Genomic DNA, 576,716 nt, shown 5'->3' with positions numbered 1-576,716 from the left:
TAATCTTCTTGACGCGCTCCATTGCTTGTCTGCTTGTGTACTGCAGCTGTCTAGTTCAGAAGTGTCAACTTTGATTGACGTGATAGGGTGGTTAGTTTTGAGCCACCTGTTATAAATACATTTGTACTAACCCCTGGTATAAATATGATACATATGTACTACATATCGGCAATTTGCTGTAAGAGTGTCATATCCATAAAATTGTTTTTTAGATAAGTAAACAGAATTGATGAACACATGCCTTTACTTTAACATATTGACAAAAAATTGCTGCCATTTTTCTCCACACATTGGTGTTTTTTATTTATTTATTTATTTATTGTCTTTGAATGGATACATTCTTACAGACTATATTAAGCTAATGTACAATAGTTTATTAATTACTAAGAAAAGAACGATTTAAGATGATTGACTAAGATGCCATACGGCCATGTAAAATCAGCACCAGAAGAATTGAAAAACATATTTAAATCTGAACATGCCCTAGGAATCGGAGCATTCATCCCATAGTTGGTTCTCGAGAAGCCAATTTTAAAGGTTTCGTACTGTCGGAGCCTCATATTGGGTATATTAAATTGAATTTTACTTAAAAGGGAAGGACAATCAATAGATCCAGAAATAATACGAATAATAAGTGAGCACGATAGAATAGAGCGTCTGCTATCAAGTGGTTTTAAGTCAATTAATAAACATCGAGAGCGGTACGATGGTATAGGTTCAGAAAAGTTTAAAGATCGGAGCGCAAAACGAAGAAAGACTTTCTGAACTCTCTCAATCCGATTAGACAGTCCTATTTGGTACGGTCTCCAAATAATAGCGGCATACTCTAATCTTGATCTAACAAAAGCACAATACAATGTTTTGAGAGTATGTGGGTTGGTAAATGCAGAAGAATTTCGGCGAACGAATGCTAGCATTGCATATGATCGTCTTATGACGTTTTGGATTATGTATCAAAGGATCGATGTACATTCTGTCAAAAAAATATCGGGAATTTTTTCTTAAAAAGCGAGTTAGACATACATATACAGGACAGGGCTAATTTGATATTGGTTCATTCTTAATTTTTGTACAAATAAACGGTATAAACGGTCACTGCAAAAATAAAAACTTCACTTTTATTATTAATTTCGTTTAATTTAGTATAATTATTAAATTCTTTTGCCTTTTGCCACAATTATTACTGCCTGTAGATAGTCTCCCTTTATAAAAACTCCGCTTTATTTTGGAACGTGTCTTATAACAAAAAATACTTATAAATTTACAAGCACCTGTGCTGCCTTAACACGTTCACGCCGGCGCGTACCACCGGTGGCCCGCACAAGATTGCTTCATGAGGCGCCGTGTACCAGCGGTGGCCCGCACAAGATTGCCTCTTTAGGCAGCGCGTACCACCAATGGTACTTTACTAAACGGTACCTATGAGATGAGATGCCATAAACGACTACCCTTATGAAAAAATTTCGTTTTATGACCTGCAATCGCTTCCGATAGAGCGAAAAGACTTAAACATTGCCGTCTGTGGGCCGTCTGTGGACCATGAATAACAGCCGGCGGGAACGTGTTAATGAACTCACTTTATCTTTTTACAATATTCACAATGTTTTTCGTTATTTTTTATGAAAATATAAATAATTTCTAACAATAACGTATGGATCAAAGTTCCAAACTTTGGTTAAAATTCGCAAACATTTTAAAATTACAAAAAACTCTCTTCAAAATATCCAACTTCTTAATCAGAATCTTTTAAAAACTTCTACGTACGCAATTATATAGTTTATTAATTTTTTTTGTTTTATTCAACTCAAGTGCACGTCTGAAGTCGCTCGAAAATCTCTTTGAGTTTTTGAATTTTTTTCTGTATGATGTTGATAGTTTTTTTTCCATATAAAGCGCATGCTTGGAAGTTTATACAAACAAATATCATATACCTATAAATGTATGAGAATAAAGAAAACCGATATACTCACGTTAGTGTTTTTACAACTCGAATGAGCCTCGCTACAAAATCGGATTCTAAGTAAAACCTACATTTAAAATTTTTCCCTGAAAAAGCTGCTTATATGCTTACCTCAAAATAAAGGAATAAGTAAAGCGTACAGTGCTGCATTAAATTGTTGCTACGGGTATTCTTAGTCCATAGATGCATACAATAAACATATGTGTATGCGCATCCAAAGTGGCGACAGATTCTTAAACCTGTACACGCTTAGTTATTTCATCCTCTTCTTACTTCCTTATACTAATATGTGCATACGCCTACATAACTTTGAGGATGCTCATCCGAAGAGTACTTAGCTACATACGAGAGTCGGCTGATAAGTTTGCGGTCTAATGTACTTGTCGAATGAAAATTATGATTTTAATGTATATTTTTTGTTTTTAAATATAATCACTCAAGAGCTAAAAGATGAGATAATTCGGCACATTAACGGCATAGAACTTCAATTATGCCTCAGCGTCATCGAAAATTTGGACCATCGCATGGAGGTGTGCCGCCGAGGCCGCGGCGGGCCATTTGGCTAATATTTGGTTTCATACATAATTGAACTATACCAATATTATCATAATAAAGAGAAATGACAATAATTTATTAAAAACATTGTATTTGATTCAAAATCAACACTGGCCCTTGAAACTTAACCACTCTTTATAAATTGCTAGGTTTGTGAATACGACGGGCAATACCAAAAGTCTCCCTGTATGAACGCGGTCTAATGTAACTCTCTCGAAACTTGAAAGAAAGTTGGCAGCATTGAAAACAGCGAGTCACAGCAGTTGTATGAGGCATAAACATACTCGCTAGCTAGAAAATTTGCTCGTTAACTTTGCTGTTACTTTCACTTGCAAATTTTTCGTCAAGTGAGCAAAGTCCAAACATACAGAGCAGAAGGTGGCGAATCGAAGGCGCCTAATATTCTTTATATTGCTTCCTGCAGACGCCTTATTTGCACCGTCATTCGGAAACCTTCGTCTCCATAAATCTTATTTAAATTGGGAAACTTTTTTATGAACCCTGCAGATGTGAAGACATCCTTGGCGTTTCCTCTCACATACCAGAGTAGATCAGCGAAGTACGGGAAGTGCAGCCCTTTCAGCCAATTAACAGTCCTATGCATTGAAATTGTAGCAATAATCATTTACAATTTGAATTTTCTTAGGCTCTTCCTTGGATTACGTTTAACGGCCACAATGCGATTGCCGATTTCCTGATGATATAAAACTTTTTTGGGGTTTTGAACATTTGCTGCGGCCACTACCGTCATTGCATGACTCAAAAGAGGTCGTTTTCATGAGCCTCTCTTATTGCAGCGTATATACAAATTGGCAACCTAATCATATGAAACAAAAAGCAAAAATAAAATTTATTTGTAAAAGAAGCTATTTCGCAACGTGCTCTTGGAGGAATATTTCTTTGGATTTTTAAATTTTTCGTAGCACTTGGAAACCATAAATCGATATTTGCTAATAAAATATGCTAATTTTTTATTGTAAGATTAATAATAATAAAAACACACACACACACAAAAGCTGATAGAGATGATGAATTATGTGAGGAAGTACTTTGCAGAATTTCTAAACGATTTGATTCGAAAATTTTGAGCTATGACGAACTTGAAAAATAAATAATAAAAGCAAGCATACATTTCAACCCAGCCAAGACCAGCGGTCGGCCAAATACTCATTACTTCGTCAAAGTTGCTTCCATCAACATGCAATCTCGACATGCATTAATTAAAAAAAAAAATAAAATAAAAATAATGCAAAAAAACTTTATACATTTTGCATTTCGTAAATTAAATAAATAGAAATAAATATAATATATAAAATAAGTCATTCTGAAATTTGATTACGAAGAAGAAAATCATATTTATTAGTTAAAATTATTAATGAACTCATTTATATGTATAAGGTTGCATGAAATCCATCGAAAGAAATTAATCGGACGATTTAACATATAATAGTCAAAATGGTAAAAATCAAAACAAAACTTTCCATCGCTTAAAATTATTATTTTTTAATTTAGTAAAAAAGTTATTAATAATATATATATGTATATATGATTTTCTTTAACTCTGGTTGGAGCGTAGGGCCAGTTCTAATTTCCGTAACCAGTTTATTACGAAAAGATGGGAGATAGTCCAGGTTTCCTAGTCCAATGTTAGGGCTGCTACCTTTTATGATATAATATACAGTTACTACTTGGCCCTGGCGGCCGCCGTAGCCAAATGGGTTGGTGCGTGACTACCATTCGGAATTCACAGGGAGAACGTAGGTTCGAATCTCGGTGAAACACCAAAATTAGAAATCGTTTTTTCTAATAGCGGTCGCCCCTCGGCAGGCAATGCCAAACCTTCGAGTGTATTTCTGCCATGAAAAAGCTCCTCATAAAAATATCTGCCGTTCGGAGTCGGCTTGAAACTGTAGGTCCCTCCATTTGTGGAACAACATCTAGACGCACACCACAAATAGAAGGAGGAGCTCGGCCAAAACTCGGGTATCATTGCACTTACTGAGCCTCCTTATCAAGAGAAGATGATAACCCTCAAGGACGGCGATTGGTTGATTAATTTTGTGCCACCTTGAATTTTAGTACCACTTTGTTAATAGAATTAGCAGCATTTTTAAGTTTTACAAACGAAAACTTTTAAGAGGATTTTTAAGTTCTATAGCTCAAGCTGAAGGTAATTAAAAATAATATTTCAAAAACTTTTGCATAAAGATTTGTTTTTGCCATACTTTTGCAGAATGTCATAAAATGAGAACTGCGAGCTTTGAAGTGGCATAAAATTGACAAATATTACTGAAAAAAATATTTGGTAAGATACGTGTTTTCTTATTTTCCATAACCTATAAGAACAGCACTATGAGACCGCAGGGTAAAATGGCTTTTTTTACGTTTTTTTGTACTGTCTTATTAGCTACCCCTCGTGTGTATGTAAGTATGTAAGACGAAAAGCTTGTTTTGTTGCGGAAATGATCAGAAGCACGTACATTCAAACATACTTATTACTTGCAAATACAAACACATTTCAGATCAAATACACACGCACACACACACACATTTATACGTGTATGCTTACTAACTGCAATTGGTACGCGCCTTTGCGCATTTTGTTATTTTAATATTATCTTTGTTGTTGTTGCCTCGTTGGTTTGTAATTTGGTGTATATACGTGTTTCCAATTGTTTGCACGTACTTAAGCATTTCCATTTGGCTTTTCATTGGCATACCATGTGAAGGAGATACTTGGGCAAACATGAATATGCACAAATACATATGCACTTACACAAGTATGTACATATGTGTGCATGTGCAATGTTGCCAGCAGGAAAATTTATTGTTTGATTTTCGTGAAATATAGCAAAATGCTATTGGTGAGCTAGAAGAACCACGAAAGTAGATTCGAGATTGGTAGTAACAAACCAAAATGTATAATATATTAACAGTTTATGCTGACGGAAAAAAGCACACGAATATTTCTAATTCAGCACTAGAAAATGTTCATGGGATCAAAGATATTGTTGTTGAACGATATTGAAAGTTGCTCAGCAGCAACAGAACGTCCAGGTTTTGGTTTGCCAGTCCTTTTTCTATTCTCATGACAAGCCCGGTTTCTTGAAATTGTCTCAGCAACTTTCGAATTGTTGACTCACTCGGACAATTATTTCCACAAAAAAAGTGACAAATTTTTGTGATATGCTGTTCTTAAAGTTCGACTATTTTCATAATGAGTGTCAATAATTTCAAGCCATTGTTCTATCTAGTAAAATTGTACATCTGTTTACTTGACAAATGTCAAAGATGACATAAAAAAAGATACTGTCTAGTAATTATTCTCTACTAATTACTTGAAAATGAAATAATTGGCGGCCGCCGTAGCCGAATGGGTTGGTGCGTGATCACCATTCGGAATTCACTGAGAGGTCGTTGGTTCGAATCTCGGTGAAAGCAAAATTAATAAAAACATTTTTCTAATAGCGGTCGCCCCTCGGCAGGCAATGTCAAACCTTCGAGTGTATTTCTGCCATGAAAAAGCTCCTCATAAAAATATCTGCCGTTCGGAGTCGGCTTGAAACTGTAGGTCCCTCCATTTGTGGAACAACACCAAGACGCACACCACAAATAGGAGGAGGAGCTCGGCCAAACACCTAACAGAAGTGTACGCGCCAATTATTTATTTATTTTTAATTACTTGAAAATATGCATTATTTGCTGAAACTCGGTGAAACAGTACGCTTAGCTGCCAATATTTCTAGAGTTCTAGATATGATCAATGGTTTATATTCTTTTTTAAAATAAAGGTTGACATCATAGTTGTGAATTGTGTAAGAAACTATCCAAAAAAGAAACAGTTATGTGCATGGAAAAAAGAAAAAAAAATTGTCTAGTTTAATGTACAAATATAAGTACCAGCCCTTGCCACATTTAATTGGTATCCCAAAAAATCCATAAAAAATTATCCTACAAAATTATAAAACACTTCACTATCAGTTTTTTATAAAAATAAAACTCATACTACGACAAAACCCATATAACGACAAGTTTCGTACTTCGTTCAAAATTTTAAAATTTTTTAGATATATTTGGAATTGTATATGCAATTTTATAGCCCATTGAATTTTATGGTAACAAAGCGCAAGTTTCGAGTGACTACTAAATACCATTCATTTGTAACAATGTTTTTTTTTTTGTTGACGCTGCCAGACTTTTTCTTCCATTTAAAAAAGTTTATCATATAATTTATGTGGAGCAAAAAAAAAAAAAAATGTTGAAGAATTGAGTTTCTGTTGAACTAAAATTCAATGTGCTATAAAACTTAATAACCAGAAAATTTTTTAAAATTCTGTTAAGAAGTCGAAAGTTTTGATGAAATTTTCAAAAATGTGGTAAAATTGAAATTTGGATTATAATATTTGGTTATAGCTATAAAAATAGTGATATGTATCGTAGGGTCACGAATTAATAGTGATTAGGGACCGATTAGAATACACTGTGAAATTTTCATGCGGAAATTCCCAATATTATAGGCTCTACAGCCCATTAACTAGGTAGAGAGAGGTCCGCGCGCTCCTAAATTCATTTATCTTGAAACGACGTTTTTCGGCTTGGTGTTGTCAAAAAAAAAATAAATAAAAAAATTATTCAACCGAATCGTGTGAAATTTTTTATATGTTGTTCACAACATCAATGATTATCGCCCGTACTTGGTTATTATTCCTATTATTTCGTATTTTCAAAAAAAAAAAAACGATTTTTAGAGTGTCAATTTCAAAACCGCGCCATTTTGTCTACTTTTTTTTGTGCTTCAGATAAATAGAAGAGCCATAATGGACAACACCGTCCAGGTCCAATTTTTCAGGAGGTCAACTTCAGCGCCATTTTTAAAATTATTAAAATTAATTAAAAAAAAAACAAATTTTTCATTTCTCTATGTAAAAACAGTTAAATAAAAAGCCAAAAGAATTTTTCTCATTTTAATTTTGTACAAAAAACAAAAATCCTGAGAATACCTTACATTTTCGAGCTCTAGACCACCGGTACCCCTTAATTCCAGCAATTATTTCTTCCTGTCTCATCTGCATTTAGCGTCGAACACATTTTGAAAGGATTTTTCTGCAATGTGCAAAATTTTAGCAATTGCATAAGCTAAGCATGGCTAACAGACGAAGCACTACAAAAAAGCTAACGGCACAAAACAGCGCATAGTGAGTTGGATCAGGGCAGATGTAAGTCAGTGAACCGGGCTTAGTTTTGAACGCAATTAGTCAAGAATGTTCATTGAAAAGGCTACTACACTGTCGTACTTGTCCGATCGCTGTACACTGCCATTATACAGCTGAAAAGGTGGATCTCCTTTTTCTTGTCGCAAAAAATGTTACAACTTATTAACTTCTTTGAAGATCCATACATCTCTCCTTGAAATCTGTCAAAACTGTCAATTTTGGTTAGCATGCGAAAAATGGAATATTAGTTAATTCGATAAACAAGTAGTTAACAAATTACCAAAATTTACCAATTAACAAAACATCAGTTATAATTAAAAATTCTTATTAGAAATATTAGTATCTGGCGCGATATTTACATGTAAAGAGAAATCTAGTTTCTTTGGTAAACTCGTATGATTTTACTGGCACATTTAAGAGGCCGATCTTTTCTTTGTATTATTGAAAATTGGCGTGTTTCGAGGATATTATTTGGAGTTCTTGTGCTGTGCATGGAAGAGTTTATGTACATACTTATACACATGGAAGCGAATACAACAAACGAAAACAAAAATGATGTGTTTACAGCCTTAGTCTGTCCTTGTAAATAGCGCTTCGAGGAGATATTTCGTGGACTCACTCACTTGTAAATTTTCTCGCAAGATTTCACTTTTTCATCTGTGGCTGCTATGCTGTATTTGACTTCGGTTGCGGTTCGAATGCCGACACATCTCTGTTAGAATTTACTTTGTCTATTTGACTATGCATTTGTACTCTCAATACCTGGTTGCCTACCTGGATCTGCTACGTTCTTATTCTTCTTTCTTATAACCGTCGACATGTCTGCTTATCTCAGCTGCTACCGCATTCCGCAGCTTCATAATTCGTAAGGCGTTTTTTGTTTTTTTTTTGTATTTTATTTTATATGCTGTTAGAGTTGGTTGGAGGAAGACATCTTCTCATACAAGTATTTGTAGGTATACTCCACTTCGCATTTGTGCTTTTGTTTACTAACCAAAAAATGTTATGAGTATTTGTGTACATTTCATATTTCAATTTCCGAAATGCGAGTAAATATGCCAACACATACATTTATAGCTCTATATGTAATATTTTAGCATTTTTTTTTTCATAAAAGCTTCTATGAGTTTGGGTGTGAGTGAATCAGTCTTACTTTTGCATCTCGTACACAGAGCACATAAATATTTTATTTGTATTTATTCAATAAGTATGTGATACTGCCGATTGACGTTTGGCCGCTGGTTAGACACGTTCCAAGCTTTTGCGTATCCTCTATATTCTCGTGAATATCTATGAGAAAATAAATAAAAACAGATGAAGTCGAAAAAGAAGTATAAGTACATGTTTAGCATTTGAACTTTTTTGCTGGCTAATGGAACTTTAATTAAAAGTTATTTGTGGAACGTGTGAGAGTAATTTGGATCTCTGACAAGTAATTCTATGATTATTTATATGTATTGGAAGAGCTCACAAATATTAAAATACTCAATTAATTTTTAGCTTCCAAATTTTGACAACATTAATTAAAACGCCAAGTTTGTTTTACTCCATTTTTATAAGTAAATAATTACCTTAAAATTATGACAGCTTCATTTCCTAGTTTCCATCACTCATATCAGTTAATTGGAAAATAGACTAATTAGCTTCCTTTAGAAACACCAAAAAAATACAAACGGAATTAATCGCAATTTTTATATTTTCCACTAATACAATAGGATGCATGTACGCTTCTAAAGAATGCTGAAGTCCCAACCGGATATAAAGTGGTGGGTTTAGTTAAGTGCATGGTAATTTTTCTTTTTTGAATATTTACAATGCTTTTTGAGTTTCTGTTTTGTTATATTTTTAAATGGTGTTAATTTCTTAATGAAGATCATATAAATCAATCTTTGTGAAAGTTTAAAAACGACAAAAAAAAAATGTTATCTGAACTTTTTAATCGAAATCTTTAAGAAAATTTTGGATACACAGTCACATAGCTCATAAAATTTAAATAAAATAAGTCCAAGTTTTAAATGGCTAAAAAATTGCTTGAATTTTTAATTTTTTTTACTGTTTTTGGACTCTAATACTTATATATAAATATGTAAATATGATTTTTTTGTAGTAGAAAATGTGGTAAACCATTTGTAAAAACAAAAAAGTGTTAAAAATAATTAACTCCAGCTTTTGTAAAACGCTATATAAAAACAAAAAAACTGCTACAGCCGTCACCGAACAAATTTTTCTAACAAAGCTATTAAGCCGTTGTTAGCCAAGTTACTTGATTATACCAAAATTTATTAGGTTATAAACAGCGTACTAAATACTTTTTTGAGTCTCAAGTAAAATTTTCAAGGCTTGAACGATAATTTGTTGGAACTTTCTAAATTTTGAATAAGGTTTGAAACCTTGAATTGTGTGGTTTCGTTTAAAGAACAAAAGTATGCGTGCATCGCTTTTAAGGCATACTGAAGTCTGTAATCGAATACAAATCCTGGTCGTTCGAGTGGCATAGGCTCGAGTTTTTATTGTGTACATTTTTCCTTTAAGAACAGAGGAACATTTTTCTGCTTTTAATTTTATACAACAATTTAACCCTCTAGCGACCTTCCTAATGTCATGTTACTTAAACGACCCCTACATGAGAGAACTAATGGGATAAATGTATATGCTGAAGAAATATATTTTGCTCCCATTTAAATTTTAACTCTTTCCTCCACTTATTCTAAAAAAAAGTAGGGAGAAAAATTACAAACTTAATACAGTCAAACAAAAACACAAAATTTTTATATGGGAATGAAACAAGATTTTAGATTTTTTTACTATATGGGGGGTAAACGTCTTCCATACTGAGTTGGAATAATTCCGCAAACAAAAATGCTGATATACTTCAAATGAATATAATTGCTCCAGTACTGAAAGTATTAAAAGCGGTACCTTCTATTGGTAGCAGAGAAAAGCCCCTCAGTGTTAGAGAGACAAAGTAGATAATGATCTGGTTTCACTGAGTGTTGGTAATTGGCACCACTAAGCACGAAGTTGGAGCGACTGGCACATTTTGTTGAGCTCGGTGAAAATCGCTTAGGCGCTTGCTGCGTCTATCAACAATAATAAAAGATATTCCTCTCCAATGGACTACACCACAGAGAGACTGATCGATTGACTATATGCATTTTCATTAGAAAATAGTCACATAGTTCAGGAATATTATATTTACTACAGAAAATTAATAATAATAAGTTATTTTGTAGCTGATACAACTGATCTGCTTATATCCTTCTCTCTACCTTCTCGGGCGAAAAATTTGATTTTTGTAATTCAAATTAGAGTTAAAAGCGTGGGATGCTTGATATAGTAAATATTACAATCATTCTATTGGCAACTACCTATGTGCAGAGGGTTATGAAAGTGAAGCAAAATGCATCCCACGCTTTTAACTCTAATTTGAATTACTCTATTTGTATCTTAATTTTTGTTATAATTATGTTCTGAGGTAGTTGATTATGACTGATCGTTCGATTTGCTATTACTTCATTATAGGTCTCTTTGTCATTAAAATTTATTTTCTACTTTTTAGTTCGATTAGCAATAAAAGCGTGTTTTTTAGTTTTTTTAAACTATTTTTTATTATATTTCGCTATGCAACAACCTCTAAAATATTAAAAATTAGTTACAAATTTTTTTTTGTGAAAACTACTATTTTTCCAAACCTTTCCACTGTCTACTATTTGTGAAAACACTATCTTTAATCTCAATGGAACTCAAAAACTTGAAAGGAATATCTTAATTGTGGACCCCATAAAATGTTCATAGTATTTAACCCGCTCTAAAACATATTGACAACCCTCATTAGCATATATTCTCCGCAACACGACGTGCCATTTGTCTTTACACATTTATCCCACACCTACGCCACACTCCAAGTGAAATATCAAAACACCATTTTGACAATTTAAAGTCGAATTTTTCATTAAAACTTTGTGTGCAGGCAAACAAGAACAAGTTCGCACAAGTGTGAAAAGCATGTGTACTTACCATAGGATATTAACATATCCTTGCCCATTATTTGGGATCCCATCCAAACTTGCATACCACACATACTAATCCCCTTATGAGTAAGCATTGTTGCTGTCAAATAATTTTTCATTAGCAAATGTTAAATCTGAACTTGGCTGCACGAGGACTATTGAGATCTCATAGCAAAAAGATAAATGAGAGCGGAAACAGCAGAATATAAAGACAAGCAAACCATAAATGTCAACAACACAAAAAGTTTGAATAGTTCGAATTACATCCGCATCTCCCGCATCACCCATAACGCCCGCATAACCCGCCATTGCTACCCGCATACAACAGTTGACATATTGCTTGGGGATTATTAATTAGAACAAGTTAATTTGCACAATAAACCCGCAAGATACAGGCTAACAAGCCAAAAAACTTATTACCAGAATAAAGGATAAACTTTTCATATGTATCACAATTTCTTGCTACTACTGTTTGGCAAGAGGGGCGAGGGTCCGGAACAGAGGAAGAGTCAAGCAATATAAAGTAATGGTCCTTGCCAGTGCTTGGAAAAGAACTGCGACTGCGGCGTGCGGCAATAGAACTTATTTGCGTGCTGATGACTTTTGCTTTTTGCCACTGTTTTTAGAAGGAAATGAATGCGAGAGTACTCGACCAACTAAATAAACCGAAATAAGCATACAAGTTCGAACTCGGAACTTCTTGACATTGTAGAGTTTTAAAGGACAAAAAAAAAACAAAAAAAAAAAAACACAATAAAAAACCAATTCAGCAGCAACACTACTGATACAACATTGCTGGCCAATGTTGTGGGCAATAGATGAAAAAGAGAGTAAAATAAGCTGCTCAGAGTTCATCTAAGTTTGAGGAGGTATGAAGAGTTGCCGGGAAAGTGAATGGAAAATATTGCTTCAAATGTATTTCCTATTTTCTTTGCTGCATGTTTTTGAATCAACTAAAGTTGACACTTTTCTTGCCACGAGCTCATATTTTACTTTCGCTTTTGCTTGTTATTGTTGTTGGGTGCTTTTGTTTTTTGTGGTTTTTTTTGTGTTTTTTTTATTATTATTTTCATAGTGAGCATTACATATTGGCCAGTTGCTTCTTGTTTGGGTGTGCACTAACTACCCACTATGCTAATGCTTTTTGCTGACCAACCAAAAGTGTCCTTTTGTCTGTCCTCTTGTAGTTTTCCGATTATGCATATTTTCCTCCAACTATTATACTTATACTTGGCCAAAGTCACTCACCGAGTGAGCGAACATGTTGTTTGTGTTCCTGTTGGTTTTATTATTATTTGTTGTTTGCGAAGATGTGAATATTCTTTTTATTTTGTGCTGACAATTGTGAAAGCAAAGGCAAAATTTCATTTCTTGCACAGAGTTTGAAGTTTTGGTTTCTGCTATATTTTCCTAATTTTATTTTTATTTTTATTTTATGTTTTGTCCTGCAGCGTATTATGCAAATATTTATTAGATCGCAAAAGCAAGTGTCAACAAAGAAGTTAAGGCCAATTTTCCAGCGGGCGTGAGCTGTTTGATAGAAAGGGTTGTATTGGCCTTATTATTGTATCAGGGGACTATTAAAAATGTAATAAAGCGGTGATGAGACGCTGAAGCGAGAACAATTGTCTTTTTGTTTTTTTTCTCTTTTGGTTTTTCTTCGTTTGTGTTTCTGTGCAAATAAGTTGAGTTCAAAGGGCAAAAAGAAATTTATTATAAAAGCGAATAAGTTTGCAGGGACACAAAGTAATAAAAAAAGTTTGCACCACAAGGGAAGGGCAAATTGCTGCTGCTTAAACATTTTTTATGCAATTGATATTAAAAGCGAATTTTTGATCAAACTTTTATGTTTTACTTTCTTCGCCTTTTTTTTTTATTTAATTGTTTTGCCCTAACATGCTTGAATCTCTTATTTTTCTTGTTTTATACAATTCGACTTAATCCATATTATCTTACACCTTTCGTTACATTTTACCACTGTCAAGCAGTCACGGCCACATCAGCTCATCGTTTATAACTACTTAATTTCCTTTTTATTTCCGTGTTACAATCATTTATTTATTAAACAGCTCAAGAGCCTAAGTATAGTTGCTTGCAAAAACAATGCAAGCCAAGAAAAGCAAAATAGAAAAACAAAAACAAACTAACAAAACTGCCTTTTGTCCGCCTTCATTATTATACTGTCGCTTCTTGTAACCTCATCCGTTTAATAGCCATGTTTTTCCGCTGTCTGTGAACGGAAGTTATCAAGTACAGCATCAGCTTGTTAACACCCTGCCAGTGCGCCATTACGTTTCTTTTGCCCTCTTTCGTCACAGTAGTCTTCTCATATTGACACCATCAAAGCTGAACTTACATAGTTACATATACATATAAATATGTTTATATAGCGTTGGCAACTATTATTACTATTTGCCGGCAAGACAATATAAGTGCAAAAAAGGAAGAAATAAATGAAAGCTTGCAGAAAACTCAACTTAGAAGTCACTAAAGAAACATAGAAAGTTACAGGAAGTTTGTGCAATAATTTGTCGCATTGCGGCTGTCTTCTTTTGTATCTTTTTTTATCACGTTAAAATGCTTGAACTGCACATTTATTGGATGAATTTATTTTTACGTGATTTACTTCCCATGAAAAAGTTTGCACTTGCGTGGAAATGTTGTCGTTGAAGCATTTGGGTGATATGCTTACTTCTTGAGAATGAGAATGGTTTTAACCTTTAACGGCGTCCTGTTTCGAGTACTCAACTAATAGCCCAGTTGTTTAACAGTTTACCATAAAAAACTGGAATATCTAAAGACAATGAAACTAAAATTTTGAAGTTCACACTTAAAAAAAAAGAGTTTGCTGGTGAACTAACCGACGTAAATGACTTGGGTTGCGTATAAAATAAAATACTTAAGAAAGATTCTCAAAAAACACACGTAAAATTCAGAAAAATGCATGAAATTTTTATTTAAATCGATAGTACAGTCCATATAATTTAATGCTTGAAGATTATTTCATGTAAATGTTGACCGCGACTGCGCATCAAATGGTCCATCTGCTTAGTCCAATTTTGGCATACTCTTTCCAATGTTTCGGCCGGTATCTCACATATAAATGCTTTAATGTTGTCTTCCAATGCGTTAATTGAAGCAGGTTTGTCTGAATAGACATGAGCTTTAATATAGCCCCACAAAAAATAATGTAAAGGCGTTATATCGCACGATCTGGGTGGCCAATTGACAGGTCCCGAACGTGAAATAAAATGTTCAACGAACTCGCCTCTCAACAAGTCCATTGTTACGCGTGCTGTGTGGTATGTGACACCGTCCTGCTGAAACCACATGTCATGCAAGTCAAGCTCTTGCATTTTGGGCAAAAAAAAGTTGGATATCATTTCACGGTAGCGCTCACCATTCACAGTTACGTTACGATTCGAAGCATCTTTGAAGAAGTACGGTCCAATGATAGCTCCAGCCCATAAACCGCACCAAACTGTGACCTTTTCTGGATACATTGGTAGCTTTTGCAATTCTTCTGGCTGATCTTCACTCCAAAATCGACAATTCTGCTTATTTACGTAACCATTGATCCAAAAATGAGCTTCGTCGCTGAACACAATTTTTCGATAAAAAAGTGGATCTTCGGCCAACTTTCCAAGAGCCCATTCACCTAAAATTCTGCGTTGCGGTAGGTCGTTCGGCTTCAATTCTTGCATCAGCTGTATTTTGGACGGATTTACACCTAAATCCTTTCGCAAAATTTTCCACGTTGTTGAGTAACAGAGGCCCAATTGCTGCGAACGGCGACGAATCGATAATTGATGGTCATCATTAACACTGGCCGATACAGCTGCGATATTTTCTTCAGGTCGCACTGTAGGTAAGCGTGTTGGTGGTTTGATGTCCAATAATGTAAATTTGGTTCTAAATTTAGTCATACTAGCTCGAATAGCCGCTTCAGTAGGTCGATTAAACTGACCATAAAATGGAAGAAGCGCGATAAACTTTCTTAACAGAACACGCATTTTTATAATAAAATTCAATGATGTGCAAGCGTTGTTCGTTTGTAAGACGATTCATGGTTAAATCATAGACCAAACTGAAGATGTTTGACAGTGAAACAAAACGTGCGTCACCCGTTACATTTAATACTTATAAAACACCTACCAGCATACCATTTTTTAAAGAAAAAGGCAAGGAATTTCTATTTTCGGTTTATATTTCTTAAAGTAAAGGGTAATCAATTCAGAGGTATCGGATTTTAGATTGAACAGAAACGAAAGTTCAAATTGAATGGGCAAATTTTATTATTTTTGTGTAGAACCATTCATGACATTTATTTATTAAAGATAATCTTTTTCAGATGTTGGTTGCAACTTGGTTGCAACTTCGGTTTATTGTGAATAACTTTAGTAATGTTGGCTTCAAATACCTTAATCGAAGCTGATTTATCCACAAAGCGTTTAGACTTTAGAAATTTCGGCCGTTGATTCCTCCAGCCCATCAGCCGCACCAAACAGTTGTTTTCAATAGATATAATGGCTGTTCTTAAATGGCTTGAGGTTGCTTTTCAGTCCAAATATGGCAATTTTGCTTATGAACGCAGCCATTAAGCCAAAAATGGGCCTCATCGCTGTACAATCATAAGTTGGCCTGAGCGCGCAATGAACACTTTTCATAGAGCGTCGATTTTCGTAATAAAATTGTACGATTTGTAAACTTTGTTGAAGCGTAAGCTTTTCCATGTTGAAATGTGAATGAATACTGAAAAAAAGTATGTATTTAGTTTGACTAGATAACACGTGCTTACTATCTGTCAAGAAAACGCTGTAAGAAAAAGTATCTCCAATCTGATCACGTTTTACATACGGTGAGTGGCTTTTCCTTTGTTTCAAAAGTTTTATTTTATACTTATTATTTATTATTTACTTTGTATTTTATTATTCTAATTTAATTTAAATTTTTTATTTTATATTTATTATTTATTTACATATTTACATATATAATATTCGATGAAGTTCTTTGCTGTACACAATATTTAAAGTTTTTTTGTCGGTAGCTCAAATGTACATACATATATTAAGTCCGGTGGTTGAATTAGGAATTCAAAGCTTAATTTTAAAAGAATAACTAATGATAAAAGTGTATTTCAATAACTATTTCAAAGAAGACAAGTGTGGCTATTGTTATTGTTTTTTTAAATTATAATAAATATTGACCGTTACGACTGATACACTCTTGGAAATTGACTTCGGTACTCCGTGCGACCTGTTGAATATATTTCGCGAATGATATTTTCTTTTAGTGCTAGGATTATCGCTGCGTTTGTTCCATGGACTTTACTATTGTGGTACCTCCATAGAAAAAATTTCAGAGGTGTAAAATCGGGCTATCTGAGTGGCCAGGATGTGTCACCGAAACGGCTTATCAGTTTGTTAGGGATGAAATTACGCAGTATCTGGTCTCTCTGGTCGTGTGCGATCTCATTATTCGAAAAAAAAAATCGTTCAGCATGCGCCGATAAGAGTCACCGTCCACAGAAATTGCTTGCCCTCGACGATTTTCAAAAAAAATATTGTCCATTGCTTGCTAACGCACACCACCCCGTCATTTTGACAGTGCGAAGTGGCTATTTATGTTTTAATAGTGGGTCTGTCCTTTAGAAGAACAAGGCAATTTCGCTTATTTACACTTCAATTTAACGAAGCTCATGCGGTCCCTTCCGCGCTCATGTGCTCAGTGGTTAGGAAAAAACTTTAAATTTAAAATCAAGTTCTGCCGCCGGACACCCTGTATATTTGGGCTACCGATAATATAATTTAAAATATATTTAAAAATTCGTAATACTTTTCATTTTCAATTTCTTTTTGTAATTTTTATTAAAATATGGTTGATTATATATTATCTATTAGAAAAACCTTATAAAACAATATTTCAACCTTTGTTCAAAAATTGTAATCATTTTGAAAAACCTGCCATTGAAATCTTGAACTTTCAAACTCTTATTTTCAATGCTTCTATCGTCAAATGACAGTTTTGAACCTAAAAAAGCGGTTGATGTGAACAATAAGCGTTGAATAAAGATCAGTCCGCGCGAGCAGTGTATAAAGGTTTATGTACATTTTTTCGCTGACGGTATATTAATACAATCAGTTTGCTGGAATTCCTTTGTACTGATCAACTTCGAATAACTTTCACTTTGACATGCCAGTTTTTTTGCTGATATTACCTTTTATTTGCCCAACATTTTCTTTCGGAGGCAAAAACAACAATTAATGTGGTATGCATTTTTTTTTATTTTAACCAGCTGATTTTGACAGTTTTAAAGTTTTTGCTCTGTAGTGCTGCCACATGTGAGCTTCTATTAAAAAGTACAAAATGAAGTGAAATTTATTGTGTCGACAAATTGATTCACGCGTTTCGTGCTCCCATCAGTTGGCAGCTATGAGAATGAGCAAAGATTTTTTTTGATGACAGAAATGTAAAAGAAGTAATTAAAGTGAAATGAGTAACCAATAGATAATATTTTCATTCGCAAAAGTTTGGAGAAAGATAATAAGTTTTACTATTTATAAAACTAAAGATTAAACTTTAAAAGTCCTCTCCTGGAAAAACATTATATTAGGCCGTAACACTTTCTCTTCCTCAGCATAGAATTATTTCAATAACGACAAAGAATACACAATAAATATTAACAATATAAAAGTTATGCCTTTTCAATAAATAAAAATGTCTTGCATTCATATTTTACTAAATACATTTTCTTATTTCTTTGCAGGTATGTAATATGGAATTGTTGAAAATTTTGTTCAAGGCATTTTGGGTAAGGTAGTAAAATAATAGTTCATTGTAAAAGTGGCGCAAATTTTCCCACCGTATCGGAAAATTTACATATAGTTTTTGCAAATAGCAAATACGTCAATCACATTTGACACTTTGCTGAACTAGACAGCTGCAGTATACTAATGGACAACAAATGGAGCGCGTACAGATCAAAATAAAAATTTCCATGACTCGAAATAATTTTTTTTTCTTTAGTACGAACAGTGTTCAAAAACAAAATTAGATGAATAATTTTGCGCTACCTTGTACAACAAATATTACAGATGTACCTGAATCAAAGCTTCAAAATTTGTACTATATTTATTAAAATTCAACATATTTTCATCCAAGCGGAGGTAGCCGCAATTAGGGAAGCAGTGGATTTGTTGCTAAGGCTAACAAAGCCCCAGCTCTCGAGTTTGGTAGGTATCCTTTGCGGACATTGTGCGTTAAGTGTCCATGCGGGGAGACTTGGAATTGCCTCAAGCCCGTTCTGCAGAAGCTGTTTTCAGGGCAAGCTTGAATCATCTCAACGACTTCTTCTCAGCCGCCCTGCTCTCATCTGAAAAAATTTAGACATCTGGGCTCTCACTTTTTCGCTACGCCTGTAGATATAGCGGGTTTAGATATCAAATATCTGGTGAAGTTCATCATGAACGTTCATAATGACCGTATGCGTGGTCATAAGTTTATGGTTATCATCCCCTAATCCCAAGGCTCCTTCTTCCTCCCATTCCCTTTCCCCTGTTTGGCATCACAACGGACAAATTTTTAATATTTGTCTAAGTGGGCCCCAAGCAAGGGCAGCCATTTAACTTAACCTAACCTAACCTATAAAAATTCAACAAATTTTCATCAAATTTTAAACTCTTTAATCAGATAAAACAATGTGTACTCGATTTATGGAGAAAAAACCGCGTAAATACGATAACAAATCAATATTTTGACAAATGTTGTCTCTTTCTATTTTTTTTTTTCATTTCACGAAATTTTCATCTCCATTCCAGAATTTTTAATTCGCATTTCTAGAAAAATTTTTGGTACGCAAATTCATAGCTCTTTTAAGTTTATTAAATTTCATAAAGTGCAAGTCTCAAATGACTGAAAAATTCGGTTAATTTATTTTTACTTACTTCCTTGACGTTGTAGCGCATTTTCTTCGTATAAAAAAATTTCATGCATTTTCTTCATCGAAATTTTAAGTTTTTGTATACAATTTAAGAGTAGATTTTTGATAGCGTTAAAGCCAGAATAATAAACATTCAAAAAATAAAAAAAGCGGAAAAATATTCAAATTTGGTCAAATTATTAATGTGTTATCGTTTTGTCTCACAGGTGTAAAAGCTATGCTGAAATATTTATAAAGGCATATTTTTAAGGCCGTTTACAAACTAATTTGAAAATAGAACGTTGACTTTCACTTTTTATTGAGCCTGACCGAAACTTGCTTCAATTCTCCTTGAAGTGGATTTATTTATTTTTCCTATCTAAAGCTCATGGGTTATAAGTCAAGGCACGGCGATCATTATAATAGATAGAGATGCATTTGCCTTTGCATTTAAAGAGTGAATTGCATGTATTACTTGTAAACTCCAATAGCTTGATTGGTGAATGGAGTTGAGGTTGCAAAGAATTTTTTTTTCAGTTTCATTCGAACAAAAATTTGGTACGCTGAAAACTGTAGTTGTTAGCGCCTATTCTATGATTAATGGATAATTTTATATTTAAAAAAATACTAATAATAATGAATTCAAATTGTGACACTTAGGCACTACATATTTACTTACTAAAACGTCTTCAATGAAAAAAAATTTACAGCGAAACCTCTGTGCAACGCAGTTGAAGGGCTTGGTCAAATGCTTCGTTATATTTTTAGAATATCAAAGACTCAATACAACGAAAAATGCAAAATTTTTGAATAAATTCAGTATAAGCATAGTTTCCCTTTTTTGTTTTTGTTTTCAGATCAAACTGTTTTCATTATTTATTAAATAAAATTATTAAAATTGTCAGTTTGTACAAAAATATCTATTTTGAATAAAGCATTTAGTCGATTAGCAAAATCAGATTAGCAAATAGATATCAAATCTTCAAATATATGAAGCGCTGTAAAAAGCTTAGCCCAGAAAAATGGAGGAGCTTTTTGATTGCTGCTTTGTTGTGGTGAAAAGTTGATTGGCGCTTCATTGAATAACTTACTTCAACAAAAACTAAAAAAAACTGATAATCTGCATTCAACGGACTATAACTCAATATATTCAGAATGCACTATGTACCGGCTTTCGAATCTTCACTTTCTTATTTAGACGCTTTGCTCAAAATTTCTTCCTTATAGAGCATTTTTGTATAGAGAATTTCACAAGAACGAGTTTATTTGGGAGACTCAGAAAATATTTTATTATTTTAAGTTTATATTTTATTAAATTTCATTACGTCGACGTTTCACTGTATATATTTCAAAATTTTTTATGCTAAAAAGATGTAAATAAAAATACGAAAACAGCAGATTTTCTTTTTACTTCCCAGTATTTTTTAAATTATAAGAGTGACGTACTCTGTTATTTCTACTGCAATGAGTCTAGAAATACCTCTGCCTTTCCTAGTAATGAGTAAAAAATCATTATGAAATTTAACCAATCACCCTACATTTCTAAAAATACACAATTTGTAAACAAAATTTTACAGCTTTACAGCCACGTAATTTGAATATTCTGTTGCAACACGCAAGGCATGTTGATAGCTGTACTCTTTGTACTTTTTTTCTGTGTTTTTGTATGCGAATACAAAATTCATACAAAAAATGTCTAATTCGTGGTAGGCAATTTACAAATGCGGCTAAATTTTATTTATTCCGTGCATGCATGCCGCAAAATAGAGACATGAGTTTAGGAGGCATTTTTAAACGCCTAAATCTATGCTATAATTTTTAAACCTAATTTGCTATAATCATAGTGAAGGAACAAAATTGGAGAAAGGAAGCACATACATTTAGTCATGCTGGCAAAGGTTTTTGTTTCATGCATGCAACTGTATGTGTGAATGTGTAGTGTGCATGTTTGGTGGATACTCAGGCACGATCATATGTAGGTATGTGTGAATATCTATTCAAATTTCACCGAAGGAAAGAATTTACATATGGTTTTGTTTTTGTAAATAATTTTCTTTTTGTACTCGTAGACATACGACTATGCAGTTGTGTTGGTAATAATAGAAACACGTTCCAAAAATTTTAAACAAATTTATTTTGTGCTAATAGTAAGTTTCCACCGCAGCCGCTAGCGTGTTCTCTGCCGCTATCGTGTTCTTAGCGCAAACACGAAACAAAACTCCTGTCAAATCCCATACAAAATTAAAACACAACTCCATACCTAAACTCACTTTCAAAGCGTGTTTTGTGGGTTTGCGTCTAATTTAAAGCGTGTTTTGTTGGGTTTGCGTCTAATTTAATTATTAAGTGGTGGCAATGTTGCTCATTTTCCTCATTTTTTATTGCATTCGTAGCCGAGTGGGTTGGTGCGTGATCACCATTCGGAATTCACAGAGAGGTCGTTGGTTCGAATCTCGGTGAAAGCAAAATTAATGAAAACATTTTTCTAATAGCGGTCGCCCCTCGGCAGGCAATGGCAAACCTCCGAGTGTATTTCTGCCATGAAAAAAATCTGCTCATAAACATATCATAAAACAAAATGAAATAAATGCATAAAAAAAAAAAAAAAAAAAAATTTTCTTGTGATTCGAACCAAGGATTTCGGATCGGAAGCCCACATTGCTAGCCGCTGGGCTATCGCGCTGTGCTGTCGCCGCAAAATAATGTATCATAAATCTGTTTACCATACCAAAGACCATACACTTTGCAAACACATTTCGGTGGAAACAGTTGACAGTTCTCATAAACACAACTCCTGCAAACACGGTGTTTGCTTTTGGTGGAAACGGGGGCTAAGATATTTAATTGCAATTGAAGAGGATGAGATTCACGACATTTGGTTTCAACTGGACGGTGCAACTTGTCACACTGCCAAAGTTACACTCGAACTTTTGGCTACCGTTTTTGAATTCCGATATCAATTGACCGCCTCGGAACTGTGATTTAAGCCCGTTGGACTATTTTTTGTGAGGAGCCGTTCAGCACAAATGCTATGCGAACCATCCAGAGATGAATGATGCTTTAAAACGCGAAATTGCAGTTGCCATTTATGAAATTGGAGCCCAAACAATCGAAAAGGTGCTTAAAAATTCGGTAGATCGAATGGCCTACTGTAAAGCCAGTCGTGGCAGTCATTTGAACGATATTATTTTTCATTCATAAATGACAATGTTCAAACTTCAAAATAAAAAAAAAGTTTGAAAAAATATTGATTAGTTTTTTTTGCAGCCGATTCAAAAGGCAAATTTTACATGGCCCACCCTATACGTGGAGATGTATCCAACGGCTACTTTTCCTCCTTTGGAGACTTTAAAGTACTTCAAAAATTAAAATAATCAGAAATTAAAAATCTTAGTACGTAGTATTCCTGCATCAAGGCAGAATTTAACGTGCGTATTATATTAGATTTTTCCAAACAAAACAAGTTAATTTTTGTCTCACGCTGTTATAGTTTCCAGCAATTTTTCTACTGATTTATTTATCGGCAGCCGTAGCGACGTGTGTTTGTGTGCGACTAATATTCGACGGGCTGGAAACATAAAACTTATTATTAAAATATTTTCTAATAGGCAGTCATTGATACGCCTCCTAGTGCATTTCTTACATGAAGAAGCTGCCCATAAAAAAACATCTGCAGTTCGGATGGGGCCTAAAATTGATAGAATCGCACACCCTAAACTGCAATAGAAGCTAAGCAAAAGGTTTAACAAAGGACATGCGAGCCATTATACGTAGAGTTACCAGCAAAGCGGACTCGATATTTAAGAGAATTATTACTTAAACCATTTCTGATTAATTCGGTTATTTATTACGGATTATATATTGATTATGAAGCTTAACCATATTCGAGTATTCGATTTATTTATTCATTAAGTCTATGGTTCAACAACTTTACAGACAGTATGGAGTACAAAATAACTTAAAGCGACTATAACATTAAACATATTCAAAATAAGAAGTCACTAAAGTAAGCATTCAAGAGATTTAAAAAGACTTCTTCTGGTACACAGAAAGCGATGCAGCATTTGTTGTTTGTAATATTGTTTTGTTATTCTTCCACTTTTCTTTCATTTTTTGTTTTCATTTTTAGTTAAAAGGTATGTTAATTAATAAATATCATTAATAAAAATTGATCCAAGCCCTGACAGTTAAAAGTGCCTGATTCATAAAATTTTGAGCTTACGTTTTGTCATTACCATAAGTGTTTCCTACGTCCCATCATTCCAAAAAAAAAAAAAACTCAAACACAGGAAACTATTCTGCAATTTATTTCAAAAACTAGTATACGCATTTAGCTATCCCAAAAGGCACAATACTTAATTGAAGGAAGTAACCCATAAGCAGATTTTGTGCTCAATTAGTGGAGGGGATATAATAAGGAAAAAATTTTATAATAAGAATACGTGGCTAAAACGAAATACTTAACACTTTGCTATTTTTAAATCATTGTATTTCGGTCTTCTACTTCTGATTCAAATTCTCATTATTTTCCTTACATTTTTTTCGTGTGGAGGTCGTGAATATGTTAGCCATAGATTCTAGATTCTAGTTTGGAAAATTACTTTAATTCATTTCAAATTAAAAAATGCGTGAAAATAATACAAAATTAAGAATCAATTTACTTCTGCTCGATATGACCACCTTTTGCCTTGACTATGGTCTTGAGATGGTCCAGATACGTAAGCTGCCCGAATGTAACTTGCAGGTATTTTGTCCCATTCGCGGACAATGACTTTTTTCAGCGCTTTGAGACTGGTGAACCTTTTAGTTCGGACTTTGTTCTCCAAAATGGATCAAGGAGGATACTCCATCGGATTCGCGTCTGGTGAATTTGTGGACGTTATGAATGGAAGTTTGGAAAGTTGGGTTTTAGACAGAAAAATGTTCTCGTCAGAAAACACAATGATCGGTAATTGACCGGTTTCGGCCAGCGAAGTAACTCCTTCGCTTTCTCAAGTTGACTTTTTGCTGCTTTGGTGGGAGATCATGCGCCTTTTGGATCTAGAAAAGTTTGACTTTGAGATCTTTTTTTGTATGAGGCGGATGTTATGGTCAGATATGTTCAGTTCTTTCGCGATTTTATTGGGGATTTCGCTCAAGTCGCTTCTTCTCGTTTTGAACCATTTCACGTGATGTTTTTTGATGACCACCTCGATGACGTTTGGCGATGCTACCAGTATCATTGTAACGAATAGTGGTGCGATAAACAAAAACTTTTTTTACTTTAAGTTGCTCGAGCTCACGAACAATCGGTTGTTGCGTTTTTCCAGCTAAATATAATTTTTCACACTATTACGTTTAAAATCCACACGGACGCTTGTAAACAATACTCTGGACTGTCATTAACCCAACTGCGCGAGCGGCCTGAAGTTGCTTACACGAGTGCCGGACCCTGTAGCAGTAAAGGATCCCAAATTTAAAGAGCAGGTTATTGTCAGCTACGAATATTTAAGAAGTGTTTGCGTACTTCGATGGAAATTTCATAAATTTTCTGCTCAAGCTTCTCCATTTTATGTTGTGTTATTTGTTACAAGGTACTATTAATAGGAACATAACTGTATGTGTATAAATTTGCATCTAACTGAATATTTTGTTTGTTTTTACATAACATCGTCTGTCATTGACACGTTACAAAGACAAACAGTAAGTCACGTTTTTGCCGCTAATGAGGTCATGTCAGCCTGCGATCTCATACATATGTACATAGTTACACGAAACATGAAACAAATAAATGTACTATTGTATCGTTACTCATGCACGTGTATATGAACTTTAACAGCATAATTATGCTTCTGACGCCGTTACCGCTAATAAATAATAATGCCAATTAAGATAATGATGATAATGATGACAATAGTGACAACAATAGCAATAATGATGCTAACTAGTAGCATTGATTTCTCTGCTTAGCCGTGTTTAGTAGATGTGGAGGGTTGTATATGTATGAATACATGTATATGTAAAGGGACGTTCGCTATTTAAAAAGTGCTGATTAGCCCAAAAAGATAATCATTACGATTGTGCTTTTGTTGTTGCTCGGGTCATTGCCATCTTGCGTCACTAATGCATATTACAAACTGTTAAAATACTCCAATACAGCTTTTATATGAACGTTTCCACAAATTAAAGAAAAAAAAATGGCATACATTCAGGCATTTTCATTTAATAATGCATTGATAAATTGTCTGCATAGTATTGTTACAGTAAAATTACTACTCCAAACAATCACGCGCATGTATATATACCTCAATGTTTAAATTTGTGTATGCATTTCAATATACACATATACATACATACATGCGCATATATAATTACAATTACTGTCATGAATATTACAGTTGGTTGACTCGTTGGAAATTACACATTTTCAATGGTCATTGTCGTAATACTGAATGCCTTTGTCGCTGTGGATTTCATCGTTATTGCTAAAATCGTGCCATCGCGCTTGAGTGCAAATATTATGACAGTGGAATTTTGGCAGTTCGCTATACGCTGTTCGCTCGCCACTCGTGTGACACATGACAGCATAAGTAGCTGTTCTGCCCCTTGGTTATTTCGCATACCCTACAGCTGCCTTTGTTGTTGGCTCATATGCAGAAGAAAAGCTGATTTGTCTGTTGCATGTACGTATTTATCATGTGTACATATATATGTGTATACTTATCGGCGCATTTATATATATCATATATACAGGGTATAAATACATATGTAAAATTTTTCCTCTTGCAATCTGAAGCAAATGAAATTAGGCAAACAAATGCCAATATAAATGAACAGCTCTACAGAGTGTGACATTCGTGTCTGGTTGTTTGTGCAATTTTTTATTTATTATGTCATCAAAAAATACATTTACACTCACGAAATGTTTATTGCCTCGTTTTAGATTGCGTTTGAAAATTACTGGCAGTTAAAAATAATTTTTGAATAAACAAATAATTGGTTTTGGTTCGAAGTAAAAAAGTAGAAATAATATCGGTTTATTAGCAAGCGTTGCCATAAAATACTCAAATGTTGTTTGGAGAAATTTTGCAAATTATTTCTGGGTTGCATTTAGGCCAGTTTTTCAGTGCTAGTTTAGCTGTAGTAAATTTTGAGGTGAATATGGCTTACCAGCAAATTTTTTATGGGCCTTGAGTTTCAAAAATTCTTGTAATACACCAAAAGTCAAAAGAATTTACACAAAAGTATTCACAATGTTTACTAGAAAGCCATTGCTTGTTGTTGTTAAACAACTGTTTTGAAAAACGTTGTTGTTGTTCAAATATTTAGAGTATACAAAGATAACTGGTACAAACTCAAAGACAACAACTTTATATAAAGTAATATTTCACGGCGACCGCCGTAGCCGAATGGGTTGGTGCGTGACTACCATTCGGAATTCACAGAGTTGGTTCGAATCTCGGTGAAATACCAAAATTAAGAATCATTTTTTTAATAGCGGTCGCCCCTCTGCAGGCAATGTCAAACCTCCGAGTGTATTTCTGCCATGAAAAAGCTCCTCATAAAAATATCTGCCGTTCGGAGTCGGCTTGAAACTGTAGGTCCCGGTGACCGGTAAATATTGACATTCAGCATGCACTAATGGTGAATGTTGAACATGTTGGAGATTTATATTTTCTTCTCCGTATTTCCGTCGCTGTAAAACGCCACAAGGATAACGTAACTTTTTCGCCTCTCTTTCTGAAAGGAATGACCAAGAATTTAAAATGCACGGTACATTCCACATGAGAAAAGAAAATAATAGTAATTAAAAATACTTACTTAGGTTATTGAAATCTTATTTATTGCAATAATTCAAACTATTATGACACTTTGAATTGCACAAGGGTCCCTTGCATTTACAACTACGTTTATTTGTAGAACACTTTCTTTTGCAATGGCCACGTCTATAGCATTGTTCTCCGCTTCTCGAATTAGCTGCTGCTTCTCTCGGCGACATATCTTGAAAAGAAATCTCATCTATGGAAAGTAACTTTTCTTTACAAATTACGAACTGATTATGTGTGTAAAGCTGCTTGCGCGTACCATTTTTATTTGCCAGTTTATAGAAGTCTTCTATTCCAACAACAAACATTTCGGTTATCTGTACGACCACGGTCAACATCAAGGACTTGTATCCGTACATTATCACCAATTTGAGCCGGAGGAAATTGTTTTTGTGAGGCTCGTAACATTTTTGTTGCTTGCAGCAGAATATTTTCTTTCCCGACCGATCCTTTTGTAGAAATCAATTCATGGTTTTCAGTCAGAATTTGATGTGAAGGCGTTGTACGTTGTAGGTCTTCTTCAATATTTTTCTTTGGAGTTTATTTTACGGTATGACCACCGCTCAATTTTAGTTTAAAGGCATTAACAGTTTCTTCAAGCTGTTCTTCGGTTTCAGAAGTATTGGCAAATTCTTGAAGTTGTTCTTCAGTTTGAATATTTGCGATTTGTTCGCCAGGCAAAAAAGACGATGCTATGCCTCTTTTTGCTTTAAAGCCAAACATGGCTTCATAAGGACTTTGGCGTATTCCTTCGTGGTATGCAGTGTTCTTGGCAAATTGAACAAAGGGTAAACCATCTGACCATTTACTTGTATCGTTATCGTTAATCCATGCAATTCGCATACAATTCGCTGTGTATCCTAATTGGCCCTTTGAACTGAGTCTTGTGTTTGACTGTGACAAGGCTTTCCATGAACTATTTTAACGTCTTTCCACATAGCGTATATTTCTGATATCACTTGATTACTAAATTCTATCCCATTATCTGATTGCAATATTGGTGGTGCACCAAATGTTAAAAATATTGATAGAACGTGATGCGCTACTTCCTCAGCTCTTTTAGTTGTCAAAGGTCGTAGCTGGACAAACTTAGTTAAATGATCTTGATACGCCATTTTGAACTTATATTCGCCATTTCTGTTTGACTGCAGATCTATCAGATCAACTTGACATCTTGAGTGTAATTCACAACTAACCATTGGCTTCACAACAATACCTTTCTTATGTGCACTGTGTTTCATTTGACACTGTTTGCATGAATTTAAATACATTACAACTTCATAAGTAATATTTTTGTATTTAACTTGCAACTCTTTGAGCATACGTGTTGTTCCTCGGTGACCTATTCTGGTGTGAGTTTCATATAGTGCACTGCGAAATTCTTCATTGGTAACATAATACTGTATGTTCGTTTCCCCTGGTTTTAATGGTACAATAAACTTCTCTTCAATATTAATTTTTAAAATATCAAAACGTTTCAATCGTCTGTAATCCAAAGGTGTCTTGCATTTAAGTTTAGCAGAAACCACTTCAGAAACTATTTTAGAATACTTTTCTGGAGAAAAATAAAAAGAATTGTCTTCTCGTTTATCCGCAATTAATGCATTTAAATTAGGGTATTGAGAAAACGTTGATTGTGTTATCAAATCTTGCATACGACTGACACAGCTGATTGACTCCGCCCAGAACAAATGATTTGGCGGGAGAGAGCTGGTCACATGTTTTTTACTCTTTTGTTTCGGACTTTCACCACAACATATCTGCGTTTGTTGACACACACCGAAGAGTGTCCGAATGTACAACAATGTAATGAAATATTCGATCTTTCACCGACGTATTGGGGATCTGTTGACATTCACCGGTGAAAGTCGACATTCTCCTATTTCGGACATTCACGGTAACATATATATATTGAGAAACAGATATATTGTATGAGTATCTGTGACTAAGTAGTTTTTACCCGCAGCTCTTCTCGCCTTCGAATTTTCCAGGAAAAAACATTCCTTTCGTCATTTAAGTTTGATACTTGAACTATCAATATTTAAGCTTTCTTGCGTGCCCAACCCATTTGTTTATTGCATACACTGACGCAGAGCATAACTGCTCAGATAACTAGAAACAGTTTTTTTTTCAAGCAAAAACAAATTGACCCATAAAAGCGAAGAAAGAATTTTGAAGCGAAAACAACTCATTGAAAAATGGAAAGATTTTGAACGCTAAGTCGAAATAATCGAAACTGAATGGTAACTTTGCTGGTTAACGCCTTTGCGGTAAAATAACAACATCAGCCGTCATCCCAAATATCGCATATTTAACACTTGTGTAAAATTTGTCCTCCTATATGGTTGTACCGCGGTTAATCACGAGACGTCTGCAAACGTTTGTCAATCGCTGCTAGCGGCGTATTTTACTAATATTTTGGCCTCGTACAATATCGAACTCGGACCCGCCACAAAGCAACTTGGCGTGGCGAATGAAATTCGAAAAAAGAAGTGGCATTGGAAAAGAAGGCCGTGAGACCCCTTCCAACGAGCTCACCGAGGCGAGTGAGTAGGTAACGTACCTCGTGGAGACGCTGAAATGAACTCTCTTGGTCCTACGTAGAACGAATTGAGATTCGTAGCTCAAAATCCTGTCTTTTGCTGCCCCATAGACGATGGAACCTTGAACTCTCTAAGCTTTAAGTAGACACCGACAGTCATAGTTCAGGCACTTTAGGTCCCAAAAAAGTGAAAAAATATGCTTGTTAGCGTACTCCCTCAGAAAGTTGGACGTTTTTATTTATTTATCTATTTCATCTTAGTCTATGAATTTTCATTTCTTACAGATAAGTTAGAGTTACAAATTAAAAAAGATAAGTTAAATAGCAAGACCACTCCATACCAATTATTTCAAATGAGACTTAAAACTTAATAGTACTATTCGAGAAATCAAAGTCCAATGAAACGAAGAACTTAGTCGACTCGGAGAGTGTTCTATTAAACGGAGAACTAAAGCTAAAGCTAAGCTAAAGTTTTACTAATAGAAACAGATCAGAAACTACCGCAAAACTTTACGAGGCATATTAAAATTAGTTTCATTCAATATAATCCTATAATTTCTAAGATCGCTCTTATTACCAATTTTGAATATTGAGGGGGTTGGCCTTAGTTTCCAATCATTAATAGCAACGCTAGACTACATTTGTTTAAAATTACTATCAATGGATTGATTAACTACGAACAGTTTTTTACCGGAGGAACAGAAAATTCACTAAAATCTGCCTCTGAAAAGTCGTATAATCCGCTACGAGTACTCTAGTAACATTAGTCTATTGGTTTAGGATTTTAGAGCAGTCGTTCAGTTGCGAGCAAGCCCTTTGAACTCAGAAGGGATTTGATATCGCATATATCTCGAAAAACTCGCGGCTTCTGCTGTAATCTATTTTTCACCGAAGCAGAATATAATTTTGTCTAACGAAAATTCTCCTTACATTGCTAAACAACATGAATGCAATCTTTACTTTGTTTTCTCTAGTTTCTTCATAAACCTAGTGGTATTTCTCCAGAGTAAAACCTTTTAAATTTTAACTTGAATTGAGGGCATAAATAAGAAGCGTAATAATTATAATGTCATTTTCCTATAAATAAGTTAACATTTTTTACGCTATTACAAATCTTACGAGCAGAACAGGCTTTGACTTAAATTACCTCCCTCTGACTACAAATTTAAATTCTTCTCGATTAACCGGTATGTAAGATATCCAACTTTTATAATATTTTTATGGTGCACTTATATAGGCTGCTGCGCAATGGCTTTTTCAGCTTTTCTGCTTGTTTTCGCTCGTTCCTGCGATCAAATAAATAGGCTGCTCACTCGCGTATCGGCACCCACATCCATCTTTAAATCCAACGGAGGTTCTCTCTTACCAGCAAGTGCTACTTTGGTCAACTACGCAATTGAGTAGTAAAGTCCTCTCTCGGCGAGCAAAACTAACACTTTATAAGGCTCTTCTCATGCCCGCTCTAACGTATGGCGGCAAAGCTGGGACGTTGACAATATACGATTAAGGGTCCCTTGGAATGTTTGAGAGAAAGATTCAGCGCAAGATTTTTGAGAATTTGTAATTTGATGAGAGCCAGTATCGTAGGTAATGAGATAATGAACTGTATGAGCTTTACGGCGACATATACAAAGGACAGCGAATAATATTCGATGCGATGGAGGAGAGAGAAGGCTACATCTGGGTTGGAAAGATCAGGTAGAGAAGGACTTGACTTTACTTGGTGTGACCAGTTGGACACGGTGAGCACCAGAAAGAAAAAAGTCTGCGGCGCTTTGTTAAACTCGGCTAAATTCGCGTAAGCGGGTATCGCGTAGCAGAAGCAGAAGAAGAGAATTTTTTATGCCACCTCAAAGTTTGCAGTTTTCATTTTATATGAGATTCTGAAATATTATAGCAAAAGTATTTTAGATATTTTTTTAAGTCCTCTTTGGAAATCATGTCTATATCTTTACCTTTAATTTGCTCTATACATATTTTTAAATATTTTCCCTGTATTAAGATCGTTTCCCCGAACCCTATATCCATACTTGTTAAAAACTTAATCAATGCTTAATCAGCTTTTTTTTTGCTATACAAAGAAATTTTTCTGCCTCCATTTTATATGCTTCGTAAAAAATTACAAGTCCCGAAACTACCGGGATTCTAGGAAAATAGTTCAACGATTTTCGGGACTTAATCCGAGATTGTCATCCCTATTATATATGACATGTAAACCTATGCACATTGGTAAAATAAAGTTTTATGTTGAGTTTTGCCTTTAATTCTCATCAAATATTTCGGTTCTATTTGTGTATTTCTAAATGGAGAAAACGATGGAATAAACAGCCAGTCGTTCCTTAGGTATTCACATATAACCTTCGCATTAATGCTGCAACATCTTTTTAACTTCTTTGTTTCTTTTATTTCTATAAACTTACGTATTTCGACTTAAATACTTCCACATCATCGCTATTCAAGTATTTCATTAAAGCTAAACTACTCTCCACTCTTACACATTTCTGGTATTCCCATACTAAACGCAGTGGATTTTCGTCGAAAGCAAACTGAATTAATGGGGTAATTAGTTCAGACAGTTACTGACAAAAAAGGATTTCATTAGCGACAGTAGCATACTCAGCAACAGCAAACTGATGAATTAAAATCCAACCAAAGCAAATCAATTTGAATCGTGCAACGCACTGCGATAAGTTGAAATATACTGAATGAAGTGTGGAAACACAAACCAAGCCGAATTGAACTGTGCAGGAGCACACACACGTAGGGCATTTGGCACTAAATTAAAGCAAATTCTATTCAAGAGCTTTTAGAAAATAAGCCGGCGTCTGGTAAAATGGCAGACATTTGTGTAGTGTATGTGAGTGTGGGTATCTGAATGCGTGCGTGGGTCGAGTATTGAAGTGATTAGAATTTTTTTCTAAACAGTCTATAAGTATAGAATAGCAGTGTATGTATATACGAGCATTAATCTAGACACACTTCAATGTACATATGTATGTATGTAAGAAGAGGAAAAGTCTGTTTCTGATTTTCACATTAGTATCAACTTTGGATTTTTGATACAGAATAACAACTGTATATTCACTCAACTAAAAGTTTGATCATGATAATCTACTAAATCGGGGAACTGTAAATACTAATCCAAGAAGTCCCCTCGGTCATTTTTCGCTCTTGTATTTTAAAGTTTCGTTTTAGTCCCATCTGCATATTAGATGTACATATATACAGGGGTATTTCATGTCTGAGATGTAGTGGCGATTTGGAAGCAGGCAAAAATAGGGTGTAAGACAGGTCTTGAAGAATCGAGTTCAATCATACCAGCCACTTTCGATTTCCAGCTTTTACAAGCTATTGAGAGAGTTAGGACAGCTACTAACTGCATGTAGAGTAATTTGAACAGCTGCAGAGCAACGTGTTACATTCCCTGAGCAAAAAACTGACCGTTGGTGCATTAAATATTTATCTGCACACGTGTTTATCTCTTGGTTTAGTGATCAGATATTATCAAAATTAGGGTGAACTATTAAAATGATGATGCCAAACCGCAATTCCAAGGTCCTACAATAAATCAATTGAAATATTTAAATTCAAAATTGATTAGAACTAATACCAAATCAGTTATTAATTTTTTTATTTTCCTTGTAATGAAAACTTCCCAATACTGCTTTCCAGCTTCTCCTTTATTACTAGGAGTCTTCAATCCGCAGACCATCCTCCTTAATTCACGTTTATTAATATCTTCTATCTATAGTATTAAGAGTTAAGTAAGCAAAAGCCAAGGAGGAACTTATCGGTATTACAACGCACTGCGGCCATTTGTTGCACCGGAGCTTTTCCGACTACTTCAGGTCCGGCATTAGATGCTCTAGTTGGTCTATGCATGGATGCTTTTATACAAGGAGAGGCCTTGAAGACCATCTGTCCGGCATTGGACAACAGAGAAGGCATGGACTTCGACCTAATGATTCTCACCATGCTCCTTAACTCCATGCCATCAACAGTCGTACTTGAAAAGAGATACAGTATGGTACTGCCAGAGGTTAAATTGAAGTCAAACTCTGAAAATGAGCCCGGCAAACACTGTTTTCGCATTTTCACGGAGGGCTCCAGGACCAAGCACGATTCCCACAAGCGAGCTTGGCAGGCTGAGAGAGGCTGCAGGTGGACAAAACTATTATGTTCACCCGACTGTCGCAGTTTCTTCTGTCACTAAGCAGAGGGGACTATGGCAGCTTGTTGAACTGATGACGGATCACATTCTATGGGCAAAGCACATGGGGAAGGTGGGCATCTCAGGTAGTGCATTCTGCCCAGCATGTGGAGAGGATGATGAGACGGCGGACCAGTTTCCGTGCGTCTGCCCCGCCTTCGCTCTAATTAGGCTTGAGGTCTTTGGCACTGATGTGTTAAGAAGCGATCGCCTTGGCTCCTGGAACCCGAAAGCAGTACATGGACTTAATTGTGTCTGACTTCTGTACTTGTTAGTCTGCCCCGACCAAAAAAAAAACATTTCTTCTCACTCAGACTTGCGCATTTGCTGAGTACTCAAATGACTAAACTGAGCTAAATTAAAATAAATAGTAAACCCTATATTTTTATTGCCCTTCTATTAATCGTAGCGAAACCTCGAGCTATGCCAATTTCATATATGTTTATCGCACTCTTATGTTCATATACTCGTAGGTACATGTGTATGGATCCTTCTTGGTTGCATGGCCAAACTTTTATTCGTGTTGATCTCTCTTTGTGCCTTTATTATACTTATACATTTTCTGTTGCTGCTTAGATTTATTTACTTATTACGAGTTTCTCTTGTTTGTACTTTTACGTTTCGATGATTTGATTAATGTGTATAAATTAATTTGTTTTAATGAATTCAACCAGATTAAAGGCATTAATGGGTAAATGTTGCGTCTTCAGCTGATGGAATTGTAAAAACTTATACTAGTATGCAAAGTATTGACTTTTCTAGTCTCTTTAATACTTCTTTGAAGTTTTTATATATACATAAGTATATAAACATTTTGTAGAAAAATATCAGCATCCGGAGCTACGAAATTTTAGAAAAGAAAAGAAAAGATAAAAAAATATTCATTTCAGTAACAGAGTTCAGTAGATGAAGGGTCTCAGCGCTCACAGCGCAACGTAGGCTTGCTGTGTCAGAAACGAGGTTATTTTAGCAAGAAATAACTCATTATTTTGAACTAGTTTCCCGAGTTGGTCCTGTAGTTGGTTTTGCAAAGTTCCCGAGTTGGTTTTGCAAAATAAAAAATGTTCAACTACTTTTTTGCAATTGTTTCTACATGAAGTGTAAGTAATGACGAACATTTTGAAACCAGAATCATTAAAATCAGTTCATTTTTGTTATGAGCATTTAAAAAAAAAAAAATTCTTATATAATGAAAAAAAATCTATTTTGAACCGAAGAACAAAATTTCCGATAAATCTTGAAAAAAAAAAGTTTTTCGGGCGAACAAAAAAATACGGGTCTCATTATTTTGACCAGAGAGCAACATATTTGAGTTACATCGAAATCGAAGAACATGACCCGAATAGCCCGGTTGAATAGAAATGGAAAGCATCTGCTGCAAAATAATATCATCTACAACCTTGCGCTAGAAACCAACAACTTACTCAAGCAAATGTTCGGTGACATGATTATTTGAAACCAGCCGAAGATCGTGTTGATTAAAGTATCTGAAATATTTTATTTTCTGCGACTCATTGAAGTCATTGTTGTATGCATATAAAAGGTAAAATATATTATTGAGGTCAAGGAGCAATGTTGAGGTTAAACAGGTAAAAGCAATGTTGAGGTCATGAGGTCATATACCGATATATGGTAATATGCTAGTAAATAAATCGGATGGATTAGACGATCCTGTAAGCAGTTCGGGACCAGTTTCGTCATTAATATCGTTCGAGGCAACTATTTGGTGGTTAGAATTAATTTTGATATCCCTAACCCTACGGCGGCCGCCGTAGCCGAATGGGTTGGTGCCTGATTACCATTCGGAATTCACAGAGAGGTCGTTGGTTCGAATCTCGGTGAAAGCAAAATTAATAAAAAAAAACATTTTTCTAATAGCGGTCGCCCCTCGGCAGGCAATGGCAAACCTCCGAGTGTATTTCTGCCATGAAAAAGCTCCTCATAAAAAATATCTGCAAAATATCTGTTTGGCAAATGTAAATGATTTTTTTGGAGACACTTTTAGGCGTCAGAGCCGTAACTTTACAAACAAGAGAGAAATTATGTATAAAGCTTTGTCTGGTAGAATTTTCATGCAGAAAACTAACTTATCCTTTATTTAGCAAAAAAATATATAAATTTTGGGAAAAATGTTAAAAAAGAAAACTAAAGACATAAATTTGCAGAAAAGCGTTTTACAAAAAATGTATACTTGTCTAGGTGAACAATTTTCAGGGTACTGACCTAAAACATACACAAAAATCAGCTATTAAGTTTTAAGTTTTATTTGGCTACTACAAATTATTATTATAAATAATTTTTTTAATTTTTCTCCAACAACCCCACTTCATATAAATATCCTTTTCATTACCATATAAATTTAAAATTGCTAGATATTCAAGATATTCATAATAATATTTCAAAAAGTCTAAATTTGTATTTGAGATCAAATTCTTAATTTGAAGCGATGTGAATTCTATTTTTGGGAAACCTGATTGATAATTAATTTTTTTTTTGTTTAATTAGATTTGACAACAAGACACTTAATTCAAAAATATTGAATTAATATAGTTTTACGTTTTTATTACAGACTCCTTACTTTTTCCCTTACCTTTTTTGTAGAAGTATATTCGATACTTATTTTTCCCTTTTTAGTATCAAATTTGTTCACATAGCAGGTTTTTAAATGCATCAACTAATTTGCTTCGGTATGTACCGTATGTATGTGGCTCTACTTAGTAAAGTGAAGTTAGCAGACAGGTAACGCACACATACACGCAGACATATAGGTACGCCTATTCACGCATATGCATATTTGGATATTTATTCACAATTATCGGTGTATGTTTATGCATTTTTGCAAAGTTGTTGGTAAGTAGTTTCATAACTCAATTTTAATTTAATAACTCAAAAAACTTTTACTACTGCATAAAGTTTAGTTTCCAACTGAAGTACATATGTAGTAAAGGAATAAGCAAACAACTCCACTTCAACTTGAAGTAATTATAGAAAACTTCGAAGAATGTTGAGAAAAAAATGGCAAGAGGTAAATAAATGCGAATGAGTAACTTGAGGGAAGTTGTGGGGAAGGTAGGGTTTGCTGAAGTTGAGCCATAGTTGGATACAAAATATTTAAGCACATGCCTACTTGTATACATACACATACCTATAAGTGACTGGATACATGCAAATACAAACGCGTGTAGTACCTTTCGCACCGACCGGGTGGTAAGTACAAATTTAATGAATTTCTTCTGTGGCAAAGCGGTTGTGCGGTGCCGTGCAGTATTACCACAAACATATGCAAAAATGCAATTATTGCTCATTAAAATGTGAAAATCCAACTGTTGACTGTTGTGCTGCAAAAGTGGCTTTGTGGCTGAGAGCGTGACTACGTGAACGCACCGACATAAGTATGCATGTATGCATATTTATTTCGTTTTCTATACTGAGCGCTTTTGCTGAATCGCTGTTATTTAATCGTCAGGTCGTTGCTGCGTGATCTCATCAGTTAATATTACTTAATTGGTATATGGACATGAAAATTGCTTAATACTTATGCAACTATTTCATAAATATATCCCTTCAACTTCGGAATGAAATCGATTTCTGACTTTTTCGTTATGATGCCATAGGTTCATATTTGAAGAGTGTCAGGTGATGTTCCCATTGTTGGCATATGGAATATTCTAGTATTTTCTTTTTAATATATATTATTCAGTGTTCTATTAGTGTTCCAGAGGGAGTGAAAATTATAATTTTAGTTTTGAGAGCCTCAGCAAATCTCATATGATTTGTTGACCAAGTGTTGGCCAAAGTGTACAAATTTTGAAATCAGCAGAAACCTGATCGAGTATCGGCACTTACGTCACCGTTGATAGCTATGATTTCAAGGTTGTAAAAGACTTCGTATACTTAGGAACCAGCATTAGCACCGATAACAATGACAGTCTTGAAATCCAACGTAGAATCTCTCTTGCCAGCAAGTGCTACTTTAGACTAAGTAGGCAATTAAGTAGTAAAATCCTCTCTCGACGAACAAAACTAACAATCTACAAGACTCTCATCATGCTCGTCCTAGCGTATGGCGCAGAAGCGTGGACGATGACAACATCCGATGAGGCGACGCTTGGAGTGTTTGAGAGAAAGATTCTGTTAAAGATTTTTGGCCCTTTGTACGTTGGCAACGGCGAATATTGCAGGCGATGGAACGATGTGTTGGGTCATGTCGTCCGAATGGATAGAAACGCTCCGGCTCTGAAAGTATTCGATGCGGTACCAGCTGGTGGTAGCAGAGGAAAGTCTCCTCTGCGTTGGAAAGATCAGGTGGCGAAGGACTTGGCTTCACTTGGTGTGTCCAATTAGAGCCGGTTCGCACGAGAAAGAAACGACTGGCGCGCTTTGTTAAACTAGCCCAAATTACGTAAGCGGTTATCGCGCCAATTAAGAAGAAGAAGAAGAAACCTGATCGCATCATATGATCAGGACATATCATTACAGACTAAAGCAATTGCTTAGTCAAATTACAACGATTATGAAAGTAAAGTTTTCCCCAGGTTAGTATTCTGGGTTTCTTACTTCTTATAATTTTTGTTAAATTTTCATTTGTATGGTGATGATATAAAGATATATTCGGAGATTACAAGTACAGCAAACTCTATTAGTATTGAATTTATTGTTGTTTATGCTGCTACAATAACTAAAACATGCTTACTATAATAAATCTCGTTCTCTTATACCTACTGACGATTGAATCTCCATCAAACGAGAATATGAATTTCATCATGCGTCAGTGGCTCTTACGAAATCGTGATATTTTCTGTTAAAAGATGGTCAGAAATAATTATGTCTTGAATGCGCCGATTTCTAGTACTGTGAGATAGTTTAATTCAGCTTCAAATCTTATTGGCTTTAATTTTTCTTTCAAATTCTTTTTCTTCAAAACATACCAACCAGACAAAATTATGTAATCCCATTATCAGCAATCATCAGAAAACTCGGTGGTTGGATCAGATTGTTGGCCATGTGAGAGAAACAAATCTTGGACGTAATTTTCTAAACTACTTCTGCTAAACATCAATAACCAAATTCCTGGAAATTGTGCAGTAAATTATGTAGAAAATGTTCACTTTCTCACATTTCGTTTTAAAATATTTTAGTTTGTTCCTCAATTAAACAAAAAATTTTAGATATCCAGTGGCAGATATGAAAATTTTGACTTGGGCGTAAATTACTTTACTGACTTTTTTTAATGCTAATAGAGATATTTTCATTACATAGGAGTGTAAAGTAGTTATGAATGAAATATTGAAATTTTTTTAATTAAGAAAATTCAAAATGTTTTTTTCCAGAATGCAGAGTGACCAAAAACTTATAAATTATATTTAATTTTTTTTTAATAGAATTATGGTAAAAATTAAATTAATTAAAATTATGGTATGGCGGCCGCCGTAGCCGAATGGGTTGGTGAATGATTACCATGCGGAATTCACATAGAGAACGTTGGTTCGAATCTCGGTGAAACACCAAAATAAAGAAAAACATTTTTCTAATAGCGGTCGCCCCTTGGCAGGCTCTGGCAAACCTCCGAGTGTATTTCTGCCATGAAAAGGCTCCATAAATATATCCGTTCGGAGTCGGCTTGAAACTGTAGGCCCATCCATTTGTGGAACAACATCAAGACGCACACGACAAATTGGAGGAGGAGCTCGGCCAAATACCCAAAAAGGGTTTATATATATGTATATATATAGTAAAAAATAGTGATTCCGGGGCTCACGAGGGAGGATTCAAATTCTAAAGCACGAATTTAAATGCTAGTAGTTAGTTTTCTGTAGTTCGAATTCAAAATATACTTCTAGCTTATAATTTGAAGAACGATTTATCTCTTGGTACTCACCCAGCCAGATTGCGACTAGACCACAAAATCTGTTACCACAATTGTCACTCCCCTGGGATGGAAGAAATTGTGGAGTATATCCTCTCTATTAATGATCTGATAATTGGCTTAGGTTTCTCAGCTTCACAGGGTCGTTTCAATGATAATTTTCTAAAATCAGACAAAATAGCTGTTTACATTAAGTATGATTTTAATTTTAATTCGAAAATTAAAAATTTGGATTTGAATTTACTACTATAACTTTTTGTCGTTAGATTTCAGAACCTGATTTTTAATTTTTTATATTAAAGCAAGTAAACATTTCTGACCAATTTGAGCTGGATGTGTGTTTTGTCTGAGAGTTTTATATCCAGATGTGCGTATTGTTGTTGTTGTTAAAGCAGTGTAAATGTTCCCCATACATATACGAGAATACCGCTGGAGTGACAGTTCTTGGCAGATTTAAGTCCGGAGAACTATTGCATTATGTGGTGATTTAAATTTAAAAAAATTCTGTAAAATTTTTGTGTTTGGTGTAGCCATTTGTATGTTACTACTTTCCAAAATAAAGGTAAAAAGAGATAATTCGTTGAATTCTTTAGAACATTTACGATTAGCAGATATCCAAATTATTTGTGCTTTTTATGAACCCAATGCAATATCAAATGCAACACTAAAGTGCTGGTTCCAGTGTTTGCGGTCGGGCATTGAAGAAGAGATACGCTCTGATAGACCAAACGTAGAGAATTTTGATAAATTCATGAAAGTTGTAGAGTCAAACCGACATATAAACACGTATTCTATCATCTAGGAACTGAAATTTTCCCAGAAAAATGAAATGAGTTGCTCCAATCGAGTCATACACTCAATTTTCTATTTTATTGTCAACAACTAATTACGTAGATGGAAGTGTGCAATAGACCAGAAGCGGTCATAATTGGCGAATAAGGATTATCATGAGAACTCCTTCGACTTCTGAGTTATAAAATTGCTCTAAATGTATTCGTTTTATTGCAGAAATAAAATTAGAAAAAATATTTAAACGTAAGCGAATACAGGGTGTTCCATCTATACTTGATATATGAGAACTTTGCACAACTTTTACAGTTGTTGCTCGACTTGGTTCGTCTATAGGGGAATTAAGAAAGTCTGTACGGTACAATTTTTCATGGTTAAAATTTATGCAGCGACAGAATAATCTATCGCATATCTCAACGCAATCGCCCATCGCTTTGAGTGAATCTGAAATCTCTCTCGTGAGAAAATTCATGGCTAGCGGGATTATTTCAAGTGTTTACCAAACTTATTTTCTAAGGTTATTAACTCAATAAATTTTGAATTAAATTAAATTTTGATGGAAAATTTATGCTTTTTTCACAAAATTATTTATAGTTCTCATATGTAAAGTATAAATGGAACACCATGCATGTTTTCTACATTCACCAATCTTCAATTGAATAGCAATAAAAGCGAGTTATTTAAAAATATCAATATTGCTTGTAATTATCAAACAGTTTTTCAGTTGAATTACGTGCACCAACATATGTATTTGCATTTTGCAAATCAAAACTTAAACATTAGTTATATTAAGGGTGGTTAAATTTCAAAGGGCCGATGTTGAATGTGAACCACACCTAAACGTCAACGACACCCGTGGACTATTTGGCCAATATTTTCTTTTACACGTAATTGAGCCATATTAATATTATGAGAATAAAGAGAAATGACAATAATTTCCTAAAAAAAAGTATTTTATTCAAAATCAACACCGGCTCTTGAAACTTAACCACCCTTTATGTATATTTGTATATACGCATATTTGTATATATGTATGTTTTTATATACATATGTATATATCTATATATGTATATATGTAGATGCGTATATATGCATTTATGATATACATATGTATGTGGTAACTCGGACATGCACTCGGGCACCAGCGTGTTAATTATTTGTGACAAGGAACAGTGTGGGAAGATTAAGACTTACTTTGGGTTACTTTACACCTTTCAAGAGTTTTTTAAAAATTTATTTTGCTTTGCTTTTCTTCAGAGTTTTGTCCACAAATTTTACGTGCTCTTTCAGATCAACATACATACATACATATATGCACGTGTATCTACGCTATACATCCATATGAGCGCATCTGTTGTGAACGGCCTTAACCAAAATACACAAATTATCACATAACATTTTCGCTCTGGCATGCAACCAGAAAATACTCATTAATACAGCCATTAAGGAGACTCGGCTGCACCAAGAACAGCAATGCACTGGTAAACACAGCTGCAGTAATACTGACTTCCATGCAAAGCAGCAACAACATTTCTATACTAATCCAATATCAATGTAGCACAAACATTGTATGTAGATATACATTATAGATATACACATATGCGCATATGTCTATACATATATATTTATTTGCATGAGCACAAGCGTACAAGTAATTGCTTTAAACCGCATAATCCTTTACAGTTGCTGCATCTAAGTTTTCGTGCTGGCTCGGTAGCTCCACGTGGATTGTTAAATGGCCTCCTTTTGGCCATAAATAAAACTGAGAATTTATGTAGTGGTGTTGCAATATTTAATTGAATATTATTCAAAATTTGCAATGGTACACCGCAGTAATGTTTCGGGGCATGGGACAGCTCCAAAACCACCACCAATAGCAGCAACACGACCATGTGTTTATCGGTCAAACTGCCTGCTCCAATACTCAGGCGCCCACAACCACACACACATATCTGAACATATGGCTGAGAGTATCAATAATTTTCTCTTGCACACATGGTTGCTTGTGGCTTACTCGTAAGCTTGTAGTTAGATGTAGTAGTATGTACGTATGTAGGAAGTAGGTTTATGTGACAAGAAAAGCTGTGTGCGGCTATTGAAAGTGGTTTCACAGCAAGGCGAAAAGTAAATCACCTGCTTTGCTCGGTCGGTGGAGTGGTGGGTGGTGATGGTGGTGGGGTCGAGAGTTAAGAGCTACTGCTGATTGCTTGGTTTGTATGCATACGGAAATACAAACATGCAAATACTCATTTATGTATATATGTATGTAACTTAAGTAAATATGAGGGACATGTGTTGGTTAAGAACATATTTGAACTAACGTCCTAGGCATTTAAAAATATACTAGTGTTAAGGATAACTCATGAAGCGATAACCCAGTCGAATAACCAAGTTAGGCTCTGTAAAGTTTTGCGGTTTTTGGCAAGTAGTACCTAACCGACCTATATACCTTTCGACATACTAATTTTTAATATTTACTAGAATTGACTATTGTGTAATAGTCTTTTTTTTGGCAAAAAGGCTTTCCATAAAAAATATGTGCCATTGTTTTCACCAACAGCTATGAACGTTTCATAGTGGGAATCTCATAACTTTTCAAATACTTACAGCGAACCAATAAAAAATACCGGAATGCGCCTACTAATGCACGCATGTAGCTACTCCGCGATCGATTTGCAAACGGACGTAACGTACGTATACGAACGCTAGTGCTTTGCTAGAGTAGTATTTCGTGAAGTTAGTATATTCCGTACGAGAAGTAATCGTGAGTTTTTCCTTCGACCATGACGGCATATTCACTTCCCCGTCCGTGTCCAGTAATAATTTTGCCGCCAATTTCTCTGCTCTGAATTTCTCTGAGCGTAACGAAAATGTGCCGAGTACTTCTTTTACGGATCAATTTGATTTTGATTTTCTGTCCGCATGACTAAATGAGAACGAATTTTGATCGATCGATCGAGCAGAGTCGCTCATCTAATGAAGTCTACCATTCACTTTGGCTGCTTACCATTGAGTACTTCTTTACAACAACCCCAGAACAAATTGTTTGCATTTTTTATGTTGAATTTAAAATAAAAAAATAGTTTGTCGTAATTTATGTCGCATCAAATATGTCGTCGAAACAAGAAATATCTACTTAAATTTTAATTTCTCCTCAAAATTTGGAAAATAAACTCAGCGATAGCGGAAGAGTTGAACACGTTTATTGATATTAAAAATATATGTATTTGATTGCAGAAGAGATTTATGTACCTTATTTATCGCAATGAATCACTCAAGTCTCGTTTAGCAAAAAAGTTGCGCCAGAGATCAAGATGTAATTTTCATGGCGAAAATTTTAAGAATTTCTTAATGAAGTTAAAAAGCTAAGATTTCCAAGAAAGAAAGAGAAAGTAAAGAAAGTTGGAAAGCAGTGAGCTCTAAAGCTTCACGAGGAATTCCAAATAGTGCTTGGACTTTAAACTTTTTTTTGGGCAAAGCTTTTGTTAGCTGGCCTTACTTAATTGGGGTCTTCTTAAACCTGGCATCCCTGTTTTGCCAGATTCGCTCCAGTTTTCGAGATAATGGTATTCGAAAGTTTCCAAAATTTCGGCATGGGATGTAAAAAATAATACAGGATGGCTGGTTAAGTTTTTCAAAATCTCTCTTATATAGGCCAGGTATTTCAAAATAACTTGAACCCATTTTCACCTTCGTTTTTCCTTTTAAACAACTTTTAGGCATTCTAAAACTATTACACATGTTATGCAATATTTATACCTTTTCTTTACAATCGACCTTTAATACGCCTGCTGAATGTCAAGCCAGGTAACTATCGTCTTTTCAGTCAACTGTGGCACTTGAATTTCTAGGCGGTTAAAATCTTTTTGTGCCCGTTCAGAAATTTTTGGTTTGGCTAGAGCTCATAGAAACTAATACTTTAATATTTAGCCCTCAGTAATGATTCAGTTCATGAATTTATGAATTCATGAATGTTCTTGCTACACATTTAAAAAAGGCATTAGCAATCTGCGTCCTGCTACTTGTACTAGGTGGGATGAGTATATTTGGTACTCATCTGACGTTGTTTTAGACATACAAAGATAATTATGGAGGATATTAAAAAATGCTGTAGAAAAAAGTTCAACCATTCCTGCCGTTTGTTTCTTTTTCAAGTAAGTAACTTCTTTTTTAGCAAAATCTAAAGACGTTGCCTCAACAAGCCGATCTGAGAATTGATTGCTTATAATTAACTCTGTACTTTACTTTTATAGACTATGCGATTTCTAATAAATCATTGCTTTCCCTGAACAATATATTCTGTAAATAGGATAGGTGGCAATCTCTCCCGCTTAGTGCGGAATCTAATAATAGAATACCAATCAATACATCCCATAGTCGATAATGTGTGTTTGGACTTAGTTTTTCATCCGGCGAAGTCTAATAGGTTAATACAGCGATTTGGCTAAAACTTGATATATTAGTTGTTGTTTTAAGCTAACAAGTAGTGGTAAGTTAAAATGGTAATGAAAATTCCGCTCCTCACTCTAACTCCTTCGATTTCCGCGTAGATTTTTCGAAGTAGAAAATAGAGCACACGATGGTTTGCAAGTCTTGAGCTATTCTGAGTATTTTACATTTTCTTAGGAGTGGGGTGTGTAAATGATTTAGTGGTAAGTTCATATAAATGATTAAGACCACTTGGGGTTTTCACTAATTTTTATGTTATTCGAACTGATATTTCAGCCAATACTTTTTGCTAGACAAGGTACTTACTGAGATGTTTTTTTTTTGTAACATTTTTATACCCACGTACCTGTGAGGCCAAAACTTAATATATTTCAATGAAACAAAAACGGTATAACCATGCGCATCTGCCATATGCTGGCAATTTTCAAAAAGAAAAAAAAAATAGATTAAAAAATATGGCAACGCTGGAATAGAGCTGCCTAAAATTAACTATGTTTGTAAAATAGTGAGTTATACCAGTTTTATGAGATATAACCATACACGCTAGCGGTGAATCTTACTCGATAACTTTGCTGTTGCCTTCACACGCAAATTTTTTGGCAAGTTAGTCGAGCAGAGAGTTAACGAACAAAGAAGTGGCGAATAGAAGAGGCCTATTAGTATATTGCAGACATCTTTATCAGACGTGTTTTTTTAGGGTGTGTGTTATGATTATTTCTTAAACTAGAAAAGCTTACAATTTTATGACCCCTCCCTTTTGTAGGTAGGTTTAATGCATATTTATTAATTTGAAAAAAAAAAAACAATTTCACACTGGGTTTCTTCAGTTCATAGAAAACACAGGGAAATCATTGCTTCAGCTTCATTTCCGTTAACTTAAAACTTTGCGGCATCTCGTGCTGTGGCCAGCCTCAGCATTGACCGCAAATTCAAAACTAATGACCCTCGAAATATATATCTGCGCTGCAATTGTTGTTGTAGAAGCCAAAGGCTGACGATGTGGCATGCTTCTGTGCGCTCAACTGCACACATTAAATATACATAACTATATATTCGTCTCCACCTAAGAGTACACAAGCACATGGGTATGCAATATATTGAAGCACTGTATATGGATTCATGTAACGAAATATTCATGTGTGCTATTGCTATTTCAACTGGTATGTCACTCTGTACATTTGCCGCTTTGGCTTGGATAATTACTTTGCCATTTAGAATGCGATTAGTTGGAAAATTTCGCAATGGCATTCATTTGCACTCGAACCATTATGTGGTGCAGCCAACAACGGATGTGTTGTATGCCATAGTTGCGCGCCAGCAGTAGAAGCGTAATCAGACGATTCAGGGGAAACAGCAGGAAAAGCTAAACTACATACGTGTACTATTACACTGAGGCCATTCGGATCACCCGCACAAGAGTTGGTACGACCGGTCGATGGTCATGCCAATGCCAACCAGTTCAATATAGTCAAATCAAAGTGCGGCGAGTTTCGCCCAGGAATAGGTTACGACAGGATGGCCAGTCCAAGAGAGGTGTTCGATCGAATTGCCGACACAGAATTTACACATTGCGATTTACAAATTTTTAGTTTTTGTTTTTGTTTCGGTTTGTGTTTATATTATTGTTTTTACTGTTGGTAGCGTTGCCATTACTCTGCTTTTTTGTTACAATTTTGTTGAAGCAATTACAACATTGCCACTGTTTCTGTAGATACCATATGAAATTTCAATATTGGTTGCTGTGTTTCGTGCTGTGTTTGTTTTTGCATACACTTGCATATATGTGAATAAATTGTGTAAACACACACATATTGTTTCAATGCAAGTCATTTATTATTTTCAGTGCCGGCCAATAATTATAGCGATTGTGTTACGAAATGAGCGCTCAACACAACATCATAATGATACTGCAAACATGTTTATTCTTTCTGACACACATTTACATACATATTTACAAACTTACAAGTTGTGCGTGGAGTTGTATATCTTGTGTAGAATTTTATTAACTCTTGGAAATCAAGGCAGCTGACGAATATTTGTCATAAAAAAAATAGTAGCATTATTTAAGCAATTAAGATCCGAAGTTGTAGAATAAAACTTATTGTTTTTAATAAAAAAAATAGATACACAAGTTTTAATTTGAAAGTGTTGCAACTAAATATTAATAATTACATCACATAAGGGGTTGGGTACGAACTTCTTATGGATAAATACAAATTCTGCTATGAAAAATTTGCATTGTTGATAGTAAAAGTCGTGAAAAGTAATTTAAGGAAATATGATTTTTATCAGAAATAGGGGTGGTCATAATGGGTTAAAATGTTTAAATTGTTGAGTTTTTTTCTTTTAGTTACATATTTTTGAATTTTTTCCATCTTATGAAATTCTACCTTCCATCAGTTGAGCCTGCAATCCGTTTGGGTTACTTCTTTAATTTAAATATTATATTTTTTTGAATAGCTAAAACTACACACTAGTTTTTTGAAGTAATTTGCAGCACAGCTTCCAGAGAAATTTTTTCACGAGATAAAGTCAAATATGTGATTTAAAAATCAATATCAAAAAGACAAAATTCATGACGATCAGTCGAAAGAATGCCTGCAATAATCTCACACTGATAAGTAATAACATGCCAATTGAACGGATTAATAAATTTAAACACCTTGGCCGCTTTATTAATGATAACTGCGATGATTCAATTGAAACTATGTTTCGCATAGGATATAAACCATGATTTTAATTTAAATCTAAAAATACCAGTTTTGTTATATGTCATGGAAATGTGGACGATGAAAGTTTCTGATATGATTCTCATAGAAAAATTTGAAATATGTATGCTAAGAAGACTACCAAAAATTCGGTGACTCATCCATATCCCCGACTCCGCAGTACTTCGAAGATTTAATGGCGAAAAAGAGCTTCTAAGATGCATTAAACGCAGAAAAATAGCCTACTTGGGCCATAGACGCTGAATTATATGTGAAGTAGGTACTTTTTCCAACAGGGGTTTTTTGACAGATCACGCGTGACTACTGTCAAACTGAATACATATTTTTTTCGTCTCAACAACGTTTACAAATCGTGCAAACTCTGTTATGGAAATCAACGCTCTGTGAAAAGTGTTCATCGCACGCTTAGGCCAACTTATAGTTGTACAGCGATGAGTCCCATTTTTGCTTAATGGCTACGTCCATTCAAAATAACTGTTTCGTGCGGCTTATTTCCTGGAGGAATCAACGGCCCATATTTCTTCAAAGATGAGAATGGCGACAATGTAACAGTGAATGGCGAACACTCTTGCGCCATGATAAACGAATTTTTAATGCCGGAAATTGAAGACCGTGATCTCCACAACATTTTGTTCTTACAAGATTGGGGACAACGCTACTTCCGTCATCATTTCGGTGAGTAATTCAACGCTCGTCTCGGTGGGGGTATGTAATGTCTAAACGCTTTGTGGATAAATTATCTTATATTAAGGCATTTGAAGTCAACATTACTATAGTTACTCACAAGATACCGAAGTCCTCCAGCAAACAATTCAAAATTGGTGTTTACGGATGGCCGAATCATGGCGGAGTTGCGACCAATATTTCAAAGATATTATCTTAAATAAATAAATGTCATGAATGGTTCTACACAAAAATAATAAAGATTTCGCAATCAATTTAAATTTTTGCTGTTTTATTTCAATTTAAAATCCAATAACTCTGGATTCATCACCCTTTATAATCTCCTTCAACTTTTACTACAAGGACAGATTGAAGGGAGACGAGGCATTGGAAGAAAGAAGTTACCATGCCTACGAAATAAACGTCAATAGATTAGAGTTAAAAATATTGGTCATATTTCGGAGTTATCCAGAAACAGACATACTTTTTTAAATTGTGTTGTATTTATTCGCCTTATCGTAAATTTTTTTTTTAACCATTTTATTTTATGCATTTTATTTTTATGCATTGGATTTGAAACATTTTATTTTATACATGCGATATACAACAAACTGCAAATAAAGAAGAAGAGCGAATTAATCAGAAATTACCTTAACAATATCCTTAAGTATCTAGTACCACTTTCCCGGTAACCTTGAAACTATAGTTTAATGTTGAGTTTAATGTGCGGTTTAGTATTTGGCGTTTTCTTCCGTATAAAAAATTTTGGGTTGTAGTTATGTGGTGAAAATGCACAAGACCACCTTGGATCAAAAACTAGGTTAAAACTTGAGTACGGCTAAAATTTAATTCAAATAATATTCTAACTACTATTAAGTTATAGGTTTTTTCCTAAACCTGGCGCATTTCATAATAATCAGGCAAACAATTATGAATGCCATAAATACTGAAAAGGGCAAGATTAGATAGATAGATAGTCTGGCTGGGAAAAGTATATATCAGCAATTCATGACATATGAAATTCAAAAATAACGTGATGGGGCTTTCCCTTAAAAGGGAAATATTAACAATAAAACTTCGTAATCCATTTTTTGTCGAACAAAACACAACTCTAAAGAAAAGTGTTAATTGCTCAAAAAATAAAAATTATGTATATTTTTTATTATATACACTTCTTATTTATTTACTTATGATGAAAAAGTTAAACTCATTCATCAATTTTCTTAAAATATTATACAATTTACAAATGCAAATAGTGCCAGGATCAGGTGAAAAAACCAAACAATTAAAAAAACAACAAAAGAAAGTAAATTTGGCTTTAATCGTATATTATTTTGGTAGTGAGTCAGTACCATACCATATTGAGCAAGCCATTCGTGTCAGAAAGCGCCACCAAGGTTTTGAAAATCTGTGTTAATGGGGTGCGATATTGCGAGAATGTTTGCTCTTTCGAATAAACTAATAAAAAAATTTTGCGAAAGGAAAACACAAATGGTTGAAATGGTTTTTAGATTGGACCAAAACTTGTTATAGCTATAGCCGAAAACTAAAATCTTTACATATGTAAATAGTGCCAAGGTGTAGGTTGAACAAATGTGGCTGAAGGAATAGAAGAAATAGTAATTTAGTTTTAGATGCCTTTTTTATTCACGCATCAGGTCAAATGGTTTTTGTCATGAAGGAATAATAATGCACGGGTTGATCGAAAATTTTAAGGTGGAAGTATATCTTTAGAAATGATTTTGATCTCCAGAAAACGAATCCCTTGTGCAAATGCTTCAATAACGCTGCGATTTTGAGATGTTTTAACTTGAAGTGAATTAATTTTGCCACTTTTGACAACAGTCGAATATTAACTGCGGGTAGTACCTTTTTTCGCAATTATACGACCACGTATCCTTAATATTGAAAACGTAAAGTCTTAACCAAACAAAGTACCTATGAATTTGCTTAACTCAGTTTCTGACTTATTAAAATCATACACTTGCTTGCTCTCACATTTAGGTCACATTTAGGAGTGATATTTACTTTTTACCTCTGTATTATTCTAGAATTAGGAAACAATTTTTTTAAACCAAATGAAGTCCACTTAGAACGTATCCTCGAATAGTATGAAGTACATCTTCGGTTTTATATATTCAATTAATATTATTTTCTCTTTTTTTTTTGAATTTGTATTTCATTTACTTATTTACAGGCAAAAAATACAAAAGATTATATAGCACAATTAAGACAACTGCCAGCAAAGGGTATCGAATGCAAAACTTTATACTAAAGTACTAATCTCTATCCATTAAGTTTGTGTTCATAAAAATAGCGAAGAGGAATATTGAATGACTGCAAATGCATTTCACTAGTTCCAATGAATTTTTGCTTTCAATGAAATGAGAACAGGAAAACGCAAGTAAAAGTCAGATAGAATACTAAAAACCTTAACAAGAGAAAATATTTAAGGGTATTGATTTTAGCTACAACATTGGCAGCAGATTTTCTCAGCTACAAAATATACAGTGCAAGGAATAGGTTGACCAGCTCCGTTGCGTATAAGAGGAAAAAAATAAAATAAAATAAATAAATAAAGAAAACCATTAATTTTTATATATAAGATTATAAAGAAATTAAGAAATTTTTCATGCCAGTCAACCCACTATAGGGCTATTCTCGTACAGCAAAAACTAAACAGGCAAAAAGGGCGTAATTTGAAGCTTTAATTGTTACAAGTCTGCTCGATCGGACTTACTAATGTGAAAAAGAAAAACAAGAGTTATCGAAAATATGATGTTAAAACTTATATTTTCATACATTCTGTGGAGTTGACCCTAAAATAAAATTTATCAACAAATATAAAAAAAATATTTATGAAAGTAAATACTAAATAAAATTCCCTCCACCCCTCACAGAGAGCGCATACCTCTTATGTATGTATGTGTGTACAAAATTTTTCTCTGGTACATCTTATTTTTTATACTTCTATTTAACAACAACGCAGTATAATATATAAAAATTGCCTTTCGTTTTTATTCACCGTTTTTACCAAGCTTTTTATATGATTGATTACTGTAGTTTCGCGCGTAGACTATAATAATATATTTCAGTTTTTCAGAGATTGAGCCTTTTTTTGTTATCAACTTGATGTTAGTCAAATTGTTGGGTACCCAATGTTTTTGCATTGCGGCAAAAATTCAAGATTTTCTGCATCACTGCAGCTGCAGCGATTTTGTTTTGCCACTTTTTGTCCGATTTTATGCTTTTCTCTGTTTTTATTTTTATCGCTGCGCTACTTTGCTGACAGCATGACTTGCTTGCTGTTAAAATCAATAAACTTTAGTGCTGCAGGTTCTGTGTAGATATGTATGTACAAGTACAGACTGGTGTATGAAAATAGTAGTGTCGGTGAATCCTAAGTGTTAAATTATTTAAATGAAAAATATTTCACAAAGTTTGTTTTAAAAGTTATGAAAATAGTATTTTTTTTAATACATTCAAGACTACTTAATACATAGTTTTATTTTCTCAAACCACTTGTTTTCATAATAAGGCTTATTTAAAAGAAAATTAAAAATTGTGTCGGTTATGAAAGTATTAGTGATTATTATTATTATTATTACCACCAAGGTGGTGAAGTCTTTCTCTGCCTAATGCAGGACAATCACAAAGCACATGTTCTGAGCTTTCTATGTCCATTTCGCAAAAGCGACAGACATTGATATCAGATATACCAATATTTTTTAAATTATACCTCAGGCTGCAGTGACCTGTAAGATATCATGTTAAAAGACGCAGATCTACTCTGCTTAGTAAGAGGAGCTCGTCAGATATACCTTTGTTGGGACTTAGAAATTGTTTGGCTTAACGCTGACCGGCACAGCTTAGCCAGTGTGCAGAAAATTTCTTTTTCTCCCATTTCCTAAGAAATTCATTAATGTGGCTTTTTTGAGTAAGTTGTATATTTGCTCCTCGTTTTGCAAGCTTATCAGCCATTTAATTTCGCTCCTGACCTTCATGTTCCGGAATCCCGCCTAGCATTTCTGTTGAGATTCCCTAACGTGTTGAGAAGGTTTAGGCAATCATTTCCTGATTTAAAGGTGATAGTTGTTGATAGAAGCACTTTAATAGCCGCTAGACTATCTGAAAGTATATAAATGTGAGTACCTCTCATATTCCTCGCATGTATTTCTGCCTGGAAAATTATTGGGTAGAGTCCCATCGGAATCGATTTTTTGAATTTAGGCCCATTGATTCCTGGCCCTGTTCTACGATTTTTCAATTTGGAACCATCAGTGAACCCTATCTGAGATTTAAAATTGATAGAATTAGTTCTCCAGGCTGTACGTTAGTTAATAATAACTTGGAAGTTCCTGAAACGTATTGGTTTGGGTGATAGTATGTCATCCCTATGAAGGATGGGATTATGTAGGAAGTCTTCTAGGATCTTTAAACGACCTTTCATATCCCTAATCTTAAGTTCAGTTATACTTTTTAATCTTAAGAAATTCGAGCGAGCTTCCCTTTCAATCAAGATTGCAAGCGGTGGTATGTTCAGGAGCACACCCAAGGCATCAGTTGGACATGTTTTCATAGCCCCTGTAATGCCAGGTGCAGTTTTTTTAATTCATTTACTGCTTTTCCTTGCTTAACCTTGGGCCACCATGCTAAGCATGCATACGAGACTATGGGTTTCACAAATGTGCTGAATGTCCATAAGGGCAATCTAGGGTTTAATCCCATGTCTTGCTAAAAAGCCTTGTGCAGGCACAGAACGCCCTTGTGGCTTTTGAAGTAACTCTCTCAGTATGAGAACTGCATGCCATCCGAAATGGTTTCCTCATGCCAGTCAAATATATAAACTCTATTAGTGGCTATTTTAACTATTGAAACAAAGAGAAACAAAAGGAAAGTTAACGTAAATATATAATCTTTTGCAAGTCGCTTTTTATTTTCTCTAGACTGGCAATGGTGTGCAATTTATGCCTGCTGAATGAATTATAAATATCATGTTGTTTATTTCGCAAATCAAACAAATTCTAAATTCTTAGAAATATTCATTTTCAAAATTTCGACAAGAGCTCGTTATAAACTGGTTTACACGATACAGTCACCGGCCGAAAACTTATTTCTAGCGCAAGAGGTTAATAATACTCACTTCATAAGCATTTTCCATAGGTTGGTATTTGTTTGCACACCATTCTTTAATATGTTTCAACATACACTGCTTTCTCCCTCATGTCACTGATAAAATGTGTACAACCAGCAAAATCCGCAAAAAAGCCGGCCCTTACCATAATGCTCAGTCCACCACAATAATGCGGGTTGAGGTACTTTGTGCTTGGTCGACAATGAACAGACCTTAATCTGAAGCCTGTTTTACCAAACAAAAAATGTTGGTCCCCTCTATCCACAACACGTTGCGCCTTATCTCAGCAGGTTAATTCAAATATTCTTTTGTAAATTTTATTCTAGGAATATAGTCGTTTGCTAATAAATATCACTATTTTTAGCTGTATTACTAGCAAATAAATAAAATTTTATTCTGACATCGGCGTGATTCTTCTTCAAAGTGAGTCAGAGGAAGGCGACATCTGCATTTTAAACTATTTTGAATTAGTCAACAATGAACCGTTACCTCTCTGACCGAAAAGCTTATGAAATTTTTAATCTTGTAGAAGAAGCTTAGGGCTCGGTCTTGCTTATCGTGCAATTCGACGTTGCTCACTACCAGCAGCGCCACCAAAATTGCGAGGGGCCTCTCAGAACCGTTTGATACCAAACGAGGTGCGAATGAATTTGGTGGTGAATGAGGACAAAACGAAGTATTCGCGGTCATCAAACAAACAGTCGGCGCATTCGCGTATCGTCACTCACGCAATTTTTGACAGTTATAATTTTGAGGTTGTAAAAGACGATTGAAAATATTAATAGTTGGAAATTCAAGGTAGAAACTCTCTTGCCAACAAGTGCTACCTTGGACTATGTGGGCAAGGATTAGTAAAATTCTCTCTCGACGAACAAAACTACCACTCTACAAGGCTCTCATCATGCCCGTCCTAACGTATGGCACAGAAGCGTGGACGATGACAATAAGCGATGAGGCGTCGCTTAGAGTTTTTGAGAGAAAGATTCTGTTAAAAATGTTTGTACCTTTGCACGTTGGCAACGGCGAATATCGTAAGTGATGGAGTGATAAGCTTTACGACGACATATACATAGCGCAGCGAATAAAGATCCAGCTGCTACGTAGCAGAGGAAGGGGAAGGCCTTCTCTGCGTTGGAAAGCTTAGGTGAAAAAGGACGTGGCTTCATTTGATGCGCCCAACTGGCGCCAGTTAGCACGAGAAAGAAACGACTGGCGCGTTTTGTTAAACTCAGTCAAAATCGCGTAAGCGGCTTTCGCGCCAATTAAGGAAAAGTGCGACAGATCATGGTTTCAATTTCTTCTAAGGTCTTGCCTGATTCCCTAGCCTAACAGCTAATTCTTGCTACTCTACACCTTGAAAACGGAAGAGTACTGCTTATGCAATAAATTTATCTCGAAAACTCGCAGCCTGAGCATTTTCAATTTATACTTATGAAGATTTATGAGAGGTTTGAATCTTATCTTCTTACAGACTTAGTCTGGCGTAGGGCCTCAGTTTGTTGCCAGTTTACGTCTCTATGTAGAAAGTGGTTAGGTTCGAGCCAAACTCGAGTGTGGCCCAATAAATTTAATTTCTCTTTATACTCTTAAGAATTATTGAAGACTTGACCTCAGATGATGGCAAAGCCTTGAGCGCAACCTGATCACCGCCCACAGTGGCAATCTGCTCATTCGAGAGGTTTCGTTTTGAATTGATCTCAGCGCATGGATAGGCAGATGGCATATATTTCTCCTTCAAAAGTCGTCATCTGTGAGGACAGTTTTGTTTTAGCATGTAATACGTCAGCGCCAATGCCTTCAGGTTTGCGATTTTTTGAGCTGTTGCACTACTATTTTCGTGTAAATAACTGTATGTACGAGTATAGTACACAAGATGTAGTACATAATAATATAAGTATTTTATTTTGAAATACACTCTAGGAAATTGGTTAGCATTGACCGAATAAGCTATTGTTTTAACTAAACCAATTGTGCTGGCCATCTATAAAGAACTACATAGAGTTCAATATTATTGCATCGAATTTTGAAAAAGACAATCCCCTTCAAGATCAAATATTGACAGAGAGTTCTCTCACTTCTATATTTATTCTCACAAGATTTATTATTTTTCTACAATGTGTAAATATTTTCACACTTTTATTCGTATTTATTTATCCTTTGACTCCCCTACACTGTGCTGCACTACCATATAATTCTTTTGTCCCAGTCGCCGTTAGGGCTTACAACAGGAAGCATACATTTACGCTAGTTCACTTTAATGGTTTTAAATAATTTCTCTTACGGCTTCCTGCTTCCGCTTGCTGTTACTGCTGCCGTACTTCTTATTCTGACTATCCTGACTGCTACTGCGGGTGTGATTCTTGTTGCTGCTGCCGCCTTGACTCTCTACTATTTTGACCTGTTTACTTCCTTGCTTTTACTACATAGTAATAACAAAATTTATGTTTGTGTTGTTGTTGATGTTGTTTTTGTACTTCTTTATAGCGCCTGCCAATGGCAATGAGTGCAACATATATACTTATATACAGTATTATCTATACAAACAACTGCATATACCTATATGTATGTATGTATGTATGCTTACATATGCATAGTGCAGTTGTAGCGCCTTGGGCCGTCAACAGCAATAAAGTTGATATTGCAGCACTCTGCTAGTTACATTGTCTGCTGCCAGCTGCCAAGTCATTTTTAGTGGCACATTATACAGTCTCCTTAGCCCACGCCTTTTCCCCTCGGCAACCTTACGGCTTTAGTCTCCTCGTCATTGTAACTTCTTCATTTTCCTGAATTTCTCTCCTTCTACATCTTTTGCATTTCACATCACTTTTTTACCTTCAGTCGCTTCTACTGTTTTTATATGTATGCTGCGATGCTTCGTTGCTTCATTTATAATATTTTGGGTATGAAGCTTTCGTCCTTGCGTAATCTTCGTTCAGTCTTGTTGGCTGATTGAGTGAATGCTTGGACAACTGAACTTTTGCCGTCGTTTCCGTTCGTTAACTTTCGCTGCACTTTGGCTCTTGTGCAATATTATGTGTTTTTTGGTTTTGTTTCGATTTTCTTCGTTCTTCATTAATATCTTAATGCTTGGCAAGTAGGATAAGCTGCACCGACTTTTATCCGCTTAAGGTTCAATGCTGATTTAAAAATAAGCTGCCAAGGGTGATTTTGCACCACTCATAATTTTTGTGAGTATATTTTGGTTTATTTATAATGTTTTTATTAAATGAAGTATGTTGTTTCAGGCGGCAACGGCGTACAGTTGCATAATTAAATATTTCTTAGTGTCTTTCCATTAAACTCTTGACTCTTACTCAGCTTTATGTATTGTATATAATATGTTGAAATATATTCGATAAATAAGTAAGAAAAGGTCGAAACTGGACCAAAACTGAAACTTAAATAGTCGGTACATAATTTTAGTGAAATGCTGTAATGCTCTTTTATTTGTTTATTCCTAAATTCGCATCTCATGATGTGCCTGTGGATAATCAAGGTGACACTAGGTGATCGGCTGAGCTCTTATTCTATCGCTTTCTCTTTCTACCATCGATTTCAGCTTTCCTTTTCTCTTGGATGATGATTCCATTGAAGGAGTATAAATGAAAGAAAGATATTTGCATACTAATACTGATGGTCTCTCAGCAATCATTATTAAGAATTGTGTTTCATTGGTACTACCGCTGAAGCTATTATTTATTAACTCCGGATATTTATTAAATTTAATAAATCTTGTAATTTTATTGATGCTTGCTAATGAGTTTCCATCACTCCAATATTAAAAAGTCTCAATACTCATTAAGGACCGATTTCTAGATTGTCAGCCGTCGCTATACTTTTTGAAACTAAGGCTAATAGCAAACTTTATTTTAATATCAAGAATCTAATTAACTCTAATCAACATGGTTTTGTGGTAGCAAGAAGATGATTATGCAGTATTTTGTCATGATTTGCAAGTTGATGCAAATTATAGGAATTTCTCCTAAGCCTTCGATAAGATTTCACATATAATGATTATCACTTAGTTAGCTTTTCTTGGCATTATTTTATCTTTCTTAGAGTAAATGAAAGCATGTTTGCATTATAGAGGAAAAATTACAATGATAGCATATCCTCGAATTCCTATATTGCTACTTCGGGTGTTCCTCAAGGTAATATCTTGGGTTCTCTGCTATTTACTCTATTCATTCTTCTAAATTGTTACTTTATTCTGATGAATTGAATATTTACTCTGAGATTAGTTGTGCCAATGACGTCCCCGGTCTTCAATTGGAACTTAATAAGCTACATACATACATACATATATAAATGGTGAGATAGAAATCGATTGTATCTAAACATTAAGAAATGTTACAAGGTGTAGTTCTGTTAATTGCTCAATTCCATTCACTCGTTGTATCACATTGCTAATTCTACGCTTGATTCTGTTAGCGAATTTAGGTATTTGGGATGTATTTTAGTCACCTTTGCTTCGCACCTCATTTCATTAGTAACTAACGCGTTTGCTATTTTCGTATTTACATGAGAAAAATCTTCTAATAGAGCTTTATACATCTTTGTGATTTCTATTTGGATACGAAACACCCTCGTCGCAAGCCTCCGTGTTTATGAATAGCTCCTCATAAAATATCATCTGCCGTTCGGAGGTAACATATAATGGTAAATGTGTAAGCGCAAATTAAATATATATATATATATATATATTATATAAAATAATATATGCAACAGACCATACTTTGCAGTTCACATGAATAGGTAGGGAAATTCTTCCCGTCTCCCTTTACACTTTACGTCACTGTTGACAGTCATAATTTTGAATTTGTAGGAGACTTCGATTATTTAGAAATCAGCATAAACAGCCTTGAAATCCAATGGAGAATCCCCCTTGCCAACAAGTGATATCTTGGATTAAATAGGAAATTGAGAGGGAAAGTTCTCTCTCGATGAACAAAGCTTACACTTTATAAGTCTATCATCATGCCTTGTACCATGCCGACATCTAATGAGGGGTTTCTTTGAGTGTTTGAGAGAAAGATTCTGCGAAAGAATGTGCAATGAATAAAGATCCAGCGACTCTGCTGGCTAGGCCATGTCGATCGAATTGATACGAATACTCCGGCCTTGAACGTATTCGATGAGATACCAGCTGGTGGTAGCAGAAGGTCTTCTTTGCATTGGAAAGATCAGAAAATGTTTGGCTTTACTTGATGCGTCCAATTGGCGCCAGATAAGACAAGAAAGATACGACTGAGGCGCTTTGTTAAACTCTGCCGAAATTGCTTGAGTGGTTATCACGCCAATCAAGAAGAATATGAATGATGACTTAGTTTTCTCCGTTCTTAAATTCCTACTTGTAGATAGTAAGCTGCCAAGGATTATTTTATAATCGAAGAAATGACGCGCTTAAAAAGTAAGAGGAAGAAATTCTCTTTTGAAATAGGGTTTGATTTAGAATTTTTGGCTTTTAAATTTATTGAGTTGCAGAGTTTCATAGAATCTCATGCTTTGCCTTTTTGTTTAGTTTATATTTATTTCCATGAACCTTTTTTTTTACAAGTCGTATTTGTATTGAATTGAAGGTTGCTCTGAGTTTTCAAATAATATCCGTTTAACTGTCTCATTTTGAAATAAATACAAATTTTTTAAAGCAGGTAACGCATTTTCCGCAAAACAACTAACGCATATTTTCATTGCTCTCTAAGTTATCGGTATTATGTAGGTATATTGTGAAAGACTCAGGAAATTTTGTTAATTCATTTATGCCAAAAAGTTCACTTACCACAAATATGCGCTGATCCATCGATGTGTTTCTTCCAAGGCTGCTCGACATATCACCATTTCTTTGCGATCCAATTTAAATTAAGAATTATAAATGTTTCAAATAGATTTCAAACAAAAAGCTCGGTGTAGTTCGTAAGATACCGTTTTTAAGCAGTTTACTGTTAACTTCACGCAATTTCAGTAAACGATGCTTATTTAGACAGACACACATATAAATAGCTAAACGCATGCCATTAAAATACTAGCAAATAAGGTGTGGCTGAGCTGCAAAAAAAATTTAATAAATAATATAAAAGAAAACAATAATCGCAGAAAATGCGCGAAAAACGTGTTCAAAATGGTTTCTACATTTTGTTACGCATTCAGAATTGTGTTTTCCTCCAATGACACGCGGTGCATTTATAACATCCATCGACAGTCGTCGCAATCGCTGCACAGTACTGTCGTGCTGCTCTTTGTGGCATGTCTGTGACACGTCAAGTTTTATGCTCGAAATTTTGCTTTTTGCTTAGCATTTTTGCCAATTCTTTTCATTCAATATGGCATTGCTGTTATCGCGTCAAGTTGTCATGGCACATGTTCGAATGGCTTGCGAAATGCGAAAAACAGCAAAGACAGCAACATGCAACATGAGTGCAACTCACGGCCAAATACTTCTCAGCTGCTGCTCCTTGTATGTAAATATGCTTGGCTTTGTATTTGCTTTGGTATCTAATTTTTTGCTTTTTTGCACATCACATCAACTTCGCATTCCAACCTCATTTCGCTTGTTTCCTTGTATCCTTCCGTTGTGCCTCCTACCTACTTCCTGACTGTGTGACTGTTTGATCCGCTGCACTTTCTGCGTTCCCATATGCATAAGTATGTATGTATGTTTAAGCAGGAAACTAAAGTCTCACATACACTAACACATTCTGTTTTCCCCTTGTGTTATTTTATACAAACAATCTTTGCAGGCATTGCATTGAGTACCATGAGTGCATAAAAAATTAAATAATACAAAAAAAAAAAAAAAATTGTGAAAAATATTATTGGGGGTGCACAACCGTGTCTATGGAACGTGCTAAAAGTTTATTGAGTATATTCAATTTTATGGCATAGTGTTATGCTCGCAAGCATTCGAAAAATATAAGGAATATCAAAATAAAAACTGTGAAAAATAAGTGAAATAGCTCATATTTATTATGAAGTGTGATGCACTGTGTTATAATTTTTACTACTACTTAACATCCTTGCGTTGCATAGATTGGGGAGAAAATAAGCTGATTGCTGTCAATAAGGAAAATTGAAAAGGAGGATTGCCTTATTACGCCAATAAGGAAATGCTGCAAAAGCTAAAAGAGGCACCACAGAACTGTGCACACACTAAAAAATGGTGAAAAAATACTTCAACAAACACAAACAGAGTTGGTTTTTTTGGATTATGTAATTGCCACGTAAAGTAAATGAGGTGAATTATTTTTATGCAAATGCGTTGCAGTAAATTTCTTTTGCGTTATAGGAGTATATGGTATAAGTATACTTATACACCTATTTTAAAAACAATAGGAGACATTTTTAAATAACGTTTCGGTATTTAACTTTTTTGAGATTCTATAAAAGTATAAAACAAAACCAATATAGTTAAAAGCCCCGGAAGCAAAATTTACAAAAATTATATATTAGAAATTTCACCAAAAATACGTTAAGATTTCAAATTTTTTAGCCATAATCTCGAGAAAAATTCTTGGTGAGCATCTTTATAGCCCATTCAATATTGGCGTAACAAAGTGAAAGTAGCTCAAAATTTTCAGTGGTTTTTGAAACAAATTTTCACTGCGTTATTGAGTATTTTCTGCCGTACAAGATACTTCTGAACATAAGCTTTTTAATGAAAACAATTCTGAACAATGTGTACAAAAAAAATAGATAAAAATCAACGCAGGTTTTGAGCCACTTCAAACTTGTACTTTGTTGTGCTCCATCATTATACTATTAGTTATACTATTTTTCCAAAATTTCTGACTAAAAATTTTCAAACCTTAATGTATTTTTTGTAAAATTTGTAATATTTTTGTGAATTTCGTATCAAGTTTTTAGCTTTGAGCTATTATACATATACGTTTTTTGTTGTAGAGTGAACTAAATATATTATATATATACATTTTTGTATATAATTGGAGCTTACACTCTTTATTGGGTGTTGGGTTGAGCTTTTCTTGGAGAGACTTACAATTTTAAGCCGAAAGTTTTTTATGAGGAATTTTTGCACGGCAGAAATTCACTCGGAGGTTTGCCTGCTGAGGGGCGACGGCTGTTAGAAGAAATTGTTTCTATCAGTTGTTGTTTCATGCGCGGAGGTTCGAATATGCGCACTTCCCCCAAACCATTTGGCTTCATCGGCCGCCCTATGACTTACACTTATATATGGTTTTTTTTTTTAAATGAAATTTCTTAGGCGGCGATAAACGAGCAGAATGGAGAGTAGAATTTCACGGCCGTGCAACGTTTTGGGTAATTTCGTTCCGCGAGAGAGAAAAAAGATATAACGTAGAGGAAATGGAGAGAGAGAGCTATACTTTATATATAAATATCTTAGATACACTTTAGGCTATTTTTTTTTAGTTTTTCCTTGTGGTTGCTAATTTCTAGTGAGAAATAACACTGCCTACTTGTTGGCGCTTGTTTGTTGGTTCAAACTTGAAGGAAATATATATTTGGTGCCTACTGTTGGGGCGTTTTCTGGTTCCAATTTTTTTGGGTTTTTTTTTTGGTGTCTACTTTTTGGCGCTTATTTCCGTTTCCTGGCTAGTGCTTGTGCGTACTACAAAGTGCTATCCATTCCGGATTTATTGGTATTGCCTTGCGGTAATTTGTACCATTGCTGCGGTCCTGGAATCGCTGTGCTTGTGTGGGTAATAAACGCTCGGAGTAGTGCGCGTTGTTGCCGCGGCTTGTGTCCGGCGTTTACCTACACCGGTCGAACCTTCTCCGTTTTTTGTAAATTTTCTCTATTTGTATTCTCTGCAAATGTTGTGAATTTATTTAGATATATATTCTTTCCCTCTCTCTCTCTCTTTCATTCTCTCTCGGGTCTCTCCCACTATAATTCATAGAAGACCTCTGACTGGAATTCATTGAAGAAGTGATATTAATTTAAGTATGAAATGCAATGTATATGTATTTCCTTTAAAATCTCCTTCCTTGTAAACAAATTTAACGTTTTATAGATAGCTCTAAGATAACTTGGATGAATGTTTTCGTTTTCAACCTTAAAAAGATAGGCAATGGTAACATTAGAGTAAAGGCCAGTTCATTTGGATGATATTGAAGACGATCTTGGTGTTTCCTGGTTACATTTTTTATTTCCTCTTTTATTGAGTCCCAAGTTGCAAGTTTGAATTTGATAATGTGCCCCATATTTGGATTCCATAAGTCCATACTGGTTTGACCACAAACTTGTAAAGGATAAGCTTGTTGTCCATTGAGGGGGGAATTAACGATTTAACAACCAATGAATGTTTCGAAATATTAATACTATGGCTTTCGATTCTTGAGTTTTCCTCGTAAGCGATTTATTCAAAGCAGTATCACATTGCGGGATTGAGGTTAAGTTTAAGCTGATTTGTGGATAGGTTACATGTGAAGCTTTATTTTCGTTTACCATCAAAATTAAATAAAAAAGCTGTTAAGGCTGTATAATTCGTCGTGCTCCTATTATATTGAACAAAGATGTACATACACATACAACTATATGTTGGCGTGGAAGTAGGATCGCTACTCAATTTTTCCTTTGTTGTCGCGCACATTTCCGTTATCGTTGTCTCATATTCACTTCCTCTTCCGTGGATGTCTCCTCTTCATTTTTTTTTTTTTTGCAATTTAAAGCAGACAAGTAAAATTCACCACGTACTAGAAGTTACTCAGCAACTTTTTAGCAATTTTGTTATGAAACGCTTACAGTGACAGTTGTCGATGCCAATATGCGATTTATTTCTATTATTCGCACTTCATTTTTGTGTCAAGTCAAAACTGATTTCATATTCTATATGGGGTTTCACCATGTGCCATGTGTAAGAAAGTAGAGCAGATATGTAATGTAAAGAGTTTTTCAATAGATACAGCTGTCAAATTTGGGGAATATTTATTTGTTCTTCAACGTGTACAAATTGTAACCAAATTATTATCAAAGTCAGTGCTTTGTTCCCCAAAAGTTTCGTGTGCTGACTTCGTGAAAATATTCACATCTTCAATGACCTTCTGGTTAAGTAACGTCGTAAACAAGCTAAATTATTGCATTTGTTGACATGAAGATCCACTGGACATTAATAAAGTGTCTCTTCACTCAAAAAATGTTGGTGTGTGTTGAATTTTGAGTGTTCAATGTTTTCTTCCTTACAAAAAATAAAAATAAAATGTTAAGCGTTATATGGAGAAAGTATAAAAGCAAAAAAAAAACAAAAAACGAATCAAAAATAAATGCTATTTTTGAGCCTTGTACTTAATTTAAACTGTAAAATTTTAAACTGTACTTTGTTATACCAAAACAGCTATATTTATGTAAATGCTGCAAAATCTTATGTTATGCCCACATGTAAAAATTAATATAAGTTGACACAAAAGACATGCCATCGTTATGAATCGGTTCTATAACTCTCAAAATTACTGATAAGACCACTACAGAATAAGTGGACCTCCATTAACTTCCAGTAATAAGTAAGACCGCCAAAATTTAGATTTTGTTATAAATCTTAAACCCAGAAAGTGTCGAGGCTTTACCCAAATAAGTACTTTAATTATTTATTATAATAGTTTCTTCAGGTTATTTATTAATAACATAATAATGTCGAAAATGGCGATAAAATCATATCGTAGCATTTCCCAGTAGCTAAAGATCGACCATAAAACAGTTTTAAGCCAATTAATTTTTCAACAAAGTAATATAATGTATTAACACAATAATAATTATTAATTTTGTGTGGCTGCGTAAAATCTCTCGTGAATGTAGACCAATCACACAACTGTCACCACAAAAGCTATGCCAATTCACGCCCTTCATGCCGCTGATACTCATTTTAGGCCCAATTTTTTCAACTAATATACTTAATGCACATTAAAAAGGAATGCGCCAAATATCTTTCTAATTGTAAAACTAAAATTTATTAAACTAGTATTTCAATTTAATTGCTTAGCGCGGACGTTTCAATCTTTTTTTGGGTGGGTGCATCTTTACAGAGTTAATATGTTTATGATCGCTTTCTAAACCAATACACAGATTTTGTGTGATACTGCAAGGGCTAGATATTCATTAATATTTAGTATTTATAAGAATATATGCCAAGGCAACTTATCAAAAAATTGGCGTATTCGGGCTAAGTTATCTCTAAATATTAATAAATGCTTTCATATGACATTGTCTAAAGTATTAAATCCAATCGCTTCTGTCAATAGTCTTTTTTAAAAAAATATTCCTCTGTCATATCAGATGCGGTGAGGTTGATTGGAATAGCTCCTAAATTCGATAGTTTGATCAGTATTCTCCCAACACTAAATGGTCTTTCAAAAGTGACGCCTAGATGTCAGTAGTGAATAATTATTAGACGGTACCTGTTTTATGTCATCTTTGACGATCGACAAGTAAACAGATGTACCATTTTACGCGATAGAACAACGCGTTAAAATTATTGAATCTTATTATGAAAATGGTCAATCTTTAAGAATGACATGTAGCAAAACTCGTGGTTTTTGGTAGAAATAATATATATTTTTACGTTGTATATTAAAACAACATCTTAGCGCGTCTTGTGAAAGATTTCTCATATATTAAATGTCGATAAATATTGGATTAATTTGGATATATTGTATAATATAATATTTTTTCAAACCATCTTTAAAAACAGGAAAACACTCTTTATGCCCCTTCTACTTACCTAGATTTTTTGAAAAAATAAAATATACGTAAGCTAAGATATATATTTGGAATTTCCTTATAAACTTTTTTTTACTTAATTGGTACACATATCCTTTGTTAGACATGACACATGGCCAAGCTGCAAGTCTTTATGTTATCCAACAACATTGGTGGCCATGCAGTTTTATATCACCTCCGAGTGGCACCTTTTTATGAGCAGCTTCTTGATGGCAGAATTGTACTTGGAGGTTTACCTTGCATATCGAGGAGAGATCGATATTAGGAACAGATTTTTCTATAATTTTATGGCTCATCTTCTCAAATTACACATACATCGAAACTGTTGCCGGTCGTATAGGAGTCACACACAAACCGACGCAGATATGCTTTATTAGGATTCGACAAAGTCTTGTCTTTGGCTCAACGTACAGGTTGAAATAATGGATTAAAAGTTTGCTACCAGTTCACATATCTCCAATGCATATAAGCACTTATAGATACGTATTATATATATTTATGAAGGTACAAGAACACATGCCATACCAATCAACAGAAAACACGTACATAAACTCTACATTATACCTATATGAATGTGTGTACATACAAAGAGTAGAAGCTCACGAGCACATGAGTTAAGACAGGCACATCTAATAGAATCACGTATTAGTTATGAAAAATATTTGATAAGCGAAAGGATAAATCGACAATGAACACGAACACAAAATACTTTGAACCTTGTTAAAGTTGTTGCCGAAGCCATAACAAAAGCAGTCAGACAAGTACATGGTATTGTTGTGGGTGTGTGTGTATGTGTGTATGAAGTGTATGCAGTGTGGGAGTTACTTGAGATGTTATCGGCTCATACTCGCACGGAATAACGACAAGAAAAAATTCCAACGCATTAGAAGCACTGCCACAGAAACGTGTGTATGTAAGCAATATACGTGGCAGATACGCACGTGTAGATTAACAAATGCGAATGCCAGCAGATAGACAGGCTGGTGAAAACCTACGAACGCACATACAAGCGGGTGCGTATTTACGAGTAGTCACATTGCCTTGTTTGCCATTTTGGTGTCCTTGTTAGGGGTTTGTTGTGGCTGCCATGCTGGCTCAGTTGTTGTTCGGGTAAATGACTGGTTTGCACATTAGGTATCACACTAAGTTTAAGTCTTACCTTGGGAGGCAATGAGTTCACATGCCCTATGAGTTCACATACCACTATGTTTGGAAAATTAGCGCTTTTCGCTTAAAGCATTAAAAAATTATGGAAAAAGTTTGAAAGTAACTTCGTCTGTTAGACACTTGATGAGTATTTTGGTCGTTAGCATTTCTATGGCTTAATAAAATACTCAAGTATAGGGTTTTCCAATGAGGGCGAATCGAAGGAGAACAAAACCAGTTGTGTGGGAGGCAATAATGAAATATATTTCTATTTGGAAGGCCCATCCATGTTCTTTTACTGCAAGTACTTCAGAAGAAATCCTTCTGACTGATATAAAATATATTGCATTATGTCACAAATGGCACTTTGAGATCCCAATAGACTCCAAGTGTTCCCCATTACATTTGAGGTGAGTGACCAAAACTTTTGAATACTAAGAAAAGGTCACAAAATCAATTGATATCACGTTTTCAGTAGTTTTTTGAGTCTCTGTCTATACATTTGAAGTAAGAATTCGAAATGCCAAAATGGCGAATTTAAATTAAAAAAAAAACTGTATTTTTAAATTAAACGGAAAATCAAAATGCCTCATACATACCGCATTACATATACATATAAAGTCATCTTCAAAAATCTATAATAGTGGACCCAAAATGTAAGACAGAAATTTGAAAAATGTTTCCATTTTTAGAATCTGGACATTTCTTAAAATGTAATGGTATTTAAAAATGCAAGAATTTTAATAATATAAATATAAATTATAAAATTAAAGATACGTGTAGAATTAGCTGCATTAAATACCCAGCTTATACCGCTAGAAGGATTCTAGTATGACCTTTTTATGTACATTTGTATTCGTACATGTAGTCGGAATATATGAAAAGTGGTGCCTCACTGCAGAAATTAAAAACCATATCAACTACGGATGTAAACTCACATCCAATTTTTTTTTTAATAACCTTTTTACTAAATAAAAAAAATGGTTTTGAGTGTTGGAAATCTCTATTTTGTCCTTTATGCGCTCCACTGCTTGTCTGTTTGTATTCCGCAGCTGTCTAGTTAACAAGTGTCAAATATGATTGACGTATGACGACGCCATTTGCAAGCGTTATAAATCTTCCGATAGGGTGATTAATTTACGCCACCTTGTAATACCGAAAAATCGTCACTAAACTCAGGGTAAAGCCAATAAAAGACATCTTTCGTTTAATGCGTAAGTTGATCGTACTTCGTAAATGTCACTGAAGTGTTTATAATATAAGACACGCATGTTTGGTACAGATATTGTCGTTGTGTGAAGAGTTGAATAATTAATTTGAAAATAGGAAATAATAAAAACACTGTTACTTTTGGAATTCAACTGAAATAGAAGATGACGTTAAACTATTCCTTTGCTGGGGCTTGCTATCCCTAATTTGGGAAAATTTAAACTATAAATAAAAAACTTTGAACTCTAAGAATTATGTACCTAAAAACCAATTGATCTATTCGCTTTTCATATATTTTCGTGAAATAATCAACTAATTTACTCGGAAGAACTTTAAATAAAACATAAATAAAACTACAAATTAAAGAATAGTTGAAATATGAGAGCAGATTTTAGTTGAGAAAAACTGAACTGAGTTGTGTATTGAATAAAAGGTTTTGGTCAAATTTGAATATATACATATATATTGTCCCTCGGTAGGCAATGGCAAACCTACGAGTGTATTTCTGCCATGAAAAAGATCCTTATAAAAAATATCTGCCGTTCGGAGTAGGCTTGAAATTGCAGGTCCCTTCATTTTGTCTTTTTATTTGTGGCGTGCGCCTCGATGTTGTTTCACAATTTAATTTAATAAAAAATTCTGGCACAAGTAGTGAAATTGCCCATAAATTCATAACTCGTATTCTCTCTAGTTAGTTAGGAAAAAGTTTAATTTTGCCTTGCAGTGATATTTGTGACCATTTTAAAGCACCCATTAGCAAACAAGCGAACTTTGAGGAGTAGATAAATTTCGCCTACGAAAGTATTTTAATCACAAGAAAATACGAGGTTTGCGGGTGTAGAATGGAATATGCAAAATTTGCTATAATTACACTTGTTTACAGCCAAAAACATCATGGGACCAGACCATCATTTTCCTACGTAAATTGGGTTACTGAGTCCAAATATATAGATTTTTTTTCTGTCACGCAGTTTTCGAGATATCGAGTAAGAATGGTTTTGGATTAAAGACAAAAAGGTAAAGTAAAAATATTTCTTATATCTGGAGCATCAGTTGGTTCATCAAACCAAATTATATTAAATTAAAAATAATGAAATTTGCTTTCTTTATTTTCTGCTGCGTTTAGCATTAAAACTAAAAGTTTCCAAAAATAAAAAATTTTGTTTTTGTGTTTGGTAAGAAATGCACAAGAACATGATTTTAGATCTTTTTTATTTATTCCTTAAACCTGACATATCTAGAAATAATTATGTATAAAAATAAAATACATTCTCAGATAAATATCAAATATATTGGCTTGAGAATAGAAATACACATTTTTAACTTGGCCATACTTAAGCAAAGTTTAACACGTGAAGCATACAAAATCAATGTTTCGAATGTCAGTACTTGGTTATCGTAGTAATAAATTACTTAGCTAATAGCAGCTGACAGGTTCTTCAGACAATAGAAATTTTTATGATCGACCTCTTTTTCTTTAAGCCAAGTAATCATTTGGCTTCCCGAAAAGTGCGTGACAAAAAATGATGTATATCTTCGGACTCAGTGACCGATTTTACATAGGAATCGGATGGTCTGTATCTTATTTAAAAAAATTATTAACGTTCTATTTGCTGCAATGGATTAACAAAAGAAAATCACTATAAATGCAATAAGAAAAGCGGCATTATTATCCCAAGAATCCTTTAGAAAACTGTCGTCGACTTGCATTCGTCTTAGAAATTGTTTGCTCTTATCCGATATGAAATCAGCCAGTGTTTTGTCTGAAAAACAAAAAAAAAAAAACAAAAAAAAAACAAAAAACAAACAAAACAAAAAAAAAAAAATAAGTTAAATAACAAAAATAAAAAAAAAATCGGCAAAAGATTTAAAAATATCACAAAAAGTCAATTAACTCACCAAACAATTTTGGAGTCAGTTCTTCCTTCGACGGGTCATAGCGTTTGCTAAAATCTGAGGTTGTAGCCCTGTTGAAGGTGGCAATCATTTTTTTTTTTAGTTTGCTTCTTCACATTAATACTACAAGTGATGACTAAACCTGCTTGTAGAAGCTTTCTAAAGTGTTGCGTCAACTTTTTCGTATTCTTGGTTAGGCACTTTCACGACCAATGTGCATTCGAGCCAAGCTTTAACATACAACATCACCAAAGATAAGCAAGCATCTTGTAGACCAGTTCGCAGTCATTCTGCATTGTGCTTGAAGTAAACATATTTAAAAAAAATGGATCGCTCTCGCCATCCAACGTGCCTGATGCATAGACCCGGGGGGCCTTAGTTTGAAATTTCCCTCTGTGTCTCCTCCCCAAAATATTACGCCCAGTTCGCCCAAGTCGCGGTAGTCATCTCTTGCAAAACCTGTGTTTAATTCTGCCTTATAAAATATTAACAAAGCTTGAATGTCTGTCTCGGCGGCACGTTCTTTTATGAAATTAAGAAATGGTTCAGTGTTACTAGAATCGGTGTTTTTCCAATTTTCCCTAAACTTTTTGAATATCGGAATATCTGGGCTACTAGTAATTTGCTTAATCTTGGTTTTAAAGACAGCATTTAGGTCAATTCATAAACATGACAACGACAGGCGAAAAGCAGCAATTCTCTTCCTAAAGTTTGCCCCAAAATAGCACAAGCTCCATTGAAACGGCCAGTATTGGAAGCTGTAGTGTCGCAGCACATTATTTGTACTTTATCGTGAAGGTTCCAGTCAAAGAGAGTTGATGAGATGGATTTAGCTTTATGCCTTTCCGAAGAACTTTCTAATCTTGGCACTGCAAGAAGCTGTTCGCTATCGTCAGACAAACCAATAACTGGTAATTGTTATACTTTTGACCCTCGTACATTCAAGCCAAGTAATAGTATCCCATTCCAATGGACTGTGAGTACTTCGGGTACATATTTTGGTCAGATTTTATTGCTTCTGCCCTTGATTTTCTAGTTTCACTATGAATTCACTGAATCGAGGATTTGTTAGTAGGGAAATCAGCGCTACTCAAACCAAACGTTTCTACCACCTCAGTAAGAATTTAAACGGAGTCTCTAGTGCTTAACTGACATCGATTTAAAGCTGCAAGTAGTTTAGGTGTTATGAGATGTTTTCTACCTCTTTTTGTTCAAGATTTGTTCTTTCTCTGAATCTTTTGCACTTTCTAAGTTATTTGTGGCAGAAGTAGATGCAGCAGCCAACGATTTTATTTGTCTTACAATCCTTTCTACTTTTCCCAGTCGTCGTCATCTAGATCTTACATATTTTTCTCCCAATTTTTTCTCTACATCACCTAAGCATCTCGAGCGACCTGGCTTTCACTAACAGTCAGCTTAACTTGACGAATATTGTAAAATAGGACTGAGAAACTTGTCGATTAGATGGTAACTTTCCACTATTTATTTGATTGCTTGATTTGAAATGACAAATAAAATAAGTCACAACGCAGTATTCATGCAACTTGTATAGACAAGCTTAAATCGCAAGTCGGCTCGAATTATCGTTCATAAATCGAACCAATATTTTTTTCTAGACGATAAAGGGTTATTACGAAGGTATGCGTCCATCAATATTGAACTTGATATTTAAGGGACACCCCATTTGGTACTGATTTGTATCTACCAGTAGCTACTTTCAGTATCTAAAGATTGAATATTTTACTGATAATTCAAATCAAATTATCTTATGAATGTTTTTACTGCAATTTCTTTCAGTAATCAGTAAAAAAATATTTTTACTTAAATTTTGTATAGTAAAAATATTTCTACTGCAGTTTTTTGCAGTAATCAGTCAAAGTTTACTGGTAATGCAAATTAGAATTTCATTATCAGTAAATTTTTTTATTATTTTTTATTTTTAATGCTGTTTGGCCATCTACAACCGCTGTATGAGAACACTGCATTGAGATAAAAAATTTTTGGGCGCTTGACTGCCATGCGCTGATACACACATTGAGAGTTGGTTTGGCTCATCGCCTTAAATTGCTGCTCCACTTGTTAATTCCGAGAAAAGAGCAAAGTGGTATTTCTAATTTATAATAAATTATGTATCTAAGGACGATTATACGTTTAGCTATAACAAGAAAAAAATATTCATACAATTTTTAACTACCAAAAACTAACTTATCCTTTCCTACTGAATGCGCTTGGCATAGGTAAATTTGTAGCATAAACTGAACTGCTGCTCAATAAATTTTTAATATTTACCACCCTTGGGGGTTTGTGATTTCATAAAAAGTTTTAAACCAGGATTTATTCTTCATCAATACTTATCGAGGGATCTAAAATGCATTGGTACATAAATTTCAGTTTATTGAGCTATTTGTTAGCTCTAAATTTATTACTAAAACCTCGAGTGGCACCTAAAGACCACTTTGAAAAGTTTCTGAAAATGAATGAAAATTAAAAAAAAAAGGAAAATCTTATCTGTAATGGATTGCAAAAATTTCTAACAAACACGAGTATAGTAAGAAATTTACTTTTTATGTGATTATAATGTTAATAAGAATTTGGAGTGCACGTGCGAGTGTGTGTGTTTATGCGCGCACATTGTATAAATCGTAAAGTTTACAATAATTTAATTTTCGCATTTCCATCGACAGCAAGAAGATATTGCAATATAAATGCCATAAACTGGCAGCGAAAGGCAAGGGCATTAAAGAAACGTCAAGGGATTCATAAAAATTGTGCTGTGCACCAGCGCAACTAGACTCAGTAAGAGCAGATTGCAATAATAATTTATGTGAGATTCAAATACAAATACTAATAATTTACATTTCTGCCACATGTGCAAGCCTCGCTGGGAAGCAGTCTGTCTGATGGTCGGCCACATAACGCCACCCTCATCGCGCCGCCAATCAATCAACGACAATGTGCAAAGCAATAAATATTTGCGATATTTACGAGCAACAACAAAATGTTTCCGTTCATCGTTACGCATAATCGTGCAAGCGCCCTTATTGTGCTTCTAACCTGGTATAAATGTGTGTGCATGTATGTGTAATGTTCCTGTACGCAGCTTATCTCTTTTGTGATATGTTTACATTTCAAGGTTGAATGCACAACATGATCCCAGACACAAGGCGTAGCTGCAAGGCGCCTACAAGTATGCAAACAAGCTAAATACTTGTTCAAGGTAGAGCAGCATTTTGCTCATACTTGTGTGTATGCACGTATTCACCAGCAAGATAAAATAATAACTTATATACCTTGAGTTGCTGAACAATTTATAATCAATGTGGGTGGAGCAAGTATTGACCAAGTTGAAGTTGATGAAAACAGCATTACGGCACGCTTGTGATATATTTTTTCTTTACAATTCTTTGCACGAGCTGAGCATAATTTTAAATTTAACTTTGCTCTTTTATTCGTAAAATTTATGAGTGAAGAGGGAAAGGGAGCAAAGGTATTGTTTTCATGCAGAAGCTTTAGATTGTCAGACAATATAATTCACAAAATGCCCGTAGCTGTTCAGAAATTTTTCGGATCAACTTAGCACAGGTAAATTTAAGTTCACTTTTTCAAACTTGTCTTAGAAATGTAAACAGACTAAGGTAGTGGCAATAAACTGCCAAGCAATTATTTTGAATTGTTCATTTGATTTGCTATTAAAGTGCTTAAAATAGATTATTCGACCAAGGGCTTTCAATATTTAAGGTCATATATATATATATATACTTAGCTTAAGTGTATATGAAAAAAATTTATTTAATAATTTTTAAACCATATAAGTCAAAATTTCAAAGTTTGTGCAAATTTAAAATATCTTCATCAATATTTCACACGTTTTAACCAGAGCTTTAAGAAAAATTTTGAATATGCAGTTTTCTAGCCCATTCGATTTTCGTTCCGTTCTCAAGATGTTCTCAATTCACGTAGATTTTTGATAATTTATTTCCCCATGTAACAAAGAGGCGAAATTATTATTTATAATTATATGGAAGAAATAACTCAATTGCATCAACAAAAAAGTTATCGAGAATCGGGACATTTTCTAAGCCGCTTGAAATTTGCACTTTATTACGCCAAAATTAAATTGGTATAACCTCGCATACTCGAAAATTTTTCTAAAAATTCTAATTAAAAGGTGTTGAATTTTTATGAAAATTTAAACAATTTTTTTGATTCGCACACACTTTGAAACGTTGATGTACAATGTACATGAAAGAATGAACTATATTTTCATAAAATAAAAGTTATTCAAACTAAATGAGAAACAATTCAATTGTCAGTAAGTCCGTGTGCTATTGCCATTTAACGCATGCATATACACCTGAATGCAAATACAAGGTGGTGGAAAATTAGTCATTCATATTTGGTTTTGAATAACTTTTTTACTAAATAAAAAAAAAAGAAAAATGATTTAAAATGATGGAAATCTTTATTTTGAACTTTTCGCGGTATATTGTTTGGCTGTATATATTCACAAGTGTCAAATAGAAGTGACGTATGATTTGCAAAAATTTTAATTCTGCGTCACCGTCTATATACCGCAAAATTGCATTAAGGGGTTAGGTCCGAAAAACTGATGATTTTTAATAATTTTTTTTTTTGCTGTTAAGTTGCTTAATTTTACAAAAATAAAAACTAAACATTGATACATCATGTTTCGACTTGACTTAAGCAAAATTTAAAAAAAAAAAACAAAATTAATAGTTGTAAAAGTTATAGCTGTTTGTGTGGAGCCCGTTTTTCAAAAGTCCCTTGCAGTGATCATCACAAGTCCTTGGAGATTCATCTAAAATCAATCGGATAGGAGAAATTAGTTTCACTAGTAAACAATCTTGTGCCTGATTTTCAAGAAAGACCGACAATTAATTGTTAAAAAAAATCGAAATATTTGAAAAAAAAATCCTTCGATCAGGCACGAGTTTTTATGTTTTTCAGAAGCAGTATAAATTTTATTGAAATCTACCAAGTGGTTTTGAAGTTACAGTGGTCATCAATTCAAAAAACATAGTTTTGAGGAAAACGAATTTAGAGTTTTGCTATCGATTGCTGTTGCCTACGTAGCATTCTCCCTTCTCGAGTCTTATAGTTAGCGCGCTTATCTGTCACTTTCATACGTCGCTTGCTTGCAGTTGCTGCCAGCTACTTACTTGCTCTCGAACGCTCCGGAGCGCCCGAGCGTCTTTTGTTAATTGTTGAATAACTCAAAAAGTATTTGTCAGATTCATTTCAAATTTTCACCCAATATTTTTAAGATATTAATTATACTTTAGGAAAACGTAAAAAATATCCAATTTTTTGAAAATTCTGACTACTGTTAATGTAACATTTTTGGAAAAGAAAAAGTTTCTCCTTTTCTGAGCCAACTGGGTGTCTGCTTTTGCTCAGATGCTAGATGGATATGTGTTCTATATTATACTTTGCCATTGTGAAATCCTTCAAGGAACGTCCAACTCAACCTATGTACTATGCACCTGGAAGAGCAGGCAAATAATCATCTAGGCGCTGGTTTGCTGGTATCTTCATTGATGGGAATGCAACAATTTAGGCACAGTTGCTATAGTAGTTAAGTATAAGCTTATATATTCAGGAATACCATAAAAATAGAAAAGTGGAATAACTGCAAAGAAAGAACTGAAGCTATTTTGTAAAATAAAATAAATTCTTAAACAATCTAATGACTCGGTCTGGTAAATATTATTAACTAACATTTTATTTAATTCTTGGTGTGGTTGGGAGTTAAAAAAAAAACATATTATGGCTATGACTTTATTCTTCCCTTTATTATATCTATTTTAATTCCATATCCTATTCGATATTTATTTTCCAATTAAAAAATGGGTTGGAATGATGCTAGAAAATATTCTTTATTAATATTTTTTTTATTTATATCTGACTTAATATTTCCAAATAATTGTTTACGTAATAAGTTTCTATTGAATTCCTGTATTTTGGTAAAAATAAAATAAATAATTGGCGCGTACTCTTCTGTCAGGTGTTTGGTCCTCCTCCTATTTGGGCGTGCGTTTTGATTTTGTTCCACAAATGGAGGGGCCTACAGTTTCCAGACGACTCTGAACGGCAGATATTTTTTATGAGCAGCTTTTTTATGGCAGAAATACACTCGTAGGTTGGTCATTGCTTGCCGAGGGGCGACCGCTATTAGAAACAACTTTTTCTTTATTTTGGTATTTCATGCACGAATTTTCGAACCTACGTTGTCCGAAGGGTGGTCACGCACCAACCCATTTAGGTACGGTGGTCACGGTTTGATATATGTTTGTTATATTTATCTATCATCTAAGAAATAAGTGGCACACGCTAATAAAAACAGAACGTACGTACGTTCGAAACACTAGAACTTCCAGTATTTTTAATTATTTTTTGGGATTTTCGGGACTTGTAATTTCTTACGAGACACTTGAAATTAAAACTAAAAAAAAACCTATTTTGTAGCATAAAAACCAACATAGACTTTAATTTTTAAGCAAATATATGTTTGTAAGGATTTTTGTTTTGGTATACCAGTCCTGTTTTCTATCCTCAACAGATCCAGTTTCTTGAAATTTGTTCACCAACTTTTGAATTGCCCATTCATTAAGATGATTGCCCCTACCAAATAAGTCACGAACTTTGCGATAAGTTGTTCTTAAATATCCATCATTTGCATAATAAGTTGCGGTGCTGTTCTATCGTGCAAGATTGTATATCTACTACTGTCTATGTCTACTTGACAAATGTCAAAAATGTATAAGATAACGTACCGTCAAAGAATTATTCACTACTGACATCTACAAGTCACCTTTGAAGGACTATTTATATAAACTTGTATTGCTTTTTGCTCTGCTACTAATGACATAATTTTCACATTCAATAAATAAGCAATAAAAATCCTTTTATTTATTATTTATTATTTATTAGTTGGTATTTATTATTTATTAACTTCTCAAACAATGACCATGCAATTTTTTCGAGTTAATTTGTTGCAGAATAATGAGTATTTTGGATTTTATAAATATTGCAATATTGTGTGAGTTCATTAAAATCGCAAAGATGGGTATCCTCAGCACATATACCTTTTACTCAAATATGAACGAGACGTTATCAATAAAACGGTCCGCGGATGACATATGGCAAAAATAAATTTTTTGTTGGATGGTACGACTGTTATAAGCTTACATGGCAAATTTCAGCGTGATATGTCACATAGTTTGTTTTCTGTGCTACTGTAAACAAGTCAAGCTCGAGTGTGTTCTTCGAATTTAACGATGGAAACCCAAGTTGAACAAAGAATTTGTTTGAAATTTTGTTATTCCAACAACTTAAAAATGTTGCAGACAACGTATGGGGACTCTGCTCTATCGCCTGCACGTGTTTTCCAGTGGTATAAATCGTTCAAAGAGGGCCGTACATCAACCCAAAAAACCACGCCAAAGTCGCTCAAAAATTAAGGTTATGCTGACTGTTTTTTTTCGATTACGAAGGTGTGGTGCACTCGGAGTTCCTTCCGCAAGGCCGATCGGTTAACGCTGAATATTATTTAGACGTTTTAAAGCGTTTGCGCTAAAACATTCGTCTTAAAAGGAAGGAATTGTGGGACAACAAGTCATGGTTCTTGCATCACGATAATGCATCAGCTCATACATCACGTCTTGTTCGCGATTATTTGAACAAAAAAAATGTTAATATCGTTCCGCAAGCACCGTATTCACCTGATATGGCTCCATGTGACTTTTTCCTGTTTCCCAAGCTCAAGTTGCCGCTCCGTGGAAAACATTTTGAGACAATTGAAGTCATAAAAGAGAATTCGAAGAACACACTCGAGCTTGACTTGTTTACAGTAGCACAGAAAACAAACTATGTGACGTATCACGCTGAAATTTGCCATGTAAGCTTGCAACAGTCTTACCAAAAAAATAAAAAATTTAGTTTTGCCATATGTCATCAGCGGACCGTTTTATTGATAACGTCTCGTTCATATTTGAGCAGAACGTAAATACATATTTTTTCAATATATTTTAAAACAAAGCAACTGTGACCGTTTAAAGGTTTTTGCGGGTTTCTTATATGGGGGAAATAAAACGGTTGTTACGGGTGAATTAAAAGCACATCGAATATGCTCTAGTCCATTTAGTAGAGAAGAAAGGTGGTAAGAAAACTGCTTAACCAGAAATTTAGTTGCATTTACTTAAGGTCTAACTTTAAAGATTACTAATTAGGCACGAACAGCAACAAATATAAAAATCGGTCTAGTAGTTTTTAATTATGCTAATATGAAGCAGTTTTCTTGATTTTATATATGAGCAGCTTTTTCGCGACAGAAATATACCTGCGATATTAAAAAAGTGCTTCTATTATTCGATCTGTTATATGCACAGTATGTTTTAAGCCGACGCCAATACATTCGGCTATAGCCTTTTCAACTGGTGAGAATTCAGCTATCAGCTGCATGTAATTTGTCGCGATTTTAGCCAGTTAGCGAGCTTTTCAGTATCATGTTCATCTTCAATCTTGTATATTTACAGCAAACCTTAGCATATATTTTTGTTGCTGCTTCCATATCTCAAATGCATTTCTGCACACACCGTGCAGTATATTACAAAGTATCACAAAGTATCTCTTGCAAATCATTCTTTACGCACACTTGCTGCCACGAAATTCGTTCAATTTTAACAAGCTTTCAAGTACACTTGTCACTCAAATTCATACATACTGGTACATAATTATGTATATATATTGCAAATTCACTTTGTGCGCGCCTTTTTATCTTTTTCGCACTTCTTCCTTAGCTCTTATTTTGGTTTTTGTTGTTTTGGATTATTTTCTTTACACTTTTTGTCAACTCACCGCTTGCCGACTACTTAAGGTGTGCTAGTGTGCTTTTCCTGCCTTTGAGATAAGTTGCGTTGTGTGACAAATGTAGCGTGGCATAACGAGATTATCTACGAAAGAGGTTATGTACGCACAATATTATAGCAACGCCTTTTAAACAAGCAATTGGGTAGGGTATACATAATAAATGAAGAAAAATAACTAAAAATGTAGGTAAAAGGAGCGTAATGACATGCTGCAGCTTCCTTCTTGTATAAGGGTTTATGAGTAGGTGTTGCGGGGCGTATGAGCAACCTGCCTATATGGAGCGTGAGTTAACTGGCAAACCGGAAGTGTTTAAAAATGGCATAAAATTTTCGTGCTTATAAGGTGCTACAATGCTTTCCGTGTTTTGTTTTGTTTTGGTTTTTTGTAAATACCAGTAAACACTAGCATCTTGAAGCGGACGGATGTGGATGTCATGAGAACAACGAAGCGAGCGAATATTTAATCAGCAAGCTGCGCATGTACGTTTAGGCGTGCATTTCGGAATACCTTTTTTCCAGCTCCCTTTAATGCCTTTTAGAGCTGTCTTTGATACCTATAATTGAGGATGTGCGTGTGACATTAAATCTGTTTACGATTTGAATATTTTATGGATAATGGTTTTTTTTGCACTGCAACTTTAAAGGTATACTTAATTTTATTTAAAATTTTTGATGAGACTGGCTTTCCTTGGGAACAATTTTGTAGATGCTTATTGAAAAGTAAATGGTTTTTGAATTGTTTGCTTGTGTCGCTGCGTAATAACGACCATAAATAATAGGTGTATTTAAACCGAACGAGAAACTACAAAAAGTTGAGATATTTTTATATTTTTTATGTAGATATTAATTTTTTTCATTTGTAAATTTTGTCCACGATATGAGTCTAAACAAGTACACATGTGGCATATATGAGTTCGACTTGTCAGAGTAAATGAGCAAATCCCCCGAGACCCCGCAACCAACCAGAAACCAGCGCAGAGTTCTAGGTTAGGCTAAGTTACGGTGGTTGCAACTCTCTATGTATGGGAATCTAGAAGACCTACTTACACCTGGATTTTCATTGTTATATGTTGAAAAAATTCCCAATGTGTCTAAACCATTTGTTCTCTCGAAAATTCGAAGAAATGTTGTGCGTAGTCACAGATTTCGTTTCCCAGCTGCGACAGTCAGACCAGAGTTCTAGATCACCGCCAAAGGGCAGGTGATTTTAATGGGTCACTCAAGTGGATACGGCTTAAAGGTCCACTAAGCTATGTAGTGTCCATCTAACAGAAGGAAAGTTAAACTCTATTACTACAATATGTTTCTGACAGAAAAACTGAAACACTTCGCAGCTTAGAAAGCAACTGGAGTATTAATTTTAATCCTTAAAGGATAACGTAATTTTCCATACTTTAAAGTTAACCTTCGTCCTACCGATGATGTCTTTTTTATTTCTAATTTTTTGTATTAATTTTGCACTGGTTTTGTAATAATAAATCTTAACAAGATAGAGAACATAGAGGCTACATATTTTTACTTGTTTCATATATTTTATTTTTTCGTCAAATCGATGGCACTGAGAGATAAACAAAAAATTTTTTGGAATAAATTCTAAATATATAATATTAAAATATTTAACAATTATGCAACAAAACGGTTGTTAGCTTTTTGAAAAAAAAAAAAATTGCACTTATGAATGAAAATTTGGTACAAAGCAGAGGTTCCCATTTTTTATTATTTTTTCCCCCTTCACAGAAATATATTTTTACCAAGCTCTTCTAAACGAAAATTTTAGTCATTAAGGTAACTTTATTTGGCAACTGAAAATAATATTATATAAACAATGAATATTGTATTGAATCATTTTCATCTGAACTACAAGTTGACTACATCTTTGCTGATTTCTGAATGACCTTTGACGCTGTGTCACATGCTATATACTCAATAATAAATTGCATTTCCAACAATAAAATTGTGTTTTTCTTATCAAACCGCAAAACTTATTGAACAACCCAATACCATTCTTGTCTGCCAGCTGGGCTCTCTTGGCTTTTCCTTCTATGGCTAAAATCATATCTCAGAGTTGTCTTGTTACAATTGAGGATGAATTTTCAGCCCCTTCTTTGCGAATTATGGGCTACCCCAAATGATGTTTTGGGCCCCTTACTCTTCGCCGTATTCATGAATATTATTCATGCGTATGATATACTTTCCTTTTAAATTAAAAAAAAGATGCTATCAAGTCACTCACTCTAAGAGATATCCCATATTCGTCATTATACAGGGTCGTAATTAAAAAGGCCATAAATTTAGTTTGTTTTAGATTTATTTAATTCAAAGAAAAAAATGTGTGAAAATAATACAAAATTAAGAATCAATTTACTTTTGCTCGATATAACCATCTTTTGCCTTGATTATGGCCTTGAGACGATCCAGAAACGAATCACAAGCTGCCCGAAAGTGATTTGAAGGTATTTTAACCCACTCGCCGACAATGGATTTTTTCAGCGTCTCGAACCTCGTGAATCTTTAAGCTCGAAGCTTGCTCTCCAAACTGGCTCAAAGAGAATAACCCATCGGATTCGCGTCTGGGGAAATTGGGAGCCATTGTGTAGACGTTACGAAGTTCGGAGTCCTCTTGAAACGACCATGGTCTGCCGACATGTTTGTCTGCCCACAGCTTCAAAGCAACCTCCAGAATACGCTCCCGATAATATGTTGCATTTATCTTGACGCCAGGCTCGATGAAAACAATTGGAGAGCGCCCATCTGCAGCTAAGCGAAGTAACTTCTTAGCTCTCTCAAGTCTGACTTGTTGCTGCTTTGCTGTGAGATCATGCGCTTTTTGGATCTTGTAAGGCTTTGAGATCATTTGCTAGTATGCGCGGATGACATGGCATTAATTGTTAGAAGAAAGTTTGTAGATATCCTGCACGATTTGATGCAGGGATATCTAAACGTAGTTGTTCGATGGGCAGCGGACTGCGGCTTGTCGGTGAACCTTCTTAAGACGGAGTGCGTCCTTTTCACGAGGAAATATAAAATACACAGAGCTCAACTTACCTCAATAGGGGCGCTCCGTTGGTGCTTTCTGACAGGCTAAAGTACCTAGGTCTAATCCTTGACAGTAAGCTAACGTGGAAGCCCAACATTAAGGTGGGAGTAAGGATCGCGCAACTGGAAAAAGATGGTATCTTTCGCTTAGAGTTATATTTTGGCTCTAGTAGTAGTAGCAGTAGCAATAAATATTGCAAATAAAAGAAAAATATACAAAATTTCAAATTTAATTATTGTAATATTAAGGAAAATAAATATTTACAATAGTTTAACGACAATGGCATGAGCCGTCTGTCGATTTATTTTTCGTGCAAAACAATTATTCGGTTTACGGTTTTTAAAACCAGTTAAACTCTTTTATTAAGTAATCTCTGTATCTAGAGGCATATTTAATGAAACGCAAAAGTTTATCCCAATGATCATTTTCCCCATTGAGACTTTTCTATATTCTCTTAATAGTGGGCAGCGCGCCCAAATTACACATTGAGCAAGTTTTATTTTCTGTGTCAAATCTGTTGTGATTTTTCTTTATAACAATTTTGCACAGATAATGTGGTAGCCGATTTTCTGAGCACATAAGCAGAATTCTGTGCACATACTTAAGAAACAGTTCTAAAATGAACAAATGATTTTCTTGCATGCCGGTTTCAAAAAAAAGTATGTATGTATTTATGTACTTGGCTGTATAGTACCTTAATAAAGCCAATCTTGTTATATGGAGTCATGGTCTGGTGGAACTCACTGGACAGAATGACATCAGTGAAAAAGCTAGAGAGAGTTCAAAGGTATGCACTCATTGGAATAAGTGGGGCGCTTCGAACTACTCCTACTCTAGCGCTTAATGTAATGTTAAATGTGGTACCTGTAGACATCGCAGGCAGAATTGCAGCTGCACATACCGCACTCAGAATGATTGGTTCGGACTATAGGCTCAATCTCACATATCTCTCCGTCGACGGATCAGTGTGTACCCCCGCTTAGTCCATGCGGAACTTTCTCCATCCATATTCTATCAAGGGAGTTGTGGACCTGGTTAACCTTTTCATGGATGGCTTGAACTTGGACGGTACGGTTGGAGGAGGAGTATTCTACAAAGAACTCCCCATCAAACTCAAATTCAGGTTACCGGATCACTGCAGTGTGTCGCAAGCAGTGGAGGCCACAATCAAAGAAGCAGCTGGCTGGCTACTTATTTGCGTAATAACTATTGAGAAAGCAAATATTTACTCCGATAGTCAAGCGGCAATTAGGACCCTGGGCTCTATTATGGTGCTCTCGAAACTGGTTAGGGAATGCATGGTCTCACTTTCGATTGCATCAGAACTCTGCGACATAAGAATAATCTGCATAGTGACGTTGCTGGAAACAAGGGTCCTGTGAAGTAGTGGGGAAGACAAGGGTCCTGTGAAGTAGTGTGTCCGCGAAAGGCGAGAATCGGGATCCATTTGACGGATTTATAAAAGCAAAATTTCATTGCCATGACATTTCAAAAACAAAAACATGAATAAACAAAATTGACATACATGACAACATACCAAACATATTTCTTCAAAATCTCTACATATAAATTTCATAAAATAGATTTATATATAATTTTTGGTGACAGAAGAGAAAGCCACAAAGTAACTGGAAGTTTAACATTTTGCCGAAAAAAAGGTCGAGTTACTATATTATTTTCTTTACCTCTTACGCGCACAGAACTAAAATATTATACATTTTATAAATTCTAAAGTAAGTTTTTCATCTTACCTCTTCATTTGCCATAGGCTTATGTGCCATATACATCCAGCTAAAGGTTTTCAATCAAACGAATAAAATATGAATATTCAGGCATAGTAACTACGAATAACTAAATCGACTTCCATTCCCATGTGAAAAGTGAAACCATTTATTTTCACAAAAGCCTAAAATCGTGCTACACATTATATAAAATACCTACATATCTTGCAGGTCAGCAGCCCACACTCACACATTCGTAGACCTAACATTCAGCCAATCAAAAAGGGAACCAGTTAGTCAAGCTTTGGTACTTTCGAATTTTTATTAGAACGTAAATGTTTGATTGAATGATGTGAAATGCGATTGTGTGCTTGTGCACAAAACACTTCTCTCCTTTTAACCATTACCCCTTAATGCACATCTCTTAATTTAAGTTGTTGCTTGATTGACTGTTGACTATATAGAGGGAAAAAGTAAAATAAAGAGTGAAAAGAAAAAGTAAGGGAGCTGCTCAAAAGTTCAACACCTAAAATCATTCACCCAAATATAAATGCATGTTCGAGTATATACCCCGCTGGAAAATAATAGAATATTTAGTTGTATTTTAAGCAGAACACATCTCTTCAAGATCTTTAACAGTTGGCGCATGATTTTATGCTAGCAGCGCTGCCGTCTATACTGCTATTTCGCGATTGGCTAAAGAGTGCGATAGCGTCTAAGGAAATGTGTAAATGGTAGGTCTCAAGCTATGTTTCCCTCTGCAGGAGTTAATGTAATGAACAGCTCAATATGGAAACAGTTCAAAATGCTTACTAAAGTTCTGTAGCGGATGCCAATTGTAAGTTTTTAATATACCCGTACGTAAAAGCAGAAAGTTATTATTGTTTCATTTATGTTCTTGTTGTTGTAGCAGTACCTTTGCCCTGTCAGTGTATCGTAATCACTGGTCGTCTTTGTCTAGTTCATCTAACGGTAGGCCCAGGAAACTAGCTATTGCGACGGGTTGGGTCCAGAGGGAGAGGGGTGTTAGATGAGTGGGTTTAATGGGGCATGTGAAAAGGTGGTTAGTGTCCTGCGGGGTGCCTTCACATAAGGACATATGTTTATTATGTCGGGGTCGATTATGGATAGGAGTTTAACCTGCCACAATATCCAGAACGTAATTGTGCCAAGATTACGCGGGACTCTCCGGGAAGTTGGAGCTCTTCGTCTACGATTGGTCGTGGTTGCACTCCGATAACGGCATTCGGGGGTCGGGAGGTTAAGAAGGTGGTGAGCGTCTCCTGGTAAATGTCGTTTATGACCTGTCTGTACACTGTCCGGTCTAGTAACTGTCTGTTTGTTTTGTCTGAGATCTCGTCCGCGTAGCTGAGGAAAAGCCTCCTGATGTGCCTGGGAGGTGGCTCAGGCTCGAGTAGGTGGCAGCATGGGTGAGGCCTGCGGTAACACCCTAGCAGAAACTTCTTACTGAGCAGTTTGTTGTGCTCCGGGCAATGACATTGATGGTCTATGCTTCAAGGTAAACGACTACCTCACCAGCCTTTCTCGCTTCTTCACTGCGAGGAATTTACAACTCTCCCGCACTAAATCCACGGCGACCCTTTTCACCACCTGGACAAAGGAGGTCAAGCTACAACTCAAAGTGAAAGTCGATGATACACCAATTCCGACGGTTAATAACCCCAAAATTTTGGGAGTTACCGTTGACAGCTTGCTCTCCTTCTCAGCGCATACAACCGCTTTGCAACTAAAGTACAGAATCGCAACAAGATTCTCAAGTCGCTCGCCGGCAGCACTTGGGGCAAAGACAAGGAAATGTTGCTGTCGACTTTTAAAGCAATAGGCCGACCGGTTTTAAACTATGCTGCGCCTGTCTGGTCGCCTGGAAGCTTCAGACCTGCCAAAACACTGCTTTAAGGACCGTGGCAGGATGCCTTCTGATGTCACCTATACAACACTTACATTATTTTATTTCTTTTATTTATCTTTACTATTGCTTTTTAAAATTTTCTCATTTACTTTTATTCATTACACCCTAAGAAAATCGTAATTATATATAAAAATATCGATATACGTGCAAAACTATAGCTCAGATGTAATAAACTTGCATTCATAGTTTTTTTTACAGAACATTTGCATTTTGGTAAGGGTCTAAACGTTATAATAAGGCTAGTGGGTTAAAAAAACGCTTGAATCTAAAATAATACGCGATGTGGTTTAAATATTGACATCAATTGAAGGACGATAGTATAGGCAATTCTACGATTTTTTTTTTTATAAAACTTCAAAGAAGTCATTTGAAGTTTTAGCCTTCAATATCTTTGACGAATTTCATTCAAAACATTTAAGAAAAATATGTTTTGTGAATTCTTCTTGGTACCATCATTACATTCATCACTCGAAGATATACTACTGTGGGCAAAAAGTAAGGTGAATTTGGTTGTAAAATGAAAAATCTTTATTTATTCTTGTAAATCAATTTCATCCCCTTTAAAATAGTCCCCTCTCGATGAAATACACTTATGCCAACGATTTTTCCAATCCCCGAAACATGCCAAATAGTCAATAGCTTTTATCTCCTCAATCGACTCGAAACGCGTTCCCCGGAGTGGTCTCTTGAGTTTTGGGAATAGCCAGAAGTCACACGGAGCCAAATCAGGCGAATACGGTGATTGCGGAAAGATATGCGTAGAATTTTTGGCGAAATGGTCACGAAGAACGAGTGCAGTGTGAGACGGTGCATTATCGTGATGCAAAAACCAAGAGTTGTTGGCCCATAATTCTGCTCTTTTTAGACGAATTGCTTCACGTAAACGACGCATAACGCTCAAATAATATTCCTTATTAACAGTTTGGCCAGGTGGAAGGAATTCATAGTGCACCACACCACAAATATCGGAAAAAATTGTCATCATGACCTTTATTTTTGAACGACTTTGACGGTCACTTTTCGGTCTGGCATCGCCTTTAGCGTGATATTCGCTTGATTGGTCGGTTGTTTCAGGGTCGTAAGCATAAATCCAAGTCTCATCTCCCGTAATGATGCATTTGAGCTTGTCCTGATAGTCTGAAAGCATTGTTTCACACACATCAACGCGACGACTTTTTTCCAAGAAATTGAGAGTTTTCGGTACCAAACGAGATTTGACTTTTCGTAGGCCCAAATGGTCTTTCAAAATGGTTTTCTCAGATCCTTTTGATATTCTGGTCATATCAGTAAGGTCTTTAACAGTCGACCGACGATTTTTGAGCACTAACTCCTTCACTTTATTGACGTGTTGGTCATCTGTTGACGTCGATGGTCGTCCGGAGCGCTCCAAGTCATCAATACGTTCTCGACCTTCTTTGAAGTCTTTGTACCACTTATAAACATTTTTCTGCGACATGGTCGAATCACCAAATGCCTTCTGCAACATGCTAAACGTTTCCGCAGCCGAAATTTCATTCCGCAAACAAAATTTGATGGCACTTCTTTGCTCAATCAAATATAGAAAAATGCACTCTTGGTCGTTTGGTAAACACAAGCGTAAATATATTACTGATAATGACATTCACATGAAAGTTGGCCCAGATGTTATTAACAGTGCTGCCAACTCAAGAAAAAAATAACTAGAGCGAAATTTTAATCCCGCGAAGTTTGACAAATAAATTCACCTTACTTTTTGCCCACAGTAGTATATGGGTTAAGGATCTTCGCTACAAGCGTGTTTTATAATTTTTTTGAGTTTGCGCGAAGCAACAGGTCAATTATAGGAAATCTGCGTTTTTAATTTTGTTTTGCTGATGTCACGATTTTTTTAAGAACTTTAAAGTCTCAATAAGGATAGTGGTTTCAAAAAAAGCGGTCATAAGGTACAGAAATATGTGTTTTAAATGAAAGAAAAATTGTTCGTGGATATTGCCCGAACCACTAGCCAGCCTTCCCGAAGAAGTTGACTATACGACAATTCGAAACCAGTGTAATTTACTAAACGAAAGCATGTAGATGTGTTTACTTAGCTGATAGATTCAAGTTAGAGACTCGTTAGACACATACAAACAGCCATGCATACAAATATACATATATACATATATAACCCCATTTGTTTGCATGTGTATAGGTGCAGTGTGAATTAAGTTCAGTCGAATTGAGTTGAGTTGAATTCGGCGTGCACCATTTGTCAGCGTAATAAAATCAAACTGCGTCCGCCCTAAACACAATCCTACTGCGGAACTGAACGAAGGCAGTGAACCCTTTTATGTTGGCATTTGCCAAATAAATTGGCACAATTTACGCTTATACTCATACATACATATATATATATGCACATAAATACTTACATACTCGTACAAACATCAGAAATGTACAGCTCTGCTTTATAAAATGAAAATTGGCTGCATTTGCTTTAACTTTCTTTTCGACTACCATCACACTTATCCCCCGACCCTAGGCTGTCCAAACTTGTTTTCGCTGCGCTGTGGCTACTTTTTCACATGCCAATACTTTTAAACATTGATGCTTGTATGATTTTCTTGTTTATGTTTTTGTTTTTTTTTTCTTCTTTCAAGGCAGTCGTAATTTATGGGTCGGCTCGCAATTTTTATGGCACTTCATGTCTACATATCTATACATACATACTTATATGGGTGTACGCTATTACGCCACTTGTAGTAGAGTAATTGTAGTCTTTTTTAATGTTTCGAATTTATGCACCTATATATGTATGCTACAAATACTGGTACATATATGTATGTCCTATTTGCCGTAGAATGTGCTTGGTTGCTTCGATATGAAAAATTTATTGTGTATAAATGTATGTTTTGCGTTGCGCCACGAATTTATGCCAGCAATTTTTTATTATATGCAGATTATTTTTTGATTACCACATTTACTTTCGTGTTTTTTCTCAAATTCCGTTTTCCCACACGCACACACCCACACATCCATCCCTTTATTCATCCTAAAACCCTGTATTGTTTTTTCTTTGGGTTTGCTCTTTTTATTTTTACTTCCATTGCTTGGTCTGCATTACTTCTGCCGCTGTTGGTTGCTCATTTTCACCAAGCTTACGCGTACATACAGAGCTCGTACGTATCCATACATACTTCTTCATTGCTCATTTTGGTGGCCGCGTTTTTATTGAGTGTGTGGCTTTTGGTAAGAAAAATATTTGCATGCCAATTTTTAAGTGTTTTGGCCCAAATTTCCAGGCAATATTTTTTGTTTCGATAAAAATGGTCGTATACAAAAGAACGTATTCGTTGGTGTGGTGAAAGTTAACTGAAATTCCGCTATAGAAAAAAGTGTTAGTCATCAGCCTTCGACAAATTGGCTGTGTATGTTAATGTTTGCTATGAGCCATTCAATATTAATGGTAGGATGTGTTTTCGATAGAATTTGATTGCATATTTTTTATCGATTTATGTGCATGTAGTGGTTCATAAGGAATGAAACAATGAAGGAAGAGTAAACCTTCATCGTATGAGATTTTTTATCATAATATTTTGAATATTTTACTTAGTCATAGACTAAAAAAAACAGCGTGTGTTTTAAAGAGTACGTTAAAAAAGAATAATGTAGTGTAATGTATGTATGTATGTATCAGAGAGATCTTCGAAATTTTCCATTACTTCCTTTCAGCTTTGAAAACATATTTCCCGTAGTAGTTTTTTGACTTGAAAAAAAAAAAAAATTGCAGGGAGCCTTATCAGGTGATTCCGATGGCTGTTGGGTTGTATTCGTTTTGATCTTGGTCAAAAATTCACGAATAATGAAGGCACTGTGCGACGGTGCTTAATCACGCTGCAAAATCCATTAGCAGTTTTCCCACAAATCCTTTCGTTTTTGGCAAATTTTTTTATTTAAATGTCTCATTACATCCAAATAATAGTTCTATTAACCGTCTGACCTTCTGAAAAAAGTACTTGGTATACATTACCGTTGTAATCCATAAAAACCAATATCATCGGTTTCTTTAATTTTCTTTGACGGAAAATAACGTGCTTTTTGGAACTGCTTCATTCGGAGCTCTCCACTCACTTCTCTGATGACTGGATTACATGTCGTACTCATAAACTCACGTCTTCTCTCCAGTAGTGCTTTGTTTGCTGAATGTTGGGTTGAATTCAGGTTTGGAAATTATGTATTTTGCAATATAAACGCGGTCCCGTTTTGGTATGAAATTCAGGTGATTTGGGACCAATGAAGAAGTCCTCTGTTAATTTGCGATTATTGATCTACTTTTCTTTCACTTTTCCTCAGTTTTTGAAGTCGACGGTCTGCCACTAAGTTCGTTATCCTCGATGAACTCACGAACTCTTCTGAAGAGTGCCACTCTAAATCGCTGTTTTCTTTAGAAAATCATTATCGAAACAGTTTCCCAACATTTCCTAAATTTTCGCACCATTAAATCTATTTACTTTATTTCACGAAAAATTCATTAAAAACTCGATTTTACAAATTCAAATACAGTTTTAAAACTATAAAAGATTGAAAACACTGTGGTGAATTTAGCCATGGCGATTTAGTAGGAGTGTTAATCACAGATGATTGGTAACCTAACAAAACAAAAAACATAGTTCAAATCAGTTCATTTATCAGTTGATAAAAGTGATAATATTTACTTCCCAGGGACCTAAAGAGTTCAACGCAGTTTTGTCTGGTTTGCTCTGCAATATCTTAATTTCAACGATCCACGTCCGCCTTAACGCGGTTTATAAAGTCACAAAAATTACGTTGGTATAAAAACGTTCTGAGAATGAGCAGCGAAAGATCGCTCTAAAAAAAGTTTGATGCGAAACTCGAAGGGACGACAAAAAGAGGCCGACCGCGCGGCAAATCGTTATAAGATATAGAAGATGATATACGAAAGGTGATAATCCCACAACATAGAGCGACAGCGAAATATACTGATCAATAGAGGTGCATTGTAGAGCAGGGAATGGTCCACGCCGGTCTGTAATACCAATGTGATGATGATGACGTTTATCTATCATTGATTACCCAAATCTACTGGCGCAGATATGCTTCAAGACTATTCAAAGGGTTTTGCGTTGTCACTATCCGTTGAATGTTAAAATATTAAATCAAATTATTAAAGTTATCCCTCATTTCTAAGCTGCTTAATGCAATTTTTTAGGTCTTTTAATAGAATTGTTTAACAGTTTTGATCTTAATTTCGCCCTTCCTAGATCTCTACTTCTCTCTAAGCTGGAAGCAAATTACTTTCCATAAATAATACCTATCAATATGCAGTGAAGGCCGGGGATACGCATAAAATGGGATGAGACTGAGTTGACACTCAGTCCTCTAGGCAGTCAGCATTTTGCATATGTACGATAATAGTAGGGAAACAGTAAATGCAAATGAATATTCCTAATATGTGTTTACTGGAGCAGAGATAAGGGAATAAAGAGAAATTTCTCGTTTTTGCTGCTCTGATCAACACGAATACGGAAGTAATTATGGATATTGTCTGCCCCATTTCTGTGTTAACCTCGTAACTTCATTTTTTTCGAAATTGCGATTTTAAGTGAAAAGCATTCCTTAACACTCCTGTTACGTAAAACAAAACATACAATGTTCATAATGATAATATAATTTTTTCAGAGCGTTTCGATTTTTCTCGTATCTAAATGTTCGAGTTCAAAAACCTCGTATCTACTATAAGTATCGTATAAAATAACTTATAACTTTTCAAGTAACTCTAAACATTTTATCGATTTACTGAAAATTATGATTTTGTAGATACTAGTTTAACATAGAAAGGGGACGATATGTTCAATTTTCTTTACAATTTCGAACTTTGCCACATTTTATCAAAAATCGAACATTTAAGTACAGAATTAATTTTTTTTTTAAAGAATTCTCATCTTAACCCATTAACGCCGGGGTACAGAACCCGTGGACCGATTGTCATGATTTTTCATACACCAGTTATTTTTGACCTTTAGATGCAAAAAATGATTTTAAACAATTTTTTTTTTTTCATGCCACGCCTATTTCCCAGCCTGTACTTTTTAAAATACAGCCGGCGTTAGTATATACATTTTTTCATTTCAAAAACTAAAAATGGGATTTGCCAAACAAACGGTTTTATTTTCATTAAAACATAAATTAACAGAATGCGCTTACACTTACGAGTCCATATCTGTTTATTAACATTGAAAATCTCATAAATAAAGGAAAAAAGAAAAAGTTTTAGATATTATGCGTGGTATTGAGCGAAACAATCTCTTTTTATGCAAAGGGTTTTTCTGCACATGGCGCATGACCAAATTGTGCGTTGATGGCATACGACGCAACGCAATTACGAGCCATTTTTTAGTGGAATATGGCCATGGGTGTTTCTTTCAACAGATGAAGAAGGTGCACGACTTTTCCTAGAGACCCGTGATTTGCCTTCTATCAAATATTTCCGAACAATTGCACGCCTGAATTGCAGTTGTGTATTAAATTTATCGTTTTTGTTATTGAGTGATATATAAAACTTCCAAGCATTTGGCATGGTCAAATCAAAGAGATAAGTGAAAATTACCCACACCATTTCTTTCCCTTCAGTGCTATGCGATAGGTATTTCATTTTGGTCTATATTATCGACGCCACCCATATGCTTATTGTATTTGACTCTCGCGAGACCAGCGCTTAACATAAAGCGCAGGTGTTATTGTATAAAAGTTGGTGAGCATCGAGCAAACGCTATTGTCTACCCACTTAACTGCGAGGATATCGTCGGAAGTATCGTAACGATAATCGTAAGTTCCACGGGAACGCTTTTTGAAAATCTTGTTGACATTAAGCTTGCAAATTGAAATTCTGTTTTCGCGAACGGTACCAGTTGCTTTGAACTTCATGTTTGCTAGCTGTCTCATCAGGGAATGGGTGGAAAAATAGTTGTCGAAAAAAATTGCATGTCTCTCGGGATTGGGAATCCTGTCCACAAAGTTCAATACAAGGCTTGCGCCTAGCAGAATATTTCGAGTTTCGGACGTATTTTTTCCACAATAAACATCCAAATCATAACAATACGCGGAAGAGCTAGCTATCATCCATGCCTTGTAACCAAAACGTATGGGCTTACCTCTTATAAATTATTTTGCTGAGTGCTTGCCGAAGTATTTTATCATTGATTCATCAATTGATAAATTCGAGTGAAAATAACCGAATTGCTGAAGACGTGCAATCAACATACTCATTAGAGGTCTAACCTTAAACATTTTGTCTGTAGAATTATTTATTTCTTTGTTGTCTGCAAGATGCAGATATTTTTTTATTTCGAGAAAGCGATCTCTTGACATGGCTTCTGAAACAATATTGAGTCCAAGATCCTCGGTAAGTGACCAGTACGAACGCTCAGTTGGTATCCCATGGTAACCGGTTAAAACAAGATACCTATAAATATTCTCATCTCCTCTACGTCAATTGTAAAGTTTCGATTGTTTTTATCGGAGCGTGCATATAACATGGTTTGGTCACACATGTATTGAACTATTTCGTCCGTTAGAAACTCTTTAAAAATCATATTTGGTGTGTACTCATCAAAACTTTCCTTTGTTGTCTCAAATGTTTCAACATAAGCACTGCCATTGTATTCGAAATTATACCTTGGATCTTTTCTGAGCCATTTACAATTTCCGGTATCTGTAAAAGGAAAGTAAAAAACATGGAATTATGTACAATTTGTATGACGGGTAAAAAGCAATTGCCAACTTATTACCTATGGATAGGTGTTTCTCTGAAATTGAGTTCTGTCGTTATGCTGCCGCAGAAGTTGATGGTCCATCTAGTGTTGAGTCTATCACTGCAGCTGATGCAAAGGCCGTCGATTTATTGCAATCAATCATATCCTCAACAATGTCGAGTTCAATATGTCCGGGCACATCTGTCGGCATCTGTCATATTGTCGTCTAAATTATCTTCATCAAACTCTTCCGTGTCAGTTAGTTGGTCGAGCTCCGGAGGAATGATGACCAAATCCGGAATGATATCATCATTACCTTCAACATCATCACACAAAAGAGCATCAACTGTTTCCTGAAGACCTCGGAAACTATTTTTGCCACGGAAAGTCATTTCTAAATTCGGTGGAGAAAAAATAAAAATGTATACCATATACGCCGGCTGTACTTTTTAAAGTACACCAAACTTTGGGGGGTAGAAAAATAAATAAAACTGAATTTACCGCAAAAATCTTGTTTGTAGTATTCTTTCTAATGCTTTTCTATACACGTTTTTAATAAATAAATATATTTAAATAGTCACAGTTTACTTTTTTCTCACTTCACAGACACACATCTGTTAAAAGATCAAAACTTTTTGTAACTGGGTGACTTTGACACATCACAAATGACACAATGTCAGTCCAATAACGTTAAAAAAAATTAACGGCTTAGATTGGACTATCAACTAACCACAGGATTGCCAACTTGATCGAAATCGATTAAAGTGCAGTCATTTATTTGTTATGATAAAGTACAGCCGGCGGGAATGGGTTAACATTCAAATACGTACAACGAAGCATTCAAAAATCAGTACGATGTTGTAGCAAAACGCATTCATGCAAACTCGTATAATTTAAAAATACCTGTGTATACTTCAATAAATTTTTTAATTTTTTTTATAGCTGGATAAATTATACATTTAGATGACATTCACAGGTAAAAATAAATACACTATTGTATATAAGGAAAACATCATAATACATATTATATCGCTCCTAGTCGGAACATAGGGCGGAATATTTCAATACATAACTAATTCAAAACTGTCCCGAATATCAGTTAGAAATATTACAGATTAATGAAAATAGTCCTATTGAAAATATTAATATGTTTATTCAACAACAAAACTGCATGATTGATTTTGCGCCACCTTCTATATATGTGTAATTATAATAGGTCTATGGATAAGTTCGTGCGGTTTTACAACAGATGGCGTAACTTGATTATTATTCCATCGATCCACATTTCCAAACATTCATTGGAGAGCTACTATCGTAAGGCACAAAAGTCAGTATAAGTTTTTTATTTGAAGCGTAAACAACAATATTTTTACCACACTTGAAAATGTCGAATTTCGTGCCAAATAATGTGTTTTTGCGGGGAATTCTTTAATATGAAGAAAAAAGCAGCCGAAAGTCATCGTATCTTGGTGGAAGTTTATGGTGAGCATGCTCTAGCTGAGCGAACGTGCCAGAAGTGGTTTGCACGCTTTAAAAGTGGTGATTTTGGCCGCGCCGCCAAAGTTCATGGATACCGAATTGGAGGAATTGCTCGATCAAGATCCGGCTCAAACGCAAGAAGAGGTTGCAAAAACTTTGGGAGTTGATCAATCAACCATTTCCAAACGTTTAAAAGCCATGGGAATGATCCGAAATTCACATTTATATTCACAATTATAATTACACATATATAGAAGGTGGCGCAAAATCAATCATGCAGTTTTGTTGTTGAATAAACTTCTTACTAAATACACAAAAAAAACTGATTTTCAAATATAGTCTGATAGTGCTTTGACCTATGATTGACGTACGATGGTATTTGAAAGCAGTGTAAGTTTTCCGATAGGTTGATTAATTTTACTTTGTATAAATAAGCGCCTTTTGTTATTTACTTTTCACTGACAACAAAGGCCGTGCTCATACAAGGACACTTTTGTTGCTTCGAGTTTGCGATTTTTTTTTTTTTTGATGTTGTCCGTTTGGTTCTGCTGCTTGCAATTCCTTTAGTTCTTAGTCTCAGCCAACAACAATATAGAGAAGAATGAAAACACTAAGCGAGTTGCCCGAGCACGAGCTATTCAGAGTCCCTCTCATATCCTTGTCTCTCCCTCTTTCACAAGTTATGAGTTTCTTCAACAAAAGTTGCCCGCTATGAACTCGGTCAAAGCAACTGGACTCAAATAACAAATATTAATGGAAATATGAAATTGGGAGCACAGCAGATACGCTTTATTTCAACGAAATCGTTTCATCATAATTTTACTTTGTCCCATTTTCAGCCCTAGACATAGGCCACCATACAAATAAATTATTCTATACTTTTAAACTTCTTGGTTCGCCTACTTGAGTTGGCCTCAAGGTATTTATTTGTTATGATCTGTACTACATGCAAAGGCAGAGCCATAAAATATGAACTTTTGATATTTTTGCTGATTTATTCCATTTAAGTTTCATTGGAAATAGAAAAAACTTTAAATACAAAAGGCAAATTCGCGACATTTGGTAAAAAAAATTTAACCGTAGCAAAGCTAATCGAGTGAGACTAGATTTCCTTAAATAAATTTTGTTTATTACGTCCTTTCGCAGGTATGACGGCATAAAATTCGTTAAGTCCGAAATGGTCAAATTTAGCATAACCTCGTTTCTGTGAACGTCAATCGAGTTTTTTTTTAATTAGCCACTTCTATGAAATTTCGCTGCATTGCAATAATGATACATACCTATTTACGAAAAGCAATACATTTTTTTGATCAAGTTCACTGCTGCTAAGTTTCATAGGTTGCTTGTCTATTGCAATAGAAAAATTTTAAAGGTAACAAATATATGTGTACACATCTAGATTCACATATATATGCATAGAATCAGTTGTTTAACGTCTACCTGTAAATAAGTGCGAAAACGATTTGCAATTTTAAAATCAATTTTATGCAAATAAGTGATTTCCATTAAATGCGCTCACGGCGAAAAAATTTTCAAGTATTCGAAATTTGCCATAAAAGCAAATGATTCTAATGATTTGAATTATGGGAAATTAAATTATTCGCAAATGTGCGGGTGCGAAATTATGTTAATTTTCATATGAGAAACTTTCATTATTGCATTTTTGTTCTACTGCAATAAAATTTTAATTAATTATAATTCTATAAACCGGAAATTCCAACACATTTTCTGCGTACGAGGTGTGGAAATTAAGTTTCGGGAATTTTTCACTAAAGCACAAGTAAATAAAGTTACGGGTGAAACTTTATTATCGACTTCTATATAGTCCCGCTCAGACTCTACACAATAATTTGTGCATTTATCCGAAGTTAAAGGTTGCAAATTAAGTGGTTATTAAATTTTCTTTTTTTTTTTTTTTTTGAGAAAACTAAAAGACATAAACATTTTTTACATAACATTAAAATACACGCAACTTAAAAAGCAATAGAATTTTAGGTGGCGGAGATATAGGGCTTTACGTGATGCAGTTTCTCGGAACACTCTTCTGGCAGATAGGCAGCGCAGTTTTTAACTGAAACAATTCAAGTAAGACTTGTTTTAAATTTGATAAATTACGCGGTAAATAATTTAAGGGTCAATGTCTGGGGGCAAATTAAGTCAATTTGCGATGAAAGAACTTGGGCCAGTAGTTAGTAGCGGACCCCCAAAACCTTTTGTATTTCCTATTAAATTTGTTTATAGTCTAATCAATTTTTAGATCATGTGCCTAAACGCTTTTGGAGTACTACTGTGAACCAACTATATAGCTTAAAAATGCAGAGTAAAATTTCAAGTGAAATATTCTCATAGAATAGGTATTTTAACTTATTAAGTAATTGTTTTAATCCGGTTTTTTTTGAGAAGTTTGAAAAAACGATGCAATAGCTAGCGGCTAGAGCGTTAAAATGTTCCAGAAAAATATACTCCAATCAAATTTCTTAAGGATCTTCTCAGACAAACTCTGCATGAAAAGAACATAAAAGTCTACAGAAGATAAAATAGCAAATAGTTAGTACCCCAGTTCCGGTGAAGATATGCGACACATTTTATTCTTTCTTTCATAGACATTTTGCTATTTAGTTTTTTATATTCTAACTTTAGAATAAACATATAATACAAAATAAAAATAGTTCATTCGATACAAATACTTTAATACTACATAACTTTGTAAAAGATTTATAAAAATTTGAAAAATTTTAATATAATTCCAAAATTTAAAAATTTTTTAATCCGAATTTTTTAAAGAAATAGTTTAGAAGTAGTTTATGGTTTCAAAATGGACGAATTTAAACATTTTTCCAAATAAGCTCAGGATAAATGGCTGCTCATATTTATCCTAACCTGAACACGTAGTTTTATAGCCCATTAAGTTTTAGAGTAACAAAGTCCAAGCATAAAGTAGTAGTGATTTTTGATAATTTTTATCCTGACGATGTTTTGCATTTTCTCCGTAGAAAAATCGCATTCATTCGTTATATTCATTCGCATAATTTGTACCATTGGGAATCCGGAGATTTTTGAAGTTTTAGCGACAGCTGCGAAAGAGTTGGTATATTTCTACTATGCAGTATTGCCCAGATTTGAGACCCCAAACATAAAACATCAAATGATAAAAGAAGTTTCCACTAGTGATCACCCTTCAGCGCGCAAACCTCCGATTGCATTTCTGCGAGGAAAAAAACTCCTCATAAAAAACCATTTCCCATTGGGAGACGGTATAAAATCGTAGGTCTCTCCGTTTGTGGAATAACAGCAAGACGCACCCTTAAATAGGAAAAGAAGCTTGGCCAAATAATCAACCAGGATCATACGAATTTCGTTTCCGCGTCGTTGTTTTTATTAAAAAAAAAATAAATTTGTTTTATTCATTTATTTTATTAAAGCTTGACAACTTCTTGATCGAATGAGAGGAACAAGATTGACTTATCCCAATTACAAGGTCTTCTCATATATTAAAATTATTGTGTTATTTGTGAATATTGCATTTTCATTTGGGAACGGAAATGCCGATTTGACAATATTTATTGCAAATTGCTTTCTTAGTGAAAAGTTAGTTAATTTGGGACGGTTGCAATTCTCAGAATTGCGACGATAAATATACTTTGTAACATTTTCTTCATTTAGTGCTTTAATTTATTAATGAAGTTAATTCTTTTATATTAAATTGGGACGTTTGCAATTCTTGGAATTGCGACTGAAAAATAGTTTTGATTTATGGATTTAATCATAATTTCTTTAAACAAATCGGAAATGGGTTTAATATTACGCTTTTTCTTTATTTATTGGTAATTATATTTGCGTGACTTACGCGCCAATTATATAAAAAAATTTTGTCAGAATTTGGCTACAGGTCACCAATATTACTATTCTATTATGTAACTAAAGCGTTTTTCAATAGGTGCGCTTCAACTTTTTTCCGATAGGGAGGGCGAACGACGCAATATTTTTTATTTTTCGCTTGCCATTTGTAAACTTCATTACTATACATTTCATCGTGGAACGCTACACACTTGATCAACGCGTTAAAGTTATTCAGGCTTATTATGAAAACGGGCGTTCAAATCAAAATGCATATCGCGCACTTCATCTTCAGTGAGGACGCACATTTTCACCTCAGTGGATTCGTCAATAAGCAGAATTTCCGCATTCGGGCGAAAGATAATCCAAGAGAGATTGCCGAAAAACCAATGTACCCACAAAGAGTGACTGTTTGGTGCGATTTACATGCCGGCGTCGTAATTGGCCCATATTTTTTCAGTGACGAGAACGATCGCCACGTTACTGTGAATGGAAATCGATACCGCGGCATGATAAACGATTATTTTTGGCCGCAATTGAATGGTATGGACTTAGACGACATGTGGTTTCAACAGAACGGGGCCACAAGCCACACAACACACGCTACAATTGATTTGTTGAAGAATAAGTTCGATGAGCGCATTATTTCCAAAAATAGACCGGTCGAATGGCCGCCGCGCTCGTGTGATTTGACGCCTCTAGACTATTTTCTTTGGGGTTATGTGAAGTCATTGGTCTACAGTAACAAGCCGGCGACGATTTGTGAACTCTGAGCCAATATTGAACGCGAAATTGCTGGAATTTCGGCCGATTTATGCAAAAGAGTGGTCGAAAATTGGGTTCAACGATTGGACTTCGTAAAACGTGCACGCGGTGGTCATGCAAAAGAAATCGAATTTCATACTTAAATGTATATGTTGAAACTCGATAATAAAAAAAAAATTAGTTAAAAAAGTCAAAAAAAACGCTTTATAACTATTCTACTATATAAAATGGGCTGTCGACTTCAAGCTGCAACTGGTACTTAAGCTCAGTTCTTGTGTTGTAACTAAATTGAAGGAACTTAATGGCCACACCTCGTATGTCAATAGTCAGTAGACATTTGCATCTATGTATTTGTAAATGATGTCATTAATTCATTCTTGCATATCTATTCATGTGTACATACGGGTGAAATTCAGGGCATTACTTTTCTCCATGTATGTATTGGGTGTGCAACTAAGTTTTAAAGGATTTAAAACATATAGTAATACTAGTTTCAAATTGTACTGAGTATTTGTGTAACGAGTTTCATGTGAAAGCGTCATCATTAAGTGTCGTTTCTAGTTTGTGTCATTTCGTCGAAGTGTAAACAAAAAATTTTTTTATACAAAGACTATGTCAGCTTTTGTGCCTACCAAACTTCATTCGCGAGAAGCATTGCTATTTTGCTTCCATCTGAAGAAAAGTGCAGCGGAAAGTTATCGGATGCTGTGTGAGGCGATAAACGGAGCACTCTGCAGACAACAACTTATGCGATTGAAGCGAGCATTTGCGGAAAAACGTCCGGAATGGGAAACCAGACATGAGACATTGATCTTTCATCATGACAATGCTCGGCCGCATGTCGCACAAGTGGTCAAAACCTATCTCGATGGTAGCGGATGGGAAGTTCTACCCCACCCGCCTTATAGCCCAGATCTTGCACCATCAGATTACCATTTGTTCCGGTCGATGCAGAATGCCCTTACGGGAGTGCGTTTCACTTCGGTTGAAGGTATCCAAAATTGGCTTGATGAGTTCTTCGCCTCCAAAAGCGAGCAGTTTTATTGGGACGGAATCCATGCATTACCAGAGAAGTGGGAAAAACTTATAGCTAGTGATGGACAGTATTTTGGATAAAATAGGTTGTACCAATTTTTAACAATACATTTTTGAAATCGAAAAAAACCTTTAAAACTGAGTTGCACACCCAATAGAATTTTTGCTTTTTTTATGTGGTATTTATTTAAACATTTTTTCCCTTAAAAAGTGCGTAAAAAGTCCTCCCATTACATTAATATTTAAGTGCGTGTGACATTGCTTCGTATTTAGTTATTTGCATAGAAAGCCACACAATTCGATAAATTTTTAAATTCAATTATACGCTTGTTGCTCAAATCCGACTGTTTCTCATTTCCATTCACTGACTTGGTGAGTGAGTGACTGCCTTTTTGTCAGTCTATGTCGCTCAGTGCCATGCCTGTCTGCGCTGTGGTGCGTCCTCTTTTCACTTATCTCACAATTTAATTTTACTTTTTCGTCACCAGATTTAGCTGGCATACTATGTCTTTATGTCTTTATTCCCCCCTCCACCACGTATCCAAACTTTCGCCTCAGCATCCACTTGTACAATATAACTGGTAACATGCAAATTTCATTTCACTTCACTAGCTGCCATCCCTTGGCTGCGGAAAAACAAAAATACAAAAAAAACGGCAAACAAGAAAAAAAATTCGGCATTTTGAGAAAATCGACCCAAACGAGAAAATCGAAAGCGAAAAGGCATTCAAATTTTCCACTTCGTCAGCGTAGTTACCTCTTCGCTCTGCCTCTTATTGTTCAGCTGTTTGTCTGTTGTTTGCCTGTTCGATTTCTGCTCATTTTTAATAGGTATCTACAGCACTTTGCACTGGTTGCTTGTTCTTTCCCGCTTCGGGTACGCTGTTTGTACGGATGCGGAAACGGAAGTGACGTGCGTGCATGCGTGATAGCAATGGGATGTCGAAAGCAACAGCGACGCCAACACAGGCGATTCGGAGACAACTTGTCTGGGTGCCGTAAAAAGTGGCACCCGACTTTTGCGCTTTCTCAATTGCTCATTCCTTGGTGAAAGTGTGCGTTTATTCGCATACAATGTGTGTGAGTGCGTTTGCTTGGGTGTTCAACAGACACCTGTTCTGCTCCGATTTGCCTCTTTCCTCTTTTATCAATAGCGCAGTTGAGTGATTTGTCGATTGATTTCCGTTTTATTCTGTTGCCAAACAAATGCCAACAAATGGCGCAATTGCTTCTTGTTTTGCCAGATTCTCCTCTGCATTGCTTTATTTCTTCCGCATCGCATTTTTTGTATTGATTTTTCACTCGTTACAACTTGAACTCTTTTACCCGAAATCGTGACCATTCAGAAGGTAGATTCGGAAAGGTTTGTAAAAAGTAGCAATAAAAAAAAAATAAAAAAAAAACCAAATTCAAATTCCGTTTTGGAAAGGCGGAGAAAAAACAACAACTGAAATAAATTTATTAATAAGATCCTCAATTCAAACTTTAGCATTTCCTGTAAACTAATTTTCGTGATTGAATTTGTTAATTTTTTTTTTTTTGTTTTGTTAAACTATACCTTGAGGATTCCTGTTAATTTAGACAAAGCGGTTGCACTGAGTGCTTGCCTTTAATCTGCAAATAACCACTTCAAAAAACAAAAGCAAGCAAACAAACGAAAATATACAATATAACTTCAACTCATAACCTCTATTATGTATAATATAATTTGCTTTCATTTCATACGCCGTCCTCTTCTACCCGCTAACATTTACTGATTGCCTGCGGTAAATTTTGCTTACCCTATGCATTCCCCTTTAACATACATTTCATTCCTTATTTGCTTATTTAATACTTTTATTCCATTTGTTTACTATTTGTTCATCATTTTACAGATTTCTTGCTGCGGGTCATAACTTTTACGCTGTCCGCGTAACGAAAGAGTTTTTGAAGAAATGCTTGCTCATTTTTCTCACCCTCTTAAAGGAATTTACTAAGTCATTTATAAATTGAGGGAAAATAATGAAGTGTGGGTCAGATTATGATGGCAACGATTAGATAGAGAGTTGTTTGCAGAAAGCTAATGAAGGGATATAAAATTGCAAAGTTTGCACAAGAAAATTGAAATTTATGATACCTTAGAAGGGAGTATTTATATAGAGCAACTTTGTTGGGGTTGATAAAGGCGATATGAAAAAAAAGGATTTTCAACGATGTGTACTGTCTTTATTAAGATATGTCGTGGTTTTGAGCTCTTGATTCGGAACATGCCACGTACCTGAAACGTCGAACACAAAGAAAAAAAGTGGACTAATATCACCTTGCGATGCAGAAACAGGACCTTTAATACTAAATAGTATCGCTTTCTGGTCGAATTTGGATAAATAAGAAGCGGTGCTCTTATATTTTTTGACTAGATCCTTTATGGGTTAGGGATGGGTAAATGAAATTTTCATAGAAATTATTGTTTTGAATTTTCTTGCAGCTTAATATTCGACTGTAAGCTCGTACTACAAATAGGCGTAACACCCAATAAAGAGTGTAAGTGCAATCATATGTTCAAATAATATGTAATATTCCCTGGAAATTATTGAGGTGCCTTCTTGCCCTTGATAAACGAGGCCAAAATATGTTTTCGAAGTCGGTAATCTCTGTAAATCAACCACAACTCAATTGATTTGAATTAAGGGTTATCGATATGTGCGCGATACTACAACTCATTGGTAGTAAATCTTTTAGTTCTTCACCATTACATCTGAATATTTCTTTAATAGCGTTATATGACATAGACATGTAAGTATCAAATTAAAGATAATGTTAAGAGAATCTAAAAATTAATTGTTTTAATAACGATCCTTTTCAAAAATTTGAAAAATGCTTTCTGAAACTATCGTCATAGACATATGGGTATCGATTGAAGAAATAATACTAAGAAAATCCGAACATTCATTACTTTAAGAACAATCCTTTAAAAAAAGTGTGAGAAATGTGAAAGACATATGGGTGTAAAATAAAACAATAACGTGAAGAAAATCCAAAAATATTTGTTTTTCGTTAGTTTTCAAAATAACTTTCGAAAAAGTACTAATTTTTATTAAAGCAAATCATTTTCTTCATTTCATTGTTTTGAGATCTTGATGGCGAACCGTGAATCACTGCTTGTTGGGTAGGGGGTCCAACAGAAATGATTGAAGCATTGAAAAATTATGAACATGGTCTAAAACAAATTTAAATTTTTTTTAAATACAGAATGTGTCAGAAAAAAGGAACCCTGATTATTCATGAAAAAAAAGATATATATTTAAAATTTTTTTTACATGAAAGTATGTACAAAACTACGAGTCGCAATTACTCAATAAGCCGTGTAATCTCCATCGTTGTCGATTATACCCTGGCATCTTCTCGGCATGCTTTGAACCAGCTTTTCTGCGTAGCTCGTCGACTGGCTTTCCATACACATTTTCACTGGGGTTGGCGTCTGGGGACCTGGAAGGCCAGTCCAATACTGTGACGCCATTTTAATGTTTGTTGTTGTTCTTCAATGTGCTTTTCTGGGAGCAATGGTTTTGATGATGTGGGATGGTAGAATATGTTCGCGTCCTTCATTCGTCATTCGATAGTATTGATACTTACATCTATTCCCTTTTTAGCAAGAACTGATCGTGCGTGGCGTAGTCGCAAAGAAGGGTCCGGCTTAAAAAGTTGGACGATCACTTTATCCTGCTTCTTGTAGTCACTCGCTTCAAGCCGAAAATTAAAGTTTTTTGATGAAAAATGGGTCCCTTACAATAATCAGCATGACAACGCAAGACCTCATACCGCAAGGCAAACATTAGGCAAGCTGAACGAGCTCGGATGGGAGCTAATTCCGCATCCACCATACTCTCCAGATTATCACCTTGTGATTATCACCTTTTCCGTGGACTTCAATTCCATATAAGTAACAAGAGCTACTCCTCAAAAGAAGCCATAAAAAGGGATATCGAAGCGTATTTTGGCTCCAAAGACACACAATTTTTTGAGCAGGGAATTAAAAATTTGCCTAAAAGTTGAGAAGACATTGTAAATAATGAAGGCTTCCTTTAGTATTAAAATATAATTAAACATTTGTAAATAACAGGCTTCATGTGCATCCTCCCTCAACAACTTTCTTGCAACCATTGTATTATATATAAAAGCAATAACAAAAAAAAAAAAACACTTCTGTTAAGCGTTTAGTCAAGCTTCTCCTCTTATTTGATGTGTGTGCCTGGAGGGTGTTCCACAAATGGATATACTTATATGTTAACACAGCCGTATCTTTTGTTAAATGCTAAGACTAATAAATTTTATTCCTTTCACTTTTACTACGCTGATCCTTAGAGTTGTGTTTAGATGATACATAATATCAGAAATTGATAATTTGGCTCGATCTGCCACTGAAGGTCAAACTATCAACAGAGCTGGGCGGTAAATTAACGATTACCAAATGTCTATGATTACATTAGACTTGGAATGTAAAGAAGTTCCATTGACGATTAGTATAATCGTTCATCGAATCAACTTACTATAGCTGACGAATGCAGCTATCCAAAGTTTGTAAAACTTGAATTACGTCAATATTATCAAAAAGAAGATTTTTATATAAGGAACAACGGCAATAAATTCAAGGGATTTTTGATAAAAATTCCTATTAAAAAATAAATTCACTGTAATAATACGTTCACATATAAGTAGATGATCTACTTTTTCGCGCTTTACTCAAAATCCGTAAAAAGCAAGAAATACGAAATTTCTCTCCCAAAATCTGAGATTAATCCTAGATAATAATAATACATTTCGGCATACAACCCTATGTTTTCTGTGTTATCGATAATTATTCTTACGAATGTAAGGAGAAACATCAAAATAAAAACTAAATAAAATGGATGCCGGCAAAAAAAAACAGGTCTTAAAACATAATTCTAATAAAATGTTTGTTAAATATTATTAATTAGTGATTCATTTTACAGAAAAAAGCGTGTGCCCATAAACGTTTTGTCCTTTTATTACTTACTATATTATAAAATGTAATATAGAATTTCTTCTGCGCATTGCTGCCATAATTTTTTAAAACCTCAGTAATCGTCGCATACGGATTTCCTCCAACTGTTTATTATTAGCAGCCAATTAATTGCGCAATTAAATTAGCTATTCCTTCTCCTTGTACTTTCTTCATATCGTTAATAATAATTAAAGAAACCAAAAACACCGAAATATTCCACCACAATAGTTTCAATGAAGAAAAACCTCTGAAAGCAGTATGGACAGCTGATTGTCAATTTTGTACGTAATCTGCCATGTGTGAACGGGTAGATTAATTTGGTGGATTTTTAGGTGATTAATGCATATGTGAATGTATTATAATACTCAATATAAGTCACAGTAATGCCTCAAAATTCATAAATAGTAATGCTCCAAAATTTTTTATTCGATTATTTCCGTATCTGCTTGCTGGGGTCTTTGGTTGAAATAATATTTGAAAAGCTCATGAAGATATTTTAACAATTTCAACGATCTTAAGAAACAACTTCTGAAGTTATATAGTAGTGGAGTATTTATCTTTAAAATAGCGTTTATTTAGCTTCCTTGTCATTTAATATAACTTTTGACAATTTGAATATTTCTCGAATCACTTCGTTTTCGATTATTTAAATTTTAATTCTAAAATTATTTAAATATAGTTGTAATTTCAATTTTCCTCAATTAAGATTACTGTAATTCTAATTTAAGGCTTGTTCGATCGATAATTAAATAAAGCCACACATTGAACCTTGTGGGGATGAAGAAGGGATTTTCAAGATAGCATAAAGTTAGGGTGACTAAATCGAAAAATTTATAATCTTTGCAAATGGTCTTATACATCGATCATCATCATTGAGACTTGTGAAGAAGATAGCTGCAGTATTTGAACAGGCAAGTCATGGAGTGCGTAAAGGTCAAAATAAAGATTTGCATCACTTTTGTTTATTTAGTAAAAAAGATATGCAAAACCAAAATAGGATGATTAATATTGCGCCACCATGCTACATAATCTACTACACTGCCTTTCAGAATATTTAACGGGTCGATATTTGCAACGCTATGCGGTTACTAGTGAATGGAGTATTACTCTTATCATCAAAACCTCTATCACTCGAATACGAATCAAAAGACTCTTCTGGAACAAACACTTTATCGCTAGTATCAGATCACCAATTTCATTTAGAAAAGCTCTTATTTCTGTTTGCTAAATATTTCGGTGCAAAAACTTATTTTTTGTTGTTTTATTTCTTTTATATATTTTATTCACCAATCAGTCAAAAAAAGCTTCATCGCTCATAAAGACTTTTCTAATATGCCTCGAAAACTACGCATAAGGGTAGTCAACGTAATTTTTTGGATAAAATCCCCATGCAATATTTTTATGCACCGAAATATACTATAAATTTAGTAAATGAAAGGTTTGCACAAAGTCAAGAAAATTAATTAATTCTAAGCCAATGACTTCCAGAATTCAGAAGATTTTATTTGATGTGTCGTTTTTGCCGGAAAGAGCCGATAAACGTTAATCGTACTTGTAAGATTTTTCCAATTACGCTGCTGGAGCAAATTTATGGCCTTGATTAGTTTATAACTAAACATAATTGTGAAAGTAATGTGAAAAAAGTAATTTAAAATATACATTTATGCAAATAAATGTGAAAATAGATATAATTTTTAAAACTTTGTTATAGAAATTTACCTAATGGGGGCGCTTCGCTCTGTTTACTTTCCCTAAATTCGTATCTGCCGAAGAGTTAACGAACGTATTTGTAATTCATCGTCATATCTGTAATGGGTTACCATAAGTAATGGCACGTTTTTAGCTAAGAAATTATTTATAGAGGATATATCTCTCTGCTATCCGGAATATCTGAGACACATATTCATCTGCACACCTACATATAATTATCTCACATCCACTTATCCTATTATCTTAAGTGAATTAAATACAACGAACATTTTGCCTATTTACCCAAAAAGGAAACATTATTATGGCCATTATTTTGACGATAAAATACATTTGGTAAGCATTGCCGCAAAACTTTCAAATAACACAGGTATGGCAAAGCAAAAGCGAATGTGTTGGTGTATGTTTAATCCTCTACACACGTATCTACATATACACTGACAGCATTTATTTACAATCATGTCAGGATGTTTTGAGAATTTATTATGGCGTTCATTCACTCAACAAAAGCTAACTAATAGCCAACCAGGAAGATGCGAAAGCGAAGCACAAGAAGAGAGAAATTCACAAATACTGCAATAGGAGCTGAAGAATCTTTCACAGCAAAAGAGTACAAAAAAAAATTATTTTTCAATGAAAAGTTGCTAAAGAAGAAATCAAAACAAAAGCATCTGAATTAATGTAAGAAACTTTAGCCGGTAGTTCTAAGAAATAAATTGGCAGAGAACCGGTAAAAACAATCTAAGCAATGGCCAGCGAAGAGCGCAAACTGACACCATCAAAAACAAAAAAAGGAAGAAAACAATAGTAAGAAAAATAAAAAGAAAACCGCATAGACTAGCCCAAGAACATACGTATAGTGCCAGCAAGAGAGCAACTTAGCGTAGCCAAAGTTCCTACATTAACATTGGCATGTCAGGAAGCAGCCGACAGTCGGCCCAGCAGCCGCGCAGCCAAATGGCCAAATGGTTAGTTAGCCGATGCTGGTTGAAAATTGTGGTAACTACATACTAAGTGGCAGCGGTAGTGAAATTACGGTCGGATATGAGTATGCATATACCAGTACATACGTACATAGATAATACATAACGGCATGGAGATCTATTGGCTTGTATGTGAAAACAAACTACGGTCGGCTAAGTGTAATAAGGAGGAAAACTCGAAGATTTATGTCTTACAAAAAAAAAAAAAAAATTAACTGCAGCTATTTCATGCCACAAGCATTCGACGTTGGGAAGGAATGCGCTCGGCTTTTTGTTGGTTGGCGGAAAGCACAGTGCTTGAAGAGCGCACAAAACCTTTAGAAAGTATATTGCAAAAACAAAAAAGAAAATATAATTCTGATTCCATTTCTGCTGATTTTTATGCAAACTTATTTCTTGAATGCAAATATGATCATGGTTATTCCCATCATATATCGCTTTCGTCTGCTATTTTAATAAAGTAAATAATAATAATTTCTATTCTTCATTTGTTGCTTGGTTTCCTTTTGTGCCCTATAGTTAGTTTCCCGCACAAATTTCACAAAATACCAGTTTTAGGAAAAATGAGGTAATTTCTTGTGTTTACCCGAAACTTTTTATGTATTTTAATTTAGAAAGTTATAGCGTTAACAACTCCTCTATTCTGATATAGAATTTTCCAAAAATTGTTTTTTTTTTTGATATTTCTAAAGTATAGGCTTTACTGTCAAATTTTTTGAAGGATATTCCCAGTATTTTCGATTCTACAGCCGTTTTAGCAGTTAGAGTCAGATTCGTCACGCGGCCACTCTCAAAACTTTAAACTCAAAACTACTTTTTCGGCCTGGTGTTGCCAAAAAAAAAACAAACTATTCAACCAAATCGTCTGAAATTAATTTAATGGCTATCGCTCGTACTTTAATCATATTATTATTCAAATTATTTCGTAGTTTGTTTTATTAAGCAACTGAAAAAACCCGATTTGTAGAGTGTCAAATTCAACCGCGTCATTTTGTCAAATTTGTTTTTTTATTCTAATAGCGGGACATCATACTAGTTAATATTTTTTTCTTTGGTTTTTGTGTTTCAGATAAATAGAAAAGCCAATTTCAGCGCCATTTTTTAAATTATTAAAATAAAAAAAAATTTTTCTACATAATTTAAATATCGTTTTTTTCATTTTTTATTGGAACCCACCGGAACCCCCAAATCATGTTGTTGTTGTAGCAGCATAAACATTCCCCATATTTAGATACGGGGAATGCTGCTGGAGTGACAGTCCTTGGCCGGATATAAATCCGGGTCGTTTCGGTAACGTAGAACCGACTGTCGTGGAAACGTACCCCCTCCTAATCATCGCTTATGTTGCTACTCAAGCCTTGCTATGTAATATTTGCTATATTTTTATGTTTTTTCCAGGTGTTAATATGGGTTAGTTTTCTTATCTGGCCATGCCGTTTTAACTTTGGCTTTCGTAAGATGAGAAAAGTTTGTTTGTAAAATTTAAACCGCCCCATCTATCTATTAACTTTAGCAAAGTACTTGCTTAAATCGAGTTTGATATACGAAAGTGGTAAATTAATATTTTTTTTCAATACCAATAGATGGCGACTGATATTTTTCAGACCGAAAGTAAAACTTTATTGATAAGAGCAGAATCCAATGCCTGCTTCTGGCTTAGACTTGCCCTTTCACATGAGAAGCAGCACCATATTTAAATTACTGAGTGAAGTAACAACACTATGCTCGTTCTTTCAACGTTTGTTTGTTTTTTTTTTTTTGGCAATGAATTTTAGTTTATCAAAGTGCAAGTTTCACCAAAGTGTTATGTAGTTTAAAGTGACTTAAAATTGAAGTATTGCATATTTTCTCCATATAACGCATGCACTCTATTTTTGCTTTTTTTGTATATGAGTATGAAAGTCTTCAATTTACTTGGCGCAGATTTCGCAGATTTGATGGTCAAAAATGGGCAGAGAGAAGATTTTTATGGGACTGCTCACGCTCCTCAGTGAACTTTTGAACTGGAAGTTTGTTTTGCTTCTTTGTGTTTAGAATTCTAATTTGAAGTACTTATCTCTTCAAGAATTCATTAAAGTTTTCTCAAATCAATTTTCTTTAATTTTGTTCATAAAATGTGCCACCGTGTGATACTCGCCGCTCAAGTTATTCAGCACGTTTTGTCTGTCTTCTTTAAACATACATATTTACATACACACACTGGCAACTAGCAGTTTGCAAGTAAGAAATAGTTGTATGAGTTTACCGTATATCTATTGGCGCACATTTAAATGCACATACGTAACTATCGTCAGCGTATGTATGTATAAAAAATATGAAGCGTTTGTGCACTGGCCAGTAGTAAAGGCGCTTTAAACGCGCACCACAAGCGGAAAGCTAAGATTTATTTGAGCATTTTGCAGACCGAGAGGGAGAGCAATATGAAAGTACATATTTCAATGTAATATTTGGAAGTACATATAAACATAGATTCACATATTCTACATTAGTTTATGGCACTGTTGGATGTGCCTACCGCACCACACAGCAAATGGCCCTGCGTTAGGTGGTAATGGTGGAACTATGATGTGCTTTATGTGCCTTCGTATGCAGGTGTGCCACAAGGACTGGTCATTTAAGTAATCATACATTTGTTTGTGTTCACACGTACAAGTAAACATACATACAAGTATAGGTAAAAGTGCTTGAATCCTCGCCGAAAATTGCAAGGAAACAAACGAGAAAAGGTCGAAGGATGAAAAGGCAGAAGGCTCATATGCCTCGGCAAATTGAGGAAGTGCTTAATTGCGCATTTATTTATAAAGGTGTAATTCACTTCAGCATACAATTGCTTACAAACACACAAATTGCTTGCTACATATACATACGTACAAATGGGTGTACGCTCGATTGCACATATTCATTAGCGTGCAAACTTGATATGTGCCAATTTTTGTGTAAGTAGAAATGTGTGTGCGTGCGTATGTATTTGTGAATGGGTGAGTGTAAGTTAGCGTGTTGTTTAGAGCAGTTTATCATGTGAAGCTCATAAATTAAACTTAGCCCATCTGGTGCTGCTCTTTATTCCTTCATAAGCCGCTATAATTGGCATCGAAGTTTTTGTTGCACTCTACATTAGTGTTGGTGCTGCTGGTATTTTTGTTTTTAGTAAATATGTATATACTGCTTTCACCCGGTTTCCGTTAACTCGCCCGCATTTTCAGCTAAACCTTTCCAGCTCCTTTCGGCAGGGTATTTCGGGAATCAGTTTATTTAATGGTTAATTACAGGAATTTTATGGCAATCTAAGTATAGAGTATCCCGCTAAATTATAGCTCAAAGTAAATACCATTATTCCGTACCCACGATAATATAATGAATTTATGTTGAGGAATTTCATGCTGGCTTTTTGATCAATATGACGCTAATCCTATATGAATGAGTTTGGAAATGATATTATTGCAGCAAAAGTTTGCAAATCGAAAATAATTGTAGATTAATGGCGAAGGAGAGTAATACTATTAAAGTTTTTATTTGTCATCATAGTGTGTTTATTTTTTCAATTCAATTATGTACATTGAATACGTCATTTGTCTCAATTTTATTAACACAATTATATCAGAAGATAACCTTTTATAGCTATGTTACATCACAGGCTTGAAAGGTACACAATTCGATGTGCACTGCGGGCAAAAAAAAAAACAATGAGTTTTTACTAGACAGATAATGGCAAGCCTGCAACAGCTGTGCGGCCATGAAAAAATTTGTAAAACCATCTACTCTTGGAGACGATATAAAATTACAATTAAAAGACCACACCGAGGTGCATAGCATAAATTATAAGGGAAACATCGTCCGAACACATTTCAAGGACGCCTATGTGCTCTTTTAGATATATTTGTCAGCATCCCAATTACAAAAAATTACATCCACAAACATTTATATGTAAGAGAGGGGTTCAATAAGTATCCGTATTAGAAATGAAGACACCATTTTTCAAAAAAAAAAGAAATTATTTTCTTTATTTTTTTTATTTTTCAACAGAGTCTGCTTTTAGAAAGATACCCTTCTCACAACGCACCGGCCATTTTTTAACCCCTCTAAAAAATTAATTTTGTCGAACTCTCCAAAATACGCCTCTGTCTCGGCGATAACTTCCTCGTTTGAACTAAATTTGTTTAAAGCGAGCCAGTTCTTTATGTTAGTGAACAAGAAAAAGTTGCAGGGAGCCAGATTGGGTGATTTCGGGAGGTGTGGCAGCAATTCATAACCCAATTCATTCAGTTTGGCGGCGACAACTCTGGATGAATGTGCTGATGTGTTAACGTGGTGCAACAGCACCTTCTTTTTCGCCAAATGCGACCGTGCCTCAGTATTGTCATGTGATCGTTCTTCCTTTTTCTAAACAAACCAATTAGGGTGACGACGTTCGCATCCCAAATATCGTCGCCATAACCTTTCTGGCCGATGGGACTGCCTTCTTTGCAGCAGATTCACCGAAAGAAATCCATTGTTTTGATTGTTGCTTAGTTGCTAATGTGTAATAATGAATCAAGGTTTCATCATCGGTGAAAACTCGACGCAAAAATTCCTACGGATCCGGCTTAAATTGCTCCAAACGCTGCTTGGAAGTTAACAGCCGAATCCCCTTGTTGTTCACCGTAAGCAATCGCGGCACTAATCGGACCGACAATTTTTTCATCGCCAACTTATCATGTTAAATATTAAGTGTCGTTCACCTATGGCGGTCGACACGCCTATGACGTCTGTTACTTTGCGCACTTTCGCTCGTCGAGCAGCGGGAATCATTTCGTGGACTTTCTGAATGATTTTCTCGGTAACCACGTGCGCCAGGCATCCTGGTCGCTTCTAATCAAAAACGGATGTTCGCCCACGCTTAAAGTCGTTGAACCAATATCTAACTCTGGTCATAGATGGCAAAGCGTCTCCATGGATAGCATCCAACTTTGCTTTTATCTCCTCACATTTTTTCGCATCCAAAAACAAAAAGCGAATTACCGAACGATACTGCTCGTTTTCAGTCTTAGCGAAGCGAATTACGAAACACGTCTGACTTGAATAGCTGCCAAATCCAAACTAATCTACCAATCAGTCTGAAATTTGTTGCCGTCGTTTGATAGATGACAGCGCACGATGCTAACACCAACCTCCCTCAGCAACGCTTTCTATCATTAAAAATGGTACTTATTGAACCGCCCTCGTACATATATGTATTCATAATATCAACACACACTAAGAAAGCATTAATGGGTTGCCAGTAAATACAAAAAAATAATCGCAATGCATCGTTATACATAAAAAACTTCTAACGACTGCAATAAAATGGAATTGAACACTAGTAATGTTGCAGTTACTTGCCGATTTGCCGATGGTAGACCGTGGGTATACAAGATATATAGCAGAAGACACAAAATGCTTTGCTGTACGCCTTCATTTACATATATTTATTACAGACCAATATGCATTTTCGTGTTTTACGCAAAAAGGATCTCACATTAAGGTGTAGTGAGAGCAACTCGTAGTATTTGCAGAAGCCCTTCATGCCATGCATTGTCGAAAGCTTGCGATACATAAAGAAACTGCAGAACACACTTTTCTTTTCCATTGAGCTGTATATGGTACGATTATTTTCAATAAGTGACTGTAGACATTTTAAAAGTATTTTTCAAAAAGCTTCGACATTACTGATAACAGAGTTATTGGCTTGTAAGAGAACACTTTCTTGAGTGACTTCCAGGCTTAGGGATCTCGGAAATTTTGGCGAATTGCCAATATATAGGTTAGAATGGCGGCCGTCGTAGCGCGAATGGGTTGGTGCGCGACTACCATTCGGAAATCAGAGAACGTATGTTCGAATCTTGGTGAAACACCAAAATGAAGAAAAAGTTTTTTCTAGTAGCGGCCAGCCCTCGACAAACAATGGCAAACCTCCGAGTGTATTTTTGTAACTAAGAAGTTCCTCATAAAAGAATATCCCTCCATTTGCGGGACAATATCAAGACGCACGCCACAAATAGGAGTAGGAGCTCGGCCAACCACCCAAAAAGGGTGTAAGCGCCGATAATATATATAAATGTATATATATATATATATATATATATATATATATATATATATATATATATACTATATATATACTATACATACTATATATATATATATTTATACCTAAAGCTGATACACTTGTTAAATAAATTAATCGAATAGACAATGCGACTAAAAACGACAACGTCATGTCAATGATGCTGCATCCAGCGTCCTTCGGTTCTTCTCTATTTAAAACACACAACGGTAGGAGACCTTATAAAGAGCGATTAAAATGCTTACTTAAAATAAGTTAAATTAACAAAAGAAAATCGCTTATTTGTATCATTTTATATCTACTAGGTGTAATTGTACAAATGAAAAAAATTCACTATTGCGTGCCTTCTTAAGGTTGAAAGGAAAACACCGCTCCAGCTTACTTAAGAGCCATCTGCAAAATGTTAAATTTGTTTACTAGAAAGAATATTTCATAGGAATATAACTTCAACATTTAAATCAATGAATTAATGAATTCAAATATTTTCAAAAATCTTCTATGAATTATAAGCATAGAAAGAATACAAAATAAAGTTTAGTTAAAAAAATAGAGGTATTGAACGGTAGCAATTTAATCTTTTACAACCGACTTTATTGCTTATACCAGGAAACCAAGTTTTAAACTAAAAGTTTGTGGTTAACATTATAAAATTTAGTTGAAATGTCTAATATAATTAATATTTTTTATATTCAAACTTACTTACTTTGATGCACTGAGCAATCAGAAGAAAAGTGCAGTACTATTTTGAGTCAGAAACGAGAGAGAAAAAATATATAAGAACTATTTAATTAAATCACATGTTTCATTTATTACTCAAGCGAATGGGTAAAAACTGGTGACACTCAACTGTCAGCTTTCATATAAGCTACATGTGAAACTAATAACCTCTTTTTTAGCCAGAAATAGCATTTCAAATTAAAGTAATGTATAAATCCTCTGCTATGGTGTGTATAAGTATATGTGTTTTCACAGATATATATAATATAAGCATAAAAAAATATTTCATACATTCTTTCTTCAGGCGTTTGGCCGAGCTTCTTCTCGAAGTTTATAGATGACTTGATGTTGTGTCACAAATGGGGAACCTTCGTTTTGATGTCAGCTCTGAATGTCAGCTGATTTTTATTATAAGCTTTTCATTGCCTAAATACACTCAGAGGTTTGAAGTTACCCACTAAAAAGTGACAGCTATTAGAAAAGTAAAGAAACCGTGAGCTTCACTCTCACATGCCTATGTTAGGCATTGAATCTAGAACCCAGGTAATGGCAACCATGCACCTATAATTCAGTTTCACCGAGTGCGCAATGTGTGAATAAATATATTTCGGTAGCACAAAAAAGCGAATGGTGGCAATGTGCACAAAATTACAAGGAAAAGCAATCACACTTTCCATTTCCACAAAAGGCTTTTAAAAAATAAAACAAATGCAAACTTTCAACCACCTCTCTTATCACTTACCTTTTTCATACACTGACCTGCTCACTGTGGCACATTGGATTTTATCAAGGCCAGCAAAGTTCTAGCACATTTTCTGACTTGTGCTATATTTCTCTATACTATTTATATCAGCAGCAAATGCATTCAGCTGTGTACTTTTGTGTGACGGATTAATTGACTGCCGAGTCACGCGTTAGTATATACATAAATACGTAAGTATTTTTTTTTTTTTTTTTTTTTGTCACGCTTCCTCCAATTTTTCATGTATGATATTGGCGTGCTTGTGTACATATAAATACTACTTATATACATCTGTGTGCACAATAATTGCACCGCAACACATTGACTAATTATTTAATTTTTACAAAAGTATATTTTCTACTACAACAAAAAGCATATAATTTAATATAAAAAAAAACACCTTAATAAATTCATAAAACTTTCAGCAAAATTTAAAATTTGCTAATCAGAATTTTCAAAAAAACTTTGAGTAGCCCTTTGAATTAACAAGAGTGCAAATGTGAAGGAGCTCAAACATCATGATTTTTAACAACTTTTTTTATTTGGCGGTCATGTGAATTTTTCATATATAAAAAATCGAGCATTCGTTCGGCAACATAAAAATTATGAAAACCAACATGAGTATTGAGTCTCTTCAAACTGGTACAATATTATACCGACCATGGCAGTATGGCATGGGCTGCAAATTTGCATACCCAGAATTGGTTTCTTATGACTAAAAAGTGTTAAATTAAAAAACAGAAGCTCTTTAATTATTCAAAATGTTAACAATGTTTGAAACTTTAAGTTATAATATAGGGTTTTTGTTGTTATATGGTGTATGGTTCAGTTTTAGAATATATGAAAACAAAAAAATAAATACTTAAATATACCTATGTCGCACTGCTATTTTTGTAAAACAGGTGGTAAATAATTCATATTTGGTCTTTGCAATTATGCTCACTACAGTGGAAATAAGCTTATCCGCAAAAATTTGGCACAAAAAAATGTGTGTAGTAATAGCAGCGGCATTAATAGGAGTAAAAGCAGTCATACCAAGCCAGCGAATACACACACGCACACTTTCGCACATAAATGCTATACATACGTATGCACATACAATGTTATGTGGGTCAGTGAAAAGGAGCTGCCAAATGGCAGCTTATATCCTTATCAAACAACAACGAACTTGACAAGCGTCGAACGCATTAGCTGAGTGGTGCGGCTTTTTTGCCCATCGCCAACTAGATTCGTATGCATGCTTATGCCACTCAGCGCCGTCGCCCATCTTACCCTACCTAAAATGGGTAATGGGTAATGTGTAACGGCCATAGCCAAATTACAAATCGCCTCACATTTGGGCTAATTGAAGATGAGAGAACCAACGAACATTGTTTTCTGACTTAACTAATTTCAACTAGCATCCTCCCTCTCATTTTCACCGCACTTTTATGTAGTACACGCCCACATGCTGTGCGACAGTTTGTCGTCAAATACATTTCTGCAAGTGCTAATGTATTTATGTTTGCGCATGTACATACACACATATATACTTATATTGTAAATGTATTTGCACATACATCTACAATTATATGCAGGTAATTTTTATTGCCATTAGCAATAGATTTGCTGTGCTGAGCCTGTATGTAGACCTGAAGGAGACGCCGATATGTTTGTGTGGTACATTTGGCGTATTCAGTGTTTTCAACGCAGATGGTAACGAAAAACCGACACAAATTGATTGCCTCGCATTAAATGTGAATTTTCATCATTTTGGTTTAATTTTCGTGCAGGTAATTTACGTAGCACAACCCAATAACAAATTTCGTTGACAAATTTCTTATGTAATTACTCACAGCGTGAGGTCACTTCGCCTGCTGCTCACAATGTCGTTGAGGTCTTTGATGTCGCAATTACACACAAATATGTGCATATATGGAATTGCCACAAAGGGGCGAGCGCAACAAAAGTGGCTTCCAAAGAGCTTAGGTTACTAAAAATTTAGAGCGTTTGTGCAATTAAATAATTACTTATACGAGGTGTGGCAAGTAAATTCCGGGAATTTACCAATTAAGCGCAAGCTAATTAAGTTATGTGCAAAATTTTGTTTGACCTTCACAATAGTCTCACTCCAACTCTACACAACGATTCTAGCCATGCACCCACGATTGGAAGCAACCATGCCAGCCTTCTACGTTGAACCCGTTTACCACATTAGTTACAGCTTCCTTGACTTAATGGGCACTACCATGAAGAATTACTTTGATATGTGACTTCGTTTTGATAAACAAGAAAAGGTAGGAAGAGATAATAAAAGAGCTGAGCTATTGGCTGGGTTTGCCAACGTTGGAGTATATTTTTTTACTCACTGCTCAATAGACGAGTCCGGCGCGTTGTCGTGAAGTAACATCATCATCCAGCACCCGAGCCGTAGATGGGATATAATACGTAGCTGCAGTCGCTTGCGTGCGCTAACATATAACTGTTTAGTCACTGCCTGTCAGACAGGAACATATTAATGATGAGCTAAGCCAAAGATATCGAAAGAAAAATCAACATTACTTTTAGTTGCGGCTTGAATATTCTTGTGTTCGGTGGTAGCTCCCAACCTTTTTCTACCCTCGGTTAGCTTTGTTTAGCAGTCTTGAGTGTATACTAAATTACCAAGACCTGCTTTCCAGTGACTAATAGATATTTCACTAAAAATTGGATCACAACAATTGTTGTGAGATTTCAGTCCATCACGAAGCCACGAAAAAAGTTGCTTTAAAAAAGAAAAACAAAAGTATTTATAATAATAATATAGACCCCAAATATGCTATTGAACCTAAATTTTCACACATTTCGGACATAAAATATTACATATTATACAATATATAGTTACATATTTTGCACGACCCAGTGTTTCCAGCACCTTAGTTATAACTACATTTACGGAAGTTTATTACTCCAGCTCGTATGTACAGTATCGGGACCTACAGTTTCAAGCCGACTTCGAACAGCAGATATTTTTATGAGGAGCTTTTTCATGGCAGAAATACACTCGGAGGTTTGCCATTGCCTGCCGAGGGGCGACCGCTATTAGAAAAATTATTTCCTTAATTTTGGTGTTTCCCCGAGATTTGAACCAACGTTCTCTTTCTGAATTCCGAATGGTAATCACGCACCAACCCATTCGGCTACGGCGGCCGCCTAAAAGTATTACTAACATAAAAATATGACTCAGTGGAGGGTGCATTCCCTCGTATTTTATTAGAAACTCAAACTATGCTTTATGAAATATTTTAGTTTGCCATTATGTACTAATAGTAATTTTTTTTAAACTAAATGCAAAAATATTGGATACATTTTTTTTTTTTTTTTTGCTTAAGATGAAAAGTAGTGATAAATATTTCAAAATGATTTGGATTAAAGTCTTATTGCCGCTCCTTTGCTTGCATCGGGCATGGACCTAACTAGCGATCTTAAAAGTAGTATTAAGATACCATTGTACTACACATCTTCAGTTGTTTGGCCAAGCTCTGATAGAGTCCTAGTTTCTTCATTGTTATCCGTATTTTCATAATGTGGCAGAAATTCTCTATGGGGGCTTAGATCAAAACTGTTCACATGCCAGTGTAATATTACACACATTTTTACCTAAAAAATAAAATTTAATAGTTAATAAATATTTTGTTACACAACGAATGCCAATAAACGTATGTAATAGATGTAATAAAAAATACTAGTTTCTGTTTTGGCTCGGTGACATGGTGCACAGCTTAAAAAATGGCTTCGCCCACATCGGAAAAATGCTCATCAATTGAAGGAATCGGTCGTTCTGGTGAGAGCTGTTGGTATTAAATTACGTTCGAATTTTCATTTATTCAACCCCCTTGGCACATCAGCGCGAAATCCTTTGAAGACTCTTTACTCAGTCGGTCTAAGCAAAATACGCCAAACTTGACTTTTCAATCACATTTCATAAATACTTTTGTTCATTACAAAGCTTCGGAATGGTATTTTATTTACACTGAGGGATCTAAAATCTTTGAATACACTTCCTTGACTGTCACCAACAAAAACTAAGACACACTAACACAATAGCTTTTTTCCCCTTATTCTTGACTTTCACAACTGATGCTTTAGCGATCGAACTAGCCGTCAATTACGATGAGAAAAATAAGGGAAAAATATCTGATATGCACTGACAGCAATCAAATCTCCAAACACTTCAAATAGCACTATCACATCCATAAGGAATTCACTGATTACAAAAAAATTAAACTCCACGGGCATGCTGAAATTATATGAAATGAAATTGCCGATGATACTGCCCAATGAGTTTTTAAGCTACCCTGCACCAAAAAAGATTATCTAGCTATCCAACAAGTTTGTCTCCAAACATCCTAAAGCCTTATATTCGATTAAGGCTTGGCCAAACGATATTTACCCACACTCACCTGCTTACTAGGAAAAGCCCATCCTGCTGAGCCTTGAGCGGTGGACTAAACACAGTACAACACCTGATCACTAATAAAAAACCTCGTAGCTAATGTCGTTTATATAATTTGCTCTTAAATTATTATTGTATAAGTTGTTATAAAAAAATAATTAAATAAATAAAATGTATCCAACTCTGTGATACGAAAAGTGCCTCCAAAACATCTGACTTCCCCCATGTTTAATGGTGCGTCTGACACATTCATTATTGAAACGTTTCGTGGATCTTCTGCAACCTACGTTTCATCTGACCCCAAAATAATAATTTAGAATTCCGCCGAAAATATTACTTTCCTCCAAACTTCTTTAACCATGTTTATCGTACCGAACTGCAGAACTTATTAAACAACCTAGTGTATGCATTTATAAAACCCGAAAATTGTTTTTCGAAAGAGCATCACACAAACACTTCTGATGCTATTTTTACATTGTTTACACAGTTGAAACGTCTATGGTTTGCAAAAGATGTGGGTACAACACTCATTTTGGCATTGTTTTGCCACCTGTTTGGATTGAAAATTAATGCATTTATTAAAAAATAGGCATAAGTAAAGTAATACAGTTGAGTATCAAAGTCAAACATCTCTTCCAGAAATATCTCTCTCAAAAACAATTTCACATATAGCGTTGCCCCATTTGGCAACACCAATCAGATTTATTTCACTAGCCACATATGAATGAAGACTCTCATCATACTTTTGCTCCTATTTGGAATTTTTAATTTCGAAATGAAAAATTACCTTTGTGGCGGCTTGCCAACTTTACCACAAAGTATCAAAATAGAAGCAAATTTGTTAAAGCGATAGCTAAACGTTCATTTGTTTATTTAACAACGAAAGTAAAGTTTGCATCTTTTTTTAATAAATAAGCCTTTTAAATAAATACATTTTTTGATATTTTATTAAATGAATATTCTGGTTTCTTTGCAGGTATGTAATTTGGACTTGTTGAATATTTTTTTCGGTATTTTTTGGGTAAGCTAATATTAGAACCACATTTGAATAAATATATATATGTGTATATGTATACAAGAATTTAAATAAAAAACCGCATTAACTTTACTAAATTGGCCATATGTACATATGTATGATATATGAAACAAGCTTCGAAAATAACAAAATATCGCAAAATGTTTATTAGTGTAAAATATTAAATCGAAAATAAATAAAATCCAAAAAAATAAAAAATTCGATTTACGAAAAACTTATAAGTTAATGTTTTGGCCTTTTCATACCTAAAATCCCAAAACTTGATAGAAAATGTTTACACAGTCAACGTTTGTCAAACTTTGACTATTTAATTATTTATTTTTAAAATATACGACTGTAAAACCCACAGTTTCAAACTTTGTACAAAATTTATAAAAATTCTACACATTTTTATTAAAATTTCTGAAAGTAAAGTGCTAATTTCACATTTTTTTATATGAAAAAAATACGCAACACCTTTAGCAAAAGAATGGGAAAAAATCAATGCGATTTTTGAACCACTTGAAAATTTCATTTTATTCAATGCTCTATAAAACTGCATACCCGCATTATTTCTGATTAAACAGCTTGAAATTTTGATAAGAATTTATCGCATTTTTACAAATTGTATGCCAAGTTCGAGACTTTGTTTTATAACGTTCTTGTTGTAGTATAAACTATATTTTTATAAAAAACTTATTGAAAGAACAAAATAATGAAATAGATGGTCAGAGCTTGTGGTGTACACTTTAACGCTTTCTTTAGGCACTGACTGTCTGACTGAATATCTCTACCACAACTTGTTAGTCATTTTTCAAAAAAAAAAAAAAAACAAGAAAAATAAAAGTAACGCTAAACACCGTAATAAAGCCGTCATTTACCCTCATCTTTCGTTGTTGCTGTTCTTTATCGTTTGTGCACTGCCTTCGGCAAAATTCTTTAATGAAGATGCTGCTGCATCCATGAGCATGTTGATGTCCTTTACTCGCCGACTTGTATTACAAAGTAAACGCAGCCCTCAACTTAAGACTCAACTGAAGTGTAGAGTAACTGAGTAAAGACTGAAAAAGTTAAATGAAATAAAAGCTGAACTTAAATATGAAGTCAGTGAGGCAATGAAGTTACACAATAAATAGATTTTTCGAGTGGTGCCGGCAACAGCAACAGTGAAACAAATAAACAAGCGCATAGTAAACAGACTGAACGCAGTTGAGCTGAAATTAACCTAAGTTGATGTTAAAAGTTCATTGACTTTTACAAAATCGCCGACGTTTGCTGTGGGCGTTTGAAAAAAGCGTGGGAGAGCAGTCGAAAGGAATGTGATAGTAGGTCTATGTACCTACATTGCAGACGATGTTTGCAAGCTCACTGATCACAGTTATGTTGTTACAACTTGCTGGTTTGAACCGAACGTGCAATTTAAAAGGGACAAAGAAAATCAATATTTTAGTTTAAGTATTATTATTATTATTTGTTAAAATATAATTAAAATTCTAGATTAATCTAAGATAAAAGCTCTAACTACCAGGGCTATCGGCTGGTAGCTTAAGTAATAATACCGCATTGCACTTCTTAAGAAAATTTTGAAACTAGTATGCAAACAATTTTTTCTTTTTTATTGATACCGTACCTGCTCAAGTGATTTTGGTCGAGTACATCAAATTTCACCAGTCAGTTCTGCTCTTTTCGCATTAGTTTGCCGCTATAATAGAAGAAAAAGATGAAGAACTATCAACTAAAACCAAGTCAATCTCCACTTCACAATTGCACCGATGTGGAAAAGAGTAATCTATGCAAACTACAACGAGTCCAGTCTAAAATACTCGGGACCATGACTGATGCACCTTGGTAAATATCGAATGCAGATATTCAGCGCAACCTTGACATCGATACTAATGACGAGAAAATACAAAGCGCTAGCAGAAGTCACATAAGCAGACTATTGATGCACACAAATCCTGTGATAAGAAGTCTCCCAAATAAAGAGAAATCTACCCAATGTCGGCTTAAACGGCAAACACCAACAGACCTTGCGAAATCTATATAGTTAATTGTCAACTAATCGTACTTGTCACTGCTTGAATTTTGTGTTTTTTTCAAAAATTATTCATTTATTTATTAATATTTATTTTGTCTCCTTGCAAGTAATTCCCATGAGATTTTATGCACTTATTCCAACGTGTTTTCAAATCTTCGAAGCACTTCAAAAAATCATATTATTGTTCAGCTCCTCCTTCGATGCCGTCTTTATCTCGTCAATCGTAGCGTAGCGTCGTCCTTTCATAGGCCTCAGTTTCGGGAACAAGAAAAAGTCACAGGTGGCCAGACCTGGAGAATACGTTGGCTGTGGCATCATTAGTGTGTTGGTTTTGGCAAAAAAGTCGCGCACAAGCAACGATGTGTGAGCAGAGGCGATATCGTGATGCAAAAGCCAATTTTTATTCTTGCACAAAACCGGGCGTTTCTGGCGGATTGCTTCGCGCAAATTGCGCATAACTTGCAGGTAATATTCCTTGTTGACCGTTTCACTCTGTGACAGGAACTCATGATGCACAACGCCCCTGCAATAGAAGAAAACGGTAAGCAAAACTTTTACATTCGACCGAACTTGGCGCACTTTTTTCGGACGTGCGGCAAATTCCATTGAGATGATTGAGCTTTGCTTTCCACGTCATAACTATAAACCCACGATTCGTCACCAGTTATGACTCTCTGGAGCAAATTTGGGTCGTCGCGGACAGAGTCCAAAATCTGATCAGCGATGTTAAAGCGATGCTACTTTTGGTCGAAATTGAGCAGTTTTGGTACGAATTTTGCGGCCAAATCATGTAAAAAAAAAAAATCGAATGGCACGAGCCAATCGATATGTCTAGGTTCTCAGTAATTTCTCTAACGGTGATTCGACGATTGGACAATGCCATCAATTTTTTCATCTGTTGTTGAAGTGCACGGGCGTCCGGCACGCTTTTCGTCGTTCACACCTTCTCGGCCTTCTGAGAACATTTTGTGCCACCGATAAACGTTGCTTTAGTTCAAAGTAGCTTCTCCGTATGCCACAGTCAACATTCGGAATGCATCCGCGCCCTTAATTTCGTTTTTCACACAAAATTTGATACGGGTTCTTTGATCTATCTTTTTGAATAGGTAAAATTCGAAGACGAGCCGAAACACGTGCAAGCTGTCATTAATTAGCTGAACATTCAAAATGGCCGAATTCGTCAGCATGAGTGACAGACATGAGTACCAACATATTTCCACAAAAAAATCGAAATTCAAATATACGTAATCTGCGAAAATTCAAAATTTGCGATACTTTTTGAAAACACATAACATATAATATTTCTTCTAAATGAGCTTAAGGGTATCCGCCCTTCAATTTTACTGAATTTTATGTGAGTGGCTGAAAGCGCCAAATAAATGAGTTGTAACAGGAGTGTAGTACACTCGCTTGAAAGGCGATACTCACTTAAAAGAAAAACTCAATAGAAAAACTTGCTTATGTTTGTAAGTTCATGTTTGGCCGGTATTGAAGTAACTCATTTCAAGCGGTGCAATGCATTTTGTTTATTAAAGTCGGTTAAATATCTTTTGGGGCATGGTGTTATAAATATTTCTCACATACATAGGTTATTATGTACCAGAAATTATAATGCATTTTACTTTAAAATGATATTAAGCAATTTAGTTCCTCACCAATATCAAATTAAAGAAATCACTAAGCATAAGTGCCTGAAATCGTGACCAATACGACACTTACCAACACGGTTGCTATTTCAAATAAAATGAGAAATAATAGACTGGGATTATTCAATGCAATAAATTTCACATTACCATTTAATGTTTCATGCACATTTAATTCTACTTCGATATTTTATTTTAACAAAGCAACTGAACAAAAATAAGCTTTTAGGTGAAACTCAATTAATAATTCAAGCACTACATCTGGTTTCTAGAAATTCACAAAGATTTAAACAAATAAATATAATAAAATCCACTTTCAACTGAATGTCCTTAACATGCAAGCCTTAGATTAGCCTAATTGAGTATTTTTGTGATAAACCGAATTAATTTAGTTTATTAAAATCTACCACCAATCATTTGTCAAATCACGATACAAATATTTATGTATACACACATGTACGTGATTGTGTATGTGTGCGTGTGTGCCGCATGTGTATCAAAGAAAGCAAAAGCCTTTAGAAGTAAAACCATGCCAACTCGAAGTTTACTCTGCATACAAAAGCTAAAGAAAAGATTCAACGAAATACAAAATATTTTGCAAAGCACTTAAAATTCAAACAAACACTCGCCTTTAAATGCTTCTAAAAGGCAGACTTACAGACGTATGTATGTAGGTGCACTTGTGAAGTCCTTAGACTTTACAGTTGAAGTGGAATTTATGTATGAGTAGTTGCACATGACCTAAAAAAGCATGAATGCGTGTTTATAAATCTAGCCGCAAATACTTAGGTTCTGAGCGAAAGTAATCAAGAAAATTGCATGTTGCCATTTAAACAATTTAAGCTGCAAACCAACGAAGCCAATAACTAAGAGTAAATGTGCATATTCGTGTATATAATTCACACATATGCATGTACTAGGGATGTCGACCCCGAAAATCCAGGATCCTGTAGTCCCGATCTCGGTCCCGACAAAGTTTAAATATCGCGATAAAGTAGATAGAAGTTGAAAATAGAAAAACCTGTTATATTACCAATTTTAATTACAATAAAAGCATTTGAATTTCCAAAGGAAGGGAAATGGCAGTAAGTGCGAGTGATTAGCTGAAACATCGAGCGCATCGCAAAGTGGCACAATAAATGGATCAAGTCAAAAGAACTCAAACTTTTCGTCAGCGATATCAGTATGCTGCCTGAAAGATGGAGTAAAGTTGTAGCTTTCAATGGCATATACTTCACATAACAATAATTTAATTATTTGGGTAAGAAAGGAGGGATACTTATTCCCATACCAGATAGTATGATTATAATTATAAGGTATTACTTATATTTGTTTTATGGAGTCGAGTAAAATGGTTAACGGACTTTTTTTTGTATATCTTTTTGTTAATTTTTCCTTATTTGTTTTGTTTTTATTAAATAATTAACTATTGCTTTCGAAATTACCCAACATTCTTATTTGAGTTAGATGTGCACCTTAATCAAATGTTTTTAAGTAGAATTAAAAAAAACATTGTTAGCTTATTCGCTGTTTGAGTGAGCCAGCTTGCAACCCGGGCCTAACAAATAGACGTCACTAGTTATATTGCATTTACCTCCTTTTCAGTTAGTCTTAACATTAAAGATACCGCTATTAAAACTTTATGATATTATATTCAATAGTTCGTGAGTTATTATTTATTTATTTATTTATTTATTTAAGTCTATGAATTACAATGCTTACAGACTATGATTCAAAAGTTGCTTAGATTAAATTACAAATATATTACATGTATTTAAAAACTATACTAGCCCCTAACTAACTATAATATAGAATTCAAAAGATTTAAAAGTGCTGTTCATTCTTGCTGGAATGATTGAATTATTCTTGATAAAAACTAGGTTGATGAATAAAGCTAATTTTCAACAACTTCAACGTTTTAGCTCTTGCGCTTTTTAGTGCAATTTCCATAGCCAATTCATAGCTGCGACCAAGAGAAGAAGATACCTTAATTGCAAGCCAGATATTTCTACAAGGTTGAAATGGTTTGAAAAACCCAACCAATTGCGAAACAAGTGATTAGAATTTTCCTTCTCTCCCACTCCTCTCTTGAACCGCAGTATATGTTGTCGCGTGGTGTGTCGAACCTTGGCGCATGCTCCGCTGCCTTCCAGTGTCTTGTTAAAACTGCGGTTAGCCTCGAAATATTGGGTAGACCGTACCCAAGCAGCTGTTTGGTATTTGATATGTTACAACCAGACCATATCTTCTTGAACATAACCCAGTTTGGTACTTTTATTCATCTCGTCTACTTACAATGCTGTAACAGTGAAACTCTAGCAATGCGGCTGAAGAGAACTTTTACTGGCACCGAGCTCTATTTCGGCCGACTTTATGAAGGATCCTAGGCAAGCAATCTCATCCACATTCTCATTACCTCCGATGTTTCTGTAGCTTGGAACCCGAACGAGATAGAAATTGAGGCCTAAGTGATAAAATTGAGTTTTTGGAAGTTATATTGTTTCAGTTCACTGTCTTTATAGCATCTAGGCTATTCGTGAAGATAGCCTTCTTTGGCCCAGCTTGTATGATGTCGGAGATGGCGCTGCAGGCTCCCCTAATTGTTAGCCATTTTACTTCCAATACGCCAGCTGAAAGTAGAAAGCGCACTGATTTAGATAGTTGTAAGCGTTCAGAGCATAACACTGCCCCAACGCCGCTGTCCATCTTGGACCCGTCTGTCTAGATTCTGCATCAAAATCTCTAAAGATTCCACTCCTTCCATCTGCCCTAGACGGAAATATCACAGATGCATACATTTTTATTGAATTGAATGCTTGATGATAGATAATCGGCGATGGTATTAGGAAATTATGGCCTTCTTGGGTGGTTTAGCTCCCTTTTTTCATTGCCTTTAAATTTTAACTTTAAATTTACCTTTATTAATTAATATGTGATTTTAGAAATCTGTTATTGAAAGCTTTAGAAATACTAAAATTGCAATTTGGGGTTTTTTCATCGTATGTCTAAGAGCTTTCGGGAATTGAATTTATACTCATAATAAAAAGTTAAGTTCCAAGATGAATCCCGGTGTTCCGGAACAACTTTAGATGCATCCCGAAATCCCGGGATTCAAATTTTCCGCTTATATTGTCATCTCTGATATGTACATATTTGCATATATTGTAGTTATTATGCTTAGATATATGCAAACCTTTCATCTTAGGTCTTTTATATCTATTGACGGCTTATGAGTGCTTTAATGGATATTAAAGGGTTATTCGTTTTATTCGGTTTTAAATGGCTAAAAGCGATAATAGTTGGATATACATATATAAAAATTAGAAAACAGTAATAATAATTATACCTACACACATACATCGCGTTAAGTTCGGTCCCAAAAAGATCAACGAAAAAATCAATTTTAGATGGAAAAATGCTAAACAGGCAGAGCAGGCACTTTAACATTATAATTGTAAAGTCAGTTACAGTTGTCAGTTCATTACATGCTGCTAGCTAAAAATAATTGTTTTAAATGATAAGTTCACTGAACTGAAAATACTACTACAAGTAATGAAAATCTTTCAATGAAACAGATTCAAAATTTTACTTATACGGGTATATACATTTCAGTTTCATTATAAATATTAGAATTATTCTTCATACTCGTAATAGACATCTGTGCAAATTTAAATACTAAACGTGTGCCTATCTTTGGTTCCAAAAACCCCTCCGAACTTTTGAAAAATACCACAACAGAGAATGTCATTAAATATATATCTTTATTAAGGCAATCGGCCTAATTGAAAACTTGTAAAATTGTCATTTATCCTATACCTTAAAACTTAAACATAATCTCATAATTACCAAGCACCGTAGGCCTAAGCAGCTAGTGTGCTCTTTTTTTTAAGTTAGTGTAATATTTTATATTATTCTAATAAATAATAATAATAATAATTCTTTATATTAATTGCACCAATTACTAGACTAAGTATTGTCAATCTTGTATGAAATAATGGGACTCGTTGAGTGTAACTTAAGCACTCTTATGAATATCCAGGCGTTAAAAATTATCAAAAAAAAATAATAAGGAAGGAGAGAAAAAGAGGCTCGAAGTATGGACTGCAAATCATTTACTATCAGCTACACCCAAACTCTAAAATCGAAACCCTACTATCAAAAATCAGATGATATGAAGCGAATAATTGCACAGAAGTGACCACATTTGGCCAATAGTAGCAATTTCCTCTGTTCTATCAGGATAGCGTCAGGCTATACGCATCGATTGTGCCTCCCCGGAAGCTTTGTGAGGTTGATTTGGATGACCTTATGCATCAGCCTGTTCGGCCTGGTTATCATCTACTACTTTATGGTTACGGTGCATAATTTTGCTAGTTAGAAAACTAGCAGCAAAAGAATATTGGGATAATCAGTAACTGTCAGTGGAAATCAGTTTGATATGAAAATTATGATTAGTTAATTTTTTTTGATGTCATATGAAAATCCTATCATTACATTAACCCGAGTTGACATGTCAAACACTAAACCACTTGATTTTTCTTTTTGACAAGATAAATAATAAATTAATTAAAATTAAATAACTAATAAATATTTGAAAAAAAAAATAGTTTGATAGAAAGGTAGAATTTTACAATATAATGCTCTTCAGACAAATTTTAAAGGGATTTACAATTCCAACTTGTTTTATCTACATTGGTAATAAATTATTCTACTAAAGACGTGTAGTTTTGCGACCCTATAAGACACCCTCACAGATCCACTGTACTTTTTCCTTTAAATAATTTTTTCAATAACCTTGAGAGAAATCCACTGTACTAAAAAATTCTTCTCTCATTAATAATTTAAAAATGCGAATGCCCAATTAATACATGTGAATATGCGAAACCTATCGACGCCACATATTATTGGATAATTTTGTGCCCGCGTACATATTGTTAACTAAAACTGCAATTAAAAGTTGGGACGCATTATCTTTGTTTTCTCATTTATTGCACGAATACAAAACTTCTGGACTAAAAAGCACACTTATATAGAGACCCTGCATATAAAATTTTACTAAAAAAAAAATGTTGTTAATATATTCCTGATATCTGGTCTCATGTGCATACCTACATATATTAAATATTCAAATGTATTTTTTTAAATTGGTTAACAGATATTTTCTTTGATGTCACACATACGCGATAGCCCCATCGCATACAATCGTATTCGTACGCTTACCAACATATTAACACTTTGTAACCATTCTGGTTTTTAGTATTGCAACGTTTTCTCCAAGTTTTACGTTACGCCTCTCTCCATTAGTTGGTAATGGGTCACCGAGGCGAAGGAAATTTCATAGCCTGCAGAAGGTTATGCGCACATAAATTGCAGTAGAGTGTTGTTGTTGGCTGAAATTTCTGTAAAACACAAAACTTTGTTGCTTACGTTAACACCCTGCGTCGCCACAAAATGCAAAAGCGCAAACTTTGTCATAAAATTTAATACCGTTATACGCCAGAAGATGTCACTATAGTGTTAAATTTCTCGCGACTGCTTCGGGTCTGTGGAATTGGCATAAGATTTTCTTAAGCATTTGACTGGGTGTGCTAGTTTAGGTGCGCGTTGGCACATCCTTGAATCTTGTGCGTAACACGACAAAGCAAAAAAGTGCCAAGTTATAATTAAGTTATGAAAATCTAATTTACAACGCAAACATTTTGTCTGCAACGCTATTCAAAATTTGTGGATGAAATACGTTTCCTTGTAGCGAAGAGGGCGGAGAAGCGTATGGCGTGTTCGGGGACATGGTTGCTATGTGGTTTGCGCGTGCACCGGCGATAGTGGAAAAGTGATGGAAGCGTGTGTGTCGTGTGCCGGTGTGTATATAGTAAAATCAGTTTTCTCCAAATTGGCGAAGTTTGCGCGTTAATATTTTCAAATTAATTAAAATTAAACACATTTTATGCTTAGAATTATGTTCGAAAAAAGAAAGCAGTTTCACTCTGCATTAACTTGACATAGTTTTTTCATAAATGAAGTGGCTTTAAGGTGCAGCTACTTAAAAAATAATGAACAATTTTAAATTCTAAAAATCATAAGTAATACATTGTTTCTAACTATAGTGAAATTTTATCTCATTTTGTTATTCATAAAATATTTTTTAAATTTATTTCCGATGTAGGTATTCTTAAAAATATTTTATTTTAAAACAATATACAGTGTACTCTCTATTAAGCGGACACCTAACATTTGTCCGCTTATGAGAAAAATATAAAAAGAGTTCATAAAAATGTGTAATAGGTATCTGTTTGAACAGAAATTTAATACATACATACTTATAAGGTAAAAAAAGGATTTTCATCAAAATTTTTTCAAGAATTAAAAAACAAAATTTATTATACAAGATATTCAAATTGATTTAAAAAAGTCAGAAATTTTAGCTTGGCGAGTTTTTCCTTTAATTTAAATATCTTGACGATGTATTTGAAGATCAGTAAGCAGTTCAACACTCTTAAGGTTGTTGTGGTGTAGCTAAATAAGCCTCTTTAAAGGAAGTTAAGTTGTCGTCAATCTCATTTTCTATTTCATCTTCAAGTGAGATGGCCAACGATTCTTGGGAAACAGTTAACACTTCTTTAATGATATTTTCCAAATTTTCATCATTAAAGAATATTTCATTATCTTAATTACGATAGTTTTCCATGTCAACGTGAATTTCGCTCTGAACTCGATCAATAATGTTGGAGAACTGACCACTTCGCTGACAGCGGAAGCTCATCATCTGCGGGCCAACCGCTATGCATAGTTAGTGGGCATATCTGTTTTAACCTAGCTTGAATGGTACAACTTTGTATAGTGTGTGGACTCACTTGCTCCTACACTTTGTGTACGAAGTATACAACATCTAATAAATTGATTTTTTTTGGGCAACTCCATAGCAGAATTTGTCTTATCCATGTCCAAGGTATCTATTGGTGTGGTAAAGATAAGGCCCCTCTCTCAAAGTTGTATTTTGGCTCTATAATGCCATTAAAAATCCAATTGCGATGTATGGAGTCGTTTTCTGGTGGAACCCGCTAGAAAGGATGACATCGGTGAAGTAGTTGGAGAGTCTGCTCTCATTGGAGTCAGTGGGGGGCCTTGAACTACTCCTACTCTAGCGCTTAATGCAGTTAAATATGGTACCTGTAGACATTGCAGGCAATACTGCCGCTACTCGTATTGCAATCAGACTGGCAAGTTTGACCTCAATTATGGACACTCAAGTATCCTTATAAACTTTGAGTTCATCGCCTTGGTGGCTGATTAATACCCACCCCCTCACATTCCTTCAAGAGAAAAGTGGGTGGGGTGCAGTATTTGCGGGCAGGGCCTGGTGATCCTGTTAATGAATTACTCGAACAAGGATAGAGGGGTTGGCGGAGGAGTATTTTGCGAGGAGGTCGTAATCAGACTCAAGTTCAGGTTTTCGGACTACTGCAGTGTATGGCAAGCAGAGGTATTCCACTGCAGTGTATTCCAGAGCGGTAACTAAATAAACAGCTTATTGTCTACTCACTTGTGGGATAACTGTCACAGAGGTTAGCATCCACTCTGACAGCCAAGCGGCAATTAGGGGTCTGGACTCCATGATGGTGCACTCGATACTGGTTGGAGAATGCCTGACTTCACACTTTATTGCATCGGAAATCCTCGATATAAGGCTATTCCGGGTACCTGGTCAAAATGAAGGAAACTGAGAGATGGATGAGCTGGCCAGACAAAGGACCTGTGAGGTAGTTTCTCCGCGAAATGCGACGATTGTGATCTCGTTGACTACCTGAGGACAGTTGAGTTGGACAACTGCACACACTTGTAAGGTTACGAAATCTTTCTGGCCACAAGTGGATCGGAGGTGCTCGAGAGATCGAAATCTTAGCTTTCAATCAATTTCATGGGTGCCCTTACAGGACACTGGCCGCGAGCTATACACTCTGTGGGACTCAGCATTACTTCGAGTCTTTTTTGCGTCAGTTGTATGAAAGATGAGGTGGAATTATATTAGTATATAAACTTTACCTGTCCTGCTTTCATGGGAGTAAGATATAAGTATCTGGGGTCTCATCTTTATACTACGCCTGCTGCAAGCTTTGATAATAAAAACCTGATGAAACTCGGTCATCGTTCGGTCGTCATCAATACATACAGACGCAACCACTTTCCCGTTTTTCCTTCTTCCTTTCTTCGCAGTTTTCTTACCTCCTTTAAAATGGTATCACAAAGGAGGAGTTTCCAATTTTCATCCAAGTGTACTTTCTCTATGGGCAACCATTTCAACCTAACTTATTCTAACCTGGACACTAGTACGCGGATATAAAAAAAAGACTGAAAAAGCAACAAAAAAAAAAGGAATTTATTCTGGTGTAGATTAATTCTTTGCTTGGTTGCATAAAGAGTTGCATCAATGAAACACATATAAATAAAAAAAGGTGAGCTTAATTCAACTCGGAACATGTGTTAGTACTCCCACTAATCGCATTGGTGAAAATCGAAAACTTTTAAGTTTGCAAATCAAGTCGAAAATCAAATTACAAGCATCAGTTTAGCATTTATTTTGCATGAAATAACTCTTACATGCATTCCCCGCGAGTTGAATGAAAATTGAGCGGACTACGAAAGCGGGTTGATGTACAGATATGTACATGCCAACATTTCAGTGTAATACGAGGAGCGGCTGATAATATTATGAGCTAAGGTGCTCACCGATAAATCAACAAATCGATGAGAAAACACTAAATACGTAACTCCTTTTTAGTTTAGCAGTAGTTGACCCTGCTACAAGCGACACCCTGGCAACAGATACTGGAGCTTCTCGCATTTTGTGGTTCAGCGCTATAAAGATTAATGACGACTTTTTGTATTTGGGTCAGAGTGATTTGAGCGATTTGTCTGTATAATAAAAAGTGTCCTGAAATTTAAAAATTTAATTGCGGAGACCCAGATTTTCGTACTAAAATGAGTTAAAGACCATAGGCCGTAGAAATTTTAAAAACATTTTTTTAGCGAAGTAAAGTAGTAATTATCTGGTGGCCCAACACTGTAAGTAAGGACGATCTGTAAGAGAGATGCAAAATTCAGCCGGTAGGAAATTCGAAAAAGTGTAGGTGGATTGGACACACGCTTCGCAATGGCGCAAATGATATATAGTATGTTGTCAAGGCTGCGCTCCTCGTTGAGGAGAATGGTCCAGAAAGAAGTTGAAGCATCAGGAAAGACTTGGAACTAAATTAAGCTTCTTGCAAAAAACGAGAACCATATAGGAATGTTTTGTTGAGGCCCTATGCTCCAATGGGAGAAGGAGAAACAGGAACCGATAATGATGATGATGACTATGATAGTGTAATAGTCTTAGGATGGTACATTTTTAGCATATGATATACCGTAGCTGTTGACAAGTACGCAAGGTTGCCACTGCTGCGGATTTTTGCTTATTATTTCACTGAAAACTGAGTACTGAACATATTTTACTGAATACTTTAGTGACAAATTTTACAGCACAAGAATATTTCATAGCTAGTTTTTAATATATATTTAAGACATCTACATTAGATTTAGGTGTAGAAGAAATTTATAAAATTTCAACCCTGTATGTGAAGCGTATATTGAGGAGATATCGGAACTATAACAAAAATGTTGTTATCCTTTTAAGAACCGTCGATATGTTCGTTCCTTTATTTTATCCTATATATTTTTAAACCAATATTTCAATATTTTAGTATTGATAAGTTCTATACTTCGTTCTTATGGCTTTTTGAGTTTCGTAGTCATTTTCGCAAAGTCGGGTTAGTTACACAGAGTTGTACCCCCTTAGATATCCATTTTGTTTCATTAACTCAAATACTTTGAAATTCATTAATAGTTTGCTTTTAAAATTACAATTTCATAAACAAAAAAGTGGTATCACTTCAAACATCAACATTATTTCATATTTATTACAATAATTATTTTATTTATTAATATTTTTTTTTAATATTTTTAATGACGAAAATTATCCAATTTTTTTTTTAACTTTTCAACTGGTTCAACTGCATTTGGATTTGCTTTGCTTTATTTTTCCAAGGGCAGAAAACTACATTTTTTTTATTTTTGAAAAAATTCTTGCTACAAAAAATACGAAACTTGATTTCTGTCAAATAACTACCTTCCACCGTGTATTGTACCATGGGCATTATATTCTCGTTGTGAAGAATATATTTCACCTGAAGTGACTGACTTTGAGAAATGAACAAAATATAAAATCATAATTTTCATTCATCAATTACCTAAGGCGACGAACTTATCGGTCGCTTCTTGTACATAGTTGCATATTGGCGTTTGCGCTTCTCACCCTCTCTCTCTCTCTCTTTCTCTCTCGCTCAATCACATGGATACCGATAAATCGCAGTACGCTCTGTGGTAAGCGGGCCATTTAGGTTCAATTAATTTAATCCCCGTACAGCACTGGCGGGTATTGAAATTTTCCTCCAGTGTGCTCTGTACACCGCCAAAGCCCAACGTCACACGCCACACGCTGTTCGGTCGATGGGGAAATGCAAATAAGATGAAAAAATAGCGGAAGGAATGTAACTGGTTTTTAATTGAAATCGTAGAACCAAATCGATTCTGGTTTTTCTATTTTCTTTTGCCCTTTACAATAAATAACATTGTAATTTTTTCATCCACTTGCATTTCATAAAATTTTACTTATGCAAGTAGAGGTGTATATTTCCGCTTGTGAAATTTATGAAAAAATAATTACATTTGTAATTAAAAGCGAGTCATAATATTTTACAATTTTACAAAGCAAGTGCCAACATGCCTTTGGGTTTATCCGCGTGAAAAGGATGCGGGAGCCCACGCTTACCCAGAGGAATGCAACAAAAGTAAAAGAAGGCAAAGTGAAGCAAAGGGTATGGCATGGCGTTAAGAAAATATAATATAAGAAAACGGGCTTGCGTGGCTTTAAATTCCTTTTTACGCAACATTTTTAATTAACCCTTTCATTTTGGGGTTGCTTTTCTTATTATTTCGCAAACTGCAGCTTCCTGTTGCGCAACCTTTTCTTTAGCAACTCAGCCATCCCACATTTTTTTGTCTTTGTGATCCATGCACCGCTGCTTCCAGAAACTTAACTATCAACTGCCCCACTTTAGCTGTACTTGTTGTCGTGGTTGTAGTACGTCTTCAAAGGACATTTTGCAGCACCAAGCAGATGCGCCGCCACTAGCCTTAACAAACATTAGGGTGAGCAGTTCAAAGTAAGAGTTTGTGTACAGTGGAGTAGAAGGGTGGATTGTAGGTCATCAGAAAAGAACTTAGAACCGTGAAGCCTTTTATTTGCGTTTGTGTGTGCATTTGCTCCGGTTACTGGGGAGCTAAGTTTACTCCTGTGAATTCCATGACGACACGACGCTGTGTGGCTTAACAGCGTAAAAATTGTGCGCCCATTTTGCTTGTGTGCTCAATTTTCCACTACTTGGAGTTACCTTACCAAGGCGACCATTAGCAAAAAAAGCAACAATAACAAGTAAAGTACCGTAAAAAAATGTGCGCTGCAACTTTCGTTTCATTTGCATCACCGTGGCTGCTTCCATCTCCTTTCTCTCACCCTGGCTGCTTACATCTCTCATCCTATGCTCCGCTTTTGTTATTTAAATCAGGAAGTAACCGGTCTCCTGAGTTATCCCATGCACTCACGTGTGATTCCACAGCGCACTTTATCTTTGTCTCCACTTTGTACGGATGGACAGCTGCATTGCTAGGCTAAGATATCGTGGGTTGCTTTAATGATGCTTTGCCTATCGCCAACGGCGTCTCGGTCATACCAGATTCCACCCTTCACTGGGTAATAGGCTTTTTTTAGTTGTTTGTGTTGTTTTCGTTTTAGTGGTCTTTGTTTTGCTTTTAGTTACCTCTATTTGCATCTTTCTGCGATTAAGTTAGTTTTCTAACTAAATAAGAATTAAACTCCAGTGGCTGTGTAGCATCGCGGGGCTGCTAAGCTCTGCTATAAATTTACGTACGAGTATATCTCCGTTTAAGGAATTCCGTGGCAAATATCTAGGGACTATTTTTTAATTAATTATTTTATCTAACAAGATAAAGGCAATTCTGCGTTCTAGAAAACTTTACCTATTTCTGTGGTAAACGAATTTTTTGGACTGATTTATACCTGTAGACTGGTTTTCGGTTTCACGTGATAAAAAATAGTGCTTACTGAATAAGAAAAGCATTTTTTTCATAAAGCAGTAAAGGCTCTACTGCTATTATTATTATTATTGTGCCATAATATACTGCGGTATCTGATGAGCCCCACGGTGGTTGACCTCGAAAAGGGACTACTAAGCTTATGCCCAATTCGTTTTGATTCTTCACAAAAAAAAAATATGATTTCTAAATGCAAATATTTTGAAAAATTATATATATTTTTATCTTAAAAAATAATAGATATTAAAAAGAAGCGATTCATATCACTTAAAGAACTCTATACTACAATTTTCAGTATTGAATATGTAAATCTCAAAATTATTAATATCTTTTACAAATATTTTACTTTACTTCTTATTATACTCAAGCCTATAAAAAAATAAACTTTCAGAAAAATTTTCGACAACGTCTAAATTACTTTCATCGCTTGACATTGAATCGCTCGTGAGCTTTCTATTTGGAAAGTGAAAATAGTTCTTTCTTCGAGCCTGCATCTTTCTGCGAATTAGATTGTAATTACAGATAAAACCTTAAGTGCAACGAATTATTGCGGAATTGCACTTGAAGCTGGAAAAATTTTTCAACGGAACTTCTGAGAAGTATATGGGAATGAAGCTTTACCCCAATAGGGTACTTTTGAAGAGCTTAAACGTTTTCGAGATGACCATGAAAACATTCTTAATATTTTTTTAGCATACTTTTTATAATCTCGATACACTCTTCCAACCGTTTCTCCGTTTTTTTGTCTAAAATGTAAGATTTTTTGGAAATTTGACAAAATTGGTATCTGTTTTGGCGCCGATCTTCGCGTTTCACGCCAGGAGATGGCCACTGCGCAACTTTTTTTTGTTTGGAGAAAAATGAATAGCGGCCATATCCAGTGAACAAGGAGGATGTTGCAATAATTCAAATAAATGACATGCCATTGGTTATTGGAACCGCAGAGATGTGTTAAGGCTGGTTCACTACCCCATGTACCACTGTGGGCAAAAAGTAAGGTGAATTCGGTTGTAAAATGAAAAATCTTTATTTATTCTTGTAAATCAATTTCATATCCTTCAAAATAATCCCCTCTCGATGAAATACACTTATGCCAACGATTTTTCCAACCCCCAAAACATGCCAAATAGTACATTTCCGGTATAGCCATCAGCACCTTCTTCGATTCATGTCACTCAGCTCCTCAATTGACTCGAAACGCGTTCCCCGGAGTGGTCTCTTGAGTTTTGGGAATAGCCAGAAGTCACACGGAGGCAAATCAGGCAAATACGGTGGTTGCGGAACGATATGCGTGGAATTTTTGGCGAAATGGTCACGAAGAACGAGTGCAGTGTGAGACGGTGCATTATCGTGATGCAAAAACCAAGAGTTGTTGGCCCATAATTCTGCTCTTTTTAGACGAATTGCTTCACGTAAACGATGCATAACGCTCAAATAATATTCCTTATTAACAGTTTGGCCAGGTGGAAGGAATTCATAGTGCACCACACCACGAAAATCGAAAAAACTGTCATCATGACCTTTATTTTTGAACGACTTTGACGTGCTCTTTTCGGTCTGGCCTCGCCTTTAGCATGATATTCGCTTGATTGGTCGGTTGTTTCAGGGTCGTAAGCATAAATCCAAGTCTCATCTCCCGTAATGATGCATTTGAGCTTGTCGTGATAGTCTGAAAGCATTGTTTCACACACATCAACGCGATGACTTTTTTTACAAGAAACTGAGAGTTTTCGATACCAAACGAGATTTGACTTTTCGTAGGCCCAAATGGCCCTTCAAAATGGTTTTCACAGATCCTTCTGATATTCCGATTATATCAGTAAGGTCCTTAATAGTCAACCGACGATTTTTGAGCACTAACTCCTTCACTTTATTGACGTGTTGGTCATCTGTTGACGTCGATGGTCGTCCGGAGCGCTCCAAGTCATCAACACGTTCTCGATCCTCTTTGAAGTCTTGAAGCCTTCTGCAACATGCTAAACGTTTCCGCAGCCGAAATTTCATTCCGCAAACAAAATTTGATGGCACTTCTCTGCTCAATCAAATCAGACATTGTAAAAATCAAAAAATGCACCCTTGGTCGTTTGGTAAACGCAAGCGTAAATATATTACTGATAATGACATTCACATGAAAGTTGGCCCAGATGTTATTAACAGAGCTGCCAACTCATGAAAAAAATAACTAGAGCGAAATTTTAATCCCGCGAAGTTTGACAAATAAATTCACCATACTTTTTGTCCACAGCAGTAATAACAATAACACGTGCTACACCACACGTCAGCTGAAGTTTGCTTTTAAGTTAATAGAACTCCATTTTGAATGTTTTCTTCAATATTTTAAGGTATATGTATATAAAGGGTCTTTCAAAAGCGACCTAGATATCAGTAGTGAATAATTCCTAGATTCCTCTTATGTAACCTTTGACTTTTGCCAAGTAGGCAGATGCACAATTATACACAATAGAACCACACGTTAGAATTATTGAAATGTATTATGAAAATAGTCGATCTTTACAAAGAACATATCCCGAAATTAGTATTTTTTTTGGGGAAAATAAACGTCTAAACAAGTCGACAATTCAAATATTGGTGAACAAGTTTCAAGAAACTGATTCTTTCGAGGATAGAAAACAGACTGGCAAACCAAAAAGTGGACGTTCTGCTAAGAATATTGCTGCTATAGCGCAAAGTGTTGCTGAGCAACCTTCAACATCGACATATCAACATTCTCAACAATTAGGCATTTATGAATCGACTGTTTGGCGGATTTCACCTGCAGGCGTACTAAAAAAAATGCCATTTTTCGCATATATTTGTTAAGAGCCATATTTTGAATCAAAATAATGCAGCTTCAAGGAATATAAATTTTTAGATGTTTTTTTTAACTACTTCTAAGCGCGGTTTTGATAATACCCTTTATATATTATATTTGTACTTTTTTGTGCGTTTGTATAGATATGTTATGAATAAGCGAATGCGAAGATGTAGACTTAACATAAATGCTTATTCAAATTATAGAGGTAATTATTTTTATAACGTAACTAGCGTGTTTTGTTTTCGTTTTTGGGATGCTTTATTTAACATTTTTAAATTTAAGTTTTTTGTAGTGAAATTTTTCTGTAGTCGTCGTAATTTTTTGCATAATATAAATGAGTGCAAATAAATTCTGGAATTAGCAACTAAGACGATTGTTAAAAAAAAGGGTAAAGACAGTGACGAACTCAGTGAGCCCAGAACGAAAAGAGAGACCATCTCTCACCTAAGCTTAACCAAATCATTCCCTGACAGAATAGGTGGCAATTATTAAGAAAATATTGTGTAGTTTGCTATACTGCATAGAAGGCAGATACCATAGAAAAAAGTCTACCAGCTGAATTGTTTCAGCACTGCTTGCATTAAGTATGCAGATAGATATGCCTTTGTGTTTTGGGAGTCTCCCGTTACTCACTTTTGCCCATTATTTTAAGTGATCAGAAGTTTCTTGCTTCAATTGGCAACAAAAAAAAAAAGTTTGTGGTCGATATAACTGAAACATTGACAACACTATTTATTTTGCTAGTAATGATGCTCATGAAAAACTGACCGTTCTCGACGCAATGGTGCTCATCTCTTGAATATTCAAAGCGCTTCTTGAATGTGATTTGTATAATTATTTTCACATAATGTTTCACTTTTCAGTATGCGACTACATTGTCTGTAGATTGTAAACTATTAGTGAAATAAATGTCCATAATAGCGGTGACAGGAAATGTTTGCCCCACAACAGACGCTAGCGTTTCCATACAACCGCATAGACCTAAAAGGCCAGGAAGAATGAACAAAAGATATAGGCCAAATTTAAGTATAAATTGTATACTTATTACCCTGAAAATATGTTTTTACTTTCACTGTCAGTTAAAATAAAATTGAAGTCTGAGGTTTACTGCTCCCACGACTATACGAGTACCATCGACATATGTACGTGTACGTAATTATTCCGAGCTGTTTACATTGTATATTTTTAAGTCATTTATCAGAAAGAGCACACCTTCAGAATATTCGTATATCAGATATACACACAAATGTTAGCACAGTTAGCACAGTTGCTATTATGCACACAAAACTAGAAGAGATATATACACCTATGGTCAACATAATAGTGGCACGACGAATTAAAAAGCTTTCACTTTTTTTTTTGGACTTGGACTTATATATACTTACATTTAAAATCCAAAGCTATAAACTTTGTATAATATACACAAAAATTTAACTAATTAAAAAACATCTTAGAAAAATTCTAGTTATGTAGGCCCATTTAATTGTATAACAAAGTATAAATATTAAGTTGCTCAAAAATTGTTTAGATTCTTCACAATTTTTTTTTCTCTGCGATTTTGAATATTTTCTTGCATATGAAAGACTTACAATCATGGTGGAAAATCCTCAAAAAGCCGAAAGACTCAGTTGCTAGTGCTTTTTTTAAATAATGTAAAATAATTAGGGTATTACTATTCAAATTTACACTAAATCTGCTTTTAATCACTTTTAGATTCTTAGTAATCCTAACGCTTTTGCTATGACCTGGCGAAATTTTAGGCCAATCGGGCCAAAATTTAGCGAACTGATTAGGCAATAAAATTTCATACCGAGAAGTTTTCTAAAAATTATGAAAAACAGTTGTAAATCTTTATGTGTTTTTTTAAACAACTTAAATTTTAGCATACGTCCACAAAGTTTGGACTTGGGGCTATGTGTTATATAGTTTTTTTATAGAATGCCTCATACTTTTATTAAAACATAAAGGCAATAAAAAAGGAAAAGAAGTGTTAATACGCAGTAATTCGTCGCACTATTATTATTTTGAACACATTTGTATAGTAAGAAGGGATAAATATGTGAATAATTTTTACATATTTTTATGACAACATTTGCATTATTACGCGTATGCGCTACACATATGAACAGCTTCACATGCTTGAAGTCAGCGTTAGAATTAATTGGAGTCTAAACTATCAACACCCTGACCATAAGTATACCCTATAATTTCCTATATAGGTACATATGTATATTATTATTTAAATATTAGTAAAGAAATAGAGACTCTACGAAATATTTATTTATGTGTTTGTGAGGATATGTCTATATTTATGTGTACTTGACTCATATGAAAACACGCCCAAGTCATTAAGTCTGCTACACGCTTGCAACCACTTTGCCTACTTCATTAACCACGAATATATTGCCGTGGGCTCTCGGAGATACTGTGTCGTATATGTACTTACATTTGGATGTATACATGTGGGTGTGAGTGGTGTTGGTGGAGGCTTAAGCTATACTCATAAGCTTGTACTCTTGTTGTTATTTTACAAAATTAATATTAACAAATTATGAATACGTGTGGTAGAGCGCTTAAGGAGGGGGTGGTATGTTATGATGTTTTACAATCCACAGCGGTATTTTTGTACGTATGAATGTATGTATATTTATAAAAAATCGCAGCCACTGCGATGGCGCGCTATCAAAAACGTAAAAATATACCGCACTTGAGCACGCAGACGAAAAACACACACATGTACGGTTTGCCTATCTTGGGGCAGACGTTTGCCCTGGCGTATACGTGACCCAATGGATATGGTAATGACGGCATCTGGCCAGGGCCACATTAATGTTGTCGCCGCCAACAGAGTTGGAGGTAAGAGAAAATTTTGAAATATTGTAATCCAAACAACAATGTTTAAATCGAAAATTCATTGTAGCTAACGACTTCGTTTTTGTTTTTATTTTTCTTTTAGGAAGAATATATGAAAAGTTAAAATAAGTGTTAAAGTCGCAAAAAAATCGCCAATGTTTAATAAAAGAAATTTACATATAATTCAGAAAAACTGAAAAAATATTACAAATTTTATAATATAAAATAAGCCACTCAGAGGTTGCTTTGTACCGCCACTGGTCGCCACCACCTTTATTTAAGGCTATCAGCTAAGTTGCTACTGTGCATCACTTTTTGGCTTACAAACTTGACGGTTGATGAGGTTCGCTCGCAGTCCATTCTCAAGAGACTGTTAACCCCTTTTTCACTTCTGTTTACCTGCTATTTGAATTGGCTTGTGTAAATAAACGTGTGTGTGGGCGTGCCCACATGGGAAACTGCTATTAAATTTACATAAAATTTAATGACTATTACATTGAGTATAAAATATCACGATTTTGTTGATGTAAGAAAATACACTGCGTTTAGTAACTATGGAAAAGGAACATGTAAACAAGGTTTGTCAATTTATTTGCCATTTATTTAATTTAAATAATTTTCTAATGGACACATAATTTATTTTTCTAAAAATAATATGAATCAAAGTTTGTAACTCTATGAAAAATTAAAAAAATGTGATAAGTTTCCATAAAAAATTCACACTTTTCAATCAGAATTTTAGAAAAAAATTCAAGTATGTGGTATTATATCCAATTGAATTTTGGCAATTTTCAAGTGATCTCAAGTTAATTTTTTTGTTGACAGTGTTGGATGTATACGTTAGGTTAGGTTCGGTGAAATGGTTGGCGAGGAGAGGGCCCACTTGAACAAAACAAAAGCAACACAAAATTGCGCGATTTTTGAGGTACTTAAAACTTCCAATTGATTATGCAGAAATTTAATGGTCCATAGCAAAGGCACAGTTGAAATTCTGTTTAAAAAGTAAATTTTTTTAATTGTTCTAATTTTTTATCTTTGAAAAAAGTTTGAGGCTCGCATTTATATGGTTTTCGTAGGAGAATGAACTATATTTTCAATAAAAGTTTATTAAAATTAAATAAGTGAAAAATAAATTGTCAAAACTTGTAAACAATAAGTAGTGCTAGTTTTTTAACATAAAGTGTATACAAATATTTATTTTTCATTTATGTATATTTATATCTGAAATCTGCTCTAACAGAATTAAAACAGCACTCCAAATAATTAAAGTGTGGCAAACTCAGAGTTCATATGGCAGTGCGGAATTTTGCCATTGCATCGTGTTTCTGCTTATGCAAAATCCATAAGCTTATCAGCAGTTTTGTATTTATGGGACATCCACAATTATGTTAATATGAAAACTGTTGAAATATAATATATTATAATTTAAGCCTTGGTAAACTCCAACTTAAGGGGGGAGCCTGGTTTATGAGGTCTAAAAATTGCATCTCTTTGCGATTTTTGTTTTTTGAGGAAAAAATTAATTTAGCACTGCAAAGTTTTTTCTATCTTTTAATGAACATTTAAAAAGTATAAATAATTTTTGTACTGGTTAAAATAAGTTGAAAAAAATGTAAAACATAGAAATTAGTAGAGCGCTGCAACGCTGGAGTTTCCAACTGGCGTACAAGATACAGCTCGTAATTATTATCTAAAGCAAGAAATTCAAATGGATTTCTAATTATCATGATTTTTTATTCTCGATGAACTAAGAAAACTGAGAGAAATTCCAAAATTTCAACTTTTTGGAGGTTTTAAAGAAAAAAATGCCTTTCTATTAAAAAAAATTCACTTCAACTTGGTATAAAAATCTTGAAAAATTTGTTTTTTTATCTATTTTTTTAGTTCAAATAGAAGAGAATTTAATACTGAAGGGAACAAGCTATGATTCATTTCAAAAGGTTCACTAGTTTTTTTTCATTCATGTACGCCTTTTCAAAGAAATCATAAAAATGAAATGTCGAGAAAAGAAGATAAAGTTTGTATTATAGCTGTCCGGTCACAGCGTAACTACCTAACGCTCGCCTACCTTTGGCTTTGTATCTACGGAAATATTGAGAATTAGGCTCTGTTACTTTGTGTGAATATTCTGAAATATATTAGGAATCGCTTAAAATGAAAAAAAAAAAATAATTTTTTTGACCTTATAAACCAGGCTCCCCCCTTAATTATTTGTAACAAAGTATTTTTAATTTTTCACGTCATTTGTGTAGTAAACAACTTCAATTCAATAAAAAATGAGTTAGGTATCATTAAGCGACATCCTTAGGGGAAACTACATTGAAAATATTACATATCTAATAAAAATTTTAAATATAAATAATTTTGAAGATGGTAAAAAGTGTAACAGAATATATTGAAGCCATTTTAAAGCTACTAAGTTTGCAATTTGTATTCGTAAAGCGATAATCTCCGGAATGGATGAATCAAATTTATAGGACAGGGGAATAAATACATTTTCTGAGCAGTTAATAGATTATCTTTTATTATGAAAATAATTTTCTAGAGTCAATGCTGGAGTGAAGTTAGAAGTTCTGTTAGTGATTCAATTCTGCTTATATTAACAATAAATTTTTCTTACGTTAAATCAAAAGGTTTTCCAAAAAACTCCTGACGATTGACCGAGATATATTCAAAAGTCGTTATTGTTGTTGTTGTTGTAGCAGCATAAAAATTCCGCATACATATATGAGGAATGCTGCTGAAGTGACAATCCTTGGCCGGATATAAATCCGAGTGGTTCCGGTTACGTAGAACCGACTGTCAGAAGTCGTATTTCTAGCTGGTTTTACTTCTAGTTCAAATTTATTTGAAAAAAATGCTTCTATAGTAGATTTTGCTTCGAACTCAGATATATAATATATTACTGAGCCGCGTATACTTAATGCTGATAAGCAGCTGAATAATGCTCTTGTTGAAGCATGCGACAGTGAGTTGGAAACTTTGCAAAATATATTACATGTTTATGAGGAAACTCTTTATTCCAAAACGGCTTGGTAGCGTAATGAATAGCAGACAGCATCTTACAAAATATACATATTCCGTACTGAAATCATATTAGTCGTGATTAACCTTCATGTGCCCGGCTTACTACATTTGTAGTAAATTGTGAAAAAAGTGAGATAAAAAAAATTTTCCGAAACAACAATGCCCGAATTTTTTAGTAGCTTCCTGATTATCAAATCAAAGTCAATTAAGAGTATAATAACACTCGAACTATTATTTGCCTGACCCTACTTGAAAAAAAAAAGAAAGTGTGTGGTAGTTCACGGAACCCGCACGATTGAAGTGAAACTTCTTTTATCAACAAATCAATAATTTAACTATTATTTCAATATAATGCATGCAGAAGTCATGGAAAGCATGGAATGGAATTTTATTAAACAGAATTATTTATTTATTTTAATATAAAAAGAAATGAATTTATTGTACTCAATTACATTTGGTTCTCGGCATTGTCATTATCATTATTGGATTCGTTTTCCAAAAATGAAACAAGGGCTTTATGGTAACTGAAATACGTAAAAAATGATCTACATTCTAATCTATCAAGGTATCGATGAAATACTGCATCAATGGTAGTTCCGCATCTTGTTGTTGGTACTACAAATTATCACTTATCGTACAACCGGAGGATTCACTGTCACGGTGTTCAACAGTAGCTCTTAATGTTTTACGCTCCAAATACTCACGTTGCCGTTCAGCACCTGTTTTCGGTTTCCGTTTTTGTTGATTTGATGCCATATTTAACAGAAATCAATCAACAAAACAAAATATGTTTGTAAGATTTGCTCAAAACTACACACACACTCTATGACGCGTCTCGCGTTACTAATATAATATTGTGTTTGGGATAACTGTCAACTGTTTCCACCGAAATGCGTTCGCAAAGTGTATGGTCTTTGGTATGGTAAACAGATTTATGATACATTATTTTGCGGCGACAGCACAGCGCGATAGCCCAGCGGCTAGCAATGTGGGCTTCCGATCCGAAATCCTTGGTTCGAATCACAAGAAAATTTTTTTTTTTTTTTTTTTTTATGCATTTATTTCATTTTGTTTTATGATATGTTTATGAGCAGATTTTTTTCATGGCAGAAATACACTCGGAGGTTTGCCATTGCCTGCCGAGGGGCGACCGCTATTAGAAAAATGTTTTCATTAATTTTGCTTTCACCGAGATTCGAACCAACGACCTCTCTGTGAATTCCGAATGGTGATCACGCACCAACCCACTCGGCTACGGCGGCCGTCAATCAAATGTCATATTTACAAATTACATTCGATAAGAATGCAATAATAAACGACCGCATTACATTCACGACGACACGCCACGCCAGTCTTTTAACAGATGGCGCTGGCATAGCGTGAGTTTTACGTAGTTTAGCGTAGTTTTACTCCTCACAGCGTTTCATCCACGCCACGCTTTTAACAGATGGCGCTGGCGTAGCGTCACATATCGATGAAACGCTATGGTTTTACTCCTCACAGCGTTTCATCCTTCGAGACAAAAGAAGTTTCACTTCAAAAAACATCATCTTGCGGCCGGCTTACTACATTTGTAGTAACCATATAAAATGTATGCAAAATAGTATTTTATAGTTGACTTCAGCTTGTCGCAACACGATTTTTTATAACTGTCGGCTCGCTTAGTTACCGAAGTACGTTTGTGTGTGTGTATGTGTATGTGTACACGCATGGAAAATTTGAACTAGATTTCGCAATAAATTAGAACAATCGTAGTATATTTGGCATGTTTGCTTAGGTGTGTTTTAGCAAGAAAATCAGTCTTGTATTCATTGTGCTGGATGCAACAAGTGTAAGGAAGCAATACATTTACAAATAGACATACATCAGTTGTGGAAACACAAGTATACACATGTCAAAGCGTATTCAAATTCAGGAACGACGAGTTGTTAAGCGGTAAGTTTAGATACATATATATTTCCTTTGCCAAAAATGCTAAAAGGAACAGTTAATTACACTGGATCACAAATTTCAACTTTTTTTCTGCACCAGAGACGCCGTTATGAAATTCCTATGTAAAATTACCGTCTGATTCCGAAAATCAAGGTTATTTTTTATTCTATGGTAACGTTTTTGAGATATTTACGAATTACCGTTATTTCAAAAAAACAAAAAATTGGGCCCACTTAATCATATATATCTCGAAAACGAATTGAGCGATTCCAAAACCGTTTAAAGCTTTTAAAAGGTAATAAAATTTCCTATAAACTGTGTGTAAAACACTTTTTGCTAGGCCCTGCAGATTCAAAGATAACGAACTATCATAACGGATTTTTTAAATTTTTTTAGTAAAAATATAAAAAAATTTGTACTTTGAGAGAAAGGATCTCGAAAACTTTTTACTTTTTCGTGTATTTTTTGTTTTTACTCTAAGCTCTGTTTTATTACAAAAAAAATAAACTTTGATTAAACAAAATCGATGAACTAATACAAAAGTTACAAGCATTCAAGTAAATATATCCATATTGTAAAACTTAAGTACCCTACAAATAGTAGCATATGTACATATGATTCTGTCATATGTACATATGATTCTTAAACTATCTATTTAGGCGACATATGAAATTTATTACACCAATGAAGAGGAGGGAACCAACTTGCCATTCAACGGACTGCTATATTTGTACTACAAAAGTATTTGGGGTTGGAAAGTCAAGAAAAGTAACCTATGCGAGCGTATCTACAGTGTCATTACCAGAACTAAATTCAACGGAAGCTACATTGCCAGAATCAAATTTAACTTTAGTTTCGGCTCCAGTTTCATTGTCAACAGCAGTATCTGATTACGCGGCATCATGTTGTACTGAATTGCAAACGGAAAACGAAAGAAACCCTTTGTCACAAGCACAACTCAATGATTGGATAAGGGATTTGGAATTGTCAAAAGAAAAGGCCAAACTACACGCCTCTCGTATGCAACAATTTAAATTTGTTTCATCCGGTGTTAAGGTAACATATTATATGACTCGTCACGAACAATTCTCCCAGTACTATATGAAGAAGGACAGTGTTTGTTATTGCAAAAACATTGCTGGTCTATTTAAACAGTTTGGTGAACCATATGATTCAAAAGAGTGGCGATTGTTCATAGACGGCAATTAATTAAGTTTAAAGGCCGTATTATTGCATATTGGCAACCAAAAGCCATCTATCCCGATCGCGCATGCAGTAAATGCGAAGGAAACATATGAGACAATGCAAAAATTGCTTGAATTAATTAAATACGAAGAACATGATTGAAAAATATGTACCGATATAAAAGTCGTTGGAAAGCTATGTGGTCTACAACCTGGATACACAAAATACTGTTGCTTTCTATGCAAATGAGATAGCCGAGCACGTCAAGACCACTACATCATAAAGGATTGGCCAGAACGAATCGCGTTTCAAGTTGGGGTGGATAACATAAAATACTCATACTCCGCTCCACATCAAGATCGGCCTTATCAAAAACTTTGTCAAGGCTTTGGACAAAGAAGGCGAAGCTTTTCATTATTTGAAAACAATCTTTCCACAGATTTCAGAAGCAAAAATAAAGGAAGGGATTTTTGTGGGGCCGCAAATAAGGAAAATAATGGTCAATACCCATTTCAAAGAACTATTGTCACCAGTGGAGGCAGCGGCGTGGGACTCTTTTGAAAAGGTCGTTACTTCTTTTTTAGGCAAACACAAAAGTCCTTCGAGCTGATAGAGAACGATTTAATCAAAAACAATGCGGAAATGGGTAAATAAAAAACACATATAAGACCGTTATATATACAATATATATATATATGTATATAAGACCGTTTTCTCAGTTAACTTTAAAACTAAACAAAAAATGTTAAAGCAAATTTTTAAATTTACATGAGAATATATAGCTCTTAATCTAAATTTATTGCCCTGCTCCGAACAAACAAGAACGACCAAAATTTGTTCTGAATTGAAGATTAACCCAGCCTAAGAAAATTATATGCTAATGTGTCACTTACGTATTTATCTAATTCCTTTTTTAATTTTCTTTCAGGAGTAAATATGTCTTTAAAAATTCATTTTATGCACTCCCATTTAAATTTTTTCCCGCAAAATCTTGGCGACGAAAGTGACGAGCATGGCGAAAGGTTTCACCAGCAAATGAAAATGATTGAAAGTCGGTATCAAGGATTCTGGGATGTCGCTATGATGGGTGACTACTGTTGGTTTCTCATAAGAGAAACCGATCCTTATATAAATAAGCGTCAAAACAAGACACATAACTTTTTCAATTATAAAATAAGATCATAGAGTTAAGACAGAATACATACAGTACATATGCTATTATTTGTAGGATACTTAAGTTTTACTATATGGATATATTTACTTGAATGCTTGTAACTTTTGTATTAGTTCATCGATTTTGTTTAATCAAAGTTTATTTTTTTTGTAATAAAACAGAGCTTAGAGTGAAAACAAAAAATACACGAAAAAGTAAAAAGTTTTCGAGATCCTTTCTCTCAAAGTACAATTTTTTTTATATTTTTACTAAAAAAATTTAAAAAATCCGTTATGATAGTTCGTTATCTTTGAATCTGCAGGGCCTAGCAAAAAGTGTTTTACACACAGTTTATAGGAAATTTTATTACCTTTTAAAAGCTTTAAACGGTTTTGGAATCGCTCAATTCGTTTTCGAGATATATATGATTAAGTGGGCCCAATTTTTTGTTTTTTTGAAATAACGGTAATTCGTAAATATCTCAAAAACGTTACCATAGAATAAAAAATAACCTTGATTTTCGGAATCAGACGGTGATTTTACATAGGAATTTCATAACGGCGTCTCTGGTGCATTTTGGCTGTAAACCAGTGTTATCAGTCTAAGGTACGAAGAACTTCAGGATCATGTGAAAAACATATTGCGCGAGCTTGATGAGAAGGAAGAGCATTTCGACTTGGAGGATGATAGCAATGCCGGCAATGATGACAGTTCCAACCCGAACGATATTGGTGCTGGTGGTTTGACTGGTATCAATACAGAAGAATCCGACGCTGAAAGTGAATTAATTATTGAAGAGGACGACATTCGCAATGATGAGCAAGAAGAGGGTGCAATATTCGAAGCAGATTTCGAGGATGATTTTGATTCAGGCGAACCGCCCATTACCCAATGACATGAAGCGTTGATCGCTAAAGATCAAAGTGCATGTCTTAAGAACTTTCCTAGCCAAGCTGTTCGTGTAAGTAGCCATAATGTATTTCGGAGCACTGTTGTGCGTCCAACTCGGGCTACCCAGGGTCTAATTGAGTCTGACGTATTTGAGTTGATATTCACTCCATTAATGCTTCAAAAAATTCTAGTAGATACGAATGAAAAAGCACGAAAAGCCTATGAGACTTGGAACGAGAAAAACTGCACTGGAGATAAAAGAATCTGGGAGAAATTAACCTTAATTGAACTAAGAGCATTTATAGGTCTTGTGCTACTAGCAGGTGTAAATAAATCAAATGACGAAGATGTGGATGTGCTATGGAGCCAAGAATACATTTGCTTTTATCGAGCAGTAATGCCTAAGTCACGCTTCAAAGAAATTGTTCGATTCATTAGATTTGACAGCGAGCGTACAAGAGCAGTTAGGATAGAAGCCGATATCTGAATTGCTCCAACATCTGAATTGTGGACACAAATGAACGCAAATCTGCGCAAATATTACCAACCATCTGGAAAAATTACTGTGGATGAACAATTATTTGCTTATCGCGGTCGAACTAGGTTTACTCAGTACATACCCTCCAAACCTGGTACTAGAAAAAACTCAAATGCTAAATAAAACGTTTGTACCATATGAAATGAAGGCTGACCGCAATCGTGCTGAAGAATCTTCCATTTTCGGGTTTCTCGACGGAAAGTTTTCTTTGGTATCTTATGTTCCAAAAAGAGGCAGATCAGTTATAATACTTGCCAGCACTCCTTTGACAAATTCATTGTAGCTGAAAAGAAAAATAAGCCGCAATACATCCTTGATTACAAGGAGGCGTCGACGCAATGGATAAAATGCTTTCTGCATATTTAACGAAACGCAAAACATTGGGTTGGCCCTTGGCCATGTTTTATAATATGCTGGACATAAGTGCATTTGCATCATTCATCATTTACTCGGAAAACAATCCATATAACCGTCGCACAGACGCGCGACGAAAGTTCTTGCGGAGCTTGTCTAAGCAGCTTTTTATACCAGCAATGAACAGCGCTCTCAATTTCCCCGGGTGCTGGGATTCCATCAAACACGTAAAGCTATCGAAATGGCACTGAATCGATCCCTTTCTGCTACATCTAATGCTGATTCATCTATTTTACCTGATATTTCCAACGATAAACAACCAAAATATTCTGTACCTTGTCAATACTGTGAAATAGGAAGTCGTAACAACACACGAAAAATCTGTAGTTGGTGCAAAAAAGTAGTGTGTAATGCACATGCCGAAACATATATTTTGGGAAAATGCTGTTCAACTCCTGAAAATTAAAACACTTTTTGTATTAAAATTATCACCTGAATTCAATATTTTTAAATAAAAAGGTTATTACACACGTACAAGTAAAAAAAACACCATATAAGTAAAAAAAACACCATACCCGACCGGGTACGTAAGTTTTATATCCCGGGCGCATGAAGGTTAATGGCTTGCGCGAAGAGCTTGGAAGAACGCCAACGCGGCTGCAGTTGCATTTATTACAAGGTAAAAGTTTCCATGTACTCTTTACGAAATGATGCAAGGGTAATTAAACGCATTTACCAAGTGGACTGCTGACTGAAGTCTATCCTCTCAAGACGGACTTCTTCTTATTTACAACGAGGTATGCAGAGGTCAAACATTCTCAATGGGAGGCGTTCTATAGGTGATTTCTGGCTGGGTGATGTACCAGTACTTAATTCTAACGTGAAAGCCCAATACGATCCAAGGAAATATAAACATTGATATGGATATTGAAAGCAAAAGTGTTTAAAATACCAATGTATTTAGATATCAGAGGATGATTAGAGTATTACAAATTTAGCCACCGTGATAAGTCAAAGCTTCTATACGATCGTGGGTTAATAATATGGGAAAGGTACACAAAAATTAATCGAAAATGTGCAGAAATGATTCGTAGACGTTCCGCTGATATGTAGAAAATAACTGATAAATGAATGCATACATCCAAGGTGACCTTCAAACATGAAGTTGTCGGATGACGGATGATTTCGCGATAGCGTCTAGACAAAATAGCCAACAGTTCTCCTTGCACTCCTTTTCCGCGCTGCGAAAATTCAATGCTATTAGACTGACTGTTTACTGTTTTATATTTTAATTAATTTATTTTTTATTTAATAAACTTCCCTTATTAGTAGTTGCTTCATAAAAATTATTATTTTTTAAGATGTTTTATCGAATGCATAGAATATTTTACTTAATCTTATTTTAACTGTTATTTTTAGTTTATAACAGTTTTATCACACTTAATTTAATAGTTCGTTACTTTTTAGTTTAAGTTTTTACTCCTGTTGAAAATTCCCATTTCTGCCTACATTTTTATATATTTAAAATACCAACACTAAAACATGTAAGTTAATGCGGCTTGCAAAAAATTAATAATAAGCAATATAGGATAAATAAAAATACAATAGAAAAGCGGCTTATGAAAATATTGGGTTTACAGGTCGTTGTGTGCTTGCCTACTGCCAACGTTACACCAAAAATTCATTACTACCATTAATTATGTACATTTTTAAGTGCGAATCTTAGATTCTTGGCGAAGAGGGAGCAAGCAGCTGCAGAGCTATGTAAGCAGTTATGGTGTATTGCAGCCGCATTTGTTTTCAATGCGATTACCTCGAAAATGCACACAATTTTCAATTATTCACGCGCAACCACAAAACCCGCTCTAACATAGGTGTAAATGCTGTTTTCGTTGTTACTAAATACGGTATTTAACCAAAACAGATGTGCGAATTTAGTATTTCATTGTTTAATTAATTTTTTTAATATCTAAAACCTTAAAATTTCAGATGTTTTAAAATAACTAAAATTTTAATATAATCCCAAAATAATAAAGAATGAAAAAAATTAAAAATATTTTTTACATGTTTATAAATGCGAAAGTTTATTAGTTTGATTAAGCCGTAAGGAAATTTGCTGGATATTGCTATGATCGAGACGTTATGAGATATTATGAGCCATTTTATTTATATTTGGAATATATCTTTTCAAAATAAAAGTTTAAAAAATATAGACGCCAGGAGGTGTGGAATAAGTTTCCGACCTTTCTTAGTCAAAGTTACGAATTACTTAAACAATTAAATTATTTTTATATGAAGTATGTGCCACTAGAAGCTGCAAATTTACTCCATCTTTACGGCGGCATACGAATTCCTCTGACGAAAAATTCGAGTTCTTTTAGCTAGATCAATTCATTGAGCCAGGTTACGATGCTTTCGTAAGAAGTGAACCGCTCGCTAATAAGGTCTGACTTCCATTGATTGGAAAAGATAGTAGTCCGAAAGTGCAATGTCTTCGGAATACGACGGGTGGGGCAAGATTTCCCAATTCAGGCCATCTAAATATTTGATTTAGTAACGTGTGGCCTGGTGTTATCATGCAGCAAAATCAGTTTGTCATGTCTACAGACCCATTTCGACCGCTTTTCTTTAAGAGCTCGATTCAAACGCATTAGTTGCAGTCAGTAATGACCGCCAGTGAGGGTTTCACATGGTTTAAGGAGTTCATAATTGATGACACCCTTCCGATCCACTTGACCACTTTGAAGCACGAATTTTTTTTTTTCGCTGTCGATGGACCTGGTTCATCTGGCAGGCTCCAACTTTTTCGACGCTCAAGGTTATCATATTAGATCTATTTTTCATCGCCAGTTCAAGAAGCATCTCACACGTCACCAAACGTCTCTCGATATCCCTCTCATTCATTTGAGGTGACACCCAGTTACCTACTTTCTGGACCATTCCCATCGCATGCAAACGTTTACCGACGGTTGATCTGTCAACATCCAACGCTTTCCTCATATCATCAAGGGTTCGACATGCGCCTTCATCCGATAATTGTTGTAGTTGGGTATCTTCGAATTTTTTTGGTGCCCCTTCGCTAGTTCGATCTTTATCTCTCACTTTGAAATTTATGTGAAGTGATTACCGTAAATATTGCTCAATATATGGCACGTTGCAGCTGCAAATCAGATTTTTACGCTTCAAACGATTGTCAACTACTGCGATCGAGAGCTCAGATATACATCAAATCACCAGTATATTATTAAAGCGAGCACAAGAATAGTATCACAAGCGCCAGCAGCCCTCATGTACGAGGGCGGAAACTTATTCCCATACCAATACGAAAACCTTTTTTGTGACTAAATTTGGTTTTTGTGACTAAATTTGGTTACAATATGAATAAATAAAGCTTCATAAAAGGAAATGTCTCTGGAAAATCTTTGACTATATTGGCTAAAAGATGTTGTGGCCGAAATATTGAAAAAGTAGTTTTAAAGTGCCGATTCCGGTAATATTTAGAATGCATAATACTACTATAAAAAGAAAAAATGCTTGTTTAAAAAAATATGTACGAGTTCCTTTTGATCCGCTAGGTACTGCCGGAAGCGAGATATACATAGATATGTACATATATAGAAATTCTATTAATGGTCTGATTCAACAAATCTCAATATTTTTGTTTTGTAAGTATGTTTCCTACAGACTTCCAAAAAACTGAGTGCTTATACAATTTCGCTCTCGGCGATTGTAAAAGAAAACCAAATGCTTCCTTAACCAAGGCTTCATCAAATGACTTTGGGCTCAACCTGAATTATAATTATTTTGATTGGATAAATTATTCGATCTCTGTCCAGTTGAGCTCAAGAGAGAAAGTGGAACTAATCTTTTCATATGTGTAGATTTAAATTCTAGGTTGTAAAAGACTTCGTGTATTTAGGAACCAGCATTAACACCGATAACAATGTCAGCCTTGAAATCCAACGTAGAATCTCTCTTGCCAACAAGTGCTACTTTGGACTAAGTAGGCAATTGAGCAGTAAAGTCCTCTCTCGTCGAACAAAACTAACACTCTACAAGACTCTCATCATGCCCGTCCTAACGTATGGCGCAGAAGCTTGGACGATGACAACATCCGATGAAGCGACGCTTGGAGTGTTCGAGAGAAAGATTCTGCGTAAGATTTTTTGACCTTTGCACGTTGGCAACGCCGAATATCGTAGACGATGGAACGATGAGCTGTATGAGCTTTACGACGACATAGACATAGCGCAGCGAATAAAGATCCAGCGGCTTCGTTGGCTGGGTCATGTCGTCCGAATGGATACAAACGCTCCGGCTTTGAAAGTATTCGATGCGGTACCAGCTGGTGGTAGCAGCGGAAGAGGAAGGCCTCCTCTGCGTTGGAAAGATCAGGTGGAGAAGGACTTGGCTTCACTTGGTGTGTCCAATTGGCGCCGGTTAGCACGAGAAAGAAACGACTGGCGCGCTTTGTTAATCTCGGCCAAAATCGCGTAAGCGGTTATCGCGCCAATTAAGAAGGAGGAGGAGGAGAAGAAGATTTAAATTCTTGTTATATTTAAATTTTTTATTCCGAAATTACAATTTAGTTATTATACTGGCTATTTATGCTCTCGGACTTGAGCTCACACAAAAATACGAGCGTCAGATACCCACCAAATAGGCCTGTTAGAGGAGCTAGAAAAGAAGGATTCAATTCATGGTTTGGTGTGTAAAGAAAATTTTAGGTAGAAGAAAATTTGTTAGCTCGGGTTGTGTCTTGCTGAAAGAAAAAAAAACTTCGCGGATAGAACTGCACTTATCTTCTAGTAATACAATAAAGAAATATGCACTTTGTAAGATTGTTGGCCAACTTTTTCTTTCAAGTTCATTTCGTTGACACTTCCAAGTAGTTTAGTAAAAGCTTTTCACTTCTGTTCCATTATTTATCAGATTGTGTTCGCTAATTGAAAAATCTTCTTATGCCATTTCGCACTTCATATTCACAGTATTATACGAGGGGTGCCTTTTATATGTCGGGATTAGAGAACAAAAACACCCATCGTATGCACCCAGGTTCAACATATTAACAGTCTAGGTCAAACTAACACGGTCACAATGGCCACGTAAAGTTTTCTCACATGACTTCAACTGTTATTGACAGACACCTGCACAGGTACCACAAAAAAGCTTTGAATAGGTGGTAATATGGATTTGAAACAGAACAACAAAGGTTTACAGGTATCTTAAGGTCTAAACTAACTAAGAGGTGGGAGACTTTGTTGAATTGCTAATCTTCAAAAGCAAGAAATCTGTGAAGAACAGTGCATTTTGTGGCTTGAAGCTCCGTATTGTCGCTCTCTTCTTACACCAGACTAAAAGCTTACGTCTTTCAAATAATTTATGATGCTTTTTTCCAGTTCCCAAAATGAGTTCGCTGGCCCCGGTCCTTAAGTGTTTCTTGAGTAAACCTAAACCAAGATTCCGCCAGAAATATGCATGTGGTTATCAGACGAAGCTCTAAGGTTATACCTTCTGATCAAATATGAACGAGACGTTATCAATAAAACGGTCCGCGGATGACATATGGCAAAAATAAATTTTTTATTTTTTGGTAGGACTGTTATAAGCTTACATGGCAAATTTCAGCGTGATATGTCACATAGTTTGTTTTCTGTGCTACTGTAAACAAGTCAAGCTCGAGTGTGTTCTTCGAATTCTCTTTTATGACTTCAATTATCTCAAAATGTTTTCCATGGAGCGGCAACTTGAGCTTGCGAAACAGAAAAAAGTCACATGGAGCCATATCAGGCGAATACGGTGCTTGCGGAACGATATTAACATTATTTTTGTTCAAATAATCTCGAACAAGACGTGATGTGTGAGCTGGTGCATTATCGTGATGCAAGAACCATGACTTGTTGTCCCACAATTCCTTCCTTTTAAGACGAATGTTCTCACGCAAACGCTTTAAAACGTCTAAATAATATTCAGCGTTAACCGATCCGCCTTGTGGAAGGAACTCCGAGTGCACCACACCTTCGTAATCGAAAAAAATAGTCAACATAACCTTAATTTTTGAGTGACTTTGGCGTGGTTTTTTGGGTTTCGGCTCCTCCGGGGAGCGCCATTCCGATGATTGTTGGGCTGTTTCGACGTCATACTCATAATCCCAAGTCTCGTCACCAGTTATGATGTGCCGGATGTCCGTATCAGTCATGGCGAGCATTTCCTTAGCGACAGCTTAGCGTTGTTCGTTTTGAAGAAAATTCAACAATTTTGGAACAAGACGCGCGGACACTCGTCTCATGCCCAAAACATCATGAATAATAGTATGAGCGGATCCATTTGATATGCTCAGCTCACTAGCTATCTCTCTTCCGGTCACACGGCGATTTTCAAGCACAATTTCCTTTACTTTTCCGATGTTTTCGTCGTTTACTGATGTTGCTGGACGACGTTCATGAGGCAAGTTTTCAACCGATGTACGGCCCTCTTTGAACGATTTGTACCACTGGAAAACACGTGCACGCGATAGAGCAGAGTCCCCATAGGTTGTCTGCAACATTTTTAAGGCGTCTGAAGCCGAAATTTTGTTGGAATAACAAAATTTCAAACAAATTCTTTGTTCAACTTAAATTTCCAGTCCTACCAAAAAACAAAAAATTTATTTTTGCCATATCCGCGGCCCGTTTTATTGATAACGTCTCGTTCATATTTGAGCAGAAGGTATTTTGAAGATTGAAGTGTCTCGGCAAAGCTTACAAATAGCTCAGCCTAGCGTTGAGGCATTTTTTAGGTAAAAATGCCGTTTTATGTATCTAAAATTTACTATTTCGTTTGGAGACGTTTCATTCCACCATTCTGATATGCATTATTTTGAATACTTGGCATCGATTTCGACGTTTTGACAGCTATTGGTAATCATAACGCTCCGCCCACATGTTTTCTTGTAAGCGGCTGCTTGTTAAGGGGACAGATACCTTTCAACGGCCATATTTTCCCTGATTTTCATTAAAATTATTTAAAATGAAGAAGTCAATATATTTTTTTCAAAATTGGCATAGAGTTTATTTATACATTAAAATAATATACATTTTTTTTTTATTTTAGTCATTTAAAATGGCGGATGTAATATCATAAAAAAGGTGTGTGTAAAATTTCAGGGAGATCGGTCAATAACTTTTCGAGTTATCGTGTACGCCAATTCGAATAATATAGTTTTGAGTTGCCCACTTTAATACCAAACATCTAACTGCTCTCTTGTTTCAGCAGGATGTACATATACAGCGCAAGCCATATAGCTTATGAAATCATCATTTTATTTGGTTTTCGAATCATTTCGAGATATGAGTCATTCATTCGATTGATTGGAAGGAAATATTTGGTGCCTTATTAACGAGTTAAGATCGGTTTTGGTTGGGTGGGGAGAAGCAGTTAAGGCAGCTGTAATTCGAAATTATGTTTAAAATTTGTGCAGACAAATGCAGCCATTTCATTGATTTTAGGTATTTCATTGAAAATACTGGCTACATATGGATTACCTATTTGGCACTCAAATGCTTCTGACCACATAGGCCAAAGTCCAACTGTCCAACTGAGTAATTGTTTATAATCGATCTGACAACTAGTCAACCAGATCCACTCACAAAATATTTGTACGTAAAAGTCATATTGAACGAAACCAAACCATTGCAAAGGGTTACGAATTGGGGCAATATAAGTGTTGTATAGCAAAAACAACAACAACTACACAATAGGCAACAGCAACAACCGAACCACAAAAACAAACCAAAACCAAATTGTAATTAAGCGGTAGGTAAACAGCAAATTAAATATTAATCCCAACGGCACTTAACCAAGTCAAATAAAATTACAACACACAATCAAATAATAATGCACACCAATACACGGAAAACACAATGAAATAAAATATAGTCCATATATAATATACATACATACAAGTATACATAAACACAGTTTAAAAATATAGATATGTATTTAAGTGCACGCCACAAACTCATATACCCGAAATTTTGCTAAATATATATGTAAGTATACAATTACTAAGGGGAGCTATTGTTGTCTGCACTAAAAATATTTCTGGGATATCAAAAGGAGGGGAGAAAATTCAAAATAACAATTTGGTTATTAAATTATTTGTAATGGAAATTTCCAGCCCTTTTTAACGCATAAGCGATAAACAATAATTTGGAAATGGAAGGTTGGTGCTAAATGTTATAGCGCTTCTCATTTAACAGCTGTTGAGTTGAAATAATTATCTCGTACACTAAAATCGATTGCAATTTAGAACGGAACCTATGGCACGAAGTGTGTTGTATTTGTGAAGGGAAGCAGGAAGCGTTTGTATATTTTCATATATTTCCTGTTTGCTGCATGCGTATACTGTAACAAAGAATAACACTGCTCATTCAAGCAACGGTTATATTCACCAAGTTCTACCGAACTGCATGCTTACTTTATTTAATATTATTACTAAATCTGTGGCCTCCTTCTGCCATCCGTTTGAAGTCAAACTAGCAGCAATAGGTAAAAGTATTAAAGAAGACTAATGTTATAAATTTTGCGCTTATGCTTTTTTTTAATTTTAAAAATTTACGTAAAAATGCGGATTATCATTGGGTATGGGAATAAAGTTCCGCCCTTGTAAGAGAGGGCTGTTGTCCCTGCTGATACTCCTTTTGTGTTCACTCTAGTAATATCTATCTAGTCTGGATCACAGTAGTTGACATTCGTTTGAAGCGTAAATATCCTTTTTTATCTGACGTCAAAAATGTCTACGCTCGTCCCGAAAAAAACAGCATTTGCGGGAAGTCATGCTTCGTTATTACCTTTTAAAGAAAAGTGCAGCTGTGACGTGTCGTATATTGATCAATATTTACGGTAATCACGCTCCATCAAATACAACTTGTAAAGAGTGATTTCGACGCTTCCAAAGTGACAATTTCGACGTGAGTGATAAATATCGCGAAGGGACACCGAAAAACATCGATGATACTCAACTACAACAATTATTGGATGAAGACGCATGTCGAAATGTCGAACCTTTCATGATATGTCAAAAGAGTTGAATGTTGACAAATTAACTGTCGGTAAACGTTTGCACGCGATGGGAATGGTCCAGAAACCAGGTAACTGGGAACCACTTGAATTGAAGGAAAGGTATATAGTACCTTCCCCACCGTATCTAACAGACATAAGGGTTGGTATGCTGATGGATCATGGATGAACTGTGATTTAACCTATGACTTTGACTAATAGAACAACTATGACAATTACTATGGATGAGATTATGATTCTTCCCATGACAATAATTGTGACTATGACCACGATTATAACTATGACTATGTCTCAGACTCTGACGCTGCCTATGAATATAACTATGACCTTGACTATGACAATGACTATGGCAATGACTGTTACTATGACAACGATTACGATTGTAAATATTACTGTGATTATCATTATGACTATAACTGTGACTAAGACTAAGACCGTGACTATTACTATGTTTTGAATATGACTTTGACTAAGACTATGATTATGACAATGCCTATTACTCTGACTATGATTATGAAAATGGTAATAACTGTGACTATTACTATTGCTATATCTATCGCTATTTCTATGACTCACTACTAAGACTCTAACTATGACCATGACTAAACCTATGGCTTTGACTAAGACTTGACTATGATTATGACAATGACTATGACTCCGACTCTGACTACGACTACAATTCTGACTATGAATACAACTAATGCTCTGATGGTGACTATGACAATAATTATGAACATAACACTGTGGTACAAAAAAAAAAGTTGCAAAAAAACTTTGGATCGGACATGGTGAGGGTTGTAGCTTATGAAAAACTGAAAAGAATGGTATAGGAGAAATTTCCAATACACCCCCAAAATCTCATTTTATGGCCATAAAACCGTTTTTCAGTAGGTTGATGTGAAGAATAACTCCTAACTTCGCCAATTTCCATCCGATTTCGAATTTGCTTTTTTAGTTCGAAAGAACAAAAACAAGCCTTTTTGGCAGTGTGTTAACATTTTTTCTGAAATGACAACTGACGAGACTGTAGACGGAAGTATTTGGAATTTTTTTATTTTTTCTCTATTTTTTCGACTTTGACATAATTTTTACGATATTATCCGATATTGAGGATTTTTTTTAGTACCCTACTGTGTTAGTAAATTTAATTTTGCGTCGAATGAGCTATATTTGACTGTAATTGAATTAAAATTAATAGAGTTGTGTGGGTTTTAAGATTTTTTCTTTTTTTTTACTACGAGATTTGGTATGCGTTTCGAAGCATGAAAATAATAACAAGTGTCATTATAAACGCATAATATTTATTGGAGTATTGTGCAGTGCAGCACCGTACGGTATGGTGCGGTGCAGTACACAACGGCACTGGTTCCAAACTTAAAAATGCATTGGAAACGGCCCTTTGGAGTTTAGTATGGTACGGTACATTTGTCATTTCTTCATCAGTTTTGAATACTTCTCTGTAAGAAATTCGATCATCATCATTCATCTGAAGTCGTCATCAACTAAATTCCATTGCTTAAATCGAGAAGCGAGCGTTTCAGATTGTCTTCCCGATAGAAGTATGTAAATCACGAGAAAGATCCTGAAAATCTGAATTTGATACAATGTCTCGTTCTGAAAACTTAGATCCAGACGGAAAGTACTCTTCATCATCAGGTTTATTGTTATCAGTTTGATCATCATCAGCAATGAGTTGAACTTCCTTCAGCTCATGACCTGCAGTTGAGTCAATCATATCGTCCAAGACTACGGGGTTCTTAAGAGTTGCAACATCAGCATATTTTATGTGCTTTCGAGTTTTATAATGATGACCGTTTACGTCCGTTTTACAAAAATAACAATCATCTGGTTTATGATAAGGCTGATGATGCCATATCATCGGAGAATATTGAGAAATTTGACTTTTCTGGCAACGTTTTGATTTATATCTTATGAATTTCAATGAAACAAACAATAAAACTTTGACGTTTTAATAAGGTTAACTTATAATAACAAACTTCTTTTGTTAATCAATGTACAGTGTGAACTTTGGTACACTTGGGAGCTTTTTCATATTTCTATTGAAAAAAAAATGTGCTATAATATGTCAGATATTTTCGTAAGTTCTAACCAGTTCTGTTGTATGCAGTACAGTGTACTCTTATGTATACATATACACTCCAATAAATATTACGTATCTATAATAACGCATCAAAACACGTCCTTATTCCCATTTAGCGTAAGCTATACCAACATTCCAAATTAGTAAAAAAAAAAACAAAAAATCTTAAAACTCGCACAACTCTATTAATTTTAATTCAGTTACAGTCAAATATAGCTCATTTGACGCAAAATTAAATTTACTAACACAGTAGGGTACTAAAAAAAATCCTCAATATCGGATAATATCGTAAAAATTATGTCAAAGTCGAAAAAATAGAGAAAAAATAAAAAAATTCCAAATACTTCCGTCTACAGTCTCGTCAGTTGTCATTTCAGAAAAAATGTTAACACACTGTCAAAAAGGCTTGTTTTTGTTCTTTCGAACTAAAAAAGCAAATTCGAAATCGGATGGAAATTGGCGAGGTTAGGAGTTATTCTTCACATCAACCTACTGAAAAACGGTTTTATGGCCATAAAATGAGATTTTGGGGGTGTATTGGAAATTTCTCCTATACCATTCTTTTCAGTTTTTCATAAGCTACAACCCTCACCATGTCCGATCCAAAGTTTTTTCGCAACTTTTTTTTTTGTACCACAGTGTAATTGAAACTGTGATTATCATTATGACTGTAATTGTGACTTAGATGAAGACCTTGCCTATTACTATGTCCTTGAATATGAAACTGATTATGACTATGATTATGAAAATAATTATGATTGTGTCTATGACCATTACCATGATTACGGCTATTACTATGGTTATCACTATGACTATGACTACTACTATGGCTATAACTTTGATCATGACTTTCATCACCTGACTTCATCTGACCCGTTCTGAAGCCTACTGTGGCCAAGTTTTACTATTTTTTTATAAGTTTATTTATATAAAAATATATTGCAGTTCATATTACAGGAAAAATCATGTCATTAAAAGCCTTAAACTTTTACAAATTAAATAAAAAATTCACAAATTTTCGTCAAAATTTTAAACTTTTTTGTTAGATTTTGTGCAGCAACTACGAAAGCGATTTTGGCCGAGTTCATCAAAACGCACCATATTTTGCCTTCCTACTTTGTATTTTCAATATAGAGAAGTTCTTCCTTTTTCTCTGCCTAACACTTTCAATGCTGGAGCGTTTATATGCATTCGCAGGAAACGTACCAATCAACAAAACCGTTAATTCGTCTCCTTATCTGCATTTCAATCCTTCAAATTCGTCAAAATCCACAGAGTACTGTGTTTGTGACCTCATCGGTTCGAATTGAATCTTCGATTTTCATAATGAATTGTAAGAATTTATAAATAGTGTTGATCTACGTAATGGTTTGTAATAAGTTGTGTAATTATGTACTATTTTGAATTAAGTAATTTTTCTGAAAGCTTCTGGTGAAATAAGTTGCAGTCAGTTTAATAAAACTTAATTATTATCAATATGAAATTTATTCAAAAATCCGTTAAAAACTACTTTCCAGATTTTTAAAGTTTATAAAATCAACTAAATTGTGCAAATTTTTTAAATTTAATTGTGCTTATTTAATTTCATTTCTTTAATATTCTAACTCCGAGCGTTTTCGTAGCTGAAATATAACCTTTTGACAGATTGCATCAACACCCTGTTTCTCGTGTTTACAAAAATGCAAGGCTGCCTTTCATTTTACCTACATTCATACATACATGCATATACTCGTACATATAATAAATTTTCGTGCATATTTAACACAAACGGATATAAATAATAGTTTAACACAAATTTCCTTGTTTTTATACAGACGGATGGACCTTAACGTTTTCCATTAATATAAAAAGCCATAAAAAAAAACTTAGGAAAAAATTTAAATATTTTTGAAGTTTTGGAAAAAACACTTGAATTCTCTAACAACAAATAGCAATCTATAATATTATATATACTTAGATTTAATATTAATATTGACACAGTATAGATATTAAAAAAGTGTTTTCTACTTTAATAATATTTTCGAGGTGTAATTTACCCTTTCAATAGTTTTCGAATTAATGCTTTATTCAAACTTTTTCGGTAGCTTTTAGAGCTAATGAATGGCGGAGGCGTGATAAAAAATGGTCATTCAAACACGAACAAATCAGTACAGTTTGCCACAAAAATATAGTACATATATATATTTGTTATTAAGCAAAATTTAGAGTTGAATTTCTCAATTTATTATTATACAATTTGAAAATGCGAAAACATGTACCCTATATTATAAATAAAAGTACTGTTATCAACTATTACATATTTGTCAATTAAATGTGAGAAAATTATAGCAAAACTTCCATGCAATATTATGTTGGTATACATTTGGTAAACTGTGAGAGTAACTTCGGTTGTCATCGGGGACTCTGCAGCAAAATTCTGCGCGCTCATTTCACACGTATTCACACACTTGTCCAATCAATCGATGTTCAGATGGCGCAAGCACGTTCACCAGCAGCGGTCCACGCGGTGCGACGTCGGGGGTCTCGTGCGAACGTCACAATTTTGCCGATGGCACTGATGATATTGACGATGACGATGAGAAAGACGACGAAGAAGAGGAGGAGGAGGAAGGCGAGGCATTGTATGCCATAAAATGGAACAAGGGCAATGAGGAGTTCTATCGCTTTGTGCCCAAGGCGACACAATTTCAGTTTTTTCATAAACAAACCCCTGCCGTAACCATGGTTACGTCAGTCCTTCAGCTGATCCTTCCAAATTCGCTGAGAGCGGGTGTTGGTCACATCTCTGCACTCAATACTTCGTAATATGGATTGCCTTGGAGGTTGTGCATATCCGTATTTCATAAAACCATAATTAAAGAAAAGTTTGCAGCCTGATAGAAAATGGTATTCTAGAAGAGTTTTTAACTCGCAGATCTTCTTCTACGTGGTCTCTTTTATGTGTTTTACGGAAATATATTTACAGACTACTCTAACTTTTCCGTTTTTTATTGCTTAAATTTTTTTGCGTTGAGTCATATTTGTTTTTTTTTTTTAGGGACGGATGCATTTTAAATTTGGTGACTTCTAAAGCAATCTGTTTGAATGAAAAACTTTTCATTTTCGAATTCTTCTAGAAAGTTGTAGTACCTGCTTCTTCAAATCGGAACACTCATTTCTGAGGTTTACTTTTATATTAAACTTACGCTAGGTAGCATTTTGGCACAATTTTTCCCATTTATTATGGTTCTTTATTTAGAAAATTGTAGCTTTACTGTTTTTAAGGCCGATTAATAATTTTTTTTTGTGTGTTTATTTGATGGGAAGGTGATGTTATAAATATTATATTGCTTCATTATTTTTGTTAAAAAAATAACACTACCATGAGCAATTTTTTTATATTAAATGTTTTATAAAAACAATAAGTTTACACAGGAAAAAATTGTATATTAATGGAACAAATATATTACTTATTACAAAGTACAATAGTTATCTCCAAAAAAAATTATAAACAAATTTTGTTTATATATTTTCATATTTGAATTTATGAAAAATAAATTAAAAAAGGATTTTCACACGTATAAATAGTAAAAGTAAGACTCCTTCATGAAAACCCATACAATAAGGGAAGTTGAATTAGTTTTAAAAGTGACACACAGATGGCGCTATTTATCACTTTATCGCTTTGGCAATACTGAATATATATTCATGACAAAGCCTCATCCCTAGGCTTTGTTTATCAGTATCTGTTATTTCGCTGAAGTATAAACAACGCAGTGTTTTCGTGCTCCGAGTATGTCAACTTTCGTGCCGTCGAAACGCAATTTGCGGGAAGCTTTGCTTTTCTGCTTCAATTTGAAAAAAAAATACAGCCCAAGCCCGTGAATTGCTGCAGGAGGCTTACCCAGACCATACTCCGTCGATTTCAACATGTGAGTACTGGTTTCGACGATTCAAAAGTGGTGATTTTCACACCGAAGACAAGGAGCGTCTTGGCCAGCCCAAAAAGTTCGAGGACGCGGAATTGGGGGAATTGGTAAACGAGGACTCGTGCCAAACCCAAGAAGAGCTTGCTGAATCATTGGGCGTTGATAAATCAACCGTTTGCAAGCGTCTAAAAGCGATGGGAATGATCCAAAAGCAAGGACATTGGGTCCCGTACGAGTTGAAGCTGCGCGACGTCGAACGGCGACTTTTTACGTGCGAATTGCTGATCGAGCGACAAAATCGGAAGGGTTTTTTGCATCGGGTGGTGACTGGCGACGAAAAATGGATCCACTACGATAACCCAAAACGCAAAAAATCATGGGGTTTACCCGGCCGCGCATCAACGTCGACGGCAAGCAGAATATTCACGGGGGATCGTTACCGACTGCAATTGATGCGTTTAAGCCGGGAATTGAAAGAAAAACGGCCGGAAACGGTAAAAAGGCACGACAAGGTTATTTTGCAACATGACAACGCTCGGCCGTATGTTGCTCAACCTGTCAAAAAATACCTTGGAACGCTTGACTGGGAAGTGTTACCCCACCCGCCGTATAGTCCAGACATAGCTCCCTCCGATTATCATTTGTTCCGGCATATGAGTCTCGATTTGGCGGACCAGCAGTTCTCCTCGTACGAGGCTACCAAAATATGGGTTGAGTCATGGATAGCCAAGCAGCGGCCAGAATTTTGGAGAAACGGCATCCGGAAATTGCCCGAAAGATGGGCGAAAGTTGTAGCTAGCGATGGCCAATACTTCGAATAAAATATTTTGTACCGTTTTTTCACAATAAAGCCCCAAATCTTCGAAAAAAACCTTTAAAACTAATTCAACCTCCATAACAAAAATTGTACGACAGCACCACCCAGCGCAGTCTTGCATACAAGTAAACGTAAAAAAAAATTGTTCGCCAAAAGCTACATTATTATTGTTGCGCCATTGATGGCAGGATTGTAAGGTTCTTAATTTTCATTATCAATTCTTTCTGAAATCTTTTATTTTTATTACACACACATGTGAAATGTGAGTCGAAGTAAAAACCAGTAAATTAAATAAATTAAAAACTAACATTACAGCAAAACAAAAATGTTGTTGTGGGCTGTTCCGGTATGGTTGTATTGAAAGCTTTGTTATTTGTATTGTAATTCTTGTATGTTTCATTTTTGTTCATTTGTTATTTCCAGCATTCATTTAACGTTTTATTTATTTACATTTACACTCGGTAAAATAATAAATAAATTAAAAACGCGTAAATGAATGAATTAAAAAAAAAACTTCGGCTGTAGTTGTTTATGCATATCGAATTCGCAGAAGTACAAAGATAACAACAATAAATGCAAGAATATGTGCGGATAGTTTGTGTTGCTTATGGTTGTTGCAGTTTTTTTTTATTGGCGCTTTTTGTTATTGACGTTGGATTGTTTGCTCATCAACGTGAAAAAATGATTACTGCGTAAATGCAGGTGCGCTGATATCGGCATGACAAGCAAATACAACCCTGCAGACGAAGTTTGCAGTGGTCGGAAAAATTTCCGATTCAGAACTGGTATAATTTCACCTATTGCGAACTACCTCGCTGCTCACGTTACTGTTCATGAAAGTAGAATTAACACATTCAGATGATTTAGTCACTATTTTATTTGACAGCTTTTGTGAATTTTAAAGGCAAATTTATAAATCCGAAATCAATACAAATACAAATCAAATTTAAAAAATCTTGGCTTGGTAAAAACTTTTCACAAATCTCATTTTAAGACAGTTTTGTACAATCAAGAAAATTTCGAGAGCGTATGCGCTTAGTGCCACATCTACAGATTGTTTAAAAATAATATTTTTCTTGTTAAGAATAGTATAATTGAATAGACTCAGCAGGAGGGATTCCAATCTGGCATAAATTAAACAGTCGGACAAATTTTTAGAAAGATAATGAGAACTTGTAATCGGAGTAGAAGTAGCTATGTTGAGAACGAATAATAATAAATAATAATAATAATAAATGGTCGCACACCAACCTATTCGGCTACGGCTGTCGCCGAGTAACTAAAAGCAAACAAACCTTCGAATACTTGAACTAACATGTAAAAAAAGAGTGGACGTATAGCCAAAAAATATTTGTTAAAAATAATCCTTCAAATTGTGGCCTATAGTTGGCTTGAAATGAATGAAATTTGAGTTGGTCGAGCCAAGGAGCACCAAGAGATTTGGTGGCTCCTAAAATACTCAGGCTAAAAAGCCCGTTGTATTTAGAGCTCTGGCAAGAGGATAGATAGTCAAGGAAAGGAGAAAAGTAGCAGAACAAGTGATAGGAAAGAATAGAGAGAGAGACAGAGGTAGTTAGTCCTGTGAGAATTTTCCAGATTTTTTGGTAAGTCTGTAAATATCCTCCAGTTTACTCATTCTCACGACATTGGAACCCAAAGCTCGTAGCCTTGCTCTAGCGAGTTGGCTTGATGAAATACAAAAAACTAACTTAACTAACTCTAACTTAACCCTTTCGGTCCGAACGGGACTTATATGTCCCGGCAATGTTTGAAGATACCTACAATTTTGATGGGACAAAAGACTTTTATTTCACCCATTGCAACTATTAAACATATAAAATAATTTGTATTTCCGTTAGCGGCTTTCCGTACCGAAAGGGTTAAGTAGAAGTTCAATGACGGGTAACTCTTAGTCGGGAGGTCCGATAGGAGCACTTCACAGTTCATGATTTCCTTTGCAATCCTTTCAAAGCCAGAAAAGGAAGAAAGATCTTCCTGCTTGATCATTTCGGTCGGCTTAGTGAAATTTACCCACGATCTTCTTCAGCTTGTTCTCGTACGTAGCCCACATTTCATCACCAGTTATCTTTCGCTTCAAAAATGCATTGACTTTATTATGTTTTAACAAAGAATCGATAATCAGCAATTTTGGTAATACTAACGCTTCGAGTATCGTCTTGAAACCAGTCTTATGCAAATCATTCCAACTGGTTTTCTGGCTTATCCTTAGTTTCTGGGTAATTGAATAAGTGCTAAAAATCGGTCTGACTCCACAGTTTCTATGATTTATATGGCTCTATTAATTTATAATGATTGGTCTAACATAGCGTGGCTCGTTTTTAACATTTGTATTACGAGAACGAAATCGTGAACCTTTCCTGTTACATTCGATATTGCCTTGGTTCCCCTCAAAACAAACATTTTTTTCGCCGCCTACTCCAGCTTTTCACTTTGGCCATAGTGATAATGAATGTAGTGATGAATTGAATTTTTCTTGTTTCACTTCTATTCGGAACGTTGTAACTCATTACTACCCACACCTTTTTTTTTGAAGCGCAATGCCACTTTTAAGCCGTCAGAACGAGTGAGCAATGTAAAAATCACGATAAAAGTTGACTAAAAACAACTACCTGTTTCCTCTGTTACTTTTGCTTCTCATAAATATAAATCCTTAACACCAGCTTGGAACTATAGTAAAAAGGAATTGGCGCGTATAAGTTGTAATTGCTTAAAAGGAAACGTGTGGAAATGCGAACTAGTTTTTAACTCATTAGAAGCGAACCAGTTCAATACTAGTGCATTAACATACATATATGCCGTGAGACAGACCAATGAGCGTTTTTTGCATGTGTGAGTTGTATAAGTCCCATTAACTTATGCTTGTTTGGTATTTACTTTACTGCTGGAAGCTTATAGAGATTTTTTTTGTAACATTAATTCTTACAAAGCGGGACAAAATAAAAAGGATATGTAGATATTGGTTGTCGCCTTTTCACTTATTTCTGATGATATTTTCATTAATTACAATACGAAGCATGAAAAAGGAAAAGGAACATGAACTTTAAAATAGCCGCAAAAGTACGAAAACAATGGAAATAATTACAAATTCCTGCAAAAGATAGAGTAAACAATTAACTATATTTCAAAAAGAAAAAAAAAAAAACATTTATAAGCACAGAAACACAAATTCACAACAATGATAGCTCATACCACCAACTGTATTTTTTTACCTTTATACAAACAGATATTAACAGTTGTACATTTACATACATTTTTACAAACATTTAAGTGCTGGATTAAAGAGGTGTGCTTCTGAAGCAAAAAAGCAATGTTATTCATATTGATGGATTTCAGACATGGATCAGAAGCATGACAGCAAAAATTTTATACAAGGTGGAGCGAAATTAAACGCCGTATCGGAAGATTTTTTATTTTTGGAAATGACGTTGTGCGTCAATCATATTTGAGACTTGTGAACTAGACAGCTGCAGACAAACAGACAAGCAATGAAGCGCATAAAGGTCTCCATCACTCAAAATCATTTGTTTTATTTAGTAGACAAATTACTCAAAAACGAAATGAATTATTAATTTTGCGCCACCTTGTAGATATTACAATACTATTATCAATAGGAAAGATTAAATACACCAAACGTGCTGTTGATAAATCTACGATTACCTCCATAATGGTTGTTTCGCATTCATCTTTTATACAGGGTTGCCCATATTCGACGGACCCATGTGTTTTTTGGGCCCATTCCAATCGACGAGGCTTGTCCACAGGCAACAATCTTTGCGTCAATTGAATCTAATACGGGAATAAATGCAAATCAATGTGGATAATTCGTTGTAAAGTGGTCCGAGCAATGCCCAACTGCTGAGAACGGCGATTTTGGGATGTCCTTGGCGACGCCTTGGTCGGTTTTGATTTGGCCTCTTTGGATTACAAAGAGCATCATCAGTCGAAAACCTTTCGTACAAACGTTTAATGGTGTTCTTAGAAGGCGCACTGTTCACATTATTTAATTTTTTATACACACGTTGAGTTTTCACAATTGACTTCTTTTGTTGAATGTAAATTTCAACAATTTGGGAGCGCTCGCGTGGAGTGTACTGTTCCATGGTAAAAATCAGCTTGGACTGACGCTTCCAACGCGGTATGTCATTAAGCGATCTGACGTCTTTATGAAAAGATGCAGGGTTGCCAGATGGATCCATCGAATATTGGCAACCCTGTATTTGGTGTCTGCAAAACCCAAAATGAATCCAAAAAGATTCAATCCTATACAATCCGCTGAAAACAAAACTAATATATGCTTTTGCCATTTTAAGGAGTTATAGGTTGCGCTGTATTTTCAATTTGTTGTGTTACCAGTTTTAAGATGCGATACTCCCGGTTTCACATAGGGTGACCATCAACCTACTTTTGGAAAATATAGCTCCACTGCAGAATTAAATTGCTCAGGCAACATTTCTTACACCTATTTATACGAGGTGTGTTCAAAAAATAAGGTGAATTTTCAAATTTCACGAGCCACGTACATTTGACTTTCGATTATTATTTTTTATTATGTTGGTACTCGTCTCCAAGATATATTCACGGTTTTAGACATAGAGCATGTTTAGTTTGTTTATGAGAGTCATAAATAAGACAAGACAAGAAAATCCCCGAATACGCAGAACACTTGTCGTGAACATATCTTCGAGACGAGTGTACCAACATAAAAAAATCAATAATCGAAGGTTGAAAGTAGTCCACGAAGTCACCTTATTTTTTTATTTATTTAAAAAATAATACATACAAATTTTCGTTAGAAAGAACGAAGTATTTCTTTTATGGATTGCGAAACACACCAGCCATCAAATTTTTTTTAATAGCTGAGCCTATGCTCAGTAATCGTAAAAAATCTCATTGCTACCTTTAACTTTTCAGATTATATTCAAATAATACCTATACATACAGTCAACCGCAGAAATTTTGAAAACTTAAAGCGTGGTTCTTCATGGTTTTTTCACGAAATATAGCTCTATAAGTACACATGTTGACATTCAGTAATTTATGCCAGCTGCAAGTCACTAAATTTGAGACTTTATGTTCGATACGTTTTTGTGACTTGGGACGATTTGGGTATTCAGGAACTTACAGCCGCAAGAAGTTAATCGAATTTGGTGGGCTAATGACAGTCTATATTGCTGTTGGAGGAATCTGCTAGAAAATTTATTAATAAATACATTTCTTGAAATGATTTTTATTTAATTACTCATTAAAGATATGAGGAATATGGTTAGTAAAAATCGCTTATAAATATACGCGAAGTAATTTAGTTTTTCTATGTGAATTGATTATTATAAATATGTGTAGAAGATGAAAGAATCAGCAATCGATTCATACTACAATATTCCTTGAGTTCTGCCTACTCATGAGAAACTACTCCTGCTGAAAATACCGGAGCAATTGTACAATCAATAGTGGCTGTTAACGCCAAATTTATTATGAAAAATGAAAATGTTTCCATTTATTTATTAATTTTAGTCTACAGGAAGACTAAAGACTAAAGTTTAATACAATTATTTATATGCTTCAAACAGATTAAGTTTAAATTTCTGTATATTAACATTTTTATCATTAATGTTTCCGCATATATTACTCATTCAGGCATGCGGCATGACAGGTTTATTCATTGAATAACTGGATTAAATAATTAGTTTATTGAACGAACAAACAGGCATACATACTTACATATCTAAGAATATGGGGCGAGATATGACTTTAGAAGAGATTGATCAACTCATTGCAGTTAATGTTGCCACTAATAGCATCGTAAACAAAAATTAATGAGAAGTAAATTCTTCTAGCAGGCAATGACTGTAGTTCTAATAATTTCCATCTGTCGATATAATGGTGAGGTCTGTTTGTCAAATCAATCTTATTCGAAGCGAATTTTTGTGCTTTTTCTATTTTTGGAATGGATTTTGTAATATGGATTCCATATTAACGAGCAATATTCGAGGTGACCTCTCACTAAGGTAATTTAAGGCGAATTCAATGTCTGTTGATATTTGAAGTTACCAATGTTTCTTCTAATGAAACCGATAATTGCGAACGCTTTGGAGATAATAAAATCAATATGATTGGAGAAAGATAGTTTGACCTCAAAAATAACACTCATATCTCTCAATTCGTTACCACCCAATTTTCGTAAATAAATAACCGTTTGGCTTCCTAGTAAATGTTACCGCAGAATATTTTTTTGTGTTGAGGTGTAAATGGTTGCTTGTGCACCGTTATTTAGAAGCACATACTGTATATTATTGCTGTCACATGGCTTTCGTACTCCAGGTAGAAATTTTACATCATCTGCAAGCACTAAGCAGTTGGCAAACTTAAACACTTTGTAAAGGGGCCAGAATTTTCCTACGGATATTTCTAGAATAGAAACCTTTTATTCACATTCATTAACACTAGATTTACCAGCTGTTTTAATATTTCTACCAAACCCAGTCAAAAAGCTGCTCCAATGTATTTTAATCACATAGAAACTTGCACCAGGCAGTTTGACAGGTACTGTTAGAAGAGTTAATAACATAAAAGGTATTTGTTACGAGTGTATATCAATAACATAAAGTTCATAAAATTAATTTTTTAGTTATACCTACAAAAGTCATAACATATTTACCGAAAGAAAAAGTTACATGCAGAAAAATTTTGAATTTAAATTGCAAGAGCAATCATCTTGACTGGTGTGGTAAATCTAGTGCTAAACACTGCATTCAAGAAAACATTATCTTGCTTCAGTTTCGCTTTTTAAATCAAATAAAGTGTAACAATTCATATTTCATTTTTCCTGACCTGCTAAAAGTCCACTGACAAAATAGAGACTATTTTTTGAGACTTGATACCTTTTACTGAATACAAATAGTAATATCATAAATCCTGTTTATGACTTTAGAATTCGTATCGGATTACAATTTTGTTAACCCTGAAACTACAACAACTATTTCAAGTTGCCATATAAAATCCTTTATTTTCTACAGACTTGAATATGCCAAAACGAGTCTTTTCAGTTTTTCCCCTACGGAAGAAACAAATTTAGACACTTTTCATATATGTAAATGTACAGCATTTACACACCACTCCACAACCAATCAAGCAAACATTCAATCATTTCATAAGAACCGAGAATCAAGCCTATTGAAGAAATGTGTAAGTGGTGAAGCAAAAAGGAAGCCCGAAATAAAATTAAATAAATAAAACAATCCACAAACACACTCACACAAAAGTAACTGAAAAAGTACAGATGCACAACGGAAATTCAATCTCAGTTGTTGACATTGATGCCTCTTTTGTCAATTTTAGGTCGTTACTTACATATAATATATCTATGTCGTTGTCGATGCTATTTTTAGGCTATTTTTTGTATGCAAAATTGTGCCTTCTTATTCATTTTTAATTTTGTACTGATGCAATTTAATCATTTTTTGTTCTCACGAGACTTGATCGAAACTTTTCAAGTTCTTTTCATTTTACAAATACGCATAAAATACTTTTAAAATTTTTTCCTAGAAAAATTCATAAATTCATGAGTGGAATATCGAAAAAAAGTCAATGGGAGGCCGAGTGTGCTCAAAATGTGTCGCAAGAGTGAAAGCAACAGCTTTGCAAGTCACTTCACCAAACCAAGCAGTTATACTGTTTTAAAATTGAAAACATAAATCTATACTAAAAAGAAGAAGCATGCGGCGGTTAAATAAAGTGCCAACCATTAAATGTCAGAAGGTGAAATGGAAGACGTGCAAAAATGCTAAAATGAAATGAATAATAAAAGAGTGCGAAGATTGGTTGGAAACAATGATTGCGTGCAGCTAAGTTATTTAAGGAAATATGAATGCTCAGACTTATTTAAGTAACTCAGATTGTGCGCAATAATGTAGTCATAACGGTGTAAGATATGCAAATAGAATAAAATTTGCATTGAATTGAATTATTTGTTATTTTTTATTTGAATGTGGCGAGACGATTTTCATCATGAAAAGGCGGCACATTTGCTAACACTCAAAAGCACAAAACAATGCTTAACTATTTGACTCTTTGTCGATGTATTATATATTTATAAATATGTATGCATATACTTGACTTAACGAGACCTTCTTAAGTTGCCCCTACGTAGCGTTGAACTGAGCTGAGATGTGGAAATTAAAATTCCCGAGAAAAAATTCTCGTTACAAAGCAGAGTGAAGATTTCGTTTATAAAATGGTTTCTAAGCATAAATGATGACTGTCGTGTATGACCAAAGAGCTGATAACTGATAAGTGGTTACCAATCTTTTAGTAATTTTTTTTTTGTAATCTACGAAAGTGGATAAAATATATTCATGTATACTGTAGCGCAAAACTTTTTGCAAGTGACTCCCAAGTTCTTGGGTTTGATAGGAATCCTCAATTCAGCGTCTTCGAAGGTTTTTGGCCTTCCTTCACGCGGACGGTCGTCAACATTAAAATCACCGTTTATAAAGCGACAGAACCAATCTCGGCACGTTGTTTCACTTACAGCAGAGATCATAAATTTTTGTAGCTCTCGATGCGCCTCAGGTGCCGTTGTTTTTGATTTGAAAGAGGAAAATCAAGACTTCCCACAAATGACGATTATTCGGCACAAAATCAGACATTTTCACAAAACCAAAAGTATATGATACCAAAATAAAATTACTAATGTGTCGAAGCAGTTTGTTTACCATATGTCTAAGCTGGGGTTATGACGTTTAGATTATCTTAGAATCGACGAGCATACGATGCGATACAGATTTCAGAGATACTGCTCAAAGTAATCAACATTAATGCTTTGTTGAAGTAGGAAATGACGAAATAGGGCTCACTGGTCAAGAGTATATAGTGAATGCACGAAATAATCTCAAAATGTAGAATAAAAATAAAGGGTCTTCCAAGAGACGCATTTGAGGTTTCATTATTTTTATTTTTCATTTTCAAAATACGGCACTTAACAATTATATGTGAGAAATTATAACATTTTAATGTTCAACATGAGCCCGTCTACAGCTAAATTCCGCCAAACAGTCGATTCATGAATGCCTAAGTGTTGAGAACGTCGAGATTGTTGAAGGCTGTTCAGCAACACTTTGCGGTACAGCAGCAGTATTCTCAACAGAACGTCTAGTTTTTGCTCTGTCAAGTCTTTTTCTATCCTTAGCAGAACCAGTTTCTTCAAATTCTTACAGCAACCTTTGAATCGCCGATTCATTTGGTTGACTATTTCAGCCAAAGAAACCATGAATTTTGCGATTTGTTGTTCTTAAAGATCTACAATTTTCATGAAAAGTTTCAATAATTTTCGCGCGTTGTATCCGTGGTTAAAATGTACATCTGTCTACTTGGCAAATGTCAAAGGTGACAAAAAAGAAAGGTAACGTCGAACTTTTATTTTGAAATATCCTTTACTACCTACCATATGTTCCCAAAATTAAACTATAACATATTTCTTGAAAAAAAGAACTTAAATACAAATTACGTATTGTTATGTATTTGTATTTAAAATACTTAGCATCTCTGTGAATTACTGTACAATATTACAGCGAATAACTATTGAGTATGACAATCATTCGTTATGATTATATATTGAATATCATAATCTGATTGCGGCAATTCTTTATAGGTTTACTTATTACATATTCACATAAAATCGCATGTGACGAAAATCCTGTAAGCTAAATAAATTCATTCATTACGTTTACATTAACGGCAAACATTCTGATATAATACGGATATACTAATTACATAACATAATTCTGCTGCATTATTAAGTAACGAGTTAATTCAACGCTTACCTTTAAATGCATACCACTTCAAACCAGAAATCACATGGAAGCCGTGGCGTATGATCAACGAAAAGCGCGCTTACATTTTTGAGAAAAGTATGTAAGTACATATATGTGCATACATATGTATATACGTCTACTTACACATACCCGTAAGGTACACATCGAAACCCATCTGCCACTTTTCAACGGCTTATAGCAAAACTTTTCACTTCCTGCTTCTATGGGCGCTGCTGTTGCTGTTGCTGTTGCTGCTACTCTACTCGTATTCGCATTTGATATCTCTATCAGCTGTCAAGTGTAGCTAATAAATTTTCTTTGACGCATAAAGCAACCGGAAATTACCGGCATGCAACATTGATTTGTTATATATTGGCAGCTCAACTGACATTTACGCTGCCACACAAATGCCGGTAGTGATTCAAACGAAACAATTGGCTTTTGTGTACACATCACTTTGCAGGTAGGTACACGTCTATTTGCCAGTGTGTGTGTGTGTGTTTACCAAAGAAAGGTGTGCAAGTGGGTAAATAGTAATGCTCTGATATGACGCCATCAGCTTCACAAGTACTGCGCATACAAATATTGTATTTCGCTCACATTGTAATATCGAATGCCAACGCAAATGTATCAACGAATTGACACGTGAGAGTAATGGGAACAGAAAACCTAAATTTTTAAGTACTTATGTTCAAGCATCAATACTAATAAATTTAATATAATGAAAGGCAAATCATTCGCTACAACTTAAGAAGATTGACAGATAATGCGATCGATTTACATACTTATATGTAGGTACATATTCACACGTGTATCAATAAAATTACTTTTAGATTTGTACATCTCGCAAACAATAAACATTTAAAGGCAATTTGTTAGTGCGTTTCTAATGAATATTGAAAATATTTACTGAAAAAGGATATTATGAAAAGAGAAGGTACCGTTAGACTGTTTTTAGTGCGATCTTTTTGTATGCCATTTTCTTGAGTGATGTTTTACTTTAACAGATGAGACAAGTTTTTAAGCATCCGCAAAGAGCAAAAAATTCGAAAAGGAAAAACAATTGCTTATGTCATTGATAAACATGACAACAAGGAGGGGCCCAAAGATGCGCCCTTCGGGGACATCTGAAGTAGCAAAAAAGTGGTTCGATAATATAATATAATATATCATAAGAATTATTATATTATAATAATTTAATCAACGCACCGTCTGGTCCGTCAAATATGACTTAAGCCATTGCAGAAAAGTAGAGTGAAAACCCAAGTAAGCTAACTTGTTTAGTCGATCCTCGGGCTACCTTGCCTTAGAAAAATGAATGTAAATGCAATCAACTTGGAGTCCTTTAGAAATTTTGTCCTTTACAATGCATTCCCACTGCTAAGAGATGCATGATAGCTTGGAAATCAGCTTATAATTGTGAACATCATCTTTCTTCCTCTTATAAAGTAATGTGGGATGACGGAAAAATTTCCATTCATTCAAAAAAGTGTCCATAGACAAAGATCTGTTAAAAATAATCACAAGAGAAATTGTCAACGCTGGATAATTCTTGAAGAGGATAGCTGAAAAACCGCGCGCAACTGCATATGGCAGACATCCCCTTGAAAATATCATCAGATCAGATATACAAAATGCCAAAATTTATAAATGAAGATATCTCGGATAAAATTTCAGGAGGCGCCTCATCACCTGGGATATTATTTGACATAAAAAGGTCTGCAAATAAGTTAGCTGCTTCAGTAGGATCATTTGCAAATTTATCATCCCAAGTCAAAATTCCAAAACGACTTCGGATTAGCTTTGAAGTTCCACTCAGTGCTAAGAATATATTTTTGGAAAGTAAATTAAAAGAAAAAGAAAGGTAGGACTTAAACATCTTTCAAAAATGCTTGTATTTTACAAAAAATTACTAATTATTACTTATTTATTATGCCAAGGTGACCTACAAAAACGCTTCTTTTTTACAGAAATATTATGAAAAATTCATGCATTATTGATTTAAAATAAGAAAAACAACTGTGAATTCCCAATTCGGACAATAATTCATCCCATTTAAGTTCTAAAAGGAGATTCTTTAGGTTTAGATAATCATATATATATATAACAGTGCTTACACCCTTTATGAGTGTTTGACCGAGCTCCTCCACCTATTTGCGGCGGGCATCTTGATGTTCTTCCTCAAACGGGGAGCCAATAGCAAGCCGAAGGGTAAACACCTTTTATCAGGCGTTTTTTTTCATATATATGTATGTATACTAAATTAGGCAAGGTTGTGGTGGTTGTCCTAAAACTAAAATGAAATGTTCAAAAGCGTAAGATCTCTGGCATCTACAAACTCATTGAAGTATTGTCTATCTAAAGTGGTGAATGTACATCTAGACAGAGTAGAACTGTTTCTTATCTAAACAGCTTCCAAAGAAGTTATGGGTCTGCGCACCTGTCCCCTGGGCATATCTACCTGTTAGACAGTACCTCGTTTCAGGTAAAGTCATTGTGCTAAGATCATGTCTTTGGCATTAGGGAGAATGGGTTGGAACCGAAGATTGAGTGAATGTTACTGAAGTTTCTTTGTGTTTCTGTTCTGCGAGTGTAGCTCACTATTGGTCGTTTTAGCTTATTTTAGGCTATATCAACGTGGTACGGCTAAACACTTTTGAACGAAATTATTGGACACCTTGACTGGGTGAAAGGTGGACTGACTTTAATGGGAAGAGCTGGACGCTGCCGTGCCGTGCAACACATCGAATGAGCACCGATTGAGCTCTTGATTGACTGTATTTATTGAGCTTGTCAGTTCTCAAGGTTTGTTAGCGTACAGCATGGTGATGCCGCTAATGATCTTTTGAAGGAGTTTTGCTACATAGGCAGTCATGCCTTCATTGGAATGCCCTGATGTTGCGATGAGGTGCAATTCATGTCTGTAGTATGTAGCATGTATAGCATGCAGTGTACCCTTTAAGAGAGTCCGGCGATCTGCTCGACAAATAATATGATAAACAAAAATGCAACTCGCTGCTTGCTGCCTGCACGCGGGAATGAATTTAAGAGCGGAAGTTGCTTTAACACTACGCTTATTTTGCCTTAGCAAAGATTCCGTGCGCTTAGCATTGATAATCGGCCAAACGTTTTCTATTCATACAAAATTTCTCAAATGCACATAAGTCGCTTGCATCTCTTTAATGGTTTGCAAATGTTATTGTTTGTGTAATACTTAGATTGTTTAAAGCCAAGTTTCGCTAGTTCTTTTGTTCTACAACCCCCTGCTGGTTAGGAACCCATGGGTTTCGGTTACGGAGACAAGATTGTTATTTTAAAAATAGCTTGGAATTTTCAAATAACTTTCTAATTGTATTTTGTCCATTTTTTCAAGAAATTTTCTATATGGTTTTTAATGACTTAACGATACTCGGCCGAAACTCGCTCTCGTCTAAACGGCTCAAATAGTTGTTCGAAATTTACGAGATTTTGAACAATATGAGCAACTAAGCAAGTATTTATGAGCATTTCTTTAATTTCCAATGACGTTAGCACTGTCTATAAATAAATTATAAAACTTAAAACAAAGTGCTGACAAAAAATAAAATATAAATAATCAAAAGTATCTAGTGCTCAAATTACACACACAAGTTCGATAGACTCGAGCTAACGCTAAAAAATTTTGAAGAGATGAGCATCGAGTAGGTGTGAAAATATTCGTTGCATACTCGTATTCGCCCGGGCTGTTCGAAAAAAATCGAGAACTTCAGTCTAAATTCTTGACATTTCGCTACACTGTTAATTTTGATAGTATCTTTTCAGCCTCAAGGGTAAACCTATAAGAGACTCATTTAACATTTCTGTCAAGGGAGCGCCAAATTTCATATATACCAGTTGCCTAATATCAGTTTTAGGTTTATTCTATAAAAATATGTTTTATTCGTTGGGAATTTGCATTTGCTTATGAACTAAAATACAAAATTTAAATTTTCAATTTTGTGAATATTATCTACAATCAATTCAGTCACCAATATTTTGTTCATTTTCAATAAATTATTGTATTTATCGAATTCAGATTTACTTAAATTTTTCAGGAAATAATTTCTTAGCATCTTTGGACTACCAATGACAAGTTAAATTCGATCTCCATTTATCCAGCAGTAGTTTTTGAGACTGTTTGAATCTGAAGGTATTTATTTGAATGCTACACTAACTTCAACAATAGCGTTTAAGAGATATGGTACTTAAAGCAATACTAATGGGCATGAGAAGTTACTGATATCTGTGATGTTGGAAATATGGCGCGAAATTGTAATCGAAATTACTTTCTTTAAACAGAAAAATATAATTTAATTATTTCACTCAATATCTGATTGCATACCTTTAAATCTGGCGCTTGAATTTCACATTAAAATTTCCCTACTTTACTGCTTCCACTTTCAGTAATATATACAAACCAAGCGATTATATCGAAAACTAAAAAAAAAAACAGAAAATGTAACGTAATTTTATACTTTGCCACCTTTTGACAAAGACACTGTATTGCACAAAGCAAATTACAGCAAATGTCGGCAAGGGTGATCCCTGAAAGGGAAGTGAGAAAAGTATAAAAATTTTAACAAAAGAGATTATTTCGCATGACATAGACCAAGCGGCCAACCGACCGAACCGACCGAACCGAAACCGCAAATATGCAAAGCCAAAAGGCGAGTGACAAAAAAAATAATGATAAAATAAAGAATAAAAGGATCAAACGAGCCAAAGGAGTGATAGCGGCAGATGCAGAAAAGAGAGCAGTTAAGTGATGCAAGCAACGAATTCAGTATATACACATACAGAGAAAACATGTGGGCGTCTGAGCACATACAAGCATACGCATATGTACATATACCGTATATACATAGATGCACAGCAGAGAATAAGGGTCAAACGAGCGAGTAACCTCAGCAACAATTGTTGAAGAGTAGTAGAGAGGTCGTTTGTGGAAGGAAAGCAGCAGCAGTAAACTTGAGTGCAAAATCCAACAACGACAGACAAAGTAATATTGCAACAGATTCCTTCCTACGCGTTCAGAGCGTGTCGTCGGTCAACGGTCACTTGGTTTGCCATTTCTGCTGCTACCTGCTGCACTTGCCCTCCTAGCCCGCTACGTAGATAATGCTCAACAGAAAACATATCTGCAAATGTAATTGTTCACAGTGCATGAAATGAGCAACAGCTTATAGTGACCACCGGTTGGTTGAGGAGAAACAGGTGAACGTGAATGTGTACAATCTGAATATTGCAGTTGTCCTTTTTTGCAAAATTACTGTCCGGAGACCGAGACAATATTTATATAAAAGCATACCTTTAAGCAAAAAAAAACCAAAAAAAGTGCAAAAGACGCCAAAAATGTTTTAAAGCTACCAGCAGAGTAGTCACAAGTATCCGTAACCTTATACTCGTACATATGCACCACCACATTCATAAGCATACACACAGGCATGCACAGGCGCTAAGGTCAAACACGTGTCTGCGGTGTCTCGTTGTGGCATTTTCAGTTCTCAAACTAAGTACATACTTGCAACTAGTCGCATTACTGCAACTGGTCGCATTTGACATTTGCTCTGGATTTTAAAAGGTAAGCTGTTTTGCTTTGGCAACTAAGCAACTATGCTGCTATGTTTGTTATATTCGTATTCTTAATGCTTTCGTGTTTGCTTTGCCCTTTCCTTGTGGATTAAAATAAATATCTTTATGTCACCATATCTTCCTCAACTGGAATATGTTACGAGCAATGTATGTACACGTACAGTCACACTCCTCTTAAATGCCGCTTATGAGTATCCCATTTTTCTGTACTTGGAATAGCATTGTGGTGCCAAAGTGACATAAAGTATCAAGTATTTCTGCATTTTCAGTCACGTTGCATATAATTTTCTGTGCAAACAGAAGAATTCATACAATTATTGTATGTAATCGGTAACACTAGAACTTTCCCATGTCAAGTAATCCGTGTAAGTTGCACATTGTCATAAATATTGCTAAACATTGGTTTATTTGTAGGTTAGAATAAAATACGAAGTAAACTTAAAAAATTTGGAAAAATTTTAATAATTTTGAGATGCATGCAATGTTGAATATTTTGTATAGTGTTGTTTAAAGCGAAATATCGCTGGTTCCTTTTAATATTTTCATAAATATTTTTTTAATTTAATTTTTGAGGACAGATGCCATTTAAAAAACAATTTCTATTGGAAATTTTGGAAAAGAATTTTATGTTTTGTTCAAAATTTTTTGGTGAAAATTCTGTTTATATAAAACACCTCATGAAGTTTTTACATTTTTACCAAAAAAATTTTAATTAAAATATGTCATACTAGGTAAATCTGCAGCGATTATAGCAATCTCAATGATAGGGAAATTTTAACTCAAACCGATTTAAAGATTATGTTATGAATTTGTTACGTTTTTATCCAAATAAAACTGCTCACAATAATTCCTCTGAGCTCGATCACAAGACTGTTATATAAAAGTCACAAATTAATGGGGGCTCAACTTGCTTGCTTTAGCGAAACATTTCATATACTTTTCGTTTACTCTTTCGCTCGTTTAACTTACGACTGAATACCCCATGCGCATGCGCTTCTCCTCATATAAGGCGAATTAAGTACTACAGCGTTGCCCATATTCGACGGATCCATCTGGCAATCCTGTATCTTTTGACAGAGACGTCAGATCGCTTAATGGCATACCGCGTTGAAAGCGTCAGTTCAAGCAGATTTTTACCATGGAACAATACACGCCACGCGAGCGCTCCCAAATTGTTGAAATTTACATTCAACAAAAGTAAAAAAAAGAAGAAGAAGAACAAAATCATCATGTCCGTTGAGGCTCATTTCTTATTGAATGGGACGGTAAAGAAGCAAAATTGCATTATTTACGCCACTAAAATCCTCACGAAATTCAAGAGGTACCTCTTTACGACGAAAAAGTCATTGTTTGGTGCGGCGTTAGTGCGGAAACGATTATTGGGCCGTTTTTCTTCGAAAATGAAGATGGTCAAGCTATTACCGTCAATCAGGAGCGTTAACGCGATATGATAACCACTTTTTTGACGCCAATTATTCGTCGAAAGCATATGAGGCAGTTCTGGTTTCAACAAGATGGCGCTCCATCACACACAGCTCGCACCACAATCGATTTTTTGAAGAAATTGTTTCCTCGTCGTTTGATGTCGAAAAATGGCGATTTTGACTGGCCACCGCGTTCCCCAGATTTAACGCCACCTGACTTCTTCTTGTGGGGATATTTAAAATCAAAGGTTTATATTAATAAGCCAAAGACCATAGAAGAGCTCAAGAACAACATCCGTGAAGAAATAGCCGCTATTCCAGCCGAAATGTTAGCTGAAACTATGGAAAATGCTGCAAAACGGGCACAATACGCCATACAGGCTCAAGGCGGCAATTTGAGAGATATCATATTCAAAAAGTGAGGTCAACAAATCTACTTGAACCAAATAAAATGATTTTTATCGTTAACATCAAAAAAATTGTGTTTTTCTTTGATTAAAAAAAAAAACATTACGTCGAATATGGGCAACCCTGCATAGGTGGCGCCTCCCCAGTTACTTTATTTTTCTTGATTTTGACAAGCCTGACGTGTCAAGTCCCTCACCAATATAAAATAAACAAAGAAATTACATGTTTTTAAAAATTCAGTAAATCGCTTCGTACTATTGTGATTTGTGAGGTTAAAACTAAACAGAATAATGACGCGTGTTAAATTGTGAAAGCAAAAATTAATTAAATGCCTCCAAATGCAGTTTTTTGCGTTTTTATACTGAAGACGCCACGGCACGAAAATGTGTGTGTGCGCGTATAATTTCTTGTGTTTGATTGTGGCCTATTCTTCCTCTAAAAAAACAAGTAATTCCTTTTTCTTTTGTTCGTTTATTTACGGGCTCTGACGAACAAGGAATTCGGAAGACGCAACCTTCATCCTTGCTTAATAACTATCGTAATTACGGCTCGCGAAGTTTCTCGGTTTGTCATAATTATATGGAATGAAATAAAAATAATTTTAGAATCATCACAGAAAATCTAACACAGCATTGAATTATCATTCTTACCAACCAGGGAATATATGTACCTTAATCAATCTTGAAGGTTATGCAGGGGGGAGATGGAACCAATAAACATGTGCTGGCATCGTGCCAAGCACTAATACATAAGCGTTACGAACACTTGGGTAAACATATCTTACCATATTTTACTCATTAAAATAATACAAATACTAAAATATATTAAAGAAGTTGGGCTCAGAGAAATATTCCGAATTAATGAAGCGGACACAATAGGTATTTTAGGTCGTTGTGCTTAATCTCCATATGCTTCTAATAATAATATTAGCAATAACAATAAAAATAAAAAAATGTTTCACAAGATAAATTTTTTTTTGATATTTATAAAAATTTTAAATTTCCCTCTAACAACAACTTTCAACATGAAAAAAATTCAAAGCTATTAACTTTTTTAAATTGTTTTCAATTTTAGCTTATAATCAAGCCTACAAATAAACCAATTTTCAAAAAACTCTACGACAATGTCAAAAATACTTGGATGACGCGACATGAAATCGCTCACTGGCAATCGGCATTGCAACTCAATAAATTACAATTTATAGTATCTGCCTGACACTATTATTCTGATATTTTGAGTGGCAGCATCAATGTCTGAGCTTGAGGCCTTATTCGTAATCATTTACTTTATTTTTATTTTAGCACACAAAAGTTGTGCGCTGATAATGTAACAAACTAACTGACAGTGAACGGAGGCAAGTTGTCATTTTTTCGAACATTCGCACTTGCAGTTCGCAGTGAACGCGCATTCTTCATAGTAAAACTTTGCGTACCTTCCGGCGATTTACAGTTGTCAATTGATAACTTCAATTTGTCGTCTTGATGTTCATTTGCTTGGTAGCATTCGGAAATTGCCAATGCCAATTGCAGACAGCAAAACGACAGCGATGGCAATGCAACGCTGGCAATGAGTATTTAAAACTTTGCTCTATTTAGAGGAAATGCGTTGAAATAATATCGGAATGTATGAATTTAAGTATTTTCTAGAAAACTTTGTATGTGCAACGGAAATTAGTCTGGATGGAGAAATGAAGTGGGATTGGTTGTTCTTGTTATTTCGAAAGAGCTACATTACATAGAAGATTTTTCTGTTAAAAATTAAAATATATGTATATATTAATTTGGAAACTACCTAATTGTGGATATTTTCAGCATCTTTCTAACTCAGTCATCATTTAGCTATTAAACTATAAATATTGAACAGAATATCGTAAAAATATATTAAAGTTGGTGGCTCCTTCCGAAGTTTCTAGGACAATTTAAAAGTTCGTAACTCGGTCATAATCTTAGTGAATCATTTGCTTGGGACAAAACAGAAGGGGTGTTATCAACTGTTTTATTTTTAAAAATTATTTAAAAAGGAGATATCAAAGATGTTTATGTTTTCTGTCCCTTCTGAAGAAGTAAACCTACCCATCAGTTGTGGAATACAACTTAACTCAAATGGGTGACTTTGCAGTAGCCCAATAGATCAGATTGACAGTCAGCAGTGGCCGCAAATAAATATGATACATTTCGCAGTATTTTAAAATAAGAAGAGCTATAAATTGGTTCTCTTAATTATGGCTAAGGATAGCCAAAATCAAGCAGCCATTTTTAACTGTCAGTGTTTTGCTCAAGTTGATAATTTTTATTAATTAACAAATCCATTAACTCAGAATAGAAAAATCGGATTCTTCACCTAGCATTCAAAAAAAGTGGCTATAGAGCAAAAACTAAAATTTATTTTCCAATCTTTTACATAATAAAATCGAATGTCTCAAAAACGGTTAAGTCTTGGGCATGATGTGATATGACCAAATTATTCGAAATGGACTAACCAACAACGCCCTTAAGTATCTAAAATGACTTTCCCCGTAACCCTGTACCCATTCAATATTTTCGAGTACACTCGATTTCTATAAACGAGACAGTCGATCAAGGTCCTGTGGTCATAAATAAATAAAACAATACTGAAATAAAGTGTGTCAACTTAACAAGGACTCACACCGCACAAACCGAAGGACGTTTTTCATTATGGTGTATTGCCCACATACGCTTTACAATTCGCATACATACATATATATTGTGCATGTACATATAGTCAAATTTATGAACTGTGAGGCTCGTTTTCGCAGTTGAAAGGTGTGAAAAATTAATCGATATACAATACACACATGTTAAACAAGCCTGACACCTTGTCATGGGCGTGTACAGTAACATCAAAGTGGACGAAAATACTCTGTTAGCAAAAATATACGAGTACACCAACATTAGTAAGTTCAAGTGTGAGGAAGTACATATGTATGTCATACTTACTATATGTGCATCAGGGTAACACCAAAATACAAAACCACAAAGTTGTTCAATGAATAAAAATAATTGTATGGCAAGTAAATCAAGTTGTAGAGCGAATTGTGCTTTGAATCAAATTTATTAAAGGGATTTTTCAAAAGAGCTAAAACAAGGCGAAAATGTTGCACATCGTCAACTAAGTATATGCAGCTCCGAAAAGTGTAGAAAGAATCTATGCAAATATGCATGTACTTACACATACATCGTCCGCATGTATTGAATATCTATCATCTTAGCAATATACGTACTTATATATATGCATATTATATAAGTATTGTTTATCGACAAGTCAGCCTTTATGCGCTCAAGGCAAAGTTCGAAAAGTTTACATACACACTGTACGGAGATTTACTACTATATATGTATGTATAGTACAATATATACTTGTGTGCTTGCTTAAACAATGTTCCTGCACATTTCAAAATGTTGCGGCATCTAATACTCATGCAACAAAGCAGGCGGCTCGTTGGCAGATAATAAGCGTTGAATGTTCGCAAACAAATTGTAATGAGCGAACAATCTTTTCATGATCAGCTTAAAATGCAGGCAATTTGTAAGTGAAGGGTGTTTTTTTAGTCTAGAATAATAAATAGAATAAAAGAACCAGCGAACTTCAAAAAATATTACCATCGAAAAATCTTGAATTTAAAAAATATTAAAAAAAACTATTAGAGAAAATGTTGGAGAAAATGTAGAAAAGAAACCCTTTAGAAAAGATTTGCAAAAAAGCAATTAATATCCACATCCACATAATATTTTTGCCTACAACTGTCTTCTCCATAGAAATTTTTCGGTCCCACCCTAATGGCGTAACCAGATGCACCAATTCCGTTTCATTCGCTATCATTAGCAAATTTTTATTAAGCTCATTTTTTTTTGTGTACCTTATGAAAAGTACAAAAAATAATTATTAAATAATTGCTTTACTTTCTATCTATCTTTTGATAGAAATAATACGTACGGCGAGCCAGTGGACAGCACACAGTGTATCTGCTTACGAATGTACGTAACGATGCTTCGATCGAACGGAAGTATTATACGAGCACGAGCAAGCGTTTCGCTTACATAAGCAGAATTTTGCAGTATTTTTTTCCAGATGTGCTGTACGTATTAAATATAAATCGAAAAGTCATTGGAATCCCAATATCAAGCTTTCAGGGATTACTAAGCATAGTCTCAGCTATTAATGAACAACTAAGAAAACAGCTGAGGGAAATGCTATTCACAAAAGACACATTAGTATATGTATATATTTTTTTTAATTTCCAACGAAAAAATAAATTTTTGAATTCGCAAAATTTTTTTTAGTTTTAATATCTTAAAGAAATAAAAAAATATTTAAAAGTTTAAAAAGAAAATCTCTGCATCAAAATTTTCAACATTTATACATCTCAAAATTAAATTTTCTTTTTAATATATATTATTTCGGGTTACTTCCTTTTATACTACCTTCTAAATATATCGATTTGCAGAAAAATTTAAGAACATATCTAAAATGTTCAGATGCCTTGAAATGGGCTCGTAAATATGCATATGTATATACATATAAATGGGGGAGGTGCTATAGTAGTGCTGTCTATCAACCCAACTATGCAAGTAGATTCATTTTCAACATTTCGTCCTGTATACTCCGGAAAATGTTTATTCTATACCAAAACATATGTTCCATATGGTAAACTTGCAAAGCAAGTATCCCAAATCTACAGAGCGCATAATCGTCCATCTAAATAACTACGTGCCAATTTATAATATTTTTATTATTAGCACTGATTCGCAGTCACAAAATAAATGCGAATTATTTTCTTACAACTAGGCAAGTCTTTCTTTTAGCAATCGAACATTTTTACTTTGCATTAAATCGTCTGTATGCAATTGAGACAAGAAACGAACTGTCTGCCTACAGGTCCGCGCAGCAACTTTGTATCAATATACAGGGCCGTAGAGGTAAATCCGGAATGTTGAACTTAAAAACAAAACTATTGGATTTTTACTCGAAAATAATTTTATTTGCACTTAACTTTGTGTAATGTGAGTACACATATCATAGTTGAAAATTATTCAATGTAACCTCCTTCTAGTGCAATTACCTGCTCCAGCCGGGACCTGAAGCGCCCACATGCGCGAGCTACCTCCTCTTTGTCCATTGTGGTCATCACTTCCTCGATGGTTGTCTTCAGAGCGTCCTTAGTGTTACGCGTTAACTTTTGCTTCAACACGTAATAATCGAGAGGATTGCAGTCTGGGTTTGAAGGTGCCCAAAAATCTGGTGAGCAGTGGTAGGGTAGGTTGTTTTGGAGCCAAGCCTGAGTCTTTTTTGCCTTGTGAGTAGGTGCGGAGTCCTGCTTAAACACATATTCTTTTCCAGCAGCCACGCGGTCCATCCAGGGTTGCGTTTTTTTGTAGCCAAACCTCTCAATTATCTTTTTAGGTCCTTTTCCGGCGCGAAGTGACTTTAGTATCGCAGCTCTTCTGTCCTGCTCTCTACTCATCGTTTCACTAGCACTTACTTCGGCACTCCAATGACAATCAGGAAACAATACACTAAAAATATGTCCCTTTATCAGCGGTTTGAGACTCAACGCTACTGCTCCAGAACTTTCGAAATGTTTTCCGGATTTACCTTGACGGCCCTGTACATACTCGTATATGTAAGCTCTGGTTGTCGGCTTTCGAGGTTACCATTATCATTTGACAAACGACTAAGTGACCCATTCAGTCTTCAGGATAGTATTCGTCCAATTCGAGCCATCGCTGCTACGAGAGTGAGTGTGATGGATAATCTATATTTTTCGATTCAATGCCGTTTCAAGAACTCTTAACATATTAAAAGTAGACTAAGATATTATCTAAAGATATTTCCAGAGAATATCTTAGTATACTCCCATGTAAAATCCAATTGGTGCAGTAAGTGAAACTTTGGACCATAGATGCCTTTGTCATACGTTCGATAAATCGATCGATAATCAATGGGATTTTGGAACACATTTCTACCTGGGAGGCATACTCAAGCTCATTTCTGGCAAATGGGTATGTAAGTAAGAGGAGTTATCATATTTTGAGTGATGAAGCCTTCACGCCCTTTGAGTATTTTACATTCCGAAAAAGTCACTGTTTGGTATGGTGTTGGATTCATTGAAAATAGAAAATGGAGCCAACTTGTCCCACTATTTTAAGCACTGAAGTAAATAATTGGCAACTGTTTGATTCCCAATACCGATACTAAACGTCTAGGTTACAACAAGACGATGCAGGATGTCAAGCAGTGCGTGAATCCATAACGAATTTGTAGTGATTGACAAGCCTTAATGATTCGGTCATGTAATTTAACTTTTTCGGCCTGCATAACGCATTTGTGTACTTGTTTTCATAACAGTCGGCTCTATGTTACCGGAACAGTTCTGATTTATCTACTATATTTATGTTCGGCCGCCATGATTTTATCATTTAGACGGAACTTATTTATATACACTAAATTCTATGGTATAATGAAACTAACAAAGTAATGTCAATTCGAGTTTTGTGTTAGATTTGAAAAATATGCCATTACTTTATAAAAAGTACTCATTATGAGTGCCATTTTATATTTTTGTACTTTTTAAGCAGTAAAAAAAATCATCGTTGGTGTTGTCAAACGTTTCTGATACTATTACTCGAGCATTTTTAGCCCTTTGGGGACGAGTGTCGGCATATAGTCGCCCAAGCCGTTTTAGCGTTCCGGACCGCCCAAATTAGTTCGCAGCTGCAAGGCTCAGGATTTTTGTCATTCTGAGCGATAAGGTACGCAAAGGCATAGTAAAATAGTCACGTTTTCATTCAAAGAGATTAGGGGCCATTGTAAACTTACGATGTGAGACGACGGTAGGGTCAGAACGAATTTCACTGCCAGGGGAACCAGCAGGCTTTTTATATATTTTATATTTTATCCTACGCCCGATGGCTAGGCGATTTAGAGATGATACGTTAGATAGTCACACTTCTGACGAATATTACTTTGAATCTGATAAGACCGAAGACCACGGGATTACTTCGTCAAGTAAAAGTGAAATCCGTTTTTGATTTTATGAAAAATTCTTCTTGTGTTAAATAAAACCTCAGTTATTATAACATTCAACGTATTTATTTGCTTTACTGCGCACTCCAATACCTCTCGTCCTCAACAACGATCGCCCGTCGAGCGGCTCCGTCCCCAAGGTGATAGTTCTACAATACGGCACTAGCGCATCCGTTTGGAAGTATTTATCGCAAGTAAATACTGTATTTTTCACTACATGGAGTTCTTGCACTTTTCACTTTGTTTAATGTTCTGGTAATTTTTTATATTAAAATTTCTTCCTAGTACAATAATTTATACCAATACATTACAAATGACTTAGCCAACAGCCCTAAGCCACAAAAGTCTCCAACAGTAAATATTCATGGAAAAAGTCACAGATTGTATCTATGGCTTAAAGCCGAGCTTTGAAACAGTGTCCGCAGCTCTGAATCTCAAAAATATAAAAAAATATAAAAGTAAAAACAACATATGCTTATAATTCTTCTTTCGAAGATATATGAAAGAATTTAACTTCTTGTCCAATATTTATGTAGTTATTTATAATTTCATTCTAACAGTCTATACGAATCCTTATGTTTCTATCGCTACTCATAGACATTTCCTAATAGCGTACGGTTTGTGCGTAGCACTGGTTTGATTTTTTTCTGCCTCCAAATTATTTTTTGTGCTAATTTTTGCACTTTTTCTGCTTCATTATTCGATTTGGAAATTGTTTTCGTTCTGTGGGGTACTTCTTCGATGATAAACTGCCTGGATGTCTTCTTGCTGACTTTGTTTTTCTTTTCCAAAAATCAAAAGAGATAAACTCAAAAGAATTTAAGAAATATTATATGTACATACATTACACACAGATTTATATTCCCATACGCGGTCATACATGCATACATATCCATTGATTTTTCTATACGTATCTCATTTATCTTTTTTACTTGCCCTTATTCCTCCTCATTTCAGCTGTAATTCTTTGGCCAAATTATTCATTGCTCACTCAAACGGATACCCACGCACACACGCTTATACTTACTATATGTTTTTACCCTGCAGGAAAGTAAATTTTGAACTGTGACTATTTAATTTTTTTTACTTTGTTTACTGGTGGATATATTCCATTCTCTTAGTTTTGCGAGTATAGTTATTGTAAGTTCCAGAAAGCTCTTCCGCTTTATAATTTTTAACTAGATCAAATTTATCAGATTAGTTATAGTCGTTTAAATTGCAATGGAAAATATGCTCTGCTTTCTTCGAGCCAAAATGTTTTCTCCGCCACCACAGCTAGTCAAAAGTCCACAATTAAATACCCCTTGACCGCCCTGGTCAGCAGTCTAGTTCCATTACATAATGTTGGCGGATTCTGATTACGTAGTAATATTACAGGAACTCTTACTTTAATAATTAGTTTATGTAGCGGCATTTCGGAAGCGTTGAAGGAGCTTAAGACTTCTTTGGGTAATGTGCTGCTTCGTTAGTATCTACTATTGTGTCTATCGAATAGAAAGATTGCTATGATATATTATATTTTGAAAACATTAACTGAAACCACCTGCTCATATATATATTTTTTCATAGTTCTTAAATGAAACATAGGGCCTCAATAAATAAGTTATTATTTGTTTGTTTAGAGCTAGATATTTAATTTGACTCCAAGAACGGTCTGCTCTGTCCGCCTCTGTTTCTACTTCGCGCCTTCATGTGTTGGCTGGTCTCCCGCACCTATAGCTTCCTTGGGGATTCCAGTCTAGCGCTGCCCTTGAGATGCCATCCCGTGGTTTGCGCAATGTATGTCCGATCCATTTCCACTTGCGCCGCATATTCTATGTGAACTGGTGTTTGCTCGGTAGCCGCCCAAAGATCATCGTTGCTTATAATGTCAGGCCAAAATGTCCGCATTATCTTTCGTAAGCAACGGTTTAGGAAGGATTGCAATGTTGTTAAGTTCCATGTTTCACATCCATACAGAACTACCGAATTCACGTTGGCATCAATTTCAGTTTTGTGTACCTGGAGATGTGGGTTGATCTTGCCTAGCATGCCAAATGCAACGCGTCCCTTAGATATTCGGTTGCGTATGTCAGTTGTTGATCCACCGGTTTTTGAAATTATACTCCCAAGATAGCAAATGCAAATATATATATATATATATATAGTTGGCGCGTACGCCCTTTTTGGGTGTTTGGCCGAGCTCCTCCTCCTATTTGTGGTGTGCGTCTTGATGTTGCTCCACAAATGGAGGGATCTACAGTTTCAAGCCGACTCCGAACGGCAGATATTTTTATGAGGAGCTTTTTCATGGCAGAAATACATTCGGAGGTGTGCCATTGCCTGCCGAGGGGCGACCGCTATTAGAAAAATGTTTTTCTTAATTTTGTTGTTTTCACCGATATTCGAACCAACGTTCTCCCTGTGAATTCCGAATGGTAGTTACGCACCAACCCATTCGGCTACGGCGGCCGCCTGCTCATAGATAGCTGATAATATTGATTGCTCTTTAAACCAGTTCGTCAACTTAATTGTAAGATTGCTAATTTCAGACTATACTTTCTTAATCAGACCTTGAATATTTTGAATCATCATCAATGTACCCACTTTTCGTTGGAAACTACTCGATACCTATTTCCAGAAAATTTGAGTAAAAAGTGCGCTAAGAATTCTCATATATTTTTCAAGCTGCTGTGTATCCATATACGGTCAAAAGTAAGACATTATCCAGGATGCGTTCACCTCGGCATTCAAGCTTATCCCCCAACAACCCAAGCACTTTGAGTTTCGGTTCGTTCCTTAGAAAAGAATTTAGGTTAATTCAACCTTAATTAAGATGGTAGCAATAAATCAGCAGACAGAACATTTGGGAAAAGTGTTGCCCTAATTGTGCCAAAAATCGAAACAGAATCACAATGATGGAAACGTAAAAGCAATATTGCGTGGCAATGAAAAAGCAATAAACAATAAAACAATTGAGTAGAAGTGTCAATTTTCTTTCCAAAGATTTGAATACATTAGAAAATATTCAACGAATTTTATTGACGCATAATAAAAGCAAACATTGCAAAGTTTCACTACAAAGAGGGCATATTTCAATCGATTGATTCGTTTTTGATGCCACGTTACCAATTAGTGATTATTTTTTAGCATATCTTTGCGTATTGCGGGGTCCCTTTTATGATTTCCTTCAAGCTATATTAAAATTAACCATCTTGGTTAGCTTAACTTTAAAATGCGGAAAACCTCTTAGAAATCTGAGCATTCTGTGCGAAGTTCTTACTTTTAGTAACGTATTACCGGATTTTATTTTATTGGGAAAAAGTTTCCGCCCTCGTAAAAATGGTGTCGCTGCTGATACTATATTTGGGTTCGCTCTAGTAATGTACTGATGATTTGAAAGTGTATATGTGAGGTCTCGATCGCAGTAGTTGACATTCGTTTCAAGCGTAAAGATCCCTTTTTATCTGACGTCAAAAATACCTACATTCGCCTCCAAAAAACAGCATTTGCGGGAAGTCATGCTTCGCTAATACCTTTTAAAGAAAAATTCAGCGTGTCATATATTTACCAATATTTACGGCAATCACGCTCCATCAAATACAATTTGTAAATAGTGGTTTCGACGCTTCCAAAGTGACAATTTCGTCATGAGTGATAAAGATCGCGAAGGGCATCGAAAAAATTCCAACAATTATTGGATGTCGAACTTTTCGACAGGTGGGATCAGAAGAGTGCCATCTATTATGAACTCCTTAAGTCACCTGAAACCATAACTGGCAATCGTTACCGACTGCAGCTAATGCTTTTGAATCGATCTCTCAAAGAAAAGCGGCCGGAATGGGCTGGTAGACATGACAAAGTGATTTTGCAGCATGACAACGCCATGCCATACGTTGCTAAATCTGTCCAGAAATATTTAAAGGAACTAAATTGGGAATCTTGCACGATCTGTTCCAATCAATGCAGTTAGGCCTTATAAGAGAGCGGTTCACTTCTTACGAGGGCATCTCAAACTGGCCCAGTGAATGGACCAAGTAAAAAGTACTCAAATATTTCTAGAGAGGAATCCCTATGCTGCATGTTCCAGGAGTGAAGTTTAAGCTTCGAGTGGCACATATTTCACATAAAAGTAATTTAATTGTTTAAATGACTCGTAGCTTTGGCTAAGAAAGGACGGAGACTTATTCCCATACCCAATATATGATTTATGGATAAGTATTATTTTAATAAATTTAAACTATAATTTGTTTAAAAAGTGCAACATTCTTTTTTCCAACGACATAGTAAAACTTAAAATTGCTAAACATTAAAAGCTAAAGGTGAATTAATAGGTGAAGGAAGTTACGATTGCTGTCATTCCTGGCTCTTGACAAATTAAATATAATAAGTATTACGGGATCAATCTACGAGTACTTGGCGTAACCATTATTAATTAAGACCTGTGTGCACGACGTTGTAAAATTATAAACACACAACCATTTTCTGTTTATGAAAATATAGTTCATAATACAACAAGAGCCATATAAGGCAAAGTTTTGAACTTTCCACAACATTTTTCAAAATTTCATTAACATTTTCAAGTACTGAAAGGCATTTTTGGAATTTTTCTGAGTACGCTTTTTTATAGCCCATTCCATTTTAAAGCAAGCTTGAAGTGGCTATGGAACACCGCTGTTTTGTAGTACTGTGTTTTTGTTGATGGTATTCTCCCATATAAACAAATTCGAGGATGTAAAATAAGCGCGACACATCAGCGAAAAAGAAAAAAGTTGTCAGAGCTCAACCGTATTTTGTAATCACTTCAAACTTGAACTTTGGTATACTAAATTTCAATGGGCAACTTAATTTTATCTATGTTTGGTTTGTGAATCTTATGGTCTGGAACTTAGAAGGGTTTATTCATAATGAATTATTTGCGTGTAGTTAATGAAATAATAAAAGATGTTTCAAAAGACGCGCCTAGATGTTGTTTAAAATAAAACACGTTAATACTTAGATTCTATGGGGTTTGACTAAAAAATAAAAAATAAATAATTGGCGCGTACACTTCTGTTAGGTATTTGGCCGAGCTCCTCCTCCTATTTGTGGTGTGCGTCTTGGTGTTGTTCCACAAATGGAGGGACCTACAGTTTCAAGCCGACTCCGAACGGCAGATATTTTTATGAGGAGCTTTTTCATGGCAGAAATACACTCGGAGGTTTACCATTGCCTGCCGAGGGGCGACCGCTATTAGAAAAATGTTTTTATAAATTTTGCTTTCACCGAGATTCGAACCAACGACCTCTCAGTGAATTCCGAATGGTGATCACGCACCAACCCATTCGGCTACGGCGGCCGCCTAGTTTGACTAGTTTTATTCAAAACACAGCTTTTAACAAGTATATGTGAAAAATTATCGATCAATCGATTCAAGAATGCCCAATTGTTGAGAACGTCGAGTTATCCGTGTTGAAGATTTTTTGCCCAACTCTTTCCGCTACAGCAGCAATATTTTACACAGAACGTCCAGTTTTTGGTCGCCAATACTTTTTTAATCCCTGAGAGTACCAATTTCTTGAAACTCGTTTACTTATCTGTGAATTGTCGACGCATTTGAAGGCTATTTCCAACAAAGAAATCCCAAATTTAGCGACATATTGGTCTTAAAGTTCGACGATTTTCATAATAAGTTCGAGTAATTTTAACGCATTGTTCTATTGTGTAAAATTGTACCTCTGTCTACTTGACAAATGTAAAAATGGCCATAAACAAAAAAGTGTATTTCAATATTAGAAATATATCTTGCAGGGTGCGTACATTCAGGCAAACACATCCCTCACAAACATCACAAATTATGTTAATTTTTTTCTTTGGCATTCTCATTTTTCTGCTGTTGTCTGCAGCTGGCAAGTGAGCTTAATCCGGCAACGCACACTTATACCTTGACTAGGTTCAGCACGCCTCTTGGCATGTTTGGTTTGTTTTTGTTTTTTTATTTTTTGCTCGGCTGGACGAGATATGAAAAGCGTGTTCGGCTGTTTCTCAGATTTGGGCACCTACACTTAGCTTCCTGCAACGTATATATAGGGTTTTTCAATAGGTTTATTATACAAATTTTGTGTAGCCAAATCGCAGTTTTAGCGCGTTGGGTGTAGAGGGTGTAGAGGGTGTAGGCCAAGATTTTTGTGTGAACTGAATACATAATGTGACCTGAAACATTCTCGATTCCTGTGAGAGGCAAGAAATCGACAGATTTAGCGAATTTATAATTGATGCGCTTGTGGCTGCGATTTTTTTAATACCTGTCGTTGTGCGCTGTCTTGCCGATGCTGGTTAGCATGTTAACTAGGGTTACCAAACTAATTAAATCTTGAAACTGCAAATCGGAGTAGGGGCTTTTAAATTTGAGACCATCGGCTAAGAATTTCGATAGTCATTTTTAAAAATATCGCAGCGTTAAGTTTTGCCCAAATCTAAATAGCTTATGAGGAATTTATATTGCCAGCTCATTCGACAAGGTGGCGCAAAATTAATAATCCAATTTTGCTTTGAAATAACTTTTTTACTGAATAAAAAAAAGTTATTTTGGGTGTTCGAAATTTTTTTTTTGACCTTTACACGTTCCATTGCTGGTCTGCTTGCTTACTGCAGCTGTCTAGCTCACAAGTGTCAAATATGATTGTCGTAAGATGCCATTTGCAAAAACTAGCACTGGCAGATCATTGTATTTAAATTAAAAAAAAATGAAATGAGCCTTTTGCAACCCCCTTTAACGACTTTGTATGCGAGCCTGTACTTAAAACATGCGTTGTACAGCATTACCTCACTTAGATACTACACACACGCACATTTATACATACATACTAGCCCATCCTTACATCAATTTCACTTGTCAGTATATCTGTATATCTGTTTGTGCCTAACCACAAGTACATCAGAGATGAAAAGCGGCAGTTTTATGCGCTTTTACTGTAGGTAATAAGTTAAACCGCAGGGCGTTTTGAGCTCACATGCCATCCACGGCATGTGCTTGTGTGTCACACACACACACACACACACTTCTTAAACATAGCTGTACATACTTTCTTAAAATCACATTTACCTGCTGAGGTCTATGACTTCATGTTTTTTAGGTTGCGCACGTGTATATCGATTGTCAAAATTGTGATTACAGGTGTGAGTGTGAGTGTGTGGTTGAATATGGGTGAAGATATGCAGATAGGTGCGGGAGGTTGATGCGCCCACTAAATGAAAATTTCATGTGAATTGAATTTATTAAATATTGTCTTCAATGGTAAAAAATGCACATACATACATGAACATATACCAGTGAATTTAAAATTACGGCAATATATTGTAACTAATAGCGCCTAGTTAGCAAAGCAATACGCGATAACCAAGCATTCCCGAAATTGGCACAATTTGAACAACAGCAGGATAAGAAGCCTTACTATATTTATACCATAGCATTTGGTGACGTAATTGAAGTAATAAGAGATTGCGTTTATTTAGCAACCAACATTAACACCGAATATAATACTAATTTTGAAAGCCAATGGAAAAAGGCTCTTACCAACAAGTGCTACTTTAGAGTAACTATGTAATACCAACACTTTATGAATCTCTCATCATGCCCGTTTATTGTGTGGCTCAGAAGCTTAGATGATGACAACACCCGACGAGGCATCCCTTTCAGTCTTTGAGACAAAGATTTTGCGGAAGATCTTTGAGCTTTTGCCAGTTGAACGTGGCGAATATCGCAGACGATGGAACAAGGAGCCGTATGAGTTTTACGACTGCATTGACATAGTGCAGCGAATAAAGATCCAGCAGGTACGCTGGCTAGGTCATGTTGTCCGAATGAATTCAAATGTTTTCCAGGTCTGAAAGTATTCGATGCGGTACCAGCTGGAGGTAGCAGAGGAGAGATCAGGGAGAAAAGGAGTTGACTTCACTTAGTGTGCCCAACTGGCGCCGATAAGCACGAGAAAGAAACAACTGGCGCAATTAAGATAAGAAGAAGAAAATGGGTATGTTGAGTAGTTCAGCTTTTTCTTAGTAATAAATATAAAGACAAATTAAAACAACGAAAAGGAATTAAAAACAAATAAATATCCAACAACGCAGCAAGTCTAAGCAATTATCACTATTCATCAGACGCACGTGCCGATAGACACATTCAGTACGCATGAAGCCTGATTAGGCCCCTGAGTAAATTGCATGCATATTCATGTGAATAGAGGGGTTTCTTCTTACACCCCAAAAGCGTTGTCGCACAGTGTAATCCCAAGGAAAGCTCATACAAAACAGACTAACTCAAAATATCTAAATTCGCATAAAGTATGCAATTCCTCACAATGACCGCTGCTGGGAAATCAATGCGGTATGAAACCATTGAATTTTGTATTATTCTTAAGACCCATGCTTTCATTTAACTATGAAGTTTTCGATATCCTTAATTCGAAAGAAGAAAAGACGTTAACGTCAATTTTCATTTACTGAGTTAGAGTTCTAACTGCCATTTTGCCATTTTACTTAGCCTTATCAAGTCGATTGGGTACGAAACCATTCAAGTGCCAATAATCCAACTGTTCAATACAAAAATCCAATCGCGTCCATTCTTAATTTTGTTCCTTTATCTAAAACGAGACATCTTGCCAAATACATATCTGCTTGACTGCAAATTTATTCTACTTTAACTGCAAATTAACCCAATTCCACAAGCATTTCAAAAGAACTTAGCCCAACAAGAAACCAATCTGCATAGATACCAACTATGGTGCATACTCGTATGTATGCGCGTATGTATGCACGTACAAGCGTGCGTAAGGGAAACAGCAACGTTGCATTAAATAAATTCAAATCCCCTCGAAAATGCCACAACATCTTGACATTCCATTAACTTAACTCGATTCTATTTGGCTTCACTAAATTCAACTTGAATACCTTTTACTTTAGCAGCTTCAGCTGGCGTGCTTTCGGTGGTGTTTGGCGGTGTTGCCGTGAAGTTTCTGCATTCCTACGCTAATGATTTTCTCAGTAACATTCGAGAATAGAGAAAATGCAATTTTCCACTACTGCTGTTGCTGTTGTTTAAGTTTTGGTGTGATGCTGTACAAGGGAGAGTGAGCAGCGAGGTGACGGTGTACTGAGGCGTTTTGCCAATGCAATGTTATGACTTGTTTTCGGGTACATGTGTGCGTGTGTGTTGGTTGAAGGTGACTATGATAATTACGTTCAAAGCTAATTCCACAGTTTGTTGCCGCTGTGTCACTAATGACAGCTTTAAGGCAAGGCAGCATATGCATTACCAACAAAACAGTCATATGTGCATGCGCATTTATATGTACATATGTTAAACAACAAATTACAAAAGCACATACTTGCATACTACACTAATACACTATAGATATATGGTAAGCATTGCACGATTGCCCATTGTCGCTATTTCAAGTGAAAATTTGTGCACGACGTAGCTGCTTTAAATGCAAGCAGATATGGCGTTTTCTATGCAGGCATATGAATAATGGTGTATGTGCGTTTGTGCATGTGTGCGTAAGCAACTCATGCTGTTTTTTCTACTCTTTGCCATTTTCCCACCTGGGCGGTTGACGCCCAATTTTTCGATTTTTCTACTTTCTTATGCTCCTATTTAGTTTTGTTGTTGTTTATTTCGGCAAACATTCAAATTAAATTTTGCACATTTAACGGTTTCGTTTCAAGTTTTGCAAGTATCACTGACGGCACGAACAACAATTCAACCGCCAACGGTTTGCTACAGATTTACGCAATCAGTTGGCAATTTAAATGCAAAAGCAGAGCGACGCGACAAAAAATCGTCAATCCGGCATTGATATTCCTACTCACGTACTAGATTGTGATTATTCTAATGGTAAACCAAAATACGCAGCTTCTTGTTAAGAAAACATAGAGAAGGAAGAGAGTATTGCATTTATAACCTCTAATTTGAAAAGGTATATTTTTTTTATTTGTGGTGTTGTAACTCTTTAACCTCATAGCCATACATTTCATCCTGAAAATTACGCCATAAACTTGTGATGTAAAGTAATGGAGATTTAAGTATTTATCTTGATTCAAGGCATTTCGCTTGGTGTTATGCTATCTTTTGTTTATTGTCTCTAGCACCAAACCGATCCGGTTTTGCTATGCCGCTAAAGCACAGATATTTTGTGCATTCTAAAGTGTAGTACATAGGTAATTCCAGATTAATATCACCTAAAAGGCAAAAATGGCGGCCGTCGTAGCCGAATGGGTTGGTGCGTGACTACCATTCGGAATTCAGAGAGAGAACGTCGGTTCGAATCTCGGTGAGAGATGAAAAAATTAAGAAAAAGTGTTTTCTAAAAGCGGTCGCCCCTTGGTAGGCAATGGCAAACCTCCGAGTGAATTTCTGCCATGAAAAATCTCCTCATAAAAAATATCTGCCGTTCGGAGTCGGCTTGAAACTGTAGGTCCCTCCATTTGTGGAACAACATCAAGACGCAAACCACAAATAGAAGGAGGAGCTAGGCCAAACACCCAAAAAGGGTGTGTGCGCCAAATATATATATATATATATGCTATAAAAAAGAAACTACTCAATATTTTTCCAAACTGTTTTTTTTATTTTGAAGTACAATCCTTCCGGTTAATGATGGAACACAACTTCATTCATATGGCTGCCTCGACTAGCCATGCACCATCCCATACGATCGGTCCAATTTTTCAACACGTTTTCGATTGTATGCGGCTGAATTTCAGCGATCACATCGCGTGTTTTGGTCTTCAATGCATCAATTGTTGCTGGTTTGTTGGCACCCCAAAGATAATAATTCAACGGCGTCAAATCGCAGCTCCGAGGCGGCCAAACGCAAGTAACGCACATACGCTTCATTCGGTGCTTTTCTTCTTCCCATTGCCGTACGTAATTTTCGTACACATTCTGCAACATTACCATGATTTTCAAAGTAACGTCGCAATATTTCCCAGCGTTCTTTGAGCGTATACAGAACCATTTTCGTTCAGCTGAAGAATAAAACTAATTTTGTGTCAAATCAGATGATAGCTAAGTGTTACTATTCTTCAAATAATACCTAGTTCAAATCCGTAACGATAGATGGCGGGCCCTAAAGGCAAAAACAAAAATACAGAAGAGGCAAAACCAAAAATATAAAAGAGTGTTTGTTCAGAAAATTCAATATACTCAGAGAAGATATGCTTTTGCCTATTGTATTCAATGGAGTATTTTCTATGCTACCTAAATATGTCCTTCTTATGGAATATGCTCCTACACTAGACCGTATCACCGGAGAGCCAAACTCTTATACACCCCAAGTTTTTCATTGCGTTATACTTAATCCAATACGTAGTAAATATAAACTATTCGATAACTAAAAAGACTTTAAATCGGTGTTATCGCATGCAAATGATAAGTTCACAGGAAATTTGCTTCCGTTTATTAATGAAGCTAACACTGAATTTTATTTTTTTATTATTGCCGTACACATTAGTGATCTTTCATACGGTGAAAGACCCTGGCGTTTGGTGGATTTTCATCCCGCAATTTAAATAAAAGTTAAAAAAGGACCGTATCAGTTTACAAGCAAAAAAGTTCGCTGTACAGCCCTTATTAGAATTATTTTTGCAAGGCTACTTAGAAAAACAATTTTTCGGCTGAAGGTAGAAGTGGTCTTTTTAAATAATTTTCTCCTATCTTTCACACTTACACTTGAATTTTAACGCATTAACAGTGGGCGATCTCGACGAAAGTATACTAGGTAACGTGGCGGCTTCCCCGGCCCGTTTTTCGGCCTAGAGCGGGCTATATTTTGTGTGGTCATAAAAAAATTTAGATTTGTGATAATGTTGATAACACTCGCCACAGTGATGAGGTGCATTGCAAAACTCGCATTTGAAGCAAGTCAATAGGAAATTGAAAAATGAACAATTTAACAAATACATTACAGCCCGCGTGGACCACTTTTTTGTTTTTCGCAATATTGAGTAGTACGAAAGGTACTGGTCTACCCTATCAACACCTTTCATATAGTTGTTGTATTCTATTACGCACTTTGGTTTCATTATTTTTGTCTTTGTGTGCAAATCTGTATTGGAGCTTTCTAATAGTTCACGCGAATGAATATTCGAAATCATCCTCAATTCTCTCTTTGACTGCCAAATTTGTCTCGGTCCTAGGTTTACACGTATTGTTCCATAACTCCGAATTTTATGTTTTAAAAGAGTTTCGTTTATATCTGAATTTTGAAACAGGTCGAATTTCAGACGGTCGCTCGATTCATCCATTTCATCGTTGTTCACAAAGCGCCACCATCTCCATATATCTTGAAATCTATCACGACTCATTGCCTTTGGAAATATTGGTGTTTCTAATAATGAATTAGTTGTCCAATATTCATCGATAATACTTTTTGGAGTTTGGCCCATGAGAATTAGTAATTCTAAAATTTCTTGAATTCGCTAATAGTGAGATCCGTTCATTTTATCGCTTTCTTCTTTTTAAGGTATTTTTATGGTGATATCAGTTGGTTTTTGTTACCATCATTTCGTAGGAATTATCATCAAGGAACACATCCAGATATCCTTCAACCGTTCTGTGGTAAAATAATTAGCCCCGTTCGATCCAAAAACGGTTCTATAGTAGGTGGAATGTCGACTTCAGTCGATTGAGGTGTAATTCTTTCTTCATAATCACTTTCGCTTTCATCATCGCTAGTCGGCAGTGGAAAAGGTCGGGTCCTTCTCGTAGATCGTATAGAACTATCACTATCACTATCATAAATAGCACTACCAATATTATCAATATCTAACCCTCTTTCATCTCAATCAACGTCAGACAAATCGTCTGCATATATATCTTTATTTTCGCGTGAAACCATATTGAAAGATTTCAAAATTTACTGTAAGTAGAAATTGAACAACCGAACAGCTTCAAACTGCAAAATTGTGCAATGTGGTTGCAAACTGTAGTAATGCGACTCCCGCCTTGAAGGTACAGTCGAGCTAAATCGCAGTACAACGACTCCCGCCTTTAATGTGTTAAGCTAAAAGGTATTTCAAAAGTGACATATGTACAATTTTAACCACTGATACTCGTACAACGCTTTAAAAATATTTATTAAAACTTATTAAGAAGACGGTCGCAAAATTCGTGATTTTTTCGATAGAAATAATCATTTGACAATTCAAAAGTTGATGAACAAATTTCAAGTAACTGGTTTTGTCGAGTATAGAAGTAGAACTGGCAAACCATACTGAGGTTTTTGAAAAGTAAAGTATATGTCAATAAGCCAACAACGGTTCCAGAGCTGAAACAGAACATTCGGATCGAGAACGCTGAGTATTTGAAAATTTTACGTGCTTATGCCAGACATTTAAATAAAAATAGTGAAACCTGAGTGGATCTAAATTGTTACATATTATATTTTCAAACAACATCTAGGCGCATCTTTTGAAATAACCTACCATCCTAACGTATCCTGATGTCAGTAGCCCAAAAGCTGGCCAAAACTCATAAAGCTTTTAGATATAAATGGTAATTTAGACTTTTTATTTGCTGAATGAAAGGGTGATTCATTTACATTTTCCCTCGTAACTTCGGCATTTACAATAGAATCTTAAGTATGAAACATCGATTATTTTGTCTCAAACTCAGTATTACTTACCATTTATATTTCAATTTTTATTATCCTAAAAAAAATTTTTTTTTCAAACCTACCTTACAAAAATACTTCACATTCAGGCCTTTCTATAACTTGGTTATTGTCTACATATTTATTTGTTTTTTTTTTATTTCACTTTATTTTATTTATAAGGTTATTTCCTTATAAGGTATACTTTTTACTACAACAAAAATATGTAACTTAAAGTTTCAAAATAAATATATACATATATAATTTTCCGCATTTTGAACTTAGTTTGGGCAACTTTTTGTGCAACAGCCTTTTTGAATGCTCAACAATTTCCATTCAGGATGAATGTAACTGACCCATAAGTCCCCTGGTAAAATTTTTTTTTTAATTTGGATCAATTTTTAAATTATTCAAAAAAGAGTTCAAATACTTATTTGAGCGAAACACCTGGTTTGGACATACTTGTGTGTACTGGAATATCGATGAAAAATTTTTTGTGGGTTATTTTAACCCATTAGCTTCCTCGAAATAGGGTTGTTTTAGCACTGATTAGGGCCGAAACTTCAAAAACGATGCATTTATCAGTTCTCTGGAGTTGTGAAGTGTTTTAGGAACATATTGCAGCGCAAATTTCACTACAGTTCCTTTCAGACCAAATCTTGAAGAAAATAGCGTAGGAGACATTTAAAACTAAAACAGCAAATAGCTCCTTACTTCTCCTTAATCTGTGCTTTTTATTCTTTTTTCATCGCAGGTGGTATTGTATTTTATTTGTATTGACTATCGTTTTCCCAATACAGCCTCCTATTGCGGTTGGTTGGTTGGTAGATGAGCTGGCGGAGTGGCACATCTCATCTGTACTTTTGTAACAAATTAAATGATTTAAACCTTCGACTATTTATATGTTTTTGTATTATTGTCAAATTAAAACAACAAAATTTACCCTTTTATGGTTTAAAGCACTATCAATTAAGAGTAACCATTAAATTAATTGTAGGCTTGGTCACTTTTAGTTCTTAAGGTCAATGGCGTAATTAAATTGTCGTCAGATCCTTATAAAAGTATTACAAAGAAATATACAAAGAGGCTGGCCTTAAATGCGAGCACGAACAAGTGAAAAAACTGGGTTACATAAATGCTACCACTGACGCGTTCATTCTTGAATGAATGTGAACGTTTTTTCCCACCAATTCAACCTCAACCACAACTACTTAGCTGGATACCTTAACTGTTCTCCTATTTAATTTCTGCCCTGCTAATTTCTCACACTTGTGTATGTCTGTATTTGCAGTCTCAACCGTCGCTGTTGAAGCGGTGCTGGGCCGCACAGCCACGTTGCCATGTGACATTGAGCCGGAAGCGAAGGATGACAGAGTTTATATGGTGTTGTGGTTTCGTGAGAGCGCTGGCAAACCACTTTACAGGTGAGTGAGAAAGCTAAAGAGCAAAACAAAAAAATGAAAAACACAGGGGAAAAAAACAAAGAAGAGGAATAAAAGAGTAATAAAACGCAAAGAATTTACGTAAAATGTATGGAAAACGTAATGAAGGCAGCTAACCAGAGACAATGGCAGAAAAGTGAATGCAGCAAGTAATGCAAGGTAAAAGGTACTCGCAGCATCCTGCGGGTGCATAGAACAATTGCAGCATTGCCGGTAGAAATTGTGGGCAAAAATAATAGCAGCACAAGTGGAATTTAATTGGATGCGGCTGTCAGCTTCTAACTGTCAGGCGGCAGCTAACAGCGTGTGCAAATAAAGCTGCAGTAGCAGACTCACTCATGTGTGCTCTAGGGGATTAATCTGCCCACACCACTCTCCACACGTACACACGAGCTCTCATATAGTTTTTCAGTGCGCCACACACAATAGCAACTATTTTTTTGCAACCAACGGTGTTGGTTTCATTACTTCACCATAACTACACACAAACACACACATGCACATAGGCAAATATACTATATGCTTATATACGCAGTTGCCAGTTAGCTTATGCGTTGAGTACTCAGACAAGTGAGTGCGTGCTGGGTATTTTCTTTTTTTCACGTTCACTGCGGAAAATGCCACATTTTTTGTGCCTCCGATTTGCGAATTTGCACAATTTCATTCAGTCGAGCTTATCCTGCGTCGATCTATTCCATGTCTATCGTATTGCTTGCATATTTGCAGGCGCACTTAAGCGTTTTTCGTATGCACTGCATGCGCTCTTATACACACATCTATGCACGTCCGGTTTCATACACACATGCGCTTATAAAGAGATTCATAAACGCGTCTATGCGTATATGCGCAAATTTGTGTATTCACTTAAATGCAGTGCAGTGCCGAAATGTATGTGAAAGGTCGCACGTTTATTCATGGACATACATACCTATATATACAGCACGCGAAAAAACTATGGTACCACTACATTTTGATCAGTTAATGCAATTTAATGCTTTTCTGTTGCTTTTTTAAAAACGATTTATATGCTTTTAAAAAGTAGCTCATTCTTCAACAAATATTCGACGAATTTTCAACAAATTTTCAAACTTTTTAACCAGGGTTTTTGGAAGAAAGAAATTCTGAGTACAAGTTTTAAGTGGCCAAAATTCTAGCTGATTTAAAAAAAAAATCGTGAGGGTACTTCGCATTTTCTTCCATACATACGTGCTTGAAGAAAAGAAAAGGGAGCAGATATATAAATAGTTTCCAATGTAGAAGAAGCACTGATGTATGTATTTCCAATTTGAAGTTGCTCCTGGTTTTTATATAGGGTGGGCCATGTAAAATTTGCTTTTTGAATCGGCTAAAAAAAAAAACTAATTCATATTTTTTCAAACTTTTTTTTTTATTTTGAAGATTGAACATTGTAATTTATGAATGAAAAATAATATCGTTCGAAAGACCAAGTAGGCCATTTGATCAACCCAATTTTTAAGCACATTTTCGATTGTTTGGGCTCCAATTTTATGAATGGCAACTTCGATTTCGTGTTTTAAAGCATCAATCGTCTCTTGATGGTTCGCGTAGCATTTGTTTTTAACGGCTCCCTACAAAAAATAGTCCAACGGGCTTAAATCACAGCTCCGAGGTGGCCAATTGATATCGGAATTTCGGCTGATTATTTGGTATTCAAAAACGGTAGCCAAAAGTTCGAGTGTAACTTTGGTAGTGTGACAAGTTTCACCGTCCTGTTAAAACCAAATGTCGTCCATGTCATCCTCTTCAATTTTTGGAAACAAAAACTCGTTGAGCATGTCACGGTAACGCTCGCCATTTACTGTAACCGCGGAAGAAGAAGAAGACTCACCATTTTGGAAATAGGTTTCCAATGATTTCCCAATTTTGTTGAAGCGTATAGCGTCCCATTTCGTAAATGTCAAACCTTTAAGTAAATTATGAACACATTTGACATGGCATTTGTGTTACCATTCTCAAAAAAATACGTAGTTCAAAAAGCAAACGCTATATGGCCCACCCTGTAGATTTCGGAATCAAGTTCCACAGTCATCACAATTATCCTAAATTTTATAGAATATTCGAAAAAACGATTTACATCTTTGTTTGGTAATAAATTATTATTTTTTGTTTTATAAAAAATTAATGCACACTAAATAACCAAAAGTAAAATAGTCAAATCTGGCCAAAATTACGCATGCCTATTTTACTGTCCCTGAGTCTTTATGTATGTGCGACTATGTATAGTCGACGCTGTTCTTGACTGAGTTTTTTGAAAGCAGTTTTTTTTTCTTTTTTAAACTTTTTTTGCTATTGTTCCCAAATTGCAGTCAATTATCGCAGTAAAGTTTTTCCATACGTGCTTGCTGTTTTCGAGCATTGCAAGGCTTAATTGAGTGGACAATTCTTTAATTTATATGGATTAATATGAACTCCTGCGTTTCCAGATGTTGAATATAAAAGAAAGGTAATGCAATTATCGTAGCAGCTGGTTTTTCATATAATTGTTTTGTCGATATCCGAATAATTTTTACTGCTTATTTGTCATTAGAGAGAAGATACGTCACCTGCCGTTTCAGAAATTAATAATTATGTAGACAACATATAAACTGTGACCTGATTAACAAATATCTGTTTGAATCTTAGTGCTTGAATAATGAATAATAAACTGAATTGCGTCACTAGGCCCTTTATTAAATCTATATCTATTATGGGTGGCGCAATTTCCAGCCATAACATTTTATAATTTTTCGAGTGCTGCGACCAAACCAAATAATACACTAAGGATGCTTAGACAGCATTACATTGCGGATGCATACAAATTTGGCAGAAAAGTCATATTAGTCCGTGCCGCGTCACCAAAGATGTTGTCATTTCTGTTATCAATACTAGCCCCTTAAACTGATTTTCTGGTTTTAATCTCATTAATAGTCGGCACTAGAGATCAGAGTCAATAATTCAGCCAAGCAGTGGCAACTCTTAAGCCACTTATCCATTCGAATCGCCACACATATGTACAGTGCATTGGTTGATTGGGTACAAAGAAGTGGAATAAATGTATGATATTTAGTTTTCCTAGATGCTTATTTGACACTTACGAGGTGTTCAGTGGCTGAATTCGTTTTTAAATGTATTGTTTCTCTCTAACCGCTGAGCGTATCAGTGAGTATGAGACGGCTTAATTGCGTTCGGGTGAACAACGCGCATTCGCAATCGAAACGCATTCAAGATCAATGATTCGTGCGCAACCACTCGCAATAAGACTTTTTTCATGTTACAATATTTGAGAAGTAAAGATTTAAACTTTTCCGGGTAACAAGTTCACTAGCAAATATGACTCGTCCCAACAGGACATGGAGAACAAATTAAAATATCGAACTCCTCGCTACAAATTTGCACCATAATTCGTATCAGTCCGTGCACCAAAGAGCATGCAAATATTGATAAAGGATATCGGACTTCAAAATTCGAATCGCGTAAGCGTTTAAGCTAACAATTATAAATTACGTAAAGATTTCTGCAATGTGGAGCGATTTCGACCGTCAACACTATCTTTTGGAGTAGACTTAATGGGTTGCATATATTCATTAAAGTAGAAATGTAAATAAGCAACATTGCCAATATTGGTCACGTATCGGACAAAATCTACTATTAAAGGTCATTGTCATTGTCAAGGAGTGGAATAATTGAATCTTAGATTTTTGAAAATCATCAAAAACGTCACCAGTTCTCACTTATCGGCACATGCGGAACGATTATTTTCTGCTAATAATGAGAGAACATCTTTCCTTCAGTGCACACAAATAGTTTCAGCAAGATGGCGCCTAGCCACATACGGACAGAAAGACCAAAGCGATACTGAAAGAGAGACATTATAAGAAATATTAATATGACTGCTGTAACAGGTGGCGCAAAATTAATCAACTATGGAAAGATTTATAATTAGACATCGGATTCTTATGCAAGTGCATATTTTTGTTTAACATCACATGACCTTCGCACCTAGGTAGAAACTCATCATAATAAAATATTCAATTTGCATAAAAATCCGATCTCTATTTATAATATTTGCAAATATCGTCCTACGGCAATCATATTTGACACTTGTGAGCTAGACAGCTGCAGCATACCAACAGACAAGCAGTGGAGCACGTAAGGGTCAAAATAAAGATTTCCGTCATTCAAAATAATTTTTTTTTTAGTAAAAAGTTGAATGGTTAATTTTGCGCCACCCTTTATAAATCACGAGATTTAGAGTAAGTGACTTAAAAACATTTTTCTTTTATAGTTAAGGAGTCCCGGTGGTCTAGAGCTCGCAAATTTAGGGTATTTGCAGGAATTTGTTTCTACAACAAAAAAATTCAAAAAATCCAAAATTCAAATACAAAAACCAAAAAAAGTATTAATCAGTATGAATGTAGCGAAGTCCTGCTACTAGAATAAACAAAAAATGGCGCGGTTTTAAATTTGACACTCTAAAAATCGGGTGTTTTTCAATTTTTTAATAACAAAATACGCAATAATTGGAATAATATAATAATATGAGTCTAGTACGGGCGATAGGCATTGACGCTCTAAACGACATATTAATTCGGTTGGAGAGTTCTTTTTTTCTTTTTTGACAACACCAGGCCGAAAAAAGTAGTTTTGAGATAATTGAGTTTAAAGTTTTGAGAGTGGCCGTGTGATAAATCTGACTCTACCTGCTAAAATGACTGTAGAATCGAAAATACTTCGAATATCCTTCCAAAAGTTTGGCAGTATATTCTTAAAAGCCTATAACTTCGAGATATTAAAAATAAAATCGATTTTTTGAAAATTTTAGACCACCGTGACCCCTTAAAGAGTTGTATGAATGTGCACATCAAGAAGGAATTTCATTAAGGTCAGTCTGAAAAACCTCTGTACTCTGAGTTTCAAAATGTTCTATACGAATTAATAAAAGAGAGTGTGATACAGTTTTATGATTTCCTTTATTCCATTTGTCCATAATTTAAAAATGCATACCGTAGCAACGCGACACGGGTATGTCTGGTATTTGCATATATACATATGTACGCACTTCTAAGTATTCATATACTTATATATCGGGTGTTTTTGTAAGAGCGCGAAAACTTGAAATATCAATACAAAACAGAAATATTGTTGGAATACATTTTTTTTATTATACTTTCGTAGATAATTTCATGGCATTTACTTTTAGAATTCACATGGCTCACGTGATCAATTCAATTTTCGACTACTTTTTCCAAAAAATCTGCATAATAAATCTAAATGAGCCCAATCAGCAAATATGCTACGCAAACGATTGTCACTTGGCTTCACAAGCTGTATTTTATTGGCACGTAAGCTAAGACCCTTTCATAAAATTTTCCACGTAGTCGAAGGGCAAAGGCCAAAAAGTTGAGAACAACGACGAATCGACATCTCGGCGCCTTTTTCAACACTTCGCTCTATGAACTTCGCAAGCAGATTTATTATTTTCAAAGTAGATTTCTACAATTTCAAATTTCAGTTTGCCATTCTGAGCCATAGTTATGTTCTCATGCAGCTAAGAACACCCGATTTATATGTATATTTCTGCCAATGCAGAGTAAAAAAACAATTCCAGTAACTCAAATTGAATGCGCAAATACAGCCTCAAAATATGCGACAGAAAGCCATTTGTTGCCAGCATCGCCATTATCCCGTTGTTATACGTTTCCCAAGAAAATACTGTCAGTTAATTGTATACAAATAATTTATATACAGTTATTTATTTAACATTGACCTTCGGCGACAGCTGTGCCAGGGACTCAATTGCTCCTGTGATATTGTTTTAGGGCGTTCGCTTGACAAAGCAAACCTTTCATGATGGTATTACGTGTACACTCCTTTCCCCCCAATCCACTATAGTATACAATTTACGCACTACGTATTGTTTATTGTGTGCGCCGACCTGTTATTTATAGTCACGGAGCAAAAGTTTAATATGTTACACATTATAAGCAGACATCGATATCCTTTAGCCTTGTCATTTTCATTTACGAATAAAATCGACTTCCTTTTGGCTGCTTTCTGCATCTTTTCATTTCATTTAACCCGAAGAATGATGGGGCATATAAGTACACATATGTACATATGTGTGCGTTTAGTTGAGGTGGGTACCTTGATTTTGTTTGCGAATTTGTACGGATATGTGCAGTCAATTGAAGACAATAAATTTCAATTTTGTACCAAAAGCACATATGACATCTACATACGCACATAGATAGTATTCTTTTTTTTTGCGTCTAGAAACACATTGGTGTGTACGTATGCATGTACGCAATTTTGCGTATAGATTCAAATTGGCAAGATTCGTAGATTGCATGCAAGAGGTAAGCAAATAACTCAACAAATGAGCGGATGCCAAGAAAATAGCATTGAGTAGTGTGACATATCCTGCCAACGGCCAACAGCAATACTGCCTCCACGTCGAAAAAAACTTCATCGTTCTAACCGAAATATCCGAAAGTGATACGAAATCGATTTCCTTTTGAATTATCTCAACGGAAATAAGGAATAAAATCAAAATACGAAATCTGATGGTGAGTGCCACGTTCACATGTCGCAGTGAGAGGAGCAGTCGCGAAGTGTATTGGTAGCAGAGAGGAAAATAAAAATAAAAGGTAATGTTGTGTCGAAGCTAGCGGGGTAAATAAAGTCGACAGCAGCAAAGCGAGACAACGAGAAGCAACGTAAACACCAAAAAAGAGTGACTGGGAAGTGAAGTTTTTTTTTCTTTGTATGGAGCGCTGTAAGCGTTGATGTGCATGTTTCTCGTCGGTAAATATGTGTCAGCTTGCGCCAACAAGGGTAACATTAACTGCGTAACACTCCTTCTTAAGAATATTGGGACTTATGCGCACATGCTAAGGTACGAGTGAGAATATTCACATCCCCACGAAATACTGATATATGAAAGCGCTGTAGGGAAATTTTGAGTTGCTAAGAAAAAATTTGGTTCAGAACTGGTGCAATTTCGTGAATTTCGAAACATATTCCAAAAGTTGTTTCTAACAGCCTTCTCCCCACGCCAGACGATATCAAATCTCCCAGAGTATTTTGGCGGCACAAGGACATTTTATAAAAAAATCAGATGTCATTGCAGGCTGCATTAGGCATCGAATAACTTTTATAGCTCTTTGCAGCGTATTTTGAATATTGTAAGTTTGATGGAAAATATTTTCAGATCGATATTATTCAAACTGCACTTATAATTTAAAAAACAAATTTATTAAAAAAAACTTTATTAAAAAAAAAAAACAATTAACTAATTTCATAATTCAAGATTTTTTGTCTAAGACACTAAAAAAAATTATCTAAATTTTTGTTACAATATTAATTTTGGTAACATTTCATTGGAAATTCCTGCGAAAAATTAAAATAGGCGATTTAATATTATGTGTAACCATTTTAAGCAAAATTTGCGGAAAACTCATTTTTTCCTTCAAAATTCAGTGGCAGTTTTCAAAGCGTCAAATAAAAACAAAAGAATTGGTGTCTAATTTATTTGACCATTGAACAAATTTAGAGAGTAGTATCAAAAGAATTTTTATTTTTTTACTTTTTGGCATCGTAAAGGCGGATTTTCATGTACAGGCTCAAAACCATTTTTTAAACTCGAAAAGGGTAATTTCTTCTCTCTTATTTAGGAAGTAGAGAAAAGACAAAGAAAGTCAGGCTGAGACAAACTTTACTAGTTATCGCAATCAAAACCAATGATAGGTTGCTTGAACCTAAATCGTTTTAAAATTTGTATGGAATAAGAATAATTTTAGTCTCAATACAGGAGTTCTAAAAGGGCATTTTAAATTGAATAACCCTCTTACTAAGTTGTGAATTTTCTCCATTGGAAACAGCAAGATCTCTAGGGAGAAAGATAAAACCGCTAAACATGAGCTGTCAGCATGCCTAACACTAATACATACGCGGAACAAAGGAAGGAAATGGAACTGAATAAAATAGAACAAATACTAAAATTTATTCAAGAAGTTGAGCTTGTAGAAACACTCTGAATCCATGAAGGGGACACGCTAGGTATTTCGCAACTGCTACTAATAGAGAATTAAGAAAACTGAAAAAAATTCTGCTTTGATTTATTTTATAAAAAATAGTTCCCTTCCTAATCTATAGACCTCTTTGCATGGTCGGAAAGGATATCAAAGGATATATTTGCTGAAATGATTCTCCACCTAATCCTCCATACAGCTGACGCAAAAAGGACTCGAAGTAATTACGAGTCTCGCGGCATGTATACCTCGCGGATAGTGAGGTCGGCGTGAGGACGCTCACGAAATTCTCTAGCCTCACACAAGAATTGAACTCTGCTCTACCGACTACAGTGAAAGCAGCAGCGAGACGAGCTCGAACAAAGTTTTACTTCTTATAACATGCACGCCGAGTTCAACACCGGATCGAACTTCTCATAGTTCAATTTTAGTACTAGTCTCGAACTATGGAAAAAGGCATGAACGGGGGATAATTGGCACTTTACCATGTAAAATTTATATTATATATTATATGTTAACATGGGAAAGAGCAGAAACGTGCACTAGTTATGCTTCCGAATTCCCTAAAAGCGAACCAGTTTTCGTACTAGTAGGTTTCCCTGCAGGGCCTGTATGTAAACGTGTCGCCGAAAGATTGCAGAGATACAGTAAACAGTGAAAGAATATGCTACTGCAGGCAAAACACATTTTTTTTTCAATTTCCTCTTTTTACAAACATTTTATTCAACACCGCTATGTTAATGGCATTTATGCCATTTTTGGTGGTGTCAACACCACTTTAACTTTTTGGTGTTTTTTAAAACCTCTTCATGAAAATAATTATATTTGAGTGTCTCCGGGCAGCTTCAATAACAAAAACACACATGTAACGAAGTGTCTAAGTAAGAGCGCAACCAAATTTTACCAGGCGCATAATTTTCACGAATCGGCATAGCCATGGTTATACTTAATATTGCCATAAATTCTGTGACAAATTTTACAATGCATACGGCGAGAGAAAATTCGCTGAAAAAAGTTCCATTGGTCTTGCTTTTGTTTGTATGCATTGTCTACTCATAAATTATACTCAGTTTTGTGGCAAATTTCGGCTGTTAACAATAAAGTGGGGAGCTAAGGAAAATCGCATTGTAATGATTGCATTACTTAAGTGTGGTAAAAGTGCAAGTGATATTTACGAATTCCTGAAAAAACTTAATATTTTGAGAATGTTTGTTTACCGCACGAATTACCGTTTTACCCAAATGTCTGAGGACAGACAGAAAAAGAAGCCATAAAGCCGTTCGAGAAAGAATTACCAAAAAGAAGCCATAAAGCCGTTCGAGAAAGAATTACCAAAAATTCCCTTAGAAAGCAGAAAGTCATGTCCAGGGAAATTAATATATCAAGCAGATCCATGTCAGCATTAATTAGAGATGATCTCCACATGAAAGCCTTCCGTCGCTCAACTGGTCATCTTTTGGTCATGGCTTGAAGAGAATTTGACTTGATAGCAGCTTCTTCGGTGGCACGCGGTCAACGGCCATGAAAATATTATTTTCACAGATGAGAAAATGTTTGCTGTTGAAGGAATTTTTAATAAGCCAAAGGAAAGAATCTATGCTAAAACTTCTAAAGGCGCAAGAAATGTTGTTCCCGTATCCGTAATGGATGAGAGGGAAGTGTCTTGTAAAGGCGTTACATCTCCCCACACAGACTTGGAGAGCATGTCCTTGCGAAGACCTCACAGAAATTTGGCAAGTCAATATGCATGAAAACCGTGCGTGCTGCAATAGCTGAATTGCCTAATCATTTAAAGGCTTGTGCAAAAGCAAATTGTGACCATTTCTAATGAAAATTTAAAATTTTTTTCTTTGATATTTACATAATTAAATAAAACTAACTTCATTGAAAAAAGTATTATAATTTCATAAATTGTAATAGGACTATGTTTAAGTTCGTGCGGTTTTTTTTCGAAATTTGAAACTTTATTGACGTAAAATGGTTACAAATTTAATATTCAAAGTATTGTCCATCGCTTACTACTACTTTTTCCCATCTTTCTGGCAATTCACGGATTCCCTTTGTGAAAAATTCGGTCGGTTTTGCCGCAATCCACGAATCGATCCATTTTTTGACTTCATCGTAATTACGGAAGTGCTGGTCAGCCAGGCCATGTTGCATCGATCGGAAGAGATAGTAATCGGATGGCGCAAGGTCTGGACTATACGGCGGGTGGGGTAGGACATCCCATTTGAGCGTTTCTAAGTATGTTTTGACCACTTGTGCAACATGTGGCCGAGCATTGTCATGTTGCAAAATAACTTTGTCGTGTCTATCGGCGTATTGCGGCCGTTTTTCTCGCAGTGCTCGGCTCAAACGCATCAATTGTCGTCGGTAGACATCCCCCGTAATCGTTTCATTCGGTTTCAGTAGCTCATAATACACAACACCCAGCTGGTCCCACCAGATACACAGCATAACCTTCAGGCCATGAATATTCTGCGCCGACGTCGATGTTGAAGCATGGCCAGGGTATCCATACGTTGCCCGACGTTTTGGATTGTCGTAATGGACCCACTTTTCATCGCCAGTCACAATTCGATGCAAAAAACCCTTTCTTTTGTGCCGTTGAAGCAGTTGTTCGCATGCCATAAAACGGCGTTCAACGTCTCTTGGCTTCAATTCATACGGCACCCAATGGCCTACCTTTCGGATCATTCCCATGGCTTTTAAACGTTTGGAAATGGTTGATTGATCAACTCCCAAAGTTTTTGCAACCTCTTCTTGCGTTTGAGCCGGATCTTGATCGAGCAATTCCTCCAATTCGGTATCCATGAACTTTGGCGGCGCACCCTCGCGTTCTTCGTCTTCCAAGCCAAAATCACCACTTTTAAAGCGTGCAAACCACTTCTGGCACGTCCGCTCAGCTAGAGCATGCTCACCATAAACTTCCACCAAGATACGATGACTTTCGGCTGCTTTTTTCTTCATATTAAAATAATGAAGAAGAATTCCCCGCAAAAACACATTATTTGGCACGAAATTCGACATTTTCAAGTGTTGTAAAAATATTGTTGTTTACGCTTCAAATAAAAAACTTATACTGACGTTTGTGCCTTACGACAGTAGCTCTCCAATGAATGTTTGGAAATGTGGATCGATGGAATAATAATCAAGTTACGCCATCTGTTGTAAAACCGCACGAACTTATCGATAGACCATTATATAATAGACTTAACTTGTAACGAACTTGTAGCAAGACTAAGTGTATTTGTACCTCCAATATTTCACTGAAAACATAAAATTGGATGCCATTGCTTTGTCAGCCTTAGATCTATCAAAACATTTAAAGCTTCTGAAATGTAGTGTTTAGTTCGATTAAGTAGCCGTGGTTAGCAATCGCTTTCGTTTATTCCACACACAATCCGTTCCAACATCAAAGGTGATATGTGCACTAAGTTGCATTAAGATATCTCAACCCTAAGTATAGTTATTTGCCGGTAGTCAAAAGGATGGATAGAAACCGTTGTATAAAAGGTGGACGTATTTCGTCCCTAGTTTCATTAGGTCAATATCATGTCTCTTGATGCCAATATAAATATGCCATGGTTTCATAGGAAATGGTCTCTCATATTTATTGAATTCTAAATTTTAAAGTCATTTGTAATTTTTTTTAAATACCACTGACTTACACATAATTCCCTAGTGCACTTGCAAATAAAACCCTTGTGCACTAATACGTACGGGTATAAAAAAACACGGCAGAAAGGAGAGCAATAGCTTCATATTTGCTTCTTTGGCAGTCTACATGTCGGTCTGTTCGTTTTATGTTCATTGTTTCTCTTTGATACTGTTGAGAGTTGCTTAAGGCGATTGAAGGTTCGGAAGCTCAAAAAGTTCTTTGTTGAATGTGTCACGATCTCTTCGAACTGTTGATTTGAAAGAATTTCATTAGCTGCTTTCATATATGAGTAAAAATTAGTATAACGAAATGGGGTAAGCTTTCAAAGCTTATATACAGTTATGGCAAGAGAAATAGCGTCTTCTATACGAACTATTATTTCTTAGAAGATTAATTGACACTCGTACTTATTTGTATGAAACTTTTCTCTAATATCGGACAGTAAGTCCAGTAAACTTTTTAATATTTCTTTTTGCCATGTTTTACTCGAATTTCATATTATTGCGTATATAGCGAAATAGCGCAGTTCAATTTCAGCAATTAGTTGAAATGATTAAAACTAATTTTTTCAGTAAATTCTTATTTGTTATAATTGCAAATATAATTGTTTCCTTTAAAATCGTTATTGGGCAAGAAAATAGGAAGAGGACGTCACTGCTCATATGAAAAGGAGAACATTAATTGGGCCATCGTTAAGAAAACTAAGCGTGACTCCTTTACGTCCTCTCAAGCGAGAACCCTGGAAATATTTGAAGACTATAGCCTGAATATATCAAGCAGACTTGTGCGAATACACTTTAATGAAAATAAACTGGGTCAGCAAAAAAAAAACCTCTACCATCACAAAACAAAAAAAAAAAAACAAGCCACATTTGTCTTTCGCAAATGCCAATATAAGCACAGACAAAAAATTGGTGGGGGTAAATTTTAAGTTTTGGCATAATTTTCTACGAATGGAACTAGAGAAAAATTGAGAATATGTAAATGACAATGTAGATAAGTTTCTTCTTCTTCTTAATTGGCGCGATAACCGCTTACGCGATTTTGGCAGAGTTTAACAAAGCGCGCCAGTCGTTTCTTTCTCGTGCTAACCGGCGCCAGTTGGACACACCAAGTGAAGTCAAGTCCTTCTCCACCTGATCTTTCCAACGAAAAGAGGCCTTCCTCTTCCTCTGCTACCACCAGCTGGTATCGCATCAAATACTTTCAGAGCCGGAGCGTTTGTATCCATTCGGACGACATGACCCAGCCAACGTAGCCGCTGGATCTTTAAGATAAGTTTGCCTATCTTGATATTCTCAAAAATACAGTGGCCATGCCACTAAACTGTAGTGTATTTGGGAATTATGACAGACAGGAGTTTATTCTTTCAAACACTTTATCGCAAAGGGGGTACTCCTGTCTAGCATCTGGCGACGCAGTTCACGTCGTACCTTCGCGATGTAAAGACAATGACTTTTTTTATGCGCTTCGTATATGCTGTACCTTTAAAACTGTGTCGGAAGAAGCAGCACTACCAATCGGGGAATGCATCTAGTAGATATATTATATTAGCTAATGAGGCCATTAGCTGGAAATATAACAGAACGCTTCGTAGTACGAGAAATCAGTACCGAAACTTGGCAGTACAGTTGGAACAATACGAGGAAGAGCCGCTAAGCACATCGCTGCATCCGAAACATGAGAAGTTGGCTAGGAAGAAAGCCTAAGAAGCGATTTTTTCTCAACTCAGTTTCTAACCGGGCAGGGATGCTTCAAAGCATCGCTTCAAACTGCGGAGGAAGCACAGAAGATATTCTTCGAATACAGGCGATTCAATAAATGTGGAAGCATCACCACTAACAAATATATTGACGTAAGTTATACCTACATACCGAATTAGTAAAAAAAAATAAAATCTTAAAACCCCCACAACTCTATTAATTTTAATTCAATTACGGTCAAATATAGCTCATTCGACGCAAAATTAAATTTAACAGTGGTGTACTAAAAAAATCCTCAATATCGGATAACATCGTAAAAATTATGTCAAAGTTGAAAAAATAGAGAAAAAATAAAAAAATTATAAATACTTCCGTCTACAGTCTCGTCAGTTGTCATTTCAGAAAAATTGTCAACACACTGGCAAAAAGACTTGTTTTTGTTCTTTCGAAGTAAAAAAAACAAATTCGAAATCGGATGGAAATTGGCGAAGTTAGGAGTGATTGTTCATATCAACCTACTGAAAAACGGTTTTATGGCCATAAAATGAGATTTTGGGGGTGTATTGGAAATTTCTCCTATACCATTTTTCTTAGTTTTACTATACCTACAAGTTGTTCTAGGTCTCCATAAAAGTATAATATCACTGTCGCACAGTGTTATAAATAAAAAAAGTTCATTACAATAATATTTTTTTTTTGTATTATCATTTGAAGCTCTTAAGCTCATAAAAACCCCATTACTAAATAAGGTTTTTGTGTCTCATCTTAGGGACTTTTTAGATTTTTGCCACCTCTACTATAAGTTCTGTGAAAATTCTTAAAAATTTAATTAACTAAATTTTTGTCAGTTTGAGTATGAATTTAGTTCTTTTGAAAAATTTGAGCGAAATCTAGGAGTATATTGTACAATAATATGAGCAGACACCGACACACTTTATAATAATACACAAAATCACATTATCCCCTGCTAAGATTAAAAGATAATTAATGATAATCAAAAATAGACAAGAATATCCAAAACAACATAATTGTCTTTTTATTGTTTCTGATTATCGGTTTTAATTATTAACAATTGTGATTATTTTTCATTACCGCTAATTAAAATCGATTACTAACCCTTGAGTTATGGCAAAGAAAATAACTAGTCATTGCCATTACCAAAAGCATTAATTGTTTCCATTAGTAATTAGAATCTAAATTTAACAGCTCCGTCATTTTTTGAGCAAAAGTGTAGAAATGCACAAAATAAAAATTTTCCAAAAGCGTATTATAACGAATGGTTAGTAAGACTTTAATGAGATAGGTGGTGTCTAAAGTGCTTTTTATGAAATAAAGGTCAAATGTATTAACTTTTTCGAAAATAAATCTCTAATTGCAATATGGAAGTCTTTCCACCGACGTCGGCCACAAACTGAAAAGTTGCGTAATACGAGTAGAAGCAGGTCACTGTTGACAGGCTGTGGTGGCCATATTGCTTTGACTAGTAGCTGTGTATTAATCAACCGCTGATACCGAACCCCTGTGGCAAGTTGCGCGTTCTTCCATAAAAATATCGATTTTATGTTTTACAATGTTATGACATATTTAAGCGGTGTAAACTGAGTTTCTTAATGCTTTCGAATAGTGATTTCTTTTTGTTATATCGAAAAATCCAAAACAGCATCGTTTAGTGGTTAATAGTCTCCTACACACGACTCGCAGTTAATCACTGATTGTCGCAAAAAGATACGCACAATGTGAACAAGAAAAGGTTATAAAGTAGGTGGAAATTTAAGCTTGATAAATTTAAGATATACACCATTTCACACCCGCCACTCCGCTTTTCAAATACTTCAGCAAGTGCCGTTTGTGCTTATTTTTTTTTGTTTTGTTTCATTTACCCCGCAATCGACAGTGGCGTCGCATTTTCACAAGATTGCGACAAGTAAGTAATTAGGGCTGCGTTGCACGCGATGCTATCTTCGCATGTTACCTGCTACTTAAATCATTACGTAGGAGTTTTGTTGCTACTTTTGGCTGTTTACTTTTGCACCTTGCTACCTCTGGAAAACACATAAACGCACCGGAATATAAGAATACAACTACCAATTTATTTATATATCATATAATGTACATTAGGGTGCCTCAGCAAACAAAGTTTCCGGTTTATAATAACAAATGTCGCAACATTAATCCCCTTATGTATAAAGACCTATACATATAATATTTTGGTGCCATACATCAATCATATTTGAAACTTGTGAACTAGGCAGCAGCAGTATACAAACAGATGATCAATGTAAAGGTCAAAATAAAAACTTTCATTACGCAAAATATTTTTTTTTTTTTATTAAAAAAGTAATTCAAAAACCAAATTCAAATAATCGAGTTTTCAATAAATAAGACTAGCTTTTAAACGTACATATATAGAATTGTTTGAAGAGATTACGCTTTAAAGACCTGTTTAAATTTCTTTTTAATATTTTATTACATCAATGAAACGGAGGTGTGTGATATTTGTGAAAAAAATTGAGGGCGTTAATTTGTAAAAGTTAAATTGTAAACTTTTCAAGAAATTAAAATGGTGAAAAGGTACATACTTTCTAATGATATCATAGAAGCTTACGCGGTTAAGTGCTATTCAAGTATTCATTAAAACCATCTCCCAAAACGTCAAAAATTGTATCAAATAACTCATTACTTTGATACCTTTGGTAGAACTTTTACACATTTTTATGTCAATTTTTGTGCTTAAACTCTTCTGTTATTTAATGTGATTTTTCTGAACAAATATTTTTAAAAACATATTTTTTGTCTATACAAAATTTGGTCCTCGGAGGAATTTCCAAATCGCTCGAGCTCAAGCAAATCTTAATATATTTCCGAAATATTTTGATGGAAGTTTTAAAGTGTAATAAATTCTATAATTCTATAGTTATTTTGTAAGAAGTGACATACACCCTAATGTACATATGTATATATATAAATATATATGTAGGCTCGTGTTGCTCTAAATATTATATGTACATTGTTGTTGTCAACTAAGTAAGACGAATTACAATATTTGTACAGCGGAATGAGTCCAAATTGAGGTGCTACTAAAGTACATCGGAAATGGGAGTGTAGCGTGTATGTATGTATGTATGTACGTGTGTATGTGTGCAAAGGTTTACAAGATCCCGGCGTCGAATGGCTTGCGATTAGTATGGTTGTGAATGACGCTTAAAAATTCGTACTTGGCTTGTGTGGTCTGTGGCAAGTGAAGGAGGCGGCCTGTTTGATTTAAGGCGATGCTTATCATTTATGGGTCAATTCAGTTTTTTAACTATGTGCCACTTGAAAGGTCATTTACAAATTGTTGCGGGTTGAGCAGGTGGCTGGCTACTAATGCTCTCTTACATGTTTAGATGTTTTGGTCCTTTTCTATTTCCTTTTGTTTGTATACAATTTTTCGTGGCGGTTCCTTAAGGCTAGGAAAGCTTATAAAATATTAAACGCTTTTAAATGACTCGCTTCGCTGTATTGGGTAAACCCTCAATTTTTAGTTTTCGTTGGTAAATACTAAATATTTTGAGTACTTATTGTAGAGTTTACAAAAGAAGATTCAACTTGATTTAAATTGTATTAGTAATTCTGTCTTGCCTGCGTATGGGCTAAGTCTGCTTCTTACAGCCTAAGATTGTAATCTTCTCAGCGCTTCCCATGGGTTTGAAGTGGTGTATTGTAACTAACTTTTCATCCTTTCAGTTCTAGTTGTCTGCAGTTTAGCGCAGCCATCTATAAACCAGATACTGAGCACCTCTTTGAGGATATCTTTATTTACATAGTAAGTTAGGGGAGTATGATCTCCACATAGCGCGCGTAATATAATATTTTCTAGCATAGAGCCTTACATCTTATAAAAATATCATCAGCTCTAGTTTACTCACTGATTGCATTCATTTAACACGCGCTATTGTCCAGGAATGCCGTTGGTTAAGACAGGTTGTCATTGGAATAGGTTCACTTGGAGACCGCAAATTTCTATTGTGAAGTCAAGAATAGATTTTACTATTCATATTCCTAAATGTTCTTAAACCAAAGCAATCTTTTGGCGATTCATTCTCTCCTCCGATATTGTAACCTAAAGTCTTTAGGCTTCCCAGAAGTCCACTTGCTGTTTTCCATTCGATAATTCCAGCCCTGTCTCAGACTTCTATCTGCTCATTCTCATTGCTTCGATCAGACCTGTGCCCCATTAACACTGTATTGTAGGAGAGATTACAGCGGAGAAGGAAGAAAGAATTTTTAACCCTTAAAATGTGGAACATTAAATTCTTCGTAATAGCAGTTTGTTTACGGAAAAACTGAGATTGTGTTGGTGATATATGAGAAAAATCAACACAGTCTTCACCCACTTTACTTCGTTGCTGTCTGAACAACGACTGACTGGAAGAGCGTAAGAACGCGTGTGAGCGGACAAAATTCTGAGGGGAACTTTGGATTCTACGTCATCGAGTTACGTCGGCATATCTGTAAAATTCGCTCAGAACCGAATAGCGGTCTGCTATGTAGTACACCTCTAAAAATCTTTTGACCATACTGGTAAACTATCCCCCTTGTAATTGTGAGGGGAACTTCTTCACTTGGGAGATTCAATAGAATTCTGCTCGATCATTTCACATAAATTCACACATTCGTCCAATCAGTAGTTGTTCAGACGGCAACGAAGTGTCATTGGTTGATTTTTTTTTCGTATATTACCAACACAATCGTAGGTTTTTTGTAACCCAAGTAACGTCAACCCATCAGCTGATTCTACAAATTCATTCAGAGCCGAATAACGGCTTTAGAGTCCTCCTCTAAAAATATTTTCACCAACCTGGCAATAGCATAAATTGGGAAAAAGGGAGTAGGAAATCTTGCGTAGTTGCCGCGGTATGGAGGTTCAAAATAAAAATTTTTGTATAGACTTTTCTCTTTGAATTGCAAGTCAGTAGATATATTTTCCGATGGTAAATTCTTTAACAAACTTTTTCTTAAATAAATTATTCTTTTTTTTAATTTTGCAAGTTTTGATTCTTATATGAAGATTTGAAGTTTTCCCTTTGAAATGATACCAAACTTTTAATCGGTAGACAAAATTCTTTCGTCACGACGCGATGCAATCAATCAACGCGCAATTGTTAGAAAAACAAAACTGTGTGTTACAAATTTACGTTGGTCCGTAGATTGATCGATTGCACCAATGAAGTTGAGGTATTTCCCTCATATATTATTTCCACTATCAGCTGTATGAACAATTGTTTCAGTTACTGTACAGAAAACAAATTTAATCGAATTTATGAATTTCCAATTACATTTTGACAGTCTTTATTGAGTATGCAGAATGCAGTGGTGGCACGAGAGCAGCAACAACATTTATACCAGTGTTTACAATAGTCGCAAAGTTTTGCCAATTTATTTTTTTTAATTTACTTTCTTTTTAATTTTTTATAAAAGTCTAGCTCATAATGCAACAAGATCATATAACATAAAGTTTCAATTTTTGTACGAAAAAAATTTGAATAAAATGTAGTAAATAGTTTTGTAGTACAATCAATTGGGCTTTAATATTGTGTCCGTGTAAAGTGTCTAAAAATTTTCGTTAATTTTCGATAATTTTTTTGTTCATGATGCATTTTCTGCCATACGCAAAATGCTCGAAATTTATATTGAGTAAATGCACCACCTCGGCGGCCAGAAAGAATTGTCAGAAATCCATGCGATTTTTTAGCCACTTTAAACATGCATTTTATTATACCAAAATTGGAGAGCTGTAAAACTGTGTACCTCGGAAATCTCTAAAGATTCTCATTAAAAAGTTTGAAATTTTTAAGAAAATTTGTTTAAATTAAAATTTTGAACTTTGAGTGATATGGGTTTTGTTGTAGTACGAGCTACGCTTTATATACAAAATTAAAAAAATTAAAAAAGTTAAAATAAATAAATAATCAAAATATATCGTGGCTATGAAGGTGTATATGTATTTAGGTTTCAATTTGTTATTAGGATTAAAAATTTCAACGAGAATGGAAAAAAACAGATAAAGAAGTAGGTCAATTCGACATTCAAAATACCAAGCCACAAGAAAAGAAAAAAACCTGCTCTATTGATGTCTTCTTGTGTGAATTGGCCTTGGTAGCAACATTTTGTTTTATGTTAATCCAGAAAATGTCTGTTGTGAAAATTATTTATTTTGTTCTTTATTTAGTTTCTTGAAAACCCTTTCCTTAAACTAATACATTTTGGTCTACTACGTTTTTTTGTGTGTGTGTATGTATGCGTAAATACATGTTTGGTTGCGAATTGCAAAGAAAATTTGTTATCTATGCACGGAACTTATTTGCCTATCAAATCGATGTAAACACAATTTGTTTGCATAAATAAAATTAATGGCTATAACAGAAGGCAATATTCGGCAATTTTATAAAATTTTACTAAAATTTGTTTAAGCATCTTACAAAATTAAAATAATGGATTACGTTAGTTGCAAAATGACTTTTAATTGAGGTTAAAATATGGGTAAATAAATTAGACCCATAATTTAATTAGGGCTCACAAACTGAAAAATACGAAAAATAAAAGTTACTCAAAACTCATTAATTTGCAACAACAATTGTGAACAGCACATTGGTGTTGGATAAATTAATTTTAGTTTTCCCAAAACATGTCTGCAACATCCCCACATTTATTTGCCATTGATTGTTTCTTAAATGCCGGATCAAACGCAGAGGGAGCAAAATGTCTGCATGTTAAACAAAAAATCAGAAAGGATGGTTAAACAAATCTTGGAATAAAGAAATCAAATAACATTTATCCCACTTAATCTGCAACAAAATGCCTTCACGTGCATATTAATTTGGAGCGTCATGTGGCAGCAAAGAAAATTTCCAAAGCGCTATTGTCAGGAAGAAAAGAAATACCGAAGAAAAGCAAATATTTCTCTCGCAGAAATACTTGTACAATATTACGCGTATGTGTATATCTGTGCATTGCCTCAAGCATTGCCAACTTGAATTCGGTGGACGTCTTACCTAAGCCAACTGTCACGTCCGATATTGAAACCTGTCGGTTTTCAATAATCCCATCAACATCAGCAATGGCCGTGGGAATGTCGAAAAAGGAAAAAGGAGCAGTGCGGTAGAAAGCAGGAAGAGCAACAGCCAACAACCAGCAAAGGATATTTTAAAGGCAAAACAAAAAGCTCACCTTTTTGCAAAACAATATAAAAAGGAATAAAAAGTAGGCCCCAAAAAAGTGGAAAATCTTTTAAATTTACTCAAAGCCACGCTACAAGTTTAAAGGCTAAAATATTGTCGTACGCACGTGCAATAACAACAACAACGAAGCAACAAGAGTGACACGCTAAGTGTTACAAGCAAAAACAACAATAACAATAACAACACATAAAAAATACCAATATATTTAGTAGTCACCGTCAACCCTCCCATCACCAGTCTACCACCTGTGGGCACACTCTTTTCCTCAAACTCTGAACTTTCACACTGTGCGAGCACTGTTCACATACACATACAAGTGTATAGAGATGTGAGTGTGGCTGGGTTGGCCATGGCCTGAGGCGCTCTGCCACAACAGCCTGCGAAACACGTACGACAATCAAGGTTAATTGATTTTTGAGGCAACAGCCACTATTATTGCATATTCCTCAATATATAAATGTGTGCGTATGTTTGTATTTTTCATTGTTTTCTTTCTTTCATTCTATAAATTTCGCTGCTTTGCTTTCTTTTCATTAATGTTTGAACAAATGTTTAGGCGAAACGCGCGTTGCTACACTATGAAACACGTAGCCTACGTAACCGCAATCACACACAGATACATCCACAGCACAGTACAGCTAACGTAGATTCTGGGAGGAATTTACTTTTTACTTTATTGGCTACGATTTCTTTTGTTAAAGTATAGCATTTATTTTCGGTATTTCGTGCATATTTTTATTTCTTATGGTATTGGGCTTTTGCGAAAATTTTAATGGCTTTTTCAAGGTCAATTAATCGTAATTACTTTGTGGAAATTCTCAACTCCTTCACAATGAACGACTTTAATCAATGAAACTACAGTTATATTTAAAACAGTAATTCAGTCAAGTAGGTGAAAGGCCTTCAGAATTTTTTTGAAACTTTGTGGTAAGAGTTTGGTATTTCTTAAGAGTTTGGTAATAAATGTCAATGGAGCGCGCAAAAATCAAAATAAAGATTTCCATCACTCAAAACCATTTTTTTTTATTTAGGTAGGCAGAAGTAACTCCGTACTTTCATGTAGTAAAAAAAAAACACACTTTAGGCTTGGAAATTCAACGATAAATTTCCTGTCAGTCACAAATTTTCTTTGTAACAACTGTTTACCATTTACCTTCTGGTAGGGTTTCTTCGAATACTCTCCGCTCTTGGCCGAGGTCTGGCGGTATTTTCTAGATTGTTTAGTGGTGAAACTAGGAAAGCATACCTTACTATACGACAGTCAATTTTGGTATAAAGTCACCATATCATGAGCTCAGGTTCTATGGCCTGCCAAAAAAGTTGTTCGCAGGTCCACATGGCCGGTATTATTTTGCTCCTACTTTCAGAAATTCCTTCTAAGAGCTCTATCGAACGCGCTGCGTTTGGTTATTATTTTCTTTCAAGCGAAATGAGAAGCCTTGGTTTTTTTCGGATGATGTTGCCGTTGTGGACTACTGCTAGTTTGGAGTTCTTGGAAAGGGCTCTGAAGAGGAGGATTACCTTAGCGGCAACTTCCTTTCTACTCAACGCTAACCATATTGAGTCTCGTTCGATTGTGTCGAATGCCTTCTTGAAATCGAAGAACAACATGTAAAGCGGGGAGCGCCACTCAACAGATTGTTCGACTATAATGCGAAGAGTGTTGGCTTGGTCAACACAGCTTCGGTGAGGGCGAAATCCAGTTTGTTCATCCCTTAAGAAGCGTTCAATACTTTGGAGTCTGCCTTGTATGATCTTGGCTAGATATTTGTAGTTGGCGTTGATGAGGGTTATTCCTCACCATTTCCGCAGTCACGCAAATCACCTTTCTTGGGTGGCTTCACGATGATGCTTTTTGTCTAGGATGGAGGCAGTTTTTCATTGACCCATATGCTAGTGATGCGGTAATGCAGAATTTTCGCTGAGGTTTACGTGTCGGCGATCAGTGTTTCTGGCTTTATGCCATCTTTGCTCGCGACTTTTTTGGGTTTCAACTTCTTGATAGCATCCTTGATTTCTGCTAGACTAGGGCATGATGTTGTTATTTTGAGGCTGATTGTTGTGCTGCTCACTTTGAAGCTAGATTTACTGCTTCGAAGCTAGAGTGATGCTTTGCTTCAAAGTGTTCTCTCCGTCCACAGACCTGGTCATCATTGGAGGTTAGTAAAGCACCATACGGATTTCTGATTGGCTGGTAACTATGCATTACAAATGTCTCACATTGTTTGCTCCTGCTGCCGCTTTGGCATCTCTAGAGAGGTTTTCAATGAACTTTCTCTTGAATGAACTTTCTCTTATCCTACACATTAGAATGTCAGGAAAAAATGACGAAAAGCCGTTCCATTCACGCCATCCTCGTATGCTTCCAGCCTCAACTGCATTTTGGTTGCAAAGTAGTTCGTCCTTTTCTATTTCTATTCTGTTTTTTTTTGTCAAGACATTCTAATGTACCATACAAAGCATTGCTGTTGGTATAGTGCCGCCACCTTTAATGAATTCGTCTTGTCCAAAATACTTGCATCACCTGGCTTGGAAGCGCTCATATGTAAATCTGTAACACGAAAGTCCAACGAATTCTGAAAAGATGCAAAAGTAAGATATTCTTTTTTTACCTTCTTTGGAGTCCTTTAGTAAGTTTAAAAATCTTTGCCTGTGTGCCAAGTGTTTGTGTTGAATTGTTATTTTATTAAGCAGACTGATTTGGAGTCTCAATAATTCATTTGAATGCATAATTTCATTATATTTGTTGTCACTTTTAAACTCTGCTTCATGTGTTTTCGTTGACCAAGACAAGCCAGCTAACATTGAATCCAAGTTTTTCCTTCTGTACCTCGCTTCCATATTCAAGGTCACTTGATGGAAATGCTGCAATCTTTTCTTGTAAACAAAAAACTAGGAAATAAGAGTAGATAGAGGAGAAGAAGTTTTTGCCATCCTAAAAGTAGCCGAATGGATAATCGAGAGGAGATGGAGCGGGAGACAGATTGGAGTCTTCAGTGACAGTCAGGCTGCATTGAAGGCCCTGGAGAACGCGAGGCAAACCTCAAAGATTGTTCAAGAATGTAAGAAGAAGCTTAATTCTGTCGCAAGACAAAACAGGCTTGTACTTATATGGGTTCCAGGACACTCCGGTGTTCAAGGAAACGAAATTGCCGACGAATTGGCCAACCGTGGATCAGCGGTGCCCCAACAGGGGCCAGAGCCAATAATCGGAATCAGTCCCGCAGGAATCAAGAATTGGATCAACGATTATGTAGGCAATCTACATAAAGAGCGATGGTCCGGTCTAGAACGCTGCACAAAGTGTTTTGTGACAAGTCCGAACAGAAAACTGTCAAACTTTCTACTAAAACTTAGAAGGAAAGACATTCGGTTGATGGTCGGCATCATTACGGGACACAACCCATGGGGTCAGCATATGACCACCATTGGAATCATCGAGGACCCGGTATGCCTGTCCTGCTTGGAGGAGGCGGATAGCACTGAGCACTTTCTCTGTGAGTGTCCTGCCTTTGCTAGAGCGCGACTACGGGTATTGGGTTCAGATGTCATGGGAATGAGTGATATTCGTTCTCTAAAACTGGAGGATATTTACAGATTCGCCAAAGAATCTGGAAAATTCTCACAGGACTAACTATCTCTATCTCTGTCTCTATTCTTTCCTATCTCTTTCTCTGATACTTTTCTCCCTCCCTCCTTGACTATCTACCCCCTTTCCAGAGCTTTAAATACAATGGGCTTTTTAGCCTGAGTGTTTTAGGAGCCACCAAATCTCCTGGTGCTCCTTGGCTCGACCTCTTCTTCAAATTCAAATTCAGATAGAGGGCGCAAATTAACATTACAGTTTGACAGTTGCAAGTTTTTATAGGGCAAATCGTTTTTAACAAAAACAACTGCTTACGAGGATGTGCCTATTCAATAAACGAATAAAAAGACGAATTAAAAAAAAAAAATGAAAAATTATGTTACTATACTTAGCAGCCTTTTATTATTATATTATTATTTTAAATTTGAAAAGTTGCCAATTTTGCAAATTTTGTTCCCATATTTTTTCGGATAGTTTTTTCTGCTGCGAAATGCTGGCAAACTCTCAGAAATTTATAGTAGCTAGCTAATTTTTGTTGCAAAATAACGTGAACAGAATTCATAATCAAAAATTTTTATTACCAAATTTTTAAAATAAAATAAATATGTGAGGATTGTACTTACTTTGAGAAGTCTTCGCTTTTTTTAGGTTTTGTTACATATTCAGTGAGTTCTAAAGAATTTAAGTCTTTAAAGCCAATGTTATCTCCAAATTTATAAATATTTATTAAGGTATTCTAATCAAAAAAAAAAAGAATCCGCAGAGCTTATAAATTACTACTTTTATTTTAATTATTTTAATCTTCAGTTTTTCTTTCTGAGTATATCACATGGCGCTCACAACGGACCCATTTCGTGGTCTAAGTGGCATCGATGTCTCTATGTGCGATGCGGCTGCCAAATCTAACCTAACCCATACTCTCATTGCATGCTTTATTTATTTATTTTCAATACAACTTGTAATATTTCAAAATAAATAAAGATTGCTGAATCACTGTTGGTATTTATAGTTTTGGTTGTTGTATGTAGTCATATTAAGCTATGGGGGCGTATCGCATACTCACCACATTACTCAAATAACTGTTTTCCTCTACAACAATGTCACATGTTAATATATACGTCTAAAACTATTATTGCTTCCTATCCTCGTACATACATAGATGCGTGCTAATGGTAACCAATAGCAACACATTAGAGAAGGAAAGAAAATTAGAAATAGTGAAAATGGTGAAAAACCACTTCTTGCTAATTTATACACATCAATAATTCTGCGAAATTCCAATTTCATGAGAAACAAAATTGATGACAATTTGATGGAGAGGATAAGGGGAGAATTGCTGTACTTTTCATGGTAGTGCAAATAAATAAATCAAATGAACAGCGCATTTGCATTACACAAACCACAGCCAGTCACCCAATCACGCAGGCTGCTAAGCGACTAACGTAGCACTGTAGGTAAAGCTGATCTGTTACTGGAAATGCGCTATAAATAGAAATGAGTTAAAAGCTGCTTGGTGTTGTTACATTCGGATTATCAGAGAATTAGTGAGCATAAAATGACAGAATCAGCAGCTGCAGTAGTGCAACCAAAATCCACAAACTAACAAGTTTTTCAATCAAACTTTTTATTTTGTAGACGTGCATACGGTAACCGAAAGATCTTATTTCGCAAAATTGAAAACAGAAAAAAAAGAAACATTTGAAAATAGATGTGATGCAAGACTATGCAAATCCAAGGCATTTGATCGGCAGGAGCAGATATTGGTAAAACGATAATAAAACAGATATTGGCAAATAACAGTTCGGAGAATCTTGCAGAGACAAAACATGAAGCATTCAAAGTCTTATGCTATAAAAGTTTGAAAAAGCGCTTCATTTACTCAAATATACTATATACTTACATATATAGTACATATGTATACCTGAATTTGATTATAAAGTATATAGGTTGGGGAATAAGTTCATAGCGTTTTTAGCGGAGACATTTTTTTAAGCAAGAAGCAACGTTAGTCAATTATATATTCGCCGTTACTGATTACAACCCCTTCCCACCTCTCTACCAATATGTAGACACCATTTCGCCAAAAAATCACCTGGTCTGCTGTCAAAGGAGTTTTTGAGCCAGTTTTTAAGGATCTCCTTGTTATCGAAGGTCTGAGCAATGTAGAGCTCCTTGTTGAGTGTGACATTCTTTTTGACCATCTCTCAGTGAACCATGCCCTCCTAGTCCTACCAGAAACATATCATGATCTTGTTTGGATGACCATCCGGCTAGTCTCTCGGCCTTGGCGTACCTCGTGGCGCCACCCACTCCTTTCTGTGCTTCATATTGGTGTATAGGCACCATTCTCATCCCCCGTGATGATTCGGTACAAAAAGCGTATTGCTCGATGGCGCGTGAGATGTTGAGAAGCCATTTGAAGCCGACTTTCTTTGTTTTCTTTGTTAAGCTCGTGAGGCACCCAAGCTCTCAATTTTTCGGTAAGTCCCATTGAATGAAGGTGATTGAGAATTATTTTATGATCGCAGTTAATTTGGTTTGGCGACCGTTCTCGTTCAAAAGTGGCGTGAGACGTTTTTCATTGAGTTCAGAAGGTCTTCCGCTACGGGACGTGTCATCAACGTCAAAGTCGCCATTTTTGAACGTGCAAACCATTTCCGTGCTGTAAACTTGCCTATGACATCTTCTCCATACACGTCGCAAATTTTCTGGGCTGCTCCGGCAACTTTTTGACCTCGATAAAAAGCATCGAAGAGCAGGTGTCGAAAATGTTGATTTTTGCCTTCTGGGTATTCCAGTTCTAAGCCTCAAAACTAATGAAAATATTAAATAATTAAAAAATAAAATTAACATAGTTTTGTAGAGCAGAAAGAGTTCTATCGAATGAACAAATCGTTGTAAAATAAAAGAAAATATAAAAATGCTATGAAGAGAGAGACCTACAGTTGACCAACTCCGAATGCCAAATATCATATATTTAATGCGGAGCTTCTCCATTGCAGAAATACACTCGTAGGTTTGCCATTACCTGGCGAGGGACGACCCGTATTAGAAACAACTTTCTCTGTCATTTGGTGTTTCATGCACGGAGATTTGAACCTACGCACTTCCGATTGGTAGCCACGCACCAACTCATTCAGCTACGATCGGCCGAATTTGGATACCTTATTATATATACCGTTATTTGGATATTAATTACTTCATTTTGGCAACACTTTGGCATACCCAAATTTTTTCCTTTAATTATTGTAGTAACCATCTAGTCAGTTTTTGCAGAATTCGACAATGCGCCAGTTGCTCTTTTCATTCTTGCTCTTTTCCACTTTGCATTTCTAAGGCTTTCCTCTTTCTTCCCCACCACCAATAGGTAGCTGATCGAAAATTTTCAGTAATGCAACATTTGTACGGCATAACCCAGCTAGCGGAGACACTACATAGGCTATATTCATCGCAATATTGTCCAGGAACGAGAAGAGTGATACCGTATTGCTCTGGTCCGTGATTATTATGAAGTGTTCTTGGAAAACAGCAATGAGCTCTTGCGCTATTATATAATATGTCATTTTTATTATACAGATGCGTGAAAGAATATTGGTGAGCGGTGAACACTGCTATGCGTTTGGAAATTGAATGACGAGGATCCCCAGCACCTTAAGCGTCCTGCTTTTGTCATACTGAGGTCTTACGATTTTTTAAGAAAGAAATTGTGCAGTTTCTCTTTAACAAAGTGCAAGGTGCACCGATATCCGAGATGGGGACAACTGAAATAAATTCTGTCGATCCCTTCCTGACAAGCTAAATGGCAATTTCGTGTTCTAACGATTTGTCAAGCTTTTCTGAAAACTAGTGTCAGAAAACGCTACCAATAGGAATCAAAAATTGTTCAATATGAAAGTTTAAAAGTAGAACGTCCTTACTGAAATATTCTATACATACTGTACATCTATGCTTATTTATGTATGTATGTATGTGAATAAGTGCCATCGGAGCTTTCCAAATAGGTACATACGCAGCAAGCCGGAAACCAATTTTATATATGTATGTACATACATATGAATTTACCTGCTATTAATGTATGGATGTACAGGCGTATGAATCAAAAAGTTTGTTCAAGAATGCTGGTTGTGTCAGAACAGGTACACAAAACCATAATAGGCAATTAAAAGTTGACAATTGCTTTGCCGTATTCGCCATTGGAAAGTTAGCAATTCCATCACAGTGTATTTTGAGCCCATTTAAGTGCCTACAGGTATGTTTTATGTAGGAAAATACGAGTGTATATTAAAGCGCCCTACCCCTCTACCAAAAAAAAAAAAAAAATGAAAAACAAATGGCACTGCTTTCCAATGTGAATTTCGTATACTCGTATATAGTCGAGTAGCCATACCACTAAATAACGAAACTGACGCTATACACTCCTTCCCTAACATTGCATAAAACGCTTCATGCAAATATTCTTTTGCTCGAAACAGTGCTGAAAATCTTTGTCTGTCAGTTCCTTCAGAACTCGTGGCGCTTCTATTTCACAATTTCAAAAGTTTTAAAACTCGTAGCTCTTCAAACTTTAGATTAAATTTAGGAAACAGATAGAGCAGGGGCTCTATTGTTATACTACTACAATATTTCAGACGAAACTAAAACAGAACTCTGATGCGAAATACGAATATGGTTGTACTGATTTGCCTAGAGATGCTGGAGGTTAGGGCATTCGAAGAAATGATTTCGCGTTAAACTGCTTGCATTTGCTTGCGTTTGAGGCACTCATCTTTCTTCTGTAGTAGCGCCAGTATCATTTATAGTGCTCCTACACCTCGAAATTTGTCTAAATATAAGGTTATTCGTGAGCTGTAGCATCTCCTTGATTTTTCCAGCATTTTAGACAATTGGCCTACCAGAACGGAATACTGAATTGGATTCGTATCATGATCATACTGATACAGAAAAATATATCAAAATTTCTGTTTCTTACATTGATTTGGAAAGTGGTAATGCACAATTGGCTTCACCAAGTACAAAAGTGGCAAATAACATTTCTCGAAGCCTATTGCCACCATTCAACTGCCATATAATATGATCCAGTTCAATTTGGAGATCGTGAAATAAAGTTCACCAAAAATACCTGGGGAAAAACAATCAGAGCTTTTCACTTTACAAAAATAGTCTAGGTAAACTGAAGAAATACTTGCACATAAGGAAAATTAGGTAGGTCTATATAGAGTGTTTTTTTTCAGTTAACTGACTATTTTTGTAAAGTGAAGAGCTCTGACTATTTTCCTCCAGGTATTTTTGGCAAACAAAATTGCAAAAATCAAAGATTGAACGTATTATTATTTACGGAACACAATTTCATTCATGTTTCGGCTAGTTTCGCAGAAGAGCATCTTGCTAACCTAGTTTTCAAAAACCTTAGTGACTGTTTCGGGCTCTATCCTACCAATGGTTTGCTCGAAACTCGCCTTAAGAGCTTGATTCATTAGTGGATCATTTGCATAACATCGTTCATCCACGGCTCACATAAAAAAAAAATCGCAGTTTCGAGGTACCCAATTGTTAACACCGAGACAGCTATGAAACCGATTACCGAACTTGATGCTGAAAAGATCAATTGCGATATGGGCTGTACGGCACGGCACGCCATCCTGCGAAAGGTCCATGGCTTTAATTTTAGGCAACGAAAAATTCATTTATTATGCACTCTTAAGCACTAACCGTTGACCGAAATCGTGTTTCCAGTATCATTTTCACAAGAAGGTGGGCCAATAATGCCACCACTCCAAAATCCGCGCCAAACTGTTACTCTCTGAGGGTGCATTGGCAGATAAGGCAATTTTGCTTGTTAGCATAGCCACCAAGATGAATATGCCCTTCGTGGAAAGATATAATTTCGCCTTCTTCTTAATAAACGCACTATTTTGGCTACACAATATTGGCTTTGAAAATGAGTTTGCAATATTTTCCAAAGTTGTTCAGGCGGAAGGAGATTTATTTCGTTCCGCGATTACATATTACTGACTTTCTGTCAAAATTTTCAGCCAGAACTGTAAAAATATGTTGACTAAATATTATTGTAAAGAAACCACTATTTGGATCACCCTCTATAAGCTATAGGACTACAGGAATTTCGCTTTTTAAGAATCTGTGCACTTATAAAGATTAATCAACATTTTAGCCATTTAAAACTCAAATACTTTACTTAGCACAAACAAATCCAAGAAAGTTGTTCATTTGTGAAGGATATAATTTTTAAAGATTCTTAAAAAATTCGAATTGTGTGATATCACATATGAGTCACACATGATGTTTGAAAGGACCGATTCAATAATATTTTGCTTGATTTCTCGATGTTGGTGAAAAATTATTGTGCCTTTTATTTAAGCAAAATAGAATTAGGAGAGTAAGTAAAAAGTTAAAAGCACTCAAAGTTAAAATTTCGAGAATTGAGATCAAAGTGAGTGAAATAACAATGATAAAGAAAAATTAACTGGAAAGTACAGACGCGGTTGGATTGTAAAGTTAGCATATCGAACTTATTTCAAATCAAATGTAGAAGAAGATCTTTTCCCTAAAGTCGATTTTGATTTACTAATTACAATATATATATTAACCAGTCAACTGTGATTGACGAGTATACTCGTCATGGAGAAGTGGCAAAATTTTGTGTATTGACGAGTATACTCGTCATGCGTATAAATTAGTGACCATTGGCTATTTAAATTACAATTTTTGAGAAAAACTACACATATTCTCAAATTTCAAGATGTTTAGAATATTTTGAGGCTATGCCGGAATAAAACAAACAAATAGAAAATATAAACAATTTGAGATGATGTCATGCTTCCCCGCATGCACTGGTTGAAAAAGTTCACCAGTACGCATAATGAATTTATTTATGTGCGCTGATAACGTTTTTTAGATGTTAACCTAAAAGGGGCAAAGGCAAAAGTCAAAAAGTGGATTTATAAACTAGAAAGCTAATTCGTGTGTGTCAGTGCATATCTTACCAAGTATCGGCGGTTCCTATCAAATAAGTACAGTGCAACGTAAGAATTTCAAGTGCGTAAATATTATAAAGTTGTCCAGAAGTTCTGTAAATTACTATTTTTTTATTTTTAGTTCATTTGTCCCCAATTTTATAAAATTAACCCATCTTTTTCATCCAATATCTTACCAGCGCAACTTACTCTGTGATTGACGACTATACTCGTCATAGCTCAATTCTGGCGACACAAAACTGTGCGCACTTTTAAATGGGAGCGCCACAGTTAACTGGTTAAATATTAAATATTATCTATTAATTACCTGCTGTAAGTCAGCTCTAAATCACCGCTATGAATTATTTGTTTTTTGACTTTACGCAAAATCAATTGAAAATTATTAGCACGGCCCAAACACCAACTGTTTTATGTTGAGCCAGTACTTATATAATATACACATATATGTAATATACACATATATGTATATACATCTATAAGTAGAAATGGAAAATAATTATTTCCTAAGGCTGCAAACAAATACAATATACATTTAACAGCTATACCCTCGTATCAGTTGAGGCAAATTAAAAGTGAACAAAAGCAAACAAACAATTGTATTGCCGGAGCATTTCCCTTTAAATATCTTCAGATAGAGGGGTTGATGTGCACTTGCAGGTATTTAGCAGTCATTTGCAGGCATTTTAATTAAATGAAAAATGAGCAGAGCCCTGTTGGGAAGTTTTTTTATTTATACGCTCGGTTCGGATTGAACTTATAATATTTTATATATCTTATATGCACATATATTTGTGAGTACATATATATATATATAAATGTATATAAAAAAGAATGTTTATTTGTTGCTAAATACGAAGGTCAAAAACTTGTAAAACAGCTGGCCGTTTGAGTTTAAATTCATAGGATATATATAATATATATATGCTAATTTATTTTGGAGTCTGATAGGTGGTACTGAAGCCGTTGTATTTTTAAAAGTCATATTTATTGATTCTATACTAAAACATATATAATATTATAACTTCTGCAACGGCAATAATATTTTTGACGTGATAACGTCTTATAATTCGATTTAACAGGCTGCACGCACGAAAAAATGTGTCGTTACCTTGCTCATTAGTGTTACCTTGCTCATTGCCGTTACCTTGCTCATTAGTGTTACCTTTCTCATTGCCGTTACCTTGAATGAACTGCAAGCGAAAGCGCGGAACGAACAAAGCAAACGAACGGCAACGTTCGACATCTTGCTCTCTCCTACTTAAGTGATCGTATATATGTATGTATATGCGCATATGTACATATATAAATTCACGTATTTGTATTTGCATATGCCTTCTTATTGATTATTATTAATTTGATTTACTTGAAGAATTTAAAATAATACCTGTTGTTTTAATGTTATTATAATTTTTTGACGTGATAACGTCTTATAATTCTATGTAGCTGGCTGCACGCACCAAAAAATGCGTCGTTACCTTGCTTGAACAGCATGTTATGTTATGTTATGTTATGTTATGTTATGTTATGTTATGTTATGTTATGTTATGTTATGTTATGTTATGTTATGTTGTGTTATGTTATGTTATGTTATGTTATGTTATGTTATGTTATGATATGTTATATTATGTTATGTTATGTTATGTTATGTTATGTTATGTTATGTTATGTTATGTTATGTTATGTTATGTTATGTTATGTTATGTTATGTTATGTTATGTTATGTTATGTTATGTTATGTTATGTTATGTTATGTTATGTTATGTTATGTTATGTTATGTTATGTTATGTTATGTTATGTTATGTTATGTTATGTTATGTTATGTTATGTTATGTTATGTTATGTTATGTTATGTTATGTTATGTTATGTTATGTTATGTTATGTTATGTTATGTTATGTTATGTTATGTTATGTTATGTTATGTTATGTTATGTTATGTCATGTTATGTTATGTTATGTTATGTTATGTTATGTTAATGTTAACTCATTCTCTATATCCATACAAAATATCTATCAAACAAATAAAATTAAAATTTTCTTTTGAAAAATGCAAATGTATTTTCTTATGACGTTGTCACGTTAAACTATCGTCAGTAAACCGACTTTACAGACAACCTCTTTTTTTGTTTGTTTGAATATATAAAAAAATATAAAGCGCTTATCAAGAAACCAGCCACTAAATTTTTTTTTTAATAATGTTCATAAATTTTTTATAAAAGTATATCTGATTATATAAGAAAAACCTTGGAATAATACTACACAGTAAATTGCTGTAGAAGCGTAATGTTGGGGAAGGGGTGAAAAAGGTCAGTAACGCGCTGTACGCATGTAAAAAAATGCTGGGCGTTACTTGGGGTCTATCACCCTCTCTTATGCATTGGTGCAGTAGTTAGCCCGATATTGCTGTATGGGGTCTTAGTATGGTGGACTGTGACAAGAAAACTGACATACTTAATGCCACTAGAAAGGATTCAAGGACTCGCTGCTCTGTGCATAAAAGGAGCGATGAAAACCACTCCAACGGCGGCGCTGGAAATAATACTCAGCATGCCACCTATTGATTGAGGTTGGTGGCTGCTGGAGTATTCACCTGCAGAACCTTCGGTCACAGCTCAATAGGAAAGTGGAGCTCAGGTTGCACAGACTACATCACTCCGTACTTTAGTTGGGAGAGAAAGCTTTGCACTACAATTGAAGAGGAGGGATGGCACAAAGGCTTGAAGCATGACCATAGAACTTTTCACATCTATACAAACGGCTGTAAAACTTTAGACGGAGTGGGAGCGAATATTTACTGCTAAAAACTAGGGACCAAAAGGTCGATGCGTGGCTTATTGCCAACCAGGCTAACCTAACCTAACCTAACCTATATAGGAAAAGCCATATAAATAAAAATTCTTTGTACAAACATTTAAAAAAATTAACTATCAAACTCTAACTGACTAATTATAACATTAACTTCATCAACATTTTAAGGATTTTTAATCGAATATCTAAGCAAATTTTTGGCATCCAACCTGTTCTTTTTTTCTTTTTTTTTAATAAAACAAGATTATAATAATATCGACAGAAAATGGGAATCCACTGCATTTGATGCAGCCAGTGGTGTCGTTGCAGAAGCTTCGTTCGTGAGCACTCCCGTTTAGAATTTTTTAATGAAAAAAAATTTGTTTCATAAGGGAAACAAACCAATGGCTTGATGAAACATGATAGTACGATTCATAGCTTACAACTTGCAAAATAGTGCATTCCATTGAATTACCATTGGCCAATTATAAAGGCCATACATTTAGTTTGGAAAATTACTTTTATTCAATTCAAAGTAAAAAATATGTGAAAATAAGCAAGCTACCCGAATGTGACTTGCAGATATAGGGTGCGCCATGTAAAATTTGCTTTTTGAATCGGCTATAAAAAAACACTAATCAATATTTTCTCAAACTCGTTTTTTTATTTTGTATATCGTTCAAATGACTGCCACGCTGGCTTTACAGTAGGCCATTCGATCAACACAATTTTAAAGCACATTTTCGATTGTTTGGGTTCCAATTTCATGAATGGCAACTTCGATTTCAAAAACGGTAGCCAAAAGTTCGAGTGTAACTTTGGTAGTGTGACTAGTTGCACCGTCCTGTTGAAACCAAATGTCGTCCATCTCATACTCTTCAATTTTTGGAAACAAAAACTCGTTGAGCATGTCACAGTAACGCTTGCCATTTACTGTAACCGCGGAAGAAGAAGAAGACTCACTATTTTGGAAATAGGTTTTCAATATTTCCCAATTTTGTTCAAGCATATAGCGTCGCATTTCGTGAATGTCAAACCCTTAAGTAAATTATGAACACATTTGACATGTCATTTGTGTTACTATTCTCAAAAAAATACGTAGTTCAAAAAGCAAACGCTATATGGCCCACCCTGTATTTTGGCCCCCTCGCGGTCAATGTCTTTTTTCGGCGCCTCGAACCTGGTGAATCTTTTAGCTCAATCTGGTGAATCTTTTGCTCTCCAAAATGGCTCAAAGAGACTAGACCATCGGATTCGCATCTGGTGATTTTGAGTGCAATTATGTGGACGTTTTTTAGCTATTCTTGGTTCAATGGAGCTTTTCGAGAGGGTGGCGAGTCCTGTTGAAAGGTCCATGGTCTGCTACCGAAATATTTGTCTGCCTACGGCTTCAAGCAACCTCTAGAATACTTTCCCGATGATATTTCGCATTTACCTTGAAACCAGGCTCGATGAAAACATTTCCAGATCGCCCATCTGCGGTTACAGCCGTACAAACTATTACCTGTGGCGGCTGCTGCCTCCTGGTGGCCAATCGATAACTCAAATTCTCGTATGAACGGCCGGTCAAATACGAATTGTTCAATTTGAATAATTTTCTCGTCAGAAAACACAATGTTCGGAAATTGACCGCTTTCGGCCAAGCGAAGCAACTCCTTCACCCTCAAGACTGACTTGTTGCTGCTTTGGTGTGAGAACATGCGTCGTTTGGATCTTAATAGGCTTGAATTTGAGATCCTTTCTCAGTATGTGGCTGATGCTACGGTCAGATATTTTCAGTTATTTCACCATTTGATTGGCACTTTCTCGGGAATTTCGTTCAAGGCGCTTATTCACTTTTGAATCATTTCACGTGACGTTGCAGTTTTTTTATGAACACCTCCATGACGTTTCGCGATGCTAGAGGGATCGTTGTAATGAGTAATGGTGTGATAAACAAAAACTTTATTTACTTTAAGGTGCTCGAGCTCACGAACAATCGCTGGTTGTGATTTTCCAGCTAAACATTACGTTTGAAATCCATTACCGATTTTCTTTTTTCGCGTTTACTTTCGGCAAAATGCCTTCGCACGCTTTTAAACCATACTCTGGACTGTCATTTAGCCAACTAACAGGTAGCTTTTGCCCTTGTTACACTTCGAGCGCCGGGCCCTGTATATGTATCATACATACTTTACATGCTGACGTTTTTTGAAAACCGGCGTAAGTGAGACAGTAGGCAGAAGCGTACAAAGGACGTGCTTCCACGAAAAATATACATATTTGTTTGCTTATAAAAGGAACCGTGATTGAAATTTTATCTGGCTAAAATTTCTTCAGCACCAAGTTAACGCCTCACCAGCTTACAAGTGACATTTCGCTCTCAGTGGTAGACAATTTTGCCTGCTTGCAAAAATTAGGAATAATTAATAAAAATGTTTTTGTTATCGTAGGTAACTAATGTAACATTACTTTACATCTTAACATTTAATATTAAAAACAAAAAAAAAACTTTCGTGGGATAGTGAAGAGTATAGCTACTACATTGTCAAAAATATCACCACGACGGGCGGTTTAAAAATTTATTGAATATTTTTTTTCAGATTTGTAGATTTGATATTTGAATTTGGGGTTCTTATTAGACAATGAGTTATGTATTCTCTTCTTCTTAATTGGCGCGATAACCGCTTACCCGATTTTGGCCGAGCTTAACAAAGCGCGCCAGTCATTTCTTTCACGTGCTAACCGGCGCCAGTTGAACACACCAAGTGAAGCCAAGTCCTTCTCCACCTGATCTTTCCAACGCAGAGGAGGCCTTCCTCTTCCTCTGCTACCACCAGCTGGTACCGCATCGAATACTTTCAAAGCCGGAGCGCTTGTATCCATTCGGACGACATGACCCAGCCAACGTAGCCGCTGGATCTTTATTCGCTGCGCTATGTCTATGTCGCCGTAAAGCTCATACAGCTCATCGTTCCATCGCCTGCGATATTCGCCGTTGCCAACGTGCAAAGGTCCAAAAATCTTACGCAGAATCTTTCTCTCGAACACTCCAAGCGTCGCTTCATCGGATGAGTTATGTATGCTTCAATAAAAAAGTAATCAAGAGCAAAAAAAAAAAAAAAACGAAAAAGAAATCAGGAAGTAAAATAGTCAAAATTGGCAAGACTGTTGATTTGCTATCTGTGCAGGCTGTATGATGTACAGCTGCGCTGGAAAGGTCTTTAAATTTAACATAAGTACATTTGTGCATATGTGAAGAATAAATCCTTAATGGCAATAAAAGGACCAAGTACAGAAAAAACGAATCATTAGAGAAACAGAAAGTTCTTCTGAAAAACCATTTCTCAATGTATATATAAGTGCAAACAAGCTGAAATAAAACTTCATTCGGCCTTTGCTGTGTAGGCAGCTGTAATCATAACTTAAGGTGCGTTGCAACGTAAACACGTCGTAATGAATTGCGCTAGCAAACCAAGTATGCCCAGGTGCCAAATATTAGCTGAAATGCTTTGCACGTCTCATCATTTGTGCTCATTATATACCTATGTACATATGCATGTATATTAGGATGGTTTAACTTTTTTCGACATTTTCTCTGGCAGATTCAGATTCTACATTAAATGCTAAGAAACAGGACGAACGAAGGAAATACAGCGAATTATCTGGGAATCAACAACTCATAATATCTTACTTGGGCTGATATAACCATATCGAGCTAAAGGCGTATAAATATTTGCGACCTGATTTCGAAGCTTGTCTTTCCTAAAACACAGTAAAATAATAATCATAATGGATGTATTCTTTTTTCAAAACATTCTCCTTGGGAGCAAATATAATTCTGCATTCACATGAATTTTCAAAACACTTTTGCCACTCAAAAGATACCTCCAAAACGAGCTGTTTAAAGGAGTCAACAGTTTTTTCGAGCGTTGAGAAACCTTTATTTTTATGTTTGATGTTCGGGAAGAATCATTAGGTATCAAAACAGGATTGCATGGCGGATATGATGAATTTTGAGTACTCAAAAACTCTTTTACGTGAGCCGATATGTGAGAGTGTTGTAAAGTTAGTAGTGCAATTGTTGCATAGTAAAAAATGAGGTTATTGGAAGGTACTTGGAATTGTCTGACCAAACGATAAACATCTACATGCATACAACTGAGCCATATATAAAACGAGGCACATATTAGCTGATAGCAGTAAAATAGCTAACTTGTTTGTTTTTCCCTTATTTGGTGTTATCAATATCAAAATTTGCTTCGAATAAAAGGAGGCATTTTCTGCCTACAAAACAAAATGAAGCAATTGTAAGTAAATGTAAAATAAATGTATCCGATCTCGGGCAAGGATGATAGATTACCAGGTTTCGTCAAGGGTGGTAGATTTTCAAGGTTGAGTCAATAAGTATGGGGAAAGAAAAATTGTGTAGGGAGCTTCGGGTGCCACGCCACAGAGGATCTGAGCGATAATTTCACAATATTCACGCACTCGTCCAATCAGTCGTTATTCAGATGGCAGCGAAGTGCCTTTGAGTTGATTATTTTCGCATATCACTAGTACAACCTCATTTTTTTTTTTTTGTAAACACAACCCCTGTTATGTGAACCCATTAGCTGATTCTGTCACATTCTCGTTAACTGTCTGTTATATGCCACATTTTCTAAATTCTATTCACCAGGAGCTTTCGTGAACTGTTTTGGTGAAAACGAACTTGGGAGTAAGTTCGGCTGGCACATCATTGGGTACTCGTCAATAAAATTCTGACCGCTCATTTCTTATACATTAAAACGGCAACGAAGTTATATGGTTGTAGGTTGTGTTGCCTTTTTTATTTGTATATCGCCAAAAAAATCTCAATTTTTTCGTAACCAAACAAACGCATCATAACCCTGGGTACGTCAGTTAATCAGCTGATGATTTTAAAGTTCGCTGAGACCCGGCCTGATGTTGGTCACGCCTCTGAATTCGTTTCCCCATAGATTTCGGGCCTTGTTGTTGCAGATGGGATGCGAAAGAATACAGGATTTGTTTCAATATAAAATTGGGTATTTTTACTTCTGAATTTTTGGTATGAAAAACGTATTTTGGATATCTATTTTTATCTATTTATTTAAAATTTTAATTATTGTAATAGCAAGAGAGGGATTATATCGTCCCCTTAGTATTAAAATAGCCTAAAAATTTGTTGATGTTTTGAGCAAATGAATTTCAAACTTTTTGTCGAAAGTAGCTCTCACTCAAATCTCGTTATGTCTGTAAATATTTATTATTTTTTGACTGACGTTTTGACCCACTTTGTGGAACTAGAAATTGACAAAATTTTGACCACATATAAAATCGACGATGGAGAATCCAAAAATTCAATAAAAAAGTAATAGCCTATGAGCACATAGGCTATTGTTATACTAAGGGTACGATATAATCTTTTTTATAAGTAAATTAAACTAAAACTTACAAAAAAGCAGAGCAATTAAGTTTTGAAATATTAAAAACAAAAAAAAAAAAAAAGTCGAATAGTTAATATAAAAAAAAATTCTAGTAATTCTTTCTTTTTTTGTATGTATGTATTTACATAATGTATTTTATTTACAAGCATTTTCGTTTTAGATCCTTTTCACTTTCATTACGAAGTGTATTTTTCTTTGCTATAGTCGTAATGGGCGGCTAGAAATTTACTTTAGGGCTACGTTCTATAACTTTTTTTAGAATGTTATATTATATAGAATCCGAATCTGCTTGGAACGATGCTGATAAAAATCATGAGATAGAATTTAACCCGCCCTAACTCACAGACTTTTTTATTTTTTTCATATTTGTAGTTTTTGGTTTTGCACTATATTTTTCTATCCTCTATTATGGCTACTAATGCACTTATCCGCAGCTTTACTAGCATTTGTAGTTAACGCACTACTCCCCGCATCACCGTTTTCCCTCACATTCGCTCATTATAACGCTCAACGTTCGCACTTTGCTTATCGCTCATCTCCTTTATTGCGTTTGTTTGCGCTTTGTTTACTCGCCTGTTTCTTGAAAATGCCGTGACGCCTGTTGTTATACATCCAAATAGCCGTTCTATGGGGATAGAAGAGGAAGTGTAAGTAGCGCTCTTGTTATTTCAGTACAACTAAAACGATGAAAATGCTTGGCATATTTTTTGTTACACTCGAGTGCAGATAAAACACGTTTCGTTCACTTTTTCGCCAACAACAGGTTCCTGCTCGATTCCGCACCTGTAAGCCACGCGGCGAAATTAGATTTGTATGTATGTGATGTCCGTTTGCAGTATTGCGTTCGGTTGGCAAAATATGCGATCAGAATTGCTAATTTTTTGATAGCAGCAATTTCTTTCTGTATATTTACACTGACTACTTTTTGTGTGAGTTTTCGCATAGCCTTGCGTACTCGATGGTTGCGAGGAAGTGTCTGCTGCGTGCTGCATGCCGCTTACTTCGCTGTCCTTTTTGATGGCAATCTTTTCGCAATCGTGTTGCTGCTGAATTAACTTTGAGGTTATTTATATTTAGGTGAGATGCAAAACAAATGGCGGTGCTGTAGCTCGCTAGTTTGGCTGCTATAAATTTGCAGATGGAGGAATTATAAGTTTTCAAATTTGTGTAGAGCATTTTTCTCATTCCAAGTACTAGAGAGATAAAGAATCATTTGTCACTAAACAAAGGAGGTTATCACGATAATGCAGCTTCGTATTTTCTTCCAGTTGTAAAAGTTCATTACATGTTAAAAATTTCTCTAAAAATAAAATAGAAAGGCAAGAATCTTAAATTGATTATTTCTATAAGTTAGTGGGTGTAAAAATTTAAAAAAATAAATGAAGGATTACATTATGCAATAGTGAATTCTGTGAGGCTAGCAACAAAAATAAAAATAAAAAATATTTGATATGAATATTTTGTTTGTTCTCATTACCCTCTTAAAGCGGACCACAAACACATAAAAAATCACAACAATCGTTTAAAATTGTGAGGCGTGGTTGGAAGCAAATTGAAAAAGTTTACAAAAATTTGTGTGTTTCCTTGTAATCGCAACCTGGTATTGACTATATTTTATATTTCCTTGCAGTGACTCCATTTTGTTTTGTTTTATGTGTATCCAGTTGGACGTTTCGTTTCATTCAAGGCGGTAGGGATTTTTAAGGTGACGGCAGTGGTACAGAAACCAAATTCGCGTGCCTTCTTTTTGCAATTCGTTTTAATCTCTGGCGATTTGGTTTGCTGCCAGCACTTCCTTAGTTCTCGCTTTTCTGCTATTAAGTTTCTGATAAACGGTGCATACTTTTTCTCCCTAAGTGCCTATTTTGGTGTGGGTGTACTATTCCACGCTGCCAACTGAAGTTGTTGCGTAAAATGAGGTTGTTGAATGCGAGCTGATCGCTAGTAGTGATGCAGTTACCATATATTTTTCTAATTGCTCTAGCTGAACCTGAACATATTCCCAGTTGGTGGAAGCATTGCTTATTACTCTTAGTGAGTGATCCGAGCTCAAAACATACAAATGGGCTGTCAGAAAAATCAATTAAATCCGTAGTTTTCTTTGTATCCAATGGCCAGAAAGTCGATTTACCAGTTGGAATTGAATTACAGTCTTCATAGCTTTGGGCGTGATGAGCTTTGAGCCCTATGCTGTGTGCTTTGCGTTAAAGTCAAGGGTCAAATAATATTCAGATTTCAGCTGGGGTCTGGATAGACTGTAAAGAGAATTTAACGTCAGTAGTTGTTTACCGTGAAAGGATGTGACTTTCCATTCGTGTTTCGTGTTTTCACTCAAGCAAAATCTGTCAAATCAAAAACAAGTTTTCGCTCAAAACCACTTGAAAACTTGCTTTCCACTTTTTCAAGTCTGTTTCTGTGCAAATTCTTCCGATAGATTTATCGAAACTATACGCATTTCTTGTCATACCTAGACTTTCAATATCAATTTTGATTGCCAGCCAGCAAATACTGCAGCAAATACGAAAAAATGCACAAAGGCGAAACCATTTGTTTGGTGATTCACTTTACAAAAACAGTGAGTTCGTTTCGGGACGATGAGTATGTTGCCCTAAAAATTGTTTCAACAACGGTCACTTTTGTTCAATATGAATTGATTGGCATCTCAAGTCCCATTGATAATTATATGGAAATCTTTTTTGGCTATCTAGTTTTGCAATACTCCGTGTAAGTTGGAAATGCCGCCTGGCGATTAACTCCATCGTTTTATAATTAAAAGTTCTGCTGCGGAAGATTTGGAATTGGCTTCAAAATACCAGTGACTTTTTGAGCACATTTTCCTTGTCGGCTTTTTATAAAACGAGCTCTTTATTATGTAATTTATTAATTTGATGTAAATTAAGTTAGTTGTCTCTTTGGAATTAAAATTTAAACAAAGATAAAGCTGATGGTCGGTGCTAACTGATTTAAAGTCACAATCCACAAAAGGCATTTTCAATCTGTTTTCGTTGTCGGCCTAGCACAAATACAAATTTGAAAACATTTTGCCAATTTTAAGTTGCCAAACCTTAGCCATAACCGTATTTATAGGAAACAACTGTTCTGATAAAACAAATGGGCATCACTGTAAACGATTATAGGTGGCACACCATAGGCGCCATTGCCATAACCGTAGCCGTATGTATCTATTGAATTTTGGGTTTTCCCCTTAAACGTAAGCTGCTGTGAAATACTTTGCATGTGTTTTGATATTTGCGATACAAATTTTAATATTAGAAATGAACGACGAAAAGTAAATTCGCTTAGTGGAAAATTGAATAACTTTTGTTTTTCTTTACGACAAAATACAAATGTTGTCATTAATTCTACTTCAATTTCAGCTGTTTGTCTTTATGTCATGACTAAATGACACATGCTATAATATTGCGACTGCGGTTATGGTTACGGTCAGGCATTATGGCTACGGCACTACTATTTACAGCTTTAATTCGCAAATTCTCCAGTGGCGATTAGTTTATACTACTTTGGAGTGGAGTTATTAATTGGTGCAAAACAAGCCAGTGGTAAATTTTTATTTAGTGATGTTGAATAGATATTAATAAATTACACACATAACAGCACAGCAGATATCTATAAGCAGATATATGTGCACACACTACACTATACCGAAAAGCAATCACCGTGCACACCTAAGGCTAAAATACTTTTCCAATGCAATTTCGATCTTTTTACTTGCGGGGTCGCCTTTTATACAATTTTTTTTATATTATATTTTCAGAATTTATCAATAGTCGGACTTGAAAGTGCGACATATCGATGATTTTTCTTGTCCAGTAGAATTTTTTTTCTTGAAAATACATTGACCTTTCTTGGGAGCCCTGTTTTAGTAACAAATAATGAGATCTCTCTTCTTGCCATCCTAACGTACAACTCTAAAGTCATGAAATTTAAGCTCGCTAAAAATCATTAAACTTTTGCTAAGGGAATAGTTTGAGTATTTCAGTAGTACAATTGGCTTTTCCGCCATATTTTCGGCATTTACAATCGTATCTTAAATTATGATATATCGATATTTTTTTTGCAAGAATTCATTGACCTCAAATACTCCACTCTTTTATTTACCTATCGACGGTACTCGTAGGTATTCACCCATATAAAGGGTGTTTCAATAAGAGGTGTTATTCAATATTCAGACAAATTACCACCACGACCTCGCTTACAGGACAATATCTTTTTCATGAAATTTTCCATAACCGAATTGCAAAGTGGCTGCCCTATGTCCTCGATAGCCTCACGAACTCCATCTTTGAGGTCTTGAATCGACCCTGGGCTGTTGGCGTAGACCTTCTCTTTCACTGGGTCCCAAGGATAAAAGTCACAAGGTGTCAAATCACAAGATCTCGGTGACCAATTGTGATCACCTCTTCGAGAGATAACACGGTCCGGAAACTTTTCGCGTAAAATATCAATGGTTTCGTTGCTTGTGTGGCATATAGCGCCATCTTGTTGAAAATGAACTTTGTCCAGATCAATACCATCCAATTCCGGCCATAAAAAATCGTTAATCGTCTCTCCTGTTTAACACCTAACACCTGTTATTGGAAAAGCCTTTATCTATGAGTCTGTACTTCACCCTCTTTTGGAAGATCAGTACTTCATCGCTGACTACTTCACCACTCTCTTCATCTTTCAATAAAATATTAAAATAATATCTACTGGTAGTGTTAGCAAATATCTATATTAAAATATTAGTAATAATAAACTGCAATATATACTAAATATAGGGGAATATCAACTGGAAACAAATACACCCTACCAATACACCTAAATAACAATTTTAGTTTTATTTTTAAACTTGACTGATTTCACTTTCACTTCGTTTTGTGCAAAACTGAACATCATTTCTCTCATAAAAATATTGAGGGGTTCAAGAAATATATTAAAGTAGTACCTGTTTAATGAAAACTTTGATATGGCATTGCTTAGTTCCGCTTATAGATGCTCATAGCCGTCCGAGGGTTAATTTCATGAGAAAACATTTAATTAATTTGCAAGCATTCTAGACTTTAGATGGAAGAAATGTTAACATAACGGTAAGGGCTGCGCTGAAAAATTTATTACGAACACCGAAAAATTAAATGTTTGAAAAAGTTTTCTCTATTAGCGACTACTCTTTGGGAGTTTTTAGGAGATTTCTGTCATGAAAGAATTTTTTATACAAACAGTATGACCGTTGATCCCTTCATTTGCACGAAGTAGCAAGACTTATTTCACAAACAGTCGCGGTCTAGACCTGTCAATACTTTATAAACCACACATCCAGCGTGCCACACATGTTTATAAATATACGAGGGACATTTAATGTAATGTATGCTCGGTATTGAGGAAATTTACTAATTTCCACAAATAATTAATTATAATTATATTGTTTGACGGGACAAAATTGTATATAATGCGATCATTAGCTAACTGGCTGTGATTAAATTCCCTACAAAACAATGAAAAATACAAAAAAATATTATAAGTATTTATAAGAATAGTTCTTTATTACGGAGTGAATTTAAAACGGGTGATGATATTATTGATGCTGAACCTCGCATAAGTGGTCCCATTTCTACCGCTATAGAAGAAAAAGTGAAAAAGTTTTGAAACTACTACTGTGAGATGACCGAATAAAGGTTAAATTAGTAACAAAAAAGGCTAGCCTATCCGTTGATGCCTTACACACTATTCTCTTTGATCAGCTTAATTCCTCAAAAGTGAGTGCAAGGTGGGTTCGGGGAATGCTCACAGCACCTCTCAAGGTGCGTGACTTATAAACTCTGTGTAAAAAATTCTACGATAACTTTCGATTAGGCTGTGAAGATAAAACTTGAGCTCAATACTATGACTCTGAAACTACTGAAACTTAGCAAGAGTCTCAGTAATGGCATAAGAAGGATGCAGACCCTCCTACAAATTTAAGGTGACTTCATCCGCCGGAAAGATAATTGTCACCGTAATTTGGAAAGGTTTCGAAAGAAGTTTTATTTATTTTTCTTTTCCTTGATTGGTGTGTCTAACCACTGTAGCGATTTTTGCCGAGTTGCGCAGCTGGACACAGCTGGCTTGATCCTCCGCCTTCTGACCTTTCCAATGTAATGGAAGTCATCCTCTTCATTTGGTACCAGCAGCGCAGACCTGTTCCCAAGTAATTAGATTTTGTTCCCAAATTTGGAACGAAGATAAAAATAAACGCACATATTTTTAAGAAGGAAAGATAATTTTTAGAAGACATTGAAAAACTTATTTGAAGATATGGGGAACAAGTATGTTGTGAATATAAGGTATTGTAATGGAAAATAAAATATATTGATTAAATTCGATTAATTTTTCATAATGTTACTAGGAATACATTGAATGGCCCTCGTGTATGTAGTATCATGAACGTCCTTGAGTTTCGCCCATTAAATCACGTCTTGTTACGTGGCAGTAGCACTTTTAGCGATTGCAAATTTCTTCACATCGCATGTTTGGTGGTAATTTTCATTTATTTTCATTTCTATATTATTGACTTAAAACTGTGAGCATTGAAACTTTCGTGAAATTCGATATAATTTGATAAATATTTTGCATTAGCATTGCAATGTTCCTTTGACATGCTATTCGGACACAAAATACTGCATTTACTTATAAAAAAAAGATTTATGAATTTCGTTGTACTTAGTAGCATACATACATACAAGCAAGTGCATGTATGTATATGTGGTCTGAATAGAGAAAAAAGGAGGTGGTGGAGGCATAAGTGCTGCAGGCTTTTTTTTGAGCAAATATAAAATATTTTTTTTAAGTAAAATAAATCGAGTCAAGGAATGAATTTAAAACTGCAAAAATATACGTTAATATATTCTATTTTAGTTTATATGCATGTATGTAATCATAATTATGTATCCTACGTCCAATTTATAATTATGATTAAGAAGAGAACGTGACAAAACGCCTTGTATCATAGATATTGTAACATGTGATACTTCATGAGGCGATGCAATATTAGGTCAATATTTGTATATAAATACTAGGGATGTTTATTCGGGGATTATGCTATTTTTTAAGTCCCGAATATTTCTGGCTTATTTGCAAATAATTTCGAGACTATGGCTTGATTTGTAACTTCTTACGAAACATATGAAATGGAGGAAGAACAATTTTTTCTTACAGCAAAAAGAGCAATTTTGACTTTAACTCTTAAGCAAATATGGTTATGTTTGAACGATTTTGTTTTTATTTTCGTTTTAATATAAAAGCAATACCCGCATATAAATGCCTCTTTTGGAAAGACTTGCAGTTGCAATTGCTGTCGTATGCCACTCATAATAGTATCATTGGCCTTAGCAACCGAGTTGTTAGTTCTGCCTTTTCGAAGGTGTGTAAAGAAGAGAAACGAATGGATCTGGTGGGAAATGGGGATAAGATCTGGATAACACCTGCCATCAAACGAACAGTCGACATACCTACATATCCATACCTATGCCATGCTTAAGAGTTATGATTTTGAAGTAGTAACATGACGACCATTAATATTAACAGTCTTGAAATCTAGCACAGAATCTCTTTTGCCAACAAGTCCTACTCAGTCGAAATTAGGCACTTGCGTAGAAAAGTCTGCTCTCGATGAACAAAACTAACACTTTGGAGGTCTTTCATTATGCCGGTCATATTGTATAGCGCAGAAGTTTCGACGATGAGACGTCTCTCGGAGTGTTCGAGAGAAAGATTCTGGGGCAGATATTTGAACCTTTGCGCGTTGACGATGGCGAATATCCTAGATGGTGGAAGAATGACATAGACGTAATCCAGCGAATAAAGATTCAGCGGCTCAAAATGGATACAAGTGCTCAAGCTCTAAAAGTATTCGATGCAGTACCAGCTGGTGGGAGCAGAGAAAGAGAAAGACTTTCTTTGCGTTAGAAAGAACAAGTGGAGGATGACTTCGATTGACTTGGTGTGCCTAACTGGTGTCGATTAGCACCAGAAAGAAACACTCTTTGTTAAAATCAAAGATAAACTAAAATCGCTTAAGTGGTTATCGCGCTAATCAAGCAGAACAAACTTTCCGTTAATGTGTAGCCCTTAACTTCATTTAAATGGTTGTTTCGGTTGGCCACGCAGCAGTCAAATGTGTCAACCAAGTCTTACCGACGGGTTTCCTTGTTATTTCGGTATAATGACATTTCACGAAATTTTGATTTGAAGTTTTGATTAAAATTGTTTAAGTTTGTTTGTCAATTTTGTACAAAGTTTGCAGTTTTCAGTAATATTACTTTTCGTGTAGTATGAACTATATTTACATAGGAATATAAAAAACTTAAATAGAGAATATAAGTGAATAAATAGTCAAACATGTGCTATATGTCACGCTGCTATTATTGTGAGCATAGGTGTACATCCATTCATTTGAATCTGCTTCCTTTGCTTTTATATGTTAAGAAGAACTGTTACGCTGTGTGCTCTAGCGGAAGCAATAAGTCCTACCAATGCATCCACACACTTTATTCCTGGGATTTCATTATTTTTTTGGCAAAGAACACATTCCAGCAAGTAATGTTTTATTGGAAAACAACTAAAATAAATGAGTTAACATTTTCCGGAATTTCACCACGCTGACACAATTATTACCATTACTACAAAATACCCACCCATAACTATTTGTCCGGAAACATTTACACATTTTGTACATTTTCCTCATTGCACACACACATACATACATGTATGTATAGAAATATTATTTATTGCTTACCAAATTACGTAACATAAAATCCATAAAAAATGCTCTACCGTTGCCCCAATATTTTAGCACACAATCCATATACGAGTGTGCACATAAATAGAATATTGAAAATTTGTTCATATTTTCGTTCCGAATACAGTTATCCTCAATCTTTTTACACCAGCATAGAATTGGTCGACGGAAATGGCGGTGCGCGTGGCATAAACCTTTTTTGCAGTCATCAATAATGCCAATAAAAAGCAACAATGAGAAAAAAGTTATGTGTGTGTGTGTGCATTAGGATGCATCACACTCCATGCAAAACAAGAAATTGGTACTGTTTCCATCGACATTATAGCGCTTATTATATTTTAAAACTTCTGCCAAAATGTGTATTTCGGAAAAGTATAAACATTTAGGTGAGTTGAAGCGATTCGAGGGTACTTTGGAAAATATTATTATTGATTCGGGGGCCTCTTCTATCTTCTGAGATGATTTTTGGTGAAAAATATTTTTAAAAACTAACAATTTGTGAAAGTGTTTTCCAATCGTTCTAGCTCACGCAAATTTTAATATTATTTCGAAATATATTTCCGCGAAAGTCTAAAAAAATAATAACTTTGATAATTCCGGTGGAAAAACGAATACTTTTTTGGGTTAGGTAGCCTAATGTGCATACGTATACAAAAATTAAGTGTGTTAAGCAATAAAGTAAGGAGTAAATTCGGTTTTGCATATGTGAATATAAGTAAAGTAAGCCAATAGCTAAAAACAAATAACACTGTGGCTAATTTGCTACTTGTGTTACTTTTATGATATTGCAGGTCACCAAGTTGAATGAATTTTTGTGTGACTACTATTCGGTAAATCAAGAACTCAGGGGCATAGCCATAGGCCATAGCGGGCATGATACCTATATTGAAAGATACGCAAGGTTTTACTAAAAGCGGACACTCTTGTGCAGGGTAAAACAGACCTTCGTTCATAAAAATCTTGGGGCGATCAGAGTAAGAATGTACATAGGGGCATATGCAGTAATAAGTGATAAATCACAACTCGAAAGAAAAACTTGGCTGCTTCGGTTCCAGTTCAGCCCCACCTTAGGCTGAAACTGGTTGAAATTCGGTTCGGTGTGGTTTTAAAAATCGATCTTTGGTTGTTCTCTAATTTTTATATAATAATATAATTATATAATAAAATTTATTTTATAAAATATTAACACAGGTTTATGTTAATAATTCAATAACGTTATAGTCTACCGTAGCTTGTAGTACTAGCTGTAGGTTTATTGATGCCTAACGCCGACAATGCAACCATATTTAATATGTAGTATAGTCTGTCTAATAGAAGACTGACCGCCCCAACTGGGCAAATATTTCTCCAATTTGATTCCAGCAAACTGCAGTTCAATGATTTATATTATTTATTATGCGCAATATATTTAATAAAATTTATAGTCGCGACCGTTAGCTATAATGGCTTAACATCTTATAATCATACTTTGCGTTAGTTTCTGCCGAGGTGGTCAGCTTTGCCTTGACAACTGTTCGACCGTCCATTTGTTTGCCTTTGAGTTTTTGCTTAACTCTTACCCAAATATTTTGAATAGGGTTGGCATCACACGACTATGAAGGCCAATCCCGCACTGCAATCCCCTTTCTACACACCTGCTTGGGATCGTTGTCTTTTGGAAAAATTCAAAGTTGCTTAGTTCATTTTCGCAGCAGACGATAATAATGCTGTTTGGTAAATTTTATTCATCAAAACTGTAATAATATTAGCGATAAACACAAACGGCCAAATCCTTTTTCGGAAAAGCAGCGTAAAGCAGGGACATTAACTGGATGCCTAAGAGGTCCCGGTGGGCTAAAGCTCGAAAACGATATTTAAATTTTTTAGACTTCGAGCGCCCTAAAGTAAATAAAATGTTTGTTTATCGCACCATTACTCGTTACAATGATACTGGTAGCATCGCGGAGGTGGTCATCAAAAAACTGCAACGTCACGTGAAATGGTTCAAAAGGAGAACAAGTGACTTGAGCGAAATCCACGACGAAGTGCCAATCAAATGCCGAAAGAACTGAAAATATCTGACCGTAGCATCCTCCGCATACTGAGAAACGATCTCAAAGTCAAGGCTCACAAGATCCAAAAGGCGCATGATTTCACACCAAAGCAGCAACAAGTCAGACTTGAGAGAGCGAAGACTTGCTTCGCTTGACCGAAAGCGGTCAATTTCCGAACATTGTATTTTCTGAGGAGAAAATTTTTCAAACTGAACAATTCGTAAGCTCACAAACCGATAGGGTTTATTTGACCGGCCGTTCATACGAGAATTTGAGTAATCGATTGGCCACCAGGAGGCAGCAGCCGCCACAGGTAATGTTTGGGTCACTCTAACCGCAGATGGGCGTTCTCCAATCGTATTAATCGAGTCTGGCGTCAAAGTAAATGCAAAATATTATCGGGAAAGTGTTCTGGAGGCTACTTTGAAACCGTGGGCAGACAAAAATTTCGGTAGCAGATCATGGACGTTTCAACAGGATTCGGCACCGTCTTGCAAAGCTCGAATGAACAATATATACATATAATTGGCGCGTACACCCTTTTTGGGTATTTGGCCGAGCTCCTCCTCCTATTTGTGGTGTTGATGTTGTTCCACAAATAGAGGGACCTACAGTTTCAAGCCGACTCCGAACGACAGATATTTTTATGAGGAGCTTTTTCATGGCAGAAAAACACTCAGAGGTTTGCCATTGCCTGCCGAGGGGCGACCGCTATTAGAAAAATGTTTTTCTTAATTTTGGTGTTTCACCGAGATTCGAACCAACGTTCTCTTTTTGAAATCCGAATGATAGTCACGCACCAACCCATTCAGCTACGGCGGCCGCCGAATGAACAAAGAATGCCTAAAAATCAATGTTCCGAACTTCATAACGTCGACAAAATAGCTCTCAAAATTACCAGACGCGAGTCCGATTGATTATTGTCTTTACGCCATTTTAGAGAGCAAGGTTCCAGCTAAAAGATTCACCAGTCTCGAGGCGCTGAAGAAAGCCATTGTCCGCGAGTGGCCCAAAATATTTGCAAATCATATTTGGGCAGCTTGCGATTCGTTTCTGGACCGTCTCAAGGCCATAGTCAAGGCAAAAGGTGGTCATATTGAGCAAAAATAAATTTATTCTTAATTTTGTAATATTTTCACACATTTTTTACTTTGAATTGAATATAAGTAATTTTCCAGACTAAATGTATGGCCATTTTAATTGGTTGCACTTCAAGTGCGGGACCCTGTGTGTATGTTAGTAAGGTAGGCCTTTCACATAGTGCTTTTTTTTTTGTAGAATACAGTAGCATATATAGATATGTATTTGGGTAACAAATCTTTCTTAAACAACTTTAGGCAGTAGTTGGCAGGGTCCACATATTTAAACCAATTTCTTTTCGTTTTTCTGCACCTGAATGTTAAAATAAAAATGCGAAGAAATATTTTTAATAATTCCAGTACATTAAATTGGTATATTCCGCTGGTTGGATGCTTACTATAAAACTGAATTTTTAAAAATGTTTTAAATTAAATTTTTCGATTTGAAATACATATTTACTATCGTTTTCAGTGCCTTTGCCTTTTTAATATCCCACTACACCGATTGCCCATTTTTACTAGCATTATTGACTTTATTGCTATACAGTTATTTTTGTATTGTTGATTTTTCACGTCATCACCAACACCATTTCGATTGTATTTGTGCCACGTGAGCAACCGTAAATCCACTTTTACCTCTTCCCAGCGTGTACAATATGTCCGGCAACCCTTTTTATTATTTATGCGCGTCCGAATGTGCCTTACACTCATACATACATACTTATGTTCATATGTACCTCAAATATACCTTATTCGCATGTAGGCCAACATACATAAATGTATAGTTTTCACAATTTCACACACATTCACCAGCAGCAAATTTTTTACCTTCCATATAAATGTGTGTGTGTGTATGTATGTGTGATTTGAGTGAAAGGCGCATAATTGAAGTCAACAAGAACACTTTTGGCCGCATTTAAATTTCACCTGTATTCTTTTATTTTCACAAACAATCATGTGTTTGTATGCATGTGTGTCCGTATGTGTGCTTGTGTTGCCAACATTTTGGCACATATTGTCACAAAATTATTCACATCGCAATCGGATATTTTTTCGGGTTCAACGCCAGCCAGCACGTCACTTGTTCCATTTGCACAGGGATTAAACGGCACGGTTGTGAACACATATATATGTACATACAATCCTTCGGGCATTTGGACACACACTAGTTCACTTGCACAAAGTTATAAGGCCTTCTGCTATTGCAAGCAAAATATCATAAATTCCCGTTGACACCTCGCTGGATATCCATAAAAAAGTGAATTTAAAAAAAAACGTCCGTTTCCTATTTTTTGCTGATTTTCATTTATGATTTTTCATTTTCCTTAACTTTACGCTTCTTGGAATTTTTTTGTCACTTTATCTCTTTTGTATACCATTTTCCATTTTGTTACGAAATTGTGTACTGAATTGTGACCTTTGGCTGAATGCCTTTACCTTTATGAAACTATTTAGTTCAGGCGGCATTGTACACACATACGATTTAGTAAAATTGTCACGTGTGAAAAGGGTTTCCTAGCTGTTGATTGTATTTTACACATTAGCAATATAGATTCTGTGTGTTCGTATGCTTGTTGTGTTTGCAATAAAAATAGCGATTTTGCCAAAGTTCAATTTGAAAGTTTTTATTGTGCCAATTTATGATGAATTGAGCCATTTTCATAGACCTTATACACCTTTCACAAAAAGGAATTGGTTCAATATTTTTGTCACGATGCTTCTAACACTAAAAGAAATTTTCCCCACTTAATGATCGAAATGAAGAGCTGAGTCGATACATTCACACATTGATCCGTTTATCTCTTACAAATGTTTGCATTTCAATAAATTCTGCAATTAAAACATAAAAACAAATGGTTTTTGGGAGGAAATCATTTGCTATATACATACATACTTATATGATACCTAATTTTAAATTCAGAAAGTGCTTTTCTTTTATGAAGTATAGAATGATATGTTTGCTTATTAATTATGTAAATAAAATTACAAATTTTATTGAACTAATGGAAGATTTCCATGCGCGTTCGCGAGTGCTCTAATTAGGAATAAATGGATGTGACATAGCAAATTCGATCAAAATAGGACGGGTGAAAGGCAACAGTGAGGAAAGGATTGTGAAGGCGTGAGAAAAAAGACTAATTTTGAGTAGCGCACGGAGCATATAAAAATTAGGTTTATCAAGTACGCGATTAAACATAGTTCTTACATTTTTGACATTTATATCGGCTGAGATGAACCATATGATGGGAAATAACTAAAAGGTAAATACCAGATAAAATGAATAAACAGGCCAAAACGGGATAAATAAACTGGTATTTACCAAAAAGCTGGGTTAAACTATGTCGTACAAAATTTAGTGATCAATCAGAATGTGTGAGAAAAAATTTCAAAAGAAATTCTTTAAAATTAAAAAAAAAAAAATTGTTGCAGACCAAATTGATCTATTGTGTGCCCTTAATTACTTAATTATAATTATATAGTATATCTAAAAATCGAAACAGCTCCTTAGGATTAGAGCAGATTTTGCTCTGTTGGCGTTGAAATTCAAAAACTTTTTAGAGTGATTAAGGCCACTTGTGCTGTTCCAGTGTTCCCTGATTTTTGTTTGGATACATATTTTGGTTTCTTGTTTTATATTATTTTCGTTACAGCCGAAAAATGGTGTTGATTCAATAAATAGTCCTTCTGCTCCTTTTTTGGCATAAAAATCTGCCTTCTCGTTTCCTTCATGTCTTTCATGTCCTGGTACCTAAATCAGTGAGACTTGATTATGAGTGGCCAGTTTGTTGAGCGCATTATTACACTCTATTAGGATTTTTGACTTGAATCTGAAGCTATTCAAAGCTTGAGAACCGATTGGCTGTCCGAAAGTATTGTATTTAAAGTTTTACTTTCTCGAACTCTCTTTTGGATATGATTTCCACTGTTTCCATTATGGCAAAGAGCTCCGCATGTAAAATCGTACTTAGTGTTAAGAATTTGTGTGCTTAGGCCCCACGTTTTGAAACCATCTGTGCACCAGTTTTGGGAGTCATCATGTAGCTATGTTGGGTTAGTGTTCCTTTCTTCACTAGACGGAAAGATAACTATGTATCTCTTAATAAAATTGAGTACGGGTTCTGTGTGATGGTCATTCGCCTCAGTCATGTATACTCTATGTTTAACGCTGTTTAGGATATTGAGGTGTACAGTAAAATCTCCTGTTTTAAATTTTTCTTTTATTGCTAAGTGTAGTGGTGGCAAATTTAAAAGCGCTTCCATCCCAGCAGTGGTCGTTGTTCTCTTGGCCTCTGTTACGCTTAGGCACGCCAGCCTTTGTCGCTTACACAGTTTTGATATAGAAGTAGTTTGATTTGTTTTAACCCACCAGCCCAAAGTCCCATATAGTACGATAGGTCTTACCATTTGAGTGTAGGTCCAGAAAGTCGTTTTAGGGTTCAGCCCCAGGATTTACCCAAGAGTCGTTTTGTTGTTCAAAGGTTTTTCGTTGCCTGTTTTATTACTGAGCTGAGGTAGGCCTGCCATCTGAGTTTTTTTATCCAAGATAAGTCTTAGATATTTAACCTCTTCCTTTAGAGCCCCTCTATTCCATTTATTCCTAGGGTGGGTATTTTTAGAACCCTTTTCTTGGTAAATGAGATGAAAGTAGTTTTGGAAGGGTTGATTGATAATCTCCCTTCTACATCACTCTCAGGTTATATTTAAGGAATCCTGCATTAAGTCCTTAATGTGACTTTCGTGGTTGCCTTTAATTATTACTGAAATGTCATCTGCATACCGTTTATTGTTAAGGGTTTGCACCAAATCGTCAGCTAGGATAAATCAGATCAATGACGATAGTACCCCCCTTGGGGACATCCTTTCGCTTCTGTTACACTTAGAGTAACTTTACCCAGAGAAGCTGTAATTATCTTTTGGTTTACCATGTTGCTTACCCATTTGACAATTGCTGGATCACCTTATTATCACAACTTAAGATTTTAACTATATTTGTATAATTGCATAAGGGTGCAAAATGAATCACCTTACCGCAAGTATTTTCACATTACTTTCTCCAAACTATGTAACGTAATATAAAAGTTGTATAGTATCACTGGTACTCACCTTCAGTCTGTTGACGAGATCAAAAACCTTTGTGTAATCTTCGATGCTTTTTTTTTAGTAAAGCCTCCAATTTCATCATATCTAGATCATATGCTGCGATGGGCTTTTTTCGTTGACATAGTTCTAACTTCACAGATTATTACACTCTGAAATTACTTCATACATTTTTTGTTCGTCCAAAGCTTGAATACACTACATTCTTCTGGAGGCCTCATCATAAATTTACCGTTGATGGAATTGAGCGTACTCAAAAGGTTTTCCTTAAATATGCTCTTCTTTCTTAAATTTCTCCATTCCCATTCCTCCGAACAATTCCCGCCTCCTTTTGATTAACCTTAAGTTCCTCGAAAACAAAAGGACTATTCGTTCCTTGTATTCTGTGCATGCCTTGGTAAGTGGTGCAATCGATTACACCGCATTACTGCTAATTACTCAATTTCTTATTGCTTCCATAACATTTCGTTTTAATGTTCCTTTTTACCTCAATACCCTCAGTACGAATTACGCACCATGCGTTCACTTTGAAAACTCAACGAGATTTCGAATTCTATTTCGCTTTTGATTTTTCTTTGCTCAAGAATGTGTTTTCGTACGTCAATCATATTTAATACTTATTAACTAGAGAGCTGTAACGCAGAAGCAAGCAATGAAGTGTGTAAAGGTCAAAATAAAGATTTCCATCACTCAGGATAATTGTTTTTTTATTTAGTAAAGAAGTTATTCAAAAATAAAATTGGATTACTGATTTTGCGCAACCGTGTATATAAATATATATAATTCGCGCTTAAATCTTTTACTTGGTATTTCACTGAACAGCTCCTGTTTCTAGTATGCGTCCTGAAGAGAGACTTGCAGGCTTAAGCCACCTCCGAAAGAAAAAATATTTTGTTTCTGCCTGCCGAGGTGCAACCGCTGTTTGAAAATTTTGTTTCTATAATTTGGTGCTTAAAGCCCGGTTAGTACGAAATAGTAGTCACGCATCAGCCCATTCAGCTACGGCGGAAGCCGTATTATAAATATTATACATATGCACATATTTTTTTTGGGACATTACACTGTCATTTTAACTTCGGAAATAATTAAAAGACTATTAAAGTATAAAATGGGCGATTTCGAGGGAAGTGAAAGCTGCTTCTTTAAATGGATTTCTTACTCAGCCGGTAAAATTTTTAGGCAGTAACATTATGAGGTCTCCCTGTTTTACTATGCACTTTGCAACACTACATGTGATGAGTTATAATTCAATATTTTTATCAAAATTTTTGGTACTTTTAGCGTAAAATTACATATAACGCTTTCCTTTATTTGTTCTTTTCCCAGTGAGTAGAAAAATTCATCTCACCCAAAAAATAGAAATTAAAAAATAAAAAAAATTTTGTGCGATAATCCAAGTGGATTATCGAAACGTGCGTTGATTAACATAGTTCGACTTGAGGCGTCGAAGCACACTGGAACGCTGGTAAATAACTTTTTCTGGACAGAAGGATGGCTCACCTGACGTGGAACCAAATAAAGCAGTGTAAAAACTTTTGGTTTTCCTTATTTGACCAATTTGTATTACACTTTTCCTTAAATTTTAAAATCTTTTGCTGAGTCTGACCGATTCAATTCAATGCTAGTTTTGTGTTAGTCATGGCTGTGGCCTTATGAGCATGAACTTCAGCGATTTCCTCACATGTTAGTGTTTTTCCTTTTCCCATGATAACTTTTTGCAGGAGTTTATGGCGTATTGAAATATTTATTGCTGAATGAAGTCAATGCATTAAATTCCCGTATAAATTCAATTGATTTTATACCCAAATTTCTCATTTAAAAACACGGACAACCAACTTTCAAACGAAAAATGAAAAAAAAAATTACAAAAAAGATCTAACTGTGCTTGGATTTCTTCAGCTAAACTCGAAAAAATTAATCGGAACGCAAAACAACTCAAACAGAAAAAACAGTTATCATTGAAACAAATATTAATACGAGTAGCAAAAATGCCAGTGCCTTCAATTAAATTTCAAAGTATGTAGTTATTTCGCAGCGGTGCGATATTAGGATTACCATCTGGCACAAAACAGTTTTGTTCGTAGTTGTTCAATTAAAAAAATAAAATTTTTATAAGCCACTGTTATTTTTTCCAACATAAAAACTTAAGATTTTCAAATAGGTAATTGAAATGGCTATCCCTCTCTCGGAAAGCCCGAGTCTGATTTTCGCAGAGGGCGTCATTTCCATTCACGTGGTACTATCTATGATGTATTTTCCTAATCAAATCGATCAATTGAATCCGAAGTTTGTGCTAAGGCAATCAATAATATTGACAACATAAATTTACCACCTAGTGGAGTCACCAATTTGACTGGAAGTTTATATTAAAATAAAAATTGTTTTTATTTTTTATTTAGCTTTTTAATAGAAATCTATACATAAATATGCTTCCTTATCACATTACGATACTGTACTTAGGACATTTTCTAAAACTTAAATAAATGTTAAAGTTTCAGATAAAGTTCTATAAAGTCAAACATTTTACTGCCATAGATGTTGTGTATCTAAATATCTTCTTACTTTAAATAATCAAACTTTATTCTCTTGTGACCAAAATAAAGCAGTAATTTCTTCATTTTTCTTAACTTTTTCCCGGCGCTCATAAACTTTGCCGCCAAATCCCTTTTCGCCATTAAATTCCCACACTCCGCATGGCCTTTGCGCTTTCCAAAGTTACGCTAAATTTAACTCATTCAATCGCGCGCAAGATAAAGCACTTCCAATTAACGCAGAATAAATAAAACTCAACTAATTGTTGGAAAAACTCGGCAAACAAAGAAGGCGCCAGGCGAAATGAAACACAAACGAAAATCGTTAAGGAAGTGAAAACGAAGTTTGAGAAGCAAGTAAAAAATATTATACATATACATACATACTTATTGTTCTGGTCGTTTTAGAATTTTGAGCTTGTTCTCCTATTCATGTTTTTTTCCTTTTCCGACGTGGTTGCTTTTTTATTGTAAACTTTCCGCTATAGTTTTCAACGGAAAACTCGCTCAAGACGAGGTGCCAACACTGCAAGCATTTAGCGGCACGCAGTTAAAATAAAATTAGGTGTGTGTTGGGAAGAAATTTCGAAACAAAACTATTGTATTAGTTCCAGCAGCCGTTTTCACCCTACAATTTTTGAAACTTGCTAGCTTTCACTGTACTTCTTACACCCGTGTGCACCAATATACCAGAAAACTATCACTCCTCCACATAAGGATTATTTCTAATGGCACAACGGCATCATAGATGTAAATATAGAGCGCTGTACTAAAGTTGCCGTTATTAATTCGTAGGTATATATTAATAGGAAAATTACAAAAAAATATTATTTCGGGTTAAAAAGAACAAAAGGTCACTTGCTATAGAATAAAAATATATATTTCACTTCTTGAAATACTTCAGAGTAAACTAATTTCAAAATAATTCTAGTGTTAAGAGAACTTATTTCTGAGCTGAACAGATATATATTATATTTTTAAAATTTCTTCTTCTTCTTAATTGGCCCGATAACCGTTAACGCGATTTTGGCCGAGTTTAACAAAGCTCGCCAATTGTTTCTTTCTCTTGCTAACCGGCGCCAGTTGGACACACCAAGTGAAGCCAAGTCCTCCTCCACCTGCTCTTTCCAACACAGAGGAGGCCTTCCTCTTCCTCTGCTACCACCAGCTGGTATCGCATCGAATACTTTCAGATCCGGAGCGTTTGTATCCATTCATATGACATGCCCCAGCCAACGAAGCCGCTGAATCGTTATTCGCTGCGCTATGTCTATGTCGTCGTAAACCTTATACAGCTCACCGTTCCATCGCCTGCGATACTCGCCGTCGCCAACGTGCAAAAGTGTAAAAATCTTTCGCAGGATACATCTCTCAAAAACTCCAGGCGTCGCTTCATCGGATGTTGTTATCGTCCACGCTTCTGCGCCGGACGTTAGGACTGGCCTGATGAAAGTCTTGTAGAGTGTTAGTTATGTTCGTCGCGAGAGGACTTTACTACTCAATTGCCTACTTCGTCCAAAGTAGCACTTGTTGGCATGAGATACTCTACGTAGGATTTTAAGGCTCGCATTATTGTCGGTGCTAATGCTGATTCCTAAATAAACGAAGTCTTGTACAACCTAGATATTATAACTGTTTACAGTGACGTGGGTGCCGATACACGAGTGTCCCAACTGTTTGTTTGATGACAAGAGGTACTTCATTTTGTCTCCATTCACCACCAGACCCATTCGCTTTGCCTCTTTATCCAGTTTGGAGAAGGCAGAACTAACAGCGCGGTTGTTAAGGCCGATGATGTTAATATTATCGGCATACGCCAGCAATTGTACGCTCTTATAAAAAATTGTGCCTGAGCGATTATGTTTTGCGGCTCGTACGATCCTCTCCAACATCAGGTTAAAGAAGTTACACGACAGCGAGTCACCCTGTCTGAAATCTCGTTTGATATCAAACCGCTCGGAGAGGCCCTTTCCAATTCTGATGGCGCTGCTGGTATTGAACAACCAAGAGATTTTGCACACCCGTATTAGTCTTGCGGGCATACCAAATTCGGACGTCGCGGCATATAGATAACTCAGTTTCGTATTATCGAATGCAGCTTTGATATTTTCCAAGATTTGACGTATTGTGAATATAATATTTGGTCGATGGTGGACTTTCAAGGTCTAAAGCCGCACTGATAAGGTCCAATCAGTTGGTTGATGGTGGACTCGCTATGCGCTCGCTAGAACCTTATAGGCAATATTTAGAAGAATAATACCGCGATAATTGGCACGGATTGCTGGATCTTCTTCTGGATTGGAGAGCACACTTAAATTTCAATAGGCAGGCTTGCTTTCATCCGACTATATTTTGCATAGAAGCTGATGCATGCACCTTTCCAGCTCCTCGCCGCCATGTTTGAATAGCTCAGTCGGTAGCCCGTCGACGCCCGCGGCTTTGTTGTTCTTTAGCCGCGTTATCACTATTCTCACCTCGTCATGGTCGGGTAGCGGAACGACAGTTCCGTCGTCATTAATTGGGGTATCGGAATCTTCACATTCTCTGTGACATGCGCAGCTGTCACTATTTAACAGGTTCGAGAAGTGTTCCCTCCATAATTTAAGCATACTTTGTATTTCAGTCACTAGATCGCCGTCTTTGTTCTTACGGGAAAATGCCCCTGTCTTCCCAATTTCTTCTTCGGCGTCGGTCCGTAGAGAACGAGAAAAGTTGCTCCATTGCTCGTGTATGCCGGTTTGTTGGGCAGTACTCTCTGAGAGCAGAAGTGAGAGCGAGTGGCGAATCTTCTGGCTGTCTGTTGTGATTGAAGTCTTTCGATGACCGATTGTTGACCGATTTTTTGTAGCCCCCGCTATATACTATAATATTTTTTACATTATTGTAACAAGAACATATTTCTAAATCGCCTGACCTCTAAAAACATCTAAATTCCACTATCCTAACAGAATAGCGTGAAAGGGTACCCAAAAGTCATCATCAGCCTAGTACAATTCATGCGAAAGAAAACAGATTATCAACCGAAAATTAGTGCAAAATAAATTTAAAGTAAATTTTTAATTAATATCTATGTAGTTATTTACACTTATACATATTTATTAACGAATACCGAACTTTTTTGTCGAGTAAAAACCAGCTTGTCAAAAATTTCGACGTCTCAATCACACTCAGCACATGTAAACTTATGCTCATATAAAGTTGGGAAGTGTGATTTATACGTTTTTTATTGTATTTATAATACAATGAACTGTGAGATCATATAAAAATTATGAAAACTTATGAACTAAAATTATACGAAAAAATGTACAAATTATAGAAAATAAAGCACAAGTGTTTATAAAACCCTCGAAACCATATGAAAGCCAAGCGGTATCCGCTTATTAGTAAAGCAGACCAAACGTATTGGCTACTTGGTGTGAAGTCTGAACTTAGCCTTTTGAATAAATTATCCGAACGGCAGATATTTTTATGAGGAGCTTTTTGATGACAGAAAAAAACTCAGAGGTTTGCCATTGCCTGCCGAGGGGCGACCGCTATTAGAAAAAAATGTTCCTGCATTTCGCAACGTTCTCTCTCTGGTAGTCGAAATTCCTCTCAGAATTTTCTTTTTCACCATAATTATTGGCCAAATTTTGTAAATATTTCATCCTAGAGGTACCTATACGAGAACGCACTTGAAGGAATATATAACATTTTGGCCGTTGTGATTCCATTGTGAGTATAAAAGGGGGAGATACAGGAAATAATGGAGAGGGGAGGGGGCATTGGGGGCTATGGAGAAGACGACCGAACGATGACTATTCATGGTTGGGTTAACCGTTTTGTACTACTGATGAAATTTATCAGGTGTGCAATATCTAACGCTGCTATATCCGCAGGTGTACCAAAAAAAATGAGAGGCAAGATGTCAGAATTTCAGCCCGACGTGAGCAGGAGAGATACTTACACTGTAAAGAACTTTTGGTTGCGTGTTTGATAAACAAATAAAATAAATAAAAATAAATAAAAAACCATTCTAAAATTTATAATTAAAACCGTAGAATTCGAAGATGAAATTGGTGGAACTTTTCTAGTTTTTGTATAAAATTTGAAAATCGGATTATATGGTCATATAGACAATGAGCTATACTTTTACAAAAAAAGTAAGGAACTTTGCAAAAAAACAGGTTAAAAAATAAAAATGTTGAATTACTATAGTTTCAGCGCGAGGTGTATATATTTACATTTATTCATATATACAAGGTAAATTAATCACCCTGTTGGAAGATTTATAATTTTTCAAATAGCGTATGTCAATCATATTTGACATTTGGGAGTTAGGTAGCTGCATATAAAGATTTCTATCACTCAAAATCATTCATCTTTTTAGTTAGTAGAAAGTTATTCAAAAACAAAATCGAATGATTAATTTTGCGCCATTTTGTACATATCTATATATGTGTATATACATATATTCAGAGTTTCATTGCAATTTTGTAGAAAACATGCGCTGGGCATATAAAGACTCTGGTTTGTTTGCTTCTTCACTTTTTATCTCAAACATTGCTTCTCTTTCATATGACTGTCTTTGTATGTGTGCGCTGCCTTTTAAGTTTACTGCCTACTATATTGCACGCTCGGGTGCTATACACATGAATACCCGAAGGAAATCCGAAACTTTAAGAAACTTTTTTAAATATATTCAATTGCGCGAAAATGCCATTTAGACTATTTTGCCATTGTTGCTTTGCTTTTTGTTTTAGTCGAGCATTGTCCTTAGAGCCTTGAAAAAATAAAGAAATATGCTTTTTTATAAGCCGCTTAGTGCATTGCATTACAAACTTCTGGTATATACTTGTATTATTGTAGTTTAGAGGTTACATATAAACCCGGTATTATGTGCTTGCATAAATTTAAAGCTATAAAGAGAACAATAGGAAAGGTTTTGCTGTTGGTTTGAGAGTTTATGTAAGCCATTAACTTGACTTTTAATATTTCTAAGTTTTTACTTGAGCTTAAAATGTTTAGATTTAACAAATTGAAATAACTTACAGCTTTTGTTTGGTTTACTACAAAAATTTTCTCTTTTTTGTTTACTTAATTTAGATACTTAATTTACCCCTAAAGGCATCTCACACTTGCTTGGAAAAATTCTATCACAACCTTCACTCAAATGAATGGTGGTCTGTTTTACCTTTAGCTCTGCTATTCGGTGCATGACTCACATTTCCCTTCTTGATTTACGTGGTGACCGCCCAAGCGAATATGGCTGAACTTAACAAAGCACGGGTGTTTTTTTAGTTGCTTAAGATCGATAACGAATCGTTTAACGCCAAATTATGGAAATTTTCTTTGAAAGAAATATATCTGTTCGTGATGTTATTAAAGCACTGGCGGCATCATCGGCGCTTATTTCTTTCGAAATGAAGAAGGAGCTGACGTTACGCTGGATGGCGGGCGCTATCGAGCCGTGCTGACTAAATTTTACCAATCGATTTACAGCAATATTTAAGTCGGCTATAAAGCAATACGGCCAGATGTACTGGAAAAAGTAGTCAAACTGCGGATTGATGGAATGGACCGTGTAACTTGTAGCCACGGTGGATATATGCAAGATATCATGTCCACAAAATAAATCCGACGAAATGATCTACCAGATTATAATAAAAAAAAATGCATTCCAGCAATGTTTGTATTTTTTTATTATCATTTCAAATTCTCAAGATCTTAAAAAATGACCCGATACTTTCTTCCTCGTATTAATTGGCGTCTATTAATGAACTCATAAGATAAGTGGTACCCCGCCTTGAAACCTCGTTTTGCATCAAACAGAAGAAATTCTTCCAAATTCAGATGGAGCTGAGAGTATTACTCAGTGTCATTTTATACAGCCGTATTAGTTTTGCAGGGATACCAAATTCAGATATCGCAACACATAGACGACTCGCTCTTCTGTGACTTTTCAAATGTGGCTTAAGTTCGGAAAAGCGATGTTGTTTGCGATTCTTTATGCAATATTTTCAAAGATTTTTGCTATTGCGAATATCTGGTCACCCTCAAAATATTCAGTCAGTTCTTTAATAGAGTGTTTTACTTTTCCACATCAAATGCTCTATATACCCTTAAATACAGTAACTTCAGAAACCTGGTTTTGCGATAATTGGCGTAGTTAGGTGGATATCCTTTTTTATGGCTGGGGCAAAGTACTCTTAAATTCCATTTGAGAGGTATGAGTTTGTGTGACTACCCCCTACTTTATCAATTCCTCAACACCATTGAATACAACTGCTATTTGCTTCCGTCACTTTGTTGATCTTTAAATGATTTCTCGGATTTATATTCAACGATTCAGCAACCGGAATTTTCATCGCCTCTACGCTTTCCATTGGTATAACCTTTCAGCAGAGTGGAGATGTGTTCTTTGCATATTACAAGCTTACTCTGAAAAACAAATTATGCCTTTTAAGTAAGCATGTGCATTTGAATCTACAGATTGGTTTCGTAGCTGATCTACTTTGGGAGCCAAGACTTCTGAAAACGCACATATTCTACTCAAATTAACGAAAATAACAAAATATTGATCGCGTCCTTATATGTAAATGCGAGTATATATACAAAATTAAGTTTAAAAGAAAGTAAACAGTAAGGAAGGTTACATGCGGGCCGGTACGAACTTAACGCATATTTTATTACAATAAAATTTCATTTGTAGGTAGGCAGGTAGGTAAGATGGCAAGAGTACCCCAGGTACGCTACAAGTAGCACTTACGTGCCGTTTTGATACCACTACCTGTGAAAGGATTAAGGGAGGAGATACAACCGTCTACAGTCATCCAGTGCTGTTGATGTAGCGGAGGAGAGAAAAGGGATCTAGGCTGGAGAATTTCATCAAGTCATCCCCAAAGGGGACGCTGAGGAATCTCAAGCGCCTAGCCGCCAAAGCCGGACATCTGCAGAGAAAGTGTTCCACAGTCTCTTTCTCTGCAGGATCCCCACAGCTTCTGCAATGGGGGTTGTACGGGATTCCAAGCTTCTCCGCATGAGTGCCGATCACCCAGTGGCCAGTGATCACCGCAATGAGTTTGGAAATTGAATGGTGGGGGGTTCCCATCACCTTAAGCGTTCTGTTTAAATCGTATTGAGGCCATAGTGCTTTTGAAATGGCACACGATGAGACAGACCTCCATCTGTCTTGCGCTTTTCTTAGAAAGAATTTGTGTAGTTTCCCTTTAACGACGGCCAAGGGGATACCGATGTCTGAGAAGAGGGTAGCTGGATCCGGTTCTGCCGCCCCCTTCCTGGCAAGCTCATCGGCAATTTCATTTCCCTTTATATTCTTGTGCCCAGGAACCCAGATGAGGGAAATGTTTCCTGCACGTTCGAGACGTTTAAGTTCCTCCTTACAGGAGTTCACGAGAAGAGAGCTGCAATATGGTGGCGACAGTGCCTTGATAGCAGCTTGGCTATCGGAAAAAATATTAATGTCTCCCTCCCAACAGCGATCCCGAAGCATTTTGCATGCCTGCAGGATCGCGAAGACCTCTGCTTGAAAGACGCTGCTTGTCTCCGGCAGTTTATAGGAGACCGAAATGCTGGCTGATTTAGAGTAGACCCCCGCTCCCATTCCAGACTCCATTATGGATCCGTCAGTGAAAACAGAGACATCTATATCTGCACCAACTCTCCCCTCTTTCCAATCTTGCCTGCTCGGAAAGATAGGCCTAGCACAACCCTTAAAGCACAGTTTGCGGATGGAGAGGTCGGTGCGAATATCAGAAAAGGAAGGGGAGATCTGCTTCAAGATGCTGCTATGTCCTACAGGAAGTTGTCTCCAAAGGCCAAACTCCTTCAGTCTAATAGCACTCTGAGCAGCAATGGATTTAACCTGCAGATCCACAGGAATTAAGTGGAGAATAACGTTGAGCGCAGCGGTGGGACATGTTCTACAGGCACCAGTGATGCCCACACATGCTGTTCTCTGCACTCTCTCTAATTTAGTGAAGTTGTAGCCCTTCTGAAGAGCTACCCACCAAACTAGGCAACCGTATGTCAAAATTGGCAGAACCTCTAAGTTGTACATCCAAAGTACGACACGTGGATTGAGACCCCATTTTTTGCCGAACATAGATTTACAGGCGTAGAAGGCTATATTAGCCTTCTTTTCGATGTTCTATGTGCAGCTTCCAGTGGAGCTTGGGGTCAAGTATTACACATATCTGAAACCGCTACTGGCGGCCCATCTGCTGAGTGTTAGCATTTGTGCTGGCTGTTAAATTTTGTAATGAAACAAATTCATAGACGGATGGACGGAAGTTTACTTTTAACATATAAAAAGTGGGCGTGGCTTTTATTCGATAACATATTTTAGTCGGATTTTAATGCGGGGGGGAGTAATATGAGTACCAATTGTAAGCGAGTTTGAATAAATCTACATCTATCCAAATGGGGGCGCAGTACCACCTATTTTTTCATATCTAGATATTACGTCGTTCGTAGACACAGTTGAGCCCATATACCTATGAATTGTCAAATTTTTGCTTAATAAACCAGATGAGCACTACAAAGTTTAATGCGAGGTAATGAAATGAAACCTCATGGTAAAGTTAACTACCATTTATAAGAAATAAACCTCAAGCAAGAGTGACTTTGGGGCTATAACTGCAGTTGAGCGTAGAGTGCCCAGACACTGAGCTTCAATCGAAAGCTTTGACTTCTATCGATAAGAATCTGATCAAAATAAACTTGCATTGTGCGATTTAAATTAATTAATTTTTTAAACTTAGTGAAAATTAAAATCCTGTGCGCTAGACGAATAAAATAAAAGTTAAATTGAGTGACTCCTTTAAACCTAATCCGACGTTCGGGGGACGCTTAACCTATGTTGAATTTCGTAGTGTTCCAACTTTGGGAATTCTTCTGCCAGAGTAATGAAACTTTGTATATTTATATTGGGTATGGGAATAAGTCTTCGCCCTTGTAAAAGAGGTGTCGCTGCTGATACTATTTTGGTGTTCGCTCTAGCAATATACTGGTGATTTGAAGGTGCATATGTGAGGTCTCGATCCCAGTAGTTGACATTCATTTGAAACGTAAAGATCTGAAGTGCAGCTGAAACGTGACGCATATTGATCAATATTTACGGTAATCACGATCCACTTCTAAAGAATGGTTCCGATGCTCCAAAGTGGCACTTTCGACGCGAGTGAAAAAGATTGAACGAGCGAAATGGCACCGAAAAAATTCGAAGATACTCAACTATAACAATTATTGGATGAAGTCGCATGTCGAAATGTCGAAGCCTTGATGATATGTCTAAAGAGTTGGATGTTGACAGATCAACTGTCGGTAAACGTTTGCACGCGATGATCCAGAAAATAGGTAACTGGGTGCCACATAAATTGAAGGAACGGCAGAAAAGAAAAGGTGTTCTGCATCGCAACGTCACTGGTGATGAAATATGAATCTATTATGATAACCCTAAGCGTCGAAAAAGTTAGAGCTTGCCAGGTGAACAAGGTCAATCGGCAGCGAAAAAAAATATTCATGCTTCAAGGGGTATGTTGTGTATCTGGTGGGATCAGAAAGGTGTCATCTATTATGAACTCCTTAAACCATCTGAAACCATAACTGGCAATCGTTACCGACGGCAGCTAATGCGTTTGAATCGAGCTCTCAAAGAAAAGCGGCCGAAATGGGGCGGTATATATGTCCCACTGATTTTACTGCATAACAACGCAAGGCCACACGTTGCTAAATCGGTTCAGAAGTCCAGAAATATTTAGAGGGGCTGAATTGGGAAATCACACGCTGAGAAAACCACCAGACAGCATCTTGAGAATGGCAGTAGACTGGAACCTGCGCGGGAACAGAGATCGCGGTCGGCCAAAGATTACTTCGAGAAAGTAGATTTTCCGCGAGCAAGCAGATGGCGACATCACATGGCCCAAGATCAAATGACTTTATTTAAATTAATTTAAGTTCGATATTTTGTTCACAAAATTAAAATTTTTTGTATCTACTACTCAAATTCTGAAATAGGTGAAACTTCACCCTCGAGTATCACCGTTTAATTGTTTTTTTGAATATCGAGCGAGAGTTGGATAAAAATTTTGATTTGCCAACAATTTTTTTCATAAAATTAATAGTGTTTGGATAAGTTGAGCTTTTAAAGCATAATTCACAATTGAAGAATTCTCAAAAACTCCTTTTCACTTTTTCGTCTAATTTCACAACTAAATCCTCAGCCAACCACAATAATGCCATTTAAAAATGTCGCGACGCGTTTGTCTTGCAATCAGCATAAACATACGGCGGCATGCAGAAACATACTCATATTTATACGTACATACAAATGAATTACTACGCATACGAGAACATTCAACCACGGAGAATATACCGGATAATTGCATAAATTTATCACTTAAATGCATCTTAACTTCCACTTCCTTGATCGCAAAAGACAGACAAGCAAAGAAACCGCCATTAAAAGTCCAGTAAGTGCTGAAAAATCCCTGAAGATAAAGAAAAGAAGATGTGATTCAGAACAAAAAAAAAAAACAGAAATTACCACAAGAGAAAAAGCATAAAAGCGTCGACGTGTTTAAAGAGCATACAGAACAAAGCAACTGCGGTGAAAGAAAAAAACCACAAAAGACAAAAAATTGGGAAGCAGAAAGATTGCACGTACAAAAAAATATGAAAATGTCGGCGCTGAAAATCACTTCGAAATACAAACGCAACGGACTGGCAGACCAAAATACCAACACACATTTTGTATATACACATGGATGTACATACAAACTCACACAACTGATGGTATGCTCGGCGTGATAAGCATAAGAAATATGAGCACAGGATATAAATTGTGTCAGCGGTGAAATGATAAAAAACCACTTAAAGGCACAAACAATAGAGCGGCGTTGACGGCGAAAGAGCGAGGCGTGTGATGGTATGTTGCAAACAGTTGGCAGAAGAAGAGCCAGTAATGTACGAATATAAGTAAAAAGTGAAACATTGAAGGAGACAATTGTGTTGACAATGCTAATAAGGCAGTCACAGCCGCAGCAGCAGCCACGAAAGCGCCATCACCAGCCGCTAGTCAAGGCAGTCAGCCAGTCAGAAATTAGAATCGCTGAGAGCAAAGGGACTTGAGGGCAATTGACCCACCACAGGAGTAGATCGCAGCGAATAACTGCTAAGCGAAAGCCAAATACAACAATACAACTAGCGAAATGCAGCTGCCGAAGTAAAGATATGAAAATGAAGAAATTGCATAATGGAGGTAGAACAGAAAATTAAAAATGCTTCATTTTCTATAAATTCAAAAAAAAGTTATCGGAAAGCGAAAATTTCACAAAATTTAAAGAATACCAAACTAAAGATTTTAAAATTACATAGTTAGCGCCAGCTCAAGATTGTGGCATACTCTTGGGAAAAAGTGAAATTAGTACAAAAAGCACTTTATCGTTATTAGCTTTATGAACGGCAGTTAGAAAACAAATTAATATAATGATAGCGCAAACAGATAAAGGACAGAAAAAAATAAAGTAAACATTCACATTTAAAGAAAATTTGTTACTACAATCGTACAATTCTTTTCTAATAGACCTCGTCTTTCTTCGATCGCGCCAACCGTCCTTTGGTTAATTAGTTACCAAAATTGGTAGCTCTGAAATATATTTGTAACCTTTCAGTAATTATTATCAGACAGTGAGATTACAAAATATTTTGGAACACAGACTACAAATTAGGTGTTCATGGCGAATATGCCCAGATAAATGAAAATGAACGTACAAAGGTTGCTTTTATTATATTTCGCTTTTGTAATACTACACATGATGAGCTGTATTGAAAAGTATATGTTTATTGAAAAGTTTGTTATTTTTTAGCATAAAATTACGTATCAAGCCTTAACAGCATTTTACTCATGCAGGAAAACCATAGGGTTAACTTGGGCTTCATCTCTGAAAATAGTACACTGGTTTCGCTCAGCAGTGGAAATACCGATGGTATTATACGGAATAAAGTGATCTAAAAATAAAAATAAATAATTGGCGCGTACACTTCTGTTAGGTGTTTGGCCGAGCTCCGCCTCCTATTTGTGGTGTGCGTCGTGTTGTTGTTCCACAAATGTTGATCTGGCACTTGGTAAAAATTGTTTTGTTAACAGATTAGCTCGTATTCAAAGAGCAGCAAGCTTATGTATTGTGTATAAGTGGAGATCTTAGAACCACTCGCACAGAAGCCCTACACGTAATTTTGTACTTATTGCCAATTGACTTATGTGGTAAGCAACTAGCTGCCGAATCAGTATTAAGGCTCAGTGCACTTGCCCTTCTAAAAACATTGAATAAAGATTAATCGACTATAGGTATGAGAAAAAATGCGTACTATTCCAGCTACTACAGATTTTTGTAACAGTGTGGGCTTCATTTTAATAAGCCCTTTACCATAATATTCCCTTCAACACTTAAACAGTGCTACGGTAGATGATGAAAAAAGAGTCAGCACATTACCGCCGGATCTAAGCTTGATAAACATGTTGGTGGCGGAGTTTACTCTGAAAAGCTAAGGATGAGTGAATCCTTTCCAAACACGCCATGGCCGTACAAAATCGCTACTGAATCTTAGGTGACAGGATATGAGAAACACGATAGGGGTAGTAACAGGGAAATGTCTAATTGAAAGGTATGCAAATAAACTGGGGGTTCCACATAATGACTTTTGTCAAAGCTGTGAAGATACTGAAAAAGAGGATATCGTGGAACACCTCCTGTGTACATGTATTGGTATATACCCAAAAAAAAAATCCACACTCGGATTCGCCTTTCTAGTAAACATTGAAGAGGCCTCACAAATAAAAATAAAATAAATAAATAATTTGTTGATAAATAAATAATGTTTGACCGAGCTTCTCCTTTTATTTGTGGTGTGCCTCTTGATGTCGTTCCACAAATGGAGAGATCTACCGTTTTAAGCCGACTCTGAACGGCAGATGGAGGATGACGAGCTTTTTCACGGCAAACATACACTCGGAGGTTTACCATGGCCTACCCAGGTGTTTCACGGAGATTCGAACCTACGTACACCCGAATGGTAGCCAACCCATTAAACCCATGCCAACAAAATTTATCAAACGCTCAGATTGGTTCAGAGAAGACTCAGGAGAGTAAAGGATGAGGATACCACTAACCCAGTAGGACTATTCTGGCTTAACCTACATATAACGTTTTCACTCAAGAGCTTTATTTGTTCCTTTCTAAGTGAGTTGAAAAATTCATTTGGCCCAAAAGACGGAATGAACTCGTGAGCACTTTCATGCATTGATTTATTACGAGACGTGAACTAATCAACTTACTTAAATTTTTTGTTGAGGCACCACATCGTCACAGTGACGCTGCTCAATATGTTCTAATGTTGCCGTTGATCCATGTAATATGAATTTCGGGAAGGCCACCCAAAGACGGTTGCTGTGGTTGAAACAATCGATACTGTGGCTCAATTAATGACACAAGATCGCGATGTAACATATTGTCCAATGGTGTAAAGTAATGTTGAAAAACTTCAGCCGTGGTGGTTCAAAGCGCGTCGATGATATCGCAACAAGTGAAAAATATTCAATTTATAAAGGGTTTTCCAATAACAGGTGTTACAAGTGAATGGATTGTGCTATTAAGAGATGATTAACGATTTTTTATGGCCAGAATTTGATGGTATTGATCTGGACAATGTTCATTTTCAACAAGATGGCGCTACGTGCCACACAAGCAACGAAACCATTGGTCTTTTACGGGAAAAGCTTCCGGACCGTATTACCTCTCAAAGAGGTGATCACAATTAGGCACCGAGATCTTGTGATTTAACACCTTGTGACTTTTTTCTTTAGGGCCACGTGAAAGAGAAGGCCTACGCCAACAGCTCAGGGTCGATTCAAGACCTCAAAGATGGAATTCGTGAGGCTATCGAGGGCGTAGGGTAGCCACTTTGCAATTCGGTTATGAAAAATTTAATCAAAAGGATACTGTCCTGTAAGCGTGGTCATGGTGGTCATTTGCCTGATGTTATTTTCCACTAAAACCCTTTACATGCGAACCGTAAACAAAACTGCAATCGAAAGTATGGGTGTTCTAAGACGAACATAGGTAGGTAGGTGAAATGTTTGAAGTGACATTCTGGCACTCCTCAAGTAGCACTAAAGCGCCGTTTTAATACCATTATGAGACCTCTAATAAGCAGATATCTATAGCCAACCAGAGGTGTTTATATAATGGAGAAGATGGATGGGATTTAGGTTGGGGCACTACCCCAGGCTGTCGAAGAAAAGAGCACCCAGTGACCCTAATCGTCTAGCTGCCAAACTTTACAGAAAAAGTGCTGAACAATCTTCTTCTCGGAAAGGTCCCCACAACTTCTGCAATGGGTGTTAAATGATAACCCTAGCTTTTTCGCGTGTGTGCCGATCGTCCAGTGACCGGTAAACACAGCTACGAGTTGGGAAATTGAATGACTTCCACGTCCAAAGGACTTTCTGAGTCCTTCGTATATTATACTGGGACAGAAGGGTTTTTGAAATAGCACATGAAGAAATGGAGCTCCATCTTTTCTGCGCTTTTCTGAGAAATAATTTCTACAGTTCCCCTTTAACAACTGCCAGGGGGATGCCGATGACCAGATAGAAGATCTTTGAGGCCAATTCAGTCCCCTTTATGGCAAGCTCATCAGCAAATTTATCAATTAAGACGAACTTAAAGCAACAAAAGTTGTTCGCGAAAGAAAAACCTCAAAGCAAATAGTCGCCTGTTTCGAAAGTGTTCGAAAAATCTGGTCATGTCGCAACTGTGTAACTAAAGAAACTTAAAGCGATCAATTCTGAGTGCCAACCATTTTTTGGCAGAAGTTTCTGAAGAATTAAGAAAAACGAACAGGCAAAGAAGAAACATCCTGCACCAAGACAATGCGAGCGCTCAGGTACCGACTCACTTAAGATAGTTTTTGAGCAATCGAGAAATTCAATTAATCTTCAACCCTGATTTCAAAATCAAAAATATGTAAAATGTGTGATCATCGTTTTTTAATGCCTGAACAAGCTGTTGAAACTTTTAATCAGCTTGTTTTGGTGGCACCCATTACTGAGTAGCAACAGTGCTTTGATAATTGGTTTTAGCGAATGCAGAAGAATATTGACTTGCAAGATGAATATTTTGAAATGCAATGCAGAAGAATATTGACTTGCAAGATGAATATTTTGAAAAGCAATAAATCTATTTTCAGTATTATTTGATTATGTTTTCATTATGGAGCGTAAAATAGAAAAAGTAACCATCGTAAGAAGTAAGCTGAAAAAATTTGAAAAAAATTTAATATTTTTGGGATGTATTCAATGTTAAAAATTATGGTGTAGAATTGCTTCAAGGGAAATTTTAGAATAAATATATACATAGAAAAAATATTTGTGAAAAACTAAAATTTTTTTATTCAACATTTTTAAGGAAAAAAGGTTTTTAGAAAACTTTTTAACTATGCCCCTCAGAATATAATAAGAAATTATATATTATATATTGATTTCTGAGCGATCCCCAATCTGTTTTGTTGTTTATTTTGGCTTCCATAACTGTTTTATATGTTGCATGTTGTTAAACAATTCCCTCTATAATGGAATTGGAGGCGCAAAAATCATCCTCTCGCTATGAAAATTGAACCAAAAGTGTTTTGGAAATATCAGCATACTCTAAAAACCAAAAAACAAAAATGTATATAAATGTAATGTAAAGCAATCATTGTCATACGCTTTCATGTGACATGACACTCGTTGTATTAAGTTTGAATAAATACATTTTTTTACTAGACAAAGGCATAGTTCTCAAAGCCTAGTCACACTTACTTAAAACTATTAAATAAACTTTACTATGCTTCTTTACACATTGTGTTCTTCTTTCTACTACTCTTACATATTAAATAAGTTTTTGCTCAGGGTGTAATCCAAAACGACCAACACCACAAAACTCAAGTGTTTGAATAAAAGAGAAAAACCAAAAACATAAATGAAAGAACAACTTCAGTAAATTGGCTATCTGTTATGCATTGAAGTGAGATTATTACCATTATACGCTCATTAATATTTCTTATCAGCATTCCTCGCGAATATGCAAGCAGCAAAAAGGAAAACATCAACAAAAAAAAAGAAAAAAAATTAAAATAAAATCATAACGAAAGCTTCAAAGAAAAACAGACCTCATAAACGAAATTGATAAACGTGACGTGGCGCCCAGGCAGACGAACATACGCGGATGGCACAGTTGTTTACTGACCAGCAACAACAGCACAGCGCCACTGATGTTTGCCACGCTCAGTAGGCAGGGAGGAAAATTATTATTTTTCCAACGTCTAGGGAAAATTTCACACCCGGGAAAATTCTTAAGATTTTCCACAGCTCTAAATATTCCTTCCTTTAATTTTTGCACTTCTTTAAGATTTTTTTTCTTTGTTATTTGCTTTCAGTCCTCCTTTTATACTCTATGGTTTCGTAGTACGGAAAGACTACAAAGACCGAAAAAAGTATGGAAAAAGTATCTTTCAGCAAATTCTTACTTTTTTTCAATGGATTCCATTTTTTAAACTTTTCGCTTGTGTTGCTGCTTTGTTGCCCAGCATTCTCGTGCCGACCGGATACTTTCCCTTCTATCAAGCTTGGCAAACAAAACACAAAAATACGTATCCTTTGCACAAACCTTCGCAAAAGCTTTAGTTAGGCAGGCGTCTATTAAAAAATGTGAAAGTGAATAATGTCGTCCACAAATTGTTTCCATTCAATGCAGCAACTTCGACGCCACAGTGATCACCTCATCCTTACTGTATCCGCTGTTGGCTAATTTGCGCCTGCCGTTAACAGTTTTTTTTCGCTTTGTTGCTATACAGTTATTTCCTTGCTTGTTGCAGTTGTTGTTGCTGCCGTTATTGTCGCCGTCGTTTGTCGGCCTAACAAACAATTGAAAAATTTTGCTGCCATACAGAAAAAAATTTCACACAAACGCCCAGCACTCAAGTAGAAATAGGCATTGAAAAGCAAAAAAAAAAAAAAGAAAAAAAAATCATAGTTATTTACCGTCACATGGGACGGCAGTTTTGCCTCTTTTCACCGCTACATGTTCAAATTGTACCATCATACCATATACTACATTGGCCGCGACAATTGCTACACGAGACCGCCCATAAAAATCTTTTGTCATTTGCGGTTTGAAGTAGGCGTGGCGGCGTTGATTTAATTGCGACTTTCGTATGAAAATTCGATGGGTTACAGCGGCAGTCGAAAGAACAGCAGCACTGTAGTTCATCAATTAATAGCCCCCATCTCATGCCTCATTTCCAACTAAGTACCATATTTTGCTGCCAAAACCATTCAGCTTATGTGTTAATGTATACTGATTTTGCTTAATAGCCATCCAAATGGACGTAAGGGTGTGCTACAGTGGCCGCCAGCTCAGAAATTTTTTATGCATATTCATGTATGTGTGTATGTCAATTAGCAAAGTTAATGCGTAGAAGCCCAAGAGAGTGATGAGTGAAAGCGAAAAGTGAGTAGGATTGCATTGAAGTGGTGGCAAATTAATTCAAATTGGTATACAGGAGAATTCGGATAGCAAAGCGGGGACTTCAATGATCGTAAATGATTTGTATTTTAGCAATGAGTTTAAGAAGTAATCCGTTGAATCAAGTGCAAACTCTAATTAAAATCTTTCACTCATGCTGACAGCCGTTGCCCTTACGCAGTTGTGCGTGACTAACATTTCGTAGGTACCCAGCTCGATACTCTGTGCAGGATTTTCATCAAAATATTAATGTATATCATACTTTTCCCTTTTCTCTGCATTTTTTTATAATTTTACTATTTTGCTTCGTTTTTAAGTATTTTTCTCAAAGAAATTTAGCCATGTATTAACTTTTGTACATGAAATAAAAAAATATGTTTTTCTTAAAAAAGAAAATCTGATACAGATTGAAAATATCTTACATTTATAAAATAAGACTTGATTTGCAAAACATTTTATTGAAAAAGTCTGAAATGGAGAGGACTGGATATAGTTTTTAAACATTTTTCAACACCTGTACTTCATTGAGAAAAATTTTCATAACTAAAGTTTCGCTCTTCTTTAATAACAAAGAATATGCTCGTACATTTGCTATAAATGTCAAAAAATAAATTCCTATACCACAACAGTCGAACTACCTCCATATCAAATAACAAGAAAGTTATTTCCTAATCACAGCCGCTAATCATTTTTTTTCTATTATTTGACAACAATAATGCGCAAACCACAAATTAGAGAACAAACTCGGTAAAACAACAAAAAAAGAATGAAAATTATCTGTAGGCGTAAACTATCATATAGTTTTGTTAAGGGAAAATAAATTTTAAATTAAAGTATATTCTTCCCTTTATTTATTTTATTTTATTTTTTATTTTTTGACAACAATTTAAGTGAGGAGCATTTATCATTTATTTTTGTGTATAAATGTTGTTGATTCTTTAGGTAAGATAAATGTTTTTCAACAATATTTAGTTGACTTCAGCAAATCGTGGTGTTTACCCCACACTGTTTCCTAATGATACCCAAGGCAGGTGGTATATTTTTATTGCCTTCTCACAAGCCCGCAAAGTACAATATTTTATTGTATGTCAGATGACAAACCGCGATGGCGCTATAAAAAAAAGCTCAATTCAACACCAAAAATTATTGTCCTTTACGCTCCATTAAAATTCCCATCAACTCTACTGATAACAGACTGACTAGAAGAAGGAGAAGGCGCCATCTACAAAAGAGCATTATGCTGGCAATTTTCAACTCTGATAATATTTATGGATTGCCACCGCAGGCAATCATCACTCAAAGATGACCATATTTAAAATGAAATAAATTCACAGATGTGAGGTGTCCCGCCTCTTTTGAAATTTAAAAATCACAATGCATTGATTATTTGAAGAGTTCACTTCTTTTTTATTGTGACTAGTAGGGAAGACGTTGAGGTTAAATATGGAACACAATGCCGCTAGTCGCGTATCTAACTTCATTTTTGATGTCCAGAGCTGTGCTTGAGCTTTTTCCCTCCACCTTTGCTTTATGAAAATTCAGTCGAAGAAATTTAACGGTGTTAAATCATCTGCCTTTTTGGAACACTTCTACCAATTTTCTATAAATTTTGTCTATAATAGTATTATTATTTTATGTGCTATGTAAATTTTATGTGCAGGTAAATTTCGCCACCTTTCTGGAAGGATATTTTCAGTAGCTTGAGGCAATAAGTGAATAGCCGAATTGACAGTCTCAAACTATGGCTTGAGGTGGATGCGTGAGTTTTCAACTCTCCAATGAGGCCATTTGTTTGCTAAGGTCAAAATATGACTCAATAGAGATGATTTTCATCACGATATTCTCAAATCAGCTCACAGTGGTTCAAAACTCGCGCTTAAGGTAAATGAACTCCTAATTTGGAAGTCACTGGCCGATTATTTGGACCCAGTATGCTTGTTTGGGAGGAAATACTTGGAGCTATATTTTACTTTAATAGCTTTATATGTAGCGGAAGGCCTAAAATCACTAGCGTAGCCAAAAATAAAACAAAGTGATTCCATGTCAATTGAGCCAAGTATGTTGGGTATTGTTTTATATATATATTTACTTATTTTAAAGTATTTAAACAAACTGAAATTAAAAAAGTTAATAGTTATGGAATTTATGCAATGCTTAGAATATTGGTATATAATTTTTTCAAGTCAAATCTTTCCGGTCCGTTTTATTATTTTTTTTAAATTTTTTTTTTCATTTATTGTTATTTTATTTTATAAATTTGTCATCCTTATTTCTTTATTTACTAGGTAAATTACCACTCGGGAGCGTGTAGGGTCGAATCTTCGTGCACGAAACACCAAAATTATAGAACGATTTTTTTTTCTATTGTAATATCATGAATAAACTCAAAAAAACCATATGCCGTTCTGAGTCGGCTGAAAGTTTAAGGACCCTCCATTAGTGGAACAACATCAAGACGAATGCCACAAATAGGAGGAGGAGCTCGACCAAACACCTAACAGAAGGGTAGACGCCAATTATTTATTTATTTAATTCGTTTATACTTTTTAAGGGGGGCAACCGGCTTAGGAGGAAAATATTTTGGTGTTTTTCGAGAATTTTATGAACAAAGAAGGAATAATCAGAAATTGTTTAAGTTTAGAGGATATTCTATTTATATTTTTAGGTACACTTTTAAATTTTTCCGCGGGAAATAGTGGCGTTAGAGCGTGCTGTCCATGGACGATCGCCATCCGAGTGTCTTGCTGGTGGGAATTCCTGAAGTTGCAATTTTTCTCTGAAATCAACAGCAATTTTTTTTTATTAACAACATATTTCCTAAGAATATGAACCTAATTGTGGTAAAAAAATATTGAAAATAGCATGCTTTTGAGGCGCTTGAACGCAAAGTAGTTTTTTTACACCATATTTTTTCATCTATATTTTTAATGATAATATAATCCTAAAATTAGGTTCATATGGATTAAGATTGAATAAAGAATACTCCGAAAAAAATGTACAACAATTGGTGTATCACGTTTTGAGCAAGAGTGCCCACCAGTTGAAAAAAAGTAGCTTCGAGAAAAACGTCGTTCTAACTAACGCGCGCTATGGTGCGGAACCGACAGGCAGTCACTTAAGTGCTCATAGAATCGGGAATAATGCGAATTTCGCTTTAAAATTTTTACCATATATTCTTGAATTGTTATACTAACGATTTATGTAATAAAAAAACTTGATTTTTTGATCGCTCTAAACCGGTTTCCCCCTTAAACATTTTTTTTTTTTTGGAAAAAAAATTTACTTTTCGTTCAGAATTGTTGGCAAAATTATTGTTTTGACATCATTGAAAAACTCCCCGCTTTGGATTTTTAATACTTTTCATTAATATCTGCGTTAAAAATTTGATTTTTTCAGCCTTAAGAAATACAAATACAATTATTTCCAATGAAAAACTATAACAAATAGGAAAAATAGTACAACAGCGCCACCCTATACTTACAAGTAGAGTTCCAGAAATTACGCAATTTCTCCTGTATATGGAGAACTTATTATTCTTATTATGAGGGATTTAGTTCTGCTATCCATTGTGCCCCCTTTACGAACTCGGAGTATTGCTCTGTGAATTTTAGTATAGGCCCTATTTTATTGAGTTTAATTTCTTCCACTGGCAAAATAAACTTACCCAGGTGTCTTTTTTCCGCTTTGGTGGTTTAATCTTCTTCCCTATAGAACCTACAAGTTGAAATGGAGTAAATTTCCGGGTTAATTAGTCAATCAGCAGTGCCGTGTTAGAGTTCTTATGATGATTCTAAAATTCTAGGGGGTACTTTAAACATCACCAACTTTAAACAAGTATGCCCCAACAAAAAAAAAATATATAGCCTCCAAGTGCCTTTCACATCTTTTTATAGGAGGTAAAAACTTGCATGTACTTTTTTCACTATCTAATCAAACCCCTCGAAATAGGATTTAGTAAGCTGCCGCTGTAACAACAATAACTATGATAATAACTTTTTCACAGCTAAAGAATTAAATTTTCATTCATTTATAAGCTTTTTCACTCACATTTCAAATGGAAAAAGTAATAGCAAAAAAAAGGCAGACATTTTAATTTTAACTTAAAAATCAAAGTTTTAATTTTCAGTTATTGGTATGGCAGTGGAAAAATATCCTCTTTTTAACTTGGTTATAAATTCAGCAGAATCACATAAAAAGCTATTTCTTTCGCGAATATGAAAATATTGCATTCGCAAACAGCTTTTATGTATGTAGTTATAATTATTTTCGTTGCCCTATTTGTAAATTACCCAATTCATTTAATCTGTGCAACAATTTTGCGTATCACTTTTTCTATTAACTGACAACATGCATTCCTGTGTGAGTATGCAGGCCTTTTATATTTACGAGAAATGCAGAACCATGCTTGCATTTTTATTATTATTATTATCTATTAACAGTGTCCATTTACATACATGCATACACTATGCATAAAATATGATTTACAAAAGTTGCGAAGCTATAAAAAAAATTCAATATCAAATTTTCCAATTATTGACTAAGTTTTTACTCTTAATTAGGGAATTCTCCCGCTTATGCTTCTCGGCTTTCATTAACGCTGTAAATACAGTACATACCCATGGGTGATTTCAAAATGTACAAATGTTTTTGATGAGTTATTTTAGTGCGGTTTTCAGAAAGCGGCCGCCATAATTGAATGGGTTTGGGGCGTGATATTCGGGAGTGCGTAGGTTCGAAAAATGCGTCAAACAGTAAAATGAAAGATTTATTTTTAATAGCGGTCGCTTCTCATCAGTGGGAAGGCTCATCATAGAAACCATTTACCGTTCGGCTTCAAAATGTAGGTGCTTCCATTTGTGGATCAACATGAAGACGCACGCCAAACGTCGACGTCCAAACGTCGAAAAAGGGTGTAAGCGCCAATTATTATTATTTTTTAATTATTATTCAGAAATCGCTTAAGAAAGGAGCTCTTGCATATTGGATGAATTCAAAGCGGAAAGAACCGGTTCAGTTTTGACAGCCCGTGCTGGCGTTGTTGCCTTGAAGCCAAATCTATTGCTTATTATTTTCAGTCACTTATGAAGTGTTACATGCCCATTAATTACAAAAGTGTGGCAGACCACTAGCGGAATATGAGACTTATAAAGTTATACTGAGTTATACTCCGAGAGAAAGCAGCCCGGAACAAATGATAAAACATCAACATATTGACCAGTTTTGACTATTTTTCTTTTTTTTTTTTTGTGAATGTTTATTAATTTTTATACAATTATAGCTAAATGTCTAACAGATAATATTTTAAGTTAGTGGTGTATGCTAACAAACCAGTTATAGCAGAACAGCACCAGATTTGCCCGAAACTTCGTTATTGGACTAAAGAATTCCAGCTCATCGAGAAGCCAGAGGTTGTCATAAGAAGTTTCTTCTTCTGTTTAATTAGCGCGATAACCGCTTACGTGATTTTGGCCGAGCTTAACAAAGCGCGTCAGTCGTTTCTTTCTCGTGCTAACCGGCGCCAATTGGACACACTAAGTGAAGCCAAGTCCTTCTCCACCTGATCTTTCCAACGCAGAGGAGGCCTTCCTCTTCCTCTGCTACCACCAGCTGGTATCGCATCGAATATTTTCAAAGCCGGAGTGTTTGTATCCATTCGTACGACACGACCCAGCCAACGTAGCCGCTGGATCTTTATTCGCTGCGCTATGTCTATGTCGTCGTAAACCTCACACAGCTCATGGGTCCATCGCCTGCAATATTCGCTGTCGCCAACGTGCAAAAGTCCAAAAATCTTCCGCAGAATATTTCTCTCAAACACTCCAAGCGTCGCCTCATGAGATGTTGTTATCGCCCACGCTTCTACGCAATACGTTAGGACTGGCATGATGAGAGTCTTGTAGAGTGTTAGTTTTGTTCGTCGAGAGAGGACTTTACTGCTCAGTTGCCTACTTAGTCCAAAGTAGCACTTGTTGGCAAGAGAGATTCTACGTTGGATTTCAAGGCTGACATTGTTATCGGTGTTAATGCTGGTTCCTAAATAAACGAAGTCTTTTACAACCTCGAAATTATAACTGTCTACAGTGACTTGGGTGCCGATACGCGAGTGCGCCGACTGTTTGTTTGAAGACAGGAGGTACTTCTAAGGAGGTTGCCTATTATATTTTGCGCCTTTGCAACACTACTTGCGATGAGCAGTAACTCAATATTTTTAACGAAAACTTTGGTATTTTTTTAGTATATACTTACACATAATGACATCCCTCACGAGCTTTATTTGCTCTCTTTCAGTGAGTTGAAAAATTCATATCGCTCAAAAGATAAAATTAACTCGTGAACATTTTCGCCCGATGATTTATTACGAATATCGACCATTGATCTCTTAACTCCGGCTTTGAACCTTGAAGCACCACACTTGCAACTTCACAGATCTGAATTGGCACATAATGTTATCTTTTTGTTCCCGAAAATCATAAATAAAATACGAGGTCAACGTTTTTCAATGCCTGAAGAAGGTGGTTAAGCCTCAACAACAACCTAACAACCTCGTTGTGGAGGTGTCCACTTCTGAGTGGAAAAAGTGTTTTGAAAACGGCGAAGCGAATGCAGTAGTGTATTGACTTCCAAGGAATATATTTTGAAATACAATAAAATTATTTCTATTTATATTTTACTGCGGTTTCATTATTGGGCGCAAAATGTAAAAAAGCAACCCTCGCATATATGTACATATGACCGACATCATATTTATTCAGTATTGGCGTACAATGAACTCTCAAATAAAAATAGTTTCATAAACTAAATTACTCATTTTGTATTCTTCGTTCAAGTTTTCATCCTCTTAAACAAACACCTTAAAGTAAAATTATATAAGGTTGGCCAAAAAGTCTTGCGGTATTTCCGCGTAGTTCTAGTTGTATTCGTCGCATCGGTTCACGCTAGAGCTTTTTGGAATGCTCTTTTCACGTGCTAACACGTGTTTGATTAATTGTTGTTTGCTTTTAGTCGTTCGTGAGTTATAGCGTCGCAAACATGGAGCAAAATAAAGAGAAAATACGGCATATTTTACAGTACTACTACGATAAAGGCTAAAATGCATCTCATGCTGCCAATAAAATTTGTGCAGTTTATGGACCCGATACAGTTTCCATTTCCACCACACAACGATGGTTTCAACCTTTTCGTTCTGGTGCAGAGGTGATCGAAGATGCGCCACGGTCCGGAAGGCCTGTCGTCGAAAATTGCGATAAAATCACTGAATTGATCGAAAGAGACCGGCATAGTAGCAGCCGTAGCATCGGCCAAGAGCTGGGCGTGAGTCATCAAACCGTTATAAACTATTTGAAGAAGCTTGGATTCAAAAAGAAGCTCGATGTATGGGTGCCACACGGCTTGACGCAAAAAAACATTTTTGCCCGTATGGATGCATGCGAATCGCTTCTGAATCACAAAATCGACCCGTTTTTGAAGCGGATGGTGACTAACGATGAAAAGTGGGTCACTTACGACAACGTGAAGCGCAAACGGTCGTGGTCGAAAAGCGGTGAAGCTGCCCAGACGGTGGCCAAGCCTGGATTGACGGCCAGGAAGGTTCTTCTGTGTGTTTGGTGGGATTGGCAGGGAATCACCCACTATGAGCTGCTCCCCTATGGCCAAACGCTCAATTCGGACCTGTACTGCCAACAACTGGACCGCTTGAATGCAGCACTCATGCAGAAGAGGCCATCTTTGATCAACAGAGGCCGAATTGTCTTCCATCAGGACAACGCCAGGCCACACACATCTTTGGTGACGCGCCAGAAGCTCCGGGAGCTCGGATGGGAGGTTCTTTTGCATCCACGGTATAGTCCTGATCTCGCACCAAGTGATTAACGGAAGTTGTCCACAAGAGAGTCCTGTGAAAATTGGCTCTCCGAGTTTTTTGACAATAGGGAAGCAAGCTTCTATAAGAGGGGCATTATGAAGTTGGCATCTCGTTGGGAACTCATCATCGAACAAAACGGCGCATATTTGACTTAAATCGCATTATTATAACCAATTTTATGAACAATTGAAAATTCAATAAAAATACCGCAAGACTTTTTTGACAACCTTATATTTCACTCTCCTTTGCCTTCAAATCATAAGGGGCGTGCTCGTTCTACTTTCCTCATTGAGCACAATTATTTCCATATTCCTGACAAAAATCTCAAAATCAACACATTTATTTTTTTAAAGCGTCTGAACGTTTGCTCTTCTACTAAGAATTCTAGAAAGATTTAATATGCGCTAAAATACGTAACTCAAAAATATTTTAACGGCTAAGCATAAATTAAAATTATTAATATATAAAATGCGTACCATATAGGTATAACTCTGTAGCATTACATTGTTTCATTAATTTTTTTATGTAGGCTGTAACATAAATAAATAAATAGATAAATATTTATAAATAAAGTTAATCTAAGAAGCCGGCTATATATGTATGTAGTTGAAATTAATCGCAAAACCGTTTTTTATAAAATATGTATATGTAAAAGAGTATATCCAAATAATATTCACGTATTTCATTTATTTGAGATATTAAATATTTACTTTTGTTTTCTAGCTTCGATGTTCGGGGGAGAGCCTTCGAAAAGGCGTTGTATTGGTCAGATACAAATTCCTTTGGACCACGCGCTTATTTTGTGACGAATAAACAACCTGCAAAACTGACAGTCGAAAACATTCAATTGGATGATGAAGGCGTAAGTGAAAAAAGAACAATTGGAATATCTAAGAATTATATTTGAAATTTAAAATTTAGATTTAAATGTATGCTATATGAGTAATTGATTACGTAAAGTTCTAGTTAATCATAAGTTCAGCTACTCAATCAATCCCTTAATTTAATTTATTTTTTGATTAATTAATAAGTAAATTGACGCTATTATTTTAACTTCTAAATTATTGTAATTTTCCAATTAATTGGAATAATCGAATATTTTTTGATATTTATCGTATTTTAAAATAAAATGATTGGTCAGAGTACTTACATGTACACACAGTCACATCAGATACAGTCCATAAAATCTGCCTTCATATTACAAATATTTTCAAGTTGATTAAAGACACAAGGTAAATTTATTGCTCACAACATATTTTATTTATTTATTCCTACATTACATTCTTAAGTTACAAAAGCAAAAAAAAAAAACATAAAAAGAATCCTCACTTAATTTTTTACATAACGCTAAGTTATTGCAGCAACCTGTGAATATATATTAGCAACCCAAAGGGCTGCGTTCATTTTGTTTATTTTAATAATACCGTTATTTGATTAGGAATTTTTCTCGTTGGTTTGCTTATTTTTCATTCTTTGCTATTGTACTATAATTGTTCGTTTAGTGGACACAGTTGTACAATTTATTTATAGGCGATAATCCTTTGAAAACATGGAAACTTAAGGAAAAGAAATTAGAAAAATAAGAAAAAAATAATTATAAAATTGTGGAAAGATGGTGATAGCTTTCGAAATATTGGTACAGCTATTGTGAGAATGTATTCTTCTGTTGGGCGCATAGTAAACAGTTTCCAGCAAATCGGTGTTTAAAAATCTAAGCCCATGTCTAGGTGCCCCTGGACACTATCGGTCCGAGAAGAGCGTTGTATAATCAATATAGCAAAGAATAACTTTCGAATTACATCATCAAAAATTTTTGAAAACGTATTTTTGCGGAAACTGCTAGAAAAGTTTTACTTAAAGCAGGATATCATGGCAGAATCGCACGAAGAAAGCCATTTATTTCACTTGAGAGGAGAAGAAAGCACATGATTCAGAAGAAAGTAAATTTTGTATTTTTGAGATAAGTGATCACCAAACTTTTTGGTGGTAATTAGGCACTTATCTTGCGAAACAAAATCTTCTCGATGGTGGAAAGTGGTGGCGGTCAGTTAAAATTTGAAGCAATGAATAAACAGGGTATTTGAGCAGAGTTCCAAAAATCTTGGCTAATTCAGAACGTTTTGGTACCGACAATAAAACGACCTAAAACACACAGCCGATATCGTCAAGCTTTGTGTAATGCTCCTTAACAGGCCAAAAAAAACCTGCAATTACATAGTTTTCAACATTTTTTTTTTTCGATTTTTCAAAACAAAAAATTAAGCATTTACCTACTGAATAAGGCTGTTTATTCCATCTCTTTGGTTATGCTGTATATTTTATGAATTTTTGCTACATTTTCTATATTTTTGCTACTTTGTAATTTAATCGTACAGAAAACTTAGCTTCGTAAATATTTTTTATTTATTTAATATCGAAATTTTATTATTTTATATTATTATTCATAATGTTTTATGTGTCATTACCTCAGCTAAGTTGTTTTAAGCCAGTACTAAGGCAAATTCATATAAGGCGGTGTTATTTCATCAACTGATTGGTGCCTAATTGTCAACATTTTTTCTTGCCAGAAAAAAATGTGAGATTATTTATTTGTAGTATTTTCTTTCCCTCTTCTTTCTTTAGAGAAAAGCGGCTGAAGTTTTGCAATAGTCGAACGTTATTGCAAATATTTTGGCGCAACGAGTTCAATGAAGATGCCAAAAAATTATTTAGAAATTCAAATTGAGGGCATAATCTAACATTTATTAAGACAAAATTTTGCTGCATTCGGCTTTCTTAATTTTTATATGTATGTATGTATTTTAAAATCAGTTTGTCACTTTGTCTGATTGCTCAAACTGTAACTGTCTTTATTTAATCAGCTGTTTTCTTGTTGTAAATTCTCGAAGGTAAAAAGTTGCGTAACAGAACTCAGCAATTTCCGGTACAAAACAATTGTCACTTTGTGCTCTCGGTTCCTCTACTTATTACCTACACTTACCAATAATCATCAGATTACCGAACATTCTAAATAGAAAAGTTGGGTGAACCAAAATCTTGCAATAAAATGGAAAGTTACGATGAAACATCGCTAATCGCGTTTTGTCGAAATTGATGGAACAATCAATCATAAGAACACTCACGTTTTTCAAAAATCGATATACTGTGTAGCGCATATTTTCAGTTTATGGTTGTGGTTTATGTGGTTTTTTTCACAAATATCGTATGTACATTTTATTCAAAAATTGATCTAATTGTGCTTTATAATAGAGAAAACATGTCGTGTGAGATAATTCTATTTACTTTTTGAAGTTTTTTCAGAGTTAATGTTATTTTATTAATATACGTATTTGCTTTTTATTTTATTGGGTATGGGAACAAGTTTCCGCCCTCGTAAAAGAGCTGTCACTGCTGGTACTATATTTGTGTTAGCTCTAGTAATATACTGGTGATTTGAAGGTGTATACTCGTATGTGAGGTTTCGTCAAAAATGTCCATGTTCGTCCCGAAAAAACAGCATTTGCGGTTTGAACTCCTTAAACCATCATTATTACCTTTTAAAGAAAAGTGCAGCTGAGAAATAAAAATAAATAAATAAAAATAAAATAATATTTACGGTAATCACTCTCCATCAAATTTCGATCCTTCCAAAGTAGCAATTTCAACGTGAGTGATAGAGATCGAACGAGTGAAGGGGTACCGAAAAACTTCGAAGATACTCAACTACAACAATTATTGAATGAAGAAACGTGTCGAAATATCGAATTCTTGATGATATATCTAAAGAGTTCAACCGTATGGTCCAGAAAGAAGGTAACTAGGTGCCACATGGATCTTTGTGAAAAATGGATCTATTATGATAACCCTAAGCGTCGAAAAAGTTGGAGCCTGCCTGGCGAGCCAGGCCCATCGACAGCGAAAATAAAATTCATGCTTCAAAGGTTATGTTGTGCATCTGGTGGGATCAAAATGGTGTCATCTATTATGAACTCCTTAAACCATCTTAAACCACCACTGACGATCGTTAACGACTGCAGCTAATGCGTTTGAATCGAGCTCTCAAAGAAAAGCGGCCGAAATGGGATGGTATACATGACAAACTGATTTTGCTCCATGAAAACGCCATGCTACAAGTTGTTCCTGCTCCACCCGCCGTACTTCCCAGACATTGCACCTTCGGACTACCATCTGTTCCAATCAATGCAGTCAGCGCTTAGTAGAGAGCGGTTCTTTTCTTACGAGAGCATCTCAAACTGGATCTTGATCCATTCATTGATTATAGAACTCGAATTTTTCGTTAGAGGAATCCGTAAGCTGTCTGAAAGATGGAGTAAAGTTGTAGCTTCCAATGGCGCATACTTCACATAATATTATGCATTATTTAATTATTTAAATAATTCGTAACTTTGGCTACGAAAGGACGGAAACTTATTCCCATATGCAATAGTAATAATGCCAAACATCGTTAAACTTTTCATAATACTGATTTCGTTCCTTTTGTGCTTAGTTTGAGGTTTTTCGTACTTAAAAAAATGTGTTTTATTTTTTTCACCTGCCTTAGTTATAAGATACATACACATACATGCGTGCATACTTCTATTTACATAGTTGAATTATATGATTTCACTTCTTATTTTCTTCTCCTACAGGTGTACAGATGTCGCGTCGATTTTCAGAATTCTCCCACACGTAATCATAGAATTAATTTAACGGTTATTGGTACGTATGTAAATATATTAATACAAATATTACATGCTATACATTTGAATAAAATCAAAATATATGTACATATGTAAGTGGATACTGTTGGACATACAAAGCTTATCTGTTTATTTTTATCCGAATTGATTGTACCTATATATAAAGCCTTAAGGCGGAAACACGACTTTGGAAAACTGCACACGTATATTGGTGCTTTTCAAGGCAAAAAGGGAACTTTTACAATACGGATTAATGTCAATTTTATTTCAATAAGCTGCAGTATACAAACAAACAAGCAATGGCTGACTTAAAGGTCAAAATAAAAGTTGCGGTCACCCAAGATCTTTTGTTTTTATTTAAATAAAATAATTATTCAGGAAGGGGAAGGTCTCCTCTACGTTAGAAAGATCAGGTGGAGAAGCACTTGGCTTCCAGTTGGTGCTTCTAACTGGCGCACGAGCACGAGAAAGAAATGACTTGCGCGCTTTGTTAAACACGGCCAAAGTCGCGTAAGCAATTATCGCGCCAATTAAGAAGAAGAAAAACAATTACTCAGAAATAGAATCGCATGATTAATTTTGCACCACTTTATATTTCAACTTCTGGTCAAATATTCGTTACCTTTCAGAACCGAATTCCTTATAGTTAAATTATTAGCCTTTTCGTATGGCCATTTTTCAAATTATTCTTCAGAACATTTCTACTTTTCAAAATCGTAGAGACCTTTAACTTGCTGTTGTTAGTTTCTCTCTTTCATACCTTGCTTTAGCCGTTTAATTACGCCGTACTTTGCTTTTAATGAAACATCCATGATTTATTTATCTTAATTTATAAGTGTAAACTTTTAAACGAATAAGGAGATATTAAAAAAATACTTTCAAAAATAAGCCGATCGCAATTAAAAAGTTATCAATGGATTGAAAAAAATAGCTGACTCAAATACCAGTACAACTTTTGTTAGTAAACTATTCGGTTGATCTGAGACAAATAAGATATCGATTTCGTATATTAACTTAGTTTGTATTAACTATAAGTTCGCCACAAGTTAAACCACGAAAATTACGTTTATTTTCTCGAATCTCAGCCGGTATTTTCTCATTTAATTCATCTTAAACAGAATTTCGTGGCAACCCGAGTGCTAAGAAAAGCGATTATGCAAGCAAAAAGCAAAGAAAATAACGGAAACTAGTTAATAAATATTTCCACCTATCAACATACCAGAAACATTGAACCTATCCTGCCGAGTACTTCTAATTATTTAACTAAGGCTTTCATTGGGTGGCCCTTTTTTGCTTAACAAGGCGTAGGTATCGGAACAAATTATTCTCTCTTTTACGACGAGGAGGTTTCACTACCCAAGGGAGGTTTCACTGTACATTAGATGGCTGTAATCATTAATATTATATTTTTATAAATATGTTTTTTATTATACGTTTACACTTACATTTATTAAAACCGCTTTGTTTTTATATTCTCGTCCTTCCCTTGCTGCAGTTCCTCCACATCAAATACTGGTTTATGATGCCTCTGGACGTGATGTTGCCGGTGCTGTGGGCCCACTGCTTGAGGGTGACAACATTGTGTTGACATGTGAAGTGCGTGGCGGTAAGTGAGATTTTCCATTTATTGGTTAACTTTTTCACTTTTTTTGTTTAATAGAAAGGCATGTATGTGTAAGTGCATAGAGTTATTTAACCATGCTTTTACAAGACTTGAAAGTGAGTTATACGCATATTGCGGTTATGGATTTTTGTGTGCAGTTGGGGAAAAGCTGATAAATATTTAAAAATACTTACGTAGTAGATTAGCATTTAGTAGGTAAGCAAACCACTATTCTTGGAAAAGTGATTTAAAAAAAATGAGCCAAGGTTTTTTTTTTGCGCAACAATTATGTTGGTTTTTTCATTTGTTTTCGATTGAATATGGCATTTTTCTAAATATTTTTTTCTATAAGTATATTATGTAACAAAACATATAAAAAGTAAAAAACAAAATTTCCAACAATATTGCGTTGATAGGGGATTTTGCTCTTGTTATTGCAATACTGTGTAATACTATTGAAACTTAATTTGGAGTTTCACGGGACCGGACCCGGTGGTCTAGAAATTTCAATATATCGATTTTTTGTTATCTTAAGAATATGCTGTCAAATTTTCACTCCCAATATTATAGCTTCTGCAACCCATTAACTAGGTAGGGAGCGGTCCACGCGCTCTTATACCTCAAATTTCAAACTCATTTATCTCGGAACCACCTTTTTCGGCCTGGTGTTGTCAAAGAAAAAAAAACAAAAAACCATTCAACCGAATCGTCCGAAATTTTAGTATGTTGTTCGCAACATCAATGGCTATCGCCCGTACTAGAATCAGATTATTATTTCAATTATTTCGTATTTTTTTGATTAAAAAACTAAAAAAAAATTCCGATTTTTGAGGTTCAAATTCAAAACCGCTCAATTTTGTCAAAATTGTCATTCACAGTCACACTGATTAATATTTTTTTTTTTTGGTTTTTGTGTTGCAGATACATAGAAGAGCCAAAACGGACAACATCGTCTAGGTCGATTTTTAAAATTAAAAACTTTTTTTTTATTTTTGTATGCTAAGGAAGTTGAATAAAAAGTCTGAAATATGTAAATATCATTTTTCGTTTTTTTACTGTAAAAAAAATTCCTCAAAATACCCTAAATTTTCGACCTGTAGACCACCGGGACCCCTTAATGTTATCGGTAGAAGAATTCTTCAAAATACCCTAAACTTTCGACCTGTAGACCACCGGGACCCCTTAATGTCATCGGTAGAAGATAAGTCAGAGCTCACATTACCATCAAAAGCTCATCTTCGTTGAAATTGCAATACAAATAGAGACTATTGAGTTAAGCGCTCGACAAATTAATTTGCGCTGAAATCGTGGCTCAAAATTTGGATCTTATGTTTTTCTGAACATATTTTATAGGACTACAAGCATTTTAACCTTTGTACCGAGAAAATTCGTTAATATTTCAAAAATGATGCTATTAATACATCAGAGTTAAAAAAAATTATACTTATTTTTTTTGCCAGATACGACTACTGGTCACAATAACAATTCCGTTTCCTACTACTGGTAACGACTCAGAAAGAATAGAGGACAAATGCGGCATGTCTTGCACTACTTTGTTGACAGAATTCAGTTGAATGTTTTTGTCATGAACTATTGTAGACGTATGTAAATATTGCAATTGAAGTTTACTTAATTGAAGCTGAAAAATTAATGAAATCATCAAATTAAGCACTTGGCATACACAAAACATTATTTAATATTTTAGAATTGAATGATATCAGGTTAAGAGCTTGCGAACATAAAATGAAATTGGTAGATAATTTAATGGAACTTATTTTTTTAATATGATATTCGGCACCTATCCGCCGAGGCTACGAGTTACATTCACTCAAATTTTTTTCTATTTTTTTCAATAAATCTGGCCATACGGCGTCAATGGTGGCTTGAATATTGCAATTATTCGATTGTTAAGTGCGTTGTATGACAAGTTGCGTCATTTTGTTGGAACCAAATGCCGTCGGTGTTTAGCTCATTAATTTTTAGAAACAAAAATTCAGGCAGCAAGGCTCGATAGTGCTCGCCAGTCACCATAATGAAAGCTCTTTTCTCATTTCAAAAGAAATAAGAGCCGATGAAGGCGCCAGTGCTCTATGAACTTCGCGAACAGATTTATTTTTTTTTTTTTGTAATTGGAAATCCATAATTATGAAGCGTTGTTCTGGCGTTAAGCTATTCATGATGATTTGTCAATTGAACTCAAATGTCAGTACAGTTACCATTCTCAAATGTTAAACCATAGTTATCGATCTTTCTGATGCAGCAAAAAAAGTACCCGATATCTTTGCTTTGGCTATGCGGATTTTATGCGTGAGATTTTACACTTTACTTTCCGGTAAAATCCATATTGTAAGTAACATATTTGGAAACTTTTAACCTGTTTTTAATAAAAAAGTGAAATGGCTAAAATGTCTTTACAAAATCTAAAGATATACTTCCTGACTATAGCCTGCTTTCCTCTTCACAACATATTAATGTGCTGCATTAAGCAGAAATGTTAGCACGAAAAATCACCTTAAATTTCAAATCAATATACTTAACAAAATAAAATTCTTAATACCCTTTAAAAAATTGTCCACGCCTCCTTTTTAATTTTTTTACTTTTTATCATTACCTTCGTGCTCTACCTACTTTGCTTAGGACCTGCAAGTATTCGCAGCATCGTAAATCTTGTGGAAAGTCCTCAAGGTGCAAAACCACAAGACAACGAAAATGAAAATAAAAGCAAAAGCCCCGAAACCAAGAGCAAAACCAGCTGCAAGAAATGTGTAAAATTGCAGCACTAAATGTGAAAAACAACAGATGCCGCTTTTAAGATGCTCGCCAATGTGCCGGGCATTACTCATACGCCGCGTACACACATAAATACATACTTAAGTAAAGTATACAGTATAGTCTGAATGCTTGTGGTAAGAAATGTGGCTCAGACCATTCCTAGTTATATTCTTGATATTTTTTTTGCACATAATTTTTTAGCATTTTTCGCTATTTTTGCTTTTCGCTGCACAAGCTTGAAATATAAATCATAATTTTTGCCTGACAACAGTGCAATTTCTTACGCTATTTTTTACGGTATTTTTATTTACTTTTTTGTTCGCACCATAGAAAAATTTAAAATTTAAGAAAAATAAGAAATGCTACAACAGAAGGCTCATAGTTTTCAGACAATTTAAAAGTACAACTAAAACAAGTAATGAAGTGTATACGTGGAGAATAACCGAACCTTTTATACCCAGTGCATGTTTTTAGAGAAACGTAAAAGTCCTTTTACAACTAAGAGTTGATTTTTACTTTTTATGCAGGGTGCATAAGGGAGTTTAGGACATGTAAATACATATGTGGTTATAACTTCCCGAAACCGAAGACATGGAGGGACTGCAACTTAACTCAAGAAATGAAGATGCGTGCAATTATCGTCACTAAATGGGCAAAACACCCAGAAACCTCTAATTTTCTTAAGTGTAGCTGCGCATTCGTTCATAAGGATCGCATAAGGTGGCAATACAGAATCGGTTGCATATAGCAAAAACCACGAGGAACGTTCTGACACCATGCGATCTGTAGAATTTATTCAATAAGTGACATATCAAAATCAATGAAGGCCCTTGCGAGGGTGCTTAATATTACTTAGCGTCTTATCCGTCAAGTTGGGCATGAATATCCGCGGTATAAATCCTACGTTATGTGCAGAAGATAATCTATGTTGTAGTATCCGTTATCCCATCAATACATCTAAACAAAATAAAGATATTGAAGTGGCTACGATATTATCTTTTTTTTTTTTTGAAAATTTATCAAGGCCAAAAGACCAACCACAGAAACGACCACAATGACAGACGGCTACGTTCCAAACCTACAGAGGTTTCTGTTGTCATGTACTCGAAGTTTCCAGCCACTGTTATTGTTTAGATGCAAATTTCCAAAAATATCCGAAAACGTCAACTATTCATTTATGCGGCTATTCTTCCTTATAGAGCCCTATAAATATTTCCCCGCGCAATGAGGAAGAGAAAGGCACTTCCTGCAAATCTACTTAAAAGTATTTACGACCCTTAGCAACAAGTTCCCAAAAATCATATAACGGTCTTTGAAATCGTTGTGTATGTCAGTATTTTCCAAATTTATTTTACTTGTTACGAATTTTCAATAACAATCTGCAATATATTAAGAATGGCGCGTATTGGGCTTAACTGAGGTGTCTCAATTTGTGCTCGAGATATCTCGACTACACTATTCCAAAATACTGGAAGCTATAAGCTATACACTTTCAAAAGTTAGCCCTTTTTGGAGTTCTAGATGAGCAATTTTCCTTCCACGCAAGTACGCTTTAAAGAGTTTAAGAACTGACTCCATGCGGACACGAAATTCGATGAGCTCAAATATAACTAGAAAAGTTAAGGGAATCCCCCCACGAAACTTTCAGGGATTACAAACATGGTCTCAGCAATATATAAATATATATATATATAATTGTCGCGTACATCCTTTTTCAGTGTTTGCCCGAGCTCCTCCTTATACTTGTGGTGATGTTGTTTCACAAATGGAGGGACCTACAGTTTTAAGCCGACTCCGAACGGCAGATATTTTTATGGGGATCTTTTTCATGGCAGAAATACACTCGGAGGTTTGCCATTGCCTGCCGAGGGGCGATCGCTATTAGGAAAATGTTTTTCTTAATTTCGGTGTTTCACCGAGATTTGAACCTAACCCATTCGGCTACAGTGGCCACCACTCAGCAATTAATGACGAAAACAAGAAAAATATCCGAGGAAAGATGATTTAAATAATAATTTTTTTAATTAATTTTTTCCAAAAGTCACGGAAAATGTTCAATTTGCTTGCAAAAAGTGGCATAATTTAAATGTCCACTGTATGTGCGTCTACAGGTAAAATCCTCCAAACATTCGATTCATGAATGTCTAATTGTTGACAACTTCGAGATATCGATGTTGCAATGTAGCTCAATATTCTCAACACACCGTCAAGTTTTTGGTCTGCCACTCCTTTTTCTATCATCGATAAAACCAGTTTCTTCAAACTGATTCACCAAACTTTGAATTGTCGACTTATTCGGATAATTATTTCCACCTAAAAAAACATGAATTTTACGATGTGCTGTTCTTAAAGAGCGACTATTTTCATAATATGCATTTCAATAATTCGCCTTATTCTATTATGTAAAATATGATCGTACTTCTCTCTACTTAACAAATGTCAAAGATGACATTAAGAAAAGTTACCGTCTAGGTATTATTCATTACTAACGTCTAGGCGTCACTTGCATTTCAATCTAATTTCCCTCCGTTCACAAAAAAAAGTGCGTGTAACGTAGTACACATAACAGAAGTGAAACTTTCAAGGCAGACAAAGAAAGAGGGAGAGGCCCGAGGAAATAAGCGCCAAAAAGTAGGCACCAAGAAAACGCCAAAAAAATTGGGACCAAAAAACGTCCCAAACCGACACCAACGAAATATAGCGCCGAAAAGTAGGCACCAAAAATATATTTCCTACAAGTTTACACCTACAAACAAGCGCTAAAAGGTAGGCAGTGTTACTTCTCACTAGAAATTAGCAACCACAAGGAAAGACCTAGGAAAAATAGCCTAAAGTGTATCTAAGATGTATATAAGGTATAGCTCTCTCTCTCCTTTTCCTCTACGTTATATCTTTTTTCTCTCTCGCGGAACGAAAATGCCCAAAACATTGCATGGCCTCGAACTTTTACTCTCCATTCTCGCTAATCCATCGACGCCTAAGAAGTTTCACTTAAAAAAAACATTTTTTGATCCTGAAACATTAAAAAAAGATCTTTAAATGATAAAAAGAACCGAAAATATTTCAGGAAGAAAATATTTAAAAAATTCTATACCATAATTTCCAACATTGAAAAAATATCTTAAACATTGAAGAACTATCTGTGAACAAAATACCTTAAAATTATTAAATGTTTTTCAAACTTTTCTCAATTTACTCTTTATTATACCCAAGCCTACAAAGAAACCAATTTAAAAAAAAATCTAAAACCAAAACTAAATCTAAAAATAAACTTTACCAGTTGACATCACGTTAAATATATATAGAGATGAATAAAAATGTGCTCGCTGTAGGCGAATGGGTTAGTGCGTGACTATCACTAAGTAATGCACGAGTTTGAATCTTCATGCATGAACATCAATAAAAAAATGGAAAAAGTTCCTCTCCTCCGCAGACAAGGGCATGACTTCGAGTGTATTTCTGCCATGAAAAAGCTCCTCAAAAACAAACCGTCTACTGTTTCGAGTGGGCTTGAAACTGTAGGTCCCTCCAATTGTGGTAAAATATCACGACGGACACAATAAATTGAAGAAGGAGCTCGGCCAAACACTCAATACACACTTGTATATGTAATAAAAATGTTCGATATTTTTCTAACTGTCTGTTTTTACGTTTATTTTATATTATGTCGGGCGTTAGCTAGTAATTTATACAAAGGGAAAACGACCCTGTGCAAAATGCTGATGAAGTCCTGCTTTACATAATCTCGAAGAATACTCAACATATTCTCATAATAATGCAGCGTTGACTTACTCTGACTATTCACACTTATTCTTAAAAAGCTTAAAGCTTAAAGTGTTGACTTCTTTCGAATCCCCATTTCGGAATTCTCTCAGCCAGACTAACGGGCATCAGTTGCATAGATATACGGGCAGATAGATATGGCTAAGTCAAATCCGCTCAGCAGTGAGTACTTTTTATGTATTTAATTAGTCCGATGCCTATATCTTCTCTGTTTCTAGAAATTTTGCGAGCAATCGCAATGTGATCCCTAGTGAACTATTTCACAAGGGTTTAATAAAGAAAAGGTCTTTTTCACTTGATAACAATCGAAGTAGCAACACATAGATACCTACACAAACATATTTCATAAGTAAAACTGTGTGTAGTATACAATAAGAAGGATTAATGGTAATTTGCGGCATGTTGATTACATTGTGTTTAGGGCTTTATAAATTATCCGTAAGCGCTAATTCACATCCGACATGGATGGAAAATTTTCACAGCGGCCGACTTCCGGCTCCAATGTCTGCGCAACTTTAGCAACTTTTTCTACTTTTTCTATGGAAAAGTGCCAAGTTAGGTCAACCAGCAGGCCAGTAAGGTGAAATGTGTTGCTGGCGTAAAATTACACATACATACATATACCTCAAATAAATATATGTATGAATGTATGTATATGTATGTAAGTATATTTGTAAATATGTATATGTGCATGAAAAGAGTTTTGCCTGCGACCCCGTTAACAACATTCACATTTGTTTAATGTGCCGAAAACAATAGCCTTCATACAATTTATGAGCAAATTAATTAAATCGATGTTTTAAGTGCAGGAAAAAGTAGTAAAAAAAATACAAGTATAAAACACATACACATAAAAGCATGTGGAGCTGGAACAAAAGCGCAAGTAAGTACCAGAACAGTCAGCTCATTGAGAAAGCCAAGTAAGTGTAAAAAGAAAATATCGAAAGTTGCCAACCGTGTGTACTGCACAAAAACATACGCCATATGCCACATGCCACATGTTATACGCCATATGCGGTAACACATACATAGGTGTACACATACGCCTATATTCTTTTACTGGCGATAACCACAGCGTGAGCGGAAATATTGCTTCCCGTTATATTACTCCACCACAATGTGGGTGTAGAAGCTAACACTAAAATAAAACCGCTCCAACCCGCATACGAAAAGAAAAATAGAAGATTTTATACCAGCGTCTGATTATAGACATTTACGTACATGCGTACGTGTATGTATGTACGTATTACAAATGTAACAGCATAGCATAACACCAAAGCTTCGACGAGCAAGTTGGTAACCCACTTTGTCCGAACGCAGTCCCTCCAATTGTTATTTACTCTCCCGAACGTGTGCAAGGCACATATACATATATGCACACATACAAACACAGCTTTCACAATAACAAATCTTTTGATGGGCCAGTTTGTTTGGGTAACTTGACCAGTCCCGCGGGTTTATTTAGTAGCGAAACAATGAGAAGCATAGAAATTGTAGCTCGGGGTATGTGAAAAAGTATGATAGAGTTATGGCTAGTAGAGCAGGGCATAATGGACAGCTTTGGGAGTAGCACGTACTTGATTTGCCAATGAGCGACTAGACAATATATTAATAAAAAATTGCTAGAATTTGCGAATAAAATACAATTTTCATTTAATCACCCAAATATGCTTTGTCGCTTTCAAAGCACTTTCCTCTAAACGCAATGCGAGGTGTGTTCAAAAATTAAGGTTAATTTTCATTATTCATCAATTTATATTTCAAGTAATCGAACACTTTGGAATAGATTGTATACCGAACGATCCGAATATCATCACAGAAGTGAGAGAAATATGTACAAATTGTGCGAAAATATCAGGATTTCTGCGAGATATTACATGGAAGAATAAATACATGAATGTGGAAAGCGAAACGCATGTGTATAAAACAATCGTAACACCGGTGCAGATGCACGCGCGGAGAACACAAAAACGAAAGAATTATTAGGCTCTACAAAAATGCACACATAGCAGGAAAAACGAGATGGGATTGCTGTAGCAACCATCATATTAGAATCCAAACAAACACTGACAACATTATCAAATTTATTAGATCAAGAAGACGGGCATGAAAAGAGCATGTTTCAAGAGCTTCTAACAACCGATTAATTAAGATTGCACGTGACGGAATTCCATTGGGAAGGCGCTGTCCAGGAAGACCGCCGAAAAGATGGGCGCAAAGCTGGATATCAACTTCAATAGAAAATTAATATCAATTATGTAGTTAAATATATAATTCAGTATACAATAAAACATTATCTACATATATGATAAATTATACAATTTTAAATCTAAGAATCTGTGTAAAGAAAAACGGGTATGTCCTAAATAAAAAAAGAAGAAGAAGAAGAAGAAAAATTTCTATTTGATCTCCTTCAAAGTAGTCCCCCTCAGATATAATAAACTTGTGCCAGCGTTTTTTCCAATCCTCGAAGCAGTTCTGATATGCACTTTTCGGTATCTCCTTGAGCTCTCTCAGCGATTCGGGTTTTATCACCTTAAGCGTCGCAAAAGGCAGTCCTTTTATGGATCTCATCAATCTTGGGAACAGGATAGAGTCGCAGGGGGCGAAATCTGGTGAATATGCTGGCTGAGGCATGACGGTGTTGGTTTTCGCCAAATAATTGCTCACAAGCAAGTATGAACGAGCAGATGCATTATCATGATGCAAAAGCCATGCTTTTTTTCCACAATTCCGGCCGTTTCGTATTGGTTCACGCAAACGGCATAAAATAATACTCCTTATTTACCGTACGATCTTGTGGTAAGAACTCCTGATGCACTACGCCATAGTAATCGAAGAAAGCAGTGAGCAAAACATTGACATTAAATCGAACTTGGCGTGCTTTTTTTGTCTTGGCTCTCCTGGGCTCTTCAATTGGGACGAGTAGGCTTTGGTTTCGATGTCTGTACCATATATCCACGATTCGTCCCGATTTATGAAATTTTTAAGTTGGAACGAAATTCGCTGCCACACGCTTCATGCCCAAGATCTCCGAAAATTCGATTGCACGGCAAGCGCCAACCGATATGCCGACATCCTCAGCAACTTCTCTAATTGTGATTCGACGGTAATGTGCTGGGGTGTCCAGAGCGAGCGTCGTCATTCACATCTTCTTCACCTTCTGTGAAAAGCTTGTACCACTTGTAAATATTTTTGACTCAGAGTACTCTCACCGTATGCCAGAGTCAACAATTGTTGTGTTTTTGAGCACTTAATTCCATTTTTTACACAAAACTGTATACAACTTCTTTGATCCCTTTCTTTCGATAGCAGAAAATCGCCGTACACGCAAAACACATGTCTTATTTATGCCTCTCACAAACGAACAGAAGATGCAATTTTGCTAAAACCGTAAACACATCTTCGAGACGAGTATATGATTTTTTCAGGCTTTGACATTTTTGATTTCTGTTATTGCTGTGAGTGTATTTTGGCTTGTATGGACTCAAAGCAGGTTATTTTTGAAGCAGAATAAATATTCCTAATACATTTACGGGGGATACTGATGGAGTGAAAATCCTTGGCCGGATATAAATCCGGGTCGTTTGGGTAACTGAAAAAAAACTCCGTTTATTTCTAATTTCTTCTAGAAAGCAGAAGATCGATTTTGTCATTGTCTTTTTTATTTAATTTTTTCAATGGGAAAATTGTTCCACTCTTTTAGAAATGATTAACTCTTCGATCTCTACGAGGCCTTTACGTAATAAATATCCATTCCATTTGAATAAGTTCCGAACAAATTATATCTGCAATGCTCTTATTACTCGCTCCTTTCATGAACTCAATGAGATCTCGATTCTATTCAATTCAATTTTACATTACCTGATGAGTTTACTCGAAATTATTTATTTCTATTTCGGGAGTACCACAAGGCAGGATCTACATAATAATGCGTGCACTATTTTCTGTTTGGGCGAGCACCTTCCCCTTAGTGTTTTCCACAAATGGACGGATCTACGAAAGAACTTTTTTATCAATTTCTAATTTGTGTCCATAGTTTGAAACCAGTGCACTTCTGAATGTAGGTTTTTTTGCTAACAGTTTTGTGTTTGTAATATTTTTTGAATACTGATATCGAACCCACTTTTTTTTAAACACCATGACCTCTTCCATCGAGTGTACAATTGTGCGGTACTGAAAGATAGTGATAATGATGATGAGCTAATGTATTTACATTACTATATACAATTATTCAACTATGGGTATGAAGTAATTATTACATTTATATGTTTTTTTAGTATTTTTATAAGCATAAATAAATATAGGTTAGGGGCTGAAATTAATGCGATTGAGATTGTGCACCTTTCATCCTTTTTTAAAATATAAATACTTATTTTTTAAGAACCAATGCTTATATATTACGTGGGCTTTTTAAAATATTCCTTTCAGTTAAGGTTCGGCTTCGGCTGAAATTAGCCGAAGTTCGGTTTGGTTTCAAAAATCGATGTTCTATTGTTCACTAGTTATAAGACGACTTTTTTTAAATTTGGGAATTTTTTTCCAGATCTGAAATTTTTAATAAATTATGATATATTCGTCCATGATCTTAGGCAAAACTGTGCTAGTCATTATACATTTAATTGTAAGTGTACCGCTAAAGACAGGATTGCAGATTTTTTTAATTGAACAAATTTCTTTAATTTGATGTAGTTTGAACATATTTGCTGAGAACTTAGTTTTCTTTACACAAACCTCTTTTTAGTAGTACACACTTGCCAAGGAATATCCGAATATTCGTTCTTTAGAATGCCTCTGTTTTAACCTGCATTATATTGCGTGCTTTTTGAATGAATCAAAAATGTCTTTCGCTTGCAACGTCAAATGAAGTGGCAACTGCTTCAAGGTTGACACTTTCGAAGATTTCAAATACCTAGGTGTAGTAAGTGACAGTAGTTTGTTTTGGTCAGAATTTATAGCATTTATATATTCTGAACAATATTTAGATACAGTTAGGCTTCTATATCAACCTTCTTCCTTTCTACCTTTTGAAGCAACTTTAAAAAAAAAAATTTTAGATTTTTCAAAATCTAAATTTAAGCATTTACTGAATAAGGCTGATGCTGCATAATTCCATATCTTTCGTTAATGCTGCACATTTTAGGATTTTTTGCTATTTTATGCTACATTTTTTGCTATTTATGCTATATTATATTTATCTGCTAAGTATGGAAGTATTACAACACCATTCGCCAACATTACCGCCTCAAAAAGTTGTGTGCTATGCTCACACTAATACGAACACACAGATTAATCAGCCAAGTGTCTCTAATTGAGTATTAGTAGCGAAGCTTTCGGTAGAGGTCATACAAGAGTGTGGAATCGCCAAGTCTGCAGTTACCACTTGCCCAGCTACCCAGGGATGCTATCACTAAAGTCATTAAATTTGAAAAGAAATAAACAGAACGATAAAGTAAACTGGAGTATACCTGTACTTGAAAGGAAACTCTAAGAGTGATATGCAGATGGCCCGAAGACACTAAAGGCATGTAGGTACGCGATGTGCCATATGCCGATGTGTAGTTTTCCAAGCATCTTCCAAGCGGAGGTGTATGCCATCTTTTTATGTGTAGAGATCAACATACACAGGAATATCCGGAATAAGCGAATTACCATTCTGAGCGACAGTAAGGCGACACTCAAGCCACTGTCATTCTGTGAGCTTAAGGTAGTAGTCTGGTAACTTACACGTTTTTTGAGACCATGTTTGGGACATTTTTTGGAATGGAAAATAAAATTCAATCGGTTCGATTTTCTGATATGTTATTAAAGGTATCAGAAGTTGTACGAAAAAAATTTTGTTTTTTTTTTTTAATGTTTTGATACTATTTTTGTACACTGCAGCAAGCGGCAAAAAAAAGAGGTACAGTGGCGGGCCGGCGTGATTTCGTCACTTGTGTTCATCTGAAACAGAAAAAACAAATTGCTTATTGATCAGTGTGCTTGTCGTTCTGGCGGGTAGTAAGATCAAATGATTTTGACAAAAAATAACAAAATGGCGGACTTCGTAAGAAAATTGCGTTTTTTAAGTGGAAATCGGACTAAAAAATGGAAAGTTAGGGACGAAATAAATTAAATCTACTACCCGCCAGAACTATTGATGTGTAGAAAAACATATCTAAATTTCAGTTCAATCCGTTAGATAGAAAATTTGTTTTCACGACGGCCATCCGGAAAAACGTTATTTTGAGAAAAACGCGTTTAAAGTTTTAGCAATTGATTATTTATAGCGCGCGCAAGTACGAGCCGCTATTATGTATGTGCTATAATTTCGTCAATATTTCGAATTTCGGTCTAAAATTTGTACAGTATATTACCAATATATCGCACTTTCAAAATATGTAAAAAACCAAAATTCGAAATTTTCAAAATAAGTTACCAGACTACTACCTTAAGTCCTCACTAGTTCTTTACGGTATTGAGAAACTGAATTTGTTAGGAAGGCACAATCGCTTCCGGCTCTTCCTAGTCCAATGACTGTTGCAGTTTTTAGGACCAATTCTCAGATACTTCAATATACTTTCTCCTTGTATACATATATGTATTTGGCGCTATAGCACGTAGAAGGTTGAGACATCTGAGCTAATTGCAACCAAAACAACAGCATGTACGGTCCGCCCAACCCAGATCTATCTTAAGTTTAATAATGGAACGGGGTTTGGTCAAGGTACTGTAAAGAGTAGAGGGTACAAAAAGCCATGGGGTCGAAGGTGAAGCCTCAAATCGATCTATCTATTTATCTACATTTACACCAGATATGGTTTGTTACGCTACATTTCAGTCAAGGATATGTTATAATATAACCTGCTAGACTAATAAACGGCCTGCTAGACAAAAATATATAAGTAAACGAATCTGCAACGCAAATATGCTCTTTATAAAACTCGACATACTTCCTTGCAGGCACTTATACTCTTTTAAAGTTTTAAAAATATTTTTTTATTACATCTGGCTAGTACGAAATCTTTCCATCACATGAACACAAGTTTCAGAAGAAGCTACTATGAAGAAGTACTATACATCTTTATATATTGTACAAGAAATATATATCCTGAGATATGGCTTAAGCTGGGCACAGACGGAAAACAAATCATGGTATTTATTTGTGCATGAAAAGAAGGGAGAAAAAAAGTAATCAATTTGGATGCAGGATTGCTTAATGTTGTCATTTGCCCTGTTGAAATATTAACCGATTGTTTGGATTTGTTTTCCGTCTGTGCTCAGCTTTACTCAAGACATCTAGCTGCAAATATGCAAAACTTTATGCTTGACGTAATGTAAACAACTATTATGTATTTTCTGACATAATTTTTGTAAGTTTTATTCAAGATATTCGCTTTCTGTTTCGATGCACAAGTTCGTACACTTTTTTAAGTTCTAAAACGAATTACATTCATTTTTAAAGAAAGTTGTTTAAGTAGTTTTAATTGCCTCAATCGATTTATGTCATTTTCTTCCGTCGCCAAATGCAGTTTCGTTAATAGAAAATATTCTGAGTGTGCGAATCATTTTAAAGTTACCAGTTGTCAATTTATCAGTTTACAGGCCGAATACGGCATATTTTCGATCAGTGGTCTACACAAAGTTATCGGCTAATAATTTAATTCTTTTCACGGTGGATTGTTACTTAACTTATTGTTTTGATGAAATTCAAGCATTTTTCGAGGGTTTCAGACGACACTCCAGTCCGTGCCTCTCGTCACCACTAAGGTTCGTTTTTTTTTTTTTTTGTTTTTTGAATAGATCATGTACGTAACGAATTCGTTTGAATGCACCTTTTTTAACAATGATATTTGATATATTCGCCTTTTACCTAAACTAAAACGTTCTGCAGGTATATGCGTACTTATTACTTATACAGATATACATATTCTATTTCGTACTGCGGCAGTTGACTTAGTTACACGTTTTGCTCTCATATTTGCACATAAACATCAACTATTCATGGAAGTTTTCAAAATAATGTAATGGAAGAAGGAGTTTATGTACGCCTCAAACAAACAACAGCAAAAGCAACTATTTTATGTTCTGTTCTACTATTTAGGTTTTTGTTTCTAGTCACTCTCACTCGGTCTGGCTTTGCCATACTGGCATACTATTTGGTCTTTTCGGTTACCTTTCTGCTTTTGCCAGCAGCTAGTCGTAAATTATATAATTATAGTTTACTTTGTCATAGTGACTTATTAGTCAAATAAGCACTTTAAGCCATGGTTGCGGTTACGTCTATGTCCCTTGGCGATGTCTGGTGCTAAATGCAACATGGCAGACGATGTGTATATGTATGTATGTTCATATGTCCATGCATAAGTAAAATTCTCTGCTCTAGTCAATGCGGAGCAAAAGTCATAATTATGTACTCGTATATACTGCAATTAGTTATGGAAATTTTAATATTTATATAGATACTCGTGTATTGACGCTTGAATGAATTTTCTCTATATTTTCCATTAATTGAAATAAACTACATAGTTATAAAAGAAAATTGGACACCATTGAAGGTATTGGTGGTCATAACAAGCCTTTTCTATTTTGTTGATTATATACCAATGTAGAAAAACTTACTTATCTTTGAAACTCATGTTTCAAATTTTCATAAAAATGTCACACTTTTAACAGTTTAATCAATTTTATAGCTTTATTCATAAGATAAAGTGATTTTTATAAGATAAAGTGATTATTATAAGATACAATGAAATATTAAAGTGGCTCAAAACTCGCATTGATTTTACACAATTTTTTACCTTTGTTCCATATAATAAAATATCAATAAAATGTCGAGCATTCGTTACCTCGAGAAAATGTCAAGACCGTTAGCAAAACAAAAATGCCAAAAATTAACGGGATTTTTGAGATACTTAAAACTTAAACTTTGTTCAAAAAAATTTAATGGGCTATAAAGCTGCGTACTCTAGAGTGCTTTTAAAATTCTGATTGAAAGGTTTGAAATTTCAAAGAAGATTTTTTGAAGTTTTTATATATTTTTTAATTAACGCATTGCTGGACACTTGGATTTTTCTGTTTTTTTTTTTTTGTAAGATGTTTTCAGAAAAAAATTGCCAAAATGAAATACGAGGCATATTAACTGTGAATACTTATCCTTAAATTCCTGTGCTCTAGTTGTGAACCACACCATATTATTAGTATTCTTTTATGTTTAGATTTGATGCTTACAATTGTACAACGCTTCTACACAATGTTTAACAATCATTACATACTATGTAATTAAATAAGGCTAAATGCAGTAAATATTTCTATGCTTTCCCCGTATCACATGCAACATCAAATTAAATTATTTATTTTGGAAACCCCAGAATTATGAACAAAAAATCAGATATGTGCCATATTTTCAGGATTTTCTGCTTTATATTAAAAAAATGAAAAACGATCTTTAAATTTTGTATGCTTTTTATTTAACTTCGTTTACATACTAAAGTAAAAAAAAATATTAATTTTAATAATTTCAAAAATGACGCTGAAGTTGACCCTCCCGAAAATTTGGATCTGGACGTTGTTGACCATTTCGGCTCTTCTATAATATTTATGTAAAACACAAAAGCCAAAAAAATTATGAATCAGTATGACTGTAGCTATGTCCTGTTACTAGAATAAGAAAAAATGGCGCGGTTTTGAATTTGACTCTAAAATTCGGGGGTTTTTCAGTTTTTTAATCAACAACAAGACCGAAAAAAATCGTTTCGAGATAAGTGAGTTTAAAGTTTGAGGTGCAGGTGCGCGCGGACCGCTCTCTACCTAGTTAATGAGCTGTAGAAGCTATAATATTGGGAATTTCCGCATGAAAACTTCACAGTATATTCTCAAGATACTATACTTTCGAAACGTTGAACAAGCAAAAAGCAATTTTTTTTAATTTCTAGGCTACCGGATCCCCTTAAGTCGTATGCTTGTTTATCTGGGAGTTTAGCTATGATCTTAAATATTAGGTTTTTTGACATTAATGCTATAGCAACCTTAACTGCATTGTTCTAAGTTCTCACACCTGAATACTATTAACAATTCAGATTAACCAGAGCATTCGAAGAACTTCATACAAGGTGGTAATCATCCAATTTTGTTTTTGAATAACTTTTGTACTAAATAATAAAAAAAAATTATTTTGAGTGATGGAAATCTTTATTTTGCCCTTTTTGTCTGTTTGTATCCTGCAGCTGTCTAGATTGTATACAAACAAGTCAAGTGTCTATGTAAGTGTCAAGTGTCAAAGACGTACGACGCCATTTGCAAAAATTATAAATCCTTGGATGGGATGATTAATTTCGGACCACCTTGTATATAGGATAGAAAATGCCGTCAACAATATAGCATGCATCTTTAATATTAATAGAGCTGTGCTAATTATACTCATAAGCATCAATAGCTAGACCTCAGCTACGACCGCAACAAGGACGGCTACGATCACCCTCAGAGTACGAGGAAAGTACATTCTCAACAACTTCAAATGAAAAGCATTTGAAATATTTATAACTGAAGTGGAAGGCTAAGTCCCACATATCCTGACTTTTATGACTATGAAATTATCGAAACAGTGGCCAATTTTACCAATCGTAACGAAAACGCGAACAACATTAACAACGTGTTGATACGAGTGCACGTTTTGCATGTTTTTCACCATATGTCTTTAGTGAGAATCATATCATCCGATACCAGCATTACATCATATAAATTTAAAGGTAACAATCTATAGGAACAATTTTTTGGATAAATTTCTGGTTAGTAAAGCCAAGTCAAATGTCATACATTTCTCAGTGCCACTATGACCAAGATCAAAAGTCGGAGTAAGCGGCCAAAAATATGTATGCAGCTTATAGACCCAAAGTAAAATCGAATGCAACAAACCGGTACTTCCAAATTTCCGTGATTGTAATATCGAAGGAAAGGGAGATCCTTGCTCAGTTGAGCCAATCGAACTAACGATAAAATCATGGAAATCGTGGTATCAAATCCGCACGTGCGCACTAATTCAATTAGACCGATGCTGAATATTAAACAGAAAATTAGCCAAAACCATTTTCCTAAATCTGGTCTCAAGAGCATATATGGCTCATTAAAGATATCTAGCGGAAAATGGTCAGCATTTTTAACTTCACCTAATATAAATTTACTCAATGAGTATAATTTTAATTTGCACGCATCCATACATACACTTATGTGTACAAAAGACACTAACAATGACATACATTGTATACTCTTTCAAAGCAGAAGAGCAAGTGTAATATTTATTGTAATTGAGGCAATCAGTGCTAGTTGGGTTTGCTGATAGAGGCTGAAGATCTTCCTTACAAGCGGCACTCCTACAAGCATGTTTATGCTCGCCCTGTAGGAATTTAAATTCACTTAAGTTAAGTCACGACGGAGGCGAGAAAGTGAGCTTTATTTCAGCTAACTATAATTTAATAATTTTACTGAACATCCAAAGACTGATTAAAATGTTGAACATTTTCATGGCAATATTTTGAAATTTGTAATATTATATTTTCCTAAATTTGGAACAAAATTTGGAATTTTGGTATATAAGGCTTTTGGTATACTAAATTATGTATGTATTTTTATAAAAAATTAACGTAAAATATTTCCGGAATAAATTTTACGTACAATGTAAGAAGATGAAGGGATTTTAAGTAAATAAACTCATCTCTTATCTTATTAATTAAAGTCCCAAATTGTGTACTTATGTACGCTAAAAACTATGGACTGAATGTTCCGATTAGCTCAAGATTTTGTGTATTTTTGACCTAATCTCACCTGGAATATACTTTCGGACATAAATTTCATACGTACGACATAATTCTCATACATTTCTAAAATTTCATGGATTTGAAAGAAACTAATTTCCGATGTGCAACAATTCCAAAAATAGTCAACCGATCGGTGTACGGTTTTTATTTAAATAGCTGTGATATATTTACTATAAATCGGCATTAATGACATTTGAAAATTATTTACTTTTAATATAAACAATTTACAAAAGAAATGGGACATTTTCTGGAAAAACTCTCATCTATGTATAGGTATGCTCTGTACCAAACTTCGCTTATCGGGATAAGCCGAAATAGGAAGGCAGAGCAGACATGAAAAATTGTTGTGGTGCTCATTTCTTTTTTATATTTTCTGCCTTTAAGGCAAAGCAACCATGTCGTATATTTGCTAAAATTTTCTTTATAAAGTAGTCATTCAACATATAGCTACCAATGGCTCCATGAAAAGAATGTTGCATAGCTTAAATAATTAAAAAGAAAAAGAAGAAACAAATGTTTCCAAAAATACGCACGATGATTTATACCGAAAATGTAATTTTTTTATGATTTTTGTTTTTGGAATTTTTACATGTTGTACAAAAATATATCTTTATTTTGCACCTAATAATGAAAACACAGCAAAATGTAGTAATAACGAAAATGGCTTTATTGTTCTTTAAAATAATCTTCTTGGCAGTCAATACACGTCTGCATTCGCTTTACTAATTTTCTAACCTCTTTTGCCACTCAGAAGAGGATACTTCCAAAATGAGCTGTTTAAATTAGTTTATTTAAGCATTGAAAAACGTTCGTCTCAGATTTTATTTGAGGTTCGTTAACACAAGAAATAATTAGGTTCCAAATCGATCTTCGATCTTTTGATGCTCAACAACTCCCTTATGTGAGCCGATACGCGAGAGCTCATATTGACTTGGTGAAGAATGATACGTCTGCTAAACAAATGGTTGTGTATCATGCAGAATTGACTGTTTTAAGTTTCTCTAGTGGTGCAGTTATGATCTGCCAGATTTTCCGAAAAAATAGGTGACCATTTACTTCAAGGAGCTTATTCTGCGAACAACTTTTGTTGGATCGATTGCTGATTTGTTTGCACCTCGTACGCATAGATCCATGATTAGTCACCTGTTACGATGTCATAAACGTCATTTGAATCTTTCCGACTTAATTTGTTCAACATTCATCCTTGATGAACAAATTTTCATGCAACATTGAACCTATCCAGGGGCCACTAATGCCTAAAAACGCCTCTATATCGCGATTATAGTTATTAATTAACGCACACCATCAAAAATTATGCTACAAAGATTCACGGCCACATTGGAGTTCGTTGTACCAGCATTTTACCGTGGCTAAGTGCAGTGCTTTAACGCCAAAGTCGCAATAAGTTGATCAATATTCTCTTGTCTCGATAATCCACGTCGAAAATCATAACCATATTAATTCCTTCTTTTGGGCGAGATGAATTTTCCAATTCATTGAGAAGGAACAAGTAAAGCACGTATGTGAAAACTTTATATAATATGTAAAAAATTCTAAATTTTCAATAAAAATATCACATTACAGCTCATCACACGTAGTGCATTGCATGACTTCTGCAGGATTATGAAGCCAATTTGATGTCGCACATAGTGAGTGAGCTTCATGGGCCATATAGCGTTTGCTTTTTGAACCACCTTTTTTTTTGAGAATGTTAACGCAAATGACATGTCAAATTTGTTCATAATTTACTGAAAGGTTTGACGTTTATGAAATGGGACGCTATACGCTTGAACAAAATTGAGAAATATTCAAAACCTAGTATTTCCAAAGTGGTGAGTCTTCTTCTTCTTCCGCGGTTACAGTAAATGGCGAGCGTTACCGTGACATGCTCAACGAATTTTTGTTTCCACAAATTGAAGAGGATGACATGGACGACATTTGGTTTCAACAGGACGGTGCAACTTGTCACACTGCCAAAGTTACACTCGAACTTTTGGCTGCCGTTTTTGATAACCGAATAATCAGCCGAAATTCCGATAACAATTGGCCGCCTCGGAGCTGTGATTTTAGGCCGTTGGACTAGTTTTTGTGGGGAGCCGTTAAGGACAAATGCTATGGGAACCATCCAGAGAGGATTGATGCTTTAAACACGAAATCGATGTTGCCATTCATGAAATTGGAGCCCAAACAATCGAAAATGTGCTTAAAAATTGGGTTGATCGAATACTGTAAAGCCAGTCGTGGCAGTCATTTGAACGATATTATTTTTTATTCATAAATGACAATGTTCACTCTTCAAAATAAAAAAAAAAGTTTGAAAAATATTGATAAGTTTTTTTTTTATAGCCGATTCAAAAAGCAAATTTTACATGGCCCACCCTATAGAAGTTAGATCTTTCCGTTGTCGACTATGAAATTCCTAGCAGGAACTTGATTGTGCCAATAAACATACGAATGTATGCGTATCTATACATGTATGTGTGCTACTGCTGCTCATATATTTACAGTGCACGTTCGATTGCTTGACATTTAGTCGCTACTTTGGTACTAAGGACAGTTAGTTAGTAGTCAAGGATGACAGTTGTGCAGATTAAAATAGAGTAATGTTTTTCATTAGCTGATGCTATTTTCACTATTCGACTCACACATACTGAGAACAGAATATTGTGAAAAGTATGAATGGAATGTTACATATTACCTCCTGGACGTGGCATCGATTGCTGTGAAGTTGTTTGTACGTACAAAATATGTCACCCAAGAAGTGCTAATGGCAGAAGCTGCAGGCAATGGTACTTAAACTTCCGCTCAAACGATATAACCACACATGCATACACACAAACGCTTAAGAATAGCAGAAATGGCAGCTGCTCAATTCGGTGCTCGAGATACTCGTATATTTAGAAATAATTGCCAATTTCGTTCGCAATCAGTAAATTAAATTGCAATTAAGCAATCGAAATCCGATCGAAATACCACAAGCAATTTTTCTTTTTCCTTTTTTTACATCTTCTTTATTTTATGCTTTTCACCTTGCATAGTTTCTTACTTAACTACTATTCCACTATTCCACTATTACGCCAAACATGCTTGCAAAATTCTCTCCGGCATGCTTTTTTGTTTTATTACCATTGAATAGTGTGATTTCAATTGGAAATAGATAAAGCCAGCAGCAACGGAGTGAAGTAAAAGTGAAATATGCCCGCGGTGTTGGTAGCAGCAGGATTTGGTGTGGCACGGCATGACTTGCCATGGCAACGGTGAGGCGTTGTCCTCCATGTGGTGCCATGCAACTACAAATTCACGTAAACATTTTAATCCGCTAAGCTTTAATTCGCTCGGTTCCATTTCGTGGCATCATGCACCGTGCCGCTGAATGGCTAGCTTGCTGGGCATGTAGGTAATATTGTGCATTTAGAATTTCACAAAACTGCTGCTATCAGCGTAAGCGTAAAAATACTTGAATGACGGCTACGAAGCAAAGGTGACCAACTTCCTTGAAAGTAAGCAATGAAAAAACAAAAACCAACAAATGCATAGAAATGAAAATCAAAGAAGTAGCCAGCTTGTGTGCCTGCTGATGTTGCAGCTGCAGCAACAACTAAATGGATGTTGCATGCCGCACGTAAGCGAAATTTTAACTAACTGACTGCAGAGACTTTTATTGCTACTGACTACTACCACAAATGCAATGTACAGTTTTATTGGTGTTTTGTGTTGTTATTGCTCTGCGCTTCTAAATTGATTAAATTGTATGATTTGATGTTGCTCTCTGTGCACTCCATGCTAAGACACTCGACTACACTCGCTCCACATAAATGTGTATGCACAGATGCATCTTTTTACGTATAAGAGCTCTTTCTATTGAAATTCCATTGAAATTGAAACCATTTAATTGAAAGTGAATGTGCAATTGATAGCAGTTACTTTGAGCGGGACTACACTGGGTAGTGTAGCATGTACTGGCCAAGGTTTTATCTACTCGTATCTGGTTGATTTGACGACAAAGGATAAAAGCTCCACTTTTGCTGAGCACTACATTTGATGCGCATAGATATAACTACATACATATAACTTTAGTCTTTAGATCTTTATTTTGTAGAATATTCTTGGGCTCCTGTTTCACATGCTTACAATCACATTTCCCATAAGAAAAAATGAACAACTTCCACTAATTAAAAGTAAGAACATAAATTTGCATAATGATGTGAAAATGTAGCACAATATCGTCACTTTTGGAACACACAAAAAATTATCTCTTCAAACATTTTACTCGTTTATTTTTACTAATCAAAAAAAGTTAAACACTGGAAACACAATTGGGTAAGGTGCTTCCAGGATTGGTCAAGACGAATACAAAAGTGTATTGATTATGATGGAGAATATTTTGGAAAACTTTAAAACCATTTTCTACCACTAATTTTAATATTTCCATTGTTAGGCCAGAACTATCGAGTGTTTTTTTAGTTGCACGAGAATCACCGATATCGATAACAATGGTTTGACAGCTGAAATTGTGAAAATGTGTAGATATTTTTCTTCAGTAAGGTTTGGCAAGTCATCATAAAACGCTTAACGCATTTGCATTTTTCATGGCAGAAATACACTCAGGAGTTTGCCGAGCGGCGACCGCTATTAGAAATAAAAATTTTTCATTATTGTGGTGTTTCATGGAAAGTCGAATCAACGTACTCCAAATTCCGAATGGTAGTTACGCACCAATCCATTCGCAACGGCGGCCACCCATAAAATAGTGGGAGAAAAATCAAGCCAGTAGGATTTCAAAGGGAATCAAATTCTGTCGAGGTTCTAGAAGTCGCAGCATTAGCGAAAGCATAAAAAGCTCTTATCATCCCTAACCACACAATTTTATGACTCAGTAAGACTCGCTGAGGAATATTAAAATTAATTTTCTCATGCGGAGTCAATCATTCCACTTATCAAATCAAAAGTAAATGAGAGAATGGTGTTTTTACTATTCAAAGGTTTTAGGTTAATGAGAGAAGCAGCGGGATTTATAACAAGGAATTCGATAAGTAAAAGGCAAGGACAAACAAGGACATGGACTTTCTGGATAAGTTCAAGCCTGCTAATATGATATTCCAGACAAAAACAAAGTATTTCAGCTGAGAACCCACAACAGGGATATGGAACAGATTTATGATATATGGAGTGATCTGAACTGAAACGTCTTATAAAGGGATGTGCAGAATATGACTTTGCAATGATGTAATTTAAATGTATTTTAAAAGAGAATCTATATTCAAATACCTAACCAAGAATTGGTTTATTTAATGGCAAAGTTGGAAACATGCTTCAAATTTAGGTGGATATCAACAAAAAGCCAAAATAAACTTTAAATGGAGGAAATACATTTTTTTATGTATCTTGAATAAGAAACTTAAGTCCCAGTGAATACGTTAAACGTTATTACTACATAAAAAGAATGTTAAAACTTAAAAGCTTATGTTATTTGCTATCATTGTTGCAATGACCATTTATAGGTTAAGGTAATGTAAACAATCTTTTGACAAATTCGCTTTGACTTAATAAGCCTGGCGTCAGTACTTAACACATATTGTTTCATTTCCATTGACATGACTGGCCATATTTTGCAGTCGGTTATGTCTCTTCTAGATTTGTTATGCGCCGCAAAGCTGATTGAAAATGGTAATTAGTTGCCGAAGTGGTGTCAAGGCCATGTAAGTTTTGCCCACCAAACTGAGTTGTCAAGGCTTTGTTCCTTGATATTTTTCAAGCCCTAATAGCAAATAATAGGATCGGCAGTGGCGTTCATTTCGATGTGCAGTAGGTGCACCTAAACCTACCCCTACCTGGCTACTTTACCGTGTGAGTATCATAAACGGGCTCTGCTTAATGGAATCACATAGGAAACGCATGGGATTTCCATCTAATGACTTCTCTAGGTGCAGGACGAGAAGGAAGTGAAAAGTGTTAGACGTTTTTAATTATATTTTTCGTCGTTGGATGCCTTGCAGGCTTAGAATTCCTAACCATTCACAATATTTGATCTTCATTAGCGAGCCGAACTAATTTCATCATATTGAGCGTTAGCTTAAAATATGCCGCAAAATCTTCGAATAAAAAATAATTAATTAGTAAAAATTTGGTTAAACAAGGCACATTTATTTTTTATATAATATGAAAAAGGAAGCAAGCACGTTCAAACGCATTCATATTTGCTAAAAAGGGTGAGTCAGTGTTGTTTTTTTGGCTATAAAAAGGGTTTGTCTGTCTCCATCTACAAATTTCGAAATTTTCGGGATTTAAGAGAGACCGGGACTCCGCGATCTGGAAATTGACATCCTTGATAAAAACACACTGATAAACAAACTACAAATTGCTCTCCCAAAAACTACAAAACCCACAGAACAATGTTTAATGCGGTCAGGTATGTAGGTAGGTTGGGTGGTAAGAGTACCCCAGGTGCACTACAAGTAGCACTTACGAGCCATTTTGATTCCTTAATGTGGACCACTACCTGCGAAAAAGTTGGGGAAGAGAAAACCGTCTACAGCCATCCAGTGCTGTTAATGTAGTGGAGGAGAAAACGACGACTTCATAATATTCATAGTTAGACAATTTTTATCATATACACTTGTGGCATAATCGTGTAAACTCCCTTGATGGCTTGGTGTCTGTTAGTGAATAGTCAACTACAAAGGTGCAAAAAACAATCAGAACTCTCTCTATTAGAAAACCTATACAAACTTCCATTTACATTTTTTCATATCGAAATTGTTTACTTCATCCATGCAGTAAATTTAATGCTGTTTTTTTATTTTTCTTTATTTTTCTGAAAACTTTTACGCTTTTGCGATATCAAGCTTTTCATTTCTGTTACAAGCAGCTTTGTAATTATAGATATTGAGTCGATTGAAGTCAAAAGAAATTTAATAAAAGCAATGTGTCATGCATACGAATCGAAAAAAAGCACAAATAATTTCGTTCGATTATGCTTAATACAAACCATTAAAATCCTTAATGCCACAAAATCCTGCAAATGATTTTCTTGCTAAACGAGGAGTGTTAGTATTTCCAAAGCATACGAGAAAAATCGAAAAATTTTCCTTTGCTCTTCTGGCTAATAAAAATAAGCAAATTTTACTTCTGTTATTTTCTTTTTTTTTTTTTCTTCCTTTTGTTAGGCTGAATTCTTTTCATGCATGCCAGTTGTAGGCTACTCAATAACAGCAACACAATTGTTAGCGATTTGTTGGAATGCCCTTCGGCAAATGTTGTTATTATTTCTCCCACCTTTCCCTCTACGCTTTTCTCCCACATAGCCACATGCGTAGGCTTGTAAATCTCGTCTAGCCGAATTATTGTGTGAAACAAAAAGCCCAATAATAAAAAAATAAAAAAATGATATCTTTTGGGACTTGCATCGCAAAATATACAAACATTTCGTTGTTGCGCCTTTACGCCAGAGAGGGTAAATGAAAATCGTTGATTGTACCTGAATTGTTTTTATGTATAGTACGCAGTATTTGTGAACGTTACCACGCTTATTTTACTATTTACTAATGTTTCTTCTGAGAAATGAGGGCGAGACCACATAGATTCAGAAATACATGCCAAAGAGTGCGATTTACGCGCCTTTGAAGTTACTTTACTTTTGAATTTGCCTTATTTAAAAAATTAGGCATGGGTAAGAATGGCAAACAATTTCTGTTGAATTATCACGCGCACACTGCATCTGAAAATGAATGTCTTTTACTACCTGACTCCCTTTGTACCATTTCACTATGACACATGCATGCATAACGAATGCTTGAAACTTTTTTTACATGCAAGAAAATACCTAACACTGTGAAAAAAAAAATGAAAAATCAACGCAATTTTAGAACCACTTCGAACTTGCACTGAAGTATACCAAAATCATTGGCTATAAAACTCCATACCTGAAAATGTTCTAAAAATTCTGATTAAAAGGTTAGAGATTTTTATGAAAGTTTTGTTGCATTTTTTTTTTTAATTTTTTATATACTATATGTTTATAATTGGCGCACACGCCTTTTTGGGTGTTTGGCCGAGCTCCTCCTCCTATTTGTGGTGTGCGTTTTGATGTTGTTCCACAAATAGAGGGGCCTACAGTTTCAAGCCGACTCTGAACGACAGATATTCTCTATGAAGAGCTTTTTCATGGCAGAAATACACTCGGAGGTTTGCCATTGCCTGCCGAGGGGTGACCGCTATTAGAACAAACGTTTTCTTCATTTTGGTCTTTCACCGGGATTCGAACCTACGTTCTCTCTGAATTTCGAATGGTAGTCCCACACCAACCCATTCGGCTACGCCGCCGCTTGAAAATCATACTTTAATTAAATATGAACAATAAATGTAATATGGAAATTGTCAATTAGTGCAGACTTCTAGTTATAACCCGCTACATTACCCACTATCATCTCTGCCGAACTGGTAATTATTGAAAGGAACACCATTACCTCTTCCGACAAAGATGCCATGATCGGTTCTAAACTAATCAGAAGAGACCAGTAGGATGCAAACTATAAAGAAGCCTAAGAACTACAGCAACGGGATATCTTCTGGTGGCACCTGAATACCACCTTGAGGGTGAGACGCAAGTGCAAACCTTAAAGGAGCATTGGAGAAGTTTAAAACTACTTAAGATACACATCATTTTAACTTATCATCGTAAAAACACGATCGTGCAATTTAGTATCCCTCCGCATCGCTAAAATAAGGCCGTCGTAAACACCCTTCTAACGCCAGTGCCTTCTAAGAAAATCTTTGCTTAAAAAAATCATATCGAAAATTTGTCTACCGCATCTAATGTTACGTCAGAAAAAGGTATTTGTTCCCATTTTCTCAACACTGCTTTATAAACATACAAACACATCACACTCTGTCCTCAACTGGCTATAAAAAGCTAAAGCATACAGATTAAGTAAATGCAATGAAACTTGTCTACTACATCGAATTGTAACATTTGGGTATTGTACTCACAGACTATTTTCTTTGAGTTTTACACTCACTTCTACTTTTACTATTATAATTGTGTTCAACCTTGTTGCCACTGCTGTAATTTGCCATTGGCATGTAGATTTTTACTGATATCAGTATCCTTGCCTAAACAAAAAACTTAAACACAATGCAAAAAGGCAAAAAAAACAACCAAGTAAGATGTTCGCCAAAAATAAAGTCATCAAGGAATTCAAGCATAAATGTACAAGTGAGTGCTTGAACCATAGTGTAAATGGCTAAGGCAAAGCGAAGCGCAAACCTGCAGCGCACTAGTAAAGATAGGGGCAAACTGACCGGCAACATATTTGTGCCACACTGCCGAGCAGCCCAAATCACAGAATTCGCAATCAGTGTTAACATACCTACATACGTATGCGGTGCTTTCACTTTGGCCTCATTTGATGTAACCACCTTCATCCTTGAGTCAAATGCGCCAGCATTCACTCGCTTATTTATTCATTATTCATTCCCTCATACAACCGTTTAGCTACTTTGGTTAGATATTAAGTGGACAACAATCTAGGATTAGGGCAACAACCAGCCTGAAACTAGGATGCCCGAAGAACCACTGCACATATACATATATGTACCGCACCTTCTATACCACGAACAGCAACTTGCACGTTCATGTTGTTGTTGATGGATTTATCAAATGTGTTATTGATGTTGTCACTATTGCTCAAATTCTCTTGTTGCTCGTTCGCCTTGCGGTCGTTGATGTTGTCCTCTTGACTACAGCTCTATGCATATGCGTTGATTGGTTACTAAGTATTGCATTACCAAATGCTGGCCATTGCCTTTCCCAATACGTTTCAATAGTTATTTAGCCAGCTTACAAGCAATAATAGAATTTGCTGCATACACTTTTGGTCACAATAACAGCAGTGTAATATTATGCAAAGGTTTGGCTTTTTGTTTACCTTCTATTTAATTTCTTTTAATTTTTATATAAAAAGCAAGCAAAAACAACCATATAACTCAATGCGTCAACTTTGCAGAAAATTAAAAAAAAAAATTAACAGATTTTCCTAAAAATTAAAAATGTTTACTTTTTAGTCAAAACCCCTTTAAATTTTGGAATAATATTGAGCCACCTCAAAGTGGCATGAAATTCGGGTAGATTTTTGATAACTTTTTTATATTAACGGTGTTATTTTTATGGAATGCTCGCAGGGGTTTTTTGTATGGAAAAAATTCAGAAGCAAAAAGAAAATGTTCAAAAATCAACATATGTTTTCCCCACTTTATACGTGCACTAAAATATTGTAATATTCATGTTTTTGCCGCAGATGTTCAATTGCATGTTGCCCGTCAGTAAATGTAGTAATAACCTTAACATTGACTTAAAAAACGTCAATAAATCGGTTTGCTATAATGGGTCACTATTAAATCCAAACAAAGCACAGTACTTAAAAATTACTAAAAAGATGCTTCAACTTTATGAAGCAATGAAGTGAAACTGAGCAATTCTCTTATGAAATTTACATTCCAAAGAACCTGGAAATAAATTTTATCACAACTCTGACACGGAATAAATACATCTATGATGCAATAGACAAAGTCTATGGTATGCTGTGCTCATTAGGGACTACTCAGCACTTCATTTAAGCGAAAATACGACTGCTTTTAGCAAAAATGTTCTTTATATCAAAGTTACCATATGGATGTAAATTGTATGTCGAACTATCACTCGTCGCGTAGTAAGCTTATTGCCCTTAACAACAATATTGCGAGATACGTTAATTATAAAGGTTGGTTAAATTTTAAGGACCGGTGCTGAATGTGAACTACGCCTTAACGTCAAGTTTATTTCTGAATTTTATTTAACATTTTTTAATTTCAGAATAAATCAATTTGAACCATGGAAAGATACACAATCAAGCAACGCATTAAAGTTATTCAGGCTTATTATGAAAACGGGCGTTCACATCAAAATGCATATCGCGCACTTCGGGATTTTTTCGGTCAATTTAATCGTTGAAATGTGCATACAATCGGAAAAATTGTGCAAAAGTTTGAGCAAACCGGATCTGTAGGAGATGTGAAGACACCAGTGCATGCTCGAACAGCTCGTACTGCAGAAAATATTGCTGCTGATCGCGATAGTGTGGTTGAAGAGCCGTCGATCTCAACTCGTCCTCGTGCCCAACAATTGCACTTCTCACGCTCGTCGTTGATGAACATTATGCATAAAGACTTGCATTTACACGCTTACAAGGTGCAATTGACTCAAGAACTAACTTGACCATTTCAAGCATCGTCAATGGTCAGAATGGTGGCAGGAAATGGCAACTGTGAATGAGCAATTTTCGAAGAAAATCATCTTCAGTGATGAGGCACATTTTCACCTCAGTGAATTCGTCAATAACAGAATTGCTGCATTTGGGCGAATGATAATCCAAGAGTGATTGCCGAAACACCAATACACCCACAAGGAGTGACTGTTTGGTGCGGTTTATGGACCGGCAGCATCATTGGGCCGTATATTTTCCAAAATGAGGCCGATCAGGCAGTTACTGTGAATATTGTTCGCTATCGTGATATGATAACGAACTTTTTATGGCCCGGAATGGAAGATATGGATATGGACGATATGTGGTTTCAACAGGATGGTGCCACTTGTCACACAGCTAACGAAACAATGACTCGTTCGCGCGAAAAATTTGATGGCCGAAAAATCTTACGTCGCGGCGATGTCAATTGGCAGCCAAGGTCATATGATTTGACACCGTTGGACTTCTTTCTTTGAGGTTATTTGAAAGAAAAGGAGTACGTCGATAAGCCAGCAACAATTCAAGAGCTAAAGGATGAGATAGTTCGGCACATTAACGGCATAGAACCTCAATTATGCTTCAGTGTCATCGAAAATTTGGACCATCGGACGGAGAGGTGCCGCCGAGGCCGCGGCGGCCACTTGGCCGATATTTTGTTTTATACGTCATTTAGCCGTACCAATATTATCATAATAAAGAGAAATGACAATAATTTCCCAAAAACATTGCATTTGATTCAAAATTAATACCAGCCCTTGAAACCTAACCACCCTTTATAAAATGCCCCGAGCATATATCCATATTTTCTAAGGTAATATTTTCAATAGGACTTAATGGCCTGGCAAAGTTAAAACACTTAACACTTCTTCACAAAGTCATTACTTCTTATGAGCCCAAATACTCTATGGACGGACTTCAATTTACTAAATCATCTCGATCACTTAACTAACTTAGTATGAAATACAGTTGCCTAATAGCAGAACAGAACTGATGTTCTTTGTTCTTCCTTCTCGATGTTCGTCTTTGGAAACTCCTACCACTGAAAATCAAAATAATCAGAAATACACCGCAATTTATAGAGGAACTGCTAAATTACTTTGCCAATAATAGCTAATATTTACGTATATTCTACTTTTTCCCGTTTCTCTTATCTCTTCACAATCTCAACATTTTTCATATTCCGTATCCTATTAAATCCATATTTATTAACTTTACACTTAGGCTATTAAGAATAGTAGTCGTTAGTTCAAACACTGTAAAATAACTGTTGGTATTCCGTCTAAACATATACATAATTCATAGAAGATCTTTTACAAAAATTTGAATTCATTGAAAAAGCGACATTGATTTCAGTTCTAAAGGTATATTTCCTGTGAAATGTCCTTTCTAATAAGTAAAATTAACATTTTATAGGTAAAAATAAATAAAAAATAAATATAATACTATACCAAAGTCTAATGGGTCCAATCATAATTTGCGAAAACCTTCGACTAAAAGGTTTTACATTTTTATGGAAATTTGTAATTTTTTGTTTTACTTTTCTACAACATTTGGAACTTTAAGTTTTATGCTTTTCGTTGTAGTTTAAACTATATTTTAATAAAATAATATAAAAAAAATTATATATTTGTGGAACAACATCAAGACGCACGTTACAAATAGGAGGAGGAGCTCGGCCAAATACCCAAAAAGGTTGTACGCGGCAATTATATATACATATAAAAAAAGTCACGTAAAAGATAAACAAATAGCCAATACTTTGGAATATATCGCGCTACTATTATTGTGAACATAACTGTATATTGTGGGGGTATTTTGTTAGTATCCATAAGACTACTCATATAGACAACATTTAATCAGTATTGTTTTATTCGGCTTAGAATTAGTGATGTGACTTCGGTATATCAATATTGCCTCTATGTACACTGCACAAATACATATATAGAAGTACGCACTTGATACTATTTTGAGAACTACACAAATATTACCAGTGATCGTAATTCCTTTACAAAATCTGTCCTGTATTGATCTGCAAGTATTTAAAAGCCTATTCCTTGCGCAGAGATAAGGGGCTTAAGTTTTTAATTGCTTTCACCTGTAAGTGAATTTCTTTTGTAAAGGGCTTAAAGAACTCAAAGCGTTCCCCTTTGGTGAAGTAGTACAGAAATTCTTATCTGAGATGATAGCAAAATTAGTTTATACACTCCCATTGTTGTCATAAAGTATGATTACATATTATCTCGGATTATTTTATAATATCAGATTTTGGGAAAAAAATTTTGTTTGGGAAATCTAGTTTTTTAACTACGGATTGGGAGTTAAACACGAAAAAGTAGATCATCTACTTATATGTGAACGTATTATAAGAACCTTTGCTGTGAGTAGTTGCGTGTTACGCATAAAACATAGGCACATTTTGACGCAGGCTTCTCCTCAAATCGCTTCGTTGGTATACAGATTAGAAATTGGTATTAAATATGAGTCTTAAATCATATAAATGTTTGACGTTTGCTGAAAAGAAGGCATTAATTGAAAAAATTGAAAAGAAGAAATTAATCCTGAAAGAAGATCAGGACAATTCGCAAATAATTATGGATAATGAAGAACCATCAATGGTACCAATAGTTGACATCAGCGGCGTGAGTTTTTCTGACTATGTTCAAGTGGATGAAGATGTTGCTGGGTGGGATCACTAACCGATGGCGAAGATGAAGGCGATACATAAGAACCTTTGGCAGAGGTGTCATTTAAGGTAGCAAGAGCCTCATTCGATAACTTACAAAGCTTTTGTCTACAAAACAAAACTAAGGAAACAGCATAACAGGCACTTTTTCTCCTTAAAAAAATTATTGAAAAGTGTGAGGAGCAGCAATGTACTTCGAAGCAAACCCCATTTATACGGGTTCTTTCAAAGATTAATTAATTCACATTATGAATATGTAAAATATTAGCAGTTAAATAAAAACACTTGATAATTCGATTTTTTTTTTATTTTCTCTCAAAAATTTCGAACTATTTAATATTGCAATCTCTCGATAATTCGTAATATTTTAAGAGTCCCTCGAATTTTGAATTAACGAGAGTAGGCTGTACATATATACGAGATATGTTCAAAAAGTATCGCGAATTTTGTATTTTCGCAGGTTACGTATATTCGAATTTCGATTTTTTTGGTGATATGTTCGTAATCATGTCTCTCCCTCATGCCGACGAGTTCGGCCATTTTGAATGTTCAGTTAATTGTTGACAGCTGCTTTTTCCTTGCATGTGTTTCGGCTCGTTTTCGATTTTTACCTATTCAAAAAGATGGATAAAAGAACCTGCATCAAATTTTGTGTGAAGAACTAAATTAAGTACGCGGATGTATTCCGAATGTTGACTGTGTCATACGGAGAAGCTACTTTGGACCAAAGCAATGTTTATCGGTGATACAAAAAGCACGGCCAATCGTCGAATCACCGTTAGAGAAGTTGCTGAGGACCTGGACATATCGATTGGTTCGTGCCATTCGATTTATTTCAATGATTTGTGCTTAAGACGGGTCACCGCAAAATTCGTCCCAAAGCTTGTCAATTTCGACCAAAAGCAGCATCGCATGATTATTGCTAATGAGATATTGGACTCTGTCCGTGATGACACGAATTTGCTCCAGAGGGTCTTAGCTGGTGACGAGTCGTATGTTTATGGTTATGACGTGGAAATCAAAGCTCAATCATCTCAGTGGAAGCATGAATTCGTGTAACAGGGTAAAACGGTCGATAAGGAACCTGCAAGTTATGCGCATTTTGCGCGAAGCAGTCCGCCAGAAACGCCCGGTTTTGTGGAAGAACAAAAATTGGCTCTTGCATCACGATAACGCCCCTGCTCACACATGGTTGCTTGTGCGCGACTTTTCGGCCAAAAACAACACACTAATGACGCCACCGCCAGCGAGGGGGATTCCTTTTAAGGGGACAAAATAGATATTAATGAATAAATAAATAAATAATTTGTGAAAAAAACACAACATTTGCGATACTTTTTGAACACACCTCGTACATTTTATGTTGCACCTACATACATTCAGTGTACACAAGGCTGTTAGAGAAACAGGAAACCTTGCACATTTTTTGTACTGCCCTCAAGTGGTTAAAATGGGCTTTCGTGAAATGCAGAAAATTGGCAACATGGCGAAAAAATATCAAAAACCAATGAGAATTTCGAGCTAACTCAAATTTGCATTTTGTTATTCTACAATTTAATTGTCTATAAAACTGCAATTTTTTTAAAATCGTAATCAGAAATTTCCAATTTTTTATGAAAATTTTTCGAATTTGTATAAATCTTGTAGAAGGTCTCGTCTTAAACTCTAATTCATATGATACTTGATGTAGAATAACATATTTAAATATATTTCTATAAAAAAATTCAGGGAAAATTAAAAACAAGGGGTTAAAACTGGTTAAGCCATAATACACAAATTTAATATTTTGACCATAAAAGCTAACATTAGAAATATTTTTTAGTATCAGTTTGCATTGAATAATTTTTTTTAATATACCACCTTGCAAAATCGTTGAGTTTCTTCAACCTGTCCCAAAAAATGTTTCTTGTGAAAAGATTTTTAAAAACGAAGTGTTAAAATTAAAGTAATAAGAAGAGGGCAATTTTTTTTCATGTTAATAAGCGTATCGAAGGTCCCACCGGCTAAAAGTGGTTATTGTATTATTTATTACGCCTAAATATACGAGTAATAACGGGTGATTTTTTAGCTATTATCTTTTTAAACAGTTGGTTCAAACAGCTGACGCACGTTTCGTGTTTTGTTTCACTGTCAAACATTTTCAGTTTGGTCTATGATTTAACCATGAATCGTCTTACAAGCGAAAAACGCTTGGAAATCATTGAATTTTATTATAAAAATGCGCGCTTCTTCCATTTTAATGTCAGTTTAATCGACCCACTGAAGCGGCTATTCGAGCTATTGTGACTAAATTTAGAACCAAATTTACATTATTGGACATGAAACTACCAACCCGCTTACGTAGAGTGGGAACTGAAGAAAATATCGCAGCTGTATCGGCCAGTGTTAATGATGACCATCAATTATCGATTCGTCGCCGTTCGCAGCAATTGGGCCTCTGCTACTCGACAACGTGGAAAATTTTGCGAAAGGATTTAGATGTGAAGCCTTTCAAAATACAGCTGGTGCAAGAATTGAAGCCGAACGACCTACCGCAACGCAGAATTTTGGATGAATGGGCTCTTGAAAAGTTGGCCGAAGATCCACTATTTTATCGAAAAATTGTGTTCAGTGACGAAGCTCATTTTTGGATTAATGGGTACGTAAATAAGCAGAATTGTCGATTTTGGAGTGAAGATCAGCCAGAAGAATTGCAAGAGCTACCAATGTATCCAGAAAAGGCCAGTTTGGTGCGGTTTATGGGCTCAAGGTATCATTGGACCGTACTGCTTCAAAGATGCTGCGAATCGTAACGTAACTGTGAATGGTGACCGCTATCGTGAAATGATATCCAACTTTTTTCCCCCAAAATGCAAGAGCTTGACTTGTATGACATGTGGTTTCAGCAAGACAGTGTCACATGCCACACAGCACGCGTAACAATGTACTTGTTGAGAGGCGAGTTCGGTGAACATTTTATTTAACGTTCGGGACCTGTCAATTGGCCACCCAGATCGTGCGATATAACGCTTTTAGACTATTTTTTGTGGGGTTATGTTAAAGCTCATGTCTATTCAGACAAGCCTACTTCAATTAACGCATTGGAAGACAACATTAAATCATTTGAAAGAGTATGCCAAAATTGGACTAAGCGGATGGACCATTTGAAGCGCGGTCGCGGTCAACTATGGCATGAAATAATCTTGAAACATTAAATTATATGGACTGTACTATCGATTTAAATAACAATTTTATGCATTTTTCTGAATTTTACGTGTGTTTTTTTAAAAAACTTTCCTATAGCTCTTAAAAAATCACCCTATAATAAATAACTGGAATAAATAAATAAATTTAATTTCATCCTCATGAACACTCTCTTTTTCACATTGTCTTACTTAGCTCGCATTGTTGGCTCATAATATAGTAGAGGACTAATTTAACCGGATAGAAGGAAACAAATATTTCAAAAGTTTTAACCCACGTATGTATATGACCTGCGACAGAAAATAGCACATTAACATTTTTACCAATTTGACCATTTTTGTATATGCATATATGTACATATATTCGTTTTTTTGATTGCTCAGAAAAGTATAGATAACTAGATAACAAAAATTATAAGGACCCCATAAACATTTCGCCCAATACCATTGTTTTAGAATTAGAATTTCTAGAAAAATGCATGGATTATTCTTTTAAATGGAAAAGATGTGCAACACGGCGAAGGAAAAAATATGAAAAATCAAAAGGATTTGTAGGTAATCTCCAATTTGCACTTTATTATATTAAAATTCACGGAGCCATAAGACTGCTTGCTAAGAAACTTTGTGAAAATTATAATTAAAAACCGTTGAGTTCGGATGGGAAATTTGTAGAATTTTTTTAATAAAGGGTTTTCCGATAAGAGGTGTTATTTTGATATTCGATATTTGTAGGTAATCTCCAATTTGCACTTTATTATATTAAAATTCAGGGAGCCATAAAACTGCTTGCTAAGAAACTTTGTGAAAATTATAATTAAAAACCGTTGAGTTCGGATGGGAAATTTGTAGAATTTTTTGAATAAAGGGTTTTCCGATAAAAGGTGTTATTTTGATATTCGAAGAAAAATGCTATTTTTTAATATACATGATCGGACGTGTATTTCATTATAAAGACGAAGGTATGCCGAAGGGCAAAAAGTAAGGTGAATTTGGTTGTAAAATGAAAAATCTTTATTTATTCTTGTAAATCAATTTCGTCCCCTTCAAAATAATCCCCTCTCGATGAAATACACTTATGCCAACGATTTTTCCAATCCCCGAAACATGCCAAATACTCCATTTCCGGTATAGCCATCAGCACCTTCTTCGATTCACCTTTTATCTCCTCAATCGACTCGAAACGCGTTCCTCGGAGTGGTCTCTTGAGTTTTGGGAATAGCCAGAAGTCACACGGAGCCAAATCAGGCGAATACGGTGGTTGCGGAACGATATGCGTGGAATTTTTGGCGAAATGGTCACGAAGAACGAGTGCAGTGTGAGACGGTGCATTATCGTGATGCAAAAACCCAGATTTGTTGGCCCATAATTCTGGTCTTTTTAGACAATTTGCTTCACATAAACGACGCATAACGCTCAAATAATATTCCTTATTAACAGTTTGGCCAGGTGGAAGGAAGCATAAATCCAATAAATCCACATCAACGCGACGACTTTTTTCCAAGAAATTGAGAGTTTTCGGTACCAAACGAGATTTGACTTTTCGTAGGCCCAAATGGTCTTTCAAAATGGTTTTCACAGATCCTTCTGATATTCCGATCATATCAGTAAGGTCTTTAACAGTCAACCGACGATTTTTGAGCACTAACTCCTTCACTTTATTGACGTGTTGGTCATTTGTTGACGTCGATGGTCGTCCGGAGCGCTCCAAGTCATCAACACGTTCTCGACCCTCTTTAAAGTCTTTGTATCACTTATAAACATTTTTCTGCAACATGGTCGAATCACCAAATGCCTTCTGTTTGCTAAACGTTTCCGCAGTCGAAATTTCATTTCGCAAACAAAATTTGATGGCACTTCTCTGCTCAGTCAAATCAGACATTGTAAAAATCGAAAAATACACTCTTGGTCGTTTGGTAAACACAAGCGTAAATATATTACTGATAATGACATTCACATGAAAGTTCACCCAGATGTTATTAACAGAGCTGCCAACTCATGAAAAAAATAACTAGAGCGAAATTTTAATCCCGCGAAGTTTGACAAATAAATTCACCTTACTTTTTGCCCACAGTAGTACTTTTCATGAGATTTTCCGTAATCGAATTGCAAAGTGGCTGCCCTATGTCCTCGATAGCCTCACAAATTCCATCTTTGAGGTCTTGAATTCACGTGGCCCCAAAGAAAAAAGTCACAAGGTGTTAAATCGCAAGATCTCGGTGGCCAATTCTGATCACCTCTTCGAGAAATAACATGGTCCGGAGACTTTTCCCGTAAAATATCAATGATTTCCTTGCTTGTGTGGCGCGTAGCGCCGTATTGTTGAGAAATCGTTAATCATCTCTCGATAGCGCAATTCTATTCAAAATAAATCTGTTATTGGAAAACCCTTTATTTTTATCGAAGTGAAGAACTGATTTTATTTGGTTTTTACAAAACAATGATCTATATGTCATAAAAAAAATTTGTAAATATGCAAAAAAGCATCAACATGGGCTATCGTTTGACGTGGGGGGCGGCTTTTATTCCTAAGTTATCAGAAATTCATTAGAGCCAAGGCAATGTGCAATGAAGCTGTTAACATTATTGTGTTTCTATTTTATTCAACACCCCCTATAGTCACACAATTTTCATAGTACAATATTAACAAACTAACTTGGCAATTTCTAACTTGCAAGTTTTCGGTTGAACGCCTGCAATGGCTTTTCAATTGCCACTGCTGCACTGCCACTTCCTTGGCAACACTCCAGTTTGCCATTGTAAGCATTCGAATAAATATTCAAAGTACATGCAGCAATGCATGTAACACAACTACTTCCAAAATACTTTTAACTAAATTTCGAATTGTAAGCCATTAAATTTTGCGGTCGCTACTTGCACACTAAAATTATGCAGAACACCTATCTGCACCTATACACTGCCACAGTGGCTACACTCTACAGCGCCTCGAACACTCGATTGCCTTTTCGGTGCGCTTACGTAAAAATTTGCATTTCGTTTCCGGCATTAGCGTTGCTCATACAACACTTGCCACTCACTCACACACGCCTTAAACTCTTTTCTTCATTGCCTGCTCCTTTCGTTGTTTATTTGTGTGTTTGTTGGTATATTTGTTTGCAAATGTATTTGTTTGTGTGCTGGCTCTTTTGTTGCATTGCTGCTGCCTGTTTTCCGTTTGCCTTTCCGCTTTCATAGTTGTAGTCAACCGATTTTTGTTTAAGCATGCCTTGTGTATCCTTTTCGACTTAGTCTATGTGTTTGTGATTTTTTACTTGGTTTTGTTTCATTTGTTAAAGCCTTTTTTGTATTCATTTACATTGTAAGTGCGGAGTTTGTTTGCCTAAAAAACTCGACTGAATATACAATTTTGACTGTTGGCTCAATACGAATTCATTTCATTTCCTCTTTGCATGAATTTTTTGTTTGCATTTGTTTTTTCCTCATGTTGTTTACATTTGTTGTGTTATTTTTAGAAGCTTTATATGCATATTTGCATATTTTTAAATGCGAAAAAATACCATAGCACACCCTTAGGATGCAGCCTTGAACGCTCGTACGCCTTTGCCTCAGCCACTTATTCAGTAAAACATCACTTTCGAAGAATTTCTTAACTGCCAATGAGAGACAGAGTGAGCTAGTGAAGGAGGCAAAGCGACAGAGTGGCTGAAAAATTAAAAATGAAAAACAAAAAATGGCTATGGCCAGCTGAAGGTGTGAAGTGGGTTGGGTTGCTCTACAAGGCTTCCAATTTTTCCCATTTGCACAGACCCCTCTAACAGAATGATTTTGTTTGCTTACCAGTTAGTCGGTAAGTCAGTCAGACTGTCACTATTTCCTTTGCATACGAATATTGCTCATTTTTTATGCAAACATTTGTATGCAGAAGCGTGTTGTTAAATCTTTTTGCATAAACATACATATGTATGTATGTGTGTATGTAAATAAACAATTGTTCTTTTGGGTTTTTCGAGCCGCTTTGTTTCAACCCGACTGCGCAGCTACTCAATGTTAAAAGTTAATCAAGGCGTTTATCGGCATCACCCACTACACTTTGAATCTCGCAATTTCTCATTGCTACTTCTGTGCCACATACGATTACATACAAAAATACGCATGTTTTTGCAACTTTAAAAACTTTATGCCATAAAAAAAAATTCAACAAAGCATTCATTAAAATTTTTAATGGACTTATTCATATAAAAATGTGGCAGTGGCAAAAGCTCAGTATACTGACTTCCAATTTAACTCTTTTCGAAAAAATACAATAGCAGTGACCAATAATAATAATATTTCGGTTTTTTTGTTAAATAACAACTGCTAATAAAACTTTTTAATGCCCGATGCTAGCCCTAAATACCGTTGTATTGGATATACTTTATTAGTTTCCTACTTATTTGCCATATTCAAAAAGTACCGTTAGATTTGTGTTACGCACCACGATGCACAGCATGCAGAGATGCGGTCAGCATCTGGGCGTTAACTGGCTCTCAACGAATTTGAAAAAAATCAGCTGGTGGTTTGACGTTACCGGGGCCATGACAACAGGTTTTTTTTACAAAAAATTACCGAGATTGTGTTAGTGATATACGAAAAAAAGCGACACAGCCCCCGTTCATGTTATCCCGTTGTCGTCTGAACAACAACTGATTGGACGATCGTAAGAATACGTATGAAATGAGTGGACAGAATTCTGCTCCTGAATTCCCGATGAAGTAGCAGCCGAAACTACTCTGATAATTTTACTCCTCTCTCTCTCATAATAATACGTCCAAAATGGCAGAAGTAGTCGAGGCATTTGAATGAACTCGATTGAAATTAATTTTTTTTTTGCTTAAGTCGAATCCCACCCCATTATATGGATGAAAAACGAAAACTTGTCAAGGGCTGTTGGGCTGTTTAGCAAAAATTATTGCTAATGCTAAGAAATTGACTCCAAAATGCGAAATGAGAGGTCGCAAAGAAGCTCTTTCGGAGCTGGGAAAAGTACTGACTTAGGCGCGTAAAACCGCCTTTTATACCTCCAAAAGAATTTAAAATGAGTTAAATCTTAAAGTCGGCTCGTCAGTAATTAGAATAAAACTCATTACAGCTAACCTTTACGGATAAAGCACAAGGAAGATGGTATTACTGCAGCCATGGCAAAGTAAAATTTACTGAAACACTTGCATTGACCAGTTCAAAAATTATGAAACAGCTTATGGCCCGGTGAAATCATTATCATATTATTTGGTTCTAAGGGATGCACATAAATTTCTTAAATATGTCACTACGACAATAAAGCACTGAGGGGGTAAAATCAACGTATGGCACTGATCCGGTATATTGGATAAAATAAGTCTTGCACGCCACGTTGTACCTGTAGATAATGAAACCAAACATGCTACAAATATGAAATGATACATGCTTCTTAAATGCATGTAAGGGATGTCCGGAGGTAGAGTTAGGAATTAAATGCTAAATTAAAGAAGAATTTCTAGTAATAAACGTTTACTCAATAACTATTAGAAGAAGAAGAAGACAAGTGCGAATTTTATTTTTTTAATTATTTTTTCTAACACACAGTGTACGCAAGACATCTAAAGATTCGTTTCAAACGGGATTCAGGCCATTAGACAGCTGATCTCAATTCCAAAAATAACAAAGTGCTCTAGAAGACTGGGTGAAAAGAGTTGAAAGCCATTCTTCTTGACAGGTATACGCATTTGGTGGTCTCTTAGGCCTCTTAGGTCTGCATCAGTACTCCCCAAACATGCCTATGCGACGAAATATTAACCCTTTGCCCTCGAAGCCGTTTCCGCGCAGACTAACTATCAACTCAAAGCGCTTCATAGCGTTTTACACACATAAAGTTACACAAAAAACTTTATTGATTTATTTGGATGCAGGCAAACTGCCGATACCGGACATAAAAACCTACCTTTCTATGGTGTGGACACGAACATGGTTGGTGGGGAAGTACTGTTATGACAGGGTTGGCTTTCTCATCAAAAGTCCCGAACATTGGGTGGTAACAAGCAGATGCTACATTTGAGGTATTGCGACAGGATAATAACCAATGTTGAGTTTAGTGCTCAAACCGCCTCCCGACGAGATACTTAACGGTTGTACTGGGGGGGTCGGTACTTTGACGGTAGGAGGTTTAGTTCGTGTTAAAATTTCACACTGACGGGGTTAGGTTTTCGATGCTGCCTCCTCGTATAAAAAAAAATTTGCTTTTATATTTGAATATTTAATGTATCTTGAAATCTTTAATGAAGACAATTTTTTAAACATTAGTCTTTGTAATTTTTCTTTGTACGATATTTGATGTAACAATTGCCGAGATGCATGGGCATCAAAGTTCCGCACCATAAAAAGTGATGAGCGAGAGTCCCCTCTGGAGTTGCCACATTTAATAATGTGGTGAGCGAGACTCATCTCTCCGACTAACTGAAACCTTGTTTTATGTTATTCAGTAATTTCTTTAAGAATTCATTTTGATGTAATACGCTGGCTAATGCTATTTTTTATCTCAATTATAATGTTTCTTTTCACACATTATTAAATTTATAAGATATGTACTACTGTATTTCTCTTTGATAATTACTGTTCCTATAAGCTTAAACATGAGCAAATAAAAAAAATTAAATTAGTGATGAAATCTCGTTTTGAGATATTTTTCTTCGGTTGAAATTTCAACTATATGCCACTGATATTATTTGGAGCAGAGTTTATGTACGCACGAATATACCACGAATAATATATTACTGCAGCAGAATAAAAATTAAATTAAAATTTTAATTTGCATACCACAAAATGTACTGGTATAACTTTGCATAAAAGTTCGACTCGAAAAGGATAGATTTTTCATCATTGAAACAAGTTTGGCAGTAACACATACGCCCTGTTGCTCGTCTGTATATTACTCGGCAACTTTGCCGCCAACCTGGATGTTGTTTTGTTTTTTGCTAGCGTTCACTAACACCACATAAAATTGCTGTTGTCGCTTACAGCTAATTTAACCACAAAAAGTTTCGAAGCTTATTGGCTTTTTTTCTGCTATGAGCTGGTTAGCAGAGCTTGGATACAAAAAAATGCTAAAAAATGTGTAGGTGCTTAAAAAGTCAAGTCTAGTAAATTAGTAAACTTTCTCTTTTACGAACGCATTCACGTATAGCTCTGCTATATACAGAGTTCATTCAAAAATGAGGTTAAAATATTTTCTCTGCTCCATAAGAGGTACACGAAGTGGGATATATACGAATAGTTTTTCTATAGCATATTAGGCAGGAAAAATTAATTAATACTCTTTTCCGTATGATAAGTACTAATTTACTCGCCAAATTCGGAAATCTCAAGCAAGTTAAGTATAAGAGGGCATATAATTTTCTTCTGTTCGAAAGTTTTACTGATGACCAGCAGGTGATGATGATGCATGGCGCCCTCTTTTTGTTGAGCGGATGTGGAAAGCAAACAATTTTATACGAATTCTTTTTCGTTTCCAGTTCTAAGTTACAAACTTAATATAATAATGACCCAGGTATTAAAACTGCAGGAAAACAAGCACAAACAATTTTTTTCATGGGCTTTTAGTTCATAAGAATAAGTAAATCGTACTATATTTTTATTAGCACATTCCTGAGACAATACCCCCAGAATAATATCGAATTAAAGTGTATACTTGTCCGAACCACTATTCGTTAGTAAGTATGCAATTTCTCCTCATATACATGCTGTGGAAATATTTTATATTTTTATAAAAATATAGTCCATACTACAACAAAAACTCTGTAATGCAAAGTTTAAAACTTTCTACAAAAGTTTTCAAACTTTCATCAAAGCTTCGAACTTTTTAACCAGAATTTCAAGAATTTTTCCGGGTACGTATTTTTATAGTAAATTGAATTTTAGAGCATTGAAGTGTAAGTTTCAGCCGACTATAAAATAGCGTTAATTTTTGGTAATTTTTTTTCGCTGAGTTGTCACGTCTTTTCTTCTATGCAAAGTAAATGTTCATTTTTTTATTATAATAGGACTAGGAATAAGTTCGTGCGGTTTTTTTTCGAAATTTGAAACTTTATTGACGTAAAATGGTTACAAATTTAATATTCAAAGTATTGTTCATCGCTTACTACTCCTTTTTCCCATCTTTCTGGCAATTCACGGATTCCCTTTGTGAAAAATTCGGTCGGTTTTGCCGCAATTCACGAATCGATCCATTTTTTGACTTCATCGTAATTACGGAAGTGCTGGTCAGCCAGGCCATGTTGCATCGATCGGAAGAGATAGTAATCGGATGGCGCAAGGTCTGGACTATACGGCGGGTGGGGTAGGACATCCCATTTGAGCGTTTCTAAGTATGTTTTGACCACTTGTGCAACATGTGGCCGAGCATTGTCATGTTGCAAAATAACTTTGTCGTGTCTATCGGCGTATTGCGGCCGTTTTTCTCGCAGTGCTCGGCTCAAACGCATCAATTGTCGTCGGTAGACATCCCCCGTAATCGTTTCATTCGGTTTCAGTAGCTCATAATACACAACACCCAGCTGGTCCCACCAGATACACAGCATAACCTTCAGGCCATGAATATTCTGCGCCGACGTCGATGTTGAAGCATGGCCAGGGTATCCATACGTTGCCCGACGTTTTGGATTGTCGTAATGGACCCACTTTTCATCGCCAGTCACAATTCGATGCAAAAAACCCTTTCTTTTGTGCCGTTGAAGCAGTTGTTCGCATGCCATAAAACGGCGTTCAACGTCTCTTGGCTTCAATTCATACGGCACCCAATGGCCTACCTTTCGGATCATTCCCATGGCTTTTAAACGTTTGGAAATGGTTGATTGATCAACTCCCAAAGTTTTTGCAACCTCTTCTTGCGTTTGAGCCGGATCTTGATCGAGCAATTCCTCCAATTCGGTATCCATGAACTTTGGCGGCGCACCCTCGCGTTCTTCGTCTTCCAAGCCAAAATCACCACTTTTAAAGCGTGCAAACCACTTCTGGCACGTTCGCTCAGCTAGAGCATGCTCACCATAAACTTCCACCAAGATACGATGACTTTCGGCTGCTTTTTTCTTCATATTAAAATAATGAAGAAGAATTCCCCGCAAAAACACATTATTTGGCACGAAATTCGACATTTTCAAGTGTGGTAAAAATATTGTTGTTTACGCTTCAAATAAAAAACTTATACTGACGTTTGTGCCTTACGACAGTAGCTCTCCAATGAATGTTTGGAAATGTGGATCGATGGAATAATAATCAAGTTACGCCATCTGTTGTAAAACCGCACGAACTTATTCATAGTCCTATTATATTAAAGAAAAGGAAAAGCACCGTCAACAAAAAAATTGCCAAAATTTTAGTCACTTGAGCCACTATAGTGCGTTATATGTTTTTTATTGTAGCACGAAATATAATATGTTTTTAGAAAAATTTATACAAGTATATAATTTTGTAATTCTCTACCTAATATCAATCTTTAATTCCACTTTAAAAAATGCTGAAAGTCAAATCGCACAACGGTGATGACCAATTCATGCGCAAAATATCGTTTATAGAACGACTTGTGTGGTATGTAGGCGTGAAGTATACAAGATCAAGCAATCTGATTTATAAAAAAATTATCAGTAGTCATTTTTAATAGTTAAATGTAAATATTAAATCGTTAATCATACTTGCTTTCCCATTCCAAAAACTAATTTTAACGATCCTTATACCATACTATACTATACTAAGTAAAGCGTGTTCAAATTGGTGAACTTTTCTCGATGCGGTTACTTGACAGATAACACATGACTACTAAATACACAATTTATTTATTTCATCATGGAAAGACTTACGAGAATCGGCGCTCTGCGAAAAGTTTTCATGGCGCGCTCAGGCCAACTTATGGTGTGCATAACCGTCCTACGTTTTTGCCTTAATGGCTCCATTAATAAGCAAAATTTGCGTATTTAGTGCTGAAGAGCAACTTGAAGACCTTCAAGAACAGCCATTGCATCAATTGAAAATAAATGTTTGGTGCAGCCTATGGACTGAAACCATTATCGGCCCATATTTTTTCAAAGGCGCCATGTAACAGTAACTGGCGAACGCCATCGCCCCATGATAAACGACTTTTTAATGCCGGAAATTGAATCCGTGGTTTCTGATCTCAGCAACACTTGGTTGCAACGGCGATACTTGCCATACGGCCCGCGAACCAATGGATTTAGTGCGTCGTCGTTTCGGTGAGCAATTAATCTCTTCTCCCGGACGGGTGGATTGGCCACCAAGATCGTGTCATATCACAACTTTGGACTTATGTTTGTGTGGATATGTAAAGTCTAAATGCTTTTTGGATAAACCAGTCTCGAGTGAGGCATTAGTAGGCAACACTACTAAAGTTATTCACCAGATACCGACCGAATTCCTCCAGCGAGTCATTCTAAATTAGTGTTTACGGATAATCAAATTATAGCGCAATTGCGGCCAGTATTTGAAAGATATTATCTTTGAAAAATAAATGTAATGAATGGTTCTACACAAAAATAATAAAGATTTCACAACCAATTTGAATTTTCCCTGTTTTATTGCAATTTTAAATCCAATACCTCTAAATTGATCACGCCTTATAAAGGCCGGTTTCGCTCAAAACCTGAGTATACTTCGATCATATGAAATTTAGTTTATAGCTCTCATTCTTTATAGGATCGAAGGAGTACAATGTAAATCTATTCGTTTTGCCCATCATTTTTCAGACTGCTTAAATAGCTCGTTATAAGATTTTTGATTTGAAAAGGCTTGAAAACAGAAGAATTGTTTCGTCACTTGTGTATGATTTGATCTATGCCTATATTGATTATTCCGAACTGCTTACGTTTTCAACCTCCTTTTTATCTGTCTTCAATTAAAGCAAACTATTTTGCTCTTGCGTCGATGTTTGAAACTCTTACTTGGTTCAAGCAAAGTTCAAAACATCGGTACCAATTTAAATCGAATATTGAATTAGAGTCCGCTTAATTTAATTTAAAACTTAATGTTTAATATATAATCTAGCCTGTAATATTGGCAAAGTCGTAGACTGAAATAAATCAAATGAAATGAAGGAGGTTTATTTTATTTGGGCAATAAAATTGAAGAGCAACATGAATTGAAAATAAATGTAAAGGGGCATAAGAGCGGCTCTAGTCAGTAGCGCAGGTGCTTCGTTAAAGCAGTTTTTTAATCTCGTGTTATTAAAAGTGATAGTTGTAAGCTCTTCAACAGTTGTCTAAACACCATCAGGTATTTCCTGTTCATTAAATTTGTCAACGGTGGCTCAAACACCAAAGGTGTGGTGTGCGTCTTGCTGTTACCTCCAAACAACAAATAATCTTTTATGAGGAGCTTTCTTGGCATAAATTCACAAAAACTCTTTCCATTGCCTGCTGAGAGGCGACCACTATTAACCAAACCTTTTCGGCCACTTGTTGCTTTGTGTTGGGGGGGTTCGAATCTGAGCACTTCCGTATTATAGTCACTCACCAACCCATTCGGCAACGCTGGCCGCTTGTATCTCTGATGTCAATAAAAATAAGACAAAATTTAAGTGAAGAACCGCACTGTCATTGAATCGCATAAAAATACTTTGTTCTACAGCGAGATTTTGAGTGGTGAAAAATTCAATATTTTCCACATGCACTTCACCCAAAAGTACTTCAAAACTCATAAAAATCAAAACTTTTCCACACAGCTACCAGTCGCACTCACACTTTCGCGCAGCCAATTCTCATTCACTCTCTGCTTCTGCTGCCCCTCCCCACCCCCTACTTCCCACTCTTACTACTCTAGAATAAGATCTTGGCTCAATTACGTTTATGACATTAAACGTATATTTTTCGCTTGCCTGCACCGTCACTGCTTGGCGCACCCAACTCCAAAAATAGCTATTCGTGTTGCAACGATCAACACTCTTAGGTCACACAATCGAGTTGTAGCGCATGGTGGAGAATATTGGTGGGGTGTACATTACACAAACTGCTGACACAGGCCAGGCCATCAAACGACGGTAACGTTGGTGATGGCAAAAGTAATCAAGTAAGCGTGCGGTTACTGCCTTGCGGTTACAATGCAATGCAATGCAATACTTTTGCAACAACATAGGCGTTAACACCAACCAACACAGTTGCAAAACGAATACCAACAGAAGCACAAGCACAAGCACAAGCATTCCTATTATTACAGTCCTTCGTGGCCATATAACTGCAAAGCAATTCAAGCCATTTGAGCCATTCGAGCGCCGCATTCGCCGTTAGCTTGTGAGTTTATTTCTATGCATGTATGTGTGCGTCGGTGGATCGAGAACTTTGCGCTTTGCATTACTTAAAATAATAATAATTCTGTGGTTTTCATTTCCTGCACACTGACCCAGCAATGAGTTCACCATCGGGCGCGTTGAGTACTGCAGAATTATTGCATTTTCTTATGTAAGTGTTATAGAAATAAGAAGAAAAATGCAATCAAACTATGTTGCGAGCAAATTTGATGAGGATTGGGGAGTAAAAGAGGTGACGGTGGATATGCGAAATATACTTAAATTGTAGATCTGCTTGCATTTATGAGCGCGTTGTGAGCTATGTGTCGAACGTCTTGGCTACAATGTGTTTTACTATTATGACTGTGCTGGAAGCTTGCATTAGTCGTGTTTTGGGGGAAAAATTAGAAACTAACCCTGGTAGTTATTACACTTTACAATTGGCGTCTGTACACGTTTTTTACCCAGTTCGAGGTTACGGAAGAAATAATTGTATGGAAGACTTATTTCTTTTTTGCTGAAATTGCAGTTACTGCGTGCGATAAAGCAGTTTTGATCAGTTTTAACTACTTTTTTTTTAATTTAGATGAGGTACAGCAGAGCTATTTAACCTATAAGGCTGGCTTTTTCACAATTTTAAGAGTACTTCCTATGACTGCAGAGCTTCCCTATATCCCTTCGTTTCAAAAATTGTCAGAACTACTCTTTTGAGTGCAATATGCCAAAAAATTCGTCTCGACACAACAAAAACAAAAAACAAGAACTTAACCGTCGTGTGCAAAGAGCAAAGAAACAAAAAAAAACAAAAAAAATACATAAATAAACGAAAACACTGCAAGATTCTGGATACGCCTCTTTTGAGACTAATTAACAATATAAATTTCAAAGTTACAAAAATGTTTAAAAATCAGTTGGTAATCACTAAGACCTCATACAAAAAGTGTACTTTCCATATTCCAATACTTTTTCCACCATTTTATTATTTTTAATCTTATTTTCTTTATTTTATATTTTTCCCCCTTTTTATATAAATTTCTTTCTTCCATTAAATTTTCAATTTGCGCTCCTGAAACAGAGTTGCGTAATTTCTGTAAAGTTTTGTGCCTATTGTATGTTACGTGTGCCCTGCTACCAGTCAGTTTATGACTTTAATCTCCTTAGCATTTAATCTAGAGCTGCGATAAGAAAGCTTTTTTTATATTTATTAGTTTTTTTATAAAAATATAGACCACACATATCCAGGTCTCAAACTTTATACAAATATCAGAAATTTTTCTCAAAATCTTCATCTCAATTTCTCGATTTGTAATAATGAGTAATAAGAAAAAGAAGAATTATAGTATCGTACACATAATTTTTCCCTGTTCGTTGGTGCAATTTATAAAATAAAAACGTCGTGAGCTTCCCTATATTCCGCTAGCCAAAACGTGTTGGTTCGTTCCAAGAATGGTAGAAATAAGATGCGCCCATCAGAGACTGCGTGACGTCACATTAACGTCGTTGTGCTGTGTTGCAAACCCTTTGCTATTCGCAATAAATTAAGTGCTTGTTTAAACCCTAAATGTGGAAATTTCAAATTTGGATTTTGTTTCTTTATTTTAATTTAAAACTACCAAAATTGTAAGTTACAAAAACTTGTATAATTTCAAAAAATAACAAAGGCTGAAAAAGGTTACTCTTGCATTTAAAGCTTACGCCGAGAAGAGTCCAGTGCTATCAAAAGTTTGTTGATTGTAAAAAAAATTTATGTTTTGAAAGTACAAGTCTAATTTTTTGGTCCTTTTGAGGTTATGGAAAGGGTTTTCTTTCTTTTGAGAATCTTCTTCTCTCTACTTTTTTTAACATTTAAAAACGTTTTATAAATTTAGAAAATCCTTTGAATTTACTTAATACGAATTAAAGCAAGTTCATATTAAAAATAAACAAACAAAAAATGCCAGATAATACTAAAGACCCCATACCGACCTTTTTGAAAAAGGCGTGCCTTATCCTGTTACATAATCTGAAATATAGAAGAAAAGTGTTTTACGATCATTTTTTTCAAAATATTTAAAACTTTTTTTTCTAATACAGTCTTACTGTACATAATCACAATACATTTATTTTAAAAAACGCATATCGTAAAGACAGTTATACGAGACATAAAAAGTTCTTTAAATAGTTCAATAAGACTGTGGTATTTTCTTTTCTTGAAGTGAACTTTTTAATGTTTTTTATACCCAAAACTAAGCAACACTGAATTTGCGAGGGAGAAATTTGACTTCTCGAGGGTGAGGAAGAAGAAAAAACTTGGGATATATTTTAATAAAGCTAAGAAATGTCATAGCTTAATAATAAACAACACCAACAATAATCGTAGTCTCTGACAATATGACCAGATGATACAAAAGTAAAGCTAAATAGAACTGAGAGAATTATTGAACTAATTAAAAAAAAATTTTATTTTACATAAATTTAGCCATCACAACTTATCAATATATATATATACATATATTGGCGCTTATACCCTTTTTGGGTGTTTGTCCGAGCTTCTCCTCCTACTTGTGGCGTGCGTCTTGCTGTTGTTTCACAAATAGAGGGACGTACAGTTTTAAGCCGTCTCCGAACGGCAGATATTTTTTTTTTATGAGGAGCTTTTTGATGGTAGAAATACACTCGGAGGTTTGCCATTGCCTGCCAAAGGGCGACCGCTATTAGAAAACACTGTTTTTTTATTTTGGTGTTTCACCGAGATTCGAAGCTACATTCTCTCCACATTCCGAATGGTATTCACGCACCAACCCATTCAGCTACGTCGGCCGCATTCACATCTTAATCAAGAGAGGTTAAAATATATTAGGAAAAAAGAACTTGAATTCCGAAGCTAGAAAATAAAAAAACGGCTGCATCAAGTTACGAAAAAGTTAACCTTGTCACACTGTACACCGATTGCATCAGTGCGACGCACAGTGGTCAAGTAGCCCGACGTTTTGGTCAGAAAACAATAAGTCAAAGAGAAATAGTACGATTTTGATGAAATTTTTACATATAAGGTTTTTTGTGTCGCTGATTCTGAAAATGAAATCAGAATTTCAAAATTCAAAATGGCGGACCCAAAATGGCGGACATTTTTCGCGAAAAGTGTTCAGATTTTACTAAAATTCACATTACCAAGGTTTTTGGGGTCGCTGATTGTGAATATGAGATCAGAATTTCAAAATTCAAAATGGCGGACCCAAAATGGCGGACAGTTTTTGCGAAAAGTTTTCAGTTTTTACTGAAGTTCACATTACCAAGGTTTTTGGAGTCTTTGATTTTGACAGTAGACGTACGATTTTCAAAAGAATATGCCACATTAAAAGGGGGGAAAATATGTCGTGAAAAATAATACACTTGAACTGACAGTGACTATCATACATTTATTTATGAAATGAACTTAAATTTTAATAGGAAGAACATACATTTATTCATATCTCCTCGTCATTGTTCACATCAAGGATGCTGTCTGAAAACTTCATTAATGTATATAAATTAATATAAATATATTTATATTAATGTAAATTTATGTAAACTATTCACCGTTACGCTCGTTGAATCGTCCAACCAGCTTTTATTATTCTCCAGGAAACGTACTGCGAGCATTTTTCCATTTCTTTTTCAAAACAGAAATAACTTTTATCAAAGCCATTTTTGATTTTTCTTCGATAACATATGAAGGTGTTGCGTCGTCCACTAGTTTATTACAGATAATTTGTATTAAATTATCAAATTTTTTTGACAGAAAAACATCATGGATGGCATCGAATATTTTCCTCCTTGTCCATGAAAAAATTTTTCTCTTGAATTTTATTCAAAAAAAAAAAAATTACTTTAAAATAATAATTTAATTACCATTTAAAAATACTTATTATATTAATTATTTTATTATTATTATATGATTTTTTAATATTATCAAAACATGATTTTTACCACTCTTTTGCATTTATTAATAATTATTTATTGTTTTAATAACAATATTCACTATAGAAATTGAGATAAAAGTAGAAATAAACACTCTGCATATATTACATTCATTCCTAACATTTTCCAGGCATACACACAAATAAAACCAGTTTCGATCGCCCCCCTCGGCTCAAATGCCCCAACACGCGCTTCAATCTCGGGAGCAACCTTCTGCAAAGAAAGCGTATTTTTGACGAGCGGGGATAGCGCGGGAGCAAGATCTAAACGGATTCGAAATCTGTATACTTTTCTGCACTAGGAAACCTAAATATCTCCGTGGCAATTCGTGGCAATAAAAATAATTATCTACGAGAAGAAGTGCAATTGAACAAAAAGGGGAAAAAAGGCTTGTACTGCGTCATTAATATTGCCTCTAAAAATACAGCAATATGGTTACAGTAAAGTATTTTCGTAATGTACATACCTTTCCGAACAACATCCATTTTAGTTTGCCCTTTTTCGTTGAAAAATGGTGAATCTGCAACTATTTTTGTGTGGCGCTCGAAAACATGCATGCGTACTGTCTCGCGCGAGTCCCGACAAATGGCACTTTTGAGCGTTCACCACGGAACATCTGTTCAATGTAAACATCTGTCCCTTTGGATTTTAATGCTCCAGTGCCATCTGTTGACGAATATATGAAGCTTTACCTCAAACGGTAACTTTCGATTTTGGGATTTTTGGCCAAAACGTCGGGCTACTTGACCACTGTGCGACCTCACGAAAATCAGCTGATATTGTCAAGTTCCCTGAGAGCTAAGTAGCGTTACCACGATAGGCTTCATTCCATTATTCTCTCTATTATGAGCTGATGCCTTACGTCCAATGGAAGTTGGATGTATATGCCACGGTATGTGAGCAAAGATTAATGTGGAAAAAAAAACTTCCAAAATGAGCGGGTATCTATTTTCAGCGTTAGTCATGCGGCACTCAAATTTCTGTCACTTTTGAGGTTATGTCCTCAATAGTGCAAATTTACGTAGGTTAGAAGCCTCTCAGAGCGTTATCGTAATAAAATAATATTTTGTGATTTTTATTTATTCCCATAAAGACAATTTTTCACTCCTATGTCATAACAATAACAAAAATTCCATGCATGATATTACATAGTGCGAAAGTAAAATTTATTCAGGTGAAACTGTTGATTTTTTGTAGTAATGCAGCATATTCAGGTTTTACTTTTATCATCATTTAATTTTTTAAGGGTAAAAGAGTAAAGAGTAAATTTTCAAAAAATGGCTATAAAAACTTATCATCACTCTATGATATTATTGTGGATATCAAAGTAAGGAGAATATATTCAGCATTTGTTACGTTTTACTAGTTGTAAGCACCCATTGTGTATATATAATTATCTTTTTAAAATAAAGGACATAAGAATAAAAATAAGTAATATACATATATATTTACTTTTCGTTAGGACAAATTTAGTACAATAAACAATTAAAAAATTTAAGCTTGAATATCGAAGAAACTTTCGCATGCATATATATACATAAAAAATATGTTTATGTTAAAGACAAATATATGCAGTAATTTATAGCTCAATTTCGTGTTTTGTGTATAATAACAAAAACTTAAAAAGAAAAACAAACAAATAATTGAATTTTCTTCCTATGGAATTAATTATACGCAATGGATATCATTGTTTAAGTTTGCCATTTGAAAGTTTAGATTTCTTTAAAAATTTATTTCATGAGAAAAAACAAAATTGAGTATAGATCTATATTACATAAAATCTATAGCCGCACGTGCATATACATTTTTAACTAGGTAACACAAAAAAATCATTTTTGTGGCTGTAACTTCACAGAGTCATTCAAAATTGAGTTTTGTTTTGTTTTTAATTCATATAAATTACAAAGTTTGAATGGGAATTTATTATCAATTGATTGACACAAAAAAATCGTCAGAAAAAACTCTGTACTAATTCTGATTATAAATTTTATTTATAATATTATATATGAATAATATAAATGCATGCATTTGTAGGTATATCGTTGGTATATGATAATAAAAATAAAATCTTCGCTAAGATTAGTTTGAATATCTCGCATTCTGTTCTTATGCTCACCTGAAAATTCCTCACCAATCAATTTTTCACATTTTTTAATTTCAGGGCGCCCAGAACCTATTGTCACTTGGCTAAATGGCACCCGGCAATTGGAGTCAGGGAATGGTGTTTCTATGGGTCGGCACGTGACTGTGAATCGTTTGGAGGTGCCGCATATCTCACGTTCGGCATTGAACAATACATATCGCTGCCAAGCTTCGAATACGAAGTTGGTGCCGCCAGTGGAACGTAGCATACGTATCGAAATGTTGTGTAAGTTTAAGAATAATACCTAGATACACACATACATACCTATACACATACACGTAAGCTATTGTATATGTATTGACAGGAAAACCTCTATTCACACGTTAAGTTCAAACAAGGGCGGACGAATCTTCTCACTTTAAAAATACTATCAAAATTAAATTGTAAATATGTAAACCCGCGACAAAACAGATAGAGCATTATATTATTGAATGATAAATATAATATTATTATTCTTTGAAATACTAATTAAACATTTTAATTAAAAAATTATTTCTCTTTTAAATATTTTTATAGTAAAACCCACATCCGTGAATCTCACAAATAAACTGAAAGTCTTCTCATCCGGCACTCAATACAATTTAACTTGTGTGGTTGCCGGTTCAGTGCCAGATACAGAGATACGATGGACACAGAATAATCGACCCTTCAAAAGAGGAACGGTAAGTTAAAACTATGAAATGAGAATATTGGAGTAATAATTAGCCAATATACAATAGTTTTATGGCTTATGGTCTTAAGCGCTAGGGTGGGCCACATCACTGGAAGAGAACGCTTATAAGCATTTAAAAGAAATTACAAAAACAATTGTATGTTAGAAAGCCGAAAAACAAATGCATATATTCAGAAACGAAGTTATGTGCTTTTAAATTTTCTTTATTTTAATTTCCTAACCTACTGAAATAGGCATATCTAATAGAATAAAAAATGAAGAGTGAGTTCTTCGCTTGTTTCAAGGCGAATTCAATAAAGGTGGTGGCACCAAGCCAACAACTACATTTTGTACATTAGAATGTCACGTCAAAATAGAAAACGAAGAAGTGATTAATTTGTGAAGGACAAAAGAAATGAAATTGCATATTATATATATATATTCCCATAGTTCTTCGATGAAACACAGGGCCGCAATAAACAAGTTATAATTTCGTTTGTTTAGAGGTAGATGTTTAAATTGACTCCAAGAGCGGCTTGCTCTGTCCGCCTCTGCTGCTACTTGTCGCCTCCATGTGTGGGCTGGTCTCCCACACCTACGGCTTCCTTGGGGATTCCAGTCTAGCGCTGTCCTTGCGATGGCATCCCGTGGTTTGTGCAATGTGTGTCCGATCCACTTCCACTTGCGGCACATAATTTCATGTTAACTGGTGGTAGCAAAATTCATCTACATCTTCAAGTGGCGTGTCGGCAAATTGAAAGGCTTGCGTTTCAGTGGTGTTAATTCGCATTACTTTAGTCTTTGCTATGTAAATTCTTAGATCTGTTTGTGCTAATGCATGGCATACCGCTTGTAGTTTAGTTGATACATCTGAGTATTTGTGCGATAGTAAAGAAATGTCATCCGCATAGTCTAGGTCTTCAAGCCGGCTTCATAAACCCCAGAAAATGCCCCTGCTGACCGCACACGCTTGTCGCATTACTAGATCCAGGACTACGTTGAAGAATAGTTGAGATAATACACATCCTTGCCTAACACCGGTTTAAACCTCGATGCTACCACTTAGAGCATTTTCGTACTTCACGCGGCAGTACAATTCTTTTATGATGGTGACAATTTTCTCAGGCACTCTTTTGCATTCAAGAGCTTTCCAGATTGCTTCCTGATTGAGAGTGTCGAAGGCTTTCTCGAAGTCGATGAAGCAGAGCTACAGAAGCTCCACGATCACTCTTATTACGTTTCGTAATTCAATTTTGCGCTGACATCCGAATGTACACGGCTAAAGAAAAACAAATCAGTTGCCACACTACTACTACCTTTAATAGGTAGATTCGCCTTGGTTTGTTTCGTATATTTTACCTTATTTTCTTCAAAATATTAAGAATAATAACTGTTTCTTTTAACTCATCACTTTTCATTGCAAATAACCAAGTGGTCTGTAATTTTGACGAACTGATGTTGGATTTAATAAATTTTAACTACTTTATTTATCTTATCCTATCCTAACACTATACAATAAAACAAACTTTTACCAAAATAGATCCTAGTGGAGGAGACAAAAATATGCGCATATCGGCAATTCAAAACTTTATGTCTGAATTTTTTATCTTTTGCACTTTCTTACATTTTGGGTATATAATGCGTTCAACAGTTCCATATAAAAAACAGTGAGCAAATTTTTTATCTATTTAACATAGCAGTACTTAGCGACTAGGCACATAGTTTATGAATACTGATATCAGTTATCATCACATATCACAGGATAAAAAGTCGATAGGGAAGAACACTGCAACTAACTATGGAGCAAATTGAATTTCGTGTTGTAATTAAATGCATCGCTAAGCGATTGAAATCACTACAATCTCTAAACAAGAGTTTGCCAGCATTCTAAGAAAGCCAATGATTTGAGATGAAGATGATGTTGCTTAGACTATCTGAATGAAGGGATATTCTAAGAGCCTACTGAAAGCTCTCTGCTCGAGCATGTTTATTTCAAAGGTCATAAATCACAGCAATAGTTCAACTAACTTGTGCGATCATTTTGAGCGTCCTCCATAATTATTTTGGTATATCTAAGAACAGCATAAGAAGAAGACTACTTCAAAAGTAATAGTGTTTTGTATGCGCATGCGAATTTTTGTTATACAGGGTAGGCCATTTAAAGCGGGCCCATTTGTTTCTGAAAAAAAACATTGAAAAAAACATTTTTTTTTGTGTTGATATGAAAAATCATTTATTTTGATTCAAGGAGATTTGTTCCAGCTAGTTTTTGAAAATGATATCCTTCAAATGTTTGCCTCTGGCCTTGATGGCCAAATGTGTCCTTTTTTCGGCGTTTTCCATCGTTTTGGCCAATATTTCGGCCGGTATGGCGGCGATTTCGCGTCGGATATTGTTTTTAAGTTGAGTTAGAGTCCTTGGCTTGTTGATGTATACCTTGGATTTCAGATAACCCCACAAATAAAAGTCCGGTGGCGTCAAATCTGGTGATCTCGGTGGCCACGGAAAATCACCATTTTTCGAAATCAACCTTCCAGGGAATAATCAAGCCGTTTCGGGTAATCAGCCGGGTTTAATTTTTGTGCCATTTAAATTTTGTACGGAAACATTTTCAAATCGATGCGAATTATGCGCCTGAGTGTTGTCCTGGCGATGCCTAATTCCTGAGAACGACGATAACTCGATGTTCGCGGAGCCTCCTCAACACTGGCTCGTACAGCCTCGATATTTTCAGCAGAACGTCGTGTACGTTGTCTGGATGCGTGGCTGGTATTGCTGAGACTACCGTGGTTAATAAATTTTGCGTATAAACGCTGTAAAGTGCTTTTGGATGGCGCACTTTTAACTTTATTTTTTTTTTTAAACGCACGTTGAGTTTTCACAATTGAGAAGTTATTTTGGATGTAAAGCTGAATTATTTCAGCGCGTTCTTTTGGAGTGTACTGCTCCATGGTAAAAATTGTCTTGGACTGACGCTTCCAACGCGCTATGTCATTAGTCGATCTGACGTTCCTGTCAAAAGTTATAGGGTTGCCAGATGGGCCCGCTTTAAATGGCCTACCCTGTATAAAGCGAGAACACGAATGAATTTTTGAATTCGTGTATTTTCGTCGAGCCTGAGTCGAAATAGGAGTCGAATAGTAGCAGTGACCACTTCAGAAGTTCAACATGCTCCAGTTGGCTCGAAATATGATGCCTTCTAGAGTTTGGGGCTCTTTATCGATTCGGTTATAAAGAAAAAGGAAAGGTAAATTCTAATACACAATTCGCCACATGACAATGCAGAAGTTTGATTTTGAGCCGCGCTTCCCATTGGCCAGACGCAGCCACTTGAAGTTATTATTGTTATTTTTTTAATATAATAATACTTTTGAGCAAACATTTACTGACTCTAATGAATTAATTATTTCTGCAAATTTTGGCGACAAATCTCTATTTGGGTAGCTTAAACAGAGACATAGTTATGATAAGAAAATATTAAAAAAGTCTACAATAATTATTAAAGTATGATGACAACATTATTCCAGCAGAACTTCAAGAAGGACTAGAAATTCTGCTGCCTTGGTTAACAAGGATCTTTAACAAGTGTATAAGTCTCTCTTAGCTTCCGACAATTTGGAATAAATCAAAGGTAGTATTCATTCCGAAAACAGGGAAACCTTCACACTGCAAACCATACGATTTCAGGCCCATTAGCCTAACCTCTTTTTGCTTAAAGGCTTTTGGAAAAGTCTTAGATGAGCAAATCAAACCCAACTTGATACTAAGTTGATCTCTGAGGCACAACATGCCTACACTAAAGGGAAATCGACTGAAACGGCACTTCATTCACTGGTGCAAACAGTGAAAACTTCCCTTCACAATAAGGAGTACTCTCTTGTCGTATTTATGGACATAGAAGGTGCTTTTAATAATATTGAACCCAAAGCTATTTTGTCGGAAATTTCAAAATTGGGTATTAATTATTCCATCCGGAAGATGATCGAACAAATGCTCCAAAATAGAATAATCACCTCAGAGCTTGGGTTAAGCCGCATGAGAATGTACGCCGTCAAAGGCACTCCTCAAGGCGGAGTACTTTCACCCCTTCTCTGGAATCTCGCTGTAAACAGTTTGCTTCGAAATCTCGAAAAAGCAGGCTGCAAGGTTGTAGCCTATGCAGATGATATTGCTCTCTGCGTGTCAGGCAAACACCTGAATACCCTCACTGAGCTCATGCAACGCTCAATCAATATTCTGTCAAAATGGTGCACCGAATGCGGACTAAATGCGAATCCAGCAAAGACAGATCTTGTTCTCTTCAATAGGAAACAACAATCTCCTCCACTGCAAACAATAACTTTAAAAGGGGAATCATTACTTCTATCAGATTCAGCTAAATATCTAGGAGTTATTCTAGATAGGAAATTGAGTTGGAAATTGAACATTGAAAACAGATGTAAAAAAGCTTTCATAGCTCTTTATACTTATAAGAAAGCTATCGGCAAAACCTGAGGTTTTTCACCTCGGATCATTTATGGGATATATACCGCGATCATCAAACCGATACTCTTCTACGGTGTGGTTGTATGGTGGACAGCACTCGAAAAATGGTGTACAGTAGCCACAATTGATCGAGTCCAAAGAACAGCCTGCCTCCTGATAACAGGATGCTTAAGTACAACACCTACTAAGGCTCTAAATACGTTGCTTTACTTGTTCCCTATCGATCTGGCTGGCAAACCGATTGCAGCGAAAGCAGCGACACGCATGAATGCCATATCGAAATGGAAAAAGTATCTTGGCCATTCGGGCATACTGAACAGGAACACTGTTATCTCTTCCGACATAGACTATCATGTAAGTCTTCCATCACCACCCTTGCTATTCTTCTGTTCACTCCCAACTAGGGAAAAATGGAAAGCAAATCTTACCGAAATCGATGGTCCTCTGACTATATATACAGATGGTTCAAAACAAGACGGTAAAGCGGGATTTGGAATCTTTTCCAAATCCCCTCACATCAATCTATCATTTAGATTACCCGACTACTGTAGTGTATTCCAAGCGGAAGTATGCGCTATCTGGTATGCTGCGAAAACTATCTTAGAAAATAGAATATCACTTGAGGATATCCGCTTTTTCACTGACAGTCAAGCGGCCGTTCGCGCACTCAGCTCCTCTTATACCCACTCAGATGTGGTTCGATCCTTATCTCTTAACGAGATAAGTGTTTAGAATTCTGTCCAAGTTATCTGGATACCGGGCCACAGTGGATTCGAAGGTAACTGCAAAGCTGATGAGCTCGCGAGAGCTGGAGCTGCGCAATCAAATATTAGTAACTTACCCACAATCCACATTCCGCTCGCAACATGTAAAATGATCATTGATCGAGAATTTCACAGCATTGCTGCTCGAAGGTGGCGAGTGGAAACTACTTGCGTTACGACCAGACAAATCTGGCCATCCTACAATCTGAAACAGACAAAAACCATTGTAAGTCTATCGAAACACGAACTAAGGCATATAATATCTCTTATCACCGGCTACTGCCTTTTGGGCACTCACGCACTTCGGCTCGGGGTTCCTCAAAACGATCTGTGCAGATACTGCGAGGACGAAGATGAGGAAGTATCGAGCAGAAATTTGCTGTGCAGTTGTCCTGGCCTAGCCAGAAGTAAGCTCGCTCTCTCCAACAATTGACAATCTTTCAGCACTCTCGGACCTGAAAATCGAATCTCTCATTAAATTCTTGAAACGAATTAATATTTTGGACCAAAATCTATAATAAAAATCTCGGTTAGGTAGGGAAATCATATAAAATAACTCTAGGGCAACGGACCCAACTTGCGGTCTATGTGGCACTCCGATGCGGGGTCACCCTTAAACCAACCAACCAACCATGATAACAAAAAATGTATGTTCATCATTATTAAGAGACTTTAATTATTAACCATCAAATAATTATTTTTGTGTTTCTCTTAGCAGAAATAAACTTTATAAAATTTCTGAGATGAGATTTTTATGTATACATATGTACATATATGTTTTTTTTTAAATATTTTTTAAAAGCTAAAATTAATGCTTATTGAACCGATTGAGACAGACGTTATTGATCGCAATATTCGTTTTCATTTTAAATATTTACTTACAAATAATTCAACATAAGCTATTTTAATAACTCTACTTTTAGCTGACGACTACACAAAATAATGGCAAAGTCTTCTCAACCTTATCCTTCCATCCACAACCCGAGGACGATGGCACAATGCTGAAGTGTGAAGGTTCTAATCCGCGTTTGCAGAACTCGGCAATTGAAGACTCAGTAATGTTGAATGTGATGTGTAAGTAAACGTTTATAATTTACATACCACAAATGACAAGGTATTTATATAGCGAGCACACGTTTCCACATGCTAATCATCGAAATAATACAATATATATGTGTGTATTTTGAAAGCTTCCGTGGGCCGCCGTATAGGGTGGCACCACATCATAAGAGCATTTATTTCTTATAAGTAGAAATCAAATTGAAAAAAGATCTACTAAAGATCTAGAAAAATCTGTGTGTGGCAAAATGCCTCTCAATATTACTTCATAATTAAGTATTTAACAATTCGACTGCCGTAGCCGAATGGGTTGGTGTACGATTACCTTCGGTAGTGAAAGCATTAAAAAGCACCTCATACGAGTGGAAACCATCTGCCGTTCGGAGGCAGCATAAAACTGTAAGTTTTTCCATTTTTAGGAAAACATCAAGATGCACGCCACAAGTAGGAGAAGGAGCTCCATACAATGGATGTAAGCGCCAAGGTGATACTCTAAGTCAACTGATCTGAGTTCTGTTTTTTTTTTTGTTTTTGGTTGAATTGCCACATCTGTTAATGATATTCCTACCAACATTTTATCGGCATTGCTCGACATTTGTAAAAGGAACGCGATCTTGACTAAATCCACCTCTGCATCTGTTTTCGATTTTTTACAGTTTCATAAATCGATTTGAATTTGTAATAAAGAGTTGTTATTCAATTTTGGGTTGAAAATGGATTCAAGGTGTGTAAACCGTAAAAATGTTGAGAAACTTCGGTAATGGTACTCTGAAGAAAACAGACCTTTCCGAGTGGTATGAATGCTTCAAAAGAGATCGTGATCATCCATCGAGGACGAAAAGGCTGTTGCAAGCTGTCAATAAAGTGAAAGTAAAGTTGAACAAAAACCACAAATTAAGCATCAGAGAGCTGGTAAAGGAACGATCTAAATTTTATGCAAGAAATAAATCCGTGCACGTCGCTCAAGAACAGCTAAAATTATTGCTGTTGTAGCCGAAAGGTTTGTCCATTCCTCGTCGGTCTCTGGAATTAGGGATTCCACAAACGTCATTATACTGTATTTTGCATAAAGATTTTGGTCTTAAGGCTTATAAAGACAAGAACTCAAGCCGGTCGATCATCAACAACGTCGTGTCTTTGCTGATTGGGTCGTTGAAATGCATGAAAATGAAAATGAATTCCATTGAAAAATCATCTTGACTGACGAGGCTCATTTTAACTTCGGTGGCTTCGGTGGAAAACCCTTTACATAATTTCTAAGGCTAAATTGCTGGAGACGAGACGGTAGTTTATAAGTACGACAAGAAGTTCAGATATCACGCGAACGAGTGGAGAGCTCCGAGTGAACCAAAAACAAAAAAAAAACTACGTCGTTTTCAGATGCTCACGGTATTTATGGATTCCAAGGGTATTTTACACCAGGAGATTTTGCCAAAAAGGCAGACATTTAATAAGGACTATTAGGAGTGTGTTGGCAACTTTACATGGTGATAGTCGTGTAACTTGTGCGCTCCTATGAAAGTCCCGATTTTACCATGGATACACTGAGATATAAAGAAGCTCTGGCAGTTAAAGCGGAAGTGGTAATGTTGGTGATTGCTGTAAAGCGAAGCGTTTGTACGAGTGAGTTGGAATTGGCAAATAAGCAGATTAGCCTAGTGGTGTTTCTTTGGGTGTTTCTTTTGATTACTTCTTCGCGCGGATCAGTGTTCTAGCAACTGGAAGGCGAAGCGATGTCTTGGGTAAGGATCATATACTGAAACAATTTTTTGTTGGTGCATTAAGGAGGGTAAAGGAGGTGGAATGCCATCCTATAGAAGGTAGAAGGTGTAACTAAGCATCCCAGTGAAAAGAAAAGCTGATCAGCTGTCCCCAATGGACACTAAAACCAAACTAAACTAAAACCAAACTACAAAAATGCACAAAATGAGTACGCAAAAAGTTGGTGACTTGGATGTATAAACCCTTCGTTATGAGACCTTTCTACCTTTAGCTTTTACACAACAGCAACTGAAACCCGGCCAAACTTCACTAATATTTCCTGAAAGCATGCTTATCTCTATAAAACACTCGTTGGATTAGCAAAAGCTAGCTCGATTATTTTTTATGGCCAGTTAAAGTTTTCATGTTCCGGTCTTAATTTTTTCCAAAAAAGTATAAAAAACTGATAAACTCTTAAAGACGTAAAATAATTTCGTAGAATATTCTGACACAACCGCTTCCACCTTGCCTTTTACTTCAATGACCCTTCTAAAGGCAGGATTGGAGAGACACTCGAGGATTAAGATGGTTTAGAAAATTTATTTTTAGAAAATGGGCTGTTGCCTTAATAGTTATTTGTCTGCTAGAAATTGCATATTTTTATGCAAACTTACAATATTCATGTCTCCGCCCTATCTGACAGAGAAGTTGATACCAGTAAGGTCTCGCAGACACAACAAATTCATCGTTCCAAAATTTAATTACCTACCATCATCTAGATTATTTTTCATTAACGCTATTAAAGTGTGGAACTCATTACCCGACACTGTGAAGGCTGGACTTAACAGATTTAACTTCAGGGCACAAGTCTATAATTACTTTAAAAGTGTTTGATTGCATTAAATTAGGGCATTAAATTTCTCTCTATATTCTCTAATTACTACTATTGGTTTTTCTTTTCTAAATCCTTCCTTTCTTTTCCTACTGCTTCTTTTCTGCTTATTATTAGAGTTAAGTTAAATATATTGGATTGATTTGTAAATGAACTGGTGTAAAATTTAAATTATAAAACTTGTATGTTAAAAATATTCCAGTTGTTTATAATATTGTTGAAGTACTATTAAAAGACCTTAGTCTTACTATGTACCATTTATATGAATAAAAAAACTAAAAAAAAAAAAATTACTATGGATATTCATGGCAAAAACTTCATTGCACCAACCAATTTCAACTAAAATCGGAGCTTCATTTAAATCAACCAATAGCTTAATATTTTCACTCTTTTTAAGGAGATATTTAGTATATCGCCTGTTTGCTAAATAGTTGTTTCTTACTAATACTTACATATCTTCATTTACGCGAACTTGTAACCTTATTCACCAATATCAAAATTTGATTGACATAAGTCATGGGCAATGAATGAAGTAAACTCATGGGAAAATAATAATAATTAAAATATTCAATTTCTTGCAAATCAAAGCCGGTTGGGAATATTTCGCAAAAATATACTTTTCATACTTTTGCGTACAAACCAAAAAAGTTTAACAATAAATCTAAATTATTTACTATCCAAAACTTACTGTATACATACATATGAGCTTTCAATATATGTGGTGCTTTATCTACTCACACAATAATGCCGCAATAAATTTCACTTTTCGACTGTTTAACCGCAAACATGTCAAAACTCTAACTTGCCGAAGGCTGAAAATTTAACGAAATTTTGGTGGAGACATCTGCTGTAATGGCAAAAGTAGGAAAAACTCAAATTTTCCAGGCGCATTTAGAAATTCATACACATACATATATATATGACGATATTTGAATGCGAGTAAATCTAATAGTCATATATACTAGACATACGTCTGTGCTTGTGTGTGTTTATTTGCATATATTCATACGATATTCAATAAAGTTGTCAGCGTTTATTTTATTGTTTCACAGACACACATATCATGTGCCCGTGTATGGGTATATACATACGTATGTGTATTTTAATGAATGTATAGGTTTTTCAACATAATCATAAATTTATTGAAATGTAGACTTAAATAGAAAATTTATGAGCGCACCAGTAAAAGGGAAAATAACACGCGAGAACCTAGCAGCCTGAAGAGGGTGAAGCAATGTGTATGGCTTCTTTCTTTCCAGCAAGCAATACATAAGTTCACAAGTGCTTGAATATTTATGGAACGATGGCTGTGAGGCGTGCGAAAAGTCACCTACTATATAACCGTTTGTCATTCCGTCTGCGCCTATGTTGTCGAATAGCGATTGGCTGCTAGCAAACCAGTTGCACGACATGTTGAAAGTCATGAAAGTTTTATTTCTTTTAAGAGCGTCTCAGCGAGTGGATTTGTCCGTGACTGTCATTTGGTTGATCGCGGGTTTAAGTCTCACTGGTGGACATAAAACATAGAATAATAGAGAAAGTTTGTTCTAGTAGCCCTTTCCCCCTGGTTCGCAATGGCAGCACTCCGGGTGTTTTGCTGCAACGTAACGGCTTCCCCTAGAAGCCACACGCGCTTTCGAAGACCTCATAAAATTGTGAGATTTTCTGTTTGTAAATCTACTTCAATATGCAAACTACAAAACGGCAGAGAAACTCGGCCAAATGCCTCCCAAAGAATATTTTGTGTACATTCCTCTGCAAGCGGCTATAAATAATGGATTGCACGGTATGAAAAATAATAAATAAGCAGGCAATGAACAAAAAAAAAAATTTGCAAAAGGAAACGAAACGTACTTGAAAGGGTGTATGGCATGCTGGGAGCATTAAAATCTACATCGGGTAGCATGCAAAGTAAAGTATATGAATATCATAAAAAAGTAATAGTTTCAAAAATTTGCAAACAAAAAATTATTTGCGGACAAGCACTAGTAGAGCCCATACAGAATATACTGAGCTCCGCCGTTGCAGCGTGCACCTCCCTAAGCGACGTCAAAACAAAAAAAAAACAAAACAGCAAAGATTCAAGCTCGCTCCTCTAAATAGTCGTCATATGTATAAAATAGGCGGTTGTTGAATGAATGTGACAAACAAAAATTTACGCTATTCACACACAAATTTACATACTCGTATATCAATAATTCCACAATTTCATTCCTTTTATGACTTTTTGGAAATTTATGCTGCCTTAGTTATATTTTATATCTCGACGATTCTCTCACTATACTATGTACAATTCCAGCTATCCACTTCCCCATAGGAGGGCAGTAACGAAATTCAAAAGTTTTCAACATTTTCCACGCTTATTTTGCATTTTTTATGATGATTGTTAGTGGTATTGTTGTTTCCCTGGAGAGTAAAAACAAATATATTATTTCTAGAGCTGGAAAATAAATGCACACCTTCATATAAATGTGCATATGTATGTAGTAGGTGCAAATCGACAATGAAAATATTGCCGCGCAAAAACTGGTGATCTATGTACAAATATATATACACATACAGTGGCGGAAAAAGCAATAGCTGGGCATCCAAGTTTTGATCATTTAATTATTTTTCACTTCATTTTTTTTTTTAAATATATTTGATACAATAACAAAAACCATAACACCAAATTTTGAAATATTCCACAAAGCTTTTATCGAAATTTCAAAAATGATACGAGGGGAGCCTTCTATATGTCGGGATTAGAGAACAAAAAAAAATTTTAATCATCGAAAATCACTTTATTGTTTTTCAAAATATTCTCCATTAAGATCTATACACTTTTGCATGCGTTTGAACCAATTGTTGAAGCACTTTTGCCACTCTGAATGAGGTACCTCCAAAACATGTATTCTGAATGCCGCAACCGCTTCTTCAGGTGTCGAAAAACGTTGACCTCTCAGTTTGTTTTTTACGCACGGGAATAAAAAGAAGTCATTCGGTGCCAAGTCAGAACTATACGGTGGATGACCCATTGATTCGATGTTTTCGGTGCTCAAAAATGCAGTTGTTTGAGCCGATGTGTGAGAGCTCGCATTGTCCTGGTGAAGAGTGATCCGTCTTTAGCGATTGGTTTTCCTAATTTCTTGGAAGACAACTGGCAAACAAATGGCTGTGTACCACTTAGAATTTACTGCTCTGCGTTGTTCTAGTGGTACGGTTGCGACATGTCCAGTTTTTCCGAAAAAACAGGCGACAATTTGCTTGGAAGTGCTTCGTGCGCGAACAACTTTTGTTGGATTTGGCTCATCTTGAAACACCCATACAGTCGACTGCTGTTTACTTTCGGGCTCATACGCTTAAATTCATGATTCATCACCTGTCACGATGTCATAGACGTGTTTCGAAGCGCCGCGATCGTATTTTTTGAGCATTTCCTACGACCAATCGACACGAGCCTTTTTTTGAGCGATTGACAAATTGTGTGGGATCCAACGCGAACAAATTTTTTTGACAGTCAAATGTTTATGCAATATTGAATGTATGCTGGTCCCACTAATGCCTAAGATTGTCTCAATCTCACGATAGGTCACATGACGATCTTGCAATATCAGTTCGCGCACAGCATCAATGGTTTTCGGAACAACAACTGATTTTGGACGACCTTCACGAAATTCGTCTTGGAGTGAACTACGTCCACGATTGAATTCACCATACCATCGATAAACACTGGCCCTTGATGGAGCTTCATTGCCAAAAAATGAATTAAGTTCATCCATGCAATGTTGCTGAGTTAATCCACGTCGAAAGTTGTAAAAAATAATCGCACGAAAATGTTTACTATTTAATTCCATTTTTGGACCGAGATGAATCTTTAAGTTACTGTAAACAACACAAATAGCGCTATTTCAAAACGTTCTGAGTACGTAAAAGCCAAAAAATGTCAAACTTTGCGATACAGCTGTCAGTTGCCAGATTGCAATACCAGGGTTGCCAAATCCTGACATATAAAAAGCACCCCTCGTATATATGTAAAGCTTTAAAGCGAAATTCGCATACTTTTTGCACAGACTGTATATTACGGATATTTACTTTTCTGTACACGTATTCGCATATACACATACAGTCACAGTCAAAACAACAGCAGCGCAACATGTTTTAAAATAAATTTAATAATTTTTTCGTAAACCTTTTATTAAATATTATTTTTCATATAGCGAAAACCTTCTCATTCAAAGTTTCAAACATTTTTCGAAACTTAAAAACAAATTCTACAAAATTTAATCAAAATTAGAAAATTCTTAATCAGAATTTTCAAAAAAGTTCTGGTCTAATAGTTTTATAGCCAATCCACAGTTATTATATGTGGAAGGTTAAATTGTGTCAAAATTTGCATTTATTTTTTGTTTTTTGTTTTTTTTTTTTTGCCTATATTATTTGTTTTATTCTATCCAATGAATGCTAGAAATTTTTTTATATGGAAGAATGTGTGCAATACCGTTAAAATAACATAATATAATATAAATATTGGAAGGGGCGACTGTATTTACGAACATACGACTAGCACGAACGCGTGAGATAAAGCTTCAAGACGAACAACAAGTCGATATCGAGTAACGAAATGCAATTTTCCGATGCCGCATTGGTCACAAACCAATGGAGGCTATCGATAGTGTATAACCCCAATACGCAATTAAGAGAGGAACCTGGACGCAGGTACATGGTGTGTCTAAATGGCATAAACACGGCCCCACCTTGATGAAATGCTTTTAGCAATTTCAGGGTGGAAGATTGTCCCACATACCACCGGTGTGCCGGCACCTTTGATGATGTTTCTGAGATTTTGGAGTTTAACCTCCTCTGAACAAAAAACAAAAAAAAACGTTAACTCATTGTTGTATAAGCACTTTCGGAAAATAGTTAGGACGACACTTGTTTCATACTATCCATTTCATAAATTTTATACACACAATGTATGTATCTACTTATATATTTGTAGGTATACAGTAGCTGGTATGGCACAAGAGCTTATAGTCTATCTTTAACATCCTTGAATATGTGTGCTCTTATACATCGTCACCTTGAACTCTCCCAGTACCGCACAAATTCCATTTCACTCACACACCTGTTTGGTTACTTTCAGATCAGCAGCTTTTCCGCTGTCCATACATAATTGCCCGCTACACAGCTGCCGCACATGTATAAGCTTATAAGCACACCGCTGTAAACAAATACATACCCATTCCTTACTAATCCGCATCCAACTCTTGTAAACTTATTTGCCAAAAAGTTTTATTCTACTGCTTTTTGCTACATTTGTTGTATAATTTTTCAAATACGTGGTAAATACAAATGCAAATGAGTGCTTGCACGTAGCGGTGTAAAATGTGTGTTAAATTTGAAAAGTTTGCAAATAATCCTGCGCATACACACAGTTACATATACGTACTTATACAAGCATACATAGCTCATACAAGCAGATATCTGTAGATGGTGAGAAGACTTGGGAAACTAAGAGACTCCTCATTTTTCATTTGTGAAAATAATTTTGAAATTATTAAATAAATTTAAATTTTGCAACAACATTCTTAAAAGTTTGCCTGCTGAGATAAGTGACAAAACCATATAAAGTTGCTTTGGTTGAGTTAAAAGAACGGTAAAATCCATAAGGTAGAGGATGGGAGTAGGAAAAGTACCCATATACAGCAAGATGACATTTTTCAGCTTGTTCCGAAACTGTCGTGCATAGCTAAAACCATAGTGTAGAGGGTTCCAGCCAGTTTCTTTATTAATTTATTTTCGAAGTTTTTTTATTTTCATTTTTGGTAATACTTTTATGAAAAAATAAGACAGATGACAAAAATTACTGTTTAACTGCCAAGTCGGCCTAAGGAAAACGAATACCATTACTTTGTAAAGGGTGTTTCTTGGCTAAATGAAAACTATCCATGTCGATAACTATAGTTTAACGGCTGAGGATGGCAAATTGTGTTGGCATTTCTATTCAGTAAGGCAAGGCATCATGAATGCTTTAGCGCCAGAACAGCGCTTTTAAATTGTGCAAATTTACTTTGAAAAAATAAATCTGTTCCCGAAGTTCACAGTTCCCGGCACTTATTTTTTCGAAATGAGGAAGGAGCTGCCGTTAGGGTGCAAGTCGAGCGCTATCGAACTATACTGACTGAACTTAAATCGAAAACTTTCATGTTATTGCAAAAAAAAACATTATTTTTTAATTCCAATTTTTTTTTTTGGCATCATTGTAAATATTTTGCAAACATTTCATACATTTGAGAATTTAAGTATGAGCAAAAGATTTATTTACCAACATTTTATTCTTTAATCCTAAACCAATTGTTGAATTCTAAATACAACTCTGCAAACCAATCCTACTCTCATACGAACATTTGTACTTCGTTTATGTGGAACTTATGTACTCGGTAAAACAATTATACATTTAGATAGTAGGGGTTGCCAAAAATGTAAAACGGCACTTAGAGTAAAAGCGTGAATTACATCGACACGATTTTTTCTTTCTCTGCGCGGAAATATTGCTGATTGGCTTATCCGGTGTTAAAAGCAATAGTCGCGGTAAAATTGCTAACGCTTTAGTCAACATTGAAAAATTAAGTGGCGAAAATTATACCACTTGGTATATTCAATTAAAGAGTTTTCTGATCACTCTAGATTTGTGGAGGGCAGTCGTCGATAAGTTTCCGGAGGAGGAGCCTGGAAAGCCCATCTGGATGGTATGCGACAGAAAGCTTCTGGCTACTATAACGTTGAGCGTCAAGCCAAGTGAGCTGATACATATTAAAAACTGTATCACAGCAAAAAGTGCATGGGACACGTTGAACGCGCTCTACAAGGCAGATACAGCATGTAGGAAAGTTAACCTATTTAAAAAACTGATGCGATTTCAATTCAGAAGCAGCGAAAAGTTTTCAGCTCAATTGAAGGAGTTCTGCTGTATTGTAGGTGACTTAAAAGAAGTTGGCATATCCATGGAGGACGACTTTTTATCAATTTTGTTGCTTTGCTCATTACCAGATGAAATGGAGAATTTTGTGGTGGCAATCGAGAGCAGGGGCGCATTGCCTAAATTGGATAATCTCGTCGCAAAGATTCTGGAAGAGGAGCAAAGGCACGGTGACAAATGCAGTAGCGCAGAAACGGCTTTTTCGGCGAACGAATTGAAAAGGCGCGTTGGAATTTTTCGCAGTACAAACATTAGCAGCGGCAGAGGTACAAATCAGCAGCAATAGCAGAGGCGTAAGGAGTGAGATTGGTGTCGGTAGCGGCAGAGGCGCTGGCAGCGATAACAGCTGCAGAACAAGGCAACAGGAAAATAGAAGAGCGAACGAAAGCACAACTTCCAGTAGGTACAACAACAGCGTAAAGTGCTTTAAGTGGGGACGGAGAGGTCATATACGTTCTCAGTGCACTTTTCAATCTAATAATTCACTCGTAGATGATAAAGCTGGGTCGTTAGTAGAGAAAGAGGTGAATTTCAGCGAGACTTGGATAATCGACAGTGGCGCAACGTCTCACATGTGCAAAGATATTCAATTGTTTAGTTCTCTTGTTTGTGTAAAACATAGAATAGTTTTAGCTCCAGATGCTTGCGTTTATGCACGCGGAAAGGGCACGGTTAATCTGAAAACAAAGTACACAACTGTTAATTTGAGAGACGTTTTGTAGGTACCTGATCTACATTCCAATTTTTTTTCCATCGCTAAAGCTGCAGAGAGTGGAAATGTCATCACATTTACAGAAAATAATGCCATAATGCAAAACAAAAACAAAAAGAAAAACAATTCTTACTGGTGCATTGGAAAATGACATATATGTTGCTAACGTTTCAGTGAGCAAAAGTGTGGACTGTGTAAATGGGGTTAGTGATGACGCGAGTATTGGCGGTTTGGCCACATAAATACAAATGATTTACATAAATAAACTTTCAAAAATGAATATGGTAAATGGTTTGAACTTTAAAATTTCAAAACACATTGAATGCTTCACGTGCGCGGTATGCAAAATCCGTAGTAAGCCTTATGCGAACTATAGCGGCGTTTACACAAGTGTATTAGAACTTGTACATACGGACTTGGGCGGGCCTATGGGTGTGAATTCGGTTGGCGGGCATCGTATTTTATCTCATTTATAGATGATTACTCGCTATATACTGCAGTTTATTTAAAAAAAAATCCGAAGCATTTGATATGCTTAAACTTTTTGCTGCGGCCGCGGAGAAGCAGGCTGGCCGCCAAATAAAAACGATTCGTATTGAAAATAGGAGAGAATTCGTCAACTCTCAGTATCGAAATTGGTTACGTGAAGAAGGGGTTCGGCATCAAACCACTGTGCCGTACAGCCCTCAGCAAAACGGTGTGGCTGAAAGAGCTAACAGAACTTTGGTGGAAATGGCGCGATGCTTATTAAGCTCTTCTAAAATGCCACAATCATTGTGGGCTGAAGCGGTAAGCACGGCGCTATGTATTAGAAACAGGTGTCATACAAAAGTTTTAGGGGCAGTTACACTTTACGAGAAATGGCATGGGTGGAAACCATCGGTTGCATATCCACGTACGTTTGGTTGTGATGCAGTGGTTCTGCAAAAGGGACCAAAACCACGCGGTAGTAAGTTTTTACCGAAAGGGATTAAGCTAAAGTTTGTTGGCTATCACTCAACTACGAAAGGTTATCGATTAATTAACTTACAAACGAATCAAATCACAATTGCGCGTAATGTTATATTTTTTAAAAAGTCACTTGAATTAAATTTAAGGTCAGTGATGTCAACGAAGAACCATTTTTTATTGAACTTCAAGCAAAACCAAGTAGCGCGGAAGAAGCGTTAGTAAGCGAAGACAGACGTGACGAGCGTGAAGACGAAGGCATCGAGCGTGAAGAACATGAAGGAGCTGAGACTGAGTCTGACTACGAGGAGGCTGTTGCTGTAAACATTAGCAAGAGCAAGCGAGGAAGGCCAAAAATGGTGCGTACAGGAGGTGTAGGAAAGCCGAGAAAAGTCTTTTGTACAGAGGCTGGATGCTGAACTCTGTTATTGAAAATCCGAGCACGGTCAGTGAGGCGCTAAACTCTAAAGATGTTGACAGGTGGAAAGAGGCAATGAGAGCAGAGTATGAATCGTTGGTGCGGAACGCAATATTTGCGATATCTCGAAAACTATATGGCCGAAAAAATATGATGTGGACGAACTGAGCGACCGACTTTACATAGGAACTGGATGGTCTGGTTGTTGTGTTTTGTTATGTGTATAACGTGGTGTTATTTTAAAGCGACTTTTGTTATTGCGAACATTGTTACTGAGAAATTCCATAGTTTGATGATCTTGATTCTCAACTTTTACCTTGAAAGTTTTAACTTAAAAAAATTTCAACAGATTGAAAATAATAATACTTAAAACAAAAAATTCAAACGAAAATATATTAATTTTCGAAGAAGAAATTAATGAAAAGTAGAAGAAATACCATCCAAATGGTACTTTAGAAGTCTAAATGAGTTGAGATTTGGTTGAGTTGTTCAAGTTTCCCCTAAAAATATCTTACGAAAAAGGCAAACAATTATTTTAATTCTGTTGAAAAAAATTTTAAATGTTTTCAAGCAAATTTTTTAAGCTTAAACTTTTCTATCAGCTGAAATTGAAAAACTAACTTGTTTTATAAAAAAACTCAATTTTTACTTTAAAATCAGCCCAGGGCTAGTAAATCTTAGTGTTTTTCCGAAATAGTTTAATTTAAGTGATATGTTGCGGCAGATTTTAAACTTGTTGATGAAAAAAACAGGGCCAATTTATTTATTTTTATGAAGAGTGATTTATCTATACTAATATTATAAAGAGGAAAACTTTGTTTGTTTGTTTGTTTGTTTGTTTGTTTGTTTGTTTGTAACGAATAGGCTCAAAAACTACTGGACCGATTTTAAAAATTCTTTCACCATTCGAAAACTACATTATCCACGAGTAACATGGATTACATTTTATTTTGGAAAAAATAGGGTTCCGTAAGATATTTGGATTTTTCGGACACAAACTGAAAAAAATCTTATATATAAAATAAAGTCAACTTTTTGTGTGTGTTCGCTAACCGGCCGTGTCTGCACCGAATTAAACCAAACTTACACACATTGTTAAGAAGGTATTGAAGATGGTTTCCGTATAGTTTGGATACCTATTGGTGGATAGGGCTCGAGATATAGGTCAAAACGTGGACCCGGGTAACCTTCGGATGTGTATGTACAATATGGGTACCAAATTGAAGCTGTTGGTGAATGCTTTAGTACAGAGTATTTTTCATGCCGCTCCGTGACTGAGGTTCCAGATATAGGTGAAAACGTGGACCCGGGTAACCTTTGGTTGTGTATGTACAATATGGGTATCAAATGAAAGCTGTTGATAAGTGCTTTAATACGGGGTAATTTTCATACCTATTGATGACTAGGGTCTGGAAATATATGCCAAAACGTGGACCCGCCGTGTCTTTGCACCGAATGAAACCAAACTTACACACATTGTTAAGGAGGTATTAAAGATGGTTTCCGTATAGTTTGGATACCTATTGGTAGATAGGGTCTCGAGATATAGGTCAAAACGTGGACCAGGGTAACCTTCGGATGTGTATGTACAATATGGGTATCAAATGGAAGCTGTTGGTGAATGCTTTAGTTCAGAGTACTTCCATCCGCTCCGTGACTAGGGTCTCGAGATAGAGACCAAAACGTGGACCCTAGAATGTGTTTGTACAATATGGATATAGAATGAAAGCTGTTGATAAGTGCTTTAATACGGGGTAATTTTCATACCTATTGATGACTAGGGTCTCGAAATATATGCCAAAACGTGGACCCGCCGTGTCTTTGCACCGAATTAAACCAAACTTATGCACATTGGTAATTCGGATCAGTGGCAACGGGTACAGCGTTCTTTTGAGCCAGCCATAATGTCGCTTACTTTTTTAACGCTTGGGGCGGAACTGAACTGTCAAATTGACAGTGTGAGTTACAATGTGTCAATATTTCTTTCTGATTTGGATGCCATAAGGAAAAAACGTAAGTGCAAAATGTAAAAATTGTTTGTGATTTTTTTTGGAGTGGATTTTGGAACAGTGAATAATTTCTTACGAAATTTGAGAATTTAATGTGAAATCCGAATGAAATTATGTGTTCGTGGGAAAAACAATTTTTTTCGTTTTTTTTTTTTTTGAAAAATATAAATGGATAATGGTTAAAAAAGCTCCAATGCTTAATAAAACATAACGAAAAATTCATGGATGATCAGGAAAAAAGACGATTGTTTCTTAGTTATTCATATGCGTTGATTTGAAATTTAAAAACAATCTTCTTTTTTCCTGATTTTTAATTTATATTTTATAATTTACTCAAAAACAAATAGAAAAACAAAAAATATTGCTTATGCCAAAGCGCTTGAATAAAGAATAAAGAAATAAATAATATGAAAACCATATATTTTCTGTTCTAAACCATATCTATTCTATTTTAGTGTGCCCAGCGAAGGGGGCCGGGTTTGCTAGTATATAATATGCATGTATACACCTGAGTGCATAATAATAGGAACAGGAATTGCGCAGTTTTAAATTTCTTACAAGTTTTCATAAAAGTGTAGTGCAATCTACAACCATATCATCAAAGCCTCAAATATTGTATAAAATTCACAAAAATTTAACAAATTGCAAAAAATGTTCATCAAAATGTTTACCTTTTCGCTATGAGTTTTTAGAAAAATTCTGGGTATTGTCAATATCGAATTCATTTTTAAAACGAGCAAATTTTAAATACAATAATTTGCGACCACAACTTCGCATTTTAATTTACTTAATGAAATAAATCACATACAAAACAAACTGCAGCGCACAACATAATTATTTTTTTTTTTAAAGGGAAGCAAAAAATGTAACTTTCGAATATAAGGCTTTAGCGGGGAAAAAATTAAAAAAAAGTTTTTTAAAACGAAAAAAAAGTTGTGGAACTGCGAAAAACTTTCTGTTCCAGCAAAACTTTTGTGACAGCAGAAAGTTGCACTAAAGTTTCAACTGCAAGCTGCAAAAGCAAAATATAAAAAGAGCTCTTTAAAATTGCAAGACGGCAAAAAGCTAAGCCAATAATAAAAACGATGCAGATATGTATGTATGTATATATTGCAAGTAGGTTGAAAATAATGGTTCATGGCATTAAGCTAATTAAATTTTCAAAACAGTTTTTCTGCAAGATGAATTATGTGCATTTGCAGCCCGCGAAATAAATACAGCAGTTCTTAATGTTAATTTTTTTTCTATATAAAATTATGGCTCATTATCTCGCAAAAAGTCAAATAAATAAAAACTGCACATTTTATACCAAAATTTAAAAAATGGAAATATGTTCATAAAAAATTCACGACTTCTTAAATGGAGAAAATATGCAACAACATTAGGGGACAAAATTATCAAACATAAGGAAGAATTTTGAGCCACTTCTCAGGGTACGGGCTATAAAACTGCGAACTTAAATTTTTCTGGAAAGCCCGATTAAAAATTAAAAATTTGGTGAACAATTTTCGAATTTTCATAAATCTTGTAAAGGGCGTTTTCTTAAGAGTTTGAGGACTTATGGTAAAATGTTAATTCAAAACTTAAATATTATTGGAATGAATTTTATTAATTATGATCTGTAATATACAAATATATGTACAAAAAATCAGTATTATAAAAACTCCACAAGTTTTTGTGTTTACGCGAAACTTTTTCGGTATTTTATTTTTTATTTTAATAGAGAAAGTTATGGTGTTATCCAATCCTAGCTTTGTTTATTCAAGCATGGCTTGTTCTTCTTTTGTTTTCAGAAGGTTAAAGCGGGTTAGTTTTTTTATACGGAGCTCATGACAATACTGTTCTTAACATTAGCCTTCGTATGACGAGAAATATTTGTATGCAAAATTCAATATGTATCAGCTGTCTATTTACTCTCTCAAAGTTTTTGCTTGGCAAATAAATATATATACATCTTTTTTTCATTACCAAAAAATCGCGACTAATATTTTTCAAGCCGGAAAGAAGGCAGCCTTGATAAGGACACAATCCAATGCGTGCTTCTGCTTTAGACTGGCCTGTTCCCTTGGGACTACTGAGAGCTTCTTTAGAAACCACCTTTCCAAATATTCAAATGGTTCAAATCGTTGACGTTTAAATCTTAATGTATTAAGTTGGGGAATAAGTCGATAGCGTTCTTACTGAAGACTTTTATTTAAACAAAAACCAATAATTCCATCAATAAGTTAATCAATTATATTTTATTTATTTATATAAAATTAGCTTACAACATAAATCTTATAAGCTATTTTAAGTTAGGAGCTATAGCAGCGAGGCCTTAAGCTCGATAATTTTATATACATATGCATACTTCCGTTCTTAAACTTAGTAGATACAATTTTACTTTAAATCTTATGGTAAAGATTGGTTCTTTTGAGGAATTTTGTTATTAGGGATATTGACTCAGGAGAAGGGACTGAGAGGTGTGAAATTGGGTTTGTGTTAGTGAATATTTGTTCCCTACAGGTAGCATACAGGGGGCAACTCAGTAGAAGATGAGTTACTGTGACTAAGATATCTGTGTTGCAAGTACAATATAATGGGTTTGTGTTATTCATAAGATGGCCATGTGTTATTTTCGTGTGTCCTAACCTAAGGCGTTCGAATTTTATAATGTCTAGTCGTGAAGGTTTTTTATTAGTTTTTTGTAGAAAATCTGTTATATTGGTCTTTGTGTAGTTAACGTTTTTGTACCAGTCATTGGTTAGATTCCATTCAAGGAGTTGTTTGTTGTAGAAGTGTTGTTTGATATGATTTTTAATATCGAGTAAGTTGAAATTGTCTGTGCTAGTTACTGGGCTTCGATGAGCTTGTTTCGCGGATTGGTCAGCGAGGCTGTTCCCAACAATATTATTGTGCCCAGGCACCCATATTAAAATAATTTTTGGGTAGTGTTGTGTGATAATGTGTCTGATTTTGTTTAAAAATGTGGAACGCTTCACGATTTTGCGTGTCATCCTTGCGCAGGGGCCATGCTAATCTTCAATTATATATTCGCTGTTGCTGTTTACAGTTGCTTGCCACCAAAGGTGGCCCTTCGTATGTTTTGACAGGGAGCGGAAAAGATGGCAATCGGTCGGTGCACCGTTTGGAGAATACGGCGGCTGCTGAAGGACCTCTCGTTCGAGCTTTTCGAGTGCGGCTTTGACGACTTGTGCAACATGGGGCCTGGCGTTGTCGTGAAGGAGTATGGTTTGACCATGTGGTCAACGACCATGAAAATATTCATTTTGCAGATCTGAAAGTTTTTACTGTTGAAGAAGTTTTTCATAAGCAAAACGACAAAATCTATGATAAAACTTCTAAAGACGTACCACCACCATCCAGCCTCCGAAATGATTAGGTGGGTCTTAGAAGGTGTAATGAAGCAGTTGAGCAACACTCTTTTGAATGGATTGGATCTTCCAGCAAAATACCGCTACGGCCCATGAGGCAAAAACCATCTACCAGTGGCTAACAATATTCCTGGGTTCATAGCCACAGAAGATTGGCCTTTTGCAAGTCGAGATCAGAAACCATTGGACTACAGTTTGTGGTTAAAATTGGAGAATATGGCTTGTCAAAAACCTCTTAGAAATTTGGAGAGTGTAAAATTAAAAAACAAAAAAATGTAGTATTTACTGATTAAATAAAATTAACTTCATTAAAAAAGTTTTACAATTTCATATCTATAACGGACTTAACTTGAAACAGAACTTATGGCAGAACTAAGTATAATATAAAAATATAATTTCATTTCATGCAAAGGAAAATATTAGTAGTTGGAAATACAATTTTTTTACGAAAATAGTTATGTTTTTATATATCTATGGAATTTCCACCTGAACTGATTTTATTAGTAATAATTAAAGATCATAAAAATATAAATCAGACAAACACGTTTTTCTTATTAATTCTGATCTACATTACCGAAATCTTCATGAAAAACAAAGGATTACAAAAATTACGCATTAACATCTAGATCTTCACCTACCTACATTATCGGGTTAATTTGAATGATCATTGAAATTTTCATAAAAAGCCAGAAATTATAGATCGATTAAAATTTTCATATCAAGAGGATAAACAGGGATAGCGCTGATCACTTGTAAAGCTTTATTACAGATAGAAGAATTTGCTATTTTGCCTATCTTAGGTAGTTTAAATGGCTCCAAGGTTCATTCGATTTCAATAATCAGGGAAATTACAATAAAAAATTATTTGCTCTCATTTCATCTACGTTCGTTTTGGTCTGAACCGATCTCACATTGAATCTCAACGCTGATTTTTTTTCTCTTTGCGTTCCATTAAGCCATAATCCGAATCACACTCCAAATTTTGATACGTCTCGGTACAACTCGGAAAAAATCCTAATTCTATTTAAGAAACTTTTTTGAAAAAATTGTGGAATAAATTAAGTTAGGCTGTCATTCCAAAATCATGAAAACAGAATATCGACTTTAGTTGTTTAGATTTATAGGCAAAAAAAAATTAATTTTTGCAGCCACATCGATATAGTTCTGAGTGATGCTGCATTGGAATGCAGGAAATTAGCAGTGATAACCCAGTTTCGTCCTAACTCGACTTTAGTTGTTATTCCTGTGGGAACAAATAAATAAAAACTTACTGTGTACCAAGATATAAATATTTATCCACCAAATGTGTATTTTTAGTTATTTGCCAAAAATTAAAATTGTTATACAATACACACTACTATATTATTACCACTGCTATACGCACTATTACCATCTGCTTAGCCGAAATCATTGTAAAAATAATTTAACTACAATTATTTCCTTTTTCTCTTTTCTATACTCAACCTTTGCCATTTGCACTTCAATAAATGCAAATAAAATATGGAAAAAATAAAAAAAATAATAACTCTGTCTACATTGCCATGGCCAATCTGAATACCGACTGAAACATGCTGCCAATGTCATCTGGCTACTAACATCAAACCGAACAATAAACGTGGCACCGTGCAACTTTGAATGCTGCCAACAACAACATGGGTGCAATTGCATTGCAAACTAAAACAAATGGGAAATGATTTTGCATATAGATCCACCACAAGTGACATTATCGTTGGGCTCAACACTCAAACCGGATGACATTAAAGAAGGCGATGATGTTTACTTTGAGTGCCACATCAAGGCCAACCCGAAGGAGCACCGCATAACGTGGTCACATGATGTAAGTTTTGCATATACAAACACACCTATTTATTTATCAATGCTCCTGATATTTCTCTACCAATCTATATGACTAAGTACCTTTATTTTTTGCACGCACAGGGTGGCACTAATATCAAAGTATTTTTAAACTAAACCCTATCGGAAAATTTATAATTTTAATACACCAACAGACAAGCAATGGAGCGAGCAAAGGTCAAAATAAAGGTTTCTGTCACTTAATTTTGCCTTTTTTGTATATCTTGGACTTAGCAAAAAAGTTATGCAACAATAAAATGGGATGATAAATTGTCAGCCACCTTGTATAATCAAATTTAGGATATGTGTTATTTGCTTGAGAAAAAGAAAAGGCTTTGTTAAAAATTGACTTAGAGTGAGGTGGGTGATGTGCAATGCTTTGTTTTGTGATTCAAGGAATATCTTAAAACAAAATTTTCGAACGTTCTTTGTCTGGATGAAAATGCGCGACACTGTAAGCAAAAGAAATTGTCAAAAGCATTATAATCAGAGTTTTGTAGTCACTTTTAACTTGCACATTAACACAAAAATGGAAAGAGCTATAAAACCGCATACCTAAAATTATCCTAAAAATTCGGGATAAAAAGTTTGAAATTTTGATGACAGTTTGCAAAATTTTCATGTGCAGCCTTTAGCTGCGTAGACTACTTTGAAGTGCCGCTATAGAATATAATCGAAGAATATTTGTGAAAAATGTTTTTGAGTGAAATTTTGTTCGGATTTAATTTTGTGAGTATTTTGTGTTTTGAATTTAATATTAACAAATTAAAGCTATTAAATAATGAAGAATGTAGAAATATCGAAATTGATTCAGTTGCAGTTTAGTTAAGGGAGAATTTTAGTTATTAAGATATAGTTTCTGCTGAAGACTACAAATAATACAATATTTAAAGCGTTCAAGCAACAACTGTTGGGAATGAAGAATATAATAACAAAGAATTTTAAAAAATAAATAGGACAATTTATGCCTAAATGGCCGAATGACTAAAACATCATACCGGGTGTAAAAAAACTTGTGCAGAGAGCATACAATTTTTCTTGGTGCCTCTTGTGCAAAATTATGATCAAGACTTGTGAAACAAAGTTAATTTTTTAATTCTAAGTTTTATTAAATGCACCTTAGAAAAAAATATTTGAAGTTCAATATGACAAATTTTACTTTTTGATATGGAAAAAAAATTGAAAATTAAACAAAAAAAACTTGAATGACTTTAACTTTAATTTGAGCACTGTATTGGGACAAAAACAGAATATTAATTATCTTTTTTATTGAAATATTATAAATACTTAAATACATTTCATTCTATTACACCTAGTTCACACTATCAAGTAATATTTTTCTATTAAATGCGACAGTATTTACATGAAATACTGGAAGACAGCTGACAGAAGTTTACATCTGTTTGCCAGCCGTTAGAATTTTAGGAACAAGATCATTTTGTTTTTTTCGTTTAAGTCTCCGCCACTGCTCATCTAGATTGGCAAGTTGCGAGCCTCCGGGCTGGTATGTTTTTCGAGCCTTTCGGCATGAGCTGCAGCGAAATGTTTCATAACTTCTTATACTGATGACATATTAAGGTCACTATGTAAATCAGAATTCCTCACATACCATGGTGCGTTTACTGCGGTTTTTATGAATTTGTTTTGAAATCGTTGAATTTTTTCAAGATGAGTTTGTTTGACACAGCCCCACAGCTGCCATAAGTCTACAAAGTTAAAAGTTTGTTTTATATTGAAAGAGGTGAGCTTATTCTAGTAAGCCAGTTTGATTTTTACATATTTTATTTTTGCAACTCCGCATGTTTTATTTTAACGTGCTCTTTCCAACAGAGTTTGGCATCAAGCGTTATTCCTAAGTACTCCGCAGTATTGAAGTATGGAAATTGCATGCCTGATATGTATGTACATATACAGGATGATATTGAATTTTTTTATTCGTAAAATGAAGTGATTTTGCTTCGTTAAATTTTATACGCCACTTTGTAGTACATCTTCCTGAAGTTTACGAAAAATTACGAATCGTCTCCGATTGTTAAATACATGATTCATCAGCAAAGGCAGCTGTAGTGTTAGTCTTAGAGGCCGGTAGGTCAGACGTGAAAATTACATAAAGTATAGGGCCCAAGAAACTGCCTTGTGAAACCTCGGTTTTAATTGGCTTTAGGCTTGATATTGACATCATCGGCCTTAATAACCGCGCTGTTAGTTCTGCCTTCTCCAAACTGGATAAAGAAGCAAAGCGAATGGGTCTAGTGGTGAACGAGGACAAAACGAAGTACCTCCTGTCTTCAAACAAACAGTCGGCGCACTCGCGTATCGGCACCCACGTCACTGTTGACAGTTATCATTTCGAATTTGTAAAAGACGATGGTGGACGATGACAACATCCGATGAAGCGACGCTTGGAGTATTCGAGAGAAAGATTCTGCGTAAGATTTTCGGACCTTTGCACGTGTGCAACGGCGAATATTGCAGACGATGGAACGATGAGCTGTATGAGCTTTACGACGACATAGGCATAGCGCAGCGAATAAAGATCCAGCGGCTACGTTGGCTGGGTCATGTCGTCCAAATGGATACTAACGCTCCGGCTTTGAAAGTATTCGATGCGGTACCAGCTGGTGGTAGCAGAGGAAGAGGAAGGCCTCCTCTGCGTTGGAAAGATCAGGTGGAGAAGGACTTGGCTTCACTTGGTGTGTCCAATTGGCGCCGGTTAGCACGAGAAAGAAACGACTGGCGCGCTTTGTTAATCTCGGCCAAAATCGCGTAAGCGGTTATCGCGCCAAATAAGAAGAAGAAGACATGAAGTAAATATGTCTGAAAACTCACTCGGAGGCCAGATTTTAAGCTTATGGAGTAGTCCATACTTTGTCGAAGGCCTGGGTAACATCGAGAAATATGGAAGAGCACACTTTCTTATTTTTGATTGCTTCTTTTATCACATTTGTGATCCTATGCACTTGTTCAATGTGCAGTGCTTTGTTCGAAATCCGCACTGATGAGTAGGAATAAGGCGTTTGTTTTCAATCAAAGGCTTCAACCGCTGCAGGATTATTTCATCGAGTAGTTTGGGCATTATAGATAGCAAGGAGATCGGACGGTATGATGACACTTCATAAATACTTCTGATACTTTCCAATACGTCGGCGCATATCTTAGCCTAAGGCATGCGTTTATAATTTTTGTTAGCTTAATTGAAGTTTTGGAGGAAGATTTTTTAAAGTTTCTGCAGCGATAAGATGGAAGCCGAGTGCTTCTTTAGATTTAAGGATATTTATTTCACGCTTTATCTCTGCAGACGAAGACAAAGAGAACTGATTTTCAGCTGTGTGCTTCATGTGGCTTAAGCGTTTTTTCCAAATGATCAGCAAAGACTTCCGTTTTTCAGTATTGCTCCTTGCCCTTTTTAATTAAAGGTATTAAATAAAGATATATACAATAATATAAGATAAATGCACTGGGAAATATTTAGTATAATGTCTATTGCTTTGAAAAAAAAAGGTTAAAAGAGGTGTGTATCCCCATCTTAAAACTGAAAACCGCACCCGCCGAAGGCTTATAGTTTTTAAGTAATTTAATGTTAAAGTTCTGTAATTTAGTGAACAGTTGGTGTTGTCATACACCTGAAATAAAAACGAAGCTCGTATGCAGAGATGTTCAGTGAAGGGTTGATTGTAAAATTGCAGTATTTTTTGCTGTACTTTAAATTTGAGACATATTTTTGTAAATTTGTAGAATTTTTGCATAGAATTTTTTCGCATGGGCGGCCTGTGGCGAGTCTTCAAAAAAATAACCCTCATCAGTCCAACTCTGGCTGCGCAACCCATAGTATTTTTGCGTAGAACTCCTTTCCGTGTTAAAACCATTGAACCCAAAATTAAAATAAGGAGGCACAATAACCTCCATCCCCATCATTAACACTAAACTAAATTAGTTCATTTCTGTTCATATTTTAGTTTTCATTTGCAGGTATCCAGCAACACCATAATGTTGTCATTCCAACTTCTTCTTATTCGCGTTTAAAATTGTAAAGTGATGGTATGGTCAAATGTATTTGCATTTAATTTTAATGAAAATAATTGGAATATAAGGATAAAAATAAGTAGAAACACGCGTGTGAGTGTAAATTTAGTGTATTTTAGTGAAGTGTAAAATAATATATAGTGTAATGTGCCAAATTATAGTGAAGTTCCCGAGGGCATTTTGAAGGCAAATAATTACGAAATTATTATTTCCCGAATAATTTGGAGTTATAAAGAGTGTTTCTTAACACCTCACTAACATCTCCACCAGTTATTTAATAAAGACATTATAGTTTGCCAAAAATTGCCCAATAGACATTATTACGAATCCCAGCCAATGCACTTCTTCTATGAGCCACCACAAGTAAATGTATTCAAAAATGCCCGTCGTCGTTGCAACGAAGAATGCTGTTAGCGTACTAAAACATAATGGGGTTAATGCTATCAGTTTTACATCCTCAAATAAGCGTTTCGTGAAAACAATGCAAACTCTTTGATTTTTATTATCATATTTCCAACGCAATAGCAGCCTATTCATACTCTGACATTACTTTAACGCCACTTTGCATGAATTAGGGGCAAAATTGCTGCTCTACACAACACCAAATATAATAGAAAACAATTTATTAACAGTAGAATAGAACAGTAGTAGAGTGTGCAACTCTTCTAGCCTTCATAACCTGGAACTACTAAATCTAAAAAAGCTGAAAGCGCTTAGTGCATTTTTGGTCTTCAGGTAAATTTATTTGCTCCAAAACTTGTATATATGAAAAGCAATACTTGTTAATTATAAAAAAAGTGGTTAGAGATATTCTTTAAAATGCGTACAAAACTATTTCTTGTAACTCACTAAACAATGAATCACCCAGAATATGGCAAGCCATTCACTGATAAAAAGCTTTTAAAGCACCCACTTTTCATAAATATTACCAAAAATAACTCAAGCTCGCAAAATTTACTGCACCACTATTGCTTTACACTATCGTATGAGCATTAAAAGGATACAAATAGACCAATGTGCATACACTCGCATCTACACATGTAGATATATAGCAACAGCAAGGCAGTGCATGCCACATACCATGATGCACCATGCATCGTGCATCAGATGAAACTGCAAAAATAGTAAAAAAGAAGTTTAATAATAAAAAGGCGAAAATATCACGGTGAATACAATTTAAGCGACACCCACAGAGCTGAACTGAGTAAGCTGCTCACATTTCGTGAAATGTTGCTGCTTTCTATTTGTCTTTTGTCACAAAATAACTACTCACATTTTGCTTACGGGTAAAACAGCTCATATAAATGCAGTTATTATTCATTTTATGACAAATTTCCAGTGCATTTTCATGAAAGAAAGAAATCCAGACTGGGGCATCCTCTCAGCACTAGCACGCAAATTCATACATAAATACATAGATGTACACACACAGATATATTCTATATACCAGAACACTTTTACACGCATATGCGCTTTTTGTATGTTTGTGCACGCGTATGAATGCAGCTTAATGTGGCAAGATAGTAACCGGATGTTCACGTATGCCACCGAAGTCGTTTGCCAACACTGCCAGTTAAACGTACACACATACCATACTACGTACAGCAGTGTTGAGAGGGTTTGAATGGGAATGTGTACGATTCACATCCTTACAGTATTTATTTGTTGTTTTTCTTTTTTTTTTGTAATATCTCTTTGTTGCATGGGTATTTTTCGTGGATCCAAACTTTTCCCTGTTTTACTCAGAACACATACAGACATAAAAATATATACATATATATAAATACACACACATGCATACATAGCACATCATTCGTAAGGTGCTTGGCCGAGCTTTTTGTTGCGCGTGTCGTGATGATCTCCTATAAGTAGAGCGAGGAATAGTTTTACGCCGTCTCCGAATGGCCATGGTTTTTTTATGATAAGCTTTTCTCTGGTAGAAATTCACTCGGAGGTTTGCCATTGTTCGCTAAGGGCGATCGCTATTGCAAAACAAATTTTTAGAGTGTGTTAAATAATTATAGCATTCGGACTTATTGACAATTAGTTCTTTCCTAATTAAGTTAAATTTATTACTAAAATTATTTATTACTTTATATTACTTTATTTACTTCATTTACTATAACTTACTATTACTATTTATTACTTTAGAAAATTTCTCAGGACTGAAATTCGCGTAGAGTTTTGATAATTGTTTCTGTTGACGGTATTCTTCTGTAAAAACAAAGCATTTCGTTTTCGCTTCTTGGACACTTCGACCGCCACTTCAAAAATCAAAGTGATTTTATAACGACTCATAATTTACACTTTAATGTGCCAAAATCACATAGGCTATAAAGCTCCATACTCAAAATTTCTTTGAAAACTCTGATTAAAAAGTTGGAATTATGAAAATTTATTAAATCTATTTTTATTTCCAGTTTGAAAATTAAAAATAGGCGCTAAATGACCCTTCAAATTTTGTTTTTGAATAACTTTTGAACGAAGTAAAAAAAATTGATTTTGATTGATGGAAATCTTCGCTCGATTGCTTGTCTGTTTGTATACTGCTGTTGTCTAATTCACCATTCTCAAATATGTTTTGCGTTCGACGCCATTAGCAAAAATTATAAATCTTTCGATTTTTGTAGAAGAACAAAAAGGAGTTTAATAAAAAAATATTAAAATTAAATAAGAAACAAATACATGCTTAAAATAATGTGCCATAGTTATTAATGTGCATTAATAAAATATTGCGTATTTCATACCCACAGTGCCTTTCGAACTCGGGCTGTACCGAATGCTAGTCTCTCATGGCTCTGGCGGTGCCTAACTCTTCTTTGAGCATGCATATTTATGTACGTATGTATGCATATGCATATACATATGTATGTATGTAGGTATGCATTTATGCATTTATTTCCCTTTTTATTTGCGGTGATGTTCATATGCAAAAATTGTTTGCTCAAACTATACCAACAAAATGATAGCATAACAACGGCAGCTAAGAAAACAAAAGTAATAAAATACAAACAATAACTAAATACTCATGCAACTACAATACAAATATACATGCATAAAAATATTACATACTCACACCCATACATGTATATTTTTCGCTTTTCTGAATTTTATTTTTATTATTCTAGCCCTTTTGTTTCAGCTTTCTACTTAGCATGTAACTCCTTAATTCAAGTTCTCACATACCCAGTAAGCCTGAGCTAAAAAAATTTTATGACTAGTACCTTGGCATCACATTAAAGAATCTGCAAAAAGTGCAGCAGTCTATAAACAACATGGTCTGTCATTAACCATTTCAAATAAAAATTTATTTAATTGACCTAGAGCTAAAAAAAAATTGTAAGTGTAAATCCGTTTGTGAGCTATATGCAGTAACAATAAAAATTAGTTTTGTGGGTCACAACACTGAAAAACCAATTCTCAGTAAGGTCCTGGAAAACAGCTGTCACTTTAGCTCTACAAAGCGGATCTACAAAATAAACGGGGAGAGTTAGGAACACCAAGCTCATTTTGTCTTTCTAACGTAGAAGAAAAAAGGCGTGCTCTTCCTCGGGACAGATTAGCAAGTACAGCACTCAGACACAATTAAGCCCATTGTTCTGAACTCGGGCTCCCTTTTTAATTTTCTTTAAATGTATTCTACCTCCAAAGAAATCTGAGTGGATCTTGTCTTGCCAAGCAGCCAAGTTGGTCGCTTTTTCACACATCAGTGCCAAAGACCACAAGCCTGATTCGACCGAAGGCCGGGCAGAAACAACGATAGTGTAGTCGGAAAAGCTCTGGTGCAACAGATTGCAGTGCAGTCTTGATAAGATCCTCCTGACTTCCACGAGAGGGAGTATACTCATCCAGACCACTGATGCATAGGTGATAATAGGTCTTATCACAGCCTTGCTAGGAGAAAGACCCCACGTTTTCCCAAAGACACCTTTGCACTACCAGAAAGTTGTCAGTGCTTTGGATGTCTTAGCTTCTACGTGTGACTTCCAACAGAGTTTACTATTGAGGATTACTCCAAGATATTTGATTTCTTTGGAAAGATGGATTGTGAATTCTTCTAGATTAGGCAGAACAATCCCATCAAGCTTCCTCCTTCTGGTAAAGAGGACAATACCAGTCTTGGTGGGGTTTGCCGATAGCCCATTCGCACAGCACCAAGTGTCAATCATATCCAGAGTTTTATGCACTTCCCTTCAGATGTTCATAAACGAAGGACCTATTACCAAACAGGCAACGTCGCCTGTTTCTTTATTCTAACCACACATATGTATAAGGGGAACAAAATTAATCATCCAATTTATTTCTCAACAACTTCTTTACAAAGACAAAAAAAATGGATTTCGAGTGATGGAAATCTGTATTTTGGCCTTCCCGCACTCCACTGCTTGTCTGTTTGTTTACTGCAGCAGCCTAGTTCACATGTCAAATATGGCTGTGGTAGAACGCCATTTTTCAAAAAATATAAATATTCCAATACGGTGATAATTTTGTGCCACCTTTTATGCATATTTTTCTCGAACATTCTATAAGCTGCTTCCTTGTATGTTTGTATCGTCCATGCTTCTGCGCAAGAATGATAGATTGAGCAGGTTTAGCTATTAGCAATTGTGAATAACGAAATTAGGCAAGAAACTTTGGCTGCCACGCCATTCGGTCTTGGCAGCAGAATTCTGTCAACTCATTTCCCACGTATTTACAGACTCGTCCAATCAGGCGTTGGACGTCGATTTTTTTCATATATCACCAACACAATCTCTGATTTTTTGTAAGCAGCTCCCCTATTACATCAGCCTATCAAATAATTCTGTCAAATTCGCTGAGGGCCGGTTAACGGTTCGATATTGGCCACACCTGTAAAAATCTTTCCACCAAGGGTTCTGCGCCACTCAGGCGAAACGACAGGGACTTATGAAACGGTGAAGAAGATGGCTGGTACGTCCAGTCGAGATGTTATGCTAAATATTTTGAAAAGATTGAAATAGTTTTCGAATTATTAAATTCAAATGATTCTCAATTTATTAAAAATGCAAAAATGTGTTTTCTAATGAAGGCTCATAAAAAATGTCAAAATATCAGCGCGATGTTTGAACCACTTAAAACTTGCGCCTTATTGCGCTAAAATTTGATGAGCTATAGAGCCGGGAAGTTAAACTTTTTTAAAAATTCTGATTAAAAACTTGCAAGTTTTTAGAAAAATGTGTTTAATTTTTTTTTCAAATTTGATCAAAGTTTAAAACTTGAATTTGTGTGGTTTTTGTAAGAAAATGGACTATATTTTCTTAAAATGTTATTAAAATTATGTGAGAAACAAAATCAACAATAAGTCTCTGTGTTATTTTTATTTAACGCAGTGTGGTTTGGTATTCACTTCATAGCAAAAAAACATTATAAACTCTTCTGTTTTTACAAAATTAATTTCAATTTCTATTTACATACATATGTATGTATATATATAATTTAAATTTCTAGAAATTCGGTTATCGTTGCTTAGTGGGTACAACGTTTGCACACATTCATCCTCATACAATTATTTGTGCATGGTGGTGTTTGCAGCATTTGTTATGATATTCTTTACTTTATTTGTTTTTCCTTATTTTTCACGTTCCTGCATTTATTTACAGAGTGTATATTTTCCATTTTGACGCTGTTGTGGAAAGCAGCTAAACGAAAATGCACATGCGCATGCACAAAAGCATAAACAATACAATTACATACATTCACGGCTTCATAACTCGGCTTGTTTTGCTTTAAGGAGAAAAATAAATTTTTCACATTTCTGGCAGTAACGATAATGCCCAATTTTCATGCGGAAATTCTGTTTTCAACGTACATACATATGTATGTGCAGACTTTGTTGTTTTGGAATATTTTAACATTCGATGCACTATCTGTGGTTGTAGGGCCTGACAGGCAAAACAATTTTTTGCTGTTAAATTAACATTAAAATTCAATTGAAACTTATTTGAAAAATATATGTACATACATACCTACATAGTAAATATATTTTAATTTTGTATGGCATATCAGTAAAATAGATGGTATGTATTTTATTATTTATCTGTGTGATAAGTGGTGAACATCAATTTACTAAAAAATACATGGTTAGCGGAAGATTCACTCCGTATTAACCCTGCACCATTATTCTTTGTCACAACGGCGACGTGCGTTCTTAGAGTTTTATTAGACTGAGACTTAAGTTACTTAGTTTTTATAGAAATTAAAGATCGTTATTCATCACGTCATCACTATTTCACCGGCGATATTTCCCAGCAATATTTTCTTTTGGTTACTTGTTTGGTTTGTCTATATTTTCGCTTTGACGCGTTTGTATGCTTTCGCCTGTACAGCAGAGATTTGAGTTTGAATATATATGTATATGTATATACATATGCACCCTTTTGGCTACACCCTTTTGGGTACACCCTTTTGGGTGTTTGGCCGAGCTCCTCCTCCTATTTGAGGCGTGCGTCTTGATGTTGTTCCACAAATGGAGGGACCTACAGTTTCAAGCCGACCCTGAACGGCAGATATTTTTTATCAGGAGCTTTTTCATGGCAGAAGTACACTCGGTGCTTTGCCATTGCATGCCGAGGGGCAACCGGTATTAGAAAAATGTTTTTCAATGTTTTTCTTTGTGTTTCACCGAGATTCGTTCTCTCCAACCCATTCGACTACGACGGCCGCGAATAACGGTTCGTTTCAATAGGTAAAATAAAATTATATGGCATCATGGTCCTCTCACGGCTCTGAATTTGCGTAAAATATCATAGATGACTTAGGAATCTAAAGCCTTCAGCTCTATATGTTTCCTAAGTCAAGTGGAATTTATGCTAACCAGAAACACGTTAAGTTATGTAAAATGATGTTAGTTTACCAAGTACATCTGCTGAATTTTCGCCCACTAGATGTTATGTTATGTTATGTTATGTTATGTTATGTTATGTTATGTTATGTTATGTTATGTTATGTTATATTATGCTAATATATGTTATGTTATGTTATGTTATGTTATGTTATGTTATGTTATGTTATGTTATGTTATGTTATGTTATGTTATGTTATGTTATGTTATGTTATGTTATGTTATGTTATGTTATGTTATGTTATGTTATGTTATGTTATGTTATGTTATGTTATGTTATGTTATGTTATGTTATGTTATGTTATGTTATGTTATGTTATGTTATGTTATGTTATGTTATGTTATGTTATGTTATGTTATGTTATGTTATGTTATGTTATGTTATGTTATGTTATGTTATGTTATGTTATGTTATGTTATGTTATGTTATGTTATGTTATGTTATGTTATGTTATGTTATGTTATGTTATGTTATGTTATGTTATGTTATGTTATGTTATGTTATGTTATGTTATGTTATGTTATGTTATGTTATGTTATGTTATGTTATGTTATGTTATGTTATGTTATGTTATGTTATGTTATGTTATGTTATGTTATGTTATGTTATGTTATGTTATGTTATGTTATGTTATGTTATGTTATGTTATGTTATGTTATGTTATGTTATGTTATGTTATGTTATGTTATGTTATGTTATGTTATGTTATGTTATGTTATGTTATGTTATGTTATGTTATGTTATGTTATGTTATGTTATGTTATGTTATGTTATGTTATGTTATGTTATGTTATGTTATGTTATGTTATGTTATGTTATGTTATGTTATTTTATGTTATGTTATCGGCCACGATACAGATCAATATGGCAACTATTTATTGCAGCAACGTTTTATCGCAAACCGAAATATTTGCAACTAATTTGCCATCGAAATAGAGACGTACATATGTATGTGGCGAGCACATATACTATGTTCATTACATAATCAATTACATATATAAAATCTTACGTAATAAAAATTTATTTGATTTAGTGAGTATATAAAACCACGTCAGAAATAAAGCACGTCTTATTTTGAAAACATACCAAAAACATATGCAGTTTGTAACACTTAAAGAATGCATTTAAGATCACGCCTCGTACTTACTGTGTGCGGTGGTAAAATTTACACAGCACATTTAAGACATCTTTCCCCTTTTAGACAATTTTAATATTTAAAATCCTGCACGCTACAAATTTTCGTTTACTTTCAGGGCATCCCGGTCACACAGAACGTCTCGTGGGGCGTCATCATTTCCACACGTTCACTGGTTCTACAACGTGTGGCACGCGTACATGCTGGCTTGTATGCGTGTGCAGCGGCCAACGATCGCGGTGAGACACAAAGTTCGCTGGTGAATTTGCGTATCCGATGTAAGTGCCATTCGATTATTATAATATAGAAACCACTATTTGCTATCTTTTCTCAATTCTACTCAACGTTTTATAATAAAATAAATACGCTTTGGGGACAACAATTGCGAATCTAACAATCAAATAGTGCAAAAAATTATTCATGTACATGTGTGTATATGTGAATGTGTGTAGATATTTGAAATTTTATGTAATTTAGGTTGCGTTTGAAATCGATTGCAAAGTGTCACATTAAAATGCAAACCAGCGCTTTTAATACGCCCAAATGAACGGAAGAGTGGCGGTGAATGATGCATTCGATTGTATTTTCGCGCCACCATTAGAAGCATTTAAGCGACGAAGGGTGCACCAGCTTGAATAGCGCCAATAATAAATTGGTTTAGAGCAAAATTTATGTGTATGAATACACAAGGTGAAGTCCAAAATAAACAAGACTGAACTAAAATAGAAACGTCAGAAGCTTTGTTCTGATAACTTTGGGTTTATTTAGTCAAAATAGTCCCTTCTGGCGCCGATACACAGTTTTGAGCGATCTAAAAGCTTTTTGAAAGAGTGTTTCCGGTCATTGACCGGAATGTCCTTCAAGATGTCAGTTCAAGTTTTTTGAATGTCCTCTACGGACCCAAAACGTTTTGCTTTCATAGCCAAATGTAATTTTCCGAATAGGTAGAAGTCGCAGGGAGCCATATCAGGCAAACACGGTGAGCGATTGATGGTTAAAATGCGATTTATAGTCAAAAAATCTGTCACAAGAGTGGATGAATGAGATGGTGTATTGTCATGCAATAAGCGTCGGCTTTCTCCTTCGCGGTATTCAGGGCGAATTCGACGAATGCGATGCAACAAACGCTTCAAACCGTCAATATAAAAAATGGCATTGACGGTTTGGTACATTGGCACGAACTCCTGGTGGATAGTTCCCTTGGAACCGTAAAACCAAATGAGCAACGACTTGATTTTTGACTTCTCCAAAAGCGATTTTTGGGGGGCAGCTCGTCTGGGGCCTTCCATTCCGCACTTTGACGCTTAATTTCAGTTTCATATTGGAAACACCACGTTTTATCCCCAGCTACGTTGTTGTAATGGAAGTTCTCGTCTTTTCTCGCCTCTTTAATGAGGTCTTTCGAATGTTGAATTCCGAGCAAATTTTGGTCCTCAGTTAATTTTCGTAAGTCCAAATGATAAGTTAAAATTCGATAAATCGATGTCCTGGAGATATCCAACTCCGATTCCATGAATTTCAACGATGATTTCGGTTCATTTTTGATAAATTTACGAACAATATCGATGAACCTTTCGGTAATTACTGATTTTGGGCGGCCCGTGTGTTCATTGTCGTTTATCATGTTCTCTGGCACGAGATAGTCAATCATCGCCATAAACTCCATTCATCAATTCAAATGTTTCGGTAAACGTTTTGCGGATTTTAAAAAGAAATTTGATGTTAGCTCTTTGTTCGAAACTAACTTGAACTGAACCGAATGTCACCAAGCTTTTACTGGAAGTCAGCTACGGATGTAGCTTCCAACGCACTGACTCATTAAAAAAACTGAAAAATATATTTATGGCGCCAGTCTTATTTATTTTGGACTTCACCTTGTATGTATGTATGTATGCTTTACTTGGTCCGTTACGAGTATTTTAGCCAGCAAGTGCAGCCAAAGGGTCGGCGACACCGACGTGACGCACACCGAAAGAAATATATATATATATGTGTCGCAGTCCAAATTTAAATCTATTCATTTGTATAGAATTCTGCATAACACTAACTCACTTTGGCAACTAACTAACTTTACCGAATTAAATACGACATGCTTGCACACTCATGCTTGCGTTTTACAATTTGCAACATTACTTTTACCGCTTTGTTGCTGCGGCACACGGATGTGGCAACAATGTGTCTTTTCGATTGTGCAACACTCATTGTTTAAAATGACAGCGTTAATGTCAGAAATTTCTGATTTCCTCACCACACTAACCAAATGCCACTGGAAATTGGAACAACAAAAGCAACATGGTACTAAGCAGTATTAGCAAAATTTTATTAAATATAAACATAAAGTTTATTTATTACATTTGCATATGAACATCAAATTGCAAATTTACATTTAAATGCAAATTTGAATTATTTATCTAGGCTAATGTGTTTTTGCGGCTTGATATACCCTGCAGGAAAATTTGGCTGTTGTCCCATTTTATTCAAAGTTGCAAGTATTTCAAAGTTAATTCAATTCAGTTTAGCTCATTCGGCTGCTTTAGTTTACAATTTGGCCACAGAATTTTTGAGATTTGGCTTTGCTCTAGCATAATTTTACAAATATTTAAGGCTTAATATTTTCATTTATTTTCATGAAATAAATATATTTATAAAAGATTATATTTCTCAATAAAGGCAACTAGCTGCAGAGACTAGCGGCCCTATTCCTTAGGCCCCAAAGGTTTACAATTTTAAAATGCACCACAGACTAACCGTAATAATGGCATAAAATTGCATTTTTCAACTTTATTGAGTATTCCTGTTAAGTTTTTAGCCATATGCAATATCCACAAAAGCCGACTTAAGTAAGTTATCAAAAGACTAAAAATAAATTCTGAATGAAAAAAGTTCTTAATATTGTTTATCCCAAAACTGCTACTATATTAAAATCAAAATAGTGTTCGTTGTCTTTACAATATATTAGTGCATTACTTTTTGATACTAAAACAATCGTTATTTTGATATTGGGTATTTTGCCGAGCTTCTTCTCCCATTTGCGGAGTACGTCTTGATGTTTTCCTACAAATGGAGGGAGCTGAAGTTTTAAGCCGCCTCCGAACGACAATTGGTTTTTTTATGAGGAGCTTTCTCATGGCAGAAATACTCTCTGAGGTTAACCATTGCCTGCCGAGAAGCGACCGCTTTTAGAAAAATTTGTCTATCATTTTATGTTTTTGCCCAGGGTTTCGCACCTGTTCACTTCTGAAGGGTAGGCACACACCAAAAGCCTCTATCACTAGCTTTAGAAAAAATATCAATATCTTCAATTAAAATTACTTTCTTTTAACCCTAAACTTTCTATTAACCCTAAAGTTTGCAAACTGCTAGTTAAAGCACTATGTGATTTAGCCTTCAGGCTAACTACTTATGTCTGGCTGTTATTCTTTCGCACTCTAAAAACGTATTTCTACGCCAAATAAAGGATATTTCAAAAGACGCATATATTATATTTTGTTTTGGAAAACAAAGACCTCTAAAAAGTTTGATTCTTTCGTGTTTCGATATTTGTGCTACAGAAGCAAAATTTTTTAAGAAATGTTCCAATTTAAGGTCTGCCAATCTTTTTTCTACTTTGACAGAACCAGTTTCTTAAATTTTCTTCACTAACCTTTGAACTGTCGATTCATTTGAAAGGTTCTTAAAGATCGACAGTTTCAATAGCTCCAGCGCGTTGTTCTATCGTGTAGAATTGTACATCGTCCTACTTGATAAACGTTAAAGATGACATAAAAAGTGACCCGTTCAGGAATTATTCACTACTGACATCTAGGCGTCACTTTTGAAAGATCCCTTACAAACCTAACTGTTTTATACAAAAGGTATTGCAAACGCTTAAAACTCAACCAATGCTCAAAATAAAGTTCTTCCTTTCTGAGAAAGTGCGTTAGTTGAAGAAAAAATTTACTAAACATGCCCGTGCTTGCATAGGAATTTCCCGACTATGCATCCTGAGATTTTCGGAAAACCCAAATATCGGGTAATATCGTGGCCTCGGGATTGGCATCCCTAGTAGGTATATGAATCTAACTAGTAATAACCTTTTTATTGGCAAATATTCTTGATACAAAAGAGCGAGTCTCTAAAAAAAATTCAACAAATTTTGATGAAACTTATAATTTCGTGTTAATTTTTGAATTTTTTTCTGGCGGTCTTGCGCATTTTTTTCTAAATTTGCAAAAGGTTGGAAACTTTATGTATGGTTTTAATACTCGTACTTATCTATTGCCTATACATTACATTGTAGGACATTTCTAATTTTTTTTCGTTTGAAAATCGAAGCTGGCGTATTCATAAGTTGTGTTTGCATTTTAAGCACAAAAATTATTCCAAACATTAGATAACTAAAGTTCGTAATTCCCTCATCAAGAAATTAAGATTTATGAGATTTAATAGACATCCATCTCATATTGTACGAAAATATTCCTACTTGCCTTCATCAAGGTTGGTCTTCGTTAATGCTGTGAGGATCCGGAATTAAATTCCTGAATTTGTTAAGGCTGTGATGGGTAAAACTAACTACCAAGAGGTAATATGCGGTTACTTTAATTCTGAATAATGAGTCTGGTTGTGATTATTATCATCATCATCATTTGGCGCTACAGCTCTGTAGACTCAAGATGTCTCTATTTGACACGATCCTTGGTCCAGTTCATGGTTGCATCTAATACACGTTTCACCGTTGTCTTTGACTGAACGGAAGATTTGCCTCAACATTTTTCGCTCAAATACCTATAGTTTGTTTTCATCTTTTTCACGTATTGCCCACGACCCCAATCCGTGGCAATGAACTGGTCGGACTAGATTTATACAGCGTAGTTTTTCAAGATCTATTTAACAGGTTTGCTTTAAAAAAGTTTGACTACTGAGTAGAATGCTTTATATGCTGCTTGTATTCTCTTGTAGATTGTGATGACTCCTATGTCCCCATTTTCATTTTGCCAGGTACCATCTCATTTTTTGTGGTATTTTGTTTTCTCTCCGTTAATTCTCAATCCAATTTTGCCGATTGTCTTTTCTATTTGACCAAAAGTATTTGATAGTGCATTAACATTTTTGCTGATTCTCGCAATATCATCCGGGTACGCGCACATTTGTGTTTTCTATTTAGTATATGCTCAGTTGTTTTGTATTAGCTACTTTGTCCATTGAAAATTAAAAGTTAAAAAATTGTTTAGGAAAACTGTTTACCTTGTCTAACTCCGGTCGGTTTTGTCTTGTAATAGTATCCTCGACTCAGTAAGTCATCATTACCTTATGCGTAAATTTTTTGGGGATGCCATATTGTTCAAATATTACGGGTATATTCATTATGTTAATCCTGGCAAATGCATGTTTAAAGTCTATGAACAGCTGTGATGCACTTTTCCTTTCACTGCTTCAGGGAGAATATTTGGTCTGCCGTCGATCTTCTAGATCCAGAACCACATTGGTATTCGAGTTAAACTTTTTCGGCGTAACTTTTTCTTATTGAAGAGAAACTAAGCCACAAAGGGGAGCGTGCCAAAAATCCAAAAAATTTCGTAGAGAGATGGAAAGTGATTAATTTTTCCTAACGATTTCGAAGACTTAAAGGGCCTTGCATTCTTTAAAAGCTTGGAACTATTAATTGATCAAAAACTTTGTGTGAATCCTGATGGTACTCCAATCTTTTCTTCGTTTGCTTTCAAGTATTGAAAAACTTTTCACTATACGGATTAGACTGCTTCGCATTTTAAAGTCTAGTTCTTAGTAAGAACTTTGAACTATTCTTTTAAATTTTTCCACCAGGGTTATGTAAGGTTTTTGTTTCTATTATTGTTAGTGAAATGCCCAAAAGCTATTAAATGTATTGTTATTATTTTTTTTCGAAAATGTTAATAATGAATTATATTGGTAGACAGCGAGATAATAGTCGGCATAAAATGAAGTATTTACCATAATTGTCAACGAACTAGATTTATTTATTTAATATTTGATATTTATAGGTGGCCATTTAGACACATTCACATTACTTTTCGAATTTTATCTGGGCATTAGAGGCTAAATGGAATTGAAAGTAGAACCAAGTGAAGGAAATTTTATAAGAAATCAATAAAAAATTTAAATTTAATTCTAGAATAATGCATTTTTAAATTCAAAGCAATCAGCAAAGGAAAATATCAACATTTTTATCTTTGCATAATAAATTTAATTCGCTTAGTATTCTTATAAGTGACGTAAGCACAGGTGATTAGTTTCCTTAATCATTTTTATGTTTTTTTTGTAAGTAATGAAAACAAGTGACTAAGTTAAAATATATTCGTCTTTTCATCAATGTTTTTTGGATATGACGTTGTTGTAACCGGAAGTAATTGTGATTTTTATTTTTCTTTGTCTTTTTTTGCATTTATCATTTTAACAATAGTTATTAAATTCATCGATTCAAACAAATATCAAACAAATATTCCGATCTGGCTGAAGTTGGTGAATGTTCTTCTAAGAGATGCTAGTATGCGCTAGTAATATCATCTCCCTAACTTTGCACGGACTTGTCAAATGGCCTTAGATGCATCTCGATACACTAATGCTTTTAATGAAAATCAGTAGAAAATATAATATTTTGAGTTTAACAAAATTGAGCTAAGTTTAGCATTCTATAAAAGTAGCTAGGCTGATGCAACTTCGTGAAGATTACGTGCAACATAAAAAAAGAAGTTTGAGAGTAAAAGCGTATTTTCGACCTTAAAAGCCTTAAAATATAGATGACAAAATTGCCTTTCAGAAAATCTGTCTTATGTCGGTATAAACAATTTTTTTGTTCCAGAAAAAAGTTAATAAACTTTGATAATTTATTAAAAAACGTCAAAAATGTCTTTTTTAACTTTTAACAGCTGTTTTGCGAAAACTACGACTTCCATTGACACGAGTTATATATTGCCATGTAGGTTATATGTGTGCCTTTCGAAATGTATGCTCTTCAAAGAAATGGCGCGCACTGTTTTCGAGATTGCAGGGAATAACTGCACTATTGCACAAAAAACAGGTTTTTTGGGAATATCTCGAAAACCGTTCTTTGAAAAAAAAAAAATAAAAATCATTTTTGGTTTCACCGACCTCAAATTAGTATAAAAAACGTTTTTTAGTCGAGAACCAGTTTTGGTGTAAACTAGTGGTATTAAAGAAACCAACAATTTTTTCCTTACATTCAACGTTGTGACTTGGCAGTACTGCACTTCCTTTTGATAAACTGTGATTTAATCCCATTGCTTTTCAAAGCATCCAGGCTAAAAGTATGCAAAATGGTTTGATACCTTGTAGGACAGTTAAGAGGTAAGCGTCCAGCCCCTCACCACATGTCGTTCAAACTATTTGTAATTTGATTGCCTTTCAAAGCGTCCTGCATTAAGTTATGCAAAATGTAATCACTTATATTTGGAAGCATTGACCTAAGCATGTTGCCGGTTAAAAACAAAGTCACTTCAACATCGCTGGAATATTAAGTTAAGATGGAATGGTAAGTCAAGCTTAAATCGGGACAAGGAAAATTTTATAAACTCTTTTTGTACCCAAAATTTTATGAAATATATGAAGTGTATTCACATCAACGAAAAATATGCACGAACATTTTGGAAATATCTTGAAAAAGTTCCGACTAACTTAAATTAGATAAAAAAAAGTTCAGTTTTTAACTGTGGGCGCTTGTGTCCGAGTGTTTACTAATTCTGTCCATATCAGTTGTGTATAACAGCATAAAGGAATCAAGATAGATATGGGCATATGTATACCAAAATGCTGAGATTGCTGAGGGTTACCGGAAGATTCGCCCAGAATACGTAAGGATATTATTATTTAGGCAATTTCTGATTAATTTCGTTACATAATATGGTGTTTAAGTGTAACCGCTTTCAAGAAATTAAGCAAAAAGAAACATAACAAGAAAAAAAACCTAAAAAGAAAAATATGTTGTTTTTTTTTTGTTTTACACTTTTTTTTTTAATCTTAATTCAAGGGTCAGAATTTTACCTAGCTTTGGTTTGAGGGTAGGAATTAAAAAAAAATCAAGAATAAATATTGAATCAAGTCCTGAAAGTTAAAAATGTATTGATAAAGTTATGTTTCTTAATTCACATCATTAAAAAATAAATTTGTGTAGAAACTGAACTCTAAAAATCCAGGATGTGCTAAGAATAATGTAATTAAATTGACTCAGCAGGCAGTCCAACATAACGAAGCATCGATTCCAAGTACGCAATCAAGAAACCCTTTACATATAAATGCAGAATTTACTGGTTATTTATCGTCCGTATTTTCTTTAGTCTTCTTGTGCGATTCGACCGTAGTAGATGTGATGCACCTTTAGTATCTGGGATCGTTTTTTCGGTACTGTGGAACAATTTGAGGGTCATTGTTTTGACGCGGAAATATTCTAGCTCTGGATAAAAGACCTAGAATTCTTTGAATTCTTTTGTAAAATTTCTTTGCTGTGACCATTTTAAATTTGCAATAAGTCTTTTTAAAATAAATGAAAAAAATTTAACTTAATTTAGGTTTAAATTGTTAAGGTAAAAAACATAGTTGCAAGTAAAATTGTATGAGAAATTATTTCCTAGAATATTTTACCCATTATGTCCCTTTTTTAGAAAATTTGCATAAAATGGTATTTTGAAGGTCGCTAGAGGGTTAAAATAGCTTAGAAAATTTTTACCATAAAATTGCACTAAATGTTCTCTCAGAAAAGTGCAAAAAAAAAGGATCTAAAACGATCGATGCTTTGTGCAGCTCACGGCGCAGCGGAGAAATTAGGAGATGCCGTTACTGTCAATGGTTCATGCTATAGAGCGATTTTAAGCGATTTTCTGCAGCTAGAGCACGACAAAGTCGATATAACCGAACCGTCACTGCATATTATATAACAGTGACGGTTATAGTGGTCCGAACAAAAAGCCACTACATATCATATAACGGTCGAAGTTGTAAAGGAAACATTTTACTTTAGAGCGTCACGACGAGCGGCTATCAATTGGCTGCCATGATCACACGTCCTTAAAGCCCTCTTTTATTTTCTCTCGAGCTTTGCCACGTCTGCAAGATAACGCCACACATATTGAAACGAGCCATAAAAAATTAGGCCAAGACTACTAGCAAAGTTAAGGTGATCATTTGTATGATGTGTTATTACATACCTAATGCCATGATTGTAGCTTCAAAATAAAGCTAAAACTAATTTGCTATCTCATCCCGTTGCTGTTTTATTTAAATTCGACGGATATGCATTCAATTATCTATAATTTCATTGTATTCTAGTTTTAAATACGCCTATTAGAGCCAATTTGCCAATCGTAATGTTAATTTTAAACAAATAACTACTATTAAATAATTGAGTGCATGTTGTCAGCCTGCAAATACAAAACTAATTGGAACTTTCGCAAAAATTCCATAGAAATTTAAATTAGATGAAAACATTCAAAAACACTGTAATAAAAATGTAAACTAATGAAGCACAGACAGTCAACTAATTTTTTAAACACACAGAATTAATGATGTATTTGCGAATAATTTTGGAAATAACTGGATCAATTAGGTTTTGAAAATATAATTAGCAAAGCGGGTGAAATAGTTATTATATAAAAGAAGGATGAAAGAAATAGATTAAACACAATATAATTTGCACCATTAAACTTTTACAAAGTAGTGAATCATAGAATTAATTATTTTTTCAAGGATAAGTGGATTTGCCGATATTCATACTCAGCAGGGAAAAAGTCATGTGTAGTCATGTACTCAGGCGTGTATTTTGCTATAGAACTATACATTGTGGAGTACATAATTTGCTCCTTTTAAATAACGTAGACATACATACATACAACGCAGTTCATATATTTCAACGTTATTCCAATTTATGAATCCCATTCCCTAAGTGAGAATAGGGAAGAAGTACAAAATATTCTTTCATAGCTGTTATGACCTCATCATTTGATGAAACACATCTTCCGCGCCTGCATTTTTTTAGGTCTGAAAAAAGATGGATGTCGCAAACAGCCTAATCGGGTGAATACGGTGGATGTTACAATAATTCGAATTTTAATTTAAGGATTTTAGCCATTGTCAAATGCTCTTGTGACGCGGTGCATTGTTCTGATGAAATATAATTGTTTTCTTTTGCTGGGGTGCTTTTTCATGTTTTTTTCCTTCGCCTGACCGAAAAGGTTATAATAATACTCAGAATCTATATTTTTCCAGTTTGCAAGTAATCCACAAACAAAATTTCTTTCCTATATCAAAAAACTGGGGCTAACTTCTTCTTCGTCGATTTTCGACAACGAACTCGTTTCAAAGCCGAAGAACCAGGCTCACACCACTCTTTAGCCTCTTTTGGTGTAGGATCATGGTGATATACCAAAGTCTCATGCATAGTGAGGAATCGATGCACAAAATCCACTTTATTATTTCGAAAATGCTCTAAATGTTGCTGAGGAAGTCACATTCGAATGTATTTTTGTTCCATTGGCAGCGAGGCAGCCATAGGGCTGGATTGAAAAATAATGCGGAAAAAACGAAATATATGTTTTGGTCCAGAAAAGATCAGGTAGAACCCAGAAAAATCAAAATCCGAACATATAAGTTTGTGGTGGTGAACACTTTTAAATATTTGGAATTTAAACTGCGTTATGACAACTGAATGGGCATCACAATCGACGAGCTGCGTGAACTAAAAGACGACATAAGGAATCTTAAAGTAAACAACTGGAAGCAATCAAGCAAAAATTGGGTCGAAGGATGCATTTTGTTGAGCAAGCCAAAGCTCACACAGAGCCGTAGTGCCATATGCTGCAACTGATAAGGCTACTTAAGTGCCAGTTTATTAATAAAATAAAATTTAACAAATACCTGTGGCGGATACTTTTCGCGGCTGATGCTGAATGTGTTTGTGCATGGCTACCTGTGGGTAGCTAAAAATCTACGGTTTGCTTGTTTCATGATTCCAAACGAAATAAAACATTTTTTCTAATAATCGTTTTCGGAAGGAAATATCAAGCTTTTGAGTATAGCTCTGAAATGAAAAAGTAGGTTGCTTCGTTTTTGAAATAACGTCAAGACACACATCGCATTTTATCCACACAACGAATAAACGATTTTTCTTCACATGGAAAAAATCCGTTCGTTGTTATGTGAAGAAAATGCGCAACACTAATAAAGGCATTTAATTCTGCAATTCCAAAAATATCACAAAATTTAATTTTTTCACAGCTTGACGCTCAGGTTCTGTGCACAAAAATGCAAACCAAAGCCTCAGGTTTTTTATTTTGTGTTTAAAAACTTTATTTTGTTTTACTAGGGCATCCATCTTTAGAAGAGAAACATATATTCAACTATGAGTTTCATTATAAACTCTAAATGCGTCATAGAACCCCAGAATCATACAATCTGCGAGCAGCTCTCACGTTGCGTTAGAGTATGTCCACGGCACGCGAGCGCTGTTCGTTTATTAAGCGGTTAACGACGCTCATTAAAGGGCTTTCTAGAACCACTCGCCATTTAACTCAAATTCATCCAATTTCGGCTTTAAAAACAAGTTTAACGTGGTGCTATTCATGAATTTCTTTGTTACTCAGTGGGATGAGACCTGGATATTTGATAATGATATGTAACTAAAGTGAGCAGTGGATAGAAATAGAAGCAGAGCCGTCAACGAAAGCGAGGATGGTTAGATGGTGACTCAAGGCAATGTTTTTAATGTTTTCGATGCATGTAACGTAAAGTTAATGGAGTTCCAATATGAAACTTTCAGCGATTATTGAGCATAGACTTAGCTAATAATGAAAAAAAGGTTCTGGAGAAACAAAAAAAAAAGAAATTTTTTCCAAAAACTTTCACACAAAAGTAAAAAACCAAAATATTTTATCCTAAAAAAAATTATAAGATTGTTAAAAAGCACAGGAGATATTTCACTTCGAAAAATCATATACCAAAATTTTAAAAGTTAAATAAATCTCAAATTAAAAAAAAATCCCAGCTTACTTTTTATTATACTTTAGCTTACTAATAAACCAATTAAAAAAAAAATTAAACCATATCCAAAATACTTGGATCAGTTGGCATGGAATTGCTTCCGACACTTCAGGGCACTCATACGCCATGTAGTACCTATATTAATTTCTCACCCTCAATTAGTTCGACGATTCTTTTTACCACTACCTACAGTAAATGTAGAATATATAGCAAATAACTTAAAGTATATTGTCGACTAATTAATGATCAGCATGAAAGCGTTTATCGGCGTCGCTCCTGCACGTCAACGGTGAACAATTAACACATCAGATTGAATAGATAAGTGCATTTTCAGGTTTCATTACATTTCCTTTTATGTGATGTACGTATGTAAGAATGTATGCCTACTTACAAACGGTTGTTAGTAATAAGCTTTCATATTACTAGCACTGCTGCATAATTAGCATAATTGAAAACAAACAATGGGAATGTGACGATACATTCTAATTGAATTCATTGCACTGCCATGCAAAGCGCAAACAAGCTTTTCCAACTACAAGCATATATATGTACAGTGTGTCTAACAAAAGCGTGACCACCATAAACTGGAAACTATTTGAGCAATTTAATCCAAGCAAACTGCATTTTATGTGCTTATAATACAATATTTATAACACGAAATATATTCACTAAAATGTGTAGCCACCACCATTCGCTACATATCTTTGTGTCATAGTTTGTGTAAATTTCTGCGTACGCTGTGCAAGTAATCGGATCCAAATCAGTTGAATTTGCCTTAAAAACTGTTTGGGCGTCCATATTTCTTTTGCTTTTGCTTTTTGCTTAACTCTTGCCGGAACATATTCAATAGGGTTGGCATCAGGCGACTGGAAAAGCCAATCCAACCTATCAATAATTTTGCAGATTCCACTTTATACACCTTCGACTTCGATATTTTGGATCATTGTCTTCTTCTAAAATCCAAAGTTAGCTAGTTCTTCAGAACAATGGTGGCAGTGATGCTGTTTGGTAAATTTTATTCATCAAAACTGCATTCAAAGTGGCGGTAAATACAAATAAACGGCCAAATCTCGGAGCAGCAGCCCCAAACACTAACGTTTCCACGACAGTCGGTTCTACGTTACCGAAACGACCCGGATTTATATCCGGTCAAGGACTGTCACTCCAGCAGCATTCCCCGTATGTAAGTATGGGGAATGTTTATGCTGTTACAACAACAACAACTAACCTTAGCTGGGTGTTTAACAATTCATAGAGGTTGCCTATTATCAGTAGGACTGACGCATACAACTTGAGAAAGAAATACATATTGCGAAAAGGATGGACCTATTTAGCAGTATTACATTTTTTTATAACGGAACTTTGAGTTTGAATTTTGCTGGTCGCGCTTTTGTTAGACAGACTGTACATATGTACGTACATACATACACCCCTAAATATTCAGGTGTCATATCCATATTTATGCACAGTACAGGCAATGAATGCTCTCCGCCCATTTATGTATGTGCATGCATACAAATGTACGTGATAAGCCTACGCACAAAATAGATGAATTTGGGTTTACAAAAACAACGCTTAATTGGTTACCGCTTCACACATATTTAGTGCAAGTGCCATTGAAGGCAGACTTTATAGAAGAAGATAAAAAGATTTTTTATTAGCACACACTGACTGACCAATTTCAAATTAAAGTGTGTCAATTTTAAATGAATCAATAAATAAACTAGAATCAGAAGCTTTTTGCAATGAGATAATTACAAGTCTCCAACGAAGTAACGATATGAAGATAGTTGGAAATTAATTTGGGGGGCGTTGTTTTTTGGAGATGTTTGATCTTTGAACATTAGTCTATAACCAATTTGGGTGGAGTGCAGCATTTGAACACAGGGCCTGGTGAACCCGTTCACGGATGACTCGAAGTTGGATGGAAGGGTTGTTGGAAAAGTATTCAGCGAGACTAACGCATTCCAAGAGGCAGTCACAAGCAAAGAAGCAGCTGATTCCCTGCTCACTCGTATAATAACCATCACGGAAGAAAATATCTACTCCGACAGCTAAGCGGCAATCAGGTGTCTGGGCTGAATGGCGGAGCACTCTAAGCTAGTCGGGAAATTCCTGATTCCATTTTCGATCGCATACGACTTATTTGATACAAGGCCCATCTGGACACGGTGACAGTGAAGGAAACTGCAGGGCAGATAAGCTGGCTAGAAAAGGGAGCTGTGAGATAGCTTCACTGAGAAAAAAGTACACAAACTTATAAAGTCGCGAAATTATTCTGGCCCAGTATAGATCGTATTCGCACGAGAGATCTGCAAAGGTTAAGAAAACTTCAGCTCTTGAATTCCTTCAGTGCCCTTATAAGACATTGTCTGCGAGGTGTGCATGCTGTGATACTCGAAATTACGTCGAGTGCTTTTTGCGTCAACTGTATTCAGGATGCGGTGGAATTATCCCTCTTAGGCATCTTGGTTTTCATTTCTTTGCTCCACCTGCTGATATATCAGACCTTAATATTAACCACCTGATGAACTTACTCAACGTCATTAGCGGTTAACGCAACCGTAACTTTCCCCCTTTTCCTTCGGCTCCAATTTGATTTTTTGGTCCAAGTGTGCACTTTCTTTGGGAAAGCATTTTAACCTAACGAATTTGTGAATCCATTTTGAATACGACTTTTTTGCTACTTTGGGACTTACTACTCCTATTGCCTCCTTAAATATTTTACACTGTTTTCTAACAACCTGTATAATGGTTTGTACATATATGTACAGGGTTTGATTGAAAAGTAATGAGCCTTCCCGCGCGGAGCGTCTGCCAAGCGATCAACCGAATCGGCTGGTGGGGGAAAATGATCGTTGGACCTTCCCCTTCCACCAGAAACCGGTCCAGGTTCGCTGGCAACAGCGGAGCAGTCAACATCGCTCCGCGCGTGAACGCTGTTTTAAAAGTGTGTTAGGATTTTGCAGTGGCGAAAATGCAGCTGTCGTTGGAGCAACGTTGCTCGATAAAATTTTGCGTAAAGCTAAACAAAACGAGTACCGAAACCATTGGGCTACTCAAGGAGGCTTACGGGGACCAATTTCGGTCCAGTGCATAGGGAAAACGGTGGCACAAGTCGTTCAAGGAAGGCCGGGAGGACGTCGAAGACGAACAGCGATCTGGAAGGCCTTCGACGACGCTAAAAAATGCCTTCCTCTGCACCTCTGCATTGGCCAAGATGGGGGTTCCGGTGCTTCTCCACCCTCCCTACAGCCCAGACCTGTCCTCTCCGGACTTCTTCTTGTTCACGCGGCTGGAAATAAAGCTAAAGGGGAGGCGTTTCGTTTCCATCGCGGCGATCCAAAAAATTGTGACAGCCGAATTGAACGCGATTCCGGCGAATGAGTTTAAAAAATGCTTCCTGCAGTGGAAGGACCGCTACAAGCGGTGTATTGACGCTCAAGGGTCCTATTTTGAAGAATATTAGTTGTATAAGCCAAAAGGTTTAATAAAACTGCTTAAAAAAAATAAGGCTCATTACTTTTCAATCAAACCCTGGAATACATACATAGGTATATTAAAATTTAAACTTTGCGAAGACTAAACAAATGTGGAAAAATTCCCAGTCAGTAAGCATGCCTATAAGGTGGACTGAGGGGTGTAGAAAAGGGGGAAATATAGTTTTGTGTATTTCTGTTTTCAATGTAATACCTCGCTAGTAAAACACACATCTTACATTGTATAGAATATCTGCATGTTCTTTAGATTTCTTCTTTAATTCAACTTCCCTCAAAAACTTACGACTCCTTAACTTCTTTTTAAAATTTCAAAAAAGGAAGAAATCACTATGACTCAAGTTAGGGCTTAAGATTGAATGGTATATTTCCGTGAATTTCATAGCTTTTAAGGCCTTCCTCGCAACCCTATTGCAGTCATATGGTCGCATTTCTTTTGTGCGACCGACTCAAACAGCCTGACCCAATGCAATAGCTCACTACGGTCCCTTTGTTAGTTATAGTCCACTGAGGCAAATAATCAATTAATAAAACTCCATCACTATCCCAGAATATAGTAGCAATAATTTTCGACGTCAACTTTGAACTTTGAATTTTATTAGTTATGGTTTATCTCCTCCTTTTGTTCACTTCTTTTACTCGGATAAGGGTCGTACTAAGAAATCCAGGGTGTCTACTTTCTATTGCGTTTTGAAAATCAATGCCATTCGCAAGACGAATGTGAATCGAAAGTAAGTGAGCACTGAGTAACGCATTTGGATAAGCCTTCGAAATATTTCCTAAAAAAAGAAATTCCGAGAAAGAGGCGCGAGGAAAATTTAATGCATTTAAAGAATTATTTATGAGCTACATTCTGTGAAAAAAGTACCGGGAGTTGTTCAATAAAATGCAAAATAATTGTTTAATCATCAAAATATATTTGGCCACCTTCAAAACAAGCTCCATTCGAAGCAATATACATACATATGCCAACTATTAGTCCAGTCATCAAAGCACCTTTTAAACGCGTTTGAAGAGATCTTCTTCAGCTTCCTAAGCGAATTCTCCTTAATGGTCTCTATCGACTCAAAGCGGCGTCCACGGAGTGGCAATTTAAATTTTGGAAGAAGAAAACGTCACATTGAGCTAAATCCGGTGAATACGGTGATTGCTCGATGATATTTGTTGAACTTTTGGTCAGAAAAGTGTTCACAATATGAGATTTGTGAGAGTGGTGAGTTATCATGGTGCAAAATCCATGAGTTTTCTTTCCACAAATTTGACCGTTTCCTACGCACATTCTCTTTCAGACGTCGCATAACTTCCAAATAATACGGCTCATATGGATAGCGCCATTAGCCGCCTGTTGACTGGTGTGCATGTCAAACTCATATACCCACGTCTAATCACATGTTTCGATGCGCTGGATAAATGGATAAACGCTGGAAAACGCCCGATGAATTTTTTGAAAGAAATTCAACTCGAGCAGCCACGCGTCTCATGCCCAATTTATGGTGTAAAATTTTGCGAATTGATTCGTAAGACACGCTAAGGCCACAAGCTACCTCCCTCAAAATGAAATGATGGTGATCCAGCACCATTTCTATGATTTTATCGACGTTTTCACGTTGAGGGGGGACCAGATGAGTCAAATCTTCCACGACTTGATATAGCATGCACCCAAAACACGCATACCATTGGCGTTGTGCAACTTTTTCAACGATACGGCACACAAAATCCCGTTCAAAACACAAAATTTAAGACAAATCCTTTATTCGATATTTTTATACTTAGTGAAAATCGCAGAGTACACCTGCGGTTAACTGATATAATTAAATACCAAAAACAAACTAATTGACAAATCACTTCAACTCTGTGACACTATAGAGGACAATCAACAATTCCCGAAATTTTTTTGACAGAATGTACATATACCATCATTAAATGGCTTTCGGGTATCGTCTCTTCATTCGTCTTAATTAAGTATTTTGTAGAGTTCGAGTCTTAAATTTTCGTATCTAAAAAAATCAACTAATTTGTAAACAAATTGATCATTTTACTACTAGTATTACACTAGTCAATGTGGAACTAGTGTGATTTCTTCTATTAAATACCAGTATCTGAACCAGAATATTTACATACTAGTTTGGCTTTTCCTAGAAGAGTAGTCTCATAAATTCATATCCATCCATATGTATGTCTGTAGTTAGTTGTGAGTAACTGTGTGTTCATCCTTTACTGCAAATAAATAAATTCAAAACAAACTACTACGATATTCGCAAACGCATTTATTTAAACTAAGCTTGGGGAGCAAGAAAAACGCGTGTGGCTTTGCATGTATGTGGGTGTGTGCCTGCATTATTCTTGCCAAGTATATGCGAGTGTATGTAAAATGCTGAAGAAGTTCTTATATGAATAACTTACTTTCTTAAATTCTTTACGTGCTTTTTGTTATGTTGGTTACTTTAGTGTGGCAACGCCGGCTTGTAGCTGCATTTGTTGCTGAACTTTGTTTTGCTTGTAAACAATTTGCTTGTTTGTCATCGTTCAAACGACATGTGTACGCCTCCTAACTGGTAAATACTTATGTATATACACACATACTCCTAAGCATGCATATTTATGTGTGAAATAAATACATGTGTACATACATGCATGAGCCATACAGTGTGACACAGTGCACCCAGCAAGCACAATAAAAAATTTCCTCCAACTTTTGATACATTTTTGGTTCAAAAGCTGAGTTTCAGCATTCCTTATCATTTGATATTAACTATTTCATCAAACCTTATTCCACAACTTGTGCGGAAGCTGAGTAATACATATTTGAGAAATTATTAACAACTTTCTAATCACACTTATATTTAAATTTTAATTAGAAAGTTTATATCAGTTTTTATAAAATTGCTGATAGTCGTACTTTGGTTCGGAATAATGCACCTTACTTATACAGGGTGAACGATATGAAGTGTTACCAACTTCACACTGCTTGTATCTGTAACACAGCTCATGACATCAACGTCAAAATTGTTCTAATGGCAGTTCAACATATTGCTTATAAGCCATCAAAACCATTTGCGTCTCAGTTTTGTTGAATTTTTTTTTCTGTGATGGAATTCAAACGTAATAGTGTGATTGCATTATATTTGGCTGGAAAATCACAACCAGCCATTGTTCGTGTGCTCAGTCACCTCAAAGTGAGTAAAATGTTCGTGTATCGCACTATAAAACGTTACAATGATACTGGTAGCATTGCAAAACGCTATGGAGGGGGACCAAAAAAACCGCAACAACGCCAGAAATGGTTCGGAAGTGAAGGCTCGACTTGAACGAAATCCACGTCGAAGTGGAAGAAAAATGGCCAAAAAACTGAAATTATCGCAAGACAGAATTTGACGCATATTGAAAAATTGGCCCAAGGTCTAGGCTTACAAGTTCCAAAAAGCACACGATCTTTAACCCCAGCAAAAAAAAGTCTGGTGCGAAAGAGCAAAGGAGTTATTGCGCTTGCACGAACGTGGCGAATTTCCTGATGGACGCTCTCCTATCGTTTTCATCGAGTCTGGTGTCAAAGTGCATGCGACTTATTATCGGGAAAATGTTTTAGAAGCTGCTTTAGAGCCGTGGACACGCAAACATTTCGGTCGTTGACCATGTACGTTCCAACAAGACTCGGCACCGTCTCATAAAGCTCGTGTGAACCAAGAATGGTTAAAAAATCATGTTCCACACTTCATTTCGTCCACACAATGGCTTTCGAATTCGCCAGACGGAAATCCGATGGTCTATTCCATCTGGTCCATTTTGGAGAGCTAGATGAGGACTAAAAAATATGCCAGTATGGATGCGCTGAAAAAAGCGAATATACGAGAAAAATCGACAAGATCACATTCGTGCAGTATGCAACTCATTTTTTGACCGCTTGAGAGTTATAATCAAGGCAAAAGGTGGACATATCGAGCTAAAGTGATTATATGTTAAAATTGTAATCATTTTTGAACAATTTTGTCTTTGAAATCAATATAAACTAATTTCACACAAAAAGTTATCGTTGAATATCGTTCACCCTGTATATTTACTTTTACTTTTTTGGTATCGCTGCTAAGTAAATGTGCATACATTTCGATTAACTTGTAAGTGTTTATATCAATTAAATGTCGAAAATAGGATTACTAATACTAATAATTAATTAATGATGTATGACGTACTTTATAAACCGTGATGCCTTCTTGGAAAAGTTACTTCTTATTTTAGAAAAAATTCTAAAGAAAAAGTATTATACTTACTCAAAAGCGTAAAAATCAAAACACTTTTGTTTTGCAACGAAACGTTAACAAAAGTGGGTGTTAAGTTTGTTCATGTCGCAGCAGACAAAATGATAAGAAAAGATTGGGTAAAATGGTGAGGCACTTCATTAAAACGAGGCGAAAAAGTTTGCGTACATCACTTTTCGCCAAGATCGGAAGATAGTGAAGTTTTTTAGTAATGTCTTTCCGATGACTATCGACTACTGACGCTTCTACGCAAACAGAGTAAATCCTTTTTTAAATTAAAAAGTGTATTTTTATTTAAACGAATTTTGATTTAGGTCATGTACTGATTGTCGCGTGTTTTACTTGGAAAAAGAATTGATCCATTTTAAGGCATGACTTAGGAAACTGAATAAATTCAAATCCTACGTCAGCCAAATACTTTCTGAGGAGCAGATTAAAAAGTTGTGAAACGCAACCAAAACAATTCCATTCAACTCACCCAAATTTGTAAATGGATTATCAAAGGTCTTCTGAGAATGGGGAAAATACTTTGTGTGGGAAACTTATATTAGTAGTTTTTAAAATGTAGGTTGTCAAAGCCATTGTTAAATGTATCGAAATTTGTAGAAGTTATTAAAATAGTAGCTAATCACATGCATTGCCAATATACGATTATGTTGCAAATCTACGGGAACGATTATGTTAAAAATATAAATAATTAAATATCATTCATAAAATATTATAAAATTATTCTATGGCTTACAACGACCTTCTTAAAATTTTGACTACCTTTTCAGAAAGTACTCATTTTCCCTTACTTCCAAATTGCATCAGTGGATTAGTAGCATCCGAAATCATTTGTCAAACTTTGGACAACCTTTTCTTATTGAATCATGATGGAATTATTTTTATTCCATTTAATTTACATATATTTTTTTACGTGTTTAGTTCTAATTTTCTTTCTAAAAATTGAAAAAAAAAAATTGTAGGAATTAGTAAAATAATAAGTTAATTAAAACTATAAAATAAGATTATTTCATTCATCAAATGCAGGAAATCTCGTTGAACTCATTCGAGATTTATTAATTTCTCTATTTGATATTTACGCAAATCTGCATTAAAAACAAAGGGGAAGCGGAATAAACATTGGGGATCTGAGAAATGTATTTGGTCTCCAGTTCATATCGAACAAAAATGTTTGTTGGGCATCTACTACAAATTATGTGTATGTATGTGTTTTGGTATGGTTGAACTTCAAAACCTTTGTTTATTCCTTTGCTTGTGTGTGCATGAGTGCCTGCAATAAAATTTCAAACTCAATCGTTTGGAATGAAAATGAATGAATTAAAAGAGACGAGCAAATTTCTGGTATGAAGGCGTGTATGAATTTGTGAGTGGTATGTTAAGGAAAAATACACAATTTAGCATATATATGTTACATATGTGTATATGTACTCGTACTCATACATATACAAATATATAATATTTGCCGTCCGTAATATTCCTTGCAGAATTTGTTTTCTTGATTTTTTCCCTCGCACGCACGAGTGAGCAAAGGACCGCAAATATTCACACACACACACGCATACACATTTGCAGCAGGGCGCACGCAATGTTGATGAATTGTGTGCGATATTGCTGGCAATAAATGCAAATAAATATTTGTGTTGTGCGTTAGCATTTTTTTTTTTTGTATTTGCTTTTTGTACATACATATGTAAGTATGTATGTCTATGCCGTTGATATATTAATATCAAATAATTATGCGCGCAAATATTGGTTTTGCACTAGAGCGGAGTGTTATCACTGATATTGTGACAACATAGTTATGAAAATTTACAAACTCTCGCAAAAAAAATATGAGCAACTAATATGACACACTTATGTACATTTAGTATGTATATTTGTATGTATATACACTTATACAATTATGCCACTTCATCTTTTTAAAATATTTGTAATATTTTGAAAGCTAATTTGATTTTCGTTAATTTTTTATAAAAATATGTTTGATGCTATTACAAAAACTCTATAGATCAAATCACTAAACTTTGTACAAAATTCAAGAGATTAAAAAAAATTCAAAAAAAAGTTGATCAAAATCTTCCATTTTTTATCCAGAGTATTTACAGAGGTTCTGGATATGCTTTTTTATGGCCGTTACAATTTTAGTTTACTAAAGTGTGAGCTGAAAGACGTCGAAAAGCGCGTTAATTTTTTAAAATTTTCATATTCGAAAGTATTATATAGAGAGAGAAATTGCCAACACCGTACGCAAAAGTTGCGAAAAGGATCAGTGTGCTTTCTGGGCATATGATGTTCTAACTGATTCTGGCGAAAAAATATTAAAAATCCGAAAGTTTTTTAAAAGAATATTAAAGTTTATTGGTTCTCGTGAGACTGGGCAAACGATACCAAGAGCAAAGGTACGGGAGAGAATAGTCCTTTTGGAGTTTAAGTTGTTTGGTTTTTGATGCGTTACTTATATAATCATGGCATGTCTTCCGGGACATTCCATCGTAGTTCCATCCATCGTCTACTAGTGAGACACTAGTTCGGTCTTAATCCGACTGAAAGGAAATTCTACTGGCTCCTCTTCAGTCGAGCTTAACCCTAGAAAACTAAACCCCGCCTCTGAGGCGTAAAGATGGTCATTTTTACGTATTTCATTATGATTGAATGCAAGTGGCAGCACGAACTTTCAAACCATTATAGTAGTCTCTTGTGTGAGTTTGTGGGCGAACGTTCATTGAGCAAAGTTTTTTTGTTACGGAGATATATTTATTCGTGTTGCCTGAGAGGCGAGGTTTAGTGTTAAAGGTATTTTTCTGACTACATATTATTTGTAAATATTTCCTTTTTTTTGCGACAGTAGCTAAAATGTTAATGGCTTTTTCGTTTAGAGATGTGTACTTCTGACTCCCAAATAAAAAAATGGTTGGAGGAGCTGTGGCTAAATGGAAGCGAAATAGAGGACAATTTAGAAAAGGATTTCGATTCAGATGATAGTCTTAATGATCCAAACTTTCAAATTGAATCTGAAGATGAAGTTGAAAATATAATTGTAGGCAATCAAGAATTGACTCCTGTTGCAGTTTCACCTATAGACGTACCACAAAGTAATGACCAACCTTATGACTCTTTAAAAATCAAGTCTTCCGAAGCTATTGTAAGAGGTAAGAACAATTTCATTTGGTCGACTGAACCGTCTTCTACAAAACGAAGCTCAAGTAGAACTCCAGCGAGGAATATTGTTCATATTTTACCGGGATCAAAGAGAGAATTTAGGGACGTTACAAAGCCTTTAGATTGTTTTGAAAAATTTTTCACACCAAATATAATTGAAGAAATTCTTCTTTATACCAACGAAGACATTAAAGTTAAATCCAATAATTACAAAAAACAAACCACAACCACATCATTAACTAGAACAGAAGAACTTCGCGCTCTCCTTGGAATTTTGGTTGTAAGTGGTGCGCTAAAGAACAACCATTGGTCAACTAAAGAGCTTTTTGATCCTTTGCTCTGCGGATCTAAAAATGTTGCTACAATGAGTTTGGAACGTTTCAGATTTCTTATAAATTGCCTTGATTTTGATGATCGGAACACACGAGAAAATAGAAGAAAGACCGATAAATTTGCTCCCATTAGAAACATATGGGAGATTTTTATTCAGCAATGTAGAGGTAACCTTAAACCGGGGTCATATGTATATGACAATAGACGAACAGCTACTAGCAATTATAGGTCGATGTCGATTCCGAATGTACATACCAAACAAACCAGCTAAATACGGAATAAAAATTGTGTTAGTCTGCGATGTCAGAACTAAATAACTGTAGACAATTGGTTCACTTCCATACCATTAGCAGAACAGCTATTAGCGGATCCTTATAAGTTAACTTTAATTGGAACAATCAAAACTAACAAAAAAGAAATTCCAGAAGAAATTCAAGCATAATACATCCCGTCGTATTGGAACATCCATGTTCGGTTTCCATGATAAGTTAAGTCTTGTTAGCTATAAAGCAAAGCCTCATAAAACTGTTTTTTTTAATATCAACTATGCACGACGAACCCACACTTAACTCACTATCAAAAAAACCTGTAATTATTGAATCCTATAATGCAACAAAAGGTGCTGTTGACACTTTTGATCAGATGTGTTGTCATGCCAGCTGCAGCCGCGAAACCAGGCGTTGGCCATTATATGTATATGTTTTACGGTATGATAAATATGGCAGTATTGAATAGTTATATTCTCTATGTTTCAAACTGTGACCAAAAAAAAATAAAGCCAATGAGCAGAAGGGATTTCATGAAGGATCTTAGTAAAGATTTGTGCTGTGACTGGCTCTCAATGAGACTTCAAGAAAGACCATCTATGCAAAAACGAGTTCGTGAAGCAATAACCGACTCCATTCATAGCTCCGAAGAGCAACAAGAAAACTCTGAACCACAAATAAAGAAAGGGAAAAGATCAATGTGCAATTACTGTCCATCAAGCAAGAAACGTATGAGTGTTTATTATTGTGCAAAATGCAATAGAACATACTGCCTGGAACATAGATCCCCAAATTGCTATACATGTGATATAAGAAAAAAGGTCTGAATTAATTTTTATGTACAAAACAAAATGTTAATAATATATTTGAAATTCTTTATTTTTATGAAACTTAGTACAAATACCTGTAAGAAAAATATTAATTTTATGTTTTTGTTTTAAAGAAAAAAAATTATAAAATTTTTTCTAAATGATATCCTTGCAAAAAAAAAAATGTAAGTGTTAATTTAGTAAGTAGTACATAACTGGCTTATAAAAACAATTTGATGAAATATTTTTTTTATATTATAGTTAAATACTCCAACTCTCAAAAAATAAAATGTTTTTCATTACAAAAACTTAACAAAAATTAGAGAAGAATTTTGTTTTTTTAAAAAGTAGCCTGATAGGCGAGCTTTAGTTCTAAGCGTTTAAAAAAAAAGGTTTAGTTTTCTAGGGTTAAGGAAGATCTTAGCATTGCAATCTCAGCCGCCTTCTCGTTGTCTTCGATGTTCGTTCTATTTAGTATGGGTCCCATACTATAGTAATATCGAGCCATTGACTGAGCTAGCTAAGTTCTTCTACACACTGTATTACAAGTTTTTGAGCTCTGATGATTGAATTTACCCCTGTGCAACAATCTGTGAAGATAATAATCTTGCTTCCAGTTTGCATGATGCCGGGGATGGCCTGGCTGGCTTGCCGAGTAACTTTGCCTGCAGTACGCCAGCTTTGTCTAGGTTGGCCGTTTTAAAGCCATTTAGCTTGGTTTTTTTTACGCCAAACATGTAAGCGCCAGCTCTTTCTAATACCGGCAGGCACTCATGGTTGGGATATAAAACGAATGCCATCATGTTTTCTTGTAGTATCTCTGCGTAGTTTTCTATATATAGCGTCGGATTTTACGATCTGACGAATTTTAGTAGCTCTGAACTTCCGAGCTGCGTTAGGGAAAGAAATGTCCTTTGTGCGAATCAGCTTGATTTTGAAACCTACCCACGCGTTGCTGATCTTAGCTGCGGATGCGTCAAAGATCTTCCTTGACCAGTCGTGCTCATATTTGATCACTCTACAGACCCCAGTAGAAACGCTAGAAGGAAGAGAACCGTCCTTTGCCACTACTGCGCGCTTGTCTAACACGATTCTGGACAGCACCTCTCCAGGATTCCCGTGCTGTTGTTGGTGCCCTCATTGATCAACACAAAGAGTAGAGTGTCCTCGGCTTGTTCTGCGACTCAAAAGATTGCAAATTTTTCTTGTAATCCGACTGACTTTTTCCACTATGGCTAGTGTAGCTTGAATAAGCTTTTGTTTTTGTTGTTGTTGCTGTTATTGAGAGATTGTTTGGTAAGGGAGTACTATGGCTGGCAGGACTAAGTACCTCGTCTACGGTAAGCTGGTTTTTTAGCTAGAAGCCAGCAATGTCACCTCCTCCAAAGAGAGAATTTTTACTTTAACCGAATTTGTGTCTTTATTAATGCTCATTTCAACTGGTTCGTACGACTGAAGACAAGCTCGCCCGGCAAGAGCATATTAAGGGGGGGAAACAGGTGGTCTACCACGGCACCATCTGGTAAAGTCAGGTATTGGTAGAGAAAACTCCGTTTGCGATGCACATGTTTCACTTCCCTACACCATCGGCATGATTTCGAGAATTCCTCGGCTTGGGAAATGGGTGAGTTTTGATTTTCGGAATCTCGCCAAGGATCTGCCCGGACTGGTTGGACCTGGGCTGGCAATATTTACTGGTTCACTGATCCTACTTAAGTCCGCGCTTAGAAAACCTTTTTTTATCGAGCCCGGGACCAGCCGAATAGTAGTCATACACAATCTACTTTAGTTTAAATTAAAACACAGTAATAAAACAACTTCTCACTTTTTTCCACTTTGTATTGTATTTTTTTTCAAAGTTTGTGGTTTATGGAAATAATTTTATTCATCTAGAAATACTGACAAGCATCATTATTAATAAGTTTTTTATTCGCTGTACGATTTTCGTTATAGCTTCAGTTTTTATGCATTCAGTTAAGTTTATTTGAAAAATTTTAGTTAACATTAAAAATACCTACTAGCTTTAAAACTCTGTCACACGATCCTGGTGTGCATATTGGTATTTTTTTTTAATTTTTTACATTTTTATATTAACATAAACTCGCCCTCATTGATATACATACTATATCATTTCTTGTGCCATTTTATGTATGCAATTTTGCAAATAAAAAAATAGCACATTAATTTTAATTTTTAATTAATTTTCATTGTTAGCATTCCTCTTATTTTTTTCTGCTCTTCCTTTCCAGATGCGCCCGTTTGTAGCACTAATACAATAATTGTGATTGGCGCTTCGCTGGAGGAGGCTGTGCCCATACCTTGTCGCGTTAATTCCGATCCACCGGAAATTGATTTTGAATGGACTTTTTCAACGAGTGGTGAGCACTTTGAAGTACCGTCGGGTCATTATGCAACGATACAGGAGGCCACGACGACTGGCGATGTACATCGAACTATAATCGAAGCAAATGATACACACTTTGAGACATATGGTAATGTAATACTATACGTATGTGCTTAATTTAAATATTATATATTTTTGAATGCATGAAAAAGTTTACATAAATCAGCAGTCGAAATGAACTTTTGCCAACGTTCATCAATACTAAGTGAGCCAGACAGACTTGTATGAGATATAATTTGTATTGGTTGAACTAAAATAACGAAGTGAAACTGAAAAAACTTGGTGCTAATTTCAGGCATGACTTGGTTTATACACAATTTAAATTAAATACTTTCTTGATTGACCCAATTTAAGACTGGGCGTATCTGTCGCTGAAACCTGTTTAAGTAAGCCGAAATCAATAGATGCAGATTTCATTCATTGGACAGTTCACTGATACTTATTTCTCAACCCCAAAAGGGTCTCAATACAAAATTAAGAATCAATTTTGTACGATGACCACCTTTGGCCTCACTATGGCCTTGAGACGGTCCAGGAACGAATCGCAAGCTGACCGAAAGTGACTTGCAGGTATTTTGGCCCACTCGAGGACAATGACCTCTTTCAGTGCCTCGAGACTGGGGAATCTTTTAGTTCGGGCCTTGCCCTCCAAAATGGCCCAAAGATAATAATCCATCCGATTCAAGTTTGGTGAATTTGAGAGTCATTGTGTAGACGTTATAAAGTTCGGAACGTTGTTTTTTAGCTATTCATAGTTCACTCGAGCTTTGTGAGACGGTACCGAGTCCTGTTCAAACTCCATGGTCTGCCACCGAAATGATTGTCAGCTTTAATGTAACCTAAAGAATACTTTTCCGATAATATTTGGCATTTATCTTAACGCCAGGCTCAATGAAAAGGATTGAAGAGCGCCCATCTGCGATTACAGCGGCCCAAACCATTATCTGTGGCGGGTGCTGCCACCTGGTGGCTAATCGATGACTAAAATTCTCGTATGAACAGTCGGTAAAATAGTCCCTATCGTTTTGGGAGTTTACGAATTGTTCAATTTGAAAAAAACACAATGTCCGGAAATTGATCGCTTTCGGCCAAGCGTAGCAACTCCTTCGCCCACAAGACTGACTTGCTTTGGTGTGAGACCATGCGTCTTTTGGATCTTGTAAGGCTTGACTTTGAGATCATTATTCAGTACGCTTCAGATGCTAAGGATGCTACGGTCATATATTTTCAGTCTTTTCACCATTTGACTGGCACTTTGTTGAGGATTCCGCTCAAGGCGCTTATTCACTTTTTGAACCATTTCACGTGACGTTGCAGTCTTTTGATGACCACCTCCGTGACGTTCCGCGATGCTACCAGTATCATTGTAACGAGTAATGTAACGATAAATAAAAACTTTACTTACTTTAAGGTGCTCGAGCTCACGAACAATAGATGGTTGTGATTTTCCAGCCAAATATAATGCAATCACACTATTACGTTTGAAATTCATTACTGATTTTCTTTTTTCGCGTTTAGTCTCGGGAAAATGCCTCCACGCGCTTGTAACAAATACTATGGACTGTCATTTAGCCAACAAATATACAGCTGATGTCCGTGCACGAACGATATTTTCTATTAGTCCTGAGATGGTTTGTTGCATATACATATTTTATTTTTGAGAAACCCTCACAGAAAAAGGTTCATAGGGGTAAAATCGGGAAACCTCGGTGGTCAAAATATTTTACCAAAATGGCTTATCAGTATGTAATTTTATGTATTCATATGGAATACTTGATTACAAAATTCTATAGCAAATATCTTTTTTCTACTCCTAACTTCTCAAAATAATATTCACGAAAGCAATTTTAGTGTAGAATAACTGATTTTCAAAAATGTTAAATTAAAAATTGAAATTCATTTATGTATTTATTTTCATACCGCACCGTTGCTTACCCACCACACTTTTCTCATATTTCATCAAACATGCACATTTCAAATCCATTCAAGAATAACTTATCAATCAATCTTTTGATTATATGTACGTATGCATGTGACTTTGACTGACAGATGACACAACTTGGTGGCATTGTATTTAGTTTTTAAAATGTTTGCTAAAAACTAAGATATCGACTCGAAGCGAATTACTCAGAAATGTACATTTTATGTCACGTAAAAATAAATATTCATACACTTACTTATACATGCGCAATGTTTGCTCTTTTCTTGCAGTAGAAACCGTAAGCGAGTTGATCTACACGCCAAAGGGTGAGCGAGACTATGGCACATTGGCATGTTGGGGCCAGAATTCAATTGGCAAACAATCAGAGCCATGTTTATTTCAAGTAGTGCCAGCAGGTAAGTGAACACACAACATTCTGCATTTTAAGTTATAACTGAGTCATGTAGTCCATCCAAGGCTTGCACACGTACCCACACTTACACATTTATTGATGTACGTGCATTTATGATATCTGTAACAATATTGGCTTAGAAGAATATCTGTGGCCAGTTGTGGATACAATGGTTAGGAATTGCGTAGACATCAGATGAGAATTGTCCGTTGATTGTATGTAGAGAGAATTAAATAAATAAAATGAAATAACTAAGTTGAATTGGCAGGTAGTGAAGAAGTATTACAATGTTATCACTTTTAGCAAATATGAATAAAGCAAGTGCAGGGAGGAAAGAGCCAAGTAAAAGAAAATGAATGAATATGCGTTTATGCACACAACTGAAAATCTCACTACAAATAAATGCTGCTCATAATAATAGGTGCACTTACCAATTTAAAGCAAAAGTTATTATTTTTGTTCAGATAGACGATTTGCTTGAGCATTGGTTATAAAATAATAACTCCCAGAAAAATTATAAGGTGCACAAAATTAATCATCCTATGTGAAGACTCAACTTAAATGCAAATATTTTTATCATGGTCTTTCTGGTGGTGTTCGGGACTGAGGAATCTGTACCTAAAATTTTCTTTTACCAACAACAGCGGCACAAAAAACTTGACTTGAAAAAACTGATTTGAACAAAAAATAAGTTTGCATGCCATTTTATCTAGACGTAGTTAAAGCTTACGATAAAGTACGGCATTTGGACTGCTGCAAAATCGTGGCTACCTAATGACTATTACCATATCTAATGCTAAAAAGTTACATTCAAGACAGACAATTCTATGCCAATTATATTGACGCCTGCTCCGGCATCCAACCAATGACCACAGGCATTCCCCACGGCAGTGGATTAGGAGTAACGTTGTATTCTTCATATACAGCCAACTTACCGACACCGAAGTCAAAAAACGCTACGATTGCAACATTTGATGACGATACGGTCCAAATATCTGGGCATAACACATAAAGAAAAACCGAAATAAATTGAAAAATTGGTTTCGAAACCTGTACTGGCTCCTTGCACCTTAGTCCAAATTATCATTGAAAAATAAAGTCCTTATTTGTAAAACGACAATGGCACCGTTTTGAAAATAGACGATAGAGGTTTGGGGCACTGCTTCTAAATCAAACTTAAGTGTGCTGCAACAAATGCAATCTAAAATATTTAGGACCATAATTAATGTACCGTAGTGTATGCCTAATGCTGATATTAATCGCGATCTTGAGGTCGATACAAAAAAGCAAGCAAAAGTCACATAAGGAGGTTACTGAGGCACACAAATCTCATGATGAAAAGGCTCCCGAGCGTAAGGAAATATAGTTAGAAACGTCTTAAATGAAAGACACTAACATATCCTGCATAATGTACGAGTATGTAGGCTAATTGTAAAGTACATAAAAACCATCTGCCGTTCGGAATCGGCTTAAAACTGTAGATACCCTCTGTATACAAACCTATATGGATGGGGCGCAATGTTGGCGTGCCACGAATACTCACATCGCTTTTCTCGAACAGACTGAAACCACACAAGACCTTGCAGAGCGTGTCAGCCACCAGACATGTTTCTTTGGGGCTACAGAGAAAGAATATTCAAATACAATGCGAACAGTTATCACCGAAAATCTTATGGAAAGTCGTGAAAAATGCGATAGAACGGGCAGGAATGTGTTTCAACACTGGTGGTAGCCACTTGACTGAAGTATTCGATTTCAGAAAGCTGTGCACACAGTGCAATGAGTGCCGCATTCGCTAACAATGGAACAAAAACACAATAGAATGCGGCTTTCTCAGCAACATTTAGAGTGCTTTCGAAATTATAGATGTTGGGCGTCGACAGACTTGGGTATATCACCATGATCCTAAATCAAAACAAAAGCTTGAAGAGTGGTGTAAACCTGGTTCTTCGGCTCTGAAATGAGTCCAAAAATCGTCCAAGAAAGTGTTAGTATCAGTTTTTTTATGATGCGAAAGGTCCTTTGTTTGTGGATTAAATTCTGGATATTTAAGATCAGCTATAGGAAAAAGTTCGTAAAAAGAACCTTGTTTGAAAAGAAAACAATTATTTTTCATCAGGTCAATGCACGGTGTCACAAGAGCATTTTCACAATGGCTAAAATCCTTAAACTAAAGTTTAAATTGTTGTAACATCCACCATATTCACCAGATGTGGCTTCTAGCGACTTCTATCTATTTCCAGACCAAAAAATGCAAAGCGTTTTTCATCAACTGATGTGGTCATAACAGCTGTGGAAGCATATTTTGCAACCCTTCCAGATTCTCACTTCTAGGATGGAATTCATAAATTGGAATCTCGTTGTAACAAGTGCATTGATGTTCAGGGAGACTATACTGAATAATAAAACAAAACTTCTTCAACAACTTAGTAGTGCGGCTAGTCTTTGATTTCATCGCACATCGAGTAGAATTGCTGAACATTTTATCCATCAATCATCCAGTGCATCCATAAATTTCTCCAGATCTCAATATCATGCAGAATGTGTGGGGGGGCATTGGTTCGATTAGTTTATGAAGGAATTATAAAGGAAGAGTTGAAAGATGTAATTTTTTCTTCACGCAACTTAGTGCGCAACTACTGCAAAAGTTATTGCATTACATGCCAAACAGGAATCTTTGAAGCTGCTAAAAATACCACACATTATAAGGGAGAGAAAATAAAAAACATTTTAAATGAATCACCAAAGTGCGTTTATAATTTTGCAACAGTTTTACTCGTTTACTTTCTTCTTGCCTAATACAACATAATAATTTGTTGCTTATGAACTTGTGAACTTTTTCTCTTAAGTGGACCCGGTGGTCTAGAAATTTCAAAAAAATCATTTTTTTTTGTTTTTTCAATACTTCGAAAGTATAGTATAATACTGTGAAATTTTCATGCGGAAATTTCCACTATTATAGCTTCTACAGGCCAATAATTTGGTAGAGAGCGGTCCGCGCGCTCCTATACCTCAAACTTTAAACTCATTTATCTCGAAACGACTTTTTTCGGCCTGGTGTTGTCAAAAAAAACTCTTCAACCGAATCGTCTGAAATTTTAATATGTCATTCACAACATCAATAGCTATCCTCCGTACTATCCGTATTTATATTATTATCAACTATTGAGTATTTTTTGAAAAAAAAGCCAACTTTTAGAGTGTAAAATTCAAAGCCGTGCCATTTAGTCAATTTTTTTATTCTAGTACGGGAAATAGCTACAGTTATACTATAAACAATTTTTTTATTGTTTTTATTGTAAAAAAATGTCCTGGAAATACCCTAAATTTTCGAGCTTTAGACCACCGGGACCCCATAAGTCGTTCGAGCAAACAGTAAATGTAAAAAGATTCCCTCTAATACGCAATAAAACTTTATTAAACAACTTGTCAATGTGTGGTGTACCATTTACTTTAACGTTGACTGTATATCTGTAATGCAGTTAATCAGTGAACTTTGCAATGCATATTTTATTTTGAGCAGGTTGGTATTTATATGTAAAAAATTAAAGGCGAATGGTGAAATAAATGAAAAAAACGTATGAGGTTTTGTATAGAACTCTGAGCTGAAGTAAATTATTGAAAAAATCAGAAATAAATGCAGTGTTGCACGTACATACACACATACGTACTCTAATAAATCTGACTAATAATCATTTTTTTTTGTAAATAATTTATCCTCTTTCTTTTCTATTTTTATACATTTTTTCCTGGAATTTTATGTATGCACACAGCCAAGCCAGGAGCGTTGCGCAACTGTACATTGCGTCCATATGTGGTGACCTCTGCCTCGCTAAATTCATCGAATCAGACAACAATGCATGGCAATCAGATGCTTCCAGCACAATATGGGCGACACGATTCAAATTTTCCGCATATGGAGTATGTACGTGAGCGGAATAATAACAATGGCAACAACAATAAGAGCGCCAGTTACAATAGCAATAGCAACAATGCCAATAAAATTCACAATTCCAATGGCAATCATAAGGCAAGTGGTACCAGCAAAACCAATAATAAAATCAACAATGTTCTTAATAAGCAACAGCAGCAGCAACGGAAAAAAATGCCAACTACAATGCTTCGCCAGCAGGAGCAGAAATTGCATTCTCATCAACAACAACAACAACGGTCACTAGTGAATAAACAACAGCAACAGCAACAATTGCAACGCCTGAAAGAACGTACATCATTTACACCATCTCAGACGCTGGCGGCAATCAAGCGACAACAACAACTGCAAAGACAACAGCAGCAGCAACAAAAGCATAACAAGGCAGCATTAGTAGCAGGAGGAGCAACAGCAGGAAAATCACCAGCTAATGCTGGTGATAGTAAAAAGTTGTTAGCAGCTGCAACGCGCATGCCAATGACTGACGGGGGCATAGGAGTGCGACGTGAGGACGCTGCGGGTATTGGAGCTGGAATGTATATCAATAACAAAACTGATGGATTACCCACGAAGATGCGAGTGGACAACAAACATCGAGTGAAACGTGCTGCTGATGAGCATGTATCAACAACTACACAACACAACACCAACAGCAACAACAATTCCATTGCAAAGTACAAGCAAAAGAAGAAGATGCATAAGCAGACCTTGCCAGTGAAGGAGCTGCGGCTACAGCAGTCAAGAAAGCTAACTGCAAAGCAGCAGACGCAGAAGAAGATGAATGCGAACAAAAGGCAAAAATCAAATTTATCACTGCCAACAGTTGCTCTTGGCGCTGCGACTGTCATCATCAATGGCGGCAATGCGCCGAACAACAAAAACAACAACAACCATAACAAGCAAACGCCAGTAAAAAAGTACTACAATTGGCGGCGAAAAAATACGCACAAACGTGATGTTGCAGCAGTGATGAGTGAAGTAATCCATCATTCAACGCTTATGGCATCAGCAACTTCAAAGGAAACGATAAAAGGAGCAAACAGCGCAACCGTAAATGATGCAGCTGCTAAAGCGTCAGCCGCATTTCGTCTAGCAAAAAGAGAAATAACAACTGCAACGCCAAATGAGTACGACCCACATGCAACATATATCGGCCAGATTCGAGAAGATTTAACGACAACAATAGCACCTGTAGCAGCAGCTACAACCAACAACAACAACATAACCACTATTAGCAGCCCCCTTACCTCGCCAACTGGCAATTTCATCGACTCAACGCCAAGTAATCAAGCGTACCAACAAAATCTGCACCAGCTAACTCAAAGACAGCTTCAGCTACAGCAACAGCAACAGCCGCCCATTGCCACTGATGATTTACCTGCGTCGGCCACAAGCACGCTCGATAAGGTACGCATACGCAAATCTTTGACTGCTAAAAATGCAGGCATAGCAGCGGGTGTTGGTGGTAGTGCCAATGTTGGCGGCATTAACGAACATCACTTTTCGCTGCACAGTAAAACCACCCATCACATTAACAACTTTACAAACATTTCCAACAACAATGCTAATGCTGAAAGCGGCAAAGCCAATAGTCACAATGCCCCACCCAGTGCGCCTGAAATAAGCAATCACGCCGTCGCTTTTCATCATCAACAGCAGCAGCAACAACGTCAGCAGCAGCGATCACAAAAAGAAGTACAACAAGAGCAAAACGATAATCGCGACACCGATGTTATTGGCATGCAACGCGCAATTAATGATCTCGCTTCCAGCTCGGATGAAAGTGGTAGAGCAGCAGAACTTTTTGGCAATAAATTTGCTTATGAAGACGATGTAGGCGATATTGACATGACGGTTGATGAAGTGGATGCTGGCGCAGACATAGAAACTGTGCTGGAAGGTGAAGTGGATATTATTAACGCCGAAAACGATGCTGATGCTGACGAAACCGACGATGCTGATGATACGGACATAAATGGCGCTATTGAGTTGGATGAAGAGCTATTGCCACCCACACTGAGCGCTTTGCAGAGTGCATTTCATTTGCCAGTCGATGTGGCTGAGCCGTCAGATATGCCACATTTCGATTACTCACGCATGGAGTATAGTTTCAGTAATGGCATTGCTACGCATAGTCTGGTTGGTGGAAGCGGTATTGGCTTGGATGGAATTACCAATGGTAATGGAAATGGTGTCGGCGGCGGCGGCGTCGGTGGGGGTGGTGGTGGTACAATTAATCTCGAAAATTACGATAACATTGTTTACTCGACAATGGAATTAGAATGTATGCCAGGATATGATGGTGGTCTGCAGCAACAGTTCTTTCTGGAGGCATACGATTCGAAGACAAAGAAGCTGCGTTTAAACACATCGAGCACATATGCGGATATACCCATCTTTCGTATAGACTTGAGCGGTAAGTAATTTGAGCTTGCTTTCGTCTAGCCAGTTAAATGTACTTTACTGGCTGCGCCGATATACTATTCTTCACATTGAAATGCCCTTTAATACTTTTCGATTTCTCAATTGTCTTATAAAGATAACTTTCGCTAGTTCCAAAACTACAGCTACAAGAGTAAGTTAAGTTAAGTTAAGTTGTGATGGTTGTCGCTCTCTATGAGCACGCAGATGGCTCCATTAAGACCGAAAGTTGCTTTTTTACTAAATTTTCCCCTTCTAATTCACAATGTGGTGAAATCACTTGTCTCTTTATTATTACTCTATGCCTGCAGACATCCAGAAAAGGGAGAGTTTAGACAGCGATATCGTGTTCTGAGAGGAGCGGAACAACGGAAAGCATCTTAAACTTCTAACTTCCTCCTCGTTCCAACCGCTGTGAGAGAAATTTATAGGGGGAAACCCAAAACGCTTCGCATGTGTTCCCATTTAGCAGTGACCGGTGATGATCCCAACTATTGTAATGAAGGAAGGTCGGCCAGGATGAATGAAGGACCAAGTTTTGCATTCATTCTTTCTAGGACTTGTCTATTTACCTCAAAAGTAGGCTCCACGATCCATTTTTTTTTTTGTCAACAATAAAGGTTTAAAACTGTTTTATGGTCGATCTTTAGCTAATACGCGAAGCTACTACTACTAACATGCTGGTCAACTTTGATTATTTCTGTGATTTCATCGACATTTTCGAGATTATCGAAATTTTTATTTAAGATTAAAAATGCCTGAACAGAATCGACAAAAAAAAGCTGCACGTAAATACATACATAGTTGTTACAGTATCGGCACGATAAACACCATTCATAATTTCTGCGGGCAGGCTAGCATTTCCGCCTCTATTAAAGTAAAATGTACCGAATTTTCTCTTTATTGACTTCCATTGTTAACACCCTGTAACTCACGACTGAATGGAACAAACAAAAAACAGCATACGATTTTTTTTTAGTCTAAATTTCCCGTTGACAACGAGCATAAACTTTAAATTGTTTGACCGATACATTACGAGATATAGATCACTACATCCATCTACCGAGAAAATAATGGATTTCTTTTCCCCCAAACTAATATTTCTCGAGAAACATTAACAGCAACCTTACTTTTTGAACATACCTCGTATATCCGCCTAAAGTTTTTGCAAACTTTTGAGTGAACGAAAATGTGAATATTGGTATAATAAAATTAGTTATAAAAATTTGTACAAAAACCGTTTATTCGATTGCAATATAATTATATCAAATTGGTATGAGTATATCAGCAAAAATTCACATATTATTTCGGACACGGTTCCTTGTGGAGTACGAAGGTCTCTAATGAATCTCTTGTAGATTTTCTACGCACCGAACCCAACAGTTTTGCTTGATTAGTACTTCAAAGGAAATAATTGTTTCCGAAATCAACGCAAGGAACGTTTGTTGAATAGACCATTCATTTTGATAATAACTTTCAATGATTTCAATGCTTTTAAATGATGTATTGGGTTTCATCTAAGTAATTGCGGATTTTTTTAGAAAATCAAAGACAATTTTTTCATGCAACTAATAACTTTATTCTGTAATGTATTGCCCATTTTGATCAATGACCCTTTGTCATCTTTCAGGCAGCATCATAATCCCACGTTTATAAAACTTCTGGTTTTTATTAGCAAAAAACTGAATCAAGTACGATTTGGGATCATCGTCATTATTGAAATTTTTACCACTCAAGGAGTTTTGTAAGCTCCAATAATTTTTGCTGAGTGGCCAAAGATGTATGTGGCCTTACAGTGGCATGAAGAAATGCAATACTTTTTCGATTTATCAATTCGAGCCGCTTTTCCTCGACTGCATTGTTTAATTTCGTTAGTTGTTCAATGCGGAATTGATCGTTGGGTTGGTTGGTAAGAGTTAAAAGTATCTCCTTTGTAATCCCACCAAACTAATAACAAAACCTTCTTTTGATGAAAATCAGCTTTTAATGTTGTTTGAGTTGGTTCACCTGGCCTGCTCCACGATCCTTTCCGCTTGATATTGTTGTAAACAACCCATTTTTCATCGCCAGTTATCAGTCGTTTTAAAAACGGAACATTTTCTTTAGGTTTCTTTAGCAAATCGCAGCTCTTAATGCGTTGCTTTCAGTTCGTGAGGAACCCATGTATCGAGTTTTTTTACATAGCCAAGCTGTTTTAAATGATTTTTAATATGTGTGTGATACATGAAGCTTCTCTGCAATCTCACGTATTGTACTGTGACGATCGGAATCCATTATTGCTTTGTTTAGGGCCTCATCAACTTCAACTGGACGACCGGAGCGTTTTTCATCTTTGAGTGAAAAATCACCAGAACTAAATTGGTAAACCATTTTTGACACTGCCTTTCTTTTAAGGGTTCGTCACTATAAACAGTACATAACTTGCGATGCGGTTTTCCCTTTGCGGAAATAAAATGGCAAAATATGACGAAAATGTTCCTTTTTGATTTTTCATTTTCAACGAACGCCAAACGAAAACTACGCAACCGATCACAAAACTCTTTTTACTGATTGCCAACTATCAAATAACAAAATGTGTTTTACATTTGTACTACGTTTGCAAACCTAAAAATCCAACTGAAGCCCTTTCTCATTATTGACTGGAAAGAGTAAACTACCCTTTAAATGAAAATGGACTTTATCATTCCAAAAGATAGTGTTTACCGTACGAAATTGGAATCGCTAAGCTTAAACGCTAGTACGACCTGAAAGTTTAAAGACCGAAGTCTACGATCCTTTTTCAATATTTCATGCACAATAACTTGTGGAAGTCCTAGGGTAGTCGCTCTTTTGCGCACGGGCTGACGCGGATTATCGTGCAAACTTTTAGCGAATAGTTCGATATTTTAATTTGTTTTCAAAACCTTCGCACCCATGAACGAATCCACTCACCCAAACGTCGAATAGTGTAACGTAAACAAAGTCTACGAATATTTGGCCTTGAAATACGCTTCGACTGTGAACGTACGCTGTTTACCCGTCCACTGCGACACTGTAACTAAGTAAATCATAAGAATAGCGAAACTGATGCAATCCCTAAATCTTAATTTTGCCACCGGACACCCTATATATGTTATAAAGTCAATAACCATAGTATATAAGCGGTTATAACTCCTAACTATCTCTAGTGAATTTGTGTAGCTCTCATATAAAGAAATAGAGCAGCATTTTCTAATTTCAATTCATTTGAAGTACTTTATAGAATCGGCATTAATCAAAAAGTTGTAAGTAAAACTTACTTATAAAGCCATTTATATACTCTCCACACTCGCTTCTATTACTTACCTTCAGCAATGTACTTAACAGTTTATGTGAAAACTTTTCTGAGCTCTTAGTTACCTTTCTGGGTATTTCATTTGGTAATAAATCACCCAGTCGCAAAACTTGTAGGTATAGTGGATAAAACAGCAAAAACAACTTACTGATAACAGCTGCGCAAAAAAAAAATTACTACATTGAAAATAATGAGTTGAAGTATGCACACAGTAGTGCATTTTCTGACTGATAACTGTGCAGCGTATAAGTAGTTTCACCGTCGAAACGATTAATTAGTTAAAGTTGCGTCCCTTTCACATTAACGTTTCAACTAATTCTCACCATACCATTCACCCATCTCATGCATTACTTGCAAGTCCATTGGTATACATATATGTATGAGTGCCGCTTTGGCAATGCGAAATTCACACTTTGCAAATATTGAGTTAAAATTGACGGCGCACCGCCAATGGAAAAAATTATAGCTGAGAAGTGCAAATGTGGTTGTAACTAAACACATACATAAGTACCACGACGGAGATATTAATAAGGTGGCGCCTATAGTGGTATTGGTATTTTGCTCTCAGCAAATTTGACAATATCAGCTGATTTTCGTGACGTCGCACGGGTACAATTGGTAATTAGTGTGACCTGATTAACATTTTCGTAACATGCATTATGATGTTTTTGTTCTGTATCCTCGGAGTTTTAGTTCTTCTAATTCCAGAAATTTTTTTAACCTCATTTGATTAAAATGTGATATTTATAATTATATAAAATACAAATGTTTTAAAATTAGTTCAACAATTCACTCAGTTCTGTTTAGCTCTACTATTTACATTTTTTCTACATTGTCTGCAATTGCGATTAATGTCGGTGATTACACTGTGTGACAAAAAAAAATTAAATATACTTTTATGAAGACCTAGCACAACTTGTGGCTATAGAAAAACTAAACAAAATGGTGTAGGAGAAATTTCCAATACACCCCCAAAATCTCATTTTATGGCCATAAAACCGTTTTCCAGTAGGTTGATGTGAAGAATCACGAGACTGTAGACGGAAGTATTTGGAATTTTTTTATTTTTTCTCTATTTTTTCAACTTTGACATAATTTTTGCGATATTATCCGATATTGAGGATTTTTTTTAGTACACTCCTGTTATAGTAAATTTAATTTTGCGTCGAATGAGTATATTTGGCTATAATTGAATTAAAATTAATAGAGTTGTGTGAGTTTTAAGATTTTATTTTTTCTTTACTAATTTGGTATGTAGGCATCGAAGCCTGAAAATGATAACAAGTGTCATTATAAACACATAATATTTATTGGAGTATTGTGCAGTGCAGCACTGTATGGTGCGGTACGGTGCAGTACACAACGGAACTGGTTCCAAACTAAAAAATGCATTGGAAACGGTCCTTTGGAGTTTAGTATGGTAGGGTACATTTGTCATTCTCTTCATCAGTTTTGAATACTTCTCTATAAGAAATTCGATCATCATCATTCAGCTGAAGTCGTCATCAACTAAATTCCATTGTTTAAATCGAGAAGCGAACGTTTCAGATTGTCTTCCCGATAGAAGTAAATCACGAGAAAGATCCTGAAAATCTGAATTTGATACAATGTGTCGTTCTGAAGACTTAGAACCAGACGGAAAGTACTCTTCATCATCAGGTTTATTGTTATCAGTTTGATCATTATCAGCAATGAGTTGAACTTCCTTCAGTTCCTGCAGTTGAGTCAATCATATCGTCCAAGACTACGGGGTTCTTAACAGTTGCAACATCAGCATACTTTATGCACTTTCGAGCTTTATAATAATGACCGTTTACGTCCGTTTTATAAAAATAACAATCATCTGGTTTATGATAAGGCTGATGATGCCACATCATCGGAGAATATTGAGAAATTCGACTTTTCTGGCAACGTTTTGATTTATATCTCTTGAATTTCAATGAAACAAACAATAAAACTTTAACGTTTTAATAAGGTTAAATTATAATAACAAACTTCTTTTGTTAATCAATGTACAGTGTGAACTTTAGTACACTTGGGAGCTTTTTCGTATTTCTATTGAAAAAAAAAAAAATGTGAGATATTTTCGTAAGTTTTAACCAGTTCTGTTGTATGCAGTACAGTACATATATACTCCAATAAATATTACGTATCTATAATAACGTAACAAAACACGTCCTTATTCCCATTTAGCGTAAGTTATACCTACATACCAAATTAGTAAAAAAAAAAATCAAATCTTAAAACTCACACAACTCTATTAATCTTAATTCAATTACAGTCAAATATACTCATTCGACGCAAAATTAAATTTACTATAACAGTAGTGTACTAAAAAAAATCCTCAATATCGGATAATATCGCAAAAATTATGTCAAAATTGAAAAAATAGAGAAAAAATAAAAAAATTCCAAATACTTCCGTCTACAGTCTCGTCAGCTGTCATTTCAGAAAAATTGTCAACACACTGTCAAAAAGGCTTGTTTTTCTTCTTTCGAACTAAAGAAACAAATTCGAAATCGGATGGAAATTGAAGAAGTTAGGAGTGATTCTTCACATCAACCTACTGAAAAACGGTTTTATGGCCATAAAACGAGATTTTGGGGGTGTATTGGAAATTTCTCCTATACCATTTTTCTTAGTTTTACTATACCTACAAGTTCTACTAGGTCTCCATAAAAGTATAAAATCACTGTCGCACAGTGTTATTTGTGTGTGACATTTTTTCGCTTTATTTAAATTTTTTCCGAGTTTGCTCTTCTCCTTCTCCTTTGAAGAGTCACTCTCTCTCGCAACTGCAGTGTTGCTTAGGCTAGCATATAAAGAATCACTAAAATGCCAATTTAAAGAAAACAAAATATCAAATTTTTATTGAAATTAAATTAAGAGAATTTCTTCAAAAAAATGCCGATAACTTTTCACTATATAAATATGAGATTAAGTTACAAGCTCTTTGTGGCTTCTTCAGTATTATCTAGTATTTTATTGCATTGAGTAAATTCAAAGACTTTTTAAAACTAATATTTTTTTAAATTTTTTAAACCTTTTTTTTTTGAGTTGATTTTATTATAAAGATATATGTAACAGCTTAAAGGAATCGAGATCTATATAGACGTGTGTATATACATCTACGAAAATGCTGAAAATGAAGAGAGGGGTCTATTTAGCCATGTCTTTCCGTCTTTCCACCGTCACTGTAGTCGATAACTCTAGGGAATTAATATAATAAATATATTTCAACGAAACTTGGTACATATACTACTTTTACCTTAGGTTGGTTCGCACTGAAAATGGGCGAAATCGATCAATAACTAAGTCTACCTGCCATTTAACGGTAATATAATATTATTGGGTAAATAGGTGCATCTCAATAATTTGACTTGACTTGATAGATCCCACCAAACTAGGTATACTCGTATATTATATATTGCACACCACCACATCTAGGTCTGACATAAATGACCACACCTGTTTAATATTAAGCTATTATTTTAAGTTATAACTCTCATTGTCTATGATGCTTTCCATTTCAATTCAACCGGGCTACTCGGGTCATGTTCTTCGATTTCGATGTAACTTAAATATGTTGCTCTCTGGTCAAAATAATGAGACACGTATTTTTTTGTTCGCCCGAAAAAAATTTTTTTCAAGAGTTATCGGCAATTTTGTTTTTTGCCTCAAACTCGATTTTTTTTAATTATATAAGAAAAAAATTTTTTGAAATGCCCATAACTTAGTCAAAAATGAACCGATTTTAATAATTCTGGGTTCAAAATGATCGTAATTACTTACACAAGCGACTTCATGTAGAAACAATTGCAAAAAAGTAGTTGAAAATTTTTTATTTAGTAAAAAAGAAAAAAAATTTAAATTTTTTCAAAATTCAATATTTCAAAAAGGGCATTTTTTTTTTTTTTATAACTTTTTCCAAATCAAAAAAACATCTCAAACTTTAATTGAGCTGCATGCCTAGTAGCTAAAATGCGTTGTTTTTGAGTAATGAATTTTTGAGTAAACACCCTGTTTCGCACTTTTTGTTTTTTGCAAAATAAAAAATTTTCAACTACTTTTTTGCAACTATTTCTAAATGAAATCGCTCGTGTAAGTAATAACGATCATTTTGAACCCAGAATTATTAAAATCGGTTCATTTTTGACTAAGTTATGGGCATTTCAAAAAATTTTTTTCTTATATAATTAAAAAAAATCGATTTTGAGCCGAAAAACAAAATTGCCGATAACTCTTGAAAAAAAATTTTTTCGGGCGAACAAAAAAGTACGTGTCTCATTATTTTGACCAGAGAGCAACATATTTAAGTTACATCGAAATCGAAGAACATGTCCCGAATAGCCCTTTTGAATTGAAATGGAAATAATCTATATAAGAAAATTTTTTTTAATTGCTCATAACTTAGTCAAAAATGAACCGATTTTAATAGTTTTGGGTTCAAAATGATCGTTATTACTTACACGAGCGATTTCATGTAGAAATAGTTGCAAAAAAGTAGTTGAAAATTTTTTATTTTGCAAAAAACAAAAAGTGCGAAACAGGGTGTTTACTTAAAAATTCATTACTCAAAAACAACGCATTTTAGCTACTAGGCATGCAGCTCAATTAAAGTTTGAGATGTTTTTTTGATTTGGAAAAAGTTATAAAAAAAAAAAAATGGCCTTTTTGAAATATTGAATTTTGAAAAAATTTAAATTTTTTTTCTTTTTTACTAAATAAAAAATTTTCAACTACTTTTTTGCAATTGTTTCTACATGAAGTCGCTTGTGTAAGTAATTACGATCATTTTGAACCCAGAATTATTAAAATCGGTTCATTTTTGACTAAGTTATGGGCATTTCAAAAAATTTTTTTCTTATATAATTAAAAAAAATCGAGTTTGAGGCAAAAAACAAAATTGCCGATAACTCTTGAAAAAAATTTTTTTCGGGCGAACAAAAAAATACGTGTCTCATTATTTTGACCAGAGAGCAACATATTTAAGTTACATCGAAATCGAAGAACATGACCCGAGTAGCCCGGTTGAATTGAAATGGAAAGCATCTATGAATTAGTCTGATTTTAAAAGTTAATAACCAGCCCCGCGGAAAGTTTACTAAAACATGCTTGGGTATACCATATGACGGAATCTGGTCTGAGTTTAGCACTTCCTTTCTTTTTTAGTATAGGGTGCTTGCATGCTATTGTGCAATGGTGCTAGATATAGTAAAACAAACACCTTACTGTGGTTTACGACTTCTATAAAATATTTAAGCTTGAATCTTTAGATTACTTGAAATTATGAATTGTTGAAATTGAATTAATTGTAAAATTTATAATATTCCTAGTACTTGGATCCCTTAAAGTAAGCTAAGTAATTTTTATAACTCACACAGGCAAAATAAGTTATCGATTAACTTAAAGAAATGCTGCATCTTAACTCATTCCAAAGTTCGACCACCACTTTGTACTTCCTTTTCTATTTAAAATGATATCCTTAGCTCCAGTGATAATTTTAGTATTTTGTTAGTGTTTGTACTAAGTGCAACAACCTTGAACTCAAAGACCACTTTATGAGAACAAGTGTTGTATGACTTTTTTGTTCAACTGACATATTTAAATTAGAATATGTATTTTTTTATTCAGTTCTTAACAATAATATAGCATGTGTCCGAAAAAGTTTTTTAAATTTCTTTTGTTTGATATTAAAGGAAATGTTCATTTCCTATTTCGTCACATATCTATTGTTGAAATCAGTTTAAATAAGATTTATAGCAGAATGACCACTTTGTATATAATAATATAATATAGCTTCAAAATGATTTATGAATAATTTTTTTCTTATTTTACAATATTTAAATTTATTTTCTTGTCATTATCATAGGAGACCGAAATTATATTACGTAGGGCGTAGTGAAATGTTACCAAGTATAGTGTAAACAAATAAACCCAAAAAGTCCAGTCAAAAGAGACGAAAAAAATAGCCAACTTCATAATTTTAGGAGGATGCGAGTTTATGGTTTTATTATGTAAAGCCCATCACTGTGAACTTAAATTTGAGTTTTCGGGGTCGGGGGGTATGTCCCGCGGCCGCCATCTTGGAAATAAGGGTGCAACCGGTTTTTGCGATTATCTCGTGAATTTCGAAAGTTATGAAAATTTTGTAAAATACTTTTTTGTAGATAATAACATTATCTACAACTTTCATTCAAAACTTTTTTTTGTAAAATTAATAATAAAAAAGTTATAAACAAAATTACGCGAAAAATTAAGGGATCAATTGTTTTAAAGCGTAATAACTTCTTTTTTATAGATTTTATGGAAAATATACTTTAGAGCTTTTTTATAGAGCATTCTTTTGTGAACATTTTTGTCTATAAGTCTTTTCCGCTATCTTTATTTAGCCGTATGATTTTGAGCTGCTAAGCGGAGCAACCAACACATTAGCGAAGCGCGTACATGATTACACAGGCCGACAAAATTTAACCAACATTCAGACCCAGAAACCAGACTATATATTTCCGAAGGTTTATGATGCGCTGAATCCAAATCTGGCCTCAGAATTGCTCTATCAGCTCTGGTTTTCGAGATATCCTAACCTAAAAGTGCAAAAAACACCATTTTTGCCCATATTTGAGGTTATGTAGCCTTGCAGATGTTTTCTTTCACCAAAATTAAAGGATGGCATCTTTAAATACAAGCCTTCTTTTTTCAAATGGCGTTTTGCTTGCTCAAATATCATTTTTTTTCGCAGAGATATCGCATTTTGAAATTTTCATGTTTCGAAATTTTCCTACACCTGAAAATCGATTGAGATAACATAGACATGATATATATGGATTAATAGTATGTAAATTTGGAGTTTGTGGGTAAGCCTGTTCGCGGTATGATAGGGATGGTTTCTAGGGGTTAGGGCTGTGTGTGACTCGGTACCCAAAGGTCAGATAGTGTAGGGGTGTGGTGAGTCAGCGCACTTATAGTGTGAGACAAAAGTTTAAGAAAAATAAGACTCAATTCAAGAAAATTAGTAATCGACTATATCATGTCTATGTTATCTCAATCGATTTTCAGGTGTAGGAAAATTTCGAAACATGAAAATTTCAAAATGCGATATCTCTGCGAAAAAAAATGATATTTGAGCAAACAAAACGCCATTTGAAAAAAGAAGGCTTGTATTTAAAGATGCCATCCTTTAATTTTGGTGAAAGAAAACATCTGCAAGGCTACATAACCTCAAATATGGGCAAAAATGGTGTTTTTTGCACTTTTAGGTTAGGATATCTCGAAAACCAGAGCTGATAGAGCAATTCTGAGGCCAGATTTGGATTCAGCGCATCATAAACCTTCGGAAATATATAGTCTGGTTTCTGGGTCTGAATGTTGGTTAAATTTTGTCGGCCTGTGTAATCATGTACGCGCTTCGCTAATGTGTTGGTTGCTCCGCTTAGCAGCTCAAAATCATACGGCTAAATAAAGATAGCGGAAAAAACTTATAGACAAAAATGTTCACAAAAGAATGCTCTATAAAAAAGCTCTAAAGTATATTTTCCATAAAATCTATAAAAAAGAAGTTATTACGCTTTAAAACAATTGATCCCTTAATTTTTCGCGTAATTTTGTTTATAACTTTTTTATTATTAATTTTACAAAAAAAAGTTTTGAATGAAAGTTGTAGATAATGTTATTATCTACAAAAAAGTATTTTACAAAATTTTCATAACTTTCGAAACTCACGAGATAATCGCAAAAACCGGTTGCACCCTTATTTCCAAGATGGCGGCCGCGGGACACACCCCCCGACCCCGAAAACTCAAATTTAAGTTCACAGTGATGGGCTTTACATAATAAAACCATAAACTCGCATCCTCCTAAAATTATGAAGTTAAATCCTCTTTTGACTGGACTAAAACAAATAATAAAAATATTTGACTTGATGTAAGCATAACGTGAAAATTTATAAAATTGGCTACCAAAGTCGCAAATCCATACTTCCATACTAATATTATACTTATTTTGTGCGCAAATCTTGAGAACGGCTGTGCTGATTGAAATTTTGGTTTTGGATTTGGTTTTACGTAAAACCAAAATTTCAAACGTATCTTATATAAGCTCCAGGACCTTGAAAATCCCCTATAGACTAACAACATAATTACAGTAATTATAAAAAAATAGAAACTATCGTGGTCGAAAATTCGACAAATAACAATTCGCACTGTAAGTAGTGCGTTTTATCCAATTTCAGTTCAACTTTGCAATGTGATAAAATATGCATTTTTTCATAGCCTGGTAGCGATCGATAAAAATTGTTCTAAGGTTCTGAAATTTTTGTTGATTTATTTATTTTGCGCACCCGATATGGGATTTAAGTTTGTTTGGGAGATGCCACGGCCCCCTTTTCCAAAGACCTATTGCCTAAGGTAGTTCCGGAAAAAAGAAAAAAGATGGGTTCTTCTAATATAGGCAACCCTGTAGTTGACGAATCAACTGTTTATTAGTTTCAAATATCGTGAAAAAAATCAGCTAAAAACAGAAACTGTTTGTCTTTTCCTCTCACAATATTATTGTTGCTAAGTATTTTATAAGTGTTAAATACATTAAGTATTTATTTTATATACAAGAGAAGCCGCGCGCACTTGCTAGTAAAATATATTTTGAAAAACGTGTGAAAATGGACTATGGGTATATTTAGTTTTGTTTGGCTCTGTTTTCGCCACTACCACGTTCGGTTCTTTTCACCTCTCAGTCGATTTTGAAAATGAATGTGTGTTTTTGCTTAATTTATTGCTTTGATTGGCATTTACGCACGACAAAAAAACACACAAAAACAAACAATCTCGAAACTTTTGCCACAAGACTAATGAAACGAAAAACGCCATCTAAGTACTAAATCGCAAATCGGCTGCGGCGCCTTTGATTTTGCTACGCCGTTGTGAGTTAATGAGCCAAACTTTTCGCCTACTGAGGTTTTTACTTATTGCTGCCGATCGACTTATTATTTTTTTTTTTGTTTTTTTTTTTTTTGCTGCATTGGATAAATTTTATTACTGAAGATACGCACACGTTAGTTACACACGTACTCTTGCAGCCATATATACTTATGATCCGTTACCATAGCTGCATCGATTGTAGAACAATTTTTGGCAGCCACCTATCGCTTGGTTTTTTGTTGGTATCGTTGGTTGTAGGCATTGAAAGTAGCTGGAAGCCCACACACTTTTCGTCACACCCTTTCTCTTCTGCTAAAATCTCACCTACTCGAGCATACCACCCACTCGACTTCTTTGTCCAAAGCATTGCTGGCGAAGCTCTCTGGCAGGCATTGCTTGAGGTTTATTTGCAAAATCTAACGAAGCGTAAAGTCACGATTAGTTAGACAAGCGCGCTAAGCTGCCAATGTCAGTGCAACACAATCAACTTTACTCTAATTTGCTTCACATCTCTTCACTTTGCCAGCTGCACTCTTCGCCTGCCAACTGCTGTGCAAACATTTCGTTGCACCCACTCACTCACTAGCGCATTAGCTGTTCGAAGCCAAATGTTGTTTGGTGGCATTGTAAATAGAGCGAAAAGATCAAAGTCGCTTTTGAAAATAATTGTAAGTGGTTGATGGGTTAGTGTTGCAATTGTTGTTGCTATTCGACGATGGCAGCACTGATGCGGCAGTAGTTACTTCATGTATATGTACTCTGTTTGTTTTTGCTGTTGATGTTCCCTATTCAATGTTGCCTTGTGCGTCTGTGGCTTCTCCACTTGCAAGCAAACTTTATTTTATTTACTTTTATATTTCAACAACTACTAATAGCAACCAAAGTTTACAAATAACTTTGCGTATATAGAAACCTATGCGAGCAACTTTACACAGATGTAAATGTGCAAATGCATGCATCCATACATACGTACATATGTAAGAGTACTCGTATTACACAATGTTTGTGCGTTTTGGCCACCGAAATGGCTCTTGCGGCAAATGCTTCCTAATGATTTGGTGTGTCAAAATTGTCAAAAATGTTCTAAGTGTATTTTTTTTTTTCAAATTATAGAAGCTTCAGCCTGCGAATATTATGTTTTACCACACGGAATGTGTGAAAATTTTAAATATTCAGGTAATTAAGTTATCGCATAATATAATCGTTTCTAATTTGATAGCTCATTAAGATATGTAAGCTTTGCGATTTCTGCGAGTTATCCCATATAGAAATCTACTAAAAATATACATCTTTATAAATATATACGTACATAACGTATATATAAATGTATATATATGTACATCAGTGCATCAGGGCTATAAGGTGAATGAACCATTAACTCGATATTTTGATTGCTCAAAAACACTCTTGTGAGAGTCAATAGGTGAGAGCTCGCAATTTCTTGGTCAAGCATCATTCGTCTTCGGTGGTTGGTTTTCCTTAATTCTCCCAAAATTTCTGGCAAACGTTGTGTACAACTCAAAACTGAGTATTTGAGTTTCTCTAGCGGTACAGTTGCGGCATTATCATATTTACCAAAGAAACAAGTGATCATTTTCTTTGAGATGCTTCTTCCACGAACAACTTTTGTTGAATTAAGCTCGTCTTGGAACACCCAAACTGTCATTGAATCATTGATCATTGTTTTGGTTCTGACTTATTTGTATAGATCCAAAATTCATCAGTTACGATGCGTTCCTTAAAAGCCGCGGCTGAAAGTCATCAACATTTCTTTAAACCAACCGACACGAGGCCTTTTTGAGTAATTGTCAAATTATGTGGTACCCAACGAGAACAAATCTGCTTGACGACTAAATCTGTGTGCAATGTTGAATGTATGCAGGTTCCACTAATGCTCAATGATGCTCTATTCCTGAGATAAGTCACATGATGGTCTTGCGCAATCAGCTGACGCACAGCATCGATTATTTCTAGCACAACAACCATTTTTGGATGGCCTTCATGAAAATCATCCTACGCTGAAAACATAATTGATCCAAAATTGAAAGTGAGCACTACAGAAATACGTCCCCACATGGATACTAATCGCTCAAGTCCTTAATATTTCCAGATGATGGATATGGTGGAACATGCCTTATTATTGATAGCCAAATAAATTATGCAAATGAACCCCTCAATTAGCCGCCTACTTTTTCCATAGATTTCCTTTAGTTAAAGTACCTAAACTCTTTTAGTGACACAAATTTATGTTTTCAATCCAATCCAATTAATGTTGAAAGTTTGTCCGTTAGGGCACATTGTTTTCGTTTGGTAAAGCCCCAAATGCAATTTGCGGAAAATATTTTTGTGGAACATTTAAACCCTCCATTGACCACATAATCTCAATACTTTTCAAATATTTCAAATAAATGTCAAAATGGCACACGTGTAAGACATATTGGGTTAAATGTTTTATAAAAATATGCGCCATTAAATTCCTTTAGAGGCTATTAAATATATTATGAATGGATAATCTATTTTTATATGAGTTTTTTTTAATATTTAGGTAAACTTGAGAGGAAATTAGGAAAACTTCAACACACTGACAACAAGTTTATATTTAAGGAAAAAGCGGTTGGGGTCAATACTATACAGTTCTTCCTCTTTCTTAGTTTCTATACCGCATTCTTGTCTTCTTTAGTCTCATTTTATCGTATACTGTAATTAATATTGTTATGTTATGTGACATATGTATGAAGTATTAAAGCCTATGAAGTATTATTTTTAAATTTTTGAACGTTTTCATTATTTCTCAATATGTTTCCACCTTTCACAGATTTAACTTCCATGGACTATTATCCCGATCCTAATCCAGCGCTTCATCTTGTCGTCTACAGCGCCAATCAAAAAGGACGTTCGGAACCTATTGTACTAGAAAATATTCCAATAAATGAAGCCGAGAAACGTACAGGTATGTAGGCATTAATTCTCTACTTATAAGTACCAAAAAGTCTCGAAAATACACTGAAGAAGGTAGTAGACTTTTTTGACGTGACTTTGCGTGATGTAAATGCAAATATATACCCAACACCACCAAATATAAATCCCGCTTACTTGATTCATGAGCCTCATAATCCAAAAACAGAAACTAACTTTAGATATGTTTGCACAAATTACCACAAACTCTTGTTATTATGCTCGTAGGAAGAAAATATGTCCTTTTACTTATGGAGGCATAGTTAATTTAAAATTTGAAGCCGTTTTTCGCTACATTTTGGTCGTTCAGGTTACAACATTACTGTTTGAGTAAATTCTTAAAATTTCATTTGTCTAGCAACCATATCAAAAAGGGTCGTCAGGCACATGAGTGCCGAAACCGATAACAGTTAGCTAATAAAAATTTTCTAAGGTTTAAAATTGATAACAGAACTTCACGTCAATGAAGGACGCCAACAATATCTGGCGGCCAAACGTAAAAACTACAGCGCCAAAACTTCCGAAGAAAACAAACTTACATAAATATGTATGAATACTACCATTGAAATTCAATACTCGTTATAATAACAATGAAAAATAAATAAGATATCAAACGAAAGAGAATATGGGAGAAGCTATTAAAAAAAAATATTTGCTTAATTTTCGTCAGAATGAATATAGTACAACAGTGTGCTTCGGAAAATGTATCCCTAAATATACTTGAGATTTCCTAATTAATTAATTTAGAATGTGAATGTAATTAGTAATGCGTACCTCAACTTCATTCTGCTTGCTCTTATGAAATAAAGTATACGCCATGTATACCCTTTTCAACTTTTCAACTTTCCCTTTTTCAGAAAAATTTCGATTATGCCGTTTTAAAGCCCATTAAAATTTCATAAAATAAAATGTAAGCTTCAAGTGGTTTTTTTTCAAGTTTTTCAAAAAATCGTGTTGATTTAAAACAAATTATGCTGGGTGTTTTCTTCGTTACAAAAAACATGCACGAAACTGCCACCAAAAAAAATTTTTTAAATCAACGCGAGTTCTCACACACCTTAAAATTGCTCTTTGTCATTAATGGGCTATACAACTGTGTTCTCGACATTTTACTAATAATTCTGATTTAAAAGTGTGAAATTTCGATAGAAATGCATGGATTTTTGAAACATTAACATTTAAAGCTACCGACAATTCTAGTATACCTGTTTCTACTGCGTGCGGCAAAACTGACCGGTAATAAAAGATTTTATTATTCAATGCCGATAATGGTTGACTTATTGCTAATTTTTAAAAAATAAAAAGTTTTATGAAGTTTCATCCACATTTATTTATAAATAATATAATTTTTAGGATTCTTTATAAAAAAGCAATTATTAAACTAATTCATTTTTCGCTCTTTTGTAACCATTATAAAATTTTATTTGACATATTTTCTTACGAACAAATCAGAACTTGTGGACGGTGTTGGTAAAGTCCTTTTTTCTTAAGATGTTTCATATGCATCGCCGAGTTCTGTAGCTGGGTAGAAAAAAAAATTTCTGCCTCGAAATGTTTCCACCCACCGTTTCTTTACACAAAATCCAGATATACAAGATGAAGTCCAAAATAAACAAGACTGAGCTAAAAAAGCAACGACAAGAGCTTTGCTCTCATAACTTTCGAGTTTATTTATTCAAAATAGTCCCCTCTGGCCTCGGTCCATGGTCCTGCGTGATCTAAAAACTTTTTGAAAGAGTGTTTCGGGTCATTGACCGGAATGTCCTTCAGGATGTCGGTACAAGCCTTTTGGATGGCCCCTACGGACGCAAAACGTTTTCCTTTCATGGCCAATTGATATTTTTCGAACAGTTTGAAGTCACAGGGAGCCTTAGCAGGCAAATTTTTTTTTTTTCCATTTTTCTTTATTTATTGAATCTTTCTTTTATAAGAAACTAACAATAAGTTTACAAATCTTATATACTAGAGTAATATGTTTCCTTGCCAGTGCTAAGGAACGAATTATTTGCTCAAATGAACATATATTTGCATATATGATTAAATCGGTTGTGAATCTCCAATTCTTCATAGTTGTGAGCTGAAAAGGACGGGTTTCCAGTCTCCGATTCTTCGTAGCTGGGAGCCGGAAAGGCCTAGTTTCCAGTCTCCCTTAGAGCTTCCGTTGTTTCTCATGTCGATTGTGAAAATGATGTTGTTTTTTTGTTTTTGTTTCGAATGTGATAGATGTGGTTGGAGGAAGTTGTGGACGGACTCTCGCGTGAGATGAGATCATTAAGATACTGCAGACTTGAAGATGTCTCTTTTTTTCAATCTTGTGTGACCTTCATCTAAAAGTAGATTTCGCGCTAGTTTATTGGGATGATCTTCTAGCTTTTGTAGGTATTTTTTGCTCAACCGTACTATTTCATCGGCTACACGAGGTATGCAAATATCTCTGTGAATGTTGAGGTTCTTTTTATACCATGGCGCTCCCGTGATTATCCGCAAGGCTTTAGATTGCACTCTCTGAAGTTTTTCGATATTTGAGGGCGTAGCCGTTCCCCACATTTCTATACCATATGTCCATATTGGTTTTAGCATGGCTTTATATAGTAGCACTTTGTACTCTAGAGGTAATGCTGATTTCGAATTAAGCATCCAATATAGGCTTTTCATTTTAAGCTTGATATTCGACACTTTCTTTTTAATATGATTCCGCCATGTGAGTCTTCTATCTAAGTGAATTCCAAGATATTTTATTTCGTTTTGCTGTGGTATATTCTGACCATTTATTGTAACTGCAGGGCAAGTTTCTTTTCTTAGAGTAAAAGTAATATGCACGCACTTGGTTTCATTAACCTTTATTCTCCAGTTTTTAAGCCATACTTCTGTTTCAAGTATATGCCTTTGTAATATAGACGTTGCTACTTTTGGGTCTGTGTGAGTGCAAAGTATTGCAGTATCATCGGCAAATGTTGATGTCATTGTTTGGTCCGTCGTTGGCATATCAGATGTGTATAATACATATAAAATAGGGCCCAGAACGCTGCCTTGTGGAACTCCAGGCGAATATGGTGAGTGATTGATGGTTAAAACCCGATTTCTAGTCGAAAAAATCAGTCACAAGAGGGGATCGATGAGATGATGCCTTATCATGCAATAAGCGCCAGCTTCCTCCTTCGCGGTATTCAGGGCGAATCCGACGAATGCGATGCAACAAACGCTTCAAAACGCCAAGATAGAAAATAGCATTGACGGTTTGGCCCATTAACATGAACTGTTTGTGGACGATTTCCTTGGAACCGTAAAAACAAATGAGAATCGACTTGATTTTTGACTTCTCCAAACGCGATTTTTTGGGTTGCAGCTCGTCTGGGGCCTTCCATTCGGCACTTTGACGGTTAGTTTCAGCTTGATTTTGGAAACACCACGTTTCATCACCAGTAAAAATGTTGTAAAGCAAGTTCTCGTATTTTCTCGCCCTTTAATGAGGTCTTTCGAATGTTGAATTCTGAGCAAATGTTGGTCCTCAGTTAACTTGTGTGGCATGAAACGTGCACAGACCTTTTGTAAGCCCAAATGATAAGTGAAAATGCGATAAATCGATGTGTTGGAGATATTCAACTCCGATTCCATGAATTTCAATGATGATTCGGTTGATTTTTGATAAATTTACGAAAAAATTCGATGGTGCTAAGTGGTAATTACTGATTTTTGGCGGCCCGTATATTCATTGTTATTTATGTCCTCGCAACCATTTGTGAAACATGTAAGCTCCTCATGAACTCTGGCACGAGATAGACAATCATCGCCATAAACTCCATTCATCAATTCAAATGTGTGGGTAAACGTTTTACCAATTTTAAAACCAAATTTGATATTAGCTCTTTGTTCGAAACTCATTTTTGTACCGATGACACAAACACACTGACAGACGATATAACCTCGTTTCCACTTAACCGAATATCACCAAGCTTTCACGGAAGTCAGCTAGGGATGGAACTTCCAACACAGTAACTCATTAAGAAGATGGCGCTATCATAAACATTTTTATGACGCCAGTCTTGTTTATTTGGAACTTCACCTTGTATATTCCAGCTACGTTAAAAATATTGAACCTACAACTTTTCGACTTCACGTTGTAGTTCCTTGCCATTTGGTCTAATAAATCTAACATACATCAAATTTTGTGCTTTTATAAAATCTAATCGTATACGTTTGTTGCTTTTTTCTATTTCTATTGAGTTATATTGGAACTTAGACAAGCACTTTCTTCGGCTTACATTTTTACACTGTAAGAGCATTGTAATTTGATGTTTACAATTTGCTTGAAAATCTAGCCTTTTATCTGGGCATTTTTTGGCTAACTTTGGCAACTATCTTTTGTTTGTACGAATTGTTCCAACAATTGCCAAACAAAGGCTCGCAATAATAAGCTACACACTCAGAAAAAATATATTTGTTGTTACTTTCCTTCGACATCCTGTTAAATCAGCTTGAGAACAACGATCTCTCAAGTGGAATTGAACAATCCCTTCTTTCATCCTTCCCCAAATAAAGAAACGCATTTTTATATACCTACTACTGGCATCGCACTTTTTTCAATTGAAACCAACTCTGAGATAACTAGAAAAAAAAATTTTCTGAAACAACTGTATAACATTTTCCCCACCGGTCATATTGACCGATCGCACGTAATAAATTTTTCTCGAAAAAAAAAAATAGAAGTAAAGAATGAAGCAAATATTATATGCATATTCTAAGAATCGTCATACATTTTTATAACCGTCCATGGACAGGTTAATATGTAGCCTTAATAATATATTTTTTATTTTATCTAGTTTTCTTATGAATTACCCTGATTTATGTAGGAAAACACCTTAAAATATTAGTTTTTTCTAAGTCCACTTTTTCTACATTTTTGCAGATTACACTCGGATAAAAATGTTTAATTTAAAAAGAAATTAATTAAATTAGTCTTAGGAAAAAAATGTCATTTGCAGAAGTTTGTATTTTATTAACTTTTTTCCTTCTCCTTTAACGTAACAAACAGTAAAGCACGATATGTATAAACATTCATTTAAATTTTCTTTCAATTGTATTTTAAATAAATTTTCACTTCACTATCCTATTTGACTTTAAGCCACTCTAAGTATGTACAAAGCAGTGGAGTCATAAATATCTGTGAACAACCATACCCCAAGTCGCTTGCTGTTCGAACATGCAAATCGGTAGAAGGCACATAATTGCCACTGACAATGCTATTACAATAAGAGAACTATTTATACATTTCCATTTTAGCATGTTTGCATCGTAAGCAGTTTATTCCATACAATCTTGTACTTTTTATTTACTTATTCATTTAATACTTTCACTTTTACTCATTTACATTGAAAAATGTTAACAAGCAAATCACCCAAAGAGGCCGAAGAAAGCATAAAGAAAAGAGGTATTTCCCATGACAATAGGTCATTGCTCTCACTTACTGCCATTTCCTTTCTGTTGTGCGTAGTTTTAAATTTGATTTTTCTTACTTTTTTCCACTTTGCATTTTTTATGTTCTCTATTATATGGTTCACGACTGTGAACCACTTTAGAACGCATACAATTTTCTTTTCAGGCTGAAAACTTTGTATACAGGCAGTCTTGCCTTTTCCTGACATTTAATTCGTTCACATTGTCCACCCGACAACTAAGTACAATAAACAACATTGCATAAAATATATAGAAGAAAGTTAGTATGGCATGGCAGAATAATGGAAGGATACAGTATATGTCCCGCTTATTACGAGAGTCAACATTTTTGTATAAAATTGGCCGTGCTCTATTTATAGCTTCTGCGAATAAACTGTTGCTATAATATATTTCATAAGGAAAACACGTTCGGTTTCTCATTAGAGAGCGTCTGTGAAAAATTGATAATAAAAGCGGCGTAACGTCTTAAAAAACATCTTTGATGAGTTTAAGAAAAGGATACTTGAGCTTCCCTACAATTGAAATCATTTCTAGTATACCGCGGGCTAACGTAGCCGAATGGGTTGGTGCGTGACTACCATTCGGAATTCAAAGAGAACGTAGGTTCGAATCTCGGTGAAAGTCCAAAATGAAGAAAAAATTTTTTCTAATGGCAATGGCAAAGTTCCGAGTGTATTTCTACCATGAAAAAGCTAATAAAAACTATCTTCCGTTTCGTAGTCGACTTAAAACTGTAGGTCCCTCCACTTGTGGAACAACATCAAAACGCACGCCAAAAAGACGTAGGAGCTCTGCCAAATACCCAGAAAGGGTGTACGCGCCAATTATGTATATACTTATATGTATATACATTAGGGTGGTCCAAGATCCTATGGTAAAAACTCAAGTTGGATGTAAAAGCCAAGGGACCCCCCAATTCTTTTCTATTTGATATAAGAAGTAAAGAGCTAAATTTTCAAGGTCATAAGTCACTTGGAAGGCAGTGCTCAACGCTGTTTAAAAAATGAAATTGGGAGTTTTTTTTACAATTTTTGAAAAAAATGACAAGACATGTTAGAATACAAAAACTTAAATTTATTTGGTTATTTTACATTATAAATCATGTTAAAAATATGTACATTTTATGGTGAAGACCATAATAAAAATGCAAGTTTTTACATTTTTTCTTTAGAAGTGGATGGTTTCTGTAAGCTTTCTAGAACGACCTTCTTCGTTGGTTCAGTCGGAAATTGTTTCCGATTAGCCTCTACAATCTGCAGCAACAGCTGTTTTTCCTCCTCATCATTTGTTATGAGTTTGTTAAAATCTTGAAATAGTTTAACACCTCCTTCTGCGATGTCATTGATCACTTTGATTTTATTTACAGTATTTTTTGCCTCTTTGAATTCTGGCGTCTGTTCCCATTCACTTGGGTGCTTGTTCAAAAAGCTTTGCTTAATGTTTAGCTTAGTAAACAACATCATTGTTCTACTATTAGCGAAATCTGCCAATTCACATTCATCACTTAATAAATTGGCATTTCCTCTAATCATCCTGGGCGGTGCAGGGACAGACATCTTATTCACGATGCTCACTTTGTTTTCAAGGCTCACTTTCGTGGAAAAAAGTGATAATCCGACCAGTTCGTCGGATAGATACCACAAATGTTGCTGGAACGCTTTTTTGATGGTTTTAGCTATCTCTCCATCAATCGCGCTGTATTTCCTAGCCTCTTTCCAAAACATTAGGTCGTTGAAAGCTGCATTGGCGCTGATTGGAGCCTCAACCCAGTTTTTCACGTACAAAAGTGCTCCGAAACGGACAAATCTGTCCAAGTTTTCTTTCTCCTTGTTTGTGAGATGGTAAACTCCCTGACCTTGGAAAAGGTACAATTTATATGCATAAATAAGCTTAGCCATCCACCGAGCGTGGTGTATAGGCCCAGGTGCTCTCCAGTGAATTTTTTCTATTGTTTGTCCCAACACCAACAGTGTCAGTTCAATAAGTTCGAGGTAGTCATCTCGAGGCTGGTCTTTCTTACTAAGATGATGTATCAGGGATTCGATGGCACTGTTTTTTAACTCAGCTTCTCCAGGGGAAAAATTTAATGGTGTGTAATCTGATCGATCAACTGCATTCCATGATTCCTTTAACCTTTTAAATATGGGAATTTCAGGAGAGCTTGAAGGTCCCAAACATAATGTAAGTACTTTGCTCAAAATGATTTACATTATGTGATGGCGACACGGCAACCATAGAAGTTCTTTGTTCAGCGTATTTTCAATGAAAGTGCATGCACCACTCTTGACACCAGTGTTGACGGCTGTTGTGTCAAATCCCATACCAATGATTTTATCATCAAGATTCCATGTTTTAAGAGTTTTAAGTACTGCATCTCCAGTTTTCGAACCTGTTGAACTAGCCAATTTTGGCACCCCCAGTAGTTTCTCATTTCCACCAGCATAGGAAACTAGCACTGGTAGTCTATCTACTTTTTGTGAACCTAAAATGTCGGGCAAGATTTTGCTGTCCCAATGAACAACAACTGGTTCTTTGATGTCTAAGTTTGATTTCATCTCTGTTGAAAAATTCTGCCTTGCTGCTTCTCGTTTTCTTTTTATAGAACTTCTTGAAAGCGGCAATGCCGCAGGATCATGGCCAAGTGCGGCGGCAATAGGAATGATAAGCCTTACAGCTTCACGATCGGAAACTTTATTCCTGTCTAAAGCCCCTACCACATTCATGTCAAAAAGGCTCTTCTTAGCCTTTCAAAAAGTATAGTTCAAACCTGAAACAAAAAAAGGCGGTAATTACCCGAAAGTATGAGTTTTTTATAGAAATTTATGAAAACTAAACGTTGTTGAGCACTGCCTTCTATATGTTCTAGGGTGCTAAGATTTTGCATAGATTATTATTTTATTAGATGTAACAAAATGAGAAAGCTTAGTGCTTGATGCTTTAACAACTCAAAATATTTAAGAAAACTTTCTCCATCTTGTAAAATAAAATAAAATCAAAAACCTAATTATGTACATATGCAACACATGGGCTGAAAAGCCCTGCGCTTAACACATAAATGGCACTGGTTCTATTGCATTCACCTATTGTTCAGTTAGAACTAACCTTAAAAAGATAGGTACTACGACATGATATTCTATTCATTAGTTTGTGAATTATTGTGCTAAGAGTGCCGTTACTTCTGTTATGATACTTCCAAAACAATGGATAAGAGATGGGAGAAAGTACCGTTCAAGCGGCGCTGAAATGCGTGCGTTGTTCTTGATGAAAATTGCATTGATGTATAAAGCTACTTGTTAGCAAAAAATTTTCTCTTTGTTCGGCCCGGGACTTTTCAGCCCATGTGCTATGTACCCTAATAACTATGCACATATTACTCTGATTTTCACAGGGTTTTTTTCCATTTAAAGCTAGCCCCTTTTCAAGGATTTTTTAACATAACTTGTATAAATTTACAAAACAGGTGCATCTAAAAGTTAAAAGTTGTTAACAAAACCTTAAAACTAGTTTTCAAACTGCAACGAATCAAAAATGAATCAATCAATTGGGGCACTATCTTTTTCTTATAAAACTTAAGTTCCAAGGGCCGGTGTTGATTTTGAATAAAATAAAATTTTTTAGGAAATTATTTTCATTTTTTTTAGTATTATTATATAATATTCTCTCTCTATATTATATAATATTGGTATGGCTCAATTACGTCTGGAACAAAATATCGGCCAAAATCACGGCCTCGACAGCACACCTCCATTCGATGTTCAAAATTTTCGATGACCGAATTATCTCATCCTTTAGCTCTTGAATTGTTGCTGGCTTATCGACGTACACCTTTTCTTTCAAATAACCCTAAAGAAAGAAGCCCAACGGTGTCAAATCACATGATCTTGGGGGCCAATTGACATCGCCGCGACGTGAGATTATTCGGCCATCATATTTTTCGCGCAAAAGAGCCATTGTTTCGTTATCTGTGTGACAAGTGGCACCGTCCTGTTGAAACCACATATCGTCCACATCCATATCTTCCAATTCGTGCCATAAAAAGTTCTTTAACATCTCACGATAGCGAACAATATTCACAGTAACTGTCTGACCGGCCTCAGTTTGGAAAAAATACGACCCAATGATGCCGCTGGCCCATAAACCATACGAAACAGTCACCCTTTGTGGGTGCATTGGTTTTTCGGCAATCACTATTGGATTATCATTCGCCCAAATGTGGCAATTCTGCTTATTGACGAATCCACTGAGGTGAAAATGTGCCTCATCACTGAAGATGATTTTCTTCGAAAATTGGTTATTCACTGCTGCCGTTTCCTGCCACCATTCTGACCGTTGACGACACTTGAAATGGTCAAGAGGCTTTAGTTCTTGATTCAATTGCACCTTGTAAGCGTGTAAATGCAAGTCTTTATGCATAATGTTCATCAACGACGAGCGTGAGAGGTGCAATTGTTGGGCATGACGACGAGTTGAGGTGGACGGCTCTTCAACCACACTATCGCGAACAGCAGCAATATTTTCTGCAGTACGAGCTGTACGAGCATGCACATCTCCTACAGATCCGGTTTGGTAAAACTTTTGCACAATTTTTCCGATTGTACTGACATTTGGACGATTAAATTGACCGAAAAAATCCCGAAGTGCGCGATGTGCATTTTGATTTGAACGACCGTGTTCATAATAAGCCTGAATAACTTTAACGCATTGCTCGATTGTGTATCTTTCCATGGTTCAAATTAAATTAGTCTGAAATTAAAAAGTGTCAAATGAAATGCAGAAAAAACTTGACGTTTAGGTATGGTTTACATTCAACATCGGCCTTTGAAATTTAACCACCCTTTATAACTCTACAATAATCAAATTCATCAATTATTTCCTATTACTTAGGCCAATAGCCTTACCAGCTAATGTCTTTCTTAATGTAATATAATTATTCATAATTATATTTCTAATAAATAAATAAATATTTCCTATTATTATTAAAACTTTTGAATTTTTTTTTTTTAATTTACAAATGTTTGTGTGTATGCTCAATGTGTGCTCAACTCCACCCAACAGATACATATAAGCAGGCATAGAGCAGATGAAAAATGTATGTTTCCTGATTTCTATATCTGCTGATTTAATTTCTATGATTGGATATTTCACAGCCGCAACAAAGCAAAATTGAGTTTTTTTTTAAATAATTAGCTTTTAAAATAATATTCGGCTTATAATTCTGCTTTGCAATTCAAATATTATATTATCACTCGTAGAGTTATTTATAGAGTGATTTGAAGCTGTAACATATACATATCTAGAGATTGAGCTATATAATACATTTCTTCAAATAAATAATGCGGTTCATTTGGGTTCTGAATAGGGATGTAAGGCCAAGGTTCTCGGGATCTCGGTTTGATTAAGGACACCAAAAAATTCATTTTATAAAAATCACCTGGGGTCTTGGTGCCCAATATTGAGCTCTTCAAATGAGTCAAATATTTATATTCGTATTGTACCAAATAATTTTTAAATAATATGAATGGCCTACCATTCACCTTAGGTATGTATGTAAATAATAATATCCAGTTCTCATGGTGTCATTTCAAGTTCAAACCATATTACAGATTATATGCCATGCAATATTTCGCATCCGCCTTTAAATTTTTGGCATCAACATTTTTTTTATATTCCTTAAGTTGCTTTGTGAGACATGTATGTGGGATTTGACTGACGAGCAACACTATGAACGAACGGACTAAAATCCCATTAGGCAACACTGACAAATGACTAGCAGACGCAACATTGCACAACGAATAATAGGGCGAGAATTGACTGAACAATTTGACTAAGAGGCCATTGCGAAAAGAACAATAGAAACGAGCTGACATTATTTACAACCGCGCGGGAACGTACGGACCATTTAAATTATAAAAAAGAAACATTGTAGTATTTGAATTATAAGAAAGAAACATTGTAGTATTTGAAAAAAAAAAAATTTTGAATTAAATAAAGTTTTGCTAATGAAACAATTTTCGCTCTAAACAAAAAAATTATATTTAAAACCCCTTTATTTAGTATTTCTTATAGAGTAGAAGAGCTGTCCAAACAATATGATAACAATTTGTTTGAAGTAAAACTATTAAAAAATAATGAATATAAAATCCTGAGATTAATATTTAAATTCCGGGATTGTAATAACGAGATCCCGAAAATTTCAAGCTAGTAAAAATAAAACAAATTGGCTTCACTAGCATTGAACAGGAGAAAATTTCACTAGTAATTTATGTAGTGAAGTATAAATTAGTGGTCCGAAAATATGGGTAATAAGCCAAAAAAAAAGTTATAAATTGCTACAATATAAATATTTTCACTAATATAGTGAACATTTAAACCTAACTTTTTAACATATATCCAATTCTTCTCCTTTGGTGCTAGTCGATACTGGAATTTTGAAGTATTTTCTTATCGTTCATGATTCATTGGGCAGGCACTGTAAGTAACCACCGAAGCATATTCTTGTGCTGACCTTTTTATTTTGTTGAGTAAGATATTTGAGTAGCTCTTTGCGGATGCGCCTTTTTCCCGTCGCCAGAATGCCATTGAGCTATATTTGCATATTCTTTGTTTTGCATCAAACGCGTTTTGTTCTATTATTTATTCGCGTGCGCTGATATTGAGATGCTCGGAATGTCAAACCTGCATTATGTTGATTTTATGAACAGTAAATATTGCATAAATGTATAAACTCGCACTCGCTATAGAAAATATTAATATACTGCATAATATTAACTCTTCTACAGTTTTCAAAAAATTAACTTTAAAGGTTTTAGTTAGGGTTTGATGACATGCAAAGTGAGATCTGAAAAAAACGTGGAATAAACCTACACTTCCTAGCATCTAAATTTACTAGAATTTTACCAGTTACAATGTCAGTTCGATAAATTGACCCAAAGTTTAAAAGCAGCTCCCCTTTTTCAGCATTAAGATTCTAGCTCACGGTTAAAGTATGTATGTATGTCGACTTTGCAGATTACTAAATTGAATGTTATTGAGGTACCCACTATAACACACATCAGTTATATGTTTTACTCGCAGCTCTGTGTACTAAGAGGCAATGAGTTCAACTTTAGTTGCATAATTCCAAAAATCTATTCCATTTACTCAAAAAATTCTAGACTTAACAGATTTGATACGGAATCTATTAATTAATCTTAATACTAATAATACTCTTAACCTAAATTATAGTACCTACAGCTTCTTGAAGAACGTTAAGGTTATTAAGGGGGCCTCAAATATGCGACACAGGGTTGGACGGTCAATTCTTCTGAAAGTTGACGAATTGACGGTATGCAACAGCGGCCGAGCCAATGAATTTGGGTGGTGTCTTAGCCTTTGGTAGTAAGTAGTTTTGTTGGATTACTGCTATTTTTGCTGCCACTAATGGAACATTTAGGTCTCGATGGATATTTTCATTGGTTATGTACCACGGCGCTCCAGTAATCATTCTTAGTTTCATGTGTCCACTTTTGGCCTCAATATGCCTTTTCCATGTTAGGCGCCTGTCCATACGAACACCCAGGTATGTAACTTTTTTATAATGAGGTATGAGGGTGGAGTTTAAATATAGGTGCACTCGAGCTGTCGCTTCTATTTAGCGTTAAAGTCACATGCTCACACTTTTGCTCATTCACTTTGATGCGCCAGCCTGCCAACCACTTTACTATGTGTTTCAGATGCCTGTTGAGTTCACCCGATGCTCATATTGGACACTCGAAGCGACAAAGGATTGCAGTGTCGTCAGAAACGTGGATGTAAATATTTGCGGATTTGTTGGAAGGTAATCCGTGTATATTACATATAAAAGCGGACCCTGTACACTGCCTTGTGATACGCCGGCTATAATATCGACTTCTTCAGTTAGGTAGTTTTTATATCTTACCATAAATACCCAATTTGTAAGATGAGATTCTAACACTTTGAGTAAGCTTTGGGTCAGTGTGCGTTGAACAAGTCCCTCGTGCCATATTCTATAGAATTCTTCAGCTACATCAAGAAAAATGATTGAGTAATAGTATTCCCGTCGTTCAAAAGCATTCCTTATTTCGGAACTGATGCGATTGGCTTGCTCAATTGAGCTGTGTTTCTCACGAAAACCGAACTGATGAGCTGGAACAATGTAGTTTTGCTGCAGATGTGGCATCAGCTTTCGTTTTTGCGACTTTTCAAATAATTTGGAGGGAGATGGCAGCAGACTTATGAAGCTGCCTTGGCTTTATTTTTTCCCTAGCTTCATGGGGATCATAATAATGGTCGATTTTTCAATTGGGAAGCAAAGGTTTTTTTTAAGATTCCCAGGTTTTTTTTAAGATTCATCTAGTTCTCAATTATTGACTTTAGCTCATGCGGAGCAAGTTTTATTGCATTGTTACTATATTCAAGTGATGATGGAGACTCACTACGAAATTTCTTTAAATCGGTTTAAATTGAAGGCAATACAAGCCCATGGGTTAAAACACCATCCTCAAATGCTCCACAAACACATTGGCTGTTTCTGCATCTATCCAAGCCCAGGCGCCTTGATCGTCACGAATTGGTACCTCAGATTCAGTTGGTGGCCTCAATTTGTATACCTTCCATTAAGACAGATTAGCCGCCGTTAGTGATAGGTTTTGTGTTAAGCGTCTGTTATTATACTGTTTTTCGTGTTTAAATGCGTTTCTTAAAACTTTTTCGGCATTTTTGAAGCGCACCTCAGATTCAGGTGATCTATGGTATAATTTTGCCATTACCTTCTCTAACTGCGTTTTTCCATAACGAGTCTTTCGATTCCACTATTTGTTATATTATGAGTTTTCTGTCGAAAGAAACTTGTGCTCGATGTAGAGTGACGCGCAGCAGATAAGAGCATTGGGATGAAAATTTCCACCGAGTATTCATTATCTTCAACTGCGTTTATTTTAGGGTTAGTAGCAATATGTGCGCTTATGTACTTTTTAAATTTTAACCAATCAGTAAACTGCGGTTGATCTATAACTACCAAACTTACAGGAGAATGATCCGATGATAAGTCTGTGTGAGTATCAGTTGTAACTATATTTCTAGGAAGTCTTCTAGTGATAATCAATTAGGTCAGGAACTTTTCTTGGATACGGCTATTGGCTTTCATTACATTCGCTTTAAACACTTCCCCACATTTCAACCGACTTATGAAATGATATGTTATACGATGCCCTCTCTTAGTAAGCTCTTAGGGGGGAGCTGTGGTAAGAGAGAAGATAGCCAAGGGTCAAAGATGAACTCAGTTACGTTAGCCAATCAGTAGTTAATGGTTTGGTATTGACCACACCTTCCGAATTTTTTGTACCATAGCCAACGATGACAGATTACAAGATTTCACCATCCGAAGCAAAATTGTGAGAGTAACTTTGGTTGCCACGTCAGAGAGAATTCCTGCCCGCTCATTTCGCACGTATTCACCGACTCGTCCAATCAGTTGTTATGCAGATCGCAACGAAATAACATGGATAAAGGCGGCTGCCATCGCCGAATGGGTTGGTGCGTGATTACCATTCGGAATTCACAGAGAGAACGTAGGTTCGAATCTCGGTGAAACACCAAAATAAGAAAAATATTTTTCTAATAGCGGTCGCCCCTCGACAGGCAATGGCAAACCTCCGAGTGTATTTCTGCCATCAAAAAGCTCCTCATAAAAGTATTGCCGTTCGGAGTCGGCTTGAAACTGTTTGTGGAACACCATCAAAACGCACACCGCAAATAGGAGGAGGAGCTCGGCCAAACACCCAAAAAGGGTGTACGCGGCAATTATATACCTACTTATATATATAAATGCTGTGTTGAACACAATCTCAGTTTTTTCGTAAAAAAACGCTGTCATGACCCCGGTCATATCCGCCAATCAGTTGATTTTTTCAAATTCGCTGAGAGGCGGTTAACGGCCAAATGTTGGTCACACTTTTTGAATTATTTTCAACATAAGGATAGCAAAAGGTGAATCGTAAATTAAGTGCTTTAATTTTTGTTTTTTCAGATCAAAAATGGAAGAGCTATTCAAATGATATCAGAAGAAATAAATGTACTATATATTAGAGAGTAAAAGGCAAATTTTTACATCCGACTTCATAAAGCTCAATCCTTACGTCAATATTACTAAGCAAAAATATGGCAAATAAATTTTAGTCACATATAAAGACGGCAAGGAACTAACTTGTGGCAAATAAAAGGATAGAATTATCGAGAACTCGTCAAATCTTGAGTGTGTGTGCATATATTTCTAGTTGATTTAAAGTTTCGTTTGCCTTTTATCAAAATATTTCCCTTTTTGTTTAGAATATAATAATAAAATATGAGCCTAAAACAAATTTTACGCATATCAGAGTTTAATAGCTCAAACGTATAAGATTTTCCCATGGCACACAAACCTATTTTTGTATTGCATATTTCGCTCTAGATTTATATATGTATGCATATTGAGTCTTACATTTACTGCCCCTAAGTAATAACTAACTTCAATAAAATGTGAAAAATGTTGGTATAACTGCAAAAATATTTGCTTAAGAATGCACTGCAATAGCAAAATGCATATGTATGTGTGTGTGCATATTCAAAAATTTCATAAAATAGTAATAGTTGGCTTACTTTAACTTGTCCAAAATCAGCTACACACAGATACATACATTTGTATGTACTGCACAGAAATGTTTCGCTTTAACTTTTTTGTGCCCTCTCAAAAAGTACTACTACGCCAAGTTAAATGAATGTCTTTCCCGTCTTACACTGCCATTGCACGGCCCACTTAGACTGCTACCGTATTTGTGTGTGTAGAAATTCTGAGCTAAGAAATTACCTTATTGCTTTCAGCCGGTACGCATTTTTGATATAATTGGAGTTAACATGCTGTGCACATTGAACGCAAGTCTCTACCAACCCGGACCTGCAATCTGAAATGTGTGTCTGCACGAGTTTCTGTGCGAGTTATTCTGCTCAATTCTGTTCATTAAACGCATTGCGTATGTCCATAAATCAGACAGTAGGCATCGAGAGTACACAGACGAAATCATATTTGCGCTACTACACTTGGTTGGCCACCAGTAATGCACACAAATACGTATTCGATAGTCATTCATATATTCCCAAACCCTGTAGGAAAAAACCTAACTAGTATGGATGTTTTCTAATTCAGATAATGTTATTTTTTCTATCCAGTAACCAATTTGAACGAGGTCAAAAAATGTTTCTAAAATTTACTCTCCGCTCACTATATTTTTTTCTACCACTACCATCTTACTATTCTCGTTGCCAAACAATTAGCTTTCTTACACTGGAGGACAGAAAATTCATTTTAGCGTACACATTTGTCAATAACACCGTAACTGGTTCTTTTGACTGCCCTTCTCTTTTAGAAAAAATTGCTGGAATTCTTTGAAATCGCTTTTTCTAGAAGCTGTTATTTTAATGCGCCCATATATAGAACCTGTGCCGAACTAAACTTAGTCTTCAAAGCTTAAAATTTTTATTTCACGCGATCAAGTTCTATTTAAATACATATGTGGGAATGTTTTTCTCTGCGTCACATCACTAATGTTTTACCTTTTTTTTGTATTCCAAGAACTGAAATAAATATAATTAAATATACATATGTATCTGGTATGTAAGGTTCTTGTAACTATAGAGTTCAATGAATAATTAAATAATAGAAGAAATCTTACTAGTTGGTCATTGACTAGAATTAATGCCAATGAAAGAAATTTCATTTAATTTTATGAAAAAAATATTCTGTGTACAACTTTAATATGAAAAAAAAAAATATTAAAATATTCTAAATTCTAATTAATTTTAATTAATTTATAAATAATTTGCTTGTATGACAGATATCCAAAAATTAAGCACTTTCAGTATTTAAAGACTATTTATGCTTCCACCTCCTTTTTAAACGCTGTTTCAAATACCCGATTTTTTTCAAAAATATAAACTTTAAATATAATTTAATAAGAAATGGCTGCTTGATAATGCTTTGAATTTACGATTTTTCACTAAGTGTTTCCTACTTCGCATCATTTAGAAAAAAATTGTTGTCGGCCTTCCCGTTAACCCTGTATGCACATAAGTACATACATATGAATATATGTATGCACAAACATCTATCATCATTTCGTGTCCTTTATATTACCATTACTCCTGCCTTTCTACCTATCATCATTCTGCCACAGCCTTTATCGTTTTTTGCAGCTTTCGCTACTAAATGGCTAAACTGCATCACCCTTCCATAGTAAATACCGAATCCCAATCGATTAATTTATTTACTTTTCTATTTACGTAGTAGCTTGGGAAATATTATCTTCATTATTATGGACCATGATTATGGTATATGATTACAGATAAAACGAAAACACAAATGCGCGTACGCTTCTATGCAAACACACACAAACATAAATAGTAGTTATATGAATGTGTGTGAAACCAACTTATAAATAAATATTCAAGAGGGAAGTTAGCAGCTAAAGATGCGAGTATCTAACATATATATACATATACATACATATATGCGTATGTAAACACATTAGGGTGAGTCAAATTGTAAGGATAGATTTTTATCGACATCTTTCCTATCGCAGTCGGAATTTACATATATAATTCTAAACTTCTACATTCTTGAAAAGTCCATTAGAACATAACTCTAAAGCCAATTTCAAGCCCCAAAATTTTAAAAGAAGCCATCTTTGATTGGTACGAAAATAGGGAGGTGGTTGTGGCTATGAAAGCAGAAAGTGCTAAAAAGAGACCTCGAGCTGAAAGTAGAGACTTGAATATATAAGTCTGAAGTCGAAATAATTGTAAATATATTGCTTATTGTAAAAAAAAATGTACGATTAGAAAAAAAAGAGTTAAAATAAATTTTTTGAGTGTTGTAAAATTTAATTGATGCTTTTTGCAAGTTTTACTTTGTTTCACATATAAAAAGTATTAAGTATTAAAAAAAATACTCTTTAATTAAAATAAATTAAAAATGACATAAAGTTTTCATTTTCGCGTCATCTTGAGAGGCTGTAAATAAAAAATAGGTATCAAAAAAAATGTTCATGCCAAAACATTCCCAAATAAAAGTTCGTATTAAAAAATTGCATTTAGTATTCCCTAATGCTAGCAGTGTCTTTCAGGCGGAAGTACTGGCTATTGGGAAGCTTGTGGGCTACTAATCGCAGATCTCTCTTTTAAGGGCAGTGTCGCTATTCTTTCGGATAGCCAAGCTGCAATCCAGGCACTGGGTTCAGCTACAACAACCTCTAAAGTGGTGGATCAAAGCAGGAATAGCCTCACCACCTTGAGCGAAAACCATAAATTTACCTTAATCTGGGTCCCGGGACATCGGAGCATTGAAGGTAATGAAAAAGCAGATGAACTGGCAAGAAGGGGATCTGCCATGAATAACGCTCTTGCAGAATCGGTATTCACACCACTAGGTACAGTCAAGAATGCAGTTTCCCTAAAATACCTTCGAATCGCGGATTGTAGATGGAGAAACCAGACGAAATGCAAAATTAGCAGAACGTTATGGCCCACCTACAACCTCAAACAACCCTCAATATTGTTAAACATGAAACGACGGGACGCCTGGAGACTAACGGCAGTCACAACCGGAGAAAAAGGAGACAATTTTTTATTTCCTCTGTGAATGCCCTGCCCTATGGAAGGACAGAATGTTAACCCCGGGTAAACCGTTGTTCGGGAGTCTGGAACAGCTGTCTGGCTTAGATGTCAACAACCTGATAAGGTTCCTGAACGGCACAGACTGGATATAGTCATGCTGTAAATAATTGGCAAACAAGTTGGTATCGAGGATGGGGCAACAAAATGGTGCGGAAGCGCTAGTTGGATTCTGGAAGAATCACCACTTAAACCAACCATTCCTTAGTGTATACAAAATTAATCAGCCTATGGGAAGATTTACAATTCAGGTGCAGATAAAAACGAACAACCAATGGGGTGTGTAATGGCCAAAAGTTATTCAAAACGAAAATTGGATGAATTCGAACGGACGTTTTTTTTTTCTTATAATTTTATGTAAAATGCAAAAAAGAACCCCACCCTAATGCATATGCTTGTGTATATGTTTGCGTCCATGAGTCTGTATTTTATTTATGCGTATCACAAATATTAATGTTGTTGGTGTCGTTAATTAGGTGTGGGATATGAAAATGTATGACTAAGTGTCAAAGGTCATATTAGTGTTGATGACAAAGCATGATTAGTTAATGTTTAATATCATAAACTACAAATCAGTGCTAGGGGCTAGCTTTTTTTTATTAGTCTTGTGACATTCGTAATTAAACCGTAGCCAAATTTAAGTAGACTTTATTTAACAAATCGTTATTATTAAAGCATTATTCAAGCTGACTTTCGAGTAGATTTGTTTTCAAAGCATAGAACTTCGGATGTTCGTAAGAACTTTTATGTATCAAATAAAAATTCATTGTATTTATATATGTCAAATAAATCAAGTTGATATTCTCTGGTGCTAATTACCTTGATTTTGTAATTTGATTATTTAATTATGTTTTAAATTTTTAATTTAATTATGTTTTAAGTAAATAAATAAAATATTTACAAGCAAATTTGAATTCTTTTGAAATATTTCGATATATCTCGATTTAGTCTATACTATCATTGATCATCTAAAGCAGTCCTACTCAAAGTGAGTTCCGGCAATAGGGTACCGTAAAGCCTTCGAGGGAGCTTCGCGAAAATAATGGCCTTGAGGAAAAAAACAAATACTAAAATTCATCATAGACCTTAAAAAAGCGGCTAACTATGTGAGTAGTCGTGGAATGGGATCGTCATTTTAGCGATAAATTTTTCAAATTTAAACTTAGAAAAGAGTTATGAACTTTTCTACTGATATTTCTTCTAATTTTAAAGACCATTTAGGTTATATGGCTTAATTGGTTAAACGAAATTTTACAAGGGTAACATGTAATATTATTCAAGACAAAATTACCATTTTGAAAAGAATATTAAGTTTTTCGATTATTCGTGCTGCTACGTACTGGTAAGGGAGCTTTAAGCTTTTCATCCCTCAGTAAGTTCGGTAGCGGCTCAGGAATGTTTCAGAAAGATACGCTTGAATAAATGGTATTTGTGCCCACTTCTAACATTTCCTACAAAGTACTTGGGCGAAAAAGGATTCTCAATCCATACAGCTTCTTCTTTTTTTAATTGGCGGGAAAACCGCTTTTTTTATTTTCTTATGCACCAGTTGTTATTTTTCTTGTGCTACCCAGCGCTAGTTTGACACACTAAGTGAAGTCCTGCCGCGGAATGTATCGATATTCCACGGTGATGTAGAAAGGTGCTATTTGGAGTGCAAGAGGCTGCTGAATGTGTGTGTGTATGTGGCAAAACTGTTAGGACCACACTTTCAATGGTCGTGCACGTACGAGTATATTCGGGACGTTTCATTAGTCGCTAGGAATTCTTATTTTAAATTTTACTTTAACCTGGATTTTCTCCTTGCAAGGCATTTTCCTCGTAATTTGGGGAAAACTTATCTTAAGTATTGTAAAATACTTTAAAATTTTCTTGAAATATCCTTATCAATTTTATTATTATTGTTGAAGGATTTTTTTTACTTCAGCATATTGTAGGGTCACAATATTGGAAAGTGGTCTATACCAGAGACACTCAAACACGTGCACGATTTACTCGATGTTCTTAACTTTCCATTCACTTTCGCTTGCGTTTCCTTTTCGTTTTGTTTGTTTAATTTCTGTACTGACGTCAACGGCTTGGAGAGGCGCAATCTTGCCACCTACCGTTATGGTAACAATAAGCTATACTGCTCATCAAACAAACTAGAACCTTAATCAATGAAATATAAGCACCATTAATCGCAAACAATTTCAAAAGCTAAAATTTCCTTCAATTGTTCTAACTCCAATGTCTGAGGCTTTCTTGGTCACTTTTGTTTCTGCATATGTATGTATAAATATACCATATTTTTGTGTTATTTAGCTCCAAACTGTTTACTTAATAATAATGTTTGCTTATCAACAACGAAATAAATAAATCTAAAATACATTATCAGATTGTAAGCAAATGCATTAGGATAATTTTAAGCGCACACAAAATTGGCATATACCGGCTTTGTACACTAGAGTGCATCACTAGCCATCCAAAAAAAATAAAATTAGGTACTATTTTCCATCGAAATTATACAACTTAGTATATTTTAAGACTACTGCATTCCTCCACAGTCACTTCACCTACAGGTAACATGAGCTCCTGATCATTGGGACATTGAGCGTAACTGCACAGAGAGAGTTGGCATCAAGTGGATCGATGACGGACTTGTGAGCTACTTATTTTTGAGGAAACTGTGAGATCAGCGAATGAAAGGTGTCGAAATTACAGCAGTTGTAGAATGGCACGACAATTGTGGGCGACTCTCAATGCTGACCGCACACTAATTTCAGTTATAACGGGGCACTGTATAATAGGCAGGTAATCCCAGAAGATGGGTGTGCAAGAATATGACTTCTGTAGAAGCTTTCTAGAGGAGAAAGAGGAAGAGACGACCTCGCACCTCCTGTGCTATTGTGCTGCCCTATCCAGACGGTTTTTTACTATTTTTAGAAAAACCATTTTTCAATGAATTGGAAGATCACCTTCTAAATTCTTGAAAAATATAAACTGGTTTCAGGAGGTATAAGGACAAGTTCGCCCCTCGGCATCTCAATGGACTATGAGCCTAATTGAGTCGCACTGGACAACCGCTTCAACCTAAACTAACCTAAGACTACCGCCAAAAAAATTCTAAAACATAGTATGATTTACATATCGCACCCTAAATACAAAAGGGTCACAACTCAAAATTTTGCACACTCGAGCTTGACTTGTTTACAGTAGCACAGAAAACAAACTATGTGACATATCGCGCTGAAATTTGCCATGTAAGCTTATAACAGTCCTACCAAAAAACAAAAAATTTATTTTTGCCATATGTCATCCGCGGACCCTTTTATTGATAACGTCTTGTTCATATTTGAGCAGAAGTACATTTTGAGTTGCGACCCTTTTGTATTTAGGGAGCGATATGATGGACCAACTTGATGCCTCCAAAACTAGATTTTCTTTTTTTTGTAAATAAAATTGGTTTTTAAAAATATTTATTGCAAAAACTCACCTCAAAAGACGGAACAGTTTAAGCTGAAAACGTCTCCGTAAAAGTGTTTAATAATTGAATCAAAGTCAAAGCTCAAAATTAGTCACCCGATCGGAAAACTTAATATACTTTTTGCAAATGGCATCCTGCCTCAATCATATTTGAACTTGTTAGTTCACAGCTACAGTATGCAAAGAAGGTCAAAATAAGGATTTCCACTTAGTTAAAAAGTTATTCAAAAACAAATGTTATGTTTGTTACTGGAAGCATTTTAATAGCATACAAAAAAGAGATCAATTAGGTTTAAAAAAGTCACTTAATTGGAGCGGAGTGCGAAAAACAAAAACAAAATTGCAGGATTAATTTTGCGCCTTGTATATTAAAATTATATTAGTATAAATTTTTTTAAAGATATGCAAATCCTGGGTTAAAATTACAGCTAAAACACTGAGAAAATATTGCACCTTTCTAATGATGCCTCCAAATCAGTCAAAATTTTGCTGAAAGACTAAAGTTTTCCCTAAGTAAATCTTTCAAAACAAGTCAAAAACAGCAACAAAGATCTCCTTATTTACATTTTAATTTATTTTTAAACATTTTAATGACAATCTTAACCAAACTAAAACAAAAACGTGTTGCATTTAAATATAAAAGTAATGCTTTTGTTATAAGAAAATGCGCAGCAACGTCAAGAAAAAACAATTCTAAAAACACAACGGAATTCTTCAAAAACTTCTTATGAAACTGCTTACCAATAATCTTTTTCGGAATTCAAATTGAAAACCGTGCAATTGGTATGTGAAGTATGTGGAATTTTTAAATTTTTTGTACATAATTTTAAAATTGAATTTATATGATTTCTTAGGATAATAACTAACTATACTTCCATGCAGAAGTTATGATAATTTAAAAAGAAGTCAAAACTGGTCAAAATATTGATGAATTATCGCTTTGTCGTGGTGTGTTTTCCCAATCGGCCGAGCTCATATACGTATGTGCAATATCTTTCCGAAATATTTTGGTGTAAGTCTTGTACATATTTATATATGTACTAGCAAACCCCGCCCGCTTCGCTGGGCACACTAAAATAGAATAGATATGGTTTAGAACAGAAAAGATATGGTTTTCATATTATTTATTTCTTTATTCTTTATTCCAGCGCTTTGGCATACACAATATTTTTTGTTTTTCTATTTGTTTTTGAGTAAATATATAATGCTGTTGGCTTCCCAACACGTGAACAGCCAACGTATAGTTGACCATGGGTGAATACTGGTTCTTCTAAATTCATCCCGCATATTTCTAAAGTTCGCCCTTGTGATTTATTGATAGTTATTGCAAATGTTAAGCGAATGGGTAGTTGCAAACGCTTGAATTCAAATGGCAATCCAGGTGGAATCATTGGAATTCTCGGTATTAGAACGTCTTCATTTGATGCCCATATTGTACATACACAACCAAAGGTTACCCGGGTCCACGTTTTGACCTATATCTCGAGATCCCAGTCACGGAGCGGCATGAAAAATACTCAGAACTAAAGCATTCACCAACAGCTTCCATTTGATACCCATATTGTACATACACATTCTAGGCTCCACGTTTTGGTCTCTATCTCGAGACCCTAGTCACGGAGCGGCATGAAAAATACTCTGAACTAAAGCATTCACCAACAGCTTCCATCTGATATCCATATTGTACATACACATTCTAGGCTCCACGTTTTGGTCTCTATCTCGAGACCCTAGTCACGGAGCGGCATGAAAAATACTCTGAACTAAAGCATTCATCAACATCTTCCATTTGATACCCATATTGTACATACACATTCTAGGCTCCACGTTTTGGTCTCTATCTCGACACCCTAGTCACGGAGCGGCATAAAAAATACTCTGAACTAAAGCATTCACCAACAGCTTCCATCTGATATCCATATTGTACAAACACATTCTAGGCTCCACGTTTTGGTCTCTATCTCGAGACCCTAGTCACGGAGCGGCATGAAAACTACTCTGAACTAAAGCATTCATCAACAGCTTCTATTTGATACCCATATTGTACATACACATTCTAGGCTCCACGTTTTGGTCTCTATCTCGAGACCCTAGTCACGGAGCGGCGTGAAAAATACTCTGAACTAAAGCATTCACCAACAGCTTCCATTTGATACCCATATTGTACATACACATTCTAGGCTCCACGTTTTGGTCTCTATCTCGAGACCCTAGACATTTTCCAGGAGACCAAATTGTGAATCTAAACCATTCTCGAATCCCATTGAACACACACAAAAAATTTCATCAAAATCGGTTCAGTCGTTTAGGAGGAGTTCAGTGACAAACACACGAACATAAGAAATATATATATAAAGATATACATACATACACACCCAACAAGAAGAGACTTTATGTTTGGTTTTAAAATGAAAACGACATTTTTTATAAATATTTAAATTTTGCGCTTATCTGTTGCCAATCTACCAAACCGAAAATTGGCACAGACATAACTAACTGCATATGTACATACACATGTATGTATGGAAAATGCTTAAGTAGGTGCGATTTCGCAGATACACATACATACATAACTTCTTCTTATGTTGTTTAACCGTTCGTTGGTTGGAGTGTTAGCATAAAACTGGTTGGCTCTCTCCTTTGCGAAGTTATGCCTGTAATTTACGCCAACTGCAGACAGTTCCCGTTAAGCCTGCTTCTTGCATTGAGTTTCTGAACACCCTTGACTTCGTTGTCTACCCCTTCCAGATCGGTCATATTTATAGTTTATTAAAATTTGCATATGCATAACCAGGCCAAGCCAACATATTCGTTTTAAAGTAGACATGTCATTATTAAGGTCGTCTCCCGCACGAACTGAGCAATCGATCTTATGCAGAATAATTCGCTTAAATCGGTATCGTCTAAGTTTCTGCGGCACATGAACGCACTGTAATAAGAGACTTATAAAGTGAGGTTTGTATTCATATTGAAAGGTTATTATATCTAATCGCCTACTGGCGTATAATAGCAACTCTCAGCAAGAGCTATTCGTCGGCAGCTCCCAATTTTAAAATGGTTGCTGGTCTTTATGGTGGTTACTAAGTAGTGTTACTTGCAATACAATCTACATATGAATGTGTATGGATATATATAACAACGTGCATGTGTATGGTCATGAAACATAAGATAAACATATGAAAAGTAAATTTAAATTCCGCTTATTGTTTTGTACATACATACATACGTATGTTTGCTGCTTGTATTGCCTGTGCGCACATGAGACTGCATCTTCTATGTATATATGTATGTACGCGTGTATGCCAGTTTATCGGCAATTTAATGTTTTCCAAATATGTTGTTTAACTTAACTGACACAGACTCCTTAGAGATACATTATCTGGCAGGTTAACAGCAGCGAGCAGGTGAACGCGCCCCAGCTAAAATACGAATTACGCATACGCCATGTAGTACCCGTACACTATGCTGTCTGTGCTTGGACGTGTTATATAGCTTCGGGTAGGGGGAAGCTGTGCACGCTTTTTGCTACAGACAATTCTCGCCATGAGCTGACATTTAAGTTACATTAGAGACTTGCGAGTGAATACCAACAAGAACTGGCGCTTACAATAAATATATAAGTATGTGTGTGCAACGTTTGCGAAATTTAATCGATTACCTGCAAGATAACCAAAAATACATATGTTTACATTTATACAATGAGGCAGATTTGTACTTTACCCCACTACTGCATCTCAAAAGATATATCTTATATTTCTTGGCAAGTGTTTGAGAGTATATTATTTCACATACTACATTGGTACTTACAAGCAGGTATTCACAGTGCCATATCAGTGGCAACTGCACTAGCAGTCCCAGTTGATACACTCAATAAGTAAATTGTGTTGCTATATAATAACAAAATACAATATATGAAGTATGAAAAGTATACCAATTTTTATTTATTTTACTAGTATGTTTAAATTTCAAAATACCGCTAAGTTCATACATAAACATGAGAACGCACACAAGTAAAGGGATATTCAAAAGTATACACACATAAGTATATTTATGTGCAGTTACAAAGCTATTTCCATGCATGCACATGCCTGTATGTGAATGAAACCGATATTCCGAATACATTACGGCAATCTACTTTTTCATCATTTTGTAGCGTTTTATATCTCAGGCGGGAGCATTAAATCGAGTTAAGCTTATAAGAAACTGTCAGTATACAAACACACTCCACCGCACACATGCACACACATTCGCGTTAGAGTATAGAAAATTACCTGCCAGAGAGAGGCAATATATTCACAGCTGTGTGACACATAAACATGCGCTCACATATTGTTTGCATATGTAGATATATGTGTAATAAATACTTATGTACATATGCACCTGGGAACACACATTGGGCAAATATTTACCCAAGTGCGAAAATTTCATTACAACTTATACTTTTTATTTAAATTAAATTTGGTATTTTAGTGCTGGTCTGACTGGCTATTTTGCAGATAAGTGGCGTATATGTTGCTCCTTCATTTGGCCAACAACAAGGTGGCGTATTGTGTTTGGTTGATGTTCATTGTTCAGTGGGTAGCGCGCCCCCAATAGAACTGGTGATGCTCCAATATTACTTTTGCTTCTTTTTTTGTATTTCGTTTTTCGTTTGTTATTGTGCTTTATTTTTTTTTTTTTTTTTGATTTTTTTCTTTTATTTTGTCATCAGCTATCAGAACCCTAAGTAAGGGTGTGAAAAATAAAATTGGCATAAAATTGCATACAATAGCTTTCCTTTCCCCCAGATATCGTTATTTTCGTTTACTTTCATAACGTATCCGGTTTATAAACAAAAAGAATTTAAAATATATTCAAGTACATTAGTGTGAATGGATTTTTCTAAATTATACTAAAAATACTAAGTACTACTATTTTAACTCTTACTAAATACCAAGTGTTAGGAAAAAAGGATTTCTTGATTAAAAAACTTTAGTACTTTAAGTATAGCAAAATATTTGATTTCCAAGTATTGGAAACACAAAAGTGACCAACTCTTTTTCAATGATTAATCGCATTGATTTCTTTTCATATTTCTATGTTGTCTGCAAACGTCAGATGATTTTGTATGAGAAACTTTTTTAAGGCAAAAATACACTCGGAAGTTTGCCATTATCTGGGCATTGGCGATCGTCATTAAAAGCAAACAGCGGCCGTTTTTCATAGTTTTATAGAAAGCTTTACAATATTTCATAAAGGTAGCTAGAAGTATTTATTAAATATATTTTATGTACTTATAAAAGATCTGACAGACTTTTTAGCTAAACTGAGTACTGTCAAAATTATCTTAGGGACTTATCGGCCGGCAACATATTTATACAATAGAAATTTACACTGTTTGGTTTGATACAGTAGTCATATTGCAATTGGTCTAAAATTTTGGTTTTCGTTAAAAAAAGCTTACATTTACCATCATCAAGTACAGATAGTTTTGGATTAATTTCTCTTTTTTATTCCGAATGCACATGCCTACGTACACCTGGATGCCCACAATCTGATCCACAAACTGTTTTGTTGGCAAATCTTGTTCTTGGAATTTTTTTTTCAAATTTCTCACAGTTTGAGTAGATGACTCACCACTTTGGAAATTGGTTTTTAATATTTCCCAATTTTGTTCAAGCGTATAGCGTCCCATTTCGTAAATGTCAAACCTTTAAGTAAATTATGAATACATTTGACATGTCATTTGTGTTACCATTCTCAAAAAATAGGTGGATCAAAAAGCAAACGCTATATGGCCCACCTTGTAGCTATTCACATGTAACAAAATCAAAAAACAGTTTTCTTTATTCGCCGTAAATAAAAATTGTGGGCGCAGCTTGACTGATCGCGCGCCATTAGAAGAAAGTCTTTGTCGTAGAAAATCTATGCGACCGATATTTTATTTCATTTATGCTGAAAAAATTATTTATACAGTTTATGACTTGTAAAGAGTTTTTGAAAAGTGACGCATAGATGTTAATAGTGAATAATTCCTAGACGAGTCCTCTTGTACGCAGATGTACAATTTTTCCCGATAGAACAACGCGTTAAAATTATTGAAATTTATTATGGAAATGGTCGATCTGCCAAAACATACATCGCAAAACCCATCCAATTCAAAAGTTGGTGAAAAAATTTGAAGAAACTGGTTCTGCCGAGGATAGAAAAGGATAGAATCAGACCAGACTGGGTTTTTTGAAAATAAAGTCGGATCGAGATTACTGAACTCAATGCGATAATATGTGAGTGAGTCCTTGAGCATTTAATTTTCGTATGGTGGATAGCCTGTAGACGTGTTCCTGGTGAAAGAATCTAAATTTTTATTTGTTTTATTTTAAAACAACATGTTGGCGCGTCCTTTGAAAGGCCCTTTACAATAAAATGTATTTTTTTATTTTATTTTATTTTATTATGCTTCACTCTTTAATTATGGGTATGCTGTTAGAGGAAGCCGGAATAACGCATTATAAGGATTAGAGGAAACATTAATTGAGGTATTCTGGAAAGAGCAATAGAACTTTGACTAATACTAATATTTTGCTTCTGATCCCCTAATAAGTACATAAAATATCAAGCTAGTAAATAGTTTTTCCACTGCAGTTTGATATACCTAGAAAACTATTATAATATAATGCCAACTTATTTTTTTCCAAATTATTTAATTTCACTAAATCGCTTTAAGTTTTACATCGCAATCAAATTTAAAATGTAATAAAGCAAACCATTTTGCTCAGATGAAAAGGGGAATTAACTTTGCATAATTCTCTCGCTGCACCACCCCGTATGCAAAATGAGATAGTATGAGTGTACTCACCATTGACCTAAACGAAATAAAAAACGCGCAAAAATTTTAATACCTTATCCCTACTTAAAGGATAGGAGAGACAGCTAGGGTGGAAATTCATTGCTCCTCTGTAAACTTCCTAGACTAATTTATAAATTTTCGCAGTTGGGGGGAAAAGAGTTGTACAGGTTCCGGTAGTCGAAGTGTAATCAATTACTTGCAAAAGGCCAGCTATTTAGTTTGGAAAATTAATTTTATTAATTTTATTCAAAGTAAAAATTGTGTGAAAATATTACAAAATTAAGAATCACTTTACTTTTGCTTACTATTACCACCTTTCGTTTTGACTATGGCCTTGAGACGATCCAGAAAGGAATCCCAAGCTGCCTAAATGTGACTTGCAGATAATTTGGCCCATTCGCTGACAATGGCTTTTCTCAGGGCCTCGAGACTAGTAAATCTTTTAGTTTGAACCTCGATCTCCAAAATGGCCTAAAGAGAATAATTCATGGGATGCGTGTCTGGTGAATTTGAGAGCCATTGTGCGGACGTTATGAAGTTCGGAAGTATTGGAAAACGTTCTCGTCAGAAAACACAATGTTCGGAAACTAAGCGCTTTCGGCGAAGCGAAGCAACTCCTTCCCTCTATCAAGCCTGATTTGTTGCTGCTTTGGTGTGAGATCATGTGCCTTTTGGACCTTGTAAGGCTTGACTTTGAGATCATTCTTCAGTACGCGGTGGATGCTAAGGATGCTACGGTCATATATTTTCAGTTCTTTCGCCATTTAATTGGCACTTCGTCGGGGATTTCGCTCAAGTCGCTTCTTCACTTTTTGAACCATTTCAGGTGGCGTTGCAGTCTTTTGATGACCACCTCCATGACGTTTCGCGATGCTACCAGTATCATTGCAATGAGTAATTCTGCGATGAACAAAACCGTTATTTTCTTTAAAATCCGCGAGCTCTCGAACAATCACAATTTTCCCGTTAAATATAATGCAATCACACTATTACGTTTGAAATCCATTACTGATTTTCTTTTTTCGCGTTTACTCTCGGCAAAATGCTTCCGCGCGCTCGTAAAAGATTCTATGGACTCTCCTTTGTCCAACTAACAGCCCGTGCATCAGCCACGCGGTCTGAAGTTAGTTACACTTTCAGTGCCGGACCCTATATATTTCTCTTGCATTCTCAATACATCTGACCCTACCATCTAAATCAAGCGAAGTCCAAAGCGAGCTCATGTTCATGCTCCAAACAAGATGGACACTGTGAATGCTCATACATTTTTTTCCGTAACTAGTCCTAACAGAGCTCGTAGCTCACTGCTTCTCTGTCTGGGAAAAAGTTTTGATACCACCCTGTCATGCTTTTTCAGGAAAAACATAGTTGTTTTGCAAATGTTAGTACTGGCGCAACTGCTCCAATGAGCTTTATTAATGAAATTCTGGATTATGATAATAACTGAATATGTACATATTTAGGAAATCGAAATAAATTATTTCACAACGTGGTCCTTGCTATTTAATAGCCACTCCTCGTACAACTATTTATGGCATTTTCGTCAAAGCAGCATTTTTTTCCAAAAATCTATTGTATCAATAATAATGTGAGCGATAGATGCGTTGGAAAATATATTTCTTATCTCAATAAACAGAAGTTTGTTGAAAGAAAAGTGAACAATCAACGAAATTCTTTCTGTGTTAAGTATTTTTAGCTGAATTGGCATCTCGAATATAGCAGGAATTATATATATGTGTATGTGTGCGGTCAAGTGCCGATAACTGCTTCTTGATAAATAATATTTTCGTAAAAGTGTCGACCATAAAACGCACGCATGACAGTAGGCAACTTTGCCTGTACAGCTAGTTTTTAGCTTTCCAAATGCTGCTCAACTGGTAGTAAAAATGCTTATACTAATACCTAAGTATGTACTTGTAACTAACGCTCCTCTTGAGGCGATATTTTTAGACTGAGTACGAAAATATTTGTGATTACAAATATAACCATTTACTTGCAAAAATATTACTTTATTGTATTTTATTTTAGTATTTTATGAGTTCTTAACAAGTTATTTAAATAAATATTTGCATTTCGTTCATAATTTGTTGTATGAAGCTGGACCAAAACGCATCAGAAGTGCATAGTTTGCATACATTTGCCATCATTCCAATTGTCGCAGAGGTAAAAGTATAATACATTAAGCTTCTTTGATTTTTCAGTTTTTGTGTGTTTGTCAATGCTAATGCTACCACAAGAATTTCATACGATAATTCAACTGTCAATGCATTGATTTAGGTTAGTAAGTATTTTCGCAGATTTAACTTAATGCAAAGGTAAATTTGCCTTTTTTCCTGGCAAAAATACCCTGCCATAAACGCCTACCAATAAGTCTAGGAAGTGCATATTAAAAACGATAAAACGCCAGAACATCAAAACTGTAAGCGGTTATGACTTTTCCTTTTTCATCCAAGCTTCTGCGCTATACGATAGGACGAGGATGATGAGAGCCTTCTTCGTCGAGAGAGAACCTTACTCCTAAATTGCCTCTTAGTGCAAAGAGCACTTGTTGGCTTGACATTATCATCAGTTTTTACGCTGGCTCTTATGTAAATAAACGAAGTATCTCACAACCTCGAAATCATAACGGTCAACAGAGACTTGGGTGCCGATGCGCGAGTGCGCCGACTGTTTGTTTGATGACAGGGGGTACTTCATTTTGTCTTCGTTCACTACCAGATCCATTCGCTTTGCTTCTTTATCCAGTTTGGAAGAACTAATAGTGCTGTTGCCTTATAAAAATTGTGCCTGAGCGATTAAGTTCTGCTGCTCGTACTATCATTTCCAGCATCAGGTTAAATAAGTCACACGACAGCGGGTTACTCTCTCCCTGAAACCTCGATTGGTATCAAATGGCTCGAGGTAGTCCTTCTGAATTTTGACAGTGCTGCTGGTATTCAGTTACGATAAACTCCCAAGTCTTAGTTTACTAGTAATCTAGTCTTGGTATACCACGAAATACGGGGGTTGGTGTCCTTCTGCAGGTTTACGCAATCTTCCAAGCTTCTTATAAAACAGTAAAGCTTTGGATCGTCAGCGGGGAGTGAACGCTCGTCATGCTCGTCAGAATTGCAAACTTCTACGATACCGTAACTGAAGATTGCAAAAAGCAATGCTCTTGGATGACTACCTTGAGGTACGCCAGAATTCATTACAATGGCACGGGAGTTACTATTGTGAATTTTAACAACCAGCTTTCTGTTCTTCATATACAATTTAAGAGCAAACTAGTAATATTAAAGGCAAAAAAGTGAACTCTAAGTCTTTCCAACTTGCTGAGTTGTAAGTTGTGGTTTGTGCTACCAAAAGCCTTAACGAAATCAGTATATGGAACATCCACGTGAAACCTATTCTTTATTTCGACCACATGAAACCTTTTTATTTTAATGTGAAGTTAGCAAAAATGGCAATGTTCGTACAAACAGATCGTCCTGGATAAAATCCATATTGCTGTGAAAAAATGTCTGCTTTGAATGCAGTTAATACTAAAAGCAATTATTAACTAATTTATCCACTATTCTTGGTATTACTGAAAGCTTTACTATTCAGCTGAAAAAAATTGCCCAAAATGTGTTAGTTTTCCCGCCGCTAAGCCTAAGCTCTTAAGGGGAAATATATGAAATGCCAAAACTGCAAATTGCCCTCTGGCAGGGAATCTATTCTAGGATCAACTACTGCATTTTAACTGAAAAAATTTCTATTGTTTCCCCCAAAAATTTCCGCCAACTAATTAAGTAAGCCTCAGTGCAATTTTATTTTTCATATACAATTTAATCATTCATATGAAATTATATTATTAAATATTATTAAATCTAATTTCATTTATGCAACTAAAGCTCATGGTGGCGCCGTATTCACATTTTAATTATTTATTATTTATTGGCGCAGCTGAGCTATTTGAATAATTTATTCTCAGCTCTGGGCAAACATCCTATTTTTCATCCGTAACTCAAACAAATTATTTATTCAACAATGCTATTCATTTGGATGTCTGTGTATAGGTGACTAAAACATATGCTATGCATAAATATGTATGTGTTCATATATGTATGCGTATTAGTGCCTACTAACTAATTTGCATATGGTAATTTTTCCATAGAGACTAATTAATATGCATATGTATAGGTATCTTTAATCCCAAAATTTATCTACATAAACACATTTAATTTACTCTCGTACTTATCGAATTGGAGATAAATTTTTTTTTTATCATTCCAAATAACACAATGGAGAGCTAATAAAGATTCCACTACATAGGCATTTGCACTATTTTATTTCTATATAAGCGTTTTCCTCACATCAATGAGATTTTTAAACAGACTCGCCAAGTCTAATAATTTCTAGTATGTAACGCTAGAATTTAGTTCCACTTCCATGACGTACAAAAAGTAAAGTAAGTTCCAGTTCAGTAAATGTGGAATTTTCGTTTTAATAAAACAACACCCCCATCACACCAGTCCAAAAGTTATTGCAAGTACTTACAAATTCGAAGCAGGGTCCCCATCCAAATTGCAGTTGGCTATGAAAAAGCTGTAGGCAGTTTCAGATATGCCGTTATTGCTTACCGATATTATTTTGAGTCGAAATTTACTTTGTTTATTTTACGCTTAGTAAACCATTTAGCCAAAAGAGATTTTCCTTTTATCCTATTATCTTGTTTCGGTTAGTCCAATGCCCTTTGGAAAATAAGCTATATTTTGTTTCATCATCATTTGAAACTTGTGCACTTAACAGGATTTAGAGAGATTTCCATGTAAATATATACATACATTTTTCTGCTTTCTGTTTTTTTTTTGTTGTAGTAGTAGGTATTTAGTGGCTGTTTACACACAATTTGGCCTAAATGTTGACGTTTGGTTATGACTTGGTTCGTTGAATGTAAAATTAGGCAGTAAAACGTTTTGTGTTTATTTTAATAATTGGCTTAAATGTTTGCTTTTTCAAAATAAAATTATTTGCTTTTGTATTTAAAATACAAAATTTAATATCAAGCTAGGTTCTTTATAGTGATAGATCCTTTTCTCTCATATATTTCAAACTATAACATGGAGTATAAAAAATATTTATTCCACTATGAATCTGTAAACCAACTATTCGACGCTCAAGTATTTTTTGTTTGTTTGACAGGCTTTTTATTTCAACAGGATGAAATTCTCGATTTATTAAAGAAAGTCTTCCATTTTACGATTACCTGCGTAAAGGAACCTGCGCCCTTGTGTAATTGTTTTCCTCAGTTACTTCAAGTCTTGTGGGCCAACTTGAGTTATAGAACAAATCATTTGAGCATTTGAACTGATTTAAGTTTCTCCTGTAGGCAATTCGAAAAAAAGGTATTCTGGTAAAAACAACAAACCAACTTTGCGATCTGGAAGGCTTCTTATTAAAAAAATTTTGCTCACATTTTAGCCCAAACCATGTAAACAAAACTACAAAACTTAATATAAAATTTAGAAAATGTTAACTTGAATTTTGAACTGAATTTCGGATACGCAGTAACCTACTATTTATATATAACTTGGCACTTGCGGCCTTTATTTGATATTTGACGGAGCCCCACCTCTTATTTGTAATGTGCGCCTTGATGTTGTTCCACGGCAGATACAATTTTTATGAAAAGCTTATTAATGGCAGAAATACACTGGCATATTTGCTGTTAAAAACAGCCAACCCATTCGACTACGCTGACCGCCACGGGCCTTATAGGCTCGTCATAATAAGTTCGTTGTGTCCGTTGCAGTAACGAATTTGACTGACAGCGAAATAAATTATGTGTATTTAAGTCGAAGGCGCCACATACATGCCGTACGTCATGCCTGAATGCACTGGAATGAAATAGTTTCATACAACGTAACTTTTTATCTATGGTGTTTTTTATTATATTAAATTAAAGACAGAAAACAAACGGAATTTAAATTAATTGACTCAATTCAAATGCGCCCTTTTATTTTCGATAAAAGCTTGTACAGAAAAGGCTAGGCTGAATCAAGTTGTCCTGAAAAATTAATATGCGTTCCGATCTCGAAGTGAAAGTCGGAACCACCGTCTACGACTACCATAAATTCTATTAAAACTTTCTTTCGCTTCAATAAACACTAACTTTATATTGGGCCCCTGCTTTTCGTCAAGAGTTAGCAAGTGGCGAATAGATGAAGCAACTGATAGAAATGAACATATGTTGGCAACGCGGGAAGAGAGCGGCCTTAAATTACATGTGTTGGTAAGGCAGTGCGTCTGATTGGGCCTTATCAGTGAGGCTTTAGACCTGGAAAGTCTACCATCGACCAAATATTTGCAATACGCCAAATCTTCGAAAAGACCCATGAAAGCACAATCGACACACACCATCTTTTTGTCGGCTTTAAAGCTGCATTCGACAGTACGAAGAGGAGTTTCCTGTATGCCGCGATGTCTGAATTTGGTATCCGCGCAAAACTAATACTAATACTCGCCGAGCCGTTTGATACCAAACGAGGTTTTAGACAAAGTGGCTCGCTGTCGTGTGACTTCTTTAACCTGATGTTGGAGAGCATCGTACGAGCCGCAGAACTTAATCGCTCAGGCACAATTTTTTATAAGAGCATACAATTGTTGGCGTATGCCGATGATATTGACATCATCGGCCTTAACAACCGCGCTGTTAGTTCTTCCTTCTCCAAACTGGATAAAGAGGCAAAGCGAATGGGTCTGGTGGCGAACGAATCAAACAAACATTCGGCGCACTCGCACCCCGTTCTAAGGGTATGGAGCAGGAGCGTGGACGATGACAACATCCGATGAAACGACGCTTGGAGTGTTTGTGAGAAAGATTCTGCGGAAGATTTTCGGACCTTTTCACGTTGGCAGCGGCGAATATCGCAGGCGATGGAACGATGAGCTATATGAGCTTTACGACGATTAATACATAGCGCAGCGAATAAATGCAGCGGCTACCTTGGCTGGGTCATGTCGTTCGAATGGATACAAAAGGGTCTCGAAGTATTCGATGCGGTACCAGCTGGTGGTAGCAGAAGAAGATGAAGACCTTTTCTGTGTTGGAAAGATCAGGTGGAGAAGGACTTGGCTTCACTTGGTGTGTTCAATTGGCGCCGGTTAGCACGAGAAAGAAACGACTGGCGTGCTTTGTTAAACTCGGCGAAAATCGCTGTGGGTGTTACTCGTTTGCTTAGCAGCTTTGTCTACAAACATATTTCAAGTGATAAAAATAATAATATAAAGTTCAAAAATATCTAGTGGATACAATCTCCACTTCTATTGTTTTGGTCACAAGAATTTAACGGCCTTTGAGGACTTTTTCTTTTAAACTAAATAATATATGAAAATGTTTTAAATAATTTATTTTGCCACACTAGAAGCCAGATAGCCTAACCCAAGAGTATATATATCTTTAATGTATTCATCTTGGCCGTACTCTATAAATATCTAATTTCATACGAGAATAATAATCGGCCATACAGCTTCAGACAGCAGAATAGTGCACTTAACCAAGCAATACCTGCAATAGGTTCCGCGTTCAAAACTTCGAGGGCATTTATGCCGAAAAAAAGCTTCTCATAAAAATATGTGAACATCAGCCGATTTCTATTCGTACTCGTATGAATCATTTCTAGTTTCTTCTGAATATTATTATTCATATAATCACATGTGTCTTCAACTTAATGCATCAATTATAATACTTTAATAAAATCTTTCTTTTTCAGATGGACGTATGGCTTCTATCCTACCTCTCGCTGCTCTACTTACCGGCACTCTATTCACAGTGGGCGTTGCAGTACTCTTCGTTGTGGTTATTGCCGTACGCAGGAGACGCTGTCAAGGTGGGCGAAATCTTTGCGACGACAAGGATAAACATTTGGGTAAATTACCATGCATGCAAAAACAAAATTTCAGAAACAAAAAATTGGTAGTAAAGAAAAAATATTAAAAATTAGTCTACAAAAACCTGAAACCCATTTTCGATGGTATCTACCTTTGCTTTCGCTAGCCAACTTTCAATTACCTTTATTGTGATATTTTACACCATTTTTAATTTAAAAATCTGTTTATTGTCTTATTCTTATTTGTACTTGCCGATCACTGTATTTTTCCTTTACATATTTCTTTACAATTCTCATAGGCATGGATGTCACGGTGACTGCTCCATTGGAGACTGGAGCCGGTCATCAACGGCTAGTCGTCGCGTACACTCTCAAACAGGGCATCGAAAAACAACCAGATATTTTGAGTGCGCAAAAGAGTGCAACCGGCAGTGATACATCATCACCGCTGGGAAATAGACCTGGTGGTCTATACCTCGGCGGTAATGGAGCAGCCGGTAGTAATTGCGGCGTAACTGGGAATAATTCAAACTTTACCACTGTAGCCAGTACAAATGCAACGGCGGATTATGTAAGTGAAGTATGAATTATTAATCACAACTGAATAAAAAGAACGTAAACGTATGGGCAGTAAATCTGAAATTAATTTTTGAATAAAAAATAGATTTAATTTAAAAATGTGTATATAAAGCACATACTGATCTTTTTAGCATTTCGCAATATAATGATAAGATAGTTGAAGCAAAAAATACACATTTTATTTGACTTATACGACTTTCCTGGAATTCGTCAGTAAGCGAACAGCGACCACGAAGAAATGGATTGAATCAATTCTTTACGAAGTTAAGGGATGAACTTTCCTCGCTGTGTAATGGTTTTTGTTAATGGTTTATGCATTCTTGTCTTTTGAATCCACATCTAATATTGCGAAAAGTAATCGAACGAAAATGTTTCGGAGTTAATTCCATTTTTTAACGAGATGAACTCTTAACGCCACTGAAAACAGCACTAATATGGTTTCTAAGTGCGGATATGGTAAAATAACCAAAATAATAACAACGCCCGCACGCTTAGCAAATTTCTTTACGCAGGGGTGTTATTTTTATGCTTAGTAAGTAGTCACAGGTTTCCTCTATACGTAAACTTCTTCTTTTTCTTCTTCTTCTTAATTGGCCCGATAACCGCTTAAGCGAGCTTAACAAAGCGCGCCAGTCGTTTCTTTCATGTGCTAACCGGCGCCAATTGGAAACACCAAGTGGAGCCAAGTTCTACTCCACCTGATCTTTCCAACGCAATAAAGGTCTTCACCTTCTTCTGCTACCACCAGCTGGTACCGCATCGAATACTTTCAAAGCCAAAGTGTTTGTATCCATTCGAACCACATGACTCAGCCAAAGTAGCCGCTGGATCTTTATTCCCTGCGTTATTTCTATGTCGTCTTAAAGCTCATACAGCATATTATTCCATCGCCTATGGTACTCACTGTTGCTAACTTTCAGAGGTCCGAAAATCCTCCGCAGAATCTCTTTCTCAAACACTGTAACGGACACCTCATCGGATGTTGTCATCGTCCAAACTTCTGCGGCATACGATAGGACGGGCATGATGAGAGCCTTATAAAGTGTTAGTTTTGGTCATCGAGATAGAACTCTACTACTCAATTACCTACTTAGTCCAAACTAGTTATCGGTGAGAATGCTGGTTCCTAGATAAACTAAGTTGGGTCGCCAACACGCGAGTGCGCCGAAATTTTTGCAAATGCAGCATTATTTTTTTTATAAAAATATAATTCGTACTAGAGCAAAAATCACAAAATTTTTAAAACATTCATCAAAACTTTCAACTTTTTACCCAGTATTTTAAGAAAAGTTTAAGTATTTACTTTTACAATTCTAAAAATTCTCGTCAAGAAAATTAAAGTTTCGGTGAAATTTTCACGAATTTTAAAATTGAGTGTTGTATGGTGTTTTAGGTTGTTTACATTTTTTCAGCGCTGTAAATATGAGTAGAAATCTTAAATATACGAATTAATAGTGTTTAGAGCAAATGTAATAATTAAGTAAATTTTTTTGTTTAGATTTTAATTTTTTTTCATGTGTTTTTAATACTTTCTTTTTGTCACTAATTTCTATTATTATATGTGTATAATTTCTTCTTTACCATCAGGACACCACCACCATCAGTTACAACGATCCAAGCAATACAAACGATCCACTCAACAGTCCACCTTCACAATCAAGCACCTTAAAATTAGGCACCGAAGTACGCAAAAACTATCAAAGTCCACAACAACCACTACTCTACGATGCGTTGCCGCTAAATAGACATGACATCTCACGATACGATCCGCTTGGCCTCAACTATGGTGGCAGCAACAGCACACTAAATTCCGCAGGCAGTACCGGCACCGCTTCAAATAACATAAATAATTCACAATCCGCTGGAGCGACGTCGTCACACCCGTTAATACAAAACAATCTCAGCAATGGGCATTATGTCAATCACCATACATTGCCACACCCTTCCACAACAGCTGCACATTCAAGCCTCCATCTTATGCAACAGCAACAACAACAACAACGTCAATCAACATTGCCGGCCGATGAGCAACTATCGATTGCCGATTATCTCGCAGCGAGTAGTCTAATCGATTATAATTTAAGTAAAGCAGCTGCGGGGCTACCACCCGGCATGACAACTAGCGCTAGCGGTAGCGGAAGTGGTCACATGACTTTGCCCAAAGGCATAGGCATAGGCTCAATACTGGGCGTCAGTGGCAGCAATGGCGCGCTACTATCACAAAGTTCGCACACAGCGAACATTACACCAACAGCAACGATTACACAAAAAACGAATGCAAATCGGAATCATATTATTACAGATACACTACCGGGTCCTGAGAGTTGTGTTTAAATTGTGTAGAGTATAAATATTTGGAGATATTTGGAGATCATAAAAACAAAGTTATATATACTCACTGACACTAATACATAAGTATTTACTAAATGGCGTTTTATGAACAAAAAAAAATAGATTGAAGAGCGAATACTATCAATATCTCCACAAAATAAAAAAAAGACTGGTGCAGAACAAAAATAATTGAAGAGCTAAGTATATTCATATGTATACAAGAGCATAAATGCACACACACACACATGAGAATACACTCATATGAAATTGTTTTGTAAGTATAATTAATATACTTTAGTGCATAGAGATGTATGAGAGATGGAATTTAGGGTCTTGCAATAGAATGGTGACGAAAGTAATAATACGGAAACTAGGAGGCTCTCGTGGATGAAAGTAAAAAATAACAAAATGATTGATTTAGTAATATTTTTTAATCTTACGATTATTGAAATTTAATACAAACATCATTTTATAAAGATTTCCAAACTTTCACTTACATTGCTGATTATAAACTGCCAGTATAAAGTACGCCGCTCTTTCTATTTTTATTTTATATTATTTTATTTTTCTTTACCAGAGTATCAATATCTGCCGTGAGTAAGGATAGGAAACACACAGACTGTTTTTCTTCCATTTTTCACAGCATAAAACACTTCCATAAATCCCTATAAGTACTTAAAATATCCACTAAATATTTTTTATGCATGTCGCCAAACGATAATACTGTTCAACAATTTTAGGTCCATTTCCTGCGGACTCTGTCAAATCTATTCAGCAAAAATGTATTAGCGCCATATAATAAAACCACAAAGCATTTTTGCATTCTCAGGAAAACAATTTTTAAATTATGTACCTGAACGCTTCATTAAAATGTGGAAACCCGGTTATAAAACTTGTATGAACGAAATATTTTCTTTGGACGTATACTCGTATATGTAGTAAAATTTCACGAGAAAATTTTTTGTAGAGCATTTTTATCCATTACCTAACTCAGAATAGTGACGTTTTTGCCCGTTTTTGGAGAATTTTGAAAATAAAAACGTATTTGCGAGGTCGCTAGTGGATTAAAATATTCTAGAAAATGATTTCTTGGAAAATTTCACTATGGATATTTTCAGACTTTTCAGCTCCACTTAGGCCACCGCTCCATTGTGAGCCGCAGGGGCTGGGTTACCTTTTTTCCTTCAGATTGAACCAACCTTTGGACAAAGCATAAAAGATTGTTGATATCTAAAATGTATAGATTATCTATATTCATTAGGAAGCAGGATATTAAATATCAGTTCCTGCTTCTGGCTCGAGCCGAGCATGTGCAAAAAGGGTGTTTTGTTGCAACTCCTTCTCATTCCTACAGCTATGACAGAAATCATGCATGTAAACGCCTGATCTCCTTGCGTGATTTTCTGTGAGACAAGGTTCTGTGAGGGCCCTTACTAAGGTCCTAATTTGAAGTCTAACAATTTTATAATATTCTTGGAAAGACGTAGATTTAGTCTTGGCCATAAATGCCTAGCAATTTCACAGGTGTTGGCACTTATCCATCTTTGATTTACAGAATTCATTAGTGCGTCCGTAACAAGAAACTTACAAGTTACGAGAGGTACCCCCATATACATATTTATGTTTGGCATACAGGTACCTTCTCTTGCAGGTTGGTCAGCCCTACAGTTCCCTGGTATATCTCTGTGGCCCGGAATCCAGCATTATACATATAATACGATATTGTTTAGCCATCTCATTAAGAGATTGGCGACAATGTAAGACACTCCTTGATGTTATTTGGAATGCGTCCAGGGCCTGGATGTCTGATAGAATGCAGCTATCTAGTGATGATATTTTGTTTATTTCTAATCATCTCAAGACTTCATGAATAGAGTTTATATCTGCTTGAAAAACACTACAGTGATCCGGTAGTTTAAACGATTCACTGATAGAAAGCTGTTTATAATATAACCCTGATCCTGCACCGGTGTCCATTTTAGATCCGTCCGTGTAGATCTTAACGGGTGTGTTGGGTGTTGGATCTTCTTCAAGCCATTCCAGTCTAAAAGAAACTTTCACAACCACTGAGTTTATCCATATAGGAGTCTAAAATGGTTGAATGTCTATGTGTGACAGTCTTCGATTCTGAGCTCGCTCTGAGCCTTAAAACGGAACCGGCCGCTGAGTATTTGCAGAAGAGATCCAGGGGTGGCAGATTTAACATGGCGTCCAAAGCGATGGATGGCGTGGTTTTCATGACGCCACATATTGCTAATTCCGCTGATCTCTGCACCTTATTTAATAGATTAAAAAAATAAATAATTGGCGCGTACACTTCTGTTAGGTGCTTGGCCGAGCTCCTCCTCCTATTTGTGGTGTGCGTGTTGATTTTGTTCCACAAATGGAGAGACCTACAGTTTCAAGCCGACTCCGAAGGGCAGATACTTTTATGAGGAGCTTTTTCATGGCAGAAATACACTCGGAGGTTTGCCATTGCCTGCCGAGGGGCGACCGCTATTAGAAAAATGTTTTTATTAATTTTGCTTTCACCGAGATTCGAACCAAGGATCTCTCTGTGAATTCCGAATGGTAATAACGCACCAACCCATTCGGCTTCGGCGGCCGCTTTATTTAATAGATTAGAATAGGTTTTTTTCTGCAGTTTTTTTTTTGTCAGAGGAGACTCCTCCGTTACCCTTGTTACCCAGCTAAAAGAGTTCTTCAGTTTATCAAAACACTCGATCTCTGGAACAGTTTTTAAGCGCCCTAGTAGCCTGAAGTCAGCACGCCTCTTCCATGCCGTGCAGGAACATGCTGATCCCCTTGAGTAATTAGTGGCATGACGACCAGACTAAATTTGCATAAAAAGAATATCAACGTCTTTCATAGACATTTAAATTGCAAACTCACGAAGCAACTACCAATTCCGTCATTGCATTTTTAGCAGGAGGTGGGTTTTTTCTAATAATTTTAAATTAATTAGGTTAGAAACAGAAAATTTACTTGGGGGGTCTTTTATATCGCCCTAAAATTGTCATCAAGAGGTGGAACATTGTGCCCCAAAATAGCTGTTGCACTGTGCAAAATAAGGAAGAAAACTCAATATCAATAGATTGTACTTGATCTGATCCAGCAGAAATATACTATCGTGTAATTCAGCCAATCTGTAATGCACTCTAAATCATTATCTCAGCACAACATAGTTTATTATTGACCTATGGGATGGTGCGTTCCTGTACGCAATTATTTACATTATTTAATTTAAAAAAAGTATAAACTGGCAAAGCACAAATTGCAATATCACTCACTATGTGAGATTTACTAAAAATCGCTTGAAGTTAAGATTGAAATGTCGGAAATATTTTATGCCGACTTTGAGCTTCAACACCGAAAGAAAAGTCAGTATTTTAGGCATTTTGGCGATATTTGATTAAATCTGACAAATAGGCGCTGGTTACTGCTGATCCTTGATTGTTGAGAAATTGAATAAAATTACTAAACAATACTGGCATTAGATGGTGTTATGATAATATCAATATCATCAAACTTTCGTTAGCTGTACGTAACATTGAAGGCTTTATTTTTTTGTTCGATATGATATAGAGCATTTTAAAGATAATTTCGTTATTACTCTCTCATACTAATCTTCATCCCTATTACTAAAAGGGGAGAATCGATTTTTGCACGCTACGTTTGGGCCAAATTTTTTACCAGCAAAATCGTTCACCATAGACAGGAATAACGAGTCTCCATGCAGCCGTCGAAAAAACTCACGCACCCTTAGTCATTATATATTTTTTGAATACAATTTTTTATTATTCTTATTATTATTTATTAGAATAATATAAAATATTACACTAACTTAAAAAGAGTACACTAGCTGCTTGTGCCTTCGATGCCAACAATTTTTTAATAAATTTTATTTTAATATCTTTTCATTTAATATTTTATAATTTTCTCAATGAAAATATGGTTAATTCTTAAAAAAACGCCTTTTGAATTAAAATTCCGAGCTGAATAAGAAATTGAAAGAATTCATAAAAATTTCCAACTTTTTAATCAGAATTTTTAGAAAGCATTTTATTGCGCAGTTTTATAGCACATTCATTTTTTTATAACATTTTAAACTTTCTTCCAAATAAAACACATTTTTATATGCAGAAAAATTCAACACCGGTAGCAAACAAAAACTTGCCCAAAATCAATACGATTTTTGAGGCGCTTGAAATTTCCACTTTATTGCACTAACATCAAAATTTATATTCGTTACATCTAATATTTATATGGATATTTGTTTTGCATACACCTTTAGTTTGCCATTTTGCAACTATTATATTACAATATTAGTCACTACGTTTTTGTCTTTACCGAAGAAATAAATATGGCGTATTTTCCGTTTTTTGGTCCATATGTGGTGTGTGCTCAAACAATACTGAGTAAAGAAATCAGAAAGCTATGTGCGAATTGTTTTAGTACCAAATCTCACATTTCTAACGCCATGTAGCCTATTCTCTCTCTTCTATTTCAAAAATAGTGCATTTCTTTTTACTACACTACACAGAATATTATCTCAGTACTGCCAGTAGATAGCTCATTTTTCTACAAACTAAATAGAAATAAGCTTTGAGGTGAGCCGAATGAATGAATTGATCTGCATATTACTTTTAGAATGCCTCTAATAGCAAAGTGATCGTTCAAACATGACATTGGTTCCCAAGCTACTTTGGGACTATCTGCAGAGTAAATTATTTAATATTAGGCATATATGTACTTTCCGAAAGGTATATCTTAGATCATACCGAAAAACAAGTTCGCCTTATATCCCTGAGTCTGAAATATTTTTGCATGGTAATTTGCTTTTTGTTTAGAGGGTCGCCTTCTTACATTTCTTGTGTAACATATATCTCCAGCATTCATTTTAGTCTGATTTTATAGTATGATATGCCGAAGCTTTTGCCTTAAGTGAGCCCAATGAACTTTGGAGCAAAATACATCGATATATTAAACTCTAAACTCTGGCTGCAAATGCCGAAGATTTGATGAAAAACGTAAGCAGGAGACCACTACTTACGACCAAATAAGCTGCTCATGAAATTACTTTGAAAAAAAGATTTTAGTCTCAACGATGCACGGTGAACTTTTTTTCTTAGAAGGGGGAGCCATAAAGTTTGTATTTTAATTACTTTCTCCCATTACTTCCACAAGTGGGTATTATTTTGACATCCACTAAAGCCTACCATGCTCGATGCATTCCTATACGAATTTCACGCAGTCTTGAAGGTATCCAGCGGTACAATGCAAAGTTATTTTTAGTATAGTGTACCATCTTAAGCAGCATTCAATTGTTACTAATGCATTACAGTTATTGGCAGTTCTTTAGCAAATTTTATCAAATTTTGCTAAATTGAGTGCCAGAAAATTGAACTAATTTTTATAGCCTTACATAGGTTTTTGCTTTACGTAAGTATTACTTTCATCACCCTAAGCATCTATTTACTTTTCTCTGCCTACTTTTAGAAATAAACGAAAAAAATTAACGACATTATTGCATAAATATGTAAGTAAAAAATTCATAGTTTAAGCGGAATGAAAAAACCTATAGATATATGTAGTGTAAGCGGCAAAGTTCAGACGCTCAGACTAACAAATACGAAACAGTAAAAACAAAAAACTGCAACAACAAAAATGAGTTAATAAGTTATAAATATTTAGGAAATTGTTAGTTACTAATATTATAGTTTAATAGTTTAATTGCTACGTACGTACATACATACACATGTTAGTAATTATTGAAATGGAAAGTAAATTTAAGTGGCTAGCAGACTTTCAATAGCTGTATGTGTGTGTATTTAGTGTGCTATGTTTTATTAGAAGCTAATGCAATTATGTATATTTAATTAAGCAAAATCATACACGAATGGAAATTTAGCAAAAGCCTGCATGAAATAAATAGAAGTCAAAAAGGCGTTAAATATTCCGGTGAGAAGTGAAAAATTTCCAATAAATATTTTGCACATGTAAATAGTTATATAAATAGGTAAATGTAGTAAATACATTGTGTTTTCAAAGCAGTTTAGGTTAAGTTACCACACACAATTTTTTTTTTTTTTTGCGTATTTTAAACATATCCACTTTCATAAACAAAAAGTCAGCAGCTGACTCTACGAATATGTAGCTGCACAAAAATATTTGCGGTCATCTAATTTGAAAGAATTTTCGTATGCATTTGGCTTTTTGCAATCTCCTGCCGTAGTAGTACGAAACATATCAAGCAAAATTATACACCCAGCTCTTAAATTACATATCTGAGAATCCATAAACTTTTCTCATAAGAATAGTATTCCATTTTCGGCCTAAATGATTTACAGGCAAATGTTTAAACTCTGACAAGGAACTAAAATATCACACATACATACATACATGCATACATATCTATAAATAGTGCATACAATGTACTAAGAAACGTAACAGCGGAAACGCTCGAGTATGCAGCGCTCAAATTTAGCCAATGTTCACCCAATTTCAATTGACCTGGAAATTGAAGACAATTTGCATATATACGTACATATAACCGTACATAGTATTTTATTATTTTTGCTTTTGCTGTACACTGCCAATTTTTACCGATACATACATACACACAAAATTTCCATCTTCGCCATTTGCATATCCAATAAAAAATTCCACGAATACAACGACGAGATGCTTTATAAATCTCCATATATACAAACATCACATTTTATATAGTTACGGATTTACGAAATTGCATAGCAAAATGCGCCAAACCATTCGTCTTTTTCATCTGCACTAAACCAATATGTACCCTACAGTCAAACGTACTAGAGTTGCACCACAGAAAGTACCGCGATAAGTTATGGCACATTGATATTTTGACCAGTTGCGACCTTTTTTCTTTTGAATATTCATTATTTTTACAAAATTACAGCTCATTAAATAACTAAAACCAAGTTAAAAATTTGTATACAAATTAGAAAAATTCAACAAAGTTTTCATCACAATTGAGAGGTTTTTAATTATAATTTCTAGAAAAATTGTTGGTATACAGTTTTATGGCTAATTATACTATTTTGCGGTAGTAAAGTGCAAGTGAATATGCAGAACTAATTCTTATGCATTGAGCGTAAAATCTTGGTGAGAATTTTTCCTCTACAGGAGCCTGTTAGGAATAAATAATAGAATAGCAATGAGATCGAAGAACTTATAAATGGACAAAACATAGTTTGTTTCATGAAGGCGCAACGTCTTCGGCGGTAAAGGCACGTAGTTCGAATGGATGACAACAGAATTGCAAAAAAGACTTTTAACTCCTGCTTTTTGGGTGGCTGAAACCGCAGACGGCCATCAAGAAGGTGGGCAGATAATGTGAAAGACTACCAGCCTAGCATAAACGTACGAAGAAACCAAGCAAGGAAGTGAGACGTATGGAGCGGAATAGTAAAGGAAGTTCGAGCGCACCCCGAGCTAAAATTGCTATTATATGTATGATGATGTTGTTGAAAGTGCAAGTTTGAAGTTGTTGAAAAATTTAACTTAATCTTTGAAATTCTTCCCTGACGATGTTGCTCAGACACTTCTTGTTATTGACATCTTGTATCTATAAAGAAAAGAAGTAACCTAAATTACAATCCTGAATATTCTTCTATGCTGTTGAGGAATGCTTTGCTGGAAGCTCGTAATCTTGTTCTCCCACTTCTCCACAACGGCGGACATACCTATAATATATTTTTGTGCGGTATATATGACAACTTACGCCTTGCTCTCCTTATTTTAACTTTTGAGATGTCGGATCGAAAATATCCAATCAATTGTTTGGTCTTTGATATGTTATAGTTAGGCTATGTCTTTCTGAACATCGCGCAGGTTCCTAGGCCCTTCCATCACCTACATATAATACTTCGGCCGGGCTTAAGGAGGATCTTGGTTTTTTTGTAACTAGTACAACTTTAGTCACTTTCGCGCTAGTGTAACCTTTTCCATGCAATGCATACCGGTCCACGAGCGAAAATATTTGCCGAGTACCATTGTTTTTTACTACAGGGTATGCATGTGAGCCTGTGTGTGCGTGTAAGCATGCGTCAGTAAAATTTTATGTTAACAATAAAAAACTTTAAAAATACGTTATTACCATTTCCAAAGTTATATTAGACACGTTCTCTATTTGGCTTCTTTTTTGGCGTAAATTGCGCACTTATCTTACAATTGGAATGCGCTTTCTTTTTTCACTGCAACTACTAACTTTGTATGTATGTATAAGTAAGGGATACATACATATATCCACGAAGATTAATAATTTTTAGGTGCACTTATTTTAACTTCACTAATACAATTGGAGTATAAACATTCACTATTTCTCTGCTTTCCGGATCGGTTTAAAAAAGTTAACGAGACAGTTTCTTCTCTCAACAGGTTTATCGATTCCAAGTATGTTCGAATTGATTCCTTTTACTTCGACTACTCAACGCAGCGTTTTGAAGCTAACAAATTTTATTGGAGTGGAAATGATGAGAATTATTAATTTTTATTATTTGTGGATTAGAATATCAAATACAATTTTTATAAAGATGCATCCACACTCTTGGGCAAATGAAATTTTCTCTTCTAGTAGTCGACATAATTTCAGTTGTATCCATCTTCATATATTTTTGATGAAGATACTGCGAGAAAAAGACTATTGAAAAAAACGGGAAAAATGTTTCTATGCTGCGAAGAAAAAAATATTTGTAGTGATAGGAATGATTATAATATTCTTATGGAAAAGTAATACAAAGAAGATATTTAAAAAAGAAATCACTGCAGGTTCAAAATTTGGGCAATGGTTTTGATAGTTGGTTTTACTTAATTACGACCTTCTTTTACTTACCAAAATTTAATATTAGGTAAGTTTGATAAACAAAAACAAACAAAAACAAACAAAAATAAATGAGGAATGACCAAATTTGCTAAAACTCAAACAAAAATAAAAGAAAAAATGTAGATTTGCTAAAAAAAGTCAATCAAAAAAGAATGTAATTTCAAAATTGAAGACGTAAGGTGGTTTCTAACTGAGCGCTCTGCCATCACAAGGAACATTTTTACACAGCGTTTTCTCGAAAACTGGTACGCTTATGAACTATTGTAGATAGATGCAGTCAGACAAGCAATGGAACGCATAAAAGCCAAAATAAAAACTTTCATTACTCAAAATCATGTTTTTTTAGTAAAAAGGTTATTCAAAAACAAAACTGGATGATTAATTTTGTGCCACCTTGTACATGTGTGAATGTTTTTCTATCAAGAAATCGCTATTTTTTATGTTGGTACGAAAACATTGAATAACATTGAATTTAAAAACAAAAAAACTGATTTGTATAAGTGAGGTATTTTTATTTGGTTTGGTTATTTACAATTTATTAAAACTATTTTTTGAATACAATATCAATCAAGAGGCCACCTTTATTAGCAATCACAAACTGCGTTTGTCATCACCTTGTAAAGCATTTCGGGTTTTATAGCGTCGATTTCGGCATGAATGTTTGCCTTAAGGTGATCAATAGTCTGCGGCTTGTTGGCGTAAGCCTTACTTTTCAGATAACCCCAAAAAAGAAGTCCGGTGGGTTAAGTCAGGTGATCTGGGGGGCCCGGAAATTTTCGTTGCAAAAATTCAACTGTTAAATTCGCAGTGTGACATGGCGCACCATCTTGTTGAAACCAGTAACCGTCTAAGCCTTTCTCAGGCATTTGCGGGCAGACATAATAAGCCAACTTCCATCGATATCGGTTTTAATCGACCGTTTCGCTTTCTCAGTAAAAATATGGTCCAAGGATGGTTTCGGCGCAAATTCCGGCCCAAACAGTTACTTTCCGGTCATACAATGGCGTTTCATGGATCTCGTGTGGATTCTCAATTCCCCAAATGCGGCAATTTTGGTTTATTCACGCTGCCAGAGAGATTAAAATGTACCTCGTCAGTCATTAAAATTTGCTTCCAAAAATTGGGTTCAGTGTCAACCATTCGAGCGACTGTTTGGCCGTATTCCAAGTGACGTGAATGGTCTGTCAGCAATATTCTTTGTGTTAATTGCACTTTATGCGGAAACAAATTTAAATCATCCTTTAAAATGCGCCGCATTGTGGTTTCACTGACGCCAAAATGCTGAGCAAGTCGACAATACGACACTGTTGGCTTCTGGGCACCGCTCTCCATCACTGCTTCAACAAGTTCATTTGAACGTCTTGGTCGTTGATAAACGGCACGTTGACGATCTCCTACTGTCCCCTGCTCAAAAAAATTCGACACCAAACGACGAATAGTATTGTCAGACGGTGCCTATTTGCCGCGATGATTTTTGCGATACGCGCGTTGAGTTAGAACAATGGAACGACTGTTTTCGATGTATAGCGTCACTATTTCAGCGCATTGTTTCGGTGTAAAACGATCCTTGGTTGAAATTGTATGGCATTGACGTATCGAAAACATGTATGCTGAGGTCGATCGGTTGGTAAAAGATGCCGACATAAAGGATGGCGCACCCTGTAGTCTTCGAATACCCCCAGGCCAGACATGTTTTGCGGCATATTAGAATGCTTTGACTATGCTCGTGAAAAGAAAATAATTGTTCTGCATAAAGCCAGCCACCATCTCACTTGTAAATGTTCAGCACCTATATTTTATTTTTTGCATATCAACACAGGGTCGATTTCCTGCCGATTTCTTCTGGCGGAAGTTAACCTCCCAATGTTCGTTCTCACTTAACATGCCATTTTAAGCTTTTTTTAAACCATGTAAAAAAATGATGAATTTACTGAACCATTTCGGTTCTAATGCCCAGATTTAAACTAAAATTCCAGCACTTTTCACTGTTAAAAAAGCAATACCATTCTCCCTTAATGTATGATTTACGATAGATTCTCTTGGTTGGTTGGTTGAAATGGTGATTCATTCGGGCTATCTCTAACTTTTTATTATCTGGTGTTTTTTTTTTATTTAGCTGAACAGTTAAGACTTGACACTTCTGAGTCATTATGCTTTCAATTAGGACACGGTACTTGCTCCAAATCCCTCTTAGCGATGACTCATTAATTCGTACACACAATCTGATGCAAAATTTTCACAATTTTACTAGTTGATGATGTCGCATAAACAGTTAACTCTTGCATTAGTGGCCTTTCGGACATAATTTTGAATACTTTTGCTACTTGGTACAATTGTTTTCTGTCCGTTATTCCTTTAACAAATCAAAACAACTTACCTTCTGCTCAAATATTGATAACGTCTCGTTCATATTTGAGTAGAAGCTATATGATTATAAAAAAATAACCATTACACCGTTTGCTTATAAATATCATACTGCTCATCGACAATCCAATACGTTAGCAATAAAGAACTTCGCGAAAGTAATATAGCAATAACAAGGGCAACAACAACTATAGCATAAAAGCTTTTGAGTGCAGCATAAAAGTTTTTCCCTTCTCCATTAGCGAAAGCAAAGCGTCTGAGGTGAGAGTATTGACTGTGAGCAGGCATCGAGGACCTACAATTGCTGGAAAATGACAATATGACGACAGTAAATGGAAAAGTTTTTAATATTCGTATAAAATGATTTATGAATACACATATACATAGGCACGTTTGTGTGTACGTTAAGATGGGTCGACTCTTTACAAAAAAAAAACAAAAAAAAAATACAGGAAAACCTCGATATGACGAAGCTCCAGGGGTCGGACAGATACTGCGTGATATCTATATTTTCGATATATTTATAAAATATCAAAACCTCAATGCAACGAAACGTTCAAATTTTGTTCTAAAACTCGTTATAAATAAGTTTTGTTTTTTTTTTTTAGTTTTTATTTTCAAACAATAAAGAAAAACATATGTACTATGTACATCATTAAAAGTTTTGAATTGATGCAAAAATATTTCGTTGATTAAGTTTGAATAAAACAATCGATTTCACTACAGATATCGAATTCTAAAATAAATAACGCAGAGTAGAAAAGTTTGCCCAGAAAAATGTTTGAAGCTTTTTTATTCCAATTTTTCACCGTAAGCAAATCGTTATCGTTTCACTGGATAACTCAATTTGACCAGAATTAAAACAATAGGACAATTTGCACTCGGTGCGCGAGAACCGAACTGTATTCAGAATTCACTTTGTAAAGGCTTTTGAGTCGACACCTCTTTATATAGATGATTTTGTGAACGAAACCTTAACTGGCAAAACATCCCGAATATTTTCGCTAAATTTACGCAGAAATTGTGTATAGAAAATTTCGCAACAACGAGCTTTTCCAGAGGACTGAGCAGAAATATTGTTATATTGAGTTTTTTCTTTTATCAGTATTCGTTATATCGGGGTTTTACTGCATAAACAATCACTGCTTTATTTCAAACCTACCTGTTTAGAACTTTCTAACCACAAACACAACTTTTTTAGGACTGTTGCGACATAAAAATATGTACATATGTATACTCCTTGCATGTTGGTTCAAATGAAAAAGGAAAAAAATACAAAATTATATTTTAATATTTTTGTTGTGCAAATTTCATTGAAAACGTTTCAAAAGAAAGTTACGAGTATTTGTTCGTGCAAAATACTTATATGAAATACCCCTAATTCTTGCTTGGTAAATACTTGCGAGCTCACAATTAGTAGTGTTTGCTGACCATCAAAAGGATTTCCCCAATTTCGTTAATATTAATCAAAAAGTGTTAAATGAAAATAAAGAAAAATATAGAAACATTATCTAAGTTTTAAGTAGAAACAAGGCTTACAGCTGTATATCTGTACATGAAAAATTTTAAAAGTTATGGTTTGATTTAAAATTTTTGAAAAGCTCTTCAAATTTATAGTCCCCTTAAATAAAAAAAATTATAATAGCTTTTCACTTTATTTTGAATTATAATTTTTTAGATTTCGTTAGTAATACCGCTATTTCTAGGTAAGCACGATATCAAGAAGCGATCTATTTAAGTCTTGCCTCGAAAACAAGTTAAGGGAATCAATTTCAAGCACTTTTTAACTACATAAACTGGCACTATTTGCATCTGTAAATATTCTGAATTTTGCGCACATAGATACATACATATATAATCACCTTAGATGTTTAATGTGGCTAAATTTCAATTCAAGCTTTGATTTTCTAAGTCAAGTGGTCAATGCAATTACTTTCCTCAGCTATTTGAAAACTTAAGTCTTTGTATGCGCAAACAGTGCTACGGTGAAGGTTTAACATGTAGTTAATGTGAGAAATATAGAAATATAAAGGGTGATTTTTGAGCTACTATCTTTTTAAACAGTTGGTTTAAACAGCTGACGAACGTTTCGTGATTTGTTTGACAGTGAACATCTTCAGTTTGGTCTATAATTTAACCATGAATAGTCTTACAAACGAACAACGCTTGCAAATCATTGAATTATATTATAAAAGTGCGTGTTCTATTAAGAAAGTTTAAGATCCACTCTTTTATCGAAAAATTCTGTTCAGCGACGAAGCTCATTTTTGGATCAATGGGTTCGTAAATAAGCAGAATTGTCGATTTTGGAGTGAAGATCTGCCAGAAGAATTGCAAGAGCTACCAATGTATCCAGAAAAGGTCACAGTTTGGTGCGGTTTATGGGCTGGAGGTATCATTGGGCCGTACTTCTTCAAAGATGCCGCGATTCGTAACGTAACTGTGAATGCTGAGCGCTACCGTGAAATTATATCCAACTTTTTTTGCCCAAAATGCAAGAGCTTGACTTGCAGGGCATGTGGTTTCAGCAACACGGTGCCACACAGCACGCGTAACAATGGACTTGTTGAGAGGCGAGTTCGGTGAACATATTATTTCGCGTTCGGGACCTAACATTTGGCCACCCAGATCGTGCGATATAACGCCTTTAGATTATTTTTTGTGGGGCTATGTTAAAGCTCATGTCTATTCAGGTAAGCCTGCTTTAATTAACGCATTGGAAGACAACATTAAAGCATTTATATGTGAGATACCGGCCGAAACATTGGAAAGAGTATACCAAAATTGGACTAAGCGGATGGACGATTCGAAGCGCAGTCGCGGTCAACATTTGCATGAAGTAATCTTACGTGTGTTTTTTTGAAAAACTGTCCTATAGCTCTTAAAAAATCACCCTTTAGAACTTTTTATATTTTCATTAATGGCAGTAATTTATTTATTTATTTATTATTACTCTATTCTCAAATTAAGATTGGCAACTCTGAGCGGCCTGCAATACTCTCTTAACTGTGAGTAATTTCGACTCTTACGGCATAGGGAATTTGATCTAAAGAGAAGCGCATGAAAGGAAAACAAAATGTGTAATGCGGGATTAGTTGAATGCTATCAGTCTTCGAATCAGTCGTTGTTCAGACGGTACGATGTATATATCGTATATCAGCAACATAGTCATAATAGTTTTTGCGACCTCTGTGGCAAGCAAACCCCTATCACATCCCCTGTTATGTCAGCAAATCACCTGATTCCTTCAAAATCGCTGAGAGCCGGTAATGGTCTGATATTGCCGACACCTTCTGTATTCCCTCTATCGTGCATTAATTGTTTCTTAACCTCAGTTGCCGTTATATATATCATATACGCGATTGTGCCCGCTAATTTTGTTTACTAAAAAAAAAAAAATAAATAAATAATTGGCGCGTACACTTCTGTTAGGTGTTTGGCCGAGCTCTTCCTCCTATTTGTGGTGTGCGTCTTGATGTTGTTCCACAAATGGAGGGACCTACAGTTTCTAGCCGACTCCGAACGGCAGATATTTTTATGAGGAGCTTTTTCATGGCAGAAATACACTCGGAGGTTTGCCATTGCCTGCCGAGGGGCGACCGCTATTAGAAACATGTTTTTATTAATTTTGCTTTCACCGAGATTCGAACCAACGACCTCTCTGTGAATTCCGAATGGTAATCACGCACCAACCCATTCGGCTACGGCGGCCTTGTTTACTACTTCATATAAATCAGTGGAATGAATTAAAATTTTATTAAACATCAACTATCGATTTTTTGGCATTTCGACTATTTTTCATCATCGATTGTGCCCAAACAGCGACCTATTCTAAAGTATTAATGCAACAACAAATACCACACCTAACTGATTCTTCCATTTTCAACAATGCAACATAATGTTGCGTTTCCACTTTTCGTCGAGACACTGCAACTGTAGCTGCCACACACTTAAAGCGCTGCTACACACGTACTTAGTTACTTGTCAACTTTATTCGAGTATTGGGGAAATCGGCTGCACGCGCGCACATCTGATTGCTCTACGCACTTCCTTCATTGCCTAGGTAGCAAGAGAGATGGGAAGAATTTGGGAGAAGAAGATAAGAAAACTTTGTAGAGAAGGCATACATATACGCAAATGGCAATTTGATGCAGATGGACTCGTGTTGCTATATTCATATTTGTAAGAAAACTATTATGCTCCTATTTTTGTGAAGGTACTCTTTTATGCCGCCTTTAAACAACAAAAGTGCAATGCGGGGAAACAAATAGCTCAATAACTCCTACTTGACTTTTTGCCCACCGACACTTAGCTACGGCGACCGTCTGTATTCTCGTGCTCACATGTTTTGTGTTCACCATAAACGGCTTAAGACAAAAAGTTATGTTTTTCAGTTCTTTTTCTAAAGGATTTTGATTTCATAAGTTCGCCCGAATTTTTTTATAAATACCCTTATTTTTTGAAAGCAAAGTTTGCGATTGAGTCACATTTCTAAGTTGTATGCATGACTGTCTTATGTCAGTTTTCCAAGAAACATTCAATTTATATACTTATGTTTGAAGCTTCGGTCGCTATTTATATCTTACTTCTAAACATAACCTCTTATAGAGTAATTTCTACACCGAATTCTGTTCATTTTACTTAAGTTGTTTAGGATATATAAACATTTTCTCAAAGAAAAGTAACTGAAACGGATCTACATTTCGAGGATAAATATCATGATAGAGCATTCTATCTATAGCTATATAAATAAATATGTAAATATTCTTCTTCTTCGTCTTCATTTTAGCCCTTGGTGAGCCATTGCTTCATTCACAACCTTGCGCCATCTGCCTCTATCTAAGGCTACCTCCTTGCACCGCCGCACGTTTAGCTTTTCAAGACCAACTTTCACGTCTTCGAGCCATCTCTTTCTGAGGCGTCCTCTTCTTCGGCTTCCAACAGAGCATAATTTAACCTCCTTTCGAGTTGTTCTTTCCTTGGGCATTCTAAACACGTGTCCGAGCAATTTTGTCCTCTGAGATTTTATATTATATTTAAGTAATTATAAATAAATATTACGATCTAAAAGTTTGGTATTATGTGAGGATGTGATTGAGGGTCCATTTTATTCATATTAACAACCTTTAGTATTTATAATCAGTGTTGCATACCAAATTTAATTCACAATTTTTACTATTTACGGCAAACTTTTGCATGAGACTGTGATGTCTGTCCTTTCAGCCCAGAAAGTCACAGAAAATCGTCATCGCCGATTTTACCGACAAAAAAATTCAAAGTGCAACATAAATTAAAAGTACCTCGCATTGTTATCATTTGGCTGGTAGCATAGTGAGTCCAACCAACATTTCTGAATATAATATTTTCGGCTCTTATTTTCGTAACTGAATGGCGAAGTTGTTCTAAGCAACTAGAAGAATGGATTCATGACCTAACACTGCAATTTATCTCATTGATTGGTTGCCTTCTCAATCTTTTTCTTCCTCAAAAGTTGATTCACCAGAAGAACCACCTTCTTCAAAAGCATCAGGATAATATTCTACTCGCTGATGTGATATTTTATAGATATTTATATATAATTTCTTCCTTCTTCATGTATGAAAGGCTCGGATCACTACCAAATTATTCACACTGTTTTAGTTAACCTATTCGGACAAACCTGGTTTTTGTAAGAGCGTATTTATTCCAGGAAAATACTACTTTTTTTGTTGCATGACATCGCACGAAACACGACTTAACTGTCCTATATGAACTTACGCAAAATATTTATATAAAAATGAGCCGGCCAAAAAAGTTATTGATTTGGCATACAATAAAATAATATGGCCAAAAATTCTATTCGAGAGTCGTAAGGTTAAATAAATTTAAACCAATTTAGATTTTCATACTAAAAAATAAATAAAATAAAAATTCAATAATAATTTTATGAACAAACAATTTTTGCATATAAATGCTAACAATGGAATTGCCAGATGTGTTAAATATTTATACGCAACCATATCTCATTTGTAGAAAAATAAAACAGTTCAAACATATAGAAATGATTGAATCATATCAGCTGCTATTTGATCTTCCTCAATTACAAAAATGAATACTATTTCAAAAGGGTTGACTCATTATTCTAATTCTTGTAGTTGGAAAATGAAAAAACCCAATTACAAGAAAACAAAAAATTAAAAATACATAAATTTTCATAGAGATTTTAAAAACCCATCGTAGCCGAATGAGTTGGTTCGTGACTACCATTCGAAATTCAGAGAGAAGGTAGGTTCGAATCTCGGTGAAAGATCAAAATTAAGAAAAAGTTTTTTCTAATCCGGTGTGTATTTCTGCCATGAAAAAAAGCTCCTCTTAAAAAATGTTTGCCGTTAGGAGTCGTCTTGAAACCGTAAGTCCCTCCATTTGTGGGACAACATTAAGACGCACGCCAGGAGGAGGAGCTCGGCCAAACACCAAATTATATACGGGTTGCCCATATTCGACGAACCCGACGGATTTCGATGACTCTTTGGGCCCATTCCAATCGACGAGGCTTGTCCGCAGGCAACAATATTTCCGTCAATTGAATCTTATTCGGGAATAAATGCAAATCAATGCAAATAATTCGTTGTAAAGTGGTCCGAGCAATGCCTAACTGCTGCCACAAAAAATTAATTAAAGTTCAAAATATGAAATAAGTGTAGTCAAAATTGGTTAAAATATTGTGGTAGTATAGTTTTTTCGCGATCTGTATGAACATAGGAAGTGTGCAACTAATTTTTCAACATCTCTGAAAATCGAACTTGTAATTAATGTGATTCTAGTTTAAAAATGCAATGATTTACCTATTTATTTATTAATACGAAATATAAATATAAACTTAGTTGTCATGTATAAAAAATATATACATACCTATGTAGATAATTTTGATATAAAACGAAGTTCGCATAAATATGCTTCTATAGCAGAGCGAAAAAGTTCACGAGAAAATTGACATACATAATTTCTTCACCGAATCTTACTTATTTTTCTACAACTTGAAACCATCAATGAACAATACATTTTTTTTTTTAATTCGTACTGCATTAAAATGTAAGCCAAACATTTTTGAGAAATACCGCTTGGCCGGATATAAATAAGGGTTGTTTCCGAAAAGTAAAACCAGATTGAGTTGGTTTTATTCCATTTTTGCTTTATACATAAACATATACTGAATATGTTTCAAGTAAATTGTCTTTATGTACAATCTTATAGTGAGGGCAAATTAATTTTTCATTTAGTCAATAATATATTTCCAAAAGTAACGATTAAGAAATATTGTACATGAATTGCTTAAATCGTAATAATAAATGTAAAATAATTGAACATATATAAGTATACTAGATGTGAGTAGATTCATACATATGTACATATACATAAATATTAAAATAAATTTGCAAAATCCAGTTCAGATAACGAAATTGATAAAAAAATAGATGCAAAAGATATTAATTGTTAATGTATTGTAAGTAATTAATGACGAAGCAAAAATAATTATACAAGGAAACTATTTACTATTTAGACCGTAATAATAATTATGATAATAGTAGTAGACACTAACACAGATGCATATCTATTATACATATATAAAATTAATAATTAGAATTAAACCTACTGTTACATCACAGTCAAGTGTAGAAAAGGAATCCCTACAAATCTGAAAACATATACATACATACCTATACAAACACCTAACTAAATACATACATACATAAATATAATATAATATATACCACTTTTAGAAGGTAAGCAATTTGTGAAAAGTAAGACAACTAATAAAATCCTCTGTAAAAATGCTTAAAAATTATTTGTGATAAAAGTAAAAAAAAGAAAAAAATACATACATACCATAGTGTATAGCGCAGATAATAAACAAAAATTATTAAGTAAATATACGAGTATAGCATAAAATTATTGAATTATGAAGCAGACATGCTGATGTGCAAAATAAGAGTGTTATTCTACTCTACTGTAATGAAATGAAAAATGCAATGAATAGGGTAATAAAAATGAATTCATATTAAAAAAACATACGAGCACTTTAAGTGGTTTATGAAGGATAAGATAAACATTTTTTCGGTAAGTATACTTTTAGCACTAACTAATTTTAATGCTACTTTCATCACACTTATTTCTTTTATTTCTTTAAAATCAACAGAAAATTTGGAAAAGATCCAAGAGATAGCCATTAACCTTCTACTAAAGATATCTGAACAAATATTTTCAGAATTCTTAATTTTAATACTACTAGTATTTTACATATTGGATTATATAATAATCGAGCTGAGACCCGTGACTTCGCTTGCGTATAAAGTGAGACACATTAAAAAAACATTTAACAACATTACATTTTTAAATTTTTTTTTTAATATTTATTGAAGTGCTACTCGGTATGTAAATTTTGTTTTATCGGTAACACAATTATGTAACTCGTTCGAACTAAACACTTACTCGGCAACTACTAAATTTGAGGAAGCAGATCAGTGCCGGCCTTTAGTACTGTGGCAACTCCTGGTATTAATCGCAACAATCGATTTTAATTTTTAACGAACAGTGGTTCATATTGTGCTTCCGTTATTTTTCCCATTCCGTTAAGTTTTGCTTCCGACAAGACTTTCTTTCAGCGTGGTAAAAAAGACAAAAGTTCTTAATTAGTTATTAAATTGTGCACTTATGTTTTGAACATTAATAAAAGTTTTGTAATAAAAAAGGAAACGTGTAATCATTTACGAACCAAAATACCTTTTACTAGTCTGTCATTGAAAACACTCAAATTAATCAGAAATTGAAGTCGGTTGAATTTGAATGGATAATTCGTTGGGATTATTCAAGTTCGTGATATTAAAACGTACTCGCCCCAACCAGGCAATATTCCACCGCCTTCAGTAATATTTTTTTTTAGCTTTGTGAGAGTTAAGACGTGTTCAAAATAGATAACATCGAACACTTCCCACCGTTTCGGAGAATGCACTCGGTGACTGAAAATGTAATCGACCAGATGCTAAGCACGTGGGAAATAAGCAGTGGTTTCACGGGAAAAATTTTCCGGATCAAAAAGTAGGACCTGGACACAGGCACACCACTGTGAAGTAATACGATATTAGGTATAGGGTGACCGACAGTTCGAAATGAAGTAAATGAGGGGAAGCTTTTTAGTCTCCGAACATACCATTGCTTTGAATGCACAACATAGAAAGCTTTAACGGTTCCCGGTGATTTTTACCATTAAAAAATTAAAAACGATATATAAATTTTTAGGCTGTTTTTTTAACTTCTTCTTCTCATGAAAAAAATTTTTTTTTTAATTTTAAAAATTTAAAAAATGCCGCTGAAGTTGACCTTCTTGAAAAATTGGACTTGGACGGTGTTGTCCATTTGGGCTCTTCTATTTATCTGAAATACAACAACCAAAAAAATTATTAATCAGTATGACTGTAGCTAGTCCCGTACTAGAATAAAAAAAAATTACGAAATGGCGCGGTTTTGAATTTGACACTCTAAAAATCTGTTTTATTGAGTTTTTCAATAAAAAAAATACGAAATAATTAAAATAATAATATGATTCTAGAACGGGCGATAGCCATTGATGTTGTGAACAACATATTAAAATTTCAGACAATTCGGTTAAATAGTTTTTTTTTTTTTGACAACACCAGGCCGAAAAAGGTAATTTCGAGATAAATGAGTTTAAAGTTTGAGGTACAGAAGCGCGCGGACCGCTCTCTACCTGGTTAATGGGCTGTATAAGCTATAATATTGCGAATTTCCGCATGAAAATTTCACAGTATATTCTTAAGATACTATACTTTCGAAATATCGGAAAAACGGGTTTTAAATTTTTTTAAATTTTATTATTAATTCGTAATATGCCGTAATATGGTGGCCGCCGTACCCCAATGGGTTGGTGCGTGACTAGCATTCGTAATTCAGAATAAAACGTTTTTTCTAATGGCAATCGCCACTCGGCAGGCAATGCCAAATCTCCGTGAGCATTTCTGCCATAAAAAGCTCCTCATAAAAAATCAGTTTGCCGTTCGGAGTTGACTTAAAACTGTAGGTCCCTCCATTTGTGAAGCAACATTAAGACGCACACCACAAATAGGAGGAGGAGCAAAGCCAAGCATCCGAAAAGGGTATAGGCGCCAATTGTATATGTATAGAATGTGGACCTCCGTGTCAAACCAAAAAAAATTTTTTTGTACAATTTCACTTTCATCTCATAAAGGGTTTTTCAATAACAGGTGTTATGAATGAATGGATTGCGCTATCGAGAGATGATTAACGATTTTTTATGGTCGTTTATTTTCAACAAGACGGCGCTACATGCCACTCAAGCAACGAAACCATTGCCCTTTTATGGGAAAAGTTTCCGGGTCTTATTATCTCTCGAAGATGTGATCACAGTTGGCCACCAAGATCTTGTGATTTAACACCTTGTGACTTTTTTCCTTGGGGCCGCGTGAAAAAGAAGGTCTACGCCAACAGCCCAGGGTCGATTCAAGACCTCAAAAATGGAATTTTTGAGGCTATCGAAGACATAGGGCAGCCACTTAGCAATTCGGTTAAGGAAAATTTCATGAAAAGGATATTATCCTGTAAGCGTGGTCATGGTGGTCATTTTCCTGATGTTATTTTCCACTATTAACGACATACCTTTCTCTTTATAATGAAATAAACATGCGATCATTTATATTAAAAAATAAAATTTTTCCGTGAATATCAAAATAACACCTCTGCTTGGAAAACCCTATACGTTTGCAACCGTTGTTCTCAATAAATTTGATTATGCATTTTTCGCTAATAAATATATCAGTACATAAATATATGTATAGGTATTTAAATTTTCCCTAAATACATCGTACCCTGATGGACTTGATTATAATTCTGACGCTTGTGGGGCTCAATTTCAAGTAAACCAGCACCTTTCGTCTTTCAAATATCCTCCTGAGTGCGTAGCATATCTGTAGCTGCAAGTTCTTTGAGTTCTAAAAATATTATACATGTAAATGTGTAACGAAAGATGGTCTGTGTTAGTTTGCATGAACATATGTGTATATCTGTACATGTATGGATATACAATACGCATTTAATACACCAGCTAGTCTTCGATTTGCTTCCCGTTAATTATTCTCCAAACGGGCTGGGAGGATCGTCTATTTGCTGAGCAGGTCTAACCAGATTCAACTCGTCTACCTTATATAAAGATAATAAATTATTGCTCAATGGTTTTTATCGCTTCCGCTCTTTGTCAATGGTTAAGGGTCATATTTGCGATGATATATATATAATTGGCGCGTTTACCCTTTTGGGGTGTTTGGTAGAGATCCTCATCCTTTTTTGGCGTGCGTCTTGATCTTGCTCCACAAATTTTTTATTAGAAGCTTTTTCATGGCAGAAATACACTCGGAGGTTTGCCATTGCCTGCCGACGGGCGACCGGTATTAGAAAAATGTTTTTCTTCATATTGGTCTTTCACCGAGATTTGAACCTACGTTCTCTCTGGACTCCGAATGGCAGTCTCGCACCAAACCATTCAGCTAAGGTGGTCTAGCGTTTATGTTACGATATTTCTTTGGGCAATATTTCCGTCAGTATTTCAAAATGATAAAAATGAAAAAGTAATTTACTCAACCATTACATATGACCAAATTATTATACTCGTTTGAAAAATGTTATATCTCTTGTAATTATTATCTATTTATAAGAAAAGCTAATGAAAGATGGCATAAAGAACGCACCTGCAGAATCAACCGACAATTGTGGTCGGCTCTCAATGCTAAAGCTGCAGCATCCCTGCTAAGCCAAAATTATCATAGCCTGAGCACATTGATTATAACAGAGCACTGTCACACGCCTTGAGAGTCGACCTGCAGACACATAATTACTGCCGAAGCTGAAGAGGAACGGACTATCACCACTTTAAGTAACAATTTTTTAATGAATTGGAAGATCTCAGTGCTGTGGAAATCAAGGACCTTCTAAAATTTTTGAAAAGCTCCATTGGAGTGACATCGGAACAAGTTTTCCATGCGGTATCACAATGGGCTATGAGCCTAAATGTGGCTAATAGTGGACAGCCGCTATCACTTAACTTAATCTTAATAGCTTACGAAGAAACCAAATAAAATATAATTTCGTATAAGAACAATGTTATATTTAAAATTTAATTATTTTATTATCTTAATTAATCTAATTTAATTTTTTTTAGAATTCCTGCATTAGCGGAGTCCTAAACCACTCACTCAGTGGCGAAACCATCTCGTTGCCCTCTTGTCTAGCCTGCTCATTCACCAAACTTTGACCGTAAAATATAAAAATTAATTTTCTACAAAAATTTCGAGTTATGTATTTAGGATTTTCTAATGGCTTCTAAACTTTCCAACCCCATTCTTAAGTTTTTGGTCATCTACTTACACGGGTGAGGCGAAACTTTAATAAATATGGTTAGATAAGTGAAAATGTGTGTATGTATACACTCAGGGCAGCGCATTTTAAGCACACAACTGCACTCTACACTACCGGTGGCACAGATTCCACTTCCGGAATATCCATTTTTCATTTAAACTGCATTTCCAGTACAATAAAGCTTTTTCCCATTTTCCGGAAAGCTTTGCAGAGGATAAAAATGGTTCCGTTTATTTTTACCGTCTTCTGGATCCGGTTAGACATATCGGTTTTGTTTTGGTCTTGGCTGAGTTCCGGTTGTGGCGTTTGCTTCTGCTTTTGTCGAATTATCTGTACTGTAAACCATTTTAATGAAGCAGGGTGTGCAGGTTATTCGACTGGCTAAAATGTACTCGCAGTTTGTGGTTCCATATTTTCTGCTGTACTACTTATAATAGTCTAATATTTTCATAAAAAAGCCAACTGCTGCGTAATTTTAGAGAAACAGCGTAAGTAAACGACACTATTAATATAAGCAACACCAAAGTCTTACATCAGGAAAAACTGCTGCTGCCAGTCACTGTAGATTCAAGAACATTTTCGCCTTCGTGTCTAATCAGTTCTTTAGAAGCAAGACTTTTACTCAAATGGCTGTTTCTGTAACAAAGTTTTACTAGCCTAATAGCGTTCTGATCCACCGGTTGTATCAATCGCATTACATTAGGTGGCATAAATATTACCAATATCAATCCCATATGAAGCCTTAAATAATCCGTTTTTTTATGGTTTTGGTCAATCGCTTGGAGCATTATCATAAATAAGCAGCGCTCTCTTTGGAAGGCTCTGTTTCTCTAAAAATTCAATACGCTTCAAAATATGAGTTCATGGAAATACCAACTAAAGATTTTATTCTTTTTATCCATACTGTGAGACAAAGGGATCGAAAAACAATTTTTTACTTTGAAAGATCTCAGGTTTGAGAAGCGCTGGCGTAAGCTAAAAATTTTAACCTTTCTATCGTGTTTCTTCTTCCCGGTGCAGATGATTCTTCGGGAAATAATTTCCAAAAATACCGATATCATCCGCCTTAAAAACTGTAGTGAGGGTAAAATTATTATTTTATATTAAATCTTTATAAACGGATCAACATTATCTGCATTGGACAGATTTTAGTCACATTTAGTAATCCAACTGTCGAATGGAATTATTTCGCTGATTGAAAATCTGATTATTTCACCTGTAATTTAATTTAATATGATTGTGTCAATTACTTCACACAAAATCAACTTCGAACTTTGTTTTCCTTTTTCTTCTTAATTGACGCAATAACCGCTTACGCGATTTTGACCGAGATGAGCAAGGCTGGCGCCGTTTCTTTCTTGTGCTGACCGGCACAGTTGGCCACTCCAAGAGAAGCCAAGTCCTTCTCCACCAGTTCGTACCGCATCGAATACTTTCAGAGCCGGAGCGTTGAGCACATTAAAACTACATGCTCTTCATTCTGTTTTTGTGATAAAATGCATTTTAAGCTGACTAGAACAAAGTTAAAAGGGTATTTGTTGTGAAAACCAGTTCTAATCGTTGAAACCTTTTTAAACTTCTTAACTACCGGCCAAACTTCTAAGAATTTGTATCTTTCCCATAAGCTTCACTACGATTATCATCAACATGTATGTATATATATACTTGAATATTCAGATGTGTGTGCGTTTCCAACAAGCCAAGCATTTCCAATAACGCTATATAATACAATCATTTTTAGGGAGCACGGCGTCCAGCATTCACAATAGATAAGCAAGTGTAAATAGTGGGTTCTTAACTTGGATAGAAACTCTTTTTTCATTTCTTTGTGTCACCCTGTGGTAAAATTAATTTACCACGGGCTCCAAAACTGTGCGGTTCAGAAAATGATACGCCGCGTCTATTTGCTGGCTATCTTTGCCATTTTGTCATTGGTTAACTTGACGAAAGCGTTGCAGGCGAAAGCAACAACATAATTGTCGAGTAAGGCTCACCGCTAGTAAGTATGGCTACACCTCAAGAATGATAGAGAAAAAGATTGCGCCTTCCGAATTCGTCGTGCCGGAAGAGTCGATCGATAAACAAACAAAAGGAAGGGGAGTTACTTGTTTGTGAGGCAGAAGAGTAGGCGAAAGCAAAGGAAACAACCAAGCACAAGAAATTATACGCACACACACACACTTTCTTGTCACGGCGTCTTCCGCATAAAAACGCAAACGAACTGCATTTGGAGTCTTTATATTAATTTGTGCTTTTACAATTTAACACATCTCACAAATCACAATATTATCAAGCCATTAACTGAATTTTACAAGCATGTAATTTCTCCTCTTCTTGTTTGTTTTGTTCGTTTGTTTTTTATTGCGAATTGATCTGACGTTAGACTTGTCAAAATCGCAAAAAATAAAGTAACTATTTTTCAATGGCGCCACCTTCGATATTCAATTCACCTTGGTTATAACTCATCAAACCATTTTTCAAACAAATGTAAAGCATCTTCTATTCGCCCCTTCTGTGCTCGCATATGTTCGATTATACCAGTTTCTTCACATTGGGCACGGAGTTTTGCCATTGTCTGCCGAGGGGCGACCGCTATTCCTTTTTTTATTTAATTGTGTTTCACCGAGATTTGAACCCACGTTCTCTCTGTGAACTCCGAATGGGAGTCACGTACCAACCAATAAAGACATTTAGTCGACTACAACAGACACTAGTAATATTTTCAGCTAATTTTTCAAAAATTATTTCCACCGTGGGAGTTTGAGTCTCTATCGATTTAAAGACGTGCTACCTCATTCAACCGCTCTCTTGAGATCGTATTTCTTAAATAAACTTCCGCTCACTTGATTAAAGCAAAATATTTTCCTTTTGTTGTCTTGTGAAAAAAATGTTTTTGCCAATAATTTAATTAAGTTCTACGAAAAGTAATTACTAAAAAACTCTTTACTTTCAATGGTAGTTGTAAATTAAAGCTAATTTTAGCCGAAAATATTGTAATATACATAAGTAGATTATAAGATTTTGCTATCCGAAGTAAAATTGTGCTAGTAACTTTGACTATTTTTCTGGTTAGAGCCCTCTCAAAATGTGAATTTTTTATATCTTTGGTGTATGTAATTTTAAATGCAAAGTGAATGCAGTGAAAAACAAAATTATCCGAGCAACTTCAGCTGCCTGGTCACGGGGGATTCGCCAGCCGAGCTCTGCACGATCATTTCACATGCATTCACACACTCGTGCAATCAGTAGTTGTTTTATTGTAAATTGGGGTAGTTCATTTCCAAGGTGAACCCAAAAATCCATCCATTTTAGGAATGGTGACTTACTCCGCTAGACATTTAAATATTTAATTTATTGTTTTTTATTGAGTATGGGAATAAGTTTCCGTCCTTTCTTAGCAAAAATTACGAATTAATTAAACAATTAAATTGTTATTAAGTGAAGTGTGTGACAATGGAAGTTACAACTTTACTCCATCTTTCAGGTAGCATACGGATTCCTCTGACGAAAAATTGAGTTCATTTGACTTCATCCATTCATTGTGCCAGTTTGCGATGCTCTCGTAAGAATTAAACCGCTCCCCAATAAGGGCTGACTGCATTGAGCGGAACAGATGTTAATCCGAAGGTGCAATGTCCAGGGAATACGGCGGATGGGGGAAGATTTCTCAATACAGTCGCTCGAAATATTTCTGGACCAATTCAGCAACATGTGGCCTTGTAATGCAGCAAAATCAGTTTGTCATGTCTACCGTCCCATTCCGGCCGCTTTTCTTTGAGAGCTCGATTCAAACGCATAAGCTGCAGTCGTTAACGATCGCCAGTGATGGTTTCAGATGGTTTAAGGAGTTCATAATAGAGGACAGACCTTTGAAGCATGAACATTTTTTTTCACCGTCGATGGACCTGGTTCAACTTTATCACTCACGACGAAGTTGCCAATTTGGAAGCGCCGAAATTTGATGGAGCGTGATTAGCGCAAATATTGATCAATATACGATGCGTTTCAGCTGCACTTTTTTTTAAAAGGTAATAATGAAAGATGACCGCAAATACTGTTTATTCGGGACGAACATAGACATTTTTAACGTCAGATAAAAAAGGATCTTTTCGCTTCAAACGAATGTCAACTACTACGATCGAGACCTCACACACACACTTTCAAATCACCAGTATATTACTAGAGCGAGCACAAAAATAGTATCAGCAGCGAAACCCTTTTTACTTGGCTGAAAACTTGGGGCATGGGAACCCAATATAATTTTTAAATACAAGAATTAAAAAAATACCCGTTAGTATAATTTATTCCTATTTTTAAATAAAAATTTTCTTTAAATAATACATTAAGATTCCAAAACACGGAGTAAAAAGAGAAAAAATTCCACACATTCTTCTTTAGTATTCGATTAATTGAAATTCCCAACAGTTTGCAGCAACGGACATGCATATATGTACATGTATGTGGATATGTATGCACAACCGTAAGTATTTGCAGCAAATGAAGGATTTCTTATATGAGCACAGAGATAAGACTGATAATTAATACAATTCCCAAAGCAATCAATACATCAAATAGTAAAATGTGAAGAATATTCAGAACAATCATAAACGAAAACCAGCAAGTACTAATACACATAAAACACAATAAAAAGAGGAAGGAAAGGATGAATTTTCGGCCTTGGCCACAAAAGATAATCAAAAGAAAATAAGCCGGACTAATTCGAATGCATTGCACTCCCGAGTAAAATTCATTTTTAAAGGATAGAAATAATAAAAAATGTATTTATTTTATTCGAAATGGATACTTTGTGCTAGAAGCAGGATTTTTTATGGTCCTGGTATTATTGAGACTGGCAGCTGCAATCTCCCTCGGGTTAAAGTGATAAGAATCTCTAAATGTTTTACAATTAACGTAGCGATAGATGAGAAGGCGCGTTATTAGGAGAATTTCATCTGAGCGATACTCCGAATGGGCACGTCGAAGAATATGAGTTTAGCTCCTCAAAATGGTTTGGCTCCATTGATTGAATTCTTTGTGGAATGTCCTTGGAATAATTAAAGCAAATTGTTCTTATTTTAAATTCTGATAATATAAGCAATATTTTGTGGCCCCTCTTTTCCTATGCGTGTGGGCACTTTAACGGATAACTTGATATGTTTTGATGCAATATTTTTTAAAATTTCATATAGCCGCTGACCAACTATTGGCATTTGAACATTTTGCATTTAAAATTTCCTAATAAAAATAAATCAGTTGGAAGTTACTGGAAGTTACTACATTATAATCAAATCCATAACTGCATAAAAGTTCTTTAACGATATAGTTTGCAAAGGTCGTGCATGACTAACATTCGCAAGACGTGGGTTCGAATCTCCGTGAATCACCAATAAAGAATAAAGAAAACAATTTTTCTAATAGCGGTTGCTCCTTGGCAGGCAATGCCAAACCTCGGAGTGTATTTCTGCCATGATTTTGGTTTTAAAATACGGAGGTCATTTTTGCATGACTACAATCAGAGAAACTGCGCCAAACTTCACAAAATAAGTAGAAGTATACAGAGTGTGTCCATTTATGCACTTTAAAATGTAAACATACTACATATATTAGATCCAAGCCACTCCGCTGGCTAGCTCATGTCGTCCGAATGCATACAAACGCTCCAGCTCTGAAAGTATTCGATGCGGTACCAGCCAGCCGAGGAAGAAGAAGACCCCTCTATGTTGGAATGATCAGGTGGGTAAGGACTTGGCTTTACAACTGGCGCGCTTTGTTGAACTCCGCCAAAATCGCATTAATCAAGAAAAAGAATCCGTAGAAGGACATGGGACACAAATAACATCCCCTGACTTGCAGTAAGAGATAAAAAGTAGAGCGCATAGATTAGATTACAAAACTTTTTGCATTATTTTATTATAAAATATTTACTTATACATATACCATATTATGTATTTACAGTGTAACCTCTCCTAACGGACATATCCCTTGAACCGACACTTTTTTCTATGCCAAATCTAATGTATCGGAAGATGTTATACTTTTGAGTGGAAGCCTTTATTGGATGGACAAAAGCTGGCTGACGGTGAGTGTCCGCCCAAAAGAGGTTTCACTGTATGCATGTTTGTACATGAAAGTAATCTTTTAAATAAAACAAAAATGTTTTTCTGTTTGGATACTGCATCACAAGACTTTCATCACTCCAAATAATTTTGTTTCTCAAAAAAAAAAAGAAAAAACAAACATTGGATTATTAATTCTGCGTCACCTGGAAAAAATTTGATCTACAACTTAAAGAAAAAATCCAAATTTATCATTTTAGTTTTATAAACTATGCTTTATAAAGAGGTCTGAGAGAATTTATATATATAATATATACAATATAATTTTTTTTTGCTCTAACTTATGTTCGTAAGTTTTGCTTTAAAAAAAACTAATAGAAGTTCAATTTAGTTTGGCATATTTTACAATTAATTCAAAATTCAAATCAATCCACCAATATCCGTTCTAGAGATTACTTTGGTTGACAGAGAAATCTAACATCGGGGAAAACGTGTTTAAGGGCTTCGGAACGTTACTCAGCAGACTGAAAAGGGCTGCGTCAAAATTCAGCAGTGTTGCCGTGTAGAAGTACAAAAGCATGTAGGACATGATGGCCAAAACTTAACCGTTTTCGAGGTATTAGATTTTAAAATTTATTCGAAAATACTTTTTTTTAGCCTTAGTAAGCCTTTGAAGTATGGTTCCATATGTAGAAGTCCACGCAAGTGGAGAAAGTTACTGATCGCTATTCACTTGGGAGTGGCCAGGACGATTTTTTTACATATGGTTCAAGCAGCTCACAACTTCCGGGATTTGCCCAAGTATCCTCTGCGAGCCAACGTGAGAAGGCGAAGCATTCCAGGATAGCTGGTTGTGCGCTGGGTTTGGGACCCGCCATTTAAAAATCCCCCCACAATAAAAACAGCAATTAGGCATCGGATGTGAACCTCCTCTATTGATGAAGATCCCTGCAAACGAACTAATGATAACGATTTGAGGGCATGCACCAGAGACTTCGTCGCCAAGTACTGTCGTTCACTCTGGTGGACGAGAGTCTCGCAATAATCCGCATCAAAGCGCGATTTTTTAACATCTCGCTCATTTGTGCCCACGCCCCAACGGAAGAAAAGGACGATGAGACCACATATTCCTTCTATGAGCGCCAGGAACTCTCCTATGAGCACTGCTCCCGCCACGAAATGCTAATTGTGCTTGGCGACTGCAACGCTAGAAACATGCAGTACCTGATTCCAGCATAAGAAGATCGTATAACGCTAAACCAGATCGATCATGTTGTAATACATGGAATACACGCTTCTAGTACTTAAGATGTACGTACGATCCGAAAACCCAACATCGACTCGGATTGTTGCAGCCAAACTGCGCACACGCCTATGTGCAGCAATAAAATGTATTTCTACCTACGCAAAGAATGTTCAACATCGAAAAGCTGCAATCACAACAGACAGCCAGAAGATTCGCCACTCGACTCCTGCTTTCAGAGAGTACTGCCCAACAAACCGGCATGCACGAACAATGGATCAACATTTCTCGCTCTCTACGTAAAATCGCGGAAGAAGAAATTGGATTCAGTTGGTGCGACGAGGACTTTCATGCTGCCGCAGAAAGAAAAGATGCTGCCTATAGAGCCACGCTGCGATCGGGCGCAACGCGAGCCATGTGGAATCGGGGAGCTAAAAAAGGAAAAGAGACGTATTATCCGAAAGAAGAAACAAGAGGCCGCAATACGTGAGTGCGAGGAGCTCGAGACGCTGGCTAATACGAACAACGCCCGAAAATTCTACCAGAAATTTCGGCGGCTTACAGAAGGATTTAAGACCGGGGCGCTTATACTTTCATACTTAAATTACGGAGGGAACACACTTCAACCTGTTAAATAGTGACAGCTGCGCATGTCACAGAGAATGCAAAGATCCCGATACCCCAATCGTTAACGACGAAATTGTAGTTCCACTACCCGACCATGACGAGATGAGAATAGCGATAACGCGTCTAAAAACAACAAAGCCGTGGGGTTGACGGACTGCCGGCTGAGCTATTCAAACAAGGCGGCGAGGAGCTGGTAAGGTGCATGCATCAGCTCCTATGCAAATTATGGTTGGATGAAAGTATGCCTTCCGATTACAGTTTAAGTGTGCTCTGCCCAATCCATACGAAGGGTGAGCCGGCAATCTGTGTCAATTACCGCGGGATTAGTCTTCTGAAAATCGCCTATAAGGATCTAGCGAGCGTATTCTGTGAAAGGCTGAAACCCACCATCAACCAACTGATTGGACCTTATCAGTGCGGCTTTAGACCTAGAATGTACATCAACCAGATATTCACAATACGCCAATTCTTGCAAAATATCGAAGAAAGAACAATCGCCACACACGATAAAGGGAGCGAAAGGGAGTTATCTATACCAGCAGCGCCATCAGAATGGGAAAGATCAGGCGTTGGAAAGATCAGGTGGAGAAGGACTTGGCTTCACTTGATGTGTCGAACTAGCACCGGTTAGCACGAGAGAAAAATTACTGGAAGGTTTTGTTAAACTCGGCCAAAATCGCGTAACCGGTTATCGCGCATATTAAGAAGAAGAAGAAGAAGTCTTCAATACTTTGTTTTTTTAATTTGTTGAAGGGTTTGATTTTTTCTGTTTTTGTTAAAGCGAATGTCAATTAATAAAAATCATCAAAAACAACTTAATCATGGCATGACATTTCAAAATGGGTGCCTCATAGAATTTTGAATGTACAATTTTTCTCTAAGTGTTTGCTACTTCACATCATTATACACATTATGGAAGCTATTCAACAAATTATTTTAACGACTGCGTCTAAGTTTTTCCTTTTAACTAATGTGAAGAAGTGGGCGGATTGCGAGCTCACATAAATTTTCCTCGGAAGAAAAAAATTAAAAAAAGAGACAAGAACAAAAAAACTTGACAATTTAAACTTTTTTATTCTTCATAATTAGTTCTCGACTTGACTGCCTCTATGATTGGTACAAATTATCATTCTTTTTCTTAAATGGTTTTCATGAAGTTGCCTTATTTCGTTAGTCGCGTAAAGGATCTTTTGTATTGGAATGTGGATTAACGCACTATACCTATTTTGTGTATTAATTTTTTGCAAGGCGAATCTATTAAAGGTGCTATCGGTAAATCACCTGATTGGCAGAGTGAAACAAGGCGAATTCATTCTTTGTTTTCTACTTTGCACATACTTTTCTTTGACAATAAAACGTACAAAATATTCTTGTTGGTCTAGTGCCACCACATTTAATGATTGCGTCTTAATTTTTTGTATATAAAGGGGAATATTTTAGAAAATAGTTTGTAATACTTAATTTGAAGTGCTGTAAAAATTAACTGATATTTTGTGGCGTCATTTCGTTTCAAGCAACAGGATTTTGGTTTCCTTACTGATCAACAGCAGGATTGTGGTTTCCTTCTTACAGGATTACGGTTTCTCTAGTCACCTACTGTGCACCCCCACTACCTAGTTTGCACTGCCTTGGAAAATAATCTTTGGTGTTTATAAATATTATTCATTCCGAATATCGGTAATAGAGGAAAAAGGAATTTAACTAATATTTTACTTAATTTATTTCTTCGATTTTCCAGCAATAAGAAAAAGTTGCAGCAAGTGGCAGCAGGCTGGCAAAAAGTTACGTTGTATAACAATAATAATTTTCGTAAATTGTAATTGTAATTGTAATTATTGAAAAAATTAGAGAAGGTAACGATTTGTTTGTAGTTCACAAGGCAGTTGAGGTTGAATTATATACAAATGAAGTAATTCCCTCTCAGAATTTTCTATGGTGAATTACGAATGGGAGACCGAATCACGTGCCACGGTTACAAATTATCAGAAATTTGTCGAATTCATATTCCATTCCATTCCTATATGATTACTCCATTGAAAGGGTTTCTGTAACGAAATGAAATGAATGAAAAAATAAAATGAAATATTGGCGATCATTACTTTCATTTTCAATTTTTATTTTGATTTTGCTTGAAGACGGTATACCTTCTGCTCAAATATGAACGAGACGGTATCAATAAAACGGTCCGCGGATGACATACCTTCTGCTCAAATATGAATGAGACGGTATCAATAAAACGGACCGCAGATGACATATGACAAAAATAAATTTTTTGTTTTTTGGTAGGACTGTTACAAGCTTACATGGCAAATTTCAGCGTGATATGTCACATAGTTTGTTTTCTGTGCTACTGTAAACAAGTCAAGCTGAATTAAATTTTGTTTTTGAGTAACTTTTTTGATAAAAAAAAAAATGATTTTGAGTGATGGAAATCTTTATTTTGACCTTCGCGCTCCATGGCCTGTTCGCAAGTTTCAAAAATTATAATACTCCCGATAAAGTGTTTAATCTTGCGCCCTCTGTCACTAGTTACATTTATTCAATTTTGGCAGCAATTCTTTGAAAATACTTAAATAAGCAAATTTTCTTTTTTAAATAACTTCTCTCGGAGGCAAATGCTAATACGCAAGCACTCTACGGTTAATCACGCATTGAGAAAACGGCTTTTAGCTCTTTCTTCCGGCTAGTCACTAAGTTGCTCTGTGCCAATGCAATATTTAAATGATTAGTCATTTGACTTAAAATATTTAATTCCTCTCCTAAAAATCTGAATTTATGACGTAAAAGCAAAACCTATTCAAATCAGCGTATTTTTTTTTTATTAAAGCCTCACTGCTGGATAATAGAAAGCTCAATGTTAACTTATTCTCCTCTTTGAAATTAAGTAGTATGCAATCATGTAGCTCCTACGACATTGACTTTCGTTGAAATATCGTCTATGCGTGGGAGAGGAAATGTCTAAAGTTTTCCAAAATTTTAGATAATGAATAGTTTGTGGTAACAGCTTAATCATCCTGTTGATTTGGATACTCCTAAAAATTTGTTTGCAGCTCATTATTTTGCAAGTTAATGCCACTCATCTGCACGCAGTTATCGGAGTGGAAAATATTTTTACAACTAACTAACCGAAAAACTAGATTTTTCATTAGCACTTTGCTTGGGGACACATGTCTGCGCACAGTGATAAAAACGAAAAACTAAAATAGAAACGCATTTGTTGGGACTGTTTGGGTGTGAGTGTAAGGGAATACATAGTGCAAATGTTGGGAAGGATTCAAAGGCGTCGTCATGACAAATGTACTACTTGGCTCTACAACTTCATTATTCTACACTTTTTGCTCATAAATCAAAGTCAAATTGTGTGATGTATCCTTTGACTTTACGTTTTTTGTTTTTTTTTCGCCTTCTTCTATATTTTCATCTCAGCTTACTTAAGATGGCATCTGCTAAAACGTATCTAGGTATCTTATGCGTATGTATGTGTGAATGCTTGTGTATAGCCATCAGTATTTATGTACTTGCCACACACTCACTTTAACAATCAGCTATCCGTTGCCGATTTACTGGCGCTTAGGAACGTTTTCTATTTTCTATTTTCTGTTTTCTGTTTGCTTTTGCCATTTGATAAATTTGTCACTGATAATGTGCGGCACTTACATTTAAGGTTAAATATTTATAAATGTCTGAGAGTGAATCAACGCAAATGGCAAAGTGTGTACCTCTTCTCACTCATCTTAACACAGATGCTGATTCATATACGCCGTGGTATCCAATTCATTTGGTTGTAGCGTTTGTAGTGGGAGGTGAAATAGAAGAAAAGGGTTTGTACTACAACCCAAGTTTTGCGGTTTACATTTTTGGTCAATGTGGCCAAATTCAAGCTCAGGCGTCCACATCTTGTGCAGAGATAGTATTTCCAATTAAATTTGTCAAATTTTTAATGTAAGCGAATACATTAATTATATTTACTTGTGGCAGTTATCTGATCTCCAAATGCCTATCTGCCTTTTGCCAAGCCTGTATTTGTGTTGCTCGGTTAGCCAAGTAATCGAATAGACCTGCCCGCTTGACCTCTTCGCTTTGCTCATTTTTCATAGACCATACCGGTTTGGTGTGACAACGTATTGCCTGCAGCGCCCGAATCACCTGAATCTGCTCATTATGATATTAAATTGTATTTTTTTAAGGAAGGTGAGATTTGAATAACTACAATTTTATAAGAAGCTTACGAAGTAGTTGAGAAAGGATTCTATTTTAGTTATATTGGTATTGGGAATATTGAGCTAAGAGCTGGCGTTTCTTTTGTCTTGCCTGACATGGGTTGACAAAGGGATTGCAGATTTTTATCAACAAATTCCAATTGATGTCAATAAGACGTACTTGTTCTAAGATTCCGAGTTGGTTTGTGGTTTGAGTATTTTTTTTGCTGATACATCCTTATGCGGCATGATTGATGCATGTGTTAAAAATACCTTTCATTTCCATGAGCAGCGGTGTCATGTGGATGTTGACAAACTATTTTTATAATTTGTATTAATCTGGAATGCCAAGTTGGTATTTGAAGGATGGACCATCAGCAGGTTTCTTTCCAAATCTTATGTTGTTTTGGCGCTGATAGACATTATGTTGGGAAAGACGCAGTATCATTAAACGCGGCTCAAAATAAAAGCCTTCACGCTTGAACCACATTTTGAAATATTGAAAATATATCGATACTGTGACAATGGAAATTTTTTAAAGATATTTCTGTCGATATAATGCCGCAAGCAAGATTTATTCAGTTATTGCTTTTTTTATTCTTAGTAAACCTAAACCCAAACTTATCTGTATAATTCTTTCAGGTGGAATTTGACAATTTATTTCGAAGATGAAAAACCAAAAGCCAAAGAACTTGAAATTTTATAAAATTCATTCAATGTTCTATGTATTTGAGCATAAGATGCATAAAACATTCTAAGCTGCTACATTAAGTATAAATCATAACTCCGCAGGTTTTTTGTGGAATCTAAAAATAAATGCGCCCTAAAAAAGAGGACAATCACTAACACCACAGGCATATCTTACAACATATGAACTAAGCGATCTGAGAGCGAAATGAAGCAAATGCCTTTGAATCCATTCAAGTCTATTAATAAGGCAAAGGTGATGTAGCTTTAGCGTATATCAGCAATCTTTTAACAAAAGCGTCGAATAAAGGCAAAGCATTTAAATGACACAGAAATAAGGATTTTGCATCAAAAACTAAACCCAGATCTGAAACTTTATTGATAAAGATTAGACGCGATTTCTTGACTAAATATGCGATAGTAAATTATTCCCTAGACTGCGAAAAAGATAATATATTTGAACACATTTCCTAAAATTTTGTTCCAAGCAATTTTCATCACACCAAGTCGCGATGTAGCCGTAGGTGAATGGGTTGGTGCGTGACTATCAATCGGAAGTGCGCACGTTCGAATCTCCGTGCATGATACACCAAAGTATAGCAAGAGCTTTTTCTAACAGCGGTGGCCCCTCGGAAACATCAAGACGCATGCCACAAATGGGAGAAGAAGCCCGGCCAAACACCTAACAAAGAGTGTGAGTGCAAATTGTATATAAAATTATATAATATATAAATCGCCACGTTACTGAGATCTGACTGAAGCTTGCACAAGTCGGAAAGACTCGACATTTATTTAAAATGTTTGACATTTCTTTTAAATTTAAATCGTTTGCAAAGAAAAGAAATTTCGAAAATTTAAAACTTTCAGATATAATATTGTACAATCTGACCAGAATCTGCCCTTAGGGACAGTAGAAGAGGAAAACAAACATTATCAACAACAACTGCGCCTTTACGGCACGAAGGGTACGACTATGGCAGATATTATTTATGAGAACCTCTTTCATGGCAGAGATACACTCGGACGCTTGCTATTGCCTGCCGAGGGTCGATTATATATAAAGGGTGGTTAAATTTCAAGGGCCGTAGTGGAATGTGAACCACATCTAAACGTCAACGACACCGTTGGACTTCTTCCTTGGGTTATTTGAAAAAAAAGGTGTACGTCGATAAGCCAGTAACAATTCAAGAGCTAAAGGATGAGATAATTGGGCACACTGACGGCACAGAACCTCAATTATGCCGCAGCGTCATCGTAAATTTGGACCATCGGATGGAGGTGCGCCGCCGAAGCCGCAACGATAATTGAGCCATACCAATATCATCATAATAAAGAGAAATGAGAATAATTTCCTAATTTTATTTTATTTAAAATCAACACCGGCCCTTGAAACTTAACCACCCTTTATATATATAATTGGCGCATACACCCTTTTTTGCGTGTTTGGCCGAGCTCCTTCTCCTATTTGAGGCGTGCGTCTTGATGTTGTTCCACAAATGGAGGGACCTACAGTTTCAAGCCGACTCTGAACGGCAGATATTTTCTATCAGGAGCTTTTTCATGACAGAAATACACTCGGAGGTATGCCATTGCCTGCCGAGGGGCGAACGCTATTAGAAACAACTTTTTCCTAATTTTGGTATTTCCCGGAGATTTGAATCAACGTACTCCGATTTCTGAGTGGTAATCACATAGCAATACATTCGACTACGGCGGCGGATTTGAAATAAAAATTTGCTCTTTTTAACTGTATCATTTAAGTTGAGGCGTAAATTCTCTATATGAAATGTGTGGACTCTGTTTTGTATTTAATGTTGAGAAATGAAATAAAATAAAATGTATACTCCGTTTTCCCATTCTCGTAAAATATTATGAAATATAGAACACTTAACCAAAAAAGCGTATCTGTATCAAATAAGGTGTGAGTGACTGTAGTTTAAATTACATGGGGCATGGGGCGAACACAGATGAAGATTTTGGAGGTATGTTAATAGGTATTTCTCCATTCCAATGGTGATATTTACGTAACTTAACCTTCATCCAGCGCTCAAAACACGTCACAAATAATATCCTCAGGTATGAAATTTCACTAATTCAATACTCGTGTTTAAAAATATTAGGTGCGCAACTAAGTTACCGCTGTTTGTCAATAAATGCCGCCAGCAGTGTGTGCTAGTCGATTCTAACATAAGCTGAATGTCACAAACCAAGCTTAGACATATGGTAAACAAACTGCTTCGACACATTAGTGATTTTGTTTTGGTATCATATACTTTTGGTTTTGTGAAAATGTCTTATTTTGTGCCGAATAATCGTCATTTGCGGGAAGTGTTGATTTTCCTCTTCCATTCGAAAAAAAAAACGGTGGCTGAAGTGCATCGGGAGCTACAAAAAGTTTATGGAGATGCTGCTTTAAGTGAAATAACATGCCGAGATTGGTTCCGCCACTTCAAAGACGGTGATTTTAATGTTGACGACCGTCCGCGTGAAGGAAAGCCAAAAACCTTCAAAGGCGCTGAATTGGAGGCATTTCTCAATGAGGATCCGTGTCAGTATTAGGAGTTACCCGCCAATCCATTTCCAAGCAATTTCATGCTTTGGGAATGATTCAGAAACAGGGGACTTGGGTTACTTATGAGTTAAAACCAAGGGATGGTGAACGTCGTTTTTTCGTCTGTGAACAACTGCTCCAGCGGCAAAAAAGGAAGAGTTTTCTTCATCGCATCGTGACGGATGTTGAAAAATGGATTCAGTACATTCATTACAGCAATCCAAAGAAAAGAAAGTCATGGGGACTGCCCGCTGATGCTTCTACGTCGTCGCCTCGGCCGAATATTCACGCTGCGAAGGCAGATGACAGCCCTAGGCTATGGATGGCAGCCCTGGGCTATGTATTTGGTGGGACCAAGTTGGTGTTATTTATCATTAACTGTTAAAATCAAGCAAAACTATCACTGGGGATCGGTGTCGACTACAATTGATGCGATTGAGCCGAGCACTGCGCGAGAAGCGGCCGCAATACGCGGAGAGGCATGAAAAAGTGATTATACAGCATGACAACGCCCGGCCTCACGTTGCCAAACCCGTTAAAACCTACCTGTAAACACTGAAATGGGAAATCCTACCCCAACCGCCATATGATGATCACCCGTTCCGATCGATGGCACATGGTCTAGCTGACCAGCAGTTCCATTCATATGAAGACATCAAAAAATGGATTGATCCGTGGATAGCCTCAAAAGATGAACAGTTTTACCGCGTCGGTATACGGGATCTACCAGAAAGTTGGGAAAAAGTAGTAGGCAGCGATGGGCAATACTTTCAATGATTCACTTGTAACCTTTTTTTTCAGAATAAAGTTGTATTTTCATCAAAAAAACGACGAGAACTTAGTTGCGCACCTAATAATAAGAGTAACTTGCAATTTCGCAATAGTAAACGGTAGTTTTGTGTTCCCTGCAGACAATTCTTTCGCTAGAATTTCATGAAAATATGCTTTACGATCATTTTCGGGCAATACTCGCACCTGTCTCTAGATGGCAGCCCTGGGCTTTTAAGGAACCATTGTTGTAAAGACTTTAAATGTGCAGATGAAATTAGCTGGCAGTAAGCGTTCGCTTTAGAAAATTATCTTTGGATTTAGTAACGGCAATCCTAGTCCTTCCAAAAGATTCTCGGCTCGTACTTTTTACTTGCATTCCAGAAATAATTCACTTTGAGTCATAAAACACATGCGTCACCTGCTGAAATGTATATTATATTCCAAAATACAGCATTAGGCCAACGACGAGATTTTTAATTTGAGAGAGTAGTTTGCTATTAATTTTATTGTATTATATTATAAAAATATACCATTGGTGGTAATTGTTTTTTTTTTTTGGGACTCTTGGGCAAGTTCAAATATTAAAATTCATTTTAAATCCCTCACTAAGTCCAAAACGACCTTGATTTATTTCAGAAGCTTCAAACATTTGCCAGTATACACTTGCGCATCCCAAGCAAAGTTCAGACCTGGCTGGCTTTTCGAAAGAGTGTTTCAGGTCATTGACCGGAATGCCCTTCAGTATATCGGTACAAACTTTTTGGATGGCCTCTACGGACGCAAAACGTTTTCCTTTCATGGCCTAATACAATTTTCCGTATAAGTAGAAGTCACAGGGAGCCATATCAGGTGCATACGATGAGTGATTGATGGTTAAAATGCAATTTCTATTCAAAAAATCAGTCACAAGAGTGGATCGATGGTGCATTATTATGCAATACGCGCCAGCTTCCTTCTTCGCGGTATTCAGGGCGAATTCGACGAAGGCGATGCAACAAACGCTTCAAAACGCCAAGATAGAAATCAATTGTCGGTTCGGGCCGTTGGCACGAACTCCTTGTGGACAACTCCCTTAGAATCGAAAAAAAAAACTTAGCATCGACTTCATTTTTGACTTCCCCAAACGCGATTTTTCGAATATTGAATTCCGAGCCATTTTTAGTTCTCAGTTTACTTGTGCGGAATGCGTGCACAGACCTTTCGTAAGCCCAAATGAACAGTTGGAGATATTCAACTCCAATTCCATGAATTTCAACGCTGATTACGGTTCACTTTCGATAAATTTACAATGAAGTTTTTGGTGATTACTGATTTTGGGCGGCCCGTATGTTCATGTCATTTATGTCCTCACAACCATCTCTGAAACGTGTAAACGACTCATGAACTCTGGCACGAGATAGACAATCATCGCCATACACTTTTTTCATCAATTCAAATGTTGCAGTACCGCTTCGTTTTATCGATTTTAAAACAAAATTTTGTATTACTATATTTAGCCTTTGCTCGAAACTCATTTTTGTACCGATGACACAAACATACTGACACTTTAGACGTAATAACCTCGCTTCCACTGAACCGAATGTCACTAAGCTTTCACTGGAAGTCAGCTAGGGATGTAACGTATTTGTTGTATATGAATTTTTAAAATTCAACTAATAACAAACAGGCATAACTTTTAGTTTATTATACAAATAAGACGAAAAATGTGTTAAACTTTTGTTGATGCCTAAGAGCCGAAGAAGTTAGTGTTTAATAGATGTTGATCAAATCGGCTAAGAACCAGCATTTACGCATAAAAAGAAGTAGTTTTTCTCTAGGGTTAATCTACTTAATAGGTCTTTTCATTTATGAAAGCGAATCAATGAGTCGACCTTTTATTCTTATTTTAATCCACATATAGAAGGTCAATGATATTTGATATTTGAGTATTTTCTGAATCTTATACGACTTAATATGGCTTAAATTCAACAGTTATTATGTTTGTTATTAAATAGCCGCACCTTTGCCTGAGGGCCGACACATAACCAACAACTATTTTTATCCTGAAAAAGAAAGTGAAAAGGCAGATATTAAATGTAAACAAAGAAGACCCACAAATAACGAAGACACACGCATGTTTGCATATGTTATCATATAATATGTCAATGTTGCCACTGGAATCGCTAGTCATCAGGTTATCAACAAACACTAACAACATTAACCACAACCAGACTAAGGGTAAATTGAAGCGTTCACCGCCAGGCAGACAAAGGTGCAAATATTTAAATGTATGTGGGTGGGTACTGCACGGGCTCTGGCCGGCTTATTGAGCTACATGTGTATGTATTTGTTCATGTATGTATGTATGTATAAACAAACATATTCACATACTTGGCTTTCTCATACATGTTGCTTTCGTTATTTCATTGTGGTTGCTGTTGCTGTTGCTGTTGTTGTTAGCGTCATCCTTGAGTAGAGCGCACTCACACGCACGTTTGCCAGCATGACATTTCAAGTAGTTGAGATATGTTGATAATAATGACTGGTCAAGCCAGAGCTAAACCCTTAATACAAAAGTATGCAAAAATACTTCCGAATGAGTTCAACCCTCGTCTCTAGGTTATGGGCTCTTTGTTTATTGTTGTTTGTGGCATGTGTGACTGCGCATTTTCTATATGTACATATCTATTCAAGGATACCTTAAAGGTTAAAGATGATGCCATTTCGTGGTGATATAGATTTCAAGTCGATATGTAATTTATGACTTTCGAAGCACAGAAGTCTACACATTCACATTTCACTCATTTCTCTATGGCCTTTTATCGGCTATGAAATGTTAGTAAGTTGTAGTAAATGAAAAATTGCCAGAGTTATCCACATACATACATTTGTTGTATGTTTTTGTGTCTACGCCTCTACCAGTCACGTCATGTACAAACATACATATATAATATATTCGTATAATCTGTATGTGCGCCAAAACTACACCGTAAGGAATTGGTTGCGGGAGGGAGTGTTGAGCAGTGGGCGGCTAGCAAGTTTGCTTACGATATTGGATTTCTATTTGACTAAATGGTATATAGGGAATTTTCTTTGAAAATGTATGAATATTTCTATTTGATTTTTTTTACTGCTACTTACTTTCTCTTATTGAACAGTGTTTATATATGTATATGTAAAAGTTACACAGCTTAGATCGGCAATAGGCAGAACTTTATCTATATATCCTACTTTTTTTAAGAACTGAAAATAAGATGTAATATTAAGAAGAAGGTGAATACTAAGCGGATATATAATGAATTACCGTTATTAACTAAAGAAACTCACAATCTACTTTCTGCACTTTTTTCTATTATTTTTTTGTTAAGTTTGATGGCAATCCGATATGACCACTATTTGTTGGCTTTTTGCGAAAGTACTACTGGAAGGAGTAAAGAGCTACCACCAAAATACATCTAATTATTAATGATATTTTGCCTTTTACGCACGCTCTCGACTCAATAATTATTTCACACAGACTAAATTGTAAGCCAGCTATTGAGCTCGCGAACGAAGACAGCTTTCGTGCTTTCACATATGCAAGAAGGAGAGAAAATCAATGCATCGGAAGATTTATAATTTTGGCAAATGGCAAATGACGTCAATCATACATATTTGACGCTAATGAACTAGACAGCGGTGGTATACAAACAAACAAGCAATGCAGCGTATAAAGGCCAAAATGAAAATTTCCATAATTTAAAATAATTTTTTTTATTTAATGAAAAAGTTATTCAAAAACAAAGTTTGATTGTGTATACGAAAATGAAATACCGGGTGTCCTTTCAGCTGCGTGAGAACTATCAATTCGATAACTAAAGCTTGACAGCTGGTAAAATGAGGAAATTTAGTTTGTTCGGAAATTTACTTCTGTTCGCGAAATTTATAGAGCGAAGTGCTAAACAAGACGCTGAAATATCGGTTTGTCTCCGTTCTCGACTTATTGACCTTCGCCCTTCGCTCTTCGACTATGGGGACAATTTTATATAAGGATTTTGGCTTACGCGCCTGTAACATACAGCTCGTGCAAACATTATTGGAAAAAGTTGTAAAAATTGAACTAATAGAATGGCTGCGGTGCATATATACCAGATGTCATATTAAAAAACTATATGACATGAAATTATATACCAGATTATAATAAAAAAAATCAGTGCAACAATATTTCTGTTTCGCATTACCATTTTAAGTTCTCATGCTCTTAAGGAACAGCCGATAGATATTCTACTTAGAAGACCTAAATGTAGTAAAAACCTGGTGAAAACGCGAGTTTTGCCAACTTCAAAATTCAATAAAAAAATTTAATTTTAAGAAGTCGCTGTGCAGAAAATATCAATTTTCTGCTGTTCTTGCGTTCTGGTTACCCCTTCGCACCCATTCAGCTACTTCATAAAATTCTAAAACAAATTATGTAAATTTCAAACTCATTATTTTTCAAATTGATTATCATAATAATAGTAACAACATTAAAATTAGTAAACAAAATTCTTTTTCTGCCGGCCGGAACATCTTAAATCTTGGTCACACGAATGAGCTGCAAAAAACAAAAAAAAAACTAAGATTAATAAAAACTACAATATATTAAACAACTTAAACTGGTGCCAAATTAAAAAAAAATATGGCCCCTATTATGAGCAACATTCGATCTTCGACTGTAGTCGAAAGTGCTGATCGAACGAATTTTCATTTGGTATTAGGTGCTCATTCGTTGAAGAATAGGACTATTGTGAATTTCGATCGCTCGACGCATTTACAATAGATATTTTTTTCTCAGCTGATACAGCAAATCAAAATAAAAGAAAAACCGATTGTGTTGAAATTCTTTGCTAACATTATTTTTAAAAGTTAAAAAAGTATTTTTTGTGAAAATGAGCACAACGGAGTTGTGGTTCGACGATTCATCGGACGATGGAAGATTAGTGGAACTAGCTAGAAGTAGAAAACAGTTGAGGGACGCATCCAACCCCCTAGAAATGGCTTCCACTGAGTAAATTTAGAATTTTCAAAATGTGTTGACGTACTTAATATTACATAAATTTCCTTACAGATTTTTAAAGAACTTTAGATTATCTAAAGAGGCGTTTGTGAACCTAATGTCCAGTACAGAAAACCAGTTACAGCAGTGCACCCGAGCCAAATTGATTCCAAATATTTTAAAGCTAGACACAGTTCTGCGATTTTGTGCTCAGGGATCGTACCAATTGAGTATTGGTAATGAAGGTATGCTAGGACTTGCTCAACCCACTGTGTACGATGATGCTGAAGATATTGAAGTGGAGTCAAATAACGGAGAAGTAGAAAACATAAGAAATGAAATTTTGAGAATATTATAGAAAAATCTAAAAGTATTAAAAGTATTCACCTGTACGCCACAGTTTCTGTTTTATTTTTGTTATAAATTTTCTTTATTCAATTATTCGTCATTCGAAAAAAATATGTATTTCAGTTCCTCTACGTATTTCAGCCCATACCTGCCAAGGGAAAATAAAAATGTATTTCTATAAACATCACAAAAAAAAACCATTATTAAGCTTAATCCATTTTGCTGCCGTTCTCACTGGTGGTCCCAAGCAATTCAGCTCCGTTGATAATTCCTCCCATTTTTTTGCTGCTTGAACTTTGGTGCAAATCCCTTTTGCGAATTGTGGATTCGCCTTTCTAATTGTTGTGTGGTATTCACGACTTTCGACCTGCATAAAATTAACAAAATTAGTATATATTTATTATTTGGTTACTATAAAACCATAAATAATCGCAAACAACTTACACTTTAACAAGTTTTCCCACAATACGCTACACAATCGAAAGCAAAATTGCATTCGACTCTAAATTCGGTAAACAACGAAAATTTCGATAGGGTTGCACCACTCATAATACCAAATTCACATTCGATTTTCGACTACCAGCGAATATCGAAGATCGAATGTAACTCATAATAGGGGCCTATATGTTTTAAGGATATTCACAAAATTTCTTAAGCTTTGCAATGTCTTAAAGTTTTAATTATTTCCACTAAAATAACGGTTAAAATGGTTTTAGAGGATTAGTAGTGTACGATAAGAGCTAATTCTATATTTGCTGCCAGAACTCAGATTGCTTTGGTCAACATAGACACTGAAGTCTTTATGAGTGAATTTTTCTTCAAAATTTCAAGCTTTGTATAAAATTTAGAAAAAGCTAAAAAAAAATCATAACAGGCAGAGGTATGCATTGACTATTTAATTCTAACAAAATAAATTGGAAGGATAGAGTGGCCAATAATTGCGGTGGTTGTGGTTTTGTAACCCATATAAATATGTATATTGTGGGTATTTTTAAAAATCACTGCATGACTGGATTTTTAATTCACTGTATTAAGCAGTTATGTAGAAAGCATAAAAAGTATTTAAAAATAATATGTAATTAACATGGATGTAAAGTAAAAGTTCACCCTTCTTTTAGCACTATGTTTAAGTACATTTTAATTTCGCTACTTTTGAATTTCCAAATTTATGTTAATTATTTTCAAATAAATAATTTATAAGTTTCCTGACGACACAGTTTCAGTATAAAGACATAAGGGACATAAGATCATGAAAATAGTTATAATTATATCTTCAGATAACTAGGTTTTTAGGAAAGCGGGTAGCTCGATACTCGCAAGAAATTCGTTTATTGCTCAACTCCTCAAATATTTATTAAGCATTTTTTAGCTTTTGAACAATTTAAACAGCTAAACAAAATAATTCAATTCATTAATCAGGATTTCTGTAATTTACCAACGACGTTAGCACTGAGTATAAATAATTTGTAAAGCTTAAAAAAGTGGTGACAAAAAATTCTAAACAGTCAAAAGGATTGTTTGAATTACTCGATATACTCGAGTTCATGCTAGAAAATTGTCTAGTAAAGAGCATCGAACTGCTGTATGAGTACTCGTTGGTCATTTTTCCAGGCTATCCGAAAATGTTCGCAAAAAATCGAGAGAAGTCTAGTTAGAACTATGTACTTACTATTCTATAATTCATTGCATATATGTATAGTTGTTTGAGGACATACATGCAACATGATATCAGGCATTATTAAAGCAGTGTTTCACAACCGTATTCTGCCCAGCCAGATGCCTCTCTGTTAGATACCATATACCCCCAATTATCGGCTCAGCAATCATCACTGATTTCCACCTTTTACAATGTTTCAAAAATGTGTCATAATTTCAGGTTTGACAGCTCACCCAGTCCTCAATTTTGTATTTAATCTTTGAAAACGTAAATAATGTATCGACAAAAATATAAATAATTGTAAAATAATGTATCGACACGTACAACAAAATATATTGTATTATGAAATGTTATAAGAGTATTCAAGTAATCATAGAAAATTAAATACATACATAAGTTATATCAACTGATTACCGACTCCTGTACTCAAAAAAAAATTAAAAAATTGGTAATCAGTTTTTAAGGTCGAATATTCTCCGTTCTTTTCACCAAATACCATATATCATACGTTTAAAAAATTATTTTTTTGTAAAAAAAATGTATTTACTTTTTTCAAAGTCTTTATTAATGTAAATTTTTAATTAATTATTTTTAATTTTTTTTTATTTTATTCGTTTTTTTTCAAAAATTTTGGTAAATTTTTTTACATACTACTGTGGGCAAAAAGTAAGGTGAATTTGGTTGTAAAATGAAAAATCTTTATTTATTCTTGTAAATCAATTTCATCCCCTTCAAAACAATCCCCTCTCCTTCGATTCAGCTTTTATCTCCTCAATCGATGGTCTCTTGAGTTTTGGGAATAGCCAGAAGTCACACGGAGCCAAATAAGGCGAATACGGTGGTTGCGGAACGATATGCGTGGAATTTTTGGCGAAATGGTCGACTTTGACGTGCTCTTTTCGGTCTGGCCTTGCCTTTAGCACGATATTCGCTTGATTGGTCGGTTGTTTCAGGGTCGTAAGCATAAATCCAAATCTCATCTCCCGTAATGATGCATTTGAGCGTGTCCTGATAGTCTGAAAGCATTGTTTCACACACATCAACGCGACAACTTTTTTCCAAGAAATTGAGAGTTTTCGGTACCAAACGAGATTTGACTTTTCGTAGGCCCAAATGGTCTTTCAAAATGGTTTTCACAGATCCTTCTGATATTCCGATCATATCAGTAAGGTCATTAACAGTCAACCGACGATTTTTGAGCACTAACTCCTTCACTTTATTGACGTGTTGGTCATCTGTTGACGTCGATGGTCGTCCGGAGCGCTCCAAGTCATCAACACGTTCTCGACCCTCTTTGAAGTCTTTGTCCACTTATAAACATTTTTCTGCGACATGGTCGAATCACCAAATGCCTTCTGCAACATGCTAAATGTTTCCGCAGCCGAAATTTCATTCCGCAAACAAAATTTGATGGCACTTCTCTGATCAATCAAATCAGACATAGTACTCGTAAAAATCGAAAAATGCACTCTTGGTCGTTTGGTAAACACAAGCGTAAATATATTACTGATAATGACCTTCACATGAAAGTTGGCCCAGATGTTATTAACAGTGCTGCAAACTCATGAAAAAAATAACTAGAGCGAAATTTTAATTCCGCGAAGTTTGACAAATAAATTAACCTTACTTTTTGCCCACAGTAGTATATAATTTTTGAAAAACATCCCCACCTGTTTTCTCTTTTTTCATTATTCATATTAGTTTTGGTAAAATATTTTAATATACTTTTTTGAAAATACTCTATGGTTTTTCTCTAATTTCTTCATTAATAGCTGAGATTATGTTCAGTACTCCCTGAAAGTTTCATAGTGAGAGTCCCTTAACTTTTTGAGTTGTATTTAAATAGATACAGCAACCCACGGACAAATAAAAAAATCTTACTGTTTTAAATCTTCAAACAGCAGACGGCAGAAATCCGTTGAAGCAGTCCAGATGAAAAAATATTTCTATCGTTTGAAGGTTGTATCCATTTTCCGGAATCAACCGAACCAATCTTTGAAATCGACACAAATATGAGGGCTGAAAAAAAGCAGCATCGTTGCTAAATGAGATGCAGATATCTGATATTTGATATACGCAATCGGTTAGTTATGCTAATTAATTAGTTATCGAGACGTCAAAGCCAAGGGCAATGCCTTGGTAAGCTTTCAAGTTTGAAAAAAAACTAGATGCAAATAAAAATAAATGCAAAATAAACATTTTACCGACGTTTGCTGCTAGGGTCGAAACAGTTGGAAAAATTATAATTACAACCGATGTACATAATTTATATTGTTGTTAGGTTAGCCTGGTTGGCAATAAGCCTGTCATAGACCTTTTGGTCCCTAGCGATACCAGATGGAGACCGGCCTCTACGAATACCGAAAGTAGACACCATGTAGGATGTAGGCGCTTTTGGCGAATCTAAGCAGAGCTGGGAGATCCGCTTTTGAGAAGTCCTCCAGACCCTCAAACAATGGGCTCACAGGCATTTTAAACGCCTTTTTAATAGTCCAAAGTCTCCTCAACATCCTCTCTGCATTTCCAGCATTTGTCCGTGTTAGCAATCCCTGCCTTGTACACATGTACAGCGAATAGATTATGACCTGTTAGCATACCTATGATAGTTCTGCAGTCCTTTCGCCGAGAAGGTAAGTATCTACGAATTGAGACAGTTTTTTGTCGGTAGTTCTACACATGATTTTTGCTGTTTTGCATGTGGCCAGATTAGTCCACCTAGCTTCCACCCGCCTTTTTTATTGTTGTTAACATGTTATACATGTTGTGCTTCTCTTTCAATGTATGAGGTGCGCCTTGATATACACTGACAAATAGAGGGGCTTCTATCACTTTAAGCTTCGTATCCACAGTGCACTTCCATTCCGAGACGAACCGAATCGCTGTCACCTAGGCTGTTGCAATAATATTGCAAAAAGTTAGCCACTAGACTGCGCCGAGGCCATAAATTAGAAAACCAAATTTTTACTTCATCATATGTCCATAGGTATATGGTATGATAAATAAGTTTTCTTCTTCTTATTTGGCACTATAACTCTTGCCACTTTGAATCTAGCTCGAATCAGGCCAAAGCGCTGCTCCAATTGTCTGTGCCCCGTAAGAAGTTCCGCCACTACTCGTACCAAATGCAAATAAGTCCCTCTGCACCTGGTTCTTCCATTGAGTTTGCAGTTATCCTTTCTTTTGTTGTTTACGCAAAAATGATCGTTCATACGTGCAACATATGGTATTAAAGCCAGTGCAATGACTATATTTTTATGCATTCTACCACACTCAGGTCATTGTAAAGTTAGTACAGCTCATGATAAATAAGTCTATCAATTCTCTATTTGAAGAAAATTATACTATTACACAATAATTACTGTAAAACCACCACCTTTTTTTTAGCCATGTATGATTTTTCTGTATGCAAAAGGGTGCGATCGTTCATCTTTCTTTTGAATAATTTTTTACTAAATCCACTTACTATTCGTGTGATACTGACTGAATATAATTTTACACATACATATATACATGAAATCCTTATCTATTCAAATTTCACTTAAACGTAGACACCTCTTCGCTTATTTTAATTAACTTTTTATTAAGTCAATGCATAGCTATAAAATACAGAAATTTCCTTTAATACAAAACTTTCAAAAATAAAAATGCTAATAAGCAGCCATGTGACTTCAAAAATTTCAATCATAAGCGTGGGTAGTTTCTTGATGGCTCTCAGCCTGATTGGTCGGCTGGTGGGTATTAGTACGCTAGAAGTCCTTGACATGAATCTCAGAAATCGCACGTAACCTCAAGTGTAATTCGCTGTGACAACAAAGCAGCAGCTCGTCACACAGCCTAATAAAACTTTAAGCAATGCAAAGCCACACACTTCTACAGCGAACCACCCGCCCATCAAATATTATAAGCTATTATAGCGCATCAAGCCAACAGGCATGAGCAGTTTTAAGGATATGTGAACGCAGAGAAGGCGATGGTCTAGCTCAGCCAACATGGCCAAGAGCATTTCATAAAATGCGAGCGTACTCACATTCATATTCGTACTTGTCATCATAACTTGCATGCTCAAGTGCGGCACACTTGAGGTTCTTAATGGGCAGCCGGCCGCCATTGCCACCCTCACAACTATAGAAAAATCCAATGAACAGCGCCCAACAACTCTGACGTTTTCTGTCAACACATCAACAAACCGGTTGCAAGGTTGCAATAATTAACATAAAAATACGTACATACATACACATGCACATACGTATTTATTTATGTGCGACAAAATTAAAAATGAAACACGTACGTAGGCGGACTGACTGAAATGACGTTCACACATTTGAATGCTATATGGGTGGGGGTGGTGAGACGCCAGGCATAGAGGAATATTGTAATGTACATACGAATATATACAACCTCAATGGTGAATGAAAATGAAAACAACAACAATGCTGACGACAATTTACAGCGCGATTGAAGTACTGAAAATGAGTGCGTGACATTTCCTGAGCTGTTGCAGACAAAGTTTTCCGCTCATTGGTGAAGGATCTGCTACTAATTGGAATTTATTCCAAGTTCCTTTTAAAGCGCTCATAAATTTGCTATGCTTTTGGGTAGGAAAATAGCACAGAATTGAGTTAGTTATACACATGTGGCGGTTGATATCATATAAATCACCAAACTAAAGAGCTAAGAACAAAGGAGGACAGACAGAATAGTAGCAGCAATGTGTTCACGCATACGCCAAATCGACTTAAAAAGCAGTTGATACCTCATCTAAGTAACGCGCATCGGCAAAGGACTGCACGACTTTGCTTTGTGGCGCTTTACATCTTGTGTGTGAATATAAATATGAATAAGAGTGGAATGTGAAAGTGGCATTGAATACAAATATGAATATGAACACGAATATGAATTTGAATATAATATGAATATGAATATAAATATGAATATGAATATGAATATGAATATGAATATGAATATGAATATGAATATGAATATGAATATGAATATGAATATGAATATGAATATGAATATGAATATGAATATGAATATGAATATGAATATGAATATGAATATGAATATAAATTTGGGTATGAGTATGAGCATGAATAAGAGTATAATTTGAATGTGAACATAAATCTCATAATGAATATGAGAGTGAATAAGAATATGAATGTAGGTATGAGTATGAATAAGACCAAGACTAAGAATTGGAGTATGAGTTTGAATAGAAGTATTAATATGAATTTGAATATGAATATGCATATCGGTTTTTTCTTCTGCGAAAACGTGGAATTCAAAACCTGCTATAGCTTTTGCTTTAAGTCGAATTGGCTGAATAAGTACCAGTACAACCAGTAGTTGCTAAAAGCCACCGAGCTTAAGTTTAGGAGTTCCCAATACAAGTTGTGTGTAATTGTAAATTCCGCATATCGCTGCAACAAACCATGGCAAAGCCAAAAGCGACTTGAGGAGCACCAACGTCAACACACTAAACCTATAAAGGATGTCAGCACGAAAGCCAACGACATCATTGGGAGCAACAACAATTTCGCATTCGCTAAATTTCTTACATACGCACGCATACACGAATCACACAGGACTCGGACTGCCTGCAGCCAAACTGACTGTCGAATATCTAATCCTACTTTCTGGGATACGCTTAATGAGATGCACAACGTGCTCATGGTACATACACATGCATACGTATACATATAAAAACCCAGTCACGGACTCGCGTGCTTACACGTCTACATACATACATGCGGCACTTGCAGCAACACTCACGCATCCAATCATGCAAACACAAACCTGCGTTCGCAGGCGTAACTTGAGATGACGTAACTAAAAAGATGGACGCCGACATTCACCAGTGGCTTCTTGAATAGTGTTAATGGTGTTGTTGTTGTCGTTATTACTGGCACTGTTTGCTGAAGACAGGCATATGAGAAGCCACCGCTGCGGGTAACCAACAGAAATTTAAACCAATCTGAGTTACTTCGCAGTCAACGCCACACACCGAACACCGAACACTTAGATTCTGTCAGAAGACAGATACCATAGTCAAATGGAGCGCTTCATACTAACTTCCTTTATGTCAGAAGTGAAAAAGCTCACACAAACATTATATCCCCATAGATACGTGCATATGTATGTACATATGTAAGAGAATGACAGGTAGCAGTTTGCAGTGCACACGCGTGTTGCCGCAATCACATTCCACGTTGAGGAAAAAAAGCATATACGTGCTCAAGTGATGAAGTCACGTGAATTTTAAGAATGTCTCCAACATTTCCATCTTTGTGTTTTAAGCGTCTTTTGCTTGCCTCGACGATACTAAGCGGGCATCTCCATGGTCCTCCGTTGGGATATAATAAGTTGTATACCTAGCAGCCTTTAGTAAGCAATGGTTAACGCCCGTCATGCAAACGTTTGCTTACAGCCATTACACCATTTATTCGTTCATTCATTCCCTTAGCTGTTCATTCACTCATTCATTGCAATTCTGGATGGCAGCTAAGTTGAAGCCAGCAGCGGTGAGATAGATTTGAGAAAAGCTTTAAAGTGGGCGTCGCAGAAAAGTGGTATGGCTTCCTCCTGCGTTTTGCATTTTGCATTTTGTATTCTACACTTTGTCACTCTGTCACATTATATATTTGAACAAGTGTGATGGTACATATGACGTGTTGTAAGTGTGCGTGTTTATGTCTTTGGCTCGGCGTTGGGCTGGCGGTTTAAATAATCGCACCTCTAGTTTGGTTTTATATGGATTTTGCAAACTCGAATGCAAATATAGAGTTTAGTTATTTGTAATTAAACTGAAACATTATCAGTGTGTTAGAATATAAAATAACGGATCTCTTTTTCCCCGAAAAGGGGTTTTTATTATTGAAAGAGTTTGTTATTTTAATTATAATTAAATATTTTCTGTATTGTTTGATATACAGAATTATTTTTGTCGTTAGAATTTTTATCTACGGTTGAATTGCACTTGAAGATTTTGGTCTCCAACTGTTGCAAAGTCTCGGCAGTATATTTATATTTTAATTTTTTTATTTTCCTATCTAAATATATTTTGAACTCCAACAAAAACCATACAACCCTTAGTTTTATACGTTGAAAGAAAAATATCGACAAATTTTCATTAAAATTTCAAATTGGTCGGGGTTTTCTTTTAAATTTTGAACAAAGTTTAAGATTTGGTTTATAATGCTTTTGCTAAAAAATAAATTAAATTGAAAAAAAAAACTAAATCAAATCAAGTTTAAGTTTCGAACTAGACACGTAAAAATAAGTCTTTGTAGTCGAAAAAGGGGCAGCCGTAGTTGAATTGATTGGTGCGTCACTACGATTCAGAATTGCGCAGGTTCGAAACGTTGGGTAAAACCCAACGGTAAAATGTATTTTCCTAATAACGGTCGCCACATGGTTTGCAATGCAAACCTCCGAGAGTATTTCTGCCATGAAAACGCTCCTCATAAAAAAATCATCTGCTCTTCGGAGGCGGCTTAAAACTGTATGTCCCTCCATCCACCCAGTAAAGGATGTAAGCGCGAATTCACATATACATATTTAATAGAAAATGGCTTTATTGTCAATAGATCAGAGCATATTGATCAATACTCTTTCTTACAATTTTCTAAGCACTTGGCACGAGCCACGTTTTGACCGATTGTCAAATTATGCCGAAGCCAATGCGAGCAAATGGTTTTGACGAGCAGCTTTTTATGCAATATTAAATATATGAACATAGAACTAATGGCCACGTTAGCTTCAATCTCAAGGCATGCCATGTGAAAGTCTTGCAATATCAGTTCACGTGCAACCAAAAATTTTGGGCGACTTTCAACCGACAAAACGATTCCAAATCGGCTAGTTTTGAGTATTTGCCTCTCTTTTTTGGAGTATAGAGTTTTTTTTGTATAAAATTACAGCAAAAAACCATACATATTTTGAAAAAAAAAATTACTTAAATTCCACTTTTAGTTAGACTTTCTAGATATACATTCTAGAAGATATTTTAGTATAAGAAATTGCTTTTTAATTTTTTTCCTAGTAGGTGTTGTGCATTTTCTCATCATTTACTCAGAATATATTCCGGAAATGCAGAGTACTCCCCATCAATTGCAGTCAACTTATGCGAGCGTTTGATCCAGCTCTTGAATTATTTCTTAAATTTTTTCACTACTTCCTTTCAGCTGCTAAAATGATGGTAATCATATCAGGTGAATTCGATGGCTGTTGCATGGTTTTAGTTTCGTTCATAGTCAAAAATTCACGGATAATGATGGCACTGTGCCACGGTGCGTTATCATGGCGCAAAATACACGAGTTGTTTCCCCACAGGCCTTGTGGCACAAATTCGTGGTGTACAATATTATTGTAATTCATGAAAACTGTGAGCATTGCTTTCTTTTTTGACTGAAAACGACGTGCTGTTTTTGGTCTTGGTTCATTCAGACCATTCCACTCATTCGCCTGATATTTGGATTGCGTGTCGTAATCATAAATCTACGTCTCGTCTCCAGTAATAATCAGTTTGATGAAGTTTCAGTCGGCCTTGGAAATCAATATAAATGAGGTCCATTTTTAAAAAACATTCAGGACCTTCGGGACCAACTTTACAGCTACACGGAGCATACTCAAATCATTAGCTACAATGTGCTGAACGGATCAATAAATAATATTAAATTTCTCTGCCAGCTCTTTGATGGTTAATTTGCGGTTATTGATCAACTTGTCTTCTTTTACTTTTTTGATGTTTTCTTCAGTTTTCGATGTCGATAGTCTGCCACACTTCGTTCGTCATCCTCGATGGACTTACAGAGAAGCGTGCATGCTACTCATAAACGGATATTTTCTTTAGGTATCATTACCGAAACAGTTTCCTGACATGTCTAAGGTTTTCGCTTTATTAAATTCGATTCTAACGCGAAATTTAGTACAAAATCGTTGTTGCAAATTCAAACCAATTTTTGAAACTGACTTACAGCGTCAGCAGGTTGTTCCCTGAACTTTTTGATCATATTTGGTGGTATTATACTAAAATTAGGCATTCAGCAGTTTTCTAAGAATTCTAATTAAGAGTTCAAAAATGTAATGGTAATTTTTTTGAAATTAATTAAATATTTGTGAATTTTAATATATATAATTTTTGGACCTTTCATTTATAAGGCTTTGTTATAATGTGTGCTATATTTTTATTAAAAACTAAAGAGAGAAATTTATTTATCAAGAAAAATATGGCTTCATTCTGTGAATACAACTGTACATTTTTTAGTGTACATTGTTGACAACTGCATAATTCGAATTGTTTAAGTGGCGCGTGCAATTAAATATACGAATACTATACACACGATATACTGCATATAAATTTAAAGAGACCTGGTAAGCTGCACACTCGCTTGCCAGAATCATCTGTTTGAAAGACTCAAATTAATACCGGAGCCTGCTGAGTTTTTTTCCGCAAACCATTCTTCCGCTGCCCGTTAGGTTTCGGCCTGATCAAAGTTCGATTTCATAGAAGTGGGTATATTGTTAACTTGTTTCAATATGTTACTCGAGCTGGTGCATTTTCCCACATCCGCTGAATATGAATAGCAGGAAACAATTCTCGCCAAAGAAATGAAAACCACAATTTTATTGATTTAATTTTTTTTTGTTTTCGATATATTTAAATTGCAGAGCTTTTAAAGCATGAAAAAGCAATATTTTACTCACGAAATAAAATCTTGATTTTCAATGCAGGGCTTCCTCTACGCTTATATTACCTTTTGCTATATAGAGTGAAGAAAAATGTTAAATTTTGGTAAAAAAATCTTTTCTATTGGTCTTTATTTAAAAATTTTATAAAAATAAAAATTGTGCCTTTCCATTAATCTGTCTAATTCTGACAGTCTGATGAGACTCGACCCATTTCAGTAGGATGGGTAGCAGTATTACTGGTACCGACCGCATAAAAATCTGCGAAAGCATCAAGTAAAATAAACGATGAAACATGGCAGTGGTAGTCTTGTGGTGTCGGGCTGCTTCACGTGGTGGCATATTAGCCTACTGGTAATAATATTCGTGTTAATGAAAATTAATGCTATTTGAATTTCTGACATACCAATTTGCCGAAGTTTGTTGACCTAAGCGCATATCCAACAGAAGAAGTTATATTTCAGCAAAATGGGGACGCGTAACGCATCGTGAAAATTGTTCAATAGTAGATAAAAAAAATCAGGAGTTCCAGCTTTTAGAATGGTCAGCACAGAGTCTTGACTTAAACCCGATTGAAAATTTGAAATGAGCTATTCGAAAGAAATTAAAAAATATGAACTATGCATAGCATCTTACAAAATGGCCCCAAAGAACATAAAAGAACTATGGTAAAGAGTTCGGAAGGAATGGCGGGATCTTCCACACTCAACTACTGTTCTGGAAAACTGAGATCAGGCAAAGACGCATAAATAGGGCCATTGCAGCTAAAAAGGTGTGTGCATGAAATATTGATATTATGTTTAGGTTTTATGTAATAAATAAATAGAATTTGTTGTTATTTTAGTAATATTTCTTTTATTTTTAAATATTTTGTAAACGTAAATTAATACGTTTTATTTCCTAATAAATGAAACAATGAACCTGAAAATTTGATAGCATTTAATCGGTTCTGCTCGCCACTGTATGCAAAGTAGTATACATATAATAAAATTTAATGGCTCATATTTTTATGTAATATTATAGATCAATGTTTTTTCACCGTGTGGGGTCATTATAAACCCTATTTGTAAAAATCAGATGGTTGAAAGTTCTACAAAAGTATTTCCCAGAGAATTTCAGTAGTTGTTCTCTCATTTTAGGTAATCATTGTAAAAAACTTCTGTTTTGTGAGATTTGAATTTCTATGCGCATTTAACTTTTTGCTGCGAAACTTTATAATTTATGATTTACTTATATAATCTAAAAATGTTATCATGAGTTAACTTCTACTTTTCGACGCGAAAACATTTGCAACGAAAGCAAGAGGCAGACCAAGATCAAGATGAATTGACCAACTAGAAGATGAGGAAACTCAAGGTCAATAACTGGAAGGAAAGGACAGCAGGCCAAAGTTCAATTTCTGTCTATATATTCTAATATCAATTTCTGTTTTTCCTTTTCTAAATTCCTCTTGCCATTTCCTACTACCAAAACCTTAATCTTCTTACTATTATAGTTAAGTTACATAAATTGGATTGATTTATTAATGAACTAGTTAGATGAACGTTTAGACTACGTAACTTTCATGTTAAAATCATTCTAGTTATGCGAGAATATACTAATGTTGAAGTATCTACTATTAAAAGACCTTAGTCTTACTTTGTAATATGGACATAAATAAATAAAATAAATAAGTACAATATAATAATAAAACTCACAAACTAATGATTATTTCTGGTAAAAAAACTCACAAAATAATCATTATTTCAGAGCGAAAAAATAATACTCAAAAAATCAGATTTATTTTTTATTAAATTTATTTATTATTAAATTTTAGAATCTCAAAATTATGATTAAATATTAATTTTTGTGAACTATTAGGACATTATAACGGCCACCTGATAATTATTCTTCTACCTGTTTCCGCTAATAATTGTAAATCTCGACGTGTTAGGCGTCTAGCGTTGGAATCATTCAGTTCAATTGAGTTCAACTGTCGAAAATCTGTAAAAGTAAAACTTAGATTTTCTTTTCATTCCAAAAGCCTACATTTCAATCCATTTCAAATCAGTTAGACGTGTTTTTTTTCGTTCATGAATTTCACATTTTCAGAACATTCTGTTCTCTTTTCATGCGTCCATAAGCGATTTTTTTATTTTTTCTTAATCAACTTTTTATTCAACCTGTAATAACTACTGTAAAATTTCATGAATTAACTTAAACCTTCTGCAAAAATCATATTCTTAAAGATTTAAATTTTAATAACTAATAATTTAAAAATAAAATTTTGTTCTCGTTTTTGGAAATTTTTTTTCAACGTTGCCATATGAATTTTTTTTATTTATGTAAAAGAGTGTGATTTGAAATTGAAATTGAAATTTGAAAAAGTCGATCCAAAAAGCACTGAGAGATATGGTAACTCCTAGAACAATCAGGCTAATAAGCCCATTATATTTAAACTCTGCAAAGAAAAGGGGCAGATAGTCAAGGAGGAAAGCAGAGAAGTAACAGAAGGAAAAAGATTTGATAGAATAGAGACATAGAGGTAGCTAAACCTGTTAGAATTCTTTGGTAAATCTGAAAATATCCTCCAGGTTGAGAGAATGAATCTTATTCAATCTCATGACATCGGAACCCAAAACTCGGGGCCTTGCTCCAGCAAACGCAGGACACTCACGGAGAGAATGCTCAGTGCTATCTGCCTCGGGTCCTCAATGATTCCAATGGTGGTCATATGCTGACCCCATGGGTTGTGTACTGTTGTAATACCGAACATTAACCGAACCTCTTTTCTTTCAAGCTTTAGAAGAAAGTTCGACAATTTTCTGTTCGGGATTGTCAGAAAACACTTTGCAGTTCTGCAGCGTTTTAGACCGGACCATCGCTCTTTATGTAAATCTCATACATAATCGCTGCTCAACTTCATGGTTCCTGCAAAACTGATGCCGATTATTGGCTCTGGTCCCTATGGGACTACCACTGATCCACAGTGGGCTAATTCATGGGCAATTTCATTCCCTTGAACACCTCAGTGTCCTGGAACCCAAATAAGTACAAGTTTATTCTGTCTTGCAACATAATTAAGCTTCTTCGTACATTTTTGAATAATCTTTGAGGTTTGTTTTGCGTTCTTCAGAGCTTTTAGTGCAGCCTGACCTTCACTAAAGACTGTAATTGGATTCCCTAACTGAGTGTGATGTATGCAATATTATATTTTTACGTTTTTCTTTAAATATGTATAATGTCTCTCTAAAATTCCTATCAGTCCGATCATTGGATATCTAATTGAAACTGATAAGCTAATGGCAACACAACTTTAATTAATTAATTAGCAGGCATCAATGCTTCTATACAAAGTGGCGCAATATTAATCACCCTAACGGAAGATTCATAATTTTTGTAAATGGCGTTGTATGTCAATCATAGTACTTTAAACTTTTGAACTAAAGAGTTACGAGCAGACAAAAATTTCCATCACTCCAACTTATTTTTTTATTTATTATATTATTTGTGATACTTAGAAATCAGCTGATTTTAGAGAAGTTTTTACTTCACTTGATATTTGGGCCAGAAGATTTTGTTCTTCTTATTCGAATTTTCAAGCTGTTCCAACTCTGCTTTGGTAAGTGAGAATCGGCTGCAATTATTGCTGATCAACGGCTTTAAATGCTGTTTCTATTGCATTACTTCCACTTTCAGAACAGTTGTGGGCTAAAAAATGTTCTTCTTAATTATCAAACACCCACACAAACACGTTTTCACCGTCACTTTCAGCAGCTTCATATATAATTTCGTCCGATGTTATTTTCTTAGCCATTTTTAGGAGCAAAAACAAATAAGAATAAAACTGAAAAATTGTAAAAAAATTAATTTCATGATCTACAAATCTCACAAAAGATTGTTGCCTTGGACACTTGAAGATTGGTGAGTTACTGTTTTGGATATAACTGCTGAACTATGTGCGCCAAAAGTATTTTCATTATACTTTTAAATTCAGAAATCCATGGAGATGGATTAAACTAAACGTTCTTTGCAGAACATTAGATTTCTTACGTAAAATAACGTAAAAATTTGTCCGCGAGATGCTTGCGTAACTTACGTGCAGTTAAGGGAACTCAAACTCATTGCCAATGAGTGACGTACTTATTATTGTTCACTTTTTATGGTTTAGGTAAATAAAGTTCAATGAAACTCTTTCTACTACGAAGGTCAAAAAGTAGGCGAAATGGAAGTTATAGAGCGAGTGATACCGGAAACAACATCAAGACGCACATCACAGATAGGAGGAGGAGCTCGGCCAAACACCCAAAAAGGGCGTAAGCGCCAATTAAATCTATATATATATATATAACACTGGGTCACCCAGGGATCAACTCTGATAGATTTGACATTCATTTCAACAACTTGTTCGTTCGCTTAAACTGCAGTGATGTGTTTAAGTAAATAAGCATAACTTACCCCATATCTCCACCTTCTACAGATTGTGTTAAAAAACCTCTGTGAAAATCAAAGTGTCTGGTGGAATTTGACTGTTGAAACATATCTGTCTTATCGAATATCTGGCAATCATTGCCGTAACATTAGCTGACGTTTCGATGTCTGACAACCCAATTTTCATTTTACTGCGCGATTTGCATGCGCGAATTCAGCGATCAAATTTGCTTAGTGACATTTTGAAAATGAAATGTTAAGACAACAAGGTGCCCACATGAGAAAACGGGAAGAGCGAAAACATAAATTTGGCAGATATTAAGCAATACTTATTTAGTAGAATGTACATGCATGTTGGGATATAGTTGATGGCACTGACATTTGCATGTCTTGTGTCATATTTTCGACAAAGAGAGAAAAATAACAAATTTTACCAAGTTATCCAATGCTGAATGGTAATGTAACCCAGGCAGCAAGACACAAACTCAATGGAAGATAATCAGCGCTCAGACCGTATTCAAGCGTTGTTGAAAAAAGTTCGGCAAATCTATTCTGGAAGCTACTATTTCGAAAAAGAGGTCATACAAATAGTTGAAATGTCACTGATGACCGGACATAATCATTTTGGTATGCCCAAGCTCATCGCGAGATGGTTGTCGAAAATGTTCACAAACCTTCAGAAGAGATTTTCGCGCGAGATTTTGAATCGCTGCAATGAAAATCTAAATGCATTTAGTGTAATAATCAGTCATGAGCTTGCAGGTTGCTACAATTTTTTCTTCTCCTTCACTAAAGCTGCTTTTTTATATCTATTTTGTTACTTACAGTGAACTTCAAAACGCTTATTAGAGTGTTGCCCAATGAAAATATTAAGCGTAAGGAAAATTGTTTGCTTAAAAATATGAAGTATTTACATTCGAAAGGTGATAGTTATATTAAATAGATTTTTTTTAAATAAAACTAGGACTAGGTTACGGTTTCAATACTTTTTTTATTTGACACCAAATCTGACAAACTTGATAGAGCTGGTCACACAGGTACTTGAATATTATAGTAAATATTTAGATTAATTAATGGCCGCCGTAGCCGAATGGGTTGGTGCTTGACTACCATTTGGTAGTTCACCATAGAAACAGTTTTGTCTATGTAATATCGATCGCCCCCTTCTCCGACGCAAACTAGAAGAGGAACAGCTCGGACAAACTCCCACATAAAGGGTGTAAGCGCCAATTATCTAAAGATAGATAAATCACTTAACTACAATAGAAAAATTTAAACGAAATAGTTTATTACATTTTATTATTTATTTGGGATGGTACAAGAAATGGATCAATTGGATCTCAATTTTTTTTACATAAAATATTTTTAATACATTTCAGTTGTGTTAGGTGTTACCTCTCTTATTTAAAATTAATCCATAAAGTGTATTTGGAAAGAGTTTATACAATTTCTTCAAGATTCTGCAAAAAGTTTCCCGACGACGATTCCTAAACTTAGCTCTCCGAAATCCGCCTTACATTTTCAATGATGCAGCTGACGGAACCAGATGACTTATCTTGCAGTATAAATTGTAATATTTCGCTTTCATTGCGGATGTGAGGAATTAAAAGTCTAAGATTCCTGTAAATGATGTGGTTGAAATTGAAATTTGAAAAGGTCGAGCCAAGGAGCACCAGGAGATTTGGTGGCTTCTAAAACACTCAGGCTAAAGAGCTCATTGTATTTAAAGCTCTGGAAAAGGGGTAGATAGTCAAGGAGGGAAGCAGAGAAGTAACAGAAGGAAAAAGCTTTGATAGAATAGAGACATAGAGGTAGCTAAACCTGTTAGAATTCTTTGGTAAATCTGAAAATATCCTCCAGGTTGAGAAAAAGAATCTTACTCATTCTCATGACATCGGAACCCAAAACTCGGGGCCTTCCTCCAGCAAATACAGGACACTCACGGAGAGAATTATCAGTGCTATCCGCCTCCTCCAAGTATGACAGGCACACTGGGTCCTCAATGATTCCAATGGTGGTCATATACTGACCCCATGGGTTGTGTCCTGTAATAATGCTGACCATCAACCGAATGTCTTTCCTTCTAAGTTTTAGTAGAAAGTTTGACAGTTTTCTGTTCGGACTTGTCACAAAACACTTTGCAGTTCTGTAGCGTTCCAGACCGGACCATCGCTCTTTATGTGGATTGCCTACATAATCGCTGATCCAATTCTTGATTCCTGCGGGACTGATTCCGATTATTGGCTCTGGTCCCTGTTGGGGCACCGCTGATCCACGGTTGGCCAATTCGTCGTCAATTTCGTTTCCTTGAACACCAGAGTGTTCCGGAACCCATATAAGTACAAGCCTGTTTTGTCTTGCGACAGAATGAAGCTTCTTCTTACATTCTTGAACAATCTTTGAGGTTTGCTTCGCGTTCTCCTGGGCGTTCAATGCAGCCTGACTGTCACTGAAGACTCTAATCTGTTTCCCGCTCCATCTCCTCTCGATTATCCATTCGGCTATTTTCAGGATGGCAAAAACTTCTGTTTGGAAAACAGTTGCCATTCCCCCCATATCATAGTGATACTTATTATTATCGTTTAAGTACCATCCGGCTCCAGACACTATTTCATTCTTGGACCCATCGGTAAAGAAAATATCCGTCAAACCTCCCTGCATGCATTCTGGATTGCTGATCTGACATCAAATTTCCTTCCAAATGAAACTGTGGGTATCAGGTCATCTTAGGTGCCAAAAACAGTGGATACTGCTCCGACAGCAACTTAAGGATTTCTCTGTGTGCCAGAAACCATATTTATGGAGTCCACATATTGCTTTTATTGCTTCCTACTGTATCTTAAGATCCAGGGGGAGCAAATCAAGCATAGCATTTAGCGCATCACCAGAGGTTGTACTCATGGCACCCGTGATGCATAAACATACACTTCTTTACAGCCTGTATAGTTCCCGAATTGTGGACTTAACCATGCTCCGTCGCCACCAGACCACAGAAGCGTAAGTGATGATTGGTCTGATAAGTGCTGTGTATATCCATAGGACCACAGCAGGTTTCAGACCCCAGGTTTTGCCAAAGGCTCTACGGCATTGCTGAAAAATCTTCAATGCACGATTCACCTTCAGTGAAACGTGTGTCTCCCAAGTCAGCTTCTTATCCAAGATTACTCCTAGATATTTAACTTCGTTGGAAAGACCTAGTGTCACACCTTTCAGTGTTGGAAGACTGAGTCCATCCAATTTCCGTTTTCTCGTAAACAAGACTATGGTTTTTTTTTCGGATTGTCTTATGCACCAGTCATCGATTTTGTCGAGTATCCTCTGCACTTTCGTGCAAAGCCTCCTTAAGGATGTTAGCGCACAGACGTCGTCCGCATAAGCTTGGACGTGAAAGCCGAGTTCCTGCATCTCCACTAATAGAGAGTCTACGACGAAGCACCATAGCAGCGGAGAAAGAACACCCCTTTGGTGACATCTTTGCTTGGCCCTGGCCGTGATTTGTTCGTCACTGCCCCCACCAGCGGTTAACAGCCTCTCAGAGAGCATGGAATATAATGTGGCTGCTATATCAAAGTAATACTTCATGATTTTGTATAGGATCACGCGATTAAAAAATGGGCCTTTTAAAAGACGTGCCAAAAAACTTTTCTTTTAGGTTTCACCATTTTTTTTTTTTTTCAAAATATGGCTCTAAACAATTATATGTGAAAACTGGCATAATTTAAATGTTACGTTATGAGTACGTCTACAGGTAAAATCTGTCAAGCAGTCGATTCGAGAATGCCTGATTGTTGAGAAAATGGAGATATCGTTGTTGAAGGCTGTTCAGCTACACTTTTGGGCTACAGCAGCAATATTCTCAAAAGAACGTCCAGTGTTTTGTCTACCAGTTCTTCTTTTATCCTTGACAGAACCAGTTTCTTAAAATTATTCCACCAACCTTTGAATTGCCAACTCATTCAATTCATCATTTCCACCAAAAAAATAACGAAGTTTGTGATAAACTGTCCTTTCAGATTGACAATTTTCATAATACTATAAGTTTCAATAAATTTTACGTGTTATTCTATCGTGTAAAATTTTATATCTGCCTACTTGATGAATTATTCACTACCGACACCTAGGCATGATTTCTTTACACAGCTTTTCAATTTTCATAAAATTTCCAAAAAAGATTTCTTCCACAGCATTTTTCCTATTTTGTCTAGATCTACAACTTGTAGTAGTATACAGCAAAGAAAATTTAAAAAAAATGTGTCGAGAAACAATTGCCAAAAATCGGTACGAATGCCAAGCCGGATGCTTTTGTATGTCACCTAACACTGCTTGGGTTACGTACGACTGTGACTGTTCACATTAGCACTTGACCTGAATTGCATGAAGCTTTTTATGTTGTTGGAGTAGGCTGAGATTTCCACACATTTTGGGTATAATTTATGCAATATATAATTTTATCATACAAAGCAATGTCGGTCTAAAACGTGAGATGTGCATTCTGTCACAGAAAGTAGCGGGAATTGTTCAATAAAACGCAAAATAATTGTCTAATCATCAAAATTTATTTTGTCGCCTTCAAAATAGGCTCCAGTTGAAGCAATGCACATATGCCAACTATTAGTCCAGTCATCAAAGCGCCTTTTAAACGCGTTTGAAGAGATCTTCTTCAGCTCCCTCAGCGAATTCAGCTGCCTGTTGACTGGTTTGCATGTCAAACTCATATACCCACGTCTCATCACCTGATATGATGCGGTGGATACACGTTGGGTTCGAATTCACTTGCTCAAGCATGTCTTTAGCCACGTTCTTCCGATTAATTTTTTGAGAGAAACTCAACTCTTTCGGAACGAATCGAGCAGCCACGCATCTCATGCCTTATTGATGGTGTAAAATGTTGGGTATTAATTCGTGCGACACGCTAAGGTCACGAGCTCCCTCCCTCAAACTTGAATGATAGGTTTCCAGCGCCATTTCCTTGACTTTGTCAACGCTTTCATCCATTGAAGACGTTGATGGGGGCCCAGATCGGGGCAAACCTTACACGACTTCTCGGCCCTCTGCAAAAGTCTTATACCACTCGTAGACCCGTGTTTTTGATAAAGTACACTCGCCATAGGCTTTCTGCAACATTTGCAACGATTTGGCACACGAAATCCCATTCAAAACACAAAATTTAAGTCAAATTCTTTGTTCGATATTTTCATATGCCAAAAACAAGCTAATTGCCAGATCACGCTCAAACTCTGCAACACTACAGAGGGCGCCTTTTGAATGAACAATATTTTTTTGACAGAACTTGCTTGGCCTCCAGAAAAGATTTTCGCTAAAGCTGCTGGCAGGCACTGCTTTAAACTTAGACTTTATTGATTAGACTGATTAGAAAGTTGAAAATCAAGATGTTAAATGTGTGAAATTAGTCAGTTTAATACAAAGTTTTGGACTTTGATTTAAAGCTTTGTGAGCGAAAAAATTAAAAAATATTGTGAATACTGCAAATAGATGATGGACAAGTGTATATAAAATTAAAAGCAAATAAAATAAAACCACATTTACTTTGAACGGATGCCCCCTTCTAATTCGCGAATCTGTATGGAAATGCATCAAACCTTAATCCATTGACAATTGATCCAATAATGACACATTCCACCTCAGAACAATTGTGACTCGTGGTACAGTCCAGCTGCAGTGAATACCGCTTAAAACAGTTTTTTTTTTGGGCTGCACTTAAGCAGCTGAAACAACAACAACAATAATAGTGATTATAAAAATGTGCTCAAAATCGGATTTCGACGAGAAAATTCGCAGAGATTTAATTGACTTAAATTGATAGCACTTAATTGTGTTTGCTGTTGTTATACGAATTATTATTGTGTTTCTTTTTTCTTTGTATTTTTTAAATTTTATCTACATACATACAACAATGGCACTAATAGCAGTACAGTGTTATGAATGCACATCTCTTCGGATAAACATATAATATAATAAAAGCATTAAAGAATGCAGAAATCTGTATTGTACATCCACATCTACATCCATACATTCACAGCGATTTACGAAAAATACAATTGAAATTGTTTGTTTGTTGCTGTGGAGATCCAATTTATCTGCTTAAATGTAATTTACACAATGCAGTACGTAAACAATAATACATACAAATACCCCGCAGGGAAAAGCCAAATTAGCAAGGAAAATATTTTATCACAAAACTGGAAATATTCTCGTTCAGATACTGGTATTTAATAGAAGAATTCATACTAGTTCCACATTGAATAGAATAATATCAGTAGTTAAATTCTCCAATAGTGCAATTAGTTGATTTTTTTAGATTAAAAAGTTAGATAAAACGATGCACTGCGATAACTGGTGGATTATGCGTGAGTAGATACGAAGGAATAAATTTATTTGAAAGTCCCTATATCCAAGTCTATTAAATAAAGGCAGCAATCAATTAATATTTGCATGAAATTCATTCATTTTATATTTAACCTCGCACCACAAGTCAGTCAGATTAGAGGCAAGAATTTATAATATCGTTGCACTACCATAGCTCAGTTTAAGGTTCAAAACGTCAAGAGAGATCATTGTTATACTTCGGTACTTTGTCCAAACGTGGACAAAAATGCAAAAATCGAAAGCCTTGGAACTATAATTTTTTGGTATTATTTGAAAGCTAAGACTTCGATCAAGAAAATTTGCTTACCTATTTTGTGATAAAATAGACCTTATACACTCCCTCAAATCACAAGTAATTTGTACGCACCGTTTCACTTCCACGCTTGGCATATAAAAGTTGTTGTGGATGCTTTCCATTTCAATTCAACCGGGCGTTTCGGGTCATGTTCTTCGATTTCGATGTAACTCAAATATGTTGCTTTCTGGTCAAAATATTGAGACACGTATTTTTTTAATATATTTGCCCGAAAAAAATTGTTTTCAATATTTATCGGCAATTTTGTTTTTCGGCTCAAAGTCGATCTTTTTTAATTATATAAGAAAATGTTTTTTTTTTTATTTTTGTTTTTTTTTAATTGCTCATAACTTAATCAAAAATGAACCGATTTTAATGATTCTGGGTTCAAAATAATCGTCATTATTTGCACGAGCGACTTCATGTAAAAACAATAGGAAAAAAGTAGTTGAAAGTTTTTTATTTTGCAAAAATACAAAAAAAGCTAGGTGTCGATTTAAAGAGCTTGACCGAAGGTGTGCAATGAATATTTATTTTTGAAAGTTAGAACTCGATTTAGCTGTACTGGGTGATTGGAAATTTGTTAAATGACACCATGAGATATTTCCCTTCACTCGTTAATGGTTAGGCGGATTTAGATAAAACTTAGTACACGGATCGATTGCTACACTGACTAACATTTGAAATATATTTTAGGTATTAAAAGATTGCTACCAACTTCTTGACAAATGACTTTTAACTTAATTCATCAGTTAATTGGACACAATATGGGTGTTACACCGAAGAGGCTTAAGACGATTTTTGCTAAATACATTTATACGTATTTAGAAGGTTGCCAACTGTTTTCAAAGTCAAAGTCGAATAATACTATACCCGAGTTATGTTAAATATTTCATTATTTGTGTAAAAAGAAGAGTGCTAAAAAAGCTTCAGTTTAGATACATGAATCGAAAAGAAAATGAATACGAATACGACTACTTACCTATATATATAATATGTATTACGTTGGGGAATAAGTTCCTAGCGTTTTTACCAAAGACTTTTATTTAAACAAAAGGAGGTTGTCTGTAGAGTCGGTTTACTGAGGATAGTTTAACGTGACAACGTCATAAGAAAATACTGATGGAATGGTTGCATTTTTTCAAAAGAAAATTTTTATTTTATTTGCTTGATAGATATTTTGTATGGATATAGAGAAGGAGGTAAATGGAATCGCAATGGAATTGATCAAGTAACATTTACACAAACGTGAAAAATTGCGAAACATTTATCAAATTCATAAAAGATATGTTCAATTTCGATTGCGCATCAGATTTTAATACGTCAACAACCTCGATTTGACTTTTTCAAGACATATTATACTCCAAACACTCCCTTTCATTTCCTACTTTTCCTATCATCGTTCTATTCTCAACAGAGAAATGATTCATTACCATGCACACAGGAAGAAGGCATATGCAAATACAAATATATGAATTTATATACATATGCGCATGTACATACATATACATATATGCTCACTCAAGTAGGAGAGAGCCAGATGTCGAACGTTGTCGAACGCGGGGGCCGACAGTTCAAGCAAGTTTTTCAGGACCTCTCTGTTATCGAAGGTATCGCCCTTCATATGGTTTTACAGTGGCTGTAAAATATGGTAATCGGGCGGTGCAAGTTCCAGAAAATACAGCGGATGCTGGAGGACCCCCCATTCGAGTTCTTGGAGTGCGGCTTTGACGACTTGTGCAACATAAGGCCTAGCGTTGTCGTGAAGGAGTATGGTTTAACGATGTTGATCAGTTCTTTTCAGTCGAACAGCCTCATTCAAGCTGTGTAGCTGGCAAATGTAGAGCTCCTTGTTGACCGTGGCATTTTTTCGAGAATTTTCCACTGCACCATGCCCTCCCAGTCCCACCAAACACATATCATGATCTTCTTTGGCGCATCTCCCCGAGCCACCCACACCTTCATATTGATGTGCAGGCACCATTTCTCATCTCCCGTGAGAATTCGTTACAAAAAGCGTTCTTTGCTGACCGCGTGTTGCTCGATAGCGGGCGAGATGCTGAGAAGCAATTTGAAGGCTATTTTCTTTGTTTTTTTTTTCGTTGAGATCGCGAGACACCCAGGCTCCCAATTTTTCGGTAAATGTGATTGAATGAAGGTAATTGAGAATCTTTTCATGATCGCTGTTAATTTTGTCTGCCGTCTGGTTTGGCGATCGCTCTCCTTCAAAAGTGATTTGAGACGTTCTGCAAATGAAAACTCTATAGATACTTTAGATAACCTCATTTGCCGGAAACATTCGTACAATCTATATAAGTAGTATGCTGAGCTCAAAGGAGATGCGGTATGCGACTTGGTGGCCGAGTCTGTGAAACAGATGAGTCTTCTAGAAAGACTGAGCCACAGCAGCAGCGTCGACTCGCTTTCCCTCTCCCGCCATGTAATACTTGACTGTAGTCCTTCAAGTATTTCATTTCAAATCCTTAATAAGCTTTACCAAAGCCGATGAAGCAGAAATGCAATTAAGAAAAGCCCTACAATAGAATAAAAAACGTTTTTTTTTAATCTAAAAAATCTAGAAAGATCGTCGCAGCAACCGGACGTATGAAATATTACTTCGAAATTTACTTAGTATTAATTTTATTAATGTTCCTAAAGTTAATACCTTAAATTTTATTTAGTTATTAGCTTTTGTTAGAACTTGCTTTAATCTCTTTAGAATTTATTACAGAGTAAATTTCAATTAATTTCTGATTGTTTAACCAGGTAGTGTTCCTGCAAGAAGTTTCATTTAATTTTAAGAAGAAGAGAAAACTTTTGTATACACATTTCAGATAAAATATTGCAGAATTTTTAAAATGTTGGAATAGAACGGAATGAATGCTTTTTTAAGTGGTCCACAACTGGTTATTTAGAAGCATACTCGGCTAGAATTTTATTTTGGCTTCTATGAACTGGTATTTTGCTGGCGCATAGCTGGACAATTAGCATTTCGTACGATATCGTCTGCTGAGCTAAAAATACCACCTGCTAATATACAGAAAATATAGAACACGAACTGATTGAATTGAAAAGTGAACTGGTTCCCAACTAGTAAAGTCACGATATCGATGTTGAAGGTTGTTCAGCAACAATGTAGCGCTAATTGCAAAGCAGCAATATTCTCAACAGAAGGGCTAGTTTTTAGCCTGCCAGTCTTTTTTCTATCCTCGACAGAACCATTTTCTTGAAATCTGTTCACCAACCTTTGAAAACTCGTATAATTTTTTCCACCAAAAAAATACGAATTTTGCAATGTGTTGTTCTAAAGATCAACTATTTTCCTAATAAGTTTCAACATAGATCGTTGCTCTATAGTGCCAAATGCCACAGATGGCAAGAAAAAGGTTCCGTCTAGGCGTCACTTTTAAAAGACCCTTAATTTTTCCCTGCAGGGCAAGAGCATGTATGTACTTATGTATGTATGTACTCATGTATTTGTATAAATGACTATTGCATTCACTGTCAATAGCACAGAAGTATTTGTGAAAGGATCGGACCACCATTTTCATAAGGTTTAAATGGTGTGCCGACAATGATGAAGAAATTCCATTAGGGAATAGTATAAGTAGAAAAGCGAATAAACGTCAAGTGATCTAAGTCCACAGTATTGTAGGCGATTATTACCAAAATTGTCTATTGCACGCTTGAGGAAATTAAGCAGTAAATTGAAAAAGAGCTCTAAAAATGTAAATAATTTTGAGAATTATTATTAGATGATACCCGCGAAACAGGAAAAACACAACCGGAGCCCATTTTTTTTTTTATTGCGATAACCGCTTAGGAGATTTTGGCCGAGTTTAACAAAGCGCGTTATTCATATCTTTCTCGTGCAAGCCGAACTATTGATTTTTTTATATTAATGTTGTACACACAGTTTTTTATTTGCTCATCAATTTAGTTTTTTAAAGCGTTGTAAAATATCAAAGAACTACATTTTTTTAAATACTTTAGCTCATTCTATGATGCTGGCATAGAAATTAAACGAAAGAGAATAATCCGACTATTGAACGATTGTTTTTACTACAAGCCAGGAAAAATAGTGGAGTTTTTCTAGTATCCATTGCTTATATTTCATAGGAAATTAAAAATTGAACTATATTTTTTGCAAAAATAACGAGGTTGAAAACAAATAAATTTTTTTAAAAGCTGGACAAAACCTCTTTTGTTTGATATCCATGTTAATATCAACTTCAATTTTTTTTTAATATGCATTTTTTTTTAATTTTTAATATCCCTACTAATATTATAAATGTGAATGTAAGTTTGTTTGTTACGCTTTCACGCCAAAACTACTTAACCGATTATTATGAAACTTTGTACACATGTTTTTGGAGGTGTTAGAAGTAAAATAGGATACTTCTTATTAAAAAAAAGGGTCTCGAGCTATAGGTCAAAACGTGGACCCGGGTAACCTTCGGATGTGTATATACAATATGGGTATCAAATGGAAGCTGTTGGTGAATGCTGTAGTTCAGAGTATTTTTCATGCCGCTCCGTGACTAGGGTCTCGAGATAGAGACCAAAACGTGGACCCTAGAATGTGTTTGTACAATATGGATATCAACTGGAAGCTGTTGGTGAATGCTTTAGTACAGAGTATTTTTCATGCCGCTCCGTGACTGGGGCCTCGAGATATAGGTCAAAACGTGGACGCGGGTAACCTTTGGTTGTATATGTACAATATGAGTATCAAATGGAAGCTGTTGGTGACTGCTGTAGTTCAGAGTATTTTTCATGCCGCTCCGTGACTAGGGTCTCGAGATAGAGACCAAAACGTGGACCATAGAATGTGTTTGTACAATATGAATATCAAATTGAAGCTGTTGGTGAATGCTTTAGTACAGAGTATTTTTCATGCCGCTCCGTGACTGGGGCCTCGAGATATAGGTCAAAACGTGGACGCGGGTAACCTTTGGTTGTGTATGTACAATATGGGCATCAAATGGAAGCTGTTGGTGAATGCTGTAGTTCAGAGTATTTTTCATGCCGCTCCGTGACTAGGGTCTCGAGATAGAGACCAAAACGTGGACCCTAGAATGTGTTTGTACAATATGGATATCAAATTGAAGCTGTTGGTGCATGCTTTAGTACAGAGTATTTTTCATGCCGCTCCGTGACTGGGGTCTCGAGATATAGGTCAAAACGTGGACTCGGGTAACCTTTGGTTGTATATGTACAATATGGGTATCAAATGAAAGCTGTTGATAAGTGCTTTAATACGGGGTAATTTTCATGCCGCTCCGTGACTGGGGCCTCGAGATATAGGTCAAAACGTGGACGCGGGTAACCTTTGGTTGTATATGTACAATATGAGTATCAAATGGAAGCTGTTGGTGACTGCTGTAGTTCAGAGTATTTTTCATGCCGCTCCGTGACTAGGGTCTCGAGATAGAGACCAAAACGTGGACCATAGAATGTGTTTGTACAATATGAATATCAAATTGAAGCTGTTGGTGAATGCTTTAGTACAGAGTATTTTTCATGCCGCTCCGTGACTGGGGCCTCGAGATATAGGTCAAAACGTGGACGCGGGTAACCTTCGGTTGTGTATGTACAATATGGGCATCAAATGGAAGCTGTTGGTGAATGCTGTAGTTCAGAGTATTTTTCATGCCGCTCCGTGACTAGGGTCTCGAGATAGAGACCAAAACGTGGACCCTAGAATGTGTTTGTACAATATGGATATCAAATTGAAGCTGTTGGTGCATGCTTTAGTACAGAGTATTTTTCATGCCGCTCCGTGACTGGGGTCTCGAGATATAGGTCAAAACGTGGACTCGGGTAACCTTTGGTTGTATATGTACAATATGGGTATCAAATGAAAGCTGTTGATAAGTGCTTTAATACGGGGTAATTTTCATACCTATTGATGACTAGGGTCTCGAAATATATGCCAAAACGTGGACCCGCCGTGTCTTTGCCCAGCGAAGCGGGCCGGGTTTGCTAGTGCTTTATATAAAAGTTGAAATGCAAATTCCTGTTCAAATAAATAAATTCTTAGCACACTTAAGCAAAAATGTATGCACAGAATAATAATTGGAATGGCCCTCCCCTGGCAACGAATATGGATTTCTATTTTAGTATGCAGATGCATATTTCAGGATTATATATTATGCTAGGACCCCCGGCGGGTTGTGGGGTTAGAATATGCCCGGTGTAAAATGCACAACTCAGTCTGTTAGTTTTGACCACTAACTCAATACTAATAGGCTGAGCGAAAAGCTACGGAGACAGCTTCACGACGATGGGAACACTGTCGTCATCATACTAAAATATATTGAGCAAGTTGAATTCAAGATACTTTTAAATAGCTTAGAGTTGGTAGATACTACAGATGAAATAATTTCATTATAAGGTAATAAAAATAAGTTAGAATATTTTATACACCGACTCTGCGTGCGTTTATATGATTACATTAGAGTGGCTCATAAAAAAATTTCCGGTTTTTCCTCGGAATTATAAAATTTGTTATATCTTAAGACGGTCTCTAAAATATTTCTGAAATATATAAAGACTTATTTCAAAATATTATACTTCCAAAAATCGAATTTTGTATAGATAAATTAAGTTATTTAATATATTTTATATCAAAAATCACCGCGGACGATAGAAGACTTTAACTTACGAGTCTGCATACAATTTTTTTCAAAATTTCATGAATGCAATTAAAATAATGAGATATCTGAATGTTTCTGCAATGCACTACAGTATTGTTTTGCGGACGTTTCAAATGTAATATATTTTATTTTAAGTTTACCAATTGTCTAATATTTATGGATGACGTCAGAAATTGTTCCAGCCTACTGAACGCATCAGATAGTCATAATACAAAAATTGATCTTATTTCATTCACCCATTAGTATGCAACGTCCAAGCTTAAATATATATAAACAAATGTTGTTACACATACAATCCTGAAATTCATTTTTTTTTTTAATTTTAATTTGCTTAAAATCAAATTTAGTACCAGCTTGTGATGGGTTTAAATCTAACCTAAGTTTAAAATAAACTGCTAAACAAATATAGAGTTGGGTTATTTTTTATTTACTCATTCGTTAAAATTTTTGAACCAAAAAATTGTATGTTGAAGCTCCCAGATGTAATTACCTCCATTTTGCCCCTCTTAAAAGAGGGCTTGAAGAACCTAACTGGCTTCCTAGAAGTCTTGATCTTGTTTTTGCGATGCCAAGGCCTTTGTTCAATTGAGTCTTATTATTTATCAAATAAACTATTTATTCAATTTTAGTTCTTAAGTTTTTGTTATGTAACCCCGTAACTGTAGTCAGTAAGGTTGTTAACATTGGCTTAAATAAAATAATTATCATATAGCTCTGGATAAGGGAGTTTTGATTGCAAACTTGGTTTGAACATTTGACCAATAGAACAAATAAAAGAATCGTAGAAGGCGTTTTGGAACTAATAATTTCTAAGAAATAAAGGCAGGCCACCATTCCTTGAATAACGTTTTTAACTTTTTGGGGTGTTTGGGCGAGCTCCACCTCCTATTTGTGGCGTGCGTCTCCACAAATGGAGGGACCTACAGTTCAATCCGACTCCAAACGGCAGCTACAGGAGCTTTTTCATGGCAGAAATACACTCGGAGGTTTGTCATTGCCTGCCGAGAGAAAAAAAATGTTTTTCATTTTGGTGTTTCAAACCTACGTTCTCTCTGAATTCCGAATGGTACGTAGACAGGTTATATGGGAATAGTACCACAGGTACACTTCCATTAGGACTTACGTGCCGTTTTGATACCATAATGTGGACCACTTCTTCTTCTTAATTGGCGTGATAACTGCTTACGTGATTTTGGCCGAGTTTAACACGGTGCCAGTTGAACACATCAAGTGAAGCCAAGTCATTCTCCACTTTATATTTCCAACGCAGAGGAGGCCTTCCTCTTCTTCTGCTGCCACCAGCTGGTACCGCATCGAATACTTTCAGAGTCGGAGCGTTTGTATTCGTTCGGACGACATGGCCCAGCCAACGTAGCCGTTGGATCTTTATTCGCTGCGCTATGTCTACGTTGTCGTAAAGCTCACACAGCTCATCGTTCCATCGCCCGCGATATTTGCCATTGCCAACGTGTAAATGTCCAAAAATCTTACGCAGAATCTTTCTGTCAAATACTCCAAGCGTCGTTTCATTGGATGTTGTCATCGTCCACGCTCCTGCGCCATACGTTAGGACGGGCATGATGAGAGCCTTGTAGAGTGTTAGTTTTGCTCATTTGGACCACTACCTGCAAAAAATTTAGGGAAGAGAAACCATCTGCAGCCATCCAGTGCTGTTGATGTAGTGGAGGAGAGAAAAGAGATCTAGGCTGGAGAATTTTCTCAGGCCATCCCCAAAGAGCACGGTAAAGAATCTCAAGCGCCTAGCCGTCAGAGCCGGCCATTTGCAAAGAAAGTGCTCAACAGTCTCTTTCTCTGCAGAATCCCCACATTTTCTGCAATAGCGGTTGTACGGTAGTTCAAGCTTCTCCGCATGAGTTCCAATCGTCCACTGAGTGGTGAACACCGCAATGAGCTTGGACATTGAAGCGTCCTGTCGTCTGTCGTATTGAGGCAATAGTGTTTTTTTGACATAGCACGCGATGAGACAGACTTCCATTTGTCTTGCGGTTTTTTGAGAAAGAAATTGTGCAGTTTCCCTTTAACAACTAAAAGGGACACCGATGTCTGAGATAGGGACAACTGAAATCGGTTCTGTCGACCGCTTCCTGGCTGGCTACTCGGCAATTTCATTTCCCTCTATATTTCTATGCCTAGGAACCCATATAAGGAAAATGTTTCCTGCACGTTTGAGACGTTTAAGTTCCTCCTTACAGGAGTTGACCAGAAGAAATCTGCAATACGGCGACGACAGAGCTTTGATGGCAGCTTGACTATCGGAAAACATATTGATGTCTCCCTCCCTACCTCTGCTTGAAAAACGCTGCTCGTTTCCGGCAGTTTAAAGCAGACTCAAATATTGGCTGTTTTGGACGAAACTCCCGCTTCCACTCCAGATTCCATCCTGTATCCGTCACTGAAAACAGAAGCACCTGTATCCGTGCCGACCCCCCCGCCCCCCTTCATCCAATCTAGCCTGCTTGGAAAGATATCCCTAGCACAACCCTCAAAACCAAGTTTGCGGATGGAGGGATCTGTACGAAGTACAAGAAGGAAGGGGAGATCTGCTTCAAGTTGCTACCATGTCCTACAGGAAATTGTCTCCAGAGGCTAACCTCCTTCAACCTAATAGCGCTCTGAGTAGCATTGGATTTAACTTGAAGATTCACGGGAATGACTTTGAGGGGAGCTGTAGGATATGTTCTACATAAACCAGTGATTCCCACATATGCAGTTCTCTGCACTCTCTCCAATTTAGTGGTGGTGTGGCCCTTTTGAAGAGCTACTTACCAAACTAGACAACACTATATATCTCACAACTGGCAGAACCACTAAGTAGTACAAAGTACGACACGTGGCTTGAGGCTCCATTTTTTGCCGAACATAGATTTACAGGCGTATAATGACCTTTGTAACTGGATTTTCCAGTTAAGATTGTGGTCAAATATTACACCAAGATACTTTACTTCCGACGAGAGTGTAAAACACTGGTTGTTTAGTCTTGGAAGCTTAAAAGGTGCAGGCCTTTATTTCCTGGTGAGTAACATCAACTCCGAAAATTGCAGCCCATCCGAATGATAGCCACGCATCAACCCAATCGGCTTCGGCGGCCAAAAGATTCATAAGTGTTTCAAAATTCGGGAAACGGAGAGGAAAAAACTTTCCGTATCTATTCTATTCTCGCTATAGGGAGTTGATTGTAGGTCTCCTAACAAATACAAAATATTTTGTAAAGTTCACAGAGTTTCGATGCACAACACTTAGAACAGAGAAAGACTTCGCAATTACGAAATTATTAAGCTGAGCTCACTGTCAGAAATAATGCTTGGATTCATTAGCATTCTGCAAGATATTATCTGATTTGGATCTCGCTAAAGATATTTGGAAGCATTTCTTTATGCTCAAAACGAGACACGATTATGTAATTTAACATCTTTCATCTTTAATTACTGCAAACAATTTCCGATTATGATTATGCGCCAAATTTGTAAAAGAAAAGTTTTGATAATAACACAGGGCTGCGAAATTTAACTTTTTTCAGTTTCTAGAATGGCTGTACTTGTTTCTTGTAGTTTTTTATGCGCTGAAAACGAATCTGACCTTCAAAATGCTCCATCACGTCAGGATTTTTGGTAAATGAAGCCTAAAAGGTCAAAAAATGGCCAGTTTCAGTTACGTATACGTTGGGTATAACGTCTATTGGCGTAACTGAAACTGTTAATTTCAAAATGTCATAACTTTTTTTTAAAAATCGTACAATAATTTAAAAAAATGGGTTTTAAAGCTAAAGAATTGTACTATGCGACCTTTTCGTCGAAAATTGAAAAAAAAAATTTTCTATCCCAAAAAAAATTATCAAAAATGGCTAAAATGGCCATTTTTTGACCTTTTAGGCTTCATTTACCAAAAATCCTGACGTGATGGAGCATTTTGAAGGTCAGATTCGTTTTCAGCGCATAAAAAACTACAAGAAACAAGTACAGCCATTCTAGAAACTCACCCTCGCAGGACTGTGTAATTCAAATCGCATTCGAGTATGAAGAATAATCATTAAAGTTAGCCTTAAGTGGCTTTGTTGAATTTTATTTACTAATTTTTTCAAGTAACGCGTTAAAGAGTTCATTACTTAGTTCAATATATTTTGTCCAACACTGTGTATGTATACAGACATACACACAGGGTTGGCCATATAGCGTTTGCTTTTTGAACCACCTATTTTATTGAGAATGGTAACACAAATGTCATGTTAACTGTGTTCATAATTTACCTAAATGGGACGCTATACGTTTGACCATCCAATGCGTTTTCGGTTCGCTCAATGGGCAGAAAATCGTTTGACCGAAGATGAGCATTTTTACCGAAAAATCATCTTCTGGCTACGACAATAAGCAAAATTGTCGGATTTGGGGCTCAGAAAATCCACACGTTACTGTAGAGAAGCAAATGCATCCACAACGAGTCACTGTTTGGTGCGGTTTTTGGTCTGGCGGCATCATCGGGCCATTTTTTTTTCGAAAATAAGCGAGGAGCCGCGGTTACAGTAAATGGCGAGCGTTACCGTGACATGCTCAACGAGTTTTTGTTTCCAAAAATTGAAGAGGATGACATGGACGACATTTGGTTTCAACAGGACGGTGCAACTTGTCACACTGCCAAAGTTACACTCGAACTTTTGGCTACCGTTTTTGGAAACCGAATAAGCAGCCGAAATTCCGATATCAATTGGCCGCCTCGGAGCTGTGATTCAAGCACGTTGGACTATTTTTTGTAGGAAGCCGTTAAGGACAAATGCTATGCGAACCATCCAGAGACGTTTGATGCTTTAAAACACGAAATCGAGGTTGCCATTCATGAAATTGGAGCCCAAATAATCGAAAATGTGCTTAAAAATTGGGTTGATGGAATGGCTTACTGTAAAGCCAGTCGTGGCAGTTATTTGAACGATATTATATTATTTTTTTTTTTTAGGCGATTCAAAAAGGAAATTTTACATAGCCCACCCTATATATATGTTCCTATCTACTTGGTACATATGGTAATTGCAGTTTTATACGCATGCTATTTGTTTTTCGATCATAATAAAGATATTATTAACAACTGAGTGCTGGTAATTACATACATATGTACATACAAATAAATATAAATACAAACGTTTGCACGACTGTTCTTTTATGCGAATTTGTTTCGCACGCTCGCACTTACGCACCTCATTAAAGCCGCATAGTCAAACACAACACATCCAGGCATTCCTTCCATTTGTGTGTATGTGTGCACTGTTCTGGAAGTGACAAGAAATGAAACCACGAATACAAGCAATAAGTATGTATAAACATGATAGAAGTTTGCTGGCAGACTTTTAAATATTATATTCATATGCATCCACACACACATACACCCTCATACTCACTCGTACTCATTTAAACAATTCAGCGTAGCAATGTTGCCATTAAGTTTTTATAAATTCTTATGGCTTAATTCACAAGTATGCGTACAAATGCATACAATAAAGATTGCTCGGGAAAAATAATAGCATACATAACAGCGCAAATAGCAGAACAAGTAATGGAAATGAAAAGAAGTACTTATAGATCTGTTTAATCTGCCCATGTAGATCCGTTTAACTAGTTAGCATCGCAACGGTATGGACAAGCTCTTTAATAATAACTTTAAATTCCCAAAATTCTACTTCTTTTCATAAACTATGCATTGGTAGTTGTTAGCTTCTAACCATAACCTTTTGATTGTTCTATAATATATATTACCTCGTATCGCTGCGGCGCTAAATCACATGCACTTTGTGTCAGTTACGGTGTTTAATAGCCGTTAATTTCAAGAAAAACCAGAAACTAAAGGTGTAGGTCAGAAAAAATTGAACGAGTTAAGCTCTACTTATTTATCATTCTTATCCTAACGTATCACTTACGAGCAAAACTACAAGCGACAGTAATATGAAATAACCGCGGCCTTCAGTTGGCCTACTCTTAATATGAATTTAATAAAAATGGAATAAGGTCAAGGCGCTCTTTTTCTTAAATGAGGCAGATCTTCACCCGCCGTAGCCGTAGGTCCCACCATTTGTCAAACAACATCAAGACGCTTGCCACAAATAGAAGGATGAGCTTGGCCAAAAACCTAATAGAAATGTACATGCCAATTATTTATTTTTTAGGCAAACTTTCCATGTAAAAGCATAGAATTTCAGGCCCATAACCTCTACTCTTTTAATTGATATAGCAACTAAATATCAATAGCCTTGTGCCTTGTGAAAGTCAGCCTGCGTATTCTCAAGGAAAATCCTTTAACGTGCCCCACGAAATTGTTACAAATGTCGTATTTGCGTTAGGTGTTTTACTCAATGCAAAGCTTGTAGTCTTAGGTGCATTTACATATGAATTTGTAGTTATACTTATATAATATATGCAGTCGAACTTCCATAACTCGAACTTCTGCTACTCGAATTCTCTATAACTCGAAATAAATCAGGTAGCTATAGCGTTTCACTCAATTTTAGTTCCTTAACTCAAACTCCTGTAACTCGAAACGATTTATTTTATTAGCCTACATTTTTCTTCGATAGGTAAACATTTTAGTGCACTTTATACAGAATAACTCTAATAAAAATTTTGTCACATGCTTCTCTAAGTCGAATAATACGGAAAATCTTAAATTATGTAATTATTGTATGCGTTTTTCTCGCGAAACTCTTGTAAGGGGAAGCACTTAAAATACAGTTAAACCGCACGCCTTTTTTCTTATTGACGTTTCTTCTCTATATAATGTTTGTCTGTTTGCAAAGCACCTTCGTAGACTAAAGTCTGTTTATCAAAAGAATGTTTTAAAGTGTTTACCTATCGAAGAAAAATGTAGGCTAATAAAATAAATCGAAAGCGGAAAAATAATAAGGAAGTGGCTGAAAAATATGGTAACCCAACAAGCAGGGACTCCACACAAAGATTTAATAATAGTGTCGTTCGAGTCTGGTGCTACTTCTGGCCTTGCAAAAGAATGAAGAAGAATAATGAAAGCAGAGTTACAAAGTAACAAATTTAACTGATGAATTAATTATTTATTTAAAGTAGATACTTTGTTTTATTTTAAACTTTAAATTTTTTCGAATAATGGATTTTGAAACTTGATGAAAAGCGAAGGGTGTTAATGTTCACCGATTATTGTACGGCACACCCAAAATCGGTAGAAAATAAAATGAAATCCATTGAGGGGACAGATACCTGTAAACTGTCCCTGATTTTCATTTAAATTATTTAAAATGAAGAAGTCAATATATTTTTTTCAAAATTAGCATAAAGTTTATTTATACATTAAAATAATATACTTTTTTTATTTTAATCATCAATTCTTCCAGGAAGGTCGCAGCGGGGCTCCTCAGCCGGCGGGTATTGTAGCATCGGCGTCAGTGACCTGAATACAAAAACCCAAACAATTTTTTGTTCGCGGAATAAAATGCTTAAAAAAATGAATTTTTGGGGTGAATTTTCCTACTATTTTTGTTTCGAAAAAATTATTTTTTAGAAAAATTTTCAAAATTGTAAATTCACATAGAAAGTAATATCAAAAAAAAGATGTGTGCAAAATTTCAGGGAGATCGGTCAATAACTTTTCGAATTATCGTGTACGCCAATTCGAAAAATACAGTTTTGAGAAAAACGCATCTAAAGTTTGAATACAACGTAACTATACCTCTCCCAGCGCTCGAACGCAAAGAATAGAGTCGTCACGGTTGACGATCTATAATATAATATAAGAAATACTTAAATTTACGTTCTAAAATTTGTTTGACATATTCTTAAAGTACTATATTAACATTTTATAAAAAAATGTTTTTTTCGAAATTTTACGGGTATCTGTCCCCTTGAATTGGTGTTCTTCCACCGAATGGTCCTTGGTCCAAACTGCAACGACTTTACCAAGATGTCATTCAAAATATGAAGTGTCCCTGTCATATCAGGATCGTATAAGAAGACTTAAGGTGTACAGAGGAAAACGAGGGCAGCATGCTACACTTATTGATTGCATCAATCATATTCCAGTATTGACGTTGGTAGACAAACAATTGTCAACTGTCATTGTCATTGAGCCACTTTGCGATGCTCTCATAAGATGTGATCTCCAATAAGGGCTTACTGCATTGATTGGAACAGATGGTAATCCGAAGGTGTAATGTGTGGGGAATACGGCGGGTAGGACAGGAACAACGTGTAGCCTGGCGTTGTTATGTTGCAAAATAAGTTTGTCATGCCTACCGTCCCATTTCGACCGCTTTTCTTTGAGAGCTCGATTCAAACGCGTTAGCTGCAGTCGGTAGTGATCGAACGATCGCCAGTGATTTATTTCAGATGCTTTAAGGAGTTCATAATAGCTGACACCCTTCTGATCCCACCAGATGCACAACATAACCCTTGAATATATTTTTTCGCTGTCGATGGACCTTTCAGCTGGCAGGCTCCAAAATTTCCGACACCTAGGGTGATCATAATATATCCATTTTTCATCGCCAGTAACGATGCGATGCAGAAAACCTTTTCTTTTCGTTCAAGAAGCATCTCACACCTCACCAAATGTCTCATGATATCCCTCCCCTTCAATTGATGGGCACCAAGTTACCTGCTTTCTGGACCATTCCCATCGCGTGCAAACGTTTCTCGACGGTTGATTTGTCAACATTCAACTCTTTAGACATATCATCAAGGGTTAGACATTTCGACATGCGTCATCATCCATTAATGGTTGTAGTTGAATATCTTCGAATTTTTTTGGAAGCGTCGAAACCACTCTTTACAAGTTGTATTTATTGATCGTTGACACGTTTCAGCTGCACTTTTCTTTAAAATGTAATAACAAAGCATGACTTTCCGCGAAACTGTTAATTCGGGACGAACGTAGACATTTTTGCCGTCAGATAAAAAAGAATTTTTACGCCTCAAACAAATGTCAACTACAGCGATCGAGACTTCACATGTTCATCTTCAAATCACCGCTATATTACTAGAGCGAACACAAAAATAGTGTCAGCAACGAGACCTCTTTTACGAGGGCGAACACTTATTCCCATGCTAATAATTTTTGAAAAACATCCCACCCAAGACTTTTTCTTATTTTCTTTATTAATAGCTGAGACTATACTGAGAAATCCCAAAAAAATATCATAGTGGGATTCCCATAATTATTTGAGTTATAATCAAATACGTTCAACAAGCCAGTGAAAAATCAGTGTAAAATACCGCTCTAGCACAAGTTCTCGTATATTAAGTCCGTTAAATCTAAACTTGTTCGGTTCTTAATTAAATGCTTTGAATTGTTTAGTCGTAAAATTCCATGGATTTTCTGAAATTACAAGAAATTCTGAATAAATATTTTGCATTCGCAGCTACAGCCACTGCACCATTCCATCCAAGCTAACGTATAGGCACTTATGAGTTCATGCAATGAATTAAACTGAGTGCCAGGGTAATAAAGCTGCTTGATGCACGAATGAATAAACGACAATGAGCGATGGCAACGACGACTGTAGCAGAAAGTGAATAATAATAGTAAAGATTTTTATGTCATTTCCTGTTTTTCGTGATTTTTTAATGTGGGCTTTGCGTGTGTGTACGCTAATGTGAATTCAGATGTTGGCGTTTCCCAATGGGGGTGGTCATTTTGATGCTCGTATGCATATGATGATGAGAAGAAAGGAGGGTTAGTATATATACATGTGAACATATATGTATATATATATGTGTATGCAGTGATCATTGTGATGATGGTAGCTATGATGGTTACAAAGATTAAGTACCAGTCTCAAATGAGCTATTATGGAATATTCTGCGGTACATTGATATTTAGATGCATACACATGAGTACGATTCATATTAATTATGGCTGTACATATGTATGTATTTTACATGCTGGTATATACATATGTACATGAGCGCCAACCATGCCAATGTAGGATTAAAAATTTCTTATACACCCACACTGACAAACACATCCATAGGCTCGTTCCCAATTGTACTTCACTTTTAGTGTTTGTGTTTTAATTATGCATTTCCTATTGAATTGAGCGAGTTGAATAATTAAGATTTAACGAAAGCATGTGAGTTATTGTAAAGCAGACGAAAAGAGTACATTTTGGCTAAGTGAAAGTTCAGACGATTGTATTTGCTCCTACTGATGTACGCTTTTTGTGTAAGGGAGTCAAATGTAATTTATAAATAAAATACATTTTAATATGAATTATGGTAAACTTTGTAAAAGTGCTTAGTGATCGAAGTTAGTACAATGGCGTATGTTTTCAGAAAATTGACTCATAGTTTACACTCAGGTAAAAAAAATCTGGATTTAGTGCCGAAACTCATATGTTAAAGCATATATTTAACGGTAGCTTTATATATCTGCACTTACAACTATATAAAAAATTACAATATATCTCAAAAAAAATAAAAAAATTTTAAGGTTTGTAAATATAATAGTTTGAATTTATAATGACATTTTAAACGACTATTTCGACCGGAAAATTTATTTATAATGAATAAATGTACAAAAATATTAAAGTTTCGTTATATTATATCTTGTTGCTCTGGCATCCCTTAAGATGGATTGACATTTTATATATCTTTACAGGTAATTAAATACCTTATTTCGAATGGCATACAAAACTTGTTCACCTACTAAAGGAATATAAACTTACGTGTAAAACATTTAAGCATAGGCATGAAAAAAAATTATTACTATGAACAATTATTTTTTCGATCTGAAGTCCAGATTTTTAGGGTAAATCCAAAATTTGTAGTGTGAAGCTATTCTCTATTTGAATAAGCCAAAAAAGAAAAACCTGAACATCTGTAAGAGGATAGATATATTAATTTTTTTTTGGCACGCAGAGTTACTATACGAGTACTCGTGTGCCAGCGCTTTGTTAGAACAGTATTTTTCATTGATTTGCTGTATGTACTCGTATTCGAGCAGACATAATCCCATTATCAAACTTGCAGGGAATACTGTGCATAGTCTCAGCTGTTGTGAAAAAAAATGAAGGGGATGTTTTTCAAAAATGATAAAAACATTATTTCTAAAAACTTAAAAAGATTTTAATTTTTTCCAAACAAACATTTTTTTAAGAATATTTTGTTAAAAATTTTGTCAAAAAAATGAATAGAATTGTTAAAATGAACGGAAAATATGTAACTCAAAAAAATTTTATACCATAATCTTGAACATTGAATAATCTCAAAATGATTAAATTTAAAAAAAAATGTATCAGTTTACAGCGTGTGTTTTCCAAAAAATAGAAGGAAAGAAAAACATCCGCATTCATTTTTAACAAAGAAATAAAATTCTTTACTTATAATTTTTTTGAAATAGTAAAACCTAAAAATTTTAAAAACCAAAGTTTATTAAATTGTTAAAAAGAACCGAAGATATTTAGCTTTACACAAGTTTATACCAATATTTTGAAAATTGAATAAATTTCAAAATTATTCCTATTTTTAATTTTCGGTTTACAGCGTATTATACTTAAGCCTACAAAAAAATAATAAATTTCCAAAAAAATCGGAGGTAGTATATTTCAAAAAGGACAAAAACCAAGTTTCCCAAATATTTTTAACAAAAAATAGAATTTTTTTTCAAAAATCTTTTTTTTTAAGTATATTTTACCTAGGTTAGGTTAGGTCAGGTTAGGTTGAAGCGGTTGTCCTGTGGGAGACACTCAGGCTCATAGCGCATTGTGATGCCGCGTGGGGAGCTTGTCCCTATCTCTCCTAAAACCAGTGTGTGTTTTTCAAAATTTTTTAAATATCTCTGATTGCTGTAGAACTGAGGTCTTCTAACTCATTAAAAAAATGTCTGCCCAGAATAGTAAACCTGCGTCTGGATAGAGCAGGGCAGTGGTACAGTAGGTGCGAGATTGTCTCTTCATCGTCCTCATCAAGACAACTTCTACAGAAGTCATGTGTGCACACCCATCCTTTGGGCGTGTCTACGTATTAAGCAGTGCCCCGTTATGACTGAGATCAATGTGCTAAGACTGTGTTTATTTTGGCTTAGCAGAGATTCTGTGGATTTAGCATTTAAAGTCGGCTACAGTTGTCGGGCGATTTTGCAGGTGGCTTCATTACGCCATCTTTCGTTTGCTTTCTTTACAATTTCTTCAAGGATGAGTAGCTTACATGTTTGTAAGGGTATCCCTATGTCATTATCTATGTGTTCATCAGACAATTTAGTGCCGAGTCTCGCTAGTGCATCGGCTCTACAGTTACCCTCAATGTCGCGATGGCCAGGAACCCATATTACCTTTAGGTGAAATGACTCAGCCATCTCGTTAAGAGATGTGCTTCATTTCATGGCTACGCTTGGCTATCAGTGAAAATGTAGGTATCATTTCCGGATATCGCATCACCCTGTATCAGTGTCGCGGCTTTTATTATTGCCATCAGTTCAGCCTGAAAGACACTACAGCTTTGAGCCATCTGTGTATACATGAATGGACTCGCCCTGTCTCACATCGTCCCGTTCCCACTCTTCCCTTGAGGGTAGGAGGGTCGTAAACGATGTAATGGCAAGTATAGGCGGGAGTGCATAGTCCACCAATCCGGGAAGCCCCAAAGTGCCAGCCAGGATTTTACCGTGACCATAATCCGTGTTTGACCACTTGTTTAGAGTGTTCAGCCTTATTGCCGCACTGCGTCCGTTATATAACGCCTGCAGATCTACCGGAAGGAAGTTTAATTTTACCCGAAAAAGTTAAAAAACAAAAATGTAAAACATTTTAAACTTGATATTTAACTTTGAAAAGCTCTACGAAAATTTGCAACATTGAATAAATCCCAAAATAATTTTTTTTTTTAATTTTTCAGACTAAATTTTTTTGTTTAAATCGTAGCCTCTCCTAATCAAGCACACAGTATGAAGTACGCATATGTGCTATTAATATATAAGCACTAATAAAAGCACTTTGTAAAGTAAAAATGTAATTATTTTTTAATTTCTTCCTTAGCACTTGTAAGCTGAATAATTTCGTGTTCAAAGTTTTCTCACTTTTCGTTTGTATTTACATAATTGTTTTTGTGAACATACATAAATTTCGCTTTAGAAATGACGTTCTACTAGCGTTTGATTTTTCTAAATTTCAATTGCCCCTAATTTGTATTAATTTAATATTTAAATTAATTTCGAAGTGTCATCAAAAGTCCAGAAATTCAAAAGACCTATTAAGTTGATTGAATGATTTACTCTTCATTGCTTCAAAAACAAGCTCCAATCGAAAGAGAATGCGTTGTATTCTTTAGAAAGTCTTGCTCAGGCCCAGATTATGCCAAATATACATTTATTTGATTCGTAAAATATATACATTTTATGGCATAACTGTTGTTGGAATGGTCTTCGTTGCTATTCAAATTATAGTTGGCGTACAGAGAACTTTTATACGTTTGAAGTGTCACAGTCATAATTGTACGTTTAGCTAAAATCTCTTGCTTTCCAGTTTTTCCTGTGTGTGTGCGTGTATGCGTATATGTGTGGTCGTATGTGTATGATCTATTGTGCATAGTATTCATACATTCGCTTACGTATGTATGGTTCAATTTAGTTTAATAAAATCTGTTAGCTGTCGCTAAATTGAGTGTGAAATCATGACGAATAATAATTTTGAAGCCTCATTTAACATTTCTAAGTACACAATTTGATTGCGTTAACCAGTGGATGAGTGCATTCAAGTACTTTGTATTTATATAATAAGAGTATACAATATGCAACACATGTACATGCATATGTCTTTATCCAAATCTCTAAATAATGATTATTATAGCTGAGTAAAATAATAGGTGACCAGATCAAAATGACAATACACATATTTGAATTTCCAAGCCCATCACAAGATATTTTAAATTGTCACTTATTTCAAATTAGAATACGTTTGTTAATCTTTATTAACTCCGTTCCGGCAAGATATATATATATAATATATATATATATATAATACAACATCCTTTAACTCCACGCGTAGGTCCAGTTTTTCGTTTCTGTAATGAATTTATTTCGGAAAGATGGGGGATTATCCTAGGTTTTCTAGTCCAATGGTAGGGCTGCTACCTTTGATAGCACTATTATTATTATTATTATTAGACTATTGCGCACTGCGCATATCTGGCCTGTGGCCTGTGAAGTAATAAGTTAGAAGTCTTAAGACTACTCTGCTGAATGAAAGTAGCTTACCATAAATTCCTCTGTCCGGCGTTAGGAATTATTTAGCTTATCACTGACCGATAGATTTCGCCAGTGAACTTCTGGGAGTAGACCACCTCTTGAAAAGTTTATTGGTGTAACCCTTTGTAAATCCACAGAAAGACTCAGAACCAATGTTGAGAAGATTCAGGCAGTCAGGTACCTTCGACAGCATATATCTTATACTTGGCCTATGGATATGCCATTGATGCACATTTATATAGCGAACTTCTTGATACTGGGAACAAAAGCTGGAAAAGTGACCGAAAGCAGGGTGACTGTGAACCTCTCGTTGCTAAGTACATCTGCGTCCAGCACTGAAACGAAAGCAAGGTAAGCATCTGGGAAAACATATTTTACCAGAGAGGGTAAAAAACTCAATAAAATAGGACGAATACTAAAATTTATTAAGGAAATTGAGCTCAGAGAAATACTCTGAGTTCCTGAAGAAGGTACAAAAGGTCCTTCAGCTCCCCGAGCTAAATTCTTTCATAATAATAATAAATGAATGCTATTTTTTAATTACTAATGCCGGAGAATAGAATACTTCAGCTGATTTGTATAATTTTTTGTCAACCATACAACTCTTGCCCTCTTTGCCATCAATGTGATAAAAATTAGTAAAAAAAAAAATTCTCACCACGCAAATTTCCAAGGTTGTGTTTCATAAGATACAAACACCATTTTGATAAGCATTTCCTTCATTTAAAATAATATTTGTATACACAAAGAAAATGATTTTATTTTTATTGAAGTATCAGCTCACAGGAGCACATTAGAGGGCCACGTCAAAAAAATTTAAAAGCTTCCGTCGATATTATAAAAATTATTATATTTTAAGACACGTGACTGAATCGATTTAAAATACCTGAAACAATTGCGGTTTTATAAATAAAATTAATTTTTAAAATTAGTTTTTTTTTAAGACAACCTCAAATGATAGAAAGTTGAAACTTAAAAGGCCTGCCCAAAAATGTTTAGAAATTTTATCAGTCGAATCAAAATAGATACATTTTATGCTGTTTTTGACTTTTAATGGAAGATTCGTTTAAGGAAAAATTGAATAACTCAACCAAATTGTGACTGATTGAGACTCTTAAAACATCATTGAAAAGGTATTTTCTCACACTTTTGAAAAAAAATTGGGTTTGCAAATATCACTATTTTGACAATGTGAACGATGTCAACATCTAAACTATCTTCACAAAATTTTTCTGAGTCAGTTTTTTTGTCTAGCTCGTCCGGAATTTGATCATCATAGACCGGATTTCACGCATTATTTGTCTCACTATGCATAGTCACACAACAACTGTTTCTTTTACACTTTTGACACCGCTTTTGCCTCGGAAATCACTTTTTATTTTCATTATAGAAAAATAAATTTAATATTGATATGGTATACGCCGGCTGCACTTTATAAAGTACACTAAACTATCGTGCATAAGAAATGGAATATACAGGCATGTTCTGCAAATCGTTTTCGGGCAATATTTTCGCATTTTCCGTTTTCAAATCGGTTGACATGTCCTATAAATCGTTCCGTTTTCGTTTTTTTTCGAACATCAGCAAATCGTTTTGTCACCCTGTTCTGGAAATCAAAATCGTTAAAATTTTCCAGTTAAATTTTGGGCAACTTAAACGTTAGCGGTTTCTGGCATTCTTATAAACTGTTTGTTGAAATAAATTTATCAAAATGTGAGTATTTACTCAGAATAACTGCATATATTTATGTAAATAAAAGTGTTTATTTAAAATATTTCAAACTTATTCAAAAACTTTTAGGGGAAAACACAAGAACTCCAAGCAAGAGCTAATTTTAGTCGAGTTTATGGAATCTCATCCAGATTTGGCGAAGAATTTTTCGAAGGGCGACAGACTTGCTGTTGAGGAAAAGTGGAAAGAGCTAACGACGCTGATAAATGCAGAAGGGCCGCCCCAAAAAGATGTTAATGGATGGAAAAAAGTAAGTACTTAGTCAAGTATTAAAATAAATATTTTTGAGTTGTCTTTTTTCAAGATATGGTCTGACTGGAAGGGGTGCATTCGGAAAAAGGTTGCCAATAACAATCTAGAATCGAGGGCAACAGGAGGTGGACCCTTGAATAAGCATGTACTGACAAACAACGAAGAATGTGTTGCAAGAATTTGTGGAATTTTTGCAGCCGTTGAGGGCATAAACCATTCTAGAAGCTTTGGGACAGAGGAAAATAATAGCGCTATCGAATCTGAGGAAGAACGTCCCCAAACAAGTAGGGAAGCGGTGGCTACCCCGAGAGCTGCAAAAAGGCCACGAGTGTCAACGCAGGACAGCCTTCAGACGTGTATGGCAACGCAATCTACTTGTATGGAGAAAATATCCACCACTTTAGATAACATTTGTGAAAACCAACACAAGATTGCAAAATCGCAGGAAGATGAAAGGGAAGAGATTCGACGACTTTGTCGTGCTGTTGAGAAACAAAATGAATTGCTGGCAGAGCAAAATCGCTCGAAGACTCAAAGTATAGAGCAAAAGCAAAGACATTACCTCAAAATGGAGCAGTTGCAACATGAAACAGTTAAAATTAAAATTAAAATGCTTGAGATAGAGACTAAAAATAAATATAAAAGAATCTTATTGAACTGTTATGTATATATTTACTTTTAATATGAATAAATTTTATGTTTCATAATATTAAATTTCTAGTAATAGAGTCTCTTATATTTCTGCCAACACTATATAAACTACTCATTCCTCTTCCTCATTTTCAGCAATTTCCTCATCAATTGGATTGCTTTTTAATACGCTTTCTATTTCAATGTCATCTATTTGATTACTCCTACATATGTTATGTAGTGCGCAACAAACATTTATTATCTTCACTACCTTTCGCTGTTTCGAACTGAAATTCGAATTTAAATGAAAGCGGACGAATTACAGAACACCCAAAACAAAATCGTACGAATTGCCATTTCGGATCCGAATTGAAATCGCACGATTTTCAGAACATGCCTGATATACGGTTTTCATAAAAATCTCAGATATATTTAGGTGATTTACAAGCTGTCATAAGTGACGTGTTATCTTACATCCTTAAGTTGTTAGCGGCTAAATAAATGTTTAGAGTATTCGAAGGCACGATCAATTAATCTTTAACTGTGTGAGAATTCATAATATCTTCTTAGGTAGCTTGTGAACCCCCTAAATATATTTTTAGCCATCTAAAGTTTACGAAATTCAACAATACAATACCTGTGAATACCACAAACATAATCACCGTAGTCACCTGACACACATTTCTAATTAGAAAATTTACTTAAATCAACACTGGATACTTTTTTATTATTTTATAAACCTACTCCGCTCAAACGATTGCAGTTTCTGTCAATATGCTTTGCTTTGACACAGCGCAAATGACAAATTTTAAATCCAGTGGCAGTAAAAAAAATGAATTTCTGAAACGGACTGACAATTAAACTTAAGAGTACCATAATAAAAATCAATTAGAGTTTTTTTACGTCATAAAGTCTAATGAATGTTTAGCCACCCTAATGTTAACTGCGCCTAATTGTAATTCCATGCCATCTTATATTGTATAACATTATTTTTTTTTATTTATTTTTTTTTTATTTATTTATTTATTTATTCATCAATTAAAGTATAACTTAAATAGATTACTAATATTAAAGCTTAAATATAATATATAATAACAATACTGTGAGATATATTAGTCACAATTCAAAAAGTGTATCTCCAGATTAACTCTTGATTTGAAAGTCTCTCGTGAGTTAGAGAATATATCCAAATGTTTGCATAATTGGTTAGACTGTCTGATACAACGTGCAAGCGGTTCATTTCGACTAAAATTGGTCTTGTGATAAGGTAAATAGAACATATTGTTGAGTCTTAGGTTACGAGGACAATTAAGAGTATTAGCTCCAGCAAGAAGTGGCATTTGATATGATTCGTAACTATGTCTCTTATAAACATTACCGATGAAGTTTTTCTCCGCATTTCTAAAGTTGGCAATGCTAACAAAAGACATCTACTTTTATATGCAGGCAAACTGCAAGGCCAACGAAGTGAGTGAATAGCAAATCGAGTGAAACGTTTTTGAACCTTCTCAATTCTTAAGGATGAACCCTTATAGAATGGATCCCAAATGATGCTGCAATATTCGAGGTTTGATCTCACAAGAGAAAAATACAAATTTTTCAGCGTAGAGATATCCTGGAACCCCCTTGAATTCCTTATTACAAATCCAAGCATAGACCTAGACTTGGCAATCATAAAGTCTATATGTTTGGAAAACGACATTCTCGATGTAAATATGACCCCCAGGTCTTTCTTTTCGTAAATTTTTGTTAGGGTGGTAGTGCCCAACTTGTAATCGAAATCAATCGGAACTTTTCGTCTACTGAATGACATGTGCTGGCATTTACCAGCATTAAGAGGTAAGGAGTTATCATCACACCAAGCTTCCAATCTGGCCAAGTCTTCCTGAAGTCTTATGCAGTCAGTTACGTTCTCTACCCGACTGTAAATTTTCAGGTCATCTGCATACATCAGACAACGTGATGTCTCGAAAACGTCTGGAATGTCATTAACAAACATTAAGAACAATAGTGGCCCAAGATGGCTACCTTGAGGTACGCCTGAGGTAACTTTGATGGCATCAGATTTTATGTTATTTATACGAACGAATTGAGTTCTATCTGTTAGATAAGATGCAAGCCACTTGAGTAAGCTAGGATGAAGACCAAATGAACCCAGCTTTTTAAGTAGGATACTATGGCTGACTCGATCAAATGCTTTCGAAAAATCGGTGAATATGACATCGCATTGTTGGCCTGTTTCAAATTGGTTTAAGACATAATTTGTAAATAACCCTAAATTCGTAACAGTAGATCTACATTAATTTACACATAACTCCGTGTTATTATATATGGTATGATATTGATACATTCATATTTACATATATGCAAATATTAATAAATAATAATAAATGATAAAAACTCGAGATTGACACGCTCTTTGTTTCTTAAAAAAAAATATCATCCGAGCGACCGTGGAGGCCCCACATTTTTAAACCTAGCACCTGCGTCGCCCTACGATGATAAACAGAGTTTATCCGCTAATATTATCGAAAATAATCTCATTTTCTGTACTTTATAAAATACACACTTAATATAAAAAAAATTAAAAATAGCTATTCCCCTGTTTTGCCTACACTCTTTGTGTCGAAAGTTGAATTCGTAGGCATGCCCTAATGAACTTATGACTTTTAAATTGTCCATTAATTTAATAGTTGGATGAGTATATTTTATTCCCAAACACACAAATCAGTGACCAATTCTAGCAAACGAAGAGATGAATGTGAATTTTAGTTAGACCCATAAAACCTAAACTACGCTCTTGCCTTTCACTATTTACTCATAAGTAGCATTCAGTTGAGTTTTCGGAAATGCCAAAGCCTATTGCATATTTGAGGGCGCTCAATAGTACTTGAAGTTATAAATAACCAAATGCAATCTAGTGGTTTCTTTTATATTGCTACTGTTATTTGTTCCATTGATTATCATTATTTCATTGAAATGAATTGAAATTTATTCAATTATAATTACTTTTCCATTCTACTTTTCTGATTTACTGTTCTTAATGACCGCCGCTATTTGTGTCTGACGACGACGGGTCAAACCGCAATCACACTTCCTTGTTCAATCTTGAATAGCACAAAGATCTATCTGACATCTATTCTAGTATGTATGGATGTGTAAGCCCGCATGAACACCCAATTAGATTCATATAGTTTTAGACCTTGTGTTGAGTTGATTTGTGATAAGGGCGCGATTTCTTTGTAGCCACCACATACTAACACACAAATGCATTCAGACATTTTATAATGTTGCCACTGGCGCAATGATTCTCTTGGAATATTAATACTACCCTGCAGGAAATTAATTGATTGTGAAGTGGCAGGGTTTTGAATGAATTTGAAATCAAGACCAATGCTTGTTTCTCATGGTTTTCTGTACGAGTAATTGATGATGTCTTACGTAGCTATCCAAACATAAATTGGCACAAAAAGCAATTATTCAGTACAAATTACTTGAACAACTTCAAGTATGGGAAATCAGCTTAATTTTTAAGTCCCTAATTGCGCTGAGTGAGTTTGATTGAATCCACTTGGTGGCGCTCGAGTCGAGAGAGATTGTGTTCATATTTGGTTCATATTTAGAGCACCGTGGTGAAAATATTTTTTATTTACATAAAAACACTCTGTTAATGAAAACCTTTCGGACTTTTCGGCAAAAGAAAATCTTTAACACATGTAAAGCATGTTAAATTTGGGCAAACGTTTAGATAGGTCATCATACTTAATTGATACCTTCTAAATTCAAAGGCGTCCCGTTTTGTGAGATTGGGTCTAGTTTTAGGAAAAACCTCTGAGGGATATTTGTTAATGTGATCCTATCTTTATGGATTTCAGAAGTAATTCAGATTTTATTAAACAAAGTTCTGGGTAAAATTTTACTCGTATAGCTTAAGACTGAGAATGCTATTTACAAAAAAAAAAATTAAATTTCAGCTAGTTTGCTAGACAAAAATTTAAAAATAAAATCAAAAATAAATTCAAATGTACTACAAACTGATTTCGTCAACATATAATTATTAAACATAAATTAAGATTTGAATGATTTTCCATTAAAAAATGTATGTTAAATTTTTTCTGAATGAGTTCTCAGTAACCCCAAAGTAAATTTGCAAATTCCTCAAAAACTGGTGCCAATTTGTCAAAACGAGGGAGGCGATTGGATTTAAAAGGCTTCAATTAAGTACCCGTAACATTAAATATCATAATACGAAATAAACTCAAGAGAGGTGTGGGCATGCAGCAGCATTTGGAGGTAGGGCATGGTGAACATGTGTACGGATGGCTCGAAGTTGGACGAAATTTTAGTAGAGGAGTATTCTATGCGGGCTTCAGGTGACTGAAACATTGTTTTCCAAACAGAGGTAGCCCAGTGGATTGGTACTTCTGAACTACTGTAAGGGAAGTAAAATTTACACCTACAGTCAAGTGGAAACTCGAAATTAGTCGACTATATCTCTCAGTTAATATATCTCTCCAGCCTGATTTTCCTCTCTACTACATCCGAATACTTTGCTATTGGGCTCATTTGACTAGCTTGGTAGCGGGTCATCGAGACAGAAACTAGAGGATTTGGGTTTTCAAGGCCTGTGGTCTGTTTCTAGAAAGGCTTCACGTCAACTCGCCATCATTTGGCCGTTTCCCTCCTCTAACCATTTCTTTTTCCTCTGTGTAGTAACACATCGGACGAATTTGATTATTTTCCCAAGTGGGTTCTTGCATGGGCTCCAATTTAACCTAACCTATGCTAAGCAGTGTTGAAAATTTAGGTAATCATTTTTTTATGGCAAAATATATTCGTTTCTTTTTAGCGTTTAAATTTGTTTTTACTGGAAAATGGATAAAAAAACTGTGTTAGAAAAAAATCTAGTGTTTTAGGGGGAAAAAAATCTAATGTTGAGGAAAAAATTTGTTTTGTCATTTTTGACCGCGACTGATTTTATTTCTTTTGCTATAAGTATTTGAATTTGAAAAATGAAAGAAAAACCGAAAATGTGCCACTTTTAAAAGCTCTACGAGTATATCGAAATTTTCAATGCTAAATAAATTATTACTTTTTCGATTTTTTTTTGGAAACCAATTCGTTATTATTAATAGTTCCTTTTTCAATTCATTACATTGCCTTTGTGTAACTTGCGATTAGGTTGACACTTGTGCCAATAGTACGCGTACTTTACAATTTTCCGGCATGGACATCTGCTTGTGCTCATGCATGTATGTATGTATGTACATAGGTTAAATTACATTCGAGGGTAGTGCGTCACCAAGGGTCACTCAAGTACTGTTTCGGTCATGTCATAATGGCATTTAAAGTCATGTCACCGAAAACTATTGTATGATGTGCACACATGTATGTAGTGTACGAAAGTATAGCAATTTATGAAAATGCAGTGAATGTGAATGTTTGAAATGCGGTCACACATAATTTGGTGAATGAGCTGCAAATTCTTAAGTGTTAAGTTCCAAGTGTTCAAATGATTACTACAAAACAACTCAAGTTCTCACATGCTTGGCTACATATTGCATGTACATATGCCCTTACACATTGTCACAATCTTACATATCCTATCCATCCATACACACAGTTTGAAGCGTAAAGGGCAATATCAAAAGCCACTACTGTAATTGCTGTAATATGAGGGTTGTTGCTTCTGGCAGATAAATTTTGTTCACGCTGAAACATATGTGCGGGTTTTAGGTAGTTCGACCAATTATTGAATTTCTGTGTTTATCTGACTATAAATGTATCATTTCATATTTATTTTAAAGAAAAAATTCCAAGTTTTCATTTAAGTATCATTAAAAAAATCTAAAGGCTCATAAGTTGGTTCTATATTTCTAAACAGATTTAAAGAAAAACTTTATTTTAATCATAGCCAAATCAGTAGCTGGTTTCTAGTCAGTTTTCTAGTCAGTCCATAAGTTCGTGCGTTTTTAAAGGTGGTTTTAAAATTAATAAAAAAGATGTTTAAAGTATTTATTAATCAATAATATATTTTTCTTCATTATTTACAATGTCTTCCCAATGCTTAGGCAAATTTTTAATTCCCTGCTCAAAAAATTGTTTGTCCTTGGAGCCAAAATACGCTTCGAAATCCCTTTTTACAGCTTCTTTTGAGGAGTAGTTCTTGTTGCTGATATGGGATGGAAGTCCACGGAAAAGGTGATAACCCGGAGAGTATGGTGTATGCGGCATTAGCTCCCATCCGAGCTCGTTCAGCTTGCCTAATGTTTGTCTTGCGGTATTAGGTCTTGCGTTGTCGTGGTGAAACAAAACTTTGCGTATATTCACTAAAGGCGGTCGATTTTTTTAAGTGCCTCATTCAGTTTTGATAGCTGATGGGAATAATAATCAGCAGTTATCATCTAGTTTGGTTCCAGAAGTTAATAATAAACAATACCGGCCATATCCTACCACATAGGCAGGAGAATATTCTTGGTGTGAAGGCCATCTCTAGGGGTCGGTTCTGGTGTTTCATCTTTATCTCACCATTGGCGTTTGCGAACAGGATTATTGTATAGGACCCATTTTTCTTCACCAGTAACGATACGGTTCAAAAAACTTTCCTCTTCAAGCCGTTGCAGCAGCTGAGAACACACATTCACTCTCTGCTGAAGGTTGGCGACGGAAAGTCTATGCGGAACCCATTTTCCCAACTTTGAAACCTTTCCCAACTGAACCAGGTGCCTGTGAACTATTCCATGCGATGAATTTAATCTCTGAGCTATCATATCGACTGTGAAATTTGGCTCAGCTTCCACGAGTTCGAGCAAGGCG

General features: G+C 35.4%; 1 protein-coding gene and 1 pseudogene across 1 annotated transcript; one reads left to right on the top strand and one right to left on the bottom strand.

Moving 5' to 3' along the window:
* Positions 1–206,450: 206,450 nt before the first annotated feature.
* Positions 206,451–478,895, top strand: LOC129235883 (uncharacterized). The gene is made up of 17 exons (XM_054869947.1): positions 206,451–206,484; positions 206,607–206,739; positions 290,830–290,968; positions 294,735–294,804; positions 296,281–296,391; positions 350,236–350,442; positions 350,734–350,879; positions 357,042–357,192; positions 375,899–376,029; positions 388,186–388,345; positions 414,643–414,885; positions 417,009–417,134; positions 420,904–423,477; positions 438,526–438,660; positions 475,848–476,003; positions 476,264–476,535; positions 478,131–478,895. The coding sequence occupies exons 1-17, from the start codon at positions 206,451–206,453 to the stop codon at positions 478,875–478,877; spliced, it is 5,535 nt and encodes a 1,844-aa protein (XP_054725922.1). The 3' UTR covers positions 478,878–478,895.
* LOC129236629 (U6 spliceosomal RNA) lies at positions 373,780–373,870 on the bottom strand (annotated as a pseudogene).
* Positions 478,896–576,716: the final 97,821 nt, after the last annotated feature.

Source organism: Anastrepha obliqua, chromosome 1 (assembly GCF_027943255.1).
Source record: "Anastrepha obliqua isolate idAnaObli1 chromosome 1, idAnaObli1_1.0, whole genome shotgun sequence".
NCBI lineage: Eukaryota > Metazoa > Arthropoda > Insecta > Diptera > Tephritidae > Anastrepha > Anastrepha obliqua.
This window is presented reverse-complemented; position numbering and strand designations above follow the sequence as displayed.

Coding starts and splice junctions, on each gene's coding strand:
- LOC129235883 (XM_054869947.1), top strand. CDS start 206,451: ATGCTACCACTGACGCGTTCATTCTTGAATGAAT. Junction 206,740..290,829: donor GCTGGCAAACCACTTTACAG/GTGAGTGAGAAA, acceptor TTTGTTTTCTAG/CTTCGATGTTCGGGGGAGAG. Junction 476,536..478,130: donor CAAATGCAACGGCGGATTAT/GTAAGTGAAGTA, acceptor CTTTACCATCAG/GACACCACCACCATCAGTTA.